Here is a 476,126-nt window from a genome sequence, read left to right on the forward strand (position 1 = left end):
GCATGCAGAATCCCTAGTTTATACCATCTTGAAGAAGCATGTCAGTTGATTGTATGCGTGAAGACAATCAAGTTTTTTTTTATTTTGAAAGAAATAACCCAAATATTTTTGCTACATTTACAAATTTAATGATTTCTGACATTTATACAAGAAGGCAGTCACGCTTTCTGTTCGCTTACTTGTTTTGTTCTTAATCAAGTATTACTTAGAAATAAATGAACCAATAGCACTATCGACATCAACCAGTATCTTGTGACAGTAATATGTACAGAAATTGTTGTTTTAAGATGTTTGGTACTCCTGTTTGACGTTTTGTCAGATATTTGAAATCCTCTATTTTATCCATGTAGTGCAAATAACAAATGCTCCCGCTAATCTCTCCTTTTCTTTACATAATTTTATAACATATTGTTAAAAAAGCCATATTAAAAAATATATAAAATTATAATCCAAACTACTTTGTCATAGTTTTTGAAAAAAAATTTGTTATATATTTGAAAAATCTAGAGAGAATCAGTTTCGACTAAGTTTCAATGGCTCAAATCTCGAAAACAAGCACACGGATCCTTTATTTTATCAAATAAAAAATTTCTTTATTTAAAGATTATAAACTCATAACAGTCTTTTAAAAAGTTTGCCATTTGAAACAAAGTAGCCAACATTCTTAATTCGAAGAGTTCCATCGTCAGAATAACTTCTTTTTCTAATAATAAAATTTAATATGCAAATTAGTTACATAAAATGTATCCTCAAAGGAAGATGAACCAAGATTTTGTTTCAGAAAATAGTAAATAATTTGGTACAGAAATCTTAAGGGTTGAAATGATACAAACATTTGGTAACCTGGTTTTATCAAACCAGGCAGTTACACCTATGTTGGAGTGGAATATTTTTCGGTGATGGATTCATAGGTACGCTTTCGCAACCGATCGGAACGGAGACGTTCAAATATCTCCTTGATGGAGAGTGCTAACCTATATTTATGCGACTGTCATTCAAGTTAGAGATTTAGCTAGCTATAAAACCAGCGTAATCCACCATTTTCTACATAGGAAAATGCCTGTATCAAATCAGGAGTATGACGATTGTTATCCATTCATTTGATGTGTTTGAACTTTTGACTTTGTCATTTGATTAGTGGCTTTCCGTTTGAATTTTCCTCCGAGTTAAGTATTTTTGTGATTTTACTTATTTCTATGCACGATGAAAAAAACTCCTGAAAAAATTATTAGAGGAGGCGGTGAAATACCAACTACTATACAACATGCACATGTACCCTTATTTTCTATAGTTTCCTTCATGCAGGTCGGTTCACTGTTTGGAACCTATGTTTGTACCTATTGTATTTATGTTAATTTGTTATTGATATCCTAAATACCCATTTAATGTTTGCATGAACGTTAAGCAAACAACAGTTAATAATGGACACAAACAAAATGTAAAGCACAATATGAAATATCAAACAGTCTCAAATCACAGTTAATTATATCAAATATCATCCACTTCTTATCAGTGGCTAAAAAATTGTGAAGTGTATGTAGACAAAGAGAGACAAGCCATACTGACAATAAGATACAATATAAAAAGTCAGGTTGATGTACTACTGAGGATTGATTTAACAACTATCTTATTCCAAACATCTACAATGTTTTGAATTATCTTGTTTATTAAAACAGAAATATTCACATAAAATAAAAAAGAGTTTGATTTTGAATCTATAATATTTGGGAATCGGATAACTGATATATAAACAAGTTGAATATAAACATTTTTTTTTGTATCAAAAAACGATTCACCAGCCAGGTATTCAGCACTTATGTGTTAATATCAATTATCATTGGTATGTCATAGGTTTAATATCACTGTTTACAAAAAAATGATGAATTACTTAGAATTTCCTTAACAAGAAATATATCACCTTAGTTGAGTTGGTCAAAACCTTTTGGAATTTTGAAACCTCAATGCTAGTCAATGTCAGTTTTATCAACAATAAGAAAAGACCGTGCTATTTTTTTTATTTTTTATTTAAGCACGTCTGACGAAGAAATGGTTAATCCTGGTATCTTTGAAGAATTTATTTACAACCACTAGGTCGATACCATTGTTGGTGGTGGTTTTCTCCCCGACCAAGTGGCCAGCACTTCTGTGATGACATGAGTTATCATTCTTCTGGGCATAACGTTGCATTAACTTTTTTTACAAAACTGAGAATTTTACGAAATCGTAAGAGTTTTCTACCAAAGGTAAGAACACCCTAGCTGTATTTGTCAAAAACTTTTCGGAATTTTGAGTCATCGATGTTCTTCCACTTCGTACTTAGTATCAGTTTAACGCTTTTGATTTCAGTAGGTTTTTTAACACAAAACGCTCATCTGGCATAAACATGTTTTTAAACCTGATATCGATATATGAAGAGTTTATTCGATACTTATACATCAAGCGCTACTGAATTAGACGTTTAACCGGATTTGTAATAACATAAGCAGCAGGACGGTTGCCACATGTGGAGCAGGATCTGCTTACCCTTCCGGAGCTCCTGAGATCACCCCAGTGTTTGGTTGGGTTGGTGTTGCTTAGTCTTTAGTTTTCTATGTTTTGTCTTTTGTACTACTATTTGTCTGTTTGTATTTTTATTTTTAGCCATGGCGTTGTCAGTTTATTTTCTATCTATGAGTTTGACTGTCCTTCTGGTATCTTTCGCCCCTCTTTTGAAGTCTAACGTGAACAAACATTTCACAATATCACGCCACTTGTTCGCACAATTCAATGTTTTTTTTTTCATTTGAAATTTTGTTACGTCAGGATATAACAGTTAATAAACATGGATTTTGAATTCCTTTCATTGAAATATGTTGTCAGACGTGTAATATTTTCCTGTTCCTTCAGCAGGATGATGAACACATTGCATTTTATTATAATCGTATATACAGTTGCATCGGACAAAGGTACTTGAAACATTGTAAATGACATTGTAATTGATTTAAACATAAAAAAATGCCAAACTAGATGCACTCATCTTTTTTTTTAAAGAATATGTATAAACACTGGTACAAACCAAAAAGTTCTCAAACAGTTCTGAAACTGATTTAAAGTATAACCATAGTTTTTATGCCATGCAAACAATCTGTCAACATTTGTCAATCGTAGAAACAGGATATGATAAATCGTATATGTTAGACCATATACGCAATATAGTTAACGCAGATAGTATATCGTTTCATGATTTTTTTTTATTATAGACTACCCTACTGTAATTATGACAAAATAGGTTAATTCTGACATTTTTTATTTGATAATATTAAAAGTCATGATGTGAATGGGTGTCATGAAGTGCGACACCTAATCCAAATATTCTGTACATGTTCTGATTATTTTCTTCAAATATGCTGATCGATTAAAAAAGCAAATACATTTTTCTCAGGTTCCAACATTTATTCTTTTGAGTAGACGTGCAACTTTACACGCAACAAAACACTTCAGACTTTATCTTTTGCGTAAAAATGCCATTTAATCATTGAATGGTATTGTATTAATAATTCATTTTCTACGGGCATGGATTTAATGGTTTCGTTTTATTAATTGTGTAAAATATTAACGAGATGGAGGAATGCCATAATGGCCTGCTTAGTTTGTTTCCAAAGCCTGCCATGATGTAATAAAAAACAGTTGTTGGCATGGCACGGGTTATGTTCTTCTCATATATTTTATGATAGTATGATACTAAACCCCTAACGGGAGGGATTGTACCTGATATTCATATGATGAAGACATAATCTTTCAATCAGTTTAATTGAGGTCTGGAGCTGGCATGTCAGTTAACTGCTAGTAGTCTGTTGTTATTTATGTATTATTGTCATTTTATTTATTTTCTTTTGTTACATCTTTTGACATCAGACTCGGACTTCTCTTGAACTGAATTTTAATGTGCGTATTGTTATTTTTTTACTTTTCTACATTGGCTAGAGGTATAGGGGGAGGGTTGAGATCTCATAAACATGTTTAACACCGCCGCAATTTTGCGCCTGTCCCAAGTCAGGAGCCTCTGGCCTTTGTTAGTCTTGTATGATTTTAAATTTTGGTTTCTTGTGTATAATTCGGAGTTTAGTATGACGTCCATTATCACTGTACTATTATGCATATTTTAGGGGCCAGCTGAAGGACACCTACGGGTGCGGGAATTCTCGCTACATTGAAGACCCATTGGTTGCCTTCGGCTGTTGTTTGCTCTATGGTCGGGTGGTTGTCGCTTTGACATATTCACCATTTCCTTTCTCAATTTTAACTTGCAATATACGACATTCACACAATGAATAACATTACAATAAGTTAATCCCAGGAGATAGAGAAGTTCAAGGAAATCCTTGAAAGAAAACAGTTATTATTGCTTTTACACTGACAAACAAAACGGTTAAGCATGTAGTTTTTTAGGTTTGGGAATTTTGTCAGTATTCGTACTCATTTGGTTCCCCCCTACGATACATAGAAAACTGCAATATCCCATTAAAGGTCGTTACAAAATTTTAAGCAGATGTCTTTTCTTACGATTTGAGACACAAGTAATGTCGATTGTAAATATAAGGTCAAAGTCCGAGTCATCCTTTTATCCAACATTTTATCAAAATCAAATATCTCGGAAAGAAGTTTCGTAACCTGTCAATATTTGTAGCTAATTTTGTTGCTTAACTTATGTACTTCTGATTTGAAGTATCGATTTTAAATTCCAGATTTTTAAAAATTTCACTTTAACACATCCTTAAACCATGACCGTTCATGAAAAACGAAAATCAGCAAGTAACAAAAACTCTACAAAATGCCGAAAAAATCCGAAACATAATAACGAGAATGTGTTGTTTTGCTTCAAGTTTATCTACAATTCTAAATTGCGATTTAAAAATGGTTAGACTAAAATTCTACTTCATTCTGTTGGTACATGTCAGTATACTGAATTTGGTGTTCTGTTATACGAACATGAAATATATAGATGATTTGAATGGATTTAAATGGGGAGATGACATCATTGGTCATGTTACCTGCTATAAATTGTAATGTAACACAATTAATTGTAACCAAGCATACACGTCACTTGTGAGTTGAGACTAAGACACGTAATGTTGGTCAACCAATTTGATAAGGTTAGCGTTAGCCTTTCTGCGTATGTTGGCTTTTGTTTTGATGCAATTCAGAGTGTCTGTTGTTCTTTTGTTTTCCTCTTACAGTTGTGATTCCCCGGTTTTTGGTTTGTGATCTGGACTTGTTTTCACTTAATCAATTTATGACTATTGAACAGCGGTATTTGATTCGAGCGTCAATGATGAGTCTTTTGTAGACGAAATGAACGTCTGGCGTAAATATAAAATTGTAATCCTGGCATCTATCTATGATGAGTTTATATACTACTGTTGCCTTTATTAACGTAAAGAACACTTCTGTTTATGTAGTCCATTTAGTGTGAACAAGCAGGAGTACAACGTATTTATTGAGATATGTAAACGTTAGATGTTGTGGCAGATGTTATAGAGGAGGAAGTTGGCAATAGAAAAGTGCAATAGTGCAACTATGAAATTAACTCACAAAAAGACATTAATGACCACAATACAAAACAGCATGTACATAAAACTACTATAATTTATCTGCCTTTAAAACAAGAAAGGGAAAAGAGGGAAACATCATATATACTGACCTTCAAATCAATGCAGTTTTGAATGCAAACCTTAAAAGAAAACACCGACAACCAAATTTCCCAACCGAATTTCTTAGTTCATTCTTAATAAAAGTACAAAAACTAGAATATTTACCTGTACTCTTAAATCCAACTTCAGAAGGTTGGTCAGGAAAACCATAACCGGGATTTTAGTCTGTACGTTTTGAAGCGCGTTATATCTAGATGATTTGTAGTAATGCAGACAAAACCATTATTTTTCAGATGGCTGCCGCCACGAATATATCCATATAAATGGAAATGATAAAGAATCATATGTAACTTCATAAACCATAACTGAATAATGTTTCTTAACAGGACTTTTTCCCCATGAGATCAACAATGGAAACGCGTAATACAATGTAGTTACTTTAAAAAAAAAACGGGGCTGGTTATATCTGTCCGAATAATGTACAATTTAAAAGATAACAATTAAAAATAATTTTAATATCCTTTTTCCAAGAAAAAAAGAAAGGAGTACTCGTTGATAAAATACAGAGTTCGTTGACTTACTATTAATTTTGTTTTATACTTTTTCATTAAGTCAAGATAAGATCACAAGTGGAAATGATAAGAAAATATTTCCTCATACCAAAAACATATTTTTCCTTAGTAAACTTATAGAAATGAATTAAACCGGGTAGAAAGAATGCGGATATGTTAATATCACTGTGAGCTATTACATTAAACAGGTAGGCCAATAATAACTTTTAATGGTCATTCTTTAAAGAAATTCAATTTCCCTTAATAGATCGAATGGTGTTAATCAGAAGGTAGATACAAAAAAAGAAAAAGAAAAAACTATTATTTTTGATAAAAATTGGACGTTTTGTCTAATGAATCTTTAGAATTGTATACTTTTAGGTGGTCCAAATACAGGAGTTACCTCAATTCTACGTTTTCTTTGTTTACAGGGTTTTCTTATATGTCACTGAAAAATAAAAGGATAATAACTTAATGCTGTATTAAACTAAAAAAATACTTTTAGAACTTTTTCATCGATTTATGCTCATTGCAAGTGGTATGACAAATTTTAATTGTTTTTGGTTTTGTTTTTATCGAGAAAGCCTTGATAGGGAGGTTTATGAAACCTAGTGATATTTAATTAAAGAAGGATGGGACTTAAAACAATTAAAACATATTTTTTCTATTTATTACGAGTTTACATATTCTTTCAATTGAAATTATAGTCAGTGTGTGTTACATATTTTGTTGATGATGATGGGTAGCTTTACTTTTTAAACACCCTGCGGCAATTTTAAATATTAAAATGAGAATGTAAATGGGGAATATGTCAATAAGACAACAACCTAACCAAAGAGCAGATAACTGCCGAAGACCACCAATGGGTGTTAAATGCATGTTCAGAACGAGAAACATAAATATTAACCCTGATTTGTACTAGACTGACTTCCTTAGCCGGATTTTTAAAGTTGGTTCACAAGGTATCAGTCCGCAGGAAGACATGTCATCCTGTCCGATCACATTATTTGAACATTCTTTGCTCTTACTCCTTAATGCCGAGTTGTAATATTTTAACCCGAAGCAAAAAAGGGGAACAGAAGTCAGGCAGTAAACTACCGTCCTGTGTCGTTAACTACAGTATTTTGTAAAGTCATGAAACACATAATCTATAAGCACATCATGGAACATTTTGAAGAACATTAAGTCCTATACGACTTCCAACACGGATTCAGATGTAAGCGATCACGTGAAACCCAACTCATTAACACCATAGAAACAGTTGCAAGAGAATTGACCATCGAGGACAAAAACATGCTTATCCTTGATTCTCGAAAGCGTTCGATACAGTTCCCCACCAAAGACTTCTCAAGATAATGTCACACTATGGGATACTACATTCTACAATGGAATTCGACATGGCTCACTCAGCGACACCAGAGGGTATATCTAGATAGAGAAGCCAGTGATATCAAACTAGTCTGATCAGGTGTTCCACAGGGTACAGTACTGGGACCACTTAGTTTCCTAAAATACACCAAAGATATGGGCGAAATAAATTCATCAAAATCAATCCTACGTCTAATTACTGACGACTCGCTACTATATCGATCCATCAAGGGGAGTGGTGGAGTGGGGACAGCTTACATTCTACAACAAGATCTAACAGAATTCACTAAATGGGCGGAGAGGTTGCAATTGACATGCCGTCCAGCTAAATGCTACAGACTGAGGGTAACAAGAAAGAAAAACCCAACAATAAAAGAGTATGAAATGATGGGACAACTCCTATCCACAGTTCATTAATATCGATACTTCGGAGTCAAATTCTCCGAAGATCTCAGTTGGGATCCACACATCAAGAAATGTCATCACAAAATCAAACCGAGTAATAGGATTCCAAAGACGTATTATCTTGAAGTGTCCACAATACATCAAAGCGCAAGCCTATACATCGCTAGTGCGTCCACATCCTGAATACGCGTCTGCAGTATGGGATACGTATCGAAAACATCACATTGACTCCCTACAAATGATCCAAAGAAAAGCTGCCAGGTTTGCGAAATCAAAATACGGTCGAGAACCAGTGATAGTTACGAACATCATGAAAACCACAGAATGGCAAACGTTAGAATCTAGACGGAAATCCAGTATACTGAGCATGTTTTACAAAGAAACAAATGGACAGGCGGATGTCATCATACCATCATACGTGAGAAGACCATGCATCTACCTCAACACGACAATACGATTAAGTAAAATTTACTCAGATCAGTACCTCCACAGATGCCTACAATTACAGCTACTAGTATATATCACGCACCATCACCGACTGGAACAGCCTGTCTGTTCAAGCCTTCCAATCTATATCTCTGATATGCTTCAAGGAGCAACTTGGGGTCTGCAGCTATTAACAGAAACCAATTCTAATTGCAGTTGTAAATAATGAGCACGCAGGTTGATGTTCGCACAGCAGTATCTTCGTTATGATTTTCCACTGCAGACCAATAGTATAGATGTAGATGTAGAGCAGCAATTTAAAAGCATACTCAGAACGAAAACATGTTAATGTTGTAAACATGATATGAACAGCGTATAAACATACCGAACTGCGAAAGTGTTAATCTTCTAAAATAGAAAGTTTCATCCCTTCCCTATGGTATTTAACATAAACTATAAATGTACAATTCTGTATAACGATTAATTAAAATATCGACAAATATTCTATTATAGTATTGAGTATAGTATGACCTTTCTCTAGTCTACAACTTATTTCCCATACTTTGATTAGATAATCAATTAAGGTAATTTCATTACTGTAATAATTGTAACTGAAATTCACAATTCAGTTTCTTTTTTATTTGTTTAAATATATAGTTTCATACATTAGAATTTTTTCCGGTCGTTATCAGATTACTTTGCCTTAATTCATGTGTTCTTGACTTCCGCAATAAGAGAGTCGGTTAAATCACCATAACATAACAATAATACATTATTGTATCATGACGTCATCTATATTTGTCAAGTTCATGTATTTTTGTAAATGTTGATGCGTGTGTGCTTAATCTCTTCAATCCAATATTTTTTTTAATGAATATAAAAAATATCGATAATAGCATACTGTGCATAAAAATAACACGATTTCCTTCCTGTAACAAGTGAAATGATTACTTTTTTCTCCGTATTGTTTTTCTTATCGATAACTGAGCTACTGACATATTTGTTGTCACAATCACTACAATATAGCTTTATACTGATACGTTTTATTCAAATTGTCTAATGTAGCGGACTTTTTTAAAAATATAAATCATGTTAATTAAAGTTAACCTATATATATATAGCTGTACAATTAATTAAGCCTATGGGAATGCAACCCGAGTATAAATATCAGGACACAAAATTATACCGTACATCTATGGCACATTTTTTTAAAGATATACCATGGTTTTGTCATATCTGTACTCCGTAAAGAAAAAGAAAAAGAAAGCAAGCAAGACGATATAACATTGGAAATTATAACTAGGGGTAGATTTTAGGGTATTGAGATGTATGCTTGGATGTTTTCCCGCTTATGCTTCATTGTACAGTTATAATACTATGTTTACAACAAATGGTAAAACACTACTGATATCTCGATTTTAATGAGGTTGCGTGAGTAAAAATGGAATTCTTAGACCGTTTAAAATGCACTCGATCTCTTTTAAAATGTATCGGAAGAAATTACAATTTTCCACTAGAGTCTATAGGACAAGGATATAATCTACTACAGGTCATTTTATTTCCTTTAACAATGTGCAAAACCCATGTCGTATACTGCATGGCTAAATGTGAAACAACTAAAAAGAGAAAACCAGTATGATACCCTAAACAAGAAAAACAAATATTAAAATCCAGCAGTCTCTTCACATATCTATTTGTAACTAATTTTAAAATGGATGAAAACCTATACATATGTTTTACGCTTAAAACATTTCTTCTCTGAAAGAACTATTACAGTGCATGTCGAATATGCATTGCGTGTTACCATACAGGATAGAAAAGCCAAATAACAAGGCGTTTACTTTCCAGAATTAGTAGAAAAATTTAGCCTATAAAAGTAAATTGAAATGTATACAAACAAAAAGAGGGACGAAAGATACCAAAGGGACAGTCAAACTAAAAAAATCGAAAATAAACTGACAACGCCATGGCTAAAAAAGAAAAAGACAAACAGACAAACAATAGTATACATGACACAATATAAAAAAATAAAGAATAAGCAACACAACCCCACTAAAAACTGGGGGTGATCTCAAGAGCTCCGGAAGGGTAAGCAGATTCTGCTCCACATGTGGCACCCATCGTGTTGCTCATGTTATAACAAATTCGGTAAATAGTTTATTTCGGTAGGTTACATTCATGAAAGGGAAGGGGATTGTAGTTACGACGTAAGGAACATATCCGATATCATCTGTGAAACGAATATTCCATAACGGTCAACCAACTCGTGATGGCATCCGTAAAACTTACGAAGGGGTGATTTCAAATTCACCATTTGGAACTCTTGGTTTAATAGCTTTCTTGTGAACAGCAACCCTCTATCAAGAAAATCATGATAGGAAATACAAACACGGGAATATCGTATCAATTGGGAGATATATACCCCGTATGCAGGTGCTGCTAGAATGTGTGTACTTAGAAATGGAAAGTTCACAATTGGAAAGCTGAAATCATCTCTTTTGTAGGAAAGCGTTGTTTACAACCGACCCTCATTGTCAATTTCTAGATGTAAATCAAGATATGAAGCTGATGTATCCTTTATCTCTAGTTCGATTGGATAGATGCGTTCAACATAGTCACCAAATTTTGAATTATTTAGTGAGAGAACATCATCTATATAGCGGAAAGTAAAGTTAAAGGATAGTGCTAACTTCTTATCTTTCTTCCTAAGAAGTTCCTGTATGAAGTCAGCCTCATAATAATAAAGAGAGAAGTCGGCAAGAAGAGGGGAACAATTGGTTCCCATTGGAATACCGACAGTCTGTTAAAAAACACGTCCTCTGAACGTACCAAATATGTTGTCAATCAAGAAACCAAGCATCTTAATAATGTCAGATTCAGAATATTTTTTGTATGAATCAGAGTGATCTTTTACAAAGTAGGATTTATCCCTCCCTAAGACAAGATACTTGTATTCACGTTGGCCATTCTTTTTTATTAAACAAAGCAATACCAACTCTTTCAATAAGTCTTTTAGTTTGGAATATTGAATACTTGTGTAAAGTGTAGAAAAGTCAAATGTTTTAATACTATTGCAAGATAAAAGAGAGTTAGATTGTATGTACTCAAAGATCTTTGGATTTTTTTAGTATCCACATCTGATTCACGCCACCTCTAGAAAAGGCAGTTTCACAATAACTTTGAAGCCCGGCTTTGATTGTGATAAAATAGATGTTAATAATTTAGAAAGAGGTTTCGTGGAGCACTCGGAAGACCCAGCAATATAACGTTGTTTGTAAGGACACTTATGTAGTTTAGGTATCCAATACAGCGATGGAAGATCCAGTTCTTCATCTTTGGTTGAAATTCAAAAGTAACATAGAACAGACCTATGATTATCCAGGATTTTTTCTTTGGTAAGTGTCGTGAGGGTATATGTTAAGTTTCCAAGTAAATTGTCACTAGCGAGTTCGTTTATCAAGCAGTTAGTGTAATGAGTTTATGGACGTCAAGTTGGTTACCTATTCCCTATTCCCTATTCGTTACCTATTCCCTATTCCCTATTCGTTGCCTATTCGTTACCTATTCCCTATTCCCTATTCGTTACCTATTCGTTACCTATTCCCTATTCCCTATTCGTTACCTATTCCCTATTCCCTATTCGTTGCCTATTCGTTACCTATACCCTATTCCCTATTCGTTACCTATTCGTTACCTATTCCCTATTCCCTATTCGTTACCTATTCGTTACTTATTTGATTTTTAATATCCTTCCCCCTTTTTAATTATGGCATGGAATAGTTTAATATGGCTGCCGTTACCATGGAAACGGCACAATTTTAAAAAAAATGAGCTTTTGGTTTTTGGTGAACTGTTTGGATATGCTTCAACTCAGAATCATCATATTTTAAAACAATGTAGGTGCCCACTATATACAGGTGTTGGATGATTTTGGCGATCATTGGAACTACTATGTTGCCATGGAAACTACGCCAAAATTTTCAAAATTCTCAAAATGCTCAAAACTTCATGAAACTTCACAGTAATGATGAGCAACATTGGAGTTGGAATTTCCAAAATAGGTCTTGTTACCATGGAAACAATGCAAAAAGGTCAAAAATTTCAAAAATAAGAATTTTCCGCAAACTGGATGAAACTTTACAGGAATGGTAACTGGCATAGGCAGAGTTGGATTTTGAAGTTAGAATTTTCAAAATGGCCGCCGTAACCATGGAAACAGCAAAAATATCAAAAATTCAAAATGTTCAGACTTAATGAAACTTTGCAAAAATGTAACTAGACATCTGTAGATGCTCTCTTTGACTTTGGAATTGTCAAAATGGCTGTCGCTCACCTGGTAATAGGGGAAGGGGTGCCTTCCGTTATTGCTAGCAATTACAAATCTAGTTGTTAATAGTCTTACATATGGTAATAGTTCTGAATTGGTTGAGGTAAAATGATCTTTTTATGACCTATTTATATGTGTTTGTGCTCAACCGATCCTTTTACTTCATGTTCGATACGCATTTGTTCCTTACTTGTTTTTTATACGTTCTACCTTTTAACTGCTTTATGTCCGTATGTTTGAAGATGGATCTTGGTTCGACGGGATGAAATCACCGTGTTAGCGCTTGCGTAAAAACGAAGATGTGGTATGATTACCAATGAGACAACACTCCACATTAGACCAAAATGACACAGAAATTATCAACTATAGTTCACTGTACGGCCTTCAACAATGAGCATAGCCCAAACCGTGTAGTCACCTATAAAAGGCCCAGACATGACAACCTCATACAATTCAAACAACAAAACTGACGGCCGTATTTCATATACAAAAAAATAAACGGAAATATGTAACACAAAAACAAACGATAACTACTTAATTTCAGGCTCTTGTCTAGGGACAGGCACATACTTACATAATGTGGTAGAGTTAAACATGTAAGCAGGGTGTACATCGTTTCGGAGCATGCTATTACCTTGTTTAATTCGTTCCATCACTCGCTTATAATTCGCTTATAATACGTGTATCTTACGTTGCACCTTTTAAAACATGATTTTCAATTGTTTTGTTGTCTCTGGTGGAAGATTTGGGCTCTTAGAGGTGATATAACTCTATAAGTGCATTTGTATCCGTTCCAGCGGTCGGATAATACCCTGTTAAATATTCTTTACTAATTCGCTTTTAAAAAGTTTGTTGTACGTTGCACCTTTTAGAAAAGGATTTCCAATTGTGTTCATATCTCTGGTGGTAATAATGTGTTCTTATAGATGAAATACCCCTATAAGCGCATATGTACTCGTTCCAGCGATCGGTTACTACCCTGTTACCTATTCGTTACCTATTCGTTACCTATTCGTTACCTATTCACTTATAGTACGTTTGTTGTACGTTGCACCTTTTAGAAAAGGATTTTCAATTAAATTCATATCTCTGATGGTAACAATGTGTTCTTAGAGATGAAATGACCCCATTAGAGCGCATGTACCCGTTCCAGCGCTCGGTAAATAACCTGTTACCTATTCGTTACCTATTCGCTTATAATACATTTTTTTATACGTTTCACCTGTTAGAAAAGGATTTTCAATTATGTCCAGGTCTCAGACGGTAACAATGTGTTCTTAGAGATGAAATGACCCCATTAGAGCGCATGTACCCGTTCCAGCGCTCGGTAAATAACCTGTTACCTATTCGTTACCTATTCGCTTTTAATGAGCGGGGTATACGGTGCACCTTGAAATAAATCGTTTTTTAATTGTGTTCAGGTCTCTGGTGGTAAGAATGTGTTCTTAGAGATGAAATGACCCTATTAGCGCGCATGTACCCGTTCCAGCGCTCGGTTAATACCCTGTTATCCATTCGTTACCTATTCGTTACCTATTCGTTACCTATTCGCTTATAATACATTTTTTATACGTTTCACCTGTTAGAAAAGGATTTTCAATTATGTCCATGTCTCAGGTGGTAACAATGTGTTCTTAGAGATGAAATTACCCTATTAGCGCTCATGTACCCGTTCCAGTGCTCGGTAAATAATCTTGTTACCTATTCGTTACCTATTCGCTTTTAATGCGCGGGGTATACACTGCAACTTGAAATAAATCGTGTTTTAATTGTGTTCATGTCTCAGGTGGTAACAATGTGTTCTTAGAGATGAAATGACCCCATTAGAGCGCATGTACCCGTTCCAGCGCTCGGTAAATAACCTGTTACCTATTCGTTACCTATTCGCTTTTAATGCGCGGGGTATACGGTGCACCTTGAAATAAATCGTTTTTTAATTGTGTTCAGGTCTCTGGTGGTAAGAATGTGTTCTTAGAGATGAAATGACCCTATTAGCGCGCATGTACCCGTTCCAGTGCTCGGTTAATACCCTGTTACCTATTCGTTACCTATTCGCTTATAATACATTTTTTTATACGTTTCACCTGTTAGAAAAGGATTTGCAATTATGTCCAGGTCTCAGACGGTAACAATGTGTTCTTAGAGATGAAATGACCCCATTAGAGCGCATGTACCCGTTCTAGCGCTCGGTAAATAACCTGTTACCTATTCGTTACCTATTCGCTTTTAATGCGCGGGGTATACGCTGCACCTTGAAATACATCGTGTTTTAATTGTGTTCATGTCTGGTGGTAACAATGTGTTCTTAGAGATGAAATGACCCCATTAGAGCACATGTACCCGTTCCAGCGCTCGGTAAATAACCTGTTACCTATTCGTTACTTATTCGCTTTTAATGCGCGGGGTATACGGTGCACCTTGAAATAAATCGTTTTTTAATTGTGTTCAGGTCTCTGGTGGTAAGAATGTGTTCTTAGAGATGAAATTACCCTATTAGCGCGCATGTACCCGTTCCAGCGCTCGGTTAATACCCTGTTACCTATTCGTTACCTATTCACTTATAATACATTTTTTTATACGTTGCACCTGTTAGAAAAGGATTTTCAATTATGTCCAGGTCTCAGACGGTAACAATGTGTTCTTAGAGATGAAATGACCCCATTAGAGCGCATGTACCCGTTCCAGCGCTCGGTAAATAACCTGTTACCTATTCGTTACCTATTCGCTTTTAATGCGCGGGGTATACGGTGCACCTTGAAATAAATCGTTATTTAATTGTGTTCATGTCTGGTGGTAACAATGTGTTCTTAGAGATGAAATGACCCTATTAGCGCGCATGTACCCGTTCCAGCGCTCGGTTAATACCCTGTTACCTATTCGTTACCTATTCGTTACCTATTCGCTTATAATACATTTTTTTATACGTTTCACCTGTTAGAAAAGGATTTTCAATTATGTCCAGGTCTCAGACGGTAACAATGTGTTCTTAGAGATGAAATGACCCCATTAGAGCGCATGTACCCGTTCCTGCGCTCGGTAAATAACCTGTTACCTATTCGTTACCTATTCGCTTTTAATGCGCGGGGTATACGCTGCAACTTGAAATAAATCGTGTTTTAATTGTGTTCATGTCTGATGGTAACAATGTGTTCTTAGAGATGAAATGACCCCATTAGAGCGCATGTACCCGTTCCAGCGCTCGGTAAATAACCTGTTACCTATTCGTTACCTATTCGCTTTTAATGCGCGGGGTATACGGTGCACCTTGAAATAAATCGTTTTTTAATTGTGTTCAGGTCTCTGGTGGTAAGAATGTGTTCTTAGAGATGAAATGACCCTATTAGCGCGCATGTACCCGTTCCAGTGCTCGGTTAATACCCTGTTACCTATTCGTTACCTATTCGCTTATAATACATTTTTTTATACGTTTCACCTGTTAGAAAAGGATTTTCAATTATGTCCAGGTCTCAGACGGTAACAATGTGTTCTTAGAGATGAAATGACCCCATTAGAGCGCATGTACCCGTTCTAGCGCTCGGTAAATAACCTGTTACCTATTCGTTACCTATTCGCTTTTAATGCGCGGGGTATACGCTGCACCTTGAAATAAATCGTGTTTTAATTGTGTTCATGTCTGGTGGTAACAATGTGTTCTTAGAGATGAAATGACCCCATTAGAGCGCATGTACCCGTTCCAGCGCTCGGTAAATAATCTGTTACCTATTCGTTACTTATTCGCTTTTAATGCGCGGGGTATACGGTGCACCTTGAAATAAATCGTTTTTTAATTGTGTTCAGGTCTCTGGTGGTAAGAATGTGTTCTTAGAGATGAAATTACCCTATTAGCGCGCATGTACCCGTTCCAGCGCTCGGTTAATACCCTGTTACCTATTCGTTACCTATTCGCTTATAATACATTTTTTTATACGTTGCACCTGTTAGAAAAGGATTTTCAATTATGTCCAGGTCTCAGACGGTAACAATGTGTTCCTAGAGATGAAATGACCCCATTAGAGCGCATGTACCCGTTCCAGCGCTCGGTAAATAACCTGTTACCTATTCTTTACCTATTCGCTTTTAATGCGCGGGGTATACGGTGCACCTTGAAATAAATCGTTTTTTAATTGTGTTCATGTCTGGTGGTAACAATGTGTTCTTAGAGATGAAATTACCCTATTAGCGCGCATGTACCCGTTCCAGCGCTCGGTTAATACCCTGTTACCTATTCGTTACCTATTCGTTACCTATTCGCTTATAATACATTTTTTTATACGTTTCACCTGTTAGAAAAGGATTTTCAATTATGTCCAGGTCTCAGACGGTAACAATGTGTTCTTAGAGATGAAATGACCCCATTAGAGCGCATGTACCCGTTCCTGCGCTCGGTAAATAACCTGTTACCTATTCGTTACCTATTCGCTTTTAATGCGCGGGGTATACGCTGCAACTTGAAATAAATCGTGTTTTAATTGTGTTCATGTCTGATGGTAACAATGTGTTCTTAGAGATGAAATGACCCCATTAGAGCGCATGTACCCGTTCTAGCGCTCGGTAAATAACCTGTTACCTATTCGTTACTTATTCGCTTTTAATGCGCGGGGTATACGGTGCACCTTGAAATAAATCGTTTTTTAATTGTGTTCAGGTCTCTGGTGGTAAGAATGTGTTCTTAGAGATGAAATTACCCTATCAGCGCGCATGTACCCGTTCCAGCGCTCGGTTAATACCCTGTTACCTATTCGTTACCTATTCGTTACCTATTCGCTTATAATACATTTTTTTATACGTTTCACCTGTTAGAAAAGGATTTTCAATTATGTCCAGGTCTCAGACGGTAACAATGTGTTCTTAGAGATGAAATGACACCATTAGAGCGCATGTACCCGTTCCAGCGCTCGGTAAATAACCTGTTACTTATTCGTTACCTATTCGCTTTTAATGCGCGGGGTATACGGTGCACCTTGAAATAAATCGTTTTTTAATTGTGTTCAGGTGTCTGGTGGTAACAATGTGTTCTTAGAGATGAAATTACCCTATTAGCGCGCATGTACCCGTTCCAGCGCTCGGTTAATACCCTGTTACCTATTCGTTACCTATTCGTTACCTATTCGCATATAATACATTTTTTTATACGTTTCAACTGTTAGAAAAGGATTTTCAATTATGTCCATGTCTCAGGTGGTAACAATGTGTTCTTAGAGATGAAATTACCCTATTAGCGCTCATGTACCCGTTCCACCAGAGACATGAACACAATTAAAAAACGATTTATTTCAAGGTGCAACGTATACCTCGTGCATTCAAAGCAAATAAGGAACGAATAAGAAGCAGGGTATTAACTGAGCGCTGGAACGAGTACATATGCGCTAACAGGGGTATTTCATCTAAAAGAACACATTATTACCACCAGAGATATGAACTGAATTAAAAATCCTTTTCTAAAAGATGCAACGTACAACAAACGTAATATAAGTGAATAGGTAACGAATAGGTAACAGGGTATTTATCGAGCGCTGGAACGGGTACATGCGCGCTAATAGGGTAATTTCATCTCTAAGAACACATTGTTACCACAAGAGACATGGAGACAATTAAAAATCCTTTTCTAAAAGGTGCAACATACAACAAACGTATTATAAGTGAATAGGTAACGAATAGGTAACGAATAGGTAATAGGGTATTAAACGAGCGCTGGAACGGGTTCATGCGCTCTAATAGAGTCATTTCATCTCTAAGAACACATTGTTACCACCAGAGACATGAACACAATCAAAAAACGATTTATTTCAAGGTGCAACGTATACCTCGTGCATTAAAAGCAAATAAGGAACGAATAAGAAGCAGGGTATTAACTGAGCGCTGGAACGAGTACATACGCGCTAATAGGGGTATTTCATCTAAAAGAACACATTATTACCACCAGAGATATGAACTGAATTAAAAATCCTTTTCTAAAAGGTGCAACGTACAACAAACGTATTATAAGTGAATAGGTAACGAATAGGTTACATGGTATTTATCGAGCGCTGGAACGGGTACATGCGCGCTAATAGGGTCATTTCATCTCTAAGAACACATTGTTACCACCAGAGACACGGACACCATTGAAAATCCTTTTCTGAAAGGTGCAACGTACAACAAACGTATTATAAGTGAATAGGTAACGAATAGGTAACAGGGTATTTGCCGAGCGCTGGAACGGTTACATGCGCGCTAATAGGGTCATTTCATCTCTAAGAACACATTGTTACCACAAAAGACATGGAGACAATTAAAAATCCTTTTCTAAAAGGTGCAACATACAACAAACGTATTATAAGTGAATAGGTAACGAATAGGTAACAGGGTATTTGCCGAGCGCTGGAACGGTTACATGCGCGCTAATAGGGTCATTTCATCTCTAAGAACACATTGTTACCACCAGAGACCTGAACACAATTAAAAAAACGATTTATTTCAAGGTGCAACGTATACCTCGTGCATTAAAAGCAAATAAGGAACGAATAAGTAGCAGGGTATTAACTGAGCGCTGGAACGAGTACATACGCGCTAATAGTGGTATTTCATCTAAAAGAACACATTATTACCACCAGAGATATGAACTGAATTAAAAATCCTTTTCTAAAAGGTGCAACGTACAACAAACGTATTATAAGTGAATAGGTAACGAATAGGTAACAGGGTATTTATCGAGCGCTGGAACGGGTACATACGTGCTAATAGGATCATTTCATATCTAAGAACACATTGTTACCACCAGAGACACGGACACCATTGAAAATCCTTTTTTCTGAAAGGTGCAACGTACAACAAACGTATTATAAGTGAATAGGTAACGAATAGGTAACAGGGTATAAAGCGAGCGCTGGAACGGGTACATGCGTGCTAATAGAGTCATTTCATCTCTAAGAACACATTGTTACCACCAGAGACATGGGCACTATTGAAAAACGATTTATTTCAAGGTGCAGCGTATAACCCGCGCATTAAAAGCGAATAGGGAACGAATCAGTAACAGGGTATTATCCGAGCGCTGGAACGAGTGCATACGCGCTAATAGGGGTATTTTATCTAAAAGAACACATTATTACCACCAGAGATATGAACTGAATTAAAAATCCTTTTCTAACAGGTGCAACGTATAAAAAAATGTATTATAAGCGAATAGGTAACGAATAGGTAACACGGTATTAACCGAGCGCTGGAACAGGTACATGAGCGCTAATAGGGTAATTTCATCTCTAAGAACACATTGTTACCACCTGAGACATGGACATAATTGAAAATCCTTTTCTAACAGGTGAAACGTATAAAAAAATGTATTATAAGCGAATAGGTAACGAATAGGTAACGAATAGGTAACGAATAGGTAACAGGGTATTAACCGAGCGCTGGAACGGGTACATGCGCGCTAATAGGGTCATTTCATCTCTAAGAACACATTCTTACCACCAGAGACCTGAACACATTTAAAAAACGATTTATTTCAAGGTGCACCGTATACCCCGCGCATTAAAAGCGAATAAGTAACGAATAGGTAACAGGTTATTTACCGAGCGCTGGAACGGGTACATGCGATCTAATGGGGTCATTTCATCTCTAAGAACACATTGTTACCACCAGACATGAACACAATTAAAACACGATTTATTTCAAGTTGCAGCGTATACCCCGCGCATTAAAAGCGAATAGGTAACGAATAGGTAACAGGTTATTTACCGAGCGCTGGAACGGGTACATGCGCTCTAATGGGGTCATTTCATCTCTAAGAACACATTCTTACCGTCTGAGACCTGGACATAATTGAAAATCCTTTTCTAACAGGTGAAACGTATAAAAAAATGTATTATAAGCGAATAGGTAACGAATAGGTAACGAATAGGTAACAGGGTATTAACCGAGCGCTGGAACGGGTACATGCGCGCTAATAGGGTAATTTCATCTCTAAGAACACATTCTTACCACCAGAGACCTGAACACAATTAAAAAACGATTTATTTCAAGGTGCACCGTATACCCCGCGCATTAAAAGCGAATAAGTAACGAATAGGTAACAGGTTATTTACCGAGCGCTGGAACGGGTACATGCGCTCTAATGGGGTCATTTCATCTCTAAGAACACATTGTTACTACCAGACATGAAGACAATTAAAACACGATTTATTTCAAGGTGCAGCGTATACCCCGCGCATTAAAAGCGAATAGGTAACGAATAGGTAACAGGTTATTTACCGAGCGCTGGAACGGGTACATGCGCTCTAATGGGGTCATTTCATCTCTAAGAACACATTGTTACCACCTGAGACATGGACATAATTGAAAATCCTTTTCTAACAGGTGAAACGTATAAAAAAAATGTATTATAAGCGAATACGTAACGAATAGGTAACGAATAGGTAACAGGGTATTAACCGAGCGCTGGAACGGGTACATGCGCGCTAATAGGGTCATTTCATCTCTAAGAACACATTCTTACCACCAGAGACCTGAACACAATTAAAAAACGATTTATTTCAAGGTGCACCGTATACCCCGCGCATTAAAAGCGAATAAGTAACGAATAGGTAACAGGTTATTTACCGAGCGCTGGAACGGGTACATGCGCTCTAATGGGGTCATTCATCTCTAAGAACACATTGTTACCACCAGACATGAACACAATTAAAACACGATTTATTTCAAGGTGCAGCGTATACCCCGCGCATTAAAAGCGAATAGGTAACGAATAGGTAACAGGTTATTTACCGAGCGCTGGAACGGGTACATGCGCTCTAATGGGGTCATTTCATCTCTAAGAACACATTGTTACCACCTGAGACATGGACATAATTGAAAATCCTTTTCTAACAGGTGAAACGTATAAAAAAATGTATTATAAGCGAATAGGTAACGAATAGGTAACGAATAGGTAACGAATAGGTAACAGAGTATTAACCGAGCGCTGGAACGGGTACATGCGCGCTAATAGGGTCATTTCATCTCTAAGAACACATTCTTACCACCATAGACCTGAACACAATTAAAAAACGATTTATTTCAAGGTGCACCGTATACCCCGCGCATTAAAAGCGAATAGGTAACGAATAGGTAACAGGTTATTTACCGAGCGCTGGAACGGGTACATGCGCTCTAATGGGGTCATTTCATCTCTAAGAACACATTGTTACCACCTGAGACATGAACACAATTAAAACACGATTTATTTCAAGGTGCAGCGTATAACCCGCGCATTAAAAGCGAATAGGTAACGAATAGGTAACAGGTTATTTATCGAGCGCTGGAACGGGTACATGCGCTCTAATGGGGTCATTTCATCTCTAAGAACACATTGTTACCACCTGAGACATGGACATAATTGAAAATCCTTTTCTAACAGGTGAAACGTATAAAAAAATGTATTATAAGCGAATAGGTAACGAATAGGTAACGAATAGGTAACAGAGTATTAACCGAGCGCTGGAACGGGTACATGCGCGCTAATAGGGTCATTTCATCTCTGAGAACACATTCTTACCACCAGAGACCTGAACACAATTAAAAAACGATTTATTTCAAGGTGCACCGTATACCCCGCGCATTAAAAGCGAATAGGTAACGAATAGGTAACAGGTTATTTACCGAGCGCTGGAACGGGTACATGCGCTCTAATGGGGTCATTTCATCTCTAAGAACACATTGTTACCACCTGAGACATGAACACAATTAAAACACGATTTATTTCAAGTTGCAGCGTATACCCCGCGCATTAAAAGCGAATAGGTAACGAATAGGTAACAAGATTATATACCGAGCACTGGAACGGGTACATGAGCGCTAATAGGGTAATTTCATCTCTAAGAACACATTGTTACCACCTGAGACATGGACATAATTGAAAATCCTTTTCTAACAGGTGAAACGTATAAAAAAATGTATTATAAGCGAATAGGTATCGAATAGGTAACGAATGGATAACAGGGTATTAACCGAGCGCTGGAACGGGTACATGCGCGCTAATAGGGTCATTTCATCTCTAAGAACACATTCTTACCACCAGAGACCTGAACACAATTAAAAAACGATTTATTTCAAGGTGCACCGTATACCCCGCGCATTAAAAGCGAATAGGTAATGAATAGGTAACAGGTTATTTACCGAGCGCTGGAACGGGTACATGCGCTCTAATGGGGTCATTTCATCTCTAAGAACACATTGTTACCGTCTGAGACCTGGACATAATTGAAAATCCTTTTCTAACAGGTGCAACGTATAAAAAAATGTATTATAAGCGAATAGGTAACGAATAGGTAACGAATAGGTAACAGGGTATTAACCGAGCGCTGGAACGGGTACATGCGCGCTAATAGGGTAATTTCATCTCTAAGAACACATTCTTACCACCAGAGACCTGAACACAATTAAAAAACGATTTATTTCAAGGTGCACCGTATACCCCGCGCATTAAAAGCGAATAAGTAACGAATAGGTAACAGGTTATTTACCGAGCGCTGGAACGGGTACATGCGCTCTAATGGGGTCATTTCATCTCTAAGAACACATTGTTACCATCAGAGATATGAATTTAATTGAAAATTCTTTTCTAAAAGGTGCAACGTACAACAAACGTACTATAAGTGAATAGGTAACGAATAGGTAACGAATAGGTAACGAATAGGTAACAGGGTAGTAACCGATCGCTGGAACGAGTACATATGCGCTTATAGGGGTATTTCATCTATAAGAACACATTATTACCACCAGAGATATGAACACAATTGGAAATCCTTTTCTAAAAGGTGCAACGTACAACAAACTTTTTAAAAGCGAATTAGTAACGAATATTTAACAGGGTATTATCCGATCGCTGGAACGGATACAAATGCACTTATAAAGTTATATCACCTCTAAGAGCCCAAATCTTCCACCAGAGACAACAAAACAATTGAAAATCATGTTTTAAAAGGTGCAACGTAAGATACACGTATTATAAGCGAATATAAGCGAGTGATGGAACGAATTAAACAAGGTAATAGCATGCTCCGAAACGATGTACACCCTGCTTACATGTTTAACTCTACCACATTATGTAAGTATGTGCCTGTCCCTAGACAAGAGCCTGAAATTAAGTAGTTATCGTTTGTTTTTGTGTTACATATTTCCGTTTATTTTTTTGTATATGAAATACGGCCGTCAGTTTTGTTGTTTGAATTGTATGAGGTTGTCATGTCTGGGCCTTTTATAGGTGACTACACGGTTTGGGCTATGCTCATTGTTGAAGGCCGTACAGTGAACTATAGTTGATAATTTCTGTGTCATTTTGGTCTAATGTGGAGTGTTGTCTCATTGGTAATCATACCACATCTTCGTTTTTACGCAAGCGCTAACACGGTGATTTCATCCCGTCGAACCAAGATCCATCTTCAAACATACGGACATAAAGCAGTTAAAAGGTAGAACGTATAAAAAACAAGTAAGGAACAAATGCGTATCGAACATGAAGTAAAAGGATCGGTTGAGCACAAACACATATAAATAGGTCATAAAAAGATCATTTTACCTCAACCAATTCAGAACTATTACCATATGTAAGACTATTAACAACTAGATTTGTAATTGCTAGCAATAACGGAAGGCACCCCTTCCCCTATTACCAGGTGAGCGACAGCCATTTTGACAATTCCAAAGTCAAAGAGAGCATCTACAGATGTCTAGTAACATTTTTGCAAAGTTTCATTAAGTCTGAACATTTTGAATTTTTGATATTTTTGCTGTTTCCATGGTTACGGCGGCCATTTTGAAAATTCTAACTTCAAAATCCAACTCTGCCTATGCCAGTTACCATTCCTGTAAAGTTTCATCCAGTTTGCGGAAAATTCTTATTTTTGAAATTTTTGACCTTTTTGCATTGTTTCCATGGTAACAAGACCTATTTTGGAAATTCCAACTCCAATGTTGCTCATCATTACTGTGAAGTTTCATGAAGTTTTGAGCATTTTGAGAATTTTGAAAATTTTGGCGTAGTTTCCATGGCAACATAGTAGTTCCAATGATCGCCAAAATCATCCAACACCTGTATATAGTGGGCACCTACATTGTTTTAAAATATGATGATTCTGAGTTGAAGCATATCCAAACAGTTCACCAAAAACCAAAAGCTCATTTTTTTTAAAATTGTGCCGTTTCCATGGTAACGGCAGCCATATTAAACTATTCCATGCCATAATTAAAAAGGGGGAAGGATATTAAAAATCAAATAAGTAACGAATAGGTAACGAATAGGGAATAGGGAATAGGTAACGAATAGGTAACGAATAGGGAATAGGGTATAGGTAACGAATAGGCAACGAATAGGGAATAGGGAATAGGTAACGAATAGGGAATAGGGAATAGGTAACGAATAGGTAACGAATAGGGAATAGGGAATAGGTAACGAATAGGCAACGAATAGGGAATAGGGAATAGGTAACGAATAGGGAATAGGGAATAGGTAACCAACTTGACGCCCATAATGAGTTTTACACACAAAAACGATGTTGTTTGGGGCTTTATCTGCGGGGACAACAACATATTTGTCATGGAGATAGGATAAGTGTATTGCAACATTTGGGTCTTTAAAAATTGAGGTAGCATGGGCATTGATAGACCCATTCAGTTTCTTAATTCATTCTGACCGCACTGCCTTAATCCAATCGGAAAGAGTGTCTACGTCTTCCTTCTCGCGCTTAGCATATTGTCTGGCATAATCCTCAACTGAATCCATCAAAATTTTGAAGTTGTATTTCCAATTGATGGATTTAGGCTCACGATATTTCGGACCTTTCGATAACACATTTCGCAGGGAAGTGTTATTGACAATGTTGAGATCATCGGTAATAACGTGACCAGCCGGATCATATGTGCATTGGGAACTAGCACAAGTGCAATCAGGAGGTTTAGACTTGAAGTCGTCAATATTGAGATCCTGCAAAACGTGTTTGTAATTGAAAAACTTAGTTTCTATAGGTTTGGTTTAGGTATATGAAATGATTGGTACAGACTGATCTTTGAAATAAGGAAGTATTTTCGAATAATGGGTACTGCTGAAGTTATGACTATTGAGCTGACGATACTCAGACGTACTGTCAGTGTATAATGTCAGTTTTAAATATGAAAATTGACCAAACAGAAATATGACCATTGCCAGTCGTCTGCCCTTAATAAAAACAACGGGTCTAAGCTGAGTATACATGTAAAAATGGAGTTGTTCCATTTAGTAAACGTTCTACAGAATATTTCAATATAATTAGCATACATGCAAGAATATAATTAGCATACATGCAAGAATACAGTTAGCGATGAAAACTAAGATCAACTGAAAATGGCATCTACATTTAATGCTAATGTAGCCTTTGAATTTTAAATTTAATACATGTTGATGTAACCATCATTGTTTTTTTTTTTATTAATGTACAGTTTATTGTATTATTGAAACGTTTCTATAATGCACATTTGAAAAAATACCTATACGGTCCAAATAGTTAATAGCCAAACGAGTAAATACTCAAGACATATGGTCCTACTATACGCGTACGGTCGGACCATATGAGTATACACATATGGTTATGACCATACGCTCATGGTCAAAATACTCATATGACCCGGAACAATTCCACTGTTTTTGAAAATAACTGGATTATACAAGAATTTAAATTTAAGAATAACACTAGTCTTTTAATATAAGTATAAGGAGATGTGGTATGATTGGCAATGAGACAACTGTCTACCAGAGTACGTACGACGAAGGCAAAGCATCTAAAAAGACACGTCACGTATGCCTTCAACAATGAGAATAACACATACCGTATAGCAATCTATAAAAGGACACGACATGAAACCCGTGAAACAATTAAAAAGAGAAATCAAACGAACTCATTTATGCAACACATTTCTTTTCCATTTAATTTCATTTCTGTATTATCAATATGGTATCATTAAGTTTATTGATAAACATTTCAATTTCAATTTCAACATATTTACTTATCCAAGATCAATTTCCTATGGATTATCCTTTTTTAAGTTTACGTTTTGATAAAAGAATATTTATTTTGTTATAAGCTCATTACAAATTTAATATTTTTATCATTTCATATTTAGACAATCAAAAATTAATTAACCAACTGAGTAAAAGATAATTGCTCAAATACCCATTTGCAGTTTTAACAAAAATCGAAACAAGTACCTATTACAGCAAACAAGGCATTATTGCGGTGCCATCGTGGGAAAAAGCCAGTCATTGTGAAACAACACACAAATCAAAATGGCTACTATCCAGAGATCACTCTTACCATATGAATAATCATCGATCTCAGAAAATTAACTTGGCAAATATCTTGCATGTTAACATTTTTTTAATTATAGTTCTATTGGTATGAAAAGTGTGTTAAGCAAAGGAATGTTTGAATAAAACAAAAATCACAATGACTGAATGGTTTTATACATGATGGTCCCGTGATAATACCCTGGTGACTGTTATATCGGCACTGTTTCGATTTTAACTGGAAACATGACATTTTGAAAATTTTCTAAGTGGTTAAATAAAAAGTTCATCTGTTTAGTTGGTTAAACAAATAGTTCCTCTGTTTAGTTTGTTAAACAAATATTTCATCTATTTAATTGGTTAATAAGTATTTAGTAATGTATGTTTCCCTAATGGCCGTGTTGTCTGTCCTGGGTCAGTAACAATGGCCTCGGATGCCATTATAGACAAATTTCATCCTCAGACCAATATTACAGACCTTGGACACACAACACGGTCATTACGAAAACACTAATACTATGATAATGACTGAGTATATATGCACATGTTTTTTTTTAAATCCAACAATGTGAAATTAAATCGTATTCAGCATTGCATGGCAATTATTCATTGTAAAAAGTAAAATAACAAAAATTCCGAACTCCAATGAAAATACAAAACGCAAAGACCACTGAGAAAAATAAATTTTAGAAAGTAGTGACAAATACGGCTGAGGCAATTTCCGCATTGCTGTAGGAAAACATTTGCATTTCGAATAACTCAACTAAATATAAACAGTTGAATTAAAAAAACTACTAAACTACAGATCTATACATTCCAAAAAACTGTAGTATCTATAATACTAAAATTACGAGGTCCAATTTGTCAGCCGTCATCACGTAAAAACGATGAATCAAAGAATTCAACTTTATATATAACTAATATAGTACAATGGTGTTGATTAAAAATTACACCACTCTAGGCCCATTTGTTTTCCACGTAATTAATATTGCCAATAATTATGAAGTTCCGGATCGAGTCCGACACCGATACCAATAGTATATTCACCTGTTACCTATTACCTTATCTGTACGTTCCGCATCAGACAGGCGCACCACCAAACAGTGTATTTAGAATTTTGCTGTATACTGTTGAGTAAAAAATATTCCATTCCAGGCCCTTTTGTTTTTAAATTATTAATATTACCAATAATTGATAGGTTCCAGGTCGACGGGTTCAAATAGAAAGATTTTGAAAGCAGAGAAAACTGTGCACCTTATACATGTTATAATCGGCATGACTTTATCAGATGACAATACCTGAATACTAAAATAAGGCATACGCATAGTTATATATCAGTCACGGACCCGCGATATCACGGGTGTGTTCTAGTATTAACTAAAATTAAGCAAAACTACTAGTTTAAGCACAAATAAAAAATGAAGCACACATGCAAAATTTAAAGCATGATGTAAACATTTAAAGCTACATGTATAATAATTAAATAATAATACATAAAAGGCTTTAGTTATCAATATGCAGAACAACGGTATTCTAATACTTTCCGGGGTTGCATTAGGTTCTTGAATTGTGAAAAAAATGTTTTCAATCCTAAAATGGTCAGGTCGGCTGTTCCTCAGACTAGCAGTTGCAATATATTTTCGATCTATGAGTTTGACTGTCCCTATGGTATCTAACGCCCCTCTTTTGCAAAAGATTAATTTAAATCTTTTTTTACCAAACTGTGTTTGGTTACACAAGACTTATCAGTTGAGCTCGTAACGAAACATTTTGAAGGCAAAATCAAGTATACGAAAGTAGAAGGGCCTCAAAAACCCGGTATTTCATGGAAAACAAAAGTGCTGACTACTGGTTTTATGTTTTATGCTTCCCTATGTGACGAAACGACAAGCATTGACATCGACCTACGGCATTGTCGATTAAACTAGTTGCCTGAATCCAACTGATATGTGCTAGAAAAACATCGAATCGAATATATATATATATCAAGCATGGTAATAACAGCTTTGCAGACGGCAAGCGTCTTTGTGAAAGGCATAATTTCTGTTACAGTATTACTATTTTTAGAATTCCAAATTCTATTCATGTACATTGACCTATAATGGCTCGAGTATAATGGTTTACTTTTACAAATTGTTATTTGGACGGAGAGTTATATCTCATTGGCACTCACACCACATCTTCCTTTATCTACTCATTACTTCATTTAGATATATGCAGTCTGTTTTAATAGGTCATTTTCGACGGGATTTGATTTGATATGAGATGATAATCCACATTTAATCGTGTTTTTATCACTTGCGTGTATTTGTTGAGGGGGTTTCAACTCGTGGAACCTGAATGCTTTGAAATATTTGAAAGTTCGACTAATAGAACCTAGTTTAACATACCACTTTCAATCTTTCTTCAATCAATTCAGCAAAGCATGTTTTTTAACCGTCTTCCCAAATATTCTGGCTTCCCCCTTATTTTATTATCACCTTGGAATTTATAACATTTATTGTAAGCCATTTCTTATCGTGACGCTCCTTGTTTTTTCTTGTTTTATTATAAGAAATAAGAAGAATCTTATCAACTGTATTCAAATCATCTGTATACACAGATTGCTAATATTGTAGATAATTAAGTTTTGCTAGTTTTATAACCTTGCGTTCGTAAAAACTGTGATAATCGAAATACATCTATATTGCACACAGCATGAATTTATTATTATCATTTATATAATAATTTATATGCGAATATACTTCATATATTAACAGATAATCACTAGGACTATTAATAATTAAAATATACATAAAATAATATCTTATTTACCAGATTTTAAATTACCATCATAAAGATTGATTGAATGGTGAAGGAAATTCATGTAAAACAGAATTGAATGGGATTATCGACCTACGAGGATATGATAATGGGCTGTCAGTATTCACAAACAGAAATCAAGTCGAGGCCGACAATAACTGAGGATGTAGAGGTAATGGCGGATGGTTCTATACCCGAGCCGCCTCCACCAGCTCCTACCGATCCACGACTACCATTAGATGCTAGACAAGTATTTAAATTGAAAAAGTCTTGGAAAGGAATTAAAAGATGCATCGAATCAACCGGAGTGGAGATGTTTATCAGGTTAGTCTAATTATGTAGGATTTTTTTTTTATCAACTCTTATATATTAGACACATTCCCCCCTTTTACAATAAATAGTTAACATATTTTGTTATAATACGTTATGAAGGGGTGCAATACATTTCTTAATCTTTTAATTAAATAATTAAATCGGTCTTACGGTCGTTAGTAATTTATATATGTATAAGCATTTATTAGTTGTACTTTGAAGGAAATATGAATTTTATTATGTTAGTCAGATTTATATCTTACACACATCTAAAGTGTATAACTTACCAACACATGTATAGGAAAACACTTGGTTTACATATTTTCTATTGTTAAATCGCACCCTTCTCATAAAATGACAACATAACTAAACTATACGTACGTGTGTAATTTTTCATCACTTCCCTCATCGTATTAAATTATCATTACTGAACAAATCATTTTCACATTGTTTATGAGGATAATTGTGAATTTGTATTTGCAATGGTTTAAAAAGTGTTAGCATTCAGTCAATTAAGCTTACAACATCAACAGAACATAGATGTGTTAAATTATTGATCAAGTGATGACACTTTAACACACTGGAAAATAAGCTAGTTTCACACTAAATAAACAGAAATTGATCTTAGAAAATACAACCATATAATCAATTTAAGTATCCTAAAGAAAATCGATTAATGTAATTTGCTTTTTATACTTAACATTGCATAGCAGGTATCCCTCTACTGATTTTATTTTCATTTTAATATCAGAATCTTGTTGCGTTATTTTTACTGTATAAAGCAAATCCTCTGAATAGAAATCAATCTATGACCGTATGTTGACTCCTTAATGTCTTTTCTGGGTTAATGGTGTTCTTTGTTTGGTGCTTTATTAAAGCATTTCCCACATTCATACGTAATATGGACAAAAATAGACTTAGTTTTAGGAATATACGTGATTAGAAAGAGATATGACAGAGGCAAATTCTATAGATATAGCCGGGGAACAACAATCGATAAAAATATAAAATGACATATATATTTTTAAAGTAGTCAATATATTTTTATACAAGATCTAAAGATATAGAAACCTAACTTTATTATAAGTTTTAAATTGTCAAGGTTATTGCAAGTTGTGAAACAGTTCAACAAAGATTACGGGAAATCGGACAAATACCAACAGTATACTTAAAAAAATGCCTTCCTTAAGGATGATGTTAAACAAGATTATTGTGCATTTAATCCAATTTCTTTTCGTAATTGAGGAAGGTCTCTATACTTGGTCTATAGTATGCAGTTTAAACCGCTCCATAGTTCAAACTGTAGAGCAAGTATAGAGACCTTCCTCAATAAAGTTTTTTACGAGATGTAGTTGCAGTCTTGTTTAACATTATACATGTTGTACTTTGATTTACATTGAACGCACAAATGTCTAATGAATTTTAAATAGAAAGCGGACTATAAACAATTTAATAGTATTACGAACAATAGATTAAACTTGGATGAACGGCGGGAAATGTAGACTATGTAGCTTGCTGTTCGGTGTGAGCCAAGGCTCCGTTTTGAAGACCGTACCTTGACCTAAATGTATAATGGTTTACTTTTATAAATTGTGATTTGAATGAACAGTTGTCTCATTGGCACTCATACCACATTTTTATATATCTATATATACCACTTGCTTAAGCGAGGGTAACTATTCATGATATGACCAGACGTTTTGTTTGTATTATAAACTTGGGGCGAGTTTAATATTGTAATCGTATATTACGTATGAAAGCATCACATAGTCAAAGTTCAAACCTCTTTATATGTATAATTTTCCATATGGTCTCGCAGCATTATGTGCGCCTCTTGTAAGAAAGGGAGGTCATCGGTTCGGTGCCTTTGAGTTTTAAGCAAACGAGTGGTATTCTTTTTTCTCTCTCAGTCAAGCAAGCGACTGGTAAGATTTTGTTGAAAGACCAGTCAAAATAAAGATTCTGGCTTTGATGACTGTTTTCTCATGGATTTTAACGCCGGGTCTATCCATTAAAATATCAACTACATATGTCCTTTGAGTGTACAACGAGGTTTCAAGAACACATTACATGTTACCAAAAATATGTATGTTATAGTTGCCACTGGACGTCAAACATTCGCCTATCTTTGTGATTACAACTATTATATGTGTACAATGATATATTCATGCGAGTCTGGTTTTTGTTACTAACCATAATGCAGTCACAGCATCGAAGCAAGAAGTAGAATCTTTATTATATATGCACTCTTATTGCCAACATCAAATGTACAGGTGAATAAACTTACAGAAACTGACAAATGCTACACTAATCAAATCAGAAATAACAGTAAAAAGTTTTAGCTTAACATTCACTCTGTTACCTTTAAAATTTAACATTTTTTCGGATTTGTTATTCTGTCGCGATTTTCGGTAATATATGTGCTAAGATACATGTATTTAAAATATGCTATAGCATTTGTGTTAGTTCGGAGAGATCTGTATCGATTAAACATTCAAATCTTGTTTTAATACAATACTTTGATGTGCACAAAAGTTTAAGTGCATATTTGAAGTGTTTGAAGTCCATTTTATATCGATTAATGAACAAGCTTGGGAGAGATGTGCATGTTGCTGGAAACATGTAGGTTGTTAATATTGATACCATTGGAAAATTCGTGATCGTGTCAAATATGTAGTTCATCAGTTCTTAATTCCGGCACTCATACATCATTGCCTTTTAGATATGTTGCTTTGATAGGTTCTGACGAGGTAGATGCAAAGAATTACTTCGGTCGCTGGATTGGGTGTTTCGTCACAAAGTCCTTCTTGATTTAAAATTATTTTGGTTTAAACGTTTCTGATGAAAATAAATCCTGTAAAGCAGTTATTATTATTGTTTTTGAAGATTATATTATCCTTTTTTTTTTTTAAAGAAAATAATTCTTTTGACGTGAAATAAAGTTACATTACAAAGTTTTATTTCAGAACATAATAGGTTTCAAGAGAGAAAAAAACCCGATTAAACGTTTTAGAGACAAATCATTTTGACTGTATCATTGGAAGACACACGTTTATTTACAAACGTATTTTTATTGTAATATTAGGTACACAGTTGCAGTAATATCAATATTATTATAACAAGCTGTTTTTTATTCCCCTCATAGCAATAAGTATTTAATTATAAAATAAAAACCTTTTATTCAATCAAATGATATGCGATTTAATTATGACAAGAACTATATGTTGCAGCATCTGTTAGTTATTTCAATATGCTTCCGGATATTCTGGTTCTGTTATAAATGTTAAATCAAATATTGTCTCGAGTACCATCTGTAAATAATGTTTATCTGTTTTTATAGTAAATATTTCATGTACGATAAACCTTTACAGACTTTGATAAGCCAAGCGCAAGTGCTTCTTTTCAAAATTATCATCTTAGCCAATGTCTGTTCTATGCTCAATAAAAAATATCATGTAAACTATTTTCTACCTTATTACATAAATATTTGATTTAAAACAGAATTTTATTTATAAGAAATCAATTGATTGCCAATGCTTTGCAATTAACCTTTCGTCTACTTAAGTCCTTAACTGAGTATACAATCGAAGTGCATGTCTAACATCCATAACACGTTTTATTTTCATTTCTTAGAAATCAACAAAGAAATTTTGTGTAAAAACACATGAAATGTCATAAAATTAGTGTAGTAAAATAAGTATTTTAAAGTAAAACAACAGGTATAAAAGATTCCAGATCAGTTGTATTTATTAAACTATAGAAAAATAGAGAGTTTCATAGGAAATTATAGGAATCCCACAAATTACAAGCAACGAGACAGATGTACGGACATACAAACAAACCCATCACAATGAACAATGTTGACTTATTTGTTTCTGTCGTCAAGATGTACCTCTTTTCCTCAATGTAATATCCCTCGTTTAATGCTAAGTATCGAATACCAATATTAAAAATAAAAAAAGGGTTTCAAATCGACGACAACACTTGAAGCACATACGGACATATATGAATATCTTAGACCAATTCATGATAGATACTCTTCACACCTTTATATTGTTATTTGCTCCTTACGAATAGATAAATAAATACATCAAGAGCGATACAAAATTGAAAGCCATAATTGGTGCCAATTGTTTGTTGGAAATTGTATCCATTAAATTCAACGAAGACTTTATCGATTATAAGAATTAATATCTCTACACGAGGCGAAGATACCAGAGGGACATTCAAACTCATAAGTAAAAAAAAACTGCCACCACCATGGTTTAAAAATAAAAAGACCAACAGATGCTTCGATGGTTATCATTTTTTAGTCTTCTGGTTTTACACCACATGATGAACAAAATTTATCATACTCCCCATTTTCTGAAACTAACAAAATCTTTACAAATTTCGTGTGTCAGTATCGGTGAAGACGTTGTATGATTGCCTATATATGACAATATTAGCAAATAAAGGTCACCGTACAGACTTTGAGCACAACATATACCGACATGACGAATGTGAAACGATTCAAACGAGAAAACATAAGGCCTAGTTTATTTACAAAAGAATAATAGAAGATCAAATTGATACACACCAAAAAACGACAAGCACTCAAGTACAGGCTTTCGATTTTTGATAGGACCAAACAGAATATGGCGGGGCTAAACATATCTACGGGTGCCCCGCCTTGACTTTTTCCTCGAGCGTATCCTTTACTTACTGTTAGTTTGGTCTTTGCAGATTTTGTAATTGGTTTTTATGTTTAAAAAGCTGACAACTGTGAAAGCTGCTCTAAATGGTGGCAACATTGATTGATTTCTTAAAACCTTTTTATGAACATGTGTTTTGCTTTCAAGAAATATGTCAGACTTTGAATGAAAAGAAATACAGATGCACTTCCAAGCATTGTCGTTCTTCTTTCGTGTTTCATTCACTTTTTTCAGGGTCTTAACTGTTGGATAAATCACCAAAATTTCATCTCTTTCTAGATGAAGCAGTACTTTTTCTGTCATTAAATTCTGAATATTAAGAAAGCTCTTTTTACCAATAGTTATTACTTTTTGAACCAATTCACTTGTAATTACCTTGCTCGGGTAATCATGGCATTAATTATACAGTCTTGAGTAAGGTTCATGACATAAAAATCTTTCGAATATGCAAATTACATTCCTTCTCAATTCGTAATAGATAAAAGAAAACCTGAACTTGTATTTCTCCAATGGTTAATTGTTAATTCCAAAGCAAATAATCATGTATACATGTATGAACAATTATTATGAGAATAGTCAACATCTAGTTTCTAATTGTGTACACTGAATCGTATACAGGGGCGGATCCAGCCATTAAAAATAGGGGTACCTAACCCAGAACAAAGGGTGGGTTCCAACTACATGTTCCCATTCAAATGCATTGATCGTCCTAAAAAAGGGGGTTTCAACCTGGCCCCTGGATCCGCCCCTGCTATATACACTCTTCCTCAGACAACTGTTGTTAAATAGAAAAGAAAAACATGAACCATTAATGGAGAGTATAGATCAGTAAGATTTAAAAACAGCCTTAATTAATGAAGACAATCAATAAGACAGCATGATGCATGAGTTTGTATAGATTTATCTTGACGTCATTACTCGTTTGAATTTTTAATAAGATTTACACAGATCTGGTACAATTATATTTTGTTATTTTGACCTTAAAAGATGAAAAGATGTATAAAAAGTAAAATTACAAAAGTTACAAGGATATTCAAAACGGAAATTCATTAATAAAATGCAAAATCAAAGGCTCAAATACGTCAAGAGAATTTAAAACAACTGTCATATTCCTTACTATAGGTACTTGCATTTTCTAAATTATTAACATAGTATATAATTGGAGTTTAGTGTGACGTCCATTTTCACTGAACTAGTACACAATTTCATTTCGGGGCCAGCTTAGGACCAACTCCGGGTGTGGGATTTTCTCGCTGCGTTGAAGACCCATTGGTGGCCTTCAACTGTTGTCTGTTCTTTGGTCAGCTTTTTGTCTCTTTGACGTATTCCCTACTTCCATTCTAAATTCTAAATATCTCATTTTGCTGAGTTTTCTTTTTGAAACCCATTACCATATATAATTTGTACGTTTGTTTAACTGTTGCACTTTTGAACTCGTTGACAGTTTTCAGTAACTACCGATTTCAGCACAATTTAATCAATTAGGGAATTGTAAACGTGCTTAATGTGATTTTACAATATAGTTGTTCAGCAAATGATTTATTGCTACACTGTTGCTGTTTTATACTTCATGTAATCTGTGAAAATATTGGCACTTCACATCTCCCGTTATGACTAGCATAGTTATTCAAACCTTAAATGCATGTAGACTATGTGGTTATATTAGGACAAAAAGTGTACATTCAAAGATTGATAAACTTATTGAAGCTTGTTTAATGTTAAGTGGCTAAATTGTTATGCATATTCTGAAATATTAATATTGGACAATTTTGGGATTGAGTTTTTGTTTGTGTCGTTTGCAAAAAAGTGAAATAACAAAAATACCGAACTTCAAATAAATTTTAAAACGGAAAGTCCTTACACAATACATATTAAATATTCGTATGATACAGTGTTTTATCAAATGACAAAATCAAAAGCTTTAAGAATTTGAAAACAACTGTCATATTTTCCTGACTTGATACAAAAATTTCCTTATTAAGAAAGATGTGGATGGAACTTGGTTTTATAGCTAGCGACGTATTTGATGGGGGTGGGGGTATGTAAAGTCTTACTTAAGTTACTTATCGACTCCCATAAAGAGCTTCCCTAAAGTGAAAAAGAATGGCACTAATGAAATGTGTTTCTCGGTTCAAACACCCGAGTTCGACCAGTCCCCACGACTGAATTTATAATGACATATAAATGCAAAACAGATGAAAGTATGCGGATATAATTATCTAGAGTAAACCAAAAACAAGAGAAATCAATGGTACTGACTGTTGCTGTATTTGGCAAAACTTTTAGGAAATTTTGGTCCTCAATGCTCTTCAACTTCGTACTCTTCTTGGCTTTTTAAATATTTTTTATACTGATGAGTCTGTTGTAGACGAAACGCGCGTCTTGCGTAATTATAAAATTGTAATCCTGGTATCTTTGATAAGTTTATTTGCTGCAATTGTACGTTGGAATATGAGGATCTTCTTAAATGAACTGTCCTTGACAGCTAAATGTTTTGGTTTGGGCGTTCCTTATTGAATTTAAAAAAAAAGAGTTATACTTATTCAGTGACATTTTCCAAGGCTGCTAGCGTTCATTTGTAGCGGCAGTAAATTTATATATAAAAAAAAATATAAATATTTAATAATGTTCGATTCATATTAATTAGCTTGATATAAATTGATTGAAAGAAAAACATCTCATTACTAGCCGTATATACAAATTCAGTTTGTTTGTAAATGACCATAAAAAAATTCGTTGAAATTGTACACTGTAAATTCAGTTTAATTACTATAACCAAATATATTCCCTCGTGCTATAAATGCAACACAGTATGTCTTTCATGGTTTAAAACGGTGCCAGGATAACGTTAATTATTTTCAATAAAATTTAATTAAAGTACTTCAAAGTAAACTAAATGATCAAGTATAAACAATCTTGGTTAACCAATTTCAGGGAGAAAAGAGATGATTCTAAACATTTGTCGCTTCGACGGTTGATTATTAACATCTGTCGCTTCGAAGAAATAGAATTACATTTAATTTTTTTTAAATTAGATATTACCCAAAGCTATAACATACATGTTTTTATATTACTTACTTTGACCTATAATTGTTTACTTTTCACACATTGTAACGTGAATGGAGACTTTTCTCATTTGCACTCATACCACATCTTCTTATTCCAATATATTGTACTAACATAGTAAATAGACAGTTACTTATCACAGGCTATTTATTATTGCTTTTTTTGAGTGCAGGTTGTATAAAGCACCGTCAAGACTATTCGATATGCAAAAGAAACATGAAAAATCCCAAGCTAAATGTGTGGCCTCTTAAAATGGAATTTTGTTGCGCTTTCTTTTCCAACCACACTTTAAGGTTTATGAGGCCGTGTAGTACTCAATTTTGCTACAATATTAAAACGGTAAAAATGCAGAATGAAAGTGACGTGCCATTTTGTTCATCTCCCAAAGGGAAACGTTGTTCAAATCAATATAGTTAGATAGTTCATTGCATTTAATAGAAAATTGGGATAAGGTGGCAAATAAAGCCAAGATTTTTGCAAGAAACCAACAGACTATATTACAGATATATTCGTTATAATATTGTAAACACAGATAACTCACTTGTTTACCCACAATCTGCTAGCGTTTATTTTCTACAAAAAGTCACAAACAACCTTAAGGTTAGGATGAAGGTTGACACAAGAATAAATAGTTAAGACCATTTGTTTTCCTGTTTGAATGATTTTACACTAGTTATTTTTGGGGCACTTTATAGCTTGCTGTTCGTTGGGAGCAAATGCTCCGTGTTGAAGATCGTACTTGACCTCAAATGAAAGAGTTGTCTCATTGGCACTCATACCACATCATCTTATAGCCATTTACAATAGAAAAACCTGCTGCTGAGTGCCCAAGTCGAGCGCACCATAGAAGGTGTATTTGAATTAGGCCCTTGTTATACTTATTTTTACCAATATCTTTTTTTATACACCTGTTTAAGGGAAATCGTTACTAGCACTGCTTGAAATAACCACATAGAGCACCGACTTTTCAAGTATAGGAGTACAAGGGGAAAGACTGCAGACCAACAAAAAAGTATCCATATGTTTAGCATTGAAACAACAAAAGGTTATATTATCCTTGATGAAGGGATATGTCAAGTTGTGTCATATGAAGATATATTTATTTGTTTGATTGTCAAATTCAGAGTCATTATAAAAAATAATCTTTTATCCGTTGCTTGTTGAAAGTTATTAAGTTTTTCAACAACTTTATTACTTTATGCCAACGTTAAAGGTTTAATGAGTTAAAGCTCATTAATGAAAGCGTTCTCGTGTCAATATTTCTTCAGAACGAGATTCTTAAAGGGGATAACTGTGCATGTTGAGTTCAAAACGTTACACATAACATATCAATGTCATTATAACATATGATATATATCATACTTTAACACTCATTCTCAACACTAGGCATAAGAAAACCATGAACTGAAAATTAGAAGTTAAGATATTTCAATGAGACAATCGATTCATAGAGCATAGGATATAGATGCGTTTTGTGTGACTACAACAGATTAATCAATTTAAATAAAAAGTTGACAACAAAATTCATTGGTATTATTGACTAGTCAGAATACGCTCAGACATATTGAACAGCTCAAGATAGAATGTTACTTCATAAAAAAAAATCATAAAATACCTCACAATTAGGGCAAATCCTGCCAATTATTTATTTTTTAATTTGATACCGCTAAAAATCTTTAAGTGAGTAAAAAAATCACGATAATTACGTTCGTAGAACTTAGATAAAAAATATTTATATAATGGTATAATTATATTAAACAAATAAGTTAACTAAGCATACAATGTTTTCATGGTATACAAATATGTTAAATAATAACCTTATCAATATCAGCACCGTATTTTATGATTAAATTGGCAGCTGTTCGTGAATTTCGGTTGCTGCCAAACTGTGTTCTGTAATGCACAAGGGTAAAATAACTTTGAGAGTTAAGGTGAATAGGAGATACCAAAATTGAGTATACAAAGCGGGAGGAAACACAAATCAAGAGAATAAAAAATATGTAAATAGATACTATGATATATATCTGAAACCATTCGACCAACTGATATTAGTTTCAAAAGTTTGGTAGTGTTTGCTGTTATGGCTTGGTATACTTCAGTTAATTACTGGTACAGTAATAAAGTTCACATTCAAAGGTTTTTCGCTTTTAAGAACTAGTTTTTGGGGCTATTTATAGCTTGCTGTCGGTGTGAGTCAAGGCTCCGTGTTGAAGACCGTACTTTGACCTATAATGTTTTACTTTTACAAATTGTGAGTTGGAAGGAGAGTTGTCTCATTGGCACTCATACCATATACTATTATATCCAGTTAACTATGGTGTAAATCTCATTACTTATTTTTGCAGTGTATGTAAATGGTGTAAAGTGATTTTCAGTTTACAGTTCAGAAGTAGTATGACTCAAAATGTTAAATTTCAGCATGACACATGTAATCGACACTTTTTTACGTCATAATTGTTCAACAAACAGTAGATTGTTAGCAACATGCTTTGTTGATCAACCACTTCACTTATAATTTGCGTATCTATATATGAAGTATTCATAATAGACTGGAAATATTGACCGATCTTGCCCCTGTCTAAAAACATACGATTATTATGTTTACATTAAGTTAATGGTTATGATATTTCATATGATAATTGTTGATAAAAATATTAATAATTTAATACCCATTCTTGACTTGCTAATCAAGATTGTAATGTTTCTGTATCGCTAAATGCAATATTTGCAATATCATGGAACAAATTAAGTTTCCCTCTTGTTTGCAAAACATTACACTAAAGTTTCAAAGATTATCAAAGAACATAATGTTTGGAATTATCTTTGAACTTGACGTATGCCTACAACGATCGATACAGTTTGTTCCGACATGCATCTACTTAATATATCCATGATAGCTACCGATGATATCATACTACGTTTTAAAGCAGTATTTATTACTACCAATGGAAATGTGTTGCGCTTTCTTTTCCAAACACACTTTAAGGTTTATGGCTCCCTCTCTAGGCCGTGTAGTACTAAATTTTGCTACAATATTAAAACGGTAAAAATGCAGAATGAAAGTGACATGCCATTTTGTTCATCTCCCACGGGGAAACGTTGTTCAAATCAATATAGTTAAATAGTTCATTGCATTCAATAGAAAATGGGGATAAGGTGGCATATAACGCCAAGATTTTTGTAAGAACCCAACAGACTATTTTACAGAAATATTCGTTATAATATTGTAAACACAGATTACTCACTTGTGAACCCACAATTTGCTAGCGTTAATTTTTTACAAAAAGTCCCAAACAACCTTAAAGTTAGGGTGAAGGTTAACAAAAGAATAAATAGTTTAGACCATTTGTTTTCCTGTTTGAATGATTTTACACTAGTCATTTTTGGGGTACTTTATAGCTTGCTGTTCGTTGGGAGCAAATGCTACGTGTTGTAGACCGTACTTTGACCTCAAATGGAAGAGTTGTCTCATTGGCACTCATACCACATCATCGTATAGCCTTTTACAATAGAAAAACCTGATGCTGAGTGCCAACGTCGAGCTCACTATAGAAGGTGTATTTGAATAAAGCCCTTGTTATACTTATTTTTACCAATATCTTTTTTTATACCCCTGTTTAAGGGAAATCGTTGCTAGCACTGCTTGTAATAATCACATAGAGCACTGAATTTTCAAGTAAAGGAGCACATGGGTTAAGGCTGCAGATCAACAAATAAGTATCCATATGTTTTGCATTGAAACAACAAAAGGTTATATTATACTTGTGTTTCCTCGACTGATGGAGGGATATGTCAAGTTGTGTCATATGAAGATATATTTATTTATTAAATTGTCAAATTCAGAGTCATTATAAAAAATAATCTTATATCCGTCGCTTGTTGGAAGTTATTAAGTTTTTCAACAACTTTATTACTTTATGCCAGCGTTAAAGGTTTAATGAGACAAACAATATGTTAAAGCTCATTAATGAAAGCGTTCTCGTGTCAATATTTCTTTTGGAATGGGAGTTCTAAAAGGGGATTTCTGTGCTGTGCATGTTGAATTCAAAACGTTACACATACCATATCAATGTCATCATAACATACATGTATGATATATATACGTTAACACTTAGTCTCAACACTAGACACAAGTAAACCACGAAGTAAAAATTGGAAGTTAAGATATTTCAATGAGACAATCGATTCATACAGCATAGAATATAGATTCTTTTTGTGTGACTACAACAGGTTAATCAATTTCAATAAAAAATTGACAACAAAATTCATTGGTATTATTGATTATCCAGATTACGCTCAGACATATTGAACAGCTCAAGATAGAATGTTAGTTAGATTAAAAGATCATAAAATACCTTCCAATTGGGACAAATCCTGCCAATTATTTTTTTTTCATATGATATCGCCAAAAAACTTGAAGTGAGTAAAAAAATCACGATAATTGCGTTCGTAGAACTGAGATAAAATATATTGATATAATGGTATGATTATATTAAACAAATAAGTTAACTAAGCATACAATGTTTTCATGGTATACAAATATGTTAAATAATAATCTCATCAGCACCGTATTTTATAATTAAATTGGCAGCTGTTCGTGACTTTCGGTTGCTGCATAACTATGTTCTGGAATACAAAAGGATAAAATAACTTTAAGAGTTTAGGTGAATGGAAGGGGCCAGCATTGAATAAACAGAGGGGAAACACAAATCAGGGTAACATCAAATATGTAAATAGGTACCAAGATATAATAGTTCTGAAACCTTTCGACCATTTGATATGTTCAAAAGTTTCAAAAGTTTGGTAGTGTTTGCAGTTATGACTTGGTATACATCGGGTTATTACTGGTAATAAAGTTCCCATTCAAAGGTTATTCACTATTATAAACTAGTAAATATAGTTAACTTTTCAGTAAGTATGTATAACCAGGAAGATTTGGACAATTAGGACTTAGATATAAATCAAGTTCAGACAATATATTTTAAGTGCTATAGTGACAATATATTAATCCGTTTATCAAACCTTTTACATTTCTTTGTGTCTAATTAATTCTATTGTTAAATATATGTTTGTCGTGATGGAAATCACTCTGACCATGACAAGTTAATCCGTTGGACACTAATCCTTTTCTATAGTAACTGTTTTTTATATATGCTTTTGTATGTTATTTTGTGGTCAGTTTAGGTCTTAGGTCTGGTACTGTCCGGACCTTGCTAATAAAGTTTAAAGTATTGGTATTCCGTCTTTGAATCACTATAACACGGAAAACTCCCGGTTATATATTGGTTGAGGTACCCGCGGCACGATCTTGAGCTAGTTCACCCAAACTAGTAATGCATACCTCCAGAAGCAACAATATGGAAGGATCCTGGAATTACCAGCCTTGCAGAAATGGACATCCGTTTCCGATGAGAAAAGCAGATACCTGTTTGGACTTTCTGTGCAAATATTGCGGTAAGACATTGAATGTTTTCACATACCATCGGTGTTATGCAGCTAACGCTTATTGTTACAAGTGCAGACATCATGGACATTTTGCCCGTATGTGTAATTTTCACGTTAAGTCATGTGAAATCCGAAAACCGAAGAAAAAGTCGAAATCCAAAATCCAAAGAGACAGCGATCGAATGAGAACGTTTATTGAGAAGAAACAAATGTCTCAATTTCCGTTTCAAGGACTTGAGGACAAGGAAATCTCTTCATTTACGTGCTCCGTACAGGACGAATCCGCGAAACAACATATTAACAAGTTGAAAGAGTCTAACCGAAACTTCATCAAAGAAATCGCTGTGCTGAAGTGTGAAAATTCTAAAGTAGATACAGTAATACAAGATAATGTGATATTAAGGAACAATTTGGACAAAGTATATTTGGAACGTTTAGAACATGGCCGGATAATTCAAAAGATCGAACATGAGTTAGCCGAACATGCAAGTAGAACCGAAAATTTTGAGAAGGAAATAGTGCATTTGAAAGAGGAAAACCTAAATTTAACCAACGCCAGACAACGCTTAACAATGGAGTTTAAAAATACTGACATGCACTACAATCGCATCTTAAATGATATGGAAGACGAAATGCAGAGACTGAGGGAAGAGAACGTAAACAGTAGACACGAGATTCAACATCTAGATATAAAACATTCAAACCGAGGTGTGCGTTCGACCCTTGCAATTTGCTCGCGTGGCAATTCACAGCAACATCATCGGCGTGGAGGAGGATACCCACGACGATAACAAAATTCATTCGGCAAACTCGGAGACCGAGTTTAGGTGGAGTAGTGGCGAATATAACCAGGAAGATTTGGACAATTAGGACTTAGATATAAATCAAGTTCAGACAATATATTTTAAGTGCTATAGTGACAATATATTAATCCGTTTATCAAACCTTTTACATTTCTTTGTGTCTAATTAATTCTATTGTTAAATATATGTTTGTCGTGATGGAAATCACTCTGACCATGACAAGTTAATCCGTTGGACACTAATCCTTTTCTATAGTAACTGTTTTTTATATATGCTTTTGTATGTTATTTTGTAGTCAGTTTAGGTCTTAGGTCTGGTACTGTCCGGACCTTGCTAATAAAGTTTAAAGTATTGGTATTCCGTCTTTGAATTACTATAACACGGAAAACACCCGGTTATATATGTTTGCAGTGCATATACATGATGTGAAGTGATTTTCAGTTTACAGTACAGAAGTTATATGAGTCAAAATAAACAATTTAATTTCTGGTGTATAATTTGGAGTTTAGTACGACGTCCATTATTACTGAACGAGTATAAATATTTCTTTAAGGGCCAGCTAAAGAAATCCTCCGAATGCTGGAGTTTCTCGCTGCATTGTAGACCCATTGATGGCCTTCTGCTGTTGTCTGCTGTATGATCGGGTTTTGTCTCTTTGACACATTCCCCATTTTAATTCTCAATTTATTTAATATTTTAAATATCAGCATGAGAGAAGTAATCGACACTGTTTACGTCATAATGGTTCAACAAACAGTAGATTGTTAGCAACAAGCTTTGTTGATCAACCACTTCACTTTTAATTTACGTATCTATATTTAAAGTATTCATAATAGACTGGAAATATTGACCGATCTTGCCCTTGTCTAAAAACATACGATTATTAAAAAACATACGATTATTATGTTTACATTAAGTTAATGGTTATGATATTTTATATGATAATTGTTGATAAAAATGATAGATATTAATAATTTAATACCCATTCTTGACTTGCTAATCAAGATTGTAATGTTTCTCTATTGCTAAATGCAATATTTGCAATATCATGGAATAAATTAAGTTTCCCTCTTGTTTGCAAAACATTGCACTAAAGTATCAAAGATTATCAAAGAACATAATGTTTGGAATTATCTTTGAACTTGACGTAGGCCTACAACGATCGATACAGTTTGTTCCGACATGCATCTACTTAATATATCCATGATAGCTACCGATGACATCATACGTAGTTATAAAGCAGTATTTATTACTACCAATTGAATGACTGCCATTGACAACATGTCTGACATTAATGTTGGTTCCAGTTCAGACAGGAAATCTACGCACGCAACTAATTTCCTTTTGTGGAAAATGAGAACAGGAATCGTTATTTCGTTATTATCAAGGAAATATGGTATTCGTCGAACACGATAGAAATACGCTATTAAGTAACTTTACAATGTGTACTTTTACGTCCAGAGATAAGACAGTTTTTAGAAAAGTTGGACAATTCCACATTATCTATATTAATATTTATCAGGTAGAAAAAAATGCAATATTATTGAAAACTGAATAAAAGATTAAACAAAGGAACATTTGTGCTCTAGGAATATGTCCATTATGCCTTTTATATATACTTATATCCCTATTTAATACGTATATATAAAATACAAAAATGCAACAAGTAGATGTACAGACCACAAGTAAATGCATATGAAACAGAGTCAAACTTAAGATTTTACAGGTGCTATTAGTGGAAAATAATTTCTTGCTTTGAATTGACAATGATTGCAAATATTCTTGCTGAAGGTAGAGGTTCTCTCCAGAACTCTGGTTTCATCCACTAGTAAAAACTTTCCGTCATGGAATATCAGAAGTAGCAAAAAGGGCAATAAAACACAAACAAGCAAACACAACTTCTTTCTCTTCAAAAACAAACGCCTTTACATTCGAATTTTGACGAGGTTTCTGTTGCTTGATTTATACTTTTCTTGTTTAATGATGTAATGTAGACTGTCTCTTAAATATTTAGTTTGTTGTATGTACTGCTTTGTGTGTTCCGTCTGGTAGCTTTAAATGGTCCCTTTATTATACCTTCTTACCTTTTAAGTATTTAAAAGTGCCCCCAAAACCCTGAGTGATATCAACGGTTTTTACATGGCAATCTGTAATAACATAAACATAAAAAAAAATCTGCAACAGATGCACATTTCGACTATCAATGTCTCTTCAGTAATGCCCGAGGCCAAATGTTAATTTCTACATACTGTGTATTTGATGATGTTTTATTGGATTTTGATAATACGATGATTTGATGATATCTCTTTCATATATATCATAAGTCAAGATCAGAAATCTTGATAATATGCCATTTTTTTTTAAAATTACAGCTGACTATCAATGTACATTTTACGAGTTTTAACTTTTATATATACTTCTGATTCAAAATGACTTAAATTGTTCTAACAAACATTCACTGTGCACTATATGTGCACTAAAAGCAACTTGACTCATTTCAAGATTATCGTTCTAAATGGAAATTTAACGCTAATGCTGATAACAGTAATTTTTAGATTTTCTAGATGTTTTGTATTGAATGACATAGAGCTAGATAAAGTAATTATTAAGGGAAATAATTTGTCAGGAATTAGATTTTTAAGAGCGCTACACAGTGAATAGTCAGCAAAGCTACTAATGCTTTCTATGAGAAAAAAGTAAAATCACAAAAATACTGAACTCCGAGGAAAATTCAAAACGGAAAGTTCCCTATCAAATGTTAAAATCGAAATCAAAATCTGAAACATACCAAACGAATGGATAACAATAAACCCATAAATAATTACAACTGTCAGAATCTTGACTTGGTTCCGACATTTAATTATGTAGAGGTGTTAATATTCGGTAGAATGCACGACCTTACAGGCAAAGACACAGCTTTTTTTTTTTTTTTTTTTTTTTATAAAATGATAAAACCCATTTTTCTGTTTGGGTGTGAAGTATTGGGTTGAAGTTATAACGAAAAAGTAAATTAAAATTTTGTTTCATTGCTGTTACATCAAAAATCATTTACATCGTCTCACATGATATATGGTGAACTTGGTACTGGAAATTGACATAAAAGGTTGAATAACCCGATTCTGGGCTATTCATGTTTTTACCGCCCAAGAGCAATCCCCGTTTAGATATTGTTATGATACTTTTGACACTTCATTATAGGTTATTATCTGGTATTTAGATAGAGTATAACAGTTCAAATATTGATAAATAGCATGAATAACAATGGTTGTATCAAAAAGGTACAGTGCAACAACCTCATAAGTTTAGCATATTGTTTGCATATATTATATTATATGTAAAGTAAAGTGAACTGTTTAGAACCAGCTAATGCAAATTGTAGTTTTTATATGATAAAGTACAGATCCCATTTTAATTTTCCAAGTAATAAGACAACAAACACATAATTGCATTCCAAATGGCATAATCTACACTAATTTTGTGACAGAAAGCAAGCGTTAATTAAGCAGTGGTTTCAATACAATACAATTTTAGAAATCACGACTTTCAGAACAGTAAAATTCGAACTTTACTCAATCAATTAATCGAAAATACCGTTTAAGCTCCACGGGCATTTAGACAGTGCATGTTTCAGATTACTTATTAGGAAGAGTTGTATTTTGTTATTCAGGTTCAAAAAATAAGTATAATATGTTTTTGTCTATCGTGATTCTTTTATAGTTTGAAAACCAATAATATAATGCCATATGCTAGTCTTCATAGACCTCTACACATGTTTGCTGATTCAAATTCTGTCATAATTATGTATATCCTACATCTATTTTGATACCTTCGCTTTAAAAAAGTGGGGATATACTGTTTTACCTCCGTCTGTCCATCCGTCCCATGAATATTTTTCGTTGCATTTTTCTCAGGAACTACACTATAAGGATTTCTGAAATTTGGTTTCAGGGTTTATTAAATGCAGCTTTACCGTGTGATGCGTTTTTATACACATCACTTAACAACTTGTATCATTTAGCACATGATAGCAAAGTTAAATGAAATCGTCACATTTTTCTCAGGAACTACACTACAAGGATTTCTGAAACTTGTTTTCAGGGTTTATATAAGTCGGCGTTACCGTGTGATGCGTTTTCAGATTCATCACTAAACAACTTCTTGTTTACCGAATACTGACATATTTTTACACAGAAAGATTATCCACTTTTTTTTTGGGGGGGGGGGGTATCATCAGTGAGCAGTAGCTCACAGTTTCACTTGTTATTTATATAATGGAAGGTACATTTAAATGCTTCATTTCAGTCACACGTTCTAAGATAAATTTAAAAAAAAGAAAGATACGCCGTAGTTAATGAAGACAGTTGATTTCATCATACAGTTCCTTAGAAACGCATCAGCAGTTTCCAAAACGCAGATGGTGATTGATTATCTATATTCTTTGAAGTTAACTGATGAAAGGGAAGAAGTAATATATTTATTCATTGATTAATTATTCCTGTCAAAATATTTATTAATTTATAGTTATTTTGCGTTAGTAACCACTGCTTTGGAATAACTTCTTTTTTTTTTTTTTACCTCTCTTATAAATCAAATTGTTTTGCATTTCAAAGCATATGTTAGTGAATCTGTAAAACTGTGACATTTGAGAAAAAGATAACAATTGAAAGAGTGAAACCAATTCTTAGCTTAAGTATAAATCATAAACACATACACTTTGGATTATAAAAGGATGACAGAAAAGGAAACAAACAAAAAAGTTGTTTATGTTGTTTTACGTGTTAGTTTTTATTCTGTGGTTCTCATGTCGAAATGTACTGTTGTATTGTTTATTTGTGTAATTTTCTGTCCTGAATGTACGGTATTCTTGTCATGTAATGTTTTCATTTTAGTGTTATCTTTTGTAACATTTCCATAAAAACACGAGGTTTGGCTAGCCACAAAACCAGGTTGTTATCTTATAGTTTGTTTCTATGAGTGATGCATTGTCTTTTTTTTGTGTTCTATTCAGTGTTTCTGTTTCGTTGTTTTCTTCTTATAGTTTATGTTTCCCTCGGTTTTAGTTTGTAACCCGGATTTGTTTTCTCTTAATCGATTTATGACTTTCGGACCGTCGAACAGCGGTATAGCACTATTGCCTTTATTTATAGAGAATAAACTTAATCATATTTATTTCTTTTGATCTAATACTTTTTAAAAATTTATTTTTTCAGAATGTTTAGAACAAATTCAGACTCAAAAGGCATTTTCAAACAATTCAAAGATTTAAAAAATGATGACGAATTGCGTGTGAGTGAAACATTAGAACAACATGCTACAGCAGTTATGAATATTATAGACGATGCAATAATGAACATAGAAAATGTGGACTATGTATTTGAACTATTAAACTCTAATGGAAGAAGACACAGTTCGTATGAAGGATTTTCTCCGCCGTTCTTCTGGGTAAGAATTTGGTTCATCTCATGAATACTTCCATCACGTACATGTCATAGCCAGTAAGCTCTTCTGTTATACATTAACCAATAGATTGTGATGAAATAACTAATCTAATAATTATAATAAATCTTCTTTTAAAAATACAGCTTCACATATAACCAACTGATGAAAACGCAAGTAGTTAACCGCTAACAGCAGATTAGCAATTTGTTGACGAACAATAACAATAAAAGAAATGCCAAACCAACGTAAAATAAAATTGAAATTCATTGACTGACAATGTTTTTTTACGAATGTACCAAAGCAGGGCATGTTGATAATGATATGGTATTGTTATTTCCAGGCTTCATGTACTACACGACTACTTAATTGCGGTTTGGAAAGCAAATATTTAAACCAAATATTAGTCCTAAGAGCTAAATATAGCTAAAATTCCTTCCTAAATTGAAAGTAGATGCAATAACAATGTGTAATGATGATGCTATTGAAGTATGTTGATAGCTCGACTGCTGCTTTATGTCTACATTCTATTGTCAGATCTCCATTGCTACATTTGTATTGAATATACACTCTCCTTGTTTATTGATTTTTTCTAAGATTCAAACATTTCTCGTCACCAAAATTAATTCAACGTGTGCTCACAGTATTCTTTGTCAATGATTGGCTGATCTGGAGAAATCAATGTCTATTTCCTATTTTCAATTATTGTTTTTTTTTTAAAGAATGTTTTGAACGACAGGCGAAACCAAAGTGAATTAGAATACAATCCCTAGCTTTATGATATGGAATTTTGGTTTTATTTGGGATGACATGGAAGCGAGGTAGTAACTGGTCAACTTATGTTGCTTTCGTGATGACCATGAAAAGTAAAAAAAAGTTACAAGACACATTCAGTGACGTGATTTAGAGGATGGAGATTGCATTGATTGAACAATGTCAAACTTCACTTTCACCACTGTTAGATATGTCATGGCGATTAGTTTTAATTTAGTGAATGAAGCCGTAGTGCCCGAAGTAACCCTTGATCTTCAACAGGAAAACAGGTAGTACTAGTCAATAAAGATTGGGGTCGATATCAACTGCAACGTGATGGACTCGAACACTCAACCTCAGTGTTGACAAGCTAGTTATACAGTCAATTAACTACTTAGACCACGTTTAACCGAGGGTCCAGATTGGAGTAAAGTAAAACAAATATAACATACTCATGGTGATTTGTAACCAAAACATCCATGGCAGTCGACGTTTATAACGCTGTTGCAACACATTACTTTCACCCATTACTTATTCCTCCATCTTTCTGTGTATTTGGTGTGCAAGTTTGTTCGAAATTTTAGAAATCTTATTTCATACGGAATATAACTTTTTAATTTCTTACGGTAATGTTGTTTAAAGAGCTCACACATTAAGATAAACCTATATATACTTAGTTTGTCTTTTATTAAACATACGAGATGAAAAAAACAGGACTCGCAAAACTACCACACAGTTTAACAGGCTAAATCGGCTTCCATAACTCGACACTAAAAAAAGTAAAATGTCTTCCTGCGTCTGCTTCCTTGTGAATAAGCCAGTAAAAATCCGACTTACTGTGCCAATCTAGAACAACATATGGTACATTTGTATATTGCATAATCATTTTCTTGGTTTGATGTGCATAAAATAGTTGCAATAGGGTGTAACAAACCATCAATCGTTTCTTATTGTATAACGTTTCCCAGGGGCACACTTTTGTCATATCATAATACTTATGACATCTTTACACTGAATCCGTTATTTGATTTATGAATAGTACCGATCTGATAAGTTTAATCCTTTTAAACTGATTTTACACCTTGTTTCTTAAGTTATGTTGTTACATCTGGCACGGTAAAGGTAGGGTTGAGCTCTCACAAACATGTTAAACCTTGTAACATTCATGGTGTGTTTGTCCAATACGTTGAGCTTGTAATCCAATGCTAATGTTTTGGTGGACCGTTATAGAATATCTGTGTCACACATGTCCCAATCTAATTAAAAACCAATCTCTCATCGCTCCTGTTTCTGATATGTGGCGTGGAGATCTAACGAAACCCGCTTTAAGATCACATGTGAGTGACCTCGTAGTTGTGTATTTTTCGACCAATGAAATAGAGTCTTCCACGATCTTGAAAGTTTAACGTAAGGCAAAGGGATGTAACTCATTTTATTTACGACGAAATCGTCAGTCAAACTAATTCATAAACTTTTTTGATTGGCTTATTAATAGGTCGTAAACTCATTTGCATATCTTTATAAATTCATAACTTTTAGTTCACTCACACGTGACCTCAAAGCCGGTTTCGTTAGATCTCCCACGCGACATATCAGAAAACGGGAGCGATGAGAGATCGGTTTTTAATTAGATTGCACATGTCCATGCATGTGTTACAATTGTCGTAGCCACTATCCCGTTCTCTATTCCTTGATAGTGTTATCAATGCATGAAACATTTATCACCCAAATGGTTATTCCTCTTCCTTTAAATTTGTTTTCCTCTTATAGAGGATATGTTTCCCTCAATTTCAGTTTGTAACCCAGATTTGTTTTCTCTCAATCGATTATGACTTTTGACCGGTATACTACTGCTGCCTTTATTAATCATTGTTTCTGTCTATCATAATTGTTTTAAATTTATTGCTGCGGAAAAAAATCCAGCCGTAGGTTTTGTTCTCTTTTTTTTTAAATTTGTTATTCACTATATTACTCATTGTGTGCACGGAAATCACAGAATTTGCTGTCAAATACCTTTTGGTCAGAACTTCTACTTTTCATTGTAATTGTCTGTTGATATAATCCGCAAAATTGAAATGTTTCTGTCATAACATTAGTTAAAGAACATGTTCTAGTCTGTAAATTCGCTGTAACCGTGCTTGATGTTATATTTGTTATTCTCATAGGATTTTGTCTAATGCTTAGCCCGTTTCTGTGTGTGTTACATTTTAATGTTGTGTCGTTGTTCTCCTCTTATATTGAATGCGTTTCCCCCAGTTGTACATAGTATACTTACACATCCACTTCTAGAATGAAGTTATATAAACATTAATTGCAATAGACGCTAACTATTTATTTACGGTCATATTCACGAATGGGTTGACCGATACTATGTTTCGGTGTTTCAACTCAATCGCCTCATAGTTGCGTAGTCTTACATCTTCAACTAAACTCATTAAAGATACCAGAATTAAAGTTATGTACTCCAGACTCTTGTTTAGTCTACAATGTACCCATTTTTGACGCTTGAATATAGATTAAACACCAAAATAAAGTATAAAGTTGAAAAGCATTGAGTACACTATATTCAGAAAGATTTTTGAAAATAAAGCGTAGGCAATTTATTCAAGTGTTTAAAATCTTAGTTTTTTGAAAATCAAGGTTTTTATTAACAACGAAATCAAAGATAATTCATGTCAATAACACGATTTGACTACAGTAACTGTCTGGTGATATCCTGGGAAAAAACCCTCCACCAATAGTTGTATGGACCCAGGATAGTCGTCTATTATTTTACCGATTGAGTCTTATACACAATAGTGACAATGTTTACCGATAGTACATTTGCATTGCGTGTGTTGCATCCGTGGCAGGAAACGCTAACCTTGTCGACACTATCGGTCTCTCTCCTATTGGAGGGCATGTAACCTCTCGATTTATATTTGTTACTTTGATTTGTTCTTCTAAATTAGTTTACGGGCTTTGAACATCACAAAACTGTTGCCGCCTTAGTATGAAGCAATTGCCGTGAAACAAAAATAATACTAAACATCCTACTCCTGTGATTGGCATTGATGATAAAACAAACCTAAGGATAATTGAGAGCACCTCATATTGTAAGGAGATCTATTTTAAAAAGACAGATTTTTACTTTGAGGTTGATAAGTTTTTTGTTATAATCTTTGTTTCCATGGTTATTTAATTATTTGCATGTATTCTAAAAAGAACACAGAAATTAATTTCTGTGATTATCGAAATTATTAAAAATGTTTTAAATTTGTATTTAACATAAAGTGTATGTTCGAATGATATACAATGACTAAATATCAATTAGTTCTCTTAATAGATCAGTAGTTATTGTAGAGAAAATATCGAAAATACCAGTTGAAAAAACTTCCTTTTGGAAAAAAAGCATTATCCCTTTGGCCATAAAAATCACTGTTAAGAATTACTAGTCTTATACATTGTCATTCTCATAACTAAGTCATTTTTTAAACGAGTGTTCCTTATTAAATAAGGTGTTATTTTTTATATAAGTTCACGACACATAATAATCATTCACTGGAGTTTTCACGGTGTGTACAATTTTTTTCACTGCTCTTACAATCGTACAACCTTTTACTGAAAGATTGAGCAAAAGGTATTATTTGATCAGTTTGTAGAGGTGGATCGGATTAAACGTTTTAGCAATAGGTAATCGAATAGCATTTCTAATTATCAAAAATAAACACCTTCGGACCTTATGAACATAGTATTGCTCATCCTTGTTATAGTATTGTACATGTCAAAATAGATTTATACGTTTTTCTCAAGTTGTCAAATTTTCAAATTTGTAAACTCTTATCGTCTAGCTAATCTGACTGTCACTCTCAGCAAATTAGGGATGCTTTACCAATTCTCAACAAATACTCTCTAGCGTGAATATTTCCAATAATGCTTGACAGATATTATAAGAGAAATGCGTATTCTAGCTGCCAATCAGCATTTTCATATCCCACAAGAGCAAAAATTCCGGATGAACACTAAATCGATAACTCAATTAAGAGATGTCATTACGTGAACTAACTAGACCAGTACACAGTTTAAAGATGTGTGTTAGTTAGGCCGGAGTTCTTAAAACCGTTATGATAATGATTTGCATCTGTCATTTTATAATTGTATTGAGTTGTAATGTTATAAGAAGACACTTTTCATAGGTGCTTTTATTATTGAGCGCTGAACACCGGTGTTTCAATCACCATTCGCTCTCTTTCTAGTTTATTTTAAACCCGTTATACACACCTACAATGTTGCAGTTTGTAGCCGTTGTTAAACGTGTTTAAAGATCGCACTATGCACTATGCACTATGCAATATGATCAGAAGGCCTATTAAGGGAATATGTTAATATTTTCACTACCTTAATAGGGCAGAACCTGTCAAATATTTATGATGCGTTGAAAGTAAAACAATTGGGAAAACCAAAGATAGGTTACTTCATGGGGAGCTTTATCACCCCTAGTTTTTGGTGGGGTTCATGTTGTTTATTCTTTAGTTTTCTATGTTGTGTCGTGTGTACTATTGTTTTTCTGTTTGTCTTTTTCATTTTTAGCCATGGCGTTGTCAGTTTGTTTTGGATTTATGAGTTTGACTGTCCCTTTGGTATATTTCGTCCCTCTTTTATCGCGAAAGAATGTGAGACAAACAAGCAAAACATAATTATGTATTAAAATCAATTAAAATGAATGAATTTGCATCTTCTGTTTTAACATTTATTTCTAATATCTATAATACAAAAATAACGAGGTCCTATTTGTTAGCCGTCAGGGGGTAAAAACGACAAATCAAAGAATTCAACTCTATACATAGCTAATATAGGACAACGGTATTGATTTAAAATTTCACCATTCTAGACCCTTTTGTTTTCCACAAAACTAATATTGCCAATAATTTACAAATTCCGGGTCGAATCCGATACCGATCCCAATAGCATATTCACCTGTTACCTTTTACCTTATCTGTACGTTCCGCATCTGACAGGCGCACCACCAAACGGTGTATTTATGAATTGCTATACACACGGGTCATAATCACAGGGTTGACACAGCTAAATTCAATCATTGTCACATTGTTTCCCATTGTAGTATTTAATTAGCATGACAACAGAAAGCTATTGAACGCAGAGAAAACTGTGCATCATGACTTTATCAGATGACAATACCAATACAAAATAAGGCTAACACATAGTTATAATATACTTTTATTCAGTCACGGAGTCGCGGGTGTGTTATAGTTTATTTAGAATAAAAATAAGATATATGAACTTTAGAAATCACGAACAATGTTAAAAAGCAACTGCTTGGTGAAGAATTTCATTCTGAACTAGCAATCGCCTACCAGTTGTTTTCCACCAAGTCATAGTATATCAAAGTAAAAAGGAAGTAAATACTACATTCGATAAGAACTATTATAGTGTGCTTCGAGTCTACTGCAGACGCATAAATTTAGTTTAAGTAGAACAAATCAGATGAATATATTTCAGATAACAGTAAACAATTATTATACATTGAGATACAGAGAAAGATATGACATGCTTAATTTCATATGAAAAGGAATGCCAATCGATTAATACTAATTGTTTCCGTTTAACCAGATTAGGGTTAGAATGACAGAGTCTGTTATTTTAAAATGACAAATAAATGTTAAAAGCACAAATGTTTTTCTTTTATACTAGAAATTAAAAACAATCTATAAAAAAATGTGTAGGTACAAATAAACATACATAATATCTATAATACTAAAATAACAAGGTCCAATTTGTCAACCGTCATGGGGTAAAAACGACAAATTAAAGAATTCAATTTTGTATATAGCTTATATAGGACAATGGTGTTGATTTAAAATTACACTGATCCAGACCCTTTTGTTTTCAACATAATTAATATTGCCAATAATTAACAAGTTCCTGGTCAAATCCGATACCGATACCAATAGTATATCCACCTGTTTCCTATTACCTTATCTGTGCGTTTCGCATCTGACAGGCGCACCAACAAACGGTGTATTTAGGATTTTGCTATATACACGGGTCATAATCACAGGGTTGATACTGCTAAATTCAATCATTGTCACATTGTTCCCTATTGTAGTATTTTAATCAGTACGACTTTCTAAGATGACAATACGAATTCTAAAATTTTAATTCTGGACTTAAAATAAGGCGTATTGGTACAGTTTTCAATTTGTTAGCCGGCATGACGTAAAACAGTGAATCAAAGAATTCACGTCTATTTACAACTAATATAGGACAATGCTGTTGATTAAAAAATACTCCATTCCAGGCCCTTTTGTTTTCCAAATAATTTATATTACCAATAATTGATAAGTTCCAGGTCGACGGGTTCAAACAGAAAGATTTTGAAAGCAGAGAAAACTGTGCATCTTATACATTGTAACCGACATAACTTTATCAGATGACAATACCAATACTAAAATAAGGCTTACGCATAGTAATATACTTTAATTCAGTCACGGACCCACGATATCACGGGTGTGTTTGAGTACAAATTAAATAAAAATGCAATGGTTAGACATGAAGTGATTACCTAAGAGATTCTATGTATTCAAAGACCCTATCGATAAATATGCCATACCAACTTCACAAATAAAACTAAGTCTTCAAGTGTAGATTCTGGGTGCTGACGTTTTTTATCATCTTAAATACGTGTTTTTGTGTTCTTTTAATTGTCTTTGTGAATTACTATTTAGATCAGTTTGGTAGTATCCATTTGGCGTAGCTGGTGACATATACATCCCATCATTGTGTCATTTTGCTTTGGTAATTTTAGGTATTCTTGTCTTTCATTTTATGCTGATAAGCATTTTAGTTTGTCTTTGTTAGCAATTTCTTTTTATAGTAAATCAGATTATAAAACACTGGTGTATCCCTATTTTTTAAATGTTTATCTATTATGACTGTTTGTTTTGTTTAATATTCATTTGATGTGTTTGAGCATTTGGTTTCCCATTTGATAAGGGACTTTTCGTTTTGAATTTTCCTTGGAGTTAAGTATGTATGTTATTTTACTTTTCATTGTTATTATAGTAAATGTTTACTTACAATGTTGATATTCATAACGTCATGATTGTGCTATAATTTTGTCTGTGAAGTTAACAAAATGGTACTGAAAGGCGTTTTCTACTATCATGAAGATAACCATTCTTATAAAATGAAACTCTTCACCAAACGCATAAAAATTTAAGTTTATAGTGATAAAAGATTTTAAATTCAAGAATATCTAATCTAAATTTTCTCCATAAAAAAGTACTACTTTAATGGCTGAGAGTAGTATAGTTGCCTGTAATGCAGTAATTGTTCAAATCATTCAGTGTATTTTTCTTTCAATATGCCAAACCGATCGATTTTCAGATGATATAGAATCCTAAATTATTCTTTAAAATTAACCATGTGTTTTTAAAAGGAGAAAAAAAAACCCTGCTTAAGTTAGAAACACAACTCTTAAAAAACAAAGATAACAGAGTGTGTATTCGTCTGCATGCATAGTAAAACTCGAGAAAAACAACTCATTAAAATATTTTTCATAAGTCAGCCGTTTATATCTTAATAAGTTCTATCATTTTTATGAGAAAAATAATCTACCACTTGTTATATGCAACCATTCTGAGTATCTCAAAGGCTTTATCTATATAGAACATACTTTATTCTTTGATTGATTTGTTTGACAAGTAGAACATTTGTAGTCATGGGAAGATGCATTACAGATAATTGTACTAAATTGATGAACCTCGACAAAGCCATTCTAATCAATACGCATAAGGCGAATAAAATGCCAAAAATTACTATGAAAACACTAAATCGAAGATATAAGATGTCTTTTACATGGCTGAATATGCCTTTTTGATAAATTCATTTTGACCAAACCGGATTCTTTTTTGGTGTACTTAGAAATATCAAGAAAGGAGCTATTATGATATTGATGTTGAAATATGGAAAACAAAATTAATTGGGGCTTACTTAAGATATAGTTTGCAAGCCAGAAAATAAGAATTACACGACACACATATGTAGTTTTAAACAAATACTTTAAAAACACTATGCATATTTGAAGGAAATCACTTAAAAATAATATTAAATAACGTTCAACAATATTATTTTGACCTCGCGAATTACTTTATCAGACTATTGTTTGGGCACTAGAATTTTGATATAAACAGTCCTTACTAAGATTGACAAATTTAATTCATATTGGAGTGCTCTAATTATACAGACAACCGGTTCCATTTTTGGAGCAATGAAAAATATTTACCGATCTTGTACAACGTGATGCTTCAACAGATTATTTGAGCCCAATTGATCGTCATTGTCCATTTTTAGTTTTTACGATTACACGTGATCATTTTCTTTAATCAAACTAATTTAAAAGTAAAATAACAAAAATATCGAACTCCGACGAAAATTTGCTAAGCAAACAACAAAATCAAAAGCTGAAAATAGCCTGAAATGAAGAAGTAAGACAAAAAATGCGGTTTAAATAAGTTGTGTTGAACGTTTTGTTCAAAAAGCTTATTTTTATTATATTTTGAAGGAAATATTTTTTCACTCAAGCATGTACAATTTTGACTTGTACGGATCAATACTGAACGACTTTAAAAACGACACTCATTTTGTTTATTTTTTCCCCAAAATCTTGTTTGATTCTCTTACAACTACTTTTCATTTTTACTATACTTCATTCTATTTACAAAAAATATACATCTGACTTACCTATGGTTATTGAACATACCGAATTTTTGAAGTCGCACGAATTTTTTAAAGCGAAATTCGGGACCCATAAAATATTGTTTCGTTTTTTTTTTTTGCTTTTTGAAACAGTTCTTTCAATCCTTGGCAACACTTAAATCAGTTTAAAAAGGTTGCACCTCTATATTGTCAAGACTGAGCAATAAAAATCAGCCCATAAGAATACTGCAAACAGAAAAACATAAACGTGCTGCAACCATACTGTATGACTTCGAAAGCTCGTCTTATTGTTCTTCTGACAACGATACAGGTAGACTGGATTTGTTGCTGACCATCAACGACCAGATCAACGTGTGGTGACAATGCAACGTCAATAGAATTTGATTACGCAACGTCTTTTCCGATACATGTTTACGGCCGCAACGTCAAATGCTAATCAAATTGCCGAATGCCATTGCGTACAGATTCATGCCATAAATGTTTCTTATCAACTGAACTGCCAAAGAATCGACTGAAGGAAAACCTTTAAAGCCCTTAAATTCCAACTGCATAATTGCCAAAACCCACTTGATTGGTTGACTAAATACAAAATCAAAAGGCGTAAAACAGAACCCAAAACACGTCAGACAGAATTTGTTGACCTGTCTGACACTCATTTTGGCGTTTGTAAGAGGCAGTCATTGCTTTTGACGGTGACACATTCATTCAAAATTCAGATTTTCTCCCATTTTCACGGTCCACTGAACATAGAAAATGATAATGCGGATAGGGCATCCGTGTACTGGAGACACATTCTTGTTTTCTAATGTAAAACTGTATATACTGGACTTAAACTTACAGTTAAAAATCAAATGTTATATTCACATGCAATTTTACAACCACAAAAAAAGCAGACTAAGTCCCTGTAATTTTATATTATATTTACACTGGATACTCTTTAATCTTTTATGAAAATAAGAAAACAAGATGTGCTAAACTTAATCGTCACTTTGCCTTAACTACAATTTAACCACAGCCTTTCAATAGAGATATAAAATTGAAGGCCATAGTCATCTCCATATAATGTAGTTTTTTTTCTGAAGAATTATTGTAAAAATAATGTTGTTATATTTCAAAGAAACCAGGCCCTTATTTAAGAATTTTATTTTCGAAAGGAGTAGGTCCGGTAAGGGCCGATTTTGGCCTCAAATTTCAGGTTCATCTTACGAAAGATTTTGGACACTTTTTAAACACTTAAGTGTTTATTTCAATTGATTCAATTAGTTTATGTGAAAGATTTTTAACTGATTTAGTCATTAAAAACGGTCCAATTCAAGCTTAAATTTGAAAAATCTATCAAATATGCCAAAAAACGTCACTTTTCAGATGGTTTTTGTCAAAACTGAAAGTGGACGCATCCGTGTTCATCCTCAACCTTTATATATGTTATATATTATCATCAAATACAACTTACGTTTCAATATTATGAATGAACACGAATGCGGCCACTTTCAATTAAGACAGAAACCGTCTAAAATTTAACTAAAATGCTCAAATTGTGAAGATTTAAGTAATTTAGCATGACTTAATGATGCTAATACCTGATATATGTGTATTGAATTGTCAAAAACAGCCCATATTTATGTAGCAGAAGCATTCTACTTTTCTGTAAATAGCTAAAAGATTACATTTTCACAATTTTGTAAGACTGCTATATTTTGGGGCCAAAAAGGGGTCTTACTGAACCTACTCCTTTATCGGCTGCATATTTTTGTTGTACTGTTGAATCGTACATGACTGAAGGAATAAGTGATTTCTTACATATAAATTTTTCATTTATTTCACATTGACAATATGTGTTGTAAGCAGTTGTAGAACTATTGTCAATTAAAGAAAAGAAATTTATAACTGAATCCTAGTTAATCAATTTTTGTATTGGTAATTGATATTGTTTCAATCGAGGTTTCTAAAGTCCTTTTCATATCTAATTGGCACTTGTTCCAGCCATCTTATAAAACAATTGATCATAACGAACTATTGAGTTTATTTGAGGCTTCAACTTTTATAATGAGAAATGATTAAACTGCACTTTTGTCCGTGCGTAATTGGCGTTAGTCTATGAATCTTTGCTACGTAGGCTTAGACAATATTTTATTTACTTTTCTGAGAGATCTGTTCTTAAGAAAATATGTTAAGCCTATTTTGAAAATACTTCACTGGTAGAGGCAAAATAATTGGATTTGTACAAGATTTATAAATATTAAAAAAATGATAATGTGAATTTTAAGATTGTAATTGTTGGGTTGAACAATATGTGTTAACACCATTCCTCTCATTTGAATGACAGTCAAATCCAGCTTTCTGGTTTCAATACCCTTTAAACATTTTAGGTTTGGCTGACCAAAACAAACTTTGATATCGAGGTTTTCATTCAAATGAGAGGTCTCGTGGTAACCAACCAATAACAATCTTAGGTAGTACCATACTATTTTAACAGATATTGTCCCGAGAACTGTCCTAAGAGATTTTCCGGAATGTAGCCAATTTATATGGACGTTGAAATTTTTAAAATGGTCTGGTTGTCGCTCAAGTTAATTCCCCCTTTTTTTTTATAATTGTTAGTGTTAAGATGTATACATACAATTTTAGTTATATATATATAAAGTAAAATCACAAAAATACTGAACTCCGAGGAAAATTTAAAAAGGAAAGTCCTTAATCTAATAGGCAAAAAAAAAAGTTCAAACACTTCAAACGAATTGATAACAACTGTCATATTCCTGGCTTGGATCCGGACATTTTCTTATGTAGAAAATGGTGGATTAAACCTTGTTTTGTAGCTAGCTAAACCGCTCACAGTAACAAAAAATTCCATTATATGGACAAAGATGGGTGAACAAAAATAAGACATAATAGGTATACATGTAATAAATATGGGTACATCAGGCAACATTGTACTATTATCTTAGTCACTATAAAAAAAACCAAATATAAAGAAACGTTTACCTTGGCACATAATACATATAAATATATAGTAATTTAATTAGCTATTAATTATTTCTTTTCATTTTTTCAGTTTATTGAGAAACCATTTTTAGATGCTGTAAAAATTACGCTAAGTGACAGATATACAGACAATATGGATGGCATCTACAAAATTACTATCAAGTTTATACTGGAAAATTTAACAAAAGGAGCAGAATCAGCGAATGGTATTTCCTGACAAATTATATTCTCCCTTTTACCAGATGAATATATTCGGATAAACAAGTCTTTCCTTGAAGTCCGTTTCAGACAGTGCATATTGCCATAGAATCTTATAGATCACACAGGAATGCTTGAATCTAATCTTTATCGGTGTTGGTGGCGCTGCTGTTATTTTAATGTGATAATTGTAACAAACCAATGTTGATGCCTTAATATCAACGGTAATGTTGTATCTATTGCAATACTTTAAAATCAAAGATTTTAGAAACAAATCTTTAAAATATGTTAATTGTTATGTTTTAATGTAACAACAGAATGAATTCTTAATATTGATCGAAAGTTTTAAAGCATTTATCTTATTAGTAGATGAATATTTAATGTGTAAATTAAGAAAAAGGGAATATTGTCAATTTTTATTCATTATTTATTAACTATCAATTTATTTATCTTGTACACAAATTTATTGGATAATTGCCAAGCTATTACATCTATCCATGACATATTAAATCTGTTCACGGAATTAACCAGTCAGGAAATTGATAAAACTAATTAGGAATGATATCGGTCAAAATTTGGTTGAATTTTAAACTTTAATATTTATTTTTATTAATGCCTGATCATGTATAGAAAGGTCTCTGGATAAACACACAACATTATTTGAACAAATTCAATTAATCTGAATAAAGTATTGAGAGGGTTTATAAATATCACGCCTTTCCAAAGTTATGCAATAATATGTAAAGCAATAAGATGTGTTTTTTTTTAAAAAACATTTCACGGAAGCTAAATTCAAACATTACATGAAATTAAAAAAGATACAGATTCTGGAATCATAATCACCTCCTAAAATACTATGTGTACTGTGAAAATTTTGGACTCGAACACATAATTCAAAATCAGAGTCGACCAGTTCTTCCTCTTACTTCAAATTGCTGCTTGTTGCGCGTAGAAGCAACACAAAACACTTTTCAAGTCATTTGTTTTGCCTTGTCGGAGATAAACCCAAGACCTCTTAGGGACGAATATGCTTTCAAGAGACCAAAAAGTGCGATAAATCTAAGAATATACAGCTACGACCAGACTTTCTCCAGTAATAAGCAGGTGTCTTAATAATCTGAAAATAAAGAGATGTGGTATGATGCCAATGCGACTATCCAATTCAAGTGGGTGTAGGTAATTATAGACAACCATGCAACCTTCAAGTAGTATGTCATCAGTTTTGGGTTTCTAATCTTTTAACGGACTTAAAGCAGAGTAATATTTGTACATTTTGATTTTGATTGCCATTGCATAATTTAATCTGTCATTCATTATTTCATTCATTTATTCATTCATTCATTTATTCATGCATTCATTAATTGAACGCCATCCTAAAAGGGTGTCCGTTAAAAGAACACGTGATCGATGCAGCTCATACACTCATGGTTTTAAAATTTAGTAGTTTTACTGCTATATGGTGTATTATTCATAAAAAATGAAAAACATAATTGATCTTTCTGTTTAAGGATAATACAAAGATGAAAACTTGATACCGATTTAAACTTTAATGAAGCAAATCGATCTTTTCTAAAGCGCGTCTGCAATCAATTTTTTAACTTAGCCTTTTAAAAAATTGCTTAGCTTAAGTATCAAGTTTCGACTGAAATTGATATTATTTAAAAATAAGCTGGAGCTATTCAATGTTTTGTATTGAAATACAGCTTGATCACCGGAACGTTTGACGATATATCTTGTATAAATGTTCCATCTTAACATTGTTAATCTAAACAGCTTCATTAAAATGTTTTTCATACTTCGTGAGCTATGAGCGAAAGATGATGAAATAATCAATATAAGTACATTATAACTTATCTTCATTTCCACTAGTTATGATGAGATGGGATAAGACTTATGCATTGTAATAGTTTCAATGTTATTGTTATTTTGATGACTGTTACAAGCATGATAGATTAAACAGTATGTGAACACCAATTCAAAGAGGGTGGATAATTTTATTGAAACCATTGTAAATAATTTAATATAGTACACATTTGGCCTGGAAAGATTGTCCTGTTTTAAACTTGAAATTTTTTAAAGCATATTTAATGTTTCTTTCACTTCAAATAATAATTTTAAAAATTATAATGTCATTTTATATGGAGTTAAAATAGGTCATTGGCTTTTAAAAGTATGCTATTTAGTTTTAAGTTCAAAAGATTTAACAAAAGATTTAACAATAAGCATAAGAACAAATTATATCAACAAATTATATAATGCATGAATTAAATGAAACAATGGGAGACAAATGTTCACAAAAAAACAGGAACAATAACCACCGTTACACCAATGATCATACAGCCATATGGATCTAAAAAAAAACAGCATTGGTCGAAATCTCTGATTGCAGTTTAAGTTATGAAATTTGGCATTATTTTGGCATTATTTGCGAGATACAGATTATGTCTGTGTGATAATATGATTTTCCTCTAATTTATAAATCTCATTTTGAGTTCCGTTTGGTTATCGTTATAACGTAATTGATGTCATTTTCGTGTCATATTATTATAATATACAAACATTATATGAAGATGAACGTATATATACAACGTATTTATTTTTGAATGAACAATACTTATGTGTGTTGCTATTGGTTTTTAAGTAACAATTAAAATTGTGAAAACCTGTATGTTTTAATAATGTACTTGAACTATAATAGAATTAAATGTACATTAGTTTTTTTTTTTATTGTTGTTACAAACCAACACACAATTTCACTTCCTCTTTATAAGCAAATATAAGCAAACTTTTACAGTTTCATTGATGTATGTATATCATATTGTGTTTAAAAGAGGGACGAAAGATACCAAAGGGACAGTCAAAGTGTGTCCGGGAAGCAACCATTTTGTTTTAATTATTGAAATATTTATTTTTGTGATAGGGGAGGATGTAGATTGAAAATTCAAATGTTGTTTTTTGTTCTCTGGACATTTCAGAAGTACTGGTTTTTTTGTGTGTTTACACCGGTTTTGATTTATTTTGCGTAAATATGTAAATTTTCTATTTTTAGATTCAAATCAAAATTTGGATGATTTCAGTGAAACATTAATAAGCTGTATGCATATGTATATGACATATTACACACATTTGAGCTTTTTAAAATACTTTCCCAAAGCATTATCACAAACAACAATATGTTTCCATATTCGACAATGGTAAAAAATATTTAAAAAAATCACTTTATAAATGGCATGAGTCCGTATCGCTTTTTAGTTTTAATATTCATCTGGACTGCTCAAAGCCGAATAAAAAAGAAAAGCAACAAATAAAGATAAAAAGGACCTAAATCAATATTCAAATCCATCGCAGGTCAACTTTTACTGAATGAGTCAAAACCGTAGTAAATGCTCTTTTCTCCAACTTTAGAAGACGAAAGTCAATTCTAATTTGACCATTGGTAAATGAATCTATTGGAAATTATTTTGTTTTTTCTCTGACTTTGTCGCATGTCACACATCTGTGAAAAAAATCTTCGAGATTATTCGCTTCAACGATCCAGAACAACCAGGCTGTAATCGCTCCATCTTTTATATGATCACGTTCATAGTGATATTGTCAAAATAATAATGATGCTGCTATATCATCGCTTTGGTTCTTAATGACTAGGATAAAATTTGATTATACTGTCCATTTCTTGTAGTGCTCAATAGGTTTTTATCAACTGTTGGTATTTGCTTTAAAGTTGGCTACTATCGTCGAATGATTCTATTTTGTTTTGTAAACTTCTGGTGACTTAAGAATTAAATTATCGGTGTTCGAAAAACTCTTTACAGAAGTAACTGATTTTACCTATCTTGATCCGTATGAATCCAAGGCATGTTAAACAAAGACAATCGCTCGCACAAAAGATTTTATGATGGATAATCGCCAGAATATATAGTTAAACATACACTAAGGTATTGGAAAAGGTCAAAACATTGAAATTTTAATTGATCTCTCAAGTGTCAACTGGATCATTGTTCTCCCAAGTTTCTATCCGTTTTGAGGTATAATATGTTTCGGTTTAGTAGACAATATGTTTTTTGTGTTAACGCTAACTTTGAAAGCAACGCCAACATGTTCCTTATTGATGCAAGTCTGTCCTATTACTACTAAAGCCCAGCTTCAACTGTTGTGCTTATTGTTCTCTGGTCGGCCCTAGGCGTTTGACAAAGACGTGCTACTCCCGCAAGGTGATAAAAATTCACATTTGATATTTTTGTACAAGATTTTCAGCTTCAGGGATACACAGATCTTTGTAAATCTGCAATGTCATGAACGACGAAAAAGAACCTTGAGTTTGGCTACAACTGCTAAATATTCTTGGTAATCTGTGACATTGATATAGTTTGCACAAGTTTTTTTGAATATGTAATAAGATAAAAATTGAAGATATAAAAAACAATAAATAAAAAGGAATACTAGTACACCAAAGGCGAGACGGAAAGACCAATAGTCATAGTGGTGAACGTACACAAGAACTAAACTAATTTAGGGATTTATTGTCCGATTAAAGAATAATGATGGATCACACAAACGGTCATTATACCTGACTGCCTTTGTTACTCAAATAAAGAATTTGACAAGAAATTACCACTACAATCAAATTAACGGGGGGATTATGTCTAAAACATTGAGAAATAATTAAACCGTGAACAAGAGCAATAGTGATGTAAATAACTGCAACTAGAAGAAATTATATATCTTATTATCTCGTTTCTTATGCTGTGTATGCTGAATTGCGCACAATTTAATAGAAGAGTAGATATTCTGTAGAATTTTTCGATCCGTCTATTATGATAATCGAAATATCAGGCAATTACTCGAAAATATGTCAAAATATAAATTTAAAGGCATAGCTCATATAAGGAATTACTCAATTGTTTCATTCATATGCCATTTTTATTGATATTTAATTCCAATAATACTTGGTGTTTACAGAATATTCCCTCCGATCTATTATAGTTTACAAGATCATATAAAAAAACTGGAAAATAAGTGAAAAAAGCTTCATTGAAGGGCAAATATACATTAAAAGAGTCGGCTAATGGTTACGATCATCTTAACAGTTTTCTGTATGTTTGGATTTGTAAAATGTGGTTTGTGTTTGTTTTGGTCATTTTGCATTGTTTTTGCTATGTCATTGTCAGTTTGTTTTCTACAAAAGAATCTAATATCCCTTTTGTATCATTGTCTCTCTTTTGGTATTGCAGATCAGATAATAATGGGTGTTGTTAATTATATTGTTTTACGAAAAGGTGTTGATTTTAATTTAACAAGTCATCTAAAGGTTTCAGTCAGCTAGAATTTTTGTATATGTCATGTTGCTGATGTTTCTTCCTCATTTGAGGACAACAGCTCCACAAGGAATAGTCGAATGATTTTGTTGGAAATGGGAAGTAGGTAGATAATGACATTGTGAACATGTTTGCCTCGTCAGATTTGTGATACATTTGTACCTCAGAATGATTTCTCGGAGTGTCAGAGTGTACATTAAAAAAGTATAATGCAAAAATGATCAATCCAAATGTAATAAACAACTTACTATATTTAGTATAACGGCTGTACAGGAACGCAAATTATCGTTAAAAATTAGAAGTCACTCGCTGACAAAGCAGGGAAAAATCTTGTTTTAGATCAGTAATGTAATTACGTTTTACTACTCGATTACGTATACAAAATCTGTGTATAGTCCTATATAAACATAAATCCGATTATGCAGTTACTAGTAAAAAGACCATACAAATAATTCAATTACGTTCAGTAATCACATCGCAAAATCAGTTACGAATGATTAGAACATCAAAGGTTACAAATTGAGAGGTCACATACAGCATAAAATAAAGAAAATTCCAACTACTCTTTCAGCTTTCCTCTTCTTTACAAAGAGACGAATAAAATATAATAAGAATATACCTTGTTGTATCATAAGAAGATTCACTATTGGCATGGGGTCGAAACTCGCATGTTCACAGTAATTCTATTTTTTACACTAAATATAAATATGAGAAAATATAGTATGATTGCAAATAAGGCAACTCTCTACTCGTGACCAATTGAACTAGAGGTTAACAATTATCATAGGTCACCAACATCGAGTAAAAACCGGTACGGCATAGTAAGCTATGAAATGTCCTTAAATGACAAATGTAAAACAATTCAAATCTAGAAAACTAACGGCCTTTCAAAACAATAAACGAAAAAGAAATATGATAAACAGGCACGAAAAAGGCTGTTGTGTTGCGTAAACAAATAAAAGACATAAGGCGTTGGTCCATTTATGTGACGCGCAGCTTGTGGTGTTCTGTGCTGTCGTTAATTCGTGTGAGATATTCATTATTATTATGCGGTTCATGTTCGAATGTACTTTATATCATTCATTTATATATTTCTCTGTACTGAGTATTCTTGCGTTTGTTTTTACTGTATTCATGTCACATAGTGTTGTCATTTTTTTAATTATAAGCGGAAAAGTTTCTATGGATGTTGGCTTTTGTTTCTTGTTGAAGTTCAGTGTTTCCGTGGTTTTCCTCTTACAGTTGATATGTTTCTCTCGGTTTGAGTTTGTTATCCGGGTTTAATTTCTCTTTATCGATTTTAGAATTTTGAACAACGGTAAACTACTGTTGCCTTTATTTACGTTTATGATATGCCTTCTTATTGCGAAAAACTATACGGGTGCCTCTTCACGAGTTCAATCCGGATTTTAGTATGAGCAACTCATGCCAAAAACGAATAATGAGTGTGTATAGAGACTAAATGAGCGATACATTTCTAATTTTGTTGAGCTTGAAATGTAAAAAATAGTTTCTTTTATTTATACGCAATCCAGACTTTTCATTGTCGAATGGACCCAGGGGTTGACTTCAGAATATAAACATAGTCTCATTGACCTTACTTCTCGGCAATTGAACCGGTCCTAAATGTGCGGTAGGAAATTACTTCTGAGAACATTTTAAAGCACTGAAAGAGTTCTTTTGAATCTGAGGATAATTTTAAGACACACCCGGAAGAAGCTGAGACATGAACTCCGATGTTTCGTGTAGGAAATTTAATATCCATATGCAGCACACACTCTTCTGATCATTACAGAGCTTACCTATGAGATTTGTTGTTAATTTGTTCTCCTCTTGAATGTTCATGAAATATTTGCAAAAAATATTCAGAAAACAACAATTCATTTATCGATATTATTATTTAAGTATGCGACAAATTAGGTGAGCATTATAACAATTATATACATTTTATACTTCAAAAAGATTTTATCATGATGCAGTCATTCAAATTATTGATTAAAGTGTTCATCAATATAAAATACACCAAGAAGAGATAATTAAACATACATATCTATATATCATAATCAAGTTAGTGAAAACCATAACAAATTTAGCTTTCTTAAAACCTTTCTTCTCGAGAATTTTCCCAGCGGAAGCAAAACTGAAACATGGATTGAAATGCAGCACATTATATTACACTAAAAAGGCAATGTCTTGTAATGATATATCACGTATATATACAGATACAACACAATATTTCAAATTATGTATAATTCAATTATGATATTCCTGTATTTCATTTCAGGTTTCGAGCTTTTCTTATACATTTAACTTTTTTTAAAGTTGTAAAGTAGACGGTACAATTGTGTGCGGCGAAAAATGCATACTGACTAATTCCATACATCACTATATATAATGGGTTTATAATTTATTGCTTACATCACATACAACGGATATAAATTATCTGTACATTTACCTCAATTATTTACACAATTTAAATAAGGCATTTCTGTAACATCTCCTTTATGCATAATCTGAGGCTTTTTCCTGAAAACCTCTTGAGCAGATTAGAACCATTAGCTTTCTGCTGTTTTTACCAAACACCTATCGTTTTCTTTCACATCTATTTCCTGGCCATTGTCTAGTTTAATTTGCACATACGTGTCATCCGTGTATCCTTCGACAAGGCTGTCTAGAACAAAATCGATGGTAATAGTATATACAGTTGCCATGTAGTCTGTATATCTATCTCCCAACGTTATCTTTACTGCCTCAAGGAATGGGATTTTTATTTTCTGTAAAAAAAGTTATTTGATCAGGTTTGTTTGTTAAGTAGACTACACAACGGATATAAGATTTTCAATTTAATAAAAAATTGTCAAAATGATGTAAATAAATAAATATATAAGTGTTTTTGAAATTCATTCATAAAATGTATGCTTTCTAAATAATAAAATATACAATTCATGAAGATCTTATTAAGCGAACAAGAGTTAACACATTATAGTGTTTGTGTAACAGTTACAGTTCCATAACTCTTAAACAGAATAATCACGGCAAATAACAAATTTTAAATTATAGGATAAAATAAAAACAAATCCTCAGTTAAGTCAGAGTTATCCTTCTTTGTTTACTATCATATTCAATATCTGAAGTTTTGCCATAAGTTAAAATGATCATACAGAACAGGTCTGCCACTGATTTTTGCTTGAAATTTGTACAGAAAGTCAATCTACAAATATAGAAAGAATGTCAATTCAATTTTGGCATATCAAAATTTACCTTAGTTTAAACAACATCCAGATAAATCATCACAAAACGATATAAACAATTGAAAAATATATTAAGAATACTTAAACAAGCAAATTTGCTTTAAAAAATCTTTGTCTAGCTTGAATTTGTTAGAAAAACAAACAAAACGCAAAACAGACAATTTAAGAATGATTAACATGAAACTAAACAAAAACCGGCAATACACTAATGTGCTGTAGAAGGATTGACCGTTCTTCCTCTATGAGGGACACCATATGCATTGATATTTGCAAGTTAAAATCAGCCGCATTCGAGCTGACGTAAAAGAGGGAAAGAGTTGGACAATGAATTACAGTGGGGGATGGGGGACCCAATCAAAATTAAGGTCTATTTCTAAATCCTATATTTCAGAACGAGTAAATGTAAAACAGATGCACCTGTTATCCTTGGAATCAAAAGCTGAGCGGATGATTCTCTCGCAGATACTTATTTTCAGGATTTCAATTTATTATTGAGAGTTGTTGTTGGTACTATACTGTTTGTCGTCTATTTTGTTTTTATATTTTTTGTTTTAAATCTTGTGCATTCGGTGCTGATACATGTTTAATAAATTAAGTTTCTTCTGCTAGTGTCCATCGATATCTGTTCATCACTTCCCATTTCTAGAAGGTTTAAACGTTGAGAAAGGCGACTGAATAGAGGACTTTAATAATTCTTATGAATAATGAAACAAATTAAACATAATCAGTAAAGACGAAAAACGATAGAAACATTGATGAATTTAATTACTCCAGAACACGAGGGAAAAAAACTTAATTTACGAAAGTTTGATGGTTACAAATTGTCAACGGACTGAGTTAATAGTCTATTACTCATCGACATACAGACAGTAATCTGTAATTTAATGAAAGATATTGTATTTGGCATCCTTTTTCTAGGAAATGATTAATATGTAACATATTAAGTTGTTTTAAAAGTGCTCTTGTCATGTCTTGATGCAAATTATACCATTAATTTCCGTCCCTTTCATTTTACGTAAATTTTACAAAAGACAGTATTGCAGATAAGAATGAATCTCTCAAAGATCCCTCAGTGCTTAAAGGCAATAACACACATTTAGTCTTGACTTTGCTGTTTTCTTTTTGAAATGATGAACCATTTTTCTAGATACTCAATTAATGAATGGCCATTATTTATTTTGAATATATTGAACCATAAAATTAATTTTTGACTCTTCACATTGAAATATCCACGAAAATCCGTATCATATGTCGTATCATCCCGAGACACCGATATCAGCCCAAGGGCCTTTAAGTCCGAGGGATGATATTGGTCGAGAGTGATACGGCATGTGATACGGATTTTGCCATGTTTTATACGTTTTATCATATATTTCAACAGAGAGTTATATTATATGAACTGTTTTCTGATCCATAGCACTAGGTTACCTTCAGTTCTACTAAAAGCCTTAAAAGAACTGCTCAATTACTTATCCAAAGCACCTGGGTTACCTTACAATTTGCGTGCTGTTGTTTTAAAAATATTTTGTTTATTATTGTACTTTTTTGTGTGTTTTGTATTTTTTATAGTTCCATTTAGTGTGCCAAAAAATTTAAAAACTTGACGTTCGTGACGTTACATGTACATACCAAACAATGACGTCATTCAATAAATTACGTCACTCCCGAATGGCAGTTCTATTGGACCTTTTTTGAGGAAAAATATTTCTTAAGCTTACATAAATAAAAACGGACTTTTTGTGAAAAAAAAAGTTGGGGTGTGATAAAGGGAAAAGGTGTGATAAAGGGTATGCGATAAAGGGTAGGGGTGTGATAAAGGGTATGCGATAAGGGGTGCGCATCAAAGTTGCGCGATATGGATTAAACAGCAGGCTATTTATCAAATATTCAAAACTACTGTATTTACTACTAAACATATGATAAATATAAATTTCTGTCAAAAATAAGGCTTAAAGAACTTTTTATATTATTATATTAACAATAACAACGTCCAAACATGTTGGCGTATGAAGACACAACGTCAGAGTGGGCGTGTCGCCATAAAAATTGACAACATTGAAAATAAAAGTAATACTTTTAACCAATCAGAAGACAGTAAATACACCAAATTTATTTATTACTATATGCAAACAAAATACCAAAAAACGAAGACATTCAAAAACTCTATGAAATACGAGGCAAATTTTAAAAATTACTCTCAACGAACTAAATATAAAAAAGAAGATGTGGTATGATTGCCATTGAAACAACTCTCCACAAGAGACCAAAATGACACAGAAATTAACAATTATAGGTCACCGTACGGGCCAGATTCCAATAATGACATTGAGTATAGAAATCCCTCTTCCACTAGAATCAAAACCCAAATAAAGAATTCCCTGTCACTCATACATGCATACTTCCCTTTGGATTTCATGATTACTTAAGTGACTGCATTTTGATATATTATCATCATAATATACAGTTTTCCCCTTTAGTTTCATGTAGTCATCATAAAAGAAACCTCAGGAATAGATTACCTTAGCTGTATTTATCAAAACTTTGAGGAATGTTGGTCCTCAATGCTCTTCAACTTCGTTCCTTATTTGACCTTTTAACTTTTGGGGGGGGGGGGGGATTCGGGCGTCACTGATGAGTCTTTTGTAGACAAAACACGCGTCTTGCTTAAATACAAAATTTAATCCTGGTATCTTTGATGAGTTTATATTCAATATTTGCTTAATCATAATGTAGAACTGTCAGTAGCAGCTATTATATATATTTTTTAAATTTTTTGTCTTTGATAGGAATAAAATGAAAAATTGTACAGAATTGTTTTAAAGTTCGATCACATGGGTCAATCAGTTAAGTCGAACGATGAAATTTAAATGATAATAGTATGTGTTTCATACTTGTATATTGCACTTATTGTTACCAAGTATGCCAACAAAAAAGGAAGAATATATTTTCGCAATCGTTGTTCTTGAAAAGAATTTGAAAGATAAGATTCAGAGTAATTAATGGATACGAAATTGGAAAATTGTCCAATCATAATTAAGAATTGCCTGGAGGGAAACACATGTACTTGTTGTAGTTTTTTTGCCACACAAAAAGGATTTGCAAAAGGTTGGTAATAAAATAGTTGCAGTGGGTAAACGATTTGTTTAAAATAACAGACGATAAACAACCATAGCCATGCGACCAGATTGGTATATAAAAGGCTTTAAACTGTCAAAAGTTCGCCAATAACTATTTCAAGGTTGCTCAAATGAATAAAATGCATTCCAAGTAGCACGGATGAATAAAACATTTGACGAATTTACTCTAGAATGATGCGTCTATGAAAGATAGAGATAATTGTACAGCCTACATTGTTATCGCTATTGTAGTGCTCAGGTACTGTAACACATCTAAATTAGTCACAGTAAACATTGACAATGACAATAATATCTTAGTATCATGTGTTATTGTGTCAGTGAGACCAGCTGCAATCGTAATCAGGAGATAGTGAAGCCGACGTTTTTAAAAAGAAGTAATGGGTTTAAGGGAGTACAATCATAACGTATGTATATGTTGTGTAACAAATTGGAAATCAGAATGATTTGCAATCATCCAAGATAGTACAAATTTAATTTCCAATATTTATCAGTAGAAAGTATAATTCTGATAAAGACTAATTTAAATTCCAGTAGATGTTGAAATTTTAATATGTACAAGGGGGATTTTGGAAACCACTGAATTCAAATTTGTACTGTTACATGCATTGATACTAACACTTTGAAGGTATTAGCGAAGGAGTAAGTCCGAATGGGTGTATCTAATTTTCACTAAGATCTTATTGGCAATAAATAGTGATTGTTTTCAATAATATTTGAGATAGGTCTTTCTGTGGTTTTACCATGATATGTTATAGCATAATAAATGCAGGGTATCCAATTTCATTTAACGACATCTCGCTGTAAATACACCGAACAGTACATCAATAATTACTTAGTTCTAATATTGACCACGAAAACCCAGATGATGTCCCAAATAACAATTTAACACAGCTTGATATGTGACAAGTTGGATAGAGTTGCTGTCTAATATACAACACGATTATATTACTCGCGGTAAACAAGAAATGAAATGAATGAAACATTTAGCAATGTTTTTGACAAGTGTTTGATGATAATATACGACTTATTACACAAGTAATTCCTTATGGTTTAGTTCTGTCAGTTCTTTTGAGATATTACATAATAATACCGGCGCTACAAAATAACTAGTGTTTCTGAAATAAATGAATATTGATTTTATCAACAGATATAACATCAATTTATCACGTCGTATAGGGATATTTTTCAAACGTGTAAAACAGATAACACGTCGCGATGTAAGATTTTAGAGAGAATTCTAAGACATCTATATTAACAGTGCTGAATTCAATAATAAAATCAATCACTTAAAACTCAAACTTAACCATCGCCATCTTTCTACCACTCTGTATACACAACATACAGATTACAGATTGCATATTAAGTATACCCAGAATGAGCATCTGTCAAAAGAAGGTAAGATCACAGATTTACAAATCAAGACGTTTTAGTGAACACCCAGGGAATTTAGTTTGTATATTTTTGTTAAGACTACAAGTGCGCTTATGACATTTATGCCAAACAGATTTCCGTATGAAAAGGGAAAACTGCTTTTCTCATAGAAAAATCAACATAATAAAACATGAGATGAAGGTTATTCAAAATTACGCCATTCATTTATATTTATTTTGGTGGATGTTCAACGTTCTGCACCTCAGTGCACGTACACATATTTATTTCATACATTGAAACGCTGACTTTTTTCTACGTTTGTCTTTTTTTTATGGCGATTATTAATTTTTGTAACAAAAAATGTATGGTGAAATGAAATCATTTTAGTGCGAAACTGCATGTCATTGGCTGTTTAACAACACGTTTTAAGAGGCTCAGATAATCGGAAAAGCATTTGAAAAAAAATCTAAATTACGTTTAAGGTATATTGATACATTGTCTTTGCATTCAGATTTAATATTCAGGCTTGTTCTTGATTTGCATCATACAACATTTTACGAAAACCCTTAGAATTTGCATTCTTTATCAAGATTGTCTCACACAGCAATGTGTCTGTATCATTATAAGAAAAAAAAGTAAAATCACAAAAATACTGGACTCCAAGAACAATTCAAAACGAAAAGTCCCGAATTAAATGGAAAAATTTAAAGCTCAAACACAACTGTCTTATTCTTGACTTCAAAATTTCCTATTCCACTGTCAACATCTTTCTATTTTTTTTATTACAAATTTGATAAGAGGTCTCACAGTGACAAACCAATCTCAGATGATATTAGTTTCAAATGTACTTTATATGTCAATCGCTTTGTCTAGTCCTCAACTTATTTATTAACGTAGACATGTGTACGTTTTCACTGTAGTTTAATTAAACTTCTAGTTTGACGTAGATTTGGCAAACTGCGATGTATGTTCGGACCCTGGATATTTGACCCCCCCCCCCCCCCCCCCCCAGCCGGCTGATAGTGTTTTATGATTATAAATACATTATTCATTCATTGTCATTATAAAGATTATAGGCACATAGTTTTATCAAATATGGTTTTACTTATCGAATTGGCAAGTTGATGATGACAAACATTAACTCCGTTATATGAAGTCAATATATGTTACTGCTTGTTTCAGTTAGAAAAGTGTTTTTCGATTAAATAGTAGTTTAGTTTTATTATTATTTGTGGTATATGCTTTTACTAAGTAGTAGAAAATGTAAATTGATTGTGCTGCATCTGAGTTCAGACCACAAGATAGCCAATCGTATACGTTTAGGTTGCAATTGGTACAAAGTACTATTATAGTACACGTGTGCATGAGTCAATAATGCTTTTTGCACAGTTTATTTTTAATTTACTTTTGTCTAATTTAAATTTGATTTCTGGTGCTGCTTATATTGCTGCTCAAAAGGAAGCTATTAAACCAAGAGTTTCAAATGGTAAAGTTGAAATCAGCTTTTCGTAAATTTTACGAACGCCATCACGAGTTGGTTGACCGTTATGGAATATCCGTTTTACAAATGATATGGGATATGTACGTCGTAACTACAATCCCCTTCTCTTTCATGAATGTGACCTACCGAATTAGTCTATTTACCGGATTTTTTATCAAATAAGCAACACGACGGGTGCAACATGTGGAGCAGGATCTGCTTACCCTCCTGGAACACCTGAGATCACCCCTAGTTTTTGGTTGGGTTTGTGTTGTTTATTCTTTAGTTTTATATGTTGTGTCATGTGTACTATTGTTTGTCTGTTTGTCTGTTTCATTTTTAGCCATGGCGTTGTCAGTTTATTTTCGATTTATGAGTTTGACTGTCCCTTTGGTATCTTTCCAGTCCATCTTTTATATATAAAATATGATATTTCTTATACATTAATATATTCAAGATAGCCCAATCGGGTTCGGGAAATAGTAAATCCGCTTCCCTCGGAATGGAAATATTATCAAAAAAGTAAAATCATAAAAATAATGACCTCCGAGGAAAATTCTAAAATTCTAAAATTCTAAACATTGCTAAACGGAAAGTCCCTTATCAAATGGGATTACATTAACAACGACGTGTGAACAAAACAAACAGAAAAAATACACAAAAATGTAAAAACAAATTAGGGATACAGCAGTCAACATTCTGTTATCATCTTAACCACTATAAAAATAAACAAATATGTAAACAAACATTCAACATGGCACAATGACGGGATGTATAAGTACAGAGCAACGTCATATGTTGTAAAGAAAAAGAAAAAAAAAAGCATATAGACAAAGTATAAATCGAAACCACTGCTAGTTAGTAACGTAACACTTTTTCTGTGCTGATAGTACCATTGCAATACTAATTTAATGGGTCTTTATGTGACTACAACAAGCCAAAATTGATGTATCTTACCAAACATAATATGTTTCCTGCAGCACTTACTTTAATTGATTAATTGAAGTTCTTGTAAAGCATATTCTTAATTCATAGTTCAATATAAGAGAGTGAAACAATTTTACTCACGTCATCGAATTTCAAGCATGTGTGACCAATGGCGAACTACATGTACTCTAATATATTAGACTATGCTTCTTAAACTGATCTATATTACAACAATTTCTTATGGTGTATGGCAAGTCATTCCATATTTTGATCGGAGGACAAAGAATAAAGAGAAGATTCCTTGAAAAAAATGTGTTTAGACTAGGACTACATAATTATATTAATGTATCATTTCCCCAAAGTTGGGAAGCTATATACCTTTTACAGGATTTGCCATATTTCTTTCTTTAGTTTTTTAATCATTTCACCCCTATTAAAGTTCTATTTATAGTAACAGCGGCCAAGTTCGTTGGTTTGCAGGGTAATCAGACATAATTACTAAAGCTGACCCCCTGAAGATGATTTCGGCCAACTTTGGTTTAAATTGGCCTAGTTATTTCAGAGAAGATCTTTTTATAAAAGTAAAAAGTTAATTAGAAATACATTTTAATTTTGCATCTTTTCTAGTTACTGAATGTTTATGTGTATTGTGGGATTTTAGGTTTCGAAGATGAATTTTATATATGCAAACATTTAGGCTGTTTTTCTGGCTTCTATGATATATCAAAAACAACAAAAATTGACGCTCAGATTTTAGTAGTTAAATATGTCTTGACTTATTTTTGAGTCATATATATTTGAATTGTTAATAAATATAATTAGTAAAATTAATTGGACAATATATATCGCAGTATTCCAAATGAAATTCAAAACTATTTTATTGTGACATAATCAATTATATATTTTTGAGTCTTTCTATACTGAATTGTTTTACTTCCTAATTTTCTTCTCTCAATAACTTATTTGAACTAGTTGGATTACAAATAAGAAAGTATACCACTAAGATGACTGGTAACGTGCTATATGTATATTAATTGATAGTCACAAACTAGAGTAACATCATATAAAATGACTTCGTCTTGAGATCTCTATCCGGCCAATGCACCTGATCTCATGACATTATAGGTCATATAATCCCAAATGTCAAATAATCATATTTGTCATTTTTCGTGTTCTCATTAGTACTAATTGATTTTTGTTCCATATCTTTTTGTATTAATTCAAGGACAAATATGTGACCTACTGATTGAACAAATGTTGGCCGTGTTTAGAGACTGTTTTAAACAGAGGATAGCTTTTTTTTTCTCAATTTTTACGTTTTTGTTTTCAATATAAAGTCAGTTTTTATCAGTGTTTCCCTTGTTTAAAACGTACGTATCAAAGCGATTATTCCTTTTAAGGCTAATTCCTTACCTTGCACATCGTGACTCCATGTCCCATTTACATCAAAAAATTTCATACTCACAAAATATTTATCATATAGTTTTAGAGAATTTGTATACTAAGTTAATCAATTTTCATAATGTATTTCTTTAATATCTGATCACAAAAAAAGTTTTTGATATGCTTTTATGCATATGTATGTACTCTTGTCTATTTGCAAGAAAGTGAAAAGGGTGAAATCAAAAGCACATATGATTTTATAAATTTGGTGTGTTCGAAGTAATATAAGTTAGTCAGGAACGTTCAAAATGCAAAAATGGAAAGCCAAGAATGTTTTAGAAGATATATGACCAAAAGATGACGTAAAACGAATAGCCAAAAGCAAAAGAACAAAAATACCGCACTCCATGGAACATTCTTAACGGAAATTCCATAAACCGATTGCAAAAATCAAAAGCTCAAACACTTCAAACGAACGGATAACAACTATCAAATTCCTTACTTGGTACAGGCATTTACTTAATATGTAGAAATACAATAACTTTGGTCAACTTTGCCATGCGACTTTGTACCTTAATTTCCTAACCATTTTAACTTTATCAACTTTGATAGAATTAAGGTAGATCATAAGTAAATCTTTTTTGAGACAGAATTTTCTTATACTTAGCCAGAATGGAGATTTTAATATGCTCTTTTCAAAAATATAATAAAAAGTAGGGGTCACCGTGCTAATTTTCAAGCTATGAGTCGTTGAAAATTGCCTAAATTTGGTTAGATTGTTAATGGAAAAGCACAATTGTGTGCATAAAAAATAATCTATGAGATAGAATTTTGAAATAAATTGTGAAAAGATAGGTTTTGTAATATGTTTTAAGAAAATAAAAAGAAAAACTGGTGTCACCGAACTTGTTTTCTTGCTACAAGTAAAAAGAAAAAAATTCCCTATCTGTCCAGTATAAATTTTTTACTAAAAGAGTTATCTTCCCTTAAATGGCTCATTTGATAAAAATGATTCAAAAAGCAAAATAAAATGATATTTGTTTAATTATTTTGAATTATACAATAAATTGCCAAGTTTTCTTTATATTATTAAACAGTCTAACCATCAAATTGCAAATCTGTCTCCAAATTTGCAGATTTAGGCAAATAACTAGACCGATTTTTTACTGTGATTGTTCAATCCAAGATGGCAGTATACCATGAATCTACCTTAAGTTGTCAAAAATTATGTCACTGACTACTGAGCTGGTGATAACCTTTGACAAAGTCGTCAAAATTTGTAACCATCATCGAGAATAACAATTATCTTGCTGAAATGTAATTCAGTCAGAATAATACGAGCTCCCATAAAAACTGCCAATGGAATCTAGGTGTCTATAATGTTTTGTCATTTGATTTTGCCATGTGATTATAGACTTTCTGATTAGATTTTCCTCTGAGATCAGTATTTTTGTGATTTTACTTTATCCTACCATGAGGCATTTTCCAATTTGTTCACAATTTATAATACCAAGAGATAACCAAATTGGGAGTGTCGGAAATAGTCTTTGATTGGGAGTTTTTTTTATGGGAAAGAAATGAAAACCTTTCAATTTTCTATCTTTAGGACTAAGAAGGATATAACTGTTTCTAAAAATATCGAAGCAATAGAAATTGCAAAGATATATATTTGATACATGTTTGACAACCCTTCAATTAGTTGACAAATAATCAATATAGATCTACATCGTTGAAAACAAATGTTTACATTTCGATGCCAGAAAACAGTAATTGTTTTCATTCCAGTCTTTATATTTTAGCTTAGTTCTATACTCACAAAGAAACATTAAGAAAACATCAAGATGCGATGATGTGATCAGACGTTGCATATAACCGTCTTGTTCCCTCTGACAAGGTCAAATAATATTAATCAATTTTTTCATCAATACTAACTTATTATCTTAAAATGATTTCTATATAAACCAACTCAAAGAAACAGAAATTGATTTTTTTGATAACATCGTGATTGGTTAAATCATTTGTATATTACAGCGCAATGCTGGGTTCATGGTCGTTATGCCAAATCGTATTGCTGGTAAATAATGGGTTCTATATAACATCCTTTTTTCAAAATATTAAGGACGTTTATGTTTACACTATGTAGTATCAGAGCAAAACTCTGTAAACGACTTAATGTTTTGTAAAGTTTTTTTTTCTGTAAACTGTTTGTTTTTCTGAATCCTTACACCTTTTTATTATTTTTTATCCTTAAAAAATAATGTTAATCCGTGGTGCATGTCGTCGGTGCGAAAATTTAAACAAATGTTAGTCAACAATTTATTTTTTCATCATCACTGTGCTCAGTAATGACATCGATATGAGATTTTTATTTTTCACATCATTAGGTTTTGACCACAGATTGCACTTATACCTGATTTAAAGAAAGTTGATTTCATTTAAACTTTCGATTTATGGATAGACGAGCTTCTCCCATTTCTCGAGCGAAGTAGTTCACCTGATTTGTCCTTTAGAAATACTTGAACTCCTAAAAGGTAATGTTTTACGCCCAAAATCCTTCTAATTAATTATACTATCACATTTTGTCTGAAGTTCAAAGTAAACCAGAGCGCAGCTTTATACGACCGCAGAGGTCGAACAGTTGGGGCAAGTAAGGACACAACATTTAAGTTAGATACCTTAAAATTCTCTTTTTGAAATTCTGAAAATCGTTGATGTGAATTTCCTGTTCTGTGTGCCAGATCCTTTATATAATCAAAGTTATCAATGTTCGTAATTGTTTCGTCTAAAGTGGACATTACAAATGTAGCATGTTTTTCTAATTCTTCATTTTCTCTCATCTCGTCCTCAGTTTCTAGCTCCTTGAAATCTTTGAAAATTTGAATCAAATAGCTATTGTTTTTGAACAATCTGAAATAAATAAAAGAATGAAAAAAATAAATAAAATACAATCAAAATTTGACAAACAAAAAAATGTCAGGTCATTTAAAAAAATAGGGTAGCCACGGTTAAATATTAATGCAGACTTATAAACAGAAACATTGAACCAAGTATCTATTCATTTGACGGGAAGGTAGATCTTTGATTGGTACATGTAGTTTAATAATACTCTACTGTAATTGTTGCGTTATCAAAGGTAGTTAGAAGGTACGGAACTTCAAAAGAACATTAACTTGTTTTGCAACAAACATGGAAGAATGTTAGATATAGTAGGATCACGAAAATACTGCACTCCGAGGAAAATTCAAAACGGAGAGTCCCTAATCAAATGAAAAAATTTAAAAGCTCAAATACACCAAACAAATGGATGACAACTGTCATATTCCTGACTTGGTACAGGCATTTTCTTATGTAGAAAATGGTGGATTGAACCTGGTTTTATAGCTAGCTAAACCTATTACTTGTATGACAGTAGCATAAAATTCCATTATATTGACATCGATGCGTTAACAAAACAAACAGACATAATAGGTAAAAATGTTAAAATAGAGTTACATATACATTGTATATATATATTATAATTCGAACGGCTTACGTATAAGAGCTCTGAAATTTTATTTAAACCGCTTCAAATTTTCATATGCATCGAATTCGATAAAATGTTTTAAAAAGGTAAGCTATACAAACAGTGTAAAGACAGTTGCTCTTAAAGACCTTCTAGCAAGACAAAAAGATACAGCTGATAGAAATGTACGAAAAAGATAAGTTTAGCATCATATTAATAACGAAGCTTTATTTTATACTATGTAACTGACATCTGCTAAAATATCAAAGTCTATAATCATCATAGCATATTGGCTACATGCAACATATGGTTGACAATAGCAGCTGTAATAAACATATAACATTGTTGGTATTTCTACTTCAAACCCTGACAGATATTGAAAGATCCATCATCTGTGAGACATTTTTAATAATCTTCCCCGTTTGAATGTCAAAAATGTTATACAAATATGTATCGTGTCAATGCTCTTATATGTACAGATAGGTATGTTTATCATGTTTAAAAATGAGATGCTTCTTTCTGGTGTATTATCAAAGCGTCTGCATATTTTGCACGGAGCGGTTCATTCTTATCCTAAAATACAATTTAGTAAAAATAAATAAAATGCTACAACCAGAAAATTACCACTTCATCAAGTTTTCGTTTTAGCTGTTTTAAATATCCGTAAGCAAGGTTGTAACGTTGATATAGGCAGCACGTAAAGTCATTTCTTTTTATCTTATTCAGATATTAAACATTTCATCGCTTAACTTTAAAATGATGAAATCTTTATAAAACATATTTCAGAAATATAAACTCAACTTAACGACTTGAAGTGTGGTAACCGTGCGTAGTGATTTACAAGAGAGGCGAAAGATACTAAAGGTAATGGTATACTTAATAACCGTGCGTAGTGATTTACAAGAGAGGCGAAAGATACTAAAGGTATTAGCATACTTAATAACCGTGCGTAGTGATTTACAAGAGAGGCGAAAGATACTAAAGGTATTAGCATACTTAATAACCGTGCGTAGTGATTTACAAGAGAGGCGAAAGATACTAAAGGTATTAGCATACTTAATAACCGTGCGTAGTGATTTACAAGAGAGGCGAAAGATACTAAAGGTATTAGCATACTTAATAACCGTGCGTAGTGATTTACAAGAGAGGCGAAAGATACTAAAGGTATTAGCATATTTAAAAGTGGAAAACAAACTAACAATGACACTGCAAAAGACGAAAAGCGATTAAAGACAAACAGTATATGTATACAACATACAACATAAAAAGACAGAGAAACACGACCATCAACCAAACATCGGGTCTGACCTCAAGTGTTTCAAACGGTGGAGCAGATCTTGTTGCCTTGTGGCATCCGCCGTGTTGATATGTTGATCATACTATAACAAACCCGGTGATAATTCAAACTCGGTAGTTTATATTCGAGGAAAGAGAACTGGTTTGTGATAACGACAATGGGAACATATTAGTCGCATCTGTGAATAAGTTATTCTTTAACGGTCAACAAACTCGTGATGGCGTTCATTAAATTTTCGAATGCATGATTCCAGCTTCCCAACATTGAACTCTTGGTTAAATGTCTTCCTTGAAAGCACATATTGTGGAAATATTGATCGGAAATTCATTCCCTGGAAGATTAAAAGTTTGGATCAGTTCAAACATCTCTTTAGAAATGTTAAAATATGTCATAGAACTGTTCCTCTTTAGTAAAACAAAACTAGGGTACACCAGTTGTACAAATCTGTTCATACTTAAAATATATGTATTTATCTTGTAAAATAACACAAGTGTACGTTTACGTTTTTAAGCAATATAGGAAATTCAAACCTTGTAATGTAAAAACAAACTAACTTGGTGCAAAACATGTCGTTGAAAAATATATTATAATGCACAAATGCCAAAATGCATTGAAAAAGGAAAACATATTAATACACAGTGCAGTACCTTAATCTTGTGTGCGGGAATAAGCCATGCCAGAATGGACAAACTGACTTCTTATAGATAAGAGATATTGCAGAATGGAAAAATAAAAGTCTTCGACAACAAGGCAAAAAAGAAGAAAATAGCACAATACGTGTACCTATGTCACCAATGACACTTCAGAAAATCATATGTACTTTTCATTGTCTAAATAATGCACATTTTCTGGTAATAATATTTGAAGTTGCAAGAAACAGTCTGTATGTAAACCATATCATATGCATTTAACCATTTACTCGCACAGGCAATGAAAACAACACAGTCATGGTACATCTGGTTCATCGCATGACTTTAACAAGGATTGTTTAAAGGAATTGTGACACTCCTAAGCAAGTCATCACTAGATATTTCATTTAGATTTATTGTTTGGTTTTTTATTTCAAGTTTTGGTATTTATTTTTTTATGTTTAGCGGTTGTACCGTGGAACATTTATTGGAAAATAAGATGTCAAACATTTAACGAGATTTTCCAAACAATTTTGACATGTAAACCATGAATACAATGTAAAAACATTAATGTATATTTTCAATTTTTTTTTCTGAAATCGAGTTGCATGAATATTCCTATGAATCAAATGCGCATTAAACAATTGAGAAAAACATTCTTCATGTCATTATTTCTCAAAACCACCAATACATTTATTTTTGAATTCAAAATAATAATGGTCATCATATTCGTTTAGATTTATTTCGCCCTTTGTACTGTGTATTTTCATATTGTATGTTAGTTATAAAGGTAGTAATACGATTACGTCGTTAACTCGAATTTAAATGAGGGATACATCTAAACAATGCCTACAGCAATCCAATATTGCTACTTTTTAATATTTTTTGTTCATTCACCGTATGTCAACCATCCCCGTGTGCCAAAATGAAGATACAGGGTTGAGTTGAATACTTTGTACAGGGTTGCATTCAAGATCGTAGCAGCTAGTATAATATCTTCCTATGTTGAACGATATGCTTCGTATCTATGCTATCAAAATGACATTATTACTAACAATTTCTCGCTGCATTGAAGACCTGTTGGTGACCTTCTGCTGTTGTCTGTTCTATGATCGGGTTGTTGTCTCTTTGACACATTCCCCATTTCCATTCTCATCCGACGCAAAGTTGGATGTACTAGATAGCAATATTTTTATATGCTATGTAGAGTTTCTGTTTATACTGCACTCGTTCTATTTGAGCAGTAAAAATGCGTTGACTGTATATTTCTATGTCATATACAGTCACTGACCTGATATCACCTTTTCTCATGAATATTTAAATCGAAATTGACGAAATTATTAATTAATTATTCATACGACCTATTCGACCTGTTCTTGGTTCCAATGTATACAACAACATAAACTTATTTCTTTTGCAATTTTTAGAAGAAAAAAAACATATTTCACTTGTTTGCAAACTATATATCATTATGTTTTATGCTTATTGTTGATATTTTAGTTCATTCTCAAACAAACTTGTTCATCATCGACTGGAGGTAGATGTACATTTCATTGTGCTGTACATTTCCCCGCCTGCATGATATGAGGCCTTTATATAAAAGGGGGAAGTTTCCCAATATTTAAATCAAATAATTACATACACACTAAACAACAATTGAAGATGTACTATTTTAGATTGCAGTATAAAGACAATAATAGTGCATTGACTTGACATATCTACGATATAAGGATTCGGCCCGAAACGGGGAAAAAGCTCGGCAGAGCCTTGCATTTTCCCGTTTCTAAGCCTCATCCTTATATCGTTGATATGTCAAGTCAATGCACTATTATTGTTTATTTTTATTAAGGGGACGACGGTTTGAATGAGACAATTACTAAAGTCTTAACTGTCTTATTGTATTTTGTGCATAACAACAGTATATTGCATAATAAAGACAGAAAAAAAAGAAAAACCTTAAACGTCAAACTTATTCATGAACAACACTTTTGTCTATAGGAATATCATTTTAATTGATGATATCTTTTGTGATCTTTATTGTACATTATTATATAACAGAACCCTGGACGACACTTTAAATTGTAAGAAAACGATTTAAGTAATGTCAATATGACGCTTCGAAGAAAACATCAAATGTTTTATTAATGGTGTATAAAATTTCCCTAAAAGCTGCTTAATGTAATTTTTATAGCATGACTAAGAGATTAAAGAGTTTTATTAATGGGAGAAGATAATCAAAATCTATGTACTAATGGTATATCAAAAAAATGATGTAATCTTAAATACAATTAGATATTTCTCATTTACTGGAGAACAGCATTCAAAAAATAAAATAAAATAGGACAACACTAAGTGAATCAATACCAACCAAGCTATCAACTTCATTCTGAGAAACCTTTGCGGAATTGCAAACTTGTACCGTTGACTGTTATACATTATATAATTGATATGGTCATAATTTATATATAAATTAACTGTTTACAAAAAAACATTTCATTTTTGAAATTCTTAGACCTTTTTTTTTTTTTACAATGGAATAGATTTTGTTAGCTGTATTTGGCAAAACTTTTATGATTTTGTTGGTCCTCGGTGCTATTCAACTTCGTACCTAATTTGGCCTTTTAAATTTTTTTATTCGCGCGACACTGGCTAGTCTTTTGTGGACGAAACGCGCGTCTTGCGTAAATACAAAACTTCAAGCCTGGTATATATGATGAGTTTTTGATAGTGACAACGACGCTTTACAAACAAATGTATTGAGTTTGTTTTAATTGTGTATAGTTTCATTGATATAGAACTTTTTATCCGTTTCAGATTTTTAATTTATAGTCAATTATGTCATTAAATGTATAGAATTAAGTTCCTTTCAAATTATTTTCATTTGTGCAAAATATACATTGTAAATTGTTATCAAAGAACCATTTCCTGCTTTCAAAAATAGCGTAGCATTTGAAAGAAGCTGTATTGGACTTTTCAACTATAAAATGCATACCATATATTAAATTTCGTTCCTGTTTTTTGTTCATTGGTTTCTTCTATTACAAAATTCAATAATGAGTAAAGCTATACTAATTGTTTTTATTGTTAATTCCCGACCAACTTACGTAATGAAAATTTGTTCAATGCAGGGCTTACCAATCCCATATCTATTAAAAATGTTCCAGTTACTCAATACAACATTTAAGATGTTATCTTAAGAAACATTAAGCGGTTATATTTATTTATTTAAAAATTGCGGTTATTCCACAATAGTATTATGTAATGATTTCACTTTGAGAATAATCTCATCCTGTGTTCAAATTCATAAACGATTAAATGCCATGTTATTTAAGTGAGCATGTAACACAAGAGAAAAGAATCAAATGTAACTTTGGTCAGTTGAGGCAATCGTAAAAGGCAATGACAGTACAACAAAAGAGTACCACACAAGGATTTATTATTCCCTCCCCTTTCTTCTGTTTATGCACTAATTACTCTTTTCGAATAGGGAACTATGTTTATTTTACTAAATCTCATCTCTATATTATCCCTTCGCAAAAGTTTGAAAACCCTGTAGACATTTACCAATTACATGTTTGTCTGCTAGTCCGTCGTAACCCGCGATACATTTCTATGAAACTTCACAAAATAAATACATGGTTTGACGATGTGATTAACATTTAATTTCGGTCTGACATCACTAAAGAGACATTCTTTTTAGCACTAAGAACTTTCACTGTTCCATTGTTTCTTTTCACTTACTTTAAGGATAAAATTTAAAAAATCAAGAATTTAAAATTGACAACTTTTGTCGAAAAAGAATAAGTAATGGAAAAATTAAGCTAGATATATTGATAGGTTATAGAGCTCCTTTCGAGATATTTGAGTTTTATAAAAAAAAAACAATGGCGGAAAAAAAATTATCTTACATTTGCATTGGAATTATTTTGGTCTCAAATCGAAAGAAAAAAATCTAGAACCTGCTTTTTCTTGTAAATGACCTCTCATGATTTATTGAAGCCTTAAATGAAAAGAAAAATTGGTGTTATGGGCAAAATATTTTACACTGTATCGTAGGACAAAAATAAGTAGTTTTAACTTCTGACACAAATACCACAACCTCACCTAAGTACACCCTTAAGGTCTTGTTATTAATCATAACTGTCCTAAAAATCACAGGTTTTTCTTGTTCTTCTAATCAGACATCCCCATATTGTAAATATTATTGCGTTAACACAATTACCTATCGTTTAATTAAATTCATACAGTCTAAGAACATTTTGTTTAGTCATTTTAAGATCCCTTTGGGTACTTTTTATATATTAATAAAAGCTAGGCATAATTACTTCTAAAAAAAAGGTTAATCAGAAAATTCTTCGAACGCTGTATGCGTTTGAATTTTATCTATATTTAATTTATGGTACATTGTAAAGGTAATTATATTGCACTAAAACATATCATAATGCAATCCCATATAAGGCAAACATATGTAACAGCTATTTTCATCTCTGTTATTGCTTTTTTCTAAGCACCATGTAGGGACAGTTTATTGAACAGATTTAACGACGGCGGAAGGAAGTAATTACGTCTTTATGGTTAGACTACGACATGCGCTTTGAGTTCTATGAATGGATTGATTTCTTGTGATCCAAAATAAGATGTCGTTAATACGGATATGTCATAAACAATGTTCCCTGTGGCATTAAAGAGAAGCATTTAAAGGATCACTTTGATTTCTGGCACTGAAGGCGCTGTTATAACTTATAAAACTGATGTTCTGCTTTTTCATGATCAAATATTGCAATACAGATCTTAAAATTATTGTCCTTTCCATGACAAATTAGTGATTTTATATCTAAGGTTGTTTTTGTTGTTCATGTGACAGTCATAGGGGAAATTTAATCATTATCTACATTGGTCATGTTATTATTCTGCAGATCGAGGGGATTTCTACAAAATCCGAAACTGTAAGCCGGTTCATTTAGTTAACATCTAATAAATTATAATTTAGGTAAACATCTTAATTGTAAAAAAAAAAAGTAGATGTTATGATTGCCAATGAGACGATTATTAACGACTTCATGTAGACGTAAAACTTTCAAAATTGTATTTTAATACTCAATATATTATGTCATTGTTCCCGAATTTCAGATTCCTGATCAAGATAAACGGTCGGACTCAAAATCACGTTGTGTTTCATTTAAATAGTTTAATATAAAAGTAAATGCATGATCGTTGAATGGATCAGAACAAGTAATTGTCGAAACAAAACAAAAACGTTTTAAATAAATTTTCATGGCGCTGAAAAAAGATAATGCCGTGATCATCATAGCAAAGAAAACACCATTTACTACATTTATTTGTTCAGCCAGTTTGGACATCATATCAACAATTGAAAGTACAAAATACCACAGCCAGCTTCAGATACACAGCTATCACTAAGGCAAATACATCAACAATGGAAAGTACAAAATAACACAGCCAGCTTAATGAACACAGATATCATTAGGACAAAACCATCAACAATTGAAAGTACAAACTAACACAGCCAGCTTGATGAACACAGGTATCACTAGGACAAAATCATCAACTATTGATAGTTGAAAATAACAGTAAGACTGATGAACACAGGTATCATTAGGACAAAATCATCAACAATTGAAAGTACAAACTAACACAGCCAGCTTGATGAACACAGGTATCACTAGGACAAAATCATCAACTATTGATAGTTGAAAATAACAGTAAGACTGATGAACACAGGTATCATTAGGACAAAATCATCAACAATTGAAAGTTCAAAATAACACAGCCAGCTTGATGAACACATGTATCACTAGGACAAAATCATCAACTATTGATAGTTGAAAATAACAGTAAGACTGATGAACACAGGTATTATTAGGACAAAATTATCAACAATTGAAAGTTCAAAATAACACAGCCAGCTTGATGAACACATGTATCACTAGGACAAAATCATCAACAATGGAAAGTTCAAAATAACACAGCCAGCTTAATGAACACAGGTATCACTAGGACAAAAGCATCAACAATTAAAAGATTAAAATAACACAGCCAGTTTGGTGAACACAGGTATCACTAGGACAAAAGCATCAACAATTGAAAGTACAAAATAACACAGCCACCTTAATGAACACAGGTATCACTAGGATAAAAGCATCAAAGATTGACAGTACAAAATAACACAGCCAGCTTAATGAACACAGGTATCACTAGGACAAAATCATCAACAATTAAAAGATTAAAATAACACAGCCAGTTTGATGAACACAGGTATCATTAGGACAAAGTCATAAACAATTAAAAGATTAAAATAACACAGCCAGCTTGATGAACACAGGTATTACTAGGACAAAAGCATCAACAATTAAAAGATTAAAATAACACAGCCAGCTTGATGAACACAGGTATCACTAGGACAAAAGCATCAACAATGGAAAGTACAAAATGCAACAGATAGCTTGACTATCACAAAATCATCAGTACCACAGTCAGCGTAATACGCACAGCTCTCACAAAGGCAAAATTGGCCTTGAACTAGCTTTTAGTTTTTCACTTTTTAAATGGCAGTTGTTATCAAATAGTTCGTTTCTTTGTATGTGAGCGTTTCTTTTTGTTGCACTCCAGTGTTTCTATTGTTCCTTTGTTTTCCTGTTAAAGTTGATGTGTTTCCCTCGATTTTAGTTTGTAACCTGGATTTGTTTTCTCTCACTCGATTTTTAACTTTTGAACATCGGAAAACTACTGTTACCTTTAATTGTTTGTTGGGTTTTTTTTGGGGGGGGGTGGGGGTGGGGTGGGGGGATTCGTGCATATATGATTAGTCAAAGTAAACGCTTTCCAACTGACTTTTACAGTTAGATAAAATACTGTGATGTTTTAAATATAACACTGTCACTATTATCATAAATTCTTGGATATGCAAATATATGCTTTAATATTTTACTTTGTAATAATAGAAACGTTGTTATTCATCAATAAAAGCGACGAACTTTGATGTGTTGAAAATAAAAATAATATATCTAAATATTTATCTAACAATTAAATAATAATTTTAAAATGCACAGTAATCTACAACAGGTATGCTATTTACAAAACGTACGTCTGGCGAACCAATTAATACGCCTGGTATTTTTAATGAGTTTCTGCCAGAAGCAAAATAATAGCATGATAAGTATTAACTGCCTCTCTAGACCAGGGAAAAAATCAAATGAGTTTAAAGTAACAATCGTTTTACAGACATAGACAATGATATGTCAAATCAATATTATTATAGTCTATACTGCAATCTAAAAGAAAAAAAAACACAGTCAATTGCTTGTTGTTTTTTTTTTTTTGGGGGGGGGGGGGGGGTATTGTTATTAATTGATTTAGATATTTGTGGAAATCCCCTTTACAAATGTCTCATATCTGGCAAGGAAAGATTAACACAATTAAATGATCTATTGGAACGAATTCGTTTGAGATGGACGAAAATATAAACAATACGCACAAAAAATTATAATTTATAAATTTTAAACAAAAATAGTAACAAGTTATTATTTTTTTCCAACAATTTTAAAAGAAATTAGTTGAAGTAGTTCCACCCTTAATTGTTGACATTGAAAACAAAAGACACGCTGAAGAGGTCGTCATGAATAATTAAATATAGTTCCGGCAACTACTATTTAAATATTCATGAGGACAAGTGATACCGGGTCAGTGACTGTAGAAATGACATAGAAATATAGTCAACGTATTGCGACTGCTAAAATAGAACGAGTGGTGAAAGAATTCGTTTGAATATATATGGACTAAAATATCAACAGTACGCATAAAACATAATGATTTATAGATTTTTATTTAACAAAAAATATTAACAAGTAAATATGTTTTCCAACAATTTTAAAAGCAATAAGTTTGAGTCATTCCACGATTAGTTGTTTACATTGGAAACAAAAGGCAGACTAAAGAGGCCGTCATAAATAATCAAATATAGTTCTGGCAAATACTATTTAGATATTCATGAGGAAAAGTGAAACCGGGTCATTGACGCTATATGACATAGAACTTACTATACACTCAACGCATTTTGACTTGTTTGACTGCAGAAATAGAACAAGTGCAATATAACATCGTATATCCTGCTCACTGACTAGCATTTGATGATTTAAACTTGAAAACTATATAATTGATTGCGAAAAATTAGAGTTACAGTTTGAGTTGGAAATTGTCGATGTGATTTGAGAATCAAATATCACAATCAAATTTGGGGCGATAACATATTTCACAGTTTACTGGTTAGTGTTGCTGACCCATAAGGTTGGCATCGAATGGATCAACTGAGAAATTTTCAAGGCACTGTCTGAACGCTGAATACTGAATTTGATAAACGTTCGTTCTGAATTTGATAAACCTTCGTTCGAAGTGCGATCGGCATTGACGATATATCAAATAGACGCCCTCTCGCGAATATGTATTCCTATTCCATTGTCAACGCGTACATTTCTATTTTGAAGGAGAATTTAAAATCAAAACGATAGAGCCTATTTTCCCCTGATTTTTGTTTACATTAGCGGCAATTAAAAAAAATTACTCATTTTAGAGCTCTATGACTGTACTTTCATATCAATGCTATGGCTTTTTCTACATAGATCACCATACCCCAAAAATGAATGCCTGAAGTAAAACAAAACCACACGAGTATAACACAACTATTTTAACCCACAATTTATGAGTAGGACATTTTCAGTGAAACCAAAACAAATAGCTGTTTGAGGTAAACTTTTACATTGTTTTCCTTATAAACATTATTTTATTTTGGTAAGTGACATTCTTCGATGCAAATTCTATAAAAGAAGTGTTTTACTATTTCATTTTTAGAAATCTTGAATCACTATGCCTTCATCACCAACATGTAGATCAGAAATGCATATCGAAATGTATGTATCAAATTTTGTTCAACAGCAATAATATATAGGGCCGAAATTGCATTTTAGCTTTATACCAATGCGTAAAAGGTTTCGAAAGTATTGTTAAACTAAATACATGAAAAAGATTTTATTGGGTATCTTTAATATTCAGTATCAGCTGCCCTAACTTGTAAATAGTTATTTGGTTTACAGTGTCTTAATAGTCAATTGTATGTCTGAAAATTGGTTGTTTTATATTTTTTGTATAAATTCTTCAAACTGCAATCAATATGTACCCAATATGTGACACTTTAAGTACAAATTTATGAAATTTTTTAAACTTCTTAAACTAAATGTAATTGATTAAAACGATATACATGTATTCTTTAAACTACCATGTAATAATATAGAATTCTGACGTAACAAGTCAGGAACATGAAATGTTTTATACCCTAAGTTATACTTAATAGATCGATGATATTACATGAAATGGGGCGTAAATCAATTTACCTTCATCCGCACGTTTGATGAATAATGAATATAAAATACATCTACGTAGGGTTCATTGTGATATATGTTAAAAAAGAAAACTTATCAAAGACCCGTTCGGGATATAAAAAAAATCAATCCTAATCTGATAAGGTTTTCTTATATATATGTATCACGCTAAAGTGTTATGGAGCAATAGGGTAAGGTTCGAGGGCTTTAAAAAACGTGAAAGAACATTCAATGTAAAAATAGTCCTTTTACAAAATCCAGTATTATAACTTATACCATATGTGATAAGCATTATAATTTAATAGTAGTCTCCAGTGAATGATTTTAAAAGACCGACCTCGTAATAATTGCTAAAAGGAAATTTAGGTGTCACAAAATACTATATTTCTTGTAAATGAATTTTAACAATTAGGGCGTATAAAATATTGTGATAATTGGTGAAGCTTGCCGTTCACACGTTGTAGTCTATTACTTATGGGAACACCTCCCCTTGCAATCGTCTTTGTAAATTATAAATTATAAATTCGTTTATTGTCAGAATATGTAACATTTATTTGTTTACGCTTTAATTTAAAAAAGAGAGAAATGCGACGTTCGCCGAGCTTCTTTTTCTCCTTTTTTTGTGGCGACTACATGTCCATTTTAATGTTTTCCTGCAAAAATGTACAAACTAATCTTTTAGCCGACAATTCATAATTTACGCATGAAAACATGTACATTTATTTTGCTGACACTACATTTCAATAAAAGCGACAACATTTTAACAAGGACCACAAAATAAACTGCAACATAAGCAATGATTCAAATGTAGGATACACGATATGCATATGCAAAAAATACTTGGATCTATAAAGCTTATATATATAGTAAAATGGTCGACTGCAGGAACAAGTTCTTCTTCAAGCTACCGAAATAAAACACCTTTGGTTTAGCCGACAAAGGAAGGTTAGGTTAAATTTAATTAAGTCGTTGACATTTGGTTGAAAAGTTCCTAATCAAATATTTGTAATTCATCTTTCGGCGTGTTCATTTTCAGTTTGTAATTACGACTGTTAACGTCATAATCCAACTACGTTTCTTACGTCTATACTTTCGCAGTCCATCGGACTTTAGCGTATAGAGGAATTTCACTTTAGCCTGACCATCGTACTTTAGCGTCCCCATCGCACTTTAGAGTCCTACATGTATACCGTCTTATTTGCAATGTTCTCCATCATTTGAATTCGTATAAACAAGCTTATGAATAAATGAAAATAAAAGAGATAAATGTCTAAGAGTTTGATGTTGTTTTTGTTTGTTTCAAATTGTTTTAAATCAAATATATGAAGTTTATTCATAATAAATGGTTCGAAATTAGAATATACCTCAATGATATTCGTGTTGATATATAAAATACTCCAAAAATACAAATTGTATATTTTATTTAATATATTCCATATCAAATCTTGAAAATGATGAAAATCCAGTTTTAAAAAGCAATTTAATCATCCGGAGGGGATGGGGTGTGATGGGAGGGTTTTGTGATAAAACCCACGATGTTTGTTCTTTAATTCAGTGTTGATGCATCATAGTGTGAATGCTTGTCATCTTTAAGAGACAAGTTGGTGAATTCCATAATTGGTTATAATTAACTGCTGAGTAATTGAACTTGTACCACCCGTTTTATTTTATTCCCCATTTCGATTCTCAATTTTATTTTCAATTCAGCTAGAGACAGCAGCGGTGAGATGATCAAGAATAACTGAAAGCTCATCTTTAGAGAAATTCAATGATTGAATTTATTATCTGTTGTGTTATTTTTATGATGTCTTCGTTTTGATAGACGCGTTTTGATAGATTGTCAATTCACTTTCCAACACGATAAACTTTTTCGGCATTTCAGTTTGTTGATTTATTTCTGGTTGTAGCTAGTGGCGAGTAAAGTTTCGACTAAGGTAAAAGCTTGCGCAATATGAGAAACTATTATTGATATAAATATTAAATGTCTCCAGTAAAATATGAATGATAGTGACGTTTAATCTTTCGCCGATCAAATTAATACTTGGAATACTCTCAAAATCACCCATCAACATGTTAAATTGCGTGTCGAACATAGACCACGGTTATCGTTATGTCTTTGCATTTTTGTACATTTGGGAATTCGGTATTGATGTTGGATATTTGGTATTCCCTTTTAAATTGATTTACAACTTCCAGATGAATTAAACTTTGACATACAGGTTGACGCGGAACGTTTTGGAAAAAAAATTATTTATGTATTCATATGCTTGTATTATTTGGTCACCGACCTCTTTCTATACAGTTTCCTGTGTATGTATATATATGTGGAAAAATATTCAAAGTCCTAATGATTATTTTCATCATTAATTCATCTACACTAGTTTATAAAACAGGAAAATGAATTTCAAGGTGTAAGGTGTAAAGATATTTCGTTTCCTTCATATATTATTTAGTGTGAAAATCCATATACCTTTAAAATCTGTACACTGATTAAGAAATTTAATATGTTTCTTTTCTCATCTTTTATGCCTTTTATTCCTGGCATTATCTTCAAATAGAATAATTATTGAATTCAATACAAACTCATCATAAATTTTATATTTTTATGCTTGGACAATTGCGCATTGTGCATCAGTTAATGTATTATTGAGCCATATAGATAAGTATCTAAACCTCTGTTCTGGATATCTTTGCTTGAAATGGTTCATCTGTCACACGTCCATAATTTATTGTTTCGGGGACGATTTTTTTTCTTTCTCAGTCCAACAGATTTCTTTTTTCATCTCTGTTGATCACATTTTCATCAGGGTCACAAGCAATTGTGATAACTATTTGTAAAATCATAACAACAGTGAAAATGTTGAAATTTCGATTTACCAGATTCGGTGAAAAAACAACTCAGGAGTACCTTAAAGAGTCAAGTTTATGAATAAGTTTCGATTGGTATATGTATAAGATTACTCATTATAAACCTAGAATATAAACACGATGTGTAAAATTATATTATTCGGTGATGTCACATGTGTGGCAATCGCAACACTTGAGTAGTGTCGATTTTAGTCGTTTTTCTTCATAACTCTGTTGGAGCATTATTTGTGAAAGTAGTACCCTTCTGTTCATGATGTCCGTATAGTGTGAAATTACACGAGCGTAACGTATTTACTGAGATATGTAAACGCCATGAAAGTAACTGAGGGTATGTTACTCTTGAGAAATTGGAAGTTATTGGTTGAAAAGTTACAATCATTACGTTTGTAATTGATTCTAGTTTTAACTCTACCATATGTGCCAATATGGAGCCAAAAAAGATCTTCTGGTTCACGCGAATATATGAGATTAAAGCACTTATTGAAATGAAGGTTATTGAGTGAAAAAAAAAATCATCAATAAATCTGAGAGTAAATTTAAGAATATGCATTTTTCTTTGTCTTTGTGGAGGTTCTGTATGAAATATTTTCTTATGAGTATAGAAACAAGTCAGCTTGTAGTGATGCACAGTTATTATCCATCAGAATATCGACCGTGGTGGAAAATGTTATCCATAGTCATCAAACATGTATAAAGTTTTCCTGATATGAACGATTGGGCGGCAAAGGGAGTATATTTGGTTCCAATAGGAATGTCAATTGTCCGTTGAACAAAACAATCACATCTTCTAACTAAAAAGTCAACTTGTTCGTGTTAGATCATTCCTGTTGGGGAATTTTAACTCAACATATGCAGATCACACCTGATTTTTGTCAACTTGTTAATGGTAAAAATATATCAGAAAATTAAAAACATTTCTAAACTGAGTATCACAAAAACTGAACAAAAGCGTATTCTACAGTTATCAAACAGAACACAAATCTACGTTCAAAAGACGAGTAATTACACACGAGTGCTACACAGTTCATCTTTTCTTCATAAGGAAATGTCTGTACCAAGTCAGGAATAGTTATTTTTCCTTTGTTTGATGTGTTTGAGCTTTTGATTTGTCATTTGATAAAGGATTTTGCGTTTGGAATATTCCTTTGAGTACGTTGTTTTTGTTATTTTGTTTTTTCTCGGATTGCTGATACAGGACACAATGAATGTTTCCGTTGCCTCCATAGGGGTCTAGTTTATGGAGGTGTATATTGTGGAGTACGGTGTCATAATTGAAGTCAAGTATTGCGTCCTTTTTTTTTGCTTGTTTTTTAAATATCTGCATATTTCTTCAACTGTTAATATAAACTGTGTTTCATGTGATCTCTTTTGCCAAAAGCCGTGTTGGTAGTCTGCAAGGCTATTATTACATTCTAGATGGTCCATGATGTTCTCAATTATGTTACATGGTACTGATGTAAGTGATACCCGTTTATAATTTACTGGTTTCGATATATCTCCTTTCTTGAAAAGTGCTGTTATATAAGCAGTTGTCTAAGTGTGAGGGACCTGTTTTTAGGCATTATGATTATTCAAATATATATTTCAGATAAGGTGATATTTCATCTGGTGTTTCTTTTAATTTATTGGATGTCTTCAATCTTATTGATGGTACTAAGCCATGTTTGAAGCCATGGCTTCCTCTGAAAAGGAGACTGGAATTGATTGTGCAGAGCTTCTGCTTTAGGTGTATTATCAAACTACATTGCGAAGATATTTCTATGTTTGCACCTCAGCTGCCCTTAGACTAGGTATCACCACTAACGGCTTGTTTAAATACTATTTCTTTTATAGTAAAGTTTTTTTTCAACAGAGAGCTCCATGTGTTTAGTTAGAGTATTCCATTTTTCCATTGTCTAGTTTAAATCCAGAAAAGTCTGCGTCGAATTGTTTCAGGCACATATTCATTATATTCACTAATCTATATTTAATCTGAAGTTTGCCTTCTTCGAATATAAGATTACATTGAAGGATTTTAATTTTAGTTTCCTGTTATTGATTTCTTTCGTTTCATGCTAACACTGTTTTAGTATATTTATGGTTTCAATTTCTCTTTTAAGAACGTCTTTTAAAAAACATGAAAATGTTAGTCACTTCGTCTCAATATGATATATTTGTATTTATAAGTTCAATGACCCGAGTCCTTATTTGACAAAGGAAACATTGTAGCTGTCAGTATGTTCAACTATCAAAATAATTGCGGATCACTTTCAAGTTAATCTTGAGCGAGATATTTTGGGAGAAACGAATGCAGCTTTAATTTTAAGACTCAAAATTCCCTACAAAAAAATAAACAAAGTACCTACTTTTCCTAAATTCAATTCGGAAAAGTTGTTGCAATCACAGAAATCTTCAGAAGATTCCATCATGAAGGTCATGAAGGTCATGAAGGTTATATGGTGGCTTCCCTTCATCAATTTACGATATTTTTTCGTGCAGCTTATTTCCTGGAAATCGTTTTGACAGAAAGATTTATTGAAATTGTCTGGATGAGCTGTAGCTAAGACGGACCTTAATTTGTTATTGATATGAACCCCACAATGACTTCAACAAATTACAAAATGTAGCTAGCAAATCTTATCTTTCTGAAAAATGCTTATGCAGAATGAAAGGATAATCAGATAATAGTCCAAATTATCCAAATGGTATAGATACTGAGATTTATAATGGTAGAATGTATAAAACTACATGACATATAAAGAAATCAAACTATTAAAGTGCCATATGAACGTATTTTTTTAATTTTTTTTTAAATTAAATTTTAAAAGAACTTATTATTTAAAACCGATAGAAAAAAAAACCGACAAAAAAATATTAAGAAATAAGCATGTTACATCCCATTAAACATTCCCATCGCACCTGTCTGCGACAAGTCCCGAGTGCCAGTCTGAATAACTTCCGGTTTTCCAAGAAAGGAATGCGTGACGTCACATTATGAACAAAGAATATAAACAATGGCATCTGCATCAACTTCGAAACATCAAGACGATAACCACGACAGTTCTGAGAGTGATTCTGATGAATTGTCTCTGTCCTGTGGTTCATCGGAATTTGAAATGGGAGAAAACGGGAGCTCAGGTTCGGACGAGGAGTTAGAAGAAGCTACTGGTGCCATGGCAGGGGCTCAGATCAACCCTGGGATTATCCCATACCAGTTTGAGCCGTACAACTCAAATTCTGACGAGTCAGAACCAGAAGACGGCGAAGATGAAGACAGATTGGCAGACAATTCTTGGTAATTTATAAATGATAATTTCTATATTCACGCATACCCTTACAAAGTAAAAGGGATAAATAAATTACTAAAATATTGAAAGAGAAAGAAGTGATCGAGATACCTACCATTTCTGTACCTATGACGGCCGCCTAGCATTTAACAACTCCAAAACTATTAAAGAGAACGTATTTTATTACTAGAACCGATTCTCAATGGGAGAGGTGTACATCAAAAATATATACGTTACTTTTATAGTGTGTGTGTGTGGGGGGGGGGGGGCTGTTCTTTCTAGGGCTACCAGAAAATTAAAATCTAGCAGACAAGCTTCATACATGCATGTGCATGCTTTACTGTTTGAATCTTTTCCTGATACATAACTCTACATTCAACACAAGTTTCTGTTTACAGAAATTCAATGTAACTACTTCCATTCAACCTCTCCTCAGTATACGTATATACACATCTTTAATACTGGTGCAAAACATGGACCAAGGACAAACATACAGCATTATAACATGAAGAGAAGCAATAGCTTATATTCAATATATTATTGAGGTTTCTTCTTTCAAAGATATAAATAGAACTCATTGCATTATTATGGGGGACCTAAATGTATCTACAATATAAAAAATAAGATGCGGTATGATTGCCAATGAGACCAATAGATTGTGCCTATCCCAAGTAATTCAATTGAAAAATCAATAAATGAACAATCCAATTTCTTTTGCGACATAGCAAATCAATCGCAAGTATTAACAATATTGTAAAAAAGCATCAAGTGAAATTTGTCTGTATCAAAATATGGAGGAACTGATTTGTTCGTTTTCCCCTGCCCAATGCAAACGTCGTATTTCGACAAACATTTAAATGTGTTTTATTCTGTAAAACTGGTTCCTCTCAGATTCACAGGTTATCTCAATGGAAGATATCGACTTCTTAAACTATTAACATGATAACCTAGCACTATATAATCAAATTGTGGTTTAGCAATCTTATCATGAAGGATAAAGCTTTTAAGTAATTTACGGACATTTATATATATATCGACCGATTCATTATCACAATTTCTCAGTTGATTATAAAAATTAAGAAAATTTCAATTTCGTAATTAAGAAATGCGTTTTCATTTTTCGCACTTAACTCAGTATTTTGCTACCTTAAATAATATGCGAGAAAGAGGCTGATCACTTTGTTTGTGATCGTCTATGTCCTGATCAGCAGGATTGATGGTCTGTAACTGTCAATCACTACGTTATTATACTTTAAATCAATATATTCTCTCAATTACTCTTAATTTGGGTTCATTAAATACGTGAACTTTTCTGTCATGGAATGCGATGTGAGAAGAACTGTAACATTTGTAATATTATGTAGACATTGTGACAGAATATGTCAAAATGTGTTACCTAAAAAATGGCCCACATGGATATTAAATGTTGATTTAGGAAAAGTACAATTCATATTTTGTAGAAAAAGATCAAGTCGTTTGGTTTTATTCTGACAAAACACTGATTATGTATGATGGGTGCGTTTTAAAAAGTATCACAAAACTACTGAACTCCGAGATAAATTCAATACGGAAAGTCCTTAGTCAAATGGCAAAATCAAAAGCTCAAACACATCAAACGAATGGATAACAACTGTCTTATTCCTGACTTCGTACACGCATTCGGCAATCCAATAGGAAACACATGTTCCACTTTTTCAGTTGTTTCTTAATATGGAGCGGATAGTGTCTTCTCAACAATTGTGAAAAAAGCTAGTTTATAAGTCCGCAGAGTGGCTGATGTTTTATTACTGAATATTTGAAAAGTTTGGTGACTTTATTGATCATCATATATCTCATTGGAATTAACTTATAACGACAGATACGATAGATTGAGGGAGATTGAGGGAGATTTATTTCATAACTTGAAAGACAACCGGAAATTACCAGTGGTTCGCAGTTGAAAGTTAATAAACTTAACTACAAAAGAACACGATATTCCCGCCGTAAATTTTCCTTTGAATTTATAGCAGCATCCAAGTAGCACATGCTCTCCAAGTTAATATGATAAGACCAAGCTTGTGTTTTCTCTATAGCTGTTTGCTACTTGCAAGAAAGCTACTAAATAAATGATTCTGAATAGAAAAACTGAAATGTTCTCTTCAAAACATGATCAAACATTTTTACTGATATGAAAATAATAAAATATCATATGATTGTCAATGAGACAACTATGAACCCGAGTAAACAAAACGATATTTTTTGCAATTTTGCGGCCTATTACATTGACTATATCGCCTTATATTTTCAATATGAATACGTATATGCTCAAAATGTCGTATACACAAATACTCTTTCATTATGTTTAGATGTCATTAGCAACACAACAACTATTTGAGCAGCAACTTCCCACCCCTCTGAGTCTGAGCACCTGATCCTGATGACATCAATATTGCTTCATCTTGAAATTTCTATGAACTGTTTTAAGAGTTGTTTTTTTCCCATTTTTCGTTTTGTCTTGAATGCTGTTTGTCTTTATCAAAGGAGTAGGCCCAGTAAGACCCCTAATGCCTTTTGATCTTTATAAAAGGGGTAGGCCCAGTAAGACCCCTAATGCCTTTTGGTCTTTATCAAAGGAGTAGGCCCAGTAAGTCCCCTAATGCCTTTTTGGCACCAACAAATAAACAGTTTTACCAAATTGTTAAAATGCAAACTTTTAGCTATTTTTGGAAAGTATAATACTTCTGTGGGTTAAATATGGGCTGTTTTTTAACAATAAAACGAACATGTACCGGGTACTAGCATCAATTAGTCATGCTCAATTACAGAAATCTTCACAATTTGAGCATTTGAGTAAATTTTTAGACGGTGTTCGTTCTTAATATTTTTAAAAATGTTAGTTGTATTTGATGATAATACATAACATATATAAAGGTTGAGACTGAACACGGATGCGGCCACTGTCATTTTGACAAAAAAAAACATCTGCAAAGTGACATATTATGGCATATTATGGCATATTTGATACATTTGTCATATTTAAGCTAGACTTTGAGCGTCCTTAATGACTAAATCAGTTCAAATCTTTCACATAAACTAATTGAATCGACCTAAGTAGACATTTAAGGGTCTAAAAAGTGTCACAAATATTTCATCAGATGAATCTGAAGTTGGAGGCCAAAATCGGCCTTATCCGGACATAGTTTTTACTCCTAAATATGAGTTTAATCGATTCATTGGTATCCAATTACTTTTTTTTAATTACATTACCACAAAGTAACCGATAAAGTTATCGCGAAATGCTTCTGATTTTCATGTTCCAGCAAAAATGTCAAACATTGTTTATTGGGTCACCTGTTATGGTAATATCTGATTATACGGACTTACAGCGTGAAGCATTTTGACCTGAAATCACCTCAAGTTTTTGAATGGGTTCAATTTGCTCAGGTTTTGCTTTTATATCTTGTGTTTTGTATCTTCGTCGTTTTTGGTTTATTGCAATGACGTCTTTAGTCTGTCTTCGACTTAAAGAGTTTGAATAACCTGTTCATCAACTTTCTTTTAACCATCAGTTTCAAATAAAAATAAAATATGCATTTGAAATTTATATCAAAACGGAGAAGATACAAGCAGCAAGGGCTTATAAAAAAGGTAGTTTTGAGAGAGTTTCAATGTCCACTTCAAAAGCCATGAAATTAGCAACAACAAAAAATCAATAGTACATCATTCTGTACATCATTCTGTACATTTTTCGACGTGCAATGGGGAAGATTTTGGACATCAAAGGAAACTTGAAGATTAGGAAATACCACGAAACAGGTTACGAATGTTCCTTTTTTCTGGAGGACAGTTGCGTTACATCAATCCCACCTTTAATAAAATTCCACTATCTAATTATTAATAAGTTATACAATACGATTCTTATGAAATAAAAGCTGGATTATTAAAACATTTGAACTGTATGATTATAGATAAAAAAGAAAAAGAAAAAAAAAGTAACAAGCATGATATTTCAATACATGTATTTTTCGCATTCCACTGTTTGTTGTGATTATCAATTGCATTTTTTCACATACAAAATGTAAGTATATTATGATTAAATAAAAAAAAAAGCACGATATAATGATTCGGAATATTATTCTTTATTTGCTGCACCAGTAGTCACACATAATGTTTAGATATAATGTCAATTTGAAAGCAATTTGAAGACAATAAATGAATGTATCATAGGGCTACATGTAATTTACCCAACATTTCGTGGTGTGAAAAAAACACCCCACTTACATACAAATCTATACCAGATAGGCTGATTCACAAAAATGACACGTTTTTTGGGGTTTTTGTTCGTTATACATTGTAGATACAATAGTCGGTTCTATTTTCTCTGTTATGCTATCAAACTGATTCTTGTAAATAGAGGAGTTTTAACATTATACTGGAAGTTGTAGGTATATATATTAAAATTCTAATATGTCCTCGCTATTAATTGCAATCGTGTTGATATTTACAAAAATGCATACAATATCTGTTTATTAACAATAAAAAAAACTTGTGAAAAGGTTGTTGATTGGATTCTTTAGCAGATTTTGAATTTGTTTATAATATTTGACATTTTAAGTTCGTTTTTTTTCTATTTTAATGATATATACGTTGACATTTCCCTACGTATGTATCATTTCTAAAATTGTTCGTATAATAAATTATAATAATTTCATGTTTACAAATTGAAAATTTGAAAAGGAACAATGTGTTTGAATCAACTTTTAAAATTGAGTTTATTTTTATTTGTTTTACTGAGAACTGCGTACAAAAATTAGTGTTATGATGTTTCAAATCCACTCCACTTCATTTCTATAATAAATAAATAAGAACTGAGAAGATTTATGAAGCTTTTTAATAGTTTTCAATTGGTTTACACTTAGAGAAGAGCAGCTTCTCCATTTTGTGTTTAAATGTCGGACATAAACGATTACACCTCCTGTTACCACCCAGTGTTAACCTATAGATAATTACAAATACAAAGTATGGTCCTTTGAAAACACTCTTATCGAACCTATAAAACTTAATTAATTTTTATCAAAAAGAAGAATATTAATTGGTATTTCCTTGAAAAACATATTTACTCATTGATAATTCTTTTAAAACACGCATATAACGCAAGGTCGAATTTAACTGATTTTGACATAATAAATAATAAGGTTTCTGCACACTGTTAAGTTTTTAGCATTTTAAACAAAGGCTTTTAAGAACTCGAGGAATACAAATGTACAGTTTGCTACAGCTATGATTCTTAATAATTTGAATATGTACAGTTTACTATACGTGCTAAGGAACTCACATTCCAAACCCCTCATGCAAAGTTGACCTTCAGATGATTTGGCTATTTATTCTAAGTCATTTTTTTTCATATGGTGTTTGTGTTTCGGTTCTTGTAATGCTTGACTGGCAAATGTTTGGCTTTGAGCTTTCCTGATAAAGGTTAATCCAGAAAAAACCAACTTCGGACGCATAACATATTTATAAAGTATTCGGAAGAGTTAATAATTCATACAGACATAGGCAAATATAAGCACAGAACATATTCTGTTTGTAGTATATACAAACATATTTCTTAGCTAAAGAAACACATGGTTCACATCATATATAGTGAGGTAAATTTATTCCTGTTATCATAAAATTAAATACAAATAAAAAGTAAAATCACAAAAATAATGAACTCTGAGGAAAATTCAAAACGGAAAGTTCCTAATCAAATGGCAAAATCAAAAGCTCAAACACACCAAACGAATGGATTACAAATGTCATATTCCTGAGCTTGGACCATGCATTTTCTAATGAAGAAAATAGTGGATTGAACCTGGTTTCACAGCTATTAATTCTCTCATTTTTATGACAGTCGCATCAAATTCCATTATATTGACAACGATGCATGAACAAAACAAACAGACATAATAGGTAAAAATGTCAAATATACAGTAGTCAACATTGTGGTATAATCTTAATCACTAAAACAACAAACACATATGTAACAAAGAAGAACTAAATGGTATATAGACCAATAATTTTAGTAAAACTTAAAGACAAGAATACACAATACAATGTTGCCATAGCATAATAACACAATGAAAGAACGAAGCCACGTCATATATGTAACGAAGAAACATACAGACAAAGCACGTCACTTCAAACTGAAGACAAGAATACAAGAATATCACACACAATAATGAAAGGACGTACAAGTACCACAAGCATAGAAATCACAAAAAAAAAAAAAATATTGAACAAAGAAGTACAACAAGGCATATATAAAACATAACAATCTCACCCATCGCCTATCATTAGTATGGTAAATACACCTATAAACGACTGAAGGTCTTTAAGTCCTGGTACCAAATGGCTAGACCAACTTGGACTCAAACGTAGAATCGTGCATTTGACGTCAGAATGTGAACATCACGCAGGTAGTGAAGAGGTATAAAAGAATTTTGTCGTTCAACGTATAAAAATATTATAGTCTTTAATTAGTTCTTTAGGCATATCCTTTGAAGAATGTAAATTAGAAGTTTACCTTTCCTTCTTGTCGCTTTTCTCTATACTTATTGTGTATTTCTGCTAAAACAGAGCCACGTCATCATGTGCAAAAGAAACGCGGAAGGGCATATAAGCAAAGCATTAGCAAATATGAAAGACCAGAATACAAAGTTGTTTGTAATTTGATCCCCTGTAAAATACCGCTACTAAAATGGGTTGTTCGTTTTATATATGTGGCTACACCAACTTTGAACTAAAAATATGAAATGACTCTTATTACGAAAGTGACACTGTCACATTCTCTGTGAAGCATGTCATGATAACATTTTGTCAGTAGTTGTCTGTTGTCACATGGTTATGTTTTGCAGTTTTGCGATTAGTTAAGGAGAAAATGATGTTGACTAGATATGTTTGACAGTCGGTTATTTTTTTATTTTTATTGTCTTTTCATAAGTGACATGCATACTATTAGGAAATAACAACTTGTTTCTAGTAGAGGATCGGTCGAACTGAACTTAGATATAAACCAACCATACACAGTTTTAAATCCCTCTACATTCAACATACATTTTTATCGTTAATTTTATCGGTTTTAAAACCGTTTAGCTCCCAACAGTAAATAAATTCCAGTAATTTCTCAGATAAACTATTCCTTTGATGAAAAATCCAAAATGATTGCGTGTGATTTTATAATTTGATTTTCAATGGGGTAATTTGTACTTTAAAGAATATATCTGCTGTGTAGAAAGGCGAACAACACCAGCAGTTGCCAGTCAGTCTTCCCAGTGTGACCAAAAGAAACGTGTTTATTTGTTGGATCAAAATTACAACTCCATTTCCTTCTTGCAAGAAAGAAACTTTTGCATATATAATTGTAAACTTATCTTGAAATCTCTATGCTAGCAATTAACTATTATTAAAATACAATGTACACAAATTATCAATCGTGCCATTCTTTGTAATAGTTACCCATACAGCTTGCTTAACAGTTTAACTACATGTAAATTTACCGTCTCTATATTTAGTTGCTCAACAGATACCAAAAAGATAATGGTTTAAAATGTTGCAGTAAGTACTGTTGTAATTATAATATGTTAGGAGTCTAGTTGTAAGTTTCTGAAATCTGAGTGGCGTAGGCCCCGAAAATATGAGAAGATTTATTCGCCTGGTTTACCTAGAAGTAAAAAAGAACATATTATTTTTTCTCGTGTTTTAAAAAGAACAATTTGCTTTGGTAAAACGAGAAAAGTTTCATTTATTCAAATTTTCAGGCGCAGTATTACTTTCAGAAGTTTTTGTTGGTGTTATTAATATGGAATGACTTGTTAATTTAATTGCTTCTATTTTTCTGTCAACAAATTTATACTTTATCACTGCTGTTGTATGACAATATGAATAACAGGACATTCTTTTCTTTTTCTGATTTAATTGCGAAAACTTGAACTGTTTGCTACAAAACGAAGACCCTTCTATGTAAATTTGTTTCGCATTACAGTGGTCAATTAATATGTATAAGTATAAAGGAGTAATAAAATAAGTCGATATTGTTGTTGTTAATGCACAACGAAAGGGGCTAGTTCATGTTTGTTAATGTTTTATAGAATTTGGTTTTAATCGTTTCACAATAATGCCACGTGTTTCTTTCTTTGATATCCTAAATAAAGCTCAGTTTATTTCAAAATAAACTTCAATAAGTCGTGCAGTTTGCTGCATATTCCCTATAACAAAAGATGTTATGATCAAATAAACAAATACAATTACAAACTAGTTATGCTGAAATTGGAATTAGTCTCCTGACCTCTTCTATCTCCTGTGTCTTTTCCTTATAATGTTATCTATGTCAAATCATGCAAAAGTTTTTATCTTAAATTGCTTTTGATTCGTGTTACAAGACGCCGTAGCAATGGAGTTTAATATGAAAATAAATCACACTTTATATCTACACGTACATACTGATTTTGGACAAAAGTTTTGTATTTATGTAGCGATCGACCAGTTTTTTTGTTCAACTCTATACAAAAATATACGTTCACAGTACAATGTATGAAAAGCGTTATATATAAGTGAAAATGACACGTGAGGCTATCAACTTTGAATGTGTTTAATCAAACAGACTTTAAACAGATCTGCGTAACAGCTGCAAACACTAATGAATAATGAATTGATTTTGAACACATCAATGGTAAATTATATTCCTCTTCTTATCGAATTATAATTACTTCGTGTCGTTTTAGGTTGATTCTTTGAATGCTCACATTGTTTTCAATTTTCAATGCAAACACCTTTTAATAATAGTTGAATATTTCTGTAAGACTTAAATATGAAATTAATTTTCCCTCATACTCATGACAGGTGTTTTATATATATAAAAAAAATACAACATTATATCTTGATACATTATACATGTAGCATCTTATTGAATTGTAGTGAAGATTAAAAAAAAGTCAATGAGCGCGGATTAAACATTTTTTTAGAAGAATTACATGTACTTCAGGAACAACAATTTATTTGTACATTTTACCTACTAGTGTTGTATACACATAGTGTTTCAGTATGGTTAACAAAAAGTTCTTTATTGGATATCAACTCAATTTATTGTACGATAAAGTAAATAAATAATAAATGAAACTGGGTGAAATAGTTGCAATTTTGTGTACAAACGGAAGACACCAACATTTTTTTCCAGGGGAATATTAGCATATTATACTTTTTTTCGTTAAATTACAATAATTTTAGGTTCACACAGTACGATTTAGTTTATATAAACTCATTATAGATACCAGGACTAAATTTTGTATATACGCCAGACGCGCGTTTCCTTCTACAAAAGACTCATCAGTGACGCTCGAATCCAAAAAAAAAAAAAAAAAATGCCAAATAAAGTACGTAGTTGAAGAGCATTGAGGACCAAAAATTCCTAAAAGTTTTTCTAAATACAGCTAAGGTAATATATGCCTGAGGTCGAAAAGCCTTAGTATTTCAAAAAATTTAATAAATTTTATAAATATAACCATATCAATGATAATTCATGTCAGCACAAAACCTGCTGACAATAAATCTCCACCAGTAGTGGCATCGACCCAGTGGTTGTAAATAAACGCATCATAGATACCAGGACTAAATTTTGTATATACGCCAGACGCGCGTTTCGTCTACAAAAGACTCATCAGTGATTTGCCAAAAGAGACAGATTCATATCAATCCACCAGAGTTCAAACGCCCAAGATATTATAAGCAAAATTTGGTCACTTACGGTCTTCAACAATGAAAAAAAATATATAAATTCTTTTAGGTTCCTGACTTCGGACAGTCAAATAAAGAATGTGGAGTTGCTAAACATGTTTGTGAGTGCCCAACCCTCTCTTAATCTGATGACCAGTACAACATTACTTTAAATTGCAATAAATCAGTTTTAAATGTCGGATCTCAGTATATTAGTATATAAAACTCAATGAAAACATCGAATATAAAATCAAAGAAGCACATTTTTCATATAGACTTCAAAAAGGAGATTCCTTATTTTTCATGTTTGGTGGAAGTAAATTTATACATAAAAAATAATCTGGAATTTGAGTAATTGAACAATAGTAAAATTACTCAAATGTAGGACTTTTCTGCCAGCTAGCCGAAAATAGCAACTGCTAATATTGAGAACACCTTCTTTCCTAACTATGACTTTTGTTATCAGCATAAGTTGATTAAAGCTCAATTCGGCTTAAAAATTATCCGCTTCGCATGTCAGAGGACAAAAACCCTGGATTTCAAATCTGAGAACATGCAATCTTAAATTGTCTACAGAACTGATCGGTGATGTAAATTATGTAATGTACGTGTTGGTAATGAATACCATTATTTAGATATTTATTATAACATTAAGTATTTGTTAACCGAGAAAGAAATACACTCAAAAAAATATTATATAACAAACCAATCTGTACTAAAAATGCAAAAACTACTGTCTTTATGTCACTGTCAGTTGTGACATGACTTATCTATAGATATGAAGAAACTGTCTATACTCATCTATAGATAGATATATAAACAGTTATGTAATCTTCAGAGACTTAACTTTTGTTATAAGTTTCCTGTCACATATTTTGTGTCTGAATATTAATAAAGAATTGAAGTGAAAATATAAAATCTTTTACATCATTTCCTGTACTGTAAATCGAACTCACACAACACAATAGTGTGCAAAAGTTTTGTTTTTTGTTTTTTTATTTGATACACTCAGAAATAACTCCAAATAGTCATGACTCGGTGTAATGTCTTTGTGGTAAGAATAGTACTATGCCCGTAAACAAGTCATGTACTTTAATTGCACAGTCCGGTGTGTACCGCTTTCACTCTTTTGCACACATGAAGCAAACAATTCTCAGAAAATAAACGTGCATATTTCAAGTCAATACGTTTTCAGACGAAAAAAACACACAAATAATAAAATTGAGCGGAGCAGAGAGATATGGAAAGTATGCATTCCATTCCAATGAAATCTGGAAGAGATTTAACGTTGGCAAACTTACTCATTTGTATAATTGCCTTCAGTCTGTTTGTTTTTGGAAAATTATAAAAAATAATGTTATAAATATTAAAGTTATATACAAATATGTATAAAAGGATTCGGGCAGATTTTGCTTCCATGCAAATACAAACACTATGAAACTTCCAAGATTTAAAAATCTTACTAGTATTATAACTCAAAGCAAACTTATATGAAATAATCATGTTAAGAACCGAAAACAAGTTTTATTCAATTCCATTTGAGGAGTAGGTAACTTTACTTAACTGATTGTTAAGATCATACAGATCACATCAAATTATGTCTTCTTTTTTTCAATAAAAGTTTTGATTTTATGAAATATGTGACATGAAGTTCTCATTCACCGCTAAGGAGGGGTGTCCGTTTGACTGTGCGGGATATATAAACTCTAGTTCGCATTAGTGTCCTTTAAAAATGGAATGTCAAATCCGAGGTCCTGTGTGTGTGAAGATTGCTAAACCTTCTACATGTTAAAGACAGTTTACATTTGGAACCTCTTGGCGGTTTGCGTTTGAGCCATTCAAAAAAACCAACTTTACATTATTTTTTACTTCAATGTTCTATAAGTATATGTAGTATATGTCCTGTATGTAAACCAAGGACATGAACGATGTATCAAATTTGACCTTCTGTAGGAAAGGGAATTTCATGTTGGAAAACGAATTGGTGAGGTTTAGAGCTTTGATAAATTATTCACTGTTAAGGGGGCTCGCGGGTCTAAATCAATTTTTTTATTTAATATAGGATTTCTCTATATTTTTCTATAAATTAACTTTATCTTTTACCTAATGGAAAAATGAAATAAAAAAATGGGGTCACTGTGCATTTACGCTCACAATCTGCCTTCGAAAAAAGCATATATTTTTGTTTATGTCCTTTTTTTCTGTTGAACGAACATGAGAAATATTGGTAATATCGAAATAAAAAAAGAATTAAATTACTGAAATTGGTTAAATTTTACAATTATTCAGTTTATGTACAGTCTATTTGAAAACAACAATAAAAAATATAGGTCACCGATGTGTTTAAAAAGATATTTCATTTTTAGAGCCAAAAATGGCATTTTTGCACCAAAGGGAGATAATTTGGAGCTTTTTCAATGATATCTAAATTCTAAAAGTCACCTGGGGCCAACATGTATTGATTTTTTTGGAAATTTCTTGAACCATAAGATTAAGTAAAAACTACTTAAGGTAATTAATAAAATTTGTAAAGAAAAATGATTGTTTGATTTTTTTCTGAAAATCTTATACCCGCAAGCCTCCTTAAGCTTTCTTTGTAATTTCTTATGAAACATTCTCAGTTACTGAACTTATTTTAATGTGACTGTATGCATAATCGCTCCACAATATGGAAAACAAACATTAGAATACTCTCGAATATGCATTTTATTTTCTGCATCCAATAAATGCTCAATTATAAATATTTTCTCTTTTGACAAGTGCTCTTGCAATCGGTCAGGAACCTGTTATCGAATATCATGACGTAGCAGTGTCTTTCAGTAAAAATAGTTATTTCTATACTAACTTTTGTGTATGTTTTAATTAACTTTTTGTTATTCGTTATTCGACAGTCACTGTTCCAAAAACCCTATGTCTGATCAAGCATGGATCGTCGTAAGTGATTGCCTCTAGGTATGTTTCAATGTTTTTGTAACTTAGGAAATTCTGTGTTGACACCAAAACTCGGAAGTCTTTTTTATATTTTTTACTCGTGATTAATTAGAGCTTTACATATTGTTAACACACTCAGTGTCTGTTGTTAAGACTGTGTATTTTCTTCTATATTTATGTTTCTATTTTCCTCCTCATTGGGGAATAACTAGTTCATTTAAAAATAAGGAGATGTGTTATGACTGCCATTGGGACAATTCTCTTTACCAGAGAACAAATGACATAGAATTTAACACCTGTAGGTCATAGTTAGGCCTTCAACATTCAGCAAAAACCCATACCGCATTGTTACGTTACAGACGCCCTGAAATGAGAAATGTTAAGTAATTCAAAGCATAGTAGAGTACTGTTTCACTCTTACTTGTGTATTCGTTGTCTTCACTATCGATATAATAGAGTAAAACACTTTTTTTTCTGAGCTGTTTTTATTCTACGTTCAACTTTGCAAACTTGTTATTCCACTGATAAATATTTAATGTGGTGGGGTTAAACATCCATAAGAATTTGTTTCAACCAATATATGGCTTTTTTGAAAGCGTTTTGCTGATGGCAGAATTAGGTAGTGACTGTCCTTATCATTTTGTTTTCACACCTGTGTGCGAGGTAGACAGAGCGTGTCATATAGAATAAATGCATATCTATCTGTTGAACACCTTATAATGTATTTGTTTTTGTAGGTGGGTTGGTGTTTCATTGCTTTAATCCACATTGCCTTTCACTTTCTTAAACATTTCGGTTATTTATAATGAGGTGAGCTGCTGTGTTTGTTACATTTTAAAAGCCATCTTGCACAATGAATATCTGATACTTTTTGGATTTGACGAAAGAAAACCAGAAGGACCATATGACTACAGTATCCTACCAGATTGTGCGAACATAATCATACCGTTGTTGTCTTATTTAAATGTACGTCAATAATTACGTAGTAATCAAATCTATAGCAAACAGATGGTAGAATATCTAGACAGAATTATCCCAAGGACAATAATATACGTGATGTCGATCCTATAAAGTTTACTAAGCACGACATATATTATATACCGTATTCCTAACATTGCTCACCGAATTAACAAGGAATGTTAGAAAACAAGTAGCATACTTTTTAGTTGTATTTTATTCCTAACATTGATCAACGAATTAACAAGATCTTCAGAAAACAAGTAGCATATTTATATGTATTGATAAATTAATGCCATACAAATGAATTGAAGGGTCTTGATTTCAGTTTCAATATTGGTACTTTCCAGGTCATTATTGCTTTGTCAATGAAACCAGAGAAAATTGACGACACAATTAGAATCAAATATCAAGCTATTTTCAACATGGAAATTTTATCTAGACAAAACATCTATGGTTTCGGATATTGGTGACAACAACAACGAAAGACCTTTGACAATGCCAACATTCTATCATTTAAATTCATGTATACACTTTTCGTTTGATTGTTTTAATATTGTTCTCAAAGATTAAAACCTTTTTGACGAAGTAGTATTGTTGTATATATCAGTATCTATGTTCAGTTTCCAATTGCTTCAATGTATCAGCAAATTTCCTACGTTCGTATACTCGTACGTATACAAATCGTAAAATCTTTTTTTTTAATTTACTGTGCGCAAACGACAGTGTTATGATATTGTAATTATTATGTTTATTTATGTTGGCCTAATTTGTGTTGTATGGCCTGATAGTTGTTTACCAAATAATCTTATAACTGTGCAGTTTAGGAATGATTGGAACTTTCTAGAATGATCCTTATAAAAGATGCGTAATTTAAACTTCTACGTTATTCCAGAAACTTCCGTTGTAACTTTCCAGGATTTTCCACAATGTTCCATTATAGAGTGTTCTAGAATTTTCCATGACAACACTATATATACAGACACTAAAGTTAAACTCTTATAAAAACTTGGACATAGACATTGATAGACATTAGTATTCACAGCATTTGGATTGACACTTTTATTCTACAAACAACATCATACTGGATTGTGACATTAGTAGTGAACGTAATATTCAAATTGGATTCCGAAAGATTTCCGGATACAGATAAAGATAACAGATTGGACTCATATTTTGACAGTTAAGTTAACAGTAATATTTGTGTAATACCTTTTGTAAACTTTTGTATATTAAATATTGTTAAATTTTACTATTGATTTGTGTCTTTTGTTGGCTACAATTTAAAGGCGATTTCTGGCCGTAACAGAAATTGGGGGCTCGTCCTGGGATCTTAAAAATATTTTATTCATAATTTGTTTAGTATTTGTATTATAACTAGCCAACAAAATTCTACAAAATGGCATTTGATGCCAGTAAATTTTTGAAAACGCCAGACCTGGAGGGGTTTGATAATTTAAAGAAAGAGGAATTAGTGTTGCTTGCTAAACATCTGAAATTAGATTTTAGAGTATCTATGAGAAAACAAATTATAAAAAATTTGGTTATAGACAAATTAGTGGACGCAGAAATTTTAGGTGAAGAGGCTCTTGAACTTAAGGTCGAAAATGTTGACGCCTTTAAATTAAAACAGCTTGAATTAGAACATGAACTTAAATTAAAAGAACTAGAAATGAAGGAAAGATTGGAAATGGATAAAAAAGAAAAAGAAGATGAATTTAAATTGAAACAAGATGAATTAAAATTAAAACAGGCAGAACTTGAAATGAGGGAAAGACTAGAGATGGAGAAACTAAAACTTGAAATGGTCAAAGAAGAAAGCAACACTAAAGTCCAATCAAAATCAGAATATTTTGATGCAGCAAAAAATATACGTTTGGTTCCCAAATTTTGTGAAAAAACAGTCGATAAATATTTTCCGCAGTTTGAGAAAATTGCTCATAATTTGAATTGGCCAAAGCCATATTGGACTACAATGCTACAAAGTGTTTTTGAGGGTAAAGCCGCTGAAATATACTCCGCACTTCCATCAGAAAAAAGTTCCGATTATGACACGGTGAAACAGGAAGTTTTGAAAGCTTATGAGCTAGTACCAGAAGCATATAGACAGAAATTTAGATCTTATAAAAAGTTTGATTCGCAAACCTATGTGGAATTTGCTCGGGAAAAAGAAGATCTATTTGATAAATGGCTTACTTCAAAGAAAACAAACAACAATTTTGATGACCTAAGACAATTGATGTTATTAGAAGAGTTCAAACAATGTGTTCATTTAGACTTAAAAGCACATTTAGACGACAAAACTGTTGGGACAATTCACGATGCTGCTGTAATTTCAGATAATTATACCCTTTCACATAAAAGAAGTTTCAAGGGTCAAAATGTTAATACTTCAAATGGAAATTACAAAAATCAAAGCACTGAGCGTACTGATAGTAAGCCTGTTGTACAGAATAAGAGTCAGTCCAATTATAATATGTCTAGTCCAAAATTTGATACTTTTGAGAAGAAGTCACTGATTTGTGCTTATTGCAAGAAAAATGGTCACCTGATGGCTGATTGTTTTAGACTCCAGAAGAAGAATGAACGAGATAATAAGCCAAAGTCCAGTGCTTGTACGACACCTTATATTACCAGTACGTTGGAATGTCCTGCGAGTCAGGCTTTTAAGTCCAGTTTTTGTGATTACATGGAGGAATATAAACCCTTTATGTCTGATGGGTTTATTTCTATTGTTGATGATACCACTCTTCAGCCTATTAAGATTTTACGGGACACTGGAGCTTCTCAGTCTTTATTGTTAGAAGGTGTGTTGCCTTTGTCCGAGAAGACTTCTGTTGGTGCCTCCGTTTTGTTACAAGGTGTAGAGTTGGGTTGTATAGATGTTCCTCTCCATCGTATTTATCTGAAGTCAGATTTAATAACTGGACCAGTTGTTGTAGGTGTTCGTCCTAATCTCCCTGTTGAGGGTGTTACCTTATTGCTAGGAAATGATCTAGCTAGGAACAAAGTGGTTGCTGAACCAATTGTTACCAGTGAACCGGTGGTGGATGTTAAATCACCTGAAGATGATGCTGAATTGTATCCAGCTTGTGTTGTTACTAGGGCGATGGCTAGAAAACAACAAAATGAGAATTTGCAAGAAGACAAGTTTGATTACATGGACCTTTCTGACACTTTCATAGCTGACATTGAAGGTCCTGGTAACTCAGAAAAGGCAATTATAAAACCACCTAGTGTTAACAAAAATGTTATTATGCCATGGCCAGATGTAAACAGCCATTCATTAGACCGAAAGAATTTATTCGAAGAACAACATAAAGACCCTGAGGTTCTTCAGCTCAACCAGCGGGCTCAACCACAGGAGGAAGCAGACAAAGTGGCCGAATGCTTTTACCATCAGGACGGCATTTTAATGAGGAAGTGGAGGCCTCCTGATGCTACCCCAGAAGAGGAATGGAGAGTGGTATATCAAGTGGTGGTGCCTAAAGTATATAGGCAAGAAATTATTGGTCTTGCTCATGACACCCCCTTGGCTGGACACTTAGGTATAAGAAAGACTTGCCTTAAAATCTTGCAGCATTTTTACTGGCCTAAACTTAGAAATGATGTTGCAGAATACTGCAAATCATGTCATATATGCCAGGTTGTTGGTAAACCTAACCAGAAAATACCACCAGCACCACTTCTGCCTATTCCAGCCTTTGACGAACCTTTCAGCAGAGTTCTAATTGACTGTGTTGGACCTTTACCAAAGACCAAGACTGGAAATGCATATTTATTGACAATCATGTGTACATCTACCCGCTTTCCTGAAGCTATTCCGCTCAGAAATATCAAGACACCTACTATCGTCAAAGCTTTGATCAAATTTTTCACATTAGTAGGACTTCCTAAGTCTATACAGTCCGACCAGGGATCAAATTTCATGTCAGGTTTATTTCAGCAAGTCGTATACCAGTTAGGGATTGCTCAGTACAGATCAAGTGCTTATCATCCAGAATCTCAAGGTGCCTTAGAACGTTTTCATCAAACATTGAAGAACATGATAAGAACTTTTTGTCTTCAATTTGACAGAGACTGGGATGATGGAGTTCACTTTCTACTTTTTGCGGTTCGAGAGGCTGTTCAAGAATCCCTTGGATTTAGTCCCTTTGAGTTGGTATTTGGTCATACTGTAAGGGGACCGTTAAAATTGATTAAGGAAAAGTGGCTTACTGAACATACTGACTTGAATCTTTTAGACTATGTATCTAGATTTAAAGAAAAATTGTATACTGCTTGTCAAATTGCTCAGAAAAACTTAAAAAATGTACAGAACAAGATGAAAATATGGTATGATAAAGATGCCAGGGACAGAGTTTTTGAGCCTGGTGATAGCGTACTTGTATTTCTGCCTGTCCCTGGACATCTTTTACAGGCTAAATATTGTGGTCCTTATACAATAGAGAGTAAAATCAATGATTTGAATTATATTGTAAAAACTCCAGGTCGGCGTAAACAAAACAGAGTGTGTCATATTAATATGTTAAAACCATATTTTGAGCGTACTAATGAATGTGATAGTAAACCAGTTGCCACTTTAGGCATGGTTAAATTTGAGAACAATCATGACAAACCAGATGTAATTGAACCACCTTTTAGTTCTAAAACTATGGAAGAGACAGTTAGATTGAAAAATTCTGAAATTTTATCAAATTTAGACTCAAAACTTGCACATCTGTCTTTTGATCGTAGAGAAGAAATAAAAACTTTGGTATTTTCTTTTAAAAATCTTTTTCCAGATGTGCCAAACAAAACCACTGCTGTTTGTCATGATGTTGATGTAGGAGATGCTTCTCCAATTAAGCAACATCCTTACAGGCTCAATCCACTCAAACTTGAAGTTATGAGAAAAGAAATTAAATATATGCTTGACAATGATATTATTGAGCCGAGTAACAGTGAATGGAGCTCTCCTTGTCTCCTTGTGCCAAAACCAGATAAAACTTTTCGTTTCGTGACTGATTTCAGAAAAGTAAATTCAGTCTCAAAATCTGATTCCTATCCGATTCCAAGGATAGACGATTGTATTGACAATATTGGTCAAGCAAAATTTGTGAGCAAATTTGATTTATTGAAAGGTTATTGGCAAGTTCCATTGACACAGAGAGCTCGTGAAATATCACCTTTTGTTACACCAGATGGCTTATTTCAATATACTGTAATGCCATTTGGCATGAAAAGTGCTCCAGCTACATTTCAAAGAATGATCAATAATGTTATAAAAGATTTAAACTGTTGTTATGCTTATATTGATGATCTTATTGTATGTATTGATAGCTGGGAACAGCATTTAACACATTTGTATGATACTTTTGATAGATTGTCACATTCAAATTTGACTGTTAATCTTGGTAAAAGTGAATTTTGTCAGTCCACTGTTGATTATTTAGGGCATACAGTTGGCCAAGGTCAAGTAAAACCTATTATGGCTAAAGTGGAAGCTATTTCCAAATTTCCACCTCCTACAAATAGAAAACAACTTATGAGATATTTAGGCATGATAGGATTTTACAGGAAATTCTGTTCAAATTTTGCTACTGTTGTTCAACCATTGACTCATCTTTTACGAAAAGATTCTAAATTTATCTGGAGTGAAAATTGTCAAAAAGCTTTTGAAAATAGCAAATCACTTTTAATTAATAGTCCAGTTCTGATTACTCCAGACTTTGAAAAACAATTTAAACTTGCCGTTGATGCAAGCGATGTAGGAATAGGAGCTGTTTTATATCAAGAGACAGATGATAATGTTGAAAAACCTATATCATATTTTTCTAAGAAATTAGATAAACATCAGAAAAATTATTCAACTATTGAAAAAGAGTGTTTTGCAATGTTGTCAGCACTTCAACATTTTGATGTATATTTGAATCCCACTGTATATCCTATTCTTGTTTATACGGATCATAATCCTCTCACCTTCATGCATAAAATGAGAAACAAGAATCAGAGGTTGACTAGGTGGAGTTTATTGTTACAGGAATATGATGTAATTGTAAAACATATTAAGGGTAAAGATAATGTAATAGCTGATGCTTTATCTAGAGCTTATTAAATCACTTTGTATATATTATGTATTTTTGTTCATATTATTCATGATAAGTTTTTGTTACACTAAAACTTCTTTTAAGGGGGGAGGTGTTATGATATTGTAATTATTATGTTTATTTATGTTGGCCTAATTTGTGTTGTATGGCCTGATAGTTGTTTACCAAATAATCTTATAACTGTGCAGTTTAGGAATGATTGGAACTTTCTAGAATGATCCTTATAAAAGATGCGTAATTTAAACTTCTACGTTATTCCAGAAACTTCCGTTGTAACTTTCCAGGATTTTCCACAATGTTCCATTATAGAGTGTTCTAGAATTTTCCATGACAACACTATATATACAGACACTAAAGTTAAACTCTTATAAAAACTTGGACATAGACATTGATAGACATTAGTATTCACAGCATTTGGATTGACACTTTTATTCTACAAACAACATCATACTGGATTGTGACATTAGTAGTGAACGTAATATTCAAATTGGATTCCGAAAGATTTCCGGATACAGATAAAGATAACAGATTGGACTCATATTTTGACAGTTAAGTTAACAGTAATATTTGTGTAATACCTTTTGTAAACTTTTGTATATTAAATATTGTTAAATTTTACTATTGATTTGTGTCTTTTGTTGGCTACAATTTAAAGGCGATTTCTGGCCGTAACAACAGATGTCAAGGTCAATTGATTGATTGATTGCTTGATGATTGCTTAACGTCCAATGTCAAATATTTTATGCATATTCAGGTCAATTATCATCGACCGTTGGGGAAAAAACACATGAAAAACTGGTGGTTACACTGATGATTTTATCTGAGGGAAAATAAGTTTATTTTTGTAAGAAATCAATATTTTTGTATAGAAAAATTACATTAACGGAACGAATTGTACTGCACCAGGTTCGCATCTTTAGTGCTACTCGAGGCCAAAATATTTGAAAATCAAAAACTTATTAATAAAGTGCTCATATTTGAAATAAAAAAGACAAAAAATATAGCAATAGCCGAATTCACCTTATCTGGTCTAGTCAAATGATAACCTCAGCGCGCAAAGAAATGGTATTGTCCGCGCTGTTATGAAAATGATTCTATGTTATGGTGTGTTTTGGAAATGGTACGTTCTATCGAATAGCACTATGAATTACATATTCCTGAATATGGATTTCTTGAACTTCATATTTGTGTGGACGGGGGAGGTTGGTTCATTCAAAGAATACACTTCCATTGAGTTTATTTGGTGAGTAAAAGGAAAATGGATGAACATTTTAACTGTTTCTTTCGTAACTTTAGACGTCATGTCTTGTACTTGCTGATAATTTATAATGCCATACGTACACATATGTTTCGTTTCATAAGTATAATTCGATCTAAAACTGGTAGACTTGTCACTTCACGCGATAATTAAATTACGTTTCTGATGTGGTACTATGAAGTATTACCTTCTGTTAATCTTTCTTTCTTTAATTAATTTTCTTCTTGCAACTTTTTTCCTGACATTAATAATTTGTATGTAATTTGATGTGCTTTTATTGTAAAGTTTATCCTATAACTTATTTAGATTTTTGATACGTAGTAACACAAGAAACGAAGTTTTTTAATACTTAGTAACACAAGAAATGACATCTCTTTGCGGTCAACGGAAAAAAAGTCACAGGAAAAAAGGCACAAGCAAAAAAAGTCACAAAACCTTTAGGAAAAAAAGTCACAGGAAAAAAGTCTCAAGAAAAAAAGTCACAGGAAAAAAGTCTCAAGAAAAAAAGTCACAGGAAAAAAAGTCACAATAAATAAAATTATTTGAAAGAAGTATGTTGGAATGCACATAACAAACATCATGTTTTTCATGTATGAAATAAAGAAATAAAAAAATCACAATTATATGAAATGTTTTATAAGAAGTATGTTGGAATGCAAATGACAAAAGTCAGTTTTTATATCAGCTGTATATGTATGAAATAAGTAATTTAATAAAAAAATTGCAGTTTTGTTAAATAAAAATAATACTACTTGTAAAAGTGATTTTCTAAAATATAATATAATAAAACATAATGGAGATACATGTAACTGGTCTTTCTAGCATGATCAGAGGTTTTAAATCCCTTTAAAACAGTCGAAAAATTAATCATCAGCTATTGAATGTTTTCTTTAAAGTGTTCAGGAAAGAAATAAGACTAGACAAATATTTTTATTTGTTTTTCTTGAAGACTTCCTAGAAGCTTTAACTTTCAAATTTTTCACATTTCAGAAAAATGAACAACTTTATGCTGTGTCTGAAACATTTACTTTGCCAAATTTCATTTCCTTGGCAAACATGTAAGCACTGTCAACATTTCTTACTGATCTTCGAATAAAGGAAGAGGGGAGTTAAGAGCCATTAGTTGGTTCACGCTATTGCAAAAACGTAATTTTTCTAGTTATTGAACGAATATAATGGTATATTTTATATACATGTTATTTCGTTCAGAAAGTTGACTGCGATGTTATAAATATGTGGAAGTGTCATATTTAACCCAAAATAACCATTTTGATTATACTACTCGAAGGCTCTAGTTAGTTACTATATATGGTATGATTGGCCATATGACCACTTTCCTTCGTGATAGATCAAATACATTACCCTATAGCCATTAACAATAATCAAATATTTACCGCATAGCAAGCTGTTACAGGCCCTGACATGACAACATGTAGTTCAATTTAAAAGAGAAAGCCAACGGCCTGGTTGATATACAAAACAATAAACGAAAAACAAATATGATGCACAACAACAAACGACAACAGACAGGCCCATAAACCGTCCATAAACAAAGATAGAGTTCATCCACATTGACATCTTTGATGGATTGATTTAAGATTGCTTTATGCCGCATCAACGCAAAACACTTTTGAATAAAACATATTTCAACCAAACATTTTTTTAGTTACAGCCTTGACCGATATCTAAATATTGATGAAAGGATTCTTACAATAAAGCTATTTTGGCAGGTTTTGAAGTTTTGTGTTAAATGCAAAGCCTTTCTTGTCTGTACGTATCTGAGAGGCTGAGCTTTTATGGACATCTGAAGAATTTTTTTGAAATATAAAAATATTATATCCAGTTCCTACAACGGTTGTCGGTTATTTAATCCCAAAATTAATATTTGTAAATTGGACTACATGTTTCATTTTTAAGTTTGCATTCATATATTTTAATATCATAAATAAATTTTAAAAAATAGAAGAATCTTTGATCTTGTTTAAAAACCTCGGAAAATGAGTTCATAAAGAGCAAGATGATTATGCAGTAAAACTTTAACAAAACAAATTGAAGAGAGCAGTTTCTTTAGTTACAAACGGTTTTAATTGGTTCGAATTTCCTATGCTATATGAGGTGTTTTTGACATTTGTGGGCAATTCGTCTATCATGGTGTTAGTCTTTTCTCTGTCTTTCGATCGACAATAGAAACCCACATAATATGGTTTTACTTTTATTTTATTTTCATCAGCAATAGCACAATGTTTTATTTTTTATTTTTTTATTTTGAGTAGTCCATTATTTCACAACCATCGTAATACAAGGTTTAGCAAATAACTGTCAAAATTAGGTTCAACATTAAAAGCATTTCTATGATATGAGTGATGAATTTGCCTATGCACTGCCTTGAATTTTGTCTTACTAAAATTACGTGCTTTCATTTCTTTACTATCACTTTTGAAAATTCCTTTGTAAAGACTTTTTAGGTTGCTAATATTGATTCTTTAATCAATTATTTTTTTTCAGACATCAAATAACAGCTCTTTCCGATCTATTTCCTAACAATTTTACTACAAAATAACATCTTGTCTGGAAAGGGTTAGATTCTCAAATATTATTTCACTTTCTAATTAACGCGAAATCAATTTCCGATGTGAAGATTATCTTCTCTAATTTAAAGATAAATAAAGTATTAAAGATGGACATCGTATAATATTCAAAGTAAAAGCTGACAAAGAAATTGCACTTTTCTTTCATAAAAATAATGCACTTGACTGTATTCAATTATTTAGAAACGGGGAACTTTTATAATGTGCCAAGTAATTATAGATGGAAATTCTTCAAGTTATTCCAAACATGGGGATTTTAATCCAGGATTGAATCTTGCAGAAGTTTTACTGGTTACTGGAACGCACAAGTCTAGCGATATGAATGAATAAGCACGCAATATAGATATCGATTTCATTTCACCATCATATATAATGGAATGAAACAACGGTCACTAAATAATTTTGTTTTACAGACCTTCAGTGTTCAACTGACCATTCTGCAATTTAATAAAAGAAATCGTTTAGATAATGCCACTTTGGTGAGCCATTACCAATATAATCGAATTCATTGCTTAATACAAGGAGGATCTTCAATCTAATGTTAACGTAAATATTGACATAATTAAACTGGATAGCTTTGAATCAATAATTTAGGCCAGTGTATAGTCTATTATAACACTTTCGACGTTACGATTTGTCATTTGTACCTTAAATATTTATTACAAGGTATTTTAGTTTAATGAATAACAAATGCGGATAAAATCTATGAATGCTACTTTCTCGTTTCAATTTATTTTTCCTGTAGTCAAGTTCATTCTTCATAAGTGTTCTCATTTTTTTTATAAAGATTAGACTGTTGGATTTCCTGTTTGAATTGTTTAACCCCTATGTTATATTTTAACAAACAGTGTACATGTTTGATAATTGATAAAATCACCGTATACAAATATTATAATTAATCTAGATTACTTAGGCAACATTCAGGCAAAGTTTGGTAACATTTGGCTCAGTAGTTTCAGATTTGAAAACGTATGACGATGACGGACGCCAAATGATGGCAATACCAGATGAGCTTAACAAAAATTAACACATATAAAAAATATGCTCATATTCATATTATTTATAAAAATGGAAAATATGAAAATAATTTTGGCCCTCATTGCCTAAACTGGTGAGACTTTAGGTCAAATGTTTAGATTATACGCCTTTGAGATACAAAAGTAAGGATATCAATCGATATCGAGATATCAGAAAAACATAACTTCATTGTTTACTTAATAAAATGAAAGACTGGCCAAGTTTAAGTTAAAACAATCAATGGTTCTGTGAATACTTTTGATATCAACGTTTCTAAATTTTTATTTAGGACTTTTATTTTCTCGTTTATATTTCACATGTTATTAACAACTTTACCCTGTACAGTTATCCGATATTTTTTTCAATTAGTTTAATGCTCAAAAGATACTAAACGGAACATAAATATGATTAGATGTCTTTAAACTATGAGATTGAATAATTGATTGTGATCCCTCGTGTAATTCAAAAATTACCATTATATGTATTATGCTTTTAATTAAAATGATTAGATAAAATGAATTAAAGTCATTAATCGCTTTTTTCCTGCGACTGGTATCCATCTCCCGTCTTTGTTGCATACAGGTAGCAGAAGTCAGATCGTTTAGTTGCTGTAGCACCTGCAGCTGTCTAGGTTTGTTTTTATAGAGTTATAAAGCAATGAAAATCTATCGTAAACAGAAGTAATAACGGTTGATTGCCTTCATTCTCCGATAAATGGTGTTTTTCAGTCAACGGAGATGGTAAAATAGAGTATATATTAGAAAAACCCAAACGCATTGTAAGCAATAAAAAGTCCCTTCAACAGCATAATTATTCTGTTTTAGTTAACTATTCCATACATTATTTTATACTGAAAAGTCTAAGTAAGAGCTCCTTATTATAAAATTGAGAATGGAAATGGGGAATATATCAAAGAGACAACAACCCTGACAAAGAGCAGATAACAGCCAACGGTCACCATTTATTGTATTAACCTTCCTCATTATTAGATATTTAGTAACAATACAAGTTTCAGACAAATTAGTCGAACACAAAAGTGCTCGAGTATTTTAGAGAGTAATTACTAGGTTTTCTAATTTGTTCAAGGGTACTGTAACAACTCCTTCAAACCACTTTGAGCAGCTGCATTCATTTTTCATCTAGACGGATAACATTATTGAATAATCAGTGTAATATAATAAAACATCAACATTTGGATACCAAACGTCAAATTCATATAGAGGAAGACCAATTCCGTGTTGAAGGCCGTACACCTTGACCTATAATGGTTTACTTTTATAAATTACTACTTGGATGGAGAGTTGTCTCATTGGCACTCATACCACATCTTCCTATATCTATTTTCTTCAATTTTTGGTCTAATATTGTATAATATGACTAACAGGTACATGTTATTGGGTTATTATCTATTGGCTTTCTTTCGTGTACGAAAAAAATATACCACATCGAATCAACCCCATAGGCTATTAACTATGACTCCGTGTAAAAAACTCCATTCATGGTATTTGAGATACACGGAAACGCAAAATCTATGATAGGACAGATATTATGATGTCATGATCTTGCCTACAAGTTTTTGTTTCTATACTGAAAAGAATATCCGTCAGTGTAGATAGTAAAATTATACCTGTCAAGACTTAAATAGCTGTCAAATAGATATAGGAAGGTGTGGTATAAGTGCCAATGAGACAACTCTCCATTCAAATAACAGTTTATAAAAGTAAACCATTTTAGGTCAAGGTACGGCATTCAACACGAAGCTTTGGCTCACACCGAACAACAAGCTATACAGAGCCCCAAAAACTAGTAAAGTAAAACCATCCAAAGGGGAAAACCAACGGTCTTATCTATATAAAAACGAGAAACAAGAAAATGCTCAAGTTAGTTAAAAATTTCCAATTATCTATACAGCTTTATGAAATGTCAACAAATTATTTCTTTAACTTTTATTTCGAAGAGGAAATAATATTCCGAATGTATTCACAGATTCTACGTGTGGACTATGGATTTTATGCTTCAAGACCAGTCATCGATTGATGTATTTCGTGTTTTATCTCCAGATACGTGAATTGAACAGTAACGTTTTATAAGCTTTAATGAGGCAATGATGAGAAATATCATAAACAAATTATGTTATCAGTTCACTACACTTACACGATTTTTGATTACTACAAGTTCAGGAGCTTCATAAATGCTAACTTAGTAACCTTATGAAAATACACTGATAAGAAAACTGAATTAACAGATTGTGACATGCCGTTAATCGACAAACTGAAAAGGACAAAAAAACACACAAAAAAAACCGCAATCAATAACATTTAAACGATCACTTAATTAGAAAATTATTTAGAGAAGAGTAGATTTTGAATTTTCTGTCCTCCATATGTTAAATTTGCTGTTACACTAACAGTTTACTGGGTCCTGTACGATTAAGTGTTCGGTAGATAGTAAGGTATGCTGTCTATAACATCTAATGAGAATAACAAAATTGATAATTTTGCTATTATATATATGTTAACTTATCATTGTATTTTCGATATAGCACGGCGGTAAATTTTTGTTGTCTAATAGTTATTCTTGAAGGGGCATTAGCGGTCAAATGTAGTTCACCGATTTGATTAAATGTCTCATAATTTATTTTCAACATACTATAACGTGTATCCAAATGACTAAAACTCCAAAGAAAAAGTTCCCAATGTCTGGACTTTTATAATGTATCATCATTGCGTGTGTATTTTTAGCCTAGTACTCTATACACCATCTAAATATCATTGAGATGACCAATAAAGAGTGCCGATGGTAATTACGGTAATATGACACGATATAAAGAAAAAATATGAATAAACAAACAACTACGTGTAATAGAATAATGACCATGAACTGTTTGGTTTCCTATCATAGATAAAACAAAGCAAATATAATATAAATATCGTTTTCCCTGTATAAGATGGTTTTTATAGGTCAAATAAGGCAACGTTATCATTCTTCTTCATATTTCAATCTTAGTATACCCTGTCAGCTTAGTCCTAAATAGTTTAACTCGTCAATATGTGACAATGAGTATGTCCTTTTCGTGACTGTACGCTAACTTCTTCTAAAATCTCTATAAGTGGCTTAATATTGGTAACTATGTAACTAAACTTAACAGAATCATTACTCACATGCACGTACCAAATCAGGAACCTTATTAGTATTTCTGTCTTAAATGTCTTATGGAGAATTGAGCCTTATTAAATGGAAGATCTTTGATTGTTTCTTTTAATTGAAGTAACACAATTTATAGAATTTGGACAATTCAAAGCTTGACATATTAAATGTACTACTGTATATTGTCGTACATATAGCCTATTATTGTTTTTGTCGTTGTGTTGCTGTCTCACTAAAGTTTAGGTGGCAGTAACAGAATTTACACCTTTTTATTGGTGGTACAAATGTATATAAAAATCATAACATATGGTGTGATTGTCAATAAGTCGTCTTCTGACATACGAAAAGACTGCGAATGTGTGAACAATTACAGGTCCATATTTCGTAAAACTTAAATGTATACTTGGAATGTAATAAAAGCAATATGCTGTCACTTGTTCATTTGGATTAATATCAAACAAAACTGAAGTGTTATATAGTCACAATGGTATGTTTATGAGATGCAAAGCAAGATTGTATTGATCAGAGTTATTTAAGACTTTGGATATTTATCTAGCAATCATCCACATAGCAAATATTTACCATTCTCATCAAGACTTTAGTGCAAAAAACATGTATACCTTGTACATTGTAACAAAAAATGGGATTGAATGGCAGTAATTACTCATTTTCGCCGATGATCGACACAAGTGCTAGAGTAAATATCTGTGTAAATATGCAATTCATCTACATGCAGGTTTAAAAGCATTAGATCTTTCATCAATTCTACTTATGAATGGAATCTTTCGAATAAACCTCTATTGACCTAAAACTTTGCAAGATGTAATTCTGCTTCACCACCTATAGGAGGTTGAGTGATGTTACGGTATAATCATTATAGTTGTAAAGCTAATTATATAGCAATTACGCTAAATATATTGATGATGCTATAAAGCTTTTTTCTGGAATGTGAAAACATTTAAGGTTTCATGGTAATCTTCAAAAGAATACCTATAATAGTTTTCATTTGGAAATGTTTTATCAATCTCATTCACCCTTTTCTATTTATAGCGATACTATAATTGTAATCTTTTTTATTCATATCACGTAGTATAAAACATTATATTGATTAAAATTACACTGAAACATAGAATTACCAACCAAGTTAAACTCGGTAACATCTCTCTTCCATTGGATCCGTTTTAAATCCAAGACATTTTATTATGTTGTTTTTATAATACAAAACAAGAATAAAAAAAATAATACTTCCAAGAAAATATATTACATTACTATTTATAAAAGCTTGAAACTTACCTTATAAACATTTCCACCCCTGTTTCTTCTATGTTTCGCTTTATTCCTTTCCACGACTGCTTTAATTTAAACACTTGTCTTGCATTTAAGGGTAAACGGGGGTCAACATTAGGGACCCCATTGCCTTCGTTCAGCACATCCAAATGAACTGGCGATCCTTGTTCACTAGTGTCCGGTTTCGTTTGACGACAACCCATTTTATTTTTTACTAAAACATGTAGATTTTCCTAATCATTTCAAACTCACTTTTCAGAAAGAAAAAAATAATATTCCACGCCATACAATATTTAATATTATTATGGATTTTTGATTTTTTTTCTTTCCTTTTTCAAAGAGTTTTATGTAAATATAATTTAACTCTAATTCCTCGAGACGATATGTGTCATTTAATGAAATGTCCAATTAATTTCAGAAATAATCTATAAACACTATAAACGTTATGAAAATGCTTCTTACAGCTAAAGCGTTTTTGTCATACTAAACTCCACAACCTTGCTGGTGTAATCTGTCGATCAATAGAACTGAATGATAACCAAGTGTGTGTGTGTGTGATTCGGTGGCTGAGCTTTTGTTCCCGTAGTTAAACTATTTCGGTAGATAAATCAACAAATTATTTTATGCCTAGTGCGTTAGTAGATATTTATTTAACTAATAAAATAACCAGATCAATTAACGTACAAACTTTATTCGTTTGTGAGTGAAACAATCAAAGATTTTTCAGCTTTTAAATTCTAACTTCTACAATAAATTGTATCTTTGAAGTCACATTAGTAATATAATCATCAATCAATATTTTATTGTCCAGAACTATAATTCAACTTTAGAAAAAGTTCGTATACCGATCGCTATTTTTACATTATAAGGTAATCAAATTAGGCTAAAGAATATTTGCATTTATAACCTATAATTCAGCTGATGAAACCTTTAGAGCTTGATCAACCAATTGATGTTCTACAAAAGTTGAACTGCAGAGCGAAAAAAATATGTCAGATTGTAAAACAAGATAGAAGAGTTTTGTTATTATTATCTTAGTTTTGTAATCAAATTGAACCACAGTTCGTTACAGATGTAGGTTAATAAACAGTCAACATGTTTATAAAATGTATTTTTTATTTTATTTTATCACATTACCCTGATTTTTTTATAAGTATACGCAGGTGCTATTTTATATTTGATCGGAACAGAAGATTTGACAATCAATCAACAAGGTCAAACTGTAAACCATAAAAGTGTTCCTTGAAAACGTTTTCGGCAAAATTTAATATAGAAATTTCCCCTACAGAAAATTCCCAAAAATAAAAAGTTTGATCTTTAAAGACATATGGTGCGAAGATGCTGGCATTTGGAGCGATATTGTGCAAATATTTGCTGGTGCTAATAAACAATTCAACAAATCAAATTTGCTGGTGTCAATAAATATTGTTCGTCAAACCATGTCACACATTCGGAGGTGTCAATGACACTGACCATGGTTTTTCTAATAAAGTCACAGTTTCGGTGAAAGAGGTGAAAACTAAAAACAAAACTTAATATTTATTGAACAGATATATCATGTTAAGGAGGGGTATTTGCGAAAAATACCAGTCGAGAGAATGTTAAATTTCACGAGCCGAATGTTAATGTACTTAAACGCGTTGATGATCGTGACGTTACAAGCGTCCAGTCGGATAGAGTATTTTTTGGCAAATACCACGACAGAGAGGGTAAACAAGGCATATCCTTTTAGCAAATACCCCGGCGGCATTAAAAATGAACGATATTCATTTGATAACAGTAAATTGGTGAAAAATACACTGGATATTAACCAATCAAAACCCCGGATTCTTACATAAGGTGTAATTATGTTATAAATATGTGTATAGATATTAAGAGGACTCATGATCCTACATCCTGTTTACCCTGTTTGCTTATATTTTTTCATTGTACAATGTCTTGCGTTTCTCAGACTGTGTATGAAGTTTTTACACTAAATCAGTTGGGTGTTAACTGATTGAGTCTTTAGTCGTTGAAAAAAATAATTTATCTGTTTGTTATAATTGGCTTTAAACTTACGTTCAGTATCTATTGTTTTTTTATGATTTTTGTGTGTGCCCCTTAAATATCTTTTAAGTTAAGCATAATATCTTTATTCTCAGAACCATTGCAGATACATAGGTACAGAATATAGAGTGCATAATATGTAAGGCAAATTACAACTAATTTTATAGATTATTCTTATGTTGACCTTTAACGCCACTGGCCCCGGTTGGGAGAGGACTGAGTGCTTTAAAACATGTGTAACCTCACCACGTTCCTTATGTGACGGTCCCAAGCCAATATCCTAGCTGTAGTTCAGTGGTTTCATTGGTTGTCATTGGTTAATGTCTGTCATAATAGGTTTTATTTTGTAAATTGTCCTGTTATGGATTAGGCAGTTAGTTTTCTTTTTGTGGATTGTTTCAAATTCTTCATGTCGGGGTCTTTCACAGCCAACTATGTTATACTGATTTTCATCATTGTTAGAGCCCGTATGTTGACATAAAGCTCATTCACACTTCATTTGAACTCTCGTGGATAGTTGTCTCATTAGCAATCATACCAAATCTCCTTTTTTAAAATATATACATGTATGCTTCGTCGAAGCTAACAATGGCAGTAATCCGGTGGTTTAAATAAACATGGTTCGTCTTACAATGTCACCAAATCGCTATTGTTAATAAACATTGTTTAAACAATGTCAACTGTCGCAAAAAGTTTCTGATTTGCTTTTCTCTTGGGGAAAAAGGCTATTATTATTTTTCGTTCGTAATATATTTGTGAGTTTTGATGACGTATTGTCAACAGACAATCGGCATTTCAATGAACTGTGATCCTATTTCATAGGGCTTGTTCTTATATTGTATGCACAGATTTCATATAGGTTTCATTTGGAAAACATAAAAAAAAAAGCTAACACTATCCTTTACCGTAATATTCCTCATTAAAGGTAATGTAATTTCACGGAATATTTCAAATCTGACTATAATAGAAACACTACGGATATAGGGTATCTATCCATAACACAAAGTCAGTACATGCACAGCAAAAAAAAGGCACAAAACAAACAAAGGATCTCTCACCTCATTGCAAGTTTAAAACGGTCTCCAACACAGGCTTGAGGGGAGTTCTATATAAAAAAGAAGATGTGGTATGATTGCCAATGAAACACCTCTTCACAGAAACACAATGACACAGAAATTAACAACCACAAGTCACCGTACTGTTTTCAACAATGAGCAAAGCCCATATGTACCTTTTTGACAATATTTAAGCAATATCTGTATATAAATTTTTTTTCTCTTAGACTAATATTAATTTTGCTTGTAAGAGGTTTGATGTTTATAGAGAAGGTACTGGTTCTAAATGTAAACAAGTTTTAAGTCATAGTTACTAGCATCTTCCACATTTGAAATAAGTTCACCGTACAAACAGAATATATTTACCTACTTATCTTCTTCTTTGTTTCATTACCACAGATTTAAACTTACTGTCAGTATTATTATGTCTTTACTCCAATAACTGTTTCATTTACCACTTATTATAAAACTTAAAGTGTATTAAAACAGATATCATTGTTAAGGTTATCAATAAATCGTTTTTATTTAAGAATTGAATGCTGCTTTTTGTAAATTTATTGGGGTGTAAAAGCGTTGACCGAAGTACATTTTGTATGAAGCGCGGAAGCGCTTCATACTAAAAATGTGCGCACGGTCAACGCTTTTACAGCCCTATAAAGTTACAAAAAGAAGCATTCAATACTTATAATTACATTTTTTAACTAGAATCATGAAAACACGATTTTTATCAAGTTTTCATTTAATTTTCCTGTGCACTTTATTGTTGGACCTCGTGTCATCATGAATGATAAATGTTATTGTCTAATACAATTGTTTCAGGAATAGCACGAGATGTGCAGTTGGCCAATCAGAATAACGTATTATAATGAAACATACATCTAATGTAATTATAAAGCGTTTAACCATATTACTAGCTCGCTAATAGTATTATGTTTTTATATGATTCAACCGACACTTTTCATTTGTGATATTTTTGGCGTTCTTAACTTCACTATTCTTTTTGTCAACTTGTTGGTTTAAGAGACGTTTAAATAGATTCTAAACACGTTTTTAAGTATTAAAATTCTTTTTTTACGTTTCACGAAATTCGGTATTTTATGTTGGTGTACAAAAAGTATGATAAGTCGCGCAAAGTTCACAGATGTTTAAATAGTTATTTTTCAGAATCATTTATAAATAATCCATTATTTATCAAAAATATCGGTCAACAATTTTATTTTAGAGACTATATCATTCTTGCTCGTTTCGTCAAGATAAATACCAAAATTTTTAATATCTAAACATTGTTTGTTTGAAGCAAGCAGTGTTAAGATATGGCATGTTAATTTAAAGCCGATTTTCTTCAATCTAACATAGAATAAAAATTAGCTATGAGTAATTATAAACGTATCATGCCAATTCTGGTGCACAAGCTACGTGTTTCTGGAATAAAACTCACCAGTTTTTACAGATCAAAAGTTAAAGAAAACTAAATACGTAATGCATTCGTAGACACTAAAACTGAAGGGCTTAGACAAAACCGAAGGTCAGATTTGTCTGGAAAAGTTGCAATCTCACTTACAGTACAATGATAGGAGCCATGAACTCGAATAATAACTATAATATGAACAAATACCAAAACACTGATAACTTGACACATGGTAATAACTATCCCCGGGAACTGACAGTCCTTCAGCGACACAGTACCAGTAGTTGTATGTAAAAATTTCAACGAGTACTGTTAAGATAGCAATTAAAGCTAAATTGATATAATTAAAAATCGATTCTAAGCATCAAAACCAAAAAGGTATAAAAGGTACAGCAAAAAGCAGCTACATCAACTTTGTAAAAATTACAAGTTATGCACTGTCCATACTAGATGTTGGCATTATAACTTGCTATGAGATATATAAGGGTTTTGCCCTTTGTTGCAAGAAATACAATACATTGTATTTTCACGTTTCTGCATGCTATTAATAAAACTGTTTTTTTTTTATTCCACTGTAACTAAGAAAAAAAAAAAAATAAATAACCCTCCATACATTTTACGCGTCCGACGCGTTATTTGCTTAATCAAGAACACTCAAAGTCGAATGTTTGAATATATAAAGTGCAAAATCACAATACCTTCTTAAAACAAAAAAACAAAAATGCTCAACGGATAAAAAAAGTAAAAGACAACTGATTTACATTTTCTATTAAACAATTATTAAAGTTTGTGAACCTCTTCTATAGCAGACACGAATTAAGAGTGGCACTAAAAAAAACAACATTTTTGATCGATCATTAAAACTATTATATCAAGTATTTAAATACTTAGTTAATGAAAGCGATCGTCGTAATAGCAAAAATGTTGAAATTTCGCTTTTTCCCGGACAGATACTTTGTACCAAAATGTGCTCAGATTAGACTTATTTTGTTTTAAACGATTCATTTCATTTGGACTGTTTGTAACGCGTAACGTAATGAATCAAAGAAGTTGTGGCGATCTGCGGCCATAAGATATAGCAACTAGAATATTTCTGTGTATCTTTTAGTTTTCTGGAAAATGACGCAGTCATTGTTCCATTACTGGCGACCTGAACTTCATTACATTTCTCTGCCTACCGCGCTTGGTTTCGTTTTTACTATTTTCTATACAAACTGGAATTTGCTTGTGTTATCATTATGCATGAGAGGTCATTGTGTAGTAATCAGCCAGGAACCAGTTTACAAACTAACTGGTTTCTGCTTGTATTCCACTACATTCGAACAAAGTGTTATAGTTTGACGGGAACCAGTTTAGAATTTGTAAACTACAAAACGTAATCGGTTATTGTTCATTCCGTTTTGGTGTTTCATACCGACTTTTATGGTTTGAATAAGCTTAAGACCCTTCAAACATTAATGTGATAGGTATATTAAAGACTGTTTTACAAAAGGATGGAACTGTTTTGCTTTCAAAGTCGTACTATAGTGATATCTGTTATGTACGGATTTCCACTCTCACCGGTTAATTTCTTCTTTTACACGTGCTTTTGAAACTTCCTGTTTAAACATCGCAAGTTTTAAAATTGTTTTTTGAGTGAATTTAACTTATTTTAACAATCATGAAGCGTTCCAGAATCATTTTCAAGCAGTTTCTTCTTCTCTTTGATGATGGAAAATAGGTTTTTCTCAAGAAAATACCGCAAACGATCGCAGAGGAATTGAAACGTACAAGTCAAGTCAGCACCTGGTTAAATTGGCATCTAGTCAAATCGGCACCTATTTGACGTCAATTCGGCATCCAATAATATTTGTTATAATATTTTCTATTCAATTAATTAATAACTGTTACCAAGTACATAGTGAATATGTTGTTGTGTATTTAGGTAAACAACGAAACCAAAGTGAAATTATGTTGTTGTGTATAAAGGTAAACAACGAAGCCCTTACCCAAGCTGTTGTTTTAACAATTAGACAATTATTAAAATAAAATGGAAAACTATGAGTCCCTTTCAATAAATCAAACTTTCATGCCAAATAATAAGCAAATTTAAGGTGTTTTTTTTCAGTAAAGTTTAAAAAGCATTAAACAAACAATCCTGTAAAATGCTCAACTGGTTTAAATAATGCATAAAAATATCCAATATCTCATGTATTAGTCCAAATAATTATGACGTCTGGCAAGGCTATTTTATTTTTTTTCTGTGATGTCTTCCTACGAAGTTTGTAGGAAGGCTTCGTAGGAAGGCGTCCCAGAAAAAAATTAACATAGCCTTGCGGTCATAGAAAGGTGTCCCAGAATAAAATTTAAAAAGCCTTGCCAGACGTAATAATTATTTTGACTACTCATATATATATCATTAAAAATACACCAAAAAAGTCATTAAGTTGAGAAAAATAAATATATGCAAAATGTACATGAACACCCAAAAATGTGAAAGTTAGAATTTAACTCTTTTTGCTTAAATACTGAAAAAAATTCTGGCAACCCCTTACTTATTTTTACTCTTTTTGCTTAAAATACTGTTAAAATTTATATTTAACATGGGTGACAAATTGACTATATCAGGTGTCGATTTAACCAGGTGCTGATTTGTCCAGGTGCCAATTTAACCAGGTGCCGGTTTGACTAGAATTCTTTGACAAATGTTTGAAATTACCTGAGTTTCATTAGACCTTTGATAACAGTAACAAAAAGATTATTTACTTAATATTTTGTGGGAGAAGGGGGTTCAGACTATGTGGTATCAGGTCTGTTCGCGCCCAATACACTTTCGCACCCTACACGTTCGCACCTCGCACGTTCGCACCCAAGGTCCGTTTGCACTCTACTCACTCGCGCACAATTTTAATTCAAAATCAAGTTGAATAATTGGAAAATCATGATTGTTGTTTTAAATTGCTTTGGTGTAAATACTGAATGTATTTATAGCTTGGTATGAGTAAAACATTGAAGATTTTAAAGGAAAAACACAAAAGATAATTGTTTTTAACAGCTTGGTCCCTTTGATCTGAAACAACGAAACAATAAAATATAGGAACCAAAATATAGCAATCCACTATTATAACCAAAACATGATAAAGTCTATTCAACACACAGAAAAAAACATAGTCAGAATCTCACTTCATTTTGAAAGAAGTCAATGAAACAAAGTTATAGCAATACACTAACCAAAACATGATTAAGAGTTATTCAACACAAAATAAAACGTTGACAAAATACCACTTTATTTAGAAAGGATTATTATAATTTTTAACAATACGCTATCTAAAACATGATTAAGATTTATTCAACACAAAAAAAAATGCTGTCTCACTTTATTTTGAGACAATGACAACAATTATACTTATAAGAAAACACTTGCTTACAGAGTTATTAAACACAAAACCAATTAAGATTGGGTGCGAAAATGTAGGGTGTGAAAGTGAAAGGGGCGAACATGAGTGGGCACGAACGGACCCAGATTCAAACTATGTACCAGTGAGAAATATACAAGCCTTTCTACGGTATTTATTTGAGTACAATTCAGGTAGTCTTGACCTATTCATTTGTCTTAAAAAACAGCCAGTTGTCACCTTCACTTCACACACACACACATATACGAATATCAATTATATGCTTACGAGACATGTTGCATTGTTAAACTAATTACGGTATGTGAAAATCAAGACTTGCATAAAAACTATCCCAATATTAGAGACAGTGGCGTCATTTTTCTTCAGAGCTTTCAGCTCTTTGATTTATAATAGGTGTTTGTTTATTTCAAAACTAGTACACACCAGTGATATCGCGGGTCCGTGACTGAATTAAAGTATATAAACGTGACTATGCATAAGCCTTATATAAGTAATTAGTATTGTCATCTGATAAAGTCATGTCGATTATAAGATACAACGTTTTCTCTGCTTTCAAATCTTTTTGTTTGAACCCGTCGACCTGGAACTTATCAATGAATTATTGGTAATATTAATTATTTGGAAAACAAAAGGTCCTGGTTATCCAGGAACGGAGTTTTTTTAATCAACAGCATTGTCCTATATTAGTTATCTTAGAAAGTCTTGCTGATTGCTGAATAAAACTACAATAGGGAACACTTTGACAATGATTGAATTTAATAGTGTCAGCCCTTTGATTATGACCCGTGTATATAGCAAAATCCTAAATACACTATTTGGTGGTGCGCCTGTCAAGTGCGGAACGTACAGATAAGGTAATAGCTAACAGGTGAATATACTATTGGTATCGGTATCGGATTCGACCCGGAACTTGTTAATTATTGGCAATATTAATTATGTGGAAAACAAAAGGGTCTGGAGTGGTGTAATGTTTAATCTACACCATTGTCCTATATAAGTTATATATAGAGTTGAATTCTTTGATTTGTCGTTTTTACCCGATGACGGCTATTGGACCTCGTAATTTTAGTATTATAGATATAGATCATCCCGAGTAACTTCGTAACTTGAGCGATCATAACTAGGTGGAATGTAAAAATTGATTTGTTTTGGTTAATGAGACAGTCACTACACAAAACAAAAACAAAACAAAACAAAACAGACATAGAATGAAATTCAAAACAGTGTAGCTGTGGCCATTGATTGACACATTCAAATCATCCATTGACTGGGACAATTTAGGTGAACGTTTGTATGTAACGACCAATGCTCACTATGTACTTTTTAAAGACACTTAAACTATGGGGTCACCAAAGGTTCTCAACACCTAAATAAAGTAATTCGAAAAATTAATCAGAAATAACACGATATTTTGATTTATATCAATTATATAAATCAAAACACAAAGGTTATTCCTGATTAATTTTTCGATTTATTTTATAATTAAAGGCGTTAAGAAACCTTGGTGACCCCACAGTTTAAATGTCTATCGTAGGTACGTCGTGAACAGTGGTCGTTACAGACAAACGTTCACGTAAATTGTCCCAGTCAATGGATGATTTTAATGTGTCAATCAATGGCCACAGCTACACTGTTTTGAATTTCATTCTATTCACATCTGGAAGACAACATACGGTTTTCAAACAACAAAAAAAAGTTTCTATATAATAAACTAAGCTCAATTGTATTAAGCATTGTAACTGGATACAAATTTTCAAACAAATCTAATAGAGATGTTCAAAGACCTACTTGTACCAATACCAACAATTTCAAACGGTTGAGTAAGCTACAATACAAACAATACAACAGATGAAAGGGTTCTGACTTGGATAGGACAGTGTATTAATGATAATGATGAACGTGGTTTTTTTTATATCGAGATTGCATCGTAAGAATATGGTTTTATAAAGACACTTTGGGAGAAGATAAAGCAATATAGTAAAAATCATGAAACGTGAAATCAAATTGTGAAAAATCATAATTGATTATTGCAGTTTATTGGAATTTATGTAGACAACAGCAGACCACACTGCCCTAATAACATTCAACTTTATTATCTATTAGGACAATGATGACATTATAATTTCAATTATTTTCTGGTGTTTCAAAAACTGAAAAGTTTCTAATTCAGATACAATTTTCAATATGAAAACAATAACAAATTGATTCTACTATTTTAAAAGAAAAACAATGATAGAAGAAACACATTTCACACATGGATAAGTAAGAGATAAACGTGTTTGTGAAAGATGATGTGCTCTAGCTCCTTAAAGCATCGGCCACACCTCAAAGCCTCGGTCACACCTTAACGTATAGCTCGAACGGATACCTACCGGATAATTTTTTTTTCAATCCGTTCATGCCCGTTAGACGTCCGTTCTTATCCGTTGCATGTCCGTTTAGTGTACGTTTTATCCTTCGACGTCCGATTTGTCCGGTGGAAAATTTTGAGCATGTTCAAAACTTTGAACGAACGTCCAACGGATGAAATGTCCGTTGAACGTCAGGTAGGCGTCCGTTTTGTACGGTACTCGTCCATTTCGTTTCCGTTTTGTATACGTTACGTGTCCGTTATACATCCGTTGGAGGTCTGGCAGATAAATTCACCAACGGACTTCCAACGGACGTCTAACGGATAAAACGGATGTTGAACGAATGTGAAATGGACTTCTACCGGACGTATAACGGATAAAACGGATGATGAACGGATCTGAAACGGATAAATGCCAATCGAAAATTTCGCGTCAGAAATGACAATTAGATTTCTTAAGGTTCATGAATTCTTATTATTAGCTTACCTGGCCCGAAGGGCCAAGTGAGTTTTTTTCATCACTTGGCGTTCGTCGTCCGTTCGTCGTCGTCAATCGTCGTCGTTATGCCCGTGTCACACTGTCCCGATTTTTACGCCGATGGCAACACGATTATGGAAATTTTCAAAATCGGGACTGATCGTATCCAGATCGGGCTATTCGTAGTGCCATCTCTAACCATCGAAGAACCATCGGCCACTTTTTCTAGCCTTCGGGGACAACTTCGGGAAGGGTTCTAAATTTTTTAACATGTTAAAAAATCCCCGAAGGTGCGTCCGATGTTGAGGGTTCGTATTGAGTTCGTATCACCATCCTCACCATCGTAATGTCTCCGGGAATGCATCTTTGAACATCGTATTGCATTCGTGTTTCCATCGTTTCCATCGGGCAGTTTTGACATTACGATGACTTCATGAATGAATCACGAAGCTACCCGAAGGTCTTACGATAGCAACACGACTTTGTGAAGACCTCGTAATCCCGTCGTGTTCCCATCGAATAAAAGTACGAAGGCGACAAGATGAAACTACGACGGCAATAAATCAAGCTAAATGTAAGTAATTTTCGCGCTAAAATACATTTAAAGTGCCATGCGCGATATGCACTGGTCAGTCTAATACGACAGTTAAGAAAGACGTTCACAAAAGATGGAGCTCATATCATATGATTCTATGAGAACAAGAAAGGCGACAGCGTTGTTTCTATTAATTCAAATGGAACAAGAAGAGCAGATATTACAGGCTCAGGATTTACTTTTACAAGTAAAATATTATTTTTTGTCAATTTTTCATATCAAGTAACATAATGAAAATCATAAACGCGCCTTGTACACCAACACTGCAGGTACACGTATATAGGGAAACCAAATTTTTCTTCATTATTCTGATTTTTTATGTATCGTCTGAGTTGTTGTCACACGAATGTTTACTCCATAACCGTTTTGTTTTCTATATATCATATTTTGCGGCATTTGTTGCTTTCCCCACATCCTTCCTTTTGTCTATATTATTATGATATTCTCCCGGAAAGAGCTCTTTTTGAATAAAGGGGATCAACGAACCCATTACCTTACCTTTAAGATAGATCAGTAAACATGGGCATAATTATGGGTGATTATTCAGTCTAGTGCACACATTTTACAGTTCAAACAAGCTGTACACGACGTCTTTTAGACATCGTATGGCCATCGTATGGCCTTCGCGCAATCATCGTAATCCATCGTGTAGCCTTCGTAATCAATCGTGTAGCCTTCGTGATCCATCGTGTAGGCTTCGGCTGAGATATGAAGCTTAAATACCCGTCTTCGGTTAACCTCCGTATGTCCATCTTTTGTTATCGTATATAATTTCGGCACCATCGTATAGACTTCGTTATTCATCGTACTTGCTTTGGTCACTTTTTGGTATTTTAACGAGATCGGGACCAACTTCGTACGAACTTTCAATTTTCGCATTCGAAATTATATACGATAGCAAAAGATGGACATACGAAGGTTAACCGAAGGCGGGTATTAAAGCTTCATATCTCAGCCGAAACCTACACGATGGATCACGAAGGCTACACGATGGATTACGAAGGCTACACGATGGATTACGATGATGGCGCGATGGCCATACGATGTCTAAAAGATACGAACAAAATTTCGACAACATATCGTTTCTGTACAAGTCTGCCATGCATGGCGGGAAATCGATCTTTTTGTCTAATTCGTATATTCGTTTATTATCCCCTCGCCTACTACATGTAAGTTACGTGTAGATAAAATTGTTATGGACACTCTAGAACCAAATTGCTCAAAACTTGGTATGGTGTTATTCGTTAAGAATATCTTAAGCGCTATTGACTTTAAAGTTCAAAGGTCAAGGTCACAATGGCGGTTGTAATACAAGGCAATATCACCCTTGTGGACACTCTAAAACCAATATGCTTCAAAAGATTTTAACCACATTTGGTATATTGTTCCTCCTTGTAATGATCTGACATTTTTTACGTTCAAGGCCAAAGGTCAAGGTCATGCAGATTGACTTGTTTTTTCTCCTTGAAATAGCATAATACACAGGAAATTGGTTGCTCATTTTTTTACCTGCTGGTTCTAAAGACAATATCAAAGGTATTTCCAGTTACTGAATGTTTTGGTTGATTTCTAAAAAAAAAGTTAATGTATCAAATATGCATATTCAATTTACCATTTTCTGCATGTGTCATATACAAATATAGTGTCCATATTTGTCCCCAATATGTTACATACGAGGGGATGCCACGCTCGGCATTGCCTTGTTTGAACTGTAAAACGAGTGCACTAGTCTGAATAATCACCCATAATTATGCCCATGTTTACTAATCTATCTTAAAGGTAAGGTAATGGGTTCGTTGATCCCTTTTATTCAAAAAGAGCTTTTTCCAGGAGAATATTATAATAATATAGACAAAGGAAGGATGTGGGGAAAGCAACAAATGCGGCAAAATATGACATATAGAAAACAAAATGGAGTAAACATTCGTGTGACAACAACTCAGACGATATATAAAATTTCATTTTCAGGAAAACAAGCAGAATAATGAAGAAAAAGTTGGTTTCCCTATATACGTGTACCTGCAGTGTTGGTGTACGAGGCGCGTTTATGATTTTCATTATGTTACTTGATATAAAAAATTGACAAAAAAATAATATTTTACATGTAAAAGTAAATCCTGAGCCTGTAATAGCTGCTCTTTGCATTTGAATTAATAGAAACAACGCTGTCGCCTTTCTTGTTCTCATAGAAGCATATGATATGAGCTCCATGTTTTGTGAACGTCTTTCTTAACTGTCGTATTAGACTGACCAGTGCATATCGCACATGGCACTTTAAATGTATTTTAGCGCGAAAATTAACTTACATTTAGCTGGATTTATTATCGTCGTAATTCCATCTTGTCGCCTTCGTACTTTTATTCGATGGCAACACGACGGGATTACGAGGTCTTCGCGAAGTCGTGTTGCCATCGTAAGACCTTCGGGTATCTTCGTGATTCATTCGTGTAGACATCGTAATGTCAAAACTGCCCGATGGAAACGATGGAAACACGAATGCAATACGATGTGCAAAGATGTATTCCCGGTGACATTACGATGGTGAGGATGGTGATACGAACTCAATACGAACCCTCAACATCGGACGCACCTTCGGGGATTTTTTAACATGTTAAAAAATTTAGAACCCTTCCCGAAGTTGTCCCCAAAGCCTAGAAAAAGTGGCCGATGGTTCTACGATGGTTAAAGATAGCACTACGAATAGCCCGATCTGAATACGATCAGTCCCGATTTTGAAAATTTCCATTATCATGTTGCCATCGGCGTAAAAATCGGGACAGTGTGACGCGGGCATTAAAGTTTTACATTTTGAACTTCTTCTAGAGGACCACTGAATGGAATGAAACCAAACATGACTTGAATGTTTCATATGAGGTGCTGACGAAGTGGTGTTACTTTGTAGCCGATCCATCATTAAAGATGGCCGCCAGCAGGGGACTTAGTTTAACATAGGACACTATGGGAAATGCTTACAATTGACTTCTTTTAGAAAACCACTGAATGGAATGAAACCAAACATAGCATGAATGTTCCTTATGATATGCTGACCAAGTGTTGTTACTTTTTTTGCCGATCTTACATCCAAGATGACCACTAGTGGGGGACTTAGTATAACAAAAAACCCTGTGGGAAAAACATATAAATTTCTTCTTTTAGAGAACCACTGGATGGTATAAACCAAACATAGCATGAATGTTCCTTTCCTTATAAGGTGCTGGCCAAGTGTTGTTACTTTGGACGGACGTCCAACGGATAAAATGTCCGGACATTTCATCCGTTGGACGTCCGTTCAAAGTTTTGAACATGCTCAAACATTTCCACCGGACAGAACGAACGTCGACGGATAAAACGTACGCTAAACGGACATGCAACGGATATGGACGGACGTCTAACGGATAAGAACGTACGTCTAACGGACATGAACGGATTGAAAAAAAAGTTATACGAGGCTTTAGGCATCCGTTCGAGCTCTCCGTTAAGGTGTGACCGAGGCTTAACATGTGAATTGCTTACTTCATGTTCACTTTTTCAGTTTTTATCTTTCAGAAGTATGGTCTAACGACATTGAACTGGCATATAAGGTGTCATATGTTTTTGATTGGTATTTGCTGGCCCATAACACACCCGTTCATGTATAGGAGTTGAGTTCCATGTGAAATCTATAAACTGTGTCTCGGATGCATGCAATTCTGGTAATACATTCGTAGTGCGGAAGATAAATATCATCGCACGAAAATGAGTTATTAATGCTTTCCTTTATAGTTCAGCATGTACATTATTCTTTACTTACATTCAACTTATTATATAAAAAAAAAAAAACCCCATCTAAACTTTTAATCTTTAGCTTCTAAGGCAGAGGTATATCATTTCATTGATCAAAGTGATATACAACATTTATCAATATCCCACTGCTATCATCAAACATTTTTATATTCGCCAACACCAGACATTACATTCAGTAATACGTCGATATCGGTTAATAAATAGCACCGATTACCCAGAGAGTGCTACACTTGCCTTATATTTCACAGGAGAGACTTTTTGACCTATCGTGTTATTATGCAAGAAAATTATCTGTAATTATACCAAAAACCATCGATTTTCTTTTTATATAGAAGTTTAATCTGAAAGGGGATATATAATTGTATAATTTCACTAGTTTTGTTAATCGATGGAATGTAATGATAGATACATTTCAAGTACAGTTACTATTCAGACTCTTCACCCATGCAATAGTATTAACAAAAACGTTTGACTTCTCTGTACTTTATACTAGTATTCTGTATTCTAATCTTAAAGACAGATATAAGGACAGAGTGACAGTATCCAAAAAACTTCGTTGGCAAACAAGAATCACAAGAAGACGGTCAAATCATATTTGGTTGAAATCTGCTTTTGTTGTAAAAAATCATTCTCTAGCACTGACAAACTTTAGAGGCATTTAAAAATGTGCATACAATTAACAAATCATAATACGCTAGTTCAGGGAAACGATGCGCATGTGCAAGATCGATCGTGATTTTGCGTTATCGACTAATTAGATACGAGATTTGATAAACTGGGGGCATTATCAGTTTATTGATTTATCATATCGGCATCGTTATTACTGTAGTCAGATTAATGCATACTTTATTTTCACATGCTATGATAAACGAAAATATTTACAACATATGACAAACAAAAGGCAGCAAAGAACAGAAGTTAGAGTATACAATAATATTATGACATTATATGTGATCTAATTTTCCAAGCGGTTGCATTTAAATAAATGCATAGTTTTACTGTCAGAGATTTAGAATACATTATCTTACTTGTGCCGATTTGGCCAAGAATAGACTTAGTAGAATAAATATAAAATTCTATACGCACAGATCTATACGTTGGACATGATAAAACAAAATGATATTCGTCCTCCAAAATATTCATATTGCAACATATACAAATTCTATTTTCTCTTTGAGTATTCAGATAACGACCAACTTCAACATTTAATCTTAGTGTGACGCTACGCAATTTTGTTAATATAGATACATTACAATGAAAAAAGTATCTTTCAAAACCAAATACTACTTTATATCGTTTATAAATACAAAGTTTGTTACAATCTTCAAAAGCTGAAGATTTCACTGACATATTAAAACAGACTATTTTGACCGTTATGCTAATCAACCTTAATTACAAAAGGAACGGTTTGATATATGTCACCTGACTTTGAGTGTTACTTTCACGCAAAAATGGACAGATTCCAAGGCCGTGACTAGGCATGTTCTTTTAGTGAGGCAAAATAATTGAGTCGAGCGAAGCGAGGTGAAATTTTTTTTTGCAGGGTATGAAATGAATGGTGCAAAATCCTGCATTCTAGGCATTTTTAGAGAGTTTGATAATGTTTTGAATTTGGGCACTTTTTATATAAAGTTTTTTTTTTATATTTTAAGACTTTTACGAACACCAAATTTTAACAACTTTATCTAAAAGAGGGACAAAAGATACCAAAGGGACAGTCAAACTCATAAATCTAAAACAAACTGACAACGCCATGGCTAAAAATGAAAAAGACAAACAGAAAAACAATAGCACACACGACACAACATTTCTAAATTTATATGCAAGATAACACGACACAACATATCTAAATTTATATGCAAGATAATCATCCAAATATCACTGATTTGAGTCTGCTGCCAGAACATAGAACAAACATCGATTCAGTACAGTTTGCCAAATTTTCTATTGCCGGTTCAGTCAAATCGTTTCAGAATCATAATTTGGTCTGCTGATATCCTTATCGCGATGAACATGGAGCATGGCATCTCTCGCCAATAATGCATGGTCTTTTCCAAGTTTTCAGTCGTTTCAGGGCAGTCTGTGTTTCTAAAGGTAGCACATTACCATCAACAGAATGATAAATGTATTCTTCCAATTCCTTCTCCATCGGCAATTCGGTAGCAACATCGGTAGTAACAGCTTTGTTTGCAAAAGGGAATTAAGCTTTCCTGTAAGCACCATCATACATTCGCAGTTACAAAATAATAAACTTGCTTTTATGCTGACAAAGAGTAGACAAACTAGGGATAGAATGAGATAAGATACAGGTATATGATTCTATCTATGGAGTAAGTATATCTGATATGGGTACAGGGGAAATTGTAATGGAGTTTTTGACGTTTACATGTAGGTCCGTAATTTCCAATTATTTCTGGAAATAGTTAGTGGTATTTTAGTTGCAAGTTAACTTGATGCATATCCATGCACGTCAAGATCATGATAATGATATATGAATGTTGAAACCATTTTGTTCTACGTTACGCTGGACTTTCACTCGTTTGTTTCCTTTCACAAACATATGAAACAGAGGAGTACAATAGTGAACAAAGACACTACTCGATACCTTAGTTGGGTTTTGTAGGATAAAACATGTGGTTCCAATGAAAATAAATCACAGAGAGTAAAAATTGTTAAGCCATTTGAAAATCTCATCTAAAATGCTAAACTTACAATTTGTTTCGGCAATTGTAAGTTTCGTCTACTTATATGGCGCCCGAATACAAACAGCTAAAACGCCAAATGAAATACGAACATGGTCATTGATTAGACGGCTAAAACATACAACTGATCAGCAAGAATGTACTTTTATATGATATACTAATGATATTTCACTCAAGCGTTTTGCAGTTAGTTACCCCGTTAGACCATTTATAGGTCAGCTGGCTAGACAATATATTCTCAAAGTATAATCTGTCGAATGGTTGATCGAAATAATCTCATTTATTTACTTTTCTTATTATCTTAAACACGTACTAAGTTTTATTCTGAAATCCATATGGATAAGACTTAATGTCAGAGCTTGTCATCGTAGCAATACCTAATTCAATTATAGAATCATATCCCGAAAGCTTTTAGTTTAGTTAATATATAGCTAAAATAAGTCAAACTAAAATGAAATATGTGTTAATAAATTGAACAACTGGGAATCCGTCTACAAATGCTTTTATATTTTTTGAAAAATTTAATAACAGATACAATAAAATCAATAAATATTGCGGATAATGAATATCTTTTGTCTTCAACAGTTGCACTACAGTATGTTAAATAGCGACTAGTTCAAATACACAAACACACGCATGCGCGCGCAAATTTATACATTGAGTCTCGTTCTCTCCGTCTCTGGAAATATCTATAATAGATGTTTATACGAAGTGCTAATACAGAAACGCAATCGCGATGTGCAATGTCTGTTTAATGGATAGTGAAAAAGACAGATTTTCTTTGAAAATTGATCAGTCGTTCCAAGATTTTGACGACATATTATAATACATATATCATACAGAACATCTCAAACTCATTTGCGATTTGTCCGAATTCTAAAGATTTACCAATTTTGAATTTCATTTTATTCACAAAAATTTGAGAGAGACCGCAAACATCCTAAACTACCAAAGATCTTTCCCGAGATATCCGTACTGGTTTTCCATAGGCCCCTTGAGCCTAAACGATTTGCTAGTCAGGACTAATTATCTTCTAAGCCAGGCTCTTTGGCGAATTACTCTGCCAAGAAATGAGGGATCAATTAAACGATGTCTGACATGCAAACAAATACTTCATACAAAGACTTTCAACAGTAACTACACTGGAACAACAGTATGCACAATTATAGTTTGTTATACTAATTACACGACTTCACACAGTATGTATCTTCTTCAGTGTAAATGTGGTAAAGAGTGTCTTCATGAAAATGAGGAGATATGGTATGATTGCCAATGAGACAACTATTCACCAAAGTTCAAATGAAGTGGATGTAAAAAATTATAGTCAACCGTACGTCCTTCAACAGTGAGAAAAAAAACCATACTGTATGGTCGTTTCTAGTATGTTTAAATCCGGTCACAAATCGGTGACCACTCTTCGAATTTATGTTTAATGACCAATATAACCTTATGTGGCCCCACAGTATGTTCGCTATTTCAAATCTTTGTTCGACGTCTTTTTTCAATACTTGGTGTGTTGTTCACAGCCTCAACAATAGGACAGAACACATTTGTATGAATCTTTACTAAACTTTGAACTGAATCATTTTGTAACAGTTTAAATAATAGTTTACTCTGGTTTAGACATTTACGTTATTGGTACACCATAATTGTTACAAACTTAACCAATCACATGCAAAGATATATGGGAAATATTGTGCAATCACACAGTCTGGGAGACATGATTTATTTTAATAGTCGTAATTGGCTTTCGTCTAGCTTTCGGCTGTTTCGAGTAATCTTAATAGTATCATATTTGTTTTTCGTTTTACTGTTTTGTACATAAATCAGGCAGTTTAGTTTTTGCTGGATTTGTTTTACATATTGTCGATGTTATGGCATATTATAGCTTACTGTATGGTATAGGGTTTGCTCGGTGTATTAAGCCCGTTAGGGATATCTATATTTGCTATCATTTACGTCATTTGGTCTCATTAGAAATCATACCACCTCCGACCCATAAAAAAAATATTTTTTTATTTCAAAATATTCAAATATCGGTTTAATATGCATGTTGTTGGTGTCGTTGTCGTTTATCCAAAATTCTTTTTTTTTTAGTTTCATTAATTTTCATCAAATATTATCAACAAGGTCTTTTATGGATGTCACCTTTAAGTTTTATAATTTGTCAAACTTATTCATAATGAAAACGAATTCGAATTAGCAGTAAATCTGATAGGTATGGTGTCCAAAGTTTATAAAACAGGACGATGAGTGAGGCCTAAGAACTGCCATTGAAGGGAGAATTTTACGCTCATCCCGGTTTATTCCCGATTGTCCCACTTTTTAAAATTTTAGAGTTCTGATTGTCCCACATAAAAAGTTCTAATTGTCCCACATTATTTTATTGTGTAAAATGTTCTTAAATAAACAATAGACTTGATGTTTGTTGTGTTAAAATAACAAGAATTAGTTATTAACTGTTCAAAGTATTAGATTATATCAATTTTATTTATGTATAAAATATGATTTGTTTTTTAAATTATGAAATTAATGCACTTTTCAATGATAAAAATATAATATTTCTGAGTGATTAAAACATCAGATTTCTGTTCTTTTCATTAAATAAGATAATATTTCTTATTTATAATATATAACTAAAATGTTTATGATAACATTTTTTGTTTAAATTCTAAATACATATGAAAATAATGCATACATTTGATAAAAAAAAGAGTATATTAATTAAGTTGAAATCATTCACCAAACCCAGCCAAACTAGAGGTGACCAAAGTATTGCAATACATAGGGAAAAGATGTAGAGCAGAGACTACTCCTGTACCAGCAATTCATAAACAGGAAATAGCCAAGCTTCGTACAACATAATGGAATGATGATACTCAACGAATGGCTACCAACTTTCCCTTATCTGAAGTCCAGTCTTTATCATCAGCGAGAGTACCTTATACCACATCTATCATAATCTCTATTGAACATTGACCAACACCGTTTACAGACTACGTTACAACATACTGGGTTTAAGCAAACAGACAGCTATAGAATCATTACCCAACAGAAGGACCAATGCCAACAAACCACTTAGAAGGATGACACAGCAGCTTGAAAAAGATGACCCGAGTGCCACACCCAAACATCTAAACGATACTTAACTACTCTTATCCAGTACCACACCGGGGGAGTACGACCAACAAAGAGAAGAAATACACCCAACTCAACCAACGCCTACAGCATGGTGGTGTTACTGTATTTCAGTTTGCTGAGACTGCCTCCTATTTGTTACATTTGGACTAAATTTGTTGCAGTTGTATGATGTTTGTACTATGTATGATTATGCTTTGATGGTATTTTTAGGCAGTTAAGCTGCCTTATGCGAGCACCCTGGATTTGTGTTCTACCCAATAAATGCTGAAATACGCGTCATTGTTATTATCTAGCTGGATACTATGTTATTTATAACTTATTGGACATTTATTTCATACTTTTCATTCTGGATTACAAAAAATATGACCAAAAAAAACTTAAATGATCGTCGATTTTCCCAAAAGTTTTGAAGTTGCACAAAGGAAGTAGAGCACATTAAGAACCCTAATGTATTTTATTATCCCCTGAGCTTTTGGCTAAGATGCCATAGAACAAATGTATGAAATATTTAATCACCAAAAATCTCTAAAGACAAGTTGTTTAGATTTCCCAAATTGCAAAACTCGTAGGAATATTGTTCGTCATCAATACGTAGTCAACTACGTCAGTAGCCTATTAAAATAAGTTCGACTGATCACGCTGTTGGCGGCAATTTTGAATTAGAATACGAAATCTTTTCAATTTGGACGCAGGGGTTCAAATTAGTGGTGGTACGAGGTCTGCGACCTTCCATTTTTGCAGTCGGGCTTTCTACTTGGTTACTAGCTACACCCGACATGCCCGACGGACCTTGAAAGAAAATAAAAAAATGATTTTCCAAACATTTTTACCAAAGTTTTTTAATAAACGATCTCAAACTTATTTTCATCATTACTATCCATGACAGCGATGTTCAACTTGTTCAACCGCTAGGTTTTTACAGAAAATCGCCGACAAATAATGTGTAAATCCGAGTAAAATCGTGTCTCACTCCATCTGTCAAAAACAACATTGAAAATAAAATGGCTGCCGGGGAAAACAATTACAATATCGGATCAGATTCCGGAAGCGGATAATGGTAATCCCGGGTTGGGCTATTATTTAAAAAAAAATCCAGACAGGTGACAAAATACATCTATGCATGGTAAATAAATATAAACGCTAGAATTGAAAACGAAAAGATATATGTAAAAGAAAGAAAAAGCAGAAAACATTTTGTACACAAATTTTAATGTCAAAATCCAATACAATGTGACAGCTGGGAACAGTTTATCTAACAACATATATGTTTCTGGTAACAGTATAAATTTTCTTTATCAGTGATAAATGTTGGTAATGCATGTTAGATGCTTTTAAAGTTAAACATATTACTGCAATTTCAAGGGGTATTGTTTTCTTTTCAATTTTGATGGGTCAGTTAAAATAACTAGAAGTTTCTTATATAAAAAAAAGATGTGGTATGATTGCCAATGAGACAACTGTCCACAAGAGACCAAAATGACACAGACATTAACAACTATAGGTCATCGTACTGCCTTCAACAATGAGTAAAGCCTATACCATTACCACATAGTCAGCTATAAAAGGCTCCGATAAGACAATGTGAAACAATTCAAAAGAGAAAACTAATAGCCTTATTTACATAAATTTTTTTAACTGAAACAAATATGTAACACATAAACAAATGACAACCACTGAATTACAGGCTCCTGACTTGGGACAGGCACAAAAAGTGCAACTATAATTATATATGATACCTGAATGTAAGCAAATCTTATTATATATATATACATGTAGGTGGAGTCCATTGGGCCACTCTACCTCTATGACTCGATGATTGTGCATACAATGTAGGTGCACAAGCTAATGCAACTAAAACTGCTAATATGGCATATTCATACTCTAGAATATAGTTGAATTAAACATTATATCACTGCTGGATCCCTTTATTGAAACTATTATTCTGATAAGAATATTCCTCCATGCAACTTGTAACTATTAGCAACACATACATGTATACTGTTTAAAAAGCTTTAAAAGACCAGGAAATTACATATTTAAAACAATAAAACTACAGCAGCCAGATTTATGTACAAAACATTTATGAAAAGTGGATATGAGATACAGCAACAATTACCAAATTTCTGGGTCCTCAATATGGACAGGCAGAAACTCTGCCCTTACATTGGACAGTGTACAGTATGTGCATAATCGCAGATATTAAATATTAAAAAGATAATTGGACATAACTTTTGAAAGTGGCAGGATTGGATAGTGAAAACTTTAGGGGGCAAACATTATTCAATACTTGAGAAATAGCCGAGATAATATTTTCACCAATTTTTAAAACAATATTTGTCCTATTATATAAACTTCTGCCAAGTTTGCCTCTGTGTTTTTTTACTTAACTGCCTACAGCGCCTTTGGTGCTTTGATTATGTATTGTGTATGCTATATTATTGTACTTATGTATTATGATCTATTATATGTGCTTTATTGTTGTACCTTCTTCAATATGTGTGCTTTATATTATAGGGTTATTGAATGAATATTGGGGAATATTGTCCCGCGAGTAGAATTTCATATTGCACGAGCTTGTCATTGTGTTTTAAAATGCTTGATTGAAACCCACTATCATTCTTTAATGAAGAAATAAAATTATGTAAATATCAATTTATTTTCTTGTTTTTTTTTCATATTTTACAAGAAAAACGATTAGTTACCTGTAATTTCCTACTGCAGTTTATAAAAACAGATTAATCACAATCAAAACAATTCCCGATTGTCCCACAATTAAACTTCCCAATTGTCCCACACAACCCTTCCCGATTGTCCCACAAAATTTTACTACCTTTTTACCTGTAATTTCAAAAAGTGGGACAATCGGGAAGACACCCTCATCCCTACATGTTAATGAGACCATACAACGACTCTTTGATGTCATAGAAGGTGGCATGATCCAAAGAAAATTTAAATTTCCAACATAATTAATTATCCTCTCTTATGACTAGGTCACTTGCCATTACATAAGAGTGTTACTAAAATACAAGGAGTGTGTCTTTTTCCATTAACGAGGCATCCGACAAGACGATGCTTAATTAATAATAATGTCCTGTCCTTTGAACATTTATTTACATTGTTGCTTTCATTAGCGAAATGGTTATTTTTTCCGTCAATAAGGATTTTTTTTCTCAATCAAAGCGAGATAATCAGAATCTGGAGCAAAATCAGATAGCACTAAAATTTATTGGCACAATTATCTTTACATTATTACAAGATGACGAAAAGAAACTTTTGTTAGGCATGTATCATTTTATAGTGTACAGTTTAATCCGTACGTGCTTGATTGTAGATACTACAACACAACTGACGTTACTAGAACACATGATCAATCTATTTCAGCACGAGACAAGTACAGATGCTGAAATGACAATTTAGTAAGTAATTTCCAACATTTTCAAATTCAACATTAATATGTTTCATGAATGAGTTTTGAAATTTTAATGGTTTACGTGTATTTTGATTGCTTTCACTTTGGTGTTTGCTTCAAAGTAGGTTTCCTTCAATTAATCATACTCGTATATATGTTGAATAAAGAATTCATTCTCCAGAAAATAAAGAACAACAGTTACTGTAAAATTGAATGGAAAAAGGGTTCCCATACTTATAATCGAACTTATAAAACCAGAGTGTAAGTTAGTAACAGACTACATACTGAACATGGAAAACACCATGCAATGTCGACATTAGAGATGAACACCTCGGATAAATCGGCAACAGACGCGTATTCATTATACATGTATGGCAAAACATGTGTACTGTTTCTTGTACAATTTTCAATCGCAAATATTGAACTGTTACCATAATTACAAAACAGTTCATTCATTTGTCCTTAACAATGGCATACTTTGTTTTAATTAGAAATGTGGTATTTAGTGAGATTGGACTTGAATGACTTGTAACGTTTGGGTAACTTTTACGAAGGCTTTTTAGAAGTCTAATTTCTCAATATGTTCGTTAGAAATTAAGTGTTTTATACGATATAAGGACTTAATGTATAGTGACAGCTGCGAAATTTGTTTAGAGCAGAAATAACTAAATGTGTCCAGGGGCGGATCCAGGATTTTTGAAAGACGGGGCGTAGTAAAGAAAAAAAATTGGGGTCCTTTTTTCGACTAAAAACATAAAATAATTGAAATATGCACTTTTTAAACGGTTCCTGGCGTGGGTCATGCATATTTTGTAGGTGTAAAGGTTGGTCATTTTCGATGCTGTATTCTCCCTATTAATTGTCTATTATAAAATGATAGTATGGATCCAAAGCTATGTACTGATACATCATAGTTTAATGTAGGATTTGTCAGTAAAACATAGACATGGAAAATTCTCGCACGTATGTTGTAAGTTAAGTTAGAATAACCTCACAGATTTCTTGTTGTAAACGAGATATACGCTGGGCTATTCGATTGAATTTGAAATACGACCGACACGAGTTAAAAAAGACAAACAAGCAATTTTTATCCAAATGTTTGGTTGATATGTTTCACCAACAACATTAAGGGAAGTAAAGGGTTCCAAATCAATCAAAGGCTAAGAATGAGTCTGAAATGACAACGAATTTATGAATGAATGAATGACGGCCGGCAAATGAAGACATAAAACCCACACCCAGCAGACAGGTTGCAGTCTGGTCTTGAAAAAAGTATTCCATATATATATATCAGTTCGGCGAAACAGACATTCCTGTCAGACATGAAAACCCCTGCCACAAAATATGCCCGCTTTTATACATCATGTTCATTTAAGGGGGCTCCTGGGTATAAACCAATTTTTTTTAATATAGGATTTCGCTATATTTTTTTTAAAAATGAACTTTATCCTATACTTAATAGAAAAATGAAATTAAAAATGGAGTCAGCGTTCATTTAACTCACAATCATCCTCCGGAAGAAGCATACATTTTGTTAATGTCCTTTTTATTCTGTTGAACTAATAGGCGAAATTGAGGTAATATCGAAATAAAAAAAAATAACCTAATTACAGAAATCGCTTAAATTTTACAATTATTTAGTTTATGTATAGCTTATTTGAAAACAATAATAAAAAATATAGGTCACCGATGAGTTAAAAAAGATATTCAAAATTTAATGCCAAAAAATGGCATTTTTGCACCAAAGGGAGATAAATTGGAGCTATATCAATGATATAAATATTTTTAAGTCTTCTGCCTGGGGCCGAACTGAATCGATTTTTGTTGTTGATTTTTGTACAAAATCATAAAGTAATAACTAATAGTGTAATAAATAAAATTTGTAATAAAAAAATAAAGGTTTAATTTTTTCCTGAAATTTTTGTACCCACGAGCCTCCTTAATGCTAAATATTCTGTTGAAAATTTTCGTTTCTTATAGTAAAAGAGTGGACAAGACTGTCTCCTCAAATCAAATGGTTCGTACTTACGACTTTAAATCTATATAGACCTTATACTGACTGGGGATCATTATTCAGCTATATTATTTAAAAAAAAAGGCTGGGTCGTTTGGGGTTAAACATGTTTCCGTAGTTAGATAATATTGCTGTGCTGTGGAACTTTTTTTCATGAGAGTGTAATAGTCTATAGAGCATTACTTTCTGTTTGGTGGAATAGTGAAATAGAAGTCAATATGTTCTTGCTAAATCCTGTGTCGCTTTGAGGGTGTCATGATTGTCATCCTCAGCTTACGCAATGTGTTACTGTAATTTGAATTTCAAAATGACTGAGAGACGTTTTATTCGACGCACTGCAGGTCAACTCCGCCATAGCGAATCACATGACTTTGATAATCAGTAAATTCCAGCGAAAAATATCTTTATAAGTCAAGAATTGTCACATAAAATTAAATAGTAGTACACGGGAAATGGCGAAGTTCACGAAGTCTAGTCTGATTAATCATTTTACAAAAAAAAAAAGAAAAAAAGTCCAAGCCCTCTACGCCCCCCTCTGGATCCGCCACTGGTGTTAAAGCAACACGAATGGCCCCATCTCAAAAAGTTGAAAAATATGCAATTTCAATAACACATGTGGACACAAACATGATGGTAGTCTCACAAATAAAAAATCAGCTCAAAATCTTGAGGCGTATAGAAAAAAATCCGTTTCAACAATTTTCAAAGTTGTGACAAAGTTGTAAACCCTTAATTTTGGCAAAAATCAGCAGAGCAAAACGAAACTTAAACTTTAACTGTAACTCATCACGGTTAGCTCACATACCAAAAATCAGCCCAATATCCGAAAGCAATTTGAAAAAAAGTCTGTATAACTGTGATTTATTAAAAAAAAATAAAAAAATAATAGATTCAGATTCAATAGTTTATTAAAGTCTCACCACATACATACAAGTATAAACACAATATAATATCAAGTACACAATATAAAATTTAGAATGCATGTGCCATTCTTAAAAGAACTATGAGAGACTGTTATATACAATTTTAAAACAACAGAATTAAAACAATAACTGTGATTTTCAAAAACTTATCAAAGTCCAAAGCCCGAAATTACAGCAAAAATCAGCCGAGCGGAACAAAACTTAAACTTGATCTGTAACTCATCATGGTTAACTCACATACCTAAAATCATCCCAATATCTGAAGGGTTTAGAAAAAAAGTCTGTATTACTGAAATTTTCGACAATTCATCAGAGTCCATAGCCCGTAATTTCGGCAAAAATTCGCTGAGCAGAACAAAACTCAAACTACATCTTTTAAATTAACTCATAATGGTTAGCTCACATACCAAAATCAGCCCAATATCTGAAAGCGTTAAGAAAAAAGTGTATAACTGTGATTTTCAACAATTAATCAAAGTCCATAGCATGTAATTTCGGCAAAAAGTAGCCGTGCAGAACAAAACTTAAACTTGATCTGAAACTCATCAGAAAACGTCTAGAAAAAAAAGTCCGAAAACTGTGTTTTTCAACAATTTATCAAAGTCCAAAGCCCGTATTTTGGTAATAATTAGCGAAATAAAACGAAACTTTAAGTTGATCTGTAACTCATCATGGTTAACTCACATACAAAAAAATCCCAATATCTGAAGGCGTTTAGAAAAAAAACTCCGTATAATGGTTTGTTGCGGAATGACGGAATTACGGACAAGGGTAAAACTATATGGCACCGACAACTTCGTTGCGGGGCCATAATAAAAAAAAAAAAAACCCTGATGTATATTACAAATATACATGTAATACCACGGTAGAGCCGTTTCTACAAGCTTCTTACATGTAGTTGTGGTTAAAAGACCCAATTTGTTTTAGGTTAGACGGTGCTGTTTGATTTTATAGTGAAGTTTGTTATGTTGGTTACTTTGTATCCGGAAAAGATTTAGGACCATACTCAGCAAATTGGCCGTTCTTGGTGTTGTCATGGGATATCAAAAAAGTAAGCAGCTAAAACAAAATACCGCCAATGTGTGTACAAACTATATTTTATTTTAATTCGGTCATCTTGCATTGTTCGTCATCTTTATGCCCGCGTCACACTGTCCCGATTTTTACGCCGATGGCAACACGATTATGGAAATTTTCAAAATCGGGACTGATCGTATCTAGATCGGGCTATTCGTAGTGCCATCTTTAACCATCTTAGAACCATCGGCCACTTTTTCTAGCCATCGGGGACAACTTCGGGAAGGGTTCTAAATTTTTTAACATGTTAAAAAATCCCCGAAGGTGCGTCCGATGTTGAGGGTTCGTATTGAGTTCGTATCACCATCCTCACCATCGTAATGTCACCGGGAATGCACCTTTGAACATCGTATTGCATTCGTGTTTCCATCGTTTCCATCGGGCAGTTTTGACATTACGATGTCTACACGAATGAATCACGAAATTAACCGAAGGTCTTACGATGGCAACATGACTTCGTGAAGACCTCGTAATCCCGTCGTGATGCCATCGAATATAAGTACGAAGGTGACAAGATGGAACTACGACCGCAATAAATCCACCTATATGTAAGTTAATTTTCGCGCTTAAATATTAATTCAAATGGAATAAGAAGAGCAGGTATTACAGGCTCAGGATTTACTTTTACAAATAAAATATTATTTTTTGTCAATTTTTCATATCAAATAACATAATAAAAATCATAAACGAGCCTCGTATACCAACACTGCAGGTACACGTATATAGGGAAACCAACTTTTTCTTCATTATTTTGATTTTTTATGTATCGTCTGAGTTGTTGTCCCACGAATGTTTACTCCATAAACATTTTGTTTTCTATATGTCATATTTTGCCGCATTTGTTGCTTTCCCCACATCCTTCCTTTAGGTAGCAATAAACAGTTAGGAAAAAATATTAAAATTTGCCTTTATAAATTTTACAGTCCCCTTTTCATTGCTTTCTTGCAATATCAAGCTTACTGTTTGTGTCATATATGGGCATATGTATGTAATCAGAATCTTCCATAGATTTTATATCCAGTATATAAAATGGTAAAATATAATTTCTTTTGAGTGTATCCATGGCAACAATCTGCATTTATTTGTTATAAAATATTGCAAAAAGGGGGGAAAAGATGTCCCATATTTCCCCAAAATTTGGCTAAAAGTAGAATTTCAATCGCTTGAAGTAATACCTTTTCTGAAACTGTGTACATATATCATTCAGCAAATCCAATGAAAATCATATGTCTTTCATCTCATTTTTTTGTAAAATTGCGTCAAAAACTTCGTGTAGAAAAAAAGTGTTTGTAAACATTACATTAATTTCTGGACCGGTGGCCGGTCTAGCTATGAAAATACGGATTGTCAAACAGAAAACAGCCCATAAAACATGTAAAAAATAATCTTGATGCTCTTATAAACCATCTTTGAAGGCTAAATTAGCACTCAGCTGTCTAAAACTGAATTTTATTACACAATAACTTTCCTATTTGAAAAATCCACAGGGGCCAAAATGCGAAACTAAACTCCTAACTGTGTATTGCTACCTTAATAGCAAATATTTTTTTCAAATTCTCCCTTTTAACTTATTTTCTGTGTTCTGCTAGCTAAATCGAGGAAAATGGCCTTTTATTTTTGAAAATTGGTTGAGTAATGAATATTTTATGAAGGTTAGCAGTTGACACTGAAACGCGACAAAAACTGATTTTAAAGAAAGGTGCCAAGTCAAAGCGTAAAATCTTGTCTCTACCTCAATTTTTAGCAAAATCTTAAAAACTATACCTCTTTTGTCAGTTTTTTAATGTTGAAAATCTTAATAAGATCTCTGATGATGCAAAATAGTACAAAATTTAGCAATTTCAATCATAAAAATGTTAATCTTTATGCTTATTGCATACCAAAGACTTGATTAAAAAACTTGGTGATAGGGAATCAATTTCTTACTTCTGATTTAACTATACATTTAAAATATGCCAAAATGTAACATGAAATCTTGATTAAAACAATAATTTGATATATTCGCAAGAAAAAAACCAACGCGTTCAATACTTAGGCTACTACATGCAGCCCAATCCATCAGAAGCAAGAGTTAAGCCGACAGAGTACAAATATAAGCCTTGTGTCAAAATGTCTAATTTTGGTTGCTAAGGACTGCAAACAATACAATTAACATGTATTGTCATTCTTAAACACTTAATTTCCTCAGAAGTTGATTTAGAATCTAAATATCAATAGATTTGTGGCATGAAAAGTCTTAAATTATACAATTCTGAGCTTGGTAAGTATGCCATAAGGTAGCAATAAACAGTTAGGAAAAAATATTAAAATTTGCCTTTATAAATTTTACAGTCCCCTTTTCATTGCTTTCTTGCAATATCAAGCTTACTGTTTGTGTTATATATGGGCATATGTATGTAATCAGAATCTTCCATAGATTTTATATCCAGTATATAAAATGGTAAAATATAATTTCTTTTGAGTGTATCCATGGCAACAATCTGCATTTATTTGTTATAAAATATTGCAAAAAGGGGGGAAAAGATGTCCCATATTTCCCCGAAATTTGGCTAAAAGTAGAATTTCAATCGCTTGAAGTAATACCTTTTCTGAAACTGTGTACATATATCATTCAGCAAATCCAATGAAAATCATATGTCTTTCATCTCATTTTTTTGTAAAATTGCGTCAAAAACTTCGTGTAGAAAAAAAGTGTTTGTAAACATTACATTAATTTCTGGACCGGTGGCCGGTCTAGCTATGAAAATACGGATTGTCAAACAGAAAATAGCCCATAAAACATGTAAAAAATAATCTTGATGCTCTTATAAACCATCTTTGAAGGCTAAATTAGCACTCAGCTGTCAAAAACTGAATTTTAATACACAATAACTTTCCTATTTGAAAAATCCACAGGGGCCAAAATGCGAAACTAAACTCCTAACTGTGTATTGCTACCTTAATAGCAAATATTTTTTTCAAATTCTCCCTTTTAACTTATTTTCTGTGTTCTGCTAGCTAAATCGAGCAATATGGCCTTTTATTTTTGAAAATTGGTTGAGTAACGAATATTTTATGAAGGTTAGCAGTTGACACTGAAACGCGACAAAAACTGATTTTAAAGAAAGGTGCCAAGTCAAAGCGTAAAATCTTGTCTCTACCTCAATTTTTAGCAAAATCTTAAAAACTATACCTCTTTTGTCAGTTTTTAATGTTGAAAATCTTAATAAGATCTCTGATGATGCAAAATAGTACAAAATTTAGCAATTTCAATCATAAAAATGTTAATCTTTATGCTTATTGCATACCAAAGACTTGATTAAAAACCTTGGTGATAGGGAATCAATTTATTACTTCTGATTTAACTATACATTTAAAATATGCCAAAATGTAACATGAAATCTTGATTAAAACAATAATTTGATATATTCGCAAGAAAAAAACCAACACGTTCAATACTTAGGCTACTACATGCAGCCCAATCCATCAGAAGCAAGAGTTAAGCCGACAGAGTACAAATATAAGCCTTGTGTCAAAATGTCTAATTTTGGTTGCTAAGGACTGCAAACAATAAAATTAACATGTATTGTCATTCTTAAACACTTAATTTCCTCAGAAGTTGATTTAGAATCTAAATATCAATAGATTTGTGGCATGAAAAGTCTTAAATTATACAATTCTGAGCTTGGTAAGTATGCCTTAATAGCAAATATTTTTTTCAAATTCTCCCTTTTAACTTATTTTCTGTGTTCTGCTAGCTAAATCGAGCAAAATGGCCTTTGATTTTTGAAAATTGGTTGAGTAACGAATATTTTATGAAGGTTAGCAGTTGACACTGAAACGCGACAAAAACTGATTTTAAAGAAAGGTGCCAAGTCAAAGCGTAAAATCTTGTCTCTACCTCAATATTTAGCAAAATCTTAAAAACTATACCTCTTTTGTCAGTTTTTTAATGTTGAAAATCTTAATAAGTTCTCTGATGATGCAAAATAGTACAAAATTTAGCAATTTCAATCATAAAAATGTTAATCTTTATGCTTATTGCATACCAAAGACTTGATTAAAAAACTTGGTGATAGGGAATCAATTTCTTACTTCTGATTTAACTATACATTTAAAATATGCCAAAATGTAACATGAAATCTTGATTAAAACAATAATTTGATATATTCGCAAGAAAAAAACCAACGCGTTCAATACTTAGGCTACTACATGCAGCCCAATCCATCAGAAGCAAGAGTTAAGCCGACAGAGTACAAATATAAGCCTTGTGTCAAAATGTCTAATTTTGGTTGCTAAGGACTGCAAACAATAAAATTAACATGTATTGTCATTCTTAAACACTTAATTTCCTCAGAAGTTGATTTAGAATCTAAATATCAATAGATTTGTGGCATGAAAAGTCTTAAATTATACAATTCTGAGCTTGGTAAGTATGCCATAAGGTAGCAATAAACAGTTAGGAAAAAATATTAAAATTTGCCTTTATAAATTTTACAGTCCCCTTTTCATTGCTTTCTTGCAATATCAAGCTTACTGTTTGTGTTATATATGGGCATATGTATGTAATCAGAATCTTCCATAGATTTTATATCCAGTATATAAAATGGTAAAATATAATTTCTTTTGAGTGTATCCATGGCAACAATCTGCATTTATTTGTTATAAAATATTGCAAAAAGGGGAGAAAAGATGTCCCATATTTCCCCGAAATTTGGCTAAAAGTAGAATTTCAATCGCTTGAAGTAATACCTTTTCTGAAACTGTGTACATATATCATTCAGCAAATCCAATGAAAATCATATGTCTTTCATCTCATTTTTTTGTAAAATTGCGTCAAAAACTTCGTGTAGAAAAAAAGTGTTTGTAAACATTACATTAATTTCTGGACCGGTGGCCTGTCTAGCTATGAAAATACGGATTGTCAAACAGAAAACAGCCCATAAAACATGTAAAAAATAATCTTGATGCTCTTATAAACCATCTTTGAAGGCTAAATTAGCACTCAGCTGTCAAAAACTGAATTTTATTACACAATAACTTTCCTATTTGAAAAATCCACAGGGGCCAAAATGCGAAACTAAACTCCTAACTGTGTATTGCTACCTTAATAGCAAATATTTTTTTCAAATTCTCCCTTTTAACTTATTTTCTGTGTTCTGCTAGCTAAATCGAGCAAAATGGCCTTTTATTTTTGAAAATTGGTTGAGTAACGAATATTTTATGAAGGTTAGCAGTTGACACTGAAACGCGACAAAAACTGATTTTAAAGAAAGGTGCCAAGTCAAAGCGTAAAATCTTGTCTCTACCTCAATATTTAGCAAAATCTTAAAAACTATACCTCTTTTGTCAGTTTTTTAATGTTGAAAATCTTAATAAGATCTCTGATGATGCAAAATAGTACAAAATTTAGCAATTTCAATCATAAAAATGTTAATCTTTATGCTTATTGCATACCAAAGACTTGATTAAAAAACTTGGTGATAGGGAATCAATTTCTTACTTCTGATTTAACTATACATTTAAAATATGCCAAAATGTAACATGAAATCTTGATTAAAACAATAATTTGATATATTCGCAAGAAAAAAACCAACGCGTTCAATACTTAGGCTACTACATGCAGCCCAATCCATCAGAAGCAAGAGTTAAGCCGACAGAGTACAAATATAAGCCTTGTGTCAAAATGTCTAATTTTGGTTGCTAAGGACTGCAAACAATAAAATTAACATGTATTGTCATTCTTAAACACTTAATTTCCTCAGAAGTTGATTTAGAATCTAAATATCAATAGATTTGTGGCATGAAAAGTCTTAAATTATACAATTCTGAGCTTGGTAAGTATGCCATAAGGTAGCAATAAACAGTTAGGAAAAAATATTAAAATTTGCCTTTATAAATTTTACAGTCCCCTTTTCATTGCTTTCTTGCAATATCAAGCTTACTGTTTGTGTTATATATGGGCATATGTATGTAATCAGAATCTTCCATAGATTTTATATCCAGTATATAAAATGGTAAAATATAATTTCTTTTGAGTGTATCCATGGCAACAATCTGCATTTATTTGTTATAAAATATTGCAAAAAGGGGAGAAAAGATGTCCCATATTTCCCCGAAATTTGGCTAAAAGTAGAATTTCAATCGCTTGAAGTAATACCTTTTCTGAAACTGTGTACATATATCATTCAGCAAATCCAATGAAAATCATATGTCTTTCATCTCATTTTTTTGTAAAATTGCGTCAAAAACTTCTTGTAGAAAAAAAGTGTTTGTAAACATTACATTAATTTCTGGACCGGTGGCCTGTCTAGCTATGAAAATACGGATTGTCAAACAGAAAACAGCCCATAAAACATGTAAAAAATAATCTTGATGCTCTTATAAACCATCTTTGAAGGCTAAATTAGCACTCAGCTGTCAAAAACTGAATTTTATTACACAATAACTTTCCTATTTGAAAAATCCACAGGGGCCAAAATGCGAAACTAAACTCCTAACTGTGTATTGCTACCTTAATAGCAAATATTTTTTTCAAATTCTCCCTTTTAACTTATTTTCTGTGTTCTGCTAGCTAAATCGAGCAAAATGGCCTTTTATTTTTGAAAATTGGTTGAGTAACGAATATTTTATGAAGGTTAGCAGTTGACACTGAAACGCGACAAAAACTGATTTTAAAGAAAGGTGCCAAGTCAAAGCGTAAAATCTTGTCTCTACCTCAATTTTTAGCAAAATCTTAAAAACTATACCTCTTTTGTCAGTTTTTTAATGTTGAAAATCTTAATAAGATCTCTGATGATGCAAAATAGTACAAAATTTAGCAATTTCAATCATAAAAATGTTAATCTTTATGCTTATTGCATACCAAAGACTTGATTAAAAAACTTGGTGATAGGGAATCAATTTCTTACTTCTGATTTAACTATACATTTAAAATATGCCAAAATGTAACATGAAATCTTGATTAAAACAATAATTTGATATATTCGCAAGAAAAAAACCAACGCATTCAATACTTAGGCTACTACATGCAGCCCAATCCATCAGAAGCAAGAGTTAAGCCGACAGAGTACAAATATAAGCCTTGTGTCAAAATGTCTAATTTTGGTTGCTAAGGACTGCAAACAATAAAATTAACATGTATTGTCATTCTTAAACACTTAATTTCCTCAGAAGTTGATTTATAATCTAAATATCAATAGATTTGTGGCATGAAAAGTCTTAAATTATACAATTCTGAGCTTGGTAAGTATGCCATAAGGTAGCAATAAACAGTTAGGAAAAAATATTAAAATTTGCCTTTATAAATTTTACAGTCCCCTTTTCATTGCTTTCTTGCAATATCAAGCTTACTGTTTGTGTTATATATGGGCATATGTATGTAATCAGAATCTTCCATAGATTTTATATCCAGTATATAAAATGGTAAAATATAATTTCTTTTGAGTGTATCCATGGCAACAATCTGCATTTATTTGTTATAAAATATTGCAAAAAGGGGAGAAAAGATGTCCCATATTTCCCCGAAATTTGGCTAAAAGTAGAATTTCAATCGCTTGAAGTAATACCTTTTCTGAAACTGTGTACATATATCATTCAGCAAATCCAATGAAAATCATATGTCTTTCATCTCATTTTTTTGTAAAATTGCGTCAAAAACTTCGTGTAGAAAAAAAGTGTTTGTAAACATTACATTAATTTCTGGACCGGTGGCCGGTCTAGCTATGAAAATACGGATTGTCAAACAGAAAACAGCCCATAAAACATGTAAAAAATAATCTTGATGCTCTTATAAACCATCTTTGAAGGCTAAATTAGCACTCAGCTGTCTAAAACTGAATTTTATTACACAATAACTTTCCTATTTGAAAAATCCACAGGGGCCAAAATGCGAAACTAAATTAAAACTCCTAACTGTGTATTGCTACCTTAGTCTATATTATTATGATATTCTCCTGGAAAGAGCTCTTTTTGAAGAAAAGGGATCAACGAACCCATTACCTTACCTTTAAGATAGATCAGTAAACATGGGCATACTTATGGGTGATTATTCAGACAAGTGCACACATTTTACAGTTCAAACAAGGCAATGCCGAGCGTGGCATCCCCTCGTATGTAACATATTAGGGACAAATATTGACACTATATTTGTATATGAAACATGCAGAAAATGGTAAATTGAATATGCATATTTGCTACATAAACTATTTTTTTTAGAAATCAACCAAAACATTCAGTAACTGTAAATACCCACGGTCTTCCGTCTTATGATTAAACCAAAAAATTAAATGTACAATATAATATATATTCAATATTGATCAAACAATTTAAAACGCGTGAAGCCTTCGGTATATAATTTAAATGCATCGTAAGCTGTACACGACGTCTTTTAGACATCGTATGGCCATCGCGCCATCATTGTACATAATCCATCGTGTAGCCTTCGTGATCCATCTTGTAGGCTTCGGATGAGATATGTAGCTCAAATACCGTCTTCGGTTAACCTTCGTATGTCCATCTTTTGCTATCTAATATACTTTCGGCATCCTCGTATAGACTTCGTTATTTATCGTACTTGCTTCGGTAACTTTGGGGTATTTCAACGAGATCGGGACCAACTTCGTACGAACTTACAATTTTCGCATTCGGGTGTCCATCGTATATAAAAATCGGGACAGTGTGACGCGGGCATAATGATTGCATGCTAAATTAAAAAGGTACATTTCAGTTGCAGATTGAAAAGATGACGCAATATATGGTTAATGCAATGTGTAACTAATTTAATTAAAAGATTATCAATGATGGATAATTGTTTGAAGAAAAAACCAAACCAAAGCATTCGATTATATTTGTAATCCTTTGCAATTTAATCTGATCTGCTTTTTTAATGCAGCAAATTTCCAGGATTAATAATTGTGAATACTTAAGATCAGTTTTTGTTTTCACTGATAATTGCAAAATTATGTTAAAATTGAACAAACGTAAATAGAACATTTTACCCATACCAAGTAATGTTTTGTTTTCCATAAATCAATCTTAGAAATACAATAACATGTTCTATAAATTGTATTTCTAGAATCATTATAACAACATTTCAGTTTATATCGTTATCTCTGTTGACTTTAATGGTGTTTACTGTCCCTTGTATACATTACGACAAACTGTCTGTGAGAGTTAGCACTGACCGTGTAAATGTTTTTAAAAAACAAAGAGACGGAAGACACAAAGGGGACTTTTAAAACCCCCAAGTCGGCAGAAATTGGCAATGCCAAGCCATAATTAACGAAAGACGACGAACTTTTAATTTTACAATACACTAAATAAAAGACCGAAAGACTGAGCAGCATGAAAAGCCCCAAACACTGGGGTGATCTCAGGCCAGAAGAGGAAGCAGATATTGCTCCACGTGCGGTACCTGTTATGATTTGCATGATAAATGTAAATACAAATACGGTGAACAAGAGTCTTAGATGTGAACGACTACAGAATGATGTTATAGATGCCTATTGATACCTATGCGGATTAATTTAATTTCCGATAATGTAACAATCAAGTGAGACAATTTCTCGAGACATTATACATGTAACTGTTTACAAAAAAAAATCATAGTTTTAGATGGTTATCTTTATTGTGGTTGCCCTATATTTTTGTAAATTGGAATTTCCCAAAGGCAATCATGTAAACAACTAAAAATCATCGTACGGCCTTGAAATGAGCAGAGCATATTGTATAGGTTATAATAAAGGTCTGGTATACAATTCGAAAAGTAAAATTAAGGCCTGATGTGAGCATAAGATGACAAGCAATATTGAACGAAAAACAGTTATGAGAGATGGTAAACAACGAAAATCAGACCTAAATTAAATGAATCCTGGCTTGGGACAAAACAATATGTAGGGGGTAAGCCTGTTTTTGAGCACTAAACGCTCCTGACGATGTATGTATTTTACTTACATATATAATAAATTAAGGCTATGTAAAAGTATTGATAATGAGACAACTATACACCACAGAACAATTGACGTAGATGTAAGTAACTATTATTTGTTCATATGGCTGTTTCCCTGAGATTAATGAGCATTGCCTTTTATTTAATTTGTTTTAATTAAACGAAGTAAGATAAATTAGTCGGGTTTATATTTGCAGATTAACAAGGGTAGTGGCTACATTTGTATATTTATTTCCAATTAAAATAAAGTTCATTCAGAGTATTGATTTAGGGGATACAGAATATAAGAACAATATCGAACATCATTTAAAACCTATTTAAAAAATTGATACAAGGATCCCTATGATGCGTTTGTAATTAGTAGGAAACGTGGAAAAAAAATATATTAAAGTTTTGACAAACAACTGTTGTAACCAAATCATAAAGATGAGTTATATACACGAGTTTTGTTTTCATATTAGAAGTCATTGGTCAAAACGTTTCAAAAAACTAGAACGTCGAGATTTGACACAGTTGTACATTGTCATTTGTCTTTCAGAATGTGATTTATTTTTAAAATAAGTACAAGCGAACTTAAATTTATCAATTATGCTAAATCTACAAATTGAATGTCAGAAACATTTAAAAACAAGAATGTGTCCAAAGTTCACTGATGCCCCAACTGCATTATCATTTTCCACGTTCAATGGACCGTGAAATTGGGTAAAAAAATATAATTTGGCATTAAAAGTAGATATATCATACAATAGGGAACATGTGTACTAAGTTTCAAGTTGATTGGACTTCAGCTTCATCAAAAACTACCTTGACCAAGAGCTTTGACCTGAAGCGGGACGGACGGACGGACGGACGAACGGACGCACAGACAAGACAAACATAATGCCCCTCTACTATCGTAGGTGGGGCATAAAAAAAAACACTGCATTCTCCCATTTTACTTGGTGTAACTCCATGGCGGACAAATTGTTTGGATATCAATATATTTATATATTATTTTTTTTTTTGGGGGGGGGAGGGGGAGGGAGGAGGGGTATTGGTGTAGTAAATAAGTTTAAATGATATTTTTTTCAAAAAACAATAAAGGTTTCCATATCTATAACTTAATCTATAGTGTTAAATGTGCCATTCAGATGTAAATTACATCCGGCAGATTTCTGACACATTTGCCCACATGCCTGTTTTTTTCATGAAATAAAGTATAAATGTGAAGTTATTTTGTACATTCAAGATTCATGTATTTAATTTGATGTTTCTGTTATAGTTTCGGTTGGATAATCTGTTTTGTCTTATCGTGTGATGTCGAAATAATTATAAAATTGCCTTTCCATAATATCATTGTCTTGAAAATTATTGAGACGAGTATTGTGAAAATAATTGTATAAAATTCGAGTTTGCATGTCAGTTACGTAAGGTGGAGATCACTTATAACCTCTCATCAAATCTCCCAGAATCTGTCAGGAGAAATGTTCTAGTACAGTGTGTGGAACTGTCATCCTGACAACTTTTAGACAGTTCAACCGAGAACAGTTATAATCTAGAACTAATTTGGTCAGTTCTACCTAGAACTGATTTAGACAGTTCTAGGTAGCACTCCACAGTTAGATGTGTAGTTTCGCATTTTGGCCCCTGTGGATTTTTCAAATATAAGAGCTAGTGTGCAATAAAAATCATTTTTGGATAGCTGAGTATAAAAACAGCCTTCGAATTGGGTTTATATGAACATCAAGATCATATATAATGTATGTAATACAGACTATTTTCTGTATGACAGTCCGTATTTGTATGTCCATACCATACATTGGTCCGGTAATTATTGTAAAGTTTTTTTCCAACTTTTTTGTCACACGAACTTTGTGATTATATTTTACGAAAAAAATAGGCGAAAGACACCCGTTTTTTATTTGATCATTAGGAAGATCTATGAAAACAGTTTCTAAAAAGGTATCACTCAAAGGCATTGAAATTCTAGTTTGATCCAAATTTTTTTTTGGGGGGGGGGGTATGTGACATGTTTACCCCCCTTTATTGCATTATTTTATGGTAAATAAATGCAGAATGTTGACATGGATACACAGAAAAGGAATTATGTTTCACCCTTTTAACTTTTGAAAATCTATGGAAGATACTGATTACATACATGTGCACATGTACAACACAAACAGTTCTAGGTTAATGTATTAGTAATCCAGGAATAGGAGATGATAAAACATTTTAATTTAATTTCCTAAATGTGGAGTGCTACCCTACCTAGAACTGATCCTGACAGTTCTACCCTAGAACAGATTTAGACAGTTCTACGGCTAGAACAGTTCTACGACAAGAACAGTTCGATAGAACATTTCTACGACTTGAACAGTTCTACGATTAGAACTGATTTGGTCAGTTCTACGACTAGCACAGTTCTACGGCGAGAACAGTTCTACGACGAGGACAGTTCTACAATTAGAACCGTTCTACAACTAGAACAGTTCTACGATTAGAACTGATTTGGTCAGTTGTACGACTAGAATTGATTTAGTCAGTTCTATCCATAGAACAGATGTCTGAAATATAAATAATTCAAAAGAATATAATATATATTAAAAAATTCTCATCAGAGCACTGTTTTAACATTCCACGTTACAGAAAATATCCTAATCGCAGTGTCGTCATTTAGAGCTGGTTTGGTCAGTTCTGCCTAGAACTGATTCTGGCAGTTCTACTTTTAAAAACAGGGTGTATGAAAGTTTAGACCAGTTATATGACACGTCTTTCCGTTTTAAATATTTTTGCGTGTATTTGTGCTGGACAGCCAACAAGAAGAAATACAAAAAGCGTTATAGATTTAGTATTCGTAACTCCTGGTATAAACAACCTAGTTAAGGAATGTACAATAGCACATAAAGATGTCAGATCAGACCATATATGTGTCCTTCTAGAACAAGATGTATGTAAAACACAAACAAGAATAAAGAAAAAAAGCAGGTATGGCAGATGAACAAGGTAGATTGGAACAACTGGAAAGAGCAGTCAGAAAAAAAACCATGTTTGAATGGCAGCCACCCATCCAGCAATGACTTAGATGAAGTATATTAATTACTTAAAGAAACAATCGACAGAACAATGTCCGAGGTTATAAAATGGAGGGAGGTGAAACGCCCTGGTGGAACATGGAAGTCAGTCAAGCGAAAAAGGTTCTCAACCATAGACAAAAGCAGTACGGTACTAGAAAAGAAACACCACTCAAAATAAGGTAGCGGTCGAAAATGCAGAAGAATAGATTTGAGCTCCATAAAGAAAAGGCAATGGATGAATAAAACTCTAAGCTTACCGAAAGATTCACCTCATCAAGAATCTCAAGAGAAATATGGACAACCTATAAAAAAATTACTAAAAAGAAGGACCTCAACACAAAACTCCCACTGATTGCAGAAGGAAAATGCGCCAGCCTTTTTAAGAAGAGGAAAAATGCGCTATTTTGCAAGACACTTTCTTTAAAGGCGGATACTTGAGGACAGATGAATACGTTAATATTTTCTATACAGTCATGATTCTACTTCGTCAAAACTATCTCCCCCATGACGCCGGTTTATTTTTACAATCGTAGAAATGGAAGCCATTGTAGGGATGACACGCTGCCAATTTAGCTCTTGAAAACCGATAAATTTATCCACATTGCACCATTACGATCCTTATATGTCAGTTGTACTTTAAAAGACAATGAGCATCAGTTAATTATCTTATCTGCATTGAGTCAACTATCCAGTTACTACAACCCCAAATCATCAAACGAAAAGGAATATAATGAATATTGAATAAGCATTGAAAGAGCCAGTAAAATACAAAATTCATTCATTATATCAGCTGGTGATTTCAACCTATCAGGCTGGGATTGGATTACCAAACAGATAAAGATGCACACCCAATGTGCAACAAATCATGAAACATTTGCTGATATATTGGATGATAATTGGATGGCACAATTTGTAAATAAACCAACCAGATCAATTTTCTTGATCTTGTTGTAACAAATCATCATGAAAGCTTCATGAGAGTTGAAACCTTACCTGGGCTCTCCGACCATGAAATCGTTTTCACAGAAGTAAATCTAAACCCCATGTCCAGAAAGTCCATTCAAAAACCAAGGATTATACCATTATATAGAAAAGCAAATTGGGAGAATATGAAACTAGATCTGAAAAATATACACCAAGATATCACCCTAATGAATGAAAAAAAGGCAGGAGTAAATAAATTATGGACACACTTCCAAACCAAACTTGCAGAGAGCATTAGAAATAATGTACCGAAAAAGACAGCTTGGAAGAAGGATGGTAGTCCCTGGATCAAATCTGACATCAAGCGTCTCATACGAAAAAGAGACAGATGGTTCAAAAGATCGAAAACATCTGGTAATGGAGTAGATCGAGACAAATTTTAAGAACCTAAGCGTCGTACACAGAGAGTAATTAGGAAAGCTTACTGGAATTACATCGACAGTATAGTTTCACCGCCAGACCTAATTAAACCTCAAAAAAGACCAAACTGTATGAAAAGGTTTTGGACCTTTATAAAACACAAAAGGTCAGATAGGAGAAAAATACCACCTCTACAATCAAATGGAACTTTACATTCAGAGCCAACAGATAAAGCAGACATACTCAATGTCCAATTTCAGAAAGCCTTTTCAGACAAAACCACCATAACAGAAAAAGAATTTCAAGAACAGTGTAACATGTCCGGAAAGTTTAAACAAATCTTGGACATCAACATTAAGGAAAATTGTGTGTACACACTACTAAATAACCTTAACCCAAATAAGGCAGCTGAGCCAGACAATATAACACCAAGAGTCTTAAAGGAACTTGTAGTACACATAGCACCAATCCTGACAACAATATTCCGCTGCTCATATCAGACAAGCGAAATACCTAGTACTAGTATTTTTTGAAATCTGCAAACGTCTGCCCAGTGTATAAGAAAGTGTATAAGAAAGGGAAGAAATACGATCCGATATATTATAGGCCAGTCTCTCTCACTTGCATAGCAAGTACACTAATGGAGCACATCATAGCCATAGCATGTATCATGCAGATACACACAACATCATATATCCATTACAACATGGGTTTCAAAGGGGATTATCATGTAAATCACAACTGATTGAATTTATTGATGATGTAACTAGAAACTTCGATCTAGGGACACAAATAGATTGTCTCATAATCGACTTCTCAAAGGCATTTGATAAAATTAGTCATAGACTTCTCATTCACAAACTGAAGCATTATGGGATGACCGGTAACACAAATCAGTGGATAGACAACTTCCTCAGTGATAGAATACAGCTAGTAGTTGTAGAGGGTGAAACACTGACCTCCATACCTGTGGAGTCAGGCGTACCACAAGGATCCGTCCTGTGACCTAGCCTTTTTTTGTTTTATATAAACGACATGCCCCAGGGGATTCAATCAAACGTACGACTGTTTGCTGATGACACTATTGCTTATCTCACAATCTCAACCAATGCAGATGCCGCAAACTTACAAAAGTAACCTTGACCAACTGGCTGTATGGGAAACAACATGGCTTATGAAGTTCCATCCAGACAAATGTAGTGTACTCACCATCTCCAAGAAGCGAACTCTATTAAAGTACAATTACACACTTCATGGCCATAAAATTGAACATGTAACGTCAGCAAAAAACCTAGGATGCACTATCTCATCAGATCTTAAATAGGAGAAACACATAAGCTCCATCTGCTCCAAAGCCAACAAAACCATTAGCTTCTTAAAAAGGAATGTTAAGGATGTCTGCTGGTCATGTTTTTGAATTCATGTCATATTTTCGATTTTCTCAGGTTTTATCCATCCAAATGTATTAAATTTTTTTTTACACGACACCCCACTTTTGTCTTCATAAATCTGTTCAATAGATCATTTCAGATTTAGTGATCCGGCGGCATGAAATCCTTGTTATTTTTTCTTGGTTTAAAGGGTAAAAAACAATTCCAATGTTAACAAATAGTAAAGTCTGAAGAAAACCCTTTTCCCGCCATTTTCTAAATGTCTCGTATTTTGAAAACTACACACGAGACTAATGATTTTATTACTTTATTTTGTTTAAATATCAAAGTTGTTTTCATTTTAAGCAACCACATGAAATCCTTGTTATTTTAAATTAGAGCAGCAGACATCCTTAACATCTCAAACAAGTCAATTAAAGAAAAAGCATATTTGTCTCTCGTCAGGCTTACTTTACAATATGCCAGTGCAGTATGGGACCCATACCAGCAAAACGACATCCACAGATTGGAGATGGCACAAGGACGGGCAGCAAGGTATGTTACTAACAGATATCACAACATCTCATCTGTTAGTAGCATGCTTGAGCATCTTGAATGGCCTACCCTACTAGATCGAAGGAAACATAGCCGCTTAATATTGATGTGTAAGCAACAACTTTGTCAAAGTCGAAACATCCAGTAAGCTAATACCGAATGAACGCTCTTCCAGAAATAACAACAAAAAGGTACTTAGAATACCATCATGTAAAACAACTGTACGGAAGGAGTCGTTCTATCCATAAGAGAGTGGAACACCTTGCCCAACTCTACTGTTTGCGCCCTGAGTCCTGTATCTTTCAAGGCTCAGCTTCGTCATTAGATTTAAATGACATGTTTTTAAATTGCACCTGTATATATATATATTAAATTGCACCCATACTTTTTGTTTAATACATTTCAAAAATATTGCATGCGCTCACTCCAAAATGTGGCAGAATAGTCAACCGGTTGACGGTGGCCGCTTACCGGAAGAAAAAGAACTAATGTCTGATCGGTTTTCAAGTGGAATTCTCCAGTATTTATAAACATTTAAAACAAATGTAATTAAATTTTCAGTGGTTGAAGACTATTAACCTAATTATCACACACAAAAAAAGTTGTTTTTTTTCGAAAATACGCAATTTTAAGATTCAACTTAAAAGACTGTCGTCAAGTACTTTCAGTAAAAATTATCTATTCGAACACACCTACTCTGTTTTTTTTTTCTGTTTTTGTGATTCATTAGAAAGGTATTTCACTTGACCCATATATTTTATTTCTTAGCACTATGAATTTTTGATGTTATAAAGTCAACCTGTAGCCTTGATATATAAAAATGATAGAATCTGAAGCGAGATGATGTATCAAATACATTTGCTTTATACGTTTTCAAGGCAAAATATTCAACTCGAACACGCCCTAGCATAAAAAGGTGCACTCAATTTTGTTACACATTTTTAAGAATTTTTTCTTGAGTCACGTAATCGAAGGGCAGACACGAAAATTACTGAACTAATAGATTTATATGTTCTCCGTCCGTGGTAAAAAAAAGATTTAAATCAGAGGTTTTCTACATCCAACTTGATAGATACCCATGTCGTCGACTTGATATCTAATTGTTCAGCTTAACTATGTAATAGATAAATTGAAAACTTGTGCAAATGGTGTTTTTAAAATAAAATACTTCGTAATTGAGCAGAAAATTGTCATTTTATTTGTTTCTACTAGACATGTTACGAAAAGGTATATGTATATTCTTGACACTGAGGTTGACAATTTAGACTTTAAATTTGGGGACGGTGTCAAAACATTGATTATAGATTTAAATAGGTAACATTTATAAAATCCCGTGCATCTTGGGAAATTCCAATCGCATTTATATAGAACATCATATTAATGTAACATCCTATTGATTGAGCATCCTATATGATGACTGCTTTTGTGATATCATTGCTGGCTATTATAAGACATGACAGGTGTACGCGTGCAGGAGTGGGTGGGCTAGAAAAGGAGGGGCTGAGAGTTATACAAGTTCATTCGATTCTAGATTGATGATATATACATAGTAAGCTAATTATATATTAGTTTTATTGTTGTATTACAGTTCCTGAAAATAGTTCATTCTATCGCTCCACTTGTCCCACACAAAGCTCTACAGTCTGGTTGATTTTTTCTCTCATGTGTCTCCATAAGCTTCACATAACTGATAGCTTTTAAGCGCCTTATAGCGTGTTCGACTTATATCCGACACTCTGATTTACACAAATTCATTTGTTTACATTTTCTTCTTTCAACTAGTGTTTTAGTTCTTAGTTGATGGCGTCTGTAGGGGTAACCATTTACGAAGAACAAATATGACAGACAGTAGCTAACGACTACCCCCAGTGTTCGGATGGGATCCATTCCTGAAATTTGTCACTCGTCGATTTAGAATACACCTTTTAAGATTTATTACAATAACTGCATTACGTTAAGTTTTATTCTACTTCACACACAGTAAATTGATATTTAGTAATTACTTATTAAAACACCACGGACACAACTGAATTTCTCGGCATACCTGTCCATATGCGGAAGTCCTTCGACTTTTGATTGAATATATTCATTCTCGGAACGGCGAACATCTCTAAATCGGTCAACGGAAATCATGTAATTGTCAAATTGGTTTCTATTCTCACCCCCTTCTATATGTCTGAAATTTTTTATCATTCAATTAGATTCCGCAAAACTATAGTGTTTCTCATTTTTACCTTGCCAATGATAAAGTCACCGTCTGACGTACGAATGAAAACCACCTCATAATGAGGATCATTACACGGACTTTTACCAGTTATGATCGACTTGGTGCAACAGTTTTTAATAAATCGTCTTCAGATTGTTCATCTAACCACTGAGCCACAGAAAACATGGGTAAACGTATGAAATTTTAGCATATAAGTCACCTTGACGTTCTCTGTAAGAAGAGAAAATATATCATAATCCAATTTCTTTTTCTAACGAAGCTAGTTTTGAAAATGGCTATGTTTTCAAGCAAATATGCAAGAAAGTCATTCAGAAATGGTCGTTTTTTTCATCGATATGTCACTATTTCTATATTTTAGCGATATGATATCCAACATCCTCATAATCAGACATTAAAGAAACAAAGTTTTGTTACAGCTATTTCGACTCGGCCAACAATTTTTAAGACATATTAGATGTTTTCATCTCTTTTGCTATAAAAACGGAAATATCGGTGTAATTTGAGTTTGTTTCAGAGTTGATACTCTATAAATAAGATTTTTAGTATAGATGTACGGGTTTTAATTACAGTTTTAATATCGTTTAATAGTATTCTTGTAGATTAACACGACACCGTTATCAAAATTGTCATGTTAAAACAAGAAACAGCAGCAATTTGTCTTATAATATTCTGTGAAAATATTCTATTTAAAAGTAAAAATAAAACAGTTTTCCGAAAAAATATTAGTTTAAACATATTTATTTATAGTGGATATAGTTGATTGGGAAACAAGTTTTGCAACTTATATTAATCCCTTTCCACTTTGTGGGAGCGAGTGCTGCCTTATAGCGGCATTAGCCTACTCTTTTTCGAAATCTACAAGGGTGTCTTTAACTTGAAAGAGATATGGCTCTCTCTTAACACGGGTCAGCCATTTATCGTCTCCTTCCGACGGACTATCACCAAGACCATACTCGCAAATGGTGTCAAGGGAGATCCGAAAATTGAGTTCCTGAAATTTTCATCATGAACGGGAATCAAACCAGGAACCTTTGTATAGTAGTCCGATGCACTAACCATTACACCACAGCTCTCTTAAAAATATTCTTGCCATATAGGATCAAATTGACATAATGCATTGCTTGGTGTTGGTTTCAAACACCATACATCAAGCTGTTGGTATTCTGAACATAAATTTGAGCCCACAACCACATATGTACGTCAAAAAATGTCAACGATACCAGACTTCATGCAAACTACTCCTCCAAAAATTTGGCTTATCGGTCAGATTGACCGATAGGAACGTTAAAGGGTTAAATAAAGGAAAGACTCATCGGTCATCTGTATTAATTTTTCTATTGACATTTCTTAATGAAACGGTTGGCGAATTTCCACAAAACGTTTCAGGAATTTTTAAAATACAAAAATATCTGCATAAAGTGGTGTTAAGGTGTAAATTCAAAGTCATTATGCAATGCATTTGCAACTCTTCAGAGATGTTTAACCAATGAGTAGTGAGTATATTACACAAAACTCTTACCGTTCTGAACATGTATGAAATATTTGCCACTGGATGTAAAGTAACCAACAACAAACCCCCTATAAAGAAACTACAAATTGAGCCGAAACGGTTTAAATTAAGACAAAGTTGGAAGGAAATAAAGGAAGAAAATACATGTCTTGGAAGCTAATTTAATGACCGGGAGCAAATTTCCCAAAACTGTAATGCAACAGGTTTCAATTTGAAATTGTATAAACATCCTGTTAAGATGCTTTAAAACAGACCCCGTTAGTTAAATACTTAGGTGGTAAACAACGGGATCTCGAAATACATACACTCATTTGTTTGCTTTTCATAACTATATAAAATAACCGTTACATATATTCATGAGTAGGTATAAAATAGATTATAATACTTCAGATTATTTGAAAGACATACTAAGGGCACGCCGAAGAATTCACACACGTATTCCCCATTACATTGCAGTAAGCATTTATCGCCTTCTCTAACAAAGAGGGCCCAAGTATAGAATACGTTTAAGTAGTTCCGGCAATATTTGAACTATCCATACGCCAATACTTTAAATATGTTTAGGCGCGCAACAATCTGAAGGCCTAGTTCCGGCAATAATCGAAATATTCATTCGCTGAAACATTAAATATGTTCTTGTGGGTCGGTGTTTTTGGGGGTTAACAGGTCAGCAGGACGACAGGTCGACAGGTCAGCAGATGTTTCATGATATCCATAGATTTTTTGTCATTAAGTCAGAATGTTGTGTAGGGGGAAGTTGAGTACTCAAAAAAAATAGTCAGCAAGTCGACAAGTCAGCAATTGAACAGTAACCATGGCTTTTCACTTTTCTATTAAACTAAATTAAAACCACTGAATTATATGTGCTTTCGCATGCTAGGTCAGCTGTTAATATGTCAATGTGGATAGGGACTAGCATGAGGTTGAATACTCAATTAAATAGTCAGCAAGTTTACAGGTCAGCAGGTAGACAGGTCAGCAGGTCAACAGGTCAGCAGGTCGATAGGTCAGCAGGTCGACAGGTCAGCAAGTCGACAGGTCAGCAGGTCGACAGGTCGATAGGTCAGCAGGTAGACAGGTAGGCAGGACAACAGTTCAGAAGATGTTTCATGTTATCCATAGATTATTAGTCATTAAGTCAGGATGTTGTGTAGAGGGAAGGTTTGGTACTCAGTTAAATAGTAAGCAAGTGGACAGGTCAGCAGGTCGACAGGTCAGCAGGTCGACAGGTCAACAGGTAGTCAGGTCAGCAGGGCGACAGGTCAGCAGATCGACGGGTTAACAGGTAAGCAGGTCGACAGGACGACAGGTCGACAGGCCGACAGGTCGACAGGCCGACAGGTCGACAGGTCAGCAGGTCGACAGGTCAGCAGGTCGACAGGTCAGCAGGTCGACAGGTCAGCAGGTCAACAGGTCAGCAGGTCGACAGGTCAGCAGGACGACAGGTCGACAGGTCAGCAGATGTTTCATATTATCCATAGATTATTTGTCATTAAGTCAGAATGTTGTGTAGGGGGAAGTTGAGTACTCAAAAAAAATAGTCAGCAAGTCGACAAGTCAGCAATTGAACAGTAACCATTGCTTTTCACTTTTCTATTAAACTAAATTAAAACCACTGAATTATATGTGCTTTCGCATGATAAATTTTATTACTTTTATTCACAGAACTCTGTATTCGTTGTAAAGCCTCAAAATTATAATTGTACATGTATTTATCTAATGAAAATGTTTAATGTTATTTCATCCATAACCACTTATTTAAATCAGTCCATAAAACCGTTTGCCTAAACTTTTAAAAATTATAAAAAAAGAAATAGCTACATTTTCGACTTGTCGGACTGTCAATCAAGCTAATTGTTGACATGTCGCTGTCGACCTATCGACCTGTCGGCCTTTCGACCTGTCGACCGGTCGGCCTGTCAATCTGTCAACCTGTCGACCTGTCGACCTATCGACCTGTCGGCCTGTCGACCTATCGACCTGTCGACCTGTCGACCTATCGGCCTGTCGACCTGTCGTCCTGTCGACCTGTCAATCCCAACTTAATATGGCGATTAAACATAACTACAATCTTCAAATAATAAACCTGGAAAATAATTTAACTTGTATAAAAACCGATTTACTTCATTTGACTTAAATATAAGTCCGATGGTACTACAATTATGTAATTTGTATAAGAACCGATTTACTTCATTTGACTTAAATATAAGTCCGATGGTACTACAATCACGTATTCTATACTTGATCCACAAAGAGTTGTTGTATTTCAACCGGATTTCCGCCTGTATAAAGAAACAATGGAAGAGTATAAAACATATGCAATATGGAAGACAAAATCAAAGCAACGAATCAAAAATTGCATTATGAAATTACATCTGATGAAGTAGAAGATGCCATCTTTGCACTTGAAATAGGCAAATCACCAGGATCAGACAACTAAGAACAGGATATACCACCCTAAATTACTATAAACAACGCACTTGGCAAAACACCACTGAATATTCAGCAGTGGAACTAGGGAAACACCACAACATTACCCCACAGATTGCTCCAACTGCGAATTTTACAGAGAAGCTATGTACCACCAAATTACAAAGGAAATAGGAATACGTAATATAAACTAAGACATCCTACTAGCAAGATTAGACCAAGAAAGCACAATAGTGTCGAGGTGTCTGATGGATGTTTGAACCACAATCATATTCTTAAAAAGAATTCATAAATCTATAAAAAGAAAAGATATAGCTAAAAATTTGGTAACGGTGGTTGTATTTCTTGGATTTGATGATAAAACCTCGACATTTTAGGAGAGAAGAGACAGATACTGATTCTAGCAACTTTTAGAAGTAAGATACTTGATGTTTTCTATAAGGTCTTTGACTTCCTTTCGCCGTCTTTACTTTCTGTGATCGTTTTCTTTGATTTAACATAGAATCTGTACAGAATCATATAGGTATTTCTTTATATTACTACAGTTCCCTTTTCTGGACAGCAAAATCAACTTTTCTACCTGGAGATCGAATTATTTTATCTAATTGTCACTTACGATAAGAGTAATTATATTGTAACGATTTTTAAAAACTTATAGATTAATACTTTTGTTCTTAATGATTCTTAATACATGGTTCCGTATCATATGCAAGATAGTATATCATGTAAATATCAATTTCGTATAAATACAAGTAAAAATACTTGTTTACATTTACAAAGAATATTACATATTGAAGATTATAATTTCTTGAAATTTTACGACAATCTATGACGCGTGGTGTTTCACATTTTGAATTCCTTAGACATCCTGATTAAATTGAACATTTTATTATATTTTTTAGATATTTTGGAATAATAGATGTGGGTACAGACCAATGGGACACCAACCGAAAAGCATGCAGAGAAACTCAAGCTAGGGTGATCTGATCACCCCTGGAAGAACAAAGGAGCTGGGATGTAATAAATGCAGGTCTCTTCATATATATTTCCTGGCAAGAATTTCTGGTTAATATTCAATGTCGGTATTTTCATAATTAATATAATACTAACTCTATATTATCATCAAATACTACTTCTAAAAATCCATGTACGTTACCGGTAAACAGGTAGTAAGAGATAAGTTAAACTGTCAGTGTCCCCTAACCAAGCAAAGGTGGTAGTAGAGGCGTCAAACGTTGAATGTGTCCCTACCGAACAAAGGTAGTATAATAGAGGAGACAAAAACAGTAGTAGAAGGGTCAATAGTTTAATGCCTCCTTACCGAACCAAAAAAGTAGGAGAGGGGTCAAACTTTCAATTGTCTCATTAACAAACAAAAGTACATTGTAGTAATAGAGAATTAAAACCTACAATGTTTCCTTACAGAACAAAAGTTATAGAGGAGTCAACCTTTTAGTGTCTTCTTTGCGAACCAAAAAAGTAGAAGAGGGGTCAAACTAATGTCTCCTAACAGAAAAAAGGTTAAATGTCTTCTTACCAAACAAAATTAGTAATAGAGTTGTCAAACTTTTAATGTGACCTTACCGAACAAAATTAGTAAAAAATTTGTCAAACTTTCCTTACCTTACAAACATTTCCATTCCAGTATCTTCCATGTTACGTCTTATACCTTTCCATGATTGTTTAAGTTTGAACACTTGTCTGTCATCAAGCGGCAATCGTTTATCACTTTCGCACACTGGTCCATTATTGTCGTCCTGTTTGGTTTGCTGGGTCGGTACTTTATGTTTTGACTGACTACACCCCATTTTTCGAACAAATTGTCTTTGAGTTTAAATGTTCCTTGATTGTTTTCTATAGAGAACCGGTAATATTGAATAGTGGTTTAGTTCTATCAGGAAGTCAAGAATTTTCTCTCTCCAACGACTCTTATATTTTAATAGAGTTCGATTATCATTAATTATCCGTTTGTTTATCAGTTGCTCTGGTATGGTATGACGATGATTAAGTTGATAAGGTTTAAATAGCTTCGCCGTTTCGTTGTGTTATTTCGATGTATGAATTTCAGTAGGTTTAGTATTTGCTTCCAGAATCACTAATGGTCTACCTGAACAAATTCATACTCCGCGTTAACATTTGAAGGCAATAAATCTCGCATAAAGGTTTTAAATTATTGAATTTTTATGTATAATTCATCTATTTAAGGATTAATAACAAGAATATCAATTACTACATGTACATCGATATGTTATTTTCTTTGATATCCACAAGTTCATTACTAATAAGAAACCATTTTTACTAGCGTGTGACATTAAAATGCCACAACTCAGTCCGAAGTATGTCATTTTATATCCGAAATTTTGTAGTCAATGTATGGAAAGTACTTCAGATTTTAACGGTTGGTCCATGTTATTTTAGTATAAGACATTTTGTTTACGGTTGATTCATGTTATTTTGGTATTGGAGAAGCTGTTTACGATTGATACATGTGATTTATGTACCACATACCATTTGTATGCTTATTTCCAATTGTTTTTCGCAGTTCATGTCGAATTTTAAATATCAAATTTTTGCTTGATTTATAAATCAAATCAAATCAAATCATTTTATTTGTGTAAAATCCAAATATTGGATTGTTACCAAGGCAAATATGACATTTATTACAAACATATGATATTTAGATTCAAACATTCATATTCTATAAGACTATATTTAAATGTTTTGGAGGAGGTGATACTTTTGCAAATTTGAAAGTACAAATACAAAAATTCATAATGCAATTGTTATAAAATATATCATAACAAATACTATAAGAAAAATATAAAATAGTCATATTAACTTTGCTACATCGACTAGCTTTTCTTATCAGCTAGGCTGCTTCTTAATACATATAAATCATTAACTCCCTTGACAATAATTTTAGATTTATATAATGATTTTTATGCCTGTCTTGCATACGAATACGTTCAATGAACACTCAAGACTGGAAATTTTAACTTTTTATTTTTCAACTAATAACGTAAAAGTATTCATGATATAGTGTTAATAATTTTATTAAATATTTCTGGATTCTTTGTAAGTCTGAAATTTGGTACTCTCCTATGAATGTCAGTATTTCAATTTTGACTTCTCCACTCTGTGTTCTACATTACAAGTCAATCTTATCAAACAGACTTGTTTCAATTTAATAGAATGGTGTCGTCCTTTAAAAAAGTATGTCGCTTTATCTTTTGCAGTCGTCACAATTCCCTTTTATGATAACAAAACATATGAAAAAAGACTATTTAGAGAGAAAAAAGCAAGTGATGTATTATCCTAGTGACTGACTGTGCCTCTATTTAATGTTTTATATAATTTCTATTGTGAACAAACTTGCAAAAGATCCGACAAATCACATTTAGTTATAGATATTAAGACAATATATTTTCTTTAAACAATTATATTAGGATTTCTCTAAATATACATATGCTTTACGTATTCTACCCAAATCGTTCAATTTAAATCATCGACATGTAACTAGCATTAAAATCACCAAACATAGAACGCATTGGTTGTAAGTGCACAAAAGGATGCAAGGAATCATACCAACACAAGACAGAACAGCAGACTACCAACACTCGGCTCTTCCCCCTAAAACACAATCAAAGCACACACAAAAAGCCAATGCATCTATAAGTATAGTTACATCTGTATAAAAATTTACAAACAATTTACTTTAATAACATTATATATATTTTACAATATTACAGAATTTACAGTTAGTTGCTGTGTACGGTTTCCTTCTTCACTTAAATTTTCTTTTAGAATACTAAGCATGCAATAAAGCCAACAAAATAATGATATAGGTGACGAATATTGCATTTATTTCTCATTAAAATGTTTTCTTGCGTAAGACGTGAATAGCAATTTGGTTTCGTAGTGAAACATTATTAATTACTTGTATGAAAACATATAGTCATTCAAAGTTGAATACGTGCGAGCCATCGATCTTTGCAATTTATATTAAATTCTAGTCGGTTTTTAATTTTATTTACATCTATATGGAACGTTATTATGAAGGAGGAGCAAATCTAAAACTTACTTTAAAAATTCCATCGCAATAAAAATGTACAAAATCACATAAAAAGCAAACAGTTAGAGCTGAAAAATAGACAATTATATCCTATCTTAAAAAAAAGTCCATAAAAAGCAAACCAAACGCCCGACTATACCAATCAACGGAACGACTGGATAATAACTACCAATTGCCTTTTTAGAAACCTTGTTTAATTGCTAGCTAAACCTCTCACTGTGTGACAGTTGTCCATAGTTCCGCTATATTGACAAAATAGTGTAAGCAACAAAAACAGACATAATTGGTTAGCGTGACGATGTTTGAGATTCAGAAGCCAATATTTTGAAAACTTACATCAATACAGAAGCTCATTTAGAACCTCCCAAAAATATATATTCAAAGTCATGAATTTAAATCGTTATCGCGATATAACAGATTAAATTTGTAATAACGAATCTCCGGAATTACTTATAAGATCTTATAACTTTTTTGTTATTTGTTATTACGAATTTTACAAATCATCATAGATATACAACGCAACAGACTTAAAATACCAAATAAACTAACAATTAAAATTAACAAAGACGCCAACAAAAATATTTTGATTGGATAGTACAGTATAGTCAAGCGAAATGACATATACATACTTTCGCGTTAAAATGAAAATAAAGCAAAGTATAAATACAAGTATAAAAAAAAAATAAACACTGTACAAATTTTATGCTTCCAAATCGCACCTTTGGATCCACCCGCATTAAGAACACATAAAGTCATAAACACAAACGCTAGCTTGAACCACGACAAAAGCCTTACTACAAACTCACGTTTATTAGTTTTGGGTTTAACATATGTTTGATAATGTGACATCGTCCTGCCAAATGGTCTTACATGGGACAATTATGCGAGAATATTACATTGTAACAATCATTTCAAATTGACTGAAGACATCATATTGATACTTTGTGCAACATTTTATGAAGAAATAACAGCCAAGATGCACTGCGTAAAGACGCGTTATCTGACAGTCACTGCGAATCAAAGTTTGAATCAATGACACTATTACAGCCGAAATACCACAGAAGTAAAAAATCAATTCCTTCATTGTTTACAAAGTAAATAACAAACCAAAAGCAAAAGTCGCGCGGTTCACTGATGAACACAGAGGTGATTAATTTTTTTTTATCTTTCCTAGTCGCCCTGTTGGTTCCGAGAACAAACTCGGTTTGTATGGTATAAAATTAGAATAGTAGATCTACTTCCTGATAATTTCATCGATCAAGAAAACTAATCTTGATGATTATTAAGGAAATACACCCAAATAGGTCAATTTAATAGCGATCATCTACCAATTAAGTGGAGATCTAAAGCAATTTTAGATTGGTTAATGATCTGTACAGCAATGGTCAATTCTGGATAACGTCAATTACACAACTTCTTTGTCGTAAATCAGTTAGCATAAATGCAATCATTCAGGAGGATAAAAAGTAAACTATGTCTTCATATATTATAATACGTTGTCTTATTGACAATCATACCCGACTTTCAAGAACAGCGCATTTAAACTACGAGCATATAGCATTGTATTCATATCACGAAAAAAATTATATAGCATATGCTGTTACAATCCTTCTCTCTAAAGGATTCTATTAAAATACTTAGGATTATGATAAAAAAATAAACATTCTATCAACATATAATATTCTAGAGTGATCCAAAACTCTTGTTAGTATATGACATGTGTTTACGACATAATTTCCTACAAGTTCTATAGTATCCGTTCCAAACAATAGTTATGATAATATCAGAGAATAATTATCTGAAATGTTCGTTTTATTATAGATATAGGAAGATGTGGTATGAGTGCCAATGAGACAAATCTCCATCCAAATAACAATTTGTAAAAGTAAACCATAATAGGTCAAGGTACGGCTTTCAACACGGAGCCTTGGCTCACACCGAACAGCAAGCTATAAAGGGCCCCTAAAATAAGTAATGTAAAGCCATTCAAACGGAAAAATCCACGTTGTCTAATCTATATAACGTTTGAACTACATAAACAGACGACAACTACTGTACATATATTCAGATACCCTTGCACAAATAAACTGTATTTAAGCTTTCTACAGACATATATATGTACAATGTACAATCACGAATCAAAAGTCCAATGTTTCTTCTTTTTAAATCTGTTTATTTGTGGTTGTTATCATTTTTCAATTTTGATGTCAACAAAAAATCGTTTTGATGGTCTTAATATAATCTGTCGATCTTGAACTCTTATAATTTACAAATGTACTTGTAGTGGTAGTTTACGTCCGTTTTTTTATGATATTTTGTTTGTTTGTTTATTTATCCTTTACATGTTTAGGATATACTGTAACAGTCTACGATATCAATCATGTTATATCGGTATTTTTCATATTACTTGAATTATTCTGCTTCTTCAAATTCATTTCTTTTCTTTAGTTTTTTATGGTTTTTTTTTTGTTTTTTTTTCAATACATGATTTTTTAAGTTGTTTTGTTTCTTTTTTTTCTCTTTATATGGAGGAGGGGATGTTTTTTTTTGCAGGAATGGAAGTACATTGTACATGTAAATACTTTAGTTTTAGATAAATCACTGCAACGCTAATAAATAATTTCTTGGCAAATTATAATTGTAAACAACTTTTTTTGGAAATTTTACAATGTTAAATTTAGTAAAATATCTGATATACAATTATTCAATTATATGTCTTCATAAAGAAAATATTGGATAACAACAAGAGATCGAAAAAAACTTCAAACTGTAAATAAAAACCGCTTTTCCTGTACCATTACTTGATTAAATTATAACCAGGGATTTGACCCATCCTAAACGAACTAAATGAAAGGGTGTTCATGCAGTTGTTGACTTATATCTTTAATAAAGAACACTGCCACATATAAAATGACCAGTAAGTTAAGGTTATAAGGAAATCGTACAACTCGTTCTAGATTTATTGTCACTGAAAAATAAAAAAATTATAAAAATAAGCAGTATTTGATAACATCTTGAAAATGATTAAAGATGGAGATAAACGAGGGGCGAAAAATACCAGAGAAATAGTCAAACTCATAGATCGAAAATAACTTGACTAAAAACACCATGCCTAAACAATAAAAAGACAAAGAAATAAAGTACAAGGACACAACATAGAAAACCGGAGACTTAGCAACACGAACCCTACTAAAAACTGGGGTTGATCTCATATGCTCTGGAAAAGTAAGCAGATTCTGTTCAACATGTAGCCCCCGTCGTGTTGCTCATGTTATTTTAAATAGTCTAATTCGGTAGGTCACATTCGTGGTGAAAAGGGAAGTGATTCTTTACAAAGTAGGATTTATTCCTATCCAAGACATGACACTTGTATCTACGTTCGCCATTTTTTTTATGAAACAAAGCAATACAAACTCTTTCAATTTGTCTTTTAGTTTGAAATTGGGAATACTTGTATAAAGTGTAGAAAAGTCAAATGTTTAAATACTATTGCAAGATTGCATGAACTTTAAAAGATCTTTGACATTTTTTAAGTACCACATCTAATTCGCGATACATTTCTGATAAAATAGATGTTAATAATTTAGAAAGAGGTTTCGTGTCCGCACATGGAAGACCCAGCAATATACCGTTGTTTGTAAGGACACTTATGAAGTTTTAATGTAGTTTAGGTATCCAATACAGCGAAGGAAGATCCGGTTAGAACTTCATCTTTGGTCAAAATTCCAAAGGAACATAGAACAGACCTATGATTATCCAATATTTCCTCTTTGGTAAGTGTCGTGAGGGTATATGTTGAGTGTCCAAGTGAATTGTCTATACCTTATTCCTTTATCAAGCAGTTTATGTAATGAGATTTACACATACAAACGATGTTGTTTGGGGCTTTATCTGCGGTTGATATACCCATTTAGTTTCTTAATTCTGATTTTTATCAATGACCTCGCAGCCTTAATCCATCAAAAAAGAGTATCTACGTCTTATTTCTTAAATTTATACCATTGCCTAGCATAATCTGACTGAATCCATCAGTATTTTGAAGTTTTATTTCCAATTGATGGATTTAGGCTCATGATATTTCGGACCTTTAGATAACACATTTCGCAGAGAAGTGTTATTGACAATGTTGAGGTCTCCGGTAATAACATGGCTAGCCAGATTATATGTGAATTTGGAACTTCTGTAGAACAGGTGCAATCAGGAGGTTTAGACTTGAAGTCGTCAATATTGAGATCCTGCAAAACGTGTTTTTAATTGAAAATTTGAGTTGAAATTGGTTTGGTATAAAAGAATATTGGTACAGACTGATATTTTAAATATAGAGGTATTTTCGACTGAACTAATTTAGGATGGAGAGTATTGCATAAGTTTACCACATCGAGACCTTTGTTTGTCAAAGGAAAGTTTACGAAAAGATGTTTTCTCTTTTTCGTCTTTTCAAATGCGAATTGGTTTGAAAAATCTGTGACTTGCAATATCCGTATTGATAGCTGTAAGGTTGTATAATATTGGTTTGAATGAGGGTTTGTAATAGTGGTTTCCAAACATAAATTGAACAGAGAATAAAGATTTGAAAGGGGCAATAGATAAAGTTTCGTGTGAATGTGATGAATACCTAACGGATTTTGTTTAAATGGCAGCGAGTCATTAATAAAGAAATCATGCAGAGTTAGTGATGAATAATGACGATGACCATGACTGCGTCTACGTCGAGGAGGAGAGTTGAAAATATTTATCACATTCACCGATCGCGAGCAATCAGAAGAACTAGATAGAATACCTATACTATCAATTTTGCCATAGAACCATATGGTGTCGCAGTTATTCGTCTACGGAGAAGCGTTGCAAGGTGAGGATTGTTAGTCTTGTGGTATATTTTTTTCGATAATGCAAATTGTAAGATAAAGAAAAGATTTTTAATTGGGTCTGTACAAACCTAAAAAAAACGTATGTTAGTCTCTTAATTTAAAATATTAACATATAATTGTAACAAACAGTCCATATTTAAAAACATCGATATGCGTAGATGCAGAGAAAGTGTTTTTTGTTTGTTTGTCAAACAATATTTCCTACAATTATTATATACAAAATCAATAGTTAAAAAACACGCATTATTACGATAATGTTTAGAAGATAGCCTGTATGACTAAAAGTCAAAATACAACAATAATTGGATTTCATTTATAAACGACCAGCTGAGTTAAACCTTAAAACACCGCCTTGTAATAAGTGGTGTATTTTCAGGTGACGCTATAGTTATTCTGGATTCTTTGAAGGGTACCTTTAAAGTATTAGATTTTGAAACTTGCAAACTTTCCTGTGAATAGTCAAGCGGCTGAAGTTCTGTGTAATTTGCATTCCAAAGATTGATCACTATATCACGGACCAGTACATCAGAGTAGATCTCACCAATAGCTTCCAGTACTAGAAAACCATCATATCTAAGTACACAATTGGTGAACGAAACAATATAGGATGGCTCCGGTTCTATGTCACTCATATTCAAATATCGAATGATGTACCTGTTATGAAAAAAAAGTGAAACAGGCTTATAAATAAATATGAATAAAATCTTCAAATTATCGTACTGAGCCTTTAATTGTATTGTATTGGCGATAATTTTGAAACAATAATAGGTGTATATATAGACAGCCGAAATATTGACATGTGACAAGAAAGATTTCAAATCTCCGGATAATATTTCTAAAGTTTGGATTTTGCATGTATGCTTTTTCAAACCAAGGATGGTCTAGAGTTTTAATTATCATAATGCTATGTTTAAAACATGTTTGGTTCGACTTGAGAAGTTTCTTTGTGGACATCGGTTAATTATATATATATAAACTATGGAGTTTCTTATCCCAGTAATAGATTACATTAGCCGTATTAGGGAAACTTTTTTTGGCATTTTTGGTCCTCAATGCTCTTCAATTTATACTTGTTTGGCTTTACAACTATTTTGATTTGAGCGTCACTGATGAGTCTTATGTAGACGAAACAAAGCGTCTAGCGTATTAAATAATAATCCTGGTACCTTTGTTAACTATTAACAATTTAACAGCATTAAGCGTACAAAAGTATATAAAATGATAAGATCATTCTTATTCTTCAGTCTGATAACAAAGTGTACCGTACAGTGATTAAACCTTTGAGTTTGACATCTGTGCTCGGGTAAATTAGATTTGATCCTTAACACTATTACCGTTACGGGTCTAATTTTTATGTAAAGACACACTTAACCAATTCCAATGTACACCTTTTTAGATTATTATGAGTTCATTGAAAGTTGCATATTTATTCTTTTAAGACCACACACTGCATGTACACCCTTTCATTTATTTCGTGTATGGTCGGTCAAATCCCTGGTTATAATTCAGAAACAAAAATGTAAATCATTAAATGGTTAATTTACTTGCCTCTCTCTGAAACTTCGTCTTAATGCTTTAACCAAAAATGTTAGGGCACTGGCAAATGAAATAAGACATAAAATACACAGCCAGATCCACAGTAGAAGACAAACATGCTCATAAAACTCGTTTATTGGCAGAGAACACTGTGCTGATTTCACAGATAGATGCTGTGCTCTTCTGATATATATCAAACACTGGATTTGCCGAGGAAACGCTGGCGATGAAACTGTTTTTGAATAATTATTTTGTAATAAGTTTTCAACGATGTGTTGCATATAACTTCTTGTGTCTGGTGATGACAATGATACATCCAGCAAAATTAACTGAACGAAAGCAATGATAAAAATCAACACTTTGCTAACCCCTAAAAGCATTGAGAGCAGTCCAAATCGATGATACTTGAATGTACGTGACCGAAGAAATTGGTCTAAAAATTGAGAAATATCTTCTGCTGGCTTCGTCCAATCGCCTTTCAGTTGACCATCGATAGAACTCATAATACGGGAAAACCTTATTCCAAATAAGTCATCACAAACTTTAACAAAAATGTAAGGTATTCTGAATACAATGGCCTGTAATACTAATATGACGGGAACCCATTGATAAAGTGAGCGTGACATATTTTCGAACCTTCTGTTTTCATTTTGTATGAGTGGAAGGGTTTTCACGTCTCTGTTGTGAAACGGAATTACGTCGTGCTGCAATAATATTTGTCTTGACAACCAACATGTATTATCAAAATATTTATTCAATTGTTCAGCAGATGTTTCTGGTGTTACGCAAACTGCATTCGGACCAACATACTGTCGGAGCCAAGTAACGATAGACAACAAAAGAAACAGTCCACATGTCCAACTTGTATTCAATCTATCACTCCAACTCGCATGACTTAATGAAGGTTTATTAAAACCTCGCATATCCATCTTGATATTTCTGAAATGGTATATACAGTTTAAAGTTTAAAGCGATCTGTATATAAACAAGTAGACTCCGAAACATAGGTGAAGGCTGTCCCTAAAGATAGACTTTCAATTTGCATTTACAGCTAAATCTAAATTAACAGTTTTCATATCGAAGGCCGGTGGATTTCTACGGGAACTCCGTTTCCTCCATCAAAAAAAATTGTCCTCCACGAAATAGCCCATAAGTGGCATTAAAACATCAACAATCAATCAATTAATCAATCAATCAAAGGAGTTGTTCTCCGAAGGGCTAAAATTTGCCCTAAGATTTAGTTGTTTTTCAATCAGACCAAACTTCAAAAACTTTCACATTGATTTAGTTATATAACTATTAACGATTATAAAATAAAACACCATTTTTTTGGCACCTCACATAGCTACATTATGACCCCTTTTCACATTCTTTGTATTGTAGTGTAAGCTTTGGTCTAATGTTTCAACTATGTATGATACTTCTTAGCATAATTAACTTAGGTCGCCATCTGTGATGTAGAATTTTTTAATTCTACGAATTCAAACAATATATAAACAAGCTTAAATTCTTTCAACTTGAAGTATGTACTTGACTTTTAACACCTCATCTAAGATACAATTTTACAATTCTGTACATCAAACATTGGTTTTATCTTACTCTATAAAAGATTGTTATGATTTTTAAAGTATACTTTTACACTGTTTCCCCTCTGCAATACCTTTAAAGTAGAATCGTTATTTTACTTGTTCTATAACACCTCCTAGTATATACCAAGGAGCCAAAACTTTCGCCTGTATCTGGCCATTAAACTGTCACGATGCAAATTAATATATCTTGTTCACTGACCATTACAGTCCATTTGACTTCTATTATCTTCAAAACACGTTAGATAGGATATTATTTTATTTGCCGTATAAATAAGTATTATTCATTTGACATAACGGATAAATTTTAATAACTCAATCGGCACTTTTGAAATTAGTCGTCAAAAATGTGTGTACTACATTTCATGAGTATTATAATACACTGTTTAAGAGAAAAACCAAACAACGTCATTAAAAGACATCGGAAATCGGATAAATATATATAAAGGACTAAAACGGACTACACAACACTATTTATAAGAATGACCTCTTTATAATGTTATTGAAAACTTAAACTCATCGTTTCCTTGAATTTTCGATGATTAATACCTAGTTTTTAAATCATACAATACGGTATATCAAGTCTATATATAAAGTTTTAAATTAATTAAATTCTTGGTATCTTTATTAAATAATAGCCGGTTAGAACCAGCTAGTTCTTTTTTTACGTAATACAATGTAATAAAAATGTTTTTTGTTGTTGCTCACGTTGATACTATTCTAAAATAGTTATATCTCATTCTTCATTTTGCTGATAGAATTTTTTTTATTTACAAGAAAGCTATAGGCGCTATAGTATGAAGAGGTCTTAATATTAAGGATGAAGTCATTTGAAGAAAAGGTTAAACGGAAATTATTTCTCAAAGATGATCTGTTTAAGTTCATTTGTACTCAAAATCCGTGCTCTTTTTCTCATTCATGTTATCACTGAATGCAACATACGTTTCTTAAATAAGGAAACTGTCGGATGCCCGTACTAAAATAAGTATTCCGAAGCACCGGAGTTCAGACTCGATTATTGGTAAAGTAGGTGCTGTGCAATCTATATAATGATTATTGTTAACTTAGCTTACGGCTTGAACCATACACTCATTTGCTTATTCAGATCAAGAACAAATGATTCAGTTAATTAATTACATAGGATTTGCCTATATATCAAAAGGGATTTAGACGGCATAGGCTCATTGGCTGAAAATATATTATTGTTTGGCCATTAGCCACGCTCGGAATAGATATACAATTTTGTAATTGCAAGCAAACAAAAATATAATTCAAGGAAACTTATCATGCATGCATATTTCTGAATAAAAAACAAATACCAATTGCAGTACATACGTATTTTTGAATTACAATCATATAACACTCTCATTGCAGGTGAATATGAATTATAAAGGTGTCAAATGTAACTTATAATGTTGCAAATATCTGAGTTAACAAATCAATCAGAAACGTATGATGTCATTCTTAAGCGTATCTGTTAACAACATCCGCTGATATAGCGATTAATTCATATTAACAAGTTAAAACAAATCTTGTGTATTTTCATGTGTTTCTTTAACAGTTGTCATGGCTTTTAGTCTCATGATATGCCTTCTTAGATGCATCTTCATCTTAAAAGTATTATCCTATTTAAATAATCCCTGCTGTCTACACTTCAAAGAAACTATAAAACCTAACAAAGAATGGGTTTATTATATCTAAGTAAACAATAACAAAATTCAATTGAAATCAAAACGAAATCAAAAAGTGCCTGATAATGTGCTTCAAAAGCATTGCAAGTCCACATAGGAAAAATCAAATTTAAAAAAAAATATTTTTGGACGATTTAAAGAACTCATACAAACTTAAAAACACTATTTAAAAAATTACCTCATTTAAAATGTACTGTAAAACGTCTTACTTTCCCTACCTAATCTCATCGTTTTTGAATTGTTGACGAATAATAGATACTGGGATTTTAATTCATACAATACGGGGACAAACACTATTTAAAATTTTTTTTAAACTGATTAAAAAATTGGTATCCTTTATTTTTTTACAGTTAACGAAACATAGAAGACGTTAATACTCTGTGAAGTACATGTATCTAAGCAATTCATATCTTAATTTTTCATTTTTTCTGATAGAGGTTTTTTACTTACATGGAATCTATGGTATTACGGAGTCTTAATATTAAGATTGGAGTTATTTCTTTTGAAGTTTTGCGGATGTTATAATGATTTGGTTGATCAGGAATTATTATCACAGGGGACAATGGTTATGTTAATTTGTAGCAAAGACCCGTTTATTTTTTTTGGTAATCTCACTGAAGGCTCCGTGTTGAAGGCCGTACTTTAACCTATAATGGTTTACTTTTTAAATTGTTATTTGTATGGAGAGTTGTCTCATTGGCACTCACACCACATCTTCCTATATCTATATGTTTTTTTTTTAAATCAGAAACATGTAGGGTGCCACAAGTTGAATATGAACTGCTTTCTATTCCGAAGCTCATGAGTTCAACAAGAAGTTAAGTAATGTTTGCCATGTGCATATTTATTTTGATCAAAATATGCTTACGTCGTTTGACACCATGATTCACGAAATGCGCGTCATGATTACTAATTTTCAATCCTGGTATCTATGTTAAGTTGTGTTTTTTTCTTCTTCAAATATATCACCATCCTAGTAGTTGGCAGTTCTGTATGGACATGAACTTTCTTAAAGGAGTAGGTTCAGTAAGACCCCTTTTTGGCCCAAAAATTTAGCAGTTTTACAAAATTGGGAAAATGTAATCTTTAAGTAAAGTAGAATACTTCTGCCATATTAATCTGGGCTGTTTTTGACAATACAATGCACATATATCGGGTACTCACATCATTAAGTCATGCCAAATTACTGAAATCTTAAAATTTTTAGCATTTTAGTTAAATTTTAGACGGTTTTCGTCTTAAATGAAAGTGGCCGCATTCGTGTTCATTCATAATATTGAAATGTAAGTTGCATTTGATGATAATACAACATATATATAAAGGTTGAGGATGAACACGGATGCGACCACTTTCATTTTTGACAAAAACCATCTGAAAAGTGACGTTTTTGGCATATTTTTTTTGATAGACTTTTCATATTTAAGCTTGAATCGCAGCGTTTTTAATGACTAAATCAGTTAAAATCTTTCACATAAACTAATCGAATCAATTGAAATGAAACTTAAGTGTTTAAAAAGATACAAATTACAAAAGATATTCAAATGGAGAAAAATATTCAATGAGTGACCGAACAACACATTAATTCACGACTGCGCATAGCGTATGAGTTAATTATCATTGTTGTTCGGTTCACGAGTTGAATATTTTTCAAAATTTAAATTCTTCATTATTAGTATTATCATTATTATCAGTTATTCCTTTTATTACATTGGAAAATGTTTTCTTTATTTAAATGAAATTTAAAGAATTTCACGTGTGAAATAAGCAGTGTTTATTTAACTGGGAAATCAATGCAATTCATTGCAACCAATGCAATAAATACAATTATTGTACATAAAGTTAAGTATTATTGCTGTTCAACGTATGGATTAATAATTCAGAGATGTCACCAAAGCAGCAAAGCAATAATTAAGCTTACCGACTAAGTAGTCAAGGCTTCCAATGTAAGATATGTTAAAAATAGTGAAGCAAGCTTAGTACTTAGTTTATTATATAAGATTAAGTTGTAAATTTTCTATGCAAAGTTATTTCCAAGAATCATAAATATAGATCTTTAAATATGAACTAGTCATTATGTGTATGGGTTTTAAAAAAGTACCTGTTTTTGGAATTTTAAGTTGATCAACAAATTAGCTAAATTAGCGGAAACGTGTTAGAATTTGCAATAAAAAAGGTGAACAATACCTAGCGTAAAGGTTTTATACTTAACCGGTATGGCTAGAAATAAATACAGTCTAAACTACAAGTTAAGATTGTCGGTAAGATAAATTCGTTACATAGTGGGCTTGTGACCTAATACGGTATATATGGGATCAGTAAATTCCATATAGGGATTCGAGCTTCTCTCTTACCCCATATGGAATTAACTGACCCCATATATACCGTATTAGGTCACTAGCACACTATGTAACTAATAATACAACCGCGTGACGATAACGTATTCATCTATGTGTGAGTTTACACATTCTACAATATCCGATCAGTTAATAGTTTGAAATCTTTAATAAAAATAAATAACTTATTAAAGGATGTTCGCTACTCTGTTTCAAAATAACAAGCGTTTAAAACGACTATTATATATTGATAGTATATACATAAAGAAAGTATTATTGGTAAGGTTCGTGCTTCGCAATCCCTATTTTAAATATTGTTAGCCTACGGCTTGTAACATACAAATACTTGCTTATTTAGATCGGGACCAAATTAATAAGTTAATTAATAAGATAGCAGTGGCCGATCAAATGGGGTTTAGACCGGGTAGGCATCTTGACTGGAAAATATATTATTGTTTTTGACTTAAGCTACGCTCGGAGTAGCTATGCAATTTTTTTTAATTCAAGCAAACAAATAAATCAGTCTCGTAAGGCATCTCATCTTGCATTTTTATTTCGGAATAACAAACAGATACCAATTGCAGTACATATGGTTTTTTTTTGGGAATAACAAACAGATACCAATTGCAGTACATATGGTGTTTTTTGGGAATAACAAACAGATAACAATCTCATAACCGGTGTAAATGAGTCATAGAAGTGTCAAATGTGGCTTATAATGTTTGAAAAGTCTTAAAAGTAAATTCACAAAAAAACTGAACTCCGAGGAAAACTCAAAACGCAAAGTCGCTAATCAAATGATAAAACACATCAAACGAATGGACATCAACTGTCACCATGTAATTTAACATGTAAACCAGAAACGTGTAATGACATTTTTTAGCTTCTTCGTCTTAAAGTCATCCCCTGGTACAGCGTAAAGTCCTACCTAAATATTTGATACTGCTCTGGTGTTTTTGTATGTGTTCCTTAAGCAATTGTTAACTCTTTTAATCTTACGATAAGCCATTTTAGAAGTATCTTGATCTCCGAAAATTATGTAATGTTTATATAAACTCTGCTGTCTACACACCAAACAAACTATTAAACCTACAAAATAGTTTGCTTCCTATATTGAAGTAAAAATTGATAAAATTCACATGAAATAAAACGAAATCTGAACGCGCATGATACTTAGCTTCAAAAACTGGTAAGGCAACATAGGGAAAAATCTACTAAAAATCTGAAAATAAACCTACTTTTTTTTTAGATTTAAAGGACTCAAACAGACTACTATTTTATATAACAATGACCTCATTTTAATGTAATTTAAAACCTTTTTACGTTTCCATAACTCATCTTTTCTTTGAATTGTTTTACGATTAATACTGGGATTTTAAATCTTACAATATTTATGGTGAATCATTGACCAGATTCTATATTTAAAGTTTAAAATTACTCAAATTCTTGATATCGTTTGTGTATGAAAGCCAGTTTACGGCATGTAATTTTTTGTTACGTAATAAAATATAAAAGCAATGTTTCAATTTTACACTTAAAAAATTTGAAAAGTAGACACCGATACTCCTTATGAATAAAGCAACCAATTTATTCCTTGTTTTTCCTTTCTGATTACAAGGAATTTATGGTACCAAGAAGTCTAAATGTTAAATTCTAAGTTTTTTTCTTTTGAATGTTTTGTGGATGCCATTATGATTTGCTTACGTCTTCAATTTTTTTTTAGAAAAATCTATGCAGTAGAGTTTGAGATTTTACGATTTTAAATGAAGTTTTAGTAGGTTTTTCGCCGATTTTATGTGCCTTTTATACAAATATTCACCGGATCGAAAGAAATCAATCTGTAATATTACAGATAATAAAAGAGATAAATGCATTATTTTTTCGATTTTTAGTTGTAGTCTACTGAGCCAAGGTTGCATGCAAAATGTTAGCAAAATGTTAGCAAAATCGGCGACATAGCCCATTTACTGTTCATTAACCTTAAGCTGGTTTCGTTTTACAATGACGTTATATGCAATAACTGTACATAAAGTTATGTATAATTGTTGTTCAACGAATGAATTAATAAGTGAAAAATGTCATCAAAGCAGTAAAGCAATAATTTAGCTTACCGATATAAAAGTCAATGCTCCAAATGTAAAGAAAGTGAAGAAAGCTTAGTTTATTATATAATATTAGATTGTAAACGTTTAAAATAGGAAAAGTTATTACCAGGAATCATAAATATAGATCTTAAAATAAGAACTAGTCATTATGTTTATGGGTTTTAAAAAAGTACCTTCTTTTTTACATTGATGTTTAACCCTATAACAAAAAATTAAGATTTTAAAGTTTATCAACAAATTAGCATTATCGTAAACTAGTTATTACTTGGAAAAGTTAAATGAGATTTCTTTTAATTAAGAAATTTCGACAATAAAAAATTTAAACTGCAAAACACTTTTCTCGTATTTTCGTACCCTTCGAACTATAGAATACTGTAATTGTCATATTAGAATCGAAATAACTTCCTCATGTCATGCTCTTTGCTCGTTTTAACAATAGTAGGTATTATATTTGACCATAGTTTACACCTCGCTATAACGATAATAGCCATAGGTTAAGGTTAGTTATTTGCTCTCAGGGCCAATATCAACAGCAGCTCTCGAAAATCCATATCAGCCCCCGAAAATCGATATCGTGCCCCCGACTTTCACTTCCAGAAAACACCATCATTAACTCACTGTGATACATATTTTTGATTTTTTTCTTCAAACGTTTTTTAATTAAAGTTGAAGTTTTTAAACTAATTTAATATATATGCTTTCTTTTTTCTCCAGCCGGAAAACATGTGATAAATAGATTATTACATGTCATTTTCCATATTGGTCCGGGTATCAGCCCATGACCCATACATATATCAAGCCCTCGAGCTAAAGCTTGATATAGGAGTCTAGGGCCGATACCCGCGCAAATATGGAAAATGCCATGTTAAAATCTTTAAATATTTTTTTCAGTGTGATTTCCAATAGCATCCGGTTCATATAAGTGTTAAAAAACTTTTCAAATAAGTAAAAACTTGGTGATAATGATAACTTTAAAATCTATCATTAGAATCAGTTACATATGATAATTTCTTGTAAGTATAAAAAAAAAAGGTGTGGTATGATTGCCAATGAGACAACTCTTTACAAGAAACAAAATGACACAGAAATATACAACTATAGTGTCAAACCTTGAAATGTATACAATTCCAGACTATATTAATGTTGTTAATTTTCCTTTCTGTTTGTAGTGTGTGTTTCCTATTTCACTTAACTTGTAAGAATTCTTTTTTACTTTAATAGCCAGTCCTTGTGATAACATTGATTAAACGTGTTTTTTGTGTGGTCCTATAAGCAAAAAGCTAGTTTGGACCCGACTTCTTTTGATCCTTGGCCTATAACGATCATATCATAGACTATACAGTATTGATCAGCTCCAAATAAAAACAATTTCAAATGATTCATCTGAAGTAACGGCCCTAACGGCGTGCACTAATTTAAGTCTTATACAATTAACACATCGACTGGTATTTCTTCGCCATGAATGGATTATATCTTCATTGCTGTTGCGTCTATTTGTTGAATTCGGTTGTTCTTATATTCGTCTCAAAATTCTGATAGGATCGCTTCACTTCTTGTATGCAAGCTAGGTCTAAATTCAAATCGCTCTGCTAAATCCCTGGTTATAAATAAATAACCTTTGATACTTGCGTCAATGGTTTGGCCTATGTAGCTAAGTGGTGCAATTGCTGTCTTTAACCTATTATTTAGGCAACAATGAATTAGACAGATGTATCATATTCTTTTGTTTTGAGGTGTCATAACTATAGGTTCTTATAGTTTTCTTATTATTATTAGTTCAATCGGCTCCAATCTTGATTGACTAAGATTTTCAGTTTTCCTATCGAAGGTCGTTGGTTTTCCTTTTTATGATCATTGCTGCATACCTGTGTGTTGTGACGTGTATTACATTTCTTAAAGTTCGATTTACATTTACAATCTGCTTTGCTCTGTCGCCCTTAACAATTAAAACATGATCTTTTTTGCAGTTATTTTCAGGCGGTTGTTGGGATCTGTATATAGGGTACATTTAGACGAAAAGTGGGGTTCTTTGTAATATGTGCAACTTATTTGATTAGATAACTGTGGTTTGAAGTTATTGTTTGGCCAAATTTTTGTGAATTTATGTTTGTGTGAAAAATAGCTGTTTCACTCGGACTTTCAACTATATCCTTTATTTATCAGCGATCCAAAATGGCAAGCTCTTTGAATATACATCTTCTAAGGTTATCGAGAAGCCGAGGTATACGAATCTTTTGATAGCTTGTCCGAAAAATTCGAATCCCATTATGTATGTTTCTATCAGTCGTTTTAATTTCAGAGGTTTATTTACGATTATATTTTAGGATGTACGATTGAATGATCTCATGCATTTGACCAAATCTTTCATGTTCAAGTTCAATAGCTTCGCTGTTGTTTTTTTGTGCGTAAGAGCAAATACCGCAATGGTATTTTGTCTTCTATTAACGAGTGTATGTAAATGAAAGGTAATTGTGAATTGCAGAATCAACAGAATCCAAACAGGATTGCAATTCAAGGATGTTGCCGTCAATTTTGGATAAGTTTGATTTTAGGAGTTTGTAAAAGTTGATTTGTTGTCAATTAAATTTAAACGTAAAGACGTAAAATTTTATGCGGAGTCAGAATGTTCTTGTACTATCCTCCTCCTGTACACTTTTTAAAATATTATTATCAAATTTTTTTTAATTTCTTGTTTTTCGTTTAGTTTTAAACAATGATTGCAACTCGTTTTGTTCCGGTTTATCTTCCGATTCCCTATGCTCGTCAAATCTTCTGTTAATTAACCTACTGAAATGTCTGAAAAATTTTAGTTTACAGTTTTTTTGAATATCTTAAAACACTAAGTGTTTTCTATTCCCATCAAAAATGGCCGTAGTCGTATTTTAAACAACTTTTGTTTATTTCCTATTCCCTTCAACTTCGTATTTGTTTTAAAGTTTGGTCTAATTTAGTTGAGCGCCAATGACGCATACAAAGCGCGCATCTTGCGTAACAAAAAACAAGCCTTTTTTATTTGATGAGTTTTTACAACCACTGGGTCGATATAGCTGCTGATGGTCATTTCGTCCCCGTGTAGATAACATATCACCAGTCCAGTAGTGGGTACTTCTATAATGACTTGAAATATCAACGATATGGTAAATTTCTGTAAATGTTCTGCTGACACAATTTGTATTATTCAAAACACTTAAAAAGGTTTTTTGTTCAGTCACAAGTGGTCAGAGTTGTATTTGGAACAATTCTTTTTAAATTTGTAAATTTTGATATCTCTTAAACTCCGTATTAGATTTTGAATTTCAACTGAACAAATTTGATTACTGCAGATGAGTCTTACGTAGATGATTATATGCCTGGTATCTTTGGTGAGTTTTATTTATAGCTATTTAAGGATTATGTACCCTTGTGTTGATTAAATGCTAAAACATATGGAAATTTTATAGAAAATCCACAGCCTTTATCCTTGTACTCTCATATTTGGCAATTTTATGACTGATAGATACTGGATTATTGCATGCAGTGCTAGCATTGATTTCCTTAAAACAAGTTTATTAATGTAGTTATTGGTTAAAACAAATAAAAATATGGACCAAATCAAGTACAACTTTAAGTGACTCAGCACTAGGTATTTTGGAATTAACAGGTTGGTTAGAACTTTTTGTAAAATATGAACACTAGCACATCATAGAAAAGCAAGTGAGTAATTTATATTTCAAATTTTATAACAAAAACCTCTGTATAAAAGGCTGTGGATTTTCTCTAAAAATCTTAGTTTATTTGCCAAGAAGTTTTCTTTTTCTATTAAATGAAATGGAACAGTAAATAATAATGATTTGCATCAAGTTTCCCCTTGGTGTATGTACAAAATTGCCTATCTCTATCATTTGTTATATCTGTTGAATTGAAGTTTGAAAAATTCATACAAAAATGGCTACAGAAGGGGTCATAATCCGTGTTTGAACTTTCTTAACGAAGGTAAATCTAGAAAAGATATTTTTGTCGATTAGTTTCTTTCCGAATCCTAAAATACGCAATTATCTTGATGAGGTTAATATTTTAACTGCAAATAAAGCGAACTTTTACAAAAGATCTTAATTTGGGAAAACACATATTAAATTTAAAAGGCCAAAAAGCTTTGCCTTCATAGATTTTAATTATGAGGAATCGGATTTAGTGTACGCATTTAAGGCATATATATTGATATGGTTATGCTAACTTTAGAGCTGACAGCTTCACAAAGTGTACAGTCATAATAATATTGACGCAACGTCAGATATTGCTACCATTTAGTGTAACAGAAAAATGACGTTTAATTGGAAACGCGCACTATCTAATTCTTCCTGCTTTCCTTTTTGGGTAAATGCAAGTATAACAAACAAGTATAAATGCCGTGAAAATCCAATCCAATATGATTTTATAATTAACATAGGATATTCAATTTTTATGCTAGTAATTATGTGTTTTTATAAATATAAAAATATTACTGCATTATATATTCAACCCGAGTATATATATGATTTTATTCAAGCAGTGACATACAATAGCTTATAGTTATGATACTGACGTTTTCTTACTTTTTGATCGTCTTATAGATGTGTATTTATGTAATGTGTTTATCATTTCGTTTTGTTGAAAGCAGGACATTTAAATTTAGTGGAGGAAGGAACACGCGAATGCAGTTCATGCCGTCCCTATCATATTACGCTTGTGGCGACGTCAAATTATGATAACGGACAAACTTGCAAGACATTTTTTATTAATCCGTATTTTTTATAGATAACCCTGTAATCTTAATTCTATTTGGTGTACCAACTTCAACTTTAAATGTACTTTTTATTGGTATATTTATCAAACCGAAAAATAATCTTCACGAAATCAAATCTCTTTCTTTTGGCCGTAAAAGTTTTGTGAAGGCATGAAAGTTTAACTCGGACATTTCCGCAAGACATTGCAAATCTATTGTTTTGAATTGAATATGTAGCTCAATTTATTTTTCAATTCGAATTTTGGGAGCTTACACTTAGTACAAAACGATCGTGCTTACAATTTAATGAATTATCTGTCAATAATTTAACTTAATAAATGTTTCAAGTATCCAAATTAACTTTCCAATGGGACATTTCCGTACATCATATTCTTTTGAAAATATATATGCAAATCTTAAAAGGAGACATCCATGTTAACCAGTACTGAAATATATCACGTCATAGAACCTTCATGCAAAATGTCGAAGAGTTTCGTGGACATTTCGCGAATTGTTCGAGTTTTATGTTTCGAGTTTGTTACATGGCACAACGCTAAGTAAACGTTTTTTCGGATAATCTGTGTCTTCTTAAAACTATAAATATTATATTTTTATTCTTTCTCTATCATAATGTGAAAATTCAAGAATCAATCTTTATTTTCATGTATAATTTGAAATATTTATTTCAGCATTTCTATAAAAATTTTCCCGTTAAATATTTACTTAACGCTATTTTTCGTGGTAGTAGCAATATCTAAAGTTGCGTCATTTCTATTGAATTCCATATCAGCTTGGTTAGTGTAATAAAGCAATTATGACTATCTAATATATATTTCTATTGTCGGTGAATTTAATTGAGAAGTTATATGTATTGCAACGTGTGTATCTTCTTTTTTGGAAATAAGTCTTTCCATTTTAAATAGTTTACTACAAATCAATAAGAACAAGTAGGTACAGTATGACGTTATCATACAATTGCTAAAAATATCTTAATATGTGTGATAATATTTAGAGCAGAATAACAAAGAACAAATAAAGAGATTTGTCCTTTGTCTTATCTATAAATAACTTTTCTAATATTGTTAAAATACTTATTTAAAGAACAGTCGTAATATATAATTGTCCAAATCAATACCATGTAGGTGCGATTCTAATGTTTATTTTTGAAAATTGTTCCAGCTAACCTTTTTAACAAATCTATTTCTGTTAAATACTGAAGTAAAAGAAATATACATCTTGTCCTTGAAGCTTTTAAAATAATAAGTTCCTTGCAGAAATTGAGAATAAAAGTTTATATGCAATTTTGAAAGATAATTAAAATATGATTTATACATGATAAATAATGAATGAATCAAAAGTCAATCACTTAAATAGTAAAGCCACAACGACTAGTGCTAAAAGAGAGGCGAAAGATACCAGAGGGACATTCAAACTTATTAGTCAAAAATAAACTGACAACGCCATGGCTAAAAGAGAAAAAAGTAAAGACAAAATAGTACAAAAATTAAGACTGAGCAACACGAACCCAATCAAAAACTTGGGATGATATCAGGCGCTCGTGAAGGTAAGCATATTCTGATCCACCTTATGGCACCCGTCGTGCTTCTCATGTTTGTACAAACCTGTAATAAGTTTATTTTGGTAGATCACGTTCGGGTAAAGGGTGAAGACACGATATTATTTTGAAAAAAAATACTTCCAAATGTGTTTTTGGTTTTTTTGTCATCTGTAAAGACCCATTTCTATCTATGTCCGGCCTCAAATCTATGCCCTTTCCGCAAATCTATGTCCTTTTTAATATTGCGTCATAGACGTTCCAAATCTATGTCCTGTATTGTCTCAAATCTATGTCACGTAGAGTCTCCAATCTATTATGTTCTGTATGTCCTTCATTTACTCAAGTCTATGGCCATTTTTGGCTCAAATCTTTGTCCTTTCATCGACGTAAAACATAACAAAACGTCATCAAATATATGACGTCATTTGCATAAAAAGGAATGTTTGCGGAGCAGGACACTATTCTAAATGAAGGATACACTATATATAATAAGCGCAAAAAAGGTATTTCAAAGGATTCAAATCCAGAAACGTTTTGGGCGGAAATGCCTTACATTGTACAGATTGCAAGGCCAAAGAAGAACATCAAAATTGGTGAGCAAAATAATTGTTAACGAATTGAAAGTGCCGTTTTCGGACAGAAAGGTGAAAAAGTTTTTGTCGCTTTACTTTTATGATCAAGAATCTAAATGTATCTACAAGAAATCTCAAGACTTAAATAGCAATCATAGAAAATGTTTAGACAAAGAGCAACTAATTCACATAGACCATAGAAAATATGAAGCAATTTATGACTGTTTAAGAAGTACAGTATGTCCTGTTGTTAGAGAAAGCATCCAGGTACTATTTAAATTAAACGCCAAAAGAATTTTGACGTTTCATATCTGTGACGTTGCAAAACTTGTGCCTCTCTGTAGATAAAGTGGTATGCATGTCAATTTAACAGCAATATGAAAGAATTTAGAAACAATTGAAGTACGCTGAAGTTGCATACAAATAGTCATTCTTTACTGTCTTTTTAGTAAAAAAAATATGTGTAGTTTAATTCTTGAAAACGGCATACAATAATAACACACGCATGTAAAGATTTTAACAACACACAAGGAGAAATTACTTTATAAAACAAAAATCATACAAGACCGTACTTAAAAAGCAATATTTTAAATCAGGGACTTTCTAGGTCCCTGTTTAAATACAAGCGAAATAATCTAGCCGGATTTACTTATACTTGAGCTCTTACACACACATGGAGAACACATACCAATAAAATAATATTGAACTATGGGAAATGACTTAATAAAAACAAGAACTATCTTTAAAAAAGATATCCGACGTATTTAAATTTGAGTATATGTTTAAAACTATCATTTCGATAACCTTCAGAAGCACAAAGATACCATTTAAATAACGTTTTCTCTGTTTGTGTTCAGTATTCTCGGTCTTCGTATCTTTCTGTTTACATTCACCAAAACCCCGCGGAAATCTCACATGCGTAGGTGCGTTATAAGTCATGTACGTTCGTACAACAAAGTTTACATTAAAAATTATATAAATGTCCCGAATAAACAGCTGTCACGGATGCAAAGAGCTATTGGAGAAACAATTATTTTAATAAAAATATAAATCTTTGTAAGATCTAGTTCAAAAATCTATAGTTTTTCACTTGCTTTCCATCACGATATAATTAACGAAAACGTGTTTTCAAACACAACCAAATCACCCACCATGACAGCATTTTGTCCAATCACAGAAAGGATTTTCGAGCATGCGTATTCTGTTGCCATAGTTAAGCGTCCTTAAGTTCAAAGGGCACAAACCGAAACTATACCGACTACGTCGGAAAAACAACCTATAAGGCCGAAATTATTAGACGGGCATACATCTGCGCATGGCGAAAAAGAATTGAAACATTACACAGTCTTATCTTTTATAACGGACATAGATTAGAGAAAAACGTCACGATTAAAAATCGGCCACAGATTTGAGGCCGAATATTTTTTTATAGACATAGATTAGCGATTGACGTCACGTTGGGCATAGATTTAAGAAACGGACACAGATTTGAGGTCGTACACAGATCTGAGGTTAACATATATTCTGAACTAATTTTTTTTATTGACAAATGCGTGTCCTTACTTTTCGAAGTCAGGAACTTTTAATTTGTTTTTTTTCTGCTCTAAAGATATTCGTGCAATTAACAGATCTTTGTAAGTCTCTGTGTAAATTCGAAGTGATTTGAAACTTGACATCAAAAATTATATATAGTGCACTTTGTCTATTGTAAAAAAAAACATATGCTTATTTCTATGTTATTTTGCTATTGTTTGCTTATTTCACCACTTGTAGTTTTACATATAAATGCATATATTCCACAAACCAGACGAGTTATTTTGTCTTTGAGTCCAAAATCACTCCTAGTGACGCATGCCGGATATCTTTAAAAATATTTCATTGAAAACGGAAGATTGATCTGACTTACCTCCCTTCAGACGAAATTTAAATCTCATACCTTTTTTTAACCGGCAGAAAGAAATTGAAGATACAGACTGAGACACAGCGAGTTTTAGTACCAATTATCAGACGGAGAACTCGACGTAAGTTATTTGCAAGTTTGATATGTGTAATTGTGTTTATTTGCATTGTCTAAAGAATCCGATGAAGTGTTTTTACGATTTATCTCATACATGTATGACATTATTTATTTGTACGCAGTTTATTGAACATTCTGTAGAAAGATTAAATATATATTGAAATAATATTGCGTTACTTCATATTTTTTTCTCTCAAATTCCAAATCATTCTCATGTCTTGAACTTGCAGCCATATTTTAATTTTGTGATTTTTTATAAAAAATATTTTTTTTATCGTAAACATTTTGAACAAAAAATACAGTCCATATCAGCCCCAATGTTGAAAATTAATGCTTCTTAATCTAAAAGTATAGTTTGTAATCGGAATTTGATTTCTCTCAATCGATTAATGACTTTTGAACACCGGTATACTACTGTTAACGTTGCCTTTATTTACCTAGAAGGTCTTGAAAGTTTTCTTTTATATTGATTGTACTTTTTTGGTTGTCTTTAACTATTTTGTATTCAATCTTAGAGATTGGAGAAAAAAAATTATTTAAATGATTGCCAATTATATCGAACCATTTTTGGTATCGAACCTTATACTTTCTACCTTGGAGTGAATTGCTTCTGCAGTTTCCTTCTTGCAATAATTTCCATGAAGAAATCTTGGATATTAGAAACGGCAGCACAAAATTCGAAAAAGGAGCATCTGAACTGTAATTTGTATACAGATTTTTCTAATAGATCTATGAAACTACTGAGCTAACTATAACACTGCAGCCCTCTTGGTTTTTTTTTTTAAAGTAAAATGGAAGAAAAGACAATTATAATATTGATTATATATATATATATTGAATTACTTACAAAAGAAAAGGTAAACACTTAGCAGCAAATGATAAAAAAAAAGACTGACGCAAACTTAGAACGCCGAAAGTTGAACCCTGGGAAGTTAATCAACCTATACGACACGGTAATCCATAACGTTACCGAGATGGATAATTAGAATTTTATTTTAAAGAAAACTAAACAGACTTATAACGGAATACCGAGTCTCCATTGAGCATGTATTTAGATAATTTGAATACTTTAACGTGGTGGGACCACTTTGAAGACGTGAATGTCAGAGCTTTGCATCATCATGTTAGTATTATTTTTTGCAGTCCTATTCGTATTGTATTCGTAACTTAGTGTTACGGCTGACACTCCAGACTGTCGCCTTATGCATAGGGCGAGGGAGTACATTCATTTACGTCTCTTTTGAATTTGTGCATGGTACTGAGGTTGACATTGATATAGTAAAACACGTAATACAATACCGTATGTTTTTTATTTGAAAAATTCTATTATTGATTCTCGGCACAGACATTCTACAAAATTTTCACTCTTTTAGAAAACATGATATAACGTTACTGCATTCTGGCAACTAATAGTGCCGATACGACTGAGCAAGGGTTTATACAGATCCTTCAAGTCAGAAATAAATAAATTTATTTGAACAATATTTAGATATAATCTGGATGTGCAACATCAGAATGCATACTGTTGCTTTATAAAATAATCATTTCTTTGAGCTAAGATACATGAAATGAATGATTGCTTATTGCAACATGTAGTTCCGCTAAACACCTGTTTTCAATTGAAAATTTATCAGGTAGATCAATATCTTTAATTGTTTTTTCATAGGCGGTAATGATAACGTTTTTTTCTTGTAGCTCAGTCCATATCGTAAACTTGGATAAGTATGATAGCTCGTTTCGAAGCTGTGACATTAATATGTGGTTAAATTTTCGGGGTACCAAGTGAGATTACTTTTTCCTGTATATTAGCATACCCCGAACATCCTTTCGTGATACGGCTCCTCATGAACAATATCACGGAACAGATTTTTTGGTTTACACACAACTTTTGAGTTTCTCATTTCGAGGCGCATTATGGATATTGAACCAGATATATTATGTAAAAAGTTTGTCTTTAGCCAATTAATTTGAATTGCTTTTAACGAATTTACTGTTGTCAAAAAAAAGTATTTATTATCGAAAAAAATAAATATTTTCTTATCCCAGGCTTATAAATTTACTGTTTGCAAAAGTATTAACTACGCGAAATATTAAGGATTTTCTTATCCCAGACATAGATTACCTCAGCCGTATTTTGGCACAACTTTTGGGAATTTTGGTCCTCAATGCATTTCAACTTTCTACTTGTTTGGTTTTCAAAATTTGTTGATATGAGCGTCACTGATGAGTATTATGTAGACGATACGCGCGTCTTGCGTATCAAATTATAAGCCATCTACCTTATAACTATTAATAAAATTTTAATATAAGAGATATATGACTTATCAATGGGGAGGGGAAGTTATGTATGAGATATATTTACGGAGTATACCAATATGCTAGTAAAGGTTGCATTTAAGAAAACATATTTTAGATATAATTTGGATGTGCACACTAGATATGCATCATAAGCATGTATACTGCTCCTCCATCGCACAATCATCAAGTTGGATTATTTAAGCTAAGATAGATGTAATGAAAGTTGGTAAGATGTTCTTTTGAGAAATATGTATTGCACATGACGTTAGTCTCTATAACCAACATTTACAATTAAATAATATTGCTGATGATTTATCTTTCGTATTTTATAAGCCATATCCGAACTATTAGAAAGTCAGCCTAACCCGAAAGGCGTTTATTTGTTACGTTCGGAGGACGTGTTTTTCAACAGACTGTCGGCATTCCAATGGGAACAAACTGTGCCCCTCTACTCGCCGACTTGTTTCTTTATTATTATGAGGCTGACTTCATGCAGGAACTTCTTAGGAAGAAAGATAAGAAGTTAGCAATATCCTTTAACTCTACTTTCCGCTATATAGATGATGTTCTTTCACTAAACAATTCAAAATTTGGTGACTATGTGGAACGCATCTATCCAATCGAACTAGAGATAAAGGATACTACAGATACAGTTAAGTCGGCTTCATATCTTGACTTACATCTAGAAATTGACAATGAAGGTCGGTTGAAAACAAAACTTTACGACAAAAGAGATGATTTCAGCTTTCCAATTGTGAACTTTCCATTTCTAAGCAGCACCTGCATACGGGGTATATATCTCCCAATTGATACGATATTCCCGTGCTTGCATTTCCTATCATGATTTTCTTGATAGAGGTTTGCTGCTCACAAGGAAGTTATTAAACCAAGAATTCCAAATGGTGAAGTTGAAATCATCCCTTCGTAAATTTTACGGACGCCATCACGAGTTGGTTGACCGTTATGGAATAACCGTTTCACAAATGATATCGGATATGTTCCTTACGTCGTAACTACAATCCCCTTCCCTTTCATGAATATGACCTACCGAATTAGACTATTTACCGGATTTGTAATCACATAAGCAACACGACGGGTGCCACATGTGGAGCAGGATCTGCTTACCCTTCCGGAGCACCTGAGATCACCCCTAGTTTTTGGTGGGGTTCGTGTTGTTTATTCTTTAGTTTTCTATGTTGTGTCGTGTGTACTATTGTTTTTCTGTTTGTCTTTTTTATTTTTAGCCATGGCGTTGTCAGTTTGTTTTAGATTTATGAGTTTGACCGTCCCTTTGGTATCTTTCGTCCCTCTTTTACAGTCCTTGAGCATTTCGCCAATACTTCAAGATAAGTTAATTGTTATTATTAAAGCAAAAAAAATTAGGACCAAATTAAGAATTCATGATGCATTTATCATTTGTAACACTTTGGAAAAAGGTTTGTTTAATTATGTGATTTTAATGGTCTGTTGAAAAATTTATTGTGCATGCATAGTGTTAAGTTATAAATAAATTAAAATAGTTTTGTTAGCTCGAAGTAGCCTGCAAATACTTGAAAGATGTTTTATGTTAAGTGTCACGATTATAACAATTGTAATTTGCGGTGTCATGTGATTAAGATGTACGAAGGTTGAGAGAAAAACCTTTGAGGGTTCAAATGTACCGGTGTATAATAGTATAACTAATTTGAGTTTTGTAGTTAAGAATGAACTTGAAAAGATAATAAATTATAATGTTGTTATGTGATTACTTCATGTCATTTATACAATTTTCTCGAAGTGTTTTTATCAGTCATTTAGAAAAGGTGTCTTAGTTCTGTCTTGATTGTCTATATGGCCAAGTAGTGGAACACATTGTTGATCTGCCTTATGTGGGGAGTTTCCCATACCATTATGAACAGAAACTCTGTCATTCCTAAATATATCCCTTTTTTATTCTGGAACTTCTTTGAAGCGGCTTCAACAAAACTTTCACAAGTATGCTACATGACAGGAAATATTGCCATTTCATTTTTTAATTGTACAAAAAAATAAGGATGCGTTTGATATTTAGGTTTAAGATCTGTATCAAAAGATCAAAAGAGGGACGAAAGATACCAAAGGGACTGTCACAGTCAAACTCATAAATCTAAAACAAACTGACAACGCCATGGCTAAAAATGAAAAAGACAAACAGAAAAACAATAGTACACATGACACAACATAGAAAACTAAAGAATAAACAACACGAACCCCACCAAAAACTAGGGGTAATCTCAGGTGCTCCGGAAGGGTAAGCAGATCCTGCTCCACATGTGGCACCCGTCGTGTTGCTTATGTGATTACAAATCCGGTAAATAGTCAAAGCAGACTCCGTGTTAAAGACCATATTTTTACCTATTATGGGTTTTCTTTTACAAATGAGACTTGGATGGAGATGTGTCTCATTGGCAATCATACCTCATCTTCTTATATCTATTTACCATTTTAACTTATATTTTGTTTATATATCATTCATACATTCACTCAAAATGTCAATGCTTTTGTATAAAAAACATGAAGCTTTGATTGATCATTTATGCAAAATTAATTGAAAAATAGCTTGTACACTAATAAAAAGTGAGATATAAGATATTTCAAATGAGATAACTACATTGTACCCAAAAGATCCGATAGAGCGAGGTTGTAAACAACTATTATTTTAAGTCTTCGTACTGCCACAAGAGATGAGCAAAAGTAATTCCGTATATTAAGCTATAAAAGGCCCTGTATGACAAAATTAAAATAAAAGGATGACCTAAAAGTTTGTGTCGCTCACATTGATTTACGCGCGCATGTTCTACAAAGAAAAGTCTCAAACATTGTAGACGAGAATAGTATTCATGACCAAAATCTCTGTTTTGTTGATCTTTGTGGACTTATTTGTAGAAATTGTATTCATGATGATAGTTTTTGCTATTTAAATCTTCATCTTTATATTATGGTTTTCCAAAAAATGATAAAATTGAAAAAATGGTATACCTTTGCATTTAAGGGCAATAACTCCTATACGAATTCGTTTGATAGTTTTCACATTTATCGATAATTGGTAGAACTTAACATGCTGAACATTTTTGCTCTAGTCAGATTTACGGTTTTCAAAATAATAGGCATTTTCTCCCTATGATTTATGTTTAGCCTTGCCGGTCATCTTGGTTGGTAGGCAGGATGATCGTATTTTTTAAAACTAGATACAACAATAATGATTTCGGCCAAGTTTGGTTAAATGTGGTCTAGTAGTTGGTAGAGAAGATTTTTTTTTATAAAACTCAATGGACGACAATCACCACGGACGCAAAGTGATAAGAAAAGCATACTTGACCCTATGGTCAAGTGAGCTTAAAAACCGACGGTATGAATTTTTTTTATAAACTTTATAATAAAAATCAAACAAGACAGACAGCAACCGAAATGAGTTATATGATCCTGACATTGGACTGCCACATATAGAATATGACGGGGTTACACCTGTTTTGGTCGCCCAAACCCCGTCTAACCGGGGATAGTGGTGTAACAGCAGAACATAATATAGTTCTTCGAAAATCAGTTGGAAACAGTTTGACTCATCAGATTAGTACGAAAAAATATAACAAAACGTAAAGTCTTAGAAAACTCGTTTTCTTCAAACACAAAGCTAGTTAAAAGCCAGTTTAAAGCCAATTTCAACAGCTAAACTAACCATGTTTTCCCAGAATAAAAAATCAATTGGTACGCATAAAAATTAAAAAAAAATAAAAATACCGAACTCGGAAGAAAATACTAAACGGAAAGATAAAAACACACAAAATAATGGTTAACAGCTGTCATATTTCTGACTTTGTACCAACATTTTCCTATGTAGAAAATTGTAGATTAAATATAAACGTTTAACTAGCAAAACCTCTCACATTTTATGACAGTCGCATACAATTCCATTATAGAGGCATTATATTGACAACGATGTGTGATCTAAACAATCAGACTTAAAAGGGATTGAGTGAAAGACATAATAAATAGTCTACGAAAAGTATGACCTTGTGCATTGCCAACCTATAAGTATTGGCAGGATGAAGAACTGTAGGTCTTCATCAATATAATGCCATACATTATTTATTTCATAACATATGTACCGAATAAGACAGCTATGTGGAGTTAAGTACTTGCTGACCGCTGTTAGAACATAACCAGCATTAAGTACTAACATTTAATGCATTCTACGGTCTAATTTTATTTAATAGCTTGGGCATTATTGCTAATTATAGGCTATAATTAGTTAAATATACGCTGAATTAGGCTAACATTAAAGTGTATAATACAAGTTCACACTTTTAAAGTGACATAGTAATTAAAAGTTGAATATGAAATCGTGGTTTATCCTTAAGCCTGGAATGTGCATATCAAGAAGTTTTTGTCTTTCTATACCAGTAATGCAAATATCGGCACGCCAAAATACTTTACTTTTTCTCGTTAAAATGTGAATTCATGTTGCCATCTCACTATTGAACAGTGCCAATTGCCAGAGCAATTTTTTTTTTAAATATTCGTACCATCAAATTTCAACGATTTTTCATTCTCTTTCACGGCACGCTTGAAGAAGCCAGATACTTTAGTATACTCTTATCAAAGGTACCAGGCGTTTGGTTTAATAGGTGGTCAGACACGCATTTCCCGATGATGTAATTCATTTTTTTTAAACGATGATTGTGCAAAAAATATACTGTATGAAAGTATTGGTTCATAAAGTAGACATCATAGGCACATAGGGTTTATAGACATTCACCTTTAAATTAACAGCAGCGGTCATCTCATTTCCAGAATCAATCACTTACGAGACGATTTAAATTTAGAAATTATTTTACTCAACTTTGGCAGTAATTTTTTTAAACTCATCATTACACACACATAGTAATTAAAACTATATTTTTTTCTTTTTTAAAATGGGTGAGGAATAGGAAGAAATGGTCCATCTGTCCACGCACATGGTCTCACTTCCTTTACAGTTCAAGCAATTCTGATAGTTACTCTTTATTTATTTGGTACTGAAATTTGAATTTGGATATACAAAACTGTTGAGATTCTGAAGAAAACATTACTTTTTTTTTACACACGGTTAATTTAAGTGATACATATACGATGACTATGATTAACAGATGGGCGCTACCAGTTCAACAGGAGTTAAAATACGGTTTAGAATGGGTCAAATGGCTCGTGTTGTGTTATCTATTTTCTTTTAGAAATAATGCTGATAAAGTAATTGAAATCGCATAAACTTCATCCGCAGTGCGACTATATGTGTTATTAGGGCTAACATCTCATGATATACATGTATGAGAGGCCGATCATGTCAAAAACCCGATAAAGTAACGCGTTAAAATTTAACGCGATAACATCACATTTAACGCGATAAATACAGTTTTAACGCGTTAAAACAAGATTTTAACGCGAAAAGAAATCAATATATTTAACGCGTTAAACTTTGCAATTATCAAGTTTGGGATTTATCCCGTAGATGAAAATAGACGTTTATCGCGATAAAATATCCGTTGCACTGGCCACATGTGTCATAATAAATAACATAAACGCGTTAAATTCAACACAATAACGTTGCTACGATACATTATTTTAACGCGTTAAAACATCATTTAACGCGTTAAAATGTCATTTAACGCGTTAAAATATCATTTAACGCCTTAAAACTTCATTTAACGCGCTAAAACTTCATTTAACGCGTTAAAATGTCATTTAACGCGTTAAAATATCATTTAACGCGTTAAAACTTCATTTAACGCGCTAAAACTTCATTTAACGCGTTAAAACTTCATTTAACGCGTTAAAACATCGTTTAACGCGAAAAAAACATCGGTTCACACGATAAAACATCGTTGGTTGGAGTTAAGGAATAATGTTGCTTACGAATACTATGATCTGTTCGCATTTTTTGGAGTAGCGTGTTGTCCTGGCCTTGCGGTTTTAAAACTTTCGAGTCTGTTTTTTGTACTCGTACTCAAAAATCAACAAATTAAAATGCTGGATTTCATGTTTCGAGCACGATTTTTGTGCTCCGAGCACTGAGCAAAGTTTTATGACTGTAACCCAAGGACATTTCAGACGAGGAGGATAATGAAGATATTACATTTCGTCTTCCTCTCACGATTAAACCATTCTCCTTAACAAACCAGATTTCAAAATACTGAAAACCATACATGTTCTAATGTCCTGTTTGTAACAGGTATCTTGAACAACATACTATCAAAAACAAGTGCTGCAAACAAATGAAAACATACCACCACAAACACAAGAAGATGACACCAATGAAGACGATAACACTCAGTAATGAATTACAGCCTTCACTGTATAGTCTTGGCTCACACTGAACAGCAAGGTACAAAGGGCCTTAAAAAGACTAATGTAAAATCATTCAAAGAGGAAAGCCAACGGTCTAATCTATACAAACAAATGGAAACACTTATGAAGCACATCAAAAAACAACTACGGTACCAGGTACCTGACAGGTGCAAACAAATGCAGTGGGTTTAAACGTTTAAATATGCACTAACACCTATACAACTTGAAACAATAGTGTAATATCACAACGTAGAAAGACACACTTTAAAATATCAACTGAAATGGTTTTACTCAATCAAATGACATATTAAAAAAACTAATGAAGATACACTGAACGAATAAATGTGATCTATGACTCAATGTAAATACAAAATAAAACAATGGGGTTAGAGTCAAACAATATCAGAAAGAAAATCATAACCTTGAACAAAATTCAGGACTAATAACGGACGGACAGAGAGACAGTGTCTTTCAGTCTTTACAGGTAGGGCATTGATAATAGCGCCCATTTTAGGGGAGGATAAATAATCTGTTCTCCGTACATGCCATATTACAAAACAACGCAGTATTTAGAGGTTAACATGTCGAAAATGAAGGATTGCGCGGCGAAAAAAAATCCGACTTAGTAAGTAGTAAAAATAAAGAATAACATCCTCCTTCCTCAATAGATATCAAATGGTCATCCTCTTACTTTTGGCACAGATTTATTACATTATTGGGCATGCTTTACTAGATGCTCGATGCACGCTCTTAAGGGCCTCTTGTTTTAAATATGTTCACACACGATTGATAGCTGATAAATTCATAATAGATACCAGGATTGAAATTTTGTGTTTGCGCTAAACGAACGTTTCGTCTACATAAGACTCATCAATGACGCTCGAATGAAAAAATAAATAAAAAAAGCCTCGGTTATCTGACTGATAGCCGTGTAACAATATCCGATTGTAATGTTTAACTGAAGAAGCATTTAACGCGTTAAAGTAGTGTTTAACGCACTAAAGTTGTTTTTAACGTGTTAAAATAACATTTAACGCGTTAAAGTTGCATTTAACGCGTTAACATTCCATTTAACGCGTTAAAGTTGCATTTAACGCGTTAAAGTTCCATTTAACGCGTTACAGTTACATTTAACGCGTTACAGTTGCATTTAACGCGTTAAAATAACATTTAACGCGTTAAAGTTGCATTTAACGCGTTAAAGTTACATTTAACGCGTTAAAGTTGCATTTAACGCGTTAAAGTTGCATTTCACGCGTTAAAGTTGCATTTCACGCGTTAAAGTTGCATTTAACGCGTTAAAGTTGCATTTAACGCGTTAAAGTTGCATTAACGCGTTTAAAGTTGCATTTAACGCGTTAAAGTAGCATTTTACGCGCTAAAATTGCTATTTACGCGTTAAAGTAGCGTTTAACGCGTTAAAGTTGCTTTTAACGCGTTAAAGTTGCTTTTAACGCGTTAAAGTTGCTTTTAACGCGTTAAAGTTACTTTTATCGCGTTAAAGTTGTTTTTAACGCGTTACAGTTACATTTTACGCGTTAAAATTGCTATTAACGCGTTAAAGTAGCTTTTAACGCGTTAAATAAGTTTTTAACGCGTTAAATAAGTTTTTACCGCGATAAAGTAGTTTTTAACGCGTTAAATAAGTCTTTAACGCGTAAAAGTAACTTTTAACGCGTTAAAATAACTTTTAACGCGTTGTTAAAATAGTTTTATACGCGTTAAAGTAACTTTTAACGCGTTAAAATAGTTTTATACGCGTTCCAGTATCTTTTAACGCGTTAAAATAGTTTTATACGCGTTCCAGTATCTTTCAACGCGTTAAATAAGATTTTAACGCGTTAAAATTGCTTTTAACGCGTTAAAGTTGCTTTTATCGCGTTAAAGTTGCTTTTAACGCGTTAAAGTTGCTTTTAACGCGTTAAAGTTGCATTTAACGCGTTAAAGTTGCATTTAACGCGTTAAAATAACATTTAACGCGTTAAAGTTGCATTTAACACGTTAAAGTTGAATTTTACGCGTTAAAATTGCTATTAACGCGTTAAAGTAGCTTTTAACGCGTTATAGTAGCTTTTAACGCGTTAAATAAGCTTTTAACGCGATAAAGTAGCTTTTAACGCGTTAAATCAGTTTTAAACGCGTTAAAGTAACTTTTAACGCGTTAAAATAGTTTTATACGCGTTCCAGTATCTTTCAACGCGTTAAATAAGATTTTAACGCGAAAAAGTTGCTTTTAACGCGTTAAAGTTGCTTTTAACGCGTTAAAGTTGCTTTTAACGCGTTAAAGTTGCTTTTAACGCGTTAAAGTTGCTTTTATCGCGTTAAAGTTGCTTTTAACGCGTTAAAGTTGCATTTCACGCGTTAAAGTTGCATTTAACGCGTTAAAATAACATTTAACGCGTTAAAGTTGCATTTAACACGTTAAAGTTGCATTTTACGCGTTAAAATTGCTATTAACGCGTTAAAGTAGCTTTTAACGCGTTAAATAAGTTTTTAACGCGATAAAGTAGCTTTTAACGCGTTAAATAAGTTTTAAACGCGTTAAAGTAACTTTTAACGCGTTAAAATAGTTTTATACGCGTTCCAGTATCTTTCAACGCGTTAAATAAGATTTTAACGCGTTAAAGTTGCTTTTAACGCGTTAAAGTTGCTTTTATCGCGTTAAAGTTGCTTTTAACGCGTTAAAGTTGCTTTTAACGCGTTAAAGTTGCATTTAACGCGTTAATGAAGCTTCTACGTAATGCACTGCTAATCTCAACATTATCGCGTTAATTGACGAAGATTTGACACATCCGGCCATTTCATTTATTAGGTTTCGAGTAAAATCTGACGTCTTAAAACTTAGTTAAGGCGAAAGTAGAAAGTTTTTCTGTCATTTTTTGTATTGAATTGCTTAACGCGTTAAATTATCAATTAACGCGTTAAAAATTATTTTAACGCGTTTAAACTACATTTATCGCGTTAAATGTCATTTTATCGAGTTAAATGTTAACGCGTTACTTTATCGGGTTTTTGACATGAACGGCCTTTCATATACATGCATCTATATGTCATGCAACTCAAAATTCTTATTAAAATAATTAGTGTAAATACCGAAATAGAAAGTAAGTTAGCTAAGTCATAGAAGCCATTTGGTCGCTTATAAAACAAATGAGTCTGTGGAATAGTCTGGCGAAAATCTCGTACTTAAAAAATAATTAAGAGAATTAATATAACAAACGGCTTTCATTCTCTCAATCTTGATAGATAGGCTATTGAGGTTTACCTAAATTCATGCAGTTTTCCAGTGTTATCCATGGCTACATTATGCATCGAACGCAAAATTAAAAAAAGAGTCAAGATATTGGGTGATGTCTTTGCAGAAACAAGAGTTTGGAAACTGAAAAGATTGAATAAAGATTAAGATTGTCCGTTAGGTATACATTTTAAATTAACATGAAAGAAAATTAAAACAACACTTAATACAGTTGATACGTCAAAAGTGCTTTTTTGTTTTGATTATGATGGCAAAATTAAATGTATGGTCCATATAATATAACCGACCTTTCATAAATTTTCTTATCTTGGAACGGATAACAGTTTTAGACACACTTGGAAAATTAATTTTATAGAAAAAATAGCGTGTCTGACAAGGAAATTACAATTGCAGGTTTCGCTTTTCTGGTTCAATTTAAGTAATAAGGTTCACCTGTAAAGCACCTTATTTCATCTATGAATTTCCGCCTCTCTAATGATTTTTGATGCAGCAGAATATAATTTTCTTTTTGGTCTTAGATGGCGTTTTCCTTCAATGGACTTAGTTGACTGTACCAGTGGTATCTTGCTTACTCTTTTAAATCCGGTTCAATAAGAAGATTTTATATTATCAAGCTAGGTATTTTTTTTGTATCAGTTATGAATAAAAAGTGACATGGTTAATATACAACTATAAAAATCGGATACCATTACACAATACACAGAATAGAAATCTAAAAGCTTATCGTAACCCCTCCAAAACCCGGAGGTCAACTAAAATGCTCATGCATTGTAGGTTCTCATGTGACATTCGACGTGTTGCTCCTGTTAGCACACTCAGGTAATGAATCTTTTTCGGAAGGTAACATTTGAAGAGAATAGGACGGCATTGTATTAAGAACATTTTTAATGTATCCGTGGTCTGTGAAACAGATATTTCATAATGGTCAACCAACTCTGATGGTGTCTGTAAAGTTGCAAAAGAATTATTTCAACATGACCACTTCGAATTCTTTGTTTGATGGTTTTCTTTGAAGCAGCGACTTTCGTTCAAGGAAATCATAATAGGAAATGCAAGCTCTAAATATCGTATCAAATTAAAGATACTACTTCATAAGGCGGCACTATTGGAGTTGGTTACATAGAAATGAAAGGTCAACAATCGGAAAACTCAAATCATCTCTTTTGTTGTAAATTGTAACTTGTTCTCAACACACCACCTTGGTCAACTTTTGGATGTAAGTCAAGATATGATGCAGACTTAATTGTATGGTCGTATTCCTTATTTCTAGTTCGAAGGGACATAGTCGCAAAACGTTTGATTTATTCATCGAGAACATTATCTATATAGCGGAACATGAAGTGGACTAGAACAGAAACACAGTTGGTTCCCATTGAAAAGCCGACTGTTTGTCAAAAAGCACGTTCTTCAATTGTAAATAAATGATGTCAATCAAGAAATCCGGTAGATTGATAACGTAACTTTCAAAGAATAGTGATAATGGCTTCATAAAGTACTGTTTAATCATCCCAAGACCAGATAGTTGAATTGTATCCACGTTGAACATTATTTTTCTACTTAGATTTGTTCATTCTTTTAAATTTTTTTTCGAATTATTAGTACATCTTTTTATAGTAATGAATTATGTTCATTACGTCCATAAAACACTGATTATCCAATGAACATGTAATACATGCAGTTATTACAACTTTTTCTGGCAAATTTACCTTTGACGCTTTTGGTTGATCTGATTCAGTCATTTTGCTTTTATATTCGAAGTTTTATTTTGGCTACACTAAGATTACTATAGTTGCGATGAACATTATTTCAGAAACACGTGTTGTACGCATGAAATCAGTATAAATCGTTTTACTACCACTTGAACGATATAGCTGTTGGTGGTCAATATTCATTTCAAGATATTTCCGCTCAGTAGCAAATGCATCGGTACTTGCGTGATCAATAATGTATTTAATTGTATCTTTTTTTCAGTCATATGAACGTATAAGAGCAGAGAAAAAGGTTCAAAGGTAAATTAAACCTTGCCTGGGGGATTTGGGTTTGGTTATTTGTGTAAATTAAGATGATATTGTCAGGCAACTTAAACTATCTTTGTAAGGTTTCATTTCCTGTTTAGCCTATAATTCTTTGATATACCATTTCCTATAGTATAGCGTCGTTATCAACTGTAAGCAAATAATCCTACACAAAACAAAGCTTTTGTCCAACGTTGAAAGCACCATCGTGTTTTTTATATGTAGAACATCAATAAAAGCCCGGCGCTTTTTGGTTTGGGTTTTTTTTTTGTCATGAATTAATATACTATGTCACCTCTTTTCCATTTTATCTGATAAACGGATATTCATTGCATGTTGAAATTTCTACCAATTTTTCGTTTCGGATACACATGAGATATATTGGGCCATTGTTAGTGTACAATTTTATGTTTTTGATTACGTACAATTAAATCAGAAAACGACAACGTCTTCAATGACATGCGATAATTTACATTATAATAGAGCATAATATAGTGACTTATGATAATTGTAAGTCGGCCGTAGTATTGAAACTTTTATTTAGAATTTGATTCGAATGAGCATTTCGTCCTTGACAATTTTGATTCATTTTGCCCTGGGTGAAGTCAAGCCGTCTTTTAGACTAACAATATTTATCATAAATACTATGAAAGGGTGAAATAACGTCAAACAAATATACAGAAAATGAAAATATGCTGAGGTTCTCTCTTGCGGTATCTGCTGCTATATGTTTGGCCGGTGTTGAGGTTTGCGCATTGCACTATATTATTTGTTTATGTATTAAATCACGTTGTATTGTTTTCTATTTATGCCATGTGCGGCATTGACATATATTTGCTCCTTGTGTAGACAAAAATGTCCAGAAGGAACAAGAACTATTGAAATCGACATTCCAAAAACCATAATTGTGGACCAATACGACTTTGCAATTTCTCAACAATTGATATGTATTTGGGTGATAGAATCTGTAGAATACTAGTAGTCAGCGGAAATATCATCATTATGTCCGGCTACATGCTACTATGATTGTCGTAGGTGAGATGCTTTACCTGTCTTTGCACTAATTTTGTGTTTTGAGTTAAAAACGATATACATTTGAGCATCGGTAAACTGATGTCGCCTTGATTTATATAATATTGGTTTATATTTATAAAATTGATTGACGAGTTGTGAAAATTGGTAAACAACTGTTGCGTCTTAATTATGCAAAATCTTACATTTGTTTAGTTCTTTTCCGGTGGTATTTGTGTGTTTGTAGTATCTCCTTTATCGTTTTTTTCCAAAGACCTTTAAAAGTGTTCAATTATAATTTGTAAACATCTGGCATGAGAAATGTAAGAGCATTAACAGATACCAGTTACTGGTAGTGCTGAATTATATTATATTTCATATTAGATAAAAAGGGTTTCTGCTGATTACTATGAAGTGTTTCAATCTGATAAAGCGTGTTGGTCTACTACAAAAGAATAATCATATTATATTTATAGGATCTCGTCTTGAACATGGTTGAATGACTCGAAACAGCGAAATATAATTCTGGAGTCAATGCGCTTTTTTAAGATGACAAGTCGTGGGAATCTACGACATTAAATTTTATAGAGCACTTCAATAGAGATGGCTGATTACATAAGTTCAACTTATCTTAAAAAGTTGCACAATATCTTAATATATCATGTAAAAAATGCTAATAAACGGAAGCACTTGAAACTGGACTGATGGAACCATCTTAGAAGAAACATAAACCTTCAGGTTCGTGACAATATAATTGATGAAAAAAACATGGTATATATGTACAGCTGTATTTGTACCATTACGGTTTGCAGTTATAAGATTTTGTGCTAAATATGCCAATTAAGTCTTAACCGATCTGAAAAGATTAATAGAGCATTGATGAATACTGATTGATGATCTCAAGATATCTTTTGGTTATTTGTGTTGTTCGGTTGCTTTCTCGTTGACATATGTACCACGTCTCATTTTTTTATATACCATTAGTTTTAAGCAAATCTGGCATTATACTTGTGATCGGCAGATTATATGATAAATTGGTAGCAAACCAGCTTACATGTCATAAAAGTTACTTGTGATACTTAAAATACTGTATTAGTTGTTTCTTTATCTGATGAAAATGCTTTCAAATTTTAACGAATAAATTAATAATGTAGAGGTCGGTGATATCCCTAACATCTTAACATGTTAATTAAATTATACAGGTGATGTTATGTAACGGCACGTTCTTTACTTATTTATGTAAACGTCCCATTTTTCTTTTATGCAACTTTCAAATCATGATGAAACTGCAGTTTTAACTTTTTGTACTTAGATCTAGACTAAAAACAACAAATTAATAATAAATACTACAGAGTACTTTTCAGGCTTTTATATATAAAAAAAAGTCACGAATTGTTATGAAAAATGGAAAAGTACATGGCTAAAAGGATTCAAAATGTAAACATGGTGACTGTCTACATTAGTTATTCTCTACAGAAATCCTGCCTCGAATGTATTTGACCATAATAATTTTAATATTTTGTTTTACTGCCGTTCGGATTTAGACCTTTAGCGACGATACTTGTATCCCCCAGCAACACTTGGGTTGGCCGATATGATTAATTTATCCCAACTTATTAGCGAATGATTTGTGAGGTTATGGAGAACAGAAATTTTTTCTAATCTAGTAAAGTACTGATTGTGACATTTTGACTGAGTGTGGATTACCACGTCGTTATATTTTTACATTGATTTGTATTTTTTTAAAGGAAAATAATTTTCAAACATCAGAACCCAAACATCAGCAAACTGCTATTGCCTCTAATGTCTTATCGTGGGTATTCTATTCGACATTTTTTTATAACTTCATCTGGCACAAACCATATGAAACTTAATATAAAATGTGTGATTAAGACTATTGTTCATCGTTTTAAACCATATGTTGACCTCGATATGCTATTTCATAATAAGCTTTTTAAAAATAATTATTTCTTCTAAATATGTTTATGGTCTGAACATCGGTAAACTACTGTTGTCTCTTGTTTTAATACTTATAAAAACACTATGTCATCATATGTAATCTTTATCACTAGTAAACTACCCGGTAAATTACTGTTACCTTTGTTTATAATATAAATAAAAACACTGTAATCTTCTGTAGCTTTTTGTCAACTGTAAACCACTGTTACTTCTTGTTTGTAATACTAATGGAAACACTAGATAATTTTCTGTTACATCTTGTTTATAATGCTTATAAAACACTAGGTAATATTGTGTAACTTTTATCACCTATAAACTACTATTTCATTTGTTCATAATATTAATAAAAACACTAGGTATTCATCTGTTACTTTTGTCACCTGTTAACCTCTGTTGTTTCTTGTTTATAAAACAAAAACACTCAATGTAATCTTCTGTAACTTTTGTAACATGTGAACTACCGTTACCTCTTGTTTATTAAACTAATTAAAACACAATGTAATCTTCTGTAACTTTTTTAACCTGTAAACTACCGTTATCTCTTGTTTATTAAACTAATTAAAACACAATGTAATCTTCTGTAACTTTTGTAACCTGTAAACTACCGTTGCCTCTTGTTTATAAAAGTAATAAAAACACTAGGTATTCATCCGTTACTTTTGTCACCTGTAAACTACCGTAGCCTCTTAATTATAAAACTAATGAAAAAAACTATGTAATCGTCTGTAACTTTTCTCACCTGTATACTACTGTTAACTTTTGTTTACAATACTTTTAAAAACACTTTTGGAACTTTTTCACCGGTAAATGTCTGGTGTCCCTTGTTTACAATAGTTATAGAGAAAACGCTACGTTATATTCTGTAACTTTTGCGACTGGTAAACTACTGTTGTCTCTTTTTACAATACACATGTTCTAATAACAAAACCACTATGTAATATTCTGTAACTTTTTACAATACACATGTACTAATAACAAAACCGCTATGTAATATTCTTTAACTTTTTACAATACACATGTACTAATAACAAAACCACTATGTAATATTCTGCAACTTTTTACAATACACATGTACTAATAACAAAAACACTATATAATATTCTGTAACTTTTAACTGGTAAATTTCTCCTACCCCTTGTTTACAATTCTAATAAAAGAACTATATAATCTTCTGTTACTAATGAAATAAAACACTATGTAATTTCTGTTGCTTTTGTTATTTTTACGATCATCTAAACGACAAAACATAGTGAATACTACATGCATAATGTTGAAATACTATTAGTAAAATAGGTTATGTTTAGCTTTCGTAATCTATACTATTAAACGAGAAGACCTCATTTTATGTGTCGCTTCTCTTCCTTCCACAATAAATCAATCATCATGCCTCTGTGTCCTATAGGTAATATGCATAGTCGCATTTGTCATCCATTCTTATGATTATTCAGATTGAGTTATTTTGGGAGAAAAACGACAAAAAACGAGTCCAGATATGATTCCGTCATCAGATTGAATTTTAGTCATAGATAAGACTTCATGTTTGAAACATGCACAAATTCAACCAATCGTAGGATAGATAACAAAAATGAAAAATAAATAAACCAATCAGAACGTTCTCAATATCATGGTGTTTAGTTCGCAAGAACCACAACTGTTATACCTCCTTATAGAGGACAATTATTTTTCGCGTTTATCTACATGTAAACTACGATTATACTACTTCAATATATAGAGACTCTCTGTATTCTGTCTACTGTTTTCTTTGTAATGTTAACGTTTACTATCTAAGGGGTAATACCAGTTGCATATATATTAAAATAAGCAAAACATGTGACACAAGTACAACCAATCGTATGATGGATAAGAAAAATGAAAAATAAATAAGCCATTCAGAGCGTTCTCCATATCATGGTGTTTAGATCGCAAGAACCACAACTATTACACCTCCTTAGCGAGGACAATTATTTTTCGCGTTTCATATCATGGTGTTTAGATCGCAAGAACCACAATTATTATACCTCCTTAGAGAGGAGAATTATTTTCGGTGTTTATCTACATGTAAACTACGATTATACTACTTTAATATATAGAGACTCTCTGTATTCTGTTAGGGACTTTCTATGTTAGTATAGAAAGTCCCTGAATCTGTCTACTGTTTTCTTTGAAATATTTACTATTTAAAGGGTCATACCACTTGCAATATATTAATAAGTGAAACATGCTTAACTTCATCTAAAACTACCTCGACCAAAAACCTGAAGCGGGACAGACGAACGGACGGACGGACGACCGAACGGACGAACGAACGCACGGATGCACAGACTAGAAAACATAATGCCCATAAATGGGTCATAAAAATTTATGGTTGAAAGGGAAAAGAGTGATTTGGCAAAAATGAAAGTAAGGTGGAGATTAGAGGGAGGCAGGACCTTTTTCGGGGCGTCGGGATCGGGTGTTTTTAAGCTCGGGATTAGGGAAGTGATCCTTACGGAATCCGGGAATATATTTTTTATTTCGGGATTTCGGGATATGAATTTCTTTAAATTCTGCATCTCGGGATTTCATGATTTTAAGCCCGGGATCTCGGGATTAGGACCCCTCCGACCACCCCTCAAAGTCGGTCTTAGTCATTTATACATGAGTCATATCCTACCATTGGTATCTTAATAAGGCTCTCAAAAGAAAAGGCACTGATGGATTGTCGTAGAAACATATTCTATTAGACTAATAATGGTCTATATATAAGCCGTTACATTTATTTCATGTTTGAAACGGTGCAAATTTTTAATTTGATTTGACTTTTACCAAAAGAAGCATTGTAGCAAAGGAGAAGAATAATTGAATTTGACAGAAAGGAAACAAATATCGGACTTTGGAAAAAGCCTGGAGAGGGCTTTTGATACCTTTTATGAAATTCTCCATACATAATATCTTTGACAAAAAATCACCCTACAACAGTTCACAAGCTGTATATGCCCGCGATTTCGCGGGTGTGTTCTAGTTATTACTGAAAGTTTATCATTTATTGTGTGATATGACCGGTCAGGTTGATATAACTTAGAGTCTCACAGCAACCATTAATCAAATGCGATTTAACTCAAGCATCCAAGATCTGTTCCGGGAATTGAACCATCAAGTGTTTTTTTTTTATTCGTTATCTTACTTATTAGACCACAAAGTAATATGATAAAGATTAATATTTTATATTCATTTTCAAATTGATAGACCTCAATAAATGTTTATATAAAAATGAATAGAAACATACTTCATCAATCCATGTTCCTATCGTTTAGTATCGTTCGTGAAAAAAATTAAGAAAACGTTTAAATGTTTTGCATCGATTTTGATTCAAGTTATGGTAATTCAAAATGTATTTCATTCAGGATTTAATTGTTTTTATGAATGAAATATTGTTTTTGAAACCTTAGTTAATGGGGTTCAACAGCCAAGATTTTATTTTGAATGAGGTGGTAAACACAAATTAACCAAGAATATTGATTGAAAAGTTTACGTAGATTTTAATGTTTCACATCAATTTTTCACGACATCAATAACCACACGCAACGTATTGTGTAACAAACCAAATTGCCCAATACTTACAAAACAAAATATTATTTCACAGGTAAAACAAAAGTTTTGGTTGGTCTCAAGCAGTGACATTTTCGATGCATGATATCAATGTCTTGCACTTTGATTAAATCTATACTTTATTTAACAACTAATGGTGTATCTTAAAGTATAATCACCTGTCAAATTGCTTCTCTGACTTTAATTCTTATGAATAACTATTATAATTGATCGAGGTAACCGCATACATTAACTTTCTTTTCATTCATAGACTGTATAGATTTCATAACCGTAATTTGCACAATTAAATCTTTTAACGAATAAGACATGTAATCTTTAAATGCGCCTGCGTGATTATATTGAATGTACCAAGTTCAAATCCGGAGCACAGGAAATCGGTCGTAATACAAACAATACAAACGAAATGGTCTAGTCTACAAAGCTGGGAGACAAAACAGTACAATTGAAATTAGGTAAGGAATTAAAATCTTTATGCGAAATGTTGTATTTGTTAAGTTTTAAACTATATAAGTACTAATTCATTTTTCAATTCATTTTTCATTTTCACATGTCAATTATATACATGTATGTAGATACATCAAAATTAAAGTTACATGTAACAAGTAATTTAATCAAAATATTTATAAAGCCAAACAAGTTGAAGAGCATTTAGGATCCAAATTTCCAAAAGGTTGTGCCTAATACGGCTAAGGTAATATATGCCTTGGATAATAAAATCCTTAGTGTTTCGAAAATTGAAAGTTTTGTAAACAGGAAATTTATAAAAATGACCACATTATTAATATTCATGTCAACACCGAAGTATTGACTACCTAACATGTATTTGCAAAACAAAATGAAAGATTCCATGTTCTATGTATTCAAATTGTTATTTGTGGTTTACATAATTTTATACTGATCCTGTTGTAAAGGTTTGCAAGAAATATGTATTACAGAAGACCTCAGCGAATACCCATCAGATGTTGTAAACATGTCAAGTTAAACTAAAAAATGAGATTTACAAATGTTGAACAAAAAGAATACTTCATTTAGTATCATTTAGTAGGAAAGCTCATTCGGAGTTTTAAGAATTGTTTTATTTTACCCTACATTTTTTCCGTGTTTTTTGTTATGCCATAAGAAGATTGAACTTTTTAGTGCTTTTATCGACACATAACTTTTTAAATTATCAGTTATCTGTAAATATTTACCTATATTCATATTAAAAGTGTTGGTTTTTTTTAATTTTTATTATATTCAAAGCTACCTGTAAATATTTTACGTGAAAATATAAGTAAAGAAATGTTGTTTGTTTAATTAAAATAAAAATATGTAATATATTTAAAACATTATTATATGACTCTGTTTTAAACAAACAAATTAACTAGGGATATTATTGTCGCATTAAAACAATTCAAACTAGTTGTCTTATGGAAATATTCTAGTTCACATCTAATAAAATGCAATTGTCATATATTTAAATATATGACTCACTGTAAGTGATTGTTTAAGAGATGATATTGTGGGTGCATTTCTTTCTAACCAAAATTTTGTAAACGTTGTGTGGCGTTTGTTGTTGTTTTCTAAACGCTACAAAAGTAGAAACAAATACATCGTTTAATAGATCTTTACTGACCCTGTTTGAACTTTCAATAATGCATGCACATGTTGTTGGTAAACAGACCGTTTACAAACGTAGAAAAAAATACATCGTTTAATCAGGTTAAAGTTAGAAACAAATGTAGCGTTTGTACTAACCAACGACAAACGACGAACTGTAGACGCATCTTTAGCGAGTGTATAGTTTGTCAAAGTTTATGTAAACTTTGCAAACGTATGTAAGAAACAAATAATCAAAACATGTGCGCGCTTAGCCGTTTGCACCGTTTGTGTAAGAAAGAAAAGGCACTCTGTATTGGACAACTGAATTGAGTCTACATGGGAAATAATAATTTTTATGTCAAAAAGTTTATAAAAGCCCATATAATCTTCATCACAACCGTTTCATTCAGTAAGTATTTGCTTCTTGATTCATATTTTTATATGATTTTTCTTCCAATAGTACGTATAAGAGTAAAACAAAAGGGTTTTTTTTAATTTGTATATACGATCTTGATGATAATGGAAAAGGTTTTTTTCACATTTGAATAAACTTAAAAGGCAAACATTTGCAATTATAAATTATATATCCTTGTAAAGATTATAAACATAATGCATCTGACACATAATTAAGACAAGGGATAAATTATAAGCGAACATATATATTGTTATGCGTTTACTTTTCTACATTGGTTAGAGGTATAGGAGGAGGGTTGAGATCTCACAAACATGTTTAACCCCGCCGCATTTTTGCGCCTGTCCCAAGTCAGGAGCCTCTGGCCTTTGTTAGTCTTGTATTATTTTAATTTTAGTTTCTTGTGTACAATTTGGAAATTAGTATGGCGTTCATTATCACTGGACTAGTATATATTTGTTTAGGGGCCAGCTGAAGGACGCCTCCGGGTGCGGGAATTTCTCGCTACATTGAAGACCTGTTGGTGACCCTCTGCTGTTGTTTTTTATTTGGTCGGGTTGTTGTCTCTTTGACACATTCCCCATTTCCATTCTCAATTTTATTCATTTATGATTCTTCCATTCAACCCAATTAAAGGTAGTTTTTTTGTAACATGTATGCGAAAAAAATTTATCTACTCAGAAATACTAAAATAAACCAATCTTGCATCCACATGTACCTTGTACGTTAAGGAGTTCTTTGGGATTCTCTGGTCGGTCGTCAACAAATGTGGTAGCCTTTCGGGTGACCCAAAGAAATAGTACCCGATTAATAATCCTGGAAAAAATATACTCATTTAGGAAATTACACAGCCAATATCTAATATTTCTGCCAGTATCAACTTGCTAAAGTCAATTCATCAGTAGACTTTAAACTGTTTTGATATAACCTCATTTGACCGCAAATTTTTATTGTATTTATTAAACGTTCAAAGAACATATTGCATTATTATTGATATATTAAATCATTAATATCTCATAAAAAAATCTCTCAAAAAAGGAGGACCGAGGATACACGTATGATTTATAGACCGGCTCATTGTGGTCAATAACTCAACATTGTTTGTTTTTTTTTGTTTTTTTTTTAAATATAACAGTTTTTAATGCTGTCTTATTTCAAACTAAAATACTGGTTTCATAAGTTTATTTAATAACCAACTCCACTTGCATTTTGGGCATTTTGCCTTTCCTCAAAATATATCTAAGAAGATGTGATATGAGTGTCAATGAGAGAACTCTTGGTGCAGGTCACAATTTGTAAAAGTCACCCATTAAAAGTCAAAGTCCGGCATTCAACACTAAAATTTGGATCACATCAAACAGTAAGCTATAAAGGGCCCCAAAAAATTACTAGACAAGTGTCAATCCAGGAAAACAGGAAAACTAATTATTTAATCAGTATTAAAAAAAAAACAGAAATGAGAACCACTTATGAACCACATCAACAAACGACAACCACTGAGCATCATGTTCCTAACTGAGAAGGTGCAAACAAATTCAGCGATTTTAAACGTTTTAAAAGGTGCCAACCTTTACCCAACCTGAAACAATAGGGTAACATCACAGCATAGAAAGCCACACTATGGTATATCAATTAAAATGGTTTAACTGCATCAATATACCAGTCCTGGAATGTCGGCCATAAAAATCCTGTCAACCAACAAAATGGTGGTCGTTAATATAAATAGAACGTCGTAGGCTAAAACAAGCTGAATTTATTTCTGAAAAAAAAATAGTTGATTGTGTTCTGTCTTTTATTTTACATAGCCTGTTGTGTCTTTCGTTTACTTTTTCTCTACTTCAGACATTGTCTTTTATTTACTTAGGACATTGACTTTTATTTACTTTTGACACTGATTGTCAAACGGGATTTACATGGTTGACATCGATATTGAACTGTTTTTACATAGTTGACATCAACGGCGAACTCATTGACTTGGAATACCGTCCGACTTAACCTCATATAATTGTATATTTCTTAATATGACTATTAGTTAAATAATTAGCTCCACAACCAGGGTCGTAAACTCTTTATTCTTGGCCGAGGTACATAAGAAATCGTGTTGCCTTATTGATACTCCTGAATCTAATGCGTTGTGAGAAATTAAATCCGATCAGGCCATCCGTTGGTAATCGATTTGATTCATGTTCAAGTCATAAAACTCTCCGTAATAATTTTAATTATTGATATTTGTACTTTGTCATTACAAAAGTTAAATGTCTCCAGACAGTCTTTGTGTGAGTATTTGTTGCAATTTATTAATATTTATTTTTATATCGAAACATAAAAATCTGTCAATTAAATTAAACACTCTGCATTTAAAAAAGGACACATTAACATTTTGATTTATTAGTTATGAAATATTCATTTCAGATGTTTTGTTGAAAAATTATTTCAATTTCTAGTCGATGTGTATGATAAGGTTAATAAAAAATACTTTAAAGAAAAGAGCAACACGTACTAGACACGTCATTCTCACTCCGTGCCGACCATTCTTTCCTCTTACTCCCCAACGCTGCATAAATTTACCGACGTTACCAAAATTGAAATATTTGAAAACAAGTCGTTAAACATTAAAAGTTTGTACAATTATTTAATTCCAATCATTGGATGAAATAGTCTCGTTATCAATCCCTTTTTCTTCAGAACAATATATGATGTATCAGCTTCTTATCCAATAGGACCTAATAGTATACTTGGGAACTTTGGTGTCCTTATAAACATATGAAGGAAAATCAAAAATATTTGAAAATAAAACTCTGAAACATCAGGGCAAAAATTAAGACATTTAGCGTAAGATTGATGATCGAAAGACCCTCTGCAAACGATCTTCATTTGATGTGGTTAAATATGATGGCACGGGCGATATAGTTCTGATTGAAAAGTTTTCGGAATCATGTTAACATCTTATAACCTGAACTTTTTTGTGTGTTAGATGTTTGTTTTTCGTTATTTTTTTTTAACTTTATATAAGTAAGGCCGTTAGTTTCTCGTTTGAATTGTTTTACATTGTCATATCAGGGCCTTTTATAGCTGACTATGCGGTACGGGCTTTGTTCATTGTTGAAGGCCGTACGGTGTTAATGTCTGTGTCGTTTTGGTCTCTTGTGGACAGTTGTCTCATTGGCAGTCATACCACATCTTCTTTTTTTTTTATATATTTAGCGACCAATGTAAAAATCAAATTACACAGGGATGATAATTTGGTTCTTTTCTGATGCCGTAGATGTATTTTTTCTTTTATTATATAACTGTCCACATTTAAGATCATGTCTTTTAAACTCTCAAAGCACTTTTTGTGTTAGGGTTCTAAAACATTCCGAAAAAAAACCTTGAATATGAATTACACATCGATGAACATATTAGATAACACACGTTCAACAGTTATTTCAACCATTCATATTCAAAGGTGTCTGTTAAAGGATAAATTGTTAAAGGGACGTTTATTGTTGCCGATCAAAGTATATTGTGAACTGAGTGTTTTTCTAACCCGAGAATCTATTTATTTTCTTACACGTTTTTAGTTTCTAACGGTCTAGAAAGTAAACTTATCCTTAAACAGTATGCTTACACAATTTTGACCTTTATGATTTATGTTTGTATTATTAATCGTATTTAATTATGGCACTTTTAACCGTTTATTACAATGATCCACTGATATGACAAGCCTTATTTGTTAATCTATTTACATACTAGATTTAAGACGAGCTTGCAGGATCGATTAATGATTTTGCAGATTACTTTTATTTAATAATTACTTTTATTTAATATTTAAGCATTTTTGGTAGTTAACTGAAAAAAACTGTAAAATATGCCCACACTTTAGTCTTGGGTTTCTATGTTGTGTCATGTGTACTATTATTTGTCTGTTTGTCTTTTCATTTTGAGCCATGGAAAAATTTGTTTTCGTTCTATGAGTTTGACTATCCCTCTGGTATCTTTCGCTCCTTTTTTTAACTACGTAATGATGTATTTGTGATTAGACTTATTTGACCTGTCCATTGCCATTGGTTCTTTGTTTCAATCTAACAGTGTCATTTGATTGTATGAAAGGAAAACGAAGATATTACGCTGTGCAGATTTTCGAACTGGCTATTTCTTGATAATTCCAGTCATATTAGTACTCAATCAGATGTTTGATAATAGATTGAAATGGTTATTAAATCGTATCTCACAGAAGAGGCCTAACTTAATATAATAGAACAGACACCCGCGTAATCTTCTGTTATATTATCTCATCCATTTAGTAATGGGATTTTTTATCGGGTTTTAATTGTCGAAATTGATTTTTTATACAGATTAAACTCAATTTAACACCCCATAAATAGTCGATCTATTCTATTTGTTTATTGTTCTTCTCAATAGAAGTTAAAAGATTGAAAATCAGATAAAAGTCAGGGGCTTGTCACTTTTAACAGTTCAACCTTTTAGCGTTATATGATCCGAAAGAAGAACAGGTTATATGGACAATTCAAACTTGTTCCGTACTTTTGCTTTTTGTGAACTTTTGGGAAAAGAATTAAACTTACTATTTCGCAATACTTGGATACCTGCCCGTCAATACACATGTATATACTTTAGGTATAATGATTATATTACATGTATCTATTACTTTTGATTTTCATGTTTGAGTGCATGTAGACGAATAACATTCTAGCCAACGTCTATCAAAATACTAGTACACAAAAATCCTGTCAGAAACTGGATTGTGGTTAGCTTGACAATGATATGTAGGATTGCAGCTCCATTAACATTTTCGTTCATGCTTCGCTACAATCCGTCTAGAATCTGAAGCACGTTTTTAATCTTTATATGTTATTTCAGTTCCTATTTTTTGAAGTTGTTCTTTTTAATATTTCAATTGGTTAAATCTTTGACATTAAGGTTTAGAAGGGCATAGTATGTAGAATCAACTTGAAAGTGCTTGTAATCAAGGATTAAAGTCGCAAAACACACAAAAAATGACATGTTCTGGTAAAGGCTAATATTCAAAGTCTGATCTTTTTCTCTCGTTAAGAGACATTCATTTAAAGAGGTTGGATCTTTTAATTTCATATGAAGAGTCATAAATGTCCCACTAGTTCGATAGGTCATGTACTTCAAGTTACTTTATGAGGTTATTCAAATACAAATGTCATGTATATTGTGTAATAGCATACAATTTAAACGTAGAAAGCACTTGATCTGTTTGCTGTACATGCAAATTAAATGTGCACATCGATCCACTTATTTTAAATCCATCTAATTTGTTTGATATCTACTCTAAAAATTAACTTTCAGTTTCATTTAAAGCAAATTACGTTTATTACACTGAATCATAAACAGATTTAATATTGGCGAACATTAACTACGGTTACGTCAGCGTTATCTTGAAACCTCTTACAAAAAATGTTCTGTCTTGGTCATTATATAGAATATTATTCGCCCACATCAAATATTTCAAGCCTTATGTAGATTAGTAGGCATTTCAATGAACCCCTTTTTGGCTTTAATTGGATTTTGTTTGACTTTGACAGAGGCTTCTAATTTAGGGTAACATTATCAGTCGACTATTTCTTATAAGTTATGCACTGAACTTTAAAAATGTTTGCCTTTTATTTTGAGAACATTAATAAATAGTGAGAATCATTACATGGCCGAAATCGTTAGTCAACTTGTTACAAGATTTGTTGCCCTTTACGTACCACCATCACCCATTTTTGTCATTTGATCAAAATATTAAGTAGCAAACGAAGACGTCAAACAGCATTTAAAAAGGACCAGAAAGACAAGATCTATCCAAATTAGTTAAAAAGATGTAATTAATAGTTCACTTTGTATAGCATTTATTGTCCTCAAATCATAATTTTTTTACCCAATTCGTATTTTTGTAAATGGAAAAGAGAAACTGTAGGCACAAAGGATCGACATAAAAAAGAATGATTGTCATGAACAATATTCTAGTAGATATAAATGCTGGACAGGAGCCATTTTGGAACACGCATATGGACTCCAGTGAGCGTATACGTAACAGACTCTTTCTAACATCTTGATTTAGATACTGGACTTTTAACTACCATTACATATTGCCCACCAGTATATTTTTGAAGATGTCCTCTAGATGTCTTTGTGTTAATTATCTTAGGGCAATGGACAATGATAAACGTTTTAATGTACTGACGCACACTTTACATCTCCTTTTATTCATAAACAGGTTGATTTTCTTATGTCCATTTAAAATTTGCATAGGCGGATCGAGGGGGGCCTGGGCCCCCTCCCCTTTCGTGGAAAAATTTGGTTGATTACATAGGGAATCATTGAAGCATGACTGGAGCGGGCCCCCCTTAGGTCAGTCAGCGCCCCCCCCCCCCCCCCCCCTTTAGGAAAAGTTCTGGATCCGCCACTGATCTGTAAACTAAAGACTTAAGGTGGTATGGGTGTCTTCCTCCATCTTGGATTGTAAAAAACAGAGAACCAAAGGTCCAGATTTTTTATCAAGTTAGCAAAATTTGATGCAGGAATGCAGATATTTAATGTGAATTTTGTGATATTCTCAAAGCATTGTCTGAAAGCTATCTTTTCCTTAAGTATTTAACAATTCTATCAATTTGTTTAGTTTCTAATCACAAAATTGTGTTTTTTCCTGTATAATCCATACAAAATTTGTCATTTTGTCACGCCCTGTAGCTTGAGAAAATGCGCGGTGACCTATCATTTTTATAACATTTTTCCACATATATCAATAGAGACTACATTTTGGCAAAGTATGAACAAATTCTATCATTTTTATTTTAGACTCCCATACCACCTTAATTATTTTTATAACTTATTCATCTTTCGAACACATCGAAGTTGTTCAATGTTTCTTCTACTCCGATAACCTGAACACAAGAAACCCTAGCCCTATTGGATTTGCCATTATAACGTGTATTGTCTTACTGGGGTAGCTTTTAATAGGGTAATCGTGTGTAATTCCATGCTCTCTAAGAAAAACAGTCAAACAGTCCACTTTTATCCGGTAAAAACAATTAGCGCTGATGGCAAGTACACAATAAAAGCTGATAAATTATTAAAATTTCATTGTTACAGTTCTTGTATACTTATGTACATACTATCACTTAATGGTATAATGACTCAAGTTCAAAATTTCCCCACGAAGCGTTTCGACCAGATTATTATCATTCATCTGAAGCCAACACGCCAGGTTACAATACTTTTTATATTGAATTTTGAGTTGTTAGTTGATGAAGTTGGAACTGGTGATTTATTATCGATGTTTGCCATTGCACTAAGAAGAAAATTATTGTTTTGATGTACCACAAACAAACAGTGAGTCTCTCTATTGTATTTTGTAAATGATTTATTTGTTAGCAGTAAAGCAGTAATAGATAAAACTTGGCAATATATTTAATTTATAATTACATATGTTTGTCCATAAACTCTTTATCTAAAATTTGAATCATTTAAACATAATTTTGTAAAGCAGATGCCGTGAAGACAAAAACAACATAATAATTTTCTTTTTTGCCTGAACGAAATTTGCAAGGGTAAAAAAAAACCAAGACAGTTAAGAATCAGGACAGATAGAAGTGCGTTCATCTCGAATGCAGAAAATAAGTCTAATCAGTTTACAATTCAAGTTCAATGAGGAAATTTGACAAAATAAGTAGCTGTGTCGCATACAAGGAAGACATATTGTTCAAAGATGGCCCCTAAAAGTTAAAGCAACTATTTAAATCTCGCTAAAAATATTGTGTTGAAAGTAAGCAAATTTTGCATGATTGACCTTGACTAAATAGAATGATATTCAAAACAGTGTGGCTGACACACTAAATTCATCTATTGACTGGGACAATTTAAGTGAACGTTTGTCTGTAACGACCACTGTTCACGACGTACCTACGATAGGCATTTAAAGTGTGGGGTCACCAAAGGTTTCTTAATACCTTTAATTATAAAATAATTCGAAAATTAATCAGGAATAACCTTTATGTTTTGATTTATATAATTGATATAAATCAAAACATCGTGTTATTTCTGATTAATTTTTCGAATTACTTTATTAAGGTGTTGAGAAGCTTTGGTGACCCCATAGTTTATAAGTGTCTTTAAAAAGTACATAGTGAGCAGTGGTCGTTACATACAAACGTTCACCTAAATTGTCCCAGTCAATGGATGAATTTAATGTGTTTCGAATTTCATTCTACTAATGAGCTTAACATTTATGTTTATGTGGCAATATAAAATAGGGGTAGAAGTTATTTCAAAATGGTTGTTTTTTCACATATTAAGTTCACGTTAGGTAAAATAAGTTTTAACAATTTGATTTGAAAGACCAGAATGATTCGGTCATGCATGAAAGATGTATTTATTACAAACAATTATAGTCTTTACCATGATTGTGGTAACTGGTACAATTGGAACGGTTCTAGGCAGTCATGTGTGTCGTTACTTTTCTCGCCAGTTTTCTAGACTCACAAGTTCTAACCTATTTTTAATTCTGTGTTGACTTTATAAAGTTTCCGAATTTTTCATACTTTTTTTTTTAAATCAACCGTATAAATAAAGGCAACAGTAGTATACCGATGTTCAAACTCATAAATCCATGGACAAAAAACAAAATCGGGGTAACAAACTAAAACTGAGGGAAACGCATTAAATATAAGAGGAGAACAACGACACAACACTACAATGTAACACACACAGAAACGGACCAAGCAACAGACAAAATCCCACGAGAATAACAAATATAACATCAAAACCAAATACATGAATTTGGGATAGACAAGTACCGTGACACGTCTTATCGCAATGTGAATTTACACTCAAAAATAAGTGAAAACAAACGACGCAACGTTAAAATGTAACACATACAGAAACGAACTATCATAATATTACAATGGCCATATTCCTGACTTGGTACAGGACATTTTTAAAGAAAAAAATGGCGGGATGAACCTGGTTTTGTAGCATGCCCAACAATTTCTACTGTCACATCTGTGTTTACTTATTTAAAAACACTGAATCACAAAATTACAAAGTCCGGGATTAGTAACCAACCGCATGAATCCTGTGTGTTTTTGTGTTCACTTTAAATCAAGATTACATGATATTTTAAGGGGGAAACACTTTCTCATGCTTTTTCACTTAATTATATTTAATTTTGACATTCTGAGACCGCAGATGGTACAGCTTGGTATATTTACACGGTATTTTACTTTCATTTTTCAATATTTATGCATTTTAATGGATACACAATGTTAAGTTAGTGCAAGTTTATTAAATACGAATTTGTATTCAAAATTAGTCTGACGATAAAAGAATGTTACTGACATTATACGACAGACAACAAAGTGTTTTCCCAACCTTGAAAAATAAAGTTTCACAATAAAAGTATAATAAAAGAATCTCAATATTTTAATTATTAAACAAACCAGGATAATCCAATGTAATACCATTGTAACACACATACATTAAACATTCACATTTTACTAAGCAATTTAAAATAAATCTATTTAAAACATGGCAATCGGTAGGATATAATAAAGTCTTCATTTATCTAATTCGGATGTATGATTCCATATGCAGACATTTAATAACACGTGGTATTTTATGTCCATTTTGGTAATATCAGTACCGTAGCACACGCAAATATACTAATCGTGCTTCAGAATTTCTTTTTTTGGTTTAAGAGACTCGCTTTCTAGTATAGTATCATAATAATACCAATGAATTTTGCGTATGTGTTTGTATTTTGCTTGTCATGTTTTATTGAACTGCACAATTTTCATAACGAATGTTTGTATTTGTCTTTTTCATACGTAACACTATTTCCAAGGTTAAAATTTTACTTTTCTTACATTTTTGAGTCTTCAATAAGAAACATAAGTCCTAACAATTGACAATAAAAAATTTACCATATGAAAGAATACTCGCCGAAACCAAGCTAAAATATACGTTATCTGCTGAAACAAAATCATACTTTTAAAATTGTTTGATATCGGTTACTACAAATAGTCCATGCACAACGTCAGCTTCACATTGGACGTGATCTTATTCAGATCCATCTTACGGTGCATTTTTTTTGCAATGAAAATATTGCGAACATATACAATGAGACGTCACTGTGAAGACGCTCATTCAAACTTACTTAGAAACATACACCCCATACCAATAATCTACTGACAAACCATCTCTGACAAGGGCAGAAACATACACCCCATACCAATAATCTACTGACAAACCATCTCTGACAAGGGCAGAAACATACACCCCATACCAATAATCTACTGACAAACCATCTCTGACAAGGGAAGAAACATACACCCCATACCAATAATCTACTGACAAACCATCTCTGACAAGGGCAGAAACATACACCCCATACCAATAATCTACTGACAAACCATCTCTGACAAGGGCAGAAACATACACCCCATACCAATAATCTACTGACAAACCATCTCTGACAAGGGCAGAAACATACACCCCATACCAACAATCTACTGACAAACCATCTCTGACAAGGGCAGAAACATTGACAAAAGAAAAGAAAATTAATAAAATTGAATTTTATTATTAAAATTCAAGACGATATAATACGCCATTTTGGTAATGTCTATAATATTTGTAGCTTCAAAGGTTGGAAAAATCTTGTACAAAATCTTTAGAAATTTCAACAAACTCCTATATACATGTAGCACAATAAAGCTGAATATATAACTCATTTGTTTAAAGTGACGTTTCTATTTGTATGAGAACCAAGATAACTGTTGGTAAAAATTTACAAGAAATTACGAATTATTCTTCGTTTTTCAAAATGCTTATTCTTGTTATGACTTTTCCATTCAATTTTTGAAAGAACCTGCACAATTTATTTTAATCTACTTTGTCATTTAGCACCATGCTTAATTACATGGATTTATTTCAAAACTGTTGAAATTACATAATTCTGCAGGGGTGGTCATATTGCTATTATTAACTGTAGAGAACAAATTGATATTTATTTGTTCAAACAATACACGACTGCTTGTATGGTTACATGTAAGATCTCAATCAAAATTGAACAAGCAAATTCTTTTATCTTTATACTAAAGCTTTTTTTTATTGTTGGATATTATTCATCCATCACAATGTCGGTGGAAATAAATGTTTATATGACAGTTATTGTATTTTGTTTCATAACTACTTAAAGTCACTTCAGTAGGTATATTATACTTTTATCTGCCCACTTTCCCTGCATAAAACTCTGAAAAAAATATAGGTGTGCACTTAAAATGTAACAACGCGAAGTTCATATGATATAAACATGCAACAATTGGGAATACTGAGTAGGATGTATACCTATGTATAGGAAATTCATGCAGATACAAATGTAACTATCAAAAACTATTACGGATGATAAACACAGGGATCTGTGTCGCTCGTCTGAATCTTTTGCACCTTCAATGGTCACTCTCGAATATGTATTTATTTTCATTCACAACTAAAATCTCTTTTTGTTGATTTTGTAATTGCTCATCATTTCTTTCCTGTAAGCTCGATCATTTCTGGCTATTATAATGTTTAAAGGCCTTTGATGAAGAGCTTCTCTATTCAAATAAGTTCAATTTATTTGTTTTTGTCATTGGGTTGCTGTTTGATTGACATATTGTCAGATGCTTTTGTCTAATTAAACACATTTGTTTAGTATATTATGAGTAATTTAATATACACATTTGGACTAGTGTGAAGAACTTTTAACTTTCTCTCTCATATTTTGAATGAAAGCCAAAAAGTGTAGCATTTCAAAGGAAACCCTGTGTACTCTTTTTTCTAGAGTAGGTCAATGAGTTCAACCCTAACTAGTCTTTTTTTAATTTCTGGAATAGGTCAACGAGTCTATTATTCAATCCTATCCTGTCATTTTCTAGCTTTATCTAGATTTACTAAATCCTTAAACACATTCATAGGTCTATTTAAAATACTAAGTATCTTAAGAAAATCCTAAGAGTAAAAGCTTTGCTACAACAAACTAGGGCCGTAGACAACTTGTAAAGATGCCAAAATCAGACAATTACAGATTAGTTTATCCTTGTTTCACACATTTATTACATGTCAATGTCACACAATTGAAATAAGTTACGTTCATTATGCCTTGGTTATTTTGTTCCTAAATATATCAGTAACTAACTAAGGTTATTAAATTGGAGATGTGTTCTTTACAGAAAGGGAAATGCTTCTTATGAGCTATAACTTGTCATAAATACAGGCGTTCCGAATTACAAACTTGGCATAAAGCCGAAGCATCCCACTTGTATGTTTTACTTGAATGAATTTCCTTAATTTACCTCTATATGAGTTTGATATATTAAACACACCGATTGTCCGTTTTCGTTGTTTGTACACTAGTTACCCAAAGGAAATGATTATGACAATCAGTCCATATGCATTTGCATCACTCAATAATGATAAACGTAAGCATAAATCGTGAAACCATTTCAGTTCGTTTTCAGAATTAGCCTCCTATCTGACCTTTGTCTTTGTCTAAATTTGCTTATCGATTTTGATCTAAGTTTTTTGTTTGAGAAATAAACATGCATTGTAAATAGGAAAATTGTTTTGTTTATGCCTAGATTTTTCACGCAGACGTAGTAAATGAGAGATTAAATTAACCAGTATCAATATTTTAAATTAAAATGTCATCTCAATTTAAGGACGAAATTTTAATGAACTGATTGTGTGACTACTTCAGTTCTATGAGTTAAATGGCAGCATTTATATACTAGATTCAATAAATTACACTTGTTAATCCACAGGTTTCTGTTTTTACATAACAATCGTCTTAAAATATTAAGTTTATACTTTAAATACCTGATAAAATGTTAATATGCGATGACAAATTATATTCGAGGTGGCCTGTTATAAGTAAATATATTAAAATTTTCAAGCAAACAAATTGAAATATTTGATTTCATAACCTTACACGGCTCACCTGAACGTTAGTGGATTATAATATCTAGGTTATTCTTATATTAAGGTAAGAAGTATATTCCTCTCTTTTAGTCAAATATAAACAAGATTTGTTTTAATTTCTGTTATTCTGTTATTTATGGTTTGTTTGCATTCTTTTCGGTTATGTTTGAAAACCCAACGAACAGATTGTGATGCGAAAAGTTTCTGCTTGATAATTTGAATGAAACTTAAAACGATCTTATGAATATCAAGATAAATTAATAAATGATAAAAGAAATATAGATTGCCTCTACCAAGTTAATTAAATAAAATCGCAAACGTCATAACATTGAAGCGGAGTTCATTTTTGTTTTATATCAAATACACACGCTAATGCATGGGATGAAAGTTCTTTACTGAATGGATTCGGTGAACAAAGGATGGTATTTTTACAACAGTGGTGGTCAAAACCTAGGTCCAGTTTTATACCATACAATGAACCAAGTTTGAACTATGAATGTGATTTTGTAAAATTATCTCTCGATGGTAATTTAAATTTTATTATCAAAGAATCAGTAAAGAGTAAACGAACAAACAAATTAACAAAATCACTTATGGAAAACTGTATAACCCTGTTAATTACTGTGAAGGCGTGTGTTTGACTGATATTGACCCTTTCTATTAAAAATTTATTGGAATATTGTCAGGTAAGTTTTGTTTGCCATTTTAACAATCGCATTTCCAACCCATTAATTTGATTTCATCTTTAAAAAATCGGAAGTATTTCATTACTACCACTACTATGTCTAGACCCGTTTAAAAGTACTTCACGAGATAATTGTTTATACAGATCAAGTATACTTAACTTTCTAATGCTGTTTTTGTTGAAAAATTAGAAAACAGTTTAACAAAGTAAATGATGACGAACTTTTTTCATCAATGTTGTTTATGTAAAAAATATTGAATTTAATTTCATCTAGCCTAATAAAGATCGATTCAAATATTTGTAGTAAACTATATACCAAATGACAGACATAAAGCTGCACATATTTCATGCTCTAAGCGGACCATTCCAAATTCACCAATAAATCAGTGTATGGTATTTTTAATGCTTATTTTCTGCGAAAAAGGGCAAATAATGTTCTCCCATCGGTCCAAAACAACTGTTTTTCCAAACTTCCACTCAGACCCTGACCGTACGGTGCTTGGATGAAAAGATAAACAGATGCATAGATAATTATGAAAGCAGAATGGAGAAGTAGAATATAACAAAAATAGGCAAGAAAAAAAGTGCTGCTAGAAATGCAAATTTTGAATCAAAATATTTAGGTCCCGTCCTGTAATAGTGATGAATTTATTTTAAATCCGGTATCATACAATATATATTGTATCTGAATGCAGGTTTTCAAGCATACAATCACTGTAAGACTGTAATTGTTATTTGTCATGAATTTTGTATGATATTGGATCTTCAATGTGGCAATTTTGGCTAGCTTTTAGAAGACTCATTAATTGAAATGACAATAAGATACCAAGAAGCACATAGTAGTAATAAATTGATTAGATACATATACGTTTTGTAATTTCCTAAATGAACGTTTTTGTAATTATTTTCCTGTTTATTGCCTTTTATTAGGTTTGGACTGCAATTTGTCTTCATGTTCTACATATTTTGTACCTTGGTGTAGATAAGGAACTAAAATTGTAACCGAATCTGAACATTTGTAGTGTAAAAAAAAGTTACGACTTTAAAAGAAAAAGCTACAGTAAATGGTATGTTTTGTATTGTAATGTCATTGCATACCTGCATCATTGACGTCTCTCACAAATCTCGTTTTCTTTCTGCATTCAAATTTTCTTACTTTAGTGGATGTAATGTTTACGTCAATGATACAGCGACCAAACAATGTTTTATATTTGTGATTCGGGGCCTTTTATAGCTGACTATGCGGTATGGGCTTTGTTATAAAAGACCACGAAATTACCAATTTGAAACAAAAACGAGAAAACTAATGACCTGTTTATTGACAAACAATCAGTTAAATTGATGTCTGGAGCTGACATGTCAGTATTCAGAGATTACTCTGACGTCCAACGGCTGTTTTGTCAGACAAAACATCCCACGGCCCCAGCTTGTCTGGAAAAATAGCTGTTGGACGTCAGAGTAATTTCGGACTAACATGTCAGTAACTGCTAGTAGTCCTTTGTTTATTTATGTATCATTGTCACTTTGTTTAGTTTTTTTTTGTTACCTACATTTGTATTTCGAAATCGCATTCGGACTCGGACTATTTTAAACTGAATTCAACTCTGCGTATTGCTGTGTGCTTCAGCTGTCTTATGCTCTTTTGTTTGGTTGTTGTCTCTTTGACACATTCCCGATTTCCATTCTCAAATTTTGTTAACGGGAAAAAAATGATATACAGCAACAAATGACAACAACGAAATTACAGAGTCCTGACTTAGGACAAGCACATATAGCAGATTGAAGAGGTTTGAACTCTCCTTAACCTTGAACAGTGATGCAACAGTACAACAAAAAATAATCTATAAAAATCTGTTTAGAAGGGCTAGTTCTTTTGTCATTATACGCATGCATTTAATTATTCTCCAATTGAAAAATAGGAATATAATGAACGGTTGTCAGTATTTTAGTAAGTATACATCGAGGTCAGTGGATAAGAACGAAATAGTTTTTTAATAAGAGTGTAAACACATACATTTAAAATGTCTTCAAATGGCATTAAGTATATCAAATAAATTTAACAATTAAACATACAGATATCAAACCCATGAACGTATAACATAATGTAAAGTGTGGACAGTTGTGGCTGATCAAATATTTATGTATTTTTTTGTTATTGACCCACGATATCCATTTAAAATGTCCAAGGCATTAATTCGGGACCAATGGATATTAACAATACTAATTCTATCAAATCTGGACAATCCTAGCATAGAGAAATCCGATTTATGTCAAAGAAGTTTAAATCTAGAAAAGAATTATTAAACCTACATATTGTTGATACTAAATCTTAAATAGATTTTAGGACTAAACATTGAGAAATACTGAATGTAGGTAAAGTAGTATTTAACTAATTCAAACATTGCAATTTTTTACTAATTATATTTATTGGTCAAATTGTTTTTTGTTTCATATGAAACGAGTTAGTGTTGAAAAATAATGTTTATATAATTCTTGAACCAATGAATGTATATATCATAAACTTAGTCCTCTGTGCACGATTTTATCATTTTTTACGCAAATATATCGTATAATCGTCAATTATTTTTCTCTATAATGTCTGTTATGATTTAACAAATATGTCTGCTCATTAAATGCCGTGTTTTGAAGCCGAAGTTTACCGATTGTTACCTTATAGTAAACAAATAACAAAAATCATGGGTATTGAGCACGTGTTTAACATGTACAATCAGATTATAATTGTTTATTTTAATGACTGATCCATGCGTATTGCGATCACCGGATTTTTAAAAGGAGGGTTACGCTCAGGTCACTATGCATACGGAAAATTTGTCGGCGAATTGCTTCATGGAAGCAAGCAATTAAAAATATGTAAACTTCTTCTAAATGTGGACAAATTGAAGAATTTTCCTCAGAAAAAAGTATATGTGCATAAGTTGTATAATGAAAACTTTCCATTTTGTTATAAATAACATATGCATATTTTTTTTTAATTTGAGGTTTCTTTGACTTTTTTATACAGTTTGAATAACTTTTTAAAATAAACAATATTTTTTTTTGATTAATACTAAAATAACTTTTTAAACAAATATTATATTCAAAATAAATTGTATTTGTGTATGTCATTTTTTTTAAACCATTTCACGGATACTTTAAAACACATTATGCTAGATTTATTTACTGATGTCCGTATGCATTCTTACTTTTTAAAATTTTAATAATTATAATAGTAATTAAAATGGAAATATAATACAGAAAAAAGTGATAACATTTCTGTTATGGGAATTTTTCATAAATCATTATTGTACATAAAATGACACTAAATGAGGAGTAATTTACTATTAATGATATTTTAAAAATCGTTTATCACAAATTTTGACAAGTTCTTTATATTTTTTTTATTCCCTTTGTATGGGCGTAATCGTCGAAGAAAATGACTCGATCTAATTAAAAAACGATCTCCCATCGCTCCCGTTTTTAATATGACGGACATACCCCCCCCCCCCCAAAAAAAAAAACAAACCCAAAAAAACAAACGAGAGTGAAGCAAGATCGGTTTTGAATTAAATTGAAAAGGGCTGTACATCTACAATTATGTAACTGTCTCTCTATTCCAAATCAAATTGCGTACCACTCAAGTAAGATAATAACTGACAGTTGGACTGACTTCAAGTGGGGTGAACGTTAACTGTCTGTATAGTCCCTTCATGTCTATGTATTTTAAGTATCTATTGTCCACTTGGAGCTGCTATTCACTTCCTTCCTCTTAGAACATTGTACCGACACATGGGAATATATTATAATAAACACGCATTAAGGTTTGTCTGAGAGGTATTATTCCACTCGAAGAAGTCATTTATTTTTAATTCATCTTCTTTCCAGCGTAGCAATCTGATCTGTTAATTATTTATTATTTTCCATTGCAGGAGTTGAGAGAATGGTTTTGTGAATGAAATGTTAGCTTGAATAGAACATCTAAGTTTGTGTTTGCAAAAATGTCGTCGCTTCCTAAGCAAGAAAAAAACAGTTTTCCGCCCATTTCGAACCGACAGAAATTGAGCACCTCTTGTAATGAACATGAATTAGACAAGAGTACAGACTCTTACCGTAAACCAGATAGTGGTCGAGATAATGAGGATACATGTGCAAGTCCGGTGTTTAAACTACCAACAATCGAGCGTACTAAATCAAGGAGTATTTCGAGTATATCAAGTCCTACAAGTACACTTGGATCTCGTCAGTTCTCAAGAGATAGCAAACCGAGCCGACGCTCAATTTGTAGATCTCCGAGCTGTCCATCAAATATAGGATTAGCTAGATCCGATTCTATAAATAAGGATAGAACGGATTCGTTTATAGAAAATAGAGTCTATAATCATTTTCCCCAACGGGAAAACGAAGAAGACAATGTTAAATTACCAAGTATTTTTAGAAACGCTTCTAGTTTACCAATATCTCCAAGAAATTCGAGTTTATCGAATAAATGGAAACCGGACAAAGAAAATGGTTACGTATATAGTTTACGGAGAACAGAATCGTTTCAGGACAGTACTAAAGAAACAATAAACCACGAACAACAACAAACTCACGCTTTATTGTTGCCAATGCGAAACGTAGACAATGTTTCAAGAGCAAAAAATAAAAAGAAGAAAAAGTTTCAAAAATCCAATTCCGAGAGTTATGAAAATACAATGCCTGAAAAGGAGAGTAGTTTAGGACGATGGAGTGGGTTTGAAAATGACCAAAATAAAATAAATGGTTCTAAAGAGTGCTTGATCGAAGGTACTGTAACCGACCGATCAGTTGAAATGGTAAGCGCTAGAAAAATGAAAAAATGGATGAAACAACACCCATCAAAGGAAGGTCAAGTGAAAGCTTAAATCAAGGTCAAGTTAAAGATTAAATCGTGCTCATTGTACATATGTTACAAGCAACGCATAATTCGGGATGTGTGCAAATAAGATTTTACTGTGATATCCTATGTGATTATTGTTAATCAGTTATGATAGCATTTAAATGAAATTAATTTTGTTGATGACTATGACTATGTAAAACTGTTAATAACACTGCTATTCGGAATGCCTCTTTGTTGCCGAAAATATTTGGTGCAGACTGTGTCTTGTTTGACAATTGGAATCACTGCAGTGTCAGATGTTGTCCTTGTGCACAGTAATAATTATACCATGTGATGTTTTTGTACATAATTTATAGTGCAAATATATGCACGGAGTTAAACTCCGTTAATTTAAAATAATTTTATTTCTACAATTTAAGTGTATGACACCAGGGTTTTGACTGAAAGCAGACCCAAGAATAAAATAATTGTTAGAATCCTATGGGACTACTAGTATTTGATGATTGGTAGTAAAAGGTTAAGAAATGTAACGTTGTATAACACGCTAAGAGTCGTTTAAGGCTCAGAACTGGCAGCCATTAGTTTCAAAATAGACGTTATTTATAAATGTTCCTTTTCAAGTTCAAAATTTTCTGCTGTATAAGACACCGAGACTTTTTTCTAAGATATATAGAAAAGATTTATTTTGGAAATCCCCTTTTAACTTTTAATGAATAGGTGTGTCGCGTATCTAAATGACCTTCTTGTGACCTCAACCTTTGATTTGAAGGTCAAATAATTCTTATTTTGGATATTGTCTTTTCTGGTTCTTTATTCTAATCTTTTATCATAATTATGATACTTTAATATTTAGCACATATATGATTTATTCAAAGACGAACGGTCGCATACTTTTGAATTTAACTCACGACCCCAAGATGGAGTAATTGAGTTTGTGGAACATTTTTATGATCCCCCTTAAACTTATATATTCTTTACATACATTATTAGACCTTTCTATCATACCAACGGTTGTCTTTTGTGGGTAATTTCCCTCTCAAATAAAAACTGTTAAATATCTCAGAAATTCTTACGCACTCTTCCCATTTTTTAAACGTGGATCAAGCCTTTTGGAAAGATTGTGTCCTCTGAGGTTATACCCCGAGTCCTTTTATTTTCATTTCCCAACCCTTAACCATTCGTTTCTTCGATTAGTATGACAAGAACATTTTAACTGCTCCATAGGGTTGTACATTTGGTTAATATGCTCTGTCTGCCCCTTTTTATGATTGTTAAATATCTCCAAAACTGTTCTGAATGCCGCACCTTGGTATATATGCTACCAATTACCACGATAAAAGATTTCCAGTGCACAAAACGATCTGTCCCTGGATGTTAATCACTAGGTTAATCAACACCTCTTAGATAAAGATAAGTAAACAATTTTCAAAGTGCTAAGATCTCCATCCTAAAACATATAATAGATTACTAGTTGTTTAATGTTCAGACAAATAAAGGCAACAGTAGTATTCCGCTGTTCGAAATTCATAAATCGATTGAGAGAAAACAAATCCGGTTTACAAACTAAAACTGAGGTAAACACATCAACCATACAAGGAAAACAACGAAACAACAAAAACACTGAAGAGCAACAAAATACCAAAACGACAATGCAACACACACAGAAACGAACTATAAGATACCAACTGCCATTTTCCTGAATTGGTACAGGACATTTTAATTAAATAAATGGTGAGTTGAACCTAGTTTTGCGGTTAGCAAAACCTCGCGCTTTCATGGTAATGTTGAATATAACACTAAAATGGCAACAATTTACATGACAGGACTACAGTGCAAATAAATGCAAGTACATTTAGGACAGATTAATACACAAATAAACATTGCAATAGGACATTTCAACATGTTAATTGTTATCAAAGGTATCAGGCTTAAAATTTATGTTCAGACAAAACCTTACCTGTGCACCATCGTTACGGTACTTGAGGTAATGGCATGTCCTTGATATCATTTACTGTTTTAAAATTCTGCAATAATAATTAGTTCTTCCCCTATAGAAATAAGCAGATATGGTATGATTACCTCTGAAAATATGTCCATCAAAAGACCAAAGACCAAGGATTTATACAACTACAGATCTCCATAAAGTCCAGAAAATGACAAAAACGAAACCAAATACTAGTAGTGAGATATAAATGATCCAAGATAAAATACAAGAAATAAACATCGCATTAAAAAATAGTAATTAGGGTTTCGACAGCGTGCCCCCACGTCTCATAGACCTTTCCATGCCATTGGGAAGTAGCTGATGTGATGAAGGTCAAAACTATAAGAAAAAGAAAACTCTTTAACAAAATCTGGCAGGTTCGGACCGTTCACTAGCCTTTGACGGCAATAAATCTAAAAATAATTATTCAGCAACTACTCTAACATGGTAGGTTGAGATTTTATTTATTATTCACAGACTCTATATTTAAAAGAAATAGAGTTTACAGAAACAAAAGTTGGGAGGTGCACGCTTTACAAAAGGTATTAACTTTAATGCTCTTCAGCGTCGTACTTTATTTGGCCTTTTAACATTTTTTTTATTCGAGCTTTACTGATGAGTCTTTTGTAGACGAAACGCGCGTCTGGAGCAAATATGAAATTTCAGGCAATCCTGGTATCTATGATGAGTGTACTATTGAGTTACTGTAACGGGTCGTGAAAGAATATTTTGTCATTTTGTACCATCTGCTGTCTAGCAGCTGTTGAGTGGATTTGTTGTTAAGACATGCCCTTCTCTACCTATTATAAATAAATATATACTCTACTGAATAAAATAATTTCATGTTTTACAAGATATATTACGTCAGACCAATGCATTGTTTGATTATGTTGATGTCACGGATAAACCTATTATACTACATGTATCAAACATTAGCAGCTGTAAAATTTTAATTCAATACAGGTGAATACACCGAACACAATACAAACGATCTAAATTTCATAGTCAAACAATATTTTTTACTAAATATGTACTTCAATAAGTTCAAAGCAAAAATACACAGCAGTGCAATCAACGGCCACCAAATTACTGTTTTAAGTACTCTAAAGTTTTCCACTGGTTTAATATATTTGTACCGTGCACTTCCAATCTATTATGTTTTAAGGAAGCAAAATTAGTAATTTTAACGATTAAAGTAAATTGTTTATTAATTTTTGTTTGACATCATTATTTTTCCTCATTAAATTTTTATTATTATTTATTTCAATTAGTACAAAGCAACAGAAATATCAGTTCAATATACAGCCACCAAATGACTGTTTATTACTTCAAAATTTAAGAAAGTGTAGGTAAAATTAGAAATGTTGTTTATTTTTGTTAAACATTTTAGTTTTCTTTTTTAGATTTTAATTTTGATTCAGTTCGAGCAGTTCAAAGCAAAAATACATATCAGTGAAATTTACAGTCATCGAATAACTATATAAAGTACTTCAACATTTCAAGATAAAATCTTTAAACATAGCACTTCCGATCCAGGTTGTAGGGAAATACACATGGTAAGTTTAATTAACTCTCAAAAACTTGGGTTTTTTTATTTACTTTTCAAAGGAACAGTTTCCCTTGATGGAAATGTTTTCATCAAGACAAATTCTGATGAATTTTATTTAAAGTTATTAAAGATAACCAGGGCTTTATAGAAAGTCTAAGTCATTAAAGATAACCAGGGGCTTTATAGAAAGTCCATGTCATTAAAGATAACCAGGAGCTTTATAGAAAGTCCATGTCAAAGATAACCAGGGGCTTTAAAGAAAGTCCATATCATTACATATTACAATCAAATTTTGTTTCCTCTTGCAATAGTATTTAAAACAGTTGACATTTCTACCTTTAACATAAGTTTTCCTCAAATTGAAACAGTTGACCCTGCATTGTTTTCTAAAACAATAATGGCAAATATAGGTACCAGTATCTTGTCTTAGGGAGGGATAAATCGTACTTTGTAAAAATCAAACCTTATATCAACAAAAAGATGCCTGATTTCTTAATAGACAACATACTTGTCGCGTTTTGATGACGTGTTTTTTAACAAACAATCAGCATTGACATGGGCATCAACTGTGCACATCTTCTTGTCGACTTGAATCTTTATTCGTATGAAGCTGACTTCATACAGGAGCTTCTCATAAAGAATGATAAGAAGCTAACATTATCTTTAAACTTTGATTTCTACTTCATAAATAATGCCCTCTCACTAAAAATATCTTTAGTTGGTGACTATAATGAACGCATGAACATTAAATATAAGATTAAACATATACAGTTAAATCTAAGTGATATCTTCTCTTACATCTTTGGATCAATTGACAACACATTGCGACAAAAGAGATAATGTTATCTTCCCAGTTGTGAACTGTCCATTTCTATGTAGCATCAGTCCACAACGCCTGCATATTGAGTATTATATATATATCACAATATGGTACGATATTCCAGAGCCTGTCTTTCCTACCATGAGTCAATTCATGAATAGCTGCTCACCAGGAAGCTACTTAACCCAGAATTCCAAGTGGCTAAGTTCAAATCAAATCATCCCTTTGAAATTTTGACGGACGCCATCATGAGTTGGTTGACCGTTATAAAATATCTATCTCACAGATGATGGAAATTTTCCATTTTTCGAAACCGCAATCCCGTTTTCCTTTCCCTAGATTTGAGCATATTTTGGCCAATAGCAATCGGAATTACAAGGTATTCCGAAAAGTAATTGATTTAATGATATAATATGTAATCATATATTCATAATCATGATTAATGATTCAACTGTTTACTTGAACATTTGTAATCAAATACAGCTGTTTAATGATTACAATTACCCCTAGCCTGGATGCGACATTCGTAATTATACTTATCAGCGGGTTTGTAATGACAAGAGCAACAGGACCGGTGTCACATGTAGAGCAGGATTTTCTTACCCATTACACCATCCCCGCTTTTTTTAATTTTTAGATTAGTTGGCTTCGTGTTGCTCAGTCTTTAATATTTTATGTTTTGTGTAGTATAAGTATTGTTTGTCTAATTTGGTCGTTTTTTGTAATAGCGTTTTCCATTTGTTTTCGAGTAATGAGTTTTAATGGTGTTTTTGTATATTTCTTCTCTTTTTTACTACTGTTTTTGGCAATTTTCTTGTATTTTCGTTATTTTAACTAACTTTAGTTCAAAACGATCATAATTTTCATGTTTATATCTTTACGTGCTGGGTAAACTATCTTATTAAAAGTTTGAATAAAGTTGTGCATGAGTAATATATTTATCTATGTATTGTCGAAATGAATCCTCATAGGTAGTGTTCATGTTATATACGATACGATATTAAACAATGCAGTAGACATGTGAAATCGGTAGATATTAAACTAGGATTTTAGAATGTGTTGTAGAGGTGCTGTCTCATATATTAAAGATACTCTTTATCAAATGTTCTTAATGAACAGGTAGAAAACTCTTCATTTCGAGGAGTGAGAAGTATATATAATAATAGTGATTTTGTCACGAATAAGTGCAGTCCGACGTAATAAATTTGAGTCACTTCCCTTTAATATTGCCTCAGTTTATTTCAAATAAGCAACCTAAATGCAACTAAGATGTTTTAATCAATATCATACTATGCATGTCTAACGTTCTACATTGAAAGTTTCCATAGTTTGAAAATTAACGCAAGTTATGCATTCGACATATTTTAAGAAATAGCATAGATTAGTGAAGCGATTTACACGGTTAAGTTTATTGTCTCGAAGAAATTTTTCATATTTTTGCAAAACTTCTTCCTATGTGACGTATAAATTTTCTGAGGTCAGACACGCGAAGCGAATGTGTTTTTAATTTGATAGATGCTTGTGTGCTTTTTTTGTAAAATTGTTTGTTTTAAGATTGTAAGTGATGACTGCTGTACCCATATTTTGACTATGTTATTTAGCATGTCAGTTTTGTTCCCACATCGTTGTAAATATAACGGAATTTGATGAGACTGTCGTAAAAGTGAAAGGTTTAGCGCTATTAAACCAGGTTCAATCCACCATTTTCTACATTTGAAAATGCCTGTACCAAGTCAGGAATATGACAGTTGTTGTCCATTCGTTTGATGTGTTTTGTCATTTGATTTTGCTTTGTGACTAGGGACTTTCCGATTTTCCTCGGAGTTCAGTATTTTTGTTATTTAACTTTTTTTACATACTCATTTCACGTCAAGATTAATACTTTTTTAAAACTTTTTTTTCTTAGTATGAAATTCAAAACAGTGTAGCTGTGGCCATTGATTGACCCATCAAAATCATCCATTGACTGGGACAATTTACGTGAACGTTTGTCTGTAACGACCACTGTTCATGACGTACCTACGATAGACATTTAAACTGTGGGGTCAACAAAGGTTTCTTAACGCCTTTAATTATAAAATAATTCGAAAAATTAATCAGGAATAACCTTTGTGTTTTGATTTATATAATTGATATAAATCAAAATATCGTGTTATTTCTGATTAATTTTTCGAATTACTTTATTTAGGTGTTGAGAACCTTTGGTGACCCCATAGTTTAAGTGTCTTTAAAAAGTACATAGTGAGCATTGGTCGTTACATACAAACGTTCACCTAAATTGTCCCAGTCAATGAATGATTTTAATGTGTCAATCAATGGCCACAGCTACACTGTTTTGAATTTCATACTATCAATTAGTTTGGCGTAATCAGTGTACCTGCATGTATCACTTAACATTTGCGTTGCCTTAGTTGGTATCCAAAGACAGCGTAGCTGACATTAATGCTGAATATGTTATGATTGACTTTCTGAAATTATTTAACACCTCACAGCGATATACTACTGTTGCTTTCATTTATTCACCCCTTGTTTTATAGATTTTGTATTTACATAATACATTGTGTCATAGATCAAATGTGTTCATTCGGTGTATGTTCACTTGTGTTAATATGTCTTTTGATTGTGTTAAGCCATTTCAATCGACATTTTATAGTGTGTCTTTGTATGTTGTGATGTTACATTATACCGTATAGCGGGTTATTTTCTCGGAATGTAAATTTTCGCTTATTTTCGCGGATAGAACATAAACGTCAAAATAAATTTTTGCAAAGGTATTGATGAAAGTTTTGAATCCGCCAAAATAATAAACGCCAAATTATTTCGTATACCTTATTCAATGAAAATCGCGAAATTTTACACCCGCGAAAATAACCCGCTATACGGTATATTGTCTCGAGTAAGGATTAAGGTTGGTATCTATTTAAACGTTTAAATCCACTGCATTGTTTGCACCTGTCCTAAGTCAGGAACCTGATGTTCAGTAGTTGTCGTTTGTTGGTGTGGTTCATAACTGTTTATATAGATTAGATCGTTGGTGTTCCCGTTTGAATGGTTTTACACAAGTCATTTGTTGGGCTCTTTATAGCTTGCTGTTCGGTATGAGCCAAGGCTCCGTGTTGAATACCGTACTTTAGCCTGTAATAGTTTTTTTCTTTTACAAATTGTGAATTGTATATATGTTTTCTCATTCGCACTCACACCACATCTTCTAATATATCATAGATAGCGGTTTTCTACAGGCATGTCAATAATGGACTCATCCATAGACTCAAAGACATCGTAAGCGGTATAGGGAGTCAAATTTTCAACCCATTTAGCTTTTAGGGTTAACAATAACGATAGGTTAGATCACAGCTTAAAAATGAAAACAGCATTTATTAAAGTCTAATGCATCCGAAGCACTTTTCTGAATTAACCTTCACTAGGAACGCTCAAACCCCAAACATTAAAACCCAAAGATGTATTAGAACCTGAACACGTGAAGAGGTCTACATCCAAAAGGAACCTAAAAATAATTGCCAAATGCATTTATTAATATCAACTTTGCATGAGAGAGTTGTTACACTAGTTTCTAAATATTTTCTAATCTCATTACTGTTACAAACCACGTTACATGTAGTACCAACGCACTGACTACTGGATTATCATAAGAATCGTTTCTCTATATTATTTTAATCTTGAACAGCCATGTAAACTTATTTATCTTGAATAGAAAATTAATTGTACTATTTTCTTTATTCAGGTTAATCTGTTCTTCATCCTACTAATCTTTGAATTCATTCTACATATAGATTGAATTAAACTTTGTAGTCCCTCGTTGACCTTCTCTTTCTCTGAAAATCTAGATCATAATTAATCGTTTACTATGGAAGCCAAATCATTGACAGTCTTCATGGCCTAATTCGTAAGTATCATAAAAAATTCCAAATTAATAATAACAAAATTGCATCACCGTAATTATATCAAATATGATCATGACATATCTTCTAAATCTTTTTGGAGTGATTAGGTTTGTTAAATTTGTCTTTTATCGCACACACATAAAAGCAACTACATTTGTATTTAAAATACATTTGACATTTTAAAAACTAGACACAATTACCAACTAGTATGATAACTGTTGACAATCATGGATTTAAAAGTCATTGAAATTCAAATTGAGGATCTTCAACCTTAATCAATGTACAGAAAATCTAAGTTTTTTAGAATTTTGATATTAAAAACGTTCCTCATACGAGTAAAAAAAGAATACTACTATTCAAAAGTTACAATAGCACACAACTACAATCAGAAAATCATTTGCAGATACAATAACAAAAGCATCATCATCAAAGAAAACGAAAAGAGAATTGTCAATAGTTATATCAAAGAATACTTGTAATTTCAAATTATAACATCAATTAACTCGAAAACCGTGTAAGGATTATATGTATCCTTATTGTTGTTGCTCTTGAACTTATATAGGATAATTAGGAATAAATAGTCATCGAATGTATAGCTGGGAAATTTAATTTTTTGCATGTTATTATTCGTACAAAATCAAAAAGATATTCGTTATATTGTTCACATAAGCTAAGACATAAAAAGAAAATTTGAAATTATTTAAATAGAATATATAACAGATATGAAATTACAAAATAAATGGTCACGATATGAAAAAAAATATAAAACGATTTAATTAGAAATTAAATAATCTACAATGTACGTAAGTTAAAAGGCCTATCCAATAGGAAAGTATTACTTCATTCACTGGTATATAAATTTGATGTTTTAAAATTAATCTTAAATTTGTATATATGTATATAAATATTGACCATTACAAAATGTAAGCATTTAAATTTTACACAATTGATATTTCTTTCATTGTTACAATTTTTCACTTATTCTACATCAATCCAAAGTGAAAGTCGAGTTTTGTTCTGTTTATGTCTCGGAATTCGTCAATCAATTTTCATATAAAACATTTGTAACGACAACTAAGACACTCTGATTTAACCTATTTAGCTGATATTTGTATTATTTTGGACAAAAAAACATAACAAAACAGTGACCTTATTACTAGATATAAATGAACTAATAGACTTTTTAAAATTAAGACAACAGCGTTAACTTGTTTTTATCCTGCATTCAAAGAACAGGCTAACAAATGAAAGTTATACAAATGAATAACGCTTTGATTAACTTTAAAAGTATACTAATAAAGCATCCCGCTGCTCTGCTATGCCGTTGAGCAAACGGTAATGTTGGAAATAACTGTTTACACGAAAATTAAATTTGATGTTTTCTTCGCGGTCCCCGTTTAGGCCAAGTCTATTTTTTTTTTTATAGAATTGAAATGAAACAAAACAAAACGTTAAGGCATAAAGATAAGAATATACGTACATTGTCGATAAATTTAATATAAATTTGAACTCACTACGAGACCGGATAAAAGCTTGTTGAGCATTGCTATTCGTCTTGTTTCTAAAGCTCGTACAAATATTCTTTTATATTTTCATTTAATATAAATATATTTTAATTTAATCTTTAATGCAAATGGATGCATTCATTTTGTGTTTCGTTATTTTTTTATATTGTAATAATCTTTATGATTTATTCAATCATAAGCATTTTGAATTTCTAATGCCTTTGAGTACATGTCTATATGTCAGGTGTGCTTTTAAACGCTTTTGTTTAATTTTTTAAATCGTCTTTCTATTCAACAATGAGTATATACAAAACTGCGTCATACTCGACTTAAAAATAATATCATGCCCGATTCGTGGTTAACCAGCAGCATTTATTATAACATAGATATAAGAAGATGTCTGATTATTTTGTTTTTGGGTTTGTTTTTTTTAGTTGTATTTCAACTATCTTGTAGCTACGTCTTATCGTTTTAGAGTTTATAATTTCTATCCCTAGCGTTTGAAGCGAACACATGCCATTTTGTTAGGATAAATAGTCTCGACATCCGAACCCTAGTCAGGTAAAAAGTAAACGGTTAAAACTAAAGGAAAATAATAGTACAAAATATCAGACCAACTCTAAAAATATGTACTTTACACAAAAAAATGTTCTCAAACAGTAAGATTGAAAGTTGGATTCTGGCTTATCAAAAACAAAAGGTCATATTGGAATACAAAGTCCGGCGTCTGAAAATTAAAATCTGATTCGATACGTTGAATAATATCGTTTTCATGTGTGCTCACTGTGTTTATATTCATACATAGTTCTAACATTGTCGGAGGTGATAGCCAAATAATCTGTTTTATTATTGGCGGCCATTATGATAACTGTTCTCAGTCTTGAGAAGTTAACCCTATACACTTTTATCACTTCACATGCTGGCTGTTTATGTATGTGTACATTCCTATTGTTTATTCGATTTTTTAGAGGACGATAAATCATCACATTTTGCACGAGCCTTAGCGCAAAACGATGTGTATAAGCTAACTGTTTTTTTTGCTTTTAAATACTAAGGTAAATCATAATACTTTATTATTTTCATTCGAAACCAAAAATACCGAACTCCAAGGAATAGTCAAAACGGAAAGTCCTTAATAAAAAGCTCAAATATATCAAACGAATGGATAGCAACAGTCATATTTCTGACTTTAGTTGCTTATTTCTTATGATAACTAACTTATAGTTTTAGTAAATAAACTCATCATAGATACCACGATTAACATTTTGAAAGCCAGACGCGCGGTTTGTCAATGAAACAGAAATTGTGTGGCGATTATATTTGTTGGGCGATAAAACAAAATAACAACAAATCGAAACCTTTAGATCAATTTCGACCAGTTGGTTATACTATGAAGAAGGTTTTTCTTATTTTTTAAAATATATGCCCCAATGAGATATCACGCGGTTCTCCTTTAATGTCAGCTAGTTTCCGTTGCCAAGTTTATAACAATTTAAAGAATGATTTGCACAGGAAACGTTCGGACACTTTTTTGTACAATGATGTTCCCTTGGACTTCAGAGTAAACAAGGGCCAGCCATTATAAATAGCCAATTTGTGTCAAAGAAGTTAAGATTGCTAAACATGTTCTTTATGTTTTGTTACTTGTATTAACTATTTTAACGGTTCCAAAGTTAAAAATGTTTCTGGTTAATTTTAATAGTTTCAATATCGATATATACCAAAGTATATAATAATGGTAAACTTTTAAGTTATCCTTGTTTGATTCAATGACTGTTGAACTGTCAAAAAATCCTTTAGGCTGCGGTCAACAAGATTAACTTCGTTGCTATCATTTGAGACTATCTGCTTGAAAAAAAAACTTTTATTCAACTATCGAAAGCATTTTTTGCCAACATTTGTGACATTCATCTTACTTCAGTTGTTCAGGTGAGGTCACATTTCTAGTACGAGTGGATACCGCCCAGTGATAACATATTTTCGCAAGCAATTTGTTCACGCGAATATTTTAACATTGAGGATAATTTACAAAAAGATTTTTTTAAACCACGAGCATTGTTATTGATTAGAATTTCTTTATGAAGCATTATTAACGTCAATTATTTCAACCTATAAATGTTTAATTAGCGGATTTTCCTCTCAGTCAAGTCGGTCACTCATGAATGAAAAAAAAATATAATGCCGTCTACCGAAACATCTTTTATTCATAGCAAACTAGAGCAATGCTGTTATTTAACGTAATTAGTAAACCGTTTCGTCAGTGCGTATTGCTGTTAAATAGGTTAATGTAGAGGAAAATATGTCCCTTATAGGCGCCGGGGAGGAAGTTACGAATCAAATATATTCTAACATCGTTAGGTTGATTTTCTAGGCACTTTATATATATATATATATATATACCTAGATAACTAGCTACGTTGCAAATATTTTCATCCAAGAGATTATGTCTGTTGTTTATACTTCTCTATTAACACTTTTGTATTCTGTTTTACTTACAAGCTTTCTATTTTTTTATGAAACTTATTCATTTCTGCCAGTCGAAATATTATAACCAAATCAAATTATGTTCCCTTCCTTTACATAATGTATCTGTTTTGGATATTGTTCTACCCCATGGAGTTTTTGTTTCTATGACAGATTTATATTCTAGGTTCCCATTTTAATTCTTAAAACAATTGTATATTCGCTTATCTATAAAAAAAAACATAACAGTTTTTAGTGAGTAAAAGTTTCAAAGTCAAATAACCATGACTAAAGTGGAACTCATACGTCGTCTATGGATATGAAATGAAAATACTAAAACAACTGCATTCATAACATAATTGATTTTCCATCAGTGGTTCATCTTAAACAGGATTAATCACAAACTGTAAGGTGAAGACGATTCTAGAGTTTAAAAATAAATAGACCATGACCATGATTACTACTGGAGTAGGGTTAAATAATCGGCATAGAAATTATATTTCTAAATGCTTAAAATACTGCATACCAAATATGTTTTGTCCATAGGCAGGAATATGGCAATTCGTTTGGTGTATTTGAGTTTATTTTTTTGTCATTTTCAGTTTCGATTGTTCATTGGAAATCGGTATTTTTGTTATTTTAATTATAATCTACCATAAACAGTTTCCCACAAACAAACATAATAACAATGTTAACGCTGCAGCACCAAATTATTTTTTTGTTTTCATTTTTCTTGCCTTGATTCGAAACCACTGCTGGTGAACTACAAGTTTATATTTCTTGTTGTCTATTCTTTTTCTTTAGGCATTTCATAATTAGAAATGATATCAGAATAGAACATGCGTTATTCAAATTATCCGGAGTTATACAGTTATAAGTGGTATTCTTTATAAGTAATATATTTATTAAAATAACAACGAAACTAATAAGCATGACAAATTCAGACAATGCTGAATATTTTTTGTCGTTTTCGTCGTTTAGCTGATTCCAGTCTGTGCGTTTCCTGTGATAATATTGATTTGGCCGATCTATTAATGGTGACTATTTTGTCCACTAGTCTTGGTAATAGTGAAACACGGCTAGAAGTTGGAGATGGCGATTCTTTCCTACTAGATAACATGTTAGAGGAACTCATTATTCGGGCGAAGTTTTTACCCGCTACAGTTTTATACATTGTTAGTTCCTTCACGTCTGGGGGTTTAACTACCCCTAAGTCTGATTTTAGGAAATTTTTGCGATGCTCTTGCTTTTTCACTTCAATTGTTTCTTGGCGCTTGTCTTCTTTTTTCTCTTCTCTCACATGATTTCGTACTCCATTGGCCAATATACTACAAATATATATGCATGCATCAAATTTTCATGGGGCTTGTTTTATCTTAATGTGTAATAAAGACTATTAAAAAATATCAAAAAGGTAAATGCAATTTTTTTCTTCTCGGGAATCATGAAGTACTTTATAGACAAAATAAACTCTTCGAGTGTCAACTTAATTTTGAACACTTTTGGAATGTTTTATGTGTAAACTCGGTCTTCATACTCATAAACATAGCTTAAAGTCCAGTTTATAATTCCGTCGGACTTACGCAATTTGTGAGTTAGTCGGTCGGTCGAATTTTAGCACCAATAACCTTATTCACTATAACATTTATTGATATATTATTTTTTCAAATGAATTAAAATCTGTATAGCTGTCTTATGAAATAAACTTCGAGCATTGCATTATTTATACTGATTGATTTACCTGTAACTAATTTGTCCTTTTCGAGCAAGTCTTTTTGCAACTAACTCAATTTCTCTATCACTCAAAGGAGCTCCTACTTTCTGGAAAGTAAAAAAAATAATGTTGTTCATGTTAACTCAGATAATGAATCAACTAGAACGATATCCAAAAGAGGCAGTATGCAGACAAAAACTATGAAACGAAGGCTGGAAGTTGATGATCTGTTTCTGTTTTTCGAAAAGGTAATAAAAAAGAAAAATAACAGTATGCAAAAGACCACAAAAAAAAAAAAAAAAAAAAAACTGAAGCACAACATTTATAAGTTGATACAATATAAATTTTCGTAAATAACGGGAACCAAAGTAGAAATCTAAATAAAGTTGATCTTTGTTGTATACGAGCCTATCCAACTTCATGTGTTTATCTTACGTCATAACTTCATTTTAAGACATCCTAAGTTAACTTTGTTGGGTGTTTTCTATTTTCTTTTAAGGCTCTATTTTGCTTTTTTGAGACTGAAAAAATGTAAGCCAATGTCAATCACAATAAAGGTTAGTACGAAGTCATTCGATACCATGTCCATGCTAATTTATCAAAATATCCTATAAGTTCCTTTTTATATTACTTCATAGCCTTTCATCATATGTATGTTATTCTTGGTAAAGGGGAGACAACTAAGATTCGAAACTGTTTGGGTTTCGTTAGAAAATGCTTATTTGATCATGGTATCATGAGTTTGTTGATCCGTTGATCTGTTTTCAAATTTCCAATTGGCATTTACCTATTTCTCAGCAGTAAAATTCCTTTGTTCCGTCGTTTGGTGTTTGCAGTTTTCAAATACGTTACGCTTGTGCATGATTACACTATGTGAACTTTATCAACCGGTTTGGCTCCGTAAACACAAACAGCTTCAAGAGAGTTATAATGACGACCATAAACACTTTAGAATTTTTTGACTGGATTTCAGTGAAATAATTTGACATACATATACGTTAACACTAAAAAAACTATTTGAAAGGTATGCAAACGTGTGTGATTCCCAATAAACATACTGTATAGTAATTACCTTAACCCCTCTGATAAAGTTATCTTTCGATACTGTAGATTGTGCACCACTTTCGAAAATGCGAAATAAGTCCAATATTCGGATACCCATCATCCCAATAAATCGTATCAACAGTGTAAAGGGATCCTCCCTTCTCTCTGAAAATAAAAAAAAAACATTTTAGAAAGAGTTTTTTCTTCTTATGATTAAATTCCTTATTATTGACAATTTTAAAATGTCTTCAGAAAAGTATATCTCAATATTTGCAAGTATAAGAAAAAATTTCTAAACTTGATCAGTACAATCTGACAAAAATCTCTATTAATTTTTAGGATATCGTGCATATACACTTTCAGTTCCTGGACATGGATTTGATTCTTAAAGTTTTGTTACTACAAAAATTTCGTGTAACTGTCAAGTTTATAGTTGCAATGTTGTATTGCCAATGATTATAAGAAAATTAACTTGGAAACAGGAACTACAATATAAAATTATAGAATTATTTATATTGACAATGTGTAAAAGTGATATAAGCTTCGTAAGGATATAAATTACATTATTTATACCTAAAAAAAGTGTGGTTGGCAATACATGTGAAATATATTAAATGTTACGTGTTTATATGTCGTGATCATATATTTATACAAAAATATTAGTTATAATAATTATTTCAAGAAAAATAATCTTTGATGAATCGAATCTCAGATACAAATGAAAGATATTGATGCTAGTTATTTGCCCTTCTTCAAATTCATTATAGTTAGAATCAACTCTATTTCTTGTTAGTTTATACAAGTAGCATCAAGGATACCGGGGTGATAATTTTGTTCGCCGGATATGCATTTCGTCTACAGCAGACTCATCAGTGGCGCAAAACCGTTTGAAAATATGAAGTTGGAGGGTCCTTAAAAAACAAAAATTCAATAAAGTTTCCTTTGGTCAAATACGAACGTCAGACATCATGGATCATCATTAAGAAATGTAAAAACTCATATCAGTCTTCGGAAATTACTTCATAAAGGTTATATGATATATTGATAGGTAATAAGATTACACGTGACAAATACAAGTTTTGTGTGCTTCGGATATAGTATTACTACCTTATAACTTTTCGTGTTGTATAAACTATATATTCTAAGTAGGCTTTCAACACTAGTTTTATATTAAATTGTATATTAAGATATGCGAGATTCGTACTGAATAAACATCACGGTAGGTATAATGTCCGGCTAGAATCGTGGTTTTTCGAGTGATTTGATCGGGCTTTTTTTTAGTGGGTCCACTTTTTTTTCGAGTGAATATGATTAAAAAATGTAAACAAACAGACTTCTTTTCTATCAAGACGTGATATAGAAGCTTGAGCTTGATGGACAAGGTTATACATGGTATGTTAGCATTTGAAATAAAGAGATATTATCATTCTGACATAGCTTTTCGTTACACAAGTTAAATTTAGCCTTACGATGCTTTCATTCCAAAATACCGAATAAAGCCATTTTCATGCACATACCAATGCAAATGTCGACGGGAATGCAAACATGGAATCTATAATCTTAGATATACAAATACTTTACAAAAACTATTGTTATTGCATTGAAAACGACATTTTGAGACGAAATTCATACCTTCATTTTCGAGAGCAGTCCGGCCTTTTTCGAGTGTGTCCTTTTTTTATCGAATGATTATAAATAAGTCGTATAGCTAAAAATGGTATGTGTTGGTGTATCTACGTTTAAAAACTATAAAATAAAGATTAACATTAAGTACTTTCAAGGCACATGGTGTATTAACACTTGCATTTTATAAACAAGTATCGTTTGTTTGTTTATGTTCTTTTTTCACGTCTTATAAATTGCATGTTCAGTATATATTCGTGATGTTAATTATCTAATGTAAACATAGACAATTCGGATTGAGACGTTCATACATATATTGTATAAGTGAGATATATATGTTTATTTTTTAAAGGGTGTACATCCGAAATATTTCATTATCTTTTTGTCTTGTATCTTGTATTATTAATCTCACTGTTTCAGAAATGGAAACCGAAAATGTAAAATACTACTACTACTGTGAAGAGGAGTCTGATAAAGCATACGTAATAATTGGTCATACAGCAACTTAACACCATGAGAACTTCCTTAAAGGTAGATGGGGTGTCTTTATTATAATCCATAGATTTTTTTTAATAATTTGCCAAAATGTAGTTTATATCATGCTTTTAAAAAAGGTAATAAAAATAATGGGTCACGGGGCTTATTTTCACGCTATACGGTGTTCAAAATTGACAGATTTTGTATAGATTATACATGGAATACCATATTTTCTCCAATAAAGCGTAAACTACACCATAGAACTTTGAGATAACATATAGTACGGTGACCAGAGTGAACATTTAAAAAATTTAAAAGTCAAAAATGGTATACGGCTGTACCATATATCATTCGATTCGAAAATATATGTACTTTTAAATTAATTTGGTCGTCAAAACAAAATATGGTGCAGTTTATAAGAAGCATAATATATTTGTAGATCTTGTGTCGGAATCTCCTAAATTGTACAAATCACTGAAATCCAGGACTGCATCTTTCAACACTTTATACACTGACCTTTTACCAATTCCAAATAAGGAAGATGTAGTGTAACACCCAGAGAGAGCATGTACGGCAGGAGGAACTCTACAAATGATTTCAGGGAGAGAAGAACACAGTTGGTGAATTGGCAAAAACCTTCTATTATCTTTTATAGTACCAATATTTCCCATTTGGATCCACAATTCACTCGTGTTGGTCATCAAAACTAGAGGCTCTAAAGAGCCTGTGTCGCTCACCTTGGTCTATGTGCATATTAAACAAAGGACACAAATGGATTCATGACACAATTGTATTTTGATGATGGTGATGTGTTTGAAGTTCTTACTTTACTGAACGATTTTGCTTCTTACAATTATATCTATAATGAACTTTGCCCATTAGTAACAGAGAACTATATTTGGTAAAAATTTACATAAATTTACCAAATTAATGAAAATTGTTAAAAACTGACTATAAAGGGCAATAACTCCTTAAGGGGTCAATTGACCATTTAGGTCATGTTGACTTATTTGTAGATCTTACTTTGCTGAACATTATTGCTGTTTACAGTTTATCGCTATCTATAATAGTATTCAAGATAACCAAAAACGGCAAAATTTCTTTAAAAATTACCAATTGGAGGGCAGCAACCCAACAACCAGTTGTCCAATTCATCTGAAAAATTCAGGGCAGATAGATATTGACTTGATTAACAATTTAACTTCTTGTCAGATTTGCTCTAGATGCTTTGGTTTCATAGTTATAAGCCAAAAACTGCATTTTACCCCTATGTTCTATTTTTAGCCGTGGCGGCGATCTTGGTTGAATGGCCAGGTCATCAGACACATTTTTCAAACTAGATACCCCAAAGATGATTGTGGCCTAGTAGTTTCAGTGGAGATTTTGTAAAAGATTACTTAGATTTATGAAAAATGGTTAAAGATTGACTATAAAGGGCAATAACTCCTAAAGGGGTCAACTGACCATTTTGGTCATGTTGACTTATTTGTAGATCTTACTTTGCTGAACATTATTGCTGTTTACAGTTTATCTCTATCTATAATAATATTCAAGATAATAACCAAAAACAGCAAAATTTCCTCAAAATTACCAATTCAGGGGCAGCAACCCAACAACCGATTGACCGATTCATCTGAAAATTTCAGGGCAGATAGATCTTGACCTGATAAACATTTTTATCCCTGTCAGATTTCCTCAAAATGCTTTGGTTTTTGAGTTATAAGCCAAAAACTGCATTTTACCCCTCTGTTCTATTTTTAGCGGTGGCGGCCATCTTGGTTGGTTGACCAGGTCACGCCACACATTTTTTAAACTAGATACCCCAAAGATGATTGTGGCCAAGTTTGGATTAATTTGGCCCAGTAGTTGCAGAGGAGAAGATTTTTGTAAAGGATTACTTTAATTTACGAAAAATGGTTAAAAATTGACTATAAAGGGCAATAACTCCTAAACGGGTCAACTGACCATTTTGGTTATGTTGACTTATTTGTAGATCTTACTTTGTTGAACATTATTGCTGTTTACAGTTTATCTCTATCTATAATAATATTCAAGATAATAACCAAAAACAGCAAAATTTCCTCAAAATTACCAATTCAGGGGCAGCAACCCAACAACCGATTGACCGATTCATCTGAAAATTTCAGGGCTGATAGATCTTGACCTGATAAACATTTTTATCCCTGTCAGATTTCCTCAAAATGCTTTGGTTTTTGAGTTATAAGCCAAAAACTGCATTTTACCCCTTTGTTCTATTTTTAGCCGTGGCGGCCATCTTGGTTGGTTGACCAGGTCACGCCACACATTTTTTAAACTAGATACCCCAAAGATGATTGTGGCAAAGTTTGGATTAATTTGGCCCAGTAGTTTCAGAGGAGAAGATTTTTGTAAAAGATTACTTTAATTAACGAAAAATGGTTAAAATTGACTATAAAGGGCAATAACTCCTAAACGGGTCAACTGACCATTTTGGTCATGTTGACTTATTTGTAGATCTTACTTTGCTGAACATTATTGCTGTTTACAATTTATCTCTATCTATAATAATATTCAAGATAATAACCAAAAACAGCAAAATTTCCTCAAAATTACCAATTCAGGGGCAGCAACCCAACAACCGATTGACCGATTCATCTGAAAATTTCAGGGCAGATAGATCTTGACCTGATAAACATTTTTACCCCATGTCAGATTTGCTCTAAATGCTTTGGTTTCATAGTTATAAGCCAAAAACTGCATTTTACCCCTATGTTCTATTTTTAGCCGTGGCGGCCATCTTGGTTGGTTGACCGGGTCACGCCACACATTTTTTAAACTAGATACCCCAAAGATGATTGTGGCCTAGTAGTTTCAGTGGAGATTTTGTAAAAGATTACTTAGATTTATGAAAAATGGTTAAAGATTGACTATAAAGGGCAATAACTCCTAAAGGGGTCAACTGACCATTTTGGTCATGTTGACTTATTTGTAGATCTTACTTTGCTGAACATTATTGCTGTTTACAGTTTATCTCTATCTATAATAATATTCAAGATAATAACCAAAAACAGCAAAATTTCCTCAAAATTACCAATTCAGGGGCAGCAACCCAACAACCGATTGACCGATTCATCTGAAAATTTCAGGGCAGATAGATCTTGACCTGATAAACATTTTTACCCCCATGTCAGATTTCCTCAAAATGCTTTGGTTTTTGAGTTATAAGCCAAAAACTGCATTTTACCCCTCTGTTCTATTTTTAGCGGTGGCGGCCATCTTGGTTGGTTGACCAGGTCACGCCACACATTTTTTAAACTAGATACCCCAAAGATGATTGTGGCCAAGTTTGGATTGATTTGGCCCAGTAGTTGCAGAGGAGAAGATTTTTGTAAAGGATTACTTTAATTTACGAAAAATGGTTAAAAATTGACTATAAAGGGCAATAACTCCTTAAACGGGTCAACTGACCATTTTGGTCATGTTGACTTATTTGTAGATCTTACTTTGTTGAACATTATTGCTGTTTACAGTTTATCTCTTTCTATAATAATATTCAAGATAATAACCAAAAACAGCAAAATTTCCTCAAAATTACCAATTCAGGGGCAGCAACCCAACAACCGATTGACCGATTCATCTGAAAATTTCAGGGCAGATAGATCTTGACCTGATAAACATTTTTATCCCAGTCAGATTTCCTCAAAATGCTTTGGTTTTTGAGTTATAAGCCAAAAACTGCATTTTACCCCTCTGTTCTATTTTTAGCGGTGGCGGCCATCTTGGTTGGTTGACCAGGTCACGCCACACATTTTTTAAACTAGATACCCCAAAGATGATTGTGGCCAAGTTTGGATTAATTTGGCCCAGTAGTTGCAGAGGAGAAGATTTTTGTAAAGGATTACTTTAATTTACGAAAAATGGTTAAAAATTGACTATAAAGGGCAATAACTCCTAAACGGGTCAACTGACCATTTTGGTCATGTTGATTTATTTGTAGATCTTACTTTGTTGAACATTATTGCTGTTTACAGTTTATCTCTATCTATAATAATATTCAAGATAATAACCAAAAACAGCAAAATTTCTTCAAAATTACCAATTCAGGGGCAGCAACCCAACAACCGATTGACCGATTCATCTGAAAATTTCAGGGCAGATAGATCTTGACCTGATAAACATTTTTATCCCTGTCAGATTTCCTCAAAATGCTTTGGTTTTTGAGTTATAAGCCAAAAACTGCATTTTACCCCTCTGTTCTATTTTTAGCGGTGGCGGCCATCTTGGTTGGTTGACCAGGTCACGCCACACATTTTTTGAACTAGATACCCCAAAGATGATTGTGGCCAAGTTTGGATTAATTTGGCCCAGTAGTTGCAGAGGAGAAGATTTTTGTAAAGGATTACTTTAATTTACGAAAAATGGTTAAAAATTGACTATAAAGGGCAATAACTCCTAAACGGGTCAACTGACCATTTTGGTCATGCTGACTTATTTGTAGATCTTACTTTGTTGAACATTATTGCTGTTTACAATTTATCTCTATCTATAATAATATTCAAGATAATAACCAAAAACAGCAAAATTTCCTCAAAATTACCAATTCAGGGGCAGCAACCCAACAACCGATTGACCGATTCATCTGAAAATTTCAGGGCAGATAGATCTTGACCTGATAAACATTTTTATCCCATGTCAGATTTCCTCAAAATGCTTTGGTTTTTGAGTTATAAGCCAAAAACTGCATTTTACCCCTTTGTTCTATTTTTAGCCGTGGCGGCCATCTTGGTTGGTTGACCAGGTCACGCCACACATTTTTTAAACTAGATACCCCAAAGATGATTGTGGCCAAGTTTGGATTAATTTGGCCCAGTAGTTTCAGAGGAGAAGATTTTTGTAAAAGATTACTTTAATTAACGAAAAATGGTTAAAATTGACTATAAAGGGCAATAACTCCTAAACGGGTCAACTGACCATTTTGGTCATGTTGACTTATTTGTAGATCTTACTTTGCTGAACATTATTGCTGTTTACAATTTATCTCTATCTATAATAATATTCAAGATAATAACCAAAAACAGCAAAATTTCCTCAAAATTACCAATTCAGGGGCAGCAACCCAACAACCGATTGACCGATTCATCTGAAAATTTCAGGGCAGATAGATCTTGACCTGATAAACATTTTTACCCCTGTCAGATTTGCTCTAAATGCTTTGGTTTTTGAGTTATAAGCCAAAAACTGCATTTTACCCCTATGTTCTATTTTTAGCCGTGGCGGCCATCTTGGTTGGTTGACCGGGTCACGCCACACATTTTTAAAACTAGATACCCCAATGATGATTGTGGCCAAGTTTGGTTTGATTTGGCCCAGTAGTTTCAGAGGAGAAGATTTTTGTAAAAGTTAACGACGACGGACGACGGACGACGACGACGACGGACGCCGGACGCCAAGTGATGAGAAAAGCTCACTTGGCCCTTCGGGCCAGGTGAGCTAAAAATGAATACAGAGAACAATGACATCTGTATCAGTCGTTTGATAATGATCTTGCCTTTCTTTTCCATCTCTTTCAATCTTTTGTCTGCATGTAAAGCCTGAAGGAATATGCGGGTGGGTGCCTTTTCTTGAGTACTGAACAATTTAAGACATTCACAACTTCCTGGTCAGAAATGTCAGAAATAACTTTAGCAATTTCAGGATCTTCAAATGAACCTGCCATATAATAAGTATGTCCAGGGAGCACTAATAGAGGATTGCTTTTGATGAACTTGACCAGGAAGTCACCAAAACATTTAATGAGAGCCTGTTTGTTTTCTTCAACAGAAAGAAATTTCTTCCAGTCGGGGACATTTCTACCTTCAATTACTTGAAACACCTTTGCATGAGCAGTAACTTTGGTACGACGCTCTCTTTCAGCTGACTTAATGGAGTGTTTTACATCATACCGATCAAAAAAATCGGCTACTGTGTGTGCTTTTGTAAAACAACAAATAATTGCAATAGGCAAGAGCAAGATCTCCAGAGGTCTTATGTTTCTTTGCATCCATGCACTGAACTTTAGCCATACCGTCTCTAATGTAAGTTGTCAACGAAGGATCAAAATCTGGCAAAGAAAGAACCGACGAGACTTCATTTTCAAACTGTTTTACTAGTTCTGATTTACAAGATTTTCTCATTGTTCCATCTTCACAGAACAAAGAAATCGGGATAAGCCCAAGTGGAAGTGAGAGAATACTTTCAATAGTAACATCATCTCTGGTGTTAGCCAAAACCAGAGCACGTCTGAAAACAATTTCTGGATTGATATGGCCGGTTATAATTTCGCCAGATTTACACTTAAGGGTTGTTTTAGCGTTCATATGTTCAAATGTTTTCAATTTGGACTTGGTACTAGGACTATAGAAGCTTCCGGATTGGTCTAAAGAAAACGCACTCTTAACAAATTTTCGACACATATTTTCTCCTTCATCTACTGCAGAAAACAAAGAATCCTGAACTTCTTTAGTAGCATGCATGCCTGTAGAGATATTAATGAGACAAGGAGGGTGGTCATCTACATCAAAGGGCTCAATCATGGTTTGGTTCAAATGGGTAACTATTGCTTGTACTTGTTTTTCGTCTCGCTTCAAAGCTGTTTTGTTTGATTTCCTCATGCGAATAGTCACTTTTGCATGTAATACCTGCTCTGTCTTTCATTTCATTACTAAAGGACACTAATAAATGACGAGTCAGAGTCCACCTTATCAGAGCAGATTTCTGATTTGTAATTCCAACGATACCACCTTAACCCTTTGAATCTTTTATAATGGTTTTTTCAGTGCCCATATCACTCAAAATACCATTGAATGTGCCTCGCTTTTGTCTGATAGAAAACTCTCCTAGTTTAAAAGCTGATTCGATCTATGCTGGTAGTTCGAGCATATCAAGAATATATACAGGCATCCATCTAGAGTAATTTGTACGGTTGGTAATGTAAAAATAGGGCAGCATTTTGGATGAAGACATTAAATGTGCCGACCAATTACCTTCTCGTTCTGCTCGTACATTTGACAACATGATTTGAACGGCAACAAGGAACATGTCCCAATATTTGAAAGTAGGTGATGCATCGTGTCCCCATTCTTTGGAAATACCGATAAGAAGCTGTACATGGTCTTTAAACAACTTTTCCAGTCTAGTTTTAATATCTGAGGCTTGGTCTGTTTGATCACATATACTTGTATGGAACTCTAACAACACATTCCAGAACGCAGATGGTATCTGATCGAAGTAATCACAGGTCCTACACCAGTGTATAAATGATGAGATAAAAAGAACTTGTAGGGCTTCAAACACAAGCGTGAACCCTCTGACAGCCCTGTTAAACTCTTTACCCTTCAACATAAGTTCGGCTGTATTTCCAGCATAGACACCAGAATCTACCAACAAATCGCAAAGATCGCCATCGGCCCAAAGTTTCCCGATAGAGGCTAAGAAACACGACAAACTGTGGAAACCACCAAGCCTGAGAATATGGCGATTAAAAATGTCAGGCTTCGACCATTTGACTTGTGCGATTGCAAAGAGTTGCTGATCATATGTTTGAATAGCGTAATCCTGTCTAGCATCATTAGACATGTCACGACATTTCTTCATGGCAGTATACACTCTGGCCATATCATTCGGTTTAGAATCTATAATTGGAGGATATGCTACAAATGTAACATCGGCGCCCTTTTTAGACAAAATACAATTGTACCCTGTCCAAAAAGGAATCACTTTTATTTCCATTGGGAACTCTATAACATCCCTTGATCCCAAAAGTCTGGAAAAAGCCCATATCTGATCAATATCATTAGTCTTATTATAATCCCATAAATGAAGTTTATCGAAAGCATCCGATCGTCGTGGAGGTTCTGATCTACATTTTGGTTTAAGGTAAGGAATGGCATCGGTCAATGATCATATATAGCAAAAGATATCTCTATTCCTCGCTTGATTCGTTCTGAACCATAGTCATGAAGGCCAGCTGATTTAGCAAGCGAATGGAAGGTGTTTTTTCCATCTATTGTCTCGGCGTTTATGTCAATATTATCATAACCCTCTTGAATCAATCGACTCCTTCTGAAATGGGACGAATACCTCCTGGGATGTATCGATCGCCACTGATACGAATAATCTCATGGTTTGCAGCACTGGTAAGGTATCTCCGCAATTCAGTATATGTAACGAAAACCCATGCACGTTCAGAATTTCAATAAGGCGCTTCGACCCAAACTCGTGGTAAACTTGAATTACAAGACAAAGATAAAAAGGTGTAAGGATACTGCGACTAGTTGCAACAATACATTCCGTATTTTGGATCTCAATACTCTTCAACTTCGTACTTTTTTTTTTTTTTTTTTTTTTTTTTTTAACTTTTTTGGATTCGAGCGTCACTGATGAGTCTTTTGTAGACGAAACGCGCTTCTGGCGTATATATAAAATTTAGTCCTGGTATCTATCATGAGTTTATTTAAAGCCAAACCTTTCCTCACACTTTCTGTTTTAATATTAGAAGGAACAGTGCAAGTACTAAAAGTAGTTTGACCAAAGAAACGGGCATTGACTGTAAAGAATGATACCTCCGTTGAAGTTGGGTAGTGTTCTTTAAAAATTCTTACTTTGTCAATGTCTCTCCGAATTATACTTGCTACTGAATAAAAGAGTTTGTCATCCGTTTGTTCGCTATACATAAGTATCGTTTGTTTTCTATTTGACCAACTTAACTCAGCTTTCAAATTACTGGCTGCCTTGATTGCATCTCCTATTGTTATATTGCTACTCATTATCATGTTGGACTTACCCTGACCTTGTTGTGATTGAATGACAACAGAATCACCGTAATGGTTTTCTAAATATCGCTGTAGTTTCCTAGCTTGTTGCAAAGCTTGTAGGCATATTTTCTGGTAGGTATGAAACAAACTTCTCAATTAAAGTGGATAATAGAAATACCTGTTTATTCCTTAATAAATCATCATGCATGCTAGAGATTAATTTGGAAAAAGCAGCTGCATTTATGGATTCACATTCTGAAGTTGAAATACCAACGACCTCAATATCTTTTTTTAAATACGTTAGATATTTCGTTATGCACTGGTTATGGTCAAAAGCTTGTTCTTTAAATTGTCTTGACTAATTTTATGTAGCAAGTTTGAATCACCGTTATGGTTTTCAGCGTTTGTTATACGACTAACCCTTTCATCTGATTCAATTTTCAAAAGTTTTTTGTCTTGCTTGTAGCTTTTCTTATTACAAAATATACAAGTATTCCAATTGGTAGGATAAGTCATAGATCGAGTTAAGATACTCGTGACTGTACTGACCTGTACTGAACAGTCCGCTAATTCATCTTCTCTTAGTCTCTTAGTAAATACCGCAATGTTGTGTTCACTTGTATAAGACTTGTAGCAGCTTTTATGATAAACCATTTTCAAACTGTCATTCGGTATATCACAGGATGAATCATATTCACTAATCAATTTCAAGTAAATATCATCTTTACGCTTACGTGCTGCAGCAAAAAACCGTGATTTACTGTTACGAGTAAATAAAACAACTGTTTCATTACTGCTTTTCTGGCAAATTTCACATTTTTCTAAGCTTAAACATGGTTTCAACCGTTTTGCAGTACTAGGGCCAAGTTTCAACGGACTTCTCTGTTGTACCATCTATTGGGGTTAGGCCAGACCTCAATTTCTAAAAATAACTTCCAACTAAATAATGTATTTTCCTCTTAAATGAATAAAACCTAATCAACACAACCTCAAAATAGAACAAACAACAAACAAAAATATCTAAGAAACCAAAAACTTTGAACAATTACAAGTAATATCAAGTGATAATTGCTATATAGCAATCGAACATATGGTGCGCTCGAAGTTCAAAATCAATGAGGTTTATAATATCAGATCAGCCGTACCTGACACGACTTTCCGGAAAATTAAGTACGATTGTATTTTAATAGTGAATATTTTGAATGCTATTCTAAATCTTTTTGTGAACTTTGTTATGACAAACAAAATATGTCACTGAAAAGAGTATTTGCTGAATTTGCGTTCTTGCAAAGTATTGAAATCCGGTGAAGCGACAAAATATCCAAAGTTTTAGAACTTTGTATCTTCATATTTTTTTAACAAAAGACTTTAATGATGTTACTTTTATTGCTTAATGCCCGCGTCACACTGTCCCGATTTTTATATACGATGGACACCCGAATGCGAAAATTGTAAGTTCGTACGAAGTTGGTCCCGATCTCGTTAAAATACTCAAAAGTGACCAAAGCAAGTACGATGAATAACGAAGTGTATACGATGGTGCCGAAATTATATTCGATAGCAAAAGATGGACATACGAAAGTTAACCGAAGACGGGTATTTAAGCTTCATATGGATTACGAAGGCTACACGATGGATTACGATGAAGGCGCGATGGCCATACGATGTCTAAAAGACGTCGTGTACAGCTTACGATGCATTTAAATTATATGCCGAAGGCATCACGCGTTTTAAATTGTTTGAACAATATTGAATATATATTATATTGTACATTTAATTTCTGGTTTAATCTTAAGACGGAAGACCGTGGGCTCCTTGAAATAGCATAATACACAGGAAATTGGTTGCTCATTTTTTTACCTGCTGGTTCTAAAGACAATATTAAAGGGATTTCCAGTTACTGAATGTTTTGGTTGATTTCTAAAAAAATAGTTTATGTATCAAATATGCATATTCAATTTACCATTTTCTGCATGTGTCATATACAAATATAGTGTTCATATTTGTCCCCAATATGTTACATATGAGGGGATGCCACGTTCGGCATTGCCTTGTTTGAACTGTAAAATGTGTGCACTAGTTTGAATAATCACGCATAATTATGCCCATGTTTACTGATCTATCTTAAAGGTAATGTAATGGGTTCGTTGGTCCCTTTTATTCAAAAAGAGCTCTTTCCAGGAGAATATCATAATAATATAGACAAACGGAAGGATGTGGGGAAAGCAACAAAATTCGCAAAATATGACATATCGAAAACAAAATGGTTATGGAGTAAACATTCGTGTGACAACAACTCAGACGATACATAAAAAATCAGAATAATGAGGAAAAGTTGGTTTCCCTATATACGTGTACCTGCAGTGTTGGTGTACGAGGCGCGTTTATGATTTTCATTATGTTACTTGATATGAAAAATTGACAAAAAATAATATTTTACTTGTAAAAGTAAATCCTGAGCCTGTAATAGCTGCTCTTCTTGTTCCATTTGAATTAACAGAAACAACGCTGTCGCCTTTCTTGTTCTCATAGAATCATATGATATGAGCTCCATGTTTTGTGAACGTCTTTCTTAACTGTCGCATTAGACTGACCAGTGCATATCGCGCATGGTACTTTAAATGTATTTTAGCGCGAAAATTAACTTACATTTAGCTGGATTTATTGCCGTCGTAGTTCCATCTTGTCGCCTTCGTACTTTTATTCGATGGCAACACGGCGGGACTACGAGGTCTTCACGAAGTCGTGTTGCCATCGTAAGACCTTCGTGTAGCTTCATGATTCATTCGTGTAGACATCGTAATGCCAAAACTGCCCGATGGAAACGATAGAAACACGAATGCAATACGATGTTCAAAGATGCATTCCCGGTGACATTACGATGGTGAGGATGGTGATACGAACTCAATACGAACCCTCAACATCGGACGCACCTTCGGGGATTTTTTAACATGTTAAAAAATTTAGAACCCTTCCCGAAGTTGTCCCCGAAGGCTAGAAAAAGTGGCCGATGGTTCTACGATGGTTAAAGACGGCACTACGAATAGCCCGATCTGGATACGATCAGTCCCGATTTTGAAAATCCCATAATCGTGTTGCCATCGGCGTAAAAATCGGGACAGTGTGACGCGGGCATAATGAATAACATATTATATAAACGATTTAAATCCTATACGAAATACATATATTTGGCAAAGATTTAAAAAAAAAGGCCGAAATTACATTCCTAGTAGAGTTTACATTTCATGTCATTTTTGCTAACAAAACGGCAAATTAAAAAAAAACTGCACCGTACGACGTTTTGGCGACTAGTCTAAAATTAAAGTAAAATCATTTCTCTAGATGTATACCAATTTTTAGCCGTATACCCTAAAGTGAAATTAAACTCTGTTGATAATCGCCTTTTTACTATTCCGTCACCGCACTAATATGAGAAGATAACTTAAATAGTAGGCTTTCACTTAAGAAAAGAAAATAATTGGGTCACCGGACCCGTTTTCTTGCTTCATAATAAAATGAGTAAATTCCTAATACATTCTATTGTAAAAGAGGGACGAAAGATACCAAAGGGACAGTCAAACTCATAAATCTAAAACAAACTGACAACGCCATGGCTAAAAGTAAAAGTACCTTTATCTGAACTATCTGCCTTTGCATTTGAGCTGCCTCCCCTTATGTGGCAACGTTTGAAAAAATTTAATCAAACAAAAGTTTTTTGGTAAAATACAATCCAAAATATGATAAAACATAATCATTTTTTTATATTGAAATGAAAGTTCTCACACATGAATTTCCTACTCCTCTCAAAATTTGCATATTCTATTAAAGATTTATACCTTTTTCTGGTATTACAAAATCCAAGACGGAGGAAGACACCCTATCTACCTTAAATAAATGAAAAGTGCCTAAAAAATAGGGAAAATATGGATATCAATCGAGACATTACAATTGTCTTACAATAACAAAGACCTGCCAGTTAGCTAAACCGGAATAAACAACAGAGTTTAAATACAAAAATCGACATAGACGAGAAGAGTTACCATCAAGCTGGAACAGAATATTACAATAACTTTGCCAGGTAATCATAAAACAGTGATTGAGACAAAACAACCATCAAGCTGGTACAGAATTACAATAACTTTGCCATGTAATCACAAATAAGTAAAATAGAGAATGCAATCAAGACCATGGAATATCGTTCACTGTTGTTCATGATGTCGTTTGAAGCGCTGGACAATCAAGCTGGTGATAGCATATAATATAAATATTTTGTATTTTTCTATCATTTCTAAACGATTATATTTAAGTTGATCATGAACTTTTCAGTTCATTGTTGATTACATATAAATTTTATTCAAATTTTGTTTTCAATGGCAATAAAAAATTGTTTTTTATTATCTTTATTTATGGATTTTTTATGGGGTTGGGGGTAGGCCTCTTTTGGTAGAATATCTTTTATTACATATAATTTTTCTGATTTTTCGCTGCTGTCTATTAGGTTTCTTTCTCCTTTTTTAAATCTCCCGGGATCACCACAATAAATACTATCAACTGTAAATCAAAGGTAGCATGAATGGAAGATAAAATTAATTTGAGTTCCCTGCACTATGTTCTAAACACCGTTTTGTTAAATTTCAAGTAATTTCTAAATGAGCAATGGAAAGAAGCTCTCCGAAAAGAAAATTTACATTAAATTGAAAAAAGCTTCCATTGATAAACGTAGTAATATGTTTTTGATGATTTATTGGGAATATATGATATTTTCCTTCACTAAATTACATTTATAAACCAGAAAATGTCAGTTTTTAAAGTCAAATGTTCTGTTAAAAAACCCCGGACCATTTGTTTAAAAACCCGGACATTTTCACAGTTGCTTTCGAAAAAACCCGGACAATAACAAACACTGAATTCTTTGGTTAAATACAAGGAAGTTGTGCTTCTTTGTCGATCAAAATATTTATAGCTTTCAATATAAGATAGGTAGTAATGTAAAAAACTATTATAATTACGAAATCGCAGGTAATTGAACTTATCGCATGTTTTATCACTCGAAAAAGCCCAAACTACACTCGAAAAAAATGGACAAAATCACTCGAAAAACCACGATCCTAGCCGGACACTATACCTACCGTGATCATAGCTGCCAAATTATCATGTTAAATGCGATAATTCTTAAATATAATATTTTACAATTATAGCCTTTGTATGAGGTCGATACGAGGTTATATTGACCTAAGAGAAGCATATTGACTGAGGACGTAGTCAGATGTCGCTATGCTTCTCTAGGTCGATATAACATCGTATTGACCTCAAACAAAGGCTACAATTGTTATATTATTAATCAACAACTATTGCATGAACAATGTAAATTTGGGGATTTCTAGAATGTATTTTTAGTAACATGCTGTATGCTCTGTGCAATATGCTGTTTTTTGACCTACGAAAAACTAAACACAACAGTATTGGCGTGCAAACTGAGCAAATACAAATGTTCATGTGATCAAGTTTTAACCAATCACAAATCCCTAAAAATATTCGATTAATAATATACTATATTCCGATTCAAACAATAGTTTAATTGGGTCTCAATAAGTACGGTATGTAATTCTTAAAAGCAACATAATTGGTAACTACCACGCCAGAAATATTACAGTTGTTATCCATTCCTGTCATTTGATAAGAGTGTTTTGAATTTTCCTCGGAGTTCTGTATGTTTTGTTATTTTACATTTTTGAATGCCATGGATAAGAAAATACGTGACTTCTCCTTATTAACATTAAATGAATGGAAATCGACAAAATCAAATTATTTAGGACAGACACAAATTCTCTAAATGTATATACAAAATTAAATACAATTTTTAATACTGAATGTATATATATTCAATCTAGATATTCCCAACTTGTGTATAATTTTTACATTCTTATCTATTGATATATGCTATATAGTCGTCTCACTGGCATTCATAGCATATCTCATTACTTTACATTTTGGCACATTTGTTTTTTTTTTATGAAGGGTGTACATAGCATATTAAAATATAATCACAATATACCTAACTGGGAAGTACAAACTACCGTGATACGAAATTGCAAAAGGTATTTTTTTCATTTCGTCTAATATTCTAGTAAGACAGCGAATGTTTCTTTTTTTTTTTGCCATATCGCCAATGTCATATTTAGGATGCATACGTACTATTTCAGCATTTTGAGGTTTGAACCTTCGTGATGAAGGTATGAAAATTCCAGAAAATTTCCTTGGATGCACCATATTTTTAGAAAGTACAATTTTCATTTGAGTGTATAAACCTTATCATTATTTCGAACCACATTATTTGTGAAACCTATGCTACAGTAGTTATTAACTGATGTGAGATAATTCTGCTACAGTAGTTATTAACTGATGTGAGATAGATGAAATTAAGTCCAATTATATCGTTGACATGTTAAATATCAAAAGCTAGCAATCTGAAAGTCAGGAGTCAATGATGAACATATGTTATGCATGCATCATTCAGCATTCAAGTATAAAAACAACAACAAACAATGGATAAAGCTTACTGTGAATGACGCTTAAAGTACTAATATATTTTGGTCCTGAAAGTTACACATTGTATATTTTATTATCAAACTGCAGACAAAGCAATAGGTTATATGCACATACATTCAAGACATAGAAATAACAGGTACACATTAAATAATAAACTAGATTAACTAACACGTATGTGTTTCAGATACGGTTAATGTTTAGATTACTAAGCCATAAATTATATAAATTTTTATTTTTGCTTTGTAGTTTAGTCTTTAACAGTCGGATTAAACGACAAGTTCATAAAAGCAACACATATTGCCTTTTTGTTAAAGTGTGCAGTTTACAATAAAAAAAAATTATTTAAATTAGCTCCATGATCAGTATTTCTTAAATAGCTATTCAATACAAGTGATGTCCACTTATTGATTTTTTTCAAACCCTTAAAGAATTGAGAACCTATGTTGTAACAGACAACAATCCTATATTTTGGCGATATCATTTCTTGTGAAAATTTAAATATTTCTTGCAGACACCATTGTGTTTTGACATTAACACATGTAAATGTATGAAAATATTGTTTATTTTGTCCATAGCTGCTGTTACAAGAAAAAGTTGAATATGTTGCATCATCTGATATGTGACTTTATCGCTTTTAGCGGTTGACATTGTACAATAATAAGTGTGAAAAACACACTAAACCTTCATCTGGTACTTTATTTTATATCATCAACGGTTAGGAAATCTACTTAGAATAGTCAAATCCTTATGAGGCCAACATTCTGTAAGGTGTTACAATGTTTTTTCTATAGCGAGTCTTTTGACAAATAGTATTCTCTGATCTTTTCATAATGACATTAAATAAGGAGAAGAAACCCACATGTCTGATAAAAACAGAAAACACCATGGTTACACGAAACACTTCACACATGATAAAACAACACCACAAATTAAGCAACATTAATCATCTCATCAAAACTTGGTGAACTCATATGCTCCAGAAGTCCCTGCTCCATTATTGATACCAACCAATAAATATTGATGAAATGAAGGTACATTATCCCAAAATAAAAATATGCATATATCCTCTATAAAATTTGGACTTACCTCTACCTCTTTTGATACCAAACATATCAGTTGAGTCCAACACACCGCCATGGGTTATAGTAAACAATCGTCTGGAAGCTATTATATGTACCTCCTCCATAACTTTAAAGTTGACTGGAATATTCTATAATGAAATTGATAATTTAGATTGTTGAAGCAACACTTTTTTTCTTAATGCATAATTATTGTTTCATATCAATGACTTACGGTTGAACCTTTTTTTCTAAATTAACAATAACAAAATGACTATTCATATATGAAATTTATATTTGATATAAAAAACCTTATATTTATTACATTTCTTATTGAAAGAGAAACAAAAAGAAAATATCAGAAACATTGAAAACACAGAGAAAATGAAAAATGGAGAGAAACAAAGACAATATACTGCACAATAACACTGAGTAGAAGTAAAGACTACGCAACGAAAATTCTAAATAAAACTGTGGTGATCTAGAGGGGTTGGCAGATCCAGCTCAAAATTTGTCACCCGTCGTGCTGCTCATGAAAATACCAGTCGGGTATAAGTCTCATTCAGTAATGGCTCGTTCGGGAAACATTGGATTTTTTTTTACAATTATTGGCAATGCTCCACATGTATGGCTCATAATTCAAAAATATAAGAAATTGTGTTAAATTTTCCTCATTTGTTACTGCGCCCTTTCAATATCAGTTGTCTTATTAAAAAATGAAATAGAATTTTACGATTAAAAACTTAAGGAAACGGATCCTAATTTGTTTGAGGTCTTTGTATAATACCTTTTAAATATGTTTCTACTGGGTATTTAACTATTTGTGGTTATTCCTATGAAGAAACCTGTGCAACAATCCTTAACAATGTACAAATTGCAGTTAATGCCTATCATTAAGATTACCCATAAACTGGTAATATGCGGTACACCTTTGACATTCAACAAAACTTTGACATATCATATCATGTAAGGAGCCTTCCAATTACCATATGACGTTATCAATGATAGTAAAACACATTAAAATATTGGTTTTATTCGGCCAATATGCTGTAGTTAATGTTATATAAAGGCAACAGTAGTATACCGCTGTTCAAAACTCATAAATCCATGGACAAAAAACAAAATCGGGGCAACAAACTAAAACCGAGGAAACGCATTAAATATAAGAGGAGAACAACGACTAACACCGAAACGTAACACACACAGAAACGGACCAAGCATCAGACAAAACACCACGAGAATAACAAATATAACATGAAAACCAAATACATGAATTTGGGATAGACAAGCACCGTGCCGCGTCTTATCTCAATTTCTCAAAAATAAGAAAACACAAACGACTCAACGTCAAATTACCTCAACACTTAGATGAGTTAAGTTACTCCTGTGACTGGAAACTGCGTGTAGAAGATTCTGTATCCCATCAACAGGTAATGGGTTATCTCCAAGCTACAACAGTAAGAAATGGAATAGACAATGTTTCATTGCATTTTAATTAGAAGGAATTTGATTTCACTGTAATCTACATGTATGCACGTTTACATAATTTAAGTTTGGTGTGATTTTATGCGGACATATCTTATGAACACGGAAATTTTCTTGAGAAATTTAATATGTATTTTTGAATAACCTAATCAACAAAAATAAACAAAATGTCATCTCAGATAATTTAGTCGTAACAATGAATCCAGTAGCTCTCTTTAACACTACGACACCATTTAAGACATATTGTTTACCAATATAAAAATCATCAATAATATTGTTGATTTAAGACATATAGCAGAAGTATAAATATGGTTACAAGTAATCATTAGTTATAAGTGTTCTAAAACATATTTAATCAAATCTGCAACCTATATTCTTTTACAGTGATCTGATGCAAAGAAATTTGTTATGAGTGTATGTCATAGTTATACATGTTATATGATAGTAAAACAACTTACTTTAAGTATCCTAAGCACATTGTTCTTTCGTAGTCCTCTGGTAAGATATACTAGACCGTCCCAGTTGATACGATTATTCGATAGGTCAATACACTTCAGCGACATGTTTTCTTTAAATACATTCTCTAAAGCCAGGCTTCCTTCTATACCGAAGCCGTTCATGGATAAATTGAAATTTACTATTGAAGAGTTTTCCTTTAAAAATTGAAGTATACTAAATTATAATTGGTCAATGAGTGTCTTCCATTATAAAGCAAAACATAATTATGCAAAGGACCAAACCAATGTATGTTCCAAGCACTGTTCGTTTAATCAGCTATCCTTTTATTTGTATCTCACATTTGACCAGATATATTTCATTATAACTACTGCATGTGGATTTTTGTTTCATCATTTCATTTTAATAACTGCACGGAGGGTTGTATCTCATCATGTGTTTTTCGTATTTCTTGAAAACACATAAATATTGGAAAACAAGATGCAAAAATGTAACGACTGTTTATCGTTTCATTGACATATTTAGTAATGCTATTCCAGAAACTGATTCTAGTCAGTCAGAGCACCTTTAATTCTAGAAGTTGTATGGTCGGAGTAAGCTTCTTTCCAAAAAAAGATAGAATATCTAATCTAAGATGACAAGACACATCTCATAATTAAAGAAATACTGAAATTAACCACAGAGTAAAGTGACTTCGATAAGCGGTATATTACTGTTGCCTTTATTTGTCCGCTGTAGATTATGAAATGGCAAAAACTTAATTTTCCGTGTTAATTTTTCTTTACATGTGTGCATGCATTATATTATTACGTCAAACGTTATATTTCTTGTTGATTTCTTGTTGATAACCCTGAATTCGTCTACATATTAAATAGTATTTAGTTATGCAGAGTTATATTTTGTGTTATATTATTGACAAGCTTTTGACATCTAGTGAAGATGTAGAGGAAGTCTCTTTGTTTGCAGCACAATCAATATCTTGATGGAATGTTAGTTGTTTCTTTTTTCCCATTAGTTTCAAATAAAACATATATGTATGTACAAATAAGCAGTACTGCATGGTTTTTGGACTACAATTTAATTTTTAAAATGTCTAAAAGTAAAAGTACCTGTAAGCCTTTACATATTGCGAGAGCTCCCATGCGTCTAATATGATTCCAGCTTAAGTCTAATACTTCTAGTGTATCATTTATGGCTGAAATAATTAAAAATACAATACAAAAAAAAAACAAAGTTTATCATTACAATGTATATAATATTATATAATATAATAATATACAGATTGGATAGTATCAGTGGTATATACGTCAATCAGACAGCATACATTTATACATATACTAGTCATCAGTTACGCTCGAATCAAATTAGCTGGAAGGACAAATCAAAATCTGCAAAACTTCCTATTTGTTTTCAGTGGTATTTGAGATATGTTTCCACAAGTATGAATTCAATGTTATTGTAATGCTTCACAGAAAATAGACATCTGGTAACTAAACAAAACAGATTTAAAATTACATTAGTACATGCATTGATCATTTAATGAAAACATTGTCCTATTGATGAAAATGTTACAATTAGTTCTATAAATACTCACAAAGCGCTCTTCCGATATGCTGTGCTCCAGTAACGCCTATGTCGTTGTGACTAAGATTCATCCATATTATGGAAATGTTAGACTATAGAATATTAAACAAATAAAATGTTTTAACAAAATTTTCAATAGTCGTGTTGTATGAATATCTGTAACTTCAGTCATAGAACAGAACGTTTAGTCTATAAACGAAATATTTACCGAAAAGTATTATTTTGAGCTTAACTTGAATTGTTAATTTTAAATATTGTTAAAAAACCGACTCGAAAGAGTTCAAAGGTGTTATATCCACAAAAGTATATGAAACAGCTATGCGCATGTTAGCACATATCATGACATATGATAGGAAAATTAAATCTGGCAACAACGTTAAAGCAGGTAAAATTCAAGCCAGATGACTAGGTACGTGTTATGAAAAAGGTTAGTTTCCCAAAGAAAGGTTAATCTACAAAATATTTTACTTACTCGTATTGCTAAGCCTAAATGCTTCGCTCCATCGTCGCCAAATTTCGTACCTATATGTTGAAAAAAATTTGATGTCACAATTAAATTTTAGTAATGTTACAACCGTCATTCAATACTCATATGTTGTGTTTTTAACCTACATTTGTATATGCTAAATTCTTTAATGTCTGTTACTACATGAAGACAACTTAAGTAAATCTTATAAAATTCTGATACATTTGAATAAAATGGGTTGTGGAGAATACTAGTGTATCAATATGGTAACAATCAAACATCCCCATGTATGTGTAACAAGTGATTTTGTATAATTAGGGATTACATGTGGGTTAGAGTAGGGGTTAGGGTTATTATTAGTGAATAACCACTACAATCGTTGGTGATTAAATATAATTCCTATAAATCACTAGTGATTTTACAGTACTATAATTAAAAAAAGTATGATTTGTTTTACAAATTCATCTATTATACAAAGATAATTTGTTTGATATAATAAAATAAATCAAATATAGACAAATAAACCATCTGTCTTGTCCCATTATGGTTTAAGGATGTTTGCTTGTCATGTTTTAGAATTTTTGTCAGATTTTCGAAATCCTCTGTTTTTATCCATTTGAATGCCTTAAAATAATTTGCCAATGGACACCTTTTTTTCTTTTAATAAATCTTTAACATGTATAATTATAAGCCATCAGTAAAAGTCTTATAAAATCTTATTTATTTTTTAATAGTTTTTGAGAACTTTAACTGGTCAATGATAAAGCTATGAAAAATCAAGAGAGAACATATCTTTAAAATATCAACAACTGGGAGAGAAAACTCTATGCTCTGGCGCTGCTGGAATGTTAGAAATATAACGTTTACAATTATGAAGCTAAACTCATCTCTTTTGTCATATTCTGTTGTCAATTTCTAGATGAAAGCCAATATATGAGGTACTTATTTGTATCTGATAAAGCTTTTGGTTCAATTGGAAAGATGCGTTCAACATAGTCACAAAACTTTGAATAATTTTATGAGAGGACATCAGTCGCATATGAATAAGGGAACAGCACAGTTGGTCTTATTGGAAAGACGATAGTTTTTTTTTTAAACGCGCCTCCAAAGCGCTTGAAAAAATTATATTAAATAAGTAACCAAGCATCTAGATAATGCCCGTTTCAGAGAAAAAAAATCATGCAGCATTTTTACAACCTGTTCATGAATATGACATTTTAGTATCGCTTTTCCCCCTAATTCAGAAATAAGGAGATGTTGTACGATAGTCAATGAGACAACTATTAAAAAAAATAAAAAAAAAAACAATTAACATTTACAGGTAATTGCAAAGACTGAACATTAAAACAATGAGCAAAGCTTATACACTATAGTAAGTAACAAAAGGGAAAACACTATGTTCGGTCTTACTCAAGGTAAAACAACAAACAAGTAAATATCAATAATTGAAGACAACAACCAACGATAGTCAATGTATTACAGGTTTCTTCTCTGTGACAGACACAAAAGACGGCATTGTGGTCAATCATCTAACCTGCGACAGTGGTTTTACAACACAACATAAGAGCAAACTGAAAATATTAGGTATTGGCTATTTTCCAAACATAACCATGACATAACACTTTTTATCGCTCTTTTCCAAACCTGTTTATGGCCGTGAAATTTGATATCGATATTTAAGAGACCTGTCAAGGGCAATGAAATTTCTGAAACCTTTTAATAGCAACGAAATTTCTGAAACCTTTTAATAGCAATGACATTTTGTATCGATATTTAAAACACTAAATTATAGCAAGGACATTTTGGTATCTCTATATTCCAAAACTATTCATGTCAATACTATTTGATATCTATATTTTCATACTTGGTCATGGAATTGACATTTGGTAGCAATATTTACCAGACATGTTCATAGCAATGATATTTGGTATCGCTATATATATAAATTTTATTTTACTGATTTTGCCCATACCTGATAAATTTAGATGTGTTAGCCATGCATTGTTACTTATAGCTTCTTTCAACATTCCTGCACAGTTGACCGTCATTCTGTTGTTGGAAAGACTCTGTAAACAATGGAGAAATATGTTATAGTGCCTAAAAAACATAATCATTCGTTTTGATAATACACAAATATGTTAGACAGAATATCAGACCACATGAACAACGCGATCCTTCGAGGATATAAACATGCAAATAAAGGAAGAAAAATCCGAAGAGGAAAATGTTCAGATAGCCTGACCTGGATAAAGTCCCAAATGTGTTATACACATATAGTGTAATCATAACACTAAAACATGATAAGAGTTCTGGGCAATGAAGGTACATGTATATGTACACTGAAAGTAGTATTGTTTCTATGTCGACATTTCAATGTATACATGTATGCAGAACTTTGATATTGCATACTACTAGTATTTCAAACCCTGTTGTGACTTCCCCAGTAGTCTATCGATATCTAAAACCTTGAATAACGTTTACCATAAGCAATTTAATGGTCATTTGAACATGTGTATTACTTCAGCATTTGCAAATTGACATTTACTTGAAATCTTTGTAGAGCTTTCACCAAAAACTTAGGGAATTTTAACAAGAGTTGCAGAATATCAAATACTCGCTTTAATTTATAAAGCAGTGTGAAAATTTAACCTTATAAACAAATATATCTTACCAGGCTAGATATAACATTGTTGTAATTCAGTAGTTCTATCACATGCAACATCCCCTCTTCACTCATTCTGTTGTCTTCTATATCGACACTCTCCACCCTACTGTTATGCTAAAATACAGCATGATATCTTATTACATATTACAGTTACAGTTACATTTGCAATAAATGACAAAATTATATTGTTTTCGTTTGTTATACATTTCAGTTCTGATATATAATATTTACATTTTAAGTCTTATTTTCATTAGGACACGTCTTAAAATGCAACACTTCCAAAAGCATTGCAATAAATATGCATCTGAACATCAGCCTTTTGTGCTGAAAATTTAGCACTTTGTTAAAATGTAGTTCAATTGGAAATCTCTTTTTTATTCCGAATCACGTTGATAAAGATAGAAAATTGAATCACCGGATAAAATCTAAAGTAGCTAAACTAAAGAATATCTGACCAGTGTTCGAGTATAATTTGTCATAATAACGTACTACTGTATTAATAATAAGGTATCACTAATATGCACTTCTAAAGCCTGATCTAATGTTTTTGGTTTGCAATCATATTCAAGTGGAAACGCCTCTCTGACACTATCAAACGGTTATATAGCACGCAAGAGAATTTCAATTTGCTTGTTTATGTCGTGTTTTATTAAATTAATTACAAATGAAATCAAAGGTTATACTTGTCTAGCAAATTATGGTTTGAAGTTGGAATGTAGCATGGCATGAGATCCATATACTACATAATCATATAATGGGTTTGTTTATCTTATTTGAATCATACTATTTTTGTGGAAAAAGTCCATCCCCTTCCACTTCTAGAAAAAAATTAAATGAAGTTACATGTAGTAGCAAGATACCTACCAGAAGGCCGTACGCTAAAGCAATGACATCGTTAGTGTTAAGTCCAACATACTGAACGTTTATTTCGTGAGTCTGCAATTGTTCAAATATTTTACGAATGGGTGGATTTCCTAATTGTTCACATGCATGTATATAAGAATAATGGCCAATGTCTATATCTTCTTTCGCTTCATCTTCTGATTCACCTTCGTCTAGAAAATATTCATAAAAGCAAAATTAGTATTAGTTGTATAATTATGAATTCGTTTCTTGCTTTCTATAAACTTGATGTATTTGATTGTCTACCCTAGCTTAATGTAGTGTAACATAAAGTAAATGAAAAAAAAATATCAAATGTGGTTTTGAATAACCGGTTTAAATGTTAAATTAAAATTGATCTGAAATTAAAAAAACAACAAGAATGTGTCCCCAGTACATGGATGCCCCATCCGCACCATCATTTTCTATGTTCAGTGGACCGTGAAAATGGTAAGAAATCTCTAAGTTGGCATTAGAATTAGAAAGATCATATCATGGGAACATGTGTACTAAGTGTCAAGTTGATTGGACTTCAACTTCATCAAAAACTACCTCGACCAAAAACTGTAACCTGAAGCGGGACAGTCGGACGGACGGACGAACGGATGCACAGACCAGAAAAAAACATGCTCATAAATGGGGCCATAAAAAGATCATACACGATTTTCTCAAACCGAAAACGGGTATTTAAAATAGATAGACACGAGCCTCGATTTAAGCTGGCGGAAACGTTGGTGCACTTTAAGTTTTCATTTTGAATATACATATTCATGTCGTCTATTGTATTCACCAGTTGTAGTAAAGTTCATTGGTACTTTCAAACCAAGATTAGATAATGTAAAATGCTTCTAAACAAAAGTAGACCGATGGTTATCTATGATGGCTGTTAAAAAATCCAATCAGTTCAAGTACTTGCAGATAGTAAAGGTTTCACACAGAACATCTGCGATGTCTCGAAATGTGCCACTAAACAAAATCAATCTCATGATTTACTTCCAAATGAAATGGCTAAATTAAAAGTAAAACAGAAATCATCATCAGTTTATTAAATAGTATGAAATTCAAAACAGTGTAGCTGTGGCCATTGATTGACACATTAAAATCATTCATTGACTGGGACAATTTAGGTGAACGTTTGTATGTAACGACCAATGCTCACGATGTACTTTTTAAAGACACTTAAACTATGGGGTCACCAAAGGTTCTCAACACCTAAAAAAAGTAATTCGAAAAATTAATCAGAAATAACACGATATTTTGATTTATATCAATTATATAAATCAAAACACAAAGGTTATTCCTGATTAATTTTTCGAATTATTTTATAATTAAAGGCGTTAAGAAACCTTTGTTGACCCCACAGTTTAAATGTCTATCGTAGGTACGTCATGAACAGTGGTTGTTACAGACAAACGTTCACGTAAATTGACCCAGTCAATGGATGATTTTGATGGGTCAATCAATGGCCACAGCTACACTGTTTTGAATTTCATACTAAAATTGCATTTTGTACATGGTTTGCCATCCCGCTGAATCTGAGATTGATTCTAGTGGAAACATTCAAAACTAAATAGTATGAAATTCAAAACAGTGTAGCTGTGGCCATTGATTGACACATTAAAATCATTCATTGACTGGGACAATTTAGGTGAACGTTTGTATGTAACGACCAATGCTCACTATGTACTTTTTAAAGACACTTAAACTATGGGGTCACCAAAGGTTCTCAACACCTAAATAAAGTAATTCGAAAATTTAATCAGAAATAACACGATATTTTGATTTATATCAATTATATGAATCAAAACACAAAGGTTATTCCTGATTAATTTTTCGAATTATTTTATAATTAAAGGCGTTAAGAAACCTTTGTTGACCCCACAGTTTAAATGTCTATCGTAGGTACGTCATGAACAGTGGTTGTTACAGACAAACGTTCACGTAAATTGTCCCAGTCAATGGATGCTTTTGATGGGTCAATCAATGGCCACAGCTACACTGTTTTGAATTTCATACTAAAGTGTTAATCAAATAAAAATTAAAAATTCCTAGCTTGCTAACTATTTAAATTTCGGGTAACATTTTTATTGGTTAAGTATCCACCTTATGCTCCTAAACTTTAGGATTGATTTTCGTTCTAACTTTTATTCAAGCGCCACAGATGAGTGTTATACAGATGAAACATCTAGCCTAGCAAATTATAAGAATGTTTTTTTCTGATAATAAAAACAAGAAGATGTGGTATGATTGCCAATGAGACAACTCTCCACAAGAGACCAAACGACACAAAAATAAACAACTAAAGGTCACCGTACGGCCTTCAACAATGGTCAAAGCTCATACCGCTTTCTGAAACTCAGTTTCTTTTCAAGAACACGAAAACAAATTTGCTGTCACAATATATATATATAGAGACTTTAGTTTGAATTTCACTTTACATGGAAAAGAAGGATTTAATATTGTAAAGAAATCTTAGGCATTGTAGTCAGACTAATTAGTTATTATAACATTTCTGATTAATATATGTATATCATGCGGAAATTGACGATAAATAGAACGTCAATTAAATACATTTAATCTCTAAGCAATACACAATCAGCTATAATATACTTATCGGGTAAATAAACATCTAAAATGAAATGTCAAGATTAACAATCTTTTAATCTTAATTGTCGTCTTTTTTAAATATTTAATGAAAATATAACTAATTTCTTTTTAAACAAAAACAAGCAATGTTAAACTATTTATTAATTTTTTATCAAATTAATATCAAGTGTATCCAAATTAAGTATAAATTGATTCTTACAAGTTTTTACTGGAATGTATTCCTGTTGAAATAGTTTTTTGTGTGTTGAAAATGCCATCAACTTTTGAATTTCCATCGCTGTGACAGGACTCGCAATTTTTCGTTTTCTCGCTGTTTTCACGGTCTTGTTTTTAGATTTTTTCAGTGTGGCTCGGAATATAGAACCATCTTCGTTCAAAATTTCTGACTTCTTTTTCCCCGTTTTAGATTTTTGAATACTAGCGACTACTTGTCTTTCGAAACGATCGTCCAATTCCTTTTGTATTTCCTTTGATTTACGTTTTCGTTTCGATTGACCTCGAATTAAACGAGTTGATTCATTCTTTAAGTTTCGTGGATTGTAGATTCTTGGAAACTGTAGATATTCAAATTTGTTTACAGATGTCTGAACTGATTTGTCCTCAAGCTTTGGACGTCTTTTGTCAACTTCTTTTCCGTCTACCGGAGTAAATATACTGGTATTATCAATACCCGAAGTGCAGATGTCTCCTTTTAGAATACACTTTTGTTTCGAATTATAATCATAACTTCCATTTGATGTTAATTGCGTATGTTGCGTTTGTTGCTTGTTTATAGCTTTAAGTCCATTTTTTTCTTTCACACCAATCACCACATTTGAAATCCCAGAATACTGGTTGGAATATGTAAATTCTCCAGATTTACTTTTATCTTTTTTACTCCGGTTTTTACTTTTGACATTACTTGACTTTAATAAAACAACGTCATCCAAACATGGTATTTGTTCTGGCTTTGGTCTGGTTATATAATTCTTCATAACATCATCGTCCTTATAAAAGAATTTGTTTAAAGACTGATTATTTGTTATATTCCGTGAACTAAATGCTAATGTATTCATACCGTATGTTTTGCCTGTAGCTGAATGTTTTAAATAGACAGATTTTGTTGTTGTTTTGTGTTTAGGGTGGTCAGGTGTTTGACCACGGTCACCTAATTTTATGGTCGTACTAAGTTGAGGTTTGATGCATGTTGTAACATCATTCGTGATAATTGAATTCGATTCCTGTTTGTTAGTATTGGTCCTGACAATATCGTTAATGGCGGGGTTAGGAGTGAATATTTTCTGTTTGCTATCACTCTCTTTTATAGATAGTTCTGTATTTGATCTGTCAATACACATTTTACTGTTTAATTTATCAAATCTATATAGGTGATTGTTACCTGAAACAGGCGGATTTTCACATTTGTTTCCTGACGTTACGTTTATATCATCCGGAACATATGTCTTTTCTCTACCGAACTGATTCAACGTTGCATTCATATTATCTCTGTGTTCATATGGGCTATGAACATCAACCGTTGATGTGGTAAAATCAAGTGTGCTGGAACTACTGAACACGTTGTTTTCAGAAAATGATTCGTACATGTATAGGGTATTCTCGTCACTTAAAATATCTGAGAATGGACATGAATGTTTTGTGCTTTGCGACAGAGACTTGTGATCCTCTTCCAATTCATTCAGCATAATTTCTCTCTTTGGACTATTCCTATCTGGCAAAGTGGTAGTTTGTCTATTTCTCTTTGATTTCACGCTAGCACTTTCAATTCTATTCAGTTTATTTATCCTGAGCATTTTATTTGATGAAGTAGTTTCGTTTTCAACATATTAATCATTGCTCTCATAAGACATCATTCTATTGCATTGGTCATTTCCGTTGTTATATATGTTACCTCCCATTGTTTTGCATACGTGTTTTTGTATAATTGTTTCCTCATATCAAGAATTAAAGAGATCTCAAACGTATAAAAAACTGTTAAAAATGTCCGTAGTCTTTTTTCTTCAAATTGAAGTTTTTACATTTTATTCAGCTGTGTAGTTGATTTCACTCTTCTGTCGTATGATTATAATCATTTTGTGGTTCGATCTGTGCTAAATACTGAGCTTTTTTCATGCATATATTCACTAATTGTGGTTTCATCTGTTGATGATAATTTAAATTCAAATTCAAATTATTTTATTCAAGAAAACTCACAAAGAGCATAATTTATCCACTTTCGCTTTATTTAAAAAACGTTACTAACATCGGAATTGTCGATATTATTTTGTTTTTTTCACTGCACTTTAAAAAAAAGAGATTTGAATTGAATTTCTATAGAATTTAACTAAAACTTTCTTCCATTAAAAAGTATTCCTCTTATCGTCGTTAGCTCTTGCATGTTTGATGTTCTGATGCCTGATTTTCTTGTCACTGTACAGCGTGTCTTCTTCTATACACATGTCATCTTACAATATCTTACAGAACAATGTGTGTTCCTTTTTCATGAAAAACTTAATATTTCTTTTTTTAATCCAAATTGTGTTTGATGGTTAATAATACACAGCTGTTTCTCGATCTGTCTTATTCAACGGTAAAAAGACGCTTGGGAAATGTTTTTATAATATAGCGTTTCTCCATTTGAAAACCCATGTCTTTGTAGATATTCATATTTTATTTATGCAATATATATTGTCCACATTGCATTTTTGATATGTAAGCTATATTGAAGTAATTGAGTCTATAGGGTTATGTCAATTTATCACGCGATATGAAAAAATAACATATATGCTATCAAATACAACAATACAACAAAATTTAACCATATTTAATTTCACATTACTTTTTTTTATTATTATTATTTTTTTTTTTTTTATTTATTATTATTAATTTCACATTACTATTAATTTCTGTAGATTCAATCATAAAGCATATTCAATTAGCATTAAAATAAAGAACTGTCTTAGCACCCAATTATATCACCCAAAGGTCATTAATTCCTTTTAACCTAGTAGATTTCGCAACGAAGTAGACCGATTCCGTAGAAACGAACATAATTTGTGTCTCCCTTATATAAATTCCTAATATTAAAATGTAATTCACAGAAGTATTACACAAAAGTTATGTGCTTATTTGAAAAAATAAGTATATGTTATTTTATCTCCGGAAAGGTCATGTCAAGTTTTGGAATCGGGCCATTGTTCAAACGCTTATACTACAAACATATACATACATACAGAATTGACGCTAAAAGTTAAGAAGTATCATGGTTTAAAATTAGAAAAAATGGATTTAAAAAAAACAAGTATTTCAACTTTCATCTTACATCAATATTGATTAACGCATTATTATTAAATAGGTTTATATCAATTATTCAATTATGTTAACCTCTCATGCATAATTGATAAGTTCCATTATAGTATTAAGACAACTGGTTACAGTTTCTTAACTAATTGTTTGCTTCTATAAATGCCTAACTCTACCGAAATATATTGATTTGCTGATGATTGCTGTAAATTTTTATAACAAAAATATATGGAAAGTGGAACAGTCCACAATGCCATGATACTTGCAATTATTCAATATCTTTAAGAATCATTAAGCATCCAGACTCTCTGTGTTTTATAGACCCCCGCTACATAATGACCTCCAATATAAATACTTTATTTTTCAAGCCGATAACGTTCTTCTCAGTAAAGAATTATACGAACCCATCTTAAACTTATATATTGAATGAATGTAAAACTTTTTTCCAGTGTTGATTTCGGCAATCCAACAGTTATATAGTATTACAACGAGTACCAGCTGTGCATCGCTCCCAAGTTTGGTATTAAACTAAGATATATATATAGACAACAGAAAGTGTTACCAGAAAAGATTGAGACTTTCCTTGTTTTAGTATGTATGTATGTGTAGGAGTAATAACTGGTTCGTTTCTAAAAATCCTTTCAGCTAAATTTATCTTGAAGTGAAAATTACTGTTAAAGTATTGTACTGTCAAATAACTAGTTGAATATTACATCTACCCTTAACTTATACTGTCACAACAAGTTTGACAGTAGATATCATGCTTCCACAACCCCGCTTGTATATAGTTCGGAATCATCTTACTGTAATGGCCACAAAAGGTCCATTCATTGAAGTATACGTAGATTAAATAACACATAGTGCTCAAACCCTAGGTCTAGAATCTCCGCTCTAAATAAACCATGTGTTTGGACACGATGTTCTCAATTATGAATATTGGTCAACATATAGGAAGAAAACTAACGAACTTGTAAAAACAATTAAAATCATTTGAAAAAAAAAGCTTTAAATTCCAAACGATACACTCTCATAAACACTAGGTGAGGAATGCATCCTAATAAAATGAGATGCGAGAGTCCATCATGGTGAAGGTATCGATTATTGAAAGCCAAACAATTGGTTGATTGATTGTTTGTTGGTTGCTTAACATCCGGCAAATATTGCATGCATGTTCGTGACGATTATCTGCAGTTTAAGAACTATGTCCTTTGTAGAAAATTGATGCACAAAAAGGATAAAAAAAAAATATTTGAAAATTTTCTCTCTGAATATTCATCAACAAACATGGTGGATATCCGTATACTTTGTCACCTAAATGACGTCAGTTTATACATAACATGATAGTCTTCTTTAGATATGTTTTATAAGTTTTCTTTTCGTTAAAAAGAAAAAAAAAATTATTTCTAATGAAGAGCTTACCTCTTTTGTGACAAATCCAACATCTACAACTACTAGTATTTGCCATTATCATTTATTGGCCATTTTTGGAAAAAATCTCGATTTCCGAACCGGAACTCACTAAAACTTTTTATTATTTCCATGCATTATTAAGCTGAAGATTCTGTTTATCATTATTGTACATATATCTAATGAGCCTTGCTGATTGATTTTGATCTTTTAATGATAAACTTGCTTCATTATTTTCCTGTCGCCATTTTTACTATGTTATGTCATGTGAAACAGTTCACATTTTTTGCAAGTTAATAGCTTTTGAAAAAATAAATCAAATTAAAAAGACATTAGGAAGAAAAAAATGTTTAAATGTGATATATATATATTGGGGGTGTGTTAATATGAAATTTATATTTAAAAACGGATACAATATTAATATTGTTGTTAGATTTTACTAACATTGTTTCATAGTTTTTATCCGCAGTTGAATTTAAATCAATTTTTACAAATTGGTTATTTTTGGAAGAAAATTACAGTTATATATGCATGTAAATACACCCATATTCTGTGTTGATCTGCTACATGTCTGCTTTCCAGTCTAGCTTATATCAATAGAACATTGTCAATCCGTTAAAGGTAGGTGTAATTGAAACAAATACAAAAATTGAATTGTCAATGATTTATTGATGTTGTAAAATAGTCTTTAAATGGCCACATTTTCACATGGTTTTGTAGGCGGGTCTGGTGTACTGAATGTATCTAAGTAAATATAATTCTTTATAGATGCTGTTTGAATTTGTTAACACGGGAAAAATCATTATCAAAAGACCTACGAATCACAATAGATGTCGAATTGAAACTCGATGTTACCGGTATAGCTATTTCAAGGATTTTACTATTATAAAATAAACTTTTATTCTTTACAATAAACTCATCATACAAATGTAGATACCAGGATTAAAATTTTATATTTACGCCAGACGCGCGATTTCTCTACTACAGACTCATCAGTGACGCTCGAATCAAAATATGTTTAAAAGGCCAAATAAAATATGAAGTTGAAGAGCATTGGGGACCAAAAATTCCTAAAAGTTTTGCCAAATACAGCTAAGGTCATCTATAATTCCTGAGGTAGAAATATTAGTTTTTATCATTTCATCCATTTTCTACAAATGATAATACATGTGCATCATTCATGTTGAATGTATATCATACCAGTTTTCGGTTGTTTCTTTATTTTAGTTTCTGGTCTTTCATAATAACACTCTCATATTTATGAAATGTATCCCTGATGGCGATAGAAGACATATTAGCTTTTCTGGCGTTCCTGAGAAATATAAATCCCCAAAAGCGACATGCCTATTTAGAAAGTGTGGTTTGCTTTTCAAGCATTGTTCGCCGGTGGAATTTAATGGTTTTTACACTGATATGATGTATAGCATACATTTAGCCGTCTCAAATTCTCCGTTGATAATTTGAAAGAACAAACCTCTCAACTCGCCCGGAGAAAGTTGATAAAAGATAGTTGTCTTCTATTCTCATACGGTCCCTAAAAGTTATATACATGTAGCTCCTTCTCTGGAACTGAATTTTAATGTGCGTATACTATTGTTATGCGTTTACTTTTTTACGTTGGCTAGAGGTATAGGGGAGGGTTGAGATCTCATAAACATGTTTAACCCCGCCGCAAATTTGCGCCTGTCCTAAGTCAGGAGCCTCTGGCCTTTGTTAGTCTTGTATGATTTTTAATTTTAGTTTCTTGTGTATAATTTGGAGTTTAGTATGACGTCTTTTATCACTGTACTAGTATACATATTTTTTAGGGGGCAAGCTGAAGGACGCCTACGGGTGCGGGAGTTTCTCGCTTCATTGAAGACCCATTGGTGGCCTTCGGCTGTTGTCTGCTCTATGGTCGGGTTGTTGTCGCTTTGACACATTCCCTATTTCCTTTCTCAATTTTATTTTTATGATAATTATATTCAAGCATTTTTTATTTGAGCGTTCTTGATGAAGGTTTTTCAGTAAAAGCGCTCCAAACGCACAAAAATCTAGGACTTTTAAAGAAATATTCAGTCAAAGGGAAATTACTGTATTTGTTACTGAACCATTAAAAATTCATGAATCAACTACACGACCAAACCAAAAATTCATTTGCCAAGATTTCGTCACATCACTATTGTTATTACAGTATTCTATTAACAATATTATAGAATTAAAAACATTGTTAATGTTTTAAATTAATAAGCTATAAAATGCTTATTTGACCTTGAAAAATATATGCTCTTCCAAAGTGACACTATCAAAACATTAATTATCGATACCAATGGTATCATATCAGAAGTGCATTTTTACAATAAACGTATTTTCTGTAAATCTTTGTCAGGGAGGAGGGTGGGATCTTTTATCCATTATAACTGTATAAATATCGTATCAATTCTTACATTAACTAAAATACATGTGTCGGCTTACGCTAGCTTAGCTAATCGCTTTAGAAATATATATGCTAGCAAATTCCCGGGCAGTTCCGATCCGCTTACTACTTTACACTCATGGAGGAAAAGAAAAAGATCACTGTACTCAGAGGCGGATTTAGGGGAGCGCAGGGTGCCCGGGGCCCCCTTTTTGGGAAAAAAATGTTCCTTATATAGGGAATCATTGAAGCGTGACTGGAGCGTGCCCCCTCTTAGGTAGTCAGTGGGCCCCCACTTATGAAAATTTCTTGATCCGCCACTGCTGTATGGAGTTTGATATGCAAGATGGTGATACGATTTTTGCATTAGAATAAGTAAAAGGTACCTTATATGAGGTCGCAATTCATTCCCACTTTCCTCCTAATATGGAAACACAAAATGTGACGTATCATTTCATCTTTATGATCAGTGACTTTGACAGTATTCAAGAAGAACCCGTATGGTTAATCTTACATATTGTAAATAATATAGGATTATTTTAGTCTTTCTATCAGACATACAAAACTTTTAATTTGCAATAATTTACAACCACCTAAAATGCTAATTTGTCAGTCAACTTTACTATGATCACAATTGGTCTTAATTATTTCGGAAAAGCGGTAACATATGACTTGTGTTGTTTATTATTATTATTAAAATGACTGACAACTGATCTTTTAATATATTATTACCATCATCAACCGCGCATTTAAAAATAAATCATGTTCCATAACTATGTTCTTTATACATTTTATAAATATCCATTGAATGTGCTCTTCATACATTATGTATTAGTCCATGCTTGCACTACCATCAACTTATATGTCTTACTTTTCTTTCTCCATGTAAAAATATTCGTTGAAATAAATTATAAAAATAAGAAATTCCATGATGTAGATTTCGAAGTTGTCGGACAACAAAACGAAACAATTTCCGTTCAATACATGTATTTGTTGATTACCATATACCACTGTGACCAGGATTTGTACTTCACATACTTTTGTGTTTCCTGTTTAGTAATGATTAATAATACAATCCATTTTGTTACATCTGGTGATCCGTTTACATGACAGTCGCCAATGGTAGTCGGCTAAAACAATGCGTTTTGTTAAAATATACCTTTTCACCTGTTTTGTCTTTAGAAAAAATGTTGCTTGTATCGCATTTAGAACCCTCTACCAAGAAATTTGTTTTGCATGCATACGAATAAAAATTGCCGGTATTATCAAACGCAATCATAGGTTTGAGTTCAACGTTGTTTTAAATTTAGACCTGTTTATATATTATACATTTGTATATAATAATTTACCATACAATGTACATAATTAATGGGAAAATCATTACCGCTAGCATCAAGGTCTGTGTCAAATTCTCTGCTTGTTGTTGATTTTTCATCATCGTCGCTTGCTTTGTCACTTTCGCTGCCATCGTCAGAAATATTATCACTCTCTTTTTGGTCTAAACCTGAGTCGACGAAACTTTCTTCTTTGCTCTTTATCGTTTTCTTGTCGTCATAAATTGACTGCTGACGACTGCTGATCCTTGATTTATTTATTCTAATGTCATATAGGTCCCTCCGTACTGCATGCCAATGTGAGTTTGAAGCACTTGCTACACCAACTTCCGAAATGTTATCATAACTTTGTGTAGTGCTTGAGAACGATTTACTCATACTTGTTAGTGTGTCCATATTTTATCTGGAATACCACATCTCATGATAAAGTTATATTACCAACTTTATATTTGTATATAATACAAATTTAGTGCATATGAAATAATTTTAAAAGGAAAATGTCATTAACGAAATTATATATTGTAATGAAATTGTTGCATTTTGTTATACTTTCAAATTTGACAGTTAAATCGTTTGATTATTAATACAATCAAATTAATTTTATTTTCTTTGTTCTTTTTTTAACTGACAAAAAATGAAATTTGAATTTAATACTAATCAATCGAGTAGCTTGTGGATTATTTTATATTCTAACTAACTTTTATGTAACTTCTGAGAAATTTATATTAAGAATTTCGACATCTTAATTTCAAAATTAAATTATAAGATCAAATAAATTTAATCAAATTATAACACAGGCTTGATTTTAAAGTGGAGGTCGAAAATCTAATTTTTAAGATTTTTTTTCTCAACTTAACTGTGAAAAAAGAGGAAAAAATCTCAGGCTTTGTTGATTGTAAGTTTTAATGTAGATTCAGATTCAATAGTTTATTAAAAATGTAAAGGTTTAAATAATTCCTTTGGAAATCATACGGAAGCCATCATGATTAGGTTAGCCGGTATGGAATATCAACGCGTATATATGTGTTACAAATAACCTCGAATAAGTCCAACTTGCCGTAGCCACAATCCCACCTGTTTTCCCTCAAATGCGAAATCGCAAAATTGCACTAATATTGAGCAATTCAACTTAAGCCACATGTGAAGCAACATTTACTCATCTTTCGAGAACCTCAAATCAGTACGGTTGTTATGGGTTCTTGCTTCTCAACCTTTCATTTCTTTTAAGTATTTTGCAGACAGCTGGGTTTGTTTTGTTTTTTCTGTCGTCTTTGGGCTTCTCTACGAACCCTGAATAGTAACCTCCGTTTCTCGTTTTTAACAGAATCGGAAGAAACTATATTGAAACCGTTGTGCCTGATTATTTTAACTTTATCAAATTTTGAAAAAGGTCAGGAGATAAAGTACTGAAGGGGGCAATCCGAAATCAAGAAAACAATAAATAAAAAAACTGACAATACTACAACCCGAGTTAAATTGACGAGCAAAATAAATAAAACATTGACATAGAAATAAAGAATTTTTTTTTCAATAACCCCGCAGTAAACTTTAAGTCTGCTTCCCTAAAATAAGTTACTGAACGAAAAAAACAAACACCAAATATAACAGATATATAGTCTTACCCTAGATCAAAATGCTGATAGAATTCAAGTGTGCTCTCGTGTAACCCTTATTTCCTATTGATTAACCATTATTTAATACCTGACTTTTATAAATTAATTACCACTTTTCTATTGTTTTGTCTCGACGAAAAAAGAAGAAATCAAACATTCGATAGTCCATATAAATTATTTATTGAATCGCGTTCCTTTATGATTCTCATTTCTTTGAGATTTGTAGCTTGAGGCTTGTTTTGAGATCAACTTCATGAATAATTTATGCTGTTAAATCATTTGTTTTATATTGCATGTAGATTGATTAATATTTGTTATCGAAATAAATGTAACACAAAAAAAACCAGGAAAAACTGTTAAGCAAATTTATTTAAAGGTTAAACTTATATAATCTGAAAGTTTTTCGGATTTGACTGAACTTAGGATAGTGCTATTTACCTAAACAAACTTATAAAATGAAATATTTGTCTTCAATACCAAACACATGTCATCGTTTCGTATAAATACTATGATTACAAAAACCACGTACATTTGTAAGTCATGAACCGCATAATCAGAATACGAATTCTAATTCAGGAACGAGATGCATATTTATTACTTAGTCTAGATGATTTAAATTTCACATATGAAAATTATGTAAATTTGAATATTGATGTAAATGATATACTTGCATATATGAAGAACGATTAACTTTTACAATTGGGTAAATAAAATCAAATATATGCAAGCAACCAAAAAGGAAACCTGTATATTTGCCTGGAACCTGTTGTTTTGTCGTTTGTAACAGTTGGTGGGGTTCATAGGTGTTTCTCGTTTCTCGTTTTTAAGTTTTCTATATAGATTAAACCGTTCGTTTCCCCGTTTTGTAGGGGGAGATGGCCTTATACCTTGCTGTTCGGTGTGAGCTAAAGCTCCGTGTTGAATATAATCCATCTAATATATTATATAGAGACGATAATAAAATAAATTACTAGTAGAACTGGAGCCAATGATCTCGCTTTGGTTTCCGATGCCTTGTACATGTAGTGTATGATCGCTCATTCTTCAAATATCGATGCCTGTACCAATAAATTATTTCAGAAGTGTGTTTGGTTGCTTTATAGAAAGTGGTAGCAATCAAGTCTCTATAAACTTATTTGACACTAAGGCCTTTTAATCTTTTTTCAAATGTTACAGATTACATTTAGATATAAAAATAAGAAGATGTGGTTTGATTGCCAATGAGACAACTCTCCACAAGAGACCAAATGACATAAAAATTAACAACTACTAGACCACACCTACGACATCGCGGGTCCGACTCCGTGATTGAATTAAAGTACTATGTATAAGCCTGTTTTCTAATCCGGAATTTTAGTATTGTATCGTCGTATGATTAAGTCATGTTGGTTATAAGAGGCACAGTGTTCTCCGTTTTCAAATTTTGTGTGTAAAACTTAAAACAAAGATATTCTTTTTTATAAAATAAACAAAAGAACGTTCTATGAATCAATGTCAGAGTAATATACTTTCCTTTTGTGGTCTCTGATTATTTGTATTTACAATAGCAACTGTTTCCATTGTTCCAATTTTTTTTTACGGTGCATGGAAAACAAATTTCAGTCTTAATTCGTACTAAATAGTCTCTTGTGGACAGTTGTCTCATTGGTAATCACACCACATCTTCTTTTTTAATTGGTCTCTTGTTGACAGTTGTCTCATTGGCAATCATACCAAATCTTCTTTTTTTTTTTTATTAATTATCATAAGTCTATTTTTAATTGTTTTTTTTCTGAAATAACAGACAATTTGAAACACACCTTTCAAGATAACATTATTTTTTATTATACTTCAGTGTGTTTTTTCTATATGAAAAGTAATGAAATAGTTGTGCTATTTCATTCCACAGAACCATTTGCCAGTCAATAGTTTCAAAGACTATTACACCGGTTAATAGTTTCATAATCATCTTTCCCATACTTTTCATGCTTATTTTTCATTGGACGATAATGATGTCATTGACTACTCTGCTTGGTTACGTATGCTTTGCAACGTCAAACTCCCGCTAATATTGTAAACGGTGGAATCTGTTTGTGTTGATTGTAATTTCCCTTATAAGAAGCAATTATAAAAAAGAAAAAAAAATCTTCACTGGGAATTTTTTAAAGATCTAAAATATAGTACCTTATTCTTAATATGGGTTCGCTCTCCGTATATAAAAAGTTAATTTGCGTTTGGTGTATTTTAGCTAGAATTTTTTTTTAAGCATAGAAAGTTTAACATAAGTATTTCTTGTCTTGATTGAAATTAATGAAATATTTATTAATACAAAACAAATTATAAAAAAAAGTATAGTTCATCATGTGCATATAAAGTTATGTGACATTTTTGTTTTCTTTCAGATGATATATCTATACACTTTTAGAAAATTATTTATTTGGTATATATATAAAATACTTAATGGCTGTGTTGTTCAGTATAATAAAACACCTAATGACTGGGTGTGCGGGTAATAGCAAGTTTGTTGTCCCTTCGCATACCAACTATTGCTCTCGGCTTTGCCTCGAGCAATAGTTGGTACCTCAGGGACAACAAACTTGCTATTACCCTCACACCCAGTCAATAGGTGTATAATGTTTTTTTTTAATCACAAACTATCCAATTGTCTTGAAACGTTAAGAAACTTTAGATAATGTTTAATATTATAGTATCTATATTTGTTACTTTGTCTATGTGTATGCATTTGCCATTTGGATCAGGAACAACATTAATATGTTGAAATTGTAATTTTAAGGAGTAAAAAAACCTAAAATACGTATCACAAATGCGTGTCTGGTTTTACGTATGTGTGTAACGGAATGAAAGAATGGCTACATATAAAACACTGTTAAACTAATAAGTACGAATTATTGTATATATATATATATATATACACACACATAGATTGAAAGGGGGTCTAGATAAAATGTAAGTGTACTTGTATTGTTTAAATCTGTATTCTCATTGTTTGACCTCATGATGTAATTAATGAATCCAATGAATAAACTATAAATCAAAATCACTAAAGAAATTATGTTTTATTTGGCTGTAAATTTGTCATGGCATTTATTGCAAGAAAGAAACACAATCAACTTGTCAATCAAAACTTGATGACGATTGAATTACTGAAGGGCGATCCAGCAGTAACAAAGTTATATCAGGAGCCACTGGGTAGTCCATAGCAGCTTAAAGTAAATTCCGCCTGTCCATTCACAATACAAAAAAGCTCCAAACTCAGTCTGTTATATATGCCATGACGCTGGTTCTATAATCATTCTTCCAAAACTGAAACGATAAATGAAAAGCAGCAGAAAATATTCATAATGGGGAAAAGGGAGGGCGGGTAAATTCTATAGCTTTGGTCAAGCTCCGTGTAAGGTTTGAATTCAAATGACCAAACCACACGAGGTAAATTGCACGGACTAACATTTCGCGGGCTAAACTAATTAGCATATTAAAGTGACCAGTATAAAATGAATCGAACACACCGTCAATTTAAATCAATAATAGGCATACCAAGTTATATAATTACAATAACTGAATTTAATTATTATTGAATTAAATTCTATTATTGTATATATATATATATATATACACACACATAGATTGAAAGGGGGTCTAGATAAAATGTAAGTGTACTTGTATTGTTTAAATCTGTATTCTCATTGTTTGACCTCATGATGTAATTAATGAATCCAATGAATAAACTATAAATCAAAATCACTAAAGAAATTATGTTTTATTTGGCTGTAAATTTGTCATGGCATTTATTGCAAGAAAGAAACACAATCAACTTGTCAATCAAAACTTGATGACGATTGAATTACTGAAGGGCGATCCAGCAGTAACAAAGTTATATCAGGAGCCACTGGGTAGTCCATAGCAGCTTAAAGTAAATTCCGCCAAAATTACAAGTTGAGTAACTAGTTGCACAACTTGTAATCCGCCATAAAATTTACCGCATGACAAATTTAACAGCAAGAATCAACATCAATCAACTTCAACATCATTATCAACTTCGATGTCATTATCAACTTCAACATCATAATCAATTTCAACATCAACAATATTAACAACAACATTATCAACTCAACATTATTATCAACTCAACATTATTATCAACTTCAATATTATCAACTTCAATATTATCAACTTCAATATTGTCAACTTCAATATTGTCAACTTCAATATTGTCAACTTCAATATTGTCAACTTCAATATTATTATCAACTTCAATATTATCAACTACAACATTATTATCAACTTCAATATTATCAACTTCAACATTATTATCAACTTCAACACAAACATCAAAAACTTCAACATCAACTTAAATTCAATACTTTGAACTTCTTTAAATTGATATTCATGTGGCAACATCAACATAAACTTCAGCTAAAAGCAATACTGTCAACATCTAAGCTATGTTATTCATTGTAAGGGAAAACCAAACAATGAAGAAATTTAAAGAAAATATATACATAACATTTTCAGAGCTCCTTGAATCTGATTTAGGAATACACCCAACTATCTCTAATCCGAACGATGCACCTATAAGCTTAATATGACAGCTCCTATGACAATAAAAGAGCCAATACCCAAATATCTTTCAGGTACCCTGAATTTAAGTGTTTCAAATATACAAGGTTTGTTCTTACATAACCTTTTTTTTTTTTTTTTTAAAGTGTATGAAAATGTCCATCGTCTTTGTGTCTCAGCAATGTAGTCCGACATCAACCGGACAGGACAAATTGAAGTAGTTTATTCTTTTCCAGAATTGTCGTTACTGAATTACCCAGCTGATCTGTTTTCTAAGAAAGAACTTTTATAATAAGTGACCCTGAATAAGCATCAAATTATATCTTGGATCGTTTTACAATAAGATTTTCATTAAAACTTGAATTTGCAATTTCTCCAAAACTAAGAAACCCAAACTCTAGCTGAAAATGAAGCTTTAAATAAACATGTTTCATATACTGAATAACAAACTAAATTAAGCGCATCTAAAAGTCTAGTTAATATACCAATAGTAATAGGCTTACGACAGACTTGTCGCTTATGTCACTGAGCATCTTTTGAACAATAAAAGAATGAGTGTTGTCCAATAAACCATTGATCTTATGATTAAACCCAATGCCTGAAAGGTACGCATTCCCAGTGGAATAAGAATATTCATCCTTAAACATGTCGGCTACTATTAACTAAATGTGAAACGGGGCATGGCCATACGTGATACAGGTTTAGTTGTTTAAAGTTTTGAAATTAATTAAGTCCATTGATACGTAAGCCAAGTATTTGAATAACTCTTGCACTACCGATAAAGAGATTTAAAACAGAACTCGACAACCACTTGTCACCCAAACTATAAGAAATGCCATTATAATTAATTATATATTAAATAAATTATTTTCCAAACACGTAGATTAGAAATTGGTCAATAATAAAAAGGCCCCGCAATTCTACCATTTCAATTCACTCATGATTTTTCCAAGCTAAATTTGGATCTTGTAAAACAGACTTTAATGTTTTGCTTGTATGATGTGCTCGAAAACCATATTTAAAACCATTATATAATAAATTTGCCAATATATTAACGGGGTAGTCGGTCAACATATTCCCTTAAACCGTAGTATTAACAGGGGAACAACCAAAAATACCAAATATCATACGGTGATTGCAAGCTGTAAACAAAATTATAAAATTTGAAATGATTAAATTGCATCCGTGGAACATTTGCCTGCTGACAGGGAAATCTTTAATTATTTATCGAAAAACGAGTATTTGGGTTAAAATTTCCATGTGTATTCAAAAACCTGTTTGACTGCTCTAGCACTGGACTGATACCTTGGTGCAAAATTGTTTGCATCAGGTGCCCTAGGGTAGTTTTGATACCTAGGAGCAGAATAGTCCGAAGTTACAGAACTTCGAGGATTATTCTTGTTATATGAATAATTTGTACAGTACATCGAAGGATGGAACTGGCTACATCTTATACATGAATTCATGGCTGTATACACAATTCATACGAGTACAAACGGCCTTAAAATTATAATCGTAGCAAGGACTAATAACTGTGTGAGAAGTATAAGAATATGTCTGTGGAACATGATTTATGCCTACTGCAATAAACTGAAGCCATAGCTGCCCATCAATGACGTCCCATGCACGCATATGATCACGAGCTTTTCTAAGTCGAAATTGCATGTCAAATTTATAAACGTTCTCAAAAGGTACACCCCTTATAAACGTCATGTAGCTAATCAATTCATTTGCCAATTCCGGGAATCTTTGCAATGAAATTTTCATATAATTTAAAAACCCTTCAGTCCACTCACCTAAGTTAGATAATGATTTGCTTTTGAATATTTGTTTCTGTCAATTAAAATGTCTCCATATTCATCAAAACCGAGCACTTTTTTCGGTTGATCAATATTTGAAACAAAATGTTTTTGTAAAGTGATTGTGCCAAATCAACATATTCTAAATTCCATATTTGGTTTATAATTTTTTGTGGTACAAACACAACATCATTACTAGTAGGTATAACTAAAATCTCACCGTTTTGTACAGAATTACGAGCTGTGGGCTGCCCTGGGTGTACACATCCCTGATCAGGAACTTGTTGTTCAGCAGGCTGCAGAGAAAGTTTGAAGTTCAAATGAGTTGTGGTTGTAGAATTGGCTGTAGTGTTACAAACGGCTGTTGTGGTAATAACTGCTGTTGTGGTTATAACTGATGTGGTGGCATTAATGGCTGTTGTGGTGGCATTAATGGCTGTTGTGGTGGTATTAACGGCTGTTGTGGTGGTATTAACGGCTGTTGTGGAATGGCTATATTTTGTCTTACAATTTCAGCTCTCTTTGGGCGAAGCCTTCTGTTTACCGGTAGCTGTATTTGATTTTGCCTACGTACAGCACGGTTTGGCAGCACCCTCTCCCCTTTTCCTCTCGGCATACTGGCTTAAACAAATAATTACAATGTTAGTCAATGCATTAGTAAAATAGTATATCATTTGTCAATGTTACATCCCTTAATTAAACAATTGAATCAATATTGAAATACAAATATTTCAATTTTTACCATTGACTAATTAGTATTAAGATACTATGGCAATAACCAAAGTAGAAAAAAAACCGCAAATGCTTGATTGTGGCTGTCAATGTCCAGTGGCAGATATTTCAAGTATATTCATAATGATAATATCATATTGATAACGAAAGTCATAAAAGAAAATAATTATTGTATCTACCGAATATCAATTGAAGTGGCCTTCGTTAATGAGAAATATTCCTATCCTATAATCGACTATAATACATGAAAACTATGAAACAATTAAATCGAAAAGTATATGTATTTAAATAGTCAACTAACATCCTTGATGGCTCGCAAAAGTTTACAAAAAGAAATGATTCATTAGGTACGGAAAGTGATTTTTTTTTTTTTTAATTTTTTTTTTTTTTAAATCAACTGATCTAAGAAAACTTGACCTCATTTTAAATGCATTGTGAAGACATTTTCAAAACAGTTTCACTTTTATCAATACACATAATAACAACGAAGAAATAGCAAATTTTCAAAATGGTAATTTTTTACTACACTGGAAAAACTGTTGCCTCTCTTTAAAAATTAATAAAATATATATATATATATTTATTTTTTATCATTTGGGTTATAACTTTTGTTTATTTTGCTTCTTTTACATCTTGTTAGTCAATTTCAATCCTCCATATTAAGTTTTTTGGTCAAAAAAGAAGCTTAAAGCATGAAAGTGTCAACCACTCTCATGAAATTCTATCGTCCAAAGTCACCTAACATGACGATTTTTGTTTATTCCTTTTTTCAGAGCATCAGTTGGTATATTGAAAATGTAAAGTAAAACTTTATTAACATTTGAATGTAAAGAAACAAAATATGAAATATTACTCTTTATATACAAATGTATGTGTTTGTGTGTGTGTATAAAAAGATGTGGTATGATTGCCAATGAGACAACTCTCCACAAGAGACCAAATGATACAGAAATTAACAACTATAGGTCACCGTATAGCCTTCAACAATGGGCAAAGCCCATACCGCATAGTCAGCTATAAAAGGCCCCGAAATGACAAATGTAACACAATTCAAACGAAAAAACTAACGGCCTAATTTATGTACAAAAAATGAACGAAAAACAAATATTTAACACATCTACAAACGAAAACCACTGAATTACAGGCTCCTGACTTTGGACAGGCACATACATGCAGAATGTCATCCCCCCCCCCCCCCCCCTGACCTGTGACAGTACAACATAAGAACAAACTATAAAAATCAGTTGTACCATGAGAGACAAGAAAAGATTTGAAATATGTCATCTGTCTTTGTATTGTCATGATAGTTTTAGAATGTTCCCTTTTCATTAACATTTAATGAAATATTCTTATTCTTATATAGCATGTATAGTGAATGCTAATAAATAAAGATAAACAACAACCTTTTAACAATTATTCTACTGGACTAAAATACCTGTTGCACTGAAAAACAATGAAAATAATATAACATTATTCTTATTCCAGAAATTTCAAACAAATAATTATGTCAGATAACTGTATTAAAATACTTGTATGTATAAAAGTAAAGTAAACTCATATCTGTATATCTGTTACAATATTTATACGGTGAAATCTGTAACCCAATCTCATTCAGGACTGAAGTTCAAAATGCATTGAATGTGAATAGCATTCGTTGCCATACCTAGATTCATAGATTGTTTTCTTTATGTCCAGTGGCACCTATTTCATGCATATTTAGGACTAAAAAGAATTTATATATACATTTATGTTGAAATTAATATGTGGCTTACTCACCGATTACTTCGCGCTGCAAGATTTGGATTTAGATTAAGATTAAATAACATGGTAAATGTTCATTAGCGTATTAAGACAGTTAAACAATTAGATATAACAACTCGCACAATAAGTATAACCATCTTCTCAATTTACAAACATAAATATAAAATAATATCCAAGAAAAGATTGACAATTTACGCAATGATAGAATTTAAATTCATTTATAACACCAAAGAAAAAGTTCACGACTATTTAAAGCATTTAACAAAGATAAAATTATTTAAGAAAGAAAAACCAAATTAACAGTTTAAATTGTTGAGCTATTATTTTTTATAAAAATGTTGCTTAATTCTAAAACTAAAAAGAATACTCATCTTTTCTTCTGTGTTTTAAATTCTATAGCTTTGGTCAAGCTCCGTGTAAGGTTTGAATTCAAATGACCAAACCACACGAGGTAAATTGCACGGACTAACATTTCGCGGGCTAAACTAATTAGCATATTAAAGTGACCAGTATAAAATGAATCGAACACACCGTCAATTTAAATCAATAATAGGCATACCAAGTTATATAATTACAATAACTGAATTTAATTATTATTGAATTAAATTCTATTAATTATTTTAAAAAACTTTTTATTCGAGTGAAATCCTTCAAATGTGATTAAATTCTTCGTTTTGTAATTGAACAGATGGTTTTACAGTAATACAGACATATTGCATGTATACATTATATTATATATGACTCTTACAGTTATAACTTTAGTTCCTTCAACTTAAAATCTGCAAACTTTGTTTTCAGAAAATTATACATTTAACAAAGATTGTCTTTTTCAAAATGGGAATGAGACAGGATTATCTAGACTAAGTGTTGCGTTTTTAAGTCATTCAGTATGTTTCAGATTGAATTTCTCTGGCTGCTTATGACATCTTTTCACTAAATCCATTGGATGTTGGATGTGTACGGATTGATAGTTTAGTCTTAGTTGCATGATTTTTTTTATTAGTTGTTAGTGGCTTTGAACTAACTTTCAGATCTGTTCATTGTGTCTTTTTGTGTCGGGATGTATAAGAACCGGGCCACGTCCACTTGTATTTTTGTCCATCTGATGAGTTAAGCCTTTTTCAACTGATTTGTATAGTTCGTTCTTATGTTGTACTGTTATACCACTGTCCCAGGTTAGGGGGAGGGTTGGGATCCCGCTAAGATGTTTAACCCCGCCACATTATTTATGTATGTGCCTGTCCCAAGTCAGGAGCCTGTAATTCAGTGGTTGTCGTTTGTTTATGTGTTACATATTTGTTTTTCGTTCATTTTGTTTTACATAAATAAGGCCGTTAGTTTTCTCGTTTGAATTGTTTTACATTGTCTTATCGGGGCCTTTTATACAACAAATGTATCTCACTATGCGGTATGGGCTTTGCTCATTGTTGAAGGCCGTATGGTGACCTATAGTTGTTAATGTCTGTGTCATTTTGGTCTTTTGTGGATAGTTGTCTCATTGGCAATCATACCACATCTTCTTTTTTATATTTTAATTTAATGTTTAACCTAATAAAATAGGTATAAAGTATCAAAACAAGAAAATAAAAGACAAAAATGAAAAATGAAAATATACGAACAAGGGTGATCAATTGCAACAATGTACAGATAAACATAAAAGGCATGTTCCCAAATACGTATCATTCTTTCGTTGAACTTTGGTTGTCTTTGGTTTTAACTGTTTTTAATAGAATTACATTTTCATTTGCAATACTCAATGTTTTATTTCCTCTATAGAATATCTACTGTTGAGCTGTTTGTGCTTTTTATTTGAATAATTATGGTGTTTGTTCTTCCACATTTTTTGTTTTGTTTTGTCTCTCATTCTCTTTTTTGTATACAGAAATGTTACAGGTGAAAAATATATCATCATATTCTACAAAAAAATACTGATGAAACTGGATATAAAAATTATATCAAACAGATGGAAGTTAATTGCAATGCAAGATCAGTTTATTAGAAAAGCATAAAGATAGTAAATAAACATCACAAAACCAAGTAATCAACAATATACATGTATGTGTAAATAGTATAAAATAATTAAAATAAAATAAATAATACATTTAAATATAAATGTTTCAACATATCACAAAATAAGACATACAATTCGTGATTAAACATAAAATAAACAATGATATTTTTCCTTAGTATTTTCTGAGGATGAGAAACGCGACTGAAGCCAACAGACAGAACAGAAGTATAACAGGGGAGGTCATCATTTGCGCTGAAAATTAAAAAGAGTAATATGTATTGCCACACATTTTGTTAATTGAACACATTTAATATTATAATATTCAAAACTTAAATGTTTTCTTGTATGTGTCCGCGTTATAGTTGTAAATAGTTCGTTCATCTGTAATGCAATGATATATATAACTGAAAATTACTTCCATAAAAAATAAATAAACAAGATTTAATACCTGAGCTTTCCTATCACAAATATGTGACAAGAAAAAATGTTTAAGTAGTTCATATCCAACAAATATTTAACATTTTTTTCACTAATAGGTGACAAAAAAATGTTTAAATAGTTCATTTTCAGCAAAATTAATATTTAACATTTACTTTTGTTTTGTTTTGTTTATTGTAATGAATAATAAGAAGAAGGATGGATTAAACCGGATTTAAGGTACATGTAAGTAAAAAGTAAAATCACAAAAAACAACTGTCATATTCCTGACTTGGTACAGGCATTTTCAAATGTAGAAAATGGTGGATTGAACCTTGTTTTATAGCGCTAAACCTCTCACTTGTATGACAGTCGCATCAAATTTAATAATATGAATAATGATGCATATTTTTTCTGGAAGTAAACGATAAGAAAATAAAGCATTATTTTTGTAAATTATGATCATTCCTTATCAAGCATTAAGTCGTTTCGATAAAGAAAGCACTTTATGAAATTCATTTAAACCTTTAAAAATATATGTATGTTCCTAAATGATTACTTAAAGGTTGTACGTGATAAATTATGAAACATTATGACTTACAAGGTGCAGAACTTGGACATGCGGCTAGAACTAAAGAATCACATCCTGAGTAGCCAGTTGATTCATCACTTTCGTCATCACAGTCTTTTTCACAATCGCATACAAAGGATGCATCAATGCATTTTGTCCCGCCAGTTTCACAGGTAAACCATCCAACTGGACATAGCTAGAAAATATCAATAATTCACCAATGACTTTTTTAAAGTCTTAATAGCTTGCTGTTCGGTGTAAACCAAGGTTCCGTGTTGAAGACCGTACTTAGACATGTAATGGTTTACTTCTACACATTATGACTTTGATAGAGAGTTATCTCATAGGCACTCATACAACATATTCATATACTAGTAATTATTTATATATCTGTGATACTGATTTACTGATTACTGTGTGGTTATTATGGTAGACTGAAATTATAATGTTTCACAAAAAGCATGGGGGAACTATGCACTTGACAACTTTCTCAAATTCTATGAGTGGCCCAATATTTGCCGAGACGAAACCGTTTAACGGAGATGAAAAGTTAATTTAGATTATTCATTCTTGGTTGTTTACCGGCAGCCGAGAATATTTTGGTAAGAATGATTTAAAGCCACCAATGTGAATCGGAGCTATGAAGATGAGGAAGCATGAAGTTATTGTGTCTACATTATCATGATTATGGTTGTATATCATACTAATTTTTTATTATTAGGGGGGGGGGGGGTAAAACATGCTTTGAAGTGTGGGCATCTTGGCATTGCACAAGGTCATGTTTTTAACGGACTGTTATTGACGTCTAAACACTAAATCCATCGGATGTTGGATGTGTACTGGTTGATATTTTCGTTTAACATGATTGATTTTTTTAGTTGTAAGTTATTGGATTTTAAGTAGCTGTCAGTTGGTGCAAGTATTCTCATATCTGTAATACGTGTCTTTTTTGTTGTGGGGATGTATAAATACCCTACCACGTCCGGTATGTGTATTTATAAGATGTATTTATGCTTTGTACCGATCTGATGAGTTCAGCCCTTCAATTGATTTAAAGAATTTGATATTATGATGTACTGTTTCACAGTTGTCCCACGTTAGTGCAGTTTTCGCACCTTCAGATCATGTTAACCCCGCTACATTCTTATGTGCGTGTCCCAAGTCATGAGCCTGTTATTCAATATTTTTTAAATCAACGATAGATTTACCTGTACGTAAACACCTGCAGCTGCTGTTGGACAGGCCGCCGAATTACAAGAACTATAATCACTGGAGTCACCGGAACAGTCAAGACCACCATTAGACGGGGCTGGATCAGAACAACCTCTTGTCCTAGAATATAGTCCGCCACCACAAGACACAGAACAACTACCCCAGGCTCCCCATGCAGACCATTCTCCATCAACTGAATATATGAATTGTATTTACAGTCATTTATTACATGTAAGTGCTTCTTTAGAAATATTTTCGTTTTGTGTTAAAAAAAATCAAATTATCCAAAAAATACCTGTAAAATTGGTAAATATTTAAGGAAACATGTACACAAATGTATTAAAAAAACCTATAACATTGTCACAAAACTTACTTATGCATGCTTGGGTGTTACATTGTTGAGTTGCGGATCCGACACCTACACAATCAGCACCGCCATACTGTGCTGCTGGATTTGTACACGTTCTCGTCTTGTCTTGGCTACCACCGTCACATGTAACTGTACATGATCCCCAACTTGACCAACTTGTCCATACACCGTCAACTGAAGAAAAACGTAACCCCATTATAGTATAATGTCTGGTATATGTTTAACGAAACATGTTATAATACATGACAAGTATGGCCTTTAAAGATCATTGGAAATCAATTTCATCTAAAGCCCTGGTCACAACGAAACCACGACACATCTATGCAGCGCCACGACATAAAATTTGGTCAAATCGCGGGTCATCTGTAGTCGTCGTACGACAATCGCACGACAATAGCACGATGTTTTGAGCATCGTGGCGCTGTCGTGTCTCGAAAATTGGACATGCCGCTTTTTTGCTCTACGATTTCTTGTCGTGTCACTGTCTTGTGGCTGTCGTGGTTGGGTCTTACAACCGTCGTCCTACTAGCGTGCGATAAACACATTGTCGTGAGTATCAACATAAACCATTTTCAAACAATCGTCGCAAGACTCCAACAGGGGCAAAATATGGTTCTGTAATCGTTGATTCGAGCCCGTGAACAGTAAATGAGTCAGCGAAACGCCCGACGTTGGATGGTAAGCCATGGATCGAACGACGCCTGGTGTTTGAACAGTATAGTACAATGATGCAAGAGTTGAAGCGGGAATTTGCCGGTGATTTCGTTGGATTCTTACAGATGGAGTCTGCCATGTTTCAAGAGCTTTCTCTGAGAGTCGCATCACAGTGGCACAACAGTCGTACGACAGTGGCACGACAGTTACACGCGCATCCCATGACATGAAAACCTGAAAAATAGCCCCAAACAACTCACAATTGTCGTACGATTATCGCACGACTGTCGCACGACTGTCACACGTACCCATCGTGGATCCATCGTGGACATGTCGTAGCTGATGTGACCACTCGAAATATGTTTTTGGCATTTATGCACGATAGTGCCACACCAACTTTTTTTATCGATCTTCCACGACAAAAAAATTCGTACGATCTGTTGTGACCGCCTTGTTTTATTTTTATTTAGTTTTAACAATCTCTATTTGTATCAACTGTCTCCTCGTAATTTCTTGCTACACGTAGTTCAAAAATCATAATTGGAGAATTTGCATACATGTATTACAGATTGTTCAATTAAATCAATGTTAACATACCAGTCCATAAACTAATTATGTATAACATTCAAATGTTTAAACTGCTTCATATTCTTTTATAATTACATTAGATGTATGTTTCATTATAATACTTTATTCTGATTGTCTAATTGCCCATCACATGTTATTCCTTCAGCAATTTCATCACTCAATAAAACTTATCATCCATGATAACACGTGGTCCCACAATAAAGTGCACAGGTGATTTAAACAAAAAATAATATAAAATTCGTGTTTTCATGATCAAAGCTAAAAAATGTAATTATAAGTATTGAATGCTTCTTTTTGTAACTTCATATGGTTGTAAAAGCGTTGACCGTGCGTACATTTTTAGAATGAAGCGCTTCCGCGCTTCATACAAAATGTACTTCGGTCAACGCTTTTACACCCAAATGAATTTACAAAAAGAAGCATTCAATTCTTAAATAAAACCGCAGGTAATCATTTCATGTTTTTACATTATATTTATATCTGAACAAGATTTTAACGAAACTTCTTACTTGGACACATCGGCAACGTGCAGGAACCGGTTGATCCGCTACTGCCTGGACAATCTGCACCACTATATTGAGGGGCTGGATTTGTACAAGTCCTCGACCTTGTCCATGTACCAGTTTCACATGTTACGGAACATGTTCCCCAACTTCCCCAATTAGCCCATACACCATCAACTGTAAAACAAATATTTGTTGTTTCCTTTGAGAAACTTTTTAAAAAGTCAATTAAAAGTTTTCATACTCGCACTATCAATCCCATTAAATTCGCAATATCCATTAGACTACTAAAGGAAGAAACCGAAAAAGCGACTTTGGGGGGAAATTTAGTTAAAAACTAAATAACATTTCAACCTACTTTGTGTATCGTTTACGTTAAATATTCGGAAGATAAAGGAAGTTAATAACGATAAAGATTGAAGTGGAATCTACATGTATGAGAAACTATTTTTTAAAGAAGATTGCTTTCACAAATGAATAATTTTAAATGCAAATTAAGACTTGTTGAAGATAAGTGTTCAATCCTAGTATACCACTTTAAACTGAAATTCTGTCAATTATAAAGTAGGCAGAGTACTCTTTGCCTTTATTCAAATATCCGGGTATCTAGTTTTCTTTTATTCTATATTAAAGTTACCCGTATAGCACTTGGTGATAGTGTTGTATCTAACACTTACTTGGACACATAGGCAGTGTACAGCTGGTGGTATGTGAAGAAGCACCGGAACAGGCTTGCCCATTGTATTGTGCTGCTGGGTTATTACATGACCTTGATCTTGTGTATGTACCTGTTTCACACGTAACAGAGCATGCTCCATACGATGACCAGGATCCCCATACACCATCAACTAAAATCATACGCATGTATATCTACATTCAATGAAAAAAGCAATACTAAAAGATAATGAAGTTTAGATAATTTTGTTGGTATTTTATTTTCGCATATGTTAATTAAACACACTTTAAGTGATAACGAGCTTTAAATGTTTTGTAGAACTAATTTGACAATTTGAACGAACAAGAAAGAGGATTAATAAACAAATATATACAATGAATTACGAAGAACAAGAACTCTTTCAGGGATGGTAAGTTGAAAACAAAACGTTGTTACTTGAAAAAATTACAATTTACAACTTTGTAGGGTAAAACCAATTGTGTTTATTCTGCATGTATAAATACAGTAAATACAAAAAGAAACAAAAGGGCAAACATAAAAGGTTTATTCAAATATTCTCACTTGGACAGTTGGCTATTAAGGTGCAAGATTCGCTGTCCGAACTTGATCCTTGACAATCAAGACCGTTGTATTGTGCTGCTGGGTTATTACAGGATCTAGAACGGGACCTTGTTCCTGCTTCACACGTCGTCGAACATGCGTTCCACTGAGCCCATTGACCCCAATTACCGTTAACTGAAAATAGGAAGCATGAAAGAATGGGAAAAAGCATTTTTTTAAATTGTCTTCTGGTTCTGCTCACTCTTTCATTTGCAAGGATTATGAATTAAAATAGAACCATGGCTGACCATCAACCGTAATAAATAACATAACCAATGTATTTGAACTTTCAGTTTCGAGTTTTATAATTAACTGTACAGCTTCTTTAAATTTTTTATAAAATATGACAACTATAAAGGAACATGTTCTTCAAATTTTAATTCCAAATGAAACTTTTGCGAAACTTAAACAATCTTACTTCAAATAATAATATTTATCCGATTCTTATTTACAGCGTTTGTGCGTGTTTTTCAGATGTCGTTTTATTGATGCATTCTTCAAAAGTTCTGTTCGTAAAAAGAATCTTCAGTGAAAAAAATGAGATTAGATAGTATGATGTCAAGAGATAACTACATGTATCTAGCAAAGACCAAATGGCAATGATTTGAAGAACTACTGTGTAACAGGTTACTGTGCGGCTTTTACTAGGAGAAAAAAACGTGTACCGTATAGTAGACTATGGTTACTGTGCGGCTGTCACTAGGAGAAAAATAAACTTGTACCGTATAGTTAACTATAGAAGACATAGAGGTAACAAATGGAGAATCAAGTGAAAAGAGAAACCCAAATGCCTGGTTATAAAGAATATTCCCGAGAATGATAACATTGTATACTAACTTGGACATGTTACTAAATTGCAGCTACTCGATTCTGTTGTTGAGCCAGAACACTGAGATCCTGCTCCTACTGGGGCTGGGTTTGTACATGTCCTTGTTCTTGCCTTTGAGCCAGCACCACAGGTTGTTGAACAACTTCCCCATGATGACCAGCTAGTTAAGCCGCCATTTTCTGAAAAGAAAATTATGATGGACCTGGCTCTTAGTCCAATTAGAAAACCTCCCACAACTTTTATTAACCCTATAAAGCCATATGACACGAACAGAGGGCACCAAGTCCAACACGAAATAAAAAACAACGTCTTGAACATTTATTAGGCGTTAAACGAGACATTTCGTGTCATAGTTTTCTATAGTTTTTAGATTTTGTCATTTCAAAGTTTTTTCAAAATCAATTTAAATATTTAAGATAAAAAAAAAAGTCACTCAAAATGTTCAAAAGTTGTGCAAAACATGCGAAGATTAGTTACGACAAGTTACACACTTTCAATACCACGTCAACGAAAATAAATTTTGAAGCAATGTACGTTCTGCTGAAATACACTTTCTGTTAATATAACTTGTTGGTTGTAAGTTTAACAGTATAAATGATCAAATCATTAAATAAAATATTGTTATCAACTGCTTTGTGTACACAATTTGAAGTCTGAGTGACCTCCAAACTCGTGGCATAGTTGTAGTACCCTAACTTCTATGGCACTTAAAGAAACATTAACTTAATTTGTAAAATATATCTTTATCTCACTTATACCTGTTTGAAAGTCATTGGTTTAATATAGGGCTTACATGATAGTACTATTCTCCATCATTGGTAACATATATATAGTAATACAAATATTTGTCCATAGGAGACATACCCTGATCGCAATATAACATTTGTATGCCTGGTATATTCGTGTCCTAAATTTTCTAGCTGATCGTCACAACTTCATACCAAATTATTGAACGATAAAGGACGGACGCACAGCCAGTTATACATAATGCTCTCTAATATAGAAGACTGGGCAAAAATACATTAAAAAAAATAACTGCAACTAGGATATTTATAAAAATGCTATATATAACTATTACAATTTTGTACCCTTTTAACCTGCAAAAGGAGTAGGTCCAGTAAGACCCCTTCTTAGCCCCCAAAATATAGCAATTTCACAAAATTGTTAAAATGTAAACTTTTCGTTCATTATTGGACAGTAGAATGCTTCCGCTACATAAATGTGGACTGTTTTTGACAATACAGTGCACATATATCGCGTACTAGCACCATTAAGTCATGCTAAATTACTGAAATCTTCACTATTCTAGCATTTTAGTTAAATTTTAGACGGCTTCCGTATGAAACGAAAGTGGCTGCAGTCGTGTTCATCCTTAATATTGAAATGTCAGTTGTATTTTATGATAATACATAACATATATAAAGGTTGATGATGAACACGGATGCTGCTACTTTCATTTTTGACAAAAACCATCTGAAAAGTGACATTTTTAGGCATATTTGGTAGATTTTTCATATTTGAGCTTGAATCGGGTCGTTTTTAATGACTAAATCAGTTAAAATCTTTCACATAAACTAATTGATTCAAATGAAATAGACACTTAAGTGTTTAAAAAGTGGTCAAAATCTTTCGTCAGATGAACCTGAAATTTGAGGCCAAAATCGGTCCTTACCGAACCTACTCCTTAATCGCGATGAGGTCTCAATATAAAACCTGTTACTTTACATACTATCAGAACATGTGTCTCCAATCCAGTCTCCGGTACAGTCACAACTAAACGTTAGACCTTCATCTGTACATACAGCACCATTGGAACAGGGATTTGGCAAGCAATCTTGCATATCTACAACGCATAAAAAAGCTAAAGTACTGCATATAGGTTTCTAGACCGATGTTTCAGACGATTAAAATAAAGAACAGCTATAAATATTTTTGTTGTAACACTAAACAAATTTATCATTATTTAATTAATATTGAGTGTTCTGATTTCAGTTTCTGAATATCTTAAGAGTAGGAAATAACATCTCGGATTACGGTCACCATTTTTTGTTTAACGTAATACTAAGAACATTAATCCAAGATTCATAAATCTCATAGATTTTTTATTATCCGTTCATTTGTTTCCTATCAAAATCTAAAATATTAGCCTGTTTTTAGCCTGTTTTTCATAATAAAATAACACTTTGAATATCACGGAGTCTCAAAAATCTATATGACGAAATCAGCCATTTAAAAAATATAAGTATTCTAATTTTAAAATTGCTATTAAAATTTAAGGTTTACTTTATATATAAGAAACTCATATTTCGTTATTCATTTTGCTGTAATGTTATACCTTATGTGTTGCCACATACACTTATATGTATGTTACCTGACATCAGTGGACTTCATGTACCTGTATAGTGTAGATCTCTGTTACTTTTGTATGTTTCGGTTACATAACAGGGTTTGCTGATTTCTTACATCCTTGCTACATTTTTGTACTTTTAAAACAAAAAATCGAATTCAGTTTACTAGATAAGTTCTGATGTAAGCAAAATCCAGTAAGACACTTTAAAGCACTATCGGTAAATTGTTAAAGAATAACTATTTACTTGTAAAATGCCTATACCAAGTCGGGAATATGATAGTTGTATCCATTCGTTTGATGTGTTTGAACTTTTGATTTTGACGATTGATTTATGGATTTTTGCTGTGAATTTTCCTCGGAATTCAGTATTTTTGTGATTTTACTGTTCATTTAAGTATTCCATAATATCAAATTAAAATGAGAAAATAATCAACTTACCAACGCTTATGGCAAAAACTTCAGCCATATCCATATCTGAAATATTGTTATGTTTAACTCTGCGTGTTTTAGCAAAAACAATTTAATGTACATTCTTAAAATTTACAATACAAAACGTGTTTCCAAAATGCATTGTGCTTTTAAAGATTATTTAAAGGGATTTGTCTGAAATTAATATTGTCCCCGAGGGTATCATCAGCCCAGTAGTCAGCACTTCGGTGTTGACATGAATCATAACTATATGGTCATTTTTATAAGTTTGTTTGTAAAAGTATGAAAAAAATATTAATTTAATTATAAATTAAAATTATTTGAAAAACTAAGGATTTTCTTATCCCAGTTATAGGTTACCTTAGCCTTATTTTGGCACAACTTTATTGAATTTTGGTCCTCAATGCTCTTCGACTTTATACTTGTTTGGTTTTCTAACTTTTTTATCTGAGCCTCACTGATGCGTGTTATTATGTAAATGAAACGCGCGTCTGGCGTATCATATTATTATCCTGGTACCTTTGATAACTATTATAACCAACTTTATTTCAAATATACACCGATTATATGCAAGAGGTAACAACTTTGAATATAACAGTTGTTCTCCATTCATTTTATGTGTTTGAGCTTTGATTTTGCAATTTGATAAGGGACTTTCCAAGTTGATTTGTTCCTGGAGTTGTATTTTTGTTGTTGTTGTTGTTATTTTACTTTTTTAGTATTGCAATATTTCTTTTTTATATGATACAAAATAATATTCAAACAACGTATATCACAATGCTGTTTTTTTAATTCACGTTTTCATATTTCCATGTATCACATACCAACTTGTTTTTCATACGATGCAGCATTACTGTATATGAAGTAAGGTTTGGAACCACTTAGGTTTTCCCAGCTACATGCATCGCCTTCCACAACTATAAACCACCCAGCATCGTTGCTACATCCACCATAATTACGTTGCAAGAAAAATCTTCTATTGAGGCCAGCGTCCCTACACCATTAATAAAGTATATTCATATACATGCCCTATCAAAATTTATAAACATTTGAAAACGCACGAAAATTAAGCCATGTACTTTGATACTTTTTTAGAAAGAATTCCAAATCTTTATCACATTTCACAATTTTAGAGAAACAATGTAATAAGTCACTCACATGAATAAGGGATGAGATCCGTTACTCTTTTAAGAGAAATAAAAAGAGATATTCCAACAGCTAACAAGACTGATGACTATAAGACAAACAGCAACTTACAAACCACTACGCAAAAAACCAAAAAAACTGAGGAAAACAGACCTCACAAAAACCCAATCTGCTTCGGAAGGCTCAGTAGAATTTGTTTCAGTATTTGGACGTTTTACTAATGGCAAGAACAAATATTACTTGGTGATATCAGAACTGAATTAAACAGGATGGGATTGAGGCTACGACAATTGTATCATATATGTGCTCTTCGTAATAAGATATTCAAAATATGTCACCCGAATCACGTTGGTGGCTTTTAAACTTTCGAAGGAATTACTTCAACTTTGATGTACTTTAATCTGAAGAAAGAATACCGTAGTAGAAAAACAAATATATGTGGAGCATGATCTGCATACCATTTTGGAGCACCTTGTACACTCCCGGTGTTTGTTAGGGTTCTTATCACTCAGCCTTTAGTTGTTTATGTTGTTGGTTGTGTATTGTTGCTTGTCGATTAGTCATTTTCGTTTTTTGCCATTGGCTTGTCAATTTGTTTTTAGTTCGAATAGTCCGTTGATACCATTCCTTTTTAATGGACCACTCCTAATAATATTACCCATGCATTGCTACACAGGAATATTAAAATTAGAAAGTACTACAATGAAATACAAATACAAATGCATGAGTATCATGACGCGAATGGTCGACATTCAATTTCAAATTTATTTCAGTATGATTTCGACAAAATAGGCAATTTTTTTGAAGCCAAGAATGTAAATACGAAAACATTTAAAAAAAACACTATATATTTATTATTCACTTCCACAAAACAAAATTGTTTGAGGTTAACTCATAGCTATTACTTTGTAACATGGGAATACTTAATGGTGACTGCCAATTCCTTTACATATTTATTAAAAAGTTTCTCATTATTATTAATGGTAAAACTTAAAACTCAGTATTTCGAGAATACTGATAAACAGTTCAAAGAAGCAAACTTTTCCTTATCAATTTACAATTCACTGCTATGCAACTGTATTTTGGTGCTTAAATGCTATGTTAATAACTTTGGTACCTTGCGTATGTTGCGAAATAACAAAAAAATAAATGTCCTCTTAAATCTAAATTATTCGGTCAGGTCAACTAGGCGTTTGGTTAAAATTACAGAATAGTAATATTAAAACAAACAGTACTACATCTAGTTGAAAGCAAACTAATGGACATATGAATTATGGCAGAACAGTTTTCTAACTTATAAATCAGGAATCAAAAAGTGTTTTTCTTAAATATTGATACTTACAAAAGAAAGATAGGTAATGATCAATGAGAAGACACCAAACGCAAACACAAAAAACATGTAATGTAAATACAATCAGACATGCAACGTACTAAGGTAAGCAATAAAGGCAACAGTAGTATACCGCTGTTCAAAACTCATAAATCCATGGACAAAAAACAAAATCGGGGTAACAAACTGTAACCAAGGGAAACGCATTAAATATAAGAGGAGAACAACGACATAACACTGAAATGTAACACACATAGACAAAATCCCACGAGAATAACAAATATAACATATATATATAACATCAAAACCAAATACATGAATTTGGGATAGACAAGTACCGTGACACGTCTTATCGCAATGTGAATTTACACTCAAAAATAAGAGAAAACAAACGACACAACGTTATAATGTAATACACACAGACAATAACATAACAATGGCCATATTCCTGACTTGGTACAGTGCATTTTAATAACGCACGAGTGTCAATGTCATACGGCAAGCACTAAAGCATAATTATCTTAAAACATCTGTATCCTCAAACTATGTCAATTGTAGAGATACTCTAGGAACGCTTAAAACACAAAGCATTACCTGTTCATATAGAAATATAGCATTCTTACACCCTTGATATATGATTCATCAAACTCACACAGCAAGAAACTTAAAACAACTGGACTTTGTGCAATGCCAACATTTTAAACAGTGCGTATTTGGTTTACATTTTTGTAACATTAGTTAACTAAGAACATATTGGTCGTCAAAATAGTATGAGGAAAACACGTTGTCATTTATTATAAATGGTCCCATGTCATGACTATAAAATTCCTATAAATTTAAAATGTACCCGTTAATACTAGCGAAGTTAGTTGTAGAATCTGGACTGAGGTCGTTGAAAGAACTGTATATTATTCTACTTTTGTCAAACCAGCTGTTCTTATCAGCTCCATTGGCATCAAACACCACGTAAGCTACTTCCAAACCACCTTTAAACATGGACATTCTGACCTATGATGTTTTAATATAAAAATTTAAAAAGACATCCACGAAATCGCTGACGTGCAAAAAGTATATCATGTTTGTTTTCAATATTCAAATACTCTACTGATCTACATGTCAGGCTTCCAAAGGTAGAAAGTGCTATATTTTTAAAACCATTTTTACATGGTATAAAAAGCCCAGTAGTCAGCATATTTGTGTTGACATGAAATTCTTTGGTACGTTCACTTTTTGTACTGTTTATAAAATGTTAAATTATTTGGTAAAACTTTCCAGTTATTGTTTTGTTTTGAACACTCTTCAAACATCGTATTTGATTTGTTCTTCTTACTGTTTTAATTGGAGCGATAACGAAGAGTTTTGTGAGCCGACGAAACGCATGTCTGGTGTCCGAATAATATGCCTGGTTTCTTTGATTAGTTTATTATCATATTTGATTGTTTTTGTTCGTCGTCATTAACACCAGTTTGTAAGTTTTAGATATTTTCTGTTTCATTTTAGTGTTGTTTTATTTTGTTTTTGTTTAAGTTTAATTATTGTATTGTTTTTGTTACTTTTCTGTCCAAGTTGTTTTATTCAAGGTGTGGTAAGTTTTAGTTTCTATATTGGTTTTATCGTAAGTCCCATATTTCGTACAGTGACTATCTGGTACTATAATGCAGAGAGAATGCAGGAATCAGTTTCTCTTCCAATCGATATGCAAGATAATCATAACATATTCATAAAAAAAGTGAGAATAACAAAATGCTCTCAAGTTTAGCTTAATGTCATAGATTCGTTCTCACCAATTTAATCTACAAGTTAGAGAAACTGGTGTATTCATAGATGATAGTATACATACCTTACATTCAACTATCATAGTGTGTACTTTTCGGACCTAGTATGATTTTAACTTGTCTGAACTTACACTCGAAAATATTTAAAGGCCTATAATTTAATATTAGTGAGGTGATACATGAGTAGCCCCCATGAATACTTGGTGTTCACAAGTGAATTTTGGAATGTTTTTTTTTACTTATTAGTTGTAATTTGTACTTGATTCGTCGGTGCAAAAAGATTCAGACAATTCCCCTGTTTTTTGCTTTTCATTATGAATTTTATATTTCCAAATGTGTAAAAATACTAGTATTGACATGACAACAATGAACTTACCGCTGATATATAGTTGTTTCCCCAATTGTCAATAATAGAGTGTTTCAACGTTTTTGTGCCAGCATTGAAGGACAAAGCACTGGAATCGCCTTCATTCATCGTGTATGTGCCAGTCCATAAATCGTGCACACCACTAGCACCTCCTAAAGATTGGCCGTGAGCAACTTTCATTACCATTTTCCATCCTAGAAGAACATATTAAGCAGACAGTTTAGCTTTATGTGCCAGTGTCTTGTATAGAAGGCTTAAACATTGATCTGTTTATAAATTAAATCAGTTAGTTCATTACCAGTGTTTGAACGGCGGAATTCAACTATCTTGTGTGACTACTTTCCCGTATAGTAGTAAGCACTGTGCAGACATTTTTTGGTGTGCTTCATTGTACTGATATATTATTTATTTATTTATGTATTTCTCTGTGCTGATTGTTTTTGCGTCGGTTTTTGCTTTATTCCTGTCACGTAGTGTTGTCGTTTTGGCGGTATTTTTAACAATGCCATATAAGCGGAAGATTTTGAGAGCCATAAAATGTCTGTATCAGGTCAGGAATATGGAAGTCGTTTTGTACTGTCCGTTTCTGTGTATGTTGGCGTTCGATTTTGTTGAAGTTCAGTGTTTCTGTTGTTCTATTGCTTTCCTCTTATAAGTGATGTGTTTCCTTCGGTTTTAGTTTGTTAGCCGGATTAATCAAATTATTACTATTGAGCAGCGGTATAATATATTAGCCATTATATAATAAGACATAACCTAGCTAATTTAAATGTAAATGGCCAAGGATGGTTTGCGAATGTTAAACTAAGTATTCAATCCCAGCAGTTTTTGTCTTTGTTTGTCTGTGTTTGTACGTCTATTTTCTATGTACGAGTAATCTTATTTATCCTTTTTTGTGTACAATTTATCATCAAATATAACATGTAGTTGTTCAATCAATTGCATGCCATACACATACCTTTTGTGAGCTATTATTGGATATCATAAATGAGTGTTTACGTATCAAGTCATACAATGAAGATATCTTCTTATGGACATTAAATTTAGAAATCCTGTATCGATAAAGATATGCATTTTGAGGTATACCTATTTTTAATTTTAGTTTCTTTTGTATATAATTTGGAGTGTAGTATGACGTCCATTATCACTGAACTAGTATATATATTTGTTTAGGGGCCAGCTGAAGGACGCCTCCGGATGCGGGAGTTTCTTGCTGCATTGTAGACCTATTGGTGACCTTCTGCTGTTGTCTGTTTTATGTCGGGTTGTTGTCTCTTTGACACATTCCCCATTTCCATTCTCAACCTTTTTTAAACCTTTTCACAATGTACCTTTTACAAAAACAGCCAACACCTCGGCAGACGGAAACTGGTTTTCATTCCATGCACCATCTACAAAAACAATGTATATGCATGTCATGGCATTATTTATAAATATTTACCCGATAGATATTTTCATAATATAATTTCAGATGTAAATGCATAGGAATAGCAACAGATCTAAACCATTGTATGATGGATCAATACTGTAATTTCGACAGATTATTCATAAAAACGGTAAAAGATGAATATTCTCCACCAAAACAAAATTCTGTTGGAAGTAAAGCCATCTGTTTTTATATATTATATTTTGTTTAGAGACGTCATTTGATGTGACAATGTGACGATGTGACTATATTGAATCGTATAGACAGATCTTGGACAATCACAATAGTGTTAACATAATATTTAACACTTGAAAAAGAATATGAATTCAGTGCTGAAAAATACTTTTACATACAATACAATAGAATTGATCTTAAAGATAGTGAATACTTTCATTTATTATCGTGAGTAACTAGTTTTAAGCCAGTACAATAAATTGTAATTAAGGAATACATTTACTCACTAGCCTGACATAAGGCCCACTGGCCAGTATTACTATACAAGAAGTATGGTCTGGTTTTCACGTTCTTGTCCCAACTACACGGTGTGCCCCCGTTTGGATGATCTAGAATTTCCATCCAGGCTTTGTCATTCGGACAACCTCCCCATTCCTTATGAAGAGCAAAACTTCGTGTACCATCGCTGTAACAAAAAATTCAACAATAATGAAACGTTTAAAAGTTCATATTTAAATCTCAAAAACTGTTTAAAAGTGCTTTCCAGTTTTGAAAATTTGAGATTTATGGGTAAATTGTAAGAAAAGTTACACAAGTCAACAACAAAAAAAGGGAGGAAACGATTTCTCGGAAAGGAAGTGAGTAATAATCAACTTCACTATAAATACCATGATTAAATTTTGTATTTACGCCAGACGCGCGTTTCGTCTACAAAAGACTCATCAGCAGGGCTTGAATCCCAAAAGGTTAAAAAGGCCAAATAAAGTACGAAGTTGAAGAGCATTAAGTACCAAAATTCATAAAAAAAAACGTTTGACCAAAATACAGCTAAGGTAATCTATTCCTGAGGTAGAAAAGCCTTAGTTTTATAAAAATTCAAATTTGTTTGTAAACAGTTAATTTATAAATATGACCATATCAATGATAATTCACTGGGCTGGTGGTACTCTCGGGGAATTAAGACTCCACCAGCAGTGGCATCGACCCAGAGATTGTAAATAAACTCATCATAGATACCAGGATTAAATTTTGTATTTACACTAGAAGCGCGTTTCGTAAATTTTCTTTTTAGTATTGAGACGTTTTAGAATTTTAGCATTTTGTATAAGTATCTTAAACCCGTGCAAGGTTGACATTGAGGATTGTTCAATGATATATTACCACTTAAACAAACACAACAGCGAGTCCCGTTTAAAGATAAACTAGCATTCTTAATGCCAAGTCTAACCTCTTTTGTCTCTGCATTTTGTTTGTTTTATAAACGTCATCCCTTTAATTTTTCAGAACATTAGTTGAGAGAAAATTATGAAAAAATTACAGAAGAAGAGACAGACACAAAACATCTACAACCTATAGGAAGGTACAAGAAATTAAAAAAATATTTGAATCCTGTCAATTATATCCAATGTTATTTCTTATTACTTTTTGCGTGTTTGAAAGAGTTTTTTTTATCCCACCATAGTATTGTATTAGAGGTTATCACTATGACAGGAATATTAGTTATCTTGGTGTAGTCAGGGCTGTACAGAATTTTACACCGTTGTTGAAAATTCATACACCCTGAGGCGCAGCCGAATGGGGGTATGAATTTTCAACAACGATGTAAAATTCCGTACACCCCTGATTACACCAAGATAACGATCTTATTTCTTATGAATAATTCCTTTACTCATTTTTAAACCAGGATGTAAAATTAAAATATGGTAATGAAAAATTTCCAGTGTGTCATTTTTTCAAAGTCGACATTGCTGCGCATTGTCAAATACTTTTTGTTCTTTATTTTTGGTAAAATTCAGAAAAACCTAAGGTTTTTTTGATTTTTTTGGAAAAAATGTTTTTTTTATTTTATCAATTTTTTTTCAAATTTTGTCCTCAAATTTATTTATTTTTCATTTTTTTTTGACATTTTATTATTCTTTTTTTTATTTCTTAATTTGGAAAAATTTAATTTTTAAATTTTTTTTTTTTGCAAATTTTTATTTATCCCGGGATGAACAAGGGTGGGCTGTTATTTACACCGGGGAAATTAACCAATCAGATTGCAGTATTTTTGCTCCATAAGAAGTAAAGTATGTTGCTGATGTCAAACCATAAATAAAGAATACCCTACAATACTTGATCCCACCACTGAACTGTATGACAAGATATCACTAAAACAGGAATAAAGTATGTTCCTGATGTCAAACTATAAATAAAGAGTAATAATACCCAACAATACTGGATCCCACCATTGTACTGTATGACAAGATATCATGATAACACGAATACAGTATGTTACTGATGTCAAACCATCCGTTCTTGTCGGTATTTCTGGCATCAAACACTGTGTAAGCCACTTCTAAACCTGAGGTATAGTAAGCATATTTTACCTGTAACGATATGTAAAAAAATCTTGAATCTGAAATATTGCTAACGCTTTGTTGATCTATACGCAGTTTTTCGAAATGCACATCATTTTTGTAGAAGAAAACAGAAATTTCAATGAGTACTCCCCCACCCCTTGACAAAACAAGACCATGTTTCTGGTAACCGAAACCCAAAAATATTCAAACAAAAAAGGTCTGCAGCAGAGAGAATTATATAAAACTATTTCATGAACTGAATATTTTTTTAATTCTATTCTAAGCATGATGGATAAGCACCACGGTTCTTTTGATTGCTCATCGTGGCATCATGTTACAACGGTTTCTTTAAAGGTTACTAACACGCTTATACAATGAAACCTTACTAACAAGCTATTACAAGTCACCAAATATGTCAAATACTGTTCCCAGTCTGTGTTTTTATAATCATATATATACCACGCTTCTAGCTTTATCAACACTATGATAAATTTAATATGTAATGATACAAATTAACATACACTTTCAATAAAGAATCCTGGATAGCTTTCCCAATTCTCTACAACCCGAGATTTGTACACTAATCCAGGGGCCCATGTGAGAGACTGTGCTGCGACATTGCCATCGTTTACTAAGTCTGAGCCAGTCCACAGGTTTACTAGAGATCCTTGAGTTGGCACTACACCTTCTGCTCCTTTGAAAACCATATCCCATGCTATAATACAAATTCAGAAAACGTAAAAATTCCCGATTTCCATTTACAATTTTAAATTATACTTATCTGTATTTTTAAGTATAACTATGCAGATTTTTAAAAAGTAAAAAAAAACAAATAAACAAAGAATTAAATCAATTATTACGAATACAAAAGCATGCACTTCATGATGTTCAAAAGATATTGTGTGCGGTTCAAATGTTGGACTCAGTACTTACCAAGAACAGATACAACAAATGAGTCGGCTTTCTGTCGATTACCTTAAAATAAAAATAACAATAAAAATGAGTAAAAATAAACGCAACCATTTTCTTGGAAAATCAAAATACATATTTTTACTGAATTATAATACTTGTAAATAACCCTCCATCCAAGTCACACATTGTAAAACTAAATCATTACAGTTCAAAGTACTTTCGTTAACACGGAGCATTGGCTCATACCGAACAGCAAGCTATAAAGGGCATAAAAATTACTAGTGTAAAACCATTCAAACGGGAAAACCAATGGTCTAATCTATATTAAAACGACAATTGAGAAACACTTATGTACCAAATTAACAAACGACAACTACTGAACATCAGATTTCTGACTTAGGACAGGTGCAAATAATTACAGCGGGTTTAAACATTTTAATGATACCAAAACTTTACCCTAATCTGAAACATCAGTGTAAAATAACAACCTGTATAATTTTCTACTATCATGTTTTTTCAGCAGTCCATGACAGTGCATGATAAAGTCATTCACGTATTTGCTGTTTTTATCATAAACTTAAGCCCTACAGACTGACCTGATTCACAAAACTTAAAAAAAACACACTATCATTGTAGTAGCGGAATCATTTGCTGTAGTTTGTGAGGGATATGAATAAAATGTGTGCCTGACAAGTATTTCTTAACTTTGTTCTATAAGGAATACCACAAAACTAGGAATGATCCATCTTGTTGAAGGGTGAAAATGTCCCGTTTGTTTAATTTAGATTTTCTTGGTATGAGATACAAAAGTTTCTTTTGAAAACTATAGCATACCAGTTTCCCAATTGATATTTGTTGAATCTCCGGAATAGTAACAATATGGTGTATCTGTAGTTACATCCCAACTGGAACATCCCTGTGTAGCGTCATAATCTTTCAATATGATCCATCCTACATCGTTACTACAGCCATTGTAATATTCGTTGATGAATACCTGTCGCTTATAAGTATTACCTGAATTGGGTCTGAAATATGTAATATAATTTGATATAATTCAATTAATTTTTTTGTTATCTATTATAGTTGATGTTTTTAAACCGTTTTTAGTTTTTGTAATCTGGATTTGTTTTTTTTTTCCTACATCGAATTTTGAAAACAGGGTTTGCTACTGTTGCCTTTATATATTAAAACTGTGAAACAAAGGAGAACTAACGTTCTGATCTTCATACCTAATAATGGGGAAAGACACTTTTCAAAATTGAATATCAAAATGTAACGTTTTACTAGTACACGATTACATTATTTAATTGACTAGTTTAGTTTAAACATAGATTGAAATAAATGAATACATTTTATAAAATTTAAATCAGGCATTAAATAATGTTCTAATATAATTCAATTTTGTCAAACAATACCTGTTATTGATTGTGAAGTTGTACAAAATGTTTCATATAGCTATTTGATCAAACTGTAAGTATGAATTTCAACAGAAATTTTATTCAACCATGTACATGTTTTTTGTTTCAATGTTTAGAGTTTTCCTATGCAGCTCGCAAAAGAGAAGCACCATCCAGGATAAATGGTTTATCATATTCTTACAGTATTATACGTTATTTAAAGATATATGTTGAAGTGAGATGAGGCGACAAAAATTAAATAAAACGTTTTATTTGACATATTTGAGTCGTTTTAAGTGATATTCATATTGGTATTAAAATGTATGTGTTTTAAATCTACGATTGTTGTTTTCTTTTTTACAAGAACCCAACATAAATGAACAAACGATGACAAATTAGAGCCATTTAGAACATTCAGCAGCCATGTGAGGAAACAAACTGATAAGTTTTAAATAGTTTGTGTTTAAACATATTTTTCATATATAATGCTAATTATTAAAACTGTTTTGCCTATCTTTTGTTTTAAACTTTCAGAATTCAGTTGGAAGGCCCAGTATTATAAACAATTGTACTTTTGCCTTTTGGTTGGGTTGTTGTCTCTTCAATACATCTTCGATTTGACCTCCATTTTATTTGAATAACTTGAATTATCTTCAAATTATAACATAATATCATAGAAAAAAGGATCTCAAACATATGTAAGCCAATTAGAAAAAAGTTACAAAACAATGATTCTGATTTTTTTTTCTAATGTTTAATCTTAATGTCAACTCAGACTTAACGACAAACAAACGTTATGAAATTAAAATCCTGTTTCGGTTTGACATGATGAAGTTAACCGAGACTTTCGTGTACAGTAATAAAACAAGTAATTATGACAAAAGTTATAATGTTGTGCGTTACACTACTGTCCAAGTCTAGGGAGAGGTTGACTGATCACAAACGTTCTCGATTCCATTACATTTTGCAAGGCGCCGGAAGTCCAGTTATTGTTGCTGTATGGGATCACTCATTGTTTTGTGGTTTTTGTTTTTGTTAGCTTGTTAGAGTATAATATTTCTATGCAAACGTAGAGTTTTTGTTTCCAATTGCCATGATAGTATTGCTATAAGTGTGTCATCATTAGTTATATTTGGAAAAAATAAAAGCACAAAAGCATGTCATGTTCTTAATTACTATTCTTAGCAAATTTTCCGGATTTTAGATTGAATCTTGAAAAATTTCAATATCGTTAATAGTTTTTATTTGCTTTTGAACATTTATTAAACAAAATCTTTCAAATAACGATTATTTTAAGCAATGTCTAGATTTTAACTTAAAACCTCGTTATAAGTTATCAAAAATATATGTTAAATATTCTGTGTGAGTTCACTTGTTCTCAGCTTCTAACGCTGTACTAAACTTATAATCGTATGCAAAATCCAAAATATATCCCATGATATAATTGAAAACTTCTATCAGTTAATACTATACGCCAAAATAAAGCGACCTACTCGAATGCACAAAAGTTTTTTGTTTTTGATGTTATATCTGTCCATGATGAATCTAGAATGTTTCCGCAATCCAACCAGTCATTCTTTCCTTTTCCCATAGCATCAAATACGACAAACCCCTGTTCTTGGTTGTTTTTATAAGCTGATAATCTAACCTAAATAGTAAAAAAAAAAGATTATATTTTGACAACCATTGATGATACTATTCCTAGTTACTGAGATAATTGTATCTAATAAAGCAGATTTTCAATTTTTAAGAGGGTCCTTCAACAATTCTTAACTTAATTTTGGGTATTACGACGAGCGATTGTTGGCACTAGCTGTATTTTGAAACTTGAAAATCTTTAAACCAATGGATTTAAAATATTGAAAAGTTGTTACTGATGAGATCATTGGCAAGTTTGGTTTTTTTCGTTACATTTAACCGGGTATGCTTACATTTGACAGCTCCTTTGTTATAAATGAAGTGATAAACGACATTAATATGATAAATATGTCCTCTTATATTTAATGCGTTTCCCTCGGTTTTAGTTTGTTACCCCGATTTTGTTTTTTGTCTATGGATTTATGAGTTTTGAACAGCGGTATACTACTGTTGCCTTTATTTGCTAGTTTTTTTTTTGTGAATTGTTAAAGGATCCACACATTTATATGAATAATATAAAACAAAATAAATTTTCTTTCTCGTTGGTTGTCGTTCAACACAGAGATATAATTGCCAAATGGAAGAATTTGTTCTTAATGGCATTTATTTTTCCATAGTAATTCTTCACTGTGAAGAACTTTTGGGGGAACAACTGATATATAATGACTTCCTATCCGTCTAAAGTGAAATGGAAGTTATTGTACGGAATGACGTCACTGAGTTGAAGTGGTAGTATATGTGCATTACATTTGGGAATTTATTATAAATTTTAAATCTAAAGTTGGCGTAGGCATTCCATGAAAATGTTTGCCTTTTATAACCCTTATACTGTATTGTACGAGTGCAATATCAATAACGCACGTTACATTTTATATGTAAACAATAACATGGGTCATGCAATGAATATTGCGAAAAAAATAGTTGTTTATGATATAAACTGCTGTACTAGCAAGCTAGCGCAGTATAGAATTAACTCTTCAAACGATCATTTTCTATACATTATCAAAAAATAGCTCACATATTATTTTGTCAAATAAACAGAAAAACTATACACGGCAAAAACTTACGGCCGATATACTTTGTAATGCCCAATTATTCAGAATACTGGATTTGTAAATTTCACTGGAAGACGAGAAATCATTCATTGCATGAACATTGCCATCATTGTATGCTACAGCCGATTTCCAAAAATCCATTATACTGTTGTATCCTGTTGGTCTCTTACCAGCTGGGATCTTAAAAACAACTTGCCATGCTGAAATTTTTCAAAGAAAAGATTAATTGTACAAATTGTAATATATTTAATATATGTTATTTTCCTGCTAACAGTAAGAAAGAGGGAATATACATTTAATATTACGTTTCCTTTATGAACTACACTCAATAATACATATAGCAGACAAAAATTGTCGAAATGTGCATCTGGTGTAGTACAATTGATATGTGCCTGACATTCTGTTCCATAAAGTATACAGAATTTTATGTTTTGTGTTGTTAATATACCTGCAGAAACTATCCAGTTCTCGAGGGATTAAAATATATGTTTGTTAATTAGCTGCGGAACCGTAGCTCTTAGGTCCTTATGTTATTTTTTGACTATTTTTTCTTGTTTCTCGTGACGTCACGACGAGATTCAATATGGCCGAATAAAATAGGCGGAGAATGTATACAAATGGAAATAATTAGACAATAGTGTTTAGGAAATGAATATTTAAACATAAATAGATACGTCATATCCTAGAAAAATATCTAACGAAACGAACTATATATATTGACAAGTTTTGTATGGATTATAAACAATATTATTTTGAGAAATAAGTGCGACCTGAACCTGGGTCGCATTTCCGAACGTTTTGAAATAGGAAAAATCCGTAGCTCTATGGTCCGCAAATAGTTAAAAAAAAACATAAGGACCTAAGAGCTACGGTTCCGCAGCTAGTTGTTAATATGAATCCCATTTGCCCTATTTATTTTCCTTTTTATTTACTTGATGATTGCCTTTCTGCAACACTAATTACTAGTTCTGAATGAAAATTTTCTCAGTGTGGAGAGTGATATAATATTGTATATAACTCTCAACATCACATGCTTGCACGTCCTTGTCATCTTTGTCCCTTTTTGTTTCACTGAACATATGACCAGATGAGCAATTACCTAGCTTCTGTTGTTGTAAATTTTCTCAAAAACATCTCCAATAAAATAAAAAAAAAAACAAGTTTGAGGTGAACGATCCCTATGGTATGTATGAAAAACTATAACATACAGTGATGTCTGCTTGGGCAAAAAACCCAAGTTGATAAAGATATTCCTAATTGCTATTCACACGATCATCTCGAAAACTATAATACATAGGTAGAAGCTGTAAAAATCAAACATCATCAGAAAAAAAAGATTGACATAAAAAGTTATAAACAACTGAAAAAAAATCCGCTCAGAATGATAAGATCCATCTACTTGTTGGTTATAAAGTTATCACATGTTTTTTACAAGCTATTGCCATCAATGACAGTTTTCGACACGTTTAGTGTGTTTTAACAAAACGTTATCATAAAAAGGAAGAAACTGTTCTCGGAAAGATTATTATCAAAACATAATCTACAGAATGCCATATCACATATTCAGATTAATTTTTAAATTTTTGCCATTTGTCTCGAGTTCTTTGAAAAATAAGCAGAAACGGTAAACAGCTGAAATTCTCAGCAAAACAACAGCAACTAAACAATTATTTTGGTATTAAATTGCATTCAAGTTTAAAATGTTGGAGATGCAAATATATACAGATGAGCGACACATGCTCTTTATAGCCTTTATATGTATTGTACTTAATATTTGGTAATTTCATTTCTTTATTGCTTTTTTTCTCCATAATTCTGTTTACTGAATTAAAAAAAACATATAAGAGACGCTCCACGCTTTTGATGAAAAATCATTATCATGATTTGTGATTTCAATCAGCAGAAACATAGTTTTTTTAAAGCACTGATTAATTTATACGAATACTATATAAACTCATCATAGATACCAGGATTGAATCTTATATTTGGGTCAGACACGCGTTTCGTCTACAGAAGACTCATCAGTGACACTCGAACCAAAACATGTTAAAAAGACCAAATAAAGTACAAAGCTTAAGATCATTGATGACCAAAAATTCCTAAAGATTTAGCCAAATACAGCTAAGGTAATCTATTACTGAGGTAGAAAAGCCTTAGTATTTCAAAACAAAACAAAAAAGTTTTATAAACAGTTAATTTATAGTTATGAACATATCAATGGTAACACCGAAGTGCTGGCTAGTAGGCAGGTGTTTAACATTGTAATTTAACCTGTTTTACAAGAATACTTACGTCCTCTGTGTTGATTCAGTGATTGAGAAAAAACGGAAACGACTACTAACAATAAACCCAACGCACAAAGTGCTGTGGCCTGAAAAAGGCAAGAAAAGGCAATTATTTTTGATAAATCTGTCTTCATATTTAAATATATTTTATCTATTGGAACAGTATTTTGCAAGAGTTTTCTTCAATCTATAACAATGATAAATTTCGCTAACATCTTTGAATGAATTCCAATTTTTTACCATTCTATTTTCACTTTTCGTATAAAAGATGTAAAAAGGACATTGCTGCTTATATATAGAGCAACTTTTGTTTTATGACGAATGTTGTAGTTTAATATGTCTATTTGTTTCCTGTTATATTACAATCGATTATTAACCTTATTTTGTTACAATATAATTGTTATTGTTACAAAATAATGCACTGTGGTACAAATTTCTTTATTAAACTAAATTCATTTGGAAACAATATATTTTCATAAATGTATTATAAATCCATATTAAAGACTACTTGTAATCGGAAATACATAAGCATTTATCATTCTGTCACATTACATTTTAATATATTTACAACTATCTAAAAGATTATCATAACATAAATTGGTGTAATCGCGTTTGACAAATTTATCTCCTTTTGTATGCCTGTTGATACGTATAAACCGCAGATAGTCTTTGAAAATTATTGTCATTGATGATAAGGAGAAATCACCTGCCCTATCCAATAATGCTATTTTGCTACAAAAAAGATCCTGTGGGCAAAACTATTTTTTTGGTGTCTAATTTTGAATTTTTTTTTTGTACAATTGCTATTGAAGGTCAAAATGTCAATTCAGATATGTTTATGACACTAAAGCGACATCACTACTGACATTTCTGCACTAAGTGTATAGATTATATCATAACATTTATCAATAAAATAAGATTACTACAGAGTAGTTAATGTCCCTTGCCAATATAATGATACATTTCACTATAGCAGCATTGATTACAATATAGACCTACACCTAGAAAACTAAAATAAATATTGCATGTGCGATTCGTTATATTAGAGAAAACCACAGACTTTCCACGTTATTTGTTTGCAAAGAAGAATTTGACTTATTGAATATCGTAAATGGAGGGGTTTTTATGTAAAGAAGAGCATATACATTGTATTGTGTATACGAACAGAGAGGAGTGACTATGTCAACGCTTGGAATCATGATCAACTGTTCAAAAGGAGAAGACAACATACATTGTTGGCATTTTGTTAGCAAACAAACGTGTACAAGCATGTCAATGCTCAGAATGAACAATCAAAAAAGGAGACAATAGGCATAACTTGTATTGTGTTAGCTATGGAAAAAAGATTAACAATCACAGCAATGCCTGTAACAAACTGTTCAAGTGTCACTGTTTGTTTATTGTTACCAAACAAAGGGCGACAACCTTAGAAAGAACTTAGGAAATTTAGGAAGGACATATGTCAGAGGACTTAGACTGTTCTACATATCTTAAGAGATGAGACTCCTTTGAAATGTTCATAAAACTAAGGATTTTCAACCCGGGAATATAGCTTACCGTAGCTGTATTTGGATAATTCTTTTGGATTGTCTTTTAATCCCAAATGCTATCCAACCGTACTTTGTTAGGCTTTTTAACTTTTTGATTCGAGCATCATTGATCAGTCTTTTTGTAAATGAAACTTTCATGTGGCGTACAAGGCGGGTATATTTGATGAATATTGTTTGTTTTGCCTATTGGATAATCGATCAGAGCTGTATTCCAACATGCTGATGTGCATTTTTTGCCTAAATTTTTCCTAACAATCGTGGACTTTTGTGCTTTTCTTTGTCTATTTATCAAATAAATCAAATTTTAAGGGGGGTATAATCTTTCCGTTCATATTTCCATACTAGATTAAAATATTGCTCCAAATACTAAGGCTTTTGCAACAACAAAATATCGAATGTCGTGTTCTAAAAGAAGTATTTGTAGTTGATCATAAACTATGCAGTAGCATAAGTATAAACAAATACTTCACAAACAAAAAATACTTTTGATAAACGATATGAACAAGCTTGCAATATTATAAAAATAATCACATAAGCAACACGACGGGTGCCGCATGTGGAGCAGGATCTGCTTACCCTTCCGGAGCACCTGAGATCACCCCCAGTTTTTTGGTGGGGTTCGTGTTGTTTATTCTTTAGTTTTCTATGTTATGTCGTGTGTGCTGTTGTTTGTTTGTCTTTTTCATTTTTAGCCATGGCGTTGTCAGTTTGTTTTAGATTTATGAGTTTGTCTGTCCCTTTGGTATCTTTCGTCCTCTTTTATGACTGATTATATTGATGAAACAAACGTGTCACATTCAATGAGTATGTGTCACTGTTTTAGAGTAGTTGCACATAAAAAAAAACTTCATTGTTGAAGGCCGTACAGCGACCTATAGTTGTTAATTTCTGTGTCAGTTTGGTCTCTTGTGGAGAGTTGTCTCATATGCAATCACACCACATCTTCGTTTTTTTTATATTAATGGTTGATTAATCTGCTTGAATTGTTAACCCGATACACTCAGGTTTATATCACATGTAGATAATTATCCATTGTAAGAAAAATTAAACAAAAACAAAACAATAGTGATATTTATACATCAGTAGAGATCACGGCACTTAATAAAAAAAACTGTTCAGAAAAATGTAGATTACACTATATGATTTTATTTTCATCCGAACCACTTTTCTGGATTTACCTTCACCAGTACCGCTCGAAGCCAAATGTTTAAAAGCTAATTATGAATTAGACCCCAGACAACGGAAGAGCAATATAGACACAAAGACATTTGTATTGCCAAATTCATCTCAGGTCACCTTTCCTTGGGGAAGTTGAAACCTTAGTTTATAAATAATTTTAGAATTTATAAACGAACAATTTGAGAACGTTTTGTTATAAATCCTGCTAGTATCGAAGTAACAGAAGTGATGATATCATCGGGGACTGAGATTTTCGATCCAGTGCTATAAAAAGTTACTTTATAGTTTCATGCATCTAAAGCACCTTCATGGATTTATCCTCATCCAAAAACAATCAGTAACAATAAAAGCAAACCTTGGAAAGCAAAAGAAACGAAAAAGTTGAAGAGTTTTATAAACAAAAAAATCATTAAAAAAACAATAATAGCCTAATCCATCAAAGGTCAACTGAAAGTAAAGCATCATATATTAGAAATGTTACAGCTGTAACCCCAATCTCCGGCGCAGAGCTCACATCCATTCCGTACTTACTTCGTATCACTACACTAAATATGTATTGTAGTGTACTAAGTATACGGAAAGGAAACGAGCGCTGTACGGAGATTGCTGTAACCCTATTTGACATTTTCACCTATTATATCTGTTTGTTTTGCTCACATATTGTTGTCAATATAATGTAATTCAGTGCAACTGTCGTACAAGTGACAGGTTTAGCTAGTTACAGAACAGGTTTAATCCACCATTTATTAGATAAGGACATACCTGTACCTATTCAGGAATATAAAAGTTTCCCATTCATAAGATTTGTTCGAGGTTTTGATTTTGTCATTTCATAAGACTTTCCGTCCTGAATCACCTTTGGAATTCGTTATTTCTGTTATTTGACTTTTTGTTAAGTTTTGTCAAGCGTTGCTATCCAATAGTTTCAAAAGTTCCTATTAATATATATTGAATTCAGTATGTTTTAACGATTATATTATACATACCATTTTGCAAGCCTACTGTTCACTTCACGTCCGATTTTTTGTTTGACCTGACGATCGCAATTATAATTCTTATGTATTATATTATAATAACATTGGTATTTAGGTTCTTACTATTTTAATGCTGTTAAATTTAAACATTGTACAATATCGGTTATTAAATTAATGCCAATGTATAAATCTGTTAATCTATGATTATATAAATCATTCGTTTGTAACCTTGTCACGTACGCATAAACGTGCTGGTGAAACCAGAGCTAACCAGAGCTTCCAATGAAAGTGTTATGTAATATTTGCCTGGTTTATGTACTGTATTATATAGGTAAATATCGGCTATTTCATTGTATAATGCACCGCTGTATTATTAGAACTGAGCGTGTGACCTTTGAAAGATCTCCAACTTTATGAATAACGATGGCATACCTGCCATGTATGCGAACTAACCAACTTGATATTCTATTTGTTGTCGTAGGTGTTCTTTTTGAAGTTTGAAAATATTTGTCTTGTAGATTAAGTATTCAGGAAAAGGGAGAAATTTCACAGCGTTTCAATTTTTTAAAGGTCATTTTTGCAGCCCGAAGTACTAGTTTTAGAATATGTAACACATTTTACTTCTTACAGTTGGTTTCATCTGCAGGTTATATATCAAAATTTAAGCATCTTCCTAAAAACGAATAGAAAGGACAAATCATTTTAACTTTAAGCCAGCAATTAAATTTAAGTTCAAGAAAATGTGCTACATCAAAGACTTACAGTCATAAATTTTATGTTTCATTAAATTCATTGGGAATTTTAAATGTCTCTACTGTAGTGTTTTCTTAAGAATACCAATGTCCTAGTATCATTTTGTTATTTCAAAACATATCTATATATATGTATATATGCTAATAAGGAATATTCACCAAAAGATAAATTAAGGCAACAGCAGTTTACGGATGTTAAAATTTCGTAAATCAATGAAGAAGATACATAAGTAAATAACACACATTTTTAACAAATAATTTGCTAATAATATTTACGCTTTCATTTATGGCATTTTAAATCAGCTATACTGATAAACTAACTTTTAGTTCGTTGGCTTTTCGTTTATCGTCTAAGCATTGTCAAAAATCTTCTTTGATTAAGGATACTAAGCCTTGACGCTAGGATTGAATAACTCTGCTAAAGATAAAGGCAATCTAATGATCAGTAAGTAGCACATAGAAAGTAATGTAAACGTTATCAAAATACTAGGCTTACAATTGTGTATGCTAAACGCGCGAAGTATCTTCAAAAGACTCTCCAGTGACGCGCGAATCTTAAATGGATAATAAAGTACGAAGTTGAAGAGCTCCGATGGTCAAATATTTCGGAAGGTTTTACCAAATTCAGTTAAAACAATATATTCCTGGAGTAAAAGGTCCTTTGTATTTCAACAATCCAAGGTTTTCTAATCATTTGTAAATATGACAATATCAATATGAAGTCATCTCATCACAGAATAAAAGTGCAGACTACTGTCTTGGCGATACACTCTGGGAGGAATATTCCTTCAGCAATGGCATCAACTAGTGGTTTTACAAAACAATTAACAAACCTTCAATGCTAATGTTTATAATGTCTACAAAAGACTCACCAGTGAAGCTAGACTCAAAAGAGTTAAAAGGCCGAATAAAGTATGGAGTTTTTGAGTATTGTCGGCCAAACATTTCGGAGAATTTTGTTAAATACAGCTTAGATGGTTGATTCCTGGTTTGAACAGCTAAAGCCCGAATAAAGTACGAAATTGAAGAACATTAAAGGCCAAACCCCTAAAGGGCAATTTAAATTGAAATACCATATGTGCCTATATAGCAGTTTACTACAATAAGTCAATCATTGCTTGCTAATGTCTATAATGGTAAACATTTCACTGCTTTTTGAAGACGAAAACAAATTGCAAATTAATTCAATAGATAATACAAGTATGAGTTGAAAAGCAAATATTTTTAAAAACTTCAAGAATAGTGAAAAAAATTCTGCATATACTTTACAAAAAAATAATAAATAAAGTTCTATAGCAAAAAATAGTTATTACACTAGAACAATCACAAAACTGAATTTTTGAAATACTAAGGCCTTTCTACCTCAGGAATAGATTACCTTGAAGGCTGTATTTGGCAAAACTTTTAGGAATTTTTTATCCTCAATGCTCTTCAACAGTGTACTTTATTTGGCCTTTTTAATATCTTTTTATTCAAGTGACACTGCTGAGTCTTTTGTAGACGAATCGCACGTCTGGTGCAAATATAAAATTGCAATCCTGGTATCTATGATGAGTTTATTATCAAGAATATGACAGTTATTATCAATTCGTTTGATGTGTGTTTAGATTTTGATTTTTAATATTTGCTGAATGGACTGTCTGTTCTCAATTTTACTTGGTTTTTTTTTAATTTTTTTTCGTTATAAGAGATATGTACGGATATCAATATATTTCCAGTTTCGTATACAAATGTATCGACAATTATTTACTTCAGTTACCCACATCATAAAGATATTCTGGACGGCTGTTTTCTCCATTTGGCGGTTGAATTATGAAAAAAAACTAAACACTTAGTATTTCAGTTTCACATGTAGTAATACGTTAGAAAAGACACAACATACCGAAGAATAATAAATAGTTATTTCAGAATTGACAAAAAAAATATTGACCAAAATCATCTTTGGATGTATATATATATATATATAACTGAAGTTACATTTATAATACATTTACCCTTGACCTGAACCTATTTCGATATCAGGATTGACACTAAATCAATGAAAAGTGTGTCAACGACTTTTCCTTTAAGTATTTAGATTATTAAATACCAAATTAATCACAATCCCTACTTTACAATACTTCAAAATCGAATACAATGTTGTCAAGTTAAAACATTTTAAATTTAAACAGTATTCAAGTCATATATTTTACAAAAATAACAGCGAATCTTCACTTATATCTATATTTATCTATTAAAAAAGGAGGGTTACTGATTACAATGTTTCTGTAGGCCAAGTCGACATATCAATAAGCTCAAAATATAAGTATAATGCTTTTGTTTTGATGGGTTTTTTTCTTATTTTTTTTTTCATGTTATTTAATTTATTGAATTTGCGGAACGGAAAATTAAATAATTAGTCATATGAAACCTAAAATTTAAAAAAAATATGCATATTATTTTTATAACTAAATGAATAGTTTTCATTATAAAACGAATTGACATATATTTTTTTCTGAAGAATGTTCTGTAATTTGTCCACATTTAGAAGAAGTTCACTTTTTTTTTAATTGCTTGCTTCCAGGAAGCAATTCAACGTAATATGTTCCGTATGTGACCATAGCGTGACCCTACTAAAAAAATCCTGTGATCGCAATACGCATGGATCTGTCATTAACATTAACTATTATCTGATTGTACATGTTCAACACGTTCTCAATATCCATGCTTCTTTGTTGATTGTTTACTATCAGGTTATATCGGTAAACTACTGCTTCAAAACACGGCAATTACTTAGATTCCATATTTTCACATTATAACAGACGATTTTACGATAAGTTTGTGTAAAAAATTATACAATCGTGCACAGACGACTAAGTGTATGATATATACATGCATTAGTTCAAGAATTGGATAAAAAATTAATTTTTCACCAGTCACTCGTTACATATAACTTTAAATGATACTTCCTGAGCTTTATTTATATATTTTTAGGGGAGAGGTAAGTAAAAGAGGGGCTAGAGGTACCAGATGGACAATCAAACTCATAGATCGAAAATAAACTGACGACGCCATTGGCTAGAAAATAAATAAAAAAACAGACAAATAATAATACAAGACATAACATAGAAAACTAAAGACTAAGCAACACGAACTCCAAATATAACTGGGGGTGATCTCAAGTGCTCCGAAAGGGTAAGCAGATCCTGCTCCACATGTGGCATTATAGTGCTATAGAATTAACTATAATAGAACTGTTGAAAATAAATAACAGTATCGATCTTTCGTGATTTTCATGAATAATATAAAGTTAGAGTAGATGCACGGACACAAAAAAAAGTAATGTGAAAGGTTGCCATAAACATTGCCTAGGTATATTTTGACTTGAACTCGTTCTCTGTGTTTTTATGTCAATGATATTATAAATAGCTCTATAATACCAACAAGAAACATAAAGCGATTATCAAAACGATTATCATTTACGGAAAAGAAAATAAGAGCGCTTTAATCTACAATAAACCAATTCAAATTAAGCTTCACTTTTTGTCCTCAATTATTATTAAAGGAGAAATGTAGTATATAAAATGTACTGAAAGGGAGCAACAACTTATATATTCGGATAACTTATTTTTTCGTACATCACAATAATGTTTCGGAAATTAAATTATAGCATTCCACTTAAAAAAAAAAACCAATAAAAATGGCATTTTTTAATATTTCTTAAACTATTTGATCATGATATAAACCAAGTTTTTTTTCAAGATTTAGAAGTGTATAAAGTGTTTAAAATGTTTAAATTGTGAGAATCAAGGCCAAATTTGAAAGTTAGACTGAAGTCCTGTAGAATCTTCTATATTAACCTAAAAATGTGCAGATCCGCGACGGATATGTAAATATTAAACATTCCAACTCAATACTAGAAGAAAGATAAAGGATTGCATGTCAAGCTAGTTTGTTGTGTCTTTTTTTATCGCTCTTCAAGATTTAATGAGATATCACTATAATTTATTAAATTTGTAGGAAGGAGACGCAACTGCAATATTATAATAACGGTATTTAAGAGCTTACACTACTTTAACAAAGACACAGAGTTATATTACAATCAGTTTTGACATAAGTTCAGCTCTGCTTTCATTCCGTATAGTTAGTCACCACTTCGGTGTTGACATGTATCACCATAATATGGTCATTTGTTTTATAAATTTACTGTATGCAAAAGTATGAATTATTCTAAATACTCAGGATTTTCATATCTCAGGCAGTAACCTTAACTGGATTTGGCCCATTTTGGGGGAATTTAGGGTCATCTATGCTCTTCATCTTTGCTTGCCTTTCTTTACTATTTTGACCTGAGCGTCACTGATGAGTTTTATGTAGACGAAACATGCGTCTTGCGTATTAAAATATAAGCCTAGTACTTTTAATAACTATAAGCATGTCGTAATGTTGATTATTTGTGAATTTCTCTGTCCTGTATGTTCTTCCATTTATTTGTGTGGTAGATCTGTGTACATGTAATGTTGTCATTTTAGTGTTATATCTAACATTGCCATTAAAGCGAGAGGTCTGACTAGCCACAAAACCAGGTTCAATACTTCATTTTTTTTTCTTAGAATGTCTTGTACTAAGTCAGGAAAATGGCCATTGTTATACCAAAGTTCGTTTCTGTGTGTGTTACATTTTAGTGTTGTGTTTCTGTTGTTTCGTTATTCTCCTCTTATATTTGATGTGGTTTCCTCAGTTTTAGTTTGTAACCCGGATTCGTTTTTTTCTCAATCGATTTATGAATCTCGAACACCGGTATACTAATGTTGTCTTTGTTTGTGGCTTAATATTTTCAAATATAGGAAAACTATAAGTTGCACCATATTTTCAACCGATGATACCTTCTCATAATTGTGATTTGTGTTTGAGTATCTGTGTGTATGGTTTGTGTGTTGTATGGGTATATTGTCTTTGCAATATACACATCTTCATTCTGACATATGACATGGTAGGGACATAAGCATGTAAATGCCTGGAAAGAATAAAACTGACTATAATTATCTATGAAGCTAAGTGGCTTTTAGTGCATTATATTAAGTTCAAATATAAATATCAAATAAAAGCCAATGAATATGAATAGCTTCACTATAAACTTTAGGCATCAATGTCTTTAAATAATCTCGGTAATTGTTTCAGATGTTTTGTGATAGAAGCAGCATATACAATGGGAGCAAAATAATTGTAATTAATACTTATAACTCAAGAAAAGTGGGGAGAATAAACGAAAATATATTACATGTCAGGATCATCTACAAAAAAGATTCCAATCTATTCTGAAATTCCCTATATGACATTTCCTTGTGATTTTCTTTGAAGAAAAAAACACACTTCTGTATATAACGTCCGTATATTGTGAACACGCTATACTGCTTGAATTCGAAGTAAAATCACAAAAAACAATGACCTCCGAGCAAAATTCAAAACGCAAAATCTCTAATCAAATGGCAAAATCAAAAGCTCAAACACATCAAAGGAATGGACAACTACTGTCATGCTCCTGACTTGGTACAGGCATTTTCATCTGTAAAATGGTCAGTTGAACCTGGTTTTATAGCTAGCTACACCTCTCACTTAGAGCTTGCAATATTTTTTTTGAGTATATCCATACTTTCAAAATTGTATCTAAATATATACATTGTTGGGTGTTAAACACGTTGACCCATCAAATAGTTGTTTAAAGTGTTGAAGAGCTATTTAACAAAATAATAATGTACCTACAAAAATAGCCAAATCCATTTTAGATCAATTTTGCCAGAGGGAATTAAAACCTTTGTTTCTGATAATTATTAAATATTAAATTAAGTACTGACTATTATGCTGATACCCCCGGGGACTGGTAATCTACCAGCAGAGGTATCGACCCAGAGCTGTTAAAACAACACGTTATAGATTGCATGAGTCCGAAGCGCTTTTCTGGATTTAACTTCATCAGGAACGTTCAAGGCCTAATATTTAAAATACAAAGATGCATCAGAACCACAACAGTAAAAGAGAAATATTACCAAACACGACCTAATAAAATAGCCAAATCCATCTAGGGTTACTTTGCATGAGTGGTTTGAAACCTTAGTTTCTACTAATTTCAAAATGTATTAACGGATAATTTTAGAAAGGTATGTTTATAAATCATGTCAGTGCCGGAGTACTGACTACAGGGCTTCTGGTCACTCTGAGACTGATAGTCCACAAGCAGATGTATCTGTCAAATGCTGTAAAAATTCAGGCGTCTAAAGTGCTTTTCTTCATTTTCTTACATCAGGAACTTTCAAAACCAAATATTTGAAAGCAAAAAGATGTACAACAACCGGAACAGTTGAAGGGCTATATAACCAAATAAGACTTTTAAAAATTGCCAAATGCATATAATGTTAATTTTGCCTGAGGGAGTTGAAACCTTAGTTATAATATCAAAATTTATGAACCGATAATTTTAGAAAGGTCTCTTATCAATCATGTCAGTACATAAGTACTGACTACTGGGCTGGTGATACGCTGGGTGACTGACACTCCATCAGCAGAGGTATCGACCAAGTGCTGTCATCAGGAACGTTCAAAGCAAAATCATGTCAGTACCAAAGTTCTGACTATTGAGCTTGTGATGCGCTCGGGAAATGATAATTCGCAAGCAGAGGTATCAACTAAGTGCGATAAAAATTATAATAACACGTTATACATTCAATGCGTCCGAAACGCTGTTCCGGATTTACCTTCATCAGACACGCTCAAATTAAATATGGCATTAGAAAATTACTGACGAGGGTCATGACTAATCATTCCATATCAACTTGCCATTAGCAATACGTCATTACCCATAAGTAGAACACGAACTGTTCATCCTAATATCGGTATATTGATCACGTTGTTGTCCGGGTTTTTTTGTATTAATAAATGCATATTTAAATATATCTTAAGAATAAAAGAATCAATTAAACAACAAGTACATGTATGTTTTTTATTGCTATTTTGGTATCATATCGGTTATGACAATTTAAAAATCATTAAATGCCTGCATTATTCCACTAAGCGATGTCGTAGTTTGTCAGTGATTCCGTTTTGCAACATGTAAAGCGAGTGTATATATGAATGTTGCATGGGAGGTTACTCCAATGATCTTGATAGATTACATAAATATGTAAATTTGTTTTCTTATTGGAAAACACTATTGAAATAGAATGAAATATTTTAAGAAATCTCTACCTCATTCAATTTATGTTTTTTTTTATGACTCATAACATATTACAAGAACACTGATCAAACGGGGTTTAAAATAACATATAGACGGCCTAGTATCTAAAATGATAACTAAACACAGAGACAAAGGAATACTAGTACAAAAATGTATATATATTTATATTAGCTCTTTAAGTAATTTAACAAACAAAACAAAACAGAGAAATGGCAAAAAAGGTACCAGCACAAAAACAACGTTGTACACTTTTATAAAAGTGACAGTTGACACTCTAAAGGGGAATAAGAATCAGTGCATGTGGTTATTCTTGAAAAAAGTTAGTCACATCTAACACAAAGTAAACTTCAGAAACAAAAAGACAATAAGATTAACGATAGAAATTGTTCTGCATCAGATGCGCATTTCGACAATCAATGTCTCTTGAATGATGCTCGAGGCAATTGACACTTTCCCATGACATAAATAGTGTAAGTCTTTGGCGTATGTCATAGGTAAAACACATTTCCTTGAATATTACCTTGTTGTCACTCTCACAACTACGTGTCTTGATAGTTTTATGCTTTATCTGTCCAAGGGTCAGTTGGTGCAATAATTTTTATATGTCATTCGTTATTTGTTCAAAATCAAATAGCATAGCTGATAATAACGACTGTGTCAACTATTTCTAGAGAGCTGAGGATTTTGTTTATATCTCGAATAAGCCACGAGCTATTGTGGGTCAGAAGGAAAAGCTTCCAACGGATTTTTAAAGGTAAAAGGAAGATAACAATAATAAAGGCAGACAAGGAAAACACGAGAACTAGCACATGGTGAAGCCAACAGCAAGGTTTACTCAAAAATACATAATTGTCACCTCGACTTCCTAAGTTTGATAAATAGACTTATTTTTAAACTGGTGTCTTTTTAGTTGCTATATAAATACAAAGTAGTGTCCGAGCGGCATGGAAACATGCAGTATATCTCATCTCCTGTTAACAAAGAGTGTCATTATCTTTGCAAGTTGAAGAAACCTTGCAACAAGTTGGGTAGGCAAAGTTTCTTACCTTGCCTAATGAGCACCTTTTCGATTGCCCCCTCGACTCACACGGTTACATAATACAATCGAATCAATTAATATAATTTATTTTGCTCCTGATTATGATAACGCTTTTCGAAAATCGCAAACAGTTTCTCTTCTATCCTGTGCTGATTGAATTCATAGTTAAAACTTCACAAACTTTTAACTGTATATTTTCTACGTTAATTTCCCGAAACAGTTGTAAGACATTCATTTACTAGAAGATTCACTTGACTTGTAAGAAAGCTTATAATTGTGGAATTAAATCAAGATAAACTATCTCAATAAAACTCCATGTTGTATTATTTTTATTTAGCAATTCCAGCAAAACATATTATGTTCCAATGTCTATCAACACACTACATTAAAATACATTTTTCAACTACCTTTAAAACATTACATTCTATCTGTAATTTCCAATAATTGTTAGTTCTGTACATTTATTTCTTAGCATTGATCAATATTTCTTTGAAGTACTTCATCTATGAAGACATTTATATCTTATACAATACTGAAGCAGGTCGCTGTTTCATATATGTATTTACATAATTGATATGGTAAAATTGCTGTCTATTGTCAGGAACTCATTCAATGATCACGGTGAATATTATGTCCCAAAAGATACATTATCATGCAGGTTCTACGATAAAACACGATATAAGCTCGATTCTATTGAACTATTGATCAGGTTTTAAATGTTTTGGTTCCAGCTCGACTGGAAGGGAAGCGGTAGGGGACTTGGAAATACTCTTTACGTATGGAAAATTATATTTAATATGGTAGGTAACAATAATAAAGTAGTATATGAATGATTGATAAAAATCACTTACTGCTGAAACGGTAAAGTCTCAACTTAATACATAAAACATTAATAACGCGATAAAAACATAAATTTGCCTTAATCGCTGTCAATTTTTATTTGCATGCATCTAACCTTAAGTATGTATACATGCATGTGTGTGTGTCTGTATGTGTGTTGAAGAACAAAGTAAACATTATAGTGTGCATTTACCTGGGCTAGAACTTATACTTTTCCCTCTCACTTTTACGGCATCACTGCCTAGCATTGCCTTATCCCCTATATATACTTATGTGTAAATAAAACTTATTATTGATACCAGGATAAAAAATTATGACGCGCCTTTCTGCAACTAACGACTCATCTGTGACGCTCAAATAAAAAAAGTTATAAATGCCAAAGAAAGTACTGAGTTGAAGAACACTGAGGACCCAAAATCCTGTTGAAGAACATCTTTATTATATGTCATAATTATGTCCCGCCTCAAATATTGGTCATGTTAACGAATCCTTGTTCTACCCATGATTGCGTCATATACGTCATAAGTATACTTCCTTTTTTTTCAAATTAATGTTCCAATCAAATTTATGTTCTATTCATGGACTGTCTTGTGTTACGTTACAAACGTCAAACATATGTGTATGACCACATTGTTTTCATGTGTATGAACACTTTTAAATGAATGGTTCTATTTGTAATATGTTTGACAAACAACAGATTCGAGGCTGTACATACGTTAACTGTAAGAACTGTTACTTAGACCAGACTGCAAAAATAGAATGAAATGGTTTGAATTTACAAATTCTAGAAAGTATATTTTTTTTGTAATTGGTGGTAAACTGTGAAAGGATCACAATCTTTTGTTTAGCACTATTTGTGTTTCCAATCTAGTTTTTAGCAATAACAACATGTATTTTGATACAAGTTTTAAATTTTTTATTGTTTCCCGCATTTTTTTCAAGGTGTCAAAATGTTTTCAGTACAATCGTAAGCAATACCATTATTATAATCTATCTTAACTATGATAAAGGTTAACCTAGTAATCCCTTTAAAGATTTTGTATTAAAACATTACATTTGCTTAATTTCAGCTGTTTGATTCAATCTGAATACAGTGAAGATAAATCGACCAAAACTCAATAAACATTTCGACTGGTGGCGTACTTTACAATTTCTGTTGTCTTTTCTGAGTGTAATATAAACATGTTTATGTCCGTTTTGAAGTGTAAAGTCGCTTTTAGAATAACGACGTTTATGTCATTTAGCCGTTTATCTGTATAAATTATTTAGAGTTGTTTGTTGTTAATTTGATTAGATAGTGTTTCAGCCAGTAAATCAAACTACTGAATGTTTCAAGCCATAAAAACCATAACCATTTAAACACTTTCTACAATTGTCTTGGTAGTTTTTGAATTTCTATATTTCAGTAAAATGTCAATGGTGGCGTATATGTTCTTCGAAATGACGCCCCAAATCTACGGGTAATCATTCAAATTATCGTTATTCCCGTGATGCATTATTTCAATATTTTTGTCTGTCTTAATGGATATTAAGCAATAGCATTATTCGAAGTCAAATAACATTGTAAATTATACCTTGTTATTTGTGAAAAGCGACAGTTAAATATTCCTATTTTATAACCAGTCACCGTTAGGGAGTTCCTAGTTATGAAATATAACTAGGGACCCCTTATTTATAAACAGTAACTATCGAATCCTTACATGCTTATAACTAGTAATTATGAAGTCCCTATTTATAAACAGTAACTACACGATCCCATTTGTATTACATGTACAAATAAGAAATTTAAAAAAAAATACTGTATCAAAAGTATATTTTTCAACCACCAACAATTATAATTATAAAATGATGATAATTAATTTCCAGGTCAGCCGGTTATTTTATTAGGTGCATGAAACTTGTAATTTTGTCAGTTCTGACCAGCCGTTTATTTCCGAGCAAAAAACACCCAGGTATTTAGATGGCGTTAACTTTTCGGATATTGTAGGCACATGCCATTCATATATTTGTCAGACAAAGCCTCGGACCTCTCGCATAGACCACACGAATTTTTTTCGGGTACAATTACACCTGATACATGTCATAAACCGACTACTTAGTTATTTGTAAGAAATAGTCAATCTCGGTATTTGTAAACATCATTCATTCAGTTATATGCCAGGAACATGTCAATCCGGTGTTCTGTATTGTAAAACATCATTCCTTCAGTTATATGCCAGGAACATGTCAATCCGCTGTTCTGTATTGTAAAACATCATTCCTTCAGTTATATGCCAGGAACATGTCAATCCGCTGTTCTGTATTGACTAGCTAGTACTGTCGATCCATTGTCAAAATAATTGTCTTCAGGTAATTTGATTTACCTTAGATGTCTTGAAACTTTCCTATTTATCATCAATTTATAAAAATATGCATAAGGAATATGAGAGGTATACACATCTTAGACAGTAACCCAACCATACAATGACAATCAAGAGACAAACAAAAGGTAGCACACTCTTAATCTGACATGTTTGTAAGTTTATTGCAATATTTGTATATATTTCGTCATATTTTCAATTTAACGCATTCACTTGTGGGAAGTATTCACCACAGTTCCAGGTAAGGTTAAACATGAGCGCGAGAATAATGGTAAATATAAAAAAGAAGATGTGATATGATTGCCAATGAGACAACTCTCCACAAGAGACCAAATGATTCAGAAATTAACAACTATAGGTCACCGTACGGCCTACAACAATGAGCATAGCTCAATTGGCGCAGAAGCAAAGCACCGCTTGACTAGTGTTGCAATTGCTGCTTCCATAATTTTCTTTCTTATTTTGTTCCATTAACATAAAAACATGTCATCGTTGACGCTTTTGCAACGTTTCGCTATACAGGGACTTTTTATTACTCGATTATACATTAATGGGGATTGTTTATTACCGAAGGTCGGTATGGTTATCTTTATAGTTATTACAATGAACTTTTCTACTTTCTATGATGGAAAGTTGTTTCATTGGCATCAATAGCATTGTTTTGTGTTGTACTATGTATGTCTAAAATATTGAATTTTACACCACCAACGATGGACGAAGAACCATGATGGGTTTTGATGTTGTTAAACCCCAGTCCCACTAGACCAAGATCGCACCACGCTCACGGCGATCTAAAACAAATTTAGATCGTGGTGAGGTCGCGGTATGAGCGGCATGAAAATGTAAATTTTCGTTGCTTTCACGATGCTACTACATCCTCATTACGCTTCTACAACGATCCCGCTACGATTATAACACGTTCTCACCGCGCTTATTCTGCGACCTTACTACGCTTATCAAGATCTTTCTACGCTCATCACGTTCTTACTTCGACCATACCACGAGTTATCCGATTGCAACACGATTTTACCACGCTACTACTGCGATTATAGCACGTGTTTACCACGATTACAATTACGTTCAAACCGCGATCTTACTGCGCTCTCAACAATAACGTCAACATCGTGTTCCATATCAATACAGTATCATTCCTTCAGTTCTATTTCTGATTAATACGTAGATTTCTCGAAAAAAATACAGTCATACCACCAAAATCTACTAGAACACGTGGGCGTGGTGTTAGGGTTGATGTACATGTAGAGGCAAATGGAGCTCTGATAGTAACGAATCTTAATCAAGTAGAGATGTCGGACCGACCAATCCGACCTAAATTACAACCCATTGCTGGTCCATAAAACTGAAATGACGATATTTTAGTGAACGATAGCAGATATGAAACAGATGTGTCAATAGACATAGGAAGATGTGGTATGAGTGCCAATGAGACAACTCTCAATCCAAAAAACAATTTTTAAAAGTAACCATTATAGGCCAAGATACGGCCTTCAACACGGAGCCTTGGGTTACACCGAACAGCAAGATATAAAAGGCCCCACAAATTACTAGTGTAAAACCATTAAAACGGGAAAACCAACGGTCTAATCTATACGAAAACAAAAAGCATGGTTGAGCCGTTAGAGAAAATGGACAAGAAGTCCCTATTACATACAGACAAACAAAACCTGGAGAGAATTAATATATTTTATGGGAAAATGACAATGAGAACAATGGTCGTAGTATGAACGTAGTCAAGTCGTAAGAAGAGCGTGATGCGGACGGCAAGGGCGTGCTAGATGATCGTACTATGGTCGTGAACAGCGTGGTATAGTCGTAGTGGAAGAGCGGTGAGAACGTGATGGTCGTGGTGAGGTCCTAAATAACGTCGCAATGATCGTAGCGCAGTTTCTCCGAATAGAATCACTCTTTCGCTACGCTCTCACTACGATGGCACAACGACCTTTGCGATCTTACTACGATCTTAGTGCGCTCTCACTACGCTTCTACTACGACCTGTTTTCGCCACGACCGCACCACGATTGTTTTAAACATGTTCAAAGTTTGCCACGCTCATCACGATCTTGAAGACCTCACCACGACCGTGATACGACCTTACTGCGATCTACACGATCGTACTACGATCATTAAAATTTGCATTTTTTTCACAGATCGTAGTGCGATCGTGGCCTAGTGGGACTGGGGTATTACAAAATAGACAATAATTGTCAAAAATTCACGGAAGAATAAAAGGAAAAAAGTAAATATTATAGGAAATGTAGGCTACAGATAATGTTCATGTTTTCTTGGGTGTCAAAATATAAAGAAAAGTTAACAATAAGCAAAATTATAAATCATGAATAAAGAAATGATTAACACCCATTCACAGAATCTCACTTCAGCGATTGAATGTGTTATTCTTAATTATTAACTAGAACAATTTTTAAATATTATATTCTAACTCTTTGTTGAAAATATTAACACTAGTTTGTTTTGTAAAAGCATCCAATGATATTCTATAATAAAAATATTGGATAAAAAAAAGTTATCAATAAGGCTTAATATCATTATGGTTATGGTCGTATTTTTCCATCGATTTGTTGTAAAACCGATTGTCTCCCTTTCTATCCATCAACTTATAAATTATACATTGTACAGACATAAGAAAGAAAGAATAAAAGTAAACTTAGTAGGGTGTAAAATAAATCGACTTAAACTATAATATACCAGAATATATATTATCGTTTCAGACAATGAATATTTCGGTTATGAATAATAAATACTAAAGTATAATAAAGGACGGTCTACAAAACGTATTACGAATCTGTGACAGTCATTCAATTGATAGTGTTGCAAACTCAAAATTAATACCGATTTTGAACAATTCTATATCTGTGTCATGTCCATTTTTTATATCTTAATCTCTAAAAAAAATTATTTGAAAATCCAGAGTGAATAATGAAAAGATAAACTTTTTTTTTTGGAGTACAACAAAAATGTACGAATGTACGAATGAACACGACCGGGTCGATATAATTTCGACAATGCTGGAAGTGTAGAAAAGACTACGGTGACAAGACACATTTTTTTAGTATTTAAATAGTGAAATGAATAGAAACTACGCAAATTTCAAAAGCAATCATTATTTGATTCTGCTTTCAGAAAATGTAGACATTAATTTCCAATATATATTTCCTAATATTGTTTTTAATTTCATATAATAGATTGGAATAAATAAATATTGCTAATTTGTTTAATGATAATGGCTGATGTTATTTATTTGATCGCCGGACCGGAGTCGTTGGCAATATTTATACAATTTGTTGCATTCTATCCACCTTACAACAACACAGTAGAAATCGATCAATAGATAGCTCATTTAGTATGCTGAATAAACCTAGTACAGTCCTAGAGAATTCCGAGTACAAACATGCGTCCAAAGGAATCATACAACCTCTCGTGTGTAGATATTTTTAAAAGGTGTACACTATAGGTTCCTATTTTTGACAGAAAACGAAACTAATTTATAAATTCTTATTGTGTCCATATAAGCAATTATTAGGATGTAGTCGATTTGTTTAATTCCATATCGAAGCTGGTGAAAATCAATATGGCTGCCGAAGGCTTAAGATCGACGGAATAAATGAAACTGTGTGTTAAATTGAATATTTTCTGTACAATTACGAATAAATGTAGGAAAACACATATTAAGGTAAGAATTATTTTGTCTGTATGATGGTATAAAGTTAGAATTAGGAAAACGGCATTGAAAGGAAATGTGTTTATGACGTTCATATTTGAAAAAAAATCCTCATGACTGTGTATTTACATAAGAGGGGGAAAAGGATTCAAATTGCCTCAATGTAATACATGGTTAGTATGGACGTCGGTGTTTATGTTCACGTTGTCATTTTCTTTAGAAATAGAAAACACGCTTGATAGCAATTAAAGTACTTATCTCAAAAAATTGAAAACCGTAGTATATTTACGTTTGAAATATACCCATTTGAGGTTGGTTCCTTTTACTTTTTTAACAATAGGTAAAAAGCTTTATAAAATGAAAATAGGATAATGATACTTCTTCAAAAAAATCAAGAAAAGACTTGTATGTTTCTATACTTTTGGTGGTTTCTTGAAGACAATTTAAAATGTTAAATCTGAATTGAGGTTTATTCCATTAGAAAATCAACTGGAACGATTTAAAGTATAAAATGCTTTCCAAGTACATATGTATCTATTTTAAAGGGCTAATTTATACTTTGTACTACAGACGCTGACGCTGTATATGAATAACATATCCATCCAATGATATAATATTTGTTTCACGTTTTTAAATGGGCAAGGAAATTATGGTTGATCGTTTTACGAATACACGTAGTTGCATATTCTTGAACCTTTTAATTTCCTGAATGCTTCATATTTGCTTCCATTAATTATTGAATTTGTTCTTTTAATACCGAACACAATGATTCATATAGTTTCCCTTAATATCATTTGTGACACGAACGGCACTAAATACTAAATATTTAATTTGCTATTGGAATTTTATTTCATAGGCTTATTCTATGAGTAATTAATCTGTGACTTTACCCTTTCAATAATATATGTAGTAAGCAATCAATGGAAATAGCCTGGACTATTGACGGGCCAATATTTCCTTATTTTTTCATGATCGTATTTACACAAACATCCAACCAAAATCCAGTTAGTATCAACCCACGTGGTACATATCCCATGGGTTTCATATTTCTAATGTATTATATTATACAATACAGTAACAATAATTTACATATACATATATATTGGAGGCAAATTAGAGATATTCGATTTTCGTTGACGTATAAATCGATGCATCTCATATGACATAATTTAATGTTCGTAGCTTGTACTTAATATGATTGCCTATTGGCAAAACTAACAATGATGCCAATTTTGAAATTACTATAATATTTCAAAACTCAGACATGTTCGCAGCTGCGGTGTAGGTGTTATTATTTCTAGAAACTGGCATAAAATTGCGGATTTCAGTCACGTACTCATTATCTGATTTCATTTATCACTTGTTGTATATCCATCATTCGGAATCTTTAAGATTTTATCTATGTTTAGAAGTAGATATTAATTTTTGTTAACATAAAACGAGGACAATAATATTGAAAAATCAATATGGACAAAATCTTGCTTACATGTATAAATCATTTATAAGAATATAAAGCTTTATAAGGACGTTTGTCTGTTTACTGACTGTTAGATATAAATCATTCCATACTGCAAGATTGTAGTTTGAAGAAAAACTCTAGAACGACAATCGTCTGTCTACTGAGTGTGAGATATAAATCACCCCCGAATGGACGACTGTTGATAGAATTTTAAAAGCTCTGTAAAATTAATCTTCTGTCAACTGAGTGTTAGATATAAATCATCTCTGACTGGACGACTGTTTTCATGAGTAAAGCTCTATAAAGATAATGTTCAGTCTGTCCACTGAATGTTAGATATAAATCATCTGTGACTGGACGACTGTTGTTAGTAGGAAAGCTCTATCAAGCCAATCCCTAACTAGACGAATATTGTAAAAAGTAAAGCTTAATAATTACATTAGATGTATGTTTCATTATAATACGTTATTCTGATTAGCTAACTGCACATCATGTGTTATTCCTTAAGCAGTTGTATCACACAATAAAACTTATCATTCATGATGACACGAGGTCCCATAATAAAGTGCACAGGTAAATTAAATAAAAACTTGATGTAAATCGTGTTTTCGTGGTCCTAGCTAAAAAATGTAATTATAAGTAATGAATGCTTCTTTTTGTAACTTCATAGGGTTGTAAAAGCGTTGACCGTGCGCACATTTTTAGAATACAAAATGTACTTCGGTCAACGCTTTTACACCTCAATAAGTTACAAAAAGAAGCATTCAATTCTTAAATAAAGATAATCGTCTGTCTACTAAGTGTTAGATATACATCATTCCTGACTGGACTACTGTAGGTAGAAGTAAAGCTCTATAAGGACAATTGCCTGTCTACTGAGTCGTCTGAGTGTTAGATATTAATCACTCCTGACTGTACGACCGTTGGTAGAAATAAATCCCTATAAGAACAATCGCCTGTCTACTGTATGTGAGTTATAAATAATTTCTGACTGTACGACTTTTTGTAGGAGCAAAGCTCTATAAGGACACTCGTCTGTCTACTGAGTGTTATATATAAATCATTCCTGACTGTGCGACTGTTTTCTGGAGTAACGATGTATTAGGACAACCATCTGTCTACTGGATGTTAGATACAAATCATCCCTGAATGCACGACTCTTGGTAGAATGAAAGCTCTATCAGGACAATCGGCTGTCTACTGTGTGTTAAATATAAATCATCTCTGATTAGACGACTGTCTTCAGGAGTAAAGCTGTATAAAGACTGTATGAAAGTTGGCTGTCGACTAACCATCAACTACTGCACAACTTTTGTCAGGAGTAAAACTCAATAATGACAACTGTCCGTCTACTAATCATCATATACTGCACGACAATTGTCTGGAGTAAAGCTCTATGATGAAAATTGTCTGTCTAATAATCATCAACTATTGCACGACTTTTGTCAGGTTTAAAGCTATATAATGACAACTGTCCGTCTACTAATCAACGCATATTGCACGACAATTGCCTGGAGTAAAGCTCTATAATGAAAATCGTCGGTCTACTAACTTAAATCATCAACAAGTGTACGATTATTGTCAGGAGAAAGCTTAGATAGCTATATAAAAGCACTCGCATTTCTATAGAGGGTTAGAGCTAAATCATATCCTACTGTTCGACTGATCTTAGAAGTAACTGAATGTCACATCTGAATCATCCCTGACTGATCGACTGTTCTGAGAAGTAAAGTTTTAGAAGGACAATTGCTTCTTCACTGAGTGTCAGATCTAAATCACACATTACTGCACGACTGTTGTCAGTCAGAAGTAAAGATGTATAAAGGTTATATTGTTATGGAGATTTATTTCCCCGAGGGTATTACCAGCCCAGTAGTCAGCACTTTTGTGCTGACATGAATTATCATTGATATGGTTATATTTATGATAAATTTACTGTTCACAAAATTTTGAGTTTTTGAAATACTAAGGCTTTTCTACCTCAGGCATACATGTAGAATACCTTAGCTGTATTTGGCAAAACTTTTAGGAATTTTGGTCCTCAATGCTCTACAACTTCGTACTTTATTTGGTCTTTTAAACTTTTTTGGATTCGACTGCCACTGATGAGTCTTTTGTAGACGAAACGCGCGTCTGGCGTACATACAAATTTTAGTATTGGTATCTATTATGAGTTTATTGTATAATTTGTCGAAAGGAGCTTGACATATCAAAAAGATATGTGTTAAACATTGCCCTTCGATATCTCTTTGAGGTACCTTGATATAATAAATCTATTGAAACAGTATCGTTCGTTGAAAAAACATATCATTTATTTTTAAAGTTCTAAGATGGAATTCGAGAAGTCGCTATTTAAGTATAATCTATTTATTTATAGATCTAGTTCATAAAGTTTTAATTGATTGAAAATATAAATACTTCAAAACAGCCATTTTTTTCTATATTTAGTTTTTCGAGTTCTTAACAACTGGAATAAAGTGAATAAAAGACAATACGCCCAGTACAATCCGGTATAAAACTAATTATAATTATCAGTGATATCCTTAATCCTACTAAAAATAGCACACTAGCACAAACCTGAAAAAACTAACTTATATACTTTTGCTATTCTGATTTGCAATAGCTTTAAATTAGTCTTTATATAACATCATTAAAATTCAAATCTCTACTGTATATAACTGGAAGCAGAATTTGAATTCCAATTTGTACTTTTGGATCATACATAATTTCATTGCGTACTGTTACATATTAGTCATGATCAAGTAAAAAAGGACAGAATGTGATACGGTGATAAATACACGATTATGGAGACCATAAAACTTTTGAATTTCAGTGTTATGTTAAGCCCACTAATAGAAAGTTCACAAGAGAGTTGATAAGCATATTTTTTTTAAAAGTTTCTATGTCAATTGTTAACATATCTTCAAACATATAGCTGTATTTGTGATATAAACATGTCTACGTTGTTTAATGTTGGTCATCCTAAACAATTCATAAAATTCGACCAAATTATTTAAAACTACGATGGAGAAGAAAGAGAGTGACGAAAACAAATTATTCAAAACTACGATGGAGAAGAAAAGGGTGACGAAAAATAGCAAAAAGGGCATTCAAACTTATAAGTCGAAAATAAAATGACACCCCATGACAAAAAACGGAACAGACTAAAAAAACAAACAACAGTTTACAAACCACAACATAAAAAGTTAAAGACTGAACAACTCAAATCTAACAAAAAACTCGTGGTAAAGCTATCTAAAAAATTAGGCTTTGTTTGAAATGTATATACATGTGATTATCTTTCAAGTCAGTGCAATGGTAAGCATAACAAGATATCGAACAAGATATCCAGACGAGAACATATATAATGGATGAGGCAGAAATCTTGTCTTGCGCAAAGAACACCTTCAGGTCCCTTAGAGAGTTGCCGATTGCTCTATGACACATCAGAGCAAAATTCTACAACAAGTGTTTTAACATAGAGAGCGTGGCAAAAAGAATCGGCATTAACGTCCCCATTTTAACCGAACTAAGGTGCTAATTTATAAATCAGACACAAACAAACAGACATGTCAAATAGCAAAGGTTTTTACACCAGGACGATAGAAGCACAGGAAGGACCATATTTTTGTTGATTTTGTTGAACGAGGAATACTGCTTTCTCAAAAGTTGCTAAGACAGGGCTATGAATCAATCAAATTAAGGTCATCACTCAAGAAATTTTACGGTCGCCATCATTAGCTGATTGACCATAATGACAAAAGTGTGTCAGAAATCATAACTTATATTCTTCCTCAGTTATAATAACCTTCCATCATTACCGAACTGAACAAAGAAATAACACGACGGGTTTCGTACACGGTGCAGCTAATGCTTACCCGTCCGGAGCACCTGATTTCACTCCCGGTTTTTAGTGGAGTTCGTGTTGTTTCTTATTTATAACTGTTGATGTAAATGTCCTTTTGTTTTGTGAGTCTTTGTCTACTCCTTTCGTTTTGATTGTTATTGTCTTCATACCACAACCAACCGCTGTGGTCTGAAGTTTATACAACAAGCTTTTCGAGTAAATTATCAAAACTTACTGTTGTCATATGGTTCAATAGACCATAACATAAATTACTGCATTGCATTTTTATCATTGTCGACGTCAGTCATTGATTTTACTGCCAAATATTTAGCTTTCCAGCGAACCTTAAGTGGATCTTGAAAACATTTTCGACTATAAAATCTTAAATTGACGTAGCCATAACTTCTGTAATTGATTTTAAACTGTGACTGTTAAATGCGTTTTGGAATAAATGCAATGGTCAGACTCTGCTGTACTTGCACAGAGCTTTTATACGGGTAAACGGGATTTTCCCCAATCAAAATCATGACTTCAATCAGAAACTTTAAAAACGTTTTGGATTAGAATACAATATGGTTCAACTTGGTTCTAATCCAATGTGACACGTAACGCCTCTTTTTGATAGTTTTATCAATTTAATTTAGAGTTAACGGTTGGGGTGAATGGGGTGATTAGCTACAAGAGCATATCAAGTTTTCGGGATACTTAAACTTTTTTTTTTAATTTGATTATTTTACGATAATTGCGTCAGAAAAGGAATAACAGATAAAAATGAGAATGGAAATGGGGAATGTGCCAAAGAGACAACAACCCGACCATAGAAAAAACAACAGCAGAAGGTCCGACACCAACAGGTCTTCAATGTAGCGAGAAATTCTCGCACCCGGAGGCGTCCTTCAACTGGCCCCTAAACAAATATATACTAGTTCAGTGATAATGAACGCCATACTAATTTCCAAATTGTGCACAAGAAACTAAAATTAAAATAATACAAGACTAACAAAGGCCAGAGGCTCCTGACTTGGGACAGGCGCAAAAATGCGGCGGGGTTAAACATGTTTGTAAGATCTCAACCCTCCCCCTATACCTCTAGCCAATGTAGAAAAGTAAACGCATAACAATACGCACATTAAAATTCAGTTCAAGAGAAGTCGTCCGAGTCTGATGTCAGAAGATGTGACCAAAGAAAATAAACAAAATGACAATAATACATAAATAACAACAGACTACTAGCAGTTAACTGAAATGCCAGTTCCAGACTTCAATTAAACTGACTGAAAGATTATGATTTCATCATATGAACATCAGGCACAATCCTTCCCGTTAGGGGTTTAGTATCATACCATCATAACATATATGAGAAGAACATAACCCGTGTCATGCCAACAACTGAATAAATGTGTTTAGTTCCGATGCAAAGACCCTATAAGTGAATCAATATTAACGCCAAAATATGCCATCTTTAATGACCTGACAACAGTATCGTAACTATATCCCTTCTTAATAAGTCTATTCAAAGAATTGATATTGAAGAGTTTGGTCGCCAGTAGAACATATTGACAATTTCGATTCTGCAAAAGCAATATAAAATGTTATTCCCTAATTATATTGTCTTTGTTTTAATGCCCTTTGAAATAATAACATTTTATTAGTATCGTCTTGAGAATTGAGAATGGGCATCTGAAATAGTTTGCTTTATGTTCAATAACAAATGTTTTATGTAAATTCAATGCGTTTTTCTTTTTGAAAAAGAGTCTATTTGCCTTTTATCATTAATAATAGATTTTTTTTACTGCATGATTTTAATTGGTTTAGTGTATGAAAAGTTCTCAAAAAGTGACAATGTCAAAAGACAGGTTTAATTAGCGTCATAGTAAAATTCAAACATGCATACAAAACTAAATGTTTACAATATACCCAAATACAAATAACATAACTATGGTGTTTCAATGTAATTTCAAAACATGTACTTATTAATGAAAAAGGGAAAGGAATATGAATATTAATTATAATGGTCTTTTATTTCATATGTTAGTTTCATGTCACTGGTTTTGCATGCAAATAATGTTATTTCTAATATACCAGTCTTTTCATATCTATAACACTAATTAAATATACGTACTGTGGTCTAAAAAATAAAAGTAAATTAACTTGAATTCGTTTTGTTTGCTAATATGCCGGCATTAAAAAATGTCGTACAGTTTAATATATTGATTTCTAAAACAACTACCATAATAAAAAGCTGATATATATTATAAAACTCCTATCTAGGAGTGGGTTTATTAGTATTTCCTACACGGAGACTCTGAAGAGAATGACTTTATTTTGCTAAGCAACTTGGCATTGATGACTTGTTGCATTTTTTGTTGGTTTTTTTTAGTGACTTAAGATTGAGACACAATGTTGACTGCTGTTCTCCTTTTTTTTTACTTTTTACCTAGTATGTCTGTTTGTTTTGTTCGCGCATCCTTGTCGATATGATGCAGTTTGATGCGATTGTTTTAATATCTGAGAGGTTTGGCTAGCTATAAGACCAGGTTAAATCCACCATTTTCTACATGAGGAAATACATGAACCAGCTCGGGAGTGTGAAGTTGTTGTCCATTCTTTTGATGTGTTTTATCTTTTGATTTTGCCGTTTAATTGGGGACTTACCGTTTTGAATTTTCCTCGGAGTTCGGTATTTTTGTGATTTTTATTTTTTGTAACGTTTTAAAAGCGCTTTTACGATCTGACAAGCAACTTCTTTCTGATGTTTTCTTATAATCTGAAATAAGATTTCGGGTATGCAAAAAACGTGTTCAAGTTCTTGTTAAAAAATAAGAAATATTTACCAAATAAAAATAAAAACACCTAAAAAGCGGTGAAAGTGAAGTTACGGTACCGCTATAAACGTCTGTGCTATTTATGCCAATTGTATGTTTGGGAACAAAACTGGATATGGCAGAAATGAAATGACCAAAAAATAATGTATGCACATGTATGTGGAGAGCTACTGCTAACTAGAGATATTTTGAAATAAAACACGTTTGCATTGCATATAATGTACAGGTAGGTTTATTTTGGTTTTAGTATGATAACAGGATTAAAATCTTAGATGTTTACCTTTATTTATATTTCATTTCAGTGAAATGTAGGGATTGTAACTAACTCAAACGAAACCCAATTTTACTTGTGTTTTAATTATTTTATTCGTTATGTAAATTAATGTTAAATTAAACAGGTGTTACATGTTCGATTGTCGTTAAAATGCAAACATTTTTGTCAAATATTTCTGCCTGCGATTTTTTCAAAAGTTGATACTCTGTTTATATTACTTATAAGCTTAACCCAGAGGAGGTGTTTCGTTTTGCACACGGCACGCATATTCAAACTATATTATCGATCGCCGGAAGTCGGTTTGTCAGTTGAAAAATGGCCGTCGAAGTATCAACAACTACAAGCGCTTGGATAGATTCATCTGGAATTTGGCTTTTTTGCATTGAGAAGAATGTTTTTAGTATAGCAATGAGAGATTGTCCAAGTATAAAAGTTAATGTACGTGTAGGACACGTAGCTCCATCAGACAAAACCATCATGAAACACCTCCTCTGAGCTTAACCGTTTGAATAGATATTAAAATAGAAGAATTTCGTTAGTGTAAAGCACCAAACGTTGTTCAGGGATAAATTAAGAAATGTAGTTTTGCATTTTTTTATAAGAGAAGGTGCATAAATCGATGTCGTTTTGCTACTTAGTTGATGTCTCGTATATCTATTATTTTGATTTTATAATAAATATCAAAGTTACACAAATTACCTCCCAAAAAATGATCACTTTACAAAAAGACCCACCGATTACCTACCTTTTTCAATTGTCTTATTACTGACCTAAGTTTTACCTTATCGACTATTTTTTTTTAAGTTCCAGTGTGACTTGCAATTAAAATGATATGTCACTTGTGTAGTTTTAACCATATTAAATTGGAAATTAGCTCAAAGACTTTTAAATTTATAAATATCTGTTATTGTTTTTGCTCATTTTGAAATTTGGGTAAACTATTTCTATTGAAAACTTACACAAGGACGTTGATGTTATGTTTACATATGAAGACGGTAGAAAGTCTGTACCAGGTTGTTTTCCTTCATGTTAGCGTTTTGAGTAATTTACTGTAAGCACTTGTAATAAAACAGAGACACTAGTTTTTGCAACGACAGAATTTTAAAACAATCAATGTTTACATATTTAGTATAAGTGATTTGCAATATCTGTCGTTGACATTATGTATGTTAATTCTGAATGCTTGGATATCAAATATATTTCAAGTCAAATGTGTGTCCTTTTTTACTCTTTTTAGTAGATAAGTGGCTGTTACATAAATGCAAGGTCAAATTCTAGTAATTTGTCTCATTGATTTTGATTTTTGCACATACTTGTTGGAGTTTTCATTATTCCACGTTTTTGAATTCTTCCTTTTTTCCATTATTGCATGACTATGTTGATGGACGATGTTGTCTGTTGTACTGTCCAGTATTTTCCATTATTGCATGACTATGTTGTACTCTCCAATATTTTCCAGTATTTTTCATTATTACATGACTATGTTGATGGATGATGTTGTCTGTTGTACTGTCCAGTATTTTCCATTATTGCATGACTATGTTGATGGATGATGTTGTCTGTTGTACTGTACAGTATTTTTCATTGTTGCATGACTATGTTGGTGGGTTATGCTGTCTGTTGTACTCTCCAATCTTTTCCAGTGAGTATTTTCCATTATTGCATGACTATGTTGATGGATGATGTTGTCTGTTGTACTGTCCAGTATTTTCCCCAAATTTCTGTTATCCTTTGTATGAAGTACTATGAAATTGATTTACCTGTATTGCAATCCATTCCAATTAATAATATAATCATTAATACGGAAAACTAAAAACAAATTTGCAATATTTATAATCTTTGTCTTTGATACAACAAAACATTTAGGGATTGCTCACATAACTTAAACTTTTTCAAAGGACATGGCAATGTCATTTGTGTTTACAGAGAAAAGTCAGAATCGATCATACCCATTGATCAGGATCATTTAGTCACGAATTTCACATTGTTTGTCATGAAAAACATAAATGCATATATTAGTTCGTGTTAAATTTTAGTAAACAAGGAAATATAACTATCCAAATATCAACAGAATTTAATATTTAAAAAGTCATGTAAAGTGTTCTTTATATTGATTATTTAAGAAGAAGGTACACCTGTATATCTTTTCTATGAATGTAACAAAAATCAACTGAACCCCTTTTAGTCTACTATTCAGCAATTCGCGTGAATCACATCGATAACTGATTATAAATTTGAACCTTCTGACATATTTATTTAAGTTGATCTTATTATTAAAATTCTTTCATTGCTTACTTCTTTTCAAAAGGAGAGTACGAATTGCTTTAGAAGTGCATACACGGGCCACTTGTGTTGTAGTTGGTAATTATCAGGATTCTTTTGCTGTTATATTCATGGAAGCTATATATGCCAATACATGATATATATTTCATTTAAGTATTGGAAAATTTAATAAATACTCTAATTCATCCTTCCCCCACATTTTTACTCGGATGGTCGTATCCTTTTATAAATTTATCATATTATCACACATCATAAATTTCAGTAGTTCGATTAATTTACGCATTTTTAAGCATTTCATGTTGTAAACATTCCATATAAAATGGGATTGATTGCAATTTATTCGATAATTGTTTTCTGCTTCTCACAAAATAGTCGACATTAATCCTAGGCTATTTCATCTACTTCGATGGCTTATCTGGTTAAAGAATTCCATCGGAGCATTACGTATTGGCTCGTTCCTGTATACAATATTCAGGTAGGCGTGCAATCAATAGACAAAAAGACAGGTTTATGAACACCGAAGGAAATTGTTTAGCTTGCTTTTTACAATGACTAATGCCTGGAAATGTTTCACCTTTGACTTACAGTAATTTCTGTAACCAATAAAATTCATATTGATCAGTCTGCAAAGAATATGACGCAATGGAAACAACAGGTTCGCAATAACTGTTGAAACTGATATTTAATTAAATAGTCAATGGAAATCAACACAGATACGCAGCACTAAACTATGTTGACAAAGATAAGAGAAAACCAATTGCTTATTGTTTTATACCCATGTCATCTATTTCCTGGTCCTAGGTAACCTAATCTGTCAATCTAAAAACAGCATTTGATCCATTAAATCTGACTGGCTCACGCGAACGCAGCAGTTGTAGTAAGTGGAGCTGCCGGAAAAACACAAAAATCAAACTTAAAACACTTAGAAAAATACAAAACTTGTGAAAATTACATATGGAAGAAATAGTAAATAATTACATGTCTTTAATTTTCGCTGTGTCTTACAATCTTTTTCTTTGAACACCATAGTTCATCAATACAAAGTATTATCCAGATATTTAAAAAAAAAAACAACAAAAAAACACACAATTCAAATCAAATTTCACAATTAAAATCAAATTTTTTGATAGAATTTATTAAAACTAAGATGTTTGTGACCTATCATTGCTTATTTTTTACACATTAATATCATGACTTAAATGGAGAGGTGTCTTATTGGCACATGCATCTCATCTTCTTATTTATATTATATATCTATAGTAATATTGGTCTGTTTGATTAGGTTTGTGCTTACAGGCAGTTCCTCGTGTAAAAATCATATCTAAAGAATTGAAAACGTCATTTCTGCGACAACAATAACTGTAAGGAACATATTGATTACATATCGTTCAACGATACCAAGCGTTTCACTTAACAATAACCTTGACGTGACATTGGAGATTATTATCCTTTCTCATCTGACGTACAACTTTTGTCTGATTTATATCAGAAATGTCCACAAAAATCTTCGATCTTTGCAACTGTATCCATTTACTGTCCAAATCTCTAAAATATAATTGTGTGTGTTTAGGAACAATCAATAACGTACGGTGATATGTTTTATCATTAATACATCAGAATACAGATATTAATTAATTAATCTATGTTCAGCGATGACTGTTTTAAGTAAATATATTTATTTGTTTTATAATAGTTAGAAAAATATCAAAGTAAATTGAAAATCAATGCACCTGTATCAAATCAAATTAAACGGTAAATATAATAGTAAACCGGTCTGTTATTGTAGTCTGTGTTCTGTAAATATAATAGTAAACCGGTCTGTTATTGTAGTCTGTGTTCTGTAAATATGATAGTAAACCGGTCTGTTATTGTAGTCTGTGTTCTGTAAATGATAGTAAACCGGTCTGTTATTGTAGTCTGTGTTCTGTAAATATAATAGTAAACCGGTCTGTTATTGTAGTCTGTGTTCTGTAAATATAATAGTAAACCGGTCTGTTATTGTAGTCTGTGTTCTGTAAATATGATAGTAAACCGGTCTGTTATTGTAGTCTGTGTTCTGTAAATATGATAGTAAACCGGTCTGTTATTGTAGTCTGTGTTCTGTAAATATGATAGTAAACCGGTCTGTTATTGTAGTCTGTGTTCTGTAAATATAATAGTAAACCGGTCTGTTATTGTAGTCTGTGTTCTGTAAATATAATAGTAAACCGGTCTGTTATTGTAGTCGGTGTTCTGTAAATATAATAGTAAACCGGTCTGTTATTGTAGTCGGTGTTCTGTAAATATAATAGTAAACCGGTCTGTTATTGTAGTCTGTGTTCTGTAAATATAATAGTAAACCGGTCTGTTATTGTAGTCTGTGTTCTGTAAATATAATAGTAAACCGGTCTGTTATTGTAGTCTGTGTTCTGTAAATATAATAGTAAACCGGTCTGTTATTGTAGTCTGTGTTCTGTAAATATAATAGTAAACCGGTCTGTTATTGTAGTCTGTGTTCTGTAAATATAATAGTAAACCGGTCTGTTATTGTTGTCTGTGTTCTGTAAATATAATAGTAAACCGGTCTGTTATTGTAGTCTGTGTTCTGTAAATATAATAGTAAACCGGTCTGTTATGTAGTCTGTGTTCTGTAAATATAATAGTAAACCGGTCTGTTATTGTAGTCTGTGTTCTGTAAATATAATAGTAAACCGGTCTGTTATTGTAGTCTGTGTTCTGATCTGTTAAATTGGTCTTAATGGTTAACTAGGATTACTTCAAAAAGTGTGTCATTAAAATTTCCAAATAACATTTTAGCAAACATGTATTTTAAATTCACTGATTCCACGCATAGAAGGCTAAAGGGTCGCAGCAGTCCATTCCATTATTCAAAAATATCCATTTCATTATTCAAAATTGGCTATTTCTCAATTTTCGCACGTATTTTGGCATTTAGGTCATCCGTAACCCCTCTATATTAGTCATTGTGGCACATATCGTTTATACTCAGTTTATTCCTCTATCAATAAGCTTTAATTTGGTGTATACATTTTTCCTTGATTAGGAGCTAACGGTTTGCAGCACTGAGTCCATTCCATTATTCAAAATAAGCTATTTCTTAATGTTTAAGCGTATTTCGATATTTAGGTCCTTCGTTACTCCTCTAATATGCCTTGCGGAACATATTGACTATATAGATTAGACCGTTGGTTTTCCCGTTTGAATGGTTTTACGCTAGTAATTTTGGGGCCCCTTATAGCTTCAGTGTTGTTCGGTGTGAGCCAAGGCTCCGTGTTGAAGGCCGTACATTGACCTATAATGGTTTACTTTTTTTTAAATTGTTATTTGGATGGAGAGTTGTCTCATTGGCACTCACACCAAATCTTCCTATATCTATATACCTTTTGTTCCTCTCAGGATAAGCTTTCAAATGAGGTATAAGGTATATCTATAATTAGGGGCTAAAGGGTCGCAGCAGTCCATTTCATTATTCAAAATATCCATTTCATTATTCAAAATTGGCTATTTCTCAATTTTCGCGCGTATTTTGGCATTTAGGTCCTCCGTAACCCCTCTAATGGTCATTGCGGCACATATCGTTTATACTCAGTTTATTCCTAGATATCAATAAGCTTTAATTTGGTGTATAAATTCTTCCTTGATTAGGAGCTAACGGGTTGCAGCAGTCCATTCCATTATTCAAAATAAGCTCCATTATTTCTTAATGTTCAAGCGTATTTCGATATTTAGGTCCTTCGTTACTCCTCTAATATGCGTTGCGGAACATATTGACTATGTACCTTTAGTTCCTCTCTTGATAAGCTTTCAAGTGAGGTAGAAGGTATATCTATAGTTAGGTGCTAAAAGGTCGCAGCAGTCTACTCTTTTATTCAAAATATCCATTTCATTATTCAAAATTGGTTATTTTTTCAATTTTCACGCGTATTTTGGCATTTAAGTCCTCCGTAACCCCTCTAATGGTCATTGATGCACAATCGACTTGTTATATCTATAATTATAGGATGAAAAATAGCAAAGGTCTAGTGAAAATAAAAATAAAAACATATATGTTTTGGTAGTCAGGTCGTCCATACATTGAACCAAGGAATTTCTGTTAAAAATAGGTAGGAAAACCACTAGTTTATCCTCCGAAACTAGGAACTAGATAAATAAATCAAATTCAAATTCAAAGAGTGTTTTTATTTATTTACATTTTAATTTCTGATATTCATTTGAATATTTGTTAGAAAACACCAAAAAGACGAATTTAGCAAAATTCTGGATATAGCTATAGTGTCACAGTCAATTTTTTTTATTTTAATTTCACTATTCACCGCTTCAACTTGAATAATGAAACATAAACTATTTCATTATGCATTAATTTATTCATCACTTATATATATATACATTGTATATTAATTAACATTAAATAGTGAATAGTGAACTATTTCATTATTCATTATTGAATTTTGAATAATGAAAAATGAATTATGGACGTACTTCAGCGCGGTCATAGTTTACCACATACGTTGGCGATGTGTTGATATTCCTGGATTATTTTTTTAATCTCGTGCCATGCATTTTTCACCACAGACTCTTTTTGGTTCCTATCCAATTCAGTGTCCTTCAATATCTTCTGATTTGTGTTTTGATCCGAATTTCATATCAGCCTTGCTCTTCCTTTCTGCAGATATCAATATTGTCAATTTATAATTAATAAGTATTAGATTATTATTAATTGATGGTAAAAGGGATATCAGCTGTAAAAGTTAGGTCAATCGAATGTATCCAACCGGTCAGTTTAATATAATACATTCTAAAACTTAGTATTAAGAACTACTGAAGTTCCATAGAAAACAATAAATGTATGGAATCATTTTAAAGTATCAGCATGGTATTCCTGACTGGACGCCTTCTGACCCATCAGAACTGTCGATGGACATATGACACCAATATAAACAGACCTATAGAGTTTGTGAAACAGACCATTAAACTTAAAATACAAAAAGATGGGCAAGCTTATACAACAGCATAAGGTAGATTTTCTTAGTTTTATATTATCTCATTTCATAAATATGAACAAAATGTTATATCCATTTCATACACATTCTATTTTTTCCCAATATTTACTTATCCGTAATGGTGCGTGCAAATAAAATGTATAAATACGTTCACTAATAGTATGTAATTATATTTATGAATTACCAATTTTAAGCATCGTAATCCATATTTTATGTGGCAATACTCTTTTATAGTTCTTTTTGGATTATTCTGAACTTTCATACTAAATATGTCATTTTGTTGACGTATTCATTCACCCTATCCACTGATCCGTCAGCCATATTGATTTTTTATCTAGATTATTGATGCGTTTGGAAGGATAGTATTTTTATGCTATTCATCAATGTCAATAAGTACTTATTTGTGATAACGAGAAATTCAGGGACGATGCAAGTTGTTCCATTTTCATTATATTGTCAGACGAAACAACAATTTGCACATTAGTGAAATTACAGTATAATTTTGGCCATTTTTATGCCCAGAACACATTAATATCCATTAGGCCAAAAGTCAATCTAACCATATTACGAGATTTCTAAGCTTATATTGATTATAACTATAAAATACACTTTATAATGGTGTTTGCACATATTTTTTTAGAAATACGTCTCTTTGCGATGAAACGTAAGCAATCTATTAATCGTTTATTACTACAACCAATGATCATTTGCCGTTCTTGTATTACATGTTAGTGTATTTTCGTTTTATTCTATTTATGAGCACCGATGGTTTTAAAAGAATTTAGAATTCCTATATATACGTATAATCAAGGAGAAACGTGATCAGAATACTTTCAAACCACTTAACAATTCAATAAAAATGTTCCACTTATTCGATTCTTTCGGCACATATTAATGGTTTGTATGCAAATGCATTATTATAAAATCATCTATCATTTTAATTGTAATAAACCGGTGGGAAGGGTTGTATTTTCTATAAAAACAGTCATTCTGGGATTTATTCCTTCCAGTAAAACTATTGTGACGGTTTAGGTTGTAGTCTTGCAATCGTCAGTACCATAGGCTTACACGCAAAGCAGCTGTTCTTCAAATATTTTTAACTGAACAATGCTACATCGATTTTTTTCAATATACATTTATAAAGCATTAAATAATGTTATACTATGTATTCATGCAGAAAAAGGCACCATACCACGAAAAATAAGTTTATCAATCTCGAAGTAAAAACTTATTGTTTTCTACTTTTTGTTTGCTGTTTTTAACCGATTGCCCAACATGCATTATCCAAGATGTTCTTATCTAACACTGGCAGACCATATTTTCTGTATGAAAAATATCAGATTTTTGCAACCAATATCATGCCATAGATAGATCTATTTATAATTGTAAGAGTTGTAATGCCCCACCTACGATAGTAGAGGGGCATTATGTTTTCTGGTCTGTGCGTCCGTTCGTCAGTTCGTTCGTCCGTTCGTTCGTCCGTCTGTCCCGCTTCAGGTTAAAGTTTTTGGTCAAGGTAGTTTTTGATGAAGCTGAAGTCCAATCAACTTGAAACTTAGTACATATGTTCCTTATGATATGATCTTTCTAATTTTAAAGACAAATTAAACTTTTGACCCCAATTTCACGGTCCACTGAACATAGAAAATGAAAGTGCGAGTTTCAGGTTAAAGTTTTTGGTCAAGGTAGTTTTTGATGAAGTTGAAGTCCAATCAACTTGAAACTTAGTACAAATGTTCCCTATGATATGATCTTTCTAATTTTAATGCCTAATTATATTTTTTACCCATTTTCACGGTCCATTGAACATGGAAAATGATAGTGCGAGTGGGGCATCCGTGTACTTTGGACACATTCTTGTTTTTATTTTTGTTTTGAATTGTTTTACATTTGTCATTTTGAGATATTTTATAGCTGATTACTCTTTTTTGAGTGCCGTACGATGACCTATAGTTGTCTCATTTGCAATCATTCCACATGTACATCTTCCACATATTTGCAACTGGAATTTTAACATTCAACAATCAATCGCATTATATTCTGATATAAGCAGATACAACCTTCGTATATTTTTTAACAGAAACAAATGAAAACTACCCGTGTAGAATTCAACCCGCATGATTTATTATATGATAAGTGATATTTTCATTTTATCTAAAAAGACAAATCCGTTATTCTACGACAAGTATGCTTATTTACCATAAGATTGGATTATTCTTGAACGTAATACTTATGTAAGACTTATATTGATTTCACTCACCAATCGGTTTACCACACGTCTTTTACAATCATTCAATGATACCTTTTATCTCATTATAGTCTGATCAATATCATACGATTACAGAGAAACAAGTTAATAATTTGTTTTTGTAGTACATATTCATTGGATCCTGGTTTTACTTCTTTTTGTCTCTTTTTTGTTTCTTGGTTTAGTAGGATCCTAAAACATTATAATCTGAAAATGTTTGGAATATACGAGTATTTTTAACATATGAGTATGCCCATGCCCATATGCGTATGGTCTGGCTTGAAAAGTTACCTTTAATACTACAAGTATGGCAGATGGAGTTGTTCATTTCAGGCAAGAGTTTATAAAAACTATTTAATCATTTAATCATTTGGTCATCATTATTAGCTGATTTTTACTTGCAAGTTAAAATAAAACTAAACACATTATACATGGTATTGATACGGTTGTCCTTACAAATGACGAATATGTCGACTTAGTAAGATAACTTCAACGAATATCTAAATGGACTGTCAATCAATGCTATTTTACTAACAGACGAAATAGTCGACGGGATTACGACACGTTTACACTAACTTAGACAAGAACACTCGGATTCACGGCTTTCAGTTTGTAACTTTTTCCTTTCTTTCTTTTTTTTCGAGAACGAGATATGTGTTCCCAAGAAAGAGCTGAGAATCTCGCATATTTATTCATGCTTAACTTTTTATCAATATCTATATATGGCATAAATTCTCATTTGTAAACAAGTGTGTATAAACTAACTCATATTATAATTCGACCATACGCCTATGATCCGACGTATAAACAATAGGTTTTCAGAACAAGTCTTGTATATGTACTTCTAGTGAAATCACTAGAAATTCGAAGCAACAATGCAAGTTATTTCTTTTTTTAAATAACTTAAGATAAATATTCTCTGAATACATGTAACACACCTTGTGTATTCAGGATGAATGTACTCATATGAAATTCAATGACTTTTGGATTTTTCCAATGACTAACCTCCCCTTTCGAGGATTATTGTTTGTACATTTATGACGAAGGGAACCGTAATGTTTGTTTTTTTTTGTGTTTTTTTTCGCATTTGAAGAAGAAAAATAAGTTAATTAGTATTTCTTAATAGTTTTTATTCGTCGATTTCTCTTTTTCTCATACAACTAGGTGGGGTCAATTTGATCTTCCTACTTTTATTTTTTTTTTAAGATGGTAAGAAGCTATGTCGCATACATCATAATTTTGTTATTTTTCATCACTTTGGTACAGTGTATTGCGCACTATTGAAAGTTAACTTGTCAGTGGTATTATTGATTTTGTATATGGATGCGTTTATGTCGTTTTTTAGCCATGTGTATTCATGAGTGCCACGTTGTCTCCGGAAATTATGACCCGCACTCTTATATCATAAATCAATTAATATCTAAAATACTTCAAATCCCGACTCATCAGCCATTTTTATTCGTAATTCGCATGATGACTTTTTTCTAGTGCACAAACTTATGATATATGCGACATAGCTTCTTATCATCTTAAAATTTAAAAAAAACATAAAAGTAAAAAGGTTAAATTGGCCCGACCTAGTTGTAATTTGTCATAATGATTATGATAATATATATATATATCGATCAAGTTAATATGTTGACTCATTAACCTAATTCAATCAACTTGCACCATAACTAGAATGTGTGTAATAAGCCATTTAGTTGCTGTGATTTCTATGAGTGAGACGTATGAATATATGGTTTAGTCCACTAAAAGGGTTCAATAGTCATCCTACTTTCTGGACAGTAATTTTACAGACGTGACCTTTCGTATTTCAAACTGGCCAGAGAAAACAACTTAACTCATTAAGACATAGGTACAGACAATACTTTATTTGTCCCACGTATGTGTCATTGAAAGAAAATTAAGAATTTAAATATGTGTGTATCATATATTTTCATTTCAGTATCCTTATAGTTTTAATAAATAAAGAAAGAGAAAAAAGGTATCCCAAATATTTTCATCGATATTTGATTGAATGCACACGATTTAAGCATATTTAGTATAAAATTAAATTAGTTATCTTAACGTTAACTTAACCCTTTATCTATAAAGGTATATAGGGTCAGATATCTGTTTGATCAATTGTCAATGAAATTAATCGTCTTTTTGTTAAATTTTGTTCATTCGTTTAAAGGATATTAAGTCTATGCTTTGTTCTAAAAGGCATTGGATATCAAAGTTTAGTGTTCAATTTCATATACTTTGAGTAGTTTAGCATATTCTTTTTCGTTCTATTTGTTCCAAAAAAATGTATGGACAAAAGGATTTTTTAATGATAGAATGCTCTGAATCGTATCTGAGCCACGACCTATTCTCTTTACACAATCATTTAAAATATTATTTATGAGTAATTAACCGTTATGTGTTGATTAACTACTCCAGATTTTGACTTTTATAGTCAAAAATATTTTATTTCATACGTACAATATATTGTTTTAACTGGCTTACCCTTTCACAAAATAAGTTCAAGTTCAAACATATAGACTGCATATTAATATTAGTATTGTTGGTGTATAATTAGTACAAAATTGTGGGTAAAAAAACTTGGAATACTCATTCTTTTCAATTGTTTGCAACACGGAAAAAAATTAATGGTATACAATTGTGTTTAAACAGGTATGTAAATTTTTATGCTTCAATAAAAAGATAGTGGTGCATAAAACATTTTTGATCAATATTCTGATGTTAGCTTTGCATGTAAAATACACACGCCTCATGTAATATGTATGGCTGCATTATAGATATCTATAATTTTTTAAGGTCAATTGACCAATAAAGAGAATTGGTCCTAAACATAGGCCGTTCTACTGTTTCCTGTCGTTCCCTGCAGAACCATTTTATGCTGAAAAGACCATCAATGGCATGTGTGTTAACCAATCTATTTAAAAATGTCTAATTTCATTGTAAACAGGAAAACATATACAGATTTCCATTTAAACGACAGAAAGCACAAAAATTAAGCATAGTTACGCATTTGGATGGCATATTAGAAAACAAACCGTTTGACAATGACACTGAAACAAACGCCGTGAGTGTGTTAGTTATACTGTTTGTTGAACTTTATTCATATTCAAAAACTTTGCTGAAATATTTTTTATATATTGGAATGAAATGCTTAAAGGATAAAATAGATGTCGAAATATTTCATTTCTTTTAATTTTTTTTTACATCAGAGACATATCTTTTAAAGTAAATTGGCATTCTGGATGGTTGTTAATCTTAAAAAACGAACTAAAATATTATTGGTATCACTTTGAAACGGGATATTTGAACCGAATAATTCGTAAAAATAAATCGAAAATAATAGCGTCAGTGTGTTAAGATCGGCAAATCAATTATTCATGAAATACCTTATTTTCAACGCAGTCCGTATGATATATATAATTGTTTTGCCATTTCAAAAACATAACCCAAGACAACGATATGAATAACTTGTACATGTAACCCACACACCATCATTGTCTCTGTTTGAATAAAGCCATCAATGTAATATAATTTTAAAACGACTATTGTTTGCATATGAAATACAATTTTTAAATGAAATATTTTGGAACAATATATATGAATATTTTTAAATGTATAAATGGCTACCTGTTGTTTCTTCTGACACAGAAACCAGTCAGTGTACTTTAAGTCAGACTGATTGCCATGTTCTGCTGTTACGGTTACCTCCTACAATATTATTTAATTTAACCCTAGAATATCGTTTAGGAGTATATCAGCAATCAATTATTGTTAAGCCAACTTCGGAATTCAATGTCAGTACATTCTCAAGAGGGATGAATGACAATTTTCTATCAGAAAATAAAACCAGAAAAATCTGCCTTTGTCTGAAATATACCACTATATATACATTACATATGATATTAAAATACGATTTTTTACGCTGTTTTATAATATTTTGTTAAACACTTTCCTACAATATTATAATTCGAGATAAATGGCTTTGTTTAAAAAGAAAGTCAGAAGCTAAGTTCATGTTTCTGTTCCTTTTATGGTGCAACTAAATACAATTTAATGCTGAAAGTTTCTTTAAAAAGAAAGTGACTATCCCTTATCTATATCCAATAAAATGCTTTTAGCAAAATACTTGAATGTTTATCAGAACTTAAATATAGTTAACACAACTGTGCGAATAAACAATTCAATCAATAAGTATTGATTGTTTTCCTTATTTCCAAATCCGAGGGTGGATGACCTTTTCTTCATGTATATCCCAAGAGGAGATCATCTTTTCAGAACCTTCGGTAGCCCTGGCAATCGATACTGACAGATGAAGTATTTTCACCACAGAAAAGGATTATTTGCCTGTTTGTAATCTATTTATTCTTTAGAGATTTCACGAACTATATAATATAGATATAAATTGAGGGAGATACGTTAATGAAATAGCATCATAATGACACACACACAACGGCAACGACAAATCTACAGGTCAACTATCGGTCTTCAAAAATTGACAAAAGTTTATACAATTTCTAAGCTTTAAAACCCGAGTTGAGAAAGTTTGAAAATAAATATAACAGAAAATATCATAGAAATACCATCCCCATCCGTCAAATTTCTCAGAATACAATATCCAAACTAAATTCCTGGCTTGAGGACTCGTATACAAGTTGTGGCATTGTTGGTGTGGTTAGACTAGTTATTTAGTAGATAGTCAACTTTCCGTTTTAATCTCGGGCGGCAGCACACAATTTAAATAGTTTTAAGATAGAAAGCACGTAATTCTTTAATGTTACTAACTAACTATAGACATAAAATATAAGATCATGTAAAAAACAGTAAATGCAGTCAAATATTGCTAGCAGCTAACAAAAGCTAGCTGAACGGGCTTAACCTCCATATGGAATCATGCCGTCATACACTCTTATGTGGCGACAGTATTTCGGTCCAAAGTAAATCAAATTCAAACAAAATTCCAGCAATTCAGTTCAACTGGCTAAGTTAGTATCAGTAGGCGCTATAGCCTCTATGGCATAGTTGTTTTACCTTCACTATTTTATTACATTAAGTTTCAAATAACATAAACTGCTAAATTATTAATTTTTCTGTAATTGATAAATGACTTATTTCTTCCCTTTACTGTTACATTGCATTATGTAAGAATGTGAATATTATATTAAGTTAAACCTATTTTCATCAAGGTTTCTGTATCGATTTTAATGAGAGAAATCAAATATAAAATAAGGTGGGGTAACTGAATGTATCACTTTATAAAGCCTATCTGACCGTCAGTGATCAGTAAAACTGTTACAGTTGAACACCTATTACCATGCCAAGTTTGCGTATGATGTCTCTTTTTCTAAAAAAAAAAAAAAAAATTATGAGAGAGCAGTTGATATCTTTTTTTTTAAAAACCATACAGTTACACCCGAATGCACCATTGTCTCAAATTCAGTCAATAAGTGCACACTTAAAATTAATATGTGAATGTAAAAAATTAAGAGTCATAATAACTTTTTATGTATAGTAGCTGTTTTAGTGACGATTTGTTCAATTTAGAAAAAAAATGTCCAATTCATATGGATTGAAATAGTAAAAAAATATATAGTTCACGCAAAGCTTAAATTGCATCACAATGTTCGTTATTATAATAGACAATAGTACCGTCAACGCTGATTAATTAATTGATCCCAGGAACGGGAAACCCTAGTTTTATTCCGATCATTTTCTTAAAGAAATTGTATCATATACTGTTGAATGCATAATCATGATATTAAACATATAACTATATTAGGCTTTACTTTATATACCGACGTTCCAAATGTCTAAACGTATTTTAGTGAAAGGGATGGACTTCTGGCTATCAAACTACACGTACAATCTAATAAATTTTGTGTGTTTCATCCAAGAAGCAGCAAATCAATAGAGTTTTGTGTTTGATGTTATATATCATTTATGTTTGAATGTCAGTTCGCAGCTTTTGAAGCTGATTGCGTTGAATTATAACAAGTAACGACCCGGATCCTTTGGCAGATAACAATTTATATTATTTATTAGTATAAGAAAACAATTTTGCTAATAGGTAATTATTGCTTTGTCTCTTTCCGAGATGTCATTATCAATATCTTTACACTTACGATCCTATAAACCGACAAAGATATTCAGTTTTAATATGGAGGTAATAATGCTTCATTAACTGTTGGCTTAGATCATATCACATATGCTCGATTCTATAGTTACAGACAGTCATTAGATGGAATATTGATCGGAAAATACATTGCAATGTGTGTGTTTAACTTTTTTTAATCAGCATACTGTTATTAAAGTTTATTAAATGTTCATCATAGAGGTTGCATGGGCAACAAGGCATATATATTACATCACGGTTTATATCCTCAGTATGTTAAATCCATGTTCGCAGAAAAAAATGAATAGGTTAGGATTTTTTTTCTCCTTCATGTTGATCTTATGTCAAAAAGTGATATTATCAAGTATTTTGTTGTCACTGTTACTTTCAATTGGGTCATTAAATGTTTTGTAGCGAAAACATAAGGTTTATCAGGTACTCAATGTAATGTGAGAGCAAGGATTTGTATAGTGAGTCTCACTATACAAATCCTTGGTGAGAGATACACCCTGTTTGTCTTCTTCAAATTATAGGTCGGTGAGGGTGTTTTCTTTCAGTTCATTTTTTTTTTCATTTACTATAATGTCATCGGGTCAATAATTTACATCCAAGTATGTAATCGGATTTATCCTGTAATTAGACAACTATTGTACAAATAACTGATAAATTCTTGTACATATAAAATCTCCTGTTACTCCGCCAGTATATTGACCAAACGGTAATTGTGAATATTTCAGATTGTGTGAAAGTTAATTGTTGGGTCCTCTCCGCGGTCCGCGTTTGATCATAGTATTTATTTTCTTTGAAAAATTAAAGACAACAATCATGATTTAACAAGCTTGAAGTGCAGGTTGTTAATTGCAGGATTAAAACTAAATATGTACATTGTTCAAAATAAAAAAATAATTTGTACTCGCTTCGACACAGGGGAAAAGCTCGGCGAGTTAAGTTTTTCGTCCTGTTTCCAAATAAATTATGTATCAACAATGCAGATACACGTTCATCGTACTATTATAATTGCCGATTTAAACATATAAATGATCTTAATATATAAATAAGCTTGTATCAATCATTATCTACTCAATTACTGATAATTCAGATATCTAAGTGTGGTCTACAGCTTTTGGAGATCTTGCGATTTAGTTGTATTCTGTGACATGAATCCGTACACACAAAGAGCTAGTTGTCAAGTATCTCTCAATACAAACTGAGGATACGTCATTTATCGCGATGCTATCAATAATATTAAATCATTAATGGTCGAATTAAAACCTTACATTAATATGTCAGGCCAACTTATTCGGAGCAAATCTAGCTTCAAAGAGTTATTTGTTTCAAGTTACCTGTATTGAATGGTTTACCTATTGTCACCTGATAATACCGATTATACAAAAAAGATAATGAAATTATTTATATAGTCTTCTCATTAATTTTGCAAGATATGAATCAATACCCCTACTAATTGATTATAGTCTCTCTCTTTCTACCTGGATTAATACGTTAATTTTGCCGGAAAAAAATCTTCTTCAACTAAATAAATATATGGAATGCAAAAATGATAAGCAAAAATGTAAGTTATTCTATATGTGTTTTTGAATTGCTACTATTATTTTAACGGCTATACAGAAAATGTTAGGATTTTTTTGGTTAAAAGTACATCATATGTTAGGCGATGGTCAGCGTTATTTTATTATTCAGATAAACGGAAGACGTTATAAACCTTTCTATAAAACATTTCTTTTTTATATTTGCTAATGCAGCATACCAAATAGGTTATAATGGCAAAATACAGTAAAATAAAATAAAGGAAGAATACACGTCATGCATATTGGAGCAGCATCTTTATGCAAACTTGATCAATTTATTATTTTTTTATTGAACCTGCAGTCGAAGTCACGATACAAATATTGTATAGCCTACATTTAAATGATATTTATCAAATTAGTTTCGGCGTTCAAGGTTAAATTGCAATTTTGGTATAAGAATTGGCATATATGAACATTTACGAATAAATTGCATTAGTATCAACGTTTTACAGAAAAGGGGTTCACTAACATCAATGAAAATGGGAAGATAAAAATTTCGGAAGCTAAGTCACGGTAAAGAAAAATGAGTGCATAAAAAGAATGGATTCATCAAAACTAAACAGATAAAATTATCCCAGTGCCTGGCAGAGTTGACTGTCATCTGGTTAAGATACACATGTTTTTGTCATTAGAGATGCACGAAATGACAGTACACGACAAACCCCCAGAAAACAAATATGAACTCCTGTGCTTCATTAGGTAATCGTTATTGCTCCAATAGTTGCACTCGTCGTGTTACTAATGTCAAAATCTGAAAATGAACTAAGTACAGTTTTCCAAATTAAAATTAATTAAATTCGTGAAATGTGACGGACATTATTTCAGATCTTTTCTCTTTTTTATTTTAGATTATACCATGGGATTTATTATGTTATTGGATTATTTTTCATCGAAATGTTAGTGCAGAGCAATAGAGAAAGAAGGTAAGCTATAAATATCAATAATTCATTGTTTATATTACAACTACTTTTATTTCATACTAAATAAAAATACATGTACACAAAATAAAAGTATACGTGTGGTGTCTATTGGGATATGTATTGATTGTGGTACACCTACATTTTTTGTATCAGATCAATATGGGTGCTATAAACAGTTTCGTATAAAAAAAAAAAACTAGGGGTTATTCCCCGACTAAAAATAACCATGGAGGACTGAAACCCCTGTTTATTTACTCAATTGGTGCAAAAGTATCATGTTTTTTGTATTTGATTGTAAAAATTAGTTAATTAGCTTTCAATTAAAACAGGTTGAATGATTGAAATAATTTAAAAAATTATATTAACTTTACATGTTTTGAGAGGAGACAACACTGTAAACATCCTGTTTTTTTGGCAGTGAAAATTGAAAACTTATTTGCAGCCACTGTAGCTCTTTTCGGAGCAGGAGACCGTACCCTGAAACAAGATTTTTTTGAAAGGCCAGGTAAAAACCTACAAATTTCATACAGTTTTGATTATGTAAAATGTGCATGGATCATGTCTTCATGGGTGTGTATATGACCTGGTTTCAAGTTTTTTTATGTTCAAATTAAATCCTTTTCCCCCCCATGTTCATTGGATGGAATATTTTTAATATATTAAAAGTACACATTATTTTTATTTCATTATAAACTAGAGAACATTCTGATTCCAGTGATATCTAGTTTTATACAAGTATCTTTATTAATCAGTCCACCACTAAGGGTCACTTTTGCATGGTCCCTCAAAATATGACGTCATAGAAAAAAAACTGTTGATTGCACACTATATAACCATCACGAATCAGACTGAAACCTGTGTGTGTTAAATGAAAGTATAAATAATAATTGAAAAATTGATATGGTGATGGTAATAGGTATCTCCTCGGATGCACGTTTTTTTATATTATTGTACTCATAGTAAAAATCATGTTGCTGGTCTCGTACTCTCGAGTTCGAGTTCCGAAGGAATTTGTAGTTGATGTTTCTGTGCTAATTATAGGAGACGAAAAAAAGGCTAACAATATGCGTCTTGGTCGAAAACGTAAAGTAGAGATATTTCAATATTGACTTGAGAAATAGCATGCTAACCACACTGACTCACGTGTCGGTTTAGTACAAATGAAGGTTCATAATTGTATCATATTTACATGGAATTGTTCTGAATATGTATGTAATAGTGATCACTGGACATTTAACAGTCATTCATCATCAATCTCATGAAAGGGAACGCTTCTGTCCACACTTCAAGGTTTCTGAAAACATAAATATTCTCTTAAACAGGGAGAAACAACTTTTTTTTTAAAATTACTATGTTTTATTTGGAATAATTTGTATTCGATGCTGTATACAATGGAAAACTGAACATTTGAGAGAGTATGATACTACTAAGATAGGAAACACAACGTTATGATTACAAAAATAATGATAATGTTGAGTTTGAGGTACTAGCTCTTCTATCAAAGAATTATTAACTGAATAAATAAACGTTTGGATTTTTCCATCAATTAATATGTCTGGAGCGATCAAATGTACCCTTTTCGCCCTGCTGATACCATGAACTTAAATGAACTGAAATGTACTTAGATAATCTGCCTAGTATCTACAAATGTATAAAATATCACATTTTAAATGGAATGTGTAGAAATGAATGGTGGCTACCTGTGTGTGTCGTTGGTCTTATCATGGAAGTATTATATAGTACTTTCATGATCGTATAATTTTTCCATTTCTATGGTCTTATCAAGTATATGCATCAGTCTTCATTTCCATTGCAAACAGTGTCATGTTAGTATAAATCTTTCTTCCAATTATACAGTTCAAAAAGCATGCTTGTTTTGACTTAAAGAAATGGGATCGTGCTGTAAGCTTATCGAATTCATAATTGTCCGTATTTGTACTGTGTAGTAGAATGTAAAGTAAAGTTCAAATTCTCGAGACCTCATGTCAATGTCACGTTTCGTTTGGATACATTATACTTTTTTCGAAACAGCTGATTGCTTGTTTTATCAGATTTCACATGCAGTACCTGCAGGAGATGGTACAAAGTAACGATATAGTCTGAAATTTGTTTTTATATACAAATGTGCAATCGAACAGGAACATGTCTTTTGAAACCGCACAGAACTTGTAATTACATATATACATGTATATAAGCAGTATATTTTTTTCTCACAAGACCAACAAAAGGAAAACAACACATGATTATACATTAAAATTCTAGACCAGACAATAAACGTATTTTATTAATTTTATTAATTTATAATTATGAAATCTTAAGTTTAAAATATCCTCGTTTGTAGCAGAAACCGCATGTATTATATTAAATACATAGGTGGTCAAAGTAATCGACTGTAATGTCATGTTTAGGTCGAAGCACGTTTGGATTTGAACTCTGCATATTGCATGAAACTTCGCACGATGATAATTGCCCAAAACTTACTTAATATATCGTTCTTTCAATACATTTTGAAATTGAATTCCGATAACCTTTGCCTTTATTTCGAAAAAGAATAACAACATCCTTTATCCTTTTTAGTTAATTGACACATTTGACAAATTTTTAAATGCATTCTTCGGATAAGTAGTCTGTCATATAACCTCTGCCATTGTGCAGTATGTATACTTTTACATGCCATGTACTTAATGATTAGCATACGCATTGTATATTTTATTGCACAGACTTAGAATAAGTACATCTTTAATCTATTAAGACATCTAGTGACAATATATATTCATGTATATTAAACCATTACATGCGCGTAGCTACGTTTACGTCAAAACGCCCGGGCGTACACTTGGATTTGGTAAAACAAAATATTTTCATCTAGATATTGTTAAAAGAATGATTAACAATACATCAACCTTCTAAGTCTTTCTTCAATTGCTTGTAATTTCGAATAAAAATGACAAAATTGGTGTCATATTTATATATTTGTTCATTTTCTGTCAAAGTCTAAATCTACCGTGATTTCTACACTCGCTTTCCTTTTTTAAAGCAATTCCTCATGTACTTAGATTCGAAATGTTGTTTGCATGTTTTTTTAATTGTAACTGTGTAGATGTAGGTTCAGTATGTGGTATGATTTTACGATAGCTGGTCAAAAACTGTTTATGGTCAAAAGAGTATCCAGCGCATCATGACGAAATTATATATGATGAATTTTCCCGTAATTTCTGGATTAATCAAAGGAATTTCTTGAAGTATTTACATTCTGAGGTTAAAATTTGGTACATATAAATTATTTGTGAAACCGTTGTCAAAGTTAATGAAACTTTCTTGGAGGAAAACGTGTATAGCGCAAGAAAAAAATTCCATCCAGGTATCACAGACACTCTTCTCAGATTTTTTTACCTTTATACCTTTATATAAACTAAAGTATAAAGGATTTTTTCTGAGACGAGTGCCTGTGCCTGGTATCTATGATGTCGAGTTAATTTACACGATAAATTTATAAACCTCCATATTTTGTCATGAAACTTGTGCAGAAATTGTTTAAATCCTGTAATGGACTGATAAATGAATAAACTTTTCGCGGGGAGAAATTTCAGGCGTGAACCAGGGTTCTATTTACACATTTTAATATTGCACCTGAACAACTCAACTGAAAAACTAATCATTTCATGTTCATTTATGATTCTAAATAAACAATGAATAGATTAAACATAAACAAATAACCATTTTGAATCTAAATAATGTTGTTATTGATATGAGTTTTCAATGACATGAATGGTATGTCATTCTCGATAACTTTAAAACTTCCGGAGGCTTAGCATCCGCTCATCTACTACCAGATGGTTCACTTGGCTTGGATCCAGTAGGGCCTTTAGGCCCTGACCGAGGTTCGGGCGTACACTTGAAAATGACCTAGCTACGCCACTGCATTATATTATTTTGGAAGAATATTGAGCCAGTCGTGAGAACTTGGTAAGTGTTTCTATCATGCAAACTTCTCATCATATTGCCACAGATCGATTTGACAAATGATGTCTTGTAGACGCTACCATATCTTATTTGCATTTCGAACAGACACATTCTCAATCATTTAGAGTTTCGAGAAACATGCCAACAAGCGCGACGCAAAAAGGCGGGAAAGTTGTCATTGGGATTTCCGGTCCAATTAAACATTATAATCTATATGTAATGCCAAAATCGTTTACTTATAAAGATGTGTGGTACTTTTCTTTATTAGTTATACATTAAGTTTTAATGTTCTGTGCCGGTTGCGGTTTGACCTGCTCGATGAACGGTTCCTTATACTTGCTCTTTAATATAACAATAAACGTATAAACAATATATACCAATCTTTTTTTTTTTATAAACATTACATATATATATAGTTATAAACAGTTCTGTTTTAGGGGAAGGTAATTCTCATATCAGATACATGTATTTAGTTTGAACATAATAAAGACAATACATACATTTAAATCATTTATGGTCTTTTGTAACTATTAAAAATGTTTGGTGTTGAATAGTTTGTGTTCGATCGTGACATAGTCCCAGTAGTGTGATTTGCGAAGCTTTTGCTTCAAATTAATCTTGCTGTAAAGAATTACAAAATTTACACAATGTGTATATATTTTTTTGCGGTGCTCAAAAATGAATGCTTAAATGTACCTGTTAGAATTGTGTTACCTATAGCAGAGTTAAAACCACTTACAGTTTCTGATATAAAATTATAAATGAAGCGTGAAAAAAAGAATTACAGATCACAAAAAAGAAAATAGTACATGACTCTTTCGATAAAATGAATGCATCTAAAGACCAACCTGACAAGACATGGTCCAGATCAACAGCTTTTGAAATGTATTTCCTACGTGTTAAACCTGCTTTACAATTAAGGTGATAGTCTGCACTTAAACTAAAGTCGGAGACAATTAGCAATGAATTTTAAATGAGTTACTGACTCACAACAATGTTTCCAATTAATAATAAATATATTGTAGACATGATTTTGATTGACTCCAGATGGGTCTGTTAAAAATACATGAAAAGCAATGTTACGTTAATGTAAATCTATGAAACTCAAGTATTTGAGAAATTCTCCTTTCATTTAAATTATTTTTCAAACTGCATTTCCAGTAATGATTTATTTAGCTTCTTTAAAAGGTTCGTGTTGCTAAGTCTTTCGTTATCTTAATAAAAACAAATTTAAGTGTGTCTTTTCGTCATTTTTCGGTTTTTCGATCGTCTCACCCATTTTTTTTCGCTCGTCTCACCCATTCTTTTTCGATCGTCTCACCCATTCTTTTTCGACTCGTAAAATCTTTATGTCCTGTTGGTTGATTGATGAAGTCGGACGACCTTTGATGGATGTTGCGATAATATTATATTTCGCAAAGTCAAACATTTAACAATAATGTTTACAATGAATATGTGGTAATGAGACGAATTTGATAGGATCAACATTCAAATAATGTTTTGCATTTCAAATTCAGCTGGAAGGGAAAACATAACATGACATCCTACTTATTTTTACAAAAATGCACATCCGTTAAATACTTCACATGCAAAGTCCTCCAAATCAGATATTTTGTCAATTTAGTATAAATGTAACAAATAATTCAGAATTAAAATATATAGTAAAAGATGGAGTACGAACAAAAAAGTGTAATAAATTAGCTTTCCAAAAATGTACCTCAAACTGTAGTCCTAAAAACAATTGAAATGAAAAAAACTGTAAATGCAAACAGATGCTCCATTATCGAAAAGAGGCAATACTAATTCATTTACATATACAGTTTATGTAAAACAGTTGCCACACATTTAAATAAGCAATTGTAACTTCTGCAACACAGATAGCTATACCTTTCCTTTGTCTAGTCCCTGTGACTGACAAGATCACCGTAATTGATTGACACATTTACAATTGTAACAGGTAGATAAAATAACTATGCATGATGAAGAATGCCACATTTTATCAAAATTTAATGTTGTATGGTAGTTATCTGGATTTTTACAAATTTTGGAATATTCAAAGAATGAGTGAATCAGTTTGAATGGAATTTCGATCGATTGGTATGAATTGTTTTATTATAGTTATTGTTCTATAATTGCCTTTCATTTGTTTTGTTTAAGGTGGTACCCAACACTTTCACTAAAATTAATTTAGCTCGTTTAATTTTCATAAAATTTTGTCAAAGTATTTACTTTGACACTTGAACAAAAATAGTATGAAATTCAAAACAGTGTAGCTGTGGCCATTGATTGACACATTAAAATCATTCATTGACTGGGACAATTTAGGTGAACGTGTGTATGTAACGACCAATGCTCCCTATGTACTTTTTAAAGACACTCAAACTATGGGGTCACCAAAGGTTCTCAACACCTAAATAAAGTAATTCGAAAAATTAATCAGAAATAACACGATATTTTGATTTATATCAATTATATAAATCAAAACACAAAGGTTATTCCTGATTAATTTTTCGAATTATTTTATAATAAAAGGCGTTAAGAAACCTTTGTTGACCCCACAGTTTAAATGTCTATCGTAGGTACGTCATGAACAGTGGTTGTTACAGACAAAAGTTCACGTAAATTGTCCAAGTCAATGGATGATTTTGATGGGTCAATCAATGGCCACAGCTACACTGTTTTGAATTTCATACTATAATAAAAATTAAATTTTGAACCAACCGTTTTGTCAGAAAAATTACACTGGTTATATAGCAATTTGACAACCACCAATTTTGATCATTGAGAAGCTTAATATTCCTTTTATAACACAACGTAATTGAAACGTTTAGTTGACTTTACAGAGTTATCTCCCTGTAGTGTTAGGTACCACCTTAATAGTCTATGAAGCCTTTCCATTGATTGTTAGTTATTTTCACTAAAAAAATTAGTCAGCGTTTGCTGGATATTTGTGAAATGTTTCTCGCATCCTGGGATATCGTGTTATCGTTTAAGTTAATGTTTCGACTTCAAATAACATTTCAAAACGTTACCAAAATATTGACACTGGTCTATAGCTAACAGTACTCAGTCAAGTGTCATTAAGAAGTAAACATTTGTTGCCCTAAGAATATATATTGGATGTATTTCGATTTCTTGCAGGATAAAAAGGTTGTTAATATGAATGCCCAATTTGATCCGACATGGCCGTGAGATGAATACAAACTAAACTACCAATTGTAAGGTGTGCAATTATACGAACATTTTTTATAATAATTGAATGATACACGCATTTTATTCTATTGTTCATCGTACTTCGAGCATTCTGAATTACCTATCATATACTAGTAGACGACATTTGGTTTGGTCCGGATGTTCTTGGCAATCCTCTGAAAAATTTATAATAACATGTAAAGGGAAAATGTATATGATAATTTTATTCGTTTTGCTCCATAAATTCGAAAACAAAATAGTATTGCAGATTCTCACATGACATTTAGTTAGATATCAGTACTTTTATATATTATTTTGATTTTTTTTGGTCGATTACTTGCTTCCAGCATTCAGCTGTCTTGCATCTAAGGATAACAGCAAAATTGATTGCAGACAAATATCATTCTTATCACAAAATATATAATATATCTATCAGTCTAATGTCTTGAGAAGGGTACAATTTCATATATATTTTAAAGTTCAAGGAACTAAAAGGTGGATTTAGTTCCATTAATAATTCCATATCATTTATTACTTTTGAAGTGCTCTGAAATTAGATCTCGTTACAGCTATACGGCTTTTACCAAAACTCGATCTAATGCAGATTCCAATTGCACATGATTGATATAACAAGACGCTCAAATTCGTTTTAAACCTTTAAAAAAATAATAGATTGTGTACAAATGTATCTTTTTTTAAAGTAAACTAAGAATTAAAGTTATCTGTGTATATGTTACAGAGAATTTGTATAATCAGGGATTATGTAGAATCCCTGATTTTTCAGGGATTATGTAGAATCACTAAAATCATTAGTGATTATATAGATTCCCTAAAAATGACCAGTGATTTTATATAATCACTGATAATTTTAATTATTATTTTACAAATTCCCTAATATGATTTCAGGGATTATCAATAATTAAAAACTCCAAAGATGATGAAACAAATTGACATAGACAAATCATCATTTTTTTTTCTTATTCCTTGAAAGTTTAAGTAAACATTTTTTATTCCTGATCTACGATGTGAATCTTAAGTGATGAGTTTTTCTCTTTATATTTTATTCAAGTGTTGAACCTCATTATGTCACTAACAAATAAGCTCGGCATAGGCACAGATGTTGCTTGGGTTGAGGAAAACATATGCTCAAAAGTTAATGCAAATTGCAGAGGAAAAACAAAATGCAACATATGCATATCTCATACCAATTCCACTAGTGGTTCCAGGAACGGGAGATCCCAAAAAAACGAATGGTCATTATTCACGAAAAGAATGATGAAGGATATCGCCTTGTCAAATAGCTTGGAATCCTGCCCGGATCTTTAATACAAGAAATCAGTTTGAGGTTGCTGATTTCCCTTCATTGGTACCTTCAGATGTTTTTGCTGAAAACTCTATTTCTCTGAGACGTGCCGTAAAATCTGATTCGATATGTAGGACAAGGTTTTTTTTTAATGTTGATATTGTGGTAAAAACAGATGTGAATTTGATAGATATGCCTGTAGAAAAGCAGGACAAATGTGTAATAGTCGATGCCATCCAAATTTAGTTTATAAATAAAATGTTTATTTTTATTTTAAAATATTGTGCCTAACATTTGACTTCATTCATACAATCGACGAAAATTTATCAAAACGATTGTACACATAAAAATAGTTTTAATGACAATTTCATTTTTTTATATTCTCAACCTAAAAACAATTGCTAAAACAATCCGATAAAAAAATAATCATTATGCCTTTTAATATTTTCATACTGACTTCTCTAACCCGCCCTTGTGGGCTCGCTTGATATTATTAATACTGATAAAGTCAGTATCAAAAAGGGCTCGCTTGATATTATTACTGATAAAGTCAGTATTAAAAATAAAAAATCAATTATTTTATATATATTTTGCTTATCATTTAATTATAATGTGCTTATCATTTAATTATATTGTGTTTAACATTTCAATATTTTTGTGTCTATCATATTAATATATTATGCCTAACGTTTTTTAACATATTAATGTTAATATTTTGATATATTACGGTTAACTTTTAATATATTTCAATATGTTATATATTTTTTAATATCATTTCAGTTATTCTGTATAATCCCTGACGTTTTTCTAGTGATTATACATAATCCCTGAAAATTTTAGTGATTATATATAATCCCTAAACTAACCAGTGATTATACATAATCCCTGAAAATTTTAGGGATTCTACATAATCCCTGATTATACATATTCACTGTAACATATATAAACCCAAAGACACATACACCAAAAGACCTCGAGATGTCAACAATGTTTGCATGTGTTTTGCAATAGACAGTTAACATATCTCTAGGGATTCATGGCGCTTCTCTTCCTCCCGACTGCTTTCATTATTTGTATGAGACTGACTTGATACAGGATATTTTCACATTACACATTAAACTCTAAGGCACCGTTAAATTAAGCTAGCATTTGTAACATAAATTTATAGCTGTTTCTGGTACTAAATCTTTTAAATTGTTTCACATTTTGTCATGTCGGGCCCTTTTATAGCGGTCCGTAAATATTGGTTCTGTCTAGCTATCGTATGAGATTTATAATTGCTTAAATTTATCCGCTATTTTGAACAGTTGTTTAATTTGCACTTATATCCCATTTCTTTATTTTATCTTAATTCCCCTGAAAGTGACGACTCAATTAAATGGAGTAATTGTGCAGTAACGTTTCGGATAAAAAAAAAAATCAACTAGTTTATTAGTGAATACAACTTATTACGGTATAATAAATTGATCACAGCTTCCACTAGATTAAAAAATATATACAGGGACTGGATATAGATGTTTAATTCCACTAAACTGTATATACAGGGACTGGATATAGATGTCTGATTCCACTAAACTGTATATACAGGGACTGGATATAGATGTTTGATTCCACTAAACTGTATATACAGGGACTGGATATAGATGTCTGATTCCACTAAACTGTATATACAGGGACTGGATATAGATGTCTGATTCCACTAAACTGTATATACAGGGACTGGATATAGATGTTTGATTCCACTAAACTGTATATACAGGGACTGGATATAGATGTCTGATTCCACTAAACTGTATATACAGGGACTGGATATAGATGTTTGATTCCACTAAACTGTATATACAGGGACTGGATATAGATGTTTGATTCCACTAAACTGTATATACAGGGACTGGATATAGATGTTTGATTCCACTAAACTGTATATACAGGGACTGGATATAGATGTTTGATTCCACTAAACTGTATATACAGGGACTGGATATAGATGTCTGATTCCACTAAACTGTATATACAGGGACTGGATATAGATGTTTGATTCCACTAAACTGTATATACAGGGACTGGATATAGATGTTTGATTCCACTAAACTGTATATACAGGGACTGGATATAGATGTTTGATTCCACTAAACTGTATATACAGGGACTGGATATAGATGTTTGATTCCACTAAACTGTATATACAGGGACTGGATATAGATGTTTGATTCCACTAAACTGTATATACAGGGACTGGATATAGATGTCTGATTCCACTAAACTGTATATACAGGGACTGGATATAGATGTTTGATTCCACTAAACTGTATATACAGGGACTGGATATAGATGTTTGATTCCACTAAACTGTATATACAGGGACTGGATATAGATGTCTGATTCCACTAAACTGTATATACAGGGACTGGATATAGATGTCTGATTCCACTAAACTGTATATACAGGGACTGGATATAGATGTTTGATTCCACTAAACTGTATATACAGGGACTGGATATAGATGTTTGATTCCACTAAACTGTATATACAGGGACTGGATATAGATGTTTGATTCCACTTAACTGCCTTTGAGTTTGATATAAAAAGGATAGTGTTCTTTTTCATAATAAGTTTGAAAATGTTTAGGAAAAAAACTGTTCTTTCTCCACTGATCTCTATGTGGCTACATATTTATTTGGCTACTAGTATCTTTTGAAAATTTACCAGAAAACTTTATTTCTTAGTGTAAGTTACATTGCTACTAAAGAACCCCAAATCTCCCTGTATTCGTAAATGATTGGTACAAATTTGACAGCAGTATATATCATTACAAAGTCTGGTGATGTATATTTTTTCATCTGTTCAGTGCATTATATTAATGAGATAATGTTTTGGTTTAGCTATATTATTTATTACTTCTCGCATTTGTACAAATAACAATAATATAAAAATACAGAGATGTGTTATGATTGCAAATGAAACTAGAAGATAAGCGAGCAAAGCACCCAAAAGATAGCCTACCTCCAAATTACACAAATGATACTAACCTGAAGCCAAATAAAACAATGGCAAAGTCAATGACATATTTAGAGAAATTCCCAAACAAAGCATGTAATTAGAGTTGCATAATAACATTTCATTTTGGTCTTTTGTGGATAGTTGTCTCATTGGCAATCATACCACATCTTCTTTTTTATATTGTACAGAAAATAATATATATATTTTAACACGAAGTTTAAGGGAAGTTACTGATACAATTGTTTCCCCAACAGTAAAGCAACAACAAAAAAATCATGCATGATTTGCTAAAGCAAACCCTAGAAAAAATATCCGATAAAAAGGGGGAACAAAGTTTAATGTAGTTTGCAATACAACAAATTATATGTCATGACAAATTTAATCAAAAATCATTGGGATGAACAAAATTGAAATATTAGATGCACAAGTTCACAGAGTGAGTAAAGGAAGGACGAACGAATTTTATCCTTTGCAAGTATTCCTAGCTCTTAAATGTAAATGGTATAATGGGGTCATATTTTGGTCATCTCAAAGTATTATAAATCTAATAACTCGTTACAGTTTTAGACATATATGTAATTGTTCCGGACCATATGAGTATTTGGACCATACGCGTATGGTCATGACCATATGGGGTATATACTCATATGGTCGGGGTAATTAACACTCTGTTACAGTTTACTTTTAATACTTCTAAACTCTTCATATGGTATGACCGTTCATTCAAAAGACGCTATCATATAGGTAATTTTATCGTTATATTATAATAAAAAGATAAGCTAAATAAAAATAAGAAGTTTCACATTGTTAATTTTACTTAATTGTCAAATTTAAAGTAAACACATTTTATACCGATGGTCATTACCGATGGTCATAACCGATTTGTTATTACGAGTAAATGGCAATATGTCGACTAAAAAATTAAATTCCAAAAATTTCTTAATGAACTGTTACATAAGAAGTCACTGGAAAGTAGCATACTATTAGTTTATTTAAGTTGTGTTGTGAAGATGGTGTATTACAGTCAACCATTTTACGATATTTGAGATCTAGAGCTTCTTAAAAACACTGTAGACATCAGAATTGCCAAAGACCTCGGTATCACTGTACGCAGCTGCAAAAAAGGCTTGTTTTTCACTCGCAAACAAAATGTGTAAATGAAAAAGATCGTGCACAAAACTTGGAAATGCAAAAAAGCTATGATACCGTGTGGAAGTGAATGTCATCCAAGCCTACATGCACTAATGTAACTAGCGATGAAAACTAACTATGGCATCAATATTAAATTTTTACGTAGTTTTTTTTATTATAAAATTAAAAAATTGTCATGTTTTAAACCATCACTGTTTTTTTTAGATAAAGTTCTTGAATTATTGAAACGTTTATAATGTAATTTGGAAAAATAAATATACCTATATGGTCCAAATACTCATATGGTCCGGCCCGTTAATAACCAAACGAGTATTATACTCATATGGTCCGACCATACGCGTACGGTCGGACCATACGCGTATGTTCGGACCATATGAGTATACGCATATGGTCATGACCATACGCGTATGGTCCAAATACTCATATGGTCCGGAACATAATCATGCCAGGTATTCAAACCATTTTATTCAATTAAGTCGTAAGTTTTGCTTTTGAGATTTAAACTCGTTTGCGCTGACAGAAATGCCCCCACACTCTCATCTTCCCTTCCTTCTCCCACCTCGCATAAAAAAGAAACTGTAAATGACGACAGTGTCGACAACCTTCGCTAATTCCATGTATATAGTTGCAAAATTTTACTAAATTCTTACGTCGTCGCTTACATGTACAGGTTTTCAATATTTCAGGTAAAAATTGCAAGTTGAACATTCCGATTTTTCTACATCTTTTTATTGATTCGTTTCAATGTTTACTTACTAGCTGCAAGAATGTGCACTTTAGAAGACTTCTAGTTATCGATTTAAGTGCTGTAGTGTCCTTATATAGTATAACAACCACTCGTTTTGGTTTTATATCCCAACATGCATATAACGACAATTCCACGTGATGTCCCAACTAAGTGAATACATAGTTACGTATTACTAGATAAATTAATATTACAACTCTAAATACAATAAGATGACATTTTGTGTTTATCTTATTGGACTATCTGTCTATTATTTTCTAAAATCCATTTTACTGGATTTTTCCTATTAAGTTTAGTAAGTCACAAGAGGCAACCTGCACATACTAATTAGAAACAGTGGTTGCACAAGAGAGCATCAGCAGACATACCAATCCAATATTATATTAATGATAATGGATTATCGAATACATTTGTGGAGTTCTTCAGTGAGACGATTTAATGATTTTGTAAGCAAATTACCGTTCCAGTAATGACCAGTGTTGACATATTATGACACTTATTTGACTTCAAGAAACAGTTGATTCAAAAATTGATTTCGGATTAATTCGGGATTATGAAAGACACGATCAAATGAAATATGAAATAATTAAATTATTCCAAATTATCTGATTCAACCATGCTCGGTTTTTGTTATTTTATGCGATTAGTCTGGTGTTAAAAACACAGTGTAAGTACTTGCATGTTTTATAGCTTTTTAAAGTTTCACACGTTTACACCAGTGTTCCAAACGATTTTAAGTGGCATGACGTGTTTAGTACTTTTGAAACTCATACATTTGAATACTGAAACGTTTTAATATGCGTAGGCATTACATCTAAGTCCGCTCCTAATAAATTAATAAAATATGAATACAACTTGAATACAAGTTACTATTACGACAAAACATGCAGATGTTTGTTCCCTATGGTTAACTTTCCTTTTTTCTAACATGATGTTCCGTTGATACCTTCTTAAGGTGTGTTAATTTTTACCAACTTTTTCGCTATGTCCATGATTGAATATTGATTTTATTGATTTTAATAAACTTACATTTATACAAATATGTATCTGGTATCTGGTAAATTAACAGTTTGGGATTTCGTTATAACAGATTACTAAAAACAATTACTACAATGTAAAATCTGAATAGATACAAATTCCTGATGTTTAATGTGGTTTTGTTCATGAAAAATTCAATGAACCACTATATAATAACAATAAATAAAGAACATGTGTTATTGTTAAGGAGGCTCGAGGGTATAAAAATTTCAGAAAAAAAATAAACATTTGTTTTTCATTTCAAATTTTATTTGTTACCATTTGTAGTTGTTACTTATCATATGGTACAAAAATCATTCAAAACAAACAATTCGTGTTGGCCCCAGATGACTTTTAAAATGTATATATCATTGAAAAAGTTCCAAATTATCTCCCTTTGGTGGAAAAATGCCATTTTTTGGCTTTAAAATTGAAATATCTTTTTTAACTCATCGGTGACCTATATTTTTTAATATAATTTCCATATAAGCTGTACTTAAACTAAATTATTGTAAAATTTGAGCGATTTCTGTAATAAATTTCTTTTTTTTTTCGATATTAAATTTATTTCTCCTATTACTTCAACAGAAAAAACTCACCTTTACAAAAATGTATGCTTCTTTCGAAGGCAAATTGTGAGCGCAAATGAACGGTGACCCCACTTTTTTATTTTATTTTTCTATTAACTATAAGATAAAGTTCATTTATAGAAAATAATAGAGAAATCCTATATAAATGATTTAGACCCGCGAACCCCCTTAACATTTACAAATGCCATAGTTAAATTTTTAACCGATCATCACTAAATTTTAACAGCGGACAATACGAGATAAAGCATTGGAAATATCATTTCGATTATTATCTGTCAACCACTTTTCAATCTTACGTTAAGATCTCGTGTATAGGAGCACATATGTTTTCAAATATAGATGTTCTTCAGTACAGGAGTGCCATGTGTTCTCATTGATAAGAGTATGTATGACACACATGCAGATAAATCATCCTTAATTGTGTGATAATTGGATACTAATTGTGGGAAATGTGTTATTAATTTATCCTATACATTCGTTCATGGAATTTTCATAACTCAATCTATGTTCTGACAGATTAATAATATATCATGTTTCTGTAGTATTTGGACGGATACAAGTGTACTATTAATGTGATGATATTCAATTAGCACATTAGATACGCTGATGGATCACGATTGAGCGCATGATATTTGAGTTACGTTTAAGGGTTGACAGAAAATACGTTTAAAGGTTAACAAAAAGCTTGAGTTACGTTTAAGGGTTGACAAAAAGCTTGGGTTACGTTTAAGGGTTGACTTAAAGCTTGGGTTACGTTTAAGGGTTAACTTAAAGCTTGGGTTACGTTTAAGGGTTGACAAAAAGCTTGAGTTACGTTTAAGGGTTGACAAAAAGCTTGAGTTACGTTTAAGGGTTGACAAAAACTTAAGTTACGTTTAAGGGTTGACAAAAACTTGAGTTAGCTATATATAACTTTACGAGTTGGGTTGCCAAAAATTTGAGTTACTTTAAGGGTTGACAGAAACAAAATCATGTTTAATAAATTGGTGACCAAAATAACCATAATTTATATCAATTTTGTCTTCTTCTTTTTTTTTGGGGGGGGGGAGGGGGATTCACCACATGATTGTCATACTGGGAGGATGATGTATATTTTTAACCAAGTAATGCCATACCATTGAGGATAGTCGAACACGATAAACTATGATTATTTCAACGATTTCCGTTCTGAGTAGAATAGTCTTTCGTAGTTATGTCTATACTTCACAGTTAATTGTTTGTCTAATGCTGTGACATCCGTGATCCATAAAGTCCTATTGCTGAACTACCCATTTATCAATGCAAATGTTTAATGGGCTTTATTTTAACTTAGTCGACTCTTAAGTGGTGATTGTCTCCAAGATAAGCATATTAGATTTTTGTTTTTTCCATGTATTTATCAAGCAGCAGCCACGACCATACTAATGCTTAACAAGATGACATATGTGCCGTAGGGAAATCGTAAGAAATATCCTTGTTTATTACACCAATAAATGCGACTCGTTAAAATGTTTAGTGTCATTAGTTTATTGTTAAGATTTAATGGGGTTTTTCTAGTCTACATAATTTTTATTAAATCAAGCGAAAACAAGTTTTTTTACTTCTATAAAAAGATGAACAAAAATTTGAATATTTGTATATTTATTTTTATCAAATATATTTAAGCTATTACAAACAAATAATATTTTTACTTCCAAAATGAAGAATACAAGTTTACTTCACATTTTCAATTTCCTCTACATTTCAAATGTTCTAATCATATCAGACGTCTATTTTTGTCGAGGGAGGTTGTTGTTGTTATGCTTGGTCTGGGGTAATGTCTACAATTATTGTTCTTTCTATTATCATGTACTGCATTACACTGACAAAGGAATCATGTTGACAAATGTGAATTTAAAGTAAAAAAGGAGGAAAACCAACTACAAGGCTGTTTCTACACATGCGAACATTCTAAGAAACAGCATGTTTTTACAGCCTTATCTGTTTAAAAATGATGTTCGAGAAACCGTTTGACAACAGATCACTCTTTCCTCTGTTACAGCAATCGAGTTACTGATGATCAAATACTTTTGAAAGATCAAGACTGATGTTGCAAATTTTGAATAAAAAAAAACCTTATACAGCTAGAGTATCATGACGTCATGGCATATTAATATTTGGTAAAAAGTAAAATCACAAAAATACTGAACTCCGAGGAAATTCAAAACGGAAAGCCAACATGGTTTCTACCCACATGACGACAAGTTACCATGCTAAGACACCTTATATTGTTTCAAATCTTAAATTCGTTCGTTTAACCTGACAAGGGATCAAATATCACCTTCTGCTCGTGAGGAAGGCATGCTACATGTACGTCAATACTACGGAGAAGTGATTCGATTACGAGAGATTAAACTCATTATAATTTGACATTTATTATAAAATAAAGAGATCCGGTGTTTCCCTTTTGCATTAATATTCTTTTCTTATGAATTATTTTGTGAATAAATACAAATTATTTCAAGTAATTTTTTGAACTGTCTCACGCTTTCAAATTTCTAGGAAACTTTCACCACTAACCTATAGCATGAATGTTACATGTATCAGTATTTTAAATGATAACTATCACATATTTTACAATATGATAGGGCATGAACGGAAATAAGGTTATACTAAATATGTTTTATCTCAACTTGTACGATTCGCTCGTGTATGTAACAATGTTTTAGATTTTAACGAGAGAAATTTATGTATTACTGAAAAATTATTACACCAGGGTTTTCGATATCACAAACTAGTCAAAACATTTACTAAATTTTATCATCGGTATAAAGACATTATTCGTAAATATAGCTCAACATGCAGACTTTTAATACGTTCAGGTATTTCACATCCAATTTTTTATGGTAATATTCTTTATAAAGCACAAAGGTGTCAGTATTCACCTCAGAAACTTACAAAACCTTCGAATAGACTTATTAAGAAGGGATATAATTACGATACTGTTGTCAAGTCATTAAAGATTGCATATTTTGGCGTTAATATTGAGTCACTGATAAGGTCTTTGCATCGGAACTAAACACATTTATTCTAAAAACAGTTGTTGGCATGACACGGGTTATGTTCTTCTCATATATGTTATGATGGTATGATACTAAACCCCTAACGGGAAGGATTGTGCCTGATGTTCATATGATGAAATCATAATCTTTCAGTCAGTTTAGTTGAAGTCTGGAGCTGGCATGTCAGTTAACTGCTAGTAGTCTGTTGTTATTTATGTATTATTGTCATTTTGTTTATTTTCTTTGGTTACATCTTCAGAATCTGACATCAGACTCGGATTTCTCTTGAACTGAATTTTAATGTGCGTATTGTTATGCGTTTACTTTACTACATTGGTTAGAGGTATAGGGGGAGGGTTGAGATCTCACAAACATGTTTAACCCCGCCGCATTTTTGCGCCTGTCCCAAGTCAGGAGCCTCTGGCCTTTGTTAGTCTTGTATTATTTTAATTTTAGTTTCTTGTGTACAATTTGGAAATTAGTATGGCGTTCATTATCACTGGACTAGTATATATTTGTTTAGGGGCCAGCTGAAGGACGCCTCCGGGTGCGGGAATTTCTCGCTACATTGAAGACCTGTTGGTGACCCTCTGCTGTTGTTTTTTATTTGGGCGGGTTGTTGTCTCTTTGACACATTCCCCATTTCCATTCTCAATTTTATCTATTCTTTTAAATATTTCATATTTATAACAGCTTTTAATACTCAGTTTGAGATCATATACAGCACCGGTTAAGAGTTTCAACAGCCGTTTCGACTCTAACTTTTGAGTTATAGTGTGTTTATCTCTGACCAAAGGTTATTTAGCTAAATAAGCTGAAAAGAAATCCGAGGCAAAACAAAGAAAAGACTTCTATCGTTGGACTTATCTTACCTCATGGTACGATTTTTAACAGAAACACTCACTGCATCTTTGGTCATATTTATAATGGCAAATATATCTATGCTGTGGTGTTGTATTGTACCAGAGTAAATAAAAAATACAATGAAGACTGCAACTAGAATTTTTTTTCCCTTTTGCTTACGCATACACTTTGATTTTTTTAAATATTCATTTGTGACTAAAAGGCTTATTTCTGTAAATTATTTGACACATGTATTTAACATACTGAAGAAAAAACATCTGTATCGATGCATTTTGCGTTAGCTACTATATTGTTTAGTAGCGATTTAGGTTTTATTTGACTATGTTATCTTAACACGGTATCCCTTTCTGTATGAATGAAGTATTTGAAGAATTGATACCATATTCTCATAGCGAGTAAAGTTATACTCTGTCGCTTGTTGATTATATAATTGATACCAATGGTCTTTAGAACATTTATTCAGAAAAGCGTGAAACAATCGTTATATATATCAATAAATCTGAATGAATTACTCCCACATAAGTTTTATGACATTGTTGACGTTTTGTTTACATCAATTACAAATCTGTAATATCAAAACAACATGTAATGTGCTGTATACTTGAATAAGACAGTATACCATCCTGACCCAAATTGTAACACTTCAATCGGTTGACATATGGTCTTCAAAAATAGAAAAATCTCTCATCATATGTCGTGCTCTTAATTGAACAACTCTCGACAAATATGAAGAAGAAACAATAACATAGACTTTAATATTATCGATTATATGACATTAGCACATATTATCTTGGAGAGGAAACTTTTATTTAACTTTTTTTAGGGGACATTAAATACTATAAATTAAAAGTCAAATTGAACTCTAAATGATGATATTAAGGACAAAACAATATCAAATGTATCATACTGCATCAAAGAATAAAAAGTGCCCTCTACAATAAAAAACATCTGTACAGCTTTTAAAATGTTGTATATAACGGCGTTAGGAACCGTACGGAATAACCTTGTGGAATGGAACAATTAACCTGAAAGTCTTGTCTCAAACTATAGTTAAGAGAATTGATAATAAAGCTATTATTAATCAACAATTTACTGTATATTGGTATATGGTTTGTAGGATAAGTCGTTTACATTATTGCTAAATTTAAATGTTCAATGATATGACCATTAAATGCTGGACGTGAACTATCATTTTTTTTTAATTCCTGCAGTAAGTGAAATTGTACCTCACAACCAAACTTTCTATTTCACCAATTAACAATATCTGTACTTATGTCTGTTGTAAACGATTTTTTTTCAGTAATTGAAACATGACATTCAATGATGCCACTGCTGATGAGTTCATATACAACCGCTGGGTCGATGCTACTGCTGGTGGAGTAATTATTCTCCGAGTGTATAACCAGCCCAGTAGTCAGCACTTCTGTGTTGACATGAATTATTATTGATATGGACCAGGTCATAATTAACTATTTACAAAACTTTGAATTTTTGAAACACGAATTTAAAGTTTTTTTCTGTCTCAGGAATAGATTACATAATGCGTATTTGACAAAACTTTTAGGAATTTTTGGTCCTCAATGCTCTTGAACTTCGTACTTTATTTTGGCCTTTATAACATTTTTTATATTCGATCGTCACTGAATGATAAGTCTTTTCAAAACGAAACGCGTGTCTGGCGCAAATGTAAAGTTTTCAATCCTGGTATATTTTACCTTCTGGGGCCAGTGTAGTGCTGTCTTTGTGATATCCTCCTGATCTTTCCGTAAAACATGTCCAATCCACATCCAGCGTCTTCTCATTATAGTTGTAGCTATATCTTGTTGTTGGCATCTGAAAAGAAGGTTCTCGTTTGAAACTTTTTGTGGCCAAAAGATTCGCAGAATCCTTCTCAGACTTTTGGTATGAAATACAGACAGCCTCTTTTGGTCGTGTTCTTTCATCCTCCAACATTCTGAACTATACAAAAGAACAGACAAGACACAGCTTCTGTAACGTTTGCGTTTGGTGCGGATGATATATTGTTTTATTTAAGCGTTACTAATCAGCATTTTGTAGACGAATAGCACGTTTGGTGTACAGAATGTTAAGCCTGATATCTATGATGAATATAATTACTGCTTTTTATGTTGTTATTGAATACTAGAGTAGTAGAAGATAACGTTTATATGCTATAAGATAATTATTTGAATGTAATAATTAGTTTTTGTAGACCGTCGTTATAAGAGACAACTTAATCAATGAGATGAACGTTTGTAAATCTTTGTACCTGAATTCTTGAATCTACTTGTGCACATTTATATTATATGTCATGCACATAAAAAGTAATGGGTCATGCACATGTTCTTCTAAATAATTGATAACCATTTTCTATAGAATCATTGAACATGAAAACCACCAAACAATTAAATTAATAACAACTGTTTGTGGACGGAGTAATATAAGAGGAAACAGCTCTTAAATTATTGTCGTTGAAGGTTCTTTATCAAACATGATTATTGATTTAAATATTGTCTCTTTTCTTTGAATATGGTACCAACTAATAGTAATACACGATAATTGGCGAGTCCGGCTTATTAAATACGAACAAACAAAAAAACAGACATAGTAAAAGTTTACACGGGAATTACAAGTTCAAAGTGACGAACATAAGCATTATGCCACACATTAAAATGCGTAGTAATTTTTTAATACCTTTTCGATTGAGAACTCTTTGAATTCAATCGTAACTTTGTTCCGAATGATAAAAGAAATAACTCTGACAGAGGCAATTGATAACATGAGCGCGAAGAAATTGCATTGTCTACGCTGTTATGAAAATGATTCTATATGCGGACTTCAAGTCATTATAACCAGACATGCAGTCAAAATGCAGAACGATTGTTCTCTTGCATTATAGCTTACGACATCTTAGATATCCCTGAGATGACAGGACTGTCAGCATTATCAATGTTTTGCTTTTCTAGGTATTAGAGAATCTAACAATATTGTTATGCAAAAATCACATGTTAAATGTACCATGAAAGAACAATGTGTTAACCCAACATAAGTCAATATAATTCAATAAAACACTACTATATCTAGAGACTAAGTAGAATGTACGGAACGATCAACATCATAAAAAAAACAATAAATTTTATGAAATAAAATCTATCACATGCTCAAAAGACAGTACTCTGATAAATGACATTAATATCATATTTGAATTTTAGCTTCTTCATTTTCTTTAAGCTTACACACTTGTTGTGAATAAGTTATACTATAGACGTATAAAACCATACCATAAATACATCTATGGTTTTACCATTTGCGTTTCATTTGTAAAGTTAATACATGTTACTATAATATAACCTATATTAGGTGCTATGTTGATCGCATTAGCGATACAGATAGTTATCACTTTCTCCAGAATAATTCCATTTAGTTTTTTGGACACTTCATTAAAATGCAAATGAATGTTGGACCTTCGTAAAATTTTCAATACCTTTTTTTAAAAGTTTGCAATAGTATCTGATTTTTTATTGATTTTCGTAACATCAACTGTTTCCACTTACAATTCCTTACTAAGTTTAAATTACATTTTAGTAACGCTTTCTATCCGAGTGCATATAATTTATCATCATGACCAAGATGCTAATAGATGTAGTAAAAACTTCTTTTTTACACAAAACAGCTATAGCACAGCTACATAATTGATTTTATGACTGTTGGAATGTCGTGTTCGATCGACCGATGCTGTGTTTTATGTATTGAATATTGGTAAATTGTGTAACAAGTGACTGTGATGTATTGAGGAACTGAATTTCCTACGGCTAAATCAATATATGAGTCAGATAACGTTGCTATTAGGGTATTCTCAATAGATTAGGGAGGCACCGGTATACACATGTATCTGTCGATGTATACGGTATCATGCAATATAATTGGATCGATACGACCACGTGTATTTCTCTGTCTGTTGAGTAAGGACAATGTGATCTAGGCTCAGTCATGTGTTTGCAAGCATGGGTTGTTTTCTGGTCTGTCAATACTCTTACGCTTACCAGTATGCTACATTGTGTAATATCTTAATTGATTCTGAAAAAAAATATCTTCAGAATAAAAGTTTATTTCTTGTTGGTTTTATTCAACGTCAAATGACTAATTGTTTTGTTATCGTATTTCTTTTAATCTTTTCATTCTCTGGCACTAAGATCTACTGACTGATTTCAATAACGTAATGCTTTTGAATACATCTCAAATATGAAGAAAAAAAATGCATCGATTTTTAGCTAATAATCTTAAGAAATCTTTGTTAATGTGTCATTATTGGGGAAATCTTTAAATGTAACCAGTTTGATTTATTGCATAAATTTAACCTTGTTTCATCGGGCACTTCTAAAAGAGAAAAGAAAATAACAATGTAACAATCATAAATCCAGTCCAATTAATACAGAAAACTCAATGACGTAAAAGAAAAAAACGTCAAAAAAGCATGGAACAATAATATCAAAACCCTATGCTGAATACTATAGAATTACAACAGCAACACCACAACAAAGGATGAATTGAGGTGCTGCGCATTGGTGAATAGTTCCCATACTAATAACAATCGTCGTATTCGATCAATTTACAATCCAGTAAAGAAACGGGATTGGGGTTACAACAATCAAAATATTTCCATGGTCCTGCGACACAAATATCCGTCATAAACCAAGATGATGTTAAAATTTCGAAAGGATGGCATCAACTTTACCTATTGGAAACGTTGATACAATAGCTTTCTAGTTAGCTGCAACCCCTATCAAAAAATTTTGATAGAAATCGCAAGCAATGGGATAATGTTTCAAATCAATATGTTGAATATCTTGTTAATATTTTGGAGGCAACTTCAAATCAGAGTTGACGTTGAAGATATGAAAAATCGAAAATTCCCCCAGTATATATTTTGCCAAATAAGGCTTAGGCAATATATATCTAAATATATCAAACCTCAATTTTTGAAATTACTCCACTTTTATAGTCTATAAATCACATAAATGTTGACTACTGGGCTGGTAATAACCTCAGGAATAAAACGTTCACCAGCAGTGGCATCAACCTGGGCTGGTAATAACCTCAGGAATAGAACGTTCACCAGCAGTGGCATCAACCTGGGCTGGTAATAACCTCAGGAATAAAACGTTCACCAGCAATGGCATCAACCATATGTATGATCATATGCAGAAATTAAAATTTCTCTATATTTATACTCAGATTTTTATCATGAAAGTACTAATTTGCACCAATAATCGTTCTAGATATTAACACTGGCAACTTTAAATGTGTAGTTTTAAGACTGAGTTGGCATTGTCTAAGAGATGATTTAAGGAAAAATACACATTTAAAGATCTGGTTCAGTTTCAACCTTTAAAAGAATTGAAATTTGAAATTATTTTTAATTACATTGGTCTTTTAACTAGTTGGCTTTGCGATTTTTTGTTCGTGGAAAAATGTCAATTGGATTCTATTGGTTCACTATTCCAAGTATTGCTTAGCAACTGTATTTTGCGTCTATTTGTGCTCATCTTTTGTGGATTTGGGTGCAGTTACAGCACAATAGATTATGATGTCTGCAAACAGTTTTTCCCTGGCGGATCATCTGCTTAAAGTAATCAATTTACTCTAAACATTGTAAATGACCATTAAGAATTTCTCCATTACGTAATTTTATTGTGCAGAAAATCAATTTTATGGAGTTAATGGTTGAAATAATGATACTTTTATACACTTTAAATGGCTTTTCCTGGTTCATTTATGTTCAGTTTCATTACATTTTATGTAATTATCCTGTCAATGTTACGAGTGAATACATATATACGCATTGTTTTAATTGGTGGCAAGCCTCTGAGTATAGTCAGTGTATTAGATAACTATGGGTAAACTTGTAATTGGTTCTTTATTTTTCTGTCTGATACTTAAAATTGCTTAAACCATCAAAAATACATACAAGTAAATAATAATATAGTGTTGTCCAAATGTGATTCAACTATTGTCACGCCTGCTTAAAAATTAAAGTTTGTACCAACAAGATAATCATAGGCATTACATAAGATCCACTGCGGGCTGCTACTACATTGAAACCATCTGTTCTCTTCTTCTTTTTGTTTTCGTCGCGACATTAATTTATCATATGTTTAAAGTAGGTGTTACTTCACTCCTGTTGTGACAATTAAAGAGCTCAATCAAAAACTTGGCCACAGAAATCTTTTAACAAGAAATTTTTATCAAAGCCGTCTGGTGATACTTTCAAAGATTTTCATAAAACTTTGTCAAACAAAACTAAAGGCAGGAGTTTCAATGTTTACCAAGACAATGGAGCTAATTGTCTCACTCGTTTTCTCACAGAATTACTGCATATTGCACTTTCACTGTTTATTCTGTGAACAACCACTGGGATAAAACGAATAAGAAATCGTACACGAATAAAGGCAACAGTAATAGACCGCTGGTCAAAAATTAGAAATCGACTGAGAAAAAACAAATCCTTGAGTGGGAAGAAGAGAAACAAAAAGCTGGTTGCTTAAAAGATAACAAAGTAATACACTCAGCTCTTAATCTCGGTCGAATTCATGCATTATTTTAGATGGACTGAGCGACATTCAACCTTCTTCTTGGTTAAGTTGAATCTCTAAACAAAATATTTTTTTTATAAAATCATCCATTTCAATTTACGCCTAGCAATTTTCCTCAACTCTCACTGGAACTCATCTTTCTTTTCCCGTCAATTTTGCCTTTTGCTTTAGTTGTGTTAAACATACTGTATCATTTCTGCTCTATGATTGGCTTATTTATCGTCCAAGTTTTAAAACAAGTAGGATACGTTTCAAAGAATTTGATCGAAGCTTTTTTTATGGTTGTCACTATGAAAGAATACTTCAGAAACATTGGCCAAGTTTCTTCAGTGTTATAAGACCCTTTAAATGTAAAGAAAACAAAAAAAACAGAAAAATGACTATAATAGACCTTGTTTTAAAATAGAAGCCTTTTCAGTCATTAATTTGTTAGGTGGCTGTCACAGATCTAAATATATTAATATTATTCTATGATTAAATAAAACGTGGAACAAGCAAGGCTAGTTGTAACCTTAATTTGGCAATCGGTGCATGCTTTTTTTTCAAAACGGTTGTGTTATCTGTTACGATATATTAGTTTTTTCAAAAATGGTTCCATGCAAATAGGACAATCACCTTCTGAATACTAATACGTTATAATCTTTCGAAAATTATTATACAAATTAATTCATTTAACCACTATTAATTCAGTATTTCAAGATCACGTAGGGACTATTTGCTAGTGAGTAAAAACGGTATATTCCGTAAAATTTTAAGTCTTATCCTGAATTTTTTTCATGCATCTTTATTACCACTAGTAACTCATTCTGTGGACTCTTCACAACCTTCAAAATGAAACCCAGTCACATCCGAGAACAAAAAAAACTCTGACCCGGGACAATGATGTAACAGCATTATATACTTTAAAATCAGTTGGAAAGGGCTTGACGCGTTTGGTCGATACGAAGCTCAAATTCGACCTACAAAAATACTAAGAAACTAGCATTTACTGAACACTTCTAATTAGTTTAAAGATCACTACAACTAAAAAATAAATCATGTTTAACTAAACTTAAATACCAATCAGAACTAATTTAAAGGAAATAGTGTAAAGATATCATAAACAGGTTGAGAAAAGCATGACCTTGTGCAATGTCAAAATTTAAATATCAATACGATAAAGGCAAACAACATTTTATAGCTGTACAGTAATACATGCAAAGTAATGCTTTGTTTTATTGCAAACAAAATCGTTGTTAGTAAGCACAACACTTGCTTCTTATATCACATAAAATTGACCACTTTTTATCTGAAACAACTAGATATATTTTACCAAATATTATTTCCATTACAACATAATGAAACGAAAATTGCCTTTTTCTCACTTCTCTTGATATATCTTGACTGGTTTGAACTTTTCTATAAATCTACTTATTTTATTTCCCAACTGATCTTGATATGACTAAGTGGTTGTCGTTTCTCGAGTTAGAAAATTGTGTTAACAGGTTAGGATACGAATAAGATGAGATGAGAGAATCTGTATTTTGTCATAATAGACATCCAAATCATATTATAACCGTGACATATCTGGACTTAATTCAACTACCAGCACTACTCCAGTGGAAATTATCATTTACAAAATACAGCTATATCTGTCTTACGACGAACTGGAACAATATTTATGAATGTAATAAAATATGTGAAAAAATCAATGAAACATCAAACAAACAACACAAAGAACCAACAGACATTTATTTGAAAATTTTACAATGTTTATACATTTTTGCTTTAACAGTATTTTACACGCACGTATATGGGGAACTGAATATTCCATATTCATGATAAAAGTAATCAAATACGTGTTTTGCTTGTATTGAAAGGTTCTTCTCGCCGCTTTAGAGCTATAAAAAGTATAAACAAATATCTTGAAACAAGTATTTACTTAATGTTTCGCTAGTGTGATAGAAGTCTTGCCACAAAACAACCGAAACGCCCAAAGTCTATTTTGACTTCTTCGTAACATAGACATTAATAAGGATTCGTTTAAAGTAGAGAACAACATAAACGCGTTGAACCTTTGCTTTAATTGTTTTCAATTACGTTCAATATTGTGTGTCATGAATTGGTACACCATATACTTTCTAAATAAACCATGGTGTTTTCCAATAGCACAGCATCGTTCAATGCACACATGGTAAACATTGGATGACAAAGGTAACATATTATTCATTCTTTAATGTTTTTGAAGTATATGTAAAAGTTGTTTTAGAAAAGTTGTATTGGCTTGCTACTACTGAAACACTAAATCCAAATCCAACTTGAGTGGTGGGAATTTCATCTTGATTAAATATCACTCACAAATGCAAATTGGTGTGTTAGATTATTTTTAACAATGCTTTAACCATTACAACTATAGTTGTTAATGTCTGTGTCATTTTGGTCTTTTGTGGATAGTTGTCTCATTGGCAATCATACCACATCTTCTTTTTTATAAATTGAAATAGAAATTGTTCATTTACAAAGCTCTTTCGTAGGACAGCTTTAATAAACACTTATGGTGTATGTGTTAGCATGATGTAAACGTCCTATAAAGGGTGGAGTTGCTTACTCGCAAACTCAATTAGTATATTATGTCATAGTGCTGCTTTTGTTAATAGTTGCATCTATCCAATTAAAATTCAGTGAAAAGATACCCCAGACAGAGTTGGGATGGCTTGAGTCACACCTATTTTCTCGGAATATAAGTTGACTGTGACGATCTATTTGAAAAACAAAACTGAAAGACATAAGGGTTGACTTAAACTTTTCAATATTGGTTCATTTCAATGTACCATTTTTCTAGCAGTACATGTATTTAGATTATATATATCCCAATTGATGCCCCTTGCATTGGTGTGTATATTCATATTTTACATCACTTGAACACATATAAAATGTATTGACCATTTTGTAGAACATAGGTTTTGGTTTATTTTAAGAACAGCGGTATACTACTGTTGCCTTTATTTAAGACCATACAAATGGTAATTCCTCGTTTTTGGAAAGCTACAGTTAAAATGAAAACTATATTCTCTTTGTTTATGATAATACATACGTATTCTAAATGACATCATATGAAATTAACAAGCAGATCCCTCAAGACAGGTACAATATTCTCTGTAGGGATTGTATTACTTTGGTAAACTGTTTTTCAGACAAATTTGTTCTGTTGAATCTTAATTATGACATAAATGAACAGATACTATTCATCAATGATAATTAGTAGACAAACGAAAGAGTTTCAAGTAAAGAAAAGACGTTGAATACGAAAACTCACAAATATATTTGTTGGACTATTTAGGCTTAAACTTATTTAAGCTAAAGTAACGAAGTTGGAAAACACTAGTAGGATTATGAAATAGCCAAATTAATGCTCAATCGTTTGTTTGCCTTTTTGACTTTTTCAGAAAATGGTGTAGCTAACGGTAGGTCAAACTGACATTTAAGATGGATATGCTGGAGGAAGAAGAAGATACGGCCCCTTTCGTCCTCTTCACCCCCGAATCTCTGGCTACTATTCACGCCAATATAAATGATCTTAAGGCGATTAAAAAGGCTGATAAACAGGCGGCTGAAGAGGGAGAGGAGGAGGAATTACCTCACCACGAAGAAGAACCCAAACCAGACCCAAAATTTGAGGTTGGCAAGAAACTACCTAGAGAATTGATTGATGACTTTCCTCCAGAATTCGTCGGTAAACCAATAGAAGACCTTGATGAGTATTATGATCCACATATGGTAAGGAATGCATGCATAATTTAAATAACATTAAATGACGTTTACATATATATGTGAAAGTGAGATGTTATGGTATGATTGCAAATGGATATCATTCCATCGTATACAAGACATTTAAGAAGATTGCACAAACGATCTAATCAATGCTTACACAAAAAACTTGAAACCAACATGGGAGGCAGCAAACAATAAATGTCAATCACAAAATGTTATGTTCCTGATTTGGGGCACGCACATAGGGAATATGGGTGAATTAAACATCATGTGTTAACGTTAAATCATCAAACTAATCTAGAACAGCGATATAACAGCTCTTTTTTTTTTTTTACATACGATCAACTTTTTAAACATTAGAAAGTACGGGATTGATTCATAAGATTGTCTTCAAGCACAAAATACAATTAACAAAATGACAAAAAGAACAAGTATCTACACTTGGTCGTTTCATATTATTTTTTTTCTATTTCAGACATTTTGTGTAATAGGAAAAGACAAAAGCATATACCGATTTAGTGCTACAAATGCCCTGTTTCTCCTGAGTCCTTTCAACCCTTTTAGAAGAATAGCTTTATATTTATTAGTTCATCCATATCCTTTTTAAAATCGCATAAAAAAACGGAACAACAAAAGAATATAGTCATAAGAATATTTATTATTTAATTACGTTACAATTGTATCTGATTCAATAGATGATATAAGAAGATTTGGTATGTGTGCCAATGGGACAACTCTCCATCCTAGTCACAATATGTTAAAAGTAAACAATTATAGGTCAAAGTACGGTCTTCAACACGGAGTCTTGGCTAATATCGAACACGGAGCTAAATAAAGGGCCCCAACATGACAAATTCAGCCTTGATCCTGAAATATATAGCCGTCTTTTTACAAGGTTGCAATCAATTCCATTTAATATCGTGGAAATTTTTTAGCAGAAAGCAGAGTCATCACAATTTCTCTTAAAAACATGAAGAAAAAAAACATTGCGAGACTTGGAGCGGATTAATCACTTTAACTCTTTGTCAAAATTTCAAATGAAAGTTTCCGAAACATTATATTCAATGGATACAGCAGCTAATTTAACATCCCAATGCTTTATATGATTAATTTAGATACAAAACAATTTGAAAGATTTCTAGCGCATTGTATAAAGTGTAAGAAACGAGCTGATCTAATAGTATTGTATATGTTGTATCATATCACTTCGATCAATGCAAACTTACACAGTCGTACGATATTTGAGTTGACATTTAACTGAGTGAGACGCATTCTTAGCTAATATAGTTTATCATATTTGGAATCAAGTCTACCAATATCGATTTCCTGTAGGATGACGCTATAAATAAACCAGTCGTTAACTTTAAATAGAGGTTGCGTCAAGGAAACCGATATCATCGCTGAAACTTAATAATGCCTGAACGACCTAGCAAATAAAAAATACAATTTTAATCTATTTTTCCAATACATTTTAACATAAATTCTTAGTGATGAATGCAGTTGTAATTTTGATATTAATTACAAAGCACAACTTGGTATAACCTAGATGAAAACAAGGGTTAAAAGGATTTTTATTCTCTTTCATATGTCAAAAAGGAATCAAAATTATAAAAATCCACAATCTCAAATTTCATCCGTCAAAGAAGGCTAAGTGAAAAAGTGAAACTACTAATATGAGAGATGACATATTATTATATAGTTTTTATTGATTTTTGCATTTTGATAACGTTTTCATTTTTCCTTGGAGAGCACTGTTTGCCATTATGATACGTTTCAAGTACAAACAATAACTTGGAAATGAGTATGCATTGTCATACAACTCCTACATATATGTTCCTTTTTCATAATATATATATAAAGATATAGTTTCCCTGTAGAATTCCGCATATGTTTGCATACTTTATACATATTTTCAAGTGATGGCGGATTTTTATTATATATATGTACATGTGATGCTGAAATTTAAAAACTGGAAAAACACGTACTTTGTTCATCATTCATTTCTGCCATTTCAAAACGTCTATGAAATGCATGTGATAACGTGTTAATATGTATTGATCATTGAATTGTATATTATAGAATACTTTTTAGTGATGAAATAATTATTGCTCCTTGAATATTTTCATTTTTTAGGGATGAGTGATTTTCAAAATGCGTTGAGATGGTGTGTTAATATACCCGAACTCTTTAAAGAGCAAATAAAGAAAACTTTACTGTATAGTCAAGAAAAAAAATCATTGATGTATGACTTTCTTTTGAATGATTTCCTTAACTTTTTTTACTCTGTTTAATGCCCTTGTGATTATAACCATTATTGTTAACTGTGTCTTCATGGCCATGCCGGAGGATAAAAAGTACGGAGATTATATTGAGTAAGTATTATATTTTTCTAAATATTTGCACTTCCTAAAAATAGAAGCTAGGGATACCAAGGGGAGATTTAAACAATCGCACTACCAGTTGCACACAGACAAAATCATTTGAAGCATGTATACATACACATGCCAAAAGATGACAAATTTGACCAAATATTGAGTGATAATTAGGGGATGGAGAGCGAAAACTTTCAAAACGTCTGAATTGGGATGTTTCATCGAATATTTTTATGTGATTATGGAAAAAAGATTGAACATTGGAGTTTAAAAAAGTTGAAAAGAAAAAGCAACTTTACAAAAACATGCTTGCTCCACATCTTCCTATATCTATTGCTTGTCATCTTGGTTATAGGCTAGATGGGAAATGTTATGACGCAAATATTTATCAAAGGTACAAGGATTATAATTTAATACGCCAGACGCGCGTTTCGTCTACACAAGACTCATCAGTGACACTCAGATCAAAATAGTTATACAGCCAAACAAGTACAAAGCTGAAGAGCATTGAGGACCCAAAATTTCAAAAAGTTGTGCCGAATACGACTACGGTAATCTGTTCCTGGGATAGGAAAATCCGAAAAATTCAAAAGTTTTGTAAGAGATAATTTATTAAAATGACCATATAATTGATATTCATGTCAACCCCGAAGTGCTGACAACTGGGCAAAATCTGTCTTTCGCTTAATTTAAATTTGGTTTGTTATTGTTCGTTTGGCCTATAACTATATATGGGGGGTCAATGAATTTTGAAGCGAATTGAATTTTGATATATCGGGCAACTGTAAAACAAGCAAGTTTACTTGAACTAGATTAAGAAATGTTTCCAATGGACACAATGTAATACCTACTGTTAATATTGACAATGGAAGTATACGATTATTAGCTGATACAGAAGTCATATAGTTATTTCATATCAAAATATTAATAAATCATTTAGTGTTATTCGGAATGATTTTAATAATATGTATATCTGATACAAAAATGTATTTAATGATATTTTGATGATTGTTTTCTATGATATATAGGTAATATAGCGTTTAATAACTGTCACATGGGTCACCGCTGCAGTCATACACAACGTAGATTTGATATTGTTTGCCAAATATAAATACCATGTGAATACCAAAGAAATGATATTGGTGATAACGTTCATAAGTGATTGTCTGGTTTTTAAAAGTTTGCAGACATACAATCTGTGGTATGATTGCCAATAAGTCAAGTATCAGTAAAGACAAATATGAAAATAATTACAATTTTCAGTAGAGACATTTGGTTTTCAAAATATAAATGAGGAAAGTTGAATATTAATTAAAACACCGACCATGCATCTTTTAAGAGTGAATTGGGCTATTTGGTCAAAAATAAGACGCATTGATGTTTGAAATGTTGTTTCTATATTTTATTGAACCTTTTTTGTACTTTATTACACGCAGATTACATACGATGAATGATCAATAATTTTAGATTTCAATAGCATGGTTCCTACTGTACTTGTGAGTGTATTTCCAGAAACGCTAGGATATCACTGCGTTTACATATTATTTTATATTTACAAATTTTAAGGCGTGTTGAAAGGCAGTCTGAGATTTAGAATTCTGAAACGAGGAATATCTAAAGCTGAAGTTAATAGACATAAGAAAAAGTGGTGTGAGTGCCAATGAGACAACTCTCCATCCAAGTCACAATTTGTAAAATAAATCCATTAAAGGTCAAAGTACCGTCTCCAACAATGAGCATTGGCTCACATCGAGCAGTAAGCTATAAAGGACTACACAAATGACTATTATAAAACCATTTAAACGGGAAAACCAACGGTATAATCTATATGAAAAACGAGAAACGGGTAACATTTATGAACCACATCAACAAACGACAACCACTGAACATCAGATTCCTGACTTAGGACAGGTGCAAACAAATACAGAAGGTTTAAACGTTTCAAAAGCACATTGCTAGTCATGAAATACACATATAGAATGTAATATTACGGCAATCGGATGGACGTTTCTAAATATTATCATGTCTAAGATTACGGTTACTAAAATAAGCATAAGAACGTGTTGTCTCTTCTCATTTCAGATATGTGTTTACAGGAATTTATACAATAGAAGCAGTTGTTAAAATTACAGCAAGAGGTTTTATTCTTAAACCTTTCACGTACCTTAGAGATTTGTGGAATTGGTTAGATTTTACTGTTATATCTTTAGCGTAAGTAAGCTTTGTATACCTCTGCGTGACGAATTTTCTCGCTAGATTGAAGACCTATTTGTGGTCCCGGATTTTTTTCTGCAGTATGATCGGGTTGTTGTCTCTTTGACACATTCCACGTTTCTGTTCTCAATTTTATATATAAATGAAGGTCCTCATGATTTAGTAGATGAAAGTAAAACTGTTTCTTCTTAAAAAAAACAAAGAATATTTACTTTATTTTGCTTTAATAATGTTATATTTATCTTAGTTCTAAATATGATTATTATAAGTATTCAATACAATATTTTAGTTTTAACTATTCTATTTCAAGTTTTATATTTATATTTTTTTCGAGATTTTTTTTAATGATAATAAAGAACACTTTAGTGATAGTATTTATAGATTGAAACGTGTTTTTTTGAAATGTTGATAGAGACACCACAAGCATTCACGTTCTCTCACATGTACATGTAGCAGGGCAGAAAAGTTTTACTTCCGTATAAAATTAATGGTGATTTCACTTATCGCGTGTAATTATCAGAATATTTATAAAAAAAAAACAATATGCCTCGTGTTATTCACATGGTATGTATATACAAGTTGTTGATATATTTCATATCCTTATAAAATTATATCTTGAGCTTAGATTATTATGTGATAATCCATGTATCTATGTATCCTGCTGTTCAAGTGCATGTGTATGTAATGATAAAATATGTTTTATTATCATATTTATCATAAGTTTGTCTAATATCATACTTATTTATAATTATGTTTGAATTGATTGTTATTTTGCTTCTTCTGTACACTTTTGATGCAATATTTTTACCTATTTTTTAAATTTTAAATGAGTAAAAGTTTACTAAGGAATGATGTATAATTTCTTACATGATTCGGTCTTTGTCTATTCATGATATTCAGGACGATAAAAATGACATCAGTTGTGAAGCCTTTATTCAAATTTTTACCGTCAAATATTTGTGTCCATTGTGCCATCAACAACTAGATGTGGACTCAGGTGGTCGAGAATGTTAACAGTTCCTGCTCCACTCGATTCTGACATGTGACCTTAATTGATATACATTTTGTACTCTTAGAAAATAAGATTTTATTACATGTGTATCATTAAACAGTCTATTAAGCACAATGGATTCTGTCCAGCTGCAACTTTTGTAGTCTATTTCCACAGTTGAGTATTACAGTCATAAATATCACAATTGTATCTACAATCATTTCATATATTACTGTCACTGTACTTGTTAACTAATTCGATGGAAGCTGTGATACTGTTTACGAAACAAAGCAAGGACGAAGAAGAGAGCCTCTTATGCTTTATATTATTTTTCTTCTAACATAAAAGCTTTTAACCTTACTGCACATAGGTGGATCCAGGGGGCGGTGGACCCGGGGCCCCTTTTTGTGTCAAAATGTGGTTGATTATATATGTAATCACTAAAACATGACTAGAGGATGCCATTTCTGGATCCGCCACTTTTGCACTTTCAACTTGTTTTTTTTAAGACTCAAATTACTCAAATATCTTGGAGATACGACTTGTTTGTCGCTGTCCAAATTTTATACATTGTTGTTGCGGTTTTCAGTCACCCTTTACAGCATGTAGTATACAAATTTGCGCATGTATTCTTTCTATGTTTTGTAGTTTATTTGTTATGTATGAATTTTTATTATAAGCATATAAATCATTTTGTAAAATCACTAGCAGTTTATTCATTTTGTTAGATCTCTTAAATTTGTATCTAAATGTTACGTCGCTGAAAATGTCACAATACTTTGTATTTTCTTTGAGTTGAGACATTCTGTGATATCTAATGCTATTTCGACGCATTTACTCAAACTTTCTTTTTTGCCTTTTGTCACTTTCTCGAGTGTTTAATATTTCTTTATTGAATATTTCTTTGTCTCCAAAAGGAACTATGAACTAAAAGATGTGCTTGTGGACTGCGCCATGTGCCATATATGTTGTAACAACCTTTTTTTCAAATAAAGCTTTATATTAGATTTACACATGACTTTGATACAATCTTTTGAAAGTCACGTGTCATCTTTTTATAAATGTTCACATTACAATTGTAAAATCTCATATTGTTGAAGAATAGTCTTAATCATTTGTTTTATATTGAATTAAGCAAAATTCAAAATTTATATTTCAGTCATTTTGTAAAATTCTGGATAAAAATAGGAAATTTGACAAAATCATAAAACATTTTTTTTTTTTTCTAACTCTTGGATTCTAGTAAATATTTTATTTTTGATATTTAAAGTAGCACATTCACACAGATGGTTTAGTTATTTATGTTCTTTATTTCCTTATTAGCACAACCTAATTTTGTTTCAGATATGTTACCATGTTGCTTCCAAAGGACCTAATAGGTAACCTTGCCGCCATTAGAACATTTCGTGTACTTAGAGCTCTTAAAACAGTGGCTGTAGTACCAGGTATTTGTTTTGTGTCTGACAAAAAATTAAAATATGAAGCATAATCGTTATTTCAGATATATAACCATGGGTGTTGACCTAGGTAACCTTTCAGCACTTCGAACTTTTCGAGTTCTCCGAGCTCTTAAGACTGTTGCCGTGATACCAGGTATGAAAAGATTATCTGCATCTTAAAATGTGCAAAAACACATCAAATTGGTTTTCTTAGAAAAGATATTTTTCTAACAATTCAAAAAAAAAAAATTGATTTGAAATGAATGATGTGAACTTTGCACATTTTATGACTCAGATGTGTGATTGCACCAACAGTTAGCGTTTGCAAATTCATATCCTAATAACAACGCCTAATTTGTAGAACAGCACCAAAAGTAGATTTATATTATTTACTAAATACCACGGCATGCATGAAATTTCTTTCACTAACAGTTTGCTTAACAGATTAACGGAAAACCTAGTTACTAGTAATACTTATTTTAACTTTTAAATGTTTGTTTTTGAAACACAATATACACAATTTCACATTATTATTATTTTGCTGTTTTCATTTGAAATTCATATTTGATGAATGGTTTAACGCAAATTTGACTTTATTTGATTGAACTGTTAAAGAAGAAGTAGTGTCCCTGTACCTTTTTAATCGTATTGTACACTTTGTTCCGTTGCACGTTTATAACATGTTATCTTAACTAATCCCATATTTAACCATACACAGAATAAAAGAAATTTGTCAAATAAATCCAAGTCTCATTGGAAACTTTATTAATATGAATACAAGTAATGAAATGCGTTCCACTTATGATTCTGAGATTGATATTGTTGACATTTTTCTCTCGTACAAACTGAAAAAAATAAATTAATGTAAAAAACCACAAATTCGGTTCGCTTCACCTGTGATCAGTTTTACTGAAATCGACAAAACAAATTTAATTATTGATATTTGAAATGTGAACATATTTAAACTAACCGCTAAAAAAATATCAATGACATAAAATAAAACTTGCGATGGATCCCTATGATCGTTGACCATATATATGTTTGTTGTTTTAAATGACCTTGAATTCTACAGAATTTCTTCATGTTAGTAGTATAATGGATTTAATTATTTTCGTGGATATTTAAATTCCTGGAAGTTATGACAAAACCAGCATAAACCAGCAGACAATGTGTTCTTGATTTACCTATATCCACGAAAATGAGTACCCAACGAATAATATTAAATCCACAGTTGGTCATCTGAAACCATGATGTGTTGGTAATCTTTTATAGAAATGTTACATGTCATCAAACTGACTTGGGCCTATTTTGAAACGGTGTCATTGTGCTATCTGTAAAGGTTCAGAGATTTTATCTGTGTTCTCTTAGAAATCCTCATGAATCCATATAGTCATTTGTATTGTTTACACTCAGTAAGGTTTCTTCGTTAATATATGAAAGTTAATATATGAAATATTCACATAGTTTCTATTGATTTGTTTAAACGTGCAATATATGACAGTACCAATAAAAACAAAATTATATAAACTGAGTATAAAAAGTTTAGCAATAAGTATTTATGGTTTCATATTTTAAATGAAATATTATTTTAGATATATTGTATCAACATTAAATATGCTTAAGACAATTAAAAGAATCGTGCCTTAATGCAATATTTATTACTTAAGTAATAGTCCTTTTTATCTGAAACAAATGCAGGTAATGAACTTGACTGTCTTTAAAGCAATCATGTTGTATAAAAGTTAAAACTGTATCTCCCTTCAATTCGAAATTTTGTGTTCTTTGTGTTTACGCGCTGTTGCTAGTTTTTGCCAGGTTATAAGCCAGACAATGTTCGGGTGAATGGCAATGATGAACGAAATATGAACAAAGGCTAAGTTATCGTTTATTTTAATCATGTTTAGCTCACCTGGCCCAAAGGGCCAAGTGAGCTTTTCTCATCACTTGGCGTTTGTCGTCCGTCGTCCGTCGTCGTCCGTCGTCGTCCGTCGTCGTCGTCGTTGTTAACTTTTTACATTTTGAACTTCTTCTGGAGAACCACTGAATGGAATAAAACCAAACATGGCATGAATGTTCCTTATAAGATGCTGACCAAGTTTTGTTACTTTGTAGCCGATCCATCATCCAAGATGGCCGCCAGCGGGGGACTTAGTTTAACATTGGACCCTATGGGAAATGCATACAAATGATTTCTTTTAGAGAACTACTAAATGGAATAAAACCAAACATGGCATGAACGTTCCCTATGAGGTGCTGACCAAGTGTTGTTACTTTGTTGCAGATACATTATCCAAGATGGCCGCCAGCGGGGAACTAAGTTTAACATAGGACCCTATGGGAAATGCATACAAATGACTTCTTTTAGATAACCACTGAATGAAATGAAACCAAACATGGCATGAATGTTCCTTATAAGGTGCTGACCAAGTGTTGTTACTTTGTAGCGGATCTTTATATATTTCTAGATTTACTCGAATTTTCGGAGTCGCGAGACCAATCTTACCGAAAATTTACTTTTCAAGCTAAATAAGTATAAACAATTATTATTGTTTTTTAATATCATTATATAATGCACAAATAATTTAGTTAAACGAGTCACAGGTGCTTAGGGTATAGACTATTAAAAGAGGGTCCATTCCCTCAATCGCATGTGAAACAATTTGAAGGAATTTATAAATAATTGTTCATGCGCAGCTGTAAAATAAAATCGTTTCCATAATCATGGCACCAGTAGATTCATTGAAAATCTCTATTTGCAGGGTTGAAAACCATTGTGGGTGCCTTACTCGAGGCCGTTAGACGGCTACGTGATGTCATTATACTTTCAATCTTTATGTTATCCATTTTTGCCTTGATTGGAATGCAACTTTACATGGGAGCATTGCGTCATAAATGTGTAAAATTGGCTTTAAACGAAAGCGGTGCACAAAACACGAACATGAGTAATACTGAATGGTTTGATTGGGTGATGGACGAAGGTATGTTTCTCCTCTCTTCCAATTTAAAAAAAAAATGTTTCAATTAATAGTAATATTATCTTAGAGGTCTGAAGAAAAAACAGGAAGTTGTGTTACCATTTTCAGGATTTAAAGTTCAAAATACGTGTAGCTACTTTGTGAATTGAAAATTTCAATCAGTAACTAATTATTTATTTGTTTGAAAAAGTGCCACAACGTCATTTAATACTCGCTATAAGAACTCAGTAAAACTTTTAGTAACTCTGAGTCCATTTATTATTTAATATTTAATATGTAAATATAACTATGTACATTTAATGTAAAAATATAATTATTAAAAAATAAATATTTAACTTTCAAGAATATATCAATTAAATTGCGTGCGTTTATAGCCTGTTTTGGTTATATTGGCACTAAAGAGCAATTTGAAATGAAGTCTTTAACTGATTTTATTTTTAGAACACTGGGAGGTTAAAGCCGGTGATGAGTTTACAATGTGCGGAAATGACACCGGTGCTGGGTATGTGATATTGGATTAATTTCTTTAAAATTATAATTTACATATACTTGCCAATGAGACAATTTGTCACAAGAGACCAAATGACACAGAAATGAACACATATAAGTCACCGTACGGCCTTAAAATAATAGGAAACCCAATACCATTTACCTTTTTTTGTCTCCAAAATCAAAGTTCAAAGCGGAAATTTTGTTTCACGTAAGAATGCGAATATAAATCATAACAGTCATCCGGAAAAAATAAAATAAAAAATGTAGTTATTTATTCTTTAATCAATAAAATCAATTTGGTGTATTTCTGTTATTGTTTTTAGAAAGTGCAAAGACGGATACAGATGTATGAATGGCACACATTCGAATCCAAACTACAACTACACTCATTATGACAACTTTGGAGTGTCACTGCTGTTATCCTTTAGACTGATGACGCAAGATTACTGGGAAAATTTATACCAACTTGTAAGTTTCATTCATTGATCTGCCTTGATTAACTCAAGTACTATTTCATTAATAGAAGTTCTAAAATTTCTCAGACAAAGTTGACCATTGATGGATTTAGCTATTTTCGGTCATACAGATTTTCAACTGTTTCACTTCTTATACGTCATTGGCTTTCAAATATTCGACCTTTAGCATTCCTGACGAATGTGAATCCAGAAAAGAGCTTTGGACGGAGACATGAATTTTATAAGTGTTGTTTTCATTTTTTAATCATTTCAATATCTCATTATTATTTTTAGTTATTTTAAAATATATAGAGTCAAACTTACTAGTATTTATAATCAAAATAATACAAAAGGGGTTTTGAGTATGCTATTTACGGGGCGCCGAATGGGACTCTTGTGGTTTTGTACTCAAAATTCAATTTTGTACGGACAAAAGTGACTTTTGTTCAACAAAAATAAGTTCAGTTTAACAAAATTTGTATCATACTACAAATTTAAAATTTTGTCATACAAAATTATCTATCAGCGGACAAAAGTCACTTTTGTCATGACAAAATTCATTTTTGTTACACAGACTTGAATTTTGTTACCTAATTTGAAAATTGGGCGACAAAAGTCAATTTTGTATTCAAATTAGTTTATTTTGGTTTCTGTGAACTAATTTGCATACAAAATCGACTTTTGTTACACAAAATTGACAAAAATGAATTTTGTCTCAACAAAATTGACAAAATTGACTTTTGTCTCAACAAAATTGACAAAATTGAATTTTGTCTCAACAAAATTGACAAAATTGACTTTTGTCTCAACAAAATTGACAAAATTGACTTTTGTCTCAACAAAATTGACTTTTGTCTCAACAAAATTGACAAAATTGAATTTTGTCTCAACAAAATTGATTTTTGTCTCACGAAAGTCAATTTTGTCTCACGAAAGTCAATTTTGTCTCATAAAAGTCAATTTTGTTGTTACAAAATTGAATTTTGTCGTCACAAAAATGAATTTTGTCGTCACAAAATTGACTTTTGTCTCAACAAAATTGACAAAATTGACTTTTGTCTCAACAAAATTAACAAAATTGACTTTTGTCTCAAAAAAATTAACAAAATTGACTTTTGTCTCAACAAAATTGATTTTTGTCTCAACAAAATTGATTTTTGTCTCAACAAAATTGACAGAATTGACTTTTGTCTCAACAAAATTAACAAAATTGACTTTTGTCTCAACAAAATTGACAAAATTGAATTTTGTCTCACAAAAGTCAATTTTGTCTCACAAAAGTTAATTTTGTCTCACAAAAGTCAATTTTGTCTCACAAAATTGAATCTTACCTCACACAATTGACTTTTGTGATTTAATTTCCATATCAGGTAACAAAAGTCAATTTTGTATGCAAATATGTTTATATTTGCATACCTTTTAGACAAAATTGAATTTTGTCTACAAAAATGAATTTTGTCATGACAAAAATGAATTTTGTCTACACAAATGAATTTTATCATCACAAAATTGAAGTTCTCACAAAACAAGTCTGTAGCACATAGTTTTATAAGACAAAAATGATTTTGTTATGACAGAATTGAATTTTGTACAAAACCACAAGAGTCCCATAAGGCGCCCCGTACTATTGACCAATGGTGAAGAGAAAGTTCCATTTTTTTGCTGTAATGAAGACCAATTGGTTGCCTTCGAATGATTTTTGTTCCTAGGTCGGGTTGTTGTCTCTTTCACACATTCCCCATTTCCATTCTATTAAAAAGACATTAACTCATTTTTACTTATATTGTAGATTTTGCGAGCACAAGGTCCTTGGTATTGTTTATATTTCATGATAGTGATATTCCTAGGATCGTTTTATCTCGTCAACTTGATTTTAGCTATAGTAGCTATGTCGTACGACGAAACCCAGAAGCAAGATCAAGCGGACGCAGAAGAAGAAGAAGAAGGGAAAAGGGTAAAAATCAATACGATTCTCTCCTTAAAATTAATTGATTTTCATGCGGTTATCGACAAATTATATTACACAACTCAAAATATGGGAGAGGGTTTAGACACAGCAGTGAGTGAAAATAGGGTGTTCGTTATCGAAATATAATTATACTTTTTGTCGTAAAAACGATCTTCTTTCAGTTGTTTGTATTGTTTTAAAGTATGCCAATCTTGGCAGTGTATAAAACGAAGTCCATACAGTTGTATGGACAAATGCATTAGAAAGACTCAGTTGAAAAATATCTAAAATTCAAGGTAACAAAGATAATAAATTGTTACGAAATTTTATTCACATTTCTCAGAAATACCAAGCTTCTCAAATACAGAAAAAGATTGATCAGGTATCTCATTCTTTATACAAATAATTGATATTAACAAGCTCGTTAACTAACTGGTTTTGAATTATCATGGTTTACAGGCTTAAGTAATTTAATGCTGTATTAAACTATTGCTTTAAAACTGTATTGATGATAGCTTCAATTTGCTGCTTCGTTTTAACCCAATGAGAGGTTTACCATAAGTTTACCATAGGTTGATTGACAGTTCCGATGTTTTTTAAATGATGCAGTATCATCTGTTTTAATCTTTAAAGACTCTGCTTTAACCTTGATCGTTGATTGTCATTGGAAATTAAAGTGATTGTTTGCAGTTCATTTTTCCGTTATTTTTGAGAAATTCGTTCGTCTTATATTTAATGTTTTAATCATTTGAAATTAAAGGATGCCAGTTTATTGCATACGGTAAGTTGTGGGTAAGGCGTTTGAACCCATCTATCCATTCACTTGCTTATAAACCCTTCACGTGATCTACCACGTGGTATGTATCTTGAACTAGTTCCCACAACATGGTTTGCTTCTTGAGTTCTAACATATTAATAATTCACTATTAACAGTTTACTTTGAAATAATGTATGATAAGATAGTCTTATTGTTTCGCTCACATGGGCTTTTGTTATTGCTTGATGTTAGCTTCAAGTATAATCCATTCATTTAGAAAATGTTCAACATCTTAACAATTTCTGGAAACAATGGTTTATTTAAACTTTCAATAAACATCATATGACTATAAAATTTAACGTTTATTCGTTTTGCTTCAATTGCAATTGGTTTTCAAATACATATGGTTATGTATCAACAAATTTGTCCTTTTTTGTATTGTTTTATTGTCTCATTGACATATAGCCAGCTTCTAATTAAACAGAATACTAACACAAAAATATGTAATTCATAAACTGCAATTTCACAGTTTACCATATTAACATAATCTAAGCTATATTTTATACATATACCCTACCTTATAAAATGAGATGTAGTATGATTGCCAATGGTACACTTATCCATTTAGAAAAAATACTATGTAAAGGAAGTGGACATTGCTAAATCAGTCTTCTACGCATGAATTAGTTAGTTGTTCAAAAACTTTTTAACATGTTTTTTTATATCATGGAATTAATTCTTTTGTAACGACCTTTTTAGATACAGTAATATAATTCTGTTTTTATATTAGTATTAATCGCATATTTTTATATGTTAAACGAAATGCAATCAAGTGACCATCAAATGGTGTATGAATCGTGGAAATCGAACTTTAAACACATTGGTCAAGATAGTCTTTTCAACTACTATGATCAATATCATTTTCGATTTTTTTAAGCACAATCGTTTGTACGAAGTATACAAACATTGCAAACAAATAGCGGTTCGTGTTGCATTCATTAGGAATGTGTTGCTTCCTATATACTACACGAAAGCATAATTATGGCAGAATCAAATGATTCGACTTTCAGCCAATAAAAGAACAGCATATATTGTAAATATTATAGGCTAAAATATGACGTCCCTAAGTATTGTGTATTTGGATATATTGTCTTGTTTCTACTTTTATTTCCCGGATTTGTATTGTGGTTTTAATATGTCTGGAAGTTGACTGCTATCTTGAGCCATTTTGTCCTCGAAGTTACGTTTCGATTTAAAAAGATCACACGTAACTACGTTTTTGACCATTTTTAGGCGGGCATAATTTGGTAACGTTTAAAAAAGAATCATATGAATGAAATACTGTAAATTAAAAAAAATGGGATATTGTATAAGATAAATGCAGATTAAATTGGCTCTACCTCTTTACAAAATTGAAACAAATTTATGAAAGGGTTGTACATATTTTTATGGATATTAGCTGCCAATCTCTCTTTCTTTCCATACACCTGATTTCATGCTAAAAATTGAAGAAGTATAAATAAAATTAGAAAGTATTATTGAATGTTATTTTGTTCTAATTTGGTATGTATATGCAATAAAGTAAACGTAAAATTAATCAATTTTGTTATCAAATAATTATCCCTCTAATGTATTTAGCTGGAACAAGAAAGACATGAACATGACAAGAGAGAGCTCATTGAGATGCTAACAAAGGAGCCGTCAGATATTACAGGCAGTTTACATGATATAAATGACGACGAATCTATCAAGTCAGAGAAGCCAACTGCAGTCGAAAATCATTTAAGTGTAACGAAGGTAACTGCTAGATGTCTTTTACGACTGTACGTGTTTATTACTCAAGGCGAGTTCTCAATGACTATGTAATTGTATGTTCTTCTATAGCCTAAGTCGAAAATCATTTAAGTGTATCGAAGGAAACTGCTATATGTGTTTTTACGACTGTGTATTCACTACTTGACGAAGTCTTGACGACTTATGTTACTGTGTGTTCTGCTATAGCCGAAGTCGAAAATCATTTAAGTGTATCGAAGGTAAATGCTATGTGTGTTTTTGCGATTGATGTTCACTACTTGACAAAGTCTTATCGACTTATGTAATTGTTTGTTCTCCTATAGCCTTAGTCAAAAATCATTAAAGTGTCGCGAAGATTATATATGTGTTTTTAAGACTGTGTGTGTTCACTACTTGACGAAGATTTAACGACTTATTTAATTGTGTGTTCTGCTATAGCTTACATAAAAAATGTATATTTTGAAATTTATTAGTCATTCAAACACATTCAAAACTTTGAAATTACATGCTTCGCAATACCGTTTAAATGTTATTACGTACAGTGATAGGTATCGCCTTTGCTGAGTTTATATCCTAATAAACTCGTTAATATATAGTTGACTCAATAGTAATGTTTTAAACATATTGAATATCTACATAATAAACAGAAAAATACTGTGTTGATTAATCTATTCGCAAAGATGTCATTTCTGCTTATGGTAGCTTTTTGTTGCAAGAGGGCTTGCTTCAAATGCAGAATGTTTATTGTTGCTTTTGATTTTGTAGAAAATTACCATTTGATAGAAACATGCAATGTCTGTAAAAAGATATTTGAGAAATGAAGCTTCATTCCATCTTTATGTTTATATGATTGTTCTTTTAAGTATTCAATAATAAGTCATTTGCCTTTTTCAGCTTAAACTGATTTGAGTTTCTAACATTTTGTAGTTCTTTTAATTTCTTTGGCACCACAGTTATAATTATCATGATAGTAGTCAAATGGATTAATAAGTGTTAATGAAAATATCAATTCAAGAGTTTTTCTAGATAAATGTTTTCTTACAGTTGATATATATAGATCCTTGACTTTTTTTCTTTTCAATTCAAACTAATTTTAACTATTCCCGAACAGTTTGTTATTCTATTTTTATATTCAAAAGTATTTTCTCAGTTCTACATTGGTTAAAAGTCAACAAACGCAACCCCCAACTACCTGACTATCCTTGCGTTTTTCGGGTATGTCACAAAAAAAGCAAAACTGTCTGATGAAATCTGGAAAGCACACATTTTTGTAGATTATTGAAAAAGAGATTGTGCCTTTGCAACATAATTTAACAAAATTATCCATGGATATGATATTACAATAGCATTGAAATTTCAGAAACCAAATGGTTCCAGCCGCTTTTCATTTTATAGTCTTCTCTGTAGAGTTATATATGCATTTCTTTTATCGAAAGATTTTATTTAATTTTCATAATGTTACTATATGTAAAATATTCCTATAATTAGACGAATTAAACATGTACCTCGCGCGTTTATTTGTATATCCATAATAGTTTGAGAACAATTATTTGCATGTTTAGATGCATTATACCTATCATTCATTATATTAAGCTTTAGAATATATTAGGTTAGTGATCATTTATGTAGCTTACAGTTTATTCCTATCCAAAATTACACACTAAATAATATTATGGTTAGCACGAAACATCTTAACGATATTTTTAATGATTACGGGTGTGCATAGTTGTTCAAAAGGATTAAATGCTAGGGGTTTTTTTTAAACTATTGTTTCTAACCAATTAGGAATAAACTAAAGTAGTTTACTCCTCTTTCTATTTTTCAGTAAGTGAAATATAATTTCGTGTGTGACTTTGTCAAAGACCCATAGTTTTATGAGTTGTCAATTTCATTTCAGCCATGTTCAAGCCTTCCTAGTTCTCCATTTTCCCGCCGCAGCAGCTGGAGGATGAAATATGCCAAGCACTTACCACCTTCACACCCAGACCATCAACCCCTAGTGCCACCATTTTTAGATATTCGGAACAACCTACCTTACGCAGATGATTCAAATGCAGTAACGCCAAATTCTGATGATCTATGCACTTTACCTATTAACAAACAGTTTTTAACTGCACGAAGAAGCAGTTTTGCTTCAATAGGTCGCCGTTCACATGGTGGTGACCCACGGGCGTCCTCGAGACGCAGCAGTTATGCTTCACTAATAAGTAGGGCTTCAAGAGCAAGCATACGTTCCCGTGAACACCCAAGATCCCCAAAAGATAAAACAGCAAAATTGTTAGAACGTTGGGCCAAGAAACATCCACACCTGTTACCTGAGGTAATTGTGGGTATATCTAAATCTGTTGAGAATGTAAGTTCACCGACCGCATTATCAAACTGATAACTTGAATAAGTAATTTAAGTTTCAAAGTGACGCTTTCGAAAATAAAATTATATACATTTGGCAAATAAACTGTACAAAATGTTTTAAACAAAAGTCTGAAATGTGTAAAAGGTTGGTTACTCACTTTTAGCACAATTTAGATAATATTTAGAACCGTCATTTTTATGAGCACATTCCAGCATGTTTAAATCTGATAGAAACGATGCATGTTTGATTTGAGTTCTATAAATAATATCAATGTCATATTCTAGCTATGACAAATTCTTGCGTCAATTTTTTTATATTTTTGGGACCCTATTTATTTTGTGTATGCTCGTTCAGAAGCCAACAATATACTAACAAAGAATTGAGATAATACACGTGTGGAAAGATTTATGTATATTTAGAAATCCCAATTTTTAGTATGGTGCTTTAAAATAAAATTCCTTTTAAACTATTCTCACCAGACGGAAATGTACTGGAATTCGTTATGTAAATGTTTGAACATCATACATTCTTAATAAATATGGTGTACAGTCAGATTTCCCTCTATTTGAAGGTGAATTCATTTTGTATCAATTCTGTGGATAAGATTTTTTATCAAATCGTTCATTATACATACACAAATCTTTTCACAGATAATCCGAAACTATCTGTAATGAAGGGTGGCAGCTTGCTTTAAGCTTAGCATACTAATTGTGTTACATGTAATTTGCTGTGTTCACGGAGCTTCAGTTTGCACCCTCTAGTATCAATATGTATAGACGTGATTCTGTATAAGGCTTTTGATAACACAGATATATGACAAGATGTGATATAGGAAGTACAATAACTTATAATCAAAAAAATATTATCTTAATTATTATATAACAATGAGTGAGTTTATTTGTTTAGTATAACAAGCAGTAAAGTTATAACAAGCTGTAAAGTGATTTGTTTTATATATAAAAAGCAGTAAATCTGTTTGTTAACTATAACAAGCTGTAACTTATTTTGTTTACTTTGACCAGCAGTTAAGTTGTTTGATTGTCAGGAAGTGGTTTTGTGTTCTTATGTTTTCCCTATTATTATCAATATAATTATTTGAATACAACAGTAAAACGGTTGTATGTATGCTAAAATACTAGTATATTTTTTTTACAATTTTCTGTTTGTACAATGTTGGTTCTTAACTAGAGGCATATGAACATAATTTTGATTTACATGATGTTCATACAATTTAATAGTCACATACATTTATCATACAGAAACGGTTTGAAATCTCTTTTTTACTTCATATACGGATAAGGCATATACAAAGTAAAATAAAAAAATGTAAAGGATAAATATCACAAGCCTCTTTGGCTTTAAATATACATTAAACATATGTTTTGATTACAAAATGAATCTGACTTGCTCTATGTTTAAGAGGTAAAGGATTTTTCTCAACACTAAAACAATTGTTTGTAGGATTCCACTGCAGGATCAGAATATGATGGAGAGAAAAAGAAGGCAGACCACAACACTGTTTGTAGAACTTCGAGTGGAAGGACGGTTGATGTACAAGGTATTATCATTTTTTAGCACTGCATCCGTTAGGAAACATTTGTATTTAGTTTGAAAAGGTTCAGTATTAAGTATATAATAAGTTCATTTATTCGTTTTCGGTATTATCATGATCTATAAGGCTTTATGTTGTGTCTTGTGTTCTATTTGTCTGTTGTTTTTTTTTTCTTTTTTAGCCATGGCGTTGTCAGTTTATTTTCGATCTGTGAGTTTGAATGTCCCTTTGGTATCTGTCGCCCCTCTTCTATAACATACTTTTCCTACTTTCTCCGTAAATGAATCTCTATAAATGTGTATTCAACTCCCTTAAGCAAAGTCAATCTTGTATGAGTTTGGCTATTCTTTTAGATCCCTTTTTGTAATAAAGCGCCCCATGCATTTTACGGATTATTAAGGTCCTACACACCAAGGAACATATAAGTGTGAAAACATTATGAAGCCTACGAAAGTATCAAGCTTCCGCTATGCAATACCCAAATCGATCAATTTATTTGTTTCGAAATACCAGATCCCTAATTATATAGTTATGCTCTGACAGTCTCTATATTAAATACCGTATGCTTCTGTAGTCATTACAAATATATGAACAATGATTTAAATCGTTTCTTTAACGCTAATCTCTTGATATATATCGTGTACAGATAATTGAAACAAAATAAAATATTTTAATTGTAAATGCAACCTGATGCTTCGTAGATTTTAGTTGTTCACGTATGGTCCGCGTCAATTTTATTCAACTGATAATAGTAAAAAAAAAATACAAGCTTTCAAGGTGTGAAATCATTATAACGTTTGACCAAAAGTGATATAGCCGATATGATTTGAGTTTATTATATTAAACAAAAAATCAGTCATTTATTTAAAACTTCCAAGATGAACGAAGTAAGATTATTGAAGTTTTGTGACCCCTTCTGTAGCCATTTTTGTACAAATTTTTCAAACTTCAATTGTATCAAAACTACAGATTTAATGAATAATAGAGATAGGCCATTTGGTAAACATACCAAGGGAAACTTGATGCAAAGCATTATTATTTACTGTTTCATTGCACTTGATAGAAAAAGAGTACTTTGTGGCAAATAAACCAAGATTTTTATAGAAAATCAACAGCCTTTATTACAGAGATTTTTGTTATATAAAATTTGAAACATAGATTACTCACGTTGCTTTTCTATGATGTGCTAGTGTTTATTTTTTACAAAAGGTTCTAACCAACCTGTAAATTTCAAAATTGCTCGTGCTGAGTCACTAAAGTCGAGCGCACCCTAAAAGGTGTAATTGATTTGGTCCATATTTTATTTGTTTTAACCAATAACTACAATTATAAACTTTTTAAGGAAATCAATACTAGCACTGCATGCAACAATCCTATATCTATCAGTCATCAAATCGCCAAATATGAGAGTACAAGGATTAAGGCTGTGGATTTTCTATAAAATTTCCATATGTTTAGCATTGAATCAACACAAGGGTACATAATCCTTCAACAAATAAAGAAAGATTTGATTATTATGTCTTGACAATCTAATTGTACACATCTTTATCCTATATTTTATAAATCGTTGTCTCATTGGCAATCATACAACATCTCCTTTTTATTTTCTATGCTCCGCTTGAAATATCAAACCGTTTGAACACGATATCAGATAACAAATATTACTTTCCTTAACTTGTCTTTTTTTTTTTTAGATGTAATGGTATTGAAAGAACTTCTAGAGCATGCATCAAGTCATAGACCAAGTAAGTACATACAGTACTGTCCCATTCCCTTACCAAACGGTGATAACAAGTTGCACATACCATGCTCGTATTAGATCAAACGTTAGAAACAAACATAATTGCACATGAGTTTTTTAGCATGCAAATTAGTTGAGCATTTTGAGAGCACGAAGACAACAACCAAATTCAACCATTGAATTATAAGCTACTGACTCGGGACCGACACATAAGTAATTTGACGGAAACACGTTTGTGAGTGCTCCCCCTCCCCCTCACCTGTGACGGTCAGTGTTACTTTGTTGTTTGTTTAACTTATCATTTTATTACAACGAATAACAAATAATTAAGTATTTCATAAAGTTTTTCTATTTGATATCCGGTTTTTTTTTAAATATTCGATAAATATTTGGAAACGTAATGATAGTGTTAGATAAATTAGAAAATAATTTAGTGTTGACTTAAGGTGGTACCTAACACTACAGGGAGGTAACTCTGTAAAATCAGCTAAACGTTTCAATTACGTTGTGTTGTTAAGGGAATATTAAGCTTCTCAATGATCAAAATAAGTTATTGTCAAACTGCTATATAACCAGTGTAATTTTTCTGATAAAACGGTTGGTTCAAATTTTTTTTAAATTTTTTATATTTTTATAAAAGGGTCAAAGTAAATACTTAGTCAAAATTTTAAGAAAATTAAACGAGCCAAATTAATTTTAGTTAAAGTGTTTGGTACCACCTTAACTATTTTTTTTTTTTTTTTTTCAGGTATATTTAGTGATGGAAGTTTTGAAGAAGAGAAAATGATAAAGAAATTACAACGTATTTTCTGTAGTTGGACATGTTGTCCTCAATACCTAACGTTCCAGAAGATAGTTGCACTTTTCATCTTAGACGCCTTCATTGATTTGTTTATTACTATATGCATCTTAGTGAATACAGGATTTATGGCTGCGGATCATTATGGAATGTCACAAGAACTGAGAGAATTTTTGGAAGCTGGAAATTATGTAAATTGTTCTTTATATTATTTTTTTAATGTTGTTGTTATTGTTTCTAATAACAAATGATGCTAAGTTGTAATTTTATCCTTTCGATCTGGTTAAAGGATGTGAGTCTTGGTTGCAAGATCCGAACTGTTGTCACGTTCACCGATTTTGTCTATTTGGGTTACTCAAGGTAATATATTAAACGGGAACTATAAACTGCAAGTGGGAGGTTTAGTTAGGTGTAAAAAAAGATTTATTACATTACTTGGTTTCTTCAGAAAATGTCTTTATCAATTCAGGAGTATGACTGTTGTTTTCCATTCGTTGAGTCGGTTGATATAGTCGATCGTTTGTAGAATTCTTATATCTTTACCCTTTGCCCTTTTGAAATAAGATTTCTTTAGAAATGTGTTCAACGTATTTTTCAAAGGACTTATATAATTATTTATTTCTTATTTAAGAATGAGAGGATGGTCATTTTTTTTTAAGTATAACGTGCTTACAATAGATTTATATATTATGCAAATATTTGCTTTTTTTGTTGTTGCTTTTTTTGGCCCAACAATTCGATATCCTTTTCTATTTTGTTAAAATAAATAATATCTTGCAGAAAAAACGTGTTACCCCCTCTTGAATTTTATATAAAAGATACCCCCCCCCCTACATCTTGACCAGCACCTCCCGGGTAAAACAGTGACGAAGTTCTTGGTTTTTTTTATAACCTAGTGACGTTTGCACATATGATTTTATAAAGTAAAAAAGGGGATAAATATTTTTTTTTGGTATTTTTGATATAATGAAAATATAGTTATCATTTTAGAACTTAGAGATTTTATTCACCAATGGTTTCTCTTAATCATTTTTTTTCTGATACAGGTATTTACTGGAATATTTGCTGCTGAAGCCTTCCTGAAAATAATAGCCTTAAACCCCATGGAATATCTCAAAGATCGCTGGAATTGCTTTGATATAGTGATAGTTATTTTGAGTTTCGTGGAGTTGGCACTAGAAGGTGTGAAAGGCTTATCTGTACTGAGAAGTTTTAGATTGGTATGTATTTAATATGTATTTAGGGTCAATGGTAAATCTGGCAGAAAATAAAGTCTGACATGAAACATAGCCTTACTGTCTTCCAATGATTGACATACAAACACACTTGTCATAATTTATATTGATATCTTGCAATGTTGATAAGATATCTGGACGTCGTATAATTTATGACATTACGAAAACATTTACACGAATTTTGACATTTTTGGAATGACTATGACATACAATTGAAATTCGATTTCGATGGATTTGACATTAACCATTCAAGACATATTCAGAAAAATTTCCTCAAGGGTATTTATTCTACAGATGATGATGAAAAAACTGTTTGATAATTGTTTTTTAGATTTTATGTCAGCATGTTATATAGTGTAATACCCTTTCTGATCTACAACTCATCAGTTGTCCTTTGACCGAATTCCCTACGCGAGAGTTTCATTAGTAAGCCATTGTTTACAATGCAACTTGTTAAAGAATGTTGTGTGTGAAAGTTTCTAAAATATCCAGATAATATAACTTTTAATTTTGTTTTTATATCAAAATGATAATTTCAGAATGAAATGAAATTTTATAATTTTTATACCTTTCTTATAAAACAATTGAAAGATTTGAACGATAATTACATTTGTGTTCTGTTTTTACTCTTTGTAGCTTCGTGTTTTTAAACTAGCGAAATCCTGGCCGACTCTTAATATGTTAATAAGTGTAGTAGCAAGAACTATGGGTGCGTTAGGAAATCTTGTATTTGTATTGGGAATAGTGATATTTATATTTGCTGTGATGGGTCAGCAGCTGTTTGGGCAGAGCTATGAAAGATATGGAAATCCTAATGAAACCATTGCTAGTTTAAGAGACTCAGAGAGACCTAGATGGCATTTCATGGACTTTTTGCATTCCTTTATGATTGTTTTTCGTGTATTATGTGGAGAATGGATTGAATCAATGTGGGGATGTCAGCGTGTTTCAGGTTGGCCTTGTATTCCATTTTTCCTACTGACGTTTACCATCGGTAATCTTGTGGTGAGTACTTTATTGTAATTGTAGCTGATAAAACGCAAAGGGAGGCAAAAATTACCAAAGTGATATTCGAACTCATACGTCGTACACAAACTGACACTGACATGGCAAAATAAATTAAAAATTACATCAAAAATAGTACACACAACACAATATAGAGAGCTGAAAACTGACAAGAACCCAACTTAATTCAGGATGGTCACAAGTGCTCCGGAAGGGTAAGTCTGCATTCAAATGGCTGTATTTTAAAAATTAAAATATATGGCTGTTTATTACAAAAAGAAGTGAAATAATACATTGGTTTATCATATTAAAGTTTAGTTAATAAAACTGTATTCAAACAAACCAACATCACACATCTGTTATGGAATGTCTACATTAAAGTTCAGAAACGAAATATTACCACAAATTTGAAATGTAATAAACTGTTTACTTACCTTTGAAACCTGCACAGAAATAACAGGTTTCCATTTATGTTCCCTTTTAAAGTCATATGAAACGAGTGTCTGGTGAAAAATAATATTTATTCAATTCTTGAACCAATGCATGTATATATCATAAACTAAATCTTCTTTGCACGATTTTATCCTTTTTACGCATCCTAATCGTATTATCTTAAAACCAAAAAATCTCTCTGAAATATGGATCTAACCAATTATCGTGTTTTGAAACCGTAGTTTACCGATTGTCACCTTAATAAACAACCGACAAAGAAAGATGGATATTGAGCACGTGTATATCATGTAGAATAAGATAATAGTTTATTTCAATGACAGATCCATTGCGATCACTGGATTTTTACGAGAAAAGTCACGATGAGATCATTGCATACGGAAAACATATCGACGAATTGTTCACTGGAAAAAAGTAAAATCACAAAAATACTGAACTCAGAGGAAAATCCAATCGGAAAGTCCATAATCACATGGCAAAATCAAACGACAAACCACATAAAAAACGAATGGACAAGAACTGTCATATTCCTGCAAACAAAGGGTTCTTCTAAATGTGGACAAATTATAAAGTGTTTTAAAAAAAAAGGATATGTACATACGTTTTATAATAAAAACTACCCATTTAGTTATGAAAAACATAGACATTATTTATTTATTTTTTATTTGAAGTTTCATATGACTTTAAAGTAAAAAATCATAAAAGTATGGTCTAAAGATTTAAACACAAACCTTTTGATTTATTTTCATATCCCAAAATCCTATATATCATAGAAATGCCAACTATTTCTCATGTTACGAAAATCTATGTAGAACCTTTAATGAATATTTTTTTCTAGGTATTGAATTTGTTTCTTGCTTTGCTGTTGAGCTCATTTAGTAATGATAACGTAGAACCAAGCACAGCGGAGCCAGAACCCAATAAATTGGCAGAAGCAATAAGTCGTTTTGAAAGGTTTGTATAATTGTGGAGAAAACGTTTTTTTTCTCTCTATCAAACAGTGTATCTATAGGATAAACGGTAGTTTTTGTTCCTCGACTATAGGCCATAGGCCACAACATAACATCTTCTCAAATTTACGACTTTTTTTATAATAATACCCTACAATATAACAGCTATGTATGATAATATTCATTTATTATTCTGTTTTAGAAATTTATTTCAAATAGTTGTCATGACCATCCCTGAACGGAGCTTGTATATAGTATACATGACAACCGTCAATTACCATCAATTTCAGGAAAATTTTAAAGCCTTTTTGAATAATTCTCAAGAAAATATTTCCCTTCGTTTCAAACTGCTTATTATAAATATTAATAACAAAGGTATTTTACCATTTTATTTAATCACAACGCTACAAAATTGACATCCGTTACCTGATGTTGGTACACAAGGGGCCAACAACAAGTCGGGAAAATGTTATATTTATTTTGTCCTGCATTTTTTAGCTATTCTGTTTGTATAAATGTGATTTATGAATCATGTACCAGAGCTGATGAATTGCCTCCGTTTTATCTTTGAAAAAACATCTTGTATTAAATTAAATAGAGTATTGGGATTATTAAAGATTCGAATCTTTTATACATTCATCTTGTTCATAGTTGTTTTCAAGATTAATTTGAATATGCTGTTTTCTTTTCCAACCAGTTTTTATAAAACAAATGTTCATTATTAGATCAATTTTATAACTATTTGTGACTCTCATTTTATATTCACTAGTTTTGTCAATCTTATTTATAATAGTTTTTATATATTATAAAGATTAATCAGTTATAAGTAGGGACTAACATGACTCAAAAGTTTGATTTAACTAACTCTTAAAAAAAAGATAAATTATTGGGGGGCAACATCATACTAAAGACAAAAATGGGATCAGACAAAAACTAGCCACAATATTATACTTAGACTATAATGTTTGGACAGCACGAACATCTTAGAAATGAGAATTGAACTCATATGCTTCAGAAGGGTCATCAGTGCTTTCTTAACTTTTGAAATAACAAGAAATATGATTGATTTCATGTTGAAGACATTCACAAAGAAAAAAAACGACGCAGCATTTTATTTTTAAACAATCGTGTTTGATAATTCCATTTTTTGCTCACCTGGCCCGAAGGGCCAAGTGAGCTTTTCCCATCACTTTGCGTCCGGCGTCCGTCGTCGTCCGTCGTCGTCCGTCGTCGTTAACTTTTACAAAAATCTTCTCCTCTGAAACTACCAGGCCAAATTTTACCAAACTTGGCCACAATCATCATTGGGGTATCTAGTTTTAAAAATGTGTCCGGTGACCCGGTCAACCTACCAAGATGGCCGCCATGGCTAAAAATAGAACATAGGGGTAAAATGTGGTTTTTGGCTTATAACTCAAAAACCAAAGCATTTAGAGCAAACGGGGTAAAATTGTTCATCAGGTCAAGATCTATCTGCCCTGAAATTTTCAGATGAATCGGACAACCCATTGTTGGGTTGCTGCCCCTGAATTGGTAATTTTATGGAAATTTTACTGTTTTGGTTTATTATCTTGAATATTATTATAGATAGAGATACACTGTAAACAGCAATAATGTTCAGCAAAGTACGATTTACAAATAAGTCAACATGACCAAAATAGTCAGTTGACCCCTTTAGGAGTTATTGCCCTTTATAGTCAATTTTTAACCATTTTTTGTAAATCTTTGTAATCTTTTACAAAAATCTTCTCCTCTGAAACTGCTGGGCCAAATTAATCCAAACTTGGCCACACTCATCATTGGGGTATATAGTTTAAAAAATGTGTCCGATGACCCGGTCAACCAACCAAGATGGCCGCCATGGCTTAAAATATAACATAGGGGTAAAATGCAGTTTTTGGCTTATAACTCAAAAACCAAAGCATTTAGAGCAAATCTAACATGGGTAAAATTGTTCATCAGGTCAAGATCTATTTGGCCTTAAATTTTCAGATATATCGGACAACCCGTTGTTGGGTTGCTGCCCCTGAATTGGTAATTTTATGGAAATTTTACTGTTTTGGGTTATTATCTTGAATATTATTATAGATAGAAATAAACTGTAAACAGCAATAATGTTCAGCAAAGTAAGATTTACAAATAAGTCAACATGACCGAAATGGTCAGTTGACCCCTGAAGGAGTTATTGCCCTTTATAGTCAATTTTTAACCATTTTTTCGTAAATCTTAGTAATCTTTTACAAAAATCTTCTTCTCTGAAACAACTGGGCCAAATTAAACTAAACTTGGCCACAATCATCATTGGGGTAACTTTTTTAAAAAATGTGTGGCGTGACCTGGCCAATCAACCAAAATGGCTGCCACGGCTAATAAAAGAACATAGGGGTAAAATGCAGTTTTTGGCTTATAACTCAAAAACCGAAGCATTTAGAGAAAATCTGACAGGGTTTAATTGTTTATCAGGTCAAGATCTATCTGCCCTGATGTTTTCACATGGATCGGACAACCCGTTGTTAGGTTACTGTCCTGAATTGGTAATTTTAAGGAAATTTTGCCGTTTTTTTTTATTATCTTGAATATTATTATAGATAGAGATAAACTGTATACAGCAATAACGTTCAGCAAAATAAGATCTACAAATAAGTTTTACATGACCAAAATAGTCAATTGACCCCTTAAGGAGTTATTGCCCTTTATAAATAAATTTTAACATTTTTCATAAATTTTTGTAAATTTTTAGAAAATATTTTCCACTGTAATTACTGGGCCAAGTTCATTATAGATAGAGATAATTGTAGCAACAAGAATGTTCAGTAAAGTAAGATCTACAAACACATCACTATCACCAAAATACAATTATGTCATGAATTTATCCGTGTCCATTGTTTAATATGCACAAGACCAAGGAGAGCGACACAGGCTCTTTAGAGCCTCTAGTTTTATGATGGATTCAAAGTTTAAATTACAAATATAAAATAAAGAAAAATAAAAAATGAGACAAAATGACAAATATTCAAACAATTATTGAATATTACAATAAGCCAAAAATATACCTGAAGTTTAATTATAAAAGTGACAAAATGTGAAACAATTCCATAGAGACAACAACGGCTTCATATATATTTCAACAATGAACAAGTATAACATACAGCAATCAATACCAAACACTACATAACAGGTTATATCACCGATAAGTTACAACTTTAATGACTCTTAACCAAACTCATTCAGAATATATGTTAAAATAGGCATTTATGTGTTTTTTTTTCACAACTGCTAAATCAATAAAAACAATTTTATACTATTTTTTTTTTACTTTAGGTTTTTCAGATGGATTAAAGTGAAAACAATAGTGATTGCAAAAAGTATAAAAGGTCGGTTGGTGACAAAACCTAAACCTCCAGCCTTGCCGCCATCATCACCAGAAGTATCCCGTTTTGATATGAACGGAAAAGACAGCATGGTTGATGGTCATCAAGTCATTGGTATTAATGGTTCCATAGATCCTCAGAACTTTGATGACCATCCCAAACTAACAATACAAGACACAGTGACAGGTCATTCTCTAACACACTTCCTTACATCACTTCCGTTGTACCTGTCTTTTGTATCTTTCTTTTTACCAGCTCTCTCTCTCTCTCTTTTTTTTTTTATATGATTGTATTTTCCAATTGACCTATTTGGTTAGACTGCAAAATTCTAATATCAAATTAAGCCTATAATCATATTTATATAAAAATCAAAACTCTGTTGACATTACCAATGATGTACTTTAATAAGATAATGGAAAACAATAGAGATAACACCTAAGAACAATAAGACGAAGAAAGACAAACGACTAAGACCGTAGACAAATCGAATAGAAAAGTAACAGACCACAAAACACTACATTGAGATTTAGACACGCGAATTTCACCATTAAGGTTAACCAATATTTATATTTCCAATTTCGTATCTCCTTGAAATATATATAAACTTTAAGTTCATTCTTTTCCTGTTGTGTTTAAATTGAAAACATTAAATTATTACTAGATCAAAGATTAAAATGAACTGGGTTTCTCTAGAAAAGTCGATATATAATTCTTCTAAATACCACTATCTGTCTGAATAAAGAAGAGTCGTTCGATAAAAATATGATATAGATGACAATATAACATTATTTGCCATAATAGATTCCCAAAATTAAAAAAAAAAGAACATAGCCAATTACCTTTATGATGGAATTTATATTGCTGTTAAAACATAAATATATAAAACTCATAAAAGATACAAGAAGTTTAATTTGTACGGCAGACGCGCGATTAGTCCTCAAAAGATAAAGGAGTAAGAAGTGTGATTGTTGTTTGGCGGGAGTGGTATCTTTCCATAAATTGGTAAAATTTGAGAAATTTGAATGAACTGAAAGATCTGATATCCACATGTGTTCGCCTGTTTATGTGAATGGTTATTCTCTATTCGTATTCAGTTTATATGAGATGATTATCGCTATATAATCCGGATTCCAGTACATCATTTATAATCTGTTAATGTGGGTAACATTTAAAGTAAAATTCAAACTAAAATGTTACTGAAACTCACTGTAAATGAAGTGTTTCTCTCCACCTATTTCAGTTTATTCAACATTCGGACCACATTGCAGTTAATATCATCAAAACAACCTGGTCAACTAGTCAGACATCTTAACGTATCAAATATATATGCAATGTCCACTCGCTTAATTTATGGATCTATATGCACTTTACCGCCCAGTGTGTTTTCTAGCTTGAAATACTATATAGTTTCTTTTTCACTGATTTCATCTGGAACAACGTTCCATGTACATTTTGTTTCTTTTTATATCGAGAATAATTGTATAACTTTTATATAAGTTTTTTTTTACTTTGGCGGCCTTGCGACACACATAAGTAAAGCCAGCAGTAATATATCGCTGTTCAAAATTCATTAATCGATTAAGAGACAAAAATCCGAAAAACAAACTAAAACCGAAGTAAATATCAACTATAGGTTCACCGGGAACACTAAAGTGCAACAAAAACAAACACAAACATATATAGAAACGAACAACTAAATAACAAATGCTTTGTTCCTGACTTCGTATAAGACATTTAAAGAAAAAGGGTTGGTTGAACCTGATGTTATGACTAACCAAACCTCCGGCTTATACGACAATGTTAAAACATATCGCCAAAATAAGATGGATTGCTTGCTGATGACAGTAAATTTTTGTAAAGTGTCTTTTATGTCTTTGTGACTGATGGTAAATGAAAGTGAAAATGCTAACACACATTTAACTATCAAAACTAGTACACACTAACAATCAAAGGACATGACTGAAAATATATGTGATAATATAAACTGTTAAAAAACTGTGTAAACTATTTGAGATAATTACGTGTTTTGAGACTCAATTCTTCTTTTCACTTTATTTATTTGACTAAAGGAAGTCGTCTGATCAAATCAATCGTGACATTTTTTCCATTGAGTCTCACATTCCAGGGTAGGTAGTGCATACATAGCAGAATATATTTGCCATGTTGATACATTAGGTTTCTCTTCGTTTCGATTTTATGCGATTCCACCTGGTGATATTTTCTTTGTTTGTCAATTCAAAATGAATTTATAAAGTTTTTTTGTACATTGGAAGCCTTTTATATTACTTATACGAATATACAATGTTCTTTGATAATTGTTTCATATGTAATTAACTATTTCAATACAAAATACGAGTAATATAGCCATTTCTATCATTATGTTTTAGTTGAAATAATAAATGGTGGAACCCCTGATACCATTGAAGGTGATAATGTAAGTATTCAAAATTATCATGTAAATACAAATCAAATAATTAAAATAAAATAGGAACATATAATGATAAAAATTATCAATTGCATTTAATACAATTTATAGAACAATTTATTTATCATTTTCATTTTTGTTGAAATAACAAAAATTATTATTAAATCTAAATATACGTCTTTGAATTGTTGATGATGATGAATATTGCATAAAAGTTTACAGTTGTATTATATGTACTTATTCATTCTTAATGTTTTGGCTTTCATGTGTATTTTGCAAAACATAGGCTTCAACAAAATCTGCCAGTCGAGCCTCTTCCATCAAAAGTAGGCATTCAGATGATTCTAAAAGTCTTAGTAGTAGCTCAACATCAGATGACGAAGACTCTAAGAAAAGCGTAAAGAAAGTAGACGCAACAGGTGAACCAGAAATAAACGATGTTGAGGCTGTTTTTGCTAACCAGCCAGATGAATGTTTCTGTAGCATCTTCAGAAGGAACTGTGCATGTTGTATTCGTTGTGAACACACAACAATTGGAAAAAAATGGTGGTCCCTTAGATGTAAAGCTTTCGCTATGGTGGAACATAAGTATTTTGAAACATTCATCATAACAATGATCCTTGCAAGTAGTTTAGCCTTGGTAAGTAAAATGGTCGATTTATTTTGATTTATTTCATATGCTGAATTTCATAGATTTTAATAAAAATAAATGTAAAAAAAATAAAAAGCTATATAAAAAGATGTTGTAGAAATGCCAATGAGACAACTCTCCATCCAAGTCACAATTTGGAAAAGTAAATCATTATAGGTCAAAGTTCGGTCTTTAACACGGAGCCTTGGCTCGCATCGAACAGCAAGCTATATAGGGCCCCAAAAATGACTAGTATAAAACCATGCAAACTAAAAAACCAACTGTCTAATCTATGTAAAAAAAAAAGAGTTAGTAGAAACATTTATGAACCACATCAACAAGCAACAACTATTGAACATCAGATTCATGATTCAGGCCATGTGCAAACAAATGCAGCGGGTTGAAACGTTTTGATAGGTTCCAACCTTCACCCTTATATGATACAATAGTGTAGCATTGCAACATAGAAAGACACAGCTCTTTGTGTGTAAATTAGAAGATAACTGTATTGTATTTTAAGCTCCGATGGCATTAATTGGGGATTTGATTGTCGCAAATTAAGTTTACTTGCGACGCGTTAGCGGAGACAGTAAACGGATGTTTGCGACCATCAAATCCCCAATTGATGCCATCGGAGCTGAACATACAATATTGTTATCTCCATTCTAATGAAACTGACAGAAAACAACGTTAAAACATGTATTTAAATTATGTCATATGCCGTCTGCGCTTGCGCGTACGTCCAGTAGCATCAATTGAAAAATTGATGCCATGTAAATAAGTGACGTTATCCAATCAAAATGAACGTTACAAACGTTGTTGCATTAGAATGACGAATACCATTTTATATGCATTAAACTACGCTCTAAATGTTCTGAGAAATTGTAAATCAAATGAAAATAAAAGTTTAATAAATTCACACGACCTCCTGTATCAATAAATTTCCTCATTAAATGACAAATGTGTAAAATAGAATATTAAGGTTTTTTTGTTGTATGTCGTAATATAAAAATGTACACCAATGAAGAAATTCTACAATAGTACAATCACTGTTTTGACAGTAAATGTTAATATGTTATTAGTGATTTGCGATCAAACAGGACAATATAATTCAAGCTCACTATACGAAAAGATGTTGGAATGGTAGGCTCAACTTCAGCTTTTACACACATTATTTTTTCGTTTGAACGTTTATAAAGTAAGGATGCATTAAAGTAACCCAATTTTATAAGATAAATAATTTTATTTATCCGTTATTTTAGGCTCTTGAAGATGTATATCTGCGTGAACGTCCAGTGCTGAAGGAAGTTTTGAATTACTTTGATAAATTTTTCACAGTCATCTTTATATTAGAAATGTTGCTAAAATGGGTTGCATTTGGATATAAAAAATACTTTACAGATGCTTGGTGTTGGCTGGATTTTGTAATTGTTTCTGTAAGTATGCACTCTTTTTCACACGGAATATTATTCACTTTCAATACATATATGTTCAACTTCGTACTTTATTTGGCCTTTTTAACATTTTTTTATTCCAGCGTCACTGATGAGTCTTTTGTAGACGAAACGCGCGTCTGGCGTAAATATGAAATTTCAATCCTGGTATCTATGATGAGCTTATTCTACTTCTTTTAAAACGAAGCAATACTTCGAATGCCATAATCACAATTATTCACATTAGTCCATCAACGTATCTGTTAAGGCTTTGCGTGTATTGACGCAAGTGGGGATATATGTTCATATTTATAACAATAACAGATCCATTATGAATTTGTCCGCTTTTTAAGTTCGGAAATAATCTCATCATAGATACCAGGATTAAAAATTTGTATTTGCACCAAACGCGCGTTTCGTCTATATAAGACTCATCAGTGATGCTCGAATAAAAAAGTTTTAAAAGGATTAATAAAGTACGAAGTTGAAGAGCATAGGACCAAACATTTCTAAAAGTTTTGCCAAACACAGCTAAGGTTATCTATTCCTTAGGTAGAAAAGCATTAGTGCTTAAAATTTCAAAGATTTGTAAACAGTTAATTTATAATTATGACCATATCAATGATAATTCATGTCAACACATAAGTGATATCTACTGGGCTAATGATACCCTCGGGGAATAAACTCCATCAACAGTAGCATAGACTCATTGGTTGTGTATTGAGTTGTTTTTTCTCTTCGACGATTGTTGAGGACATGGTGTTATCTTTTAAGTTATTTAACTTCATATTGGCTTTTCAATAACCCCTTAGTACATTTATTTATGGTTTTTTTTTAAGGAGAACGTAGTAGTCAGCAAAGGAATATATTGAAATAAAATTCACAGTAATTATTTTACTGCACAAGATGCGCATTTCGACAATAAATGTCCCATTAGTGATGTTCAAGGCAAACATATTTGAAAATCCAAAGGCGCCTTTCGTCTGGATATTGTGTGAAGTTTGTTAATTATAGAAATGACTAACATCTTATACTTCTTTATAGATATCTATCATAATGTTAGTTATTGAGAACTTGCCACAAGAGCCGGGACAAAAAGGTGACGGTGTAGGTTCTTTAAAGGCCCTGAGAACATTAAGAGCACTGCGACCACTGCGTGCTGTGTCTAGATGGGAAGGAATGCGGGTATGTTTATAGCTTTCATTAGAATTTCGTATGGTTTTATTATAAATATTATGAAATGTATGTACATGTATTTACATTTAATTAGCAGTCTATACCAAAAATAATATGTGTATGTAAGATCTTGGTACTTATAAATGTAAGTTTAAATATGTTATGCGTGGATACAATTCAAGGGTTCTTTATATAAATTGAACGTTTCCCATATGACTGTACTTTGATATTTATATGTATAAGGCAATGAATGTTTTCATTCCGTAATTCACCAAGTTTTACTTTTTCAAAACTTAAAGATATGGAATTTATGTTTGATCAAGGTACTGTTAGTATTATGTCCAAAGTGTTCCGATACAAAGAGACAAATTGGTTTAACCCTATCCATCCATCCTTACGTGTCCAAAATAAGAGACAAGTTTTGACCGCTCACATCCTTTGGTAGTTTGGAGCTAGAACTGATTATTTTATATTGCGTTACCTGAAATAAAAAAAAAGTTTTGAATATTGTCATGTTTCTGATTTTTGTGTAAATTTCTACTACGATAACAGATAACATATTAAACGTAATCTAAAAAAAGAAAAGAATGCAAGGTACTTGGTCTTATGACAATACTCCGTTTACATTTTTCCATATGAATCTGATATTATTCACGTCTGTGTGTAAATATGGTTTATAGCATATCATGATATCTCTAGATTTCTGTCAAGATTCCAAAGTGACAGGATGTTGAACGTTTAATGTATATTTTGTTATTACATTTTTCCTCCAGTTATCTCTTACTCTTTTAAAGCTTAAATTTTTACATAATATAGACTTTTTATTCATAAATTAAAGGTTTGCATATTATCAAGCACATTTATGTTTTTTCCTTAGTTTTACTTAACATTTGACAAAAAATTGATCTTAGGAATTTTCCCCTCTGTGACGAAAAATCAAGTAGTTCACCTTTGTCATTTCACATAAAATGAAGTAATTGTTTTTAACCATTTTGTTATCATAAAGGAATATTTCAGAAACTAATGTTTTCGGAACTACCTTCATTAATAACAGTTGCTAGTTAAAATGATATTTACCGTCCACGAAGATTTGTTTCCACATGTAAGAAAGTATGAAGTTTGAAAAGAAATCAACAATATATTTTCCACGTACCAATGAAGAAAAAACAAACATTCAATTATAAACATGAAGAAAGGTACACATTTATTTGGATACTGTTTTACTTTAGTGAGAGTATGATTAGTGGGAAATTACCCGTTTTAATCGTATTCATGTCTTTTTTTATATCGGTAAAACGATTTGGCATTGTTGTTTTGGTGTTTTTTTCAGGTTGTGGTGAATGCATTGATAAAAGCTATCCCATCCATTGCAAATGTGTTGTTGGTGTGTCTTGTCTTCTGGCTGATCTTTGGAATCGTTGGAGTCCAATTCTTTAATGGAAAATTTCACAGATGTGTTGATGCAAACGATATAAGATTACCACAGAACATAGTAGCTCATTATAATGATTGTATTAGAAATATGAATGAAACCGGCTACAAGTGGGTCAATCCAGATGTCAATTTTGATACTGTTTATAATGCATATCTGGCCTTGTTTCAAGTGGTAAGTTTTTTTTATGTTAACCTTTTATATCTTTTTCGTCTTCTTATTTTCAATATCATTATTATTATTATTATTATTATTATCATTATTATTATTATTTTTATTATTACATTAAAGTTTTCATTTTTTTTTTTTTTAAATGATACATTCAAAATAAACTTAGGATAGGAAGGTATGTCATGTCAAAAAGTGACAAACAACTTTTATTTTGAAAATTTGTATCACCACGGACAATTTGAACCTTAGTCTCTCTCGTGTCAAGTTAAGTATATAATATTCATTTTAAATGAAACTAGAAAAGCAAGATGTTTTTTAATTTTTGTTATTTTACTTTTTATGTATTATAGAGTTTTCGTCCTCAATGCTCTTCAACTTCGTACTTTATTTGGCCTTTTTAACTTTTTTGGATTTGAGCGTCACTGATAAGTCTTTTGTAGACGAAACGCGCGTCTTGAGTATATACTAAATTTAGTCCTGGTATCTACGATGAGTTTATTTATATTCACATAGAAATATGGGACGGTATGGGTGGTATTTGTTGATTTGTTTGAAAGATGATAAAATAATGGAATGTTACTACGACAAATTTTCAGTTTGAAAATCGAAACATACTAGACAGATTTTTCCAATATAATTTAATTGTCCATTCCCCTTCGTTTAAGGTGGTATAGGTGTCTAAAATAAAAATGATAGATTTTTCTTAAACTTAGCACAGTTGATCTCTACAAGGTATGTAGCAAAAATGCATTACAAAATGTGGGTCACCGGCTATATAAGAAAATTACATGAACCTTAAAAAAAAATCAGCTTATTTTGTATAGATATACAGGGAAATTAGTCACCTTCTAAGCTTAAAGTCATATTTTCATTAAAAAACAAATGATAGAAATTTGATATATTTTAGAGATGAAGTGTTGATGTTATAAGCTTTTAAAAAACCGGGGAAAAACATATAGGTCAACGTGCATATAAGAAAGAAAAATATCATTTTATTTCCGTTTCCATGGAAACTTTACCGATATTTCTTGAAAATATTTAATTCAGCGATAGTTACAGGCCCAAATGGTGCAATTTTATCAATGTTTTAAAATGGTGTGAAGATGCAAGAATATAGACTTTAAAAAACACTAATAAAAAATGCTTGCTATGGACACAAATGAAACAATCACATTAAAGTTGGTAATCTTGTCCCTATATCAACATGCAAAATGAAAATACCCATTTAAAAATGCCGTTACATCAGGCCTTGAAGGATTATTGTTAAAGAGTTCGAAAAAACAATGAAATAAATGCACTATCGAGGAAAAATATCTGTATTAATGCTTTGTTATGGGAATTTAAATAATTTAAATGCCAACATCCCAAAATTCGAAAAAAGAATTCCCGGGTTCCGAAGGATCAATCCCGAAATCCCCAGTTTAAAAACACCTGATACCGACGTCCCGTAAAGACTTGCCCCTGTTGTTTCTATGTAAACAAAAAATTGGGGAACTTTCTATCTTTCTATTGATGTTTAGCTTGTTGTATCGTAAACTGCACAGTATGATTCTTTCATTTTTGACAGGCAACATATAAAGGATGGACTCTTATTATGGATGATGCCATAGATACTCCAACAGTAAGTGTATCTTTTTTTTTAAACAATATACAATATTTCTTTTTATATCTTACATTCCCCGAAATCAGTTGCCCAATTCAAAATCTGAAAATTTTCATTGCAAGTTTATTCTTAGGTTATTGCGTTTAAAAAAGGTTTATAAAAGGATGCAATCGACTGCAATCAAAATGTCTTTCAAAACAGGCTTTAGATGACCTCCTTCGTCAACTTTTGATTTTACCTGCTGTCATCGCAACTTATCTTTATTTGGAGTTCTCTCATGTTTCCACTTCCGGTGACTGTCATTTTGTTTCTTGTGGGTTTTTTTCTTTCGTCAAGTAACCATTGAACGAAACATTAATAATTGTTAGACAAACGTAAAAAGATGGTCGATTAATACTTGTAATTAATGTTACCAGCAAGCAGGACTTAAATATTTAAACAAAAAATATATTTAATTGTAACATTCCCAAAGTTATATCTCTATAAGATGAAACATATAGTTCATAACTGGGAACCAGTATGTACGCAAAATTAATTATCTATGAATATTCCTTATCTCCCCAAAGAGGGGTGGTTTGAGAAACAGCTGTATTTATATATGCAACATATACCGGAGTGTTGAGTGTGTTTAAGACGATGTTTCAAAAACTTTCAGATCACTTTTGATTGATAAATCTTCCAATTAATATCCAATCTAATTACAATACAGAAGTTGTTAATGTACAGTGGTCAAGTAAATCAAAGAGTAGACTGATTAGTTAAATAAGTTTCCTTATCTTTTATTTTGATTAATCCTTACATTTAATTGGATTCAACGTAGAGCAGCATAGACAAGTTTGTGAAAATATCATATAAACATAAAACAATGTTTGATATAAAATAAACAAAAGATATAATAAAAATAGTCAGTTTTAATATATCTGTATAGTTATTATACATGTACATATAAGATTTAGATGGACCATTATTTTGTAAAATAAAGTACAGTATTTGTGATCATTAATTGTATATTAAAAATGATTATTAGAGATGTGAACATTAGACAAACTTTACATTTTATAACTAGTGGGATTAGATAGGAAAATATTATACTGATAGCTGGTTCCCTATGTTGGCGGACTAATGTTTCATGAAACAGACTGGATATGGATCAAACTCTTCCGGACGAATAGTTCCGATACCTAAAAAAACCAATTTAAACAAGATTCTTTACGTCTGGTGGAAGATCCGGGCAACATTTAAAACAAGACCTGTTACAATACAACCATCTTTAAATGAAAACTTTGTATTATTTGTTTTCGAAAGTTTAACATGTAAATTCAAGTAAGCAAATCATTTTGTTCAACGGAAATAGGAGAAATTCTTTGTAACACAACCAGGAGACAGATCTGATAAAAAAGGATAATCATCTGTCGAGGATTTGTTTTTCTCAGATTTGCAGTAATATTTTTGGTATTGCATTATTATTTAAAAGCCTTCTATAAATATTTGTTTCTTGATAATAGATGAGATATATTTGTTTTTTTCAGGAAATCGGTTACCAACCTGGTACTGAGATCAATGTCTATATGTACCTGTATTTTGTCCTGTTTATAATTTTTGGGTCATTCTTCACATTGAATCTCTTTATTGGTGTCATCATTGAGAATTTCAATCAGCAAAAGAAAAAGGTATGATAAAATGTCGCCAATGGAATACTTATTTGTAAACAGACACTCAGTTGTCTTATAAAGCCTGTTCAAAATATTGATGCTTATTTATTTCCTTGTTTACCCAATTTATTTCAATAACATTCAATAACTTTGAAGAATAATTTGTGAAAGATTGAAAAAATTATTATTTCAGTCATACCCAAACCCAACTATATATCTTAAAACTAATGTAAAGTTTTACAAATGTATTTCGACATAGAATAGAGGATAATTTTATTCTATGGTTGTATATGTATTCATAAATATGATCATTGATTGCATTTATTCGTTTGCCATGTAAACAGTAGTTAGTTTATAAATTTTCACATGTACCCTTTGGCAACTGATTTTTCCAAGATAGCGAAATTTTTATTATGAATATTCCTATGACGATATTTCCGTTACACAGTTTGAAGGAGCAAGAGCTTTTTTCCTCATGTTTTTATTTTATTTTTTTTTTTTTTTTTTTTTGGTAATTTGCATAACACAATAATAACCTTTTCTATATATCAACTTTTTTACCAACTGGAATAATGCATTTCAAGATAAAAAAAAAAGGGGGCTCTTTAAGGTAGCACAATACAAAGATTTTTCATCCCCAATCAGACATCTTTAAACTGATGTAATTCCACTCATCTTTCTTTAAATTTTATAAATGAGGTACCAAAAGAAAGCAGAAGGATTAATCTTTGAAATTGTGATAATTTCATTATGACATAATAATTACATAATTAATTGTTATGTAATTAGTTGCCATATTGTGATGTCCATACTTGAATGAATTTAGCTTCTTTGTTATTCATAGCATCCCAAATTTTTTCATAGATTCTTGCTCAACACAGTTTGACCTCCAAAACTGTGTCTCAGATTTTTCCTATTGTATTTCATTCTCTCATAAATCTTCAATGAAGTTTGCAACATCAATTCATAAGAGACCACTAAATTCAATTGGGTATTAAATTTATTCTATTGATGTTTTTGGAAATCTGAGACACAGTTTTGGAGGTCAACCTGTGTTGTACAAGAATCTATAAAATATTTTGGGATGCTGTGAAGAACAAAGACGCTAAATTCATTCAAGTGTGGACATCACAATATAGCAACTAATTACATAATAATTAATTATGTAATAATTATGTCATAATGAAATTATCACAATTTCAAAGATCAATCTTTCTTCTTTCTTTTGGTACCTCATTTATAAAATATAAAGAAGGATTAAATGAATTACATCAGTTTAAAGTTGTCTGATTGGGAGTTAAAAAATCTTTGTATTGTGCTACCTTAAAAAGTAATAATTTTAAAGGGGAATTAAAAAAACATGGTAAATGCTTTTTTGAGTCGTTGTTGGTTTATACGACGTTTTTGTAGGACAAGGGTTGGATTCTCATGAAACAACATTATCGTAACTTCATAAAAAAATAATCAATCTGGGCTAATCATGGCCTATCTGCAAAATGTCTTGTAGAAAAAATTGATATAACTTTATACTTGTTGATACATAATAGAAAGGTTCAACTCTCATCACAATATTCTTTTTTAATCATGCTCATAATTTGTTTCATATTTAACATTCAATAATTTTGTTTTATAAATCATTGTCTTATAGGAGAAGGTACAAGTATTGTTTTATCACACTTTTTTTTTATTACATTTGCACCATTATTGAAAATGTTTATATCCCGAAAAAGGATGTTTATGATACAATGAAATTATAGGCCAATAAAAGAGTACATGTTTTTTTAAATGTTGAACATGTTTGTTAAACCGCATAATTGAGCATTTAAAAGTAGATTTAACAAAAAAAAGTCAGTAATAAAATAGTCTGAAATTAGTATGGCGTTCACTATCACTGAACTAGCATATATTTGTTTAGGGGCCAGCTGAAGGACGCCTCCGGGTGCGGGAATTTCTCGCTACATTGAAGACCTGTTGGTGACCTTCTGCTGTTGTTTTTTTTCTATGGTCGGGTTGTTGTCTCTTTGGCATATTCCCCATTTCCATTCTCAATTTTATGTAAATAAAATGAAAATTAGAGAAAGGTCAATTATGGTTCATATACAAAAGAAATAATTATACAATGTATTATTCAAAACAGTCGGTTATAATGGTCTTACTTTAAATGACTATACAAATTGATGATTTTGAAATTCTTTCATTACTAATCTATATACACAAAAAACACACCGGGGAAAAAACCTTTGTTTTTATCTTATTATAAGTAGAACAACATCTGTATGAATTACACATTGTGAATTTTATTTTATTTTTGTTGGATCTGAACAAATAAAATGATAATAGATTAGAAGTGCCAAAGCTGTTAAAGCTTCTAGATTTACATTATTTATTTTTGGAGAAATAAGGGTAAACAAAATGTTCTGGTCCCTAAAATGTAAAAACGGTAGTTTCGAATGACAAATTAAGCCTATATATTTAATTTTAACTTACGACCAGTTTTAATTTCCTATTTTATTCAGTTGCAGGTACGTAATTTGGTTTGGAAGCAAAGTTCATATTAACATGCTGTTTCTCGTTTGTCGTTTTTTTTTTATATATTGATTAGACCGTTGGTTTGAATGGTTTTACACTAGTAAATTTGGGGACACTTTAAAGCTTGCTGTTTGGTATGAGCCAACTTGAAGGGTTTGTGTTGAAGACCGTATAATAAGACCAATAATGGTTTACTTTTACAACTTATGACTTCAATGGAGAGTTGTCTCATTGGCATTCACACCACATCTTCTTATATCTATATAAGACATATTATACATGATTCTGATAATTTTTTATCGGTCAAAATCAAAATTTACAAATAAACCATATACATACATAGTTATCTATGTGATATCTTTAATTATTACATTGGTTGCAATGAATTACGTAAGATTTTTACGAACCTTGTCGGCGTTTTGGATGAGAGGAGCTTAATGATGGACTTTTCTAAAACAGTACAGCAATTAATAATTTGAAGATTAATTTACTGTGCTTATACAGTAACCTTTATGGTATTACAATAGCAATGACTTTAACAGTTTACCAAATTGCAGTGTGAATTCTTCTCCCATAAACTGATCAACTGGTAAAATATTTTAACAGATTGCTAGCGAAAGGTTGTTAGTATGAAATTGAGTTCTGTGGAATAAGAAGTTATACTTACCATCCAGGAGAAGAATTTTAACTGCAATTTAGTAAACTGTTTTAGCCGTTGCTATTGTGATACCACAAAGGTTACTGAATAAGCATAGTAACCAAAGAAAATTAATCTAATTCATTTTATTTAAAATAGTGCTACATTGTACTTTAAGGATAAATTTACATTGAACTAGTGAAATTTCTTTAGAAATGAAATATACATGGAGTTCACGCTTAGTGACAGCAGATGCTAACATTTGAAAAGACACTAACAGATTTTCACTGTATTGAACTATGGTATTGGGTTGCAGTTTTAGAAATAACATCCAAAGAAGCATAAATGTACACATAATAAGAATATGCAATGCAGTCTGTTTAACGGAATTTTATAAATATTGGCGCCTAAAGTATTTTTTTCATGGATTATAAAATAGTTTAATGAAAAATCTTGTTCAATGCATTTTGACAGATTGTAATCCAATCAGCGAATTAAACACCTTTTTCATACTGTTGTCATTCACTACAAAGGTTCAGGTTGTGGTTGTCACCTTACATAGTAGTTGTTAATAAACAAAGCACAAATCGTCTATGTGTTGTACATTTTCATTAACACTTTAAAATAATTTATTTTTATAGGAGTATGATAACTCTTTGTTAATAATCAATTTAAAATAATCATACCAAAGAAGAAAGTTTAATTGATACATTCTTAAGAATAAATTATTTTCTATTTATTTTATTCCATCTCAATATTTTACTTTCTTTCGTTTCATCAGAAGTTTATTATGTTAAGTCAGTCATTAAAAAACATTTATTTTTCTGTTAAGACGTATTCATTTTGTTTTTCAATTGTATGTATATTGCATGTTGTTAATAGGCTGGAGGATCGTTAGAAATGTTTATGACAGAAGATCAGAAGAAGTATTACAAAGCAATGAAGAGAATGGCCAGCAAGTCACCACAGAAGTCTATTCCTAGACCTGATGTCAGTGTAAAAAGAGTGTTGCCCTCTATTAGTGCTTTCTCGGCTTATCTACTTGGTTTTCCGTCTTTCATTGTTTGATTGCTCTGAATGCACATTGTAAAATGTCTTTCAAATATCGTTTGATTTCATATAAAAATTACTGAAATAAATTGATGTATTTAAGCCTAACAACTGAAAATGGAATAACTGAGTAGATAATTGCTTCTAACCCTGTGGCTTCAGTCTTTGTAAAGCTCAATGGGGTCTTTCTTTGTGTGCTGGACCATTTACTGATGGAATAAAGTATAGCATCAGATGCAAATATTTATGTTATAAAACAATATTTTATAAATATGCTATTGTAATTTCTTATTTGATAAATAAATATGATTCTTTTCATATCATAAGATGAGTTAAACTGCTTAGATCTATACTTAAATCAGTGAATGGTCCAATTATTAGTAAGCTGGTTTGTGGTTTGGTACTATCATCATCACATATTATCCAATGTTAACTTCTTTACTTCAGGCTGGAGGTTCTCTAGAGATGTTTATGACTGATGACCAGAAAAAGTATTACATGGCAATGAAGAGAATGTCATCAAAGGCACCCCAGAAATCAATTCCTCGGCCAACCGTTAGTTTTTCTCACTGTTGAATCACCAGAACTTGGAATGATTTTTGAGAGAAAAAAAATTATCTCCCATTTTCAACCCGCACTAACAACTGAATGTTAATGTAAAAAAAAATCCAGATTGAATGAAACCGGCATGCAAACCATTCTTTAAAGGAAACCCGAAATTTTATTATTAAATTAATTCACATGTTTTTATGTCTTCAAAGAACGCATTCAGTTTTACATTTGAACTGGGTTAAATGATTAATTAAAGAATAAGTATAAATTCATTTTTGTCCAAAGTATTGAATTGATCACATATTTATATTAAAAAAAGCTAGAAACTGTTAAATTAAACTCAAAGTAAATTTTTTTTTGATAATTGTAAAAATTTAAATGAATCTAAGATTATTTGTTCTCATCTTTCTGCGAATGCTATAGCTTTTCCTTTATAATTAAATAATCCTCCTGTTTGAAAACCAAGTCTGGTTGTTTTCAATAGGTTTTCCTTTTTATATGCACCAAGCACTTTTATATGGTTATGACCACCTTATTAACACTTTAGCTTAGTTTCCAGTTGGTGCAGATCTCGGATAGTTTAGTATCTGGACGTTGCCTGCTATACATCCATATACATTTGATATTCTTCACTCTCAGTAGAAGTTTTGTCGTACATGTTCAAAGCTTTTGATTTTTTTTCATCTTTGTTTCAAGATGTAAAATGTATAATTGATACTAAATTGTAAAAACAGAAGCCATTCCTACCTCTAAACAGCTGAATGAATCTTAATAACATTTTTATGACCTCTGATATTTTGTGAATATATACCCATATTTGCTTTTCATTAAAAAATGTTAGCATTTATCGTACCGAACAAGAACTTTACAATATCTTCGAAAAGGAATAAGCACTTGGCATTTTAAAAGGAAGCTTAAATACATGACACATTCATTAAAACTGGCTAATATCAATCCTACCTTTACCTCATATTGTATTTGCTGATATACATGTACATTATTTTTGCCTTCCCTTATTTCAAAATATGATGTGTGTTGCATTAACTAATATGCGGACACAGGTGAGGAACCTCCTCTAAGTTTTAAGCTAGTTAATGTTAGTATTGAGAAGCACAATTTGAAACATCATGTCGTTCAAACATGTCAGAAAACAAGAGTACTTTCATGCAGGTTACTTTCGAATAAGGGTTCCGGACAACTGTATTATTATATGGAATATTTATAAGTATCATTGGTTGTAGAAAAAAATTATTTAGAATTTGAATTGATAAAAAAAAATAAACGATAGGAGTAATGCAGCTGTTTGTTAATATATACTTTCAAATCTAGTTCTCGAATACTCCAAATACGATAACAACAAAATAATCAAGGCTAATGTAAAAATAAACAATGACTAATCGTTTTTAAGTATAAGTATATAAATTAATAAGCACCATACTAGTTGATTTTTGACAATGATGCATTATGTATTATTACATTTCTTCAAATGTTCGTTTAGTTTAAGACAAAATAATGCTGACATTTGAGTTACAAAACACGGAAGGCTAGGTGGTTGAATCGATTACACGACTTATTATTTTAACTGTTTTTTCTATAAAATAATAAAACTATTTAGCTTTGAACATTTCACGACAATTATTCCATGGAGCATGTTTTGTGGTGATTGTAATTTCATATTTCTTTTCCTTAAGTGGGATACCACAAACTTATGAGAAATAAAAGTTAAATACTTTTGTTGTCGGGTTAAAGTGAAATGAGGTTCAATGCCATCATACATTTCATTTGATCATGATACTTCATCACTATTTGTTAAATACTTGTTAGTATATCACAAATACAAGTTATATATCATTTGTACTTATATACCTTTGTGTTGTATGTTGCATGTTTACAAATTTCTCCTAATATTTTTTTTAAAAGTTTATACATAAACATAACTCTCACTTTGAACTTTTTGTAATACAGTCAACCCTGTTTTAAAGGACCACTTAAGGGAGAGAAAAAAATGTGGTCTCTTAAGATAGGTGGTATTTTAATACAGGTTTAATTTATATGAAATGTACTACAAAGGGATCTAAAAATGGTGGTCTTTTAACAATGTTTTTTGCTTAATACGGGTGGTCTCTTCAGCAGGTTTGACTGTATACCCTTTTCCAACCATCATTTATATGTTGTGCCTCACGTGATTTGTACTTCATTAATATGGTATCGTCTATAACTTATGATTCTGTGTGTATCAATATTATTATTCTTTATATATTAGGAAATTGAAATATCACTTCCACTTTAATGTATAATATATCAAAACAGAACGTTTAATTCGGCACTCATTTCAACAATAAATAGTTGTATCATAACAAAAGATGCGAGAGGATCCATAAATAATAAACAGCATACCATAAAGAGCACACCCAAAAAAAGACAAACGTGGTCTACAACGAAACAAATAAATATATTATTTAAGAATTATGTCAATCTTAATAAGTCATCCCTTGTTTATGAGTTTTGAACAGCGGTATACTACTGTTGCCTTTATTTAGACAAAAGATTTTGAACAGGAATTTATTTACTAAGTGCTGTTTTTTATAACAAAAGTTATTCAGTCAAATCAAATAACCTGACAAACATATTAATATAAAAAAGAAGATGTGGTATGATTGCCAATGAGACAACTGTACACTCTTTTAAGCATTTTTTTCATCATACCGGAGAAAGGAAGAGATGCGCCAATGAGTGAGCAACACAACAACACAAATTAAACATGCAAGTTATAACTCAAGAAAATTCAAAATCCCCCACTGGATATAGATAACAAATTACCGGATACAAATAATATACTATTACAGGAAATCAATATTTTATCGTTGCAGAAGCTTCGTCGGTTTATTAGAGTACATATTTGTTCAATCAATTCCAATTCCGATACAAGGTGCATAATATTTCTGTGATACAAATAGTCAATTCCATTTCATATCAAGAATGTCATTGCTATCATGTGTACATCTGTCTTTTTGTTGATAGTTTTTATACATTTTTCAGTTTTGGCCATTAGGAAAGATGTATGATCTGGTAACTAATCAAGCGTTTGATATTGGAATCATGATTGTGATTATGTTAAACATGCTTACAATGACACTAGAACACCACAACATGACTGAAACGTTTTCGACCGTTTTAATATATATAAATATGTCATTCATCGTCGTTTTTACCGTAGAATGTGTGCTCAAACTTTTAGCTCTTCGCTGGTTTTACTTCAAGATTCCTTGGAATGTATTTGATTTTGTTGTAGTTGTTTTATCCATATTAGGTGAGTGCTTTTAATTTTACATTTTACATTTTACATTTGCATTTACATCATATGCATTGCTTCTTTCACATACAGGTTTAACGGACTTATATACCATTGCTGGGACATCAGCCTATTTATTTACTGTTGTTATGTTTTTCTAGAATCAACGCATCTGAATTAAGAAGCTGAATTCGGCTCCCAAATTATTTAATATATTTCCTTTGTATATTTAATTCATTTAATTAAATATACTAACAAAAGAAAATTAACCAAAAACTCAATACACCAAGGAAAATTCTAAACGGATAGTCCCTTATCAAATGGCAAAATCAAAAGTCCAAACACATCAAACGAATGGAAAAACAACATACTTTTCTTATGCACATATATATAGATAACACTTTGTTTTATAGCTAGCTAAACCGGTCACTTGTATGACAGTCTTATAGAATTCAATTAATTTAACAACAATGTATGAGCATAACAAAGATAAATAAGTGAAAATGACAATAATTGGGGTACAGCAGTCAACATTGTGTTATGATCTTTATCACTATAAAAAGGAACAAAAGTCAACAAACAAAAATGGCATATAGACACTCTATAAACAAACCACATAAGCAAAATTGAAAGCCAAGAATACAAAGAAAAAACCAAAGTACATTTATACAATGGCGGAAGGTATGACCCCAATTTAAACATAAAGTACTTGTATGTACAACATGTATTTCTTTAAATATATTCACTAAATCATAAGTCAAGTTTGCTAGTATTGTTTCAATGCATGTATATATGAATTTAGTTTTTTTTTCAAAAGAATTAAAATGTATTAAATTCAAATGCGATAAATTGAATGGGTCTACGAACATGACATTGGTATATGTGTAGTTCCTGTAATTTCCTGAAGACAAGCATCAGCAAACAAAAATGGTATAAAAAAGTTACCAGCAAGGTTGCAATCTTATTAGCATAAATATGTTTGCCGCAAACTTACTGCAAGATTTATTTGCATGGTAACATAGTTGCTGCTAGTTTTCTTTTGTAAATTTGGCATTGAAAGACATCTTTAACCAATATAAATGAATGTGTATACTACAAGTTTGCCAAAAAAAATCTATAAAAAATGCACTTTAGAGCTTTTTTTACACGAATAAAATTCCACGGAGCAAACAAAGAACATCGATACTGAGAATATTAATAAAGTTTAAAAGTATATCTGGTATGAAATAAATTCTTGGAAAATAATAGTAATATTTGAATAAACTTTATGAACAAAGGTTGTTTTTTCTTTTGCAGTAAATATATTGTATATACTTGTTGAATCTAATAATTACTCTTTTTATTAGGTGTTGCAATCAAGGATGCTATGGAGGCTTTACTTGTACCACCGACTTTACTTCGTGTAGTAAGAGTCTTCCGCGTTGGTAGAGTTTTACGATTAGTTAAATCTGCCAAGGGTATTCGAACATTATTGTTTTCATTGGCCGTTTCTTTACCTGCACTTTTCAATATCGGCTTATTGCTATTTTTAGTGATGTTTATTTATGCAACGTTTGGAATGAGCTTTTTCATGAATGTAAAACATACTCATGGCCTAGATGATACATTCAATTTTGAAACATTCGGGCGTAGTATCATTATGCTTTTTCAAATGTGTACATCTGCAGGATGGAGCGATACCCTGGCAGGTTTAATAAATGAAAATGTAGGGAATAAAACTGACGATTGTAATCCAAATGCTGATCCACCAAACTGTGGTTCTTACGGTATTGCTGTTGCTTATTTAGTATCTTATCTCATTATTAGCTTTTTAGTGGTTGTTAACATGTATATTGCCGTCATATTGGAAAACTTTAGTCAGGCAACTGAGGACGTACAACACGGATTAACTCCTGACGATTTTGATATGTATTATGAAAAATGGGAGCATTATGATCCGAATGCAACTCAATTTATTGATTTGGATAAATTATCGGATTTTGTTGACTATTTGGAGGAACCTCTACGACTTCCTAAACCAAACCATTTCCTGTTAGTTAAACTTGATATTCCAATTTGTGATGATGATAAAATGTATTGTAGAGATATATTAGACGCATTGACTAAAAACTTCTTAGGTTCGGAAAACTTAGATAATACAGACATGGGAGTTAATCCGTTACAACAAGATAAAGCAAAAGTGGAATATAATGTTGTCAGTTCAACCATGAAAAGACAAGTAATGAATTATGCAGCAAGGGTCATTCAAAGAAGATGGCGGAAATATCAACACGTAAGAGGGGATTTACCGCCTCCACCACCATCCTACAACGAGGCGACTCAAAATGTTTCTCAGGAAGAACAAAAGGATGAACAAGCAGAAAATGATATAGAAATAGTTATATCACCATCAGAAAACAGAACAGTAGAATTAGGACCTGACAGTGACGTAGTTGCGTGATCAGAAATGAATTCCTTTTGTACAAGTTCATTAACTTGTACAGTTATACTTCAAACGTGTGTCAATATGAAATATAACAGGAATGCTGGATTTCTTTTTCGTCATGCGGTGATTGTGTTTTATGCAGTGTAGATAGATAATTTACCAAAATACGTGAAATGATTGTCAGAGCAATTAATTGGCATAAATTATACTCATACACTGAACGTCTTTCCATTAGCCTGGTTCTGGGATGCAATTTATTAATTATTATGTACATATTTTTTTTCAAATTTTAACTCTTATTTGCAACTAAATAACGTTAAATCTTAATATTCTCAGAACTGATTTCTGTTACTGCACGTAAGTCACAGTATATACAAGAGCCTTTTCCCTCAAAATCCTATTTAAAAAATTAAAAGAGATTATTCTAACAAACAATACATGTTGTTCCTGATGATATAAAATATAAAAGTTAAAATACTATATACAATGTAGACATTAAATCCTTTTACTGCTTTCTTAATATTAACATTATCTTTAAAAAATAAGAAGATGTGGTCTCACTACCAATTAGACAACTCTACATCAGACCAAACGACATTGAAGTAACTTGCTATGTTTGCGAAGCGATTCAACTAAGAAATCAGCAAATTAATCTTCATTATCTGGACAACTGCATATTTTTAATGACATGACTTTTTTTGTATTTCCTTTCATAAAGCTTTAAGCAATAAACGGAGTTTGATTTGTGACTTTCAATTTTTTTGTTTTTGTTTATAGAAACCAGTTCTGTGAATTTCTATAGTAGCATTAGTTGCAACTTAAATGCTTATTGACGTTTCAATATTCATCGAATGTATGTCATGTTTCAAATAACTCTTACTTAGATGTGTCTTATGTTATAAAATGTTAGCTATTTAACAAATAGATACTTTTTCCGTTATATAAGATAAGGATTTTTTTTAGCTTATATTATTTTATAACTAGTGGAATTGTTGTTTGACTGAAATCAATATATAAATGAATATTGTCTTTTTTTATATATTCTTCGCCGTTTTCAAAATAAAACCATTCAGCTTGAAACGGTCAGAAATCTTGTGAAGCTATCTTTTAAAGTACGTGCTGTATGCCAAGCTCTAAATTTGACAATATATCGTCTTACCGTGACTGCTTTCTTTGTATGAATTTTCTTGCAAGTGTTAAGGTTGTACATAACAATGATATTAATATTAATAGTTGGTGACAAAAATGCTCAGATACAGATGCTCAATTAATGTTTCAACTACTGACGTCTTACAAAGTCAAAGTAACATGATACGCCGATAGTTACAATGAGAAGGGGCTAACAAAAACCTTTTTTCTTTCTTAAAATGATTATATTGATTCATGAAAAATACTTACAAAATGGTTTCAACTTTTCACTATATCTATTCAATATTGATTTATTGTTCAGAATGTGTCTATAAAATACTCATCAACGATACCAGATTTGATTTTTTTTTACTCCAGACGCCCATTTCGTCTCCAATATTGAGGAATTTGAGGTTTTTTCAAATATGTAATCGCCCGTTTGCGTACCTATAACCTGAAATACAAAAAATTGTCAGTCCGATTAATACTCCAATGAAAAATGGCAATTTCAACATCAAGAAGAATTGTTAATACAATGATAAGGCTGGATTAACATACGTTACCATGTATAATCATCTTTTTACATTGATCGAAGTATGCAAGCTTTAGAAACGGAAAAAGCATCGAATGTCATTATTTGATTTAATTTTTGGTATGTTAAAATTTCCAATTGATACCCGTACCGAAATGTTTTTAGAAAAAATATATCAATCAGCGTTGTAGATTAATTGCAAAAATATTTATCTCGATCGTATGTTTAATTTGCTTATTTTGAAGGATGGTTAAACATATTTTTTCTAGTATCTCCTGTTTTTAATGAAATATACCATTCCTACAAGATAATGATGGAAATAAATGTGGGTTCTCTTATTTGTTTTACTCGATTAATAGGAAGTATACGCTTGCAAGAAAATTTGTCCAATGTGAACTGCAAGGTCGTGATACTCGTACAAAATGAATATTTAATTGAATTGTACTCATAAAATGTTTCTTGTTTTCAATTCTTAACTTTAAATATTTATATATTTATTAATAAAAAAATCTATAAAAAAAATGTTTCTTTCTTTTTTCCGTCCATGATTTATGGTATTAATTTAGATTAAAAATTTTTTAAAAAAAAACAAGTTAATATAGAGGCATGTTTACCAAATAATGTCGTACGTAATAGTATTATTGATAGATTAGGTGTTTAGAATTTCTCACGTGTCACGATTTCTAGAAATAAAAATGCAAATTTAACGAAAACAATTTATTCATATTTATGCAATGACTAGTGATAACAAACAGGTTTATATTAATAATGATAATATAAAAGTGTAGATAGATAATAAAGCCAGTTCCTAACAAGAAACCAAACATTACACTAAGTTCATTATTCTAAAGAGTAGTTTTTCGTTAAAAACCTCAATTTCATTTAGATTTTAACCTTAGTGCTTGCCATATTTTGCCAGTTTTATTTTACTCTGATCTTCCAATGTAAATAATTTTCACATTTTGATTTTTATTGTTTGTATTTTCTCTGTAAGACCCATGATTTTTTAAACTTTAATCCAATGCTAAAAAAAAATTGAAGGCTTGAATTTTATCTATCAAGATTCGATAGGATTTGATTTATTCGTATTTTTCATGACTTGTAAGTCTTGAGTTTATAATTTGTTTCTATCATATAAAATGTATTTGAATTGAATTTTGAAGTTCTCCTTATTATTAAACAGTCATATTATATTACATAACTTTCAAAGATATGCTATGAACGAATGTGATTTTCTTCTGTTGTTATTTTCTAACTGTGATAATTTGTTATATATTTATTTAACCACATCTTTTTGGGGTAAGCGCTATAATACAATTTGTTCTTATCCTTTGATTTTAGAGAATTCCACTTATGAATGTTCCTGTCATTTTGTATATCATTTATAGATATTGTTAGTTAAATTTATTAATACGATGATGCCTAAATTTTTTAATAACGCTTTTCAACCAGCAGAGAAACGTCTTTGTCGTTAGAAATTATAATGAAAATACATAAACCAATAAAAGAGAAGGAAAAAAGTTCTACAAATAGAGCTCTGATTATATGGTTTCGTTGGAATTTACGACATTTAAGGATTTCGTAGGTTGGATTTTAAAAAATGAGGAGTGAAAAGTGAAAGTTGGACAAAACTTCAACATTTGTCACTGGGGGTCAATCACCACTTTTCTTTCCAACTGTATGGTTTCTTCTACCATGGTCTTTTTTTATCATCTTAACTGAATTGAACTTAACTTAACTGTTATTTCCTTTGCTTTGCTACGAAAATTGAGCTTTTGATATATTAATTGGTATGGCATCACAGTCTGTTAACCATATAAACTTCTGTTAACTGTATGAATATATGTATTTGTTTTTTTGGCCAAATTAATTCTTTTAAATGTGTTATAAATATAGCCCCTACAAGTTTTTCATCAATTATTGGACAAGCTTCTGAGAAAAGCTGGTTATTAATGAATTCTGATCATTTCGAAAGACATAACAGCCACCTTCATACATGTTTCATGAAAAGGATGCGAGAAGCGTAAGATTAGTAGTCCAGCACAAATATTAAAAAATTGTCTTACGGATATATTAAAATGAGGCAAAAGTTCAAAAAAAATATTTGGATAAGGTTACATAATGTGTTTCTCGAAATCCGAATACATTTTGAAAATATATATCAATTAAAGGGCGACTATCGTATATGCAAATTTTCATTTTACTTTGTACATACTAATGAAGATACTGCTCAATAAGCACAATAGATTATATAGTATTATTAGCACTTTTTATGAATGTGAGAACTTGTATGTCTGAAAAATGGACGAATAAATGGTAGAACCCGTTTACCTAATAAAAAGTTGTCATGTACAAAGCAAAAAAGCGATGCATGTACATGTTAACATGACCAAAAATATCACTTAAAGTTCCTATGCACAAGGGAAATATAGGATATACATTACTGTTAAAATCTTGAAATATTCACACCACCAAGATAAACACTTAAGCTTTTCTAATACAGATACGTTGAATTGATACTTTTTTCTTAATAGACTTCACTGCAAAGAGTTGTTGCAACTAGTATTATGCATTGTATCAACGATCTCCATACTCCACCCATCAATATGGTAAAATATCACAAATGCTAATGAATAACAATATTACATATGTGTAACAACTTTACAAATAATAAAAATTATAACATTCCCCATGAAACACCATTTGCCATAAAATTTATTATATAACCTATGTTAAATGTTGCAGAGAAATTAAATTTCTTGTATTTGTACGTGTTAAACTGTGCTTTTTCATCCAATGCACATTTTTTTCTATTTTTATTATATATAATCGTCACTTATGAAAATATTGTTTATGGGCCAGTTGAAACTATTTATTTCGATATCTTTTTGGTAATAATTATTGGTTTTTTTTTTTATCTTTGGCCCACTTATTCAAAATAATCAAAAATAAGGGTTATTCCTATCAGAATATACATGTACCAAAATTTTATGAAATATTAAATATGAATATATATTTTTATTCGAAAAGAAGTAAATCTTGTGTTCATTGTTTTTAACAAAAATTACAGATAAGAACTTTCAACTGGCCTCTAATGTATAAATCATTGCGAAAATATGTTAAAATAAACCAATAACGTGTTGTCATTGTGACATGCTTTCTTATCTACACCAATGCATTTTGTATGTGTACAAGTATCTGACATACTTCTTTTTTATATATATAATTAATAATAAATGCTCAAAAATGGTATGGAAAGATTGAAGCTTTCAATGTGATGAAAAGATGTGGAATTTTATGCACATTTAAACAATTTGTCAATTGTCATTTATGCTTTTGTCATTTCACATTGTTCATTTCTTCTGTAAATAAATTTATTACACAATAAAAATGATTTTAACCAACATGATATACTTACTATTGAAGATACCTGATGTTAATAGAGTTCCTGACGTATGTCGTCAATAGAATTGAGAATGGAAACAGGGAATGAGTTAAAGAGAACAAAGCTGTCTTCGGACTAGAAAATTATATATAATGTCCATTAAAAAGACAGTTCTTATCGTCTTGGGAAGTAAAAGATACAATTTGAACAATGAGTAGTACATCATAAACACGATTTTAATAAATATATAAAGAGAACTCAGACTTTTAATAAAGACATTCCAGACAGTCCGCGCGGTGTTCAACATTGAGAAATGATAAATTGGGAACCAATTTGAACGATAAAAAAGTAAAATCCAAAAAATATTGAACTCAGAGGAAATTTCAAAACGGAGAGTCCATATTCAAATGGAAAAATCAAAAGCTAAAATGCATCAAACGGATGGATAACAACTCATATATCGACTTGATACAGGCATTTTCTTATTTAGAAAATGGTGGATTCAACCTGGTATTATAGATAGATAAACCTCTCACTTGTATGACAGTTGCATCAAATTCCAGTATATTGACAACGATGTGTTAACAAAAACAGACATAATAGGTATAAATGTCAAAAAAGGGATACAGTCGTCAACATTTGTGTTATAATCCTAATCACTATAAAACAAACAAATATGTAACAAAGAAGCACAAAAAGGCTTATAGACAAGGCACATTAGCAAAAAATAAAAACAAGAATACAAAAATTTACAATAGCACAATAACGGGATTTATAAGTACAGAGCCATGTCATATGCATTAAAGAAAAACAAAAAGGCATATAGACACAGCACATTAGCAAAAATGGTCGACAAGAATACAAAAATTATCATAGAACAATAGCACAATGACGGGATGCATAAGTACAGAGCCACGTCATATGGATTAAAGAAATTAAAGTCATATAGAAAAAGCACATGACCAAAATCAGAAAAGAATGCAAAAATTATCATAGAACAATAACACATGACGGGATTTATAAGCACAGAGTCACGTCAAATGGATATCACTGAAAACAGACTACACAGTAAAACTAATATCCATAAATTCAAATTAAAGAATATGCATGTGACGTCATTAAAGCTAAACCAATAGTAAATAAAACCACAAATATGGGATGTAGAAACCACTGAATTAGAGTCGCGTGACTTTGGGAAGGAACAAAACAAAATGTGGCAGAATTAAACATTTTTAAAAGCACTTTCACCCCTTTCACCCTTTACCTGGGACAACGGCTTAAATGAAAAAAAGCAGTTATAAATGACTTAAATTACCAGACGCAAGCGCAGATAGAATTTACTAACACTTACAACTAAAGGGTCCAAAATCAAAAGTAACACTGGTAGCCAAAATACTGATAAAATAATAGTCTTGTTAATTTTGGGGCCCTTTATAGCTGTTTGTTCGGTGTGAGCCAAGGCTCCGTGTTGAAGGCCGTACATTAACCTATAATGGTTTACTTTTATAAATTGTTATTTGGATGGAGAGTTGTCTCATTGGCACTCACACCACATCTTCCTACATCTATTATCTATAACAATAGTAAGGTTTTGGTTAACATGGATGATCCTGTAGCAACAGAACGTAAATCAGAGAGAGGAAACTGCGGAGTAAAGTGAGAACCGAACTAGCTATTAGTCGGCAAAATCTTATCAACAGATAATGAATAATCCCAGTTATTTTCATAGACTTATAAATAGGAATTGCAGCAACCAACAAACCTCTACAAATCTGTTGATTATGTTTTACCAGAAGACTAAAAAGATCTTTGGCAGTATGTGTTTCAAGTAGAATATATATGACAAAAGCTATCTTAAACTATGAAAATATCAGTCGGCAACTATAGGAACAACCTAGTACCATAGAGGCACCAAAATTACAGAGACAGAAGTTATTTAAGCAAATTGGTGAGCTCAATACAATGGAAAGGGATGATGAATAAGGAATATCAGCGTCGCATGTTGTAGTCAACACTTCGGTGCTGACATGAATATCAATAATGTGGTCATTTTTATAAATTTCCTGTATACAAAACTTTGAACTTTTGATTTTCTTATCCAAGGCATAGATTACCTTAGCCGTATTTGGCACAACTTTTTGGAATTTTGGATCCTCAATGCTCTTCAACTTTGTACTTGTTTGGGTTTATAAATATTTTTGATTTGAGCGTCACTGATGAGTTTTATGTAGACGAAACGCGCGTCTGGCGTACTAAATTATAACCCTGGTACCTTTGATAACTATTTACACCACTGGGTCGATGCCACTGCTGGTGGACGTTTCGTCTCCGAGGGTATCACCAGCCCAGTAGTCAACATTTCGGTGCTGACATGAACATCAATAATGTGGTCATTTTTATAAATTTCCTGTATACAAAACTTTGAACTTTTTGAAAAACTAAGGATTTTCTTATCCAAGGCATAGATTACCTTAGCCGTATTTGGCACAACTTTTTGGAATTTTGGATCCTCAATGCTCTTCAACTTTGTACTTGTTTGGGTTTATAAATATTTTTGATTTGAGCGTCACTGATGAGTCTTATGTAGACGAAACGCGCGTCTGGTGTACTAAATTATAACCCTGGTACCTTTGATAACTATTTTAAAAACTAAAGCTCAAAATATTTAACAACATTCTACTGAATAGAGAAGTATTAGGTTGCTGATAATCCAAATAGTGCAAAACGCCTACTCCAGTACAAATATGTTATTGTCCCCGCAGACAAAGATTTTAAAACATCGTTTTAGTGTGTAAATCACATAAAAAAACTGCTTCATAATTGACCATTTTCTCTTAAAATGTCCTTTACCTAGTCAAGAATATGGCAGTTGTTATCAAATAGTTCGTCCCTATGATAGTTATCAAAGGTACCAGGATTATAATTTAGTACGCCAGACGCGCGTTTCGTTTACATAAAACTCATCAGTGACGCTCATATCAAAATATTTATAAAGCCAAACATGTACAAAGTTAAAGAGCATTGAGGATCCAAAATTCCAAAAAGTTATGCCAAATTTGGCTAAGGTAATCTATGCCTGGGATAAGAAATTCCTTAGTTTTTCGAAAAATTCAAAGTTTTGTTAACAGGAAATTTATAAAAATGACCACATTATTGATATTCATGTCAACACCGAAGTGTTGACTACTGGGATGGTGATACCCTCGGGGACGAAACGTCCACCAGCATTGTTGCATTGGCGTTTGTTTTGTTGCGCTTCAGTGTTTTTTGTTGTTTCGTTATTTTCCTCTTATAGTTGATGTGTTCCATCGGTTTTACTATGTAACCCGGATTTGTCTTCTCTTAATCAATTTAGGACTTTTGTACAGCAGTGTACTACGGTGCCTTTATTTGAATGTTTTTTTTTAAACTCAACATGTACTGCCCTAAAAAATCATGGATAATATAGCTCTGTTCTATGTTCTTTGGAATTTCATCCAAAGAGTCAGAATGGATCTTCCTTTGTTGTATTGGATACATAAACTACATATTATTGTATCCTTACAAAATACGTTATATTGCTGGATCTTCTAAGTGTTCAACGAAACCTATTTCCAAGTTATTAACACCAATGTGTTGTGTTCATAGAGTGTCTTTATGCCATTTTGTTTTTCTTTGTTGGCATATTTGATTGTTTTTATCTAGATGAAGATTACAACACATTGTTGACTGTTGTATCCCAAATTTTGACTTTTTTTTACCAAATATGTCTGCTTATTTTGCTCACACATTTATGTCAATATAACAGAATTATATGAGATGGCATACAAGTGAGAGGTTAATCTAATTATAAAACCAAAACAACCTATTTCCAATTTATTAACACCAATGTGTTGTGTTCATAGAGTGTCTTTATGCCATTTTGTTTTTGTTTGTTGGCATAATTATTTTGATCGTGATGAAGATTACAACACATTGTTGACTGTTGTATCCCAAATTTTGACTTTTTCTACAAAATAAGTCTGCTTATTTTGCTCACACATTTATGTCAATATAACAGATTTATATGAGACTGTCATACAAGTGAGAGGTTAAGCTTACTATAAAACCAGAACTAATTGTCAGTATCTGCGAGTACTCACAGACCCTTACGTTTCAACTTATTTGTATAGTTTGTTCTTTTGTTGGCTGTTACATCACTAATCCAGGTTTGGAGAGGGTTGAGCGTTTACAAATATTTTTAATCCTGACACATTCTGAATGTGCGTGTTCAAAGTCAGGAGACTGTAATTTAGTGGTTGTAGTTAGTTCATGTCTGTTATATTTGTTTTAGTGAATTGTTTTGTTCTACATTAGGCCATTGTTTTCTTAATTTAATCAATTCATATTTTTCATTTTGAGGACTTTTATACGTCTTTACGGTATGGTGTATCTTATTGTTGAAGTCTGTATGGTTCCCTATACTTGCTAAAATCAACTTCATTTGAACTTTTGTGGATAGTTGTCAATTTGGCAATCACACCACATCTTATTTTTATATTTACGACAGAACAGATGATTCCAGCATGAGTTAAATACTGGTCTTATACCAAGATAATTGACAGAAGGTTAGGGGCTCTCAATATTTTTTCAAACCAAAAATATATATTAACATCAAGTGTTTTCTGCTGAAAAGCATACTTTTGTCATGTCTCTACTTTGATTATTCACAGACAAGCTAAAAGCAACAGCACTTTCCGAAGCATGTATCAATTCATACAAAAAAAGTTATTTCAAAGGGGAAGAAGGAAATCATTTACAGATGCAATTTACTATCTGTATGATCTTATTAAAACTTATAAAACATAAAATATCTTAGTTATAAACTTTCGAAAAATAGCAACACAAGGAATATGATTTATCTTTCCAAATGTTGAAACAGATAACACTTGTCAATATGAGTTATAACAATTGATATTAAAACTAATGTTATCATTTTTTTTATTATTTTAAAATCCTAAAAATGAAAATGTTAGATGAAAGCCAAGGATTTCATGTAACAAGCTAAAACACACAACTAATTACAATCACATTACCATAAAGCTATGATTTGACGTTATCCCTTTTCTGTAAATATCTTTAGATTTGAAACTTTGGAAGGACTATACAAATTGAAGAAACTTGCATCAGTTAATACTTCAATCTCAAATTATGATAAGATGCTGTACATCATCAATATATTGTTGTCTGAAAATCCAATAGAAACAGAAAACACATTTACAGTTATATAAATAGAATGGCTTACATTTTATATATTGTGTCCAAACTGATGTCTACAGATGTGAAACCACAAATAAAACAATAACTGTAAAGAATGACTGATTTTTCAAGCAAACATTGTGCTGTTTGTTACTCATAACTTGTTTTTATTCCATATGAATACAGTAAAACATTCTATAAACTTTGTACTTTATCTGTCTTTACTAGACATTGGAAAATAATGTCCAATTCATTCTTTAAACATAATGTATATCTTAAACAACTTAAATCAAGGGATATCAGTTACGCAAACCAGACATTATCACTTATAGTTTCAAAATAGTATATCTAGTATTTGAGAGATCAAATACAAAGCATCACCTCCATAATAAGTTGTAATGATCACAAGTACATAAGTATTAATAACCTATTTAAAATTACAATGTAAACACTATAAACAAACTGACAAAATCTATAAAGGCTGTTCCAATAGACATAGAAGTATTTGTAACTTTATCTACAGTATAAGTACTCATTTACTGAAAAGATGTTGATTATATCTTAATAATGCAGTTTCATAAAATGTTGTCTCGAAATTTCAGGTACTATTTTTCATTTTTTACTTATAAGTCTTAACTAAAAAATAAGGGATATAGTATTCAAAGTTAGGACACAAAATCCTTATATGCACTTCAAATAACCTAAATGCCAAAGAAAATCTTACAAAAATGTTATTCATCTGAAAGTAATAATGAAACCATCAACACAGTATGTAGCACCATTTTGAGCAGAATGTAATATATTGCTTAATGTTAATCGTGATAAATCGGTGCATAGAGGACAACAGATGCAGGAACATATAGAATGTAATTTTTTAAGACTAAAATTGGCACAAAGTGGTCTTAATGAAAAAATATGCCAATAAAAACCCAATTATTTTTTAGAGAATGTGAAATGCATTACCCACCTAGTTCAATATCCTATATATCTAATTGGAACAGCCTTTAGTATCCAATATATCAAAATAGAACATCCTTCAGTATCCAATGTGCCTAAATAGAACAGCCTTAGTACTAATTCATCTTCAAATCTAACAGATTAAAATAAAACACATGTCCTAAATGAAACAGATTATTTAAACAGAGACAGATAATAAATACAATTGCATATTAATATTTATGAGACAAAACAAAGAAAGATAAAAATGCACAAAATCCTCAGTTGTTTGTATTAAACTGCACACAATTTTACAACAATGCAAATCTAGTAAACTCAATTTTATTTACAAAAAAATCTCTGTCTCTCAGAAATATATTGGCTTTCAAAACCCTGATGACTACGGTCTCTTTCAATTTATGAGATTCAATGTGTTTTGCTACTTCAGATAACCAATAATAAAGCAATGTTTCTTATTCAAAATAAACATAAAATTGTTGTCAATAATTGATATTTTAATTCAAATCATTACTGTAACATTTGAATAAGAATATGCCAAAAGGATTTTTTTATTATATGGTTAATGGTGAATCTCAATTTTTTTGGAGGTTTCTGATCTTAGACTAATAGTGATATATTAAGTAGAAAAAAATCATCTCCAACCATAATACATTTTGATTGCTTGTAAAAGGGTAAAAAAAATACTCAATACAACTAAACATACATTTTTTGTTTTGTTACACAAAAACATTACACTTGGGTCTGCCAGCAGATATTTGATTTTACCGAGTCTTAGTCCAAGTTCCAATGTTAATTTGACACCATGTATATGTCATCATCAGGAAGTGGTGTACCAATTCTTCAAGTCATATCTTGTTAAAATACATTTCCAAAAGAGTGATTTTGTTTTCATTTTTATTAAGTGACTTTGTTGTAAAGATGTCCAAAAATCCTATACACAATTGTATTATTTGAAGTAATGAACAGGAAAAAACTTTAAATAAGTCAAGGTCATATTTTATTCTGTCTTTGGTGCCTGTTTATCCATGGGACCATATTTTATTCTGTCTTTGGTGCCTGTTTATCCATGGGACCATATTTTATTCTGTCTTTGGTGCCTGTTTATCCATAGGACCATATTTTATTCTGTCTTCTGCACCTTTTTATCCATCGGACCCTATCTTGGATTTCATATTATTCATTTTTATAACCCTGTATTGTCAGATGCTGTCTAATTATACAAATTATAAAAAAGAAACTAAATATTGTTGCCCTGTCATGTATGGTTTCTATCAAATATATCTGAAATTCCTCAGTTTAACACAGCATGTACTAGGTAATAAGGACAGTGCTGTATCATGCCATGTAACATATTGGTCTTTGTAACATTGTATGCTACACCAAACAAATACTGATGGATCTAGGAGAAAGAGAGGAAATGGTGTAACCATAGTGACATTGTTTATCAATAAATTTCATTATAGGTGAGACAAAAGGCAAACTCTAAACAATAATATTTTTTAAACACATGAATTTACATGAAATATAGACTGATTATACTAAAAAAAAGTTCAGTAAGTTTTCTATTTGCACTGCAGTCTACAATTTTAGCATTATTGTTGATTTCATTTGCTTTATATTACTTGTTATAAAGAGATTATGATAAGGTAGGGATACTTTCTGTATCCATCCAAAAAAGGGAGAGTTTGTAATAACGTATCAAAAGAAATGAGAAAAATTGGCTTAACCTTTTACCAAAATATTTAGATGTTTCTGATTTATAATCAATTTGTAAATAAGTTAATTTAATGTTGTGAAGTGATGAAAAATCTGTATGAAATTTGGCACCAAAGGATGTTATATAAAACTATCCTTTTAAAATGTAATGTCCACTGTAAATGTCATATATCACTAATTCAACCACAGGCATTCAATATAAAAATAGAGATTGTGTAAAAATTCAGTGGATGTTAAGAACTCCCTTAACAAATGATAAACAAAACAAAACAAATAATAAAATTCATAGAAACAAAAACAATTTTGCACATGAAAATGAGATTAAAGCTTGAAATAAAAATAATAATAAATGCAAGCTCAAGGCTTTTAAATAATTTATGCATAAAGTTCATATTTAGCAGTAAAAATAAACCCGTTAGAATATAAAAATAAGGAGATGTAGTATGAGACAACTATCCACTTTATACTTTCTATCATATTAAAATTGATTGTTTTAAAAAGTTATGGTAAGGGCAAAGACATTTCTTGATTACCTCTTCATAACACT

General features: G+C 32.1%; 6 protein-coding genes and 2 long non-coding RNA genes across 18 annotated transcripts; 3 read left to right on the forward strand and 5 right to left on the reverse strand.

Moving 5' to 3' along the window:
* Window positions 1-6,286: 6,286 nt before the first annotated feature.
* On the forward strand, window positions 6,287-64,913 carry LOC139517297 (globin-3-like). Its single transcript, XM_071308217.1, has 4 exons — window positions 6,287-6,390; window positions 29,800-30,108; window positions 49,315-49,546; window positions 62,067-64,913. The coding sequence occupies exons 2-4, from the start codon at window positions 29,864-29,866 to the stop codon at window positions 62,211-62,213; spliced, it is 624 nt and encodes a 207-aa protein (XP_071164318.1). The 5' UTR covers window positions 6,287-6,390; window positions 29,800-29,863; the 3' UTR covers window positions 62,214-64,913.
* A 4,475-nt stretch (window positions 64,914-69,388) lies between these two features.
* Window positions 69,389-181,918, reverse strand: LOC139517296 (cytoglobin-1-like). 2 transcript variants are annotated; one of them, XM_071308216.1, is made up of 3 exons: window positions 181,432-181,918; window positions 81,734-81,965; window positions 69,389-70,283 (listed from the first exon to the last, which is right to left on the reverse strand). In XM_071308216.1, exons 1-3 carry the CDS (start codon window positions 181,614-181,616, stop codon window positions 70,065-70,067), a joined length of 636 nt encoding a protein of 211 aa, XP_071164317.1. In that variant the 5' UTR covers window positions 181,617-181,918; the 3' UTR covers window positions 69,389-70,064. The 2 variants fall into 2 exon arrangements, with proteins under 2 accessions (XP_071164317.1, XP_071164316.1); XM_071308215.1 differs by lacking the exon at window positions 181,432-181,918 and adding an exon at window positions 129,022-129,561.
* A 4,410-nt stretch (window positions 181,919-186,328) lies between these two features.
* Window positions 186,329-198,067, reverse strand: LOC139517273 (uncharacterized). Of its 2 annotated transcripts, none has more exons than XR_011663126.1 (4): window positions 198,006-198,067; window positions 190,297-191,223; window positions 187,787-189,402; window positions 186,329-186,663 (listed from the first exon to the last, which is right to left on the reverse strand). It is a non-coding gene; the product is annotated as an uncharacterized lncRNA (long non-coding RNA). The 2 variants fall into 2 exon arrangements; XR_011663125.1 differs by lacking the exon at window positions 198,006-198,067 and adding an exon at window positions 195,480-195,534.
* A 6,649-nt stretch (window positions 198,068-204,716) lies between these two features.
* Window positions 204,717-248,257, forward strand: LOC139517274 (uncharacterized). 6 transcript variants are annotated; one of them, XM_071308166.1, is made up of 3 exons: window positions 204,717-204,891; window positions 206,824-206,891; window positions 246,930-248,257. In XM_071308166.1, the coding sequence occupies exon 3, from the start codon at window positions 246,999-247,001 to the stop codon at window positions 247,881-247,883; it is 885 nt and encodes a 294-aa protein (XP_071164267.1). In that variant the 5' UTR covers window positions 204,717-204,891; window positions 206,824-206,891; window positions 246,930-246,998; the 3' UTR covers window positions 247,884-248,257. The 6 variants fall into 6 exon arrangements, with proteins under 6 accessions (XP_071164267.1, XP_071164268.1, XP_071164265.1 ...); XM_071308167.1 differs by lacking the exon at window positions 206,824-206,891; XM_071308164.1 differs by lacking the exons at window positions 204,717-204,891; window positions 206,824-206,891 and adding an exon at window positions 227,623-227,805.
* A 12,707-nt stretch (window positions 248,258-260,964) lies between these two features.
* LOC139517275 (leucine-rich repeat-containing protein 74A-like) lies at window positions 260,965-296,404 on the reverse strand. 2 transcript variants are annotated; one of them, XM_071308171.1, is made up of 14 exons: window positions 296,161-296,404; window positions 288,838-289,028; window positions 287,980-288,087; window positions 287,281-287,374; window positions 285,315-285,364; window positions 284,853-284,934; window positions 284,368-284,453; window positions 283,261-283,455; window positions 282,674-282,766; window positions 281,346-281,469; window positions 280,271-280,306; window positions 262,868-263,004; window positions 261,823-261,902; window positions 260,965-261,409 (listed from the first exon to the last, which is right to left on the reverse strand). In XM_071308171.1, exons 1-14 carry the CDS (start codon window positions 296,210-296,212, stop codon window positions 261,022-261,024), a joined length of 1,716 nt encoding a protein of 571 aa, XP_071164272.1. In that variant the 5' UTR covers window positions 296,213-296,404; the 3' UTR covers window positions 260,965-261,021. The 2 variants fall into 2 exon arrangements, with proteins under 2 accessions (XP_071164272.1, XP_071164273.1); XM_071308172.1 differs by lacking the exon at window positions 280,271-280,306.
* Window positions 296,405-304,527: 8,123 nt separating this feature from the next.
* On the reverse strand, window positions 304,528-308,948 carry LOC139517276 (uncharacterized). Its single transcript, XR_011663127.1, has 2 exons — window positions 308,067-308,948; window positions 304,528-306,319 (listed from the first exon to the last, which is right to left on the reverse strand). It is a non-coding gene; the product is annotated as an uncharacterized lncRNA (long non-coding RNA).
* A 3,351-nt stretch (window positions 308,949-312,299) lies between these two features.
* Window positions 312,300-341,162, reverse strand: LOC139517277 (uncharacterized). Its single transcript, XM_071308173.1, has 23 exons — window positions 341,112-341,162; window positions 337,404-337,482; window positions 335,124-335,311; window positions 333,912-334,066; window positions 331,856-332,046; window positions 331,043-331,084; window positions 330,631-330,824; window positions 329,976-330,136; window positions 328,055-328,233; window positions 327,499-327,558; window positions 326,177-326,361; window positions 324,873-325,033; window positions 322,374-322,543; window positions 321,559-321,594; window positions 320,500-320,613; window positions 318,779-318,949; window positions 317,903-318,076; window positions 317,343-317,513; window positions 316,672-316,842; window positions 314,924-315,094; window positions 314,547-314,743; window positions 313,369-313,534; window positions 312,300-312,602 (listed from the first exon to the last, which is right to left on the reverse strand). Exons 1-23 carry the CDS (start codon window positions 341,112-341,114, stop codon window positions 312,523-312,525), a joined length of 3,219 nt encoding a protein of 1,072 aa, XP_071164274.1. The 5' UTR covers window positions 341,115-341,162; the 3' UTR covers window positions 312,300-312,522.
* Window positions 341,163-356,696: 15,534 nt separating this feature from the next.
* Window positions 356,697-467,708, forward strand: LOC139517278 (sodium channel protein para-like). Of its 3 annotated transcripts, none has more exons than XM_071308175.1 (31): window positions 356,697-357,006; window positions 383,483-383,557; window positions 412,419-412,749; window positions 413,219-413,336; window positions 415,025-415,115; window positions 417,198-417,326; window positions 419,665-419,765; window positions 422,519-422,737; window positions 423,176-423,236; window positions 423,550-423,694; window positions 425,471-425,635; window positions 425,973-426,011; window positions 428,025-428,183; window positions 430,078-430,500; window positions 431,995-432,091; window positions 433,780-433,830; window positions 434,575-434,816; window positions 435,672-435,845; window positions 436,497-436,865; window positions 438,154-438,269; window positions 441,587-441,822; window positions 444,024-444,070; window positions 444,348-444,701; window positions 445,955-446,128; window positions 447,170-447,310; window positions 448,632-448,907; window positions 450,472-450,525; window positions 452,037-452,177; window positions 456,208-456,315; window positions 459,967-460,237; window positions 461,566-467,708. In XM_071308175.1, exons 3-31 carry the CDS (start codon window positions 412,459-412,461, stop codon window positions 462,657-462,659), a joined length of 5,886 nt encoding a protein of 1,961 aa, XP_071164276.1. In that variant the 5' UTR covers window positions 356,697-357,006; window positions 383,483-383,557; window positions 412,419-412,458; the 3' UTR covers window positions 462,660-467,708. The 3 variants fall into 3 exon arrangements, with proteins under 3 accessions (XP_071164276.1, XP_071164277.1, XP_071164278.1); XM_071308176.1 differs by lacking the exon at window positions 419,665-419,765 and adding an exon at window positions 419,822-419,913; XM_071308177.1 differs by lacking the exon at window positions 425,973-426,011.
* Window positions 467,709-476,126: the final 8,418 nt, after the last annotated feature.

This window comes from Mytilus edulis, chromosome 3, assembly GCF_963676685.1.
Source record: "Mytilus edulis chromosome 3, xbMytEdul2.2, whole genome shotgun sequence".
NCBI lineage: Eukaryota > Metazoa > Mollusca > Bivalvia > Mytilida > Mytilidae > Mytilus > Mytilus edulis.

Bases quoted from the DNA above. Each gene is read 5' to 3' on its own strand.
- LOC139517297 (XM_071308217.1), top strand. From the start codon at position 29,864: ATGGGATTATCGACCTACGAGGATATGATAATGGGCTGTCAGTATTCA. The intron at 30,109-49,314 runs GTTAGTCTAATT...TTATTTTTTCAG, and splicing joins GGAGTGGAGATGTTTATCAG to AATGTTTAGAACAAATTCAG. The intron at 49,547-62,066 runs GTAAGAATTTGG...TCATTTTTTCAG, and splicing joins TTTCTCCGCCGTTCTTCTGG to TTTATTGAGAAACCATTTTT.
- LOC139517296 (XM_071308215.1), bottom strand. From the start codon at position 129,218: ATGGGTTGTCGTCAAACGAAACCGGACACTAGTGAACAAGGATCGCCA. The intron at 81,966-129,021 runs GTAAGTTTCAAG...TATTTATTTCAG, and splicing joins GGGGTGGAAATGTTTATAAG to ATTGTTCAAAAACAATAGCT. The intron at 70,284-81,733 runs GTATCTAACTTA...CTTTTTTTACAG, and splicing joins TTCAAAAAGAGAATTTTAAG to AAAATAAAAATCCCATTCCT.
- LOC139517274 (XM_071308166.1), top strand. From the start codon at position 246,999: ATGTCGTCGCTTCCTAAGCAAGAAAAAAACAGTTTTCCGCCCATTTCG.
- LOC139517275 (XM_071308171.1), bottom strand. From the start codon at position 296,212: ATGATAATGGCAAATACTAGTAGTTGTAGATGTTGGATTTGTCACAAA. The intron at 289,029-296,160 runs GTAAGCTCTTCA...AATATTTTCTAG, and splicing joins TTGGATTTGTCACAAAAGAG to ACGAAGGTGAATCAGAAGAT. The intron at 287,375-287,979 runs GTAAGATATATT...CATTGTTTACAG, and splicing joins ACAATGTTATATCTAGCCTG to AGTCTTTCCAACAACAGAAT.
- LOC139517277 (XM_071308173.1), bottom strand. The intron at 328,234-329,975 runs GTATTATTACTC...TTTTTGTTACAG, and splicing joins GTGGGATCCAGTATTGTTGG to CGATGGTACACGAAGTTTTG. The intron at 325,034-326,176 runs GTAAGTTCATTG...AAAACATCATAG, and splicing joins GAAACAACTATATATCAGCG to GTCAGAATGTCCATGTTTAA.
- LOC139517278 (XM_071308175.1), top strand. From the start codon at position 412,459: ATGGATATGCTGGAGGAAGAAGAAGATACGGCCCCTTTCGTCCTCTTC. The intron at 444,702-445,954 runs GTAAGTAAAATG...CCGTTATTTTAG, and splicing joins TTGCAAGTAGTTTAGCCTTG to GCTCTTGAAGATGTATATCT. The intron at 446,129-447,169 runs GTAAGTATGCAC...ACTTCTTTATAG, and splicing joins TGGATTTTGTAATTGTTTCT to ATATCTATCATAATGTTAGT.